At 44.8% G+C, this 522,352-nt stretch overlaps 2 protein-coding genes across 2 annotated transcripts; one reads left to right on the top strand and one right to left on the bottom strand.

Moving 5' to 3' along the window:
* The first annotated feature begins 51,118 nt into the window (after positions 1-51,118).
* On the top strand, positions 51,119-420,717 carry LOC8028181 (potassium channel subfamily T member 2). Its single transcript, XM_040216176.3, has 29 exons — positions 51,119-51,228; positions 325,120-325,199; positions 338,622-338,796; positions 354,518-354,566; positions 355,366-355,425; positions 361,910-361,984; positions 362,107-362,190; positions 362,890-362,984; positions 364,301-364,484; positions 364,946-365,110; positions 365,725-365,861; positions 368,561-368,624; positions 369,354-369,462; positions 369,552-369,660; positions 370,506-370,655; positions 372,243-372,457; positions 377,381-377,594; positions 379,285-379,390; positions 380,677-380,849; positions 381,902-381,973; positions 387,129-387,263; positions 387,479-387,590; positions 400,402-400,503; positions 402,041-402,124; positions 405,941-406,072; positions 413,744-413,861; positions 415,097-415,181; positions 415,756-416,032; positions 417,405-420,717. Exons 1-29 carry the CDS (start codon positions 51,119-51,121, stop codon positions 417,468-417,470), a joined length of 3,537 nt encoding a protein of 1,178 aa, XP_040072110.2. The 3' UTR covers positions 417,471-420,717.
* A 12,836-nt stretch (positions 420,718-433,553) lies between these two features.
* LOC8028178 (polycystin-2) lies at positions 433,554-467,135 on the bottom strand. Its single transcript, XM_042292702.1, has 16 exons — positions 466,739-467,135; positions 465,523-465,639; positions 463,646-463,776; positions 462,077-462,327; positions 461,137-461,361; positions 460,346-460,508; positions 451,873-451,938; positions 445,543-445,773; positions 444,988-445,109; positions 443,578-443,698; positions 443,314-443,412; positions 441,519-441,649; positions 439,713-439,952; positions 436,501-436,648; positions 434,494-434,598; positions 433,554-433,559 (listed from the first exon to the last, which is right to left on the bottom strand). The coding sequence occupies exons 1-16, from the start codon at positions 466,983-466,985 to the stop codon at positions 433,554-433,556; spliced, it is 2,403 nt and encodes an 800-aa protein (XP_042148636.1). The 5' UTR covers positions 466,986-467,135.
* Between the last annotated feature and the right edge of the window lie 55,217 nt (positions 467,136-522,352).

The following is a 522,352-nucleotide window of genomic DNA, read 5'->3' as shown; positions in this document are numbered from 1 at the left end:
TGTCGTCATGGCCGTGGCCGCATTCGCCAAACCGATGAGTCTTGTTGGGACAGACTTCGAATTTGTGGCCCTGTTCGTGGCATGTAAAGCAGACGAGAGGGCGAGGGTGATATTCAGAGATTCGGTATGCTTCCTAGAGGAAGAACACGTGTTGTGGGAGGGGGGGGGGGTGGGGGGAGGAGGGTGCCTTTCCTTCGAAGGTAATGAAAACAGTTCATCCGGATTGGCCGATTATCCGGGCGGCCATGATCTTGTTCGTTTTGCACTCGAACCCTTTCATTTTGCTCTCGGGCGCCTCCTCCAGGCCGTGCCTATGGACGTATAGATGTAAATGACTCCCCGATATTGACCCGGAGAGAGAGCCGTGCCGTGTATGGGTGGAAATCTCATCCCTTATCCCCTTTCGGGTTGTTGTCAACGGTGAGCAATCTTGAGGTCAGCAAGGGATTTCGTGTCGTAATTGCAATGGTGTTGGACTTTTCGTTCAGGTGTATCCGAAGTCCCTCTTGGTTACGGAGGCCGACTTTTTCCATCGCCGCGTGAATGTTCGGTTTGTGGATACTTTCACCTTTTCTTTACAGGTAGGTTTTAGTACTGCGCTATTTGCCACCGGTTTGAACAGAGCCGGGAATCGGTTGGGCTCCGGCCGAAACTGGCGCAGCCGTTTTCGCGACCTGACATCCGTCCATTGCGTTTCGCCCTGGGATGCTGTTGGCAGGGGGCTTCATCATGGACGACTCAGCTGCCCGGGGGGAGGGGGGGGGGGGGCGAACGACGGCGGCGGTTCCTTTAATGATTTTGAGGCATTTTGCTCTTGCAAATGTGCTTCAAAAGCTGTATTTTGACTCAGGCATTCGTCAAAGAATATATCTAAAAGTGCCGGGGGCTATGTTGCACGTTTTGGACTCCCAGGCGACTAGAGAGAAGGAAGTGACGTAGGTGTGAATGAACGTATCTTAGCAGCACCACGCAAGGCGTCATCAGCGACTCCACCAATCAACATCCAAAGAGCATTTTTGACGTCACTTCCTTCTACCTAGTCACCTGGGAGCCCAAATGTGCAACATAGCCCCCCTGGTATCCTTCAAACTGTACTTGCGATATGGCAATGGAGAATTTCGGTCAATGGTGATCTTCAGTTCACCATCGGGAGCGATTCCGGCCGTGGTTGATGAAAACTGGACATCTTGTATGGGTGCCTTCTGGTGCCAAATGTTGGATGCGTGGCTGCTGTCCGGCAACATGGGCTATTCGTCGTAAAACAAAGGGCTAACGAGCTTTCTGGACGCTGAGGCGGACCTTTGAGACCAGAGCTTCAGCACCGGCAAGCGGATGTTCGGTGATGGTCCCGAAGGGTCCATCGCTTCATGTTCAAAAGGATTCGTCTTGTCTAGGAGTGATAACACCCCCCAGTTGAGGTTTCGGTGAGTATGCTAAAGGGAGCGCTATTCAGGCACGTCTGCAACCTTCGAGCATTGTTGTCGTCTCCCCCAATGCTCTTGCTTGGGGCATTTGGTACTGGTGTCGCCATTTAGTTGAACCAGTTGAAAATAAATTTAGCGGAAACAGCCTTGACACATTCATTTACACAAATACGCAAATACCAATATATTTAGTCTCCCCGTAAAGGTTTTAAAATTAAGGTAGGAGACGTCCCTAGTACGTACAACCATTCGTTTTGTAGGATTTATAATGTGAATAATTTTTATTTTACAATTGCCTTAAAATGCGCTCAAAACAGTCAAAATGGTCATGTTCCAAGATTTTATTAAAAAATCTTCAATGTTCTCAAGGAACATTCAAGGGCTGTACGACATTTATTACATTTTCATAGTGAACCTAAAAAAGAGTCTCTGGTGCTTTCTTGAGCCTCAGGTTTTTGTAGCCAAATTTGCACATTGAGTGACGAGCGGATGAATCTCTCTTATGGTACGTTTACACTTGCGGATCCGCCAGCGAATCCGCCCAGCTTTTGCCGCTGGGGCGAAACGCTGGGCGGAAAACGCGGCGGCGAGCCGTATAGGTCCGGGATGTACCGCCGAACGAGGCGTTTCGCTGACCGGAAGTGGCATCCTTGCGCAGCGCGACGCTGCCTACGTCATGAGTAGGCGTTCTTCCGGGAGCTGCACGCCCGGGATTGGCCGGGAGAGAGAGTCGGGGTTAGAACTCTCACGCCTCCTCGTCATATTTGAAGATATGTTACGAGAACCGCCTCTGCAGCCGGCGCCGCCGCCGCCGCTCGAAGGAAATAGATTGAAACGCAACCCGCTCGTCGCCGCCGCCGCCGGGAGCGGATCCGCTCCCGCGGCAGCGGATTTCTTCTCAGGTGTAAACGTACCATTAAATGACGCAAAGCAGTAACACCGCCGTAGCACCTTACCTGGCTGATCAAAACTGCTCTTGCGACTAGACGAGCCTTACATTTTGAGGAACCTCGTTACAAACTTTGCGTCATACGATGGCCACCCAACTGACCACAAGGATTGCCATCATGCTCGAATTGGCAGTTTCGGTTTCGCCCTAGACATCCGAAACAAAATTTTGAGATAACATATATACACAATTACACAAGGCACTGAGATAAAAAAAAAAATCATGTAATTCAGGGACACTTCCTTCACTAAATGCAGTCGTAACCCTAAAATCGTTAAATGTACCGAAGTTACACCTTAACGCACTGCAGCTCAATGCGCGTGGAGGGAAAGCTCGCCCTGCAAGTCCCAGGGATCCTGGGTTCAATCCCCACCCCTGCCCGTTTCGATTTCGGGATCTAATCTGGACGCTTGGAGAAAACGGCGGCGAGGAATTCGGCTGCCTCGATCGGCCGGCGCTGCGATTGACCTTGGCGCCGGCCAAGCATAGCGGTCGAATTTCTCACCGACTTTTTCGCCAATCGTCCAGATTAAAGCCCCTCCGCATGAGCATCGTACCGGCATGCAGTCGTGTACCACTACTGCGTGGCGCACGGCCCCAGGCCAGCGGTTGTATTGCACTGGCTATATGTCTCATCTACAACTGAAAAAAAAAACAAATCGTTCCTTGAGGTTGAATAACTTCCGGCTGTCTAAACATACGTACAACACAATTACTTTGAATCTCGCACGTCACCAATAGTCACTGACAAGATTAGAACGGCGGGCAGAGCCTTCAGCACGAGGTTTTTTACCACCAATAACGCCTCAATGTCTCGTGAGCCTCAAACATGCAAGCGCGGCCAAAAGTATGCCTGGAGGTATACGAATGCGTGCTATAGAGGCTGGCCATCCGGAAGAAACGCCCTATCGTTCTCATCCTGTCAATGAGTAAAGTGCAATATAAGTATGCAGTAGACCATAATCGATGCAAACGTCCAAGACTACCTCTAGTGTTCGCTTGTTTCTTAATTTTTTGTTATCCTTTAGTTGGAATTCAGGCTTCATAATTCTTTGGGGTTGCAATAAGTGTTATGCACTTTTTTTGTATGTTTCGATTCAGACTGGTGCCCTATGTGTTCCTAATGGTGACAAGTTAAGAACTTCAGACCACTGATCTCCACTGCGGGGCTGGATGGCGCATTGAGCAAAACAGGTATGAAGCCACCGGAAGTAAACGGCTTGCCACAAAACTGAGCGCTTGAGAGGTTTTTCAGCTCCTTCGAGTTGTGATTCGAACAGCGTTCAGGGCGATCGATTTTTTCTTCTTGCCATCTCAAAAAAGCTCACTTGTTGCTCAGTAACAGCGCAAGTCCCCCGGGAAGCCATTTAAAGACACAAAAAACATGAACCAAAAGCATCGACTGAATGCACTGGAAGGCCAGCAGACGCCCGCCGGCGGGACAAGCATCAAACTTCCGGTGGCTTCACTTGCGCAGGGCTCGGAGTGCAGCCACGCGTAGGGGAATACACGGCCTATCACGAGCAGCAAATCCGCTAAGAGAGCACACGACGAAACGGCAGGCGCGTGTGTCTTGACTGCACACCGTGTGCTAGCATCGAGTTGATTGTGAGACACTGCCTTGCACGCCCGCAGTAAAGTGGGCGCGAGATGGGTGTCACTGTGTGGATTCGCTAGTGGTGGCGTTCGGGAAGTCCCTTCGACTTTTAGATGGCATTACGTATGACCTCCCCCTTCACTCGCTCAAAAAAAAAAAAAAAGAAATAAAACCAAGAAAAAATAAATGAATATTACTCACGGATGTTTACGTGTATCACACACTTTCACGTGACTATACACGATCCACTGTATGCAAGGTGTCATTGAAAAACGAATCTAGTGTTCCTTCATCGCAAATATAAACTACGCATCTCCGAACGCTCCGTCTACAACCCAAACGTAGAGGTAGTGGTCCGGGCAAGATAACAATTAGTTTCAAGAATTGCAGTTATTTGATTTAAAATTACTTACCTATTTTTGAAAATTAAAAAAAAAAATGACGGTTGACGAAGTCCACGAATAAATGATTAGTGTCGGCACCCAGGAACTGGCCCCATTTTGTCGTATTTTTGGGGAAACAAAAACAAAACAAAACAAACTACAATTAATTTTTAGGAGACATGCTGGCAATAGCAAAAAAAGAGAGAAAAATAAACAGGAAGACGACGATAAGTTTTGTTGAAAAGAAAATTAATTTTAGAATCCAGCTTCGACTATATTTCATTTCAACTTAGCTCCGAGCGCCACCAAAAACTGGGGGACGGTTCACCACTTGGAAAAGATCGTTCGTACGCATCACGAAATAGTTCGCTAAAATAAAAGTTTAGAAATACTTTATTTGTGTACAAAAATTGCGCAATTTTTCCAGTTGTGTCCTGCTAAGTTCAAAGTATCAAAAAATAAATAAATTGACAGACGTCTCAGGTTCTTCATTATTCAGGAATGAATATGCTACGGCGAAAGAGGCAAAACCGTGTCGTTGGAGCGCCGAGAAAACGCGCACTCCTGTGCGACCGGAGGGACGCGGTATGCTTTTGTTAATGCTATGCATTTAGGGAGAGAGCGCGCTGGTTTGTTCGAAATCGGAGACAGGGCGACAGTCTACCCAGAGAGCTCGCTCAACCCGCTTTTTGCTTGGGCTCTGGAGGGCACCACGGCAGAGAAGACCCGTCTGGGCTTCGAACGCTACACTCTTAGAAAAAAGGGTCAGTATAGTCCTCCCTAAAGGGAGGAACGCTCTTGACACATATGTTCCTTCAGAAAGGGAGAAACTTTCGTCCCTTAAGCAGGGGAGGAAAAGTTCCTCCGTCGACTGCATCTCATTATGGCGGCCACGAATCGAGCAAATCGAGCTCGGTAAGGCTTAACGAGAACACAAGTCTATTGCACGAAGCGAGAGGAGCAGGAAATAAAAACGTAACACGAGCTTTCCGCGAACTGTATTTATTTCCGAAGTTTCTTTACCCCTGCAGGTGAAGAAACTTACGTTTCGAAAGCATGCAGTCACTCAGTCTTCTCATCGTCAGCACTGCGATGTTCAACGGAGACAACCGGCACTCAGTTCGCGCACTTTATGTCCTACCTTTGCTATTCCTCGAGCCACAATTCCTTCGTCAACCGTAGCGTCAACCGCACATCACGGAGGAGTGAAAATCATTCGCCCGCAAAACCAAAAGCCGCTCTCAAAAAAAAAGCAAATCCGAAGCAGCCTCTTGGCTTATCTCAGCACGGTAACACGAAATTATGGCGTAGCCGCGTAGCGTAAAAGGATGTTAAATCGCTTGCCACCAGAAGGCAGGGTCAAGCAGAGTAATCGCACGTAGCTAGGCTAGGTGGCGCTAGGTACCGCCCAATTCATGTTTTACAAAAAAATATTTTTATTTTCTTACGCCACAATTGCGTTTCCTTTTCTTCGGAATCTCTAACACATGTAGACACGTTGCGCACACTACAAACATCAGGTCAACATATATTAAACGCATACACAGGCATCCAACATACAAACATCAATACAACAGCACACTACCCCGATCACTACTACCGAGCCCTGCGTTTCCGTCTTTTATAGTGGTCGTTTTGAACGTACGGAATTTTTCGGTGACTCCCTAAGCAAAAAAAAATATTCCGAACATGTTCATTTTTTTTCCAGCAATGCCATACATCTGAGGCTATTTTTAATGGCTCAGGGGATGAATCTCTTATTATAAAGAAGACGCTCGATCATGCCATAATTATTTGAAAGCCAATAAATCGAGCCGCTCCAATGTGGTTCCAAGCCATGAGTTTGTTTTCCCGCATGGCCCTTCGTAGCCAGTATTTATATTGTAGTGTTCGTTTTTCTATTTGTGCTGTTCGCGCAGAGCTGCAATTGCCGTCTTGAATTAATCTATGTAGAGCGGATATCCACTCAGCTGGAAGTGATGCTTCACGGGCACAGAAATCGCTTTTCGATCAACTTGAATGCAGTCAAAGCCGCGACTTCCGACAACTGTTCAGTGTACGGAGCTGCGCCGTTGCGAGCTCGAAAACTTCTAGCGCTCATCCCAGCGCGCCATTTAGAGGGCAGTTTCTACAGGAACCGTAATATATTTAAACAGTAAAATAAAGGACAGCGTTTTTTTTTTCGATTTTGCCTGTGTTTTTTTTTTTATGCTAAACTTCCATTATAAATATACGTACTTTCCGTCATACTTTCGTAGTGTTGTCTTTTCCCCAGAGCGCAATCGCTCTCGGGGACCGACAGTCACATTGGCCACTGTACGATAGGAGCTTACCGTTCAGACCAGCGTTCCAACATGACTATCCACACGTCGATCGACTGCACCTAATCCCTCAAGTGGTTTTAAACTCTTTAATGTAAGGCGGAATGTCATCCTCCGACACCCCGGCCCCTCCGATAACGGCCCGACCAGCGGCATCAATGCCCGCCAGTTTACGTCATCTCATCTTGTTGTTACACTACTGATACGCGAACACACGGTCACATCGGCGATAATTCCAGTCTTCTGTTCACAACCCACAACACTGCCATCACGATGTCGCTGACACGAAGAAATACAGAACCACGTTGACGATGTTGCTGACACGCAGAAGAATCACGTTGAACGCCGGTTGGCACTCGGCACGGGACAACGGAACCGAACTCAGCACGGAAGGCACCCAGGCAGCCGGCAGGAAAACCTGCCTTCCTTGGTCGCAGTTCCCGCGATTTCCATAACGTCGAAAACGTCGACACAGTTCCTCGTGGTTTCGCTGCTGTAGTTCCGCGTGCGTCCCGCAAATTGGAGACGGCCGTCTTACCCAGTGTATGTAGCGCTGCTGGCACTGCTCCGGAACTTCGCTGTTTTTAGCGGCTTCGTTAGTTCGTTTGATAAAATTAGTGGTAAAAACGTCAATGCAACCGAAATGTTCTGCACGTTTGGACTAGAAGACGGAATTACAGGCGGCCTTCGCTGCCGCTGAAGCTCAATCAACTCAACATTAATTTATTAAACAACGTGCGCGATGTGCTCGAAAAACGAAACCGAAAGAAGATGGGTCGGGAGGGCGAAAGCTTTCTCCGGTCTGCCTGGAGGAGGAAAACGTCTCGGAGATTAATAAGGACTTTAATTTTCCTTTCATCGGTTTGGGTTTGTTTATGTGTGTTTTGGTAAACAAAAAACAAAAAAAAAAACTTTACAAAAAAAAAAAAAAAAAAACCACTTTCCTGGGGATCGAACCGTTGACCACTTGGTCAGTAGCGCGATGTTCTACCCCTGCGCCAACTGAACAAGGAGGAACTCGCCCTCCTCCTTTCATCTGAACTGCCGTTCCTCCCTTCCCTGGGCAACTTGTCCGCAACAAGGAGGAATAGTCGCTTTTGCTACCTTTTTCCTCCCTTTTTTCTTAGAGTGTACCAACTTCCACTTTCCAGCCCCGGGCTATCTCTGCCGGCAGTGCGACGGCCCCCCGCGAAGAACATGATGAACAACAGCGCACAACGGGACGAAACGAAAGGAAGGAACACAGGACAAACACGAGCTGATTCGCAGCTGTACTCCATTTTACAAACATCGAAAGTGCTGATAAAGGCACGGGCAGGAGCGAGTGGCTTCGGAAACTGCCTCCTACGCACGAGTTCCCCTACGGACAAAAACATTCTGCTGAGCTAGGGTCCCGCGCCCGTACTTTTGTCTTTACCGCAGTCATTTGTGAAATCAAATATTGGCGATTTTCACCACGTGTTTTACGGCGGAGCTGTTAAGGGCTAGTTTCCCCAGGATCGTGTCCCCCACAAAAAAAATCAAGACACCGAACTCTGGACACCCACAGCCATCTGTGAGCGACGGCGGCAAGTCACGTATCTGGTTGCCGCCGTCGCTCATAGATGGCGGCTGCCTTTCCACTCTGGCTTGAAGACTTGCGGCCGGCCATTACTTTCCATTGTACAGCTCCGCTGGTCTTTCTTCTTCACCAGAGTGGAAAGGCTGAAAGTTTTTGAACCTACTTTCACGGCTTCGTCTTTAGACCGCCAGGTGCTGTGAAGTTTTGATTCGCTCGAGAAGGCTAGACAGCGAACCTGCCGCCACAGCTTTGTCTTCTACGCCGTCGATTTCACTGGAGTCGCCAATACTTTCCACCTTGCCACTGTATATCTGGGGCCACTACGCTGGGAGGGATGCAGTCACGCTCCTTATCCACCATACACCGGTGTTCGGTGCGTGCAGGGCAACATAATTATCTCCGGACACGCGACGGCCACGTCTGAGCCTCGTATGCATGTATACACTTCGGACATGTCTAAAGCCCCATTCACACTGCTCGTACCGACATCGTACGGAAGACAATTTGAAGGTATTAGAGAGTTTTAGGGAACCTTTGTTGCACGTCCGACATGCGGTATGATGGATCCTGCGGTTCGAACTGCGCGTGTGCGAGTTTTCTGGGGTAGTATATGCGCAGTTGCCTAAAACTCTTTTGTAGAGAGTTTCAGGAAACCGTTTTTTCGGTTCGCTAAAACGGTTCCCTAGAACAGTGTACCAGATAGCTTTAGGGAATCGTTTTTGCTCATCCGGTACGGTTCCTGCGGTTCGAACTGCGCATAGTCCTTTGCGGTAACACGTGCGCAGTTTGCACCGGAGGGTCCATCGCACCGTATCGTACGTGCAAAAACGGTTCCCTAAAACTCTCTACTCTCCAGGGCGTGTTTCTTTCTCATACGACGGTCCTTTCACATTAGCGATAAGAAAACGAATTTCACATTAGCGATAAGAAAAAATACAGTCCGCAGTGTCTGCGGACTGTATTTTGCACGATGTTTTACCTGCGTGACCACGGCTTAAAGGCTTGCCGTGTCCACGTCAAATCGGTCAAGTAGGTAAGAAAAGTTACAGCAGTGACCCAATTGGCATTAGTTGCAATTTATGAAAATAATTACTCGTGCAAGCACGGAACCGGATGGGGCAGATACTACTGAATAACTTCGTCATCATTTTGGTATCGGCGTGTAGAGTAGTCACACGTAGCTCCTTATAGTCGCGCGTGTTGTCACTTCCTCAAACACTGTCGTGATCAGCCTATCGTACAGATATTGCCAATATACTTGTAACGTCATTATGTTTGCTACTTAGGCACAATAAATACTATATTTAAAAAGAAAGTGTGGCAGAATGTTTGCATGTTGCGTTCATTTGTGGTATATGTGGTCGCATCTCGCGTACAGAACGCGATAGCCGTCTGCCTCAGTATCGCGAACAACTAAAAACTAATTCTTAACTCCAAACGCGTTGTTTGTATTATGTGTGTGCACGTTTCTAGGGTCGATATTGTAATTTACGTTTTAAGTGGCGCATCTCTACTATGGCCCGATGCCCTACGCTTTCCACGTTTCCACACTTTTTTATGCCAATTATTGTTAAATGAAAACTCTAACCAAAAAATAATACGGAGCCCGACGTTTCAAGTCCAGTTCGACTCCTTGTTCACGGGTGAATGTTTTCGTCCTATTTGTCGTCGCCTTGCGAACTGCCCGGTGCTGTTGACTTCTTTAAAGTGGCCGTTGCTTCTGCACGTGTGTTATTATACATCTACACCGGGCAATTGGCAAGACGACGACGAGGACGAAAACAGTCACCCGTGAACAAGGGGCCGAGATGGCCTTGAAACGTCGGGCTCCGTATTATTTTTTGGTTAGATTTTTCCTCTTACATTATGTGTCATTCCTTACCAGGTGGATGTCCACCGAAACGTTTACGTTCAAGACTTTTTATGCCCTTGATGACCGCCGTTTGTTTATATTCTGACAATGGTAACTGCAGAAATGCCCGTCTTTACTTTATATCGATATCCTGTAAACAAAAAATACAAAACTTGTTCTTTAAATGTTTTTTCTTTTTTTTTTAGATTTCGTTTTTTTTATTTGCATCTCAACAATGTTCACTCACGGGGCCAAATGCTTCGACAGGTCGCCTTTGTTTGTGTGTGCGTGTGTGTGTGTCCGTGCGTGCGTGGGCATTTGTGCATGCGTGTGTGTATGAGTGTGTAGCTCTGCTCGAAACAGAATAAAGTAATCTAACTAGGCCTAAACTTGTTTATTCTCGTGCACAAAATAGACTGAAAGATCGAAACAAAAATTTTAAATGAATCTTTATGTAAAACAAGCCAAAAAGGTTGTTTGGTGGTTCGGAAAGGGAATTGTTTCCAACAGAACATTTCCGGAATCGCACAAATTCAACCAAAAGGAAACAAAAAAAAAAAACGAAAAAAAAACGATTTCCAGGGCATTTTTTTGGGAATGCTTGGAGGACAGCGGGATATCTTCGCGATTCAAATGTATCGAAATATATTTGGTGGGGCGTAGCAGCGCACCTTAAAAACAAATATGAAAAAAAAGCTTATTCCTAATACTAGTAATTCGGTGCCTCGAGCGCGTATCCGGCTGGTGAGTTACGGCCTCTTACCGTTTGCAGAGCCATTGATAGTCTGATCGTTTGTCTCTGCAACTGCCTCCTGGTGGCGACTGCCTCATGCCAATGTGCCTAGATTTAAGAGTGTTTCGAACAGCTCGATCATGTTCACGTGGTTTGTGGGCCGCGTTTGCAATAGCAGCTGCAAAGAGGAAGAGAAAGCTTGTCCGCCGCTATCCTCGTCGCCAAGCGACAACTCACACACGCGCACGTGCGACCTATCTGCGCAGGAAGCGGCCGCCATTAAGTTGAAAGAGTTCTTCATTGTTGGAGTAGCTCCCTCTTCTACACCAAGTCTCCCTACCGTATGATATCGCTCGTCGCGATCCTGGCGGTGGAGAAGTGAGTACGGCAGACGCCTCTTCTGCTATAGCTCTTCTCTCTGCTGCTGGCCACTAAGTCGGCGGAAACTTCTGCAGACACGGGATTTCACAATACGCCTCCTGTGTTAAAGCCGTGAACAAACTGTGGCGCCCTGATTTAGGGTAGAACAAAGTCACCTGATTGGGCCGTGTACTAGTTGTGGCGCCTTCGCTAAGTTTTTTTCTTTTTGGTGTAGTGTTAGAGAACGAAAAAAAAAAATTTTTGACTTCCGAATTAGGTTGAATTCTGCCACCACCTCTAGGAAATGCGTCTCATATCTCTGGCCGGTGACGTCAAAATATCTGACCGTACTGACACTTTTTTTTTCCATATATTATTCCTTTTTTTTTTTTCTTTTTTAAACGGGTGAAACGGCGTTGACGCTCTTGGCGCCTTAGCTTTGACCTGTGCCTCGACGGCGTTCGAATTCTTGTTGTTTCTTTGTATTTTCCTTGTAATCGCGTTCCGCACAGGAGCAGTCACACTTTTACATGTGTGGCAGTTTCAGACGCTCAAGTTTGTACTGGCCAGCACGAATCCTTACAAGTCCCTTTTGGCAGAGCCTTCTGGGCAACGAAGAAGGCCTATATGGCGAGCAACTATTCCAAAATGCATCTTTGGCACATTGGAACGCAAGGAGGAACGTGCCAATGAAAGTGAAACATAGAAAACGCGTACACACACAGCGAAAAAGTACACTCCTGGACGTGTAAACCGTTGTCCCAGGGCGGACTCCCCAAATGGTGTTCGTTTTACACGCGAGGCTCGGTGTATTTCGTTTGCACCCGAGGTCTCGTGTAAAATGAACATCTTTGAACGTGTACTTCGTTCTGCGATCACACGTCTAGGGGTGTTTTTTTACAATGGCGGCCGTTTGACGCAAGACGGGTTCGACGAGCGAGGCCCAGCGCTTTACACGGCTTTTCGCCGCAGCGAAAGCGTAGTTTGCACGTGTTCGTTCGTAATCGTCCATACGTGCTGAACTACCGCAAGCATTCACACCCAAGCGCCGACGCCGTATCCATTACGGCGATTACGCGACAGTGGGAGCGACCATCGACTGCATCCAGCAGCGTGCTTCCCCATCGAGCAGGTCTCGTTCGCGTGGCGGTTCAGCCGATCGCCGAGGCCTCAAGACGGTTGCATTGTCACCGACGCCGGGTAATTTCCACAGCAGTTATCTTTTCGCGACCACAGACATGAACTTTATTGAAAAAGCCGTTTGCCGCGAGCGACGACGAATAGCTCCGACACCGACCCTACCCGACCGGCGTTACCGACGTCCCGCTCACCTCTTTACCGCGAGCAAAGTTGTACGCGACGTTTCGACGTATCCACTCATATCTCGTGTGTACGCAAATTTTGCGGCTTTCCGGGTACGAATCGGCTACCGAAACGGCCAGCGAACGAAGACGAACTGAACGCCGGCGCTATGCGCCATTTAAACACGCGGTTACTTTTCTACTAGACTGTGGCTATGTGGTGTGGTTCCTTACACATAAATGGACTACGTACAAACAAAGCTAAAATAAAATTGGGCGGCTGCTTGCGCCACCTAGTGAGTATGCGGAAAACTACAAAAATGAAAGACATTTTTGCATTTGCGGAAGTGACACGCTCGAACACGGACGGCAGCATTACCAACACATACATCACAGCACATACCACAAGATCAACATACAAGCATCTACATACACAATCAACGAACAGAGACACTAACAACCCGACACTCCTACTCAATTACAACAGAAACCCGCTCGGTATATATAGCAGACTTTTTGTTTCAGACGAAGGTCCGGTGACACCCCCCGTATTTTATATGAACGTAACGATATTACACAATTATTACTTATATAGTACGGCGACATAAATATAATTTGGGAAGGTACACATTTCTCTTAGTCTAGATTATAGCTAAAAGACACCCTATATTTAAAAAAAAATGTTTCGAGCTAGCCAAAATGTAGCAAAATCTGGTTTCGTTTTCGGAAGTTCGAGCGCTCAAGGCTGGAATGCGCTAGCGAAGTGTGTGCTTGCTTCTGTCAAACTATAATCCATTGTATGACGCTCTCAAAGCTGCTGGCTGCAGCCCCTGTCTTGGTTTAGAGTTTGATTTACACGCGCTCCCGTGGAAATGAAATTATGCGCGCTCGAGTCGATATTATTGACAGCGTGAAGTATAAACCGAATGTAAACGATTTTGCGAGCGACGAGAACAGCGACGGCGACCCGCTTCGCTGACGCTCGGTCACTCGCGCGACGACGCAAGCCGCATGAAAGCGGAACGATGTTTTCTAGAAATCCAAAAACCGAGTGACGCGACGAGCGATAGTAAGAAATCTTCGTAATACGTCGCTGACTCGTCGCTGTCGCCGTCGCTCGCTAAATCGCTTTATGCAGTTCAGCCTTTATACTCACGCTAGTGCCGACCTGCATTACCCGCTGAGCCCAAGCAAGCGATAAGGATATTCAAATATGTCACAACAGTGGCGTGCATTCGCTAAGAAAACATATATCTCAAATTCCTGCAGTTTGACGTCGGGATCCGTTACTTGTTCTGCTGTCACCTTGGCGAAACGGTCACTAAAGAGAAACTAGTCAGTTTGTTTTATCAGAAATTATAAAAACCTTATCTAGCCACTGTTATGCACAAAAGCACTCTGGAATTTCATATAAATAGTTTAGAATAAACTGAACACAATCGGTAACTTAATTTTCCAAGCATAATAATAATAAAAAATCTTAGAAAACAATGTATTTTTAAGGTGTTTCAAATAAAAAAAACTGAAAAAGGAGCCTTATTTCAGCTGCACTATCACGTAAATACTTTGGGAAAAAAATATCTATTGAGAAGTAGGTTTTGCAATCTCTAATTTGCTTCTTTCAACTTTCCAGTTACTTTATGCGTACTTGCAGATTGTATCCTGACAAATCTAGACAAAATTGTACAAAAAGTAACAGTCTATATAAAATTTATAGCTTAATTAAATTCACATTTGTTTGATAATGTTCAATCTTAAATATGAGTTTTAAATTTCACATCTATTATTACAAATGATTGAATTACATGCTGCTTGATGTATGCTGTGCCGCTCCCCCCCCCCCCCTTTTAAATATATATATCCTGTATATTTGCTGGTTAGTTGTTGTAAACCTCTTAATGTCGTGTTATTTGTTTGTTGTTGTAGGTGTGTGAATGCATATGTTGTACCCCACTCCTACTTGAGCCTTCAATGGCCAGTAGTATCCTCTAAATAAAATTAAAAAAAGCAAGTGAGCAGTAAAAATCTGGAAGACAAAAGTAAACACAGAGCCGTGCAAAAAGGCATTCAGTATATGAAACAGATACAGATATGGGCCTCTGGCGGTCCATCGGTTCAGCCTCCACACCGCCTAAAGACGGCAGTGTTGCAATATTATGAACCAGCGCACAGGTAGACAGTTACCAAAAATCCAAACACAAAAAACTCACATCAGCGCTGTGCGAGTGTATATTTTTGTGTATTTGGATCTTGAGTAACTGGTCTACCTGTGCGCTGGTTCGTAATTATGCCGTACCAACTCGCCCAATCTGCCGTATTAATAGTGTTGCAAAATACTTAGATCAACTATAATGCTAATGACTGCAGTGTATAAAAGCAAGCTACTCGTCGGAACGAGCTTGACGGTACGAGAATAAAGAGAATGTTTTCACAGTTAAACTCAGAGTCTGTTGCACCGTCTCTTCCGTCCTCAAGATCGAAAGTGCTACAGATTGGTGACCTGGACATGATGATTGACTCCGAGCACCTGCTATCCAGGGGAATGTTCTTCGTGGCCAAGGGCACGGCAATGGCTCTGCCTTTTCGGACGAAAATGCAGTAGGCACATATTCAACTTTCTCAGCCTCCAGATCTGCAGCGCCTCCGCAACCACCTCTGCTCTGTCGCATCTAGCACCGGCATCTCCCAGCAATGGGCTGCGACCACCTTGCTTGCCCCACCGGCTTGGCAAGTGAATATTCATCGACATCTACACACTGTTCACAAGGCATGTTGCTAGCCGACCAGGGTCTCCTCATCGTTGCCATGTCAGGCATTCGCTCTCAGTTCGGTTCCTCATCTTAGGGGATGTTGCATCGGCCCCGCAGTCGGCCGGCATCCCCCTTTCAGTCCGAGGCTGTACACTCCAAACTGATCGAGCCGGACTGAAAGCACGACAGGGTCGATTTCCCCCGTCTGCTGCCTCATTTCCTGACCTCGGCGTCAACAACCATGCACGGCTTCCAAACACTCTCTTTCCTGCTCTCTAGTATGTCATCCTGCTTGCGGTACATGTCAACAGCAACGACACCTCTCTGGAGCCGCAATCACTTCAACAAAATCGTGCCATTCCTCACAGTGCAGAGCTGAGGGCGATAGCTCTGCGGCAGTCTATCGGTTCAGCCTTGGCATCGCCAAAGATGACAGTGCTACTCATACTCGTCACCACGAGCTCAACGACATGAGAATAAACAGAATGTTTTTATTGCTCGGAGTCGGTCGCAGCATCTTTTCCGTCCACAACATCGTATACTCTATAGCAGGGGTAGCCAGGCTGGCCTGGCCTGAGAGCCGCAAACAAAACCACGGAACTTCTAAGAGCCCCGGGGAGGGGGGGGGGGGGGGGGGGCAAACTTAACTTTTGTTTAGAGTCCGACTGTACGTAGGGGGGCACAAGGCTGTACGACTGTACGTATGGGAGTACAAGGCTGTCAAACTGCAAGCTGCAGTGTGCTGTATTCTGTAATTCTTTCTTCTTTTTTTTCCTGGGGAAACGCGGAAAGGGGCGAAGGAGGGGGGGGGGGGGGGTCTCCTTACGAGGGATCCGGGAGCCGCACTTGGACCAGCAAAGAGCCGCATGCAGCTCGCGAGCCGCTGTTTGGCCACCCCTGCTCTATAGGTAGTAAGCAAGAGACACACTTCAGATGAAAAGAACAAATGCTCAGATCACACATACCGCGGGTGTCCAAAATTATCCATCATGTTGAATATTCTTTTGGTTTTTTTAATTCTAACAGAAGAAAAACATCATTATCGCGCAATCAAAAGGAATACTTACGAAACACCTAAGTCGCAGTGTAAGTGCTCATCGCTGAGCTGCGGCTGTGGCATATATGTGTTTATTTAAAAGTGCACCGATGATAAAACCTTCAGGTTTGGCAACAATACCGAGATTACAACGGTTGTTGTCCATTATGAAATACAAAAGAAATAAAAAATACCGGAAACAATGCAAGGTACAAATCTGCACAACAGGCTTCCGAATTCAACTACTTCGTCGTACTGGAGTTTGTTACAGTAATAACAGCTTTGGATGGGCTGTGAGGACAGCATTCACACTGAACTGGGTGCCTTGGTGACTATCACCAGTGTTGAGGAGTTGCCACTCCAGCGTTGGAACGATTCCGCACTTCCACAACCCTGGAATCAAATGCAAATAAAATGGTGGCAGCACTGGAGTGGAATGGGAATGAAATTAGTTGTTACATTTTGCCCAGAATAGAGTAGGAATGGAATAGGCTTTGTTCTAATGCGAGCTGCTTAGATGCCGTCAAAGGGGCTTTCGAAACGGCATTATTGCACTTAGGTAACTGACGGTTTGGTTATCTGACTGCTTATGTTCCTTCGAGGATGAAAGTGGCAACCCCAGTGAAGCAACCCAAACTGTAGAGTTGTAGGCTGACAAGGGCAATTTACTCTATCTTAATCCAGGGTAAGGGTTTTGTACCTCAGCGTTCCAAAAACTACCTGTGCCCAGCACTTTTCAATCTGTGTTGTCACGTGACACGACCCACCGGAGTAACTCAAATCTATTTGGGTAAGATTTGGAACACAGCCAAAGTGTCGTTCCTGGTGCTGCGAGATGCAACCATAAGGCTGTTGGGACCATGTGTGATTACAGCACCAGTTGCAGGCCACCAGGCAGGGACAATGTCACACCGCCCGCACTTCGTTAATCACGTGACTCCTCACTTATTATGTATCTCGTAAAAGTGGAGGACATATACGGTTCTTTTGTGGAAAAGATGGGCACCTTAGTTTTCCTCTCTGTTACGAGGCTTTTACACCTGGTGGTGCGATCAATATCTGCAGTGCCCCCATACCGATTGCCACTAGTGCTATGTGCGACCAAAGCTCAACTTAGTAAAATCAATGATTGCGGGTAGGGTTTTGAATTTTGCAGTTGTCTACGCATTTCACAACGCCAGCTTTATGCCGACGTTATTTTCCGGTAACTTAGTACTAGCTGTCAAGTGCCATTTTCACAATTGGGAGGGATTGAGAGGAATGGAATGCAGCAGTTCAGCCTTTCCAGGAGTGGGAATGGGCCCAGTTTTTCCTTTCCAGGAGTTCAAAGGAATGGAATTAGTATTAGAAAATTCCAATTCTCTGCAATGGAGTTGGGTGGAATGGGGAATCTTTTGTTTGTTTGCACGCCTAGAATGTTTGAGATGACTCGAGAATCTTGTTTGTTCGAGCTCGGAACCTTCTAGATATCTACGGGCTTACAAAAAGAGCTTCGCATGGCTGCTCGAGTCAGTCGTCCTTTTGTCGCTGTCAAAGTATGTGCGGTCTTTGTTACTTTATGTTTCTCGGCACAAGTTCGCTGCATTTAACATTGATCTGAAGTTTTATTAATCAAGTTTGTTTTTGTTCATGACATATTGGTGGATGTGCAGGGTAACGCAGTCTATGCCCATAAAGCGTACCATCTGTGAACACGATAACTCTGAAGACGACGATCGTGAAGGCGACGTCCTTGAAATAATCTGAGGACGACTCCAACTCTGACACCAACGACGACCTCAACTATGGCCTCGGAAGCGACCCGGACAATGAACTTGACAAAGCCCCTGGCTACCACACTTAGACGAAAACATCATGACGACTTCTACGCTGATGATGAAACGGACGACAACTCCAAAGACCAAACCCGGCTACAATGCCAACAACCAACCTGACAACGGCCTCGATGACAAACAGTCTTCAACCGTGGTGACGAGACTGATGACGACACTGATGATGACCCAGGCGAAGACTCAAACAATTTCATGGAAGACGATCCCGACTACGGCTTTGACAGTTATCCAAGGACAATCCGGACGATGACTTTAAAGGGCAACTCCGGCCAAAACTCGAAATTAAAGAAATTACTGGTATCGCTGTAGTGACACAAAATACGACCCCAGCCAAAATATTACGTCCGTGGGATGCCGCATTCTCAACTAATGCCGATAATAAAAATGTGACCCGCCGCGAGCAGCTGCACCTTAGCGGTCGGCTAGCGGGTTGCCGATCACTAAAACAACATTGGGCCGTGACGTCAGTATCGTTCTTTTTTTCCTCCAAGCGTTACGCGGAGTGCGCTTCTTTGAGCCGCTACCACCGCTACTTGGACTTGTGATTGTCATGTTTAGCCATTGCTTTTATCTGTAGCCCATGTAGCTTCGGTGTAGCCTTTTGTTTATTTGCTTGTGAGAACTCAGACTGGTTTTAGCGAGCAACTCGTAGCGCCCAAGACTGCCCAGCTGTTCCTCGAAGGATGCCGAGTAGAACTTGTAGTGCTGTGGGCTGCTCAAAGAACCCGCTGCACAACCCGGAGGTGCTTTTTCACAAGTTTCCAACGTACCAGAAATTGAAGAAGGTGTGGGTAAACGCTGTTCGACGAGTGGACTTTGGCTTTTACGCGCCCAAGGAAAAAAGAATGCAAAAACAGACATGTACAGCCCTAACGCAGCAGCCCGTGCCGGAAAGCCTCAAAGCTTTGTGTCTGTTACTGACCCGCAGCGCGAAAGCGAGAGGGCCCCTAGTACTGTACTTCACTGGCAGCGCGTCGTAGAGCAACGCCGCTCCATCCACGGAGCCCCAATGACAATTTAGGCCTAGCGACAGAGTACGGAAGACTGCACACACGGCGACAGCCACTGAGTACGGTACTGTCACTCGTTTTCCAGTCGCTACCTTTTGGGTATACTAGCGACAAGTACGGCATGGCACATGCACGGCGGCAGGGGCCGCCGAGTACGGCACTGTACGAGTTTACGGGTTTTCCAGTCACTAGCTTTTGGGTATACGCACTAACTCTTCCTACATGTGCTGGATAACTACCACATATACAGAATTAAAATAAAATCAGCTTACCTCCTACCTTTAGACGGCTAGCGCAACAGAAGTAGCTGCTGATCAACCTGCGTACTCGTTGAACGAGAACGATCCTGACGTCACGTTCACATAGCGGCTGATTTCTAGTGCTGCCATGGCCTCGAGCGGCTAGTTTCGGTTTTGTTGGCCGTGCCCCAAACAAAACTTTGAGGCGTCCATATCTTTAAAACTACGCACAATAACGAGGAAAAAATTACACCTTGCAATTCAGGGACGCTGACTGCACTAAAAACAGTCATAATCCCAAAATTTAAAGTATGGTCCGGAGTTGCCCTTTAACGACAACCACGACTACAAACTTGACGGCGACCTTGATGATGAACCCGATGACAATACCTACGGCAAGTGTGGTATCTGTCACGAAGACGAACAGGACGACGACGCCTGGTATGTCACTCAACGAACGGAGGAAGTTTGCCAGCTTGGTCGCATTTTGATGCAAGCCACAACTTCCTGACGATGACTGCTACAATCTTTGTCACCACGACGCCCAGTTTCAGCCTGGCTACCCACTGTGAATCTAAACACCAATTCATCGTCGCAGCAAGGAACTGTTAAAGTGGTGCTTCGACCTCAAGGTTATTCGTTACATGAGACCTAAGTTGTAAGTCGTTGGCCAATGGCACATCAACATTGTCACGCTGCCCTCTGCGACCCGTAGGAGATTCACGTCTTCCGACTCAACTGAACTAGGTATGCTCGGTAGGACTGTGAAAATCTGCTATTTACAAGACTGTATTTTGACCTAGTCTTGTTTAAGCTGTTAATTTAATTTTGTGTTGCATAAAGACGATGAGTCTTTCACAAGAGGGGAGTAATGCCACGTGCAAATAGCCGAGTCAGCAGCGTGATCGACTCACATGCCGCTGACCCCGCCAGCGCATGTCCTTCTTTCTTTTGTTTGCGTGACTGGAATGATGAGACGACTCTAAATTTTTTTTGTTCGAGCTCAGAAACTTCTAGATACCCACGCGCTTACAAAAGTACCTTCGCTTGGCTGCTTGAGGCAGTTGTCCTTTCGACACCATCAAAAGTCTTTGTTAATTTATGTTTCTCAGCACAAGTTCGGCGCATTACACACTGATTTTAAGTTTAATAAAGAAGTATGTTTTTATTCGTGACAATATTTAGATGAATTTTGATAATTCAATCTTCTGATATTTCAAACTAAAGTGTGTGGCTTCCAGGGCCCGTTTGCTCAAGCGCTAACCGCGGCTAAAGTTAACCGCAGTACCTAGGAGAGGGATTTTGAAATCATGTGACTGGCTCGGCAGGAATGCAGGGAAACATGGCGGTGCCCCGGTGAGTGAGCGCCGCTCGCTTTGAAACTAATATGTCGTTGTAGCTGCAATATTGGGCGCGTTAGTCAGCAATGAATGGTGCCAGAGGCTTTCGCTTTGCCTTACCTCATTTAAATCGCAAAGCATGAGCATATGACCTCACCGCATTTTTTAGATAGTCTTTCGATTCTGGCAATTCCTAAGCCTAAATGAACGCGATAAATGTTAGCATGGCAATGTCTTTGGAAAGCGGATTGCCTTGACTCAATCGGCCGGGTATTAATAGCACACAAAAGCAGACAGCGTCCCAATAGACCATATTACACCTTTCTCTAAATTTCCCAAGCACCGAGGTGCATGCTACAAGTGTAGTTACACGCGTTGCACGTGCTGGCGTCTGAAGTAGTAACTGTTCTAAAGCAAAAAGTCTAAAACAAATTTTGTCTTGCACGTGCGTTGGTCAAATATTTATTATGATTATTTACTTCGAATCTTTTATAAGAGGAAGGCCAGTGCGCGCGGACCGCAGAATTATACTTCCAGCGTTCTTCTCGATGCTTGGGTAATTTAGAAAAAGGTCTATAGGGATGCTCTTTGCTTTTGTGTGCAATCAATACCCGACCGATAGAGTCAAGACAATCCGCTTTCCAAAGATGTTGCTAAGCCGACAATTACCACATTCATTTAGGCTTAGGAATGGCCAGAGTCGAAAGACTATCTAAAAAATGCGGCAAGAGCCTTGCTCATGCTTTGTGATGAAGTGAGGTAAGGCAAAGCGAAAGCCTCCTGCACCATTCGTTGCTGAGTAACGCGCCCGATATTGCAGCTACAACGACATATTAGTTCCAAAGCGTGCGGCGCTCACTCACCGGGGCACCGCCACGCTTCCCCGCATCCCTACTGAGCCAGTCACGTGATTTCAAAATCCCTCTCCTAGGTACTGCGGCTAACTTCAGCCGCGGTTAGCGCTTCGAGCAAACGGGCCCTGGAGTTTGAAATAATGAGAGTCGACTGTAAAACACCATTTTTGCTACCCCAAGTAACAATTTATTTTAGTGTAATTTCTGGAATCTTTTATTCAGACCGAACACTTCTTTTTCAATAAGCTTGTCGGCATAAAATTTAGACTATTTTTTATAGCCTAAACGTAGCAAGCGTTCAAAACAGATACAACCTAGTGCATCAGATACACAGAAAACACAATATTAGCAAATGCTACTTTTATTGAACACATGTGGAGTTTCTGTTGGATACATACAGCGCTGTGAAGAAGTACACCATTCTTATATGAAAATAAGCTTCCCACCAGTGAAATTTCTCAAGTTGGACAGCCTTGTTGTAAGTCAGGCACGTTAAAGAGAACCCTGCCCAAGTTTTCATAGACACTCTTACAAAGTTGTTTCATCCGTACAATAGCGACTTCAAGGTATATGTGTAGAAACTTCCCAAAGTGCAAACATTATGTGAAGAAACTGCATTTCAAAGTTGACGTCCTCGCAACCCCCCCTATCGGTAGCTGCTCTACCGGCAACAATGAAAAGAACTATAGAAAGACCGCTGAGGCCACATAACGTAAGACATGGTGTCCAAGATTCGCCAGGGACAGCATTGTTGGTAGTTGGACTTGTTTGTGCTCACTCTTTTACCCAGTCTGTCGATTGACAGCTATTTAGAGTGCATGATAGGAACTATTTGTGCTGTAGACATAAAAACATGTACATGTTGCCCCCCCCCTTTGAATCTGGCAGGCGAGACCACTCGAAAATGTTTGAGAGTAGCTGTGTAGAACTGACATGTTCTAACATTCTGATGACACAATTATTCATATTAAAAGGTATGCTTAACCGAAATTCGAAGCTTGCAAAACAACACTGGGGCGGTAGGCGGGACGCTGCAAAACCCCCAAAACATCACATACAGCATTATATCTAACGGATGGCCGTATTTTTGGAAACATGTGGGATTCAACAAGGCCGACGAGACATGTGATGTCGCGATTCTCATTCCCTCTCCTCTAGGCTTCATCCCCTTAAGCAGGTGAACCGAAGTGGGAATGAGAGAAGCGAGGCCGCTTCCCCTTATTCTAAAGTGTACCAGGAGAAGTATGATGTCCCATTTCTTGTTTGATTGTGCCCTTTCCTTTCCAAGAATACGGCCATCCGTTTGAGATATTAATGTATGAGTGATGTTTCGGAGTTTGTGGAGCTCCCATTCAAAGCTTCCGCAGCCTTATTTTATGAAATCCAAATTTTGGTCCAGCATCCTTTTAAACAAGCTTTTTCAAATATTAGCATAATGAACATACAATTCGACAACTTGCTAACTCACAACAGCATCCTCCCGATGATGCCGTACAAAGGTTCTGTCACACGCACCAACCGAGGGGATTGCTGCAAGTCCATCCACCCTCAACTTTTAGTCACCTTTGAGACTGAAGAACTGCTGTATGAGGCCCGTCCAGCCACTGCGCACACAAAGAGAATCACGGGAAATAACACTCAGTGACGAGCAAAGTCTCTGGGCGGAAAGCCCTCCATGACAAATGAGCACTGTTGGGTTACGGCAATGGCGTAATACACAGGTTCTGCTTCTTGGATGCCTTCACCGCTGCGGTGGGTGGTCGTAGCTAGTCGTAGCAGATAGTGTCACGTTTGTTGCTCGTACCAAAACACCAAAGCCGCGTAGTATTCTTGTTGCCGAAGTTCATAAGCCTACGTTCCCGGTCTACACACACTACACAAAGCCAGCCACGAGCAAAGCTAGTTAACCCCGTTTCTGCTTCGGCGACAAGCCGCCAGGGCGGTGACACCGCCGCTGAAACTTCTGCCTCGGCTCTTCAAACCAGGGCCCCTCAGTGCACAAGCATGACACTTGCTAGGCTGCTCTGCGTGTACCAAGTGACACGCGCCCGCATGTTCCCTCTCATAATTCTTCTGACTGTACGTGCCCCGTATTGTACACGGCCATGCTGTGCACATGGCGAAAGTTCCCTTTTGAAAGTGCTCCACGGTCGGCTTACAATGCTGCGAACACATAGTACATGACCACTATAGGTGACGACACTTGGGACACTTGCCATCCGTCGTTGTGGCGCAAAGTCGCTTTCTCAGTCGTCCTCACAAGGGGCAAGGAAAGGCAGGCACTGCATAAAAAATCAATACATATTATACCACTGGCTGTGGCAAACTAGTTTCAAAAATGATACAGTCATGTCTTCTTAATATGGACACCTCCGTACTATAAAAAGATTTTTTTTCTATAATGTAAGGTGTTTATATGAGAAAATTAAATTTAAAACAAAAATTGGATAACAAGCATAACCAAACAGTTTATTCAGCTAAAAGATAATGAGATGTGAGTTTGCTCTATCGCTTTAGAGCCGTTTAACATGTAGCACTACTGTCGTTTACAAGAACAGATACCCAGGCTGTAAAGTGATGATCGGCTGAATAGCAAAAGATGTTGCACTGTATGCACAAGCCGGATGTAATTGACACTTAGCTGCCGGCAGTTAGGATCCTATAACCTTATGATCGCAGACGGGAATTACATCTGGTGCCTACGGCTGGAATAATGTCTCGCTTCGTAATAGAAAAAGCACAAAAAAAACACAGGATGGAGAAACCGGGTGTCACAAATTCAGGCTTCTCTTCATTTTTTTAAATACTTTTATGATCTTTTTTTTGGACCACTTTAAGTGTTGGTACGGTCAAAAAGGGGGAGTGTGGTGCCACTTTTAATCTCAGTTCGTCCCGTCGTAGTTCCTTTCTAAGCCCCCAACGAATTTGCTCGTTTGCGGAATGGGTGTTTGTTAACGGGCGACGTAGATCATCCCAGGTCACAGTTTGTGGCTTTGACCTCGCGGACGGAGGGGTGCGTATGCTGGCTCGCGTATGGTGCCGATTTGACATGAAGGGGCGCCGCCGGGATACAAAGATGTTTACGCTGGCTAGCGCGCTTTTTGAAGGCGGCGGCTTTGCTCAGTCTGCCGCCTGTCGTGTTCAACGTATCGGCGATAATTGATGTTTTTGGACTCGTACGGGGGAATGGATGGGCACATATGTTTGGTTGTCTGAAAAATGTAATAGGTTTTGCCATTTGGGTCGTTGCTGTGTAGCTTTGTTTTTCTTGAAAGTTGACTGACCCGAAAGGCGGGGAAACGGGAGGTTGGTCGGTAGACGAGCCTATAAAAGGGGGTTCGGGAACAAAGAAGGTAGTCCAACCCCAGAGCTGGCCGGGTCGCTACTCAACGCGGTTACTCCCTGCAGATGAGTCTTGGAACGTGTAATTTTTGGCTTCTGCCCTGCCTGTCGGACAAGTGTTTGAGTTTGTTGTGCTGAAGCGTGTGTGGCTGTGTGGTGCGCGGTGTCGACCTCATCAAGCCTCTAATTGGACCGCTGGACTTCGAGACGCTGTTCTTGGGCCGACAACTCCAGACTACGGACTGCTCTGGACTCGGCACCTACCGGAAAGCTAAGCCTGGTTTTCTAGGACTTGTCTACTGCATTCTCTGACTCTGAAGTATGAATTGTTGAATGTTGGGAAGATTTTTACACAGTGCTACTTTCTGTCGCGACTGTTTTGGGGGATTATCCCATGTGTGTAGCGGTAACGTTCGAGCTCCCTCTCGGTTTGTCTCGTTGTTAGTGTCAGGTTTTCGTCACTGTTTTGTTGGCTTATTCCGGTTTTATGAGCGTCGAGTCTTTTTAGTATTAGTTTCTGGCTCGCAGGGCTCCATAGCTTTGAGCTGGAGTGTGGTTTGTGTTGAGTGCTCTATTGCCGTGTACAGCTTAGTTTTTCACTTTATTAAATCTAATCTTTTGTTTGCTTATCCTCCCTGTGTCATCATCTTTCTCTACTGATTATACACCAGGCGTGGACCTAGCGCTAGTCAATGGTCGAACTTGGCTCTCTTGTTCTTTTCCCGTAATTTCTCGTTTATTCTCAGAGTGGATAATTGAATTATTTTCATTAATTTGAACCCCACTCCGTGACACCGAAACAGATGGGAAAGCACCACAATGTATTAAACTCGTCGAACATTAAATGTTCTTGAATTATACCTCACCCATGCTTGCTACGTGATGAAGCCCAAAGGTTAGTTCAATGCCAATCAATATTAAATGTCTTTAGATGGGCACCTGCTGCCCGATCATGGCCTTTATTGCAAAGCACTGTTCACACATTTGCGAGTCCTGCAGTGCCTTGTGGAATGGTGGGCGATACTTGCCGTTCCGCAAGGCACTGCAAGACAGATCAGGCTCAACTTTTGAATGTCGACGTGCTTACGGAAGGCTGCAGCAAACCAATCATTCGCCGAGGGAAAAAGAAAGGAAGCTGCATGCCTCCGTGTGCTCATTGCCAGTGTTTTCTGCTCTGCTATGTACCCTGCTTGTGTGCTGTGATTTGCAAGCCAGCGCGGGATATATTTCCTTGATTTGTTTGTCTGTTCAGCTGTGCGAGGTTGTAATTGAAACAACCAAGAAGTATAGACCGCCATTCTTTTCATCAAGCTAAGGCTTCGCTCATCCGAACCGGGGACGATGACTGCTGTTGTGTACACGATTTTCGACAGCTATGTGGAGTGGCTTTGTGTTTAAAATTGCAATCCTAAGTGCAAAAAGAAGTTACCGCAGACTATATTGTTAAAGGTTGATTTCAACTGGCAGGCTCTGGCTACAACCACCTTAATATTCATTCAACATTGTTTGCATTTCTACTTACCCGTGATCGCTTCATTTGCCAAACACGTTAGTGGCCGGTCACCTTACCAATGAAACTAATGTGCTGGTGTCTCCGGCGAAGAATTCCCTTAGGGCTACATGCAATGCACAACCCAGTTTGTAGCCCGTTGTGACTGAAAGCTTTCACACTGGGGAAACGTTGTTGTCACAAACGCAGTCAAAGAATGCGATAGGATTGAGGGAACAGGGGGATTGTCCAAGTTGACTGACTGCATGAGCATATGTTTCTATCGCCACCGTGTTTCCTCCACGCAGGCGACGGGGAAAACGATATAGAGACTCCTCGCGCTTGCCAATGCCAAGTTTCTCTAAACGTCGAAATACGAGACACCCAGCAGCGAAGTGTCGATATTGCCGGAGAGAGCGGCGGGACAACGATCAGCGCAGGAACGCGGCTTCGCCACTCTTATGCGACGGTGTCTTCGGTTTCCGCTCTCTGCAGCTTCCACCGGGACGCTAGCCGTGCCTAATTGTGCTAGCTTTGAGCACCACAGTTCATAGGGTTCACAGCGCCCGAGCGAAAGCTCGCGCAAAAGAACCGGCGAGCAGTCGAGTCGTTTCCAATCGACGGGGTGGCTAGACGCCGGTTGTGTGAATCGGGCTTAACGCCTGAGCCGGCTTGCTCAAAGCAAATCTAACGGTCTTGAATGTCATGTAATAAAAATCTGAGACGTGCTACATTCTATACAAACTTGATAAAAAAATCAAACACTCACCTTCGGCTGCTACGTTCGCCGTACCGCTTCAAGGCAGAAGCAACATGGCGCTCGACGTTTTGGGGTGTTGGGCTGGGGTGTTTTCAGTGTTGCTTACACGCCTAGTCGTGTAAACCGAAACCGAAACACCAATTTTTACTACCCCAAGTAATTTTTTGACGATTTATCACTAGCAGAGCGTGTAAAAATATGCTAACGAGTGAAAATGGGGTGTAAACAGGCGAAATATTACATTTTCGCTAACAGTGTAGGAAAGGTGCGATGACGAGGCAGCCGAACGCGCGCGGTCATTGGTTGAGGTAGGGGGTAAACAGAAGCACGTGGCCGCGTTCAGTGAATAAACGAACGCACGAGGTGAGCAAGGAGCAGACGAACTTGCACGCCGCGTCGCTCCCGTTGTGAGACGCTGCAGAGACGCGGTCGTAACGACGCGGACGCGAGATAAGAGACGGCGTGTAGATTCACCGGTGATGACGTCAGAGAAAGAAAAGGCCCAGGACTCGTTCTTTTTCTAGGTTGTATACGGAGCACAAGTTCGTCTGCTTCTTTCGCAGGGGTTGCGGTGATGTCAGAATCACGCCGAGCTCTGACTGACTCCGATTGGAAGGATAGTGGGTAGACCTCAAAGCAAGCTGCCTTGAGTTCTACCCACTATCCTTCCAGTCAGAGCCAATCAGAACTCGCCGTTCTGACGTCACCGCAACCCCTGCATAAAAAGCAGACGAACTTGTGCTCCGCATAGCCACTGCGAAGTCGAGAACGGCGGGGAGGAGCTTCAGTTGCCCCGCCTCCAGCACGAGCTTCCCAACTTTGACAACGCTTCGGCGTCTGGCGCACCTCGAGCGGGCTCGCGCAGCCAAAGCACGACGGAAGGCATGAGTCGGGTGCTGGGAGCATGTGAAAGATACGCCCCGCCATCCTCATTCTGTCAAAGATTGTAAGACTGTTTTTTTTTGTTTTGTTTTTTTCGGGGGCGTTGTGGTGTTTACGAGATTAGAGCCGTATATTAGGAGAGTTTGGTCAATGGGAGGAGCCGGCTTGAGCCGGGGTGAAGCAGAGAAAGCGTCCACACATATTCTCCATGTGATGATCCTGCGAAGTAAAATGAAGCTGAGATGACCTTGGAAAAGCCGCGCAGCGCGGCGCAGTTTTTTTTTTTTTTTTTTTTTTTTTTTCTGCATGAGGTTGAAATCACATGAATGTGCAATTGTAAGAGATTGGTGGACGTAGGGAGTTCCAAGGTGCTGAGTGCGTTTACCGAGCCAGAAGAAATGGCAATGACGAAAAAAATATTCTGAAAGAGAAGGCGAAACTCCGAACATGGGTACGCGTTCTTGGTCAGGATCAAAAATCCGTACGGATTTGTGTCCATGGTTTTAACCGTTCCCTCAGTCGTTGCCGCGGCGGCGACTGAAATCAAGAGAGAGGCAGAGTGCATTCTGAATGTCGCTGTGACGTCAACGTCACGGGTGTTGCCCTTTCAGTTACGAAAAGTCGCAAATTTTAACTCTAGCGTGCTGAAATAAAATACTTGAATCAGAGTGTCGAACCGAACTTTTTATTGCTTCGGTTCGGGTTCGGATTCACGGCTTTCAGTTCAAATCCGGTTCAGTTCCGGGGAGCAAGAAATAACGGTTCTAACCGGTTCGAACCGCTGAAATGAGAATAATATTTCAGCGTTGTTTTGGCAGTAAGCACTTTTTCCACCGTGAAACGAGTATTGGTATAGCTCGTTATCATTCGTACGATCCACTTTTATTTTCGCGTGCCAAAAAAGCTTGATCTATTTACTTTAGACAAAGCAGTAAAAAAAAAAGCTAGATTAACATACAACAGTTAGTGTTTATACGCTCAACATCTAGTTGTTTACCTCAGTCGCATATATTTTACCTGAATCGAAAGGTTATCACGAAGTCTGGTCGGTCGGCTAAAATACCCGTGATTGGTACAACTTTGCATGGCAGTATTAAAAGTTGAATACTAATTGTGGTGTTGAACTTGAGAATTAATTACATTGCACGAAATCATGGAATAAGCACCTCCTCGCCATATATATCGTGAAATCCAATTTCAGAAATACGTTTTACAATATATGTGACGACAACTGAACTAAAAGCAATCATATTTTCAAAATGTCAGGAAAGTTTTAGGACAAGCCCATGCAGTCTACCGTTTCTAGAAACAGTGATCGGCAATCACAACGCTTGTTTTCATGACCAAGATTGTTTATATTCAGCACGGCGATGTAGGCGAATAATCATGCAAAAAAGAGTGGTCCGTATTGTTCACTTGTTAGTGAGCGCGTTGGTGAAGATGTAGGTTCAGAGAGAGTTATATGCGTAAAGACAGGGGACGGGACAACACATCTCGTGTTGTCCCGTCCCCTGTTGTTCCGTCCCCTGTCTTTAAGTAGATAACTCTTTCTAAACCTACATATTGTTCACTCTCATTTATACCTACCTTCGTACACAGATCGGATCGCGAACATTTTCGGCCTAGCTTGACTGTTGATGTTTGTTCTTGACAAGATGCCAATCAATTCATTTTGCAAAAAAAAAAAAGCATCACACTTGCTAATTGGTGATTTTTTTGTTAAATGAAACAAAGTATTTCATACTCTATTTGACAGTGCAGGTACTTAATTGGTCACTTTCTGAGGGTCTGCGTGCACAGTTGACATAGTTACGCCACGCGCGCATTTGTACTTTGTTTTTGTCCAGCACACATTCACATAAAATTGTTGTTCATCAGATAAAAGAGCCAATAACAAACTTCTATATATCTGAGCAGTTAAATAAGTGTAAAAACACATAGGTATTTAAATCAGCTTAAAAATCAGACTTCTGTTTAAGGCTCTCCCCAATCAATTAAGACGGGCTATCGACGTTAAACACGCCAGAAAATATGCGGAGAACATATATTGGATCATTTGGAGGTGCATTTATTTATGACTTTAAGGTAATCGGCTTTTTATTTATGTTGTCGAAAATTCAGTCAGTACCTAAATATATTTCTATTGTTTTCAATAAATTTGACTCTTGGAAGTTTACAAAACCCCATTATGACTGACACGGGAGAACGATACTAGAAAATACGTCAGCTGTTGGGTCTTCGGAAAAGTGCTTTTTTTGTTCGCTGTTTGGCAGTGTAAAACACCGGGTCGTGGGGTATCCCCAGAAGGACTGTGTGCTCACATATGAGATCTGAAGGCAAATGCACAAAATGCGCATATATATAATAAATGATATTGTACAAAATATTTTCATACACAACGTCTTACTGCAAAAAATGTATACGTAGAAGTTATGCATGCAAATATAATTGTTATTACAGGTAGATAGCGCGAAGGACAAACAATATCTTTCAAATCCAAATCACATTTGGGCTTGTACGAGCACGAACCTTCACAAAATACTGTCTCAGGAGGCTAATTTTATATGCGGTACTACGTGCACTTGTTTTAGGCCCTCACTTTACCACTCTGCTTTATCAGTCACGCGCGCTCGGACATTTTATTCGGCTGCCACAGACCATCGCGAGAATTTTGTATATACTGCATAACTTTACAATTTGGACATAGAATTTTTGCTAATGTTGAGAAGATCGCAATACTTCACTGCTTAACACACGATTTGCACCGTGACGTGATCGCACTATATGCTAGTGGTCAGATCGATTTGTTCTTGCTGACAAATTCAAAATTGGTGGGGCGAAATATACGCTGCAGGATGCTCGCGCTCAGTGCAAGCCATGTATTCGAGAAGCATAAATTATTCTTGCTTGATGCAGAATTAGTGAGGTACGCCGCGAGCGTCTAGCACAACAATAGCGCGCTTCCTGGCAAAAGTGCTTTTCCAAACCAAGTAGTTTCCGGGACCACGCTTTCTGATCTCTGACAAAGATGCGGAGCAGAGGTATCTTTAAAACACAGAATGTTTCTAAAACTACCCCCCCCCCCCCCCCCTTTCCATTTTTTTTTCCTGTTTCGATGCCTTTTTTTAGAGAATACCTTCATTTCTGAGAGGCTCCCTCTACGTTTGGGGTGCTAATTCGACAATTATATATTTGTGTCAATTGTGAACGGCAATGCTGCATTTCTTTTATTTTGTACCCGAAAACTCTGATGTTAAAACAAAATACGGGGGTGGTCAAAACTTGGAGAAAAGCTTTATATCGACACTCCTACGCGAATCAAAGTGGCTGTCAGTGTTCGGCTGTCCTTTTGAGGCCACTAGGATCATTCTTTTTATGTGTTCCTCCCGTACACTTGTAGTTTTATTTATCGCCAGAAAATTAAGTCACGTTTAGTCCTTTTAATGTTTCTATTCTCGGGGACCGTTTTCTGACACAGTTCAGCAACACGTAAAACCTGTATGGGTTACTCAATGATCTATGTGTACATGTAAAATAGGTCGTGCAACGATTTAGGGGTTTTCACATACCTTTAGGGGTATTTCTAAGAGTTTATCCCTGACAAGATCTGAGGGAAACTAATCGATGTTTTTGCAAGTTATCAAAACTTGCAAAAACAACCATTAGTTTTCCTTTCCCCTCAATGGCAGATACCGAAAAAATAAAGGAAAGAAACAGCTTTCCCCTCCTCAGCTCACTATCAGGAGAAGCGGCCACGTGATCTCACGCTAATTATGTACCGTCAGAGCTAATCATAGTCGTGCGCTGGGGTTGGCAAAGAACCGAGCATGGGTTGAGCTTCAGACGTTGGTAGACTTGGGCTATTCTCATTTTTGATTGAACACGAGACATTACCCTAATGTTTGGCGATGCTGATTGTCATGAACAACAGTACTCGACTCGCGCTCATGACAATCGAGTACGTCACGGTACCATATGACTCGCGGCAAGAAGTCGTGATGTCATATGACGGCACGGTGTCAACAATGCTAATACATTTTGTGACGTTCTCAATATACCGATCTCACCAAGCGTTCGGCACATGCGTGAAGCTGCCATAACTCTATTTCAGAGGTTGCATGCGGCAACGCCCGAGAGACCTTGGACACCTCGTGTTCTGCACGCGCAGAGCTCCTGCGAGGTTGTCGCTCATGCAGAAAGACTAAGGTTTCCTCGATGTATTGCGGCAGCAGTGGTGTACCTAAACTGGCTGATGAGATCGGTCTATTATGTCGACTTAACGCAGAAAGTCACGTGACTATGTCGCGGGACCACGTGACGTGACATTACTTGACAGCAAGTCTTGAGCACCATGATGTCGCTTACCACGTGACATATGATTTATTATAGTGCCAATAAAAGTCACCACAAGAACCCACAATTTTTCAAACATTGCAATTCGGTATACGACAATTTGATCACTACGCAGAAATAGAGCAGCCAATTTTAATTTCTCAAACATGCATTATGTAAAAAAAAAAAAAAAAAAAAAAAAGATTTAAAAATACCATGAACCGTTTTGAACCGGTTACCGTTATATTTTTTTCCGGTTCAGTTCCGGTTCAGTTCCAAATGGCGGCGAAGATTTTGGTTCCGATCAGTTCCGGTTCAGCTAAAAATAGCAGTTCAGTTACGGTCTTCGGTTCGGTTCGGTTCCGGTTCGACACTCTGACTTGAATACATCCTTGTCTAAAACTTGTGACTGGAGGGTATTTGTTAGGCTCGTTGCCACCGCTAGAGGAGGATTTGTGGCGAGTGGTTGGTCACAAGAGCTGCCAATCAACGCAACCAAAATCATTGACTCGATTTCGACCAATAACGCGCCTTTTATTTCGCCCTATTCTTACCAACTAATGACCAAAACGTCTAGATATACGGATTTGCTCTTGTGCAGAGCCGCAAATCTAGAGTTTTTGGTGATTAATTGGTAAGAATAGGGCTAAATAAAAGGCACGTCATTGGCCGATATTGTTTTAATAACCTTGGGCGCGATGATTGACAGCTCTTGGGACCAACCACTTGCTTCACATATTCCCATAGCGGATGCAATGAGCTTAACAAATGCACTCCAATCACAATGTTTAGGTAAGGATGTATGTAAGTAGTTCATTTCAGCACGCTAGAGTTGAAGTTTGGGACTCTTCATAACTGAAAGGGCAACGCTCGTGACGTTGTCGTCACGGTGGCATTCAGGAGGCACTCAAACTCCGCGACTGAGTGGGCAGTAGTGACTCCGGATTGGGCTCCGAGGGAGTTTTGACAGAAACTTTGAACGCGCACCCGACATTCGCAGTGTCGCCTCATGTTTCAGGAAATTTTTCTCATCAAAGTCACCTTCCCTGGCTCACTAAACGCACTCAGCATCTTGAAACTCCCCTTTTCCACCAGCCTCTTACAATTATACAGTCATGTACAGTGTGCCGCAATATGAAAAACCCACTCGGAGCGTTCTGCCACGCGCTCCGAGTGGGTTTTTCATATTGCGGCGCACAGTACTTCCAGCGTCATCCAGAAACAAAAATACCAGCGCCGTGCTACGCGAATCCTGCAAGGACATTCCAGCGCATTCTTACTTCGCAAGCTCATCACAGAAGCGATATGCGGCGCTGGCGGCGCCGGCGGCGCCGCTGCTTTTAATGTTCCGCCTCTGCTTCCGCCGGCTTTCCCATTGACTACTAGACTCTCTCTATACACTACTCTGCACGAGACGTGACAATAAAATAGGCGCTTCTATGGAATGGTGCTTGAAACGCGTTTCCGAGGCACAAAGCCGGTCGTGGTCCGAGGGGTGATCGGTTGCCGAGTGGGCTAGCGCACAACAGCTCGGAGCACGTTAAACGAAAGCTCGCGCTGCAGAACCCAGGGATCCTGGGTTCAATCCACGCCCCTGCCCGTTTCGATCCGGATGAGCATCGTACCGGCGTGCGGTCGTGTATCACTACTGCGTGGGGCACGTTAAAGACCCCAGGCTAGCGGTTGAACAGCACTGGCTAAATTTCTCATCTACAGCTGGGAGACTCGTCGCCCGATGAGGCAGACCAAGTTCTAGGCTGTATAAGCATACACACAGCCCCACTGTTTCAACGGGTGTTGACTGGTGTGTTTACCGTGTCCAAAAAAGTGGTCCCTCAATTTCCGCCTGATGACGGCATAGAAATGTCCAGCTGTCGCCGACCGCGATCCTGGCGGCATCCCAGCAGTGGTGGTTGATGTGGCAGACGCCTGTTCTGCTGCACGTTGCTTTCCACTGTGACAGTCCGTGGAAGCTTCGGCAGCCAAAAGTTGGGACGCCGTGATGACAGCGACACTAGCGTTCACTTGTGCTTTTCGCCAGCCCTTTTACGACCAACCGCCAGGATCGTGATATCCGTCAGGATGACAAAACATGATACTCCGGATTCTGTGACGTCATTTGTTGCCACTGCGGGACCACTTTTGATGTATTGGCAGCATAGGACGCTTAACACACCAGTCGGAGACGCTCTCCAGGCACCATACCCCTGCTAGCGTCCACGAGACACGGCCATTTAATGCTGACGTGACCCAGCGTCCTAGCGTCCCATCATGCATGATTCACGCTCACAAACTGGCGTCTGTCAGCGTCCCTCAAAGTCTGTCCACGGGCGCTGTCGGAGCGTTTGAAAGGATGCAACGTGACGCAATACAGAAGCGTGACTTAGAAATGAGTGATTTCACTCGGCAGGCGCTCTGCTCAAAACTTGAGACTATATCCCTTTAGAACTAGTCTTTTTTTCGGCCCGGGGGTGCCCTAGCGTCCACAAGACACGACCATAAAAAAAGACGCCTCTGCTAGCCTCCGTGAGATGCAAACATTTAATGCTTACACGAAGAGGCGTCTTAGCTTACTATCATGCATGGTCACACCGCTTACCGACCCTTCCGGAAAAAACGGCAGCCGGCCGGTTCCATTTTCAGTGTTCGTGCGTATGGGGCGTTATTTGCTCGCTTTCCGAAGCGACAAACATGCGCGCGCTGGGCTGAGGACTTGTCAATATTGGAATGGTGTATACACGTTTGCAAGAAAGGCTCCTGTGCGCTGCCATTTTGAGCGATGCTGGCGCCCCGTACCGTTTCCGCCAGGCTGGGGTGCGCCAGGGGCACGTCATTGGGGTGCGCGATGACAAGATGGTGCCGTTTGCTGCATCGCCGATGGCTTACGTTAGCGGCACACTTAAAGGGGTACTCCGCCGTTTTCTTCATAGTCCCCGATTTGCCTAAAAGCTTGCTAGACACACCAACAAACATCGCTGAACTAGTAACCCAAATATTTGGAGAAAATAACTTTTTTTGGTGCAGTTACAGAATTTACAATTTTGGACCTCATCGTGTTTTTCAAAGTGAAAAGCTCTACGGGCAACATTGAAAAAGTGACGTCATGGTTGGGTAGGAGTTCACTCTTTGGGCTGTAGGCTTTGTTTTCAACTGATTACAAGCAGTTTTATAGTGTCAAATGAATGCTTTAGAAGGTCGCTCCCGCTCCCGCGCAGCAGCACGATACAAATGCTCGGCAAAGTTCATTTTTAGACTGCCCACTCGAACCGCAATCCAGCCCAACCGTGACATCAGGGCAATGAAAAGCGCGGGTATATTCGAATCTTCGTTTTGGCGTCGTTTTCATTTGCCGATTTCACCATAACTATTCTGAATTTCGCGATACTAAATAGCATACCGAAAAGAGTAACGGACGGCGATTTCGAATATATGGTTAGTTGGGGTTGCTCAAAATATCGCCGGAGTTCCCCTTTAAGCGCGAAACACATGTACGACGAAACCGTCCGATCCGACGTCCGACCGCGCAATACGACGGTCGGAGGCGAGGGTTTTCAACGCTCTCCGATGCTACGAAAACCCTCGCCTCCGACCGTCGTATTGCGCGGTCGGACGTCGGATCGGACAGTTTCGTCGTACATGTGTTTCGCGCTTTACTGTCTCGGAACGCAGGAGGAGGTATCCACACAGAATCGTAGCGTCACATATTCTAGGACGGGGCATCTTTCAGGGTTGCAGCTGACTTTATAACGATCGCCACCTCTGTTCCTGCATGTTGTGGAAGCCAGAGCTGCCGCGAGCGCAGCCATCGTTGATGCAAAGGCCATGCGACTTTTGGCGCATTCTGAAGAGAGCGCCTTAAGACTTTAGATCTTTCTGAAAATTTTCGATTTGTTACCGCTTTAGGCATTTTATTTAATTGTCCCTGCTATTTCGCTGTCGAAGACGACACGTGTACGTTTTATAATTATTTTTTAAAATTTTTTTCTGCGCTTAGTGGTGTACGCTTCGGCGAGAGACGCTTGGCAACATTGTACGACAACCAGCGAACGTCCGGGCTGGAGAGTAGGTCCGCCTCACCTTGGCGCGTGGTTCGAGGTTAAGCCGGGATCCCACTTGCAAAGGTGTATATAGACGCTTTACACACGCGCCAAATTACAGCCGTCATTGCTGACCTTCTGTTGTCTTACCGAGATGCCGAGCAACTGAAACGGTAGTTGACGATCCTCTACGAAGGCCGATGCTTTAGAAAAGGACACAGTTGAATCTACTATGGCCATAACCTGGCCTGCTATGGTAATGATGAAGTCAAATAAACGAAATTACAGGAAAGAAAAACAGAAGGTCAGTTATGGCGGCGTCCATGCACAGCTGCTGCAAAGCGTCTATACATCCACGGCTGGACTGGAAGCGCGCGCTCTCTTTCTCTTCTTACGGCCTTTGCAATCGCCCGGGAGTCATTGGCATTTTTTCTCCGTATTTAGTTTACTTGCTTGCCGCCAGGGGCGCAACCTCCTCACCCCACTTCACCCCACTCGGAGAGACCCTTCGAGCTGCTTTGCGCAGGTGTTTGAGCTTCGTAGGTTGTTGTTTTGACAACGGTTCCTCAGAATACTTCGATCACGGACAGAAACGAAAAATCAGCTGGATATGTGCACAAGCCCTCGATGAAGCACTTTAGGCTGTAGTATGCACTGTGCAAAAATTGTACAGACTACTACACCCTCGTCTAGAGCAGCTGACCGACTTCATGTGCGGCCTATGAAATGATGATGTAGGCCACGGCAGTAGATAGATTGGGTCTGCTTACATTTCACGAGAGTGTACAAATTATTTATCATTTAAAGTTCCTCCACGTAGATGGGGTCCGTCTCCTCCTGTTCTTGAGTTGCAACGGAAGTCCTGGGGTAAAGATGAGTATACTTTTTCCGCAATCGCATTCGCTGTCTCTACTTATTAGTTTTTACTCCCGAATCTCTCAGAGATGTGCGTCAAATATTCACCGTTTTGGGCTCATCAGAAGCGTATTAGATAGTGGCTGAGGGTCTAAACGTAAGGCTCCGGTGTCAAAGGCTATAAAAATCTCGGCCGCAAGTTGCGACAGCGTTGAGATACACTGTCAGACGCGCTCTGTGCAAACGGCAAAGGGTAGCCCAGGGGTGAGGTGACAGCGCCCCCCGCGAATTGCGGCGGGAGGTGGTGATTGCCCCAATTGCGAAGGCCGTAAGAAGAGGAAGTGCGCGCGCTTCCGGTCCGGCCGTGATACATCATACAAACGACACTCTGCATACAGACTCGAACGCGAGTCACCGCGAGATCTGCGTTTCGAATGGCGCATGGCAATGAGTTCAAGTAGAATCTTGGCACGCGGCATTCGAACCACGTATATAGACGCTTTGCAGCAGCTGTGCATGGACGCCGCCATAACTGACCTTCAGTTTTTGCTTCCTCTTATTTCGTTTATTTCACTTCATCATTACCATAGCAGGCCAGGTTATTGCCATATTAGATTCAACTGTGTCCTTTTCTAAAGCATCGGCCTTTGTAGAGGATCGTCAACGACCGTTTCAGTTGCTCGGCATCTCGGTAAGACAAGAGAAGGTCAGCAATGGCGGCTGTAATATGGCGCGTGTGTAAAGCGTCTATAGCAGTGACTCGTGTTGACAGTCCGTCTTTTGTACGATGTGTGAGCAGTGCCACCCTAGGGTGCCTCAATGTCCTTCTGTTTAGGGTGATGCCACCCTTTGTAGTACCAGATGCCGACAGCACGCGCTCACGGGAAAAATACAAAGAAATCGACGAAAACAAAATGTCGCCATAGCACAGTCAGCGCCACATGCGCGTGCAGAAACACGCTCTTTCACGCGCTTCTGAACAAAAAATAAAAACAAACGTGTGTGACAAAATGGCGAGATGCCACCACCCTAAGCAAAGCGCACATGAAGGCACTCTATGCCACCCCGGCTTAACAGAGCGTTTGAATGTACGTAACGCGACGCACAACTGAAACGCGACCTTACAATATCTGACTGCTCGCCCGAGACTCTGCTCAAAACTTGAGGGCTACAGGTCTATGCGCCGGGAAACTGAGCGAGAAGAGAAGACGAGAGCACGTGAGGACCTCAAAACGCTGAGCTCTGGTTCGAATGAATGCGGAGAGCACGTTCATCTGCTTCTTTTGTAAGGGTTGTGCTGACATCAGAACGCCGGGCTCTGATTGGCTCCGATCGAAGGACAGTGGGTAGACCTCAAGGCAGCTTAAGGTCAACCCACTATCCTTTGATCAAAGCCAATCAGAGCTCGGCGTTCAGACGTCACCACAACGCCTACAAAAGAAGCAGACGTACTTGCGCTCGGCATAATGGGTAGACCCTAGCTACCTTTAGGCCTCCACTGCATTTGTTGAACGCGTGCACATCCGAGAGCCAAACGCCGTACGCAGGCGTTCCGCGTTCTAACGCGTTCGACGAGTACAGTGGAGACAAGGTCTACCCACTAATAATTGGACCCAGAGCCCGGCGTTCTGATGTCCCCTGTCGTCTCATCGTCTCTCTGTTTCTAGGCGCTAGTCCTTGGAACTTCAGTGGCCTTCGTGCTTACACGCTTCGCGTAGTTGGAACTGCTGGAGGTACGCAGCCGCGGAGGTTTCCCCCTTTGAATTGGGAAGGTGGCTTCCGCCATCCATCATCGTGGACGCGCTTTGAGAAAACAGATAGCCGTCTCTCTGTCTCCGCTGTCTCAAGGTTGTTGCTGTTGCTGTTTGGGGGGGGGGGGAGGGGGGGGGGAGTAGGGGGGGTAGAGAGGGAGTAGAATGTAAGAAGTAGTAAACTGTGTATGCGCTCTGCGCTTATTTTTCTCTGCCTCTGTCTCGAGGCCCTTCAATTGTGCCGTCTCGAGTGCGATCTTCCTACCTTTGATGACGCTTCAGTATCTCGTGAGTCTCGAGCGTTTATGAGTGGTCAAAGTGCTGACGAAGGCAGCGAGCGCAGAGGCCGGGCATCGAAAAGAAATGCCTTGCCATTTTCATTCTGTCTGCGACTATAGTACTTTCTAATACAATAGTTAAAAAAGTAAAAAGAGTGCGCTCAAAAGCAAAATTACGAGGAAGAGTTTTAGTTTCTTTGATATTTTTCTTAGGAAAAGCGAGCCGATCTCGCGCGCTCCTGTTCAATTAAAAAGTAATGGTCGTTCTAAATCGCCGGCAATGAAGTACACGGTGCAGTCCCGCTTAATGGCTATTCATTGCCACCCCGTGCATTCATGCGTCCCCTCTCTCTCTCTCTTGCAGGGTTGTCCTGCCTTACATGTTTCTTCCATTGGGCCCTAAATCTTGTGTGTTTTCGTTGGTCAGAGATTAAGCTGCATCGCTACCTAGCGCTTTAGGACTTCGGATGGTTATTTCAACTGCTATTTTTTTTTGTCCCATTACTTCGTGGCCTAGTATCTTTTTTGCGGTTCTATATATTTGATTGTTTTGGTGCGTTGTTTATTTGTTCGGTTTTGATCGGGTTTTTTCGCAACGGCACGTCGTAAATTTTACTTCAATCTCCATGGTAGTCCCGGTTGAACTTCTTACGTAGTCGATAAAAAATATAATGTTTTTTTTTTATTGAGGCTCCAATTTTATTCACTTAGTACAACAAGATGAACCAACAGTGAATTCACCTTTTAGTTACCTCGTCTATAAGATAAAATAAATGGAGATGTTGACTACTATTCTAATATGAAGCCGGCTACTCCATTAGTTACAAACGCTTGGAGTAGCAAATAAATAAAGTCAGGGTTAATAAAACCGCTAATCTCTAACCTAATTATATAAGAAACATCAAGAAAACATGAACAAAAAACGACTGTTTATTTCTAAAGCGCGACAATAGAAGAAAGTGATGAATGAAAGCATGTTAACTTTGTACTACTCAAACTTAGTCAAATAGCTGGTATATTGAATCGAAATAGGCATATTCTTCCGGAATCAGTTAAATTATTAATCTACAATGCGCTATTTGTATCTCATATTAACTATTGCCATCTTGTATGGGGCACAACAACAGAATCTAACCTCCATAAATTACACTTAATGCAAAAGAGAATGATACGCGTTATTGCCAATGTCTCATACACCGAACATACTGACTACCTTTTCAAGAAATATAACATTCCAAAAGTTCATGACATATACCGAAGGAGGCTTATGCGAGATTTTTATTATAGCATTAGGAAAAATACCTCTACACTCTTAGAAATAGGAAACTTAGAAAAAAGGCAACCTTCGCATAAAACACGAACTCCAGAACCATGGATAGTTCCTCATTCTCGGACAAATTATGGTGACCAAATGCTTAAGAATACTTTGCCTAGACTACTAAATTCATTTGAGGAGGCTGGCACCGATATATCTTCTATAACCCCTTCTGAACTGAGATATCTTTTATGTTCATTTTCTGATACCGGTGCCCTTAGAACTGCCTGAGATGAAAACGAGCTATTTCCTAGAATTGTTTTGTGTTCCTTACCCGACCTAATCATGTTAAATTGCAACTGTATACTAATGTGTGGAGCTGTATCGAATGAGTGAATCTGATTGACCAGGAAGTGTTTTGTTACTGTGTGTGAGTGTTTTGTGAGTCTAATGCTGCCATCATTTAAAGGGGGCCGAGGGCCCCACAAGCTGCTTTTGTAGCTTTTTTCCTCGGCCTCCTCCATTCTGTAGGAAATGGAAACCAATAAAGAAAGAAAGAAAGAAACCATCACACCTTTCTTCATGACGGCTGAAGTTTACCAGTTTACTCTTTTTTTTTTTCAGTTATGCCCTTACGTTTAAGTTATTTTAAGATTATATTGTCACGTTCAATTGAGTACGTGATGTACGACACCTTGCCTGATATAAGTAACTTAACTAAGATAATACTTAAATTTTTTTTTTATCGTCTACTTTTTTTTATTTTTTTTTTAGACGGATAGATTATTTGAGTGCTGAAAGTTCTGGAGTCCTACTTTGCAATCTGTTTTTTTAAAACAGTCTTACGAGATATATTTCTTTCTCCAACTTTTCTTTCATCCCTCTGGCCACCTTTCCTATCGTCAGTCTCCTTCAATTCCTTCACATCGCTTACAAAAAGTGCCAATTGAGAATCCCACTTTGCAGTCGCGCATGCAGACCACGCACCCATTCCCGACCTGACATACATACATTTGTTACGAGTTCGCACTTCCTTCCGGACTTCTATCCTCGTTTCACATGAAATCATTTTCTGCCTTTTTTTTTCTCTTTCATTCTCTCTCGCTTCCCATTTTTTTGCCGGACATTCCTTAATTCTATCGAGTTACGAGGGCGATCCCATCACTATTAACATTCCTTTCATAATTAACTGGGTGCTTCGCCGACTTTATTTGTTTTTAATTTCTTGTTAACCTTCCCTTCGTTCATCCACTATCCAGACTTTGTATTTTACATTCTTCTGTAATAGAATTTCCTGTATTTTTCGTTTTGTTTTATCTTTTCTCTACCGTCGATTGTTGCCTGTTTCCCCCGGTTCTTTTCCGCCTTCACCTCCTCCCTTAAAGTGCTTCCAACAACTTTCCAGCGGTCCCTCACCTTTTTCTTCTTCTCCTGCCGTATACATCCTTCCTTCCTTACTTCATTAATCCCCCACTTTACCTTACTCCTTTTTATTTTCTATTTTTTGCCTCTCGCCTTCATTTAAACCGTCCTGTGCGAACCTTTTTATCTTTGTTTCTTCTGTCTTCATCATTCCCTCGCGTATGCTATCTCTATTTTATGTTCACCACCTTCTTACACTTTCATTTTCTCTTGCACCCGACTGCCTTTCTCGCCTTTTTCAAAGCCTCTTCCTAAAGCACTTTTTTTTTTGTCATACCTATGGTAGGCTAGAAGAAAAATATGTGGCGATCGCTCCTTCTCCCTCCGCCTGAGACCGGTCCTACGATTCAGGCCTCGTATGTCACTATCACCCTGGTACCATCTGTAATCTGGCCGCAGCGATACAACAGTAAGGGCATGTTAATTTTCTGGAAATTGAGTTCTATATGAAAGGCGCTAGCCTCTGTTCTCCACAGTCATTATTCTCACGATCTCTTCCAAAACCTATCATATCTTCCCTCGAATACGAAAACGTATGAGGGACATATGGAGCAATACAGCGCGGGTCTTCCCTATAGTCCGATGTGTTCCTCGATATTTAATGAGTTAGCATTAGAACGCTCGTTTTGATGAAAACCAGGCGGTGTCTGTCGTTTGTCAGCACGGGGGAGAAAGGGGGAGGAAGGGGGAGAGGATGACGCGTGCGAAGCTCTTATTGGTCCCGAGCGCTGACGTCAGCACGCGTCAACCTCTCCCTCTTTCTGTCCGGCGCTGACAAACTGACAGACACCGCCGGGCTTTCGTCAAAACAAGCCCTTTAGACTTCGTCAAAGTCACTCACTCAGCTGGCGCGGAGCCAGGGATGAGGAGGTGGCGTGCAACACCACCTAGATAACAAAGCCATAGTTCTGAATAAGATGGCTTGATCAGAGAAGGCCAACCCTGGACACAGATTGGAAACGAGGGCTGCGTCAACGCTTGACTTTGAGTCAAGTTTGAGCCGAACGTTGACGCAATTGTCATGTCCAATCTCTTCCCAGTGTTTTCCTTTTCTGATGACGCCACCTCATTCAACATTACGGCTTTGTTATCTAGGAGGTGTTGCGCGACGGCGCAGTGGAATGCGGGCGCGCTCAGTTGCAGCTTTGCTATCGACGGTTGTTCTCTCTCGGTTTCCGTAGTAGCGGTGAGTGGGCTGTGATGTGTGTGTGTGTGTTTGCGTGTGTGCGTGTGTGTGCGTGTGTGTGTGTGTGTGTGGTTAAAACGATGGATGCGTTTCCCTCCACGAGCGGTATGAATGTGGCTCCTTCCACGACGAGTATAAGTGTCGTTCTTTCCTCAAGTGGTGTGGACGTCCGTATCCAAGGGTGTCGACGTACTCTAACAGGCAGAGTACAGAAAAGGGGTGAAAATAATTACAGGAAGATTCACTGGTGTATTCCCAGGCAATCCGTTAGCATGCCCCTTGGGAAACGCCACTGACGTCCCTCTTTGAAAGACGCCAACACTGACTCCGTGCCGAGGTCAAAAAGATGAAAGAAAATAAAATAGAAGACGCAAAAGATAAGCGAAAAGAGAAGCCCAAAGAAAAAAAGTGAAAGGTTCAGCGTTAGCGTTTCCCAAAGGGCTGAGTTTGTGGCGTTTACCAGGGTCATGCTAACGCATTCTTTAAAAATCCACCAATGAATCTTCATGTAATTTTTGTTTTATATTTTAGTCACCAACACGCTTAACATTCAAAAGCTTATTCCTTACTTCTTGACTGTAACCAGCACCGCAAGAACAAGCGGAACTTTTGTCATCCTTACGTTCCGAGTTGTCTCCGTTGACTTGGATCAATAATCTACAAGTCTGCTTTTAACAATGTGGAAAGAGTGTAAATGGCAAATTAGAATAGTTCATGTTGGTCGACGTTGCAGTGCACAAAACAAACTGTCACTCAAGCTGGCACACACACACAAGAAACAAAACTCTCACACAGCGATCACTGACAACTTTGTATTGCGTGGTTAACGTCTGCTTCTACGTCTATTGGAAACGATTTTGAAATAGAAAACGGCGAAAAATTCCCTTCTAACGCTTGGGAAATTTCGGGGCTAAATAGTTAATCTTTTTTTGCGGCAATAATATGAATGGCGCACTAACACATTCGTCCTCTAGTCGTATGATGTTCTCGCTTCGATAATTTCCCTTGTTAATTGCTTGACACATTTGCCTAGCAAGGTGCTGTTGTTGAAATATGCGACACCCACAATCCCGACAGTATATTCCTAAGTCACGAGAGTTGGCTACTTAGGTAGTGCGAGTAGTGCGAGTGTTTTAATAGTGCGAGTTTAGGTAGTGCGTGTTTCGTTTAGGTAGGGAGAGTTTGGGTAGTGCGAGCGTTTAGATACGTGGAGGATTTTTTAATTTTCCTAGCCACCGAAGAAAACAATTTTACAAGCATGAAGGTCGGCGTCCTTTTCACATTTAAAGATTCTATAAGTCCCTTAGAAATCACCCACGAGTTTCCGGTTGAAGGATCCTTAAGATTCTTGGATCTACGACTGGTGGAGCTACCCCACCAAGTGTGCTAGATCTATGAACCTAGGGGGAAAAACCACTCCTCCCCTTCAACTCCGCGCACTCGAAATTCGTCAGGAGCTCAAAAGCTCAATCACAAGATTACGCTCGCATTCCATACAAAAGAGTTTCAATGGGCAAATTGAAAAACTGAGTCCGCAGGGTAACCTGCTTTCTTATTGGTGTCAGTGGTTGAAACTATCTTTAAAGAAGTGAAGCAAGGGAGCTGCGTCAAGCAAACACACAGCGACAGGACAAGAAGGCCAGTCATCACACCGTACACTCCCAATTTTCCCCACGGCCTTAAGAAAAAGGAGACGGAATCAATGTTGATATCGTGCTTTCAGCTCCCAACAAACTTTGCAGCCTCTGCAGAAACGTGACGTACCACACGCTGAAATCGTGCACTCTGCTGCTCCTGGAAATAAAAAACGAACTTTGTACCTTGCGTTGAAGGGGTTGTATATTCATTCCCCCTTTCCTGCGGAATACAATACGTAGAACGAATTGGGCGGTGTCTTAATGACCGCCTTCGTGAACACAATAACAACATCGTCAACGCCAACTCTAGCCACTTAGGAATACACTGTCGGGAATGTGAGTGTGTCCCATATTTCAACAGCCCCGTGTGAGGCAAAAGTGTCAACCAATTAACAAGGAAAATTATTGAAGCCAAGAACATCATATGGCCAGAAGAAAAATGTGTTAGTGCGCCGTCCATAATATTCTCACAAAGAGAGATTGATTATTTTGCCGCCAAATTTCCTAAGCGCTAGAAGGGAATTTCTTTTGCCTTCTATTTTTCGTCTTTTTATTTTAAAGTTGTCTCAAATTAAAGTAGAAGTAGAAGCAGAAGTTAATCCCGCAATACAAAGTTCTTGGTGAGCGCTGTGTGAGATTTTTGCTTCTTGTGTGTGTGAAAGCGTGAGTGACAGTCTTTTAGCGCGCTGCAACGTCGACGGACATGAGCAACCAACTCGCCCAATCTAAAATTCTAATAGAATAGTTCAGTTTTCATCTAGGCCTGGCGGCTCATATGCCTTAAACGAAGTGCTTAGATTGTCATTCACTACATAATACGTACCCAAGGACCACATATGCTGAAACAGTCTGTCATTTGTTGGCCTGCCTGTCAGGTTCGGAAAAGGTTTTGGTTCAATCTAGTTATGGAACGCGAAGTTACCGACTCACTCTTTGATTGAGAGTTGCAGCTTATATTAGAAATTTGTAGCATGCCGTTACCGTCTTGCGCGGTCGAAGTGCTGTACACGAAACACGGCAACGGTTTGCTAAAAGCCCCTATAGATCAGGCGTCCGACACTGATTTGTGTGTGGGGGCCAGATAGCTCACCCCCGTAAGAACGAGGGCCAACAGAGGCAAGAAGCAATATTTTGCAAATTTGGAGAAAAAGCAAAACAGAATAGGTCTTTTACGTTGTAAAGCAGCTGACTGTCCAAGCTACACCCCAGAAATTTTTCGGACAAGAAACCTTACAATAATAATAATAATGTGTTTTATTTTCCGTCAAAAAGTGTATGATGCAGGGAGGCCGAGGAAGAAACGATTCAGCTTGACGAGCCTTCGTCCTACATTTGGCAGCAGTGGCAGAGAAAACAGGACAAAAATACAAATATTCACGTGAAAGAATACTCACAGACAAAGTAATACATACATGCAAAACACAGATCAATACAACAAAGTAAGGTGATACATTTACGGTAGCATTGTTTCAAATGTAAATATTACACATTTGCTACAGTCATACCTGTAAAGAAAAACAAATTCTCGAAGATCTTTAAATGACGAGGTAGGGAGGCGGGTGTTTTCGGTGCTAAGGTGCCAAAGACTAGAGCACCGCCTGATGGCGTTTGCAAAGAAAATGGTCTATGAATTCACGCTATCCGACAACAGTTCAGTCGTGTCGTGAATAAAATATAATGTACCCCGATAAATCGGTTGCCATCGTCGCAGATTGCATGTGGATCCTATGTCGCCTTTAGGTAGGACAAAAGGGGTCATGAAACGTTATTGAGCTGGAATGTTCATGGCTTTAAGGGGGCGTACTGATCCTTGTCTGCCCAAATATACTCGCGCGGACCGCAACTGATTCAGAAGGTTCCTTGTCCCGTTGAAATTGCGAGGATAAAAGTGGATTCTTTCTTTCAGTTTTGCTTTCGCATAGCTTGATGACTTAATTGTGGGATTGAAACCACCCGCCTGACGACAGTTGAGCCCGGCTCATGGATTAGACAAGAGAACTGCGTGAGCACTCGACTTCGGCTCTTAAACAGTAATGCCTCCGCGGACACTCGGGTAGTGGTTCGTGTCCAACCACTGCGGTGATGAGAATAGCCGAACTCTAACAATGCCCAGAGCTCAGTACGCGTTTTCTGCTTTGCCGATCCCAGCGCGTGGCTATGAATTGCGTTGGCGGCATAGGATAGGCACCAGGCCACGTGGTCGCTTGATCTGGCTCCGAGTTGAGGGGACAAACGATGCTCGTACTGCCGCGTGCGAACAGCTAATTCAGCAGCGTGTTCGACTCTCACGCCACAGGCAGGGGTTCGATCCCCACCAGCACTTGTCCTTTTTAACCTTTTTGTGTTTGCACGACTGGAATGTTACAGACGACTAGAATATCTTGTTGTTTGTTCGTGCTCGGAAACTTCTAGATACCCACGCGCTTACAAAAGGAGATTCGGATGGCTGCTTGAGTCAGTCGTCCTTCCGTCGCCGTCAATGTATGCGCGGTCTTTGTTACTTTATGTTTCTCGGTACAAGTTCCCCGCATTAAACATTCATTTTAAGTTTTATTAATCAAGTTTATGTTTTTAATAGTGACAATATTTCACGATTTTATTTGCCAATTGTTATTGGTTAGAAAGAAAAACTAAGGCAAGTTTATTCGGTTACTAATGTTAGGGAGTGATTTTGAAAAGTATTTAGCGAAAGTAGAATTATCGTTTCATGGCCTCTTTAAGAAGCATTTCAGTCATGTATATCACTTGAGGTCTACATTTTATTTAATATTTTCCCAGCGTAAAAACACTATATTATGCCCTTTGTGTGTTTACGTTCTATCATAACGCACTATTTTGTAATTGTTTTAAGAAATGTTAAACCATGCTGCCGTTGTTGCTACAGATTTGTATTAATGAATTAGTACTAACGAGACTGTTTGTTGTTTATGAATCGCTTCTACCAAGCCTGTTCTTTTTTTATGAATTGCTTTTCACAAGGCTGTGCTGTATTCATGAATTGCTACTAACAAAGCAGTCCTGCATTCAAAAAATTGCTGCTAACATTATAGTGCTGTTTTCATTAATTGCTACTAACAAGACAGCTTGTTTTTCATAAATTGTTTCTAACCACGGTAGAGAATAAAAATAATGTGATTTATATCGTGATTTTATTCATGATTTAATTCCTGATTTAAGTTACACAAGTTTTACTCTGATTATTTAAATCAAACGTTTTACGCAAAAATAACTACCAAATTCTATTTTGTTTACCGCTTGTATATCATTTGATGTTATATTAGCATTTATTTTTTTATTTGAATCAAAGGATCATGTATCAAGAAAGATTTATGGCAGACTGAACATTAGCAAAAACTCCGCTCTTTCGAGCAAATCAGAGCTAACCTTCTTCCTTCCTTCCAGTTCGTTCGTCATTTACGATTATGTTCTATCGCGAGTGAATCAAAATGCAAAATAAAACAAGAAAATTGAAGCCCTATTACAAGGAAATGAGAATGTCAAAGAAGAGCTAATAATAATTTTCCGTAGCTAAAAATATCAAACTTACTTTTTATGCCGGAGTTTATATTATTCTTATTATTATTAAACATATCCTTATTAGAAGGATTCTCTCTAACCCCTTTTCTACTGACATAGGAGAAATAGTGGGGGTTAATATTAACCCCCTAAACGTTTTCGGTGAGCGTAGCTCGTCAACGTGAAGCCGTCCCCAAACTGTTAAGGACGAGTATAGCTTGTCTGCTTTCTCCTGTCCACGCACTCAACCGATTCGAACGAACCAGGCTCGCTAATGGCTTAGTTTGCGGCTGAGCAAACAACTGGCAACACTGATTTTTTTTAGCTATGTTTTTATTTTGTTTGTGGCTTGAAATATGATTGTGAAGTCAGAAAATTTGATGTTGAAGACAACGCTTAAGCCGTTGAGGGTCAGAGATACCCAAACACTGAAAACGATTAAAGGGTTAATGAAACCTTGGTATATAAGAGTGCTTCAAAAATTTAAATTAGCAGTAATTCTTTCTTCGGTATTGTTGTGATTTATCGGGAAGATTTTATGTTTAAAAATACATCTAGTGCATATGAAGGGATAATTTATGGCTACAGTGTATAAATCAAATTGATCTGAGTTAAATCAACTAAATCTGATTCATTTTTCTCTAAATTTTTTTGTTGCTTATTTTACCCTGCTTCTAACAAGACAGATTTTCGTTTTATGAATTGCTACTAAGAGGACAGTGTTCAGATTTATGAATTTCTAATAACAAGGCAATGCTATATTTATACAGGGCTAATAACAGGTGCAGCACAGAAATAATGCAACCGTGAAAGGGCCGGCCCTTTAAGTAAGCAAAAAAAAAAAAAATAAGGTCCTTTTTTGCCGTTCCCACAGAAACTGATCTTTGCTTTTGCTTTTCTCTTTCCCATCCTTCCCCTCCTTTCTTTTTCTGTTTCTTCCCTATTTCTGGGCGTCCTACTTCCTCGCACATCCTTTATATCGGCACCATATACGTTTCTCAATCACCATCCGTCTCTTACCCCTTTTGAATCGCCTACTTACTCATCATTATTTTCCTCCTTATTTCTTCACAACTCGTATTCTCTTTCCATTCCTTTCCCCGTTACCCGTCCTTTCTTTAACTGCTTTCTACTCGGCCTCTAAAATGACCTCGTTGATTCTTGTTTTTGTCTCTCCCACTTAATTTTTATATCCCAACCGCTTCGTTCCGTCCTGTCTTTCCACTTGACTTTCTTTTCCCTTTTTGTCCATCACCCCACCCACACCTCATCTTTGTAACTCTCATTATTTCTTTCTCTATCTTTTTGACCATATCCCAAACTTTTATAATTTCTTTTGCAATTTGTTTCATTCCTTCGTACTTCTTCTCACTATATTTCATCGTCATATCCCACACCTCTTTCCTTTTTCTCAACTTCCCTTTCCGGCTCGTTCCATTCGCCTGCTTCCTTCCTCCCCTCTCTTTCTTTCTTTCTCTCTCTTTCTCATACCTATTTTCCCACACATTGACTCCTTCCTTATTTTTCCGCCCCACATATTTCTTTTTTCTTACTCTCTCTCTTTTCCCTAATTTTCCATACCTCTGTTCTTCTACTTTACCATCTTGAACCCAAATCTGATATTTCAACTATCTCCTTTTCCCTACTTTATCCTTATTTCCATCCCTTATCCCGCTCTCAACCACGTGCATTTCTCACGTCCTGATCCCGTCTTTACCCTTCCACAACACCATTTCTTCCAACTCCCTCTGCACCTTCACTTGCACCACCTTCTTCCCCACTACTCCACAACTTTCCTCCTACTTCTGGCCACCTGTACCTTGTCACTACATTTCCCACCTTATCCCCATTCCCCACCATACTTTCCATCCCATCTCCTTTGCCTCTCTATCATGCATATGTTCCCCACATCCCGATTCCGTCCTTACTCTCTTACAATTTCTTTCTACTTCCTCTCGCCTCTCACTCTCGCACTCATTCATTTTTGCCATTTTCCGCATCTTTGCTTTTTCATTTCACTACGCTGACACCGTCTCTATATCTCACACTTTCCCCTCTCCCTTTTCGCCTCCTCTAATTTTTTCCTCTTGCCATCTGCAACTGTGACACACATTTCCCTACATCCCTGCCCCATTTTTTTCACTTTCACTTGCTTTTTTGTTCGAAATCCCCACTCCTCGGGTCTTTTATCTTACTACCTTGGCCCCGTACCTCTATCTCGCACATTTTCTTCCTTCCTACCCTCCTCTTTTGTTTCTCGTCTCATCTCTCCCACTACCTTTCTCACACACATTTCCCTAAAACCCATCCCTTTCCTCACACTCTCCTTTCTCCCATTCCCGGTGCCTCCTTTTTATATTTTATCATCTTCACTCCATCCCTAATTTCCAATATTTTCCCGCTTCCCTAAACTACTCTCGCTTGTTGTCTCCTCTCTGTCAAAAAAAAAAAAAAAAAAAATTCCATATGCCGGTTTTCTTTTTTTTCTCCACAATTTCACCATACGACTTATTTTCCGCTCCCTCTATCACCACTCTCCTCTCTTTCCCCTCGCCCGAACACCCCACGCACCTCCGCCCTCCCGCGCTTCTCCCGCCTCCCGTTTCCGGGAGCAGGTGCCCGTCGCTCCGTCCCTGCCTCCGTCGGCGTCTTGGCCAGAAGCGGGGGTCGAGGGCATGCCGCGAGGTGGCCGCCTGTCGTCGTCAGAGTCCCGCTGGCGCGCCGCCGTCGCCCAGGCGGCTTCGGCGCGGGGAACGAGCAGCGGCGCGTCCACCCTGCCGCCGCCTCCGAGGTCGGCCACGCGCACGTCGCTCAGCTCGATCGCCGGTGCCGCGATGATGTCGGCGGGCCCTGCGCCCGGCGGAGGCGTGACGCCGCTGCCGCCGCGCTACCGCTTCAGGGACCTCATCCTGGGAGACTTCGCCTACGGAGACGACGGCACCAGGTGAGCTGTGAGAAAAAGTTGTCTCGCGCGGTATTCGCGGTAAACCTTACTGAAGAAATTTGCAGCGACCTTTATCTCCTTTAATGCATGAAATTCTCTTTTTAAGGAGCGATTGTTAAAGTTTCTTCAGAAAACATTGTATTCGGGAAGTGCAGAACTTACATTTTTACTAATTTCCCCGTTAAATTTAGTAATGAAACTGACTTTGTGCAGAGACCTAATGTGACGCCTATTTTCAAAGTAAGTTTAGAGGGAACCTCTTTTGGTGTATAACTCACGTGACGTCAGGTCACGTGACATCAATGTTCCCGCCCAACTTAGTCTAAAAAGCGAATTAGGGTATAGGTCTCCTGATGTCGAATCACGATATCAATTTCCCCGCCTAATTTAGCAGAAAAGCTGAATTGGTGTAGATGTCACGTGACGTCAATTTTTCCCTCTAAATTTAGCGGAGAAAGCGAATTGGTACACAAGACTCATCATGTCGATTTTCTCGCCAAATTTAGCAGGGAAACTGATTTAGTGTCTAGGTCACGTGACGTCAATTTTTGTGTTAAATTTAACGGGGAAAATATATTGTGTCTATGGTCCCGTGTCGTCAGATCACGTCACATCAATTTTTCCGCTACATTTAACGGGGAAACTGGATTATTGTTTAAGTCACGAGACGTCAATTTCCACGCTAAATAAAGCAGGAAATGCACAGGCGGATGAACAAAATGTTTGGATTAAAAAGCATTTCACGCTTAAAATCTACATGTTCACCTTTCTACCTATATCTCACAATAGTGAGTTTTGGTATATCGTTCCAAAAGCTTCGATAACAATACCCGTTAAAGATAAGATTTATGTCCGAAGGCGCCAGAAGAGTACGGGGTATTGTTATCGGAGATATCGGAACAATACACTAAAACTCCCCATTACCATACGAAGGACGCAGATTAAGAAAAATCTTAATATTAAGTCGATGTATCTGCGGACTTCACAATTTCAAGTAGTTGAATAAAATGTTACCTTATGCACGTATTATACGCACAAAACACACAAAATACTGCCGGTGCTGGGTTTCCGTATTTGACTAAATAGAAGACCGCTAAATAAACAAGATATTACACCTTGTGGAAGAAAACAGTTTCCTTCATGTGCCATCTGACAAGAAAAGTAAGGCAGTCAACCACGAACAAATAATAGTGACTTGTTCGTTCTCGATAGACAGATCTCACAAAGCGTTCCACGCACGCCTGACGCCGCCGTGACATTGGTTCACGGGGGGCGGGCGGCAGTGCATGAAACGGATCGTACCTCCTCGTGGTTGGCACACCCAGAGTTAAGAGCAGTTGTAGCAAGTAAAGAAAGACTAAGGTTCCGTTGAACCATTTCGTCGACGCCACTTTTCACTTCCTGCCCAGCAGGCGTCACTGTTTTTTTTTTTTTGTTTTTTTATTGGTGTGCGTGTCTTCTTTTAAGGTATCTGTGCTCGGTTGAAACATTTAGAGTTCAAGCTGCTTCCCCACCATCAAAACACACCCTAAGAAGCGTCTGTGAGTTCGCTTTCCTGCATAACTCGAAGGGAGCCAATCACCAAGAACAAAAAAGAGATCTCCGCGAATGACGTAGCCCTGAATACAATGCAGTATATTTGTAGTCTGCGATGGGCGCGAGAACAGTGCGCAAAGGAACCGTCATGAATGGGCAATGTATCGGCGCACATCACTTCTTCCGTCTAAGCATTATTCTGACGTTCATCATTCGCTGGGATCCTTTTTTTGTTCGCCGTCATTGCGTGTCTCCGTGTCCTTCGAGATTGTGAACTCACAGACGTTTGATAAAGTGCACCGCACTCCTGTAGATTAGAGTCGCTGACATCCCGAGAAACACGGGAACATTGACATCTTCAGAAACACATAGGAAGCCAGGCCCCGCGTTTGTTAGGCCCTGCCAGCGATTATAGTGCGCTTCATTTATAGTGTTTATTGAAGAAAACGAGGCCGCAGACGCTTGATACAGATATAGCTGGATGATATTCTCTGCGGGCTGATGAAACAACGGCTGCTCATGAAAGAATTGAGAGCGGTTCGCACGTCTCCCGCACGTGATATAGTAACACTGACAACGACGACGCGGCCGTTTTTTATTTTTCTGTTTGCGCGTCTTCTACGCAGTACTAAACCCGCAGAGTCCACTGTGCGTGTAGCACCCTGATAAGGGCGATATTTTGTGATTATTCATCAAGGTTAATGTCGGCTCTTGCTGCTGCCTTCCATTCCAGGTTAATACATCAGAAATAGCGTATCAGTGCTTTTCCCGCATTTTGCCGCGTGTGTTAAAGTGCGTGTTTATGAGTAGTTCTTGTTTAGATGATACACCAAGTTCCGGTGGCAACCCCTATGCATTGTGGTTTCGGACATTTATCTAAAAACGCGTTAAATTTGTTTTCTAACTTGTGAAAATCGATGACGATGGCGGCGCTCTTTTTGCGGTGCCGGCTACTTTGTACCAACTGTAACAAAATAAATAAATAAACCGTACAAATATACTGAAGTTTGGCACAAGAAAAAGATAATTCGTATTTTAGGTGTGTAACACACAACATTGAACACAGTTACAGAATCCCAGTAATACACATTCTTGTAGAGTTACCTAAACAGTACCGATCGCACAGAGGTAATAGTTTGGTGCGATGTCAATATCGATACGAAAGTTGCGTATAACATGCCGCGCTCTTTCATGAAGCGCCGCAGACGGCCATGAACACAGCCCCTTTGAAAGTACGAACGGTCGATTGTCCAATTATTAAAATCTGCAATTTCCTTCTTTAAAAAAAAAAAAAAAAATTTGCATTTAGGAATAAGGTGTTTTACATATTCGACCGTGAGACCTCAGGTGCACTCTCGTGATGGTACTCGAGATATCTTGAAGAGGAACGTTTTTAAGAATGCGACCTCCCTTTAGCCGGAGTCTGTGAACTATTGTATCCATAGAACTTGGCAGGTCTGTATTTCCTGGAAAGTTGAGATTAGAAGCTAGTGCGCAGGGTACAGACATTTCGCTCTTTCTAATCACTTCCTTTTGACTTCGTCTTTTTGTTGACAGAGTGAGTAAACTAAAAGTCTTGATATAAAGCCAATGAAAAGACGTATATCTTTATTTGATGTACCACAAAGAAAAAAAAAACGAGAAACCAAAATGCAGATTTAAAAGATATTAATTGATCAGGTTGTTTATTAGAAAACTAGAATAAAATTCGAAGAATAAATGCTCTACAAATATTAGATATGCATCACTTTTTTTCCCTTCTCTACTGATAAAGGTGTTGAGAAGTAATTTATTTGTATTCATTAATTTATTGTACTTTTCAAGTACCCCTAAATAGCCCGCGGGCATACATAAGGGTGCACCGTTGACACATTCCTTCAGTGTTGCATAAAAAGCAGGCACACGAAACGCACGCATAGTATGAAGAAAAAAATTAGTGAAATATAAATGTAAATGAGGAAAAAGTGCATTAAGTTGAAAATAACACTGTTTGCTAAAAACGCGGATACAAGAAAGCATCGCATTATAAAAGTATTAGCAGAAACCGCATATTAAAACTTTCCCGCAAAAACAAAACAACTACTTTGGGTGTGTTTACCACATTTGATATGCTAAAATTATTCTGAATATATTCAATGGGTCTTAAGCTTTTTGGCTCAAAGGAACCGAAAACCCGATGGGAGCGAAGAGTCCTGCCAGGTACAGCAATGAAAACGGATGAGGTTAGGTTTGGGCAATTGATAAAATCGTGGAGATATTTGTGTAAAAATAAAAAGTCCCGTGCCTGTCACTTTTCAGAGAGGCAGTGCAGGTTTAAAATCTTCAACAAACACTAACGGCTGATATAAATTCGTCTGTAAAAATAACCATCGTCAAGCAGTTCAAACAGACTTCTACATATTTTCAAGTTTGTTCGAGTTTGCTTGGTTTAAACGATTCCAAACAACGCTGAAAAAGATCCAGTTTAAACATAATGAGTAATCGATACAGATACGAGAAACAAAAGTCTCTCCTGATAATCATTCCAGCAATCGAGCAAAAAGTACGTTAACATACATTGCTCAAATGCGTCGCATGATAAGAGCTTTTTTTTTTTCTTCGTTTGTTTCGCGGGTTGGCCGCGTAGGGGGCAGAGATAAAGGCGTGGTGCCTGACAAAGCTCTGCCCCTTAAAGTTCAGCAGCTGAAGATCGTTACGCAATAACAGATTCTACAAAACATTATACAATTAAAATAAAACAAGAGAAACCAGTCAAAGCTACAAGGGAAAAACACTACATTCATTTGGTAAATAAAACACTATATAAACGTCAGTATGTGATGGTCGAGAAAAACCCAAGACAGAAGCAACGAACAAGAAGCTTGAAAGCAATGCCGACATGTCAGCATCAACAGCAACTTCAGATGACGGTATACGGTGAAACCATATATCTTTGAAATTAGCTATACCTAGTGATTATGTTGTTGGTGCAATACACTATCCAAATGACAACGTGATTTCACTGCCAACCAATCAACTTCTGCAGTCCTTTTTAAAACCAGGAAACGTGTTGTTAAAGCTAATGTTCAAATCCGTTCTATTTAAAGTTTTAGTTGTTTGAAAAATTAAAGTTTGTTGACCATAGTTGGTTCTTATAGCCGTCATCCTTCGCTTTGGGTTTCTAATCGGATATGCACATTAACTGTTTGCTGATATGGAATAAAGCTTATTTTAATGTACCCATTGTAAAAAAAATGAAGTAATATATTTGGTATGCCTTAAGCATATTATATTTGATGAAGAGTGGTTATGTCCTTATATTTCTAGTGTCACCTTTATCATTTTCACACATTCGTAAGACATTTTTCTGCTTAAGGACTATTTTATTATAACTCGCCGCTGTCGTCGTTCTCCTGACCAGAATTTCATAACTAATTTTGAAGTAGAATAAGGAATAATATAATGTGTGTTTAAAACTTGGTAGGTATAAAATTGTGTATTCTATGAGTAAATCATGTTACCCGGGATGAATCAACCTTTAGTTTGTTTACATGACAATTACATGATAGGTCCTCAGCAAAAATGTTTGTTCTGACTCGTGGTCCAATGATGTGCCCTCGTATATTATGTTAATGTAAGGTAGCCTTGCTTATTTGTTGGTTTAAAAGTGACATACTTTGTTTTATTTGTAATTAATTGTAGACGATTTATTCAAAAACCATTCTGATAATATCGAAAGGTTCATCAGCCAACTTTTTGGCGCACTTTCTTATCGCATTAGCAGAGAATATGGTTGCGTCGTCTGCGTATATTATTAGTTCAGGGGGACCTTGTATTGCCGTAATGTCATTGATGTACACGAGGAATAATGGAGGGACTAAAATGTAGCCATGAGGAACGCCATGTCGTATTTTCACTTGAATAAATTAATGGTCATTTTAGATACCCATCGACAACGATCTGCAAAGATGTGTTTTTATTAGTCTTAGCGCACATCCTCGTACGCCGTAAATTTCAAGTTTTATTTTTTCCCATAGGATATCGTGTTGCACAGTACCACACCCTTTTTTTAAAGTTCGGAAATACGCCAAGAGTGAATAATTTGTTTTCAATATTTCAACAATTTTAGCCTTTATACCCATCAGTGCTTGTTCCAAAGCCCTACTCTTCTAAAAAAAAAAAGAAAAAAAAAACCGTCGAGCCTGCGTCACTTAGTGCTTCTGAAAAAAACAAAAAGAAAAGCAAAAAAAAAAAGCTTGTTAGACTGTTATTGATGGTGCTCTCAAAATCTTTGAGAATACTGGAAGAACCGAAATCGGTCTATAATTATTAATATTTGCCTCTCCTCCTCAGTTATACGCAGGTTTTACTTTGGCTAGTTTTAATTTCTCGGGAAAATCACGAGGCTCAAGCATCATATTTATTATATGGGAAAAAAATGGGACTCATAATGCTCTCGGTCTGCTCCATAGGTAAAGATATTATTCCATCATCTGCAGCGGCAACATCATTTTTTAAGTTTCTAATTATTCTTTGGACTTACATAGATGGAATTAGCATGAAAGACTGATTCATCGTGAATATGCTGTTATCTGCGCGCTGACACTTTTCGCCTTGTACTTACGTGCGTTAATAAAATGCCCATTTCGTCTGTTAGTTTTTTTTTTCAAATATATTTATATTTTCTATTAAGATTTAATTCAAGTGATATCGTGTTGACCTTTTATTGGTTAAATCATTTACGGTGTCCCATACCTTTCTTCTATCATAGTGAGCATGCAGAAACTTATTTTGATAATAATCACGCACACTTCAGATCGGAGTTCTGTTTGTGTCTAGACCTCTTCCATTCACTGTCCAAGAAGACTCCTAGATAGCGTACAGCTGAAACGCGCTCATTTGAGCACTTGTTCAAATTGTACTTAAATGTGCTACATAATTGTTTTCTAAAAAAAAATTTAAACTTTTGTTTTAGACGGGCTATGAAACAAGTTATTGTCTTTGTACCAGTCTGACGATGCTGTAATATCTTCCTGTAGATTATCGCATTCAGAAATGTTAACCACAGTTTGAAAAAAACTTAACGTCATCGGCAAATAGCAACATTTTGGAGTGGTATTTGTTTGAGCAAATATCGTTCGCAAATATGTTGAAAAGCAGAAGCGATAGGTTAGAGCCCTGCGGGACGCCCTATATGGAGAAGTACGCGGTTGACTGTACACCACCGTATGAAACAGAATTCCGCTGGTCATACAGATACCTCTTATTTCATTCTCAAAGTGGTAAAGAGAGACCATATGATGCAAGATTTTTTAACTAGCAATAAATGGCTCACCAGGTTCAATGCGTTTTTATAATCAAAGTAGATCGGGTCGACCTGCTGCTTCGACCTATAGTTTGGCACCCACAAATTCCGTAAACGCTATTAAATTTGTTTACATATCATGATTCGGCATAAAACCGTGTAATTGCACGTTTATATGTCTGAATAAAAGCGCATAATATGACAATGCATGGTTTGGAAACCGAAGAAATCAGTAAAATTGGATGATAATTATTGACAGATAGTGTTGACACATCTTTGAGTATTGGCACAACTAGTGAAAACTTCCATGCAGTAGGAAAAAAACTATCTTTCAGCGACCGATTAAAAATAAAAGTTAAAATTCGAGCTAAGACGTCGCCGCACCCTTTGATTATAAACGAAGGAATTCCTTCAGCTCCAGGCGACTTATTAGGTGTTAACGCCCGAATCGCCGCAAAAACGTCGTCATGGCCGAGTTCGGGAATCGATAAGTATACGTTTTCCTGGTCCGGCAATGTGCAGGTCTGAGACCCACTTCCCGTGGAATCAAAAACAGTAAATCATAACAAGACAGAATACAACAGCATAATATATTTCATGTCTAAAAATTTGTCGAACGAGCTAAGTTCTACGCGATTTTGAAGTGCCGAGAAAATAGCATAGAACATAAAAACATATGCTCAAGAATACTTACCATCAAACACAAGTTTACGGGGCCCATACAGTCACTCTATAACTTAAAGATATAAACTTTAGAGGTTAGTAAAGGAGGAACAACTAAGTAACTATATTGCGATTGAAGCAGCTTCGCAGTCATTATCCTCCCCACCAAAAATGATGCATGTGCTGGTAGAGAAACGACACAGTTTAGCTCGATCATTAAACTCTACTGGTGGGCTAGTTGGTTACACATAACCAAAAAGAGAGTGTGGAAAAGACAATGTCTAACAGGAGAAAAAACAACACAGCGCTTGTCCTGTTTTCTCCTTCTACTAGCCAGTGTCTTTCGCGCTGTGTGTGTGTGCGTGTGCGTGGGTGTTTTTGTGTTGTTTTTTTTTTCATTTTTTTTAAGCATCTTTTGCCGAACGCCGTCAAACGCTCTTAAATGTAAATTGTTCTATGGTCTAATCAGAACGCTACGCATTTAATGGGGGTCTTTGGTTGGTTTCATCTAATCGTAATTTCAGCTGCTGTCGCACTTAAAGCAAGATGTTGTATAAGACTGCATGGCTATCGTAAGAAAGAAACCGAATGCATTTTGCATTGATTTAACTGACGAAATAAAGCCAATTATATGCAGTAGTCCCCCTTCATCTCGGTGCGGAATTTGATCGGGAACTACTGGAAATTTGCCAGGAACCATAACGGACGAAAATCTGAACAAGGTCCTATTGTTTTACTGGCTCCAAATAACATAACAGTACCCCTTCGCCGATGTGTAATCCCCTTCGAATTCGGGTCGCACCTGGCGCCGTCTACGGAAAGACGTATGCGGGAAACTATATGTACTTCCATTTGCCGATCTCCGGACAGTCGTTTTGTCAAATCTTTTTTTATGGGGTTTCCACATTTTCCTTTTTGTTCAGTATACTTTTGTTTTGTTTTTGTAATTGTGCATTTAAACGCGGATCTCCGTTTTCGTTAAACGAAACAAACATCTGCCTTTAGAAGACACAGTTCGGTCTTACTTTCCCCTTCCGCGACAAACATAGTCATGTTCCGTTCGGCTAGGCTATGCTCTAAAGTATAAACAATACCCGTTTTTAACTGTCACGCAGTGCACCCCCTCTGAAAAACAGTTTAACGAATCTCGGGACGGGAAAAGTATTCACATACAACTGAAGTCTGCGACGTGATACTGAGGATAATTTTCGCCGTGCTGACGCGTAGAAATACAAACAACATAAGGCGTTGTTTGTATTCAGCAACGTTTTTTTTAAGCGATTTCACTTTTTTTTTTTTTTTTGGACGAGAGCATGTGAATTGGTTTTGCTACTTTGTTTGCGTTAAAAAAAGAAAACGTGCGCTACGCAAATTTTACTTTGTCCCAACGTGTACTTGAGCTCTGAGGTGCCATGTGGTCAAGGGAAAAAAGAACGCCCAAAGTAGAGCCACGACTACTGCTGAAATTTGCGTTGACCCCGCTTTGTCCCGAATAGATTTTCCTCACATCTTTCTGCAGAAAAAACAAAAACAAGTTACACATTAAACAATCTGGTGCCTCTACTTTCCCGCAAGACGGGGCTAATGATATGTCTAGGCCCTCAAAAAGAAGTATAGCTTGTGCTGTCGTACCGTGCGTCACGTTTCACATGCGTCACGCGCTCGAAGGGTGTGAAATGTGCCTCCCGTGCGTCACATAATATGAGTGTCAGACGTCAGAATACCGGGTGTCTGCGAGAAAACCGAACCCTGTTTTTCGCACCGCAAAAATAAAATAGGCATCGCGGAGAGCTCAAACTCCGTCAGATTGTAGCCCCAGCCGTTGGAGCAAGATGCCAAAGTTTCAGCACCAACATCAATGGCGGCCGACGAAACTCTGGAATATACATGGCAATCTATGGCACCAGAAACCGAAAACGGGCGAAAATAGACCCCATTTCCCCATTAAAATTTTCAGAAAATCACCCATAACTTTTTAATAAGATAACGGTGGATGCTGAAACATTAGCATGTTGCTCGAATGGCTGGAGATACGTTCCACCAGAGCTTGAGCTCTCTGCAGTGTCTAGTTTAGGTTTGCGGTGCGAAAAACAGTTTTCGGTTTTCTCTCAGACGCCCGATACATTTTTTACGTCCAAGCATATTCTTAGCCTCTTCATTGGCCCAGCTCCCTTCGCAAGTTGCGGGGATGGGCTCGTTCAAGAGCTTTGTAGTAAAGAAGATGCACTGAATTGTTTTACAATGTAGATGGCTTGATTCTACGCTATTTTCTTTTAGGTTTAGAAAAAAAAAAAAAGATTGTCGTTTTAGTGAAGTTATTTTTTTTTTTTAGTAAAGCTATACGCACTACATCGTGCACGTCGACCGGAAATGGCTATACGCACGGAGCGGAAGGCTGACGCCTTTTGGGTCACCCTTTTCGGACGGCGCGCGTATCCCTGGGGAGCGTCTTAAGCCAGCCCCAAGCCTGCGTTCACGCCGCTTCGTGGCGACAGTGGGAGGCTGCTAATTACAGAACTATTAACCCGTTTGGCCCACCCAGTTCACGCCGTTTCGCGGTGTCCAGCCGGCAACTCAAGCCCCGCTGTCCCCGTTGTACCTCCGGAAAGGCTGTCCCATACCATTTAGTTCAGCGAAGTTTCGTCGACAACATTTGCTTTTTTTAGTGTTAATTGTCAAAAAGAAATCTCATAAATATCACCAAATGCTAGAAAAAAAATATCTAGAAAAAATAAAATAAGTCCACGCTGGGGACCGGGGCCCGCTGAGTATGAAGCAGACAGCTTACCGCTAAGCTACACCACCGCTTCAGAAACTCGTTGTAACCATTCGTTTTGTACTAGTTTCGCGTCGTGCGTATAGCCATTTCCGGTCGAGGTGCACGACGTAGTGTGTATAGCTTTATTTTTTCTTTCTGAGTGTTCTCGACGCCAGACATTCAAGCGGTTTAATTCTCTCACGCCGATAGATATCTGGAGAAGAGCAACTGAATTGAACCAACGGCCCTGGCAAACATCATTCAGGCCCTGAAGAGAAAGTTCGAATATAATTTTTTATGTACTGTCTAAATGTATAAGACAATAATCACGGACGGTACGATGGTATTATCTGTGATTATTGTCTCATAAATTTTAGGGGGTTATTTTTCGAACGAACCCTTTCTTACCGACCAGCGCAGCTTGAATTAAGGAATGCGCTTTCTGAGATCGGGTTCAACGACAGTATTGTTCACTCGGGACATATATTTCAGCGTCATAAGACAGCCTTCCGAACTATGAACCGCACACTGTAAAACCTCTTTCGTAGAAAAAACAAGAAAATGCTTGGCAGCCCTATTATGAGCGGATGCCCATTAAAATAACTTGCACCCATATTCTGAAAATATGTGGAAAAAGTCGTTAATGCGACGGTACCCATTTTGCCAGAGCATGGATGCCCACTAAAATTATGCACGCACATAATTTTAACGAGCAAATGCTGCAAGTAATAAAGTCGTGTGTACGTACCTTTCGAAGCGATTGCAAGCGCGTTGGTTTCGTTTGGAGCCCACAAGCAAAGAGCGTGAAGAACTGTCAACAAAGCAATAGACAGGGCGCTGCGTCGCTGCGTTGGTTGCGTCAATCCGTAGGTCACGCTACGAGGCCCGCCGCGGGCTCGCGTTTCACTGCGCATGCGCGGCTACGGCGCAGGCTCTGCGCAAGCAGCTCGCGAGCTGGCGCGCGCGCGGGATGACGATGGAAATTTCTATTCTCAAAATACGAGGCTGCAACGTGTCGTTTGATGGCGCAAATGCACGTATTTTTCACGTCGTTTGATTACAATGAAACGATTCTCAGTGAACTAGGGTACAAAAAAGTAACAATGAATTGTGAAGTGGCTATTATGAAACATTTTTTAATTAAAAGGATTTTTTCATTCCTTGTCTATTGACATCGAACAGAGGGTGGGGAAGGGAAAATGTGGTTACGGCGGAGGAGGGATATTGATAATTTCTGCGCTTCGACTACGTGTTGTAGTTTAGCTGCCGCGACAATGTCGAGCAGCGAGTCCAAAACAATTTTGCGGTGCTGCGTCGTACCCCTCGGGTGCATCGAATCCAGAAAAGATCCCGGGCGCAACTTGGGTGTCAGTTTCCGGAACGCTTTTTCCCGCGTCTAACTCAGTTACGGCCAGTACTATAAGAGGTGCGAGCTTGTGGCTTGTTGCCCGCTTGCGCATCGACTGCAAGATTCGTTAACGGCGTGTTTTGTTTTTCGTCGCTGTTCTTCAATTTGTTCCTCGAATTCGGCCCGAGCTGCCGGGGAGACGGCCGTTCTGATTCGGAGTCTCCTGGGACGCAGGGTAGCCCACTGATCATCTCCGTTCGGTAGTGGGTCATCGTCTTCCGGCAGTAGATTACGCGGGACTCTCCGCCGCTCAATCCGGTCGAGGGTCGTCTGCTCATCCCAATCGGGCTCCTCCTCGTCATCGGAGCCTCTCGGGTTCTTGTTGGAAGAGGGTAGTCGAGATTCGCGCTCTGGCCTGTTGCAGGGATGTAGGAAGAATGAGTCCTCGCGCGGCCTGGTGAGATCTCTCGTTTCTCTCGCCCCCGCTATGGCCCGAGACCCAGGAGATGGTTGCTTTAAGTCCTCTGGATTTGAGTGCCTCCACTCTTGCCTCGATTTTCTCGCCATTTTGCTGGAGGAATCCTGCTTTGGAACGTTTCGACAACCTCGTTAAAGTCCGTGTATATGCATAAATTGCTTGAGCCTTCCGAGATTGGGGACTCTGCTGCCACGGCACCTTGAATAGTTTGAAGCTCCGTTTTCTTGGTTGAGTTGTTCTTCCGAATCGCCTTGGGGTGTGTTAAGGCATTACCATGCTATGGCTGGGCCTCCTCCGTTTTCCCTGTCTGCTACGTCGGTGTGGACGTGTGCAGTTTCCAACCCTGGACGGGCGTCCCGAACGATTCTCCGCAATTGTGAAGCTGTGTTTGCAGAATCCCTGACGCTAATCGCAGCTCGTGTTTTGGCCTAAAGATTTGCGATTACAGCCAACTCGCACCCGGCCAAAGGCGTACCGGTACCGTCCTTTATTTTATTACACGGCGCATCAACCGATAGCCGACCTTTCTCAATATACGTGCTTAAACGTGAATAAATATCAAAAAGATGGAAAGTTTAAGCTTATGTATACCAAGCCGCCCTGAAATTTGATCCAACTAACATCAGCTTTGTCGCCCACGGTTTCGCGGCAACCGCGAACAGAAGCTTCTTTTCCGATTACAATTACACGAGTAACACGACACGTCCCGGAAACAAAATACGTTTTCCGGGCCCTGCGTGCCTCCAGGCCCCAAAGTGGAGGCTGTATAGGCTCGCCACTTCTTTTGTCAACAAAACCCGGACCGGAACTTGTTCTAGGGCGGAGTAAATCAATGAGGCCAACATTTTGCGGCAGAGAGAGGAACTTCCTGAAAGAACGAGACAAAAAGATCTGCTCCAAGGGAGACGTGCAATGCAGAACCTATAGCTGTCCTCATTGCTTTAACCCGAGGGCATGTCGTGCCGTCGGAGCCTTTGCGGTTTCTTTCGTTCTATCTACGTCCTTTTCGCAGGAGGTATTGTGCGATGGACACGCCAGGCTGTGGACGACGCAGCATTCAGTCTGTAAAGAGAGACATGGAGGTTCACTCGGGGGTTTCTGTATACGGAGACGAAAGTGCAGTCACAATCAATATGACCTGAAATACCCGATCCGGCATTTTTTTTTTTGTCGTCTGCGGTTTTTTTAAGCTATTTTATTTTTCAATTTGTCAAAGAGTTCGAAGTATGGGATATCAACGTCACATCCCATACCTAGTTGTAACTACAGCTGTCTGAGAGGCTCACAGGTTCACCGAAGAAGCACGAAGGACTGCTCCAGCTCATAATGAACGGGATAATAATCCCACTATGACAAAAACTGCATGATTGCTGTGGTGTGTTGAATATAAAAGGAACAACAAATGCTCGCCAGAAGCGTTGTTGCTATCTTAATTAAAGTAATTTGGAGGTACGAAGTATGCCTTTCTATTTCGAAGGTTTGTCGCGATTATATTACAAGAGAAATCAAATATTGCCCCATTTTGGCCGTTAAAATGGGCAAGGTATACACTTTGCGCACGCATTGGCCAATCAAACGTATAAACTGAGTTTTTGAACTTCTTAATGATAACTCTTCTTAAACCGCTCTGCGATTGCAATTCTGCTTTATGAAGGAACGTCAAAAATATTGTATCTCTGAACGTGTTTAGGCAAGAGTTTAAGATTTGTGATCTTGTGTCATCGTAAAAAATTGATGCCCATAATCTTTTCTATTCTTCATGAAATTTAAGCCAGGGTCACACTGATTATACATTACAAAAAAGTCAGCCTGCGTACAAATTCGAAGGCGAGTCACCGCGAGATTCGTGCTTCGAAAGCCGCATGACAATGAGTTCAAGGAGAAACTTGGCACGAGGCATTCAAACCACGAATATTGCGGTGAGTCGCGTTTGCAGACTGTCTTTTGTGTGATGTATGAGCAGTGTGACCCCGGCTTTAGAACAAAGTAAAAATCGACCCCTCAATAAAATATGATCTTTTCCCACCGCGCGACATGGAACAAGAACGTTAAATTAAACGACGCACTGAGAATCAAGTGATGCGCGCCAGGCCAAGGCGGATGCAAACCAGAAATCCTTATGATCATTTATGGATGTTAACCAGACCCTTTCGCCGAATTGAGTTAGAACAAACGGCTTTAAAAAAAAAAAAAAAAAAGGAAGACAACGAGATGAGCGGTTTCAATGAGCGGCGGGAGTCGTGCGCTCGGCGCTAGTTTTTGCAAACTGGGGCTCTATATTCTGGAGCCCTCGGCGAAAAAGTCGACGAGGAATTCGGCTACCGTGATTACCACGGCCACTGGATTCCTCGCCGACTTTTTCGCCGAGATTCCCGATTATAGAGCGTTCCTGGGCCGGACGAACTTCCATCGGTGCTCACCACTCACCATTTAATGCGAGCACTAAACTCCGTTTCACAAAAAGCCCGACCGCATGGCCCAACCCTGCGCTCTACAAGTCGATCGAGCAGCAAAAAAAAGTGCTTCGTCATGGCGCTTGTTTTTTTTTTTTTTGTACGCCTGCCATTATCGGCTAAACCAATCAAGCACAAAAAGAAAAAAAAATGCGGCATCACACCGCATCCAGAGTGCGTGATTGGTTTAGCCGATAATGGCAAGCGTACAGAAAGAACGAGCGCCATGACGAAGCACTTTTGGCGCTGCTCGGTTGGGTGCCATTTTTGCGTAGCGTTGGCTGCGCCGGACTAAATGTGAAGTTACTTCTCTGCACAGCCTCGCACGCCTCCCGGGGTGAACTTCTCTGGCAAATTATCATGATGATAATTATGATTGTAATCGTGTATCGTTTCCTTAGTTACGAAGAACAATGGAATCCGGCTTAAGATACGTTTTTTTTTTCCAGATTAAGAAGGATTATGAAATGATTTTTTTTCAACTTCTTTCTCCTACGCTTTAGTCCTCAACTCAAAAGCGAAGTGCGAAATGAGAAACCACGTGGTCCAGGCGTATCTTTTTTTTGGCACCGGAGGCGGTGGCTCCAAGTCTCCACCGTGCGTTTTAAGCGCACAGTGGAACTCGTTGTTCTCGAGGGGCGATAAGTGACGTCACGGCAGTCGTTGACCACGAACGCGGATTGATTGTTGAGGAAAGCTGGGTACGCGGGAGTTACGCGGAGCTCGTGTTCAACGCACGAGTCGTGGGTTCGGCTGACGTGCTCGTGCATTGAAGATGCGTCACAGTGAAAAGGCGAAGAACATTTCGAGAAATGCGGGCCTTTTCGGCTTTCTACGCTCGTGCACTAGTTTTATTTTGGCGCACTGAACGATTCGTGATTAAAAAAAAAAAAATCCCAGTTTAAATTTTAGCCGAAAATTAATATCATGGTCCATTTAAACCGTCGATCCAGACACTCCTGGCATTCTTCCTCATTTCTTCCGTTTCCGCGTACTCAAGTAATGAGGACGCGTAGCTGGCAATATCTGAGATGTATGAAGACGGACCAGGCGTAATTTACTCCCCGAAATGTATATGATGATTCAAAAAAGCGGAATTGTTACGATTACCGAAAGACGAGGATAATAGGGATTTAAAAGACACCGTGAGCGCGCATTCGCTGCTATCAAAATTATATCCACGTCACGTGCCAAATTTTTGCGTTTCTTTTTAATTTTGTCTTGGAAAGTGCATTGCTTTGAAGTAAATTAGCGCTAGTAAGCTCCAGGCTCTTCTCGAGCTGTGCCTCCAGGTCTCTGCACTCCTCTCCATTCCATTGACTCCGTGACTCATTGACCCATTCACTTTCACCATCGGATCGGCCTGTGTCAACAGAATATTGGGAATGAAGGATAGCGGGTAAGTTGAATTTATGTGCCGGTCACGTGACGTCAATTTTCCCGCTAAATCTAGCAGGGAAACTGAATTTGCGTATAAGTCACGTCGCATCATGTCATGACGTCAATGCTTTCGCCTAATTTAGCGGGAACACTGGATTTCGGTATAGGTCACGTGGCGTGCAAGTCATATGACGTCATATTCTCCGCTAAATTTGACGTCAATGCTTTCGCCTAATTTAGCGGGAACACTGGATTTCGGTATAGGTCACGTGGCGTGCAAGTCATATGACGTCATATTCTCCGCTAAATTTAGCGGGAAAACTGAATTTGTGTTGACGTCACCTGACGCCAATTTTCCCGCTAAATCTAGCGGAGTAAACTGAATGTGTGTACAGGTCACGCCACACAAAGCCACGTCACGTTATTCTCCCCGTTAAATATAGCGGGAAAATTCGCGGTTACGCTTTTTGAGGCTTCACTTCACCTGAAAACCGAGCCTATAAACTTTTCGTGTTAAAGATTAATTTAGCGCGCGGTGGTGCGATGCAATCGTACTACACCAATTGCACGCCCAAAACAGTGAAAGTTTAGAGGTGACAGAAGTTCTCTAAAGACGTCAAGTTGGCGAGTGCGAAAAAGCGAGTAAGATCACCTCAGTAGTGAGACACAAAAAGAAACTAGAGAATCAAATATCCCTGCGTCGAGAAGGAACGGCGTATAAAATCTCCCAAAACACAACGACCATCATTTATTATTTGCTACCTCCTGATTTGTGCTTTTTCGGGTTGTATTGTTTTATAGTTCGCCTCAAAATACTCCTATATTTCGGCCTGCAGCAAGTGAAAAAAAAAAAAAATTAATGTTTGTGTGTACAGTGCTGTTTTTATGTTTAAACTTTTAACCTTTATGATCTTTATTCTCTGCTTCTTCTCTTTTAATATTTCCATCTCCCCAGGCCTCCCATTCCTTTCCCCACCACAAAGTTTCCAACCGGGAAACTTACACTTACCCAAGTTATCATCTCTCTTACTCCCTATTTCTGTTCTATGCTCCCTTCCTTCCTCCTTTCGCGCTTTTGTTATCACTAGTAGGTTGACATATCCTCTGTGCACACCGGCAAAACCCAACGGATAATCATTCAACGTGCGCCCCCGAAAAGACGTGCGCCTGGTAACACGATAAGAAGAGGCGTGCGAAGGGAGCGTCGGCAGTAGATCGGCAGGAAATTAAAAGAGGGCGGACGCGCCAGGAACTAACACGAAAACAAGGATTCCTTTGCGCGGACATTTCCATCACACGTCGGTGTTCGTGCGCAAACAACGGTGGCAGGAACTGAGGCGACGTTATCTCTTCCCAAACGAGCGAGCTCACCTACACACCAGCACCCTGTTTATGAACAAGAGCTCTCGCTTCAAACAAGAGCTGTGACCTCCAAGCGTGCGCAGGAACATAATTTATTCCATAAAGCTAAAGCGTCTGCGCGAACTTCGTTCCCCAGGCAACGCTGTCTCATCACAAACATAATGCTGTTTTCAAAATGCTTGCAAGACAGCACGGTAGACACGCGTGGTTGTTTTCATTATGGTACACGTGCCTAAAACACGTCGGTCCGACTGAGTAGTCTCCCGGAAATGGCAACAAACGTTTTGTCCCTCGGTCCGTCGTGTGTTGTTTCTTTATTTATTTATTATACCTCGGCTCAACGCGTTAAGGCATTGTCTGAAGAGGATGCGATGGGACATAACAATAATATAACAAGCAATAAAGCGCTAGATTTACATTACGCATAACATAGTAAAATAAGCAATGAAAACGTCCACGGATATTTACACCATTTGCGCCTACGCAAAAAGTCACCGAGATAACAACAACAATTAAAAACTTTATTTGTATTCTGATTACGAAACAACAATAATATCGTCAAAAAATATTAAAGAAACAGCAGTGCATCTAGCTGTTTCGATCTGGAGCACAGCAAAATAAGAAAAATCGAATGTTATCTCAATTTCATTTAAACCGTAATATGTACTACATTCCGAGAAAAATTATTTCCAAATTTATATGGCGAGCTTTAACAGAGTGTTGAGAAATTGATTAGTATACAATTCTGCGAATGACAAATTTTGAAAAAAATAATTCTGTCTGAAAAATAACAAAAACAAATGTGATGGGCGGAAGCAATAACCATGCCCTGAGGAGGCGTCCATACCATGAATATTGTGAAATAACCAAAAATGAAAAACCTTGCACGATAGTGGTAATATGTTACCACAAATAAAGAATGGTTGTGTTACACCCTGAGTGTGTGTATGTGTGTGTGTGGGGGGGGGGGGGGGGAGGGGAGGGCGGTGTTCATTTAACGAATCAATAAAACTGAACCTCTGAGGCTTAGTTTTCTATAGTAAAATATATTTATAACCCAACTACCTCTAAAAAATAGATTAAAAAAGTTTTAATTGAACATAAAAATTTAACTCAATGTTTTGAGGGAATTCAGCATTGAGTCTCAATTGAAACTCAATTGCTTTTAACGCGACAGCGTTGAGGAGCTCTTGTCGCCAACAATCCGTTGTGGGCGTCAGCGGGACCGGAAAATCCTCATTGGTCGATAGGGTTACGACATCACAGCAATGTGTGAAGTCATATGTAACGTCACACGGGAGGTCATGTGGAGTGACGTCACTCGCGGACAGCGCGAGGTCATGTGGCGTGACGTCAAGTGTGACGTTGCGTGACCTCACGTGTAACGTAACGTTACACATGACGTTAGGTGACGTCACTCGTGTTACATCACGTCACAATTGCATGGATTGTGTTTGATGAAAGTGCTCTAGGAGAGGAGGGACAACTGTCGTTTAGGTATGTCATGGAACAAGGGAGATACAAAGGAATTCGCAACGATCTCGACAACGATAAGTGAATGTGCCAAAGTGCGGTTTGTCTGTGTGTCATGAGTGAGTGAGATAGTGCGCGTGAAAGTCGAAGAAACAAGGGAACAAGGAACTTTGTAGTGTGCACAAAACCGTAAAGTAGTGTTGTAGGATGGAAAGAAAATCACGTGTCAGAACAAACACTGAAAGAAAGAAAAAAGTCGTACCGTAGACAAATAAAGGAGTGTTGTGTCATGAGAACTAAGTCGCTGTGTGACTCAAGAGCATGAGAAGCAAATGAGAATGCGATGCGAACGGGGTTCGATGATGCTATCGCGTTCTATTCTTAAAAGCGAAGCTTCAGCGTCCTCCGAGTGTTTTTATTGTGTTCCCATTGAGTCTTCACAAAATATTAAGCACTGTGTTTCAATTAAATTTTTTGGTAATTTGAATTGCAATATAATTTTTGGTGAGTGTATGCACTTAATTTTGCCAGCTGCGTTAAAACCAAATCCTGCAATTTCTGAATAAATTTTGTCTCTATAATTCCTTAATACATGGTACATGGAGTAGGCAAACAGAAATATGAAGCACTCGCAACATTTGAATACAACACAAAGCACTTAAAACACTTGAATACAGCATGATAGCACTCACAACGCTTGAATCACTTTCGCGTTGACTATTTCACCGCCTTATATGCCATAAATATGAAAGGTTTTCATTCGACCGGTGACCGCCTCAGCATTTCATAATATTGCGTATGCTATCTGTTCCTCGGAAGTCTGATAAATGGCAAATAGTGTTTCAACGTTAGTAAACTCTGCCCTTGGTAAAAAAAAAAAAAAAAAAAAATTGGTGCAAGCAATAATCATTCGGTTCAGTCGCTAAAATTGACAAAAGCGGTTTCTGGAGGGTATGTAACCGCTTCTCTGCATAGCACCTTTCAGGACGAGATGACTCAAGGTAGTTGCTGTGCTTTTAAAGACTTTTTTTTATTGTTTTTTTTACGAGGTTACTAGTATAATAGGCTCAACGAAAAAACTCTAGTCACTGCTAGAGTGAGACTGGCATGCCGTTGAGGCGTGTTCGAAGGTAAAAGGCTCACGCTGGAGGCGAGAGAAGTGAAGCTCCTCGCTGTCCTTCTCAGCTTTTGAGTGACTATAGAGAAACATAGTGTAAACTTTCGACATAAAGTCAGATATAGGTTCAATAAGAAGTCAATACAAAGTTTGCTGCTGTTCTTGTGAGACTGGCTCCAAAAAGTCAACTGTCATTCTTTGGGAGAACATGTTGTGCGATGCTGTCAATATATGCGATTGAAGATATGCTCTAGAAAGTTTCGAAAGTGTTGGATTTCATTTTTTACACACAAGAATCTGGGTATTTGTTTTATTGTTATTATTCTTTGTGACATAAGTGTACTTTTGGGCATTTTCAACTATGCCCTCGCTGGGAATCCTCAAATTTAAAGCGTGCGAATCAGCTGATGTCTACTACACAAAGATACAAAACTCGTTACAATGCCTAATTAAAGAAGTGTTTCTCGAGGGATAGAACTCAAGTGCGTGCCTAGTGGGTGAGCTCAAAATAATGGATGTTTCGTTTTTACCGGCACGTGAGTAAATTCAAAATAAGGTATATGGAGCTTTTAAAGGGTCATGAAACGATATTGGGTTAGAATGTTCATGTCTTTGCAGAGGCGTAAATACTGGTCCTAGTCTGGCCCAAGTACAGGGTGTCACTGGATGTCAATGGAAAGATGGCGGCCGTCGGGGTTTTCGAATACATGAGGCTCTATGACACCACAAACCGCAAACGGGCAAAAATTTGCTCAATGTTTACATTAAAATTTTCAGAAAGTCACTTAGAACTTTTGAATAAGGTATCGGATCGTCCTGAAGCGTTGGCATCTGGTTGTGACCTTTGGCGCTACCTTTGGGCTGAGAATGAGCGTTCGGCGATGCCTAGTTTATTTTTGCGGAGAAAAAAAACCCTGTAAATATTTTTTTTTGTAACACCCTACATACCTGCACAGACCGCCACTGATACAGAAGCTTCTTTGTCACGGTGAAATTGCGAGCATGAAACGGGACTATTTCTTTCAGTCCTGCCTTCGCAAAGCTTGACGACGTAATTCTGGGATCCGAACCACCCGCATGACGACAGTCGAGCGCGGCTCATAGATTGGACACGAGGACTGCGTGAGCACTCGGCTTAGGCTCGTTACTATCAATGTCTCGGCGGACATTCGGGTAGTGGCTCGTGTCCAACCACTGCGGTGATGACAATAGCCGAACTCTAACAATGCCTAGAGCTAAGCACGTGTATGTTTTTTTGTTTTTTTTTGCCGGTTCCAGAAGGAAGGAAGGAACATACTTTATTTACAGCAGCTCATTGTCCGTGCCATCCGCAGCGCTTAATTGGCTATGATTAACGTTGGTGGCATAGGATAGGCACCAGGCCACGTGAACGCTTGTTCAGGCTCCGAGTTGAGGGGATGTACTATATGCTCAAATTTCTCAAATTGTTTTGGCGTCTGCCATTGCCTAGAAAGAAAAACTAAGGCAAGTTAATTCAGGTAATAACGTCAGTGATTCTAAGTAGTATTTAGCGAAAGTAAAAAAAAATCGTTTCATGGCTACTTTAATGAGAACTCATTTGCAAATCTAATGAGTAAATTCATAATAACGTGTATTGAGTTCTTAGCGATCAAATTCCGTTGCAGGTCTGAACAATAAAGTTAAAAGAATAGATATTAAGTTCTTAATGATAAAACTCATTTACATATCTAATGAGTAGAGTCCTGCATATCCGCAGATTACCTGCGAATATTCCGCGGACATCCACAGTCATCTGGTGAAGGCTGATAAATATTGATCAGATTTGGCGGAATGCGGATAGAATGTGCACATCCACGATTCCGGTTTACATTTTTATCGAGTTGGCGCATAAACGTGTGTGATCGCAGAGTGTAGAGTGAATAGGTCAGGGATACTATGAAGTGAATTGTCGAATGTTTTGCGGAAATAAATTAATCTCTAAGAAAAATAAGTTTCAAGAGCAAAGAAGCAAATCGGGCAGAAAATTGTTTTTATGTCAAGAAAGACTTCATTCTCACCTAAGGTCGCTTTGATCGTACCATGTCTCGCCTAAAATGATGTCCCTACCAAATGTAACGAACGCAGGGGCATCAATCGTTCCGGGAAAGCGTGCGATCGGTAGCTAGGAACACACCGACCGAAAGACCTTTTTTCGGGCAAAGAAAGTCCAAAACGTACATGTGCCGGGAAAATTATAGCCTGCCTTCTTGATAAATGAAAAAGTGGAGTGTGCGTGCGTGCGTTTTCTTTTCTGTTTGTTCTCGGCAGTTGACAAGCTGTTGCTACTGCAGTAAGTAAGTAGTTCGTGTTTAAAACTGAATCATTGTGATATTTTTCTAGGGGTCTACTTGCGTCTTACCACGCATATATATCAGTATTTCGTTGCGGCGAGCGGGCGACTTTCCTCTCCAACTTTTTTAACGTTTCACCTAAATAAAATGATACAATGTGATTATTCTTTCCTTGATTAGTTGTTATGGTTAAAAATACGCGTCTGCCTAATATAAATGTTACAAAGCAAACTTGCTTTAGCGCCTTTTTCGAACAGAGTGTCAGAGACTTCCCGGACGATTTCATAACTGCGATCATCTTTCCAGCGACGCGAAGTGCCTCTTGGATCATGATAGATTATACCAGTAAGTTTAGGGTCCTCGGTTTTCAAGTAAATCTCGATATTCTCGATATTTACACTCCGAACACGTTCTGTAAGATTGTGTTAAAGCCAACTTTTACTTGAATTTAGAAAAAGTATTCCACTTTTTTGTTTTAATGCTTCGCTCATAAAACATTTTTTTTATTTAATAAAAAGTGTGTAAGAACACGTACGCCAGCTCTAGACCTTAATTACGATGCTGGATCCTGTTGACTTCATTAACTGAAGCGCCAAATCGAGCCCAAACTCTAATTGTTATGTTCATTGCGAATTATATCCCTTTTAATTCTCCTCTTCCATTTCGAATGGTGAAAAAAAAAAAGTGTATTGCGCATAAGCTACGATTTTTACAGATATTTTTTGTCAATTAAGATATGTGCAATAACCAGAGGTCTACAGGCAGGAGATAGATCGAGATGCCGTCTTGTGTACTTTAATGACTTGGTTTCAAGAAATATTCAACGTAAATGAAACGTATTAGTACTCTTTATTGTGAATAGACCTATTGCTAAAGTTACCCGAGAATCAAGGTGCATTCTGGGAATAAGATTCTGGGTTCCGCACGCGCTCGCCTTCTTTATATAAAGGGTTCGAAGTAAATACCCAAAGTAAGGCGTTGACGAACGCACATGCAAAAAGAAGTTTATTTTAGGCTTTTGCATTAGAACAATTACTGCTGCAGACGCCAGCACGTGCAACGCGCGTAACTACACTCGCAGCATGTACATACCTTTGTGCTTGTGCAATTTAGCAAAAGATCCATTATGTCTATTTGTTTCTAAATATGAACTGAAAAAACCCGATTTGTAAATTGATTTCTTAAAAACCCGATTTATTTTCGTTAATTATCCTGAAGCAAACCGACCAATTTTTATTACCGATGTATTAAAAATATAAAACGCCAAAAAGGAAAACATATGTTTAGGAAAAAAAAATACGATAGATCAGAGTACGATAAAACGGCTTTCTTCTCACTCTGACTCGAACTGTTCCTTGTACAAAGATGAAGAAATCGCTTATAAAGCACGATAAAAACGCTTTTCTTTTTCTTCTTTTTTTTTTTGTATTTACGTTCGGTTTTATTATATAACATGAATTCGCAGACTGCGGGTTGGTTGCGGTCTTGAATTTTGTGGATGGGGCTTAGATACGGTTACAAGGTATGCGGATGCGAATCGGGTGCGGATGATCAGACTTATCCGCGCGGGGCTCTACTAATGGGTACATTAAAAAAAAACGAATATTGAGTTCTTAACGATAGAACTCGTTTGCATTACGAATGAGCAAAGAAAATAATTTATATATTGTTCCTAATGACCAAACTCGATTCCACATATATTAACGATATTCCAAATAATGAATATTGAGTTCTTAATGACCAAACTCTATTCCGTTCCTAATGAGTAAGTTAAAAAAAAATTATTGAGTTCTTAGTGGCCGAACTCGGTTGCATTCGTAATTAGTAAATTCAACAAAATAGATATCGAGTTCTTAGTGATTAAACTCCATTCCGAATGAGCCAATTTAATAAAATAGTTATTGAGTTTATTGTAATCTAAATCATTAGATGTTGAGTTCCTATTCAGTTTCAAATGACTTTCTAAGAATACATTAAGAGCTCAACTAAAATTTTTTACAATATTTTTTTTGTAAAGGACGGTGCTTAGAACCGGCCTCCGAATGGTGTGTTTAGCATCCTGTATCGCCCATGCATAGAAAGCGTTCCTGAAATTGTAACAAATGACGTCACAAATGGCGGAGCGTCACGCTGTCGTATGTTGCGATCCTGGTGGTTGGCCGACGAAGTTTCGGCGAAAAGCACGAGGAAACGCGAGTGTCGCTGTTGTCGCGGCGTCCCAACTCCTCCTGGCTGCCGGAGCTTCCATGGGCTGCCACATTGGAGAGCGACCTGCAGCGCAGAACAGGCGTCTGCCACTCCCACCACAGCTGTTGGGACGCCGCCAGGATCGCGGTCGGCGACAGCGTGACACTCCTATGACGTCATCGGACGGAAATCGAGGGGGCACGTTTTTGGACGTGGTAAACACACCAGTCGAAGACGCGTTCCCCAGGCCACCACACCCTAACTGTTGGTTAACCACTCATGGAGTGCTGTATTTCCAAGTTTCACGTTTGTTATATTTCAAGTTTTGACACATGCCATTTTGTAAAACGTAAGCTCACTGTTTGTTATGTAGACGTATCTAGTTCTTGACTGGGATGTGTCAATTGTTTCTCAGCAACGCTAGAAAAAAAAAAAAAAGAAACTAAGCGAATGCCCTAGCAACGAGGTGATGTAACACAAATAAAGTCGTTTGAAGCAAGCTTCGTTTATGACAAGACGCACAGGCGCACTTCAGAGTGCACTTCTTTTGATTAACAATTTCACTGTTCAGGCAGTCTTCGCCCACTCGCTTCTTAGCGAACGCTGCTAGATAAAAAAAAAACAAAAAAAACGCACACACAACAGAAATGACGCATGAAGGCTTATCGCTTGTTTCGCAAGATAAACAAGAGTTCGTTTTTTTCGATTTCTTTCGGAAATCTTCCAATACAGCATTTCTCTACTATTTTGCTTGGTTATAGATACACTGCGGCGTATAGGAACCTGGGCATCTGGATCTATTCCGACGATCACAGGTGCGCTGCAAAAATTGGTTTCTCCGGGAGCTGGACGTTGAACGCTTATACTTGCGCACTTTGGTACTCATGAAATAGTGTGTGTGTGTGTGTATGTGTGTGTGTGTGTGTTTGTGTGTGTGTGTGTGTGTTTTGTGCCGACAGCGTTGTAATCAAAATGGAAGTATAACCATGCCGTGCGTTTGTCCAGGCCTTTGTCTTGCCGTGGCCATTACCATGAGATTCTACAAGTATCAGGAAGCATTACGAGCATTATGGGAAAGCACGGAGTTTGATGGAAACTGCGAAGTTTCATATCTGAATAAAAAAAGTGGCATCTCTGTTGATAGTTTTTTTTTTTTTATCAGATTTATAACGTTCGTGGTGTAAATTAATGGTAAGGTATAACCGAATATATTCTCCAACAAATAAGAATTAAAAGAAAGGTGCTTGAAATAAGGAAACTCTTCTAGCATCATTGACCACGTCAAACTCAGGTTACGTTTTTAAAGTTATAGAGAGGAAATTTATTATCTACAATTTATTAAAATGTCCTTGAAATACTGGCCTTGACTGATACACTCCAATCAGAGATTCGTGGCCCGTCGTCAGATATATGTGAGATATTTTCTCTGTTAGAATTCAAACAAAATTCTGCTACTCGCCATTCTCGGGTAAGTTTAAATGGGCCGTGCAGCAACATTAACTCTGAATGTTTCTCACTTTACACAAGCTTACTAGTGGGACCCAGTAAGCTTGTGTAAGTTCTAGACATTCATAAATATGTATGAATGTGTAGATTGATCAGCTCTTTTGTCCTAAAACTTCCAAAGATATATATATATATATATATATATATATATATATATATATAACAGCGTAGGGTAGCCTTGTTCTAACGCTTCCGCTTTGCACGCAGCCAACCCAAGTTCGATTCCAGGGGGCGGCAGGCGACCTTTTTCAATGATTTGGCAACATCGACGACGGACGCCCACACCAACAACTACAACATCAACAATAACAACAACTACAACATCAACAACGGACGTCATTTTTCCACTGGTGAGAAGGGCCCATAACAGCTATCGCTGTAAAACTGTAACGTTTGCTCGTGTGACAAAGACCGTGCAATAGACCCTTCTAGCCAGCCAGGTTGACTACGCCAGCACTGTCAGTCTTTCTACGCGTGGGACAACCTGGCTGAAGTACGTGTAGAGCACAATATGGCACGAGTCCTCTCGTGCACTGCCGTCTGCCTCCTGTGAACTATAAATTTATGGCGGCGTCACGGATGCGCCGATCGTTTATTGAGATCGCTCTGGGCGCCATATTTGAGGGCGCTGTTTACACGTATGCTTACAACGAGGTTGACAAGACCGGCGATCTTGATGGTGTTAAATGCACGTTGCAAAAGAACTGTGGATGTTCAACATGAGCACGCGCTCAGGATTCGCGCACACAGCTATTGCCGCCAGTGAATATTCATGCCCGTTTCCCACTAGAGCGACATACAGAAAGAAAAGACAACGACAAGCCTCAAACCAGAGTCTTTTGCGATTTGAAAGGCTTCGTAGAATAAAGGAAGCTATGCTCAAACACGAGCATCATGCACGCGAGGGTATCTTTGGCATACTTGCAATCGCTCGTGCTTACTTCACGAGCACCAAACGACTAAATGCTTGCCAAATGTACCATCGCGAGCATGCTGCATGGGTTTGAGGCTGGTCGCTTTCTTTTGTCTCTGTCTCTCGCTCTAGTGGGACACGGGCATCACTATAGACGTAGTTCGATTCTTTTCGTTTTCAGTCCCGTGATCCCCGTACCTGGTATGCGGGACGAAAAACAATTAAACGTTTTAATTTGAAACATGCGAGAAAATATAGCTGAGGCAAAACAAAAATTAATAATAATCCCGAATTTTTTTTTTTTTTTCTGAGCAGTATTAGCAGCGTGGAGAAATCATAACGACGTTTCAACGGATATCAGAAGGGACTACATTCAAGGTGGCTGCGCCCTTGTAGAGAATGTGTACAGGAAGGAGGTTCGAATGAGCAATAGGTGGTGTCCGTATTCTTGACATAGAGGGTGCGCACGCCTTTTTTCAGCCGCCATGAAAGGAGGAGAGAAATGCTTCCGGTTCTCCTATGTTTACCTCGTATTTGGGTGGGTGCGCGGACGACTCTTGGTTCACTAGCAAGTAATTCCGTGAGCGCTGTGCTCTAGAGATGTCCCAGTGTCGTGCTTTTAAGTTGACGATGCGTACAGGCACGAACTAAACGTCACAAGTCAAGTTATTTCGATTGTCTTGAGACGAGGGACGCCGCCGAGCGTGGTGGATAGCAGGAGGGCGGCATTGGCAGACAGTGATAGCTACTTAGTTTGTTAGTTGGCTATACCTTGTCCCTTTTGAGACAGGGAAGCCAGCAAAAAGGTAATTTGGCCGGCACAGGTTTAAAGTTCAATTTTTTTTTTTTTCTTTCTGCAGAGCACTTTCCTAGGTTAGGCAGTTCCCCGTGATGCCGCAGCACTGTGCAGAATGCGGCCCCGCCTTGGTCCGCTTTCGACGACTCTGTTTGATTTCAGTTTGGATGGGCTGTTTAGTGGGGCAGCTGATGGCTCGTGGCTTGGAGCAGAGCCGTATATTGGGAGAGTTTGGCCAGTGGGTGTGGCGACGAAGGCGCCGCAGAGGAGAAAAGTAAATGAAAGGGAGGAGAGCGCCGAAGGAGCGAGAGAGAAAGAAGGGAGCAGAGAGGAGACGACCGCCATTTTTTAGCAACGCTGTCGGAGACAAGTCGTAGAAGAGCACTGCTGAGGCTACGCGTCGTCTGCTACGGGCCGACTTCTTTTTCGCCTGAATAAAAGTTTGTGGCCATACGCGGAAAAATCTTCATTTATTAGCTTTTTAACCCACCGAGGAATGACAGAATGTCATTTTCTTGCCCAGCGATATAAAAGGCAATATACGAGATTTAGATGCCGATCCCACGCATTCCGGCGGGAGAATGATCGAAGATGGCGGCCCTCCCCACTTAGGTGGGAGCAGCCGGGAGTTCATGCGCATGCGCTCATGCCTCTCGCTCTACGCCGCGTACTGATTGGCTCACTCGGGAGGAGAGCGTTACGGCGGCAAAATCATTAGACTGACCAAACTCTCCCCATATACGGCTCTGGCTAGGAGCACCTTAACCACCGAGCTCAGTCCTGTTTATACAGGAACGCCAAAACACATCCCCTCTAGCGGCCAGATAGGACTCCCGCAGATGCTAAATTACAACCCCCCTCCCTCCCTCCCTCCCCCCCCCCCCCCCCCCCCCCCCCCCCCAGGTCCGTCCTCGGCAACTAGGGCGATTGCACACAGCCTCTCCCACTCCACGAGGATGCTCTTGGTGGCTATCGTTCGGTGGGCTTCTTCCCGGAATCGAAGCATTTCGGGAACTCTCTCTTCGCATCTTCTCTTCGCAACACACTTCAAAGTGCTGCGGACAGATGCGCAACACGACAAACAAGAGAATGCGACGCCGGTGCTGCGGTGGTCGCGGCCGCGGCGCGACGCCGCCCGACCGTCTCCGTACAACGATGGGCAATTACGGCACGTACAAGTGCAGTGTGCACGGTGCTCTGGGAAAGAAACCTAGAATACCAAAGGAAGCAAGTAAAAAAAATAGGAAATTGTGCATTACTTAGACTTGCGTCGCACTAAAGGAAGCATCAGAAACCCTTTTGCAAAATTGTCTGCTAAAACCTACTCTTGCCTCAACGACTCCTGTGGGGAAACTCGGCGCGTATTTTCGTCGCCTGGATGAGGTATACGTGCACATCGCCGACGCCTTGCAGTTCACGAAGTAGTTGACCCGTTTAAAGCTTTTGTAGGTCTTAAGTCTTTCTTAGGTAAACGGGCCAGGGCGAGTCGAATAGGTAGTTCTGAAGATCGGCCCACGATATTTTAGAAAGATTTGCCATTTCTTTAAGGAACAAGTGTTTTTTTTGTTTTTGTTTTTCTGACAAGAAATCAGCCTGGAAGGCATGTCGATCCCGTATAAGCGAATTTCGGGAGGTAAAACGGTTAGTACTCGGCGGTGAGGCTTTCAAAGTATGCGCCACTCGCGGAGGGTTCTCAAAAACAAGCAAAAACAATAGCCAAACGGAAGTAATATACTCTCCCCGGAAGTACTGTCATTATTGTTTTTATTTACGTCCGCAGACCCTTTATATGGCGCCTATGGAGCGAAGTGTAACGGAAGTAGGCGTGGCCACACAATGTCCTCTCAGTCTGTCGATCATTATAAGATGATCCTTTTCTTGCGTGTCGTTTTGTCCTACTAAGCTCCCTATTTTTTACCACAGTCTCGCGTAATTTACACCATGCATAAGAAACTCAACTATAACCTCATTGGGGACAAACAACCGCGTTTCCATAGCACTGCCGTCGCAACATGGTTGAGGAGTCACCACGATATGTCCCCTCAGTCGCTCAGTTAATGATAAGATCCTTTTCGTTATGTGATTTTTCTTCTACTAAGTTCCCCCATCTTTTACCACAGTACCGGGTAATTTTCATCATGATTAGTAAACTCAATTATAATCTCCTTGGGGGCACAACCACGTTACCATGGCATTGTCGTGGCAACGGAGTTGTTTGCCTCATATTTACAGAATCCCCTGAATCTACCGAATTGGTGTCCAACCGGTGAGATTGGTATCCAACGAGTTTGTTAAAAGGGGCCTATTTTATTTTCATTTTTTATAAGCCATACTGCGATGAACGGCGACTAACCGAATAATGTTTTCTTTCGGCCCCTCACCCATCAGCGGCTCCTGTGACCGCCTAGCGTGAGAGCTTCTTCTCTGTACTTCGTTTCACCTTAAGATGGACCGCAGCCGAAGCTACGAGTCACCCTTGCTAATCGAGTGCTGTGAAAGTATCACGTGATTAGACGCCCCAGGTTTCGCTGCGCCTTATTTGAGGGTCACGTGACACCTACATGGCATGGGACTGGCTCGATGGCTTGTAGGGTTCGCTGCGGTCCATCATAAGGTAAAATGGTGTATAGAGGGGGCAGGCGTACTGAGCTTGGGTCGCCGGCGTCCGAAGGTTTCCCGTATCGATCACTTAATTCCGTTAGCTTCAATTTGGGCCCGACAGACTTATCTTGGCGCCCGTCACAGGCACGTCGATCGACAATGGCGAGTATGCAGCTAATTTAACCAAGCCTGCTCACGTTACTGAAAACGAAACAAAAACGAATTAAGGTCCGTTCGTTTGAGGCGAGCACCGCCTTCAACATGCTCCGTGCGTAGAGATTTGTTGTAACTTTCAACTTTCTCTTTGAAAGTTGTAATCGTCAACTTAATTTTTGAAAGTTGCAACTTTCCACTTCGGTTTTGAAAGTTGGAAATTTCTGCTTTTGTGTTCAAACCTGTATACCTTTCAACCTTCTTGTTTAAGGTTGCAACTTCTAACTTTCAAGTTCAAAGTTGGAGTTTCAAACGTTTTTGTCGAAAGTTTCAACTCATAATTTCTTGTTGTAAGTTGCAACTTTTAAGTTTCAAGTTGACAGTTGTATGTTTCAACTTTAAGCATACGAAACCATTCAGGACAGTAGATAGTGTACAGGAAAACGTACACTTCTAGCTTTAAAGACCTTAATGTTGCTGTTAGTTAAAAAATTCGCTGCGCTGGCTTCTGCTTTTTTTTTCAATTCTTTCTTGTTTTTTCAAGTACAGTTAACTTCTCACTCACTCAAACATTACCTCAGTTTGTTAGTGAATACAAAGTCTTCCAAGAATTGTTCTAGCTGTACAGTAGCACATTTACCTTTTCCTTCCTGTCGAAGGTAAAGCTAGAAAATGCAGATGCGTTGCAACACGCAAAACAAATAGACCCTTTTTCAAAATTCAGTGTCATCTGATGGCTCAAAAAGCCGTTTCACCGTCACACAACTTCATGCCACCAAATCCGCCACGTTCTCCGCACCGAAAAAAAAATCGAGACTGTGAATTGCCAAGAGTACGAACAAGCACAAAACACCGCCTGCACTTGAGACGGTGTGTGTGTGCCTGTCGGTCTTTTTTTTTTTTTTATCTGTTCCCTGACGCGTTTTTTTTATACATGTTGAAGTTAATTCACCAGCTCGCCTGCGTTTTCTTACTTTCATTGTCACTTGCGCAGGTCAACGGCAAATGAGTATCGGTTTTTCGCTCGCCTCATTATTACTTCTTGATTTGTTTTAGTTTCGATGACGTTAACATAAGAACTGAGCAGTACAAAGCGGCGATCTGTAAGCCCCTTTATTAAATGTCCGCCATCAAAAGACGTCAGAGCCAAACTCGTGCCAATAGATTGATTGGATCCCACCAAGATTGACGCCTATGCAGTCGTATGCCTAATTAGTCTATCATGTTGTCTTGACGTCTCGAACGTACAGGAATCACAAATTCTCCCCTTCGTAGTATCTTCGAACGTTTTCGTTCATCAGCGTCAAGAAAGTCGCCATCAGTTGCACAGATGTCATACATTGAGATGATGATAGCGGTCTAAGTTGCGAGACTGAATTTCGAAAAGGTTCTATTGCGTAAAGGTTTGCACCTAATACATACCTTATTGATTTTGTGGTTCTGCAGTCTTGCCGGGGGCAGTTTTTGGGATAAAGCGGACGAACTTTGACGCGTGCGGCACTTTATGTGATGTGATATGCTTTCGAACTTTGTGGATGATGTCAGCGTTAGCTTGTGAAGTTAATTGAGGAAAAGAGAAATGTTTTGCAGTTTCGTCGTAAAAACACACAAACATAATTACTATACTTTGTTTCACCTTTAAGTACAGACGCAGCCGTCGCCACGAGCTGATAAGACTATTCAGACAGCGACAAAAGGGCACCCTCATAGTGTTCGTCATGTTTCTGTAAGTATTCTATCATCTCTGAACCAATCATAAACAAGAAAGTTCCAGTGACTTGCAATTTTAATGCTGCTTGATTGGCTTCATCAGCTCGTGGCCTCGGCTGCGTCTCGACTTAAGTTGAAATAAAGTATATAAATAGAGTGAGTTAAAACATTAAATTTAAAATATTACTCCTAGGCCTTTCGCAAAAAAAAATAAAGAGTAAAGAAGTTGGTAATTCATATTTAAAAAAAAAAAACGTATTGAGTAACATGTAAAGCCTTGTTAAGGGACGTCTGCGTTTGGAGTACGGCAACTGCGTTATATCCATCGAGTTAAAATAAGAAGCCAAAGTAAGAATTCCATGGTAAGCTAAGAAGCCGAAATAAGTAGTCCACGTTAAGGTTAGAAATCAAAGCTGGCAAGAGGGTCTTGGAAAGAAAGTTTCACATAGTTCTCTTTTTAGTTGGGATAGAGTACAATGAACGAGGTTGTTTTTTTTTCGTTTCTACATTTATGATGTATTCGGCGAACCTAAATACTTTATCTAATCAAAAAAGGAAAATGATAATATTATGACACACGCGTTTAATATATTTTCTCTCGGATTAATCACAGCGAACGAGGTTCGCCACCGGAGCTTTCCGACTATAGGCACGAATACATAAATAATTTCGGGCTCACGTCGCCAAGTTATTAGGGAGGTGTGTGGGACGGTCGCTGCGAGCAACTGAGGATTAATCTGGGGCATCTGATTGGCCTTAGATGTGTCTGTGCGCGCGCGCGCTTTTGTACGCGTATGTAAAGCACTGGAGCTGGACCTGCGTAGGTCCCTCATGATTACTACTCTCAACGAGGATGGGATTAGTATAGAGCTTACATCCGCTACCTAGGAACTCCAGCACTCTAATGACTCGCCTTCCCAGGTAGCTCCCCGGTATATAAAAGAATGATGAGTCCTGTGTCAATCCACGGTAGAGTCACAGCGATAGCCGCGACATGTCACAGTGAAGTTATTCGGCATCAAAGCGTCGCGTTCACGCACCGTGGGGTACGCGAAAAAAAGCGTTCGGAACAAGATGGACATCTGAAAACTTTGTTTCGGGCGCTTTTGTTTGTTTCGTTTGTGTGTTTCGGAGCGCGTAATAGTGTGTCACCCACTAAGAGCTCTCGGCATTGACAGTGCTACGGCGGCATATCTGTTAGGAGATATTTTTTTGTTATTTAAAAAAAAAAAAATGTTTAGTGAGGGTTGTTAACGGCGTGGCGTAGCTCAATGGTGAAGTCTCCGCTTTGCACGCAGTGGACCCAGGTTCGATTCCAGCGGGCGGCGGGCGATCTTTTTCGAGGAATTGGGGACGTCGACGATGTACACCCTATGCCCTACTACGCCACCTACAATATCAACCCCCCTAGCATCAGCAACAACTACAACATCCAGAGCGAACGTCATTGCCAGTGCTGCGAGGAGCCCATAACAGATATCGCTGTACAAAGTAATCATTCCCAGCGCGTCGGCAGATAAGGCTAAACTAAATTCAAATCTTGTAAACACAGTTTTCGACTGGTTGCTGTCTGCTACAATTTGCCGCAGCACACTAGCGCTAGTTGAACCTCTAGCGCACATTATAAATATCTATGGTTTGCACTACCCAAAACGATTCCTAGCGGGTTACTTTTCGCAGCGGCCCCTGGGCAACGCAGGAGGCCTATTTAAGACTGACGCGAAGCGGCGTCCTAGCGTCCCGCCACACACGATCTACGGGTGCGAACAAGCGTCTGGCATTGTCCGTCAGCGTCTGTCCACCGGCACTAACAGAGCGTTTGCTTTTGAACTAAATGAAAAAATTGAACTACTACAGCCATGTCCCTCAAGTCATCTTCACTGCATTCGAATCACAAGGCCACCACCGAAAGGTACAGTCTGCCTTCCTCCATATGCGGTGACTCAATATCCGCATCAGAAGCTGATAACAACAGCCTGACTGGAAATCCTGCTGTGGGTCCCACTCTAGAGGATCAGGGTGCTACCACATCCCAGCGGCGGGTGATAATTCCCCCTAATGACATGGAAATGTCCGACATCGATGACGAAGGCTGGACCCCAGCTAAGACATCAAAAAAGCGGAAAAAACCTAGCTCGAATTCAAGCAACAGCACGGGCACAATCCGCACAAGCACCCTAATTACAGAAGGTCTTACGGTTATCTTTGTACCAGCTGCCGAAGACACTCTTATTACGTCATTGAGCAGTCTAAAAGTATCCGATGCCCTAAACTTACTCTGCCCAGAGTGTATCATAGAAATAAGGTACAACAGACGGCTGAACCTCATAGCAGTCGATACAAGGAATGGACAGACGACGCGTGCTCTTCTAGACTGCAAGAAGCTATGTGGGATTCCAGTAAGAGCTTACGAACCACTTCCTCGGCATTACGCTGTAGGCGTAATCACAGAAGTGGACACCGCGCTGTCCGAAGCAGATGTCTGGGAGCATTTAAGATCGCCGGAAAATAGGGTAGCAAGACTTCGTCGACTTGGGCAGAGCTCAGCAATGAAGATCTCCTTCTGCGGTACAGCACTACCAAATTTTGTCTACCTTGGCCTTGTGCGTCATCCCGTGACCCTGTTCAAAGAGCGCCCTATACACTGCCGCAAATGCTGTCGCTACGGGCATTGCGAGGCATCCTGCAAAAACACTCCTGTCTGCAACCGTTGCAGTGGCACTCATCCAGATACAGAATCCTGCACCGCACAAGAGAAGTGTGTAAACTGTGGTGAAGCCCATTCTGCCAAATCTCCATCTTGCCCAAAATGGAGGAAAGAAAGGAAAACTCGCAACTATGCTAGACATCACGCGGTCAACTTTCGCACCGCCAAAGTCGCCTTACAAGAGCCGAACGCTCCGAACCCAACAAAGGGCAGCGATGAGTTTCCTCCACTTCTCCAGATGTCTGCGGCCGGGGAAACCGGGAAGCAGGGACAGAACCAAGACACATACGCTTCTATTTCAAAGGGACAGGGAAAAGGCAAGCCAAGGGCAGGCATTACCAACAATGGGCAGAATTCAGACGAAAGACCACAAGAAACCACTTCTGAGGCCACAGTGTCTAAAGGTGCCAACCACCAACGTTCTTCGGAGAGGTCCCGTCCACCACCACCAAGAACAACACCACCAAGCCAGGGTTGGATTCCTCTTCTTAAGGCAGCAATTAACATGGCTTGCACGCTGCTAGCAACAGTGAATTCGGAATGGTCACGTTGCATACTTACATTTCTTCAAATGATACTTCCACTTGTGAGATCACTGTGAAACCGGGAGGGAACCAGTGCAGCAAGCAACTTACGCGCGTTCGTCACCAAAAACATTCATTCATACCTGAGAGGAATATAAATAACCTTCAAACTCGTTTCCCTGAGCTCTTACAGGCGAGACGGACTGCAGTGATACAAAAATCTAACATTTTTCCTCTAGAGGTACAGATATTTTCTTATTTTTTCTACTACAACAATGAAGCCCGACCCAAAGACCAATCTCGGGTATCAATCATTCTAAAAGAAAGCTTTAACTACCAATCCACAGACATCCACGATTGGGGACACTAGTAGAAGACCTACAGCCCGCCCCCAGCCTCTCACCTGTTCCGCCCTCCAGTGGAACTGTAACGGCTTGAGAACGAGACTCCCAGAGCTACGCGACCACCTTTTACACTACGCCTACGATGCTGTGGCCCTCCAGGAACCCAGAATGCCAGCCGGCAGCATACGCATTGCGGGTCACGTAGTTTACTGCAGCAGGCCTCTGGAGGCGGGCGTGACACCGCGAGCAGCCCTCCTAGTTCGACGAAACCTACGACAGATAGAGATAGACCTCAGCGATCTTTGCAGTGAAGGAGCAGATTTTGTGGCAGTAAAATTGGAATTTGGAGACCGTTACCTGACCATCGTCTCGGCATACGTGGCCCCTAATGTACCTTGGGACGTCCATGTACTCGCGGACATTCGCGCACGGGCCAAAGAAGAGGTTATAATTGCCGGCGACTTCAATGCCCATTCACAGTCCTGGGGGGACAGAAAGGACTCTCGGCGAGGTCGAGAGCTACAGGCAATGCTAGATAGGCTCGACCTCAGAAATATTACAAGTGGGAACCCGACATTTGTACGGCCTGGAGTGACGGGAAGCGTAATTGATCTGACTTTCACGACTTGGGCCCTACGTCTCAATGCAACTCCTCAGGCAGACAGCTGGGGAAGTGATCATCTACCCATTGTCATCGGAAGGCCGCCAAAAGCTCCTCTGAAGACTTGCCGCGTCGTCGACTGGGATCGCTTCCGTACCCTGCTCGAAGAAGCGCTGGAAGAAGGACGATCCTTCACCCCGGAAACGCTCTCCCGCGTCCTCCAAAAGGTCACCCACGAAGTCAGAGTGCCAGCAACACGTCCCAACCCCGACCTCAAATGGCTAGAACTGCGGGCAAAAAGACGTCGCGCTCAGCAACGGTCATGGGCCACTGGAGATCCGGCAGATGTACTGGCATACCGGCGACTGGATGCCAAGTTCAGGAGGCACGGTAAAAAACTAGCACGCCGACAATGGCGCCTCAAATGCACCACCTTAGACAAACCAGCCGAAGGAAGCCGGGCCTGGCGGATGGCGAGAACACTAGCAGGTCGCCCAATCCCCCAAAACCCTGTCCTTGGAATGGCCGTGGCAATGAACCTTCAACCAACAGAGATGGCCGAACTACTCGCGGATGCATTTACTGAGGTTCCACCACTGCCGGCTGCCAGCCCGCCCCCCCAGGGTTGGAGCAAGTTCCGTCACCCAACAGCGACCCCCATGCAGCAGCCAGACGAAGACTTCACCCTGCACGAACTGCAACACGTTCTCGATGCTCTCCCGAGACACCGTGCGGCCCCAGGCCCAGACGGAATCACCAACCAAGCATTGAGAAACGTTAACGAGTCGGCTGTCCCAGCAATGCTGACTCTAATCAATCATGTGTGGAGGACCTCTAAAATACCAGAAGCGTGGAGAGAAGCAACCACGGTACCACTACTGAAACCCGGGAAACCCCAAGACCAACTAAGCTCCTATAGGCCCATCTCATTGACATCATGCCTTGGCAAAGTGATGGAACGAATGGTGCTACGTCGCCTAGTCTACCACCTTGAGGCGGCCGGGGCTCTGCCAGACTGCTTCTCGGGGTGCCGCCACCACAGGAGCACCGCGGACGCAATTGGTGACATCACCAGCTCGCTGGAGGAGGCCAAAGCACAAGGTTGGTCGGCGATGGCCGTATTCCTAGACGTCCGCCAAGCCTTCGACGCCCTCCCGCACCGAATCATCATCTCAGCCCTGCGTCGTTTCGGGGTATGTGGACGACCTCTTAACTACATTTGCGCATTCCTCACTGAACGCACCATGTGCGTAAAGGTCGGCGGAGCACTGAGCAAGCCCCGACGAGTCGACCATGGCGTTCCCCAAGGGAGCGTAGTTAGTCCGCTCCTGTTTGCACTGGCGATTGCATCACTCCCAGCCGCAGCAAGAGTAGGCGAGGAACCAGCACTCCCGATAAGCATGGCTGTCTATGCGGCCGACGTGGCGCTCTGGTCCACGGCCCCAGGCTACCGTAGGCAACGGATGGCACGCGCCCTCCAGAGAGCACTTACAAACACTGTGTACCACTTGCATCAACTGGGTCTGACAGCATCGGCAGAAAAGACTGTTGCTCTATGCTACGCACCAAGGAGACCCTCAAAGTTCCAACCGACCCTGTTCATCGGAGATGTCCCGGTGAGAGTGGAGAAGACAGTCACGTACCTAGGACTCACCTTGGACTGGAGGCTATCCTGGGGCCCAGCAACGCAGGTGGTGCTCCAGAGGATGCGAACGCACACAAATATCCTCCGCGCGCTTGGTGGTACTACCTGGGGCACATCGCAACAAATGCTACTACAGCCATAAAAGGGTCTCATTCTGGCTCGCCCACTCTACGCCTTACCGCTCATTCGACTGAGCGGCAATCAGATCGAGAACCTAGAGAGAGCGCAACGCGTAGCTCTACGAATTTGCATTGGAGTTCCCCGTTCGGCATCGTCACGACACACTCTTACCGAAGCAGGTATGAATACCGTTGAAAACCTTCTGCAAGAACGAGCGCTCGGACATCTCATCCGAATGAGCAACTGCGACTCTACCATCACGCTCTTGATAAGCATCGCCGAACGTACGGATTCGGAACTGGGAGCGCAGCTCTGCACTTTAGGCGACATCGCGGGTACACCAGGACCGCTAGCGCCCCTTCCAGCACTACACACAGATCCTCACCCTTTGAGGGTTAATATCAGCATACCAGGGCTGCGGACCAAGAAGAGCGCAGCAGTGGTAACCGCTCGGCAGCTGACGGAAAGTCACTTGGATGCGGAGTACGATGGGCGGACACGCGTTTTTACCGACGGGTCGGTAGACCCATCTGGAGGCACAGCAACAGCAGCGGCCTTCTTTGAGGCTGCAGCCGTAGGTATACACGAGCGCCTGTCCCATCAGGCATCCTCTACTACCGCAGAGCTGGCGGCCATACGACTTGCCCTCTGGGGAATTCGGACAGGCTGCGCACGGGGGCTCAGCTGGGTAGTCCTGAGCGACTCAAGATCGGCTCTCGGGCTACTATCGGAGCTAGAAAGGGCTACGCCTCTGGCGCGGTCAGTCGCACAAGATGCAGCCGAGCTCCGGGAGAAAGGCCACGAGATTATCTTCCAGTGGATCCCCAGTCATTGTGGTATCAGGGGAAACGATGTCGCCGATTCCCTAGCAGCGCAGGCTCACAAAGACCCCGGATGTCCGCTCTCCACAGTTCCCCGTTTCTCAGACGCCAAGCTTCTGGTGAGACGAACCATCACACGACAGAACCCGGACCCGAGAGTGGCGGACGGCACGTTCTCAGCCCGTCTCCCACGAGGGTTGGATCGTCACACTGCTGCGGTGCTCCACCGTCTGCGGACCGGAAGCGCTTTCACACCAGCGTGGATAGGTCGCTTCAGGCCTGATCTCAACCCCAATTGCCAAACCTGCCAGGAAACTGCTGACGCCGAGCACCTCCTCCTACACTGCACCGACTACAATGACGAGCGTACTGCCCTCCATAACGCCTATTCCCGCCTCGGACTCTCCAGTAATAGCCTGGAGGACCTTCTACATCCGCGGGCAACGCGAGCTGTGACAGACATGGCACTAAAAAAACTAATAACTTACATGAAGGACACGAAACTCCTAGAAATTCTTTAGGAGACCACCTACAGTTCAACACACCAGAACAAGGCACGACTACCCAATCTACCGCTCCAGCTCATGATTACGAAATCTGCATTTCAGACACAGCTTGTTCAGCCAAGACAAGAAACGTCATTCCTTCAACCGAACGTTCGTGCCGATATTAGCCTTGAAGCACAGTTACCAGCCAACGCAGCTTTAAGATATTTAGCTATTCGCCCTAAGACGGCTCCACATCAAACTTCGGCAGGCTTTGCGTTCTGAGGCTTGGGTCGTCCTATGACTCGACATGCCTGCGACGGCCAGGACATCTCCCTGCACCTGGATCCCCCCCCCCCCCCCCAAAACCTAATCCTCTCTCTTTCTATCCTTTCTTTTTCACCCAATCCCCTTTCCTATCGACAGTGACATGTGCACACTAAGTGCACAAGCAACAGTCGATTTTCCCAAAAAAAGATATAATAAACATCGCTTTCACTCACTCAGCGTTTGCTTTGAAAGGGCACAACGCGACCTAAATATATCCGATCTTTCTCGCCAGAGGTGCTGATCAACACTTGGTAGTCACAGGTCTACACCTTTGGTAGGGCACTTTTTCAGTGTCGCTACGCAAAGACGATGGATCCGTCGAGGCACAAGATACGTACCGTTCCACTGCGCAAAGTCGCCCCGAAGCAACACCGTTTTGATCCTGTAAGTGACTATACGGGGAGCAAGTTGTCTACTTCTTGCGCAGGAGTTGCGGTGACGTCGAACCAACGCCTTGTTCTGATTCGTATTTCCTGAAAGGATAGTGGGTAAACCTCAATACTATATGCCTTGAGGTCAACCCACTATTTTTTTTAGTCAGTATAAGTTCGGCCTTCAGACATCATAGCTACCCTTTTGCAAGAACCACTTGCGCTCCGCTCAGTAAATGACATCTAAATTAACAGAAGGCATGGCCATTCCCGAGCATATTATTATGGCTCCGCAGTCAATGCAATTTTGGCATTAACCGATCAGAACGCGAAAGAAAAAAATAACGAAGCAAAGAGCACGAAGAGAATAGGCCACACCTCGTGTTTCTTAATCTCTCGACGATTTTACAGAATTTATGGTAGTATGATATTTGCACGCCTGGTCGGAACGAGCTCTGCCTTATTGTCTGCCAAAAGCGACCATCTTGACGGTTTGGTGTGTACTAGTACACTGTGGAACCCTGCTTCCCCACCCCTCCACGTTTCGATCTGGATGATCAGCATACCGGCGTGCGGTCGTGTATCAATTTAATACTGCGCGGTACACGCGAAAGACCCTGCGCTTTCAGTCGTATACTGCACTGGCTGTGTTTATCATCTACAATGGGTAGCAGTTTAGCCATATTAAACAACTAACGACTAACACGTTTTTGTTTTGCAACCATTCTAAAAGTTCGCTGTCGACACGCACTCAGCAGCAACGCACTCAACCTAAAAAAGTAGAATGACGTTTTGAATTGACCAATCAACGGACTCCAGTGAATTAGAAAAAAAAAAAGTATGTCACTGATCCTGGTAATGCAGCGCGACTGCACGCGTACCCGGCCGCTCTCAGTCCTTGAGGGTTGTCCGCGAAATACCGGAGTCGCCATGGCAACGACCCTCGTTGCGGCATCATCTTCTAATGGGCCTCACACCTGTGGTTGGTTCAGCCGGCGACGGTAATTGCTCCATGTCTCTAGCTGCCCCCAACCTCCTGCTTTCTTTCTTTTTTTTCTTTTCCTGCTCGCTCCTGTTGCGCTCCTTGTTTCGCATTTCGCAGCGCTTAGTCGAAGAATAAACGCCGCCTAAAACGGAAATAGCGGTCGTATTCGGGCTCTCTTAAGTACACCATTCACCGTGTTTGGTGCGAGGTGATAGCACGAGGAAGCAACAGTATTTAGTGGCCCGGTAGATTTACGGTAGTCTGTTTATCTGTTCTTCCGCAACCCACAAATACACAAGAAAGACGACGTTGCTTTGTTTTTCTTGGGGAAACCGAAAGTTGTAACACCTTTCCGAGAACGTGAAAAAAAAAAAAAAATATATCAGGTCCATTTACAAACTTCGCTATTATGCTGCAGCGCATGCAATGCACTTCTTGGAACAACCCAAGGCAACTTTGTTTTCATTTAGGCTGGGTAATGGTGTGCACACATCCGGTCTCAATGAGAAAGGGACATCGTTTTCCCCCTGAGACAGCACGAGCGATGGTCACACGGTACTGCTCACCCATCCGATCTCGAGGACTAAAATTATTAAAACGAAAGGGTTTACTGATTGTTTCTTTTGTAGCCACGGGGCAGCATGCATGTATGTAGGAGCTTCTCAGAGTGTGGCGAACATTAAAGGGGCACTGCAATAGATTTCTAACTACTATTCTATTCGCTAAATGAAAGCTGTGTTCTGGCAACACCACAGAAGCACAAATTGTTTTGGTCAAAAAGACACTGAAACGTTATTTAAGAGCAATAAACTAGTTACCAGATCGCACACTGTGGGATATTCCCAACTGCCAGCTGCGTGTGCGCGCTCCAGGCTGTAGAACTTGGCCGAATGGGATTTTCCTTCTCCACCGACGCTGATTCTATTCAACTTAGTTTTGCGGGAAAAGGGAATGAGACTGAAAAGAGCAGGAGGTCAGTGAAATTCGAAGCGGAGGTGAGTCACTTTTTGGTATCCACTGGCAATGCCCAACCAGTCCTCGCGGGCACCTCGAATGGCTAGGATGTAACGCGACAACGCCACCAAGTGGTGAAACTCATAACCACGGCAGCCTCCTGTGCTGGAAACATCGACGTCAGGGGGATCGGTGGCCGAGTGGGCTAGCGCACACTAGAGTTCCTTATAGACCAACACGCGTCCCTGACGTCACGCTGTTGCGGTGGCGCTGTCGACGGCACTGCGCATGCGCAGACGCTTCAGTTCACTCGAATTCGGTTCCTGCGCATGCGCAGTGCCCACACCTGGTGTGGGCAAACGCGGGCTTGTTTGTAAACAGCGTGTCGGTATATAGACGCTTTCAGGCAGCTGTGCATGGGCGCCGCCATAACCGACCTTCAGTTTTTGTTCCCTCTTATTCCGTTCGCTGCACTTCATCATTACCACAGCAGCACAGGTTATTACCAATTTATGTGCTACTGTGTCCTTTTCACCAGCATAAGCCTTTGGGGAGGCTGGTCGACGCTGGCTTCAGTGGCTCGGCATCTCGGTAAGACAAGAGAAGGGCGGCTATGGCGGCTCAATCTGGCGCGTGCTGAAAGCGTCTATTAGCCCCGTGCACGACCGAAAGCGTCGCTGTGGTCGGCCTTCCACGATTGGCCGAACGCTGACTATGACGTAGGAAAGGGGATTTATCATCGACGGAAATAAGAGGAATGAAAGAACTTTAATTTTGACGGTGTTGGCAGTGTTACTTTAAGAGCCCAATGATTTCAAGCTTCCACCATGCTATTTACAAACACCATCGAACTGGTTGTTTGCAAGGTAATGACGTAACAAGGGGGAACCATAGGAGGGCGCCACCAAAACATCTCGCCGCTAATAGGCTCCCTACGGGAACCAGAGTTGCGCGCTCATCTCCGTAGCGCCGTCTTTCCTGCATGGCATGTTGATCCCGCTCGTCACGTGACTGAATTCGGCGAATAGTGGCGCCGCGCGTTCGAGGCGCGCGGCGCGCTCAAAAGCAGGGGAACGTACGCCGGGGCACGTGCAACGTCTACTTTCCTGCACGGCACTTGATCCGGCTCCTCACGTCATGGGATCTCGGCGAGTAGCGGCGCGGCGGCACGTGGAAAACAGACGCGCAACTCTGGCTCCCGTAGGGAGCCTATACAGGAACTCTAGTGCACACCAGCTCGGAGCACGTGGAGCGAAAGCTCGCGCTGCAGAACCCAGGGATCCTGTGTTCAATCCCCACCCCTGCCCGTTTCAATCTGGATAAGCATCGCACCGGCGTGTGGTCGTGTACACTACTGCGTGGTGCACGTTAAAGACCCCAGGCTAGCAGTTGAATATCACTGGCTAAATTGCTCATCTACAGCCGGTGACTCGTCGCAACTTCAAAATGGCTGACCAACGACTCGCTGTATAAATATCCACACAACCCCAATTATTAAACATCGACGTCACCAATGTGCCTCTTCCACGACGCTTAGCCTTACCCGATGGCTGCATTTCGAGCGCTCGTCAAAATGTATAACTTTTTTTTGAACATGAGAGGTATATTTCAATTTTCATTTCAGTATCCCCTTCAGCAACGACAGAAGTGTCGTACCGGAAACGTTCAGAGGGTGGAAGGCTAGTCTCCTTTAAGTGCGTGAGCTTCGTTTCACGCTCATTGGACACAATGATGTGGCGAACACGTACACTACCCGACGCAGTATTTGCAAGAACACGCATTGATTCTTTCTTGCTTTCTTTTCCTCAAGCCGGTTGGGGACGAACGCGAAGATTTCACCGTCTAAGTTGGTTCCTAGCTACAAGAGCACCTTCAACTACGCTAGCAATTCGTTTAATAAAATACCTTGAATTGTAGTTAAAAAAGAAAAAAAAGAGAGAAGAAACAAGGGGGTTACTTTATTCACTCTAACCGTGTCGCTCTCTTTACCCTCTCCTGTGGATGCCTTCCAGCACGGTCTTTTCTTCTTTCTCCGGGCTTCGTTTAGAGCCACAGTCAGACCGCACATACCTCATACAAAAGACACCCGATGTTCTCAGCAGACATAACTCTACATCTGTATTTATGGACGAGCCTCGAACATTTTTCGAGGCATGCTTGCTTAATACATATGTGTGCTTCGAACATCTTAGCAGACAGTGTTTGCGTGACCAATGTAACAAGACCGTTCATACAGAAGGAAGCAACACGCTTTAGACGGTTTCTGCAGGCTGTCTTTTGTGTGATGCATTAACAGTGTGACCGCGAAGTTAGCGGACGAACACGCTCCGCAGTTACGTCGTTCGGCTCTGTTCCCTCTTGCGTTGCCAGCGCAGCGTGATCGACCGCTATTTGTAGCCTAGCACTGCGTGATTAGCACTCGTTAGGGAGTTAGCCGCCGACCTCGTTGATTCGACCTTTATCGTTTCACGTGCTCGCGTATTCTGCTAAAATAAAGAGTGTGAACGTTGGACAGTGGGAAGTTAGACATCTATTGGAAGGGCCCACTCACGGTTTTGCTCTGTGGATGAGCTATTTGGCAAGTGCGGTTTGACAGCTTACTTAAGGTATTGAAAGTGAATCAGGCAGTAGTGGCTGCACGAACGTATTACGCCGGTACAGTGGTCGTCCGTGTCTAGACTGGCGGAAGCGGAATTGGAAGGCAGATCGAATTTTTAAGTAGAAACATTATTTTCTCAGGTCCCGTCACTCGCCGAGATTCTTTCCGCAGATCGCTGTGATTAGCACTTAGAGTGCTTTGCGAGGAAAGTGAACGGAGGAAAGTTTTAGAGTGTAGACCGGCTTAACATTGGAAGTTCTCTTCGCTGTTTCGTGTTGCAAGTTACTTTTTTTCCGTTTTCTTCGTTGCATTTCTTTGATTTTCTTTTTTTTTGGAAGCAACACGTCTAAATTCATTTTCTTTTGGCACAACCGTCTTGCTTTCTTTTTTTTTTCTTTATTTAAGCCACTTACGAAATACTTATTCACGACCGTGATCGTACATACAGTTGCCGTTACGACCGTTACGTTAGAATAGTGTCCTCTTTTCCTGATGTGAGCGCAGTAAAAGCCCCAGCTAGAGCCCTAATGTAAAAAAAAAAAAGTATTATGTAAACAAAGGGCGACTCTTTTTATTACCGTGAGAGGAGTTTGTTTGCTAAATCAGATATATCTAAGAGAGTAAGGCGCAGAGTCTATAACGACGGGCTAATATTTCTGCACCGTGCCACGCACAATATGGAATAAAACTCGTGTATATAAATGAGTCGCAAAACTTTGTATTTTCGATGCTTGTGTCAACTGCACGACCCGAAGGAAGAAAAAAAAAAAAAAACCAGCAGCTCACTTGCGGTACGTTTTACTACACATTCAAAGTCGAAAGACAATATAAAAGCCATCTACAAGCTGAACTTACCAACATGCAAAACTCCGGATACCATAGAACACCACGTCATTGAATGCAATCTTCACACCACTGACAAAGAGGCTCTTGAGATGACACTGTCGAACGTGGATGATAGGCCATTCAGAGTTGTGAAGTTATCGGGAGCTGGGGTTGAACTCAATGCTTTGTAAAAAAAAAAAATAATTGTTTTTTTTTGTGTGTTTTCTTTACACAAGCTTAGCAGGGATTTTGTAAGGTAATAAAGCCCCTCTGACCAACCTCATCGACGTCATCATACCTCCCATACATGTTGTATGAGAGGTATAGAAACTCGAAACACGACAGTTGGAGACGAGCTCCAGAAACCGTACCCAAACGTAGAGTAGTCTGCTAGAATCAGTTGTTCAGGATAACCTATGTCTTTCAATCGCTCTCTTGCTTTCTCTCTGCATACTTTTTTTCTTTCCGTTCTTTCTGATAATGTCTAGCTTAATTGGGCCTAGCTTACAAAAAGAAGGGACGAACGCGTGTGTTCACTGTTTCTAATGGAAAGGAGAGCTGCTAGGTGCTTGGCACAAGCTATAGAACGAAACATCGCGGAAACAAAGAAGCGACTGTTTAACAAATGATGTTATTTGATTACGCCTTGAGCACAATGGTGTTTAAAAACACTCGCATCAACAACTGTTGCGTAACAAACCACGCAATAGGAAGAGTAACACTTTCGGACGCACTTCCGGTTTACGAGTACCACCTGAAAGAAGTGAGGACTCCTGCACTCAAGAAAAATGCTGTGCGTCGGGCTTCTCCATAGAGCTCGTCAATCATAGCCACCCGCGAAAGATGCTTGGCGAATAAAAAAAGAACGGAAACACATTTAAACTTAAAAATTATCACTGTGATGTGGCAAGTTAAACACGACGTTTTGAGGAGCTCGCGTAATGCTCAGTGTAATACTGCAAACATTATTTTAAACCCAAATGTGTAAACATATTATTTGTTATGCTTTTCTAGCTTGCAGTGATAGGCATTCTGAGTTGTGTGCGACAATACAGATGCGCGATAATTTTGAAAGGTGGGGAGAGATAAAATAGAAATACATAAAAATGTAACTACGGTGTGGCAGTTGTAAGCACCTGTTACAGTGTTCAAAAGAAGAGGGAAAAGTTACAAAGTTTATACTTTGACGATCTTCGAATTTTTTAGATTCTAACCAGGACAGAGGCGTCTGTGACTATATGAAGCCAAATAGAAAAATTTGTTTCACAATGTGTTTACAAAATGTCTATAAATCATGTTAAAATGAAAGAGAATAGAGATAATAGAATGTAAAAAAAAAAAAAAAGGAAGCAATGGAGCTGACGTCGAAAAGCGACAAAAAGTGATTACGGCTATGCGCGACCCCTTGTGTAAGAACTTCAGGGTTCGAACCTTCCGACCTGCGCTCTAGAGGTCCAAACAGACTTGTACACGTTACTGAAAAATAGTAAGGAATTACATTTACAATTACTTGAGGCTAAATTGTAATTTATTACAATTACAATTACCCTCCCATGAAAGTAACTGACCGTTACCCCAAAAAGTAATCCGTTACTTTTGTGGCGTAAGTTTTAACATTATTGTCATGAAGTAAGAAACAAAGGGAAGATGGTTATTCAAGTTATTATTGTTGCCACCTGTTCTGTTTAATGACTTGAGTATTTTGAGCAACAGCTGGCTCTGGAATGTCTTGTCAGACATTTTGCATTATCTCTTACTCAATATGTCGACTGCTACGCTGAACACCATTTGAGCTGGGGCACTGGATGGGAGTGCCATATTGTTCCACACGAATGCTTCATGCTCTGCATTGAGCTTTTTCAGCGAAGCAGGGGAAGTACTATTTACCTCGAATGTAGAGCAAAGCTTCGTCGTTGCAGCCGTTGCCTGCTATTCGAGAGATATAGTAGATCCTTCCGATACATCCGATATCCGCGATAACGTACCCGATAACGATATGATGCATACGCAAAGACGGCGGCGAAGTATCGGATATCGTTATGGGAGTCATCGGACCCATCTACTAAAATTCTCCATTCTCTAAATCGCGAAGCTGTAGAAGTCATCCATAGCAAAACATAGTTGTAACAGTAAGGTAATAATTAAATAATAAATAAGGTTTTGCTCGATATTCTTCATCCTTTGGTTCTGAACAGTTCGAGCCTCACTTGAGACGTTGGTGAATAAAAAAAGTTTCCAGTATATAAATATAAGTAATAAAAAGAAAAAGAAGGACACTCATGACAACAATTAATTAGAACATCGGTTAAAACAGGGAAATGTAAACGCACGTTCGCCGTGTGTACGCACGGAGCGCGAACCGACTGCAGTTTACTCTGGTGTTCTCCAGATAGACGTCTACTGATGCCACGGGCAGCAAAGTGTAGAGCAGGGTTAAGCAGTATCGCGATACAAATGTATCGCGATAATATTTTAGAAATACATTTTGTTTCAGTATTTCTGTATCGCGTTAACTTTTTTTCACCAGTATCTGTATTCCTGTATCAAAATACATTTAGAGTGTTCCTTTGTATCACGATACAATCAGGGTGAAATGTATTTTGTTACATTTCTTGAGAAATACCGCTCCCCCCCCCCCCCTTAGAAAGAACAAATGCAAATACGAAATAACTATTTTTTTTTACTTCTGAGGATATTACGGTCAAGGAGATGCTGGGGCGTTGTTACCATGCTGACCAAGGTTCCTTCCGATTCTCCAAGCTATTTTTCTATGCGTCCTCTTCTCTCTTCTGAAAAGTGTTGCGTAGTCGGGGACTCGAACCTGGTGGCTTGCCAGGAATGGAGTCAGAGCATCTTGTGCCGCAGGTCCGTAGGTAGGGGTTTCTTGAGTCATTGTTTGCTGGCATCCAAAGCCCACTGCTAACCGTCTTTTTTGCCTTAGCGTACACAGTACACTCAGCCGGCAAAGCTGATTCACAGTCCATTGCAGCATGAGCCTGGCGGTGGCTGACTTGAAATAGTAGGATGACTCACGCAGTGAAGTTCAACACATATTCGAATGCGTCTTCGGCTGCGCCCGTTATATTGCACGGCTCAATGGCACGTCATCAGCCGACGTGAAAGTGACCCGCTGCTCCGGTGATCCGAAACCCAGGACTGAGGTCAGACGTGGCCTCGCTGTCTTGACCCAGACTTCGTACACCTGCGACTCGTCTCGAGCGCGCTGTTTCTCAGAGAGCTCGTACCTGTGCCGGCAATATCAGGTCGCAATCCACGAGGTCTCTATCTAGAGTATGCAAGACGAAACTTGAGGACTGCAATCCATGCGTAGATGGCGGACGTTCGGTAGGAAGGACCTTCACAATGCCACCGTATCGTTTTATCAACCGTAACAGAAGACATGTGTCCAGGATGCTTCATGTTGTCCACTATTCTCGAAAATTCCAAACGACGCTGCCTGTATGATCTTCAATGAGGTAAACTACAACAAAACCACGTATTGTCCTTTCATACAATATAACGCGGTAAAGTTTCATGTTCAAGGCCACACCTATAGACAAAGAATACCAGTTCATTCCACCGTGACGTCATGTGATAAATTTTGACAGGGACGTGTTTATTGGACAGGGGCATGGTGATATTTTGATGGAAGTTAGGATGACATAGAATTTATATAGAGGTCGAAGTCTTTTCGCATCCCTCGTCAGACAGACAGGATGTCAGGCAAGGAACCGCGGTCATTTCATTTCATTTCATTTTATTTATTTAACCCTTAAATGCCCACAGGTTGGCTTTACATAAGGGGGGCATATTTAAACACTCAAAATAACAGAAACAGGAAAAAAGGCTAGGATGTTTGTGAACGCGTACAAACAGGACGCTAGCTGGTGACGAGAGAGGAAATGGCAGATCTGAAGTTATTGCATTCTGTGATGCTCACAATAGGTTCCGGGAGGTTGTTCCAATCAGTAATAGCCAATTGCAAGGGAGAAAAGTTGAATAGGTTAGTCCTAGGCGTAGACAGTTGAATTTTGAATAGATGGTCAGTGCGGGGGGAGATGTGGACGGCAGGCAGGCAGTATTCATCTTTTTTTATAGGAAAATTTTAATATATTTTGTGCGTGTGGGTAAGACGCGATACTTTTCTCCTGTGTTTTAAAAAGACGGAGGTTTAAATTTGCTTTCATTGCGGTAACACTTGGAGGCTGATAATTGCGGAGAATGAAACGTGAAGCCCGGTTCTGAACAGCTTCCAATTTTTCTTCTAGATACAACTGATGGGGGTTCCAGACAATGGATGCATACTCGAGTTGAGGACGGATGAGAGAATTATATGCGATGAGTTTTGTTTCTTGCGTGGCCTTATAGAGATGGCGCTTTAAAAATCCCAAGCGTCTTTTTGCTTTCGCAGATATGTAGTTTATATGAGGCTCCCATGATAAGCTAAGGTTAAAGTTGATGCCAAGATACTTGTAGGATGTTATGGCTTCAATTGGTATGGTAGAAAGCGAATAATCAATCTAAGTAATGTTTTTTTTTTGGTAGTGAAGTTAAGAAATTTTGTTTTGTCAACATTGATCTCCATTTGCCATTCTCGACACCACGCTTGGATTTGTGACAAGTCATTTTGCAAAAGGGTACAGTCGGTTACATTCATTATTTTTCTATAAATCACGCAGTCGTCCGCATATAATCTGATAGTGGAATCGAGAAGATCCGGCAGGTCATTTATGTAAATTAGGAACAACGATGGACTTAGCACGGTTCCCTGCGGTACTCCCAATTTAACAAGTTTTTGTGACGAACAATTGTTGTCTATAACAACGTTATGTGTTCTGTTTGAAAGGAAGTTTTCAATCCAGTTTATTGCTGTCGTTTCTACTTTAAGTGCTTTTAATTTTTGGATAAGACGACAATGTGGGACTTCATCGAACGCTTTTTTTTTTAAATCAATGAAGATTGCATGAGTTTCATGTTTCTTATGTAGGTTATCGTGGATGTCCGTTAAAAATTCAAAAAGTTGAGATTCACAGGAGTACGACCGCCCGAAAACGTGCTGGTTTGAGAAGAGCATATTATTTACACATGAATAATTTCTTACATTAGAACAAACGACATGTTCTATCAGTTTACTTACAACAGAGGTTAGAGATATGGGTCTGAAATTGGTAGGGACATCTTTTGCGCCATCTTTAAAAATTGGGACAACCATTGCAGATTTCCAGTCAGCCGGAACAACACCAGAGTCAAGGGATTTTTGAAATATGCGGGATAAAAGTACACTAGATATGTCACTTGTAATCTTGAGCAGCTTTGTAGTTATAAGGTCAGGACCGGGAGCCGAGTTAGATGGTAAATTTGATATTAATTTTGAAATTCCGTCATTTGTTACAATGATCTGATTTATATGGGTGGTTATAAGATATTATGGGCAGTAAGAGGGCAATGGAAAAACTTCATTAGTGAACACTTCACTAAAGAAAGTACAAAACAGCTCGCAAGTCTCGGCTGTTGATAAACTTTTTCCAGAGGCGTCACTCAAGCTGACCGAGTCCTTTGCCTGCTTTGGATTTACAGCGGCCCAAAACTTTTTGGGGTTTGTTTTCAGTATATTATAAAGATCAAAGTTAAAAAATCTTATCTTTCGCATTTTTTATTTCATATTTGCAAGTTAAATAACGCTCCTTGTATTTGAACCATGAAATAGCAGTCTGAGGCGCCTTTGCGGCGCGAAAAAGTTTATTCTTTTTATTTAGCAACCTCTTCAAACGTGTTGAAAACCACGGGTTCGAAAACAACGTGTGAATGGTTAGTTTCGGAATAAATTTGTCACACAACTCAAGCAATTTACACTTAACAAAATTCAGTTTTCATTCAGAGACCTAGAGTCAAATTCCTCTAAAAACCCAGATGAAAATAGCGAAAAGTGTTGGTTAATAGCGTCAAGGTTTGCCCTTGAGTAACTGGAAATTGTTTTTACCCGAAGAGATTGCTCACATGATGGAATGAAAAGTTAACATTAATAAAAATGTGATCACTTAATGGTTCTATATACACAGTATTTGCAACTAGATCGGGTTTTGATATTAAAAAAAGGTCAAGCATGGCTTCACCGCGACTGGGTTTATTAACAATTTGAGAAAGTGCAAAAGAGTATATAACGTCAACAAAATCCCGAGACTGTTTTGGAATGTTTTGCCACGATAAAAATGGTATTTTATCAGACAGAAGGGACCACTTAATTTCAGGGTAGTTGAAATCACCAGAAATAACAAGTACATCATTTGGGTATAGAAGAAAAAGAGACTCCAGAAAATCATGAAGTAGCGGAGCAAAATCCAGAACACTTGGGGGCTTATAACAAGCAACTACAATAGTCTTTCAGTCTTTCATGGAACGTTTTTTTGAGCCCACTGAAGACTACTCGTCGTCCGAAATCATATATAGCTTCAAGGCAAAGTGCCAAACCTACGGGAAAGCAATTTCAGAATCAAAAACTTCCACTTCCAACTTCAAGCTTCATCTCATTTGGCGTATCAAAGAAATTTGAAAAATGTAATGCAGTATCAGTATTTCTGTATTTGTATTTCTGCCCTCCTTAAAATGTTATTCCTGTATTTGTATTTCCAAGTACTTTTTGCCTGTATTTAAAATCTATTTCCGATACGTATCGCGATACGCTTTTACAGATGTATTTCAGTATCAGTATTTTAGCTACTATTTTAATGTATCCCAGTATTTGTATTTCCAAAAACATTTTTGAGTATTTCTGCCGAACCCTGGTGTAGAGTACTAAGTAAGCCGCGCTTTGGCCTCACTTACGAATTTCACTCTCTCCTCAAGCCCAGAATATCAAGTCTACGTCAGCCATCCATTATGTTTTATTTGTAAAAATATCTGCTTCAGATAAGATGCGTCCTGCTGGGGCAAAACAGGTAGAAGAAGAAAGGAAGGCTGTTACCATTTTATAAGTGCTCGCAAAAAGCTGACTCACAAAAAGGGTAGGGTAGAGGGAGCGGAGCGTTGTCTCGTGCTGTGACATTATGAAAATGGACGTAGTCACTGTATCTGAGAAAGACATGGTTAATTCTTTTCAGTGCACTTATCGCGTCGAGCTTCTCGAAAAGGCGCACAATCACTTGGTGTCCACCTCTCCCCGTCTTCGATCGCAAAGAAAAAAATAAAGGGAATAAAAAAAAAGCGGAAATAACTTGCCCTTTCCCCCTTTTTTTGCGAATTGTTTATTTGGATTTTATGACATTGATGTTAGGGTTTAAAAAATGATAGATTCAGAAGCTTGGTGTTGCAAAAAAAGGCTTTGCGGAACTGAAGAGTGCCAAGCCTCCCTTTGCGCTGGTCAATTCGCGTGACGGTGTCACTGCGCTCGACTTTACAAAAAAGAAAAAAAAAAAAAACTTTATTTAGAATGGGGGCCGGGGGGGGTGGTTCTGACAAAAAAATGTAACGGATTACAAGGAATCCGTTACGTCAAAAATGTAAAGGAATTACTTTAAAATTACTCTAGAAAATGTGTAATTATTCCGTTATTATGACTGATAAATGTAAGGGATCACAAGTAATTTCGTTACTTGTAACGGATTACGTAAAAGTCTGGGTCCAAAGGGAACCCGAACCTGGGGGGGGGGGGGGGGGGGGGGGGGTCCAAAATGAAAGGTGGCAAAGGGAGAAAATAGAAGAAGTGGCAACGTCAAAGACGGTTCATTAAGTTTGTTTCCTCAAAGAGGGGGGATCGGTGGCCGAGTAAGATAGCGCACACCAGTTCGGAGCACGTGGCGCGAAACCTCACGCTGCAGAACCTAGGATCCGGGGCTCAATCCCCACCCCTGCCCGTTTCGATCTGGATGAGCGTCGTAGTGGCGAGCGGTCGTTTACCACTACTGCGTGGTGCACGTTCAAGACCCCAGGCTAGCGGTTGTACTGCACTGGCTAAATTGCTCCTCTACAGCTGGGAGACTCGTCGCCCGCTGAGGCAGACCAAGATCTAAGGATGTAGAAACATACACACAAATCCCCCCCCCCCCCCCCATTTTTCTCAAAGAAACAAACTATCCCTTGCACTGGGTGTGTTTTTGCTTAGTTTGAAGACCGCTGGGGCATATAAAGTGCTCGACGTGCGACTCTGAAAAGTGTGAGCAATTATAACCAACAAAATGAGTGCATTGCCACCTTCCGCGTTTGCTTGCTAATACCACCTTCGCAACTGTGCAAGAAAGACTGGCGTTGCCTGGCGGCCGAAATGTAAAACAGTGAAAAGGCGATTAGATGTAGGGCGTAGGAGTTGCGAATACTTCATGAACGGCGAGCATGCGCAGGATTATCATATCGAAAATCTCTGTTTTCATATCTGCTCATCGCAGTTTGCCACGACAGTTGTCTCAATAACGGATTGCTATAAAATTAACAGTGTACCAAGGTCCACAATCGGATCAACCAGAGCGACTACACTTCATGTTTCGACCGTCTGATCTGCACAATCCCTGATATCTGAATAGACCGACCTCAGCAGCCAGTTTCACTACGCCACCGCTGCCGCAATGCATCGGGGGAACTTTAGTCTTCGGGCACGTGGAACAACCTCGCTGGAGCTCTGCGCGTGTAGAGCACACCACGGCACGAGTCCTCTCGTGCACTGCCGCTTGCCTCCTGTGAACTAAAGTTATGGCGGCGTCACGCATGCGCCGAACGCTTTGTGAGATCGGTCTGTTTTGATTCGAATACAACAATCTTCTGCTTTTCGAAACCCCAACCTCATACATTTATTTTCCTTTCCCCTGTCTCAAAATTTGTCCGCGAAGCCACGTCTCTTTTGACTCCACCCTTAAAAAGACCAATGTCACTAAGCGTCCCACGTATATGTGACACCGCCGTAACTGTAGTTGATAGGGGGCAGGCGCCAGTTCACGAGACAGCCCGTGCCGCCTCGTGCTCTGCTCGCGCAGACCCTGTTGGATCGAGCGGTTGTCCGGGACTTTGGTTACGGCAGGGAGCCGAGCCAGGGCAGGACCTCATCAGGACACAGGAATTTGAAAGGACCAGGGAGCCGGAGAGGTGTTTTATAAAATTCTGCTTATGTTTTATTGACAGGTTCAACTTGAAAGCATACGCTAACAGCCGCCTGCTCCTCCTTTTATAACGTCGCATTCCCCCCCACATGCCTAGTAGGGAATCCCGATGGTCAATGCCTCGACCAAAGGGTGGGTCCATCGTTCATAACGTCCATGCACGACCCTCTTCTCTTACTCACACACCGCCACTCTCGTCACGCCCAACGATGGGCTAGACGTCCTTGGTAACGGTGTCGCCGGTCATTTTCGGGCGGTCCACGTCCACAGGAAGAGAGATAATTCTCTCAAAGTGCAGGCGTCTAGGTTTCCGTGCGGTGTGATCCCATAAACGCTCGAAGCTGTATAAAGGGCGTAAAACCCCCTCTATTGTCCAGGAGCGTCCCAAAACTGTCGGGGCGCCGTGCGTCACGGCCAGATATAAGCAGTAGGTGAGGGGCCGGTTGGTAATGACGTCTCGTGATGACACTGGCGTCTGGGAACTCTGATTTTTCGTGGAAGACTACGTCGTCCCTTTGTACGAGGGCACTGTGGCCACCACATGGCGCCTCTGACTTTGCTTCCGGGCACAGCTCACCGGAACCGCCTGACGACGGCGCTCAAGACCGTACACCTGTGGCGGTCCACCTAGACGGCGAAAATCGCCCCCCGAGTCCTTTCACAACAACCCTCAGCGTGCTTCTCGCGCATGCAGAAAGACTACAGTTCCCACGATGCATTGCTGCAGCGGTGGCGTAATGAAACTAACTTTGAGATTGGTCTATAGACCTTACCTTTCCAAAAAAAAAGGACTCCTGGCCAGTTCCATTTTGAGTGCTCGTGCGTATGGCGCGTTATTTGCTCGCTTTCCAAAGCGACAAACATGCGCGTACCAGGCTGAGGAGATCGCATGTTATGCTGATGATATGTAAATATTGGAATTGTGTATTGGCGGTTCCTAAAATCCCTGAATCCTGGGAAAGTAGCACCATGCGTTCCGCATGGTCGCCCTTTTGGTTCATGAAATTAGAAATTTCTACTTGGCCTCTTCATTCTTGAGGAGCCAATCTAAATTCGCTGGTGACGTGTTCTTGTATACCGAGATTTCGCTATCCCCACACCAGCGAAACAAGCGTACATATTCGTACCGCAACCACTTGCGGTGTTGCTGCTTAAAGGAGCGATGCAACAATTTTTGTACTTTGCGCAAATACCGCTTAAAACGGATCCCTAACGTTAATGACCTATGAAACACGCGTTCGTTTTTCACCCCACGCAATAGAAGTCCCAGAAAAAAATTGAAGACAAACGAGCAGCGTTCTCCCCCTCAACTCGCAGCCAGAACAAGCGGCCACGTGATCTGAAGCCGATTATATGCCGCCAGTGTTGATCATAGCCACGCGCTGGGGTTGGCAAAGCGCAGGACACGCGCTGAGTTCCAGACATTGTTATGGCTCGGCTGTTGTCGTCGTTGCAGCGATTGGACACGGGTCACTACCCGAATGCTTCTCGAGGTAGCAATTATCACGAGCCCAAGTCGAGTGCCCACGCAATGCTCGGGTCCAATCTATGAACAGCATTCAAATATCGTCACTTGGGTGTACTGCGATCCCCACGGTACGTCATCAAATTTTGCAAAGGAGAGATTGAATAAGAATGATCGCTTTTGTCCTTGAAATTACACCGCAACAAAGGAGTTTCTTGGCCACTGGCGTTGCGTGCGAGTATCCTTGAGTCCCAGGTGTGCCAGTAAGCTCGTGTCAAGTGAAAAACATTCCAATTGGATATCGTTGCACCGCTCCTTTAAGGCCACGGTCCCACTGAATGTGGCAGTTTAGGTACTTTTTGGCAGGCCATTACTCGTCATCTTTTAAATACTGTTTTGTGGGATTGATGTCATCCGAAAGGCAATGCAATCCTCTTTCATTTGATATTATGTATGTGTTGGTTTTTACTGTTCATGCGCATTTGTAGCGTTCCGAATATGATGGCGCGGACCCTCACTTGCTTCGCTAGTTCATGTTTTATGAACGATCCATTAAAGATAGCACAGTTCCAATATAGCAGTTTTGTTAAGATGATGTCGGAGCAGAATCTAACGATGCACTTTTTTGATATTTGCACTACTTTGTTTTTTTCATCCCTCCAAATATTGCCCTAAAATTGTCATTTTTCAGATCAAATATGTTTTTAATGACAAGCGCTAGGGCAATGAAATTAGCTACAGATGTAGTGCTTATAATTGGTAATATGCAGAAAAAAAGTCAATGTTGTGTAAAATTTTTTTGTTTAGATATTTTGTATCAAACGTAGCACTTTTTTGTGCTTCGAGTCATGGTAGTTCAAATACCGCTGAAGAAATTATTAAACTATGATAAAATCTTTTATAAAATTTAGAGCTACAATGGTTGCCCGAGAGGTGGACGCGATGGCTTTTTTTCATTTTCAAAGTCATAACGCTTCAGGAGCCCTTCAAACTTACCTGTTTTTGACGCATATCTGTTTTGGACATCAAACAGATTTATTGGCATTTAATAACATTTATTGTTTGGAATAGATTTACATTGCGATGTATTAAATTTTCACAATGATCTTGCTTTGGTTTCTTAATAGGTGTAGAGATTAGCTAATTTTAAAAGCAATTAAAAACTGTTTGGGTGTTTTGTTGCGCTACCTGGCGGATGGCAGACAAACTGCTGATTTCTAGTGTTCAAAAAATTTCCGAGGGCGGCGTTGGCGTCTGTATCATCATCAATCTCCGTATCTCTTTACCTTCACATTTAAAAAATATATTGGAAGATTTACTATCGATATATGAATGGTTTAAGTACTGGGTCAGGCTAATAAATCTGAGGCAAATAATTGCACAAGCGTAGCGTGATATAATGCGTTCATTATTCGATATGATTGAAATCAATAAACAATAAAGACGAAGAGGAAAATAATACACCCGAGTTCACTGTATGAAAGGAAGACGACGATTCAAGAAGTAATTACCGTTCTTTTCTCTGCCCTCACGTTTTTGAGTATTTCAAGCTTTGAATACATTTGGATACGCTCGGACATAAGGAGAAGAGACCCGAAAGCACCAGCCGTGGCCAGGGTCAACCGGTTGCAGCTCCTCACGGCAGGGTCCCTTCGGGGAACCCGAAATACGACATGACCTCTCAACCCGGTACTTCTGCACTGGCATCTGCGACCGGATCTTCATGTTTTTCACAGACATCTCCAAACGAAGACCACACGTACGTCACTCAAGACACGAACGTCACTCAAGACACTCCATCCGCGCGCTCTACTCTCGGTAAACGACGCGGCGGTGAAGGCGACAATTCTGCTTTAACACCTGCCAAACAACTGGCGGCGGAGAGCGACTCGATGGAGCAAGAGCTCATCGAGGGCGATCTTGAGGGGTTCGTTCTCGTTGAGCATCGCCGTCAGAGAACAACTGGAATCCCTGTCCTCTTTGTGCCTGCAAATGAAGGACATCGTTTGCAACATCAAAATCCATTGAGCTTGAGCGCCGAGGTAAACGCAGAGGCGGCGGCTGCCATAATAAGACATCGTTTCACTGCCAGAGGCGGACTTCTAGTAGAAGTCGCTGAAACCGCCACAGTGGACCGCCTTTTGAAGGTTCGCTGCCTCGGCGGAGTTCCCGTTCAAGCCACGGTGCCCAGAACATATCTGCAGAACTGTGGCATAATCAGAGGCGTACCCCTTTGGCATACGGACGCCGAGCTGGCCACGTTCCTGCAGCAAGACGGGGTCATTGCAGCCCGTTGACTCTACCGACGTCGAGGTAAACCTGGGGAAGCTGCCCAACCAACAGACAAGGCAGTCTTAACTTTCCGCCCCAACACAGAACGCCCATGCAGAATAAGCCTCGGATTCACCAAACACGAGGTCAGCGAGTACATCGAAGCGCCGACCAGGTGCTTCAAGTGTCAAGTGCTTGGCCATGTTGCAAAATATTGCAAAGGAGACGCCAAGTGCAAGAAGTGTGCTCAACCACACTTAACGAGGGACTGCCCGGGAGAAACGGCAGTCAAGTGTGCAAACTGCGGTGGTGAACACCCTGCAGACTATGTAAATTGCAAGGTGCGCCTCAGAGCCCTAGCCAGAACAAAGCAGTTTGTTCATGGACCGAAGCTCGCTTCGCCATCGAACGAGAACACAATTCCAAAAAGCGCTACTTTTAGTGCAACGGACACTGCAGATGCCCAAGAAACGCCTAGCGTTGCCGAACAAGGTGCGAAGCCTAGGGGGCCGCCACAGAAGACCAAGAAGAAGACTCGGGCATCTACAACAATCCCACCAACGCCAAACCAAGGACCTCCTCGCAAGCCCGCTACCTCTACACATGAGCTCAAAGCTACAGACGTATCTTCCCGCACGACCAACAGGCGCACATACAGCGACGTTGTCAAAGCTGATAAGCGTCCCCAGCAACCTGCACCTTCCGTATTCTGCTCCATGACAATTGGCGATATCATCTGCCTTGTCTTCTCTGCCCTACGAAGTTTCACGGCACAACTACCACCATGTGCCGTCAAAAGCATTCTGCAAGGAATCCTAGTATTCGAACCCGCAGTTATCGCGATGGCAGGAAATTCGCATCAGAATAATGGTTGACGTTTCGTCATTCCAAGAGAGTCTTAAAAATGCGACCGTTTTTCAGTGGAACGCGAGAGGACTTCGTCCTCGGCTTTCCGACTTCCGACAGCTCATGTTCAAATATCACTTTCCTATCTTAGCTATCAGCGAATCACGCGTTCCATCCGACTTTCGACTTTCGGGATATGAAATATTTCAGTCGGTTCGTCCTAATGGCATTAGTAGAGTTTTTCTTGCGCTCCGGAAAGACCTAACCTATGTGTCACATGATATCACCCCTCATCCGGACAATGAGTATGTGAGTGTCACAGTTCGAAAGGGGAAAGTTACATTCACCGTTATTGCTGTATACATAGCTCCGGCCTGCGGCTTCGATATCTCGAGATTAGATAATATTATTCGACAATGCAAATCCCACATTTTGTTAGTAGGTGATTTCAATGCCCATAATGTGGCGTGGGGCAGTGTAAGGACGACGCCACGGGGACGAGAGCTACTCGATCTGGCGGACTCTTACGACCTATGTCTCCTGAATGATGGTTCACCTACGTTCATTCGAGGTAGTCGCTGCAGTAGTTGTTTAGATGTTGCGTTCATGTCGCGCGAGCTCCTGTCCCAAAACTCCTGGCTTGTTGATATAGAGACTCATGGCAGTGACCATATGCCTACCTACATAACGGTCAGAGGGTTCCAAGCAAATTATTATAATCATGTTCTCACTTCATATATAGATTGGCCATGTTTTCGAGACAATGTGGAACTGCGCCTGCAAGGAACAAGCACTTACGAGAAGTTTGTCTCAACGATAGAGCTATCAGCGACGGAAGCGACCAGGACTGTCCGTCTCCCAGCCTCGCGCACCGTTGTGGATGCCGAATACGAAAAACTTCGAGCGATTCGTCGACGGGCAGAGCGTCGCGCTCGACGAACCAAATTAGCTGCTGACGTAAGAGTAGACAGGCGCACTCAAAAACATATCCGCCGTCACTTGGATAAGCTAGGTCGGAAGAAGTGGAGAAGAACATGTGCTTCCTCATTTGATCCCCGTGCTCCACTGTCAAAAATATGGCACGTTGCTCGCGGACTAAGATCCAAACCGCAACAAAAAACGCCTTTTCTTGCGTTATCACTCCACACAGGTCGCTCGCCACGTGACATCGCTGAAGAGTTTTGCGCTTCACTTGTTCTACCAACCTTAAACGACGATGTTTCACTGCATTTAAGCGCTGAACATACTTCTTTTTCAGCTCCCATGAATGCCATCTTCAGTGCGCCAGAACTAGATGAAGTTTTAGCCTCCCTTGATCACTCTTCTTCGCCTGGTCCAGATAAAATCACTTACGGTACACTTGCCCACCTAGGACCAGCAGCTCGCCAGCTGCTGCTTCAGATATTTAATGACTCATGGACAAACTGTCGTGTTCCACAAGCGTGGAAAATTGCGAACATCGTTCCCGTACTCAAAGCGGGTAAGTCTCCTCTTGATTTGAAGTCTTACCGGCCAATTTCTTTAACTAGCTGCGTCGGCAAATGCATGGAGCGGTTAATTCTGTCACGGCTGGAGTGGTTCCTCGAATCAAGCTCAGCATATCCAGCTACAATGACGGGGTTCAGGCAAAGCCGTAGCTCGATTGACAACGTCATCGATCTTGTAGCCCATGTTGAAGACCAGAAGCTTCGGGGAAAGTTTACTATAGCAGTGTTTCTCGATGTACGTGGAGCTTTCGACAATATCCGACATTCAGCCGTTCTACAAGGACTCCAATCAGTTGGAATTAGTGGGCGACTGTTTGACTGGGTTGCTGACTACCTCCATAATCGAACCATCTACATGCACACCAAAGAAGGCGACACCTCATATCATGTTTTAACGAAGGGCGTACCCCAAGGGGGCGCTCTTAGTCCGGTTCTTTTTAACATCGCACTTATCGGGCTTACGAAGGCTGTACCAGATTCCGTGCACCTTACACTTTATGCCGACGACATCTGCCTATGGGCAACCGCTGCCTCTCTTAAGCAGGTACATGCTCAACTACAGAAGGCACTTTTTCAAGTATCCCAATTTCTTTACGATCGGGGGCTTGAAATTGCTCCAACAAAATCAGCAGCTGTAGCTTTCACGAGGATGAAAATGAGCCGTTACCCTCTTTCCCTCCATGGTACAGACATTCCTTACACTCCAAATCATCTTTTTCTCGGAGTTTATATAGACAAGGGCCTAACATGGAATCCGCAACTAAAACATCTTAAGACGAAGCTTTCTGCATTTATTAGTTTAGGGAGGTTTATAAGCGGCACAACCTGGGGGACATCCTTAGCTGGACTTCTGCGTTTATATAACAGCTTATTCGTTGGCGTTCTCCGCTACAGCTTGCCAGTTATGCATGGTTTAAGTCCCACAAACATGAAAAAGCTTGAATCTCTTCAAGCACAGGCGCTCAGAGTATGCCTTGGGGTACCTCGTTCAACCTCGACCATTGATACAATAGCTGAAACTCACTGCCTACCTATCAGAGCCATTCGCGTTCAGGAGACTCTACGAAATCACATACGGCACCTTACACGGCATGGCTCGCACCACCTAGCGGACATACCGGAGAGGTGTTTCTACAGCCGCATTGCACAGGCCATTATTGATCACAAAGAGAACATTCCAGATGCATATCAGGACTCTCTCATCCTCACTACGCCTCCTTGGTTGTTGCCCCCTCTTGTGCTCCACACAGACATCCCAGGAATAATTAAAAAATCAGCGCTCCCTCCAGTTGTTCTTCGTCAGCTTTCTTTGTCTGTTTTATATACGCGGCACTCTTCCTCCTGCCATTTATACACAGATGCATCGACTACACCTGAAGGATCATCGATTGGATTGGCGTCCCCGGCGCTCTGTCTGAGCGCGGGCCACAAGTTGTCTCACAGAATGTGCTCCACTGCGGCAGAGTTGGTAGCCATTCGTGAGGCGCTTTCTTACATATTAGATGTGTCTCCTCGCACTTGGACAGTTATTACTGACTCTAAGTCAGCTCTCCAATCGCTGCAGTCTCCACGTAGAAAGAGTCCAAATAGGCAATTAGTTCTACAAATTCTGAAAGTTCATGCAGATGCTAACCTTTTAGGACATTCAATTTCTTTCCAATGGATACCTAGCCACTGTGGCCTACAAGGAAATGAAATGGCTGATGCTATGGCTGCACGTGGCCATGACCACGTTCAGCAAGTTATGGCTCCATTTACAAGATCAGACATTCGTGCAGCTGTGGCACTCCTGGGGAGGTCTACTGCAGCGCGTCATTGGAAAGCGGTCGCCCACCAGAGCTCGTCCTTAAAAATAATTGACCCAAATTTAACGTTCCAAGTTCCAAGCGGTCTCAAGAGGCGACGGGAGGCAGTCCTTCATAGAATGCGCCTAAAAGTGTCTTACACAAACTACTACCTTCATCTCATCGGAAAGCTCGAATCACCCAACTGTCCCCTATGCGGAACCATTGAAGACATCAAACACGTATTACTTGAATGCCCTAAGTATACTGATAGTCGGCACCAGCTCTGCAAAGACATTCATCAGACAACTGGATCAGCCCTCACTCTTCAACATCTTCTCGGACCATGGGATGACGAAAGCCACGCTGCGAAGTCAACGAATGCCCTTCTAAAGTTCCTGTCAGCAACAGGCCTTGACAAAAGACTCTGACCTAAGGTCGCAAACGTTGCCCGCCTTTTTTTTATTTTCTAATTTATGTACAGCGCGTGCGTGTGAGTGTGTGTGTGGGCCTGAGATGGAACGCCTTCTTTTCATACTTATATCTTTCATTCCCTAACTCCCCTCCCCACTCAGAGTAGCCAGTCAGGAGATCAACTCCAGGCTAACATCTCTGATTTCCTTTCTCTACATCAAATAAAAAAAAAAGTTCACTGTATACCTAGAGTCACTACATGAGCTATAAAGTATCGGCACTCAGTTCCCCGAAATTGGTTTGGGCGCCGCCATTTTGGGTCTTGCTCAGAGCAAACGCAACTGCCGATCATCATGATCCAAAAGTACGACTTCCTCAGCATTAGATGCGGTGCTAGGGAGCTGATGCAATATTGAAATGCTCTGTCGCGGGTTGTTTAAACATTTGTGAGGGACGGAAAAGCGTTTCCTGTGATTTTAGATAAAGCTCCATATAACTGGCAACCATGATTTTAAGCCACAATTTTAAGCCAAGTGTCGTTACTCGGAACCGCAGCTAATTTACTGGCACAAGCGGGAACAATGAAGAAGAGGCAGGTGTCAAAAGGTAGTGGCTTGTGGAATCCACGGGGCTTACGTCATGGCCCCTCCAGGTATTACAAGCCTTTTGAACAAGAGCATGAATAGTGTCATTAAATAAGCTACGCTTCAGAGTAGCGACACTTGGCCTTATTGTGGCTTAAAATCATGGTTGCCAGTTATTTGAAGCTTTATCTGAAATCACAAGAAACGCTTTTCCGTCCTCCACTTTAAACAGTTTTCGACAAAGCAAAGCAACATTACATGAGCTTCCAAACACCGAATCTAATGCTGAGGATGTCGCACTTTTGAATCATGACGATCGGCAGTTGCGCTTGCTCTGCACAAGCAACAAAATGGCGGCGTTCACAACACTGTCGGGGAAGAGAGTGCCGATACTCTAAGCGCAGCTCATTTATGGGCTCTAGTTCCCGCGAAACTCCTTTTCCCTGACTCAAACTGAAAGTAAATATGAATAATACACCATTATTATAGCTTATTTAGTTATAACCAAATACACATAATGAGAGGAGGAAGCGGGCGGGTAGGAGAAACACGGGTTTTATGTGCGACCGTTCTAACCGTCTCAAAAGAAAGAACGCACAAGCTTGCGCTGGTTAAAAAAAAAAAAAAAAAAAAAAAGGCACCAAAAGAAAAGATGCGGCACGCTGTGTTCTTTGTTATTATGCGTCTAATTGCAAATTGTTGTGTGTATGTTTATACAGTCGGAAGTTAGTCTGCCTTAGTGGGCGTCTGGTGACTCAGCTGTAGATGAACAATTCAGCCAGTGCGGTACAGCCGCAAACCTGGGGTCTTTAACGTGCACCACGCAGTAGTGATACACGACTGCACGCCGGTACGATGCTCTTCCAGATCGAAACGGGCAGGGGCGGGGTGGGTTCTGCAGCGCGAGCTTTCGCTCCAAGTGCTCCGAGCTGGAGTGCGCTAGACCATGCACTCGGCCACCGACCCCCCCCCCCCCCCCCCTTCTTGTGCGTCTAATTTATATACAGGTATAAGTATTTGAAGATCGACGATGAACGTCGATCGTCTCGAGGTAATGTAACGTAATAACAATGTATAAATAATGAACTTGTTGGAGGACTGAACGACTAAATTTTTCAATTCTTGGATTGTAATATGGCGGTAGCCTATTGTACTTACTGTTGATGAAGAGCAATATGAGGTGACGAGGTAATTATTAATTGATGAGGCTCCATAAGGACGACGACATTAGTGGGTGTCGAACCACAACGTACAGTGCCAGACTTGTTTCAAGTATCGTGTACCCAAAGACTTGCTTCACCCGCAACAGTATAAGGTACAATCAATGAGGATGCTGCTTTACAACTGTACGTTGAACAGGAAAACTGCACTGTGCGGAAGTGCGGCTTATTCGTTAATATGAGGGACGGATTTCTAGCAGCATTCCCTGATTGACTACTTGGAACAGATGGCCTTGTTGACGTAAAGTGTCCCCGTTCCAAAAGATTCTTGAAGCATACTTAAACCGCAAAGGAGTATGAGGCGAAAAATAAGAAAAAGGAGCCGGGCGTGAAAGGTCCAAATCACCAGCATAGCTTCTACTATCAAATACAAGGGCAGTTAAACAATGCACAAAGAGAGTTTTGTGATTTAGTTATATTTACACTGAAGGGCATTGATATCCAACGTATTCAGAGAGATGACACCTCCTGGTCAACCAACATAGAGCCTTTTCTACTTAAGTTTTACATGGAAGGCCCCACGTGCGCTGAAATTCCTCACGTAGACGAGTTGTCCGACCGATTAAACTGCCATCACTCTCTATCTGGGAATCTCTCGATCTTTGTTCGTAAGCCATAGTATCATGAGATCGAAGGGTGTGGCTCTTCGTCCGCCGAATATTGCTTCGGCGGGTTTTTTTTTCGTGTAAGATGAGACCGTCGCGTGCTGCCGGAACAAGAACCTGGCGATTGTTCACTGAACTGCTTCTTCCGTAAGCTTCAAAACGGATTTTTTGTGTTTCGCACATCATCTGCTCTGCTTGCCCGTTAGTTGCAGGATGGTATGGTGCAGTGATGTGATGCCTCATGCCGATTTTTTTTCTTCAAAAACTTGGTTATTTTATTTGAAGCAAAATATTGCGCGTTATTAGAGAAAAGTATTTTCGGTAGGGCAAAAGTAGGTAAAAGGGACCGTAGAACGTCAATGACGTGTTTGGACGTCGTGGCAGGCATCGGGTAAATTTCCAGCCACTTAGAGTACGCATCGCCCATGACTCCGTAGATGCCGATACGTTTCGCCACCCACTGACTGAATAGTGGATCGTTTTCAGTTACTGTTCATGATGGCGTTGGATTCAAGGAAGACTTCGAGTCTTTCCACAAAGTTAGCCCAGGTGCCAGGACTTTTGTCGAAAGCGGTAAGTGTTCGAAACGTCGACAACGTCGGTAGCCACGTGTTGTGCTTGACACTAGACACTTACCATTCGCTGAAAAGAAACTTGCTTGTTCGTCTGCCATGAGTCGTCCGATATCAGGTCATCACCGCAACACCATCTCCCGAGAAAACTGGTCTTCATTGTTCGCATGTCCATAGTTAGCAATCACGTCAACTTATAAATTCCCGAACGCTCATAACTTGCCGTCGCTAAACGCCGTTCATTCATAGCGTCTTCATTGCAAATAAACGTCTTCCTATTTCTTCTGATGGTTTTCCTAAGCTGTACTTACAACATTATGTCTGTCGGTACTTCCGAAAATATTGTAACGGTGTTTGTTTTCCGGGAACTATAATGTAACATCCTTTACAACATCTTCCGGACCCCGTGAAACACAATAATTCGTGACGTTATTTTAGTCGTCATTAAAATGGTGAGGTAAGTACCGTAAATCGCGAAGCAGTTTACTTGACGTCCGCTTCCACTGGTCGAGTCTACTGAGCGTGCATTCCTGCAGAGGAAATTTTCATTGATAAAATATTGACACGTCAATCAACATTTGATTCCTTCTTGGTAAGATTTATTGCGAAAGCCCGTTACAACCGCCGAACCGTATGTCCCTATATCAGACAACAATTTATACCCAGCCTGACATTCTCGAATACATCCGTTTGCTGGGCCACGCTACTTGAGCTAGCTGAGCACAGCTGGCAGCGGCGCGAGCAAGGCCACGAGGGGAACGTGATGGTGATCGAGCCATCCCACTGTGAACCAATGTTTCGGCCACCCCACGGGTGCGTGTCGCCATCTATTGGTTGAACTAACGCCTTGTTCAAGATGGCTGCCGTGGGACCGCAGCCTTAAAGACATGAGACAGATTTAGTGGACCGTACGCTATAGATTTGCGTACGCAAGGAAATTGCGGGTCGTGAGTGCGCATGCGCATAACGCGATAAAAGGGCTAGCGTATTGCGTGCGCACGCAACGCTGGGGATTTTGCGTTGCTGGCTAGCGGGCCTTGCAGGACGCTCTCGAGAGATCTCGGACCCAACGAGAGTGCCAGTTTCAAGATGGCGGTTGCCTCGACTGGCGCAGCAAGGGCGACGTGGTGTTTTCGAAATTCTGTGTTACGTGAAATTGCGTGGTGTTCAGCTCGGCGATTCTTTCTGGGACCTACCGCGGTCGAATCAGATCGCCGTGCAGCTGAAGGAGTGCACAGTGAAAATGTTCGCCGCTCGGAACGTGCGTCGAAGCTGCGATCTGCTCAACGCTAAGCCTATTCCCACAGTTCATCGCCGACGGACGAACGACTCTATAAGAGATCGCCGAAGTTCTCGCTATGCACTGGACATCAGTAGGTCATGAATTTCATTCCGCGATAGCATTGATAAAAGGTGCCGTTTCCACGGGACGAGTGACGGAGGCTCCGTGATCGAATTTGGCTACGCACTCGTACTTGTAGCCTCTGTACCCCGCAGAAAAGCGCGCTTGACGAGGCAGCTGTGGCTTGGTTTAATCTGAAATAAAATGATTGGACACTTTTTCTTTTTCAGTATTTCTTTCCAGGAGCATGGTTGCGCTATAAGCACGCGCAATTCTACGGCTCTAGCAAATTTAACCAAAATCGTGCGCGGTGTTCACTCGAAAACGTAACGCACAACTAAATTCGGTCCGAGCAGGTCATTTTTAGCGTACGCTATACTATTGCGTATTGCGTACGTAAGAGCCAGCAACGCTATACTAAAACTGTCTATTGAAGAATAATTTTCTTGTCTTCGAATACCCAAGAACAATATAATACACCTATTTCTATATTACCCAGGCATCAAGGAGAATGCAGGGATCGGTGTTCCACGCACCGCACGTGCCGGCGCCAGCAGTAGTAACTTTTCTGAAGAAAATATTTGGCACGCGCGTTCGTCAACGCTTTATTTTGGTTATTTACTTCGAATCTTTTAGACAGTGAAGGCCTGCTCGTGTGGCGCGTGGAACACCAATCCCTGCATTCTCCTTGGTCCTCGGGCAATATAGCAATAGGCCTATTGTAAGAGTTCCGATAAGATGGTCACGCTTGATCTGTTGATACCGTCCACAGTGTTAAAGACGCTTATGTTGGAGAGGAACGCCTTCACTACGATAATGATCCGTGGTGATCTTGGTGCTACTAATTTAGAAGGACCGTCTCGTAGCTTCGAAGATTTGAATGGACGGAAATGGCAATGGGGGGCGGGGGGGTTAGGGCAACGGAGACGGACTAGCCAATCCCCTTGCGATGTTTTGGTCGTCTGTACATTAGTATCTGTTTGTGTCCGGCTAGCTGGCAGGGACGACAATGGGAACCTATCCGCTCAACTTCTTTGCGTCATAATCGATGGGTGGCTTTGCCTTCCTTTTGATTGCGAATTGTACGCTCAATGCTATCTGTACCCTATTTCACCTTATGATGTACCGCAGGAAAGGCTTCCAGCGCAAGCTCCTTGCTCTATGGCACATTTCGGCGGCACAAATTCTCGTAAATTAAGGACAGCTGCCAATACTATAAACCCGGGCTTCTAGCCTTCGCTGCGGTACAACATAAGGTGAAACGGAGTATGATGTTGCTCTCTCAAGCTGCGGTCACACTGTTAATGCCCGACCCCCACTATACGTCGTCTCAGCTTAGCATGGACTATTGTTAGCCCCGCATGCTAAAAACGCGAACTAGTTTCTTTGGATAAAACCTCGGCGGATGCACGAGCGCTCGTCCACCGAGTGCTTCAGTCAAGGCCGTCAAGGCTAGCCGCTCGCGCCTGCATGGCCTTCGCAGTTAGTCCATGCTAAGTTGAAACAGTATTGGAAGGAGATCGAACAGTCACACCTCTAGCGGTACGCTTCAACTCTGGGGACAATAAACCGTATTTTCTTGTTTGTTTTTGATACGAGAAATCAAAGATGACGAGTCGAAGGCCCCTCCCCATACGACTAAAGCACCGGTCAGACAGAAGCGCTGGTGCCCAGACCGTGCTAGGCGAGATTCCATTTCTTTGTTATGCTGTGTTGGGAAGCACCGGGCTGTGGGGACAACAAGCTCGATAAAGCGTCCCCTATAGTTCGATCTCTTCCCCAATAGAGTGAAACATAGACACAATCGACACCTACAAGTTTCAAACACGTGCAGCATGCACGCGAAGGTATCTTTGCCCACGGCCGGACTGGAAGCGCGCGCTCTCTTTCTTTTCTTACGGCCTTTGCAATCGCCCAGGATTCAATGGCATTTTTCTCCGTATGTAGTTCACTTGCTAACCGCCAGGGGCGCGACCACCTCACCCCACTTCATCCCACTCGAAGAGTCCCTTCGAGCTGCTTTGCGCTGGTGTTCGAGCTTCGTAGGTTGTTGTTTTGGCAACGGTTCCTCAGAATACGTCTGATTAACCATACAAAGACGGTCACGGACAGAAACAAAAAATCAGCTGGATATGTGCACAAGCTCTCGAGGAAGCACTTTAGGCTGTAATATTCACTGTGCGAAAATTGTACAGACTACTACACCCACGTCTGGAGCAGCTGACCGACTTCATGTGCGGCCTATGAAATGATGATGCAGACCACGGCAATAGATAGATTGGGCCTGCTTACATTTCACGAGAGTGTAGGAATTATTTATCATTTAAAGGGACAATGAAGGCAATTTCGGATATTTTTTTGGCGATTGAACTGGGTTCCCGGCACGCCTCAGGCCACGATGCCCAAATTTCAGCCGAAACCGGCGCTTGTGTGCCACGCAAATCGATTAAACAGTCGCGGTAATAATCGTACCGGGATCGATCGAGGCGACCCCCCGAGCGTTGCGGGAGAAACCAACAGAAGCGGAGGTCACGTGACCCTGCGGGGCCTGGAAGCGTGACGTCACAAGAGACATGTCAGCGATTGGTCGAAACGAGAAACGTGCCCTCGGTCACGATTTGGTTCGTGGTTTTTATGAACACTGTTCTAATTCCACTTGAATAACCATGAAAACTATAAATCGAACCGAAAATATTAACTAAGCCGTAAACAAAACACCATAATTATTTTTCTCTTTGATACACTGCACGCGAAATGGGCAACGAGCAGCTATGGGCAAAAAAAAAAAATAAAATAAAGAACACAGCACGGAGCACGCGGGAGTTTTTTGGTTCTGGTTTCAGATGTCGGTGCCGTGTCTACTTTAGGATCACGGCACTCGAGGGATTCTGCAAAGCGGTAGTCATGCCGAATTTGTGCGCAGTTGAAGGATGTTCAAACGGTCGACTGAAGACCCGTGATCGTTCGGGCGACGCTAGTTTTCACCTTGTCCCAAGCGATGAAGCATTGCGAAGTCTTTGGTTGAACAGCGTTGTCTTGCGCAGAGGTCTCGGCGATGGCGTCAGAATTTGTTCGCTACGTTTTCAATCAGGAGACTTTGAACAGAACCTTCAGGTTAGCCGGAGTCTGGGCGTAGGTGTGAGGCGAATCACTCTGGGTCGGCGGCAATTCTGGGGCGTCCTCGTAAAGAGGCATTCCAGAGTTCCGTGTCCTTAGGAGCATCTCCGGTTCTGTTGGTGTCAGGTCACTGAACGGGAGCCCGAATTTGCTCGCGAGAGCGGCATTGCCGTCCATGTTGGTCCGACCACTGTGGGTCCGACGAAACGACCGCGCTACCGCGCTGCTATAACCCACCGCGGTAACCAGAGTCTCGACGCCCTAAATGCTGCCGGTACCGACAATTCACATGTGACGTCACTCCCTACGTCACCTCCGTTTTCTGAGGCCCAAAAACGAGAAACGCAGATAGTTCAGTTTCGGTTTCTTCAGTTCTTTCGTAGGTACATAAATACGCGTCACAAATGTCTATAAAAAATTGGGCAGTATGCCAGGTTCCCAAGAAGCCTAAAAACATCACTTAAAAAAAAATAACTAAAATCGCCTTCATTGTCCCTTTAAAATTCCTCCATGTAGAAGGGGTCCGTCTCCTCCTGTTCTTGAGTTCCAACAGAAGTCCTGGAGGTAAAGACGAGTATAGTTTTTTTTTTTTGCAATTTCATTCGCTGCCTCTGCTTACTACTTTTTACTCCCAAATATCTCGGAGATGTGCGTCAAATATTCACCACTTTGGGCTTATCAGAAGCGCATTACATAGTTGCTGAGGGTCTAAACGTAAATATCAGGTGTCAAAGGCTATAAAAATCTCGGCCGCAAGTTGCGACAGCGTTGAGATACACTGTCAGACGCGCTTTGTGCAAACGACAAAGGGTAGCCCAGGGGTGAGGTGACAGCGCCCCCCGCGAATTGCAGCGGCAGCCTGCAGGTGGCGATTGCCCCAATTGCAAAGGCCGTAAGAAGAGAAAGAAAGCGTGCGCTTCCAGTCCGGCCGTGCTTTGCCAGGCTTGCAATCACTCGTGGTTACTCCACGATTACTGAGAGACTGAAAGCCTGCCGAAGAAATAGCTTCACGTGCGTGTTGCACGTGCTTGAGACCTGTCGGTTGTTTCTGCGTTTCTGTTCGTTCGCTCTAGCCACTGGGTCGTGCGAAAGTAGCGCCCCTGCTTCCCTGCCTGCTAGCCGGACACAGACATATAGTAACATACGCAGGAAGAAGTCACCCAAGGTCAACCATTTCGTCGTTTACCCTGAGACTGTTTTTTTTAAGAGCAGAAGTAACAGAAAAAACAGACAGGTTTCAAACTCAGCTACACGCTTATTTCAACAACTTCCTCTTATATAGTTCGTTCTCGTCGTCAACAACCAATCACATACGACTTGTCCTTTGCACCGTGACTTTACAGGTTCCACTCTATCACAAAAGAAGCGGACACTCCCAACGTTTCCAAGTGAAAAGGTTCTAGCAGAAGATATGCCTCACAAAGCTTCAAGCAACTCTTTTGTGTCCTCACAATAAACAGGACAACAGCCCACAACAACATCCCACTCAAAACTGGTCACCTCCAAAATTGTAGAAAACAGACGATACACAGCAGTACACACCACAGACAATACACACCAAAGAAGCCTTTCAGGATGACTAAAAAAAATAAAAGTGGTTGACTTCCACCAGCTAGCCTGTACTTTGACTCTTTTCTCGTCACCCAAGGTGATTGACTGATCGGTCTTAGTTGCCATGGCAATCGCCGCTTTAGTCCATTTAAATCTTTCAAACTTCCAAAGGGTCGTTCTGAACCAGTCGCGCCAATATCATTATGAACCATCATCGTACTGAAAGCGCTCTTGGCCAGCATAAGCGTCTTTGGCACTATGTACGCAATTCACTTATCAATCGTGCCTACTCTCCCCAGATCTCCTACAATATTGTTGCTTTTCTTTTGCATTTCAAGAGTGGAAAATCATTTTTCAATGACTCCAAGCACCGACACCGCATGTGGTAGTGGTACGAAGATGTACGTTTCTTTCGCCGGTGTGGGGACAGCGAAATCTCGGTGTGGAAGCTATGGGAGGTATTCACTGGGGGCGCCTTATTTGAAAACGCTGTTTAGAGCGCACGCTAAGAACGAGCTCGTATTAATAGGCTGCTAAGACTGGAAATCTTGAACATGTGGAATGCGCGTTGGAAAAGAACCTTGGAAGCTCGCCATCGGCACGCTCTCAGCCTTCGCGCGCACAGCTGTGGCCGCCGTTGAATACCTTCTATAAAACTATCCGGCCGTCACCAGCGAATTTTAAGATAGGCTTAACAACAATAAATAGCTCAGGGAGAAACTACTTACTTAATGAACCAAGAATGGCGACCATACGAGAAACTTGGCACTACTTTCTCGGGATCCAGTGACCTCAGCTGGACTCGTGCGTAATACATCGTACAAAAGAAAGTTTGCACATATGTTCAAAGCATCATTATTATCATCATCATCACTATTAGTAATGGTAATAATAATAATATTAAAAGTAATAACAGTACTAATATTAATAATAATAACCTTTATTAATCAAGATGAACTAAACAAAATGTCAGATCTGCCGAAGAAATGTAAGAAGCAATTCAAACGTACTTGAGGCATATCCGCAGATTAATTTGTCTTTTGTCTGCAGATAAACACCGTGTCTTTTGTATGACGCATGCATTCAGTGTGAGTGCGGCTTTACATTGTTCGTAGTCTTTAACGTTTTTATCGAAAACTCTGCGTGCGTTTGCTGTCGCCTTCCACCCGCTACGTCGACCTTATGGCTCCAGTGCCATACTAGCTGGCTAACGGCCCGAAGTCAGTCCGGAATAACTTCTGCTCGACGGCGATTTCAGAAGAGCACTTTTGGGAATTGCATCGGCACGCCCTGCCGTTGCGGGGGGACGGTCGGCGGAAAACGTGACGAAGGAGATATTTGCTCCTCTCTTTTTTACAGCGAAGCTGTTGAAGGCTGGGGTTCCGTGGAATTTTCATGTGTGTCAACAAAAACTCTACGCTCGCACCGCCGCACACGCCGCAGGCGCACGCCTTCCTGGTATAAAAGGTTCGAAGTATATATAACCAAAATAAAAGCGTTGACGAACGCGCGTGCAAGATGCTATTTGTTTTAGGCTTTTGCTTTAGAACAGTTATTGACGCCATATCCTCCTCTATACTGACAAAGCCTGGCAGGTCGCCACGAGACGCGGCCTCTGAAAGTGAAAATGTAGAGCGGCAGAAAACGGATGAGAGGAGAACCATGTAACGGGCGCCTCGCTGAGGCGAGACGCCGAAACACATTTCTCCCGAGCGAGGGAATGTCCGCTCGTGCTCCTCGCGGTCCTCGCGCTATTGGTTCTTTTCTCCTCGGGTTTGAAAACCATGTTTCGGGTCCTCGCCGCTTCAAAAGCTGTGCGCTGAATACCAAGCTCCCCGAGAAATACCCTCTGCTACCAGATCCTCGCGCTCCAAATCTGCAACCGGGCATCCTATGGCTCCGTCGTCAAACTGCAGACGCCGGCACGTGCGGCGCGTGGAACACCATTCCCTGCATTCTGCTTGATGCTTGGGTAATTTATCAATATGCCTACTAAGTAGATTAGTTATCAATAGGCAAGCACCATTTTTAAGATCAGAAGACTCTCAGGTGGATAATAAATGTTTCTCAAAGACTTGTCGCTGTGCGACCCGCGTCGGAGATGTCTGCGCTCGCACCGCCCTCTCTTTATCGTCGTTCCAAACAGTTTCTTTTCATTCCGCTCTCCCGGGATGGCGGTCCCGTCGCGCGTGTCTACTTTCCGCCGGGTGGCGGTCCCGTCGCGCTTGCCTCGTTTTCTCCGGCTCCTCGGGGCGGCGATAGTTGTCCACGCGAAATAATGACCACCGATCAAGATAATAAATGTGTTCGTATACCTTTGCTCAAAATTCAGTGTCACGTCTGTGTCGTGTGCTAAAGAGCTTCGCTGGTCACCCACCTTCACAAAATAAAGTGGCTTATGTTTGTTAGTTTTTGCGTTTATTTTGAATAACGTGGTTTGTCTTCGCTCGAGTTAGACATTTCTGTCTTCATAAGCAATACCACGTTACGCTAGGCGAACTAAATAAAACACGTCGTAAATTGTATATTTAAAAGGCTATTTGTTAATTATTGCTTATTCATTAATTATACCAGGTACGGTCTAGTATTAAAAAAGCTTCTTTCTTAAACATGAAGTGGTAACAAATCCCTAAAGACTGTTAAATATTTATAAAATTAAGTAGAAGAAAAAAGGACAAGCAATTTAAAAGTCTTATTCATCTTCCGAAAGAAGCGATTCAATGTTAATATTTATAACGGCGGAATGGGGCAACGCATTCCCTTCGGTGAGTGTGTCGGGGAAAAATTAATATTTCTTGTAGTTGCTGCTACAGAATATTTCTTAGATTTTCATCGAATGATCTACGCGTCTTTATAAATAGTTTGGTAATTCAAATAGGGAGGTTTCTTAATTCTTGTTAGATTATTTGCAACCGCATGAAGAAACATCAAACGTAAGTGTTTTTTTTTTTCCCGTCCGGAAACTGTTTTCTTATCGAATTCTGTTTTCATATCTGTGGGTGTTGCATTTCAATTATTTTTATCACTAATTCATTCGTGTATTTATTCATTTTACTTGCTCGTCAGTCGCTCTTCCTTTGGTAGTGATGCGCAAAAGGTCAATTGGTCGATTGGAAATGATTAAAAAAACTCTAATGATACAAAACTTTATTTACAAACGTCAACATCCTCGGTACCGAAATATTCACAAGTGTTGTTCGAGTCATGGGGCGAAATGTAATGAATTGATTACCAATGCAAGTGGGGGAAGCTTGCGAAAGAAGCCTTTTCAGAACTTTAACTTAAACAGTTCAGCTGAGATGAGGGTAATCAATTATTCCATGAAGGCATTTATTAAAACAAAAAATATCAAATCCCGCTCAAAATGTCTTAAATTCGACTTAGGACAAGTGCATTATTAAGATAGTATTATATATTCCTAAAAAAGCAGTGCGTCCAATGAAACGATCATAAATATTTTGAAAAAAGCACTTCTGAACGCTTCCTATCCTCGCTTGGCTCTTACGCGTGTTACAGTTCCATACGACAGAATAAAGTTGCAACTTGAACCTAATAAACGAAAGGTATGACCAAATTTTGCAGGTTCACGTGGTAAGGACAGAGACGTATACAGCGAACGTTTCGTATATCGTAGGCTGTGCAGTGCGGGCACTCCGCGCACGTACTAAATCCGCGCTCAAGCTCCCGCCCTGCTTGAAGCCCCCTCATGTTTCAAAAGTAGCGCAAGGTGCGTCGATGCACGAGGCACGTGCAACGTGCAGCCCTGGGGAAGATCATGGCGGAACAGCGCAGCACTGCACTGAGCTAGATTTCAGACGCCATGTGCTTCCCAGAAGTGGCGCGCGGCATGTGTCTCGAGCTTTTCCACAACAATGAATGGCGCCTCTTTCCCAGGATAGAGGGGCTTTAGCCCTACTCCGTTCACCCTTAAGCTGAGACGACAGACAAAGCTACACACGCGAACTTGCCCGCTCTCGGCGACGTGCGCGATGGAAAGCGTCGCTGGGGTCGGCCATTGGCGGAATGCTGACTATGACGTCAGCAAAGGTTTTCTTAACGACATAAATAAGAGTAAAACTTCAATTTTGACGGTGTTGACAGTGTTGGTCTAAGAGAGCAATGATTTAAAGCTTCTACCTTGCTAATTACAGACACCGTCGAACTTGTTTTTCGCAAGGTAATGACGTCACGAGAGGGAACCATGCGAGGGCGCCACCAAAATATCTCGCCACTATAGACGCTTTGCAGCAGCTGTGCATTGGCGCCGCCATAAGCGACCTTCAGTTTTTGTTTCCTCTTATTCCGTTCGCTTCACGTCATCATTACCACAGCAGAACAGGTTATTTCGACTTTAGGTGCTACTGCGTCCTTTTCCTCATCATAGACCTCTTTGGAGGCTCGTAAACGCCCGCTTCGGTGGCTCGGCATCTCGGTAAAACAGGAGAAGGTCAGCTATGGCGGCTCAATCTGGCGCGTGTGCAAAGCGTCTATAAGCGCGAAGGCTCGTTTTGCGGAAGAACGTTTCGAAGCCTCGACCTCGTGCTCGCGCGCTTCTAGCATTGACTGCAGTCTCACCTTGAAGGTGAACGGAGTATAGCAACGCAAAACCGTCTCTATATGATATACACAATCTCCCTGAGTGATTGACACGGCTCGATTGGCTCTGTCAAATTGTAGTGTTGGCTTTGGCCAAACGTCATGTGAAGTGTGCAAAGCATTTTATTCTTAGAAAGAGCTGTTCATCACACTAATTGCATTTTCGCTAATTGTTTGACAAGTAATCTAATTACCCTTTCGGGCGCATTAGAACGTAGTGCTACTTACACTTTTAGTGTTAAAAATACAAAAAGTCAATCCCTAATGCATTCAACACTCGCACAAGAGATAACAACCTTTCAAAAGAAACGTTTAATTAGAATGGGTGACAAAGAAGATAATCGCGAGAGGCACAAGAGGCACAGGAACCCATTCTCCCTGCCGATCTTCGTCATCAGTTGATTGAAGCGCCGCACTTGTACACTCTGCGTCTCGTCTCCGCAATAACAGCTCAAGGAGTAGCCGCGGCGCGACAACAGGGCGGCCCTTTAATCATCTGGTTACGAACATTGAGGGAAAGGGTGTTCCCACTTGTGCAAGAAAGCGTCTAGAGTATTTTATGGAAGCAATCGACCCGCTTCTTCCTGGACTGCAAGTTACCGTAGGGGCCGCTCAAATAGTAAAATATGCCTGTTTCCAAACATCTCAATAATTTAGGCTTAATCACGTCCGCTAACCTTTACAAATCCATTAATAGAGAGCGCACATACATGTATAATTCCCCAATGCGCTCGACCGTTAACGAGAGCCAGCGACCGGAAGCCAGCAAACTAACGCTCTGACAGTTTTTTTTTGTTTTTTTTTGTATTGGTAGCACAATTACTAGTCTTTGACGAAAATGCGCGCCCTCCAGACCGAGTAGATCGTCATTTTTTGGGTGGTTACTTCGAGCATGCATTGGACGCGAGTTCTGCGTCAGCTCTTGGCGCATACTCGGGTGGAATTCTGTTTTACACGAGGGCTTCTGCAGTACGCGTCGTGAACTCGGACCCAATCGCACGCTTCGCGCATGAAGCGACGTCTAAAATATGGTGGCCATCAGTGTTGCTTGGTGAAATTTGGCAAGGTGTCTATTTTGATGGAGCGGAAAAGCCTTTAACGCAGTTGGTCTGACGCTCGGTGTATGGTTCTCGGCTCTTCTCATTCTTCCTCCCGGATTTGCATCAACACGACGCGGCGTTAACAGACAACGCGCTACAAACAAAGCCACACATAAAGCGACACAGACAAAACAAAAACAGTGAGAGAGACACATGAATATGCACCATTAAAGGGACAATGAAGGCAATTTCGGAAATCTTTTTGGCGATGGAACTGGGTTCCAGGCACGCCTCGGGCCACGTTGCCCAAATTTCAGCCGAAACCGGCGCTTGTGTGCCACGCAAATCAATTAAACAGTCGCGGTAATAATCGTACCGGGATCGACTGGGGCGACGCCCCAAGAGTTGCGGGAGAAGCCAGGAGAAGCGGAGCTCACGTGACCGATGCGGGGCCAAGAAGCGCGACGTCACAAGAGACACGTTAGCGATTGGTCGAAATGAGAAACGTGCCCTCGGTCACGTTTTGGTTCGCAATTTTTGGAAATACTGTTCTAATTTCCGCTTGAATAACCATCAAAAGTATAGATCGGATTGGAAATGATTACTAAACCGTAAATAAAGCAGCATCATTGTTTTTTTTCTTTGCTACGCTGGACGCGAAACCGGCAACGAGCAACTATGGGCCAACAAAATAAAATTAAAAAAGAACACGGTACTCGAGAAAGATTTTGCAAAATGGTAGCTGTAGATGGCTGTTCTAACGGTCGACTGAAGACCAGTATTCGTTCGGGCGACGCTAGTTTTCATATGTGGGTTGCTGTTCGTGTTCTTTGACGACGAAAAGAGGACGTCCGCGGAGGAACCGGATCCCGGAACGGCGGGATCGCTGCCGCTTTCCCTTCGGCATCTCCCCCGCGTCCGTCCTTCGGCATGCGGGCCGCTCGTTGCCGGCTGGGCGGTCTCCGTCGGGTGATGGCAGAGGCCGCCACACACGTACTCCCGTTCCGTTGGTGTTCGGTCACTGAACGGAAGCTCGAACTCGCTCGCGAGTTCATCCGTCCATGTTGACAGAGTTGGCGCAACGACCGCGCCAACGCGCTGCTATAACCCACCGCGGTAACCGGAGTCTCGATATCCTAAATACTACCGATACCGACTATTCACACTTGACGTCACTCCCTACGTCACCTCCGTTTTCGGAGGCCCAGAAACGAGAATGGAGATGGTTCAGTTTCGGTTTCTTTACATCTTTCGTAGGCACATAAATACGCGTCATAAATGTCTACAAAAAATTGGGCGGCATGCTATGTTCCCAAGGAGCATTAAAACACCATTTGAAAAAATTAAATAAAATCGTCTTCATTGTCCCTTTAAACAAAGCACTGAGACTGCGGTTGTTGGGTGTTAGCATAGCGCGCAATGCTTCCTAATCCTAATAAACCTGGAGAAGAAGAAAAACATGTTTACTAAAACCGACAGGTACAGTTTACAGCTGGGCTTTAAACGGGCAATTCTGGCGAGTGACGGTGAAGGGAGAACATATTTGGTCGGAAGTTTCCGGAGAAAGAGCAAGTTTCGAACTCGAACTTGTGTTGTCTTGTTCCTACCCTTCGTCCCTGTCGTGAAGCGCTATTATGTTCTCCAAGTTTCAGTACCAACTCGCCCAAGAATCCGCATTATTCGAACTCGAATTGTCGCTTAATAGTAAATTCCGAGCTTCGGCACAATCGAGCAGCACAACTCATACGACGAGCATATCAAATGACGGGTTCATAATAGAGTTTAGCCCCGTGTTCCGCTGCAGCAACATGGAGGTCTTCGATAAACAGGGGTATAGAAGGTCCATTGTTCCGTTGCTATGACTGCGTGGAATGAAAGCAGGCTTCTCCGTAAAGGCTTGTATAGCGAGTCTGGAACAGCGATCACCATTTTGGTTTGTTCACAGTCCCCTTATAGTGATACAAAAATCTAGTTTTTTTAATCCGGCGACACATGATCAACTTTAAAGGAAATTCGACAATCCTTCGTAGTAGCGTCGCTTGTACACAAAAGTATTGTTTTCGGACTGGCCTTTGGTGTTTTAAGATTGACAATAACGTGCGTTTTAACACGTTTGTGTGCACTATTTGTTGTTCGTCGTCCTTACATGACTAGGTTTCTATGGCCCTGTTAGACCAGGCGAACATTCAGTCAACTCTGCTTGGAGACCACTTCAAAAACGGCACGGAGCTTAGCCAGAGAGACAAACAAGGAACGCGTCTTGAAAGTATTTTAACAATACATTGTCAGCGTCAATTGTCTGCAGTGAAACTTCGCCACCTTTTCAGAAGAACATGTATATTTGGGTCGAGAGAAAGCTGCATTTCTTTTTATTTGCGGGCACAAGTCGGTGCTATTTTTTTTCCGAGTTTATCGCAACACAGTGTACAGTCTCCGAAAATAGGGAAGACCCATTCGACGAGGCAGTTTCAGGCAGCTGTGCTGGGTTTGTGTTGGTCAGGCCTACATTCCTTGGGGTAAGGAAATAACAAACCTCTGTTCTATGCCATGCTCAAGAATATAGGGTCTATGGCCAAAGTGCACTTAGCACTGACGAAAAAACAATCTCGGCGAATGGGCGTTTCATATCGTGAGAGTGTACGTACATAAATACTGCAGCTTCTGAGTGTGTGCATTCATCTACAACAGCATGCGTCACTTCAAAGATGAAACAAAAATACTAGTAAACCAAACAGCTTTAAAGCACTCAAGCAGAAACATACACGAACTTACACTAGTGTAAACCATTCACAACACCACACATACACACACACAAAAAAAAAAAAAAAAACTAAACAAAAAAAAATGCGTTGGAGTGTAAACACCTTTGATCCATCAATCGTCGACTTGGAACAACAGAATCCGACCGTTCTTCCTGCAGCTCCGCCAGAAGTGACCAGAATGCAGAATGGTGATTTATGCCGTTCGAGTGGTCGGTTTCTTGGTGTGCTTAACCGTTTGTTTATTTCTTACACTGTGTTCGCTTTTTTCCCCCTCTCCTTTCAGTTGTTGTTCTTGCGCGCTTTCTAAAGAAAAATTTCCCAGTGAGATTGCGGGTCGAGTGACAACCGCCTCTTAACATTGAATCATCGCCGCAGCTCCCAAATTTTGACAGTTGGGTCGATATATTGTCTATGTTTTGCTTTATATATATATATGGTGGATGGTGGTGGATGGTTGTTCTTAGTTGGTGGAGTGATTTGTCTGGTTAATTCCGATAACGAACGAGACTCTAGCCGCCTATTAAAAAGGTGCGTGGTTCTCCGTTGCTTGAATCTTTCTTAGAGGGACAAACGGCTCTTAGCCGCACGGAACGGAACGATAATAGGTCTGCGATGCCCTTAGGTATCCGGGGGCCGCACGCGCGCCACGCTGAACGAAGCAGCGTGTTTTTATCCCTCTCTGTAAAGACTGGGTAACCCGTGGAACCTCCTTTGTGATTGGGACTTGCAATTGTTACCCTTGAACGAGGAATTTCCAGTAAGCGCGAGTCATGAGCTCGCGTTGATTACGTCCCTGTCCTTTGAACGCACCGCCCGTCGCTACTACCGATTGAATGATTTAGTGAGGTCTTCGGACCGATACCCGGAGCGGCCTTTTGGTGCGCCGGTCTGTTAGAAAGATGACCAAACGTGATCATTTAGAGGAACTAAAAGTCGTATATGTATGGCAAGACTTTCTTATAGTTTCGATTATGCACTCCGGGTTTATGTTTTATAAAACGAGACTATACCCCTTTTATCTGTCAGAACCTTTTATTGCTAACATTTGTGTTTTACATTTTCTTTCGGAAAAAAGGCAGTAAGAACATTTTTGTATTACTACGCAAAAATAAATATCAGTAGTCTTATATTATTACATATTTATTTTTGTCTCTGCAATGAACGAACTTTTCTTTGTAAATTGGAGCACACCATTCAAATTCAAAACAAACTTACAATGCGGCGACTCTATTAGCTTAAACAAACAATCTCTTTTTTTTTTCTTTATAAACGATTGTTATAAAAGGTATTAGACCGGCGGAAAGTCCCCATGGAGGGCGGTAACTTTAGCGCGAAGTTTAATGTGCGTCAATATTCAGTCCAAATAAAATGCGAAAAAGCTCTGATGTCGTGTTCGCGCTAACAGTGCCGCGCAGTGCACGTCATATAATGACTGCTGTACGTTCTTTTCTTTTTATTATTTTGTTATTCCTTTTTAAAAGTTTTATATATATATAAAGTTGTTTTTTGCCCCCACATTAATTTCGGAAAACAGTTTTGCAAAAAAGTATTTAGAGTATTGTGATGAAGATAACGTATTTACTTTAAAAATAAATATACCTATGACAATGTCTTAATACGTTTCGTGTATTTTCGTGCAAGAAGGAAAGAAACATGCTCACCGTGATTTAATTACACGACCAAAGCTGTGAATAAGTTATTTTCAAAATATCCCAGCAATGACTCGCTTCTTCTTTTAAAATAAAATAAAGGTTATAACCGCACATCTTTGTTTTCATGCGACGAAACTCGCTGACTTGTTAATTCCTTTTTATTCTAAAGCGTGTTTGCTGCTAGACCACAGATGAAAGCGCAGCACGACATATTGTGTGCAGGAATCGGTAGATTATAGTTTAGAGTCTGTGGATAGTTATTAAGAAGACGTTAGTACCAGTCTGAGCCAACGGTCTGTTATGTGCCTCAGAAAAGAGGTGTGTGCGGACAGAATTGTTGCAGTTTAGGAAATGAGCTGCTCAAATGTGGGAATACGGATTTGTTCGTTTGTTTATTTATTTCATCGTATGTTTAAGTGCATTATACTTTACTATACAATGATATACGTCAGAAAACATAAATATCCGTAAATGAAAGCATAGACACTAAAGACAACTTAGAAAACTTCTTATACTGAGCATTAAAATAAATACTATACTGATAGAAATAATATCTCTTTTTATTCATGAAGAAAAATCAGCCGTGTTCGTGATGTAGACAATGAATGGTGGTAAACTGCTCCAGTCGCTGATGGGTTGAGGAAGAGATGATCGATTAAAATCGTTAGTATAACCGGAAATGCCTTCGGTCGTGCAAGATGTGTTTAGGCAGGACGATATTCTGTCTGAGGATGATAACTAGTGACTATAAGAGCAGAGTTCTTAAGGTCGGTACAATTATAATATATTTGACAGAAAAAAAAGAATCGAGAGAGTCCTCCGTGAAGCCACGGAGAGGAAAGATGTAGTCGACTTCTTTAAAGTGGCAACCCAACAGAAACATCATACACAGATAAATCGAGCAGCCCTGCTCTGCTCCACTTCCATATGATCGATGAGGTTGATGAAATTCCAGATGGCGATGGCATATCTAAATTATGGCTTGAGGTTTGCGCCTTGCACCATCTTGCAGACAAGCAATTTCTACACGCTTGTTTGCGTGAGTTTTGGCGTTCCCGATAAATCTGCAAGTTCTGGAAAAATACGGCAAGATAGAGCTGCAGAAAGGTTCGATATTAGTTCTACATCATTATATTTATATTACAAAAATGTTCTCATTTAAATCTTAGTCTAGAAAGTACCGTTAGTAGAGAACGGATTTTTTCGTGACTCAAATTGAAAGCCATTCAGTAGAGGGATGAAAATAATGGTCTGAATCAAATAGCGCAGCATCGTTTTTTTTTTCTCTTCAACATTGCCAAAAAAACCGGTTGTCGTGGCTTTTTTTTTTTTTTTTGTACTGTAGAGGCTATGTCTGTCGCAGTGCTATTCAATTCCAGTCACTATTCGCACATTCCTAAACATTAGATATTCGAGATGACACGAACTACTGTTTGTACCCTTTGTTAGCTTTACTATATTTCCTCTTTAAACCGTTTGTAATCATGGATACCTCGTACTTTATTATTTTATTCTCTTTTAATTTATATTAAAGTAAACGGCACTGGAAGGGACATTTAAAGATATAAAAAAAGTATCTGGGATTGAAAACCGGTTCCCGAGGAACGTAAAAGACACACTTGTTAAGTTAACTTCAAGGTTATAAATAACAGTGTACGCCAGACGAGAGATAAAAAAAAGACAGTTTTCCTTCAACAAGAGAACTGTTTCTTCGCGCTATGCCTGAAACAGCGTAAGCGAACTGCACTGTACCGACAAGACACCAACTGAATCTCAGCCCTAATCAAGACAAGCAACCCTGGAACGTACGCCCACGTATCCGGAGTATACTGTCGGCAGCGCTGTAAATAAGTGAGCGACTCGAACAGCGGGCATGCGGTGTTCAAACCTTGGCTTCGCGTTCGTGTGTGGGTGTGCGTGTATTCTGTACATCTGTTTGGTTTTTTCTTCTGTGCTCCTTTCTTATGTTGATTGTGAGGCAGATGCGTGTTTAATATGCTAGCCTTGGTTCGTTTTCCTTGATCTTAGGTGGACCCCAAGTGTGTTTCCATGTCGGTCACGGAACGCGACTGGGCACCGTCTCCTTTATCGGGAGTCGGCGTCGATCGACTTCTCGCGTTCCCTAATGTTTGGAACGAAACATCAAAACAGCACCAATAGATACAGGGAAGAGGCCGGGGAGAGGGATGAAACAAGTGCTTATTATCGACCGAACATTGGTACTCGCTTTCTTGTCGCTGTAGGGGGGCTGTGGTTCAACCGGTTCAACCATAGATCCGGTAAATTTTGTAAGCGAAACATCGGGCAATGAAAACACAAACTCTAAACAAAAACCTGGTCTTAAAAGAACTATCAGAGGTTCTTCATCGCCCAGTTGCCTTTTAAGTGCTCCAGGGGGCAATAATGCTTGAGGCAAATCCGTTCTTCACGACCTGAAAGAGTCCTTGGGGCGTCGAAGAACCTTTCAAGAACGGATCTTTTTTTTAGGGTGCACGTCGCAACTGTTATGATCAGTCTCTTACTACAAACTCAGATTGTCAATCAGTCAATCAATCAATCAATGTTTATTTTTTCTCTTGTGCTAACCAACAGCTCTAAAGCCTACTGGGTTAAGCACACACAATTGAAATACACACAAAATACAGAGTAGACATGCTAACGTCACATGAAAAGAAACTTTTTTTTTTCAAACGTCTTTTTTTTTTATTATTAAAGGAGCGGTTGTCCTTAGCGTTCTGATCTTTCAACAAAAAAAAAAAAAGTTATTTGCAGGCAAAACGGGGTTTTATACAGGACCACGAGGTTGTTGTGCAGAAAGGCAGAGTTCCACATATCTTAATACCCGTGCCACGCGGGCAACCCGAACGCCATTTACAACGAATGACATTTGAGCGGACGGCCAATCAGCGCGCGACACTCCGGAATGCGCTACGCATTCCACGCGTGACAGATTGCGAGCTGATTCGCCGATCACACAAATGTCATTCGTTGTAAAGGCCCGTTCACACTCTTGCGACCCAGTTAGACCGAGAGAGACCAAACCGGTTTTTAAGCCTCTTGCGACTTCTTAGGACCAGCTCCGCTGCATCGCATCCGGTCCTAAGAAGTCACAAAAAAAGGCTTAAAAACCGGTCTGGTCTCTCTCGGTCGAAGTCGGTCGCAAGAGTGTGAACGGGCCTTAAATGGCATTCGAGTTGCCCGTGTGGCACCGGTATTACACACTTCTTGAGTGTCTCGCTGCGCGTAAAGTCACGGGATCTGGGAAAGTAGCACCATTGCCTTCCCCCCTGCTAGCCGGACACAAACAAATACCGACATACAGATGACAAAACCTCTCAAGATGATTGACTGGTCGGTCTCCATTGCCAAGGCGATCGCCATTTTGAGCCTTTCAAATGTTCGAAGCTTCAAAAGGGTCAATCCAACCAGTCGCATCACGATCGCTCTTGAACACCATCGTACTGAAAACGTTCCTCGACCAACGTGGAGCAGAAGTTCGCCTGCTTCTTGCACAGGGTTTGCAACGATGTCAGAACGCCGAGCTCTTATTCGCTGATTAAAAACAATAGTGGGTAGACCATAAGGCACGTATATATCATTGAGGCCTACCCACAATCCTTCCAATCAAAGCCAATCAGGGCTCGGCGTCGTTCTGACGTCGCCGCAACTCCTGCAAAAGACGCAGACGACTTGCTTTCCGCATAAAAGCGTCTTTGGCCCTGTGCATGCAATAAACTTATAACTCACGCTTATCTCCCCAGATCCTTAAAATTATGTTGTTCTTCTTGCGTATTTCAAGACCCCTCAGACCACTGAAAAACGTTTCACCCTCCGATTTTTTAATTTATTTTTTATTTGCTTTTATTCTAGAAAGGTTGCCATTAAGCTCGATAAATGAGTGGACAGCACTTGATCGAAATGCCAACATAAACCGTAAAGTCCAACAACGGTAAATACTTTGCTTATAAAATACTGGACTGCACCGATATCGTTTTCGCGACCATTGTGACGCAAAGTGTATCTGAAGATGTAGTATCTAAAACACCTACCTTTGTTACTTTAAAGTCATCCCGTTATTACGGTAGCTCGCTTCCCCAGCTGCCTAAGGCTCCACCGCGTAAACGTTTTATGGGCCACGCGCATCACTGCTCGAAGTACTTTTTAAAACATACATTAAACGCGGACGCCTTTTTTTTTTTTCTTACGCTCCTTTTGGAAGCGTCATCTTTTCAAGTTTGGTTCTTTAGACGGACCCCGAATGGAGCTAGCTAGCTCTCTGACATCCTCATGAGCTCATTGCGTGGGCCGATTCAGATACAGTTTGGGAGATATGGAGCCACTCCTCTCCGAGCCTGCGCCTGGTGCAGAACCATAAAAGGAATGATGGCTGCCGTAAAGGGTGCATCGCGCGTGCACTAAACTTGCTTTATATATATATATATATATATATATATATATACACTGGCTTCATTTGGGCCAAAAAAATGACGTCTTCGACCTTCGTTTTGTAAAGCTAGAATAAATAGCAGCCGTAATTCTAAACAAACTTTCTTGCATTAAAAAGAAGGCCACTTCATAAAGAATTCAACACACGGGCTTAAGCCTGAACCACAAGCTAGTAATATATGCAAAAAACAACAACAACAAAAAAAAAAACAAGGAAAAATTTAAGTCAGCTGCATATTCAAGCCTGTAAAACCTGTCCACTTTTTTCTTATCATCATCATTTATAAAACTTCGAAGGCCCTTACAGGCATTGCACAAAAGGGGGCGGGGGTACTCGCTGAAAAAAACATTATATAAAGGAACAAACAAAGGTGGTTTACATGCTGAAGGACATTGTTATATGAAGTAACAAAAACAGGGAAAAAAGTAAACACTCAAAACATTTTTAAGCAAATACAGCTGATGAAACAGAAAAATACATAAATAAAACATTTCTATAAACACGAAATGACTTTGCTATTAGTGCAGCTGCAGATGGATGGTCAGTTGGGATATCAATGTGTTATGATCTGTCTGGGTCACGATACTATTAGGCAGGCTATTCAAGTCTGTTATTGTTAATGTCAAGGTGGAATTAAGAAACGAAACTGACGAGGCGAAAATTGGACGAACTTTACAGGCGTTATCAGTGGGAGGAAATATGCAAGTGGCTGGGAATAATAGTGAAGTTCTGAGGTCATGGTTATAATAGTAAATCTTGTGAACAAAAGAGAGGCGTGATAATTTTCTTCTAGATGAGAGCAGATCAAGGTTAGCTTTCATTCGTAAAGAAACGATGCTGGTGTCTTGTGAGTAATCTGAAAAAAAAATCTGATTGCGTGATTTTGAAGGGCCTCTATGTTGGTTATCAATGAATGTTGCCAAGGGGACCAGATGGATGATGCGTATTCAAGTTGCGATCTTACAAGTGTAGTGTAGCCTAGTTGTTTAACTGATGATGCTGCAAGTTTTAGATTCCGTCAAAGATAGCCAAGCGAGCAGTTTGCATTAGACAGCACGGGTGTTATATGCGTGTTCCATGAGAGATCGTCAGATAAGTGAACGCCAAGATATTTGTAAGATGCACACTTGGTAATTACCTGGCTGCACATGGTGTAAGTAAAAGAGAGATGACCATGAGCACGCGTGAAAAAAACGAGATTTATTTTAGAAAAGTTAATTGTCATTTTCCACTGTTCACACCAGTCGGTTATTACATTAAGGTCACAATAACAGCTAAAGAAACAAAAAACTAGTCACAGAAGGACATTTTGTACCTGGAAATCGGGAGGAATTCTCGAATAAGTGAATATGTTCAATCGTAGGGCTGTAGATACCATCATGTTCTGTCTATATATATATGTATATATATAAACGAATATGTGCAGATGAATGAACCGTACTTAATCCAATGAATCAAAGAATCAAAGTTTTCAGGAACCCGCCGAAAGCCAAAAAACGGCGGAGCCAGGATTTGAACTCTGGGCCTCCCAATGTCCAATGCCCAGAGTTCAAATCCTGGCTCTGCCGTTTTTTGGCTTTCGGCGGGTTCCTGAAAACTCTGATTCTTTGATTCATTGGATTAAGTACGGTTCATTCATCTGCACATATTCGTTTATATCCTCCTCGGAGACCACGTACGATGACGTGAAGTGCCCGTGTTGTATATATGTATATATATATATATATATGGTGTATTTGTTTTCTTTTAAGCCCAAAAGTTTTTTTTTTAAACAAAGCTGTGAAAGTTACACTATGCGGTTTGTTCAGGTGAGTTAAACGTCCAGGGGACATAGTATATTTGGCTAACCATAACAATCAGTTGGCTAATTAATTAAAATTTGTTAATTAACTTTTTAATAAAAGAAATAGTCTCATGGTTCCAACTAGAAATTTGCTAAGCGTCGTCTAAAACCCTTAAATCAGAAATTTTTAGGGAGACTCTGAGCGGTGTTACCACTCGTGGAGCAGGTACAAGGCTAGCGGTTGCGATAAGGCGCCCACGCGATTTTTCTGTCTCTTATCGAAGCTTCCCTTCTTTTTGTTGTAAAAACACATATTGGACTTTAAAAAAAATTATTTTGTCGGTACTGTTATTAAAGACCAATCAATTGTTCGCGGTACTTTACTTAAAATCTAGACGTAAAACTATAAGGTCACGTGTATAATGGTCAAAAATGTGTAACATGGCGGCGGCCGGTTGGGGGTCACTTTCAGCTGCCAGTTTGTCGCTCTAAGCCCCTCTAGCTCGTTGCATATTTCGTAGAAGAGAACCACTGCGCAGGCTCAGACCGCGTTCCACTGCCCAGTCAACAAAGATGGCAGCGCGCGCGGAAGGCGATGATTGGAAAGGTCTACAGTCACCGCGGCAGTTTGAGAAACGCAGGGCGTGTCTAGTACTTATCGCTCATCAGCCAATTAGGATGCAGCATTAGGGGATGGGAACGCCGAGAGAGCAAGCAGAAAGCCGCGTATTTCGCTCCTTACGCTGCCAGCGACGTAACCAGACGGACGCTCATCTCTCCCCTATTTCCTGACGTCCTTGTTAACCTGACGCCTCACCGGCTGCGATGTTGGATGGGTGGCTTCCGGTAAGCGATGTTTTATCGCGCATATTACTTTTCTTTTTACACTCAAAGTGTTTGAATGTAATCGATTTCAATGGCGGATGTTACCCGCTGTATCTTTGGTGTGGCCACCTGCCGAGCCAGGTGCACAAGCCCTCGAGGATTTAGCCGGCTCGCTAATGTATTTTGTATAAATACACACGTTACAGCTGAAACTATTTTATTATCTTCTATTCTGTTCTATGCGGGCACGAACTGCGAGAGAAATAGATGAGACAGTGCGTGGACTTTAGAACGCCAAGCTTCGGTTAGAATGAACCCTTTTTTACATAAAGACGACACCAAGTGGCTAAAACTCCAACTACGGTTGGTGGATGGAATGGGAGCTGCGATACTTTTTCTTCTTTCTCTGCGGCTGATCCGAGTCGTGAAACAAAGAGGAGAGGTAGTGCAACCATTCTTCCAGGCGTCAACCGGAGTTAAAGCTTTCGCCGTGGCGAGCGGAAGGTCTGCGCATGGACAAAACCCTCCCAAAAAAACAAACAAACAAGGTCTAATATTAGTGGTTAGGCGCAAAGCTGCCCTCGTCTCCACTACACTCGTTGAACGCGCTCGGGAGCGAACGCTAAACACCGAACGCTGGCCTTCCGCATTCCAAAGCGTTTGACAAGTGCAGTAGAGACAGAAGATGCCTTTGTCTACACTGCACTGTTTGAACGCACTAAATTGCGAAACGCCGGCTTCCGGGGTTTGGCGTTCGGCGTTCGAAAGCGTTCGACGATTGCAGGGGAGACGAAGGCAGCTAGCTTTTCGTCTATCCACTAATCATTCCAACCAGAGCTAGATGTTCCGAGGTCCCCGCGCGCTCTCGTTTCCTCCTCCCCCTCAGTTTCTGACCGCATTGATATTAGATGAATCGTCCAGGCATTATATATTGCGCCCGTCGCAGAGATCTCCTCATATATCCAACCGGCAACAGCCAGGCGGCGCCAGCAGAGTGAGAGTCCACGGTTATACCCTGTCTTGTTAGAACTCAGCAAAGGGGGAACGATTCGCCTCATATTGCGTGCCGACGGCTTCAATATGCGCTACGTGTAAGAGCCCAACACACACAAATTTGAGCATGTCGCAACGAAGAGCCTTCTTCGCAGTAAAAGCGTACTCTGGTGATACGTAGTCACGTTCCGATTGGACCGCCAAGGCCGAAGCTTCCGCCGTACTGGCATGTTATTCATCACGGCTTCCAGGCCTACCCAGTATTTCATGTCTCAGACACCAGGCTAAGCGGCACCACCAGAGTAGTACCTCGCGTTTGAACGATGCAGCTGCCACTCCCAGGCATACCCAATGTTCCCTGCTTCAGTCGCTAGATTGCGCCAAACCAAACAGCATCGCAGGTCGCCTATACACCAACTCATGTTTACAAACAAACCGGAGCGCCCCTAGCGGACGCCACCGGCGCCGCGCATGCGCGGTGGATGGTGGGCAAGAAGCCCGCCGTCGCCCATAAACAAACCATTGAATTGCGTTGTTGTCGGCGTCGGTGGGAGTCCCCGTGCTCTTTTTTGCGTTTGAATTGTTGATTCTACGTCCTCCTAACAATGTCTGACTACTTGAGCGGCTTCAGCAAAACTAACGAAGCAAAACTTTGTGTGAATAATGTGACGCGCGGCGATTCATTTCACGTGGACGCCGCAGAATGGGCGCTAAAGCCTGACTCCCACGATGAGATTCTGCTCTCTGTTTTCAGACGCGACGTTGCTCGGACTGCAAAAGCGTGAACCGTAGCTGAGATGGCGGACGTCGATACTGAAAACCGCAAGTAGAATCGGGCATTACAAGTCGGTGATGGCCACTGGTAACAATAATGATCAACATCTTCTTGTATCTGTTTACACTTAGCACTTACCCCAACAAACCTTCAAAAGTGTATCGAGGCCTGCACTTTGTTCGTATCGCAATTAACGGGTCAACGTTTGGTTTACGGGCCGTATGTCGTTTGACCGAGCTGACGACAAAAAGCGGCCAAGTTTGAAAGAGCAGACGACAGTTCGAACGCATGCGTAATGGAGTACGGGCAAGAAGCACCCCGTCCCGCGTCAACAAACCATTCGAATGTCACGTTGTCGGCGTCTGTGTGAGTCTGCATACTCTTTTTCGCGTTGGAATTGTCGATTCTACGTCCTCATCGCAATGTCTTACCACTTTAATCGCCTGGGCGAAAATATCAAGGCTCGTTACGCCGCTAAACTTTCCGTAAATAATTTGACGTGCGGCGATTCATTCGCATGAACGCCGCAGAGTGGACGCCAAAACCATGATGAGATTCTTATAGCTATTTTCGGTAGCGACTTCACTCATGCTGCAAAAGTGTAGAAGGTAGGGCGATGATCGACGTCGATACTGAAAATCGGAAGGGCGATGATCGACGTCAATACTGAAAATCGGAAGCGGGAACAGACCAAGCGTAACAAGTCGGTGATGGCCACCGGTGCCAATGATCAACATCTCGTAACTACTGTTTACACCGAGCCTACTTATGTCTTTTGAGGCCTGCAATTACTTCTTATTGCAATCACCGGGTCAAAGTTTGTTCTACGGGCCGCTTTTGTTTGAACGAGCAGACGACAAAAAGCAGACAAGTTTGAAAGAGCAGACGAAAGTTCGAGCGATCAGGCGGCCGTGTGAATTTGAAGACGCACTGAACCCGTGGGTGGTTCGGACAACTTGATGGTTTTCTCTCGTTCATGTTGGAACAAAGCAAATACATCTGGCGACCACAAAGTGTTGCCCGCACACGCAATCGTAGTTCGACAGCGTCTGGTTTGCCCTTTTCACGGCTACTATCCACGTTCTCAGACGAATGGAGGGGCAAAAACACATGAAAACTGATCTTAAAACCTTTCCAGACTCTCTTGGTACAGCCCCCGTCAAAGCATTTTGACAAAAAAGCAGGTTTTTGTCCCGTTTCTTCCAAGGTAACACAGGAATGCATGTCTGGCACGGCGACTTCTGCCCACCGCCCTAGACCGGAAGTGCGTCCGGCGCGCCACCACCGCGGCGTGACGTAGGAGAGTTGAGTTCGTCTATAGGTATGTTTCAAAAAGCGCAAGAGAAAGTGAACAAGCGTCAATATTTATTCAGTCACCTTCTATATACTGTCCTTTCCATACTGGTTTATATTTATGTTGAATTGTTGATGCTAGTCAGCGTCCCTCGTTCTTTTCCTGCCTTTGCGTTAAAAATAAACGAAGGCAAAACAACGCGAAAACACGCAGAAAGCGAAACGGACACGCAATGAACACTAAAAGGAAAAAAAAGACAGCTCCGCAGAAATATACAAAAAGTCGACTCGCTGACATACGATAGCTAGCTCGGACACACCTAAGTGAAGCCGAGTGTTGGGGTTCGCGAATAGCGTGACGGTCGTTTCGACCGACAGCTTTCTCACTTTCTTTTTTTTATTGCGGCCAACCAAGAGATAAGGGTTCGAGTGTGTCACGCCGCTCCCTCAACAACGCCTGTCAGCTTCCAAGAAGAAAACAAAAGCACGAAATGTCGGCAAGGAATATTGCGTTTATACTCGCTGACAGCTGTTGACTTTACCGACATCACTTGCTGGAAACCAGCTTGGCCTTTGGGAGCCGTTGTGTGTTTTAATATTTGATAACGTGAAGCTTTCCTTTTCGTTGGTCCGCTCGTTTTGTAAATTTCAAGGACTGGCTTGTACGTGTTCCACGTGAAATATGCTACCATACCACACCCTACCATACAATATCGTACCGTACCATACCATACCATAACATACATAACATATGGTACCATGCCACGGCGTATGCCATGCCATAGCATATGCCATGCCATACCATGTCATACGATACCCTACCATACTATACCATGCCATACCATACCATTCCATACCATACCGTACCATACCATGCCATATCATATTATTTCATACCATACCGTACCATACCATACCACACCATCCATGCCATGCCATAACATGCCATGCCATAAACGTAAAGCCGGGGTCACACTGCTTATACATCATATAAAAGACAGTATTAAAACAGATTCGAACGCGAGTCACCGTGAGATCCGGGCTTCGAATGCCGCATGGCAATGGGTTCAAGGAGAAACTTGGCATGCGACATTCGAACCACGGATGTTGCTGTGACTCGTGTTTGTAGACTTTCTTTGATATGATGTATGAGCAATGTGACCCTCGGCTTAAGGAGACATAACACACACAACTTAAACAACATAAAATAACCTCCTATGCCATACCACTCACATAAAATAGCAAAACACAGCATCACACAAAACAAGATGCTATAACATGATATGACCATACTATGTCATACGATACCATACCGTTTTATATAAGACCATACCATATCAAACCATCTATGCCAGGGGTGGCCAAGCTGCGGCTCGCGAGTCGCATGCGGCTCTTCGCGTGTTAAAGTGTAGCTCGCGGCTTCCTCCCGTACCCCCCTTCCCCCGCCTTCCTCCCTGTCACACGAGCACTTCCCCAAAAAGAGAAATGGAACGCGCTTGAAATCGAAAGACAGATTGCGGTTTGTTAGTCTTGTGCAACTGCTACCTTACGTACAGATGGACTGCTTTTGACTCGGATAGATTTAAAGTAGTTCGAGTTTCGTTTATTGCGCTGGACGAAAGTTTGCCCCCCCCCCCCCCCCCCCCCCCCCTGCGGCTTTTGGAAGTTTCGTGGTTTTGTTTGCGGCTCTGAGGCCGGGTCAGCCTGGCCACCCCTGATCTGTGCTATTCTATGTAAAATATAAATAAAACCATTCCGCACTATACCACACGATACTATATTCATACCATACTATTCCCTACCATGTCAGAACATACCTACTACATTACCGTACCATAATATATAAAACCATACCTGATCATATCATAGCGAACCATGCATTGCAACAAAATGCACACCGGAAAAAAAGTAGGTTCGGGAATTCTATAGAACACAAGACTCTACGAGATCGTAGATCAGCCCACACAGTATCAATCTAATTCGCATAAAAACTACACAAAGCAAACGAATCAGTCTGCGTGCGCTTAATTGTTATTGTTATGGAAATGTTTTATTGATTTTCAAAGTTTTTTTAAAAATATATTTTGAATCCCACTAGTCGCGAAAGCGATGACAGGGTGCGAGGGCGACCTTCTACCACCTTTCGTTTCAGCTGCTGAATAAAAAAAATCTTAATACCCAGGAATAAAGGCAGGTTCGCATACTTGCGACTGCTTACGACAGATTGCATTAAAACTCGGGATCTCTAAATACGACGAGAGAACGCACGGGCGCCATCTATCGGGTAGCCGTGAACACTTGGGCTTTCCATATATTTCATATTTTGTTTCGCGCTTCATTTTTTTTTTGTTTGGCTTGAAAAACTGTTTGCAATGATATAAAGGACCATTTCGCATAGATGGTACGTACAGTTGACCTCGCAAGTAACGCAAAACCTTCGCTCCAGTGAAATGCAGTTCCAGGGTCACCTCATAGTTGTCACCAACGTGCTAGTGCGTTCTTTCGTCGCGAGATATCCCAAGAACTCGGTCGTAAGCAGGGGCGAGTTTGCGAACCAGCCTTAAAGTTGTCTGTACTGCCCCTCAGCAGATTGGTCATTTCTTTCTGAACATTCCCTTTTCGCCACCAGCGCTAACAGGATTAGGCTTAGGGGGTACGTATACGTGGTCCAAAAGAAAACCCGTGAAAACAATCGATGCTGGGGCGGGGCATTGCGGTTCCTTCATGTAGAAAGAATAAAATAAATCAACAAATCCTAAATGCGACAACCAAAAGGTGCAAGAAGACGGCCGAGAGGAAGAGGTCGTCCTCAAGCGGCGTCCACCTCCCCGTATCCGGTTCCGGTTCCGGTTTTCGTGGGATTAACAGGGCTGACGACGGATTTAGGGTACGCCAAGATCAAAGAGCTTGCCGGGTTATGTTTTTTTTTTGTTTTTTTCTCGTTTGTGAGAAGATCGGGAGCATTTCTTGGGAATTCGAAGTCGAAATATTGCTGGGGATTTAAAACGAAATGTTCTTTCCTGGGTACGTATTATTCGGGGGAGCGCAAAAAAAAAAAAAAAAAAAAAGAAATTGAAAGATCGAGTGGAGAACTATAACTTCAATAACTTCCATAATAATAATGTTATAAAAATAATAATAAACTTCAATAATAATAATGTTATAGAAGAAGCTGTTGACGATCGAAGCGATATATTCTTAAGAAATATTTTTTTTTTACTTCCAACGATAAGTGCACGGTGCGAGGTAGAAGCAAACTTTTAATGTATTGACGCATTCTGGAAGCTATTTTGTGAGTTTTTTTAGGACTAATATTTATCTGCTTATTTAGATATTTATTGTGCTAGGCTTTAATCACTCGACAATTGATAAAAAAATAAAACATAACTAGTCTAAGAAAAAAAAAAAAACTATTGTTTTAAGCCCGAAAGTTTATACTAAAACACGCGCATTCAAGCGCCATCAATAAATCACACACAATTAGCGCCACAGGGGACGAACACAGGGAAGAAAGACAATACAGGACAGAGCGCTACTTACAACTGACGTTTTATAAGAGGAAAGAGGAAGACAAAGATACAATTAAGACTAAAATCACGAAAATGGGAAAAGAAATAGAAAAAAGAAAAGAGTAGCAGTAAAAATAACCAGAGAGAAAGTATTTACAAAATTCGACAAAATTATTTAAAAGTATTAAGTGACAAGCTGGTGGAAAATAAAATTTAAAGTAAAGCAGAGGAAAGGAAAGAGAAAAAAATGAAGAAGACGGAAATCAGAAAAAAAACTCCTAAATATTCAAAGAAAAAATAGAAAGGAAAGGAAGAGAAAGATTAAAACACAAAGAACAGATCTGGAGCGTTTTGCACAAAAGCAAAAAAGAAAGGAAAAAGGAAAGAAAGAGAGAAGGAAAAAGAAAAAAAAATGCTTATAACAAATGCAAGTAGTGAAGTTCTGCCTCACTTTAATTTTTATTTTCGACCAACTTGTCACTTAATACTTTTAAATAATCATGTCGATTTTCGTAAATACTTTCTCTCTGGTTATTCTTATTGCTACTCTTTTCTTTTTTCTCCTTCTTTTCTTATTTTTGTGATTTTAGTCTTAATTGTATCTTTGTATTCCTCTTTCCTCTCATAAAAACGTCAGCTGTAAGTAGCGCTCTGTCCTGTCTTCTCTTTCTTTCCTGTGTTCGTCCCCTGTCGCACTAATTGTGTGTACTATGTTCAACAACTAGGCCATCAAATCATTTTGCCACCAATAAAGAAGTAATGATAAAAGAACTAGGCTATTCACAGCTGCATAATATTATATGTGTAGTTACAGATAAAAATAAAGTAAACAATTCAACCAGCTCATAAGAAAACTTATGAAAGCACGAATTAAGCCTGGCGATAAAATTGCCAAGTCATCGACATCTTAAAAACCACAGGCGTGACGCATTCGAACAGTTATTGCTTCCCGACTGTTTATATCGAGCGGTCTCGGTAATCTTGTATGCCGTCAAAAAGTACGCTTTCAAAACGTAACGCATATATCACCGAAATAGCTATGGGGAGCTTTAGCAAATTGTTTTTGAAGGTCCAGCACAGCCTCGGGTTTCAGCTTGAAAGCATGCTGCGAAAAGGCAACGGGAGGTGCCGATACCGGCTATCGTTGTTCGAGAACAAGATCGGTCAAAACTACATTAATATTCAAACGACAGTTAAGAAGGAACTGTAAATACTTTACCGTATTTGCTCGAGTAGTAGCCGCACTGGTTTATGAAGAAAACCTGAGGGTTCGTTTTTCCGCGGAGCACGCAGATCGCCCATCACCGCGATCGACAGCATGACTCCAGCTGTTTACAGGACAGAGATAACGTCTTCGTGCGAAGATACCATCTTTAAAGATTGTATTTGTATGGAGAACCGTGTTCTCGATCTGGTTATTTGCTATGTTATTCATATGCGCAACGAATTGATTGGCTTTATATGTGTTCTGTGGGAAAGTAGGCGCAAGGGCTTTGTTCATAAAAAGTGCGGCTATCACTCGAGTAAATACAGCACATGTTTTATTGTATGCTCTGAAAGAAAAAGCAGGGCGGGGCCTATTATGATAAACACGCTTCCTGCTTCGTGATTAGTTCTTCAGCCAAATGCGGCGATCTCATTCAGTGGGGATGGATAATAAGATCCACACACCTCGCCACGCCCTGTTTTTTCTTTTTTTTTTTTAGTTAGCACGGGCGATTGATATGTGTTTAAGGTTAACTAAAAGTGTTGGAAAACTTAATTGTTATCAAAAACGTTTTTCTTTCCCCCCTTCTTTTTCTTTTTTTAGACCGCAGAAGCTGTTTTGGTTTATGCAGGCTCGAATAATGAAACCTGTAAAAGAGATTCACAACAACTATTGCTTATATAGAATGCGCCACGGGCGTTTTGTATGATAGTCTACTGTCATGCTGGGTCGTTCATATGTAGGCTTATACATGCATCAGATAACAAGAGAACAAGCGGGTGTGTAGCCATGCAGCCCGCCCCCCATCGGGGCAGGAGCGTTGAAAAGCTGGGCTAGTTGGTACTAAAGTGTTATGTCAAACACTCTAAAAATGTCAGTAAGTCTACTTTCACGCACAACACTCGGACAGCAAATCAGCGCAACTTACAGAGGCAGCTCAGCGAATGACGATGCCGAAACATCTGTTTAGACCAAAAAACACAGTCTGAGTTGTAACATTAAGCAATGCAAGCGTGACGTTTTGCATAGCTTAATGTCACAACTCAGACTGCGTTTTTTGGTCTAAACATATGTTTCGGCAGTGTCATTTGCTGACCTGCCTCCGTAAGTTCAGGGGATTGGCTTTCCGAGTTTTGTGCGTGAAAGTAGACGCACAGACTTTTTTTAGAGTGAAGGAGCCAGCCCAATGGCAGTTGGAAGCAGAGGACAAAATACGACGAAGTGAAGATGTTGTTCGACAAGTGTGTTTGTCTCCATGTTGGCGTTGCTCACCGTGTTTCGATAATAAACAGAAATATTAAGTAAACACTGGCGACGAGGATGCGATTGAAGAGGGAACGGTACAGCAACTGAAGGGAGACGACTTCACCGCTTATCGCAGAAGAGCAACAAAGTTGGCAATTCATCGCGGATGCATCACCTGGGGCGCAAGAGTCGTAATGCCAACAGCAGCCCGCAAGCAAACAATGGCACTGGTTCACGCAGGCCATCGAGGAGTCGTAGCCATGAAAAACTGTGCGCGCAGTTATTTATGGTGGCCAGGTTTGGACGACGACATTGAAACAACAGTTAGAGCATGCGAGCCATGCCAGCACACGCAGACAAATCCGGCAGAAGCACCGATTCCTCCATGGACAAAACCATCGGCACCATAGCATAAACTCCATGTAGATTTTGCTGGTCCCTTGGAGGGACGTACCTTTTTGGTAGTTGCGGATGCCTATACTAAGTGGGTAGAGGTGAGACAAGTTGCTCGTCCCACATCTGCATCGGTCATTGTTTGCGACATTTTGGATATCACACAAGGTGGTGTCAGACAACGGAACAGCGCTCGTGTCTGTCGAAATACAGAGCTTTTACAAGGACAATGGAGTTCGGTACGTAACGTCGATACATTGGCCAGTTGAAGAGAGCGCTAGCCCAAGAACCGTTTGCATCGGTGGACCTGAGACTTTCACGGTTCTTGTTCCGTCAGCATAGTACGGTTCACCAAACCACAGGTGTTACTCCAGCTAAGGCCATGTTTGGTCGAGAGCTACCAACTCTCCTTGATCGCCTCGTACCGACAGCAGAGTTACCAATACTAACAGAGAAGTTACCGCCAAACAGGCAACTGCAACCGGGAGAAGAAGTAATGGTTCGGCAGTTTCTGAAGAAGCCCAACTGAATACCTGACACCCTAGTTTGACCAATGGGTCGACGTTCGTGGCTTGCTAAGTGTACAACTGACATCACTAACAGACACTTGAACGAGCTTCGCAAACGTCGCCTTGAAGAAGATGCAAATAATGCGGCATCAGCGACGCTCACACGGGGCATGGGCCATGGACGATGAAGAACCAGAAACTACGGCACTAGAGAGGTAGCTAGACAGAACGGCTCCGCGCAGATCTAACCGGAAGAGACGGTCGCCCCCCAGGTACCGCGTCTGAGAGGGGAGAGGTGTTACGTCCAATAAGTCAGCCCAATGGCAGTTGCGAGCAGAGGCCAAAAGAAAACGAAGTGAAGACGTCGTTCGACGAGTTCGTTTGTCGCCATGTTGGCGTTGATCACCGTGTTCCGATAATAAACAGAATTATTAAGTAAACAGAAACTCAATCGATCCTGGAAGCGGTAGCGCCGTTAACTTCCGTGCCTGCTTGCCGAGCACAAACAGGCACTAACATACAGACGACAAAAACGTCGTAAGCCGATTGGCTAATCAGCCTCCTTCGCCATGGCAATCGTCATTTTGGGTCCATTTGCATCTCCGAAGCCTCGAAAGGGTCGTTCTGTATGCAGTCAACTTATCAGTCATGCTTATCTCCACTCATCTCTTAAAATTATATTGTTCTTGCTGCGCATTTCATGACGGAAAAATTATTTTTTCGATGTCGCCGAGCACCGACGTCGCGTGTGGTGGTGGTTGCGAGGATGTCAGCGCGTTTCGTCGGCGTGTGGATAGCAAAACCTGGCACCGGAAATTTGGATCGGCTAATCAGTAACAGAAAGGTTAAGGAGAAACTGCTCATGCCATGTACTTAAATGGCGACCATACGGAGAGAGTGCGTCACTTTCCGAGGATCTGCTGACTCTAGTAGGTATAGAGATATTACTAATTTACTTGAGCGTCACCAAGAATACCAGGATCGTAAGTTTAAGCACCGCAGGCGCTCGTCTTCCCCGTATAAAAGATTCCAAGTAAATAACCCAAATTAGGCTTTCACTTTCTAGCGTTGAAGATGCCATTTGTTTTAGGTTTTTACTTTAGAACAGTTACTACTGCATGCAGACGCTAGCACGCGGAACGCGTGTATTTAAACACTCGCAGCGTGCTTCTTGATGCTTTAATAATTTAGTAAAAGGTTCGTTGATTTCTTATTATGACCCGTTTTATGACAAGCGCCACCAGGTGGTGCTCCTGTTTTTGACGTACCAAAGAACTTCCAATTCAGAAAAAAAATTAACAAAGCCCGTCTTACCGCTTCCTTAACTGTCGTGAAACGTTTAACCCCCAGTACTCCAGGTGAACGCCAAAAGAACGAAGAATCGCGAGATTTGTTAAAATTGTTTCGTATATTTATTGTAAAGCAACTTGCCATTTCCAAGACATTAAATTGTCAACAAAAGGTTAGGGCGCAAACGAGCTGGTGGAGGTTAAACGTTTGACTAAAAACACCGAGACTGAGACGAGCCCATCCCTGCTCGTCCCGGTCTCGACGTTTTCAGTCAACCACTTAATTGTACAGCCGAAGGCCCTCGTCGAATCTCCTACCTTGCTGTCCGTGCAGTATTTATGTTTTCTAACATTGGTGACATAAGCAAGCTCGACAGGCTCACGAAGATGGAACGACCGGAAGTCGCTTGGGGTGCAGGAGGCAGGTCATTTTTGTAAACTGTGAAAGGGTCTGTAAATCTGGGAATCGGTGGCCGAGTGTGTTGGTGCACCGCAACCACGGAACATGGGGAATGAAAGCCCGCGCTGCAGAACCCAGGGATCCTGGGTTCAATTCCCACCCCTTCCCGTTTCGAGCATCGTACCGGCCTGCGGTCGTGTATCACTACTGCGTGGCGCATGTGAAACACCCCAGGATAGCAGTGCTACAACGCTGGCTAAATTAATCACCTGCGATACAAGCTCAGTGTTGACACCTCAAAGGCAGACCGACCTTACGCTTCATAAACACGAACGTGAAATGTGTTTTTGTTTTCCCTTTTAAAACAAAGAGCAAAATAAACTAGGAACAAAAGGCAGTCTTGGGTAAGTTACTTTTAAAAAGTGATTCGTTACAGTTACAGTTACTTTCAGAAAAAAGTAGCGAAGTTACCGTTACAGTTACCGCAACAAAAGAGTAACTCGTTACAGTTACAGTTACTTTTAAAAAGTAACGACGTTACTTTTCAGTTAATTTTCTATAACACAAAAAAAAAAGTAGGAAAAACTAGAAAACGCCCTTCACCAAGTTTTATTGCATAAAATTAAAAGTACGCTTTTTACTTCATATTGTAACTTGGTAGAAGTTGATTCTCGAAATTAGTGTTTGAAACTTTCCACGCCAGAGTAGTGGCGCAAATCAAAATGCGAAACATGCGCAGTGCGGAGTACTGGCGCTAATCAAAATACGAAACATGCGCAGTGCCCTCCGCGTGTAAAAGAAAAACCACAACGTAGATAGTGCTTCAAGACACTAAGATGTAAAGGCTCGTACACACAGAAGGCTGGATCACACAGACCCGTTCTCTTACGTTACGTTACGAAACGTCATGGGAAACTCTGTGGTTCGTATTAAACGTCGCTACCAACTCAAGGAGATAGCCTGGCACGCGACATTCGACACGAATTTTTCGGTGACGACGAGCTACGATGGTGTGTTACCGTGGCAACCAAGGACACAAGGCTCGTCGTAACTAGGGTGCCTCAATGTCGTAACGTAACGTAAGGAATTGAGCTTGGTTCAACTTTCCACACAGCACCGTTTTCTTACGTAACATCTAAGTCACCGAAACATTCGCGTCTCGAATGTCGCGTGCCAGGCTATTTCCTTGAACTGGTAGCCACGCTTAATACGAAGCACACATTTTCCGGTGACTTTTCGTAGCGCAAACGTAAGAAAATGGGTCTATGTGAACGAGCCTTAAGTGTTCAGTGACAAAGTTCAAGCGCGTGCGTAATGATAACTAGATTTTTTTTTTCATGAAGTCTGCACGTGGCTATATGCGGGTCGTGACTCGTGAGAAAGGACGTATTCACAAGTTTGTGCAAGGTAAACGTGACACTCGAAATGTCGGAAAAGACGTTTTGAAAACTGCAAGGAAAATCTGAATTGTACGTCGAGTCTCGTTCAGTGATATATTGTTCATAAAACACTGGAAAGTAACGACAAAAGTAACGTCGTTACTTTCATCGTTACCTCAGAAAAAAGTAATAGAACTACAGTTACAAGTTACATTTTAAAAAAGTAACTGGTTACAGTTACAAGTTACCAAAAAAGTAACGAAATTACAGTAACGCGTTACTAGTAACGCGTTACTACCCAAGACTGACAAAAGGAGACACGCACAACAGTCAAGCACCTCCCCTTATTATTGTGAACAGAGCTGACAACATGCATCACGCGACCGGTGGCCATTTCGTATTTCCAACGCTGCGCGTGCACGGAATTGGGAATAAACCATGCATTCGTAGGGCGGCGCTCTTGCTCTTCGAGTTGGCGATCACACCGCCACTTGGGCAGGGCGTGCCTTTCGAATGCCCGACCGCCTCCAGCACGCGCTCAATGCCTTCCACGGTGCTTTAGATGCGCGCGCGCTCGGTGCGCATCAGACGCCGAAGCACTGTCGAAGGTAGGAAGCTCGCGCTGTAGGTGGGACAACTGAAGCTCCTTCCTGCCGTTCTCGCTTTGTCAGTAACGATAGGTAGGAAGCAGACGACGCCAACGGGCTTGCCGATGTTATGGTCAACTGCGTCCACGATAGTGTACGAGTCTTCCTTTGGTTCATTTGCGTGCGTGCGTGCGTGCGTGCGCGCGTGCGGGTTTACTTCACATAATTCCTGCGCATAATAGGCGCACACCATACTGGTAAACGCTCGGTCTTCTGTATTATGATTAGCTTTTTAGGCAGTGCTGGACAGCTTGCCCAAGTCCTTTTGCGTTGCAATCGGCAGCGTTTGGCGGAGTAGTCGGACAGATAAAGAGGAGCGGCTTGAGGTTGTTTTCTTTTTTTTTTAATTACATGCCGGGTTTTATTTGAAATAAAGATGAGTCGAAGCTTGAATAGTCGACTTGACGTAGACCAAAAATAATGCTGTCGGCCAAGAAGGGGCCATTGAATAAAAGAAACAAAGACAAAGTGAACTGTAGGTTAATCGACCGCAATACGTCCCCGATAGTTCTTCTTGAGTTCTGTGGTTCAAGGAGCTACCCGGCCATACGTGTGCGTTTTTCCAACAACAAAAACGACGCTAACGAGGAAGCGCTGACATTCGATCGAACAGTGCAAATGGCATAAAGGGTTCAACAGTGTGCTCGCTAACCACGTACAGGAAGCAAAACAAATTTTGAACACTCACAGAGGAGACCCCAAGAATAATTAACAGCGGGTGAAGTCAGCCAAGGGTTGGCCACATGCGCGCGTTGCACATTCGGCCTTACTGAAAGAGAAACTGAAGCGGTTCTGTATTTGAGAAGAAACACTTACATCGTTCTTTTTAATTTGGCCTCCAGGATCACGGATATTGATATTATATTTCTATTTGGTGCACGAAGCTGCAGAAAATAATTTTGCAAGTACCACTGAAGCCCCTCCTTCCCGGAGCGTGACGTCATATCCAGAGTTTCCGGAATCCCCACACTCACGCATCTGCAGCGCCTATCAAAGCTATGAAAACAGCAAGAAAACTCTTGCTGTTTTCAAAAGGGTCAGTAAAATACGTCACGACCAGTGTCAAAAGCAAGCAATTGCACGCGCTATCCATACGAGGGACACGCGCTTGGCGGCCGAAAGATCCGCGTATGACGTAACGACTGGTGGAAGGGTTTTCATGTTTTCTCGCGTTTTGTTACATCTTAGGGAAAAACGAACGTGATATTAGGATTTACAAGATAAAAATACTTCGTTATTCACCCCTAACTCGTTTTTATTAGGAACCTCTTTAGCTTCCATTTAATAAAGAAGGTTCATTTTGCACACACACACAAAAAAAAGGGAAACACTGAAAATTGCGTTTTTTTTTTTTGTTATCAAGAGTTTGAATTTAAGTTATATTTTTAAATAAAAAAAATTCATTCTCGAGTGCACAGTGTGTTGTATCGGCTGTTCACTAGTATTTGTTGTTTTAAAGCGTGTAGTTTTAGTAATAGCCCAATTTATAGGGTTACTGGGAAAACTTATAAATTATTAATTAGCTCGTTTCACTACTTTTCTGTTTCTTAAAGGGACCATGAAATGACTTTAAAATCGAATTTCATCCACCGCACGTCGTAAAGGGTGTGAAAAGAAACGCAAAAACACAAAAATAGGGAGCCAAAAAAAAATATTTGCAATAGAACTTTTAAAAGAAAACTGGACTCTTTTGCGCCTTCTTCCCTTCAAAAGCTTTCTGCCTTTTCATACGATGCATCCGAGGAAACGGAGCACGTCAGTCGAATCCACGTCGCCTATTGGGTAAGAGCCTACCTCACCAGCACCGCAATTGTAAACAATAAATAGCCGGCGAATGTTTTCTAAAAGTTTTGTTAAATAATATTCAGATCCACATTTTGTAGCATAATTAGAGATGTGTGGCGAAAATTGAAAAATTTGATAATGCTGAGAGCCAAGCGCCATTTATCGTGTAATAAACGAAGCAACTACTGCGCGTGCGCAGTAGGGCAGGGCCGACTTCAGTTGGCGACGACCGACAAACGTTTATTTCCTTTAATTTCCTTCCTCTCAAAACTCTGACTGACTGAACGTTTATTTTTCTACGTTTTCTTCTCGCGCGTGCCGACTTCAAGCAGCAAGAAAAAAAGTACTTAAAACAGACCACGACGAACAAGAACGCTGGATCCACAAACACCCGAGAAGAGCGACAAAGGCCACGAATCCACCGACTCCGACGAAGCGAGCTGCTCAGAATATAGGCCTAGCAGGCACCCCGACTCGGCGCAGCGTTGCTTCGTCGCAAGACCGTCTGCCTACGACCGGCTGGCGTGCTGAATGGAATATGGCCGCGCTACCCTTGTGGACCCTTCCCGTATTATAGTTTGATCGCTGACCTCAATTTTAGATTAAGAGGTGAGGTCCCTCTCTTCCCCTTTGTTTTCCGAGGCAGTGTTGACGAACACTCGTCGAAAAGGGACTTGCGTCGATTCTATCTTCTTGTTTTGTGTGATATAGAGCTGAAATAAACGCCGTTTGGATTACCTTCGTAACACGGTATGTACCCTTTGTTATTGGTATGCCATTTTTATTCTGACAGACTGCAAGTCACTCACGAGCTATAACAGTTCGTGGGAGGTATACGTGCAATGCCGGTCCAACCTTTCTTTGCCGAGTTTCGCGTCAGTATCGAGTTGCAATCGTAAAAGATCGGTCCCGAAGCGCTTACCAACAGCGCAGCACTTCCATCAAACGCGCGCGTCCTCTCCGAGTGTGAACAGGTATTTACGTGGCTCTTGCTGACACTCGTAGTTCAAACGTATATTTTTTAACGTCGGCTCGCTCCTGCATCTCCGAGGCCGCGAAAAACGCCGCGGCAAAATGTTTCCATCTACGTCGCTTTGCAAACGACTGACACGGGCCGCCTTTTACCAACAATGAGTTGGGTTGACTTCTGGAGTCTTCACTGGAAGCCTCGCTGCACTTCCCAACAGGCATACCGGCGTATGGGACTAGTCCCATGCTGTCGCTGTAGCGCAACATATCTCATTGAATTTCGCTCAGCTGCGATGCCGCGATGAGAGGCGCCGATTCAGAAAATACGTCGGTGACATCAGCGCAGTGAAACCTACCGGCGCACCCCAACTCGTCGCCTCTAACGCTTCCATTCTCCTACTGCCGAGAGAACTTCCGGTTCCTGAAACAGCGTACGTCACGGCTTGTTTTACGGTCAGTTGGAGAGAAAGAAAAAGTCGATATTTCATTAATTTTTTGTGTAGAAGTTAATAAACGGAGGCGAAAACGGATGCCTGTTCGGCATTCAGTGAACATTGACGGTTTAATGTAAAAGTTATCTGGAAAAAGTAAAAAGGTAATTCATGGTCCCTTTAAGGAGGGTTTCATGTCCACAACATTCCCTTGAGGAGGTGAAGCAGAGTGAGGTTATTGTCTATATATTTATGGGGTTTGAAGGGCCGGAAATCGAAAAAGGTAAGGTAGATAGAATTCAATATTATTCTATTTGCAGACTCTACATAAAATAATTAATAAACTGTCATGTTTATTTAATGATAGGAATATTTTGATCGCTTATTCTCGGACCGGTTACTTTAAATTAAAAAAAAGGATCTATGTTGTCCATACAGCTACGAAATTTGCTTATAATGACATACCAGTGAAAAAATTTCAAATACCTCAGAATCCCAGCGAGAGATACGATCATGTAATAAAAATATAAATACAGTAGATAACAATGTAATCAGATAAGACATTTAGCAAAAACGTATATCGTGATACAATTTTACGAATCAGTATCGCGTATTTTTAACCCTCAATATCATACTTAATACTACTTGCATGCTGCCTATGCGTCATTCAGCAAGCCCATTTTTACAACCTGATGTATATGTTAAGTGAGGCCAAGGGCCTAACATTTTAATTAAGGAAGAGAATGTCGCGGATGTAAAATGATAAACGAATGTATAAAACTGATAGTAAATCTTTAATGAGGCGAATTTCTGCCTACAAACTAAAACAGATGGAAATGAGCATCCTGCGCTGGAGACAGCAGGTTGACTGACTCGAAGAAGAGCGTTAAGGGGGGGGGGGGGGGGGGGGGGGGTCGTGAAACTCATGTGAGCAAAAATCGCGTCGCTTCACGCAGCTGAGAACCTTTGCTGTGATTGGTGGTTTCTATAGTTCTGCTACGGGCGGCGGTGCGATGCGACGCGATTTTTGCTCACGCGTGTTTCACCCTTTACCGCTGCTTTTATACTCGCGGTTTGTTCAGGAATGTACCGAACCAAAATACTCGATGACAACCAAGAATGGTTTGGAACAATCCAGAAGTGTCCATTTTATTAAAGTAACTAACCTGGCCCATAGGTGCTTAAACTCCGCTCCTCCATATGGCAGTCGTGTGCGTTGCCGACACGCACGTGGCAATATCCTTAGCGACCTAGAAGAACCCAAATGTGATGACTTGAAGCAATCATTGCGTGCTTTATTGTATCTGTACTAGGAAATTGGATGCATGTATTCTTATCTTGAAATAAAAAAAAATAGAGTTGATAATTCCTCCGTCTTGCTCACGGCTCTTCATATTGCCCCCAGTTTCATTCGCGCACTGATATGTATAAGGCATTTTTGCACGACATTCTGTTCTTACCTGTTATCGCGATGAGACTTATTAGCTTCGGTGCACTACATTTTTTACGGTGTGAAATAAATCCTGGGGATTATTGCCGTCTGTATGCATGGTTCGTAACAACTGAATGGTCGTACGCGAAAGAATTTCACGGTGGTGGTGGATACTTACAGTAATTACTTGCTTAGAAGCAACACTTCTGCGATGTGAAATATACTCAGCGGAGGGACCTTTCTCTAAAGATAAGCCACTATCGTGGCGTAGACTCCAGGCGTGCTAAGTCTCGTCCACGTGCTGTAGCTTCGCGGGTACAAGTTTTGAGCACTTCTTAAAGTACCATTTTAAAAGTACCCAAAACTTGTAGCCACGAATTTTAGATCTTGAAATAAATATCGCTTAACATTATTAGTTAATTAAACGCATGAGTGTTCTTTTATTTATAATCCACATGTGGACGTGGGCGCAACAATGTTGTAACTTTTAATAAATACCCTTATAATTATTAACCTATAGAAAAGGTGTTTTTAATATTTTTTTTTCGTTCCCGCAATGGCTGTAGCAGAAACAAAATTTAGAAAAAACGAGCAGCGTACACTCCCTCACCTCGCAGCCAAAACAAGCGGCCACCTGGATCTGGAGCCGATTATATGCCGCCATTGTTTGTCATAGCCACACACTAAGGCTGGAACATTTCTTTCAGACTTGCTTTTGAAAAGTTTCATGGCGTAATTGTGGGATTGAAACCACCCGCCTGGGCGACAGTCGAGCGCGGTTTAGGGCTTCGACACAAGAGCTGCGTGAGCACTCATATTCGGCATGTCACACTCAATGCCTCGGCGGGAATTCGAGTCGTGGCTCGTGTCCAACCCCTGCGGTGATGACGATAGCCGAACTCTAACAATGCCTGGAGCTCAGCACGCGTGTTCTAGTTTGCCAATCCCAGTACCGTGCTATGATTAACGTTGGTAGCATAAGGTAGGGGCCACGTGGCCACTTGTTCTGGCTCCGAGTTCAGAGGAGTAACGATGCTTATATTTCTCGAATTTATTTGCCGACCGCCATTGCTTAGGAAGAGAAACTAAGGCAAGTTTATTCGGTTATTCACTTTAGGAAGAGATTCTCAGTTGTATTTGGCAAAAGCAGAAAAATCGTTTCATGGCCCCTTTAAATATTGCCATCAAGAGGAATCGCAAAGCTTGATGAAACCCGTGGATTTCATCAAGCTTGTTGAGAACGCCAACCATATGCAGTCCCCAGAATTTAGTCCTCAGGTTTTGCAAAGGGACATTCGGATTGTATTTTTATTTATTTCGCAAGCTCCAGGAACCATGTTCCGTGTTTGGTTACACGCGCCGCACGTGCTTGTTTCTGTAACAAAAAATTTGCTGAAGCAAAGTCTTTAAGTAAATGTCGCTTTGAACACGCATTTGTTTTCGAACTAATATAGGAATTTACTTCAAATCTTTCATTGAAACAGGTAAAGCCAGCGCGTGCACCACGCTTCTGTTAACCGTTCACCGGGAATGTTCAGAACAAGCTCACACATATAGGTTCCCGAGAACGGAAATCTTGATGGTGCGAAATGCAGGTTGCAAAAGCTCCGTGGAAGCCCTCTGTCAGCACGCTCTAAGCGGCGAGGCTCTCAGCTATGGCCACCAAGGAATACCTAAAGCCCCTCTATCCTGGGAAAAGTGGTGCCATTCATTGTTGTGGAAATGCAAGAGACACGTGCCGCGCGCCACTTCTGGGACGAACATGGCGCCTGAAATCTAGCTCAGTGCTGCGCTGTGCCGCCATGATGTTCCCAAGGGCCGCACGTTGCACGTGCCCCGTGCATCGATCCACTTTGCGCTACTTTTATCACATGAAGGGGCTTTCGAAACACCTCCCCTCTCCCCACCTCACTCTCCTTCTTTTTGGTGCTTCGACAAACTGACAAAAGGTCTGCAGAAAGTAAGAGGTGCTACAATTCTATAGTATTTCACAAATGCCTTCCGGCTGAGCACGAAACTAAAATCCACCGCAATTTTGGCATAACCTCTGGGAAATCATCCTCAATGAAAATGCGGGAACATTTCAGAGAATTTATATATGCAATATATTTAGCAGACATATGTCATGGGTGGGCTTTAATTAGATAGGAATTGTAACAAACGCGGCTTTGAGTGTCTTCTGATATAATAAGCCCATGTATTTGCACTGTAGAAGCTACTTTACAAACTGCAGTTGAGTAGGCGGTGCTGCACATGCATTGCCAATATCTTCACAAGAACTAATTTATTTAAGAAGGAGCTGGATTGACTAGAGTTCTAGTCAAATGTAAAAACGTTTAAACAATATTTTCAGCATTGAAGTACCATAAAAGTAAAAATACCTCGGTTTTTTTTTTTCGTCTTTTTGTCTTCTTTTTGCAAGAAGAAGGTGAAAATAAACAAAAAACGACCGACTTGCAAAAATGCCGCTAAGGCACCACCGTCCTTAAAGAGCGACTGTTTTCATTACCATTTTTTTTTGTTTTATTCACCGAACACGTTAATATATTGTTCGAAAATGCCCATTGGGCTTCACCGTCGATTTTTCGTTAATCTCGAACAAAGCTAATTAAAATCATTTTATCTTAAGAGGTTTTTCACACAGTTTTAGCTGCGACACTGTTTCTAGCAAGCCGGTACTGAAAAGTATTGCTTACAAAAAGTAACAGCCCTACGTGCAATAAAAAAAAAAACAGTCTTGCTGCGCAAAATCCCCTTCCCGCCAATTAATTATTTTCCGCTGGGTTGGGTTCGTCAAATGGTGTAATTACAAATGAGCACGAAGAACAAATAGACAGGATAACTGATCAGGGAAGAGCGTGCTGCCTATACTTCGTATTTAATCTCCTAATCAACAGTCAAAATGCTCCCCTAGACTTTATTGTCTTAATAAATTAAATATAAAATAATATATAGCTGACGAAATTCAGGGATTTTCTGGTCGCGAACTTCTTATGTTCCCTTCACAGCTAATGAGATTGAGGTATTAATTGATTAGAACGCAGAAGAAACAATCGCACAGCAGAGCACGTAAACATAACAAAAATCGCCCTTATAGTATGCTAGCGGTTTGTTACTATACTTATCAACGGTGAATTTATATCTGTCGACATCATATTTTGTTTATTGTTTTCAAAAGGAGTCTGGTAATACTTTGTTATTTTTTTTAGTTTTTTGCCTAAACAGTTATTTAGTTTGACCGATTGGGCTAGGTGGAGCGGTGTGGAACGGTGTTTTCGTTTTATAACCATCAACAAATTTATGTAGAAAGTGAAATACTTTTAAAATTTTTATATAGGCTGCTACTTTATCATTTCTTAAAGGCCTCTGATATCTGCTTCCTAATCACAACTTCAACGTCCTATAGATGGTGATGCGGTAGTTTCAAGATGGCGGAAGAGAAGGGGTATAGATTCTCTAGGATTTCCTGTGCACTTGCTCGCTCACGCTGGTCGGTGTGGAAACATTAATTTATTTGGCTACAAATACAAAACTCCAAGGGCAAAGCATATCATAGGGAACGTGGAGGTTGACATGCGTTAAGAAAACGAGCATATTGATTTTTAAAAGTTGCGGAACACAGTTTTTGTTTTAACGCACTCGCTTTTTTTCGTTAAGACCGCACGATTCACCTAGACGCTGACCAGAACTATGCGGTAATAGCATCACCAAGGCTGGTAGTCCCTGCCACCGTCTCCGCCGTCGTCCCCGCTAGTTCTTGGTTCGTCCGCGAGAAAGCGAGAGGCAGGCTAGAGCTGCGAATTTAAAGGGGAAATTACCTATTGCTAAATTACCCAAGCATCAAGAAGAATGCTGGGAATGGGACGTCTACGCGCTGCACGCCCTCGCCTTCACCGTGCAAAAGATTCCAAATAAATGACCAAAATAAGGCGTTCACGAACGCTCGTGCAAGAACCATTTGTTTTAGACTTTTGCGTTAGAACATTTAATGCTGCAGACACCAGCATGTGCAGCGCGTGTAACTACATTCGCAGCGTGCTCGTTTGTGCTTAAGTACTTTAATAAAATGTCTATTATACTTTGGCACAGCACGGCTCCTAAACTGCGGTGTTTCACGTGGATCGCGCAGTAGCTATCACTTAAAGGCAAGGCGGCGCCACGTCCTTTTATATCGAAAATCAACCCGAGTGAGGAATAAACTCACGATATTAGAATTCTAAAGGGGTGATTTTTCTTTCGCTTACTTTCCCGCGCCATACCAAGTCTTCACCCCTCAACACGGATTGTTCGTCCCACGTGGTATTTCGGAGACGCCGGCAAAAAAGCTCCGGTGCCACTTTTTCCCGGGGGAAAGCCAACACTTCGGGCTCGCCATGCTTCTGAGTGTGAGGGAATAATTCTATACCGGTCGACTACCCAAACATAAATCCTAGTTTCCGAAAAAGTTTTCAATTTAGATGGCAGCTGGGTGCACGCCAACCACAACAACAACAACACAAGAAAGCGAGTACCGTGGACGTAGTCGCTTTTTAAGTCGCCGAGTGTTGTACGCGACCTCAACATCCAAACGTTTTTGCAGAACTGAAAAAAAAAAAAGCTCTCGTTTTTGACGTTGTGATCTTTTGTCTTTGAGTGTGAATGTTTTACGTGGTGAGAGTTGCACGATTTCGTAAGTGCTTGAAAGAGCCGCGCATGGCTCGACAGTATCTGTTGAGCATGACGAAAAGGACATTCTGGTCATCGACATCTCAAGACACCCAAAACGTGGCTTAGAATGTTCGCGCATCTTGCTTCGTGATTTGCTTGTAGGGGTTTTTATTCTCAAACACTGTAATCCCGTTGGCTCTTTGCCAATGGTAAGGTAAACAAAACTCGCGTCGGCATGCATTTTTTTTTAATGATGTTATGCGGCGGGAAAACGGACGGAGAGGAGGACTCGAGAGCGTGCGGCGACGTCAGAAGGCCGAGCTCTGGTTCGAATGATTAGTCGGCGCTCCACACGCTCTAACGGGTTCGACGAGTGCAGCGGAGACAGATGCAGCTAGCTTCGCGTCTGTGCCCACTAATCATTTGATCCAGAGCTTGGCGTTCTGAAGTCTCCGCGCGTTCTTATCTCCTCCTCTCCGCCAGTTTCTGCCAGTGACCGTAGCTAAATTTTACTCATAAACCATTTCGTTTCAATAGTGTATCGCTAAGGTGCGACTTTATAAACATGCGCAGAATATTTACTCTTGGAACAAAACAAAAAAAAACAACGAAACAAAGAATTTATGCGCGTAGCCAGCCCCAAATTTTCCATATACAGGGTGTCACAAAAAAAAAATGTACAGGTTTTTGTTTTCTTTTTACCATAAAAATCAACTACGCATCGCCTACCGTTCATTCTCCGCCCAAAGGTAGCGCTTGATGTCACAACCAGATACCAAAGTTTCAGTCCTAACGGACACCTTATTCAAAAGCTAATCGCTATTTTCTGAAAATTTCAATGGGAAAATGGAGTCCATTTTTGCCCGTTTTCGGTTTCTTGTGCCATAGAGCCCCATGTACTTGAAAACTCCATCAGCCGCCATTTCCCCATTGAACTTTTCAGAAAATCACTTATAACATTTGAATAAGGTATCGGATCGGGTTGAAACTTTGGCATCTGGTTGTGACCTCTAGCGCTACCTCTGGGCGGAGAATGAACGTTCGGCGATGCCTAGTTTATTTTAGCAATAAAAAAAAAAAAAACAAAAAAAAACTGGAAAGGTGTTTTTTTTTTTTGTTCTTTTTTGTGACACCTTGTACATACCAGGGAAACAATGAGACGGGCCGGCTTGCTGAAAACAGCGCCTTAGCTAACACTGTGTAGTAGCCTAGCTACGCGGGCACAGTGCCGGAGTTGTGAGTGACTGAGGCCAAGCTTAGCTGCGGTTATGGGTGGCCGACGGGCATCCTAAACCGCAGTTGCCCTCAAGTATGGTTAGAAGTTACTGCCAACGATGCAATATTTACACGGACAGCCTTAACCGCAGGTACGTTTGACCACAGTAATTCTTAGATGTGGTTAAGGATGCCCGAGTAACTCGATTATTAGAAAGCCTGCCGAGCCATGGGATGCACAAGAGCTTGAAACTCGCCATTACGTGCCACTCCACTCGTGTTCTAGCCTCGGTAGTGCTTTTTTTCTCACACTCTAAGCTAAGGCGCTGTTTCAAGCAAGCCGACCTTGATGTGTAGATAAATTTACACAAATAAATTCAATCAAACGCAGTGATGCTGCGCCGTCTACATACATACTTTAGCCTTCCATAAAAGGCTGGGGTTTAAATGAGCACAGGTTTCGAATGTGATAGATTAGCGACATGTTTGTTCAGTGACGTGTAAAACTGCCGAAATTTTTCATCTTAAATTTTAGTGAATAAAGATACTGGCCTACCTAGTTCCCCGAAAATGCTGGAATCACTAAATAAAGGAAACATACGCTGTTGTTTTTCTTGGTCATTATTATTTGAAAAACGAAAAGACGTAAAACATATTCAGGGCATTTATTTCTATTGTGTTCCAGCTTTCTCACACTTTTAAACACCATCTCACGGAATCTTTCGAGATGTAGCAACCCCCTTCCTTACTCTGAGTGACTAAAGTTTTATTTAGGAAAAAAATCGTTCAACGCTTTCGTAATTTGTGTCTTTATTGTTTTACTGAAAGAGATGAAAGACGACTGAATCCACAATATGTTAACCTAGAGCAACCTATTATTTTATATTTAAAAAAAGAACCTTATAAAAAAAAAACACTGTAAAAAGTGACATAAAAAGAATAAAAAGATTAACCTCGATTACGTCTTAAGTTATCGCCGAATTTCTCCTGCCTTCCGTTATTTTGCAACTAAATATTCATTTTGTTCTCCCCGTAATTTGCATATATCGAACGCTGTCCACGCTCCTGAGGAGTAGGCGTTAAAATTTAAAGCATTTTAAGAAGGCGCCAGAGTAGTTCCCAAAGTTCCGCGAAGCGCGTAATCAAGTCAAACTTCGCGAAAAAAAAATAAAAAATCCGGGGCGTGAAAGCAATTGCGATGAAAAGTTGAAGAAGCCCTGATGAAGCGATTGAAGTGAACTTGGATCTCAACCGCACAACTCATTAATTTATGTGTTCACGGAAAGCCCTTTTGTCAGCGCTCACTAATGAACGAAGCCCAGCACATACGCCCCTATAAAGTTGTGGACTCGCAAAGAAGACCCGGACACTCTAAGAAATATGCGGCTTCTACTTTGCCGCGAAGCACTTGAAAGAGCGAATCACTGCAATATAGGGCGGTCACGCGTAACGTACTTCCCGTTCAAAATCTCGCCGGACACCATGTCGATAAATTTTCTCCTGGCGTCCTTCTGTACGAGGAGGCAGTGTTATTGATATTGGTCAATATCTTTCGCGTAATGACCGACTACTACTCGATTACATACCCATCTCTATTCGTACTTAGGACAAGCCGGCGATAAATATGTTGATCTGTCTGCGGCCAAAATGGGCCCAGTATACATACCGCCGGGGCGACTCCAAAAGAAAGAAGAATAAAAAACAATATAAGCGTGAGTTTATGCGGCTCAAATGCGCCCACGGGCGTACTTACTGAGTTCTGTCGTTCATGGCGTAACTCACCATGCTAGTGCATTTAACCAACACACAAATCTTACGCCAAAGACTAATGCTGCGTTTACGCTTGCGGATTCGCTGGCGGATTCGCGCAGGCGGAAAGCGCATTTTAGTGCCGGGTGGCGAAACCGACTCGCCGCTGGCGGAAAATCTCGGTCCAGTCCGGGACCCATATCCAGATTTTCCGCCAGCGACGAATCGATTTCACCAACCGGCTCTAAAATGCGCTTTTCGCCTGCACGGATACGCCAGCGAATCCGTAAGTGTAAATGCGCCATAAGCGTCTGCATGCAAACTAATGGCGAAAGTGGCGGACGCTGCTCAGCAACATGGCGAGAGGCAGATTTGCGGAAGTATACAAAGCGCGATTGGCGAGTGACGAGGCTGATAATGAGTTTATACCTAGAGATAGTCTACGCGATTACACAAAGCGCGGTGATATATCGTACCCAGCACCAAAGCGCAGACAGCGTTTGAGGTCTAAACATTTTAAACTTCGTCCTTAAAGGGGTCATGAAACGCTTTTCCAACTTTTTCCTGTTTCGCTTTCCTCCTCAACTCATAGATCGCGCATTCCACCAAACAGTTCAAGAAGACGAAAAGAAGGGAGGCCTCTCTCGCTCGGAACCTGGTTTGTGTAATCCCCGGACACATCCATTCTCCCCCTAGAAGATTAGCCCGTCGCTCAAAACTCAAACAAAAGTTTCTTTCCCTAGCCCGTTCACCCCTAAGCTGACAGTGCTGTGGAAGCTACGTGCTCCTTGGGCTAGCCACACTTTTGCCACGTAAGCGTGGCGAATGTGGCTGCAGAGAATGAAGTCAGGTGGTGAAACGGAGGTGGCTGATTGGTTCGGCAAGTGCGTAGCTTCCACTACAATGTCAGCTTAGGGGTGAAGGGATAAATGAGGTTCGGTTTTGTGTGACGTCAGTTTGGACCCGATGACACGCTTTTGGGACCGCGGATGTATCCCAGCGAAAAGGCAGAGCGGTTACGAAGGGGAGGAGGAACGAAATAGTCCGCTGTGTTTTCAAATTTTCGCACTGAATGTCAGGCTTTCGACTTTCTACCTTTTTTCTTCTGGCCCACTGAACGATGTTCTATTAGTAAAATCCTAATCTAAAATGATTTATCCCAACCCAAAAATTGTTTCATGGGCCCTTTAACAGAGATTTCTTTATACTGATGGCCGTGATTGTCTCTCCCCGAGTGCTTTTTAGGAGAGTAGACACTCTAGGGCCCTAATCTACACAGCGGGACCAAGCGGGACCTAGGGACCGGGACATCGCCGCCTTCTGCAATTGGTCAGATACGCACCGCTGACCGATCACAGAAGGTGGCAACGTCCCAGTCCCTTGGTCCCACTTGGTTCCCCCGTGTAGATTAGGGACCCTTATTGTCCTGTGCTCTTCTCTCGTCGTCTTCGTCTTTTTGCGCGTTGTTTCCAATTTCCGAACCCTTATTTCTTTGAGTGCGCATTTTTAGCCCCAAGATGTAAGATGTAAAAAAAAAAATTTTATCCTCCCTCTTTGTATATGCAGGATGATGTTGGGGTAGTCTTCTGATATAGGAACACTGGTTTGATCTTGTGTATGGTCAATCTAGCCAGTTGAGTACGACTGTCAGCCTGGTGTTTTCAACGACCATCACGTTGTCGCGATTATACGACCGCACGCCGGTACGATAATCATTCACATCATAACTGGCTGGGAAAAGAATTCAACTCGGCAATTGCTAGAAGATTACGACCGCGGGAATAACCTTCCTATCACAAAATTCACAAGTGGCACATAGAAAGATATATATCGCACAGATATATAACACACGTTTGCCAACCAGAGGGTCAACGCAGATTGACATCTTTGTATTTTATTTTTATGAACTCACTACTGTACTCTATTCGCCCTATAGTTGAGAGTGCAGCCGAAGCTACAAGCGCGAGCTAACTCATGATACTAGCTTTGAGATGTGCATTTCTAGCGCGAGTGCTCGCTTTGTAAAAAAAAAACTTTTCAAAGAAGCCACCTCGAGCTGTCGTGCTTCTGGCATTGTCGGCACTCTCGTCGGCTGCCACTCTAAAGCTTTCAATGAAGCTTTTTTTTTTATTTCTACAAGCTTCGTATGCTTTCCTATTCATTGCCTTCTTGTTGACATCACATGCAATGATGTAATACTTTGCCAGTTAAAGTGCAACGAACATCTTTAGTACCAAAGACTCAACACTAAAAAAAAATTCACGTAAAGTTGAACGCTAAAATATTTGTATTCGTTTTACGCGTGCGTGAGTGCTTTCCTTGGTTACTGCGTTTTGTAACAAGGTTCTATCGTGAACAAACTGAAAAAAGGATCCCTCATTTTTAGTTTCCTCTTCCTAGCGAGCACCCTCGAAAATACACTTCAGGCCGTTTCGTAACACCATCAACGCGTATTCATTCCTCATCCACAATTCAGCAATGCATAACCACATACACAAAAAGAGGTAAAAAGCAGATTTAAGTGAGACACCTCTTATTTTACCCTTGTTTCACACGTACGCGGCAAAAAATATTTAACAGGACAGATCCTATAATCCCTTACCCATTCTCACACTGACTGTGGAACTGAAACTTTACTATAAATAAAAAATACAAATATATAATCCTATTATAGTGCAATTAAATGCAAATGTGCAAGCGAGCTGGACAAGAATGACGAAAATAATCCCTGGAGAAGGGGAACAAGAGGGACAAAAGGATAAACACAATATCCGTACTTCCTTTTAAAGGTAACTTGTAAAGCTAAGGTATTTGTTGCATATGTGCGGGCGTGTGTATGTCGTACTAAATACTTGTATGCGTGTGTGTGCGCGCTTGTGTGTGCATGTATCTACACGCATGCATGTGTGCGTCAGTGCGTGCGTGTATTATTGTGTTGTTTATTATCTGGTATCCGTATATGTGTGTCTGCTTCAGCGCATGTTTTTATATATCTCACAGACCAGACAAACCCGCCTGCCACAATACTTAAAAAACGAGCGAGCTGGTGGTGATTTATGGTAATAAAAACTCGAGTCTCGGGTTTTTATTACCATGAAGCCCACCTGTAATAGAAAAGAAATAAATGCACATATAATTAAGGCGAAAAATCACCCACTTTTCGATACTGAATGATCAAGCATCGGAATCGTAGAACGACGCCAATGCCATCAGCTGCGATCCATAAACATGCTTCTCCGCTCGCACCTCTGCCCTCCGCACAGCTACCTTTACAGGAGCACGTCGCTTTCTTTATACGTGCTACGTCTACCAGTTTCCGTGCAAAGGGCGATCTGTTCCGGATTGTCGCTTCACTCGTTTATTGGTACCACGCCGATACCGTCGCCATGGAGACGGCGTGCCATCGGAATTTCGGAATTTTCAAAGGACACGCCGAAACGCACTCTAGAGTGGATCGAGCAGAACACATTCTGGAATCGATACTCCTCCACGTTAGTGTGCAAACGCGACCAAAGATGGCATCGCGGTCGCGGAGTTGCTGCAGTTCCCAAAAATGGTGCATGCGCTCTTTGTGTTCACTATCATGTACATAGCTATCAACGGCGTGACTAAAGTGGCGGTGCAGGCATTCAGAAAATCAAATGGGTCAACGTTTATACGAGGAAATGAGTGAGAAACACCATAAAACATGCGTGGTCATGCACGTTGTCTTTGGGCAGTATTGAAAAAAAAAAAAAAGATAAAGCAACAACATTAGGAGTTGTTTTAGTTTTTGTTGGTGCGCGAGGTGCTTTCAGAGTTTCATTGTTTGTTTGATGCTCAATTTGTTTTCTCTCGTTGTATACTTGCGACGAATGGCTGTTTTATGGACCCTTTTGCTGTTTACAAAGATGGACTGCCGCTTGCGTCCCAAGCAACTTCCGGTCACTCCTGTTTTGCAAACCTATCGAGCTTGCTTATGTCATCAGTGCTAGAAAGCATAAATGCTGTACGGACAGCAAAGTTGAAGATTTAGCGAGGGTCTTCGGCTGTACAGTTTAAGGTCTTGGAGGAGGCAAGTTGCTTTACAAGAGCAATAAAAATATTTGAACAGATCTCGCGCTTTTTTTTTTTTTTTTGTTTATCTGGAGAATCGGTGCTTAAACATTTCATTGAAATTTTAAGCAGCGGTGCTAAAGTAGGCTTTGGTTCATTTTTTTTTTCTTATAAACCGGAAAAGTTTTGGAACGTTAAAGACTGGAGCACCGGCTGGTTGCGTATGTCATGAAAAGGGTGCATAGCGGGCGACGAGAACGTTAAAGCCGGAGCCACGCTGCTTATTCCTCACACAAAAATACGGTCTACACACAAACTGGAACGCGAGTCACCGCGACTTCCGTGCTTCGAATGCCACATGGCGACGAATTGAAGGAGAAAACTTGGCACGCGGCATTCGAACCACGGATATCGCGGCGATTGATGTCTGCCAGACTGTCTTTTGTTTGACGCATAAGCAGTGTGATCCCGGCTTAAAGCTTCTCCGTCACACCGTTCAGACCTCGTACAAGAGACACGGCATTTGCTACGAACATGATGACATAATTATCTATGAACACACATCAGTCGTGTGTTCGAAGCACGTTTGCTTTATGCACATGTCTGCTTCCAACATGTCTGCAGTTTCTGTATGACCAATGTGACCGAAACGTCAGACAAGAAACTCACCTCTGCGTACTGTGTTTTGTATGATGCATTTGATGTGCGACCCTGGCTTAGATGCCTTCAGCAGAGTTCACAGATGCCAGTAAGAATGTTCTGATATTCTGTAGATTTTTGGAGTTAAAAAATATAAAAGGAATTATTGCGCTAACATCTTTTTTTTTTTTTTCTTGTTTTCTTTAGATACAACCGTTTAGTGAAGGTTGTCCGACAGAAACACTTTTTGATGTTGACATTAAGAGACGAATCTCTTGTTCCGACTTCCTCCCTTGTTCAGCTTTTGATCGGATTAGTTTCCGTTTCCGGTTTCTTTTACGAGTTCTGCTCTCAGATCAGTTCCGGTTTCGTTTTCAATAGAGTTGCGATGTCAACCTCGTTTCCTTCCGGGCTCCTCAAATATTTCTGGACCCCGTCAACATAAATTGATTTCAATACGTCCATAAAAAAAAATAATAATAATTTAAAACAAAATTAAAAAAAAAAAATTGAAAATATACGAGGCTGGAGTTCGGAAGTGTTCACACCGCGACACCGTGCCCTTTCTTCTATTAAGGAGTCAGTTGCACCAACACCTCCTAGAAGACAAGGCCGTAGCGCTCTTTTCGTGACGTCGCAAAGAAAGGCCATCGGGGGCGCGCGTCGAAGCGAAGGCAACAAGCGTGGATCGACCGTCGTAACGCGTTTTTAGACACATACGCGTGTCGTATTAGCTAAAATGAAAGCTGCACATGGCAACGGGTCTAGAAAACATTTTATTACACGAGCAAAATCTTACACCGCTAAATAATCGGTACGAAATGGCACGAGGTATGCGTATAAGGCGTCTATAGAAAAATGTGATTGTTTTAAGTCGAAAACATTGGTTCATGCAATTATTGTTGTAGGAATGCATATTTTATACAGAAATACTTCGACAAAATGGCGAGACACGCAGTGATTTGGAAACAGCAAAACAGAACAGTTAAAACTCAGATAGACGTAGTCAACGCGGACAATGCAAGACAAGTGTTTCTCACGACCATGTAAGCGACGTTATCGCGTGCAGTCACTAAACTCTTGCATCATACCCCGGCCACAAGGCAAAATTAATGTAATTTCGATCGAATGACATTATGGCCGGGGTCGACAATCACTCAAGACCGCGAGGTGATTAAATCCTATATCACTGAATTAAAATATATTAACTTTTCCGTCTGGCAGGGGTACTAAACTTACTACTTAGTTTACTAATTTACTTCTCCCTATGGGCTCGAGCTGCCTTAAAACAAAACATAGCTTATTTGGTATATAATAATACTATTACCTTAATACAGTTAAGATTCTAGTATAAACGCGGCAAAGGCAATAAAATAACTTTAGTATAAATAAACACAGAACCACAAACAACGCACTTTCAATAATAACACAAACTTGTTTTTCACCTTCCAGTGAAAACTAGATTACCGCGCATATTTACAAATGTCGACGCAACTGCACACGAATAACGACAAAGGACAAAATTGCAATCTATCATGCAATTTAAAAAAAAAAAAAACGATTGCAGCATTTTACTTGCGTCCTACGTGACCAAGAAAGCCCGTAAAAAAGTTGTTTCTCACCTGTCGATCGTATCCATACATCGCACAATATCCGTGACGAACACATTTGAACACGAACTCCAAGAAGCCTCTCTCTGTCAAGAGAGAGGTCTATCGATTAATCGACCAGAGTCTTCGTTGGCTAGTTGTCACACATGTCACTCAAACCGTAGCAGGACCTGCTTCACGAACCCACGTAAATGCCGTAGTATCAAGCGAACACCAAAAAACTGCCCGAGACTACGGTGATGACAGACATACGACGGGAAACAAGTCTCAAAAGCACCACACACGAGAGCAGCGGCGACGAAAGGCTTGACGTTGTCGACCCATCTCTTGCTGGTGTGCGCTCCCTGCGACAATGACTGGATCTCTTTTCGGTTTCCTTCCCTTTAGAGACGTCTCAGCGTTCCTCTTCAGACAGTCAGCAGCTCACACACAACGTAAATTTACCAGAATCGGAGCCATGTGGCATCGGCAGCATCGGAGCCGGTCCTTTCGAAAAGTGTGGGGTGCTGCGGAACTACACGTAGTCCCGCGGTTACGGGGATACTCATAAGTATAAATTTGGTACTCTCAACCTTGGTAACGCGTTGTATATTACATTTATATTATATATATATAATAAATTGTACAAGACTGCGCCTTTAAAACGTATATTAATGTCGGATAAACGCGCATGAACACCACCGCGCCGCTTGTCAAGGAAAATTTTTTTTCACGTCGTTAGCGTGGATAGTGTCATTTTCTCACGTAGTTGCGCCATGGACTTCCTTCCTCCGCCGTTGTGACGTAACCTCTCAGAGCGCTATGGCCTTCTTCTCTAGGAGGTGTTGATTGCACACGCACTGCCACCGTGTGAGTTCTCTCCCCGAATGCATCGCACACGCGGAGCTCGGCACGGAAAACCGGCCCCGAACGAACTTGCCAAATGCGCCGAGTGCAGACTGATGTTGTCGCCATCTGTGTTGTAGCAGTTGTAGTAAGAGTACCGATCTCAACCGGAACTAGTGTGTTTCTGTCGGCGTGACGGGTGGGAATGCGAGAGTACAGTCGCTGGCGACGTTTATCTATAAACGTTGGTCGCTGCAACGTGTAGAATATTTGCGATGACTTTAAGCAACTCATATGCCGTAGAGATAGTTACAGTCATTGTACGTTTTCGCGACCAGCTGACTACAAAACAGCTGGTCGCAATCTTTCAAATCTTATAACCGTTTACACTGGAGAACACTGATGACACTGTCCGCGCAGAGGCTTAATCAGTTTTAAGCGGGGTGTTATGCGTAAAACACTGACGGGATATGACTTAAAACTGTTTAGATCTTAGCCCTGGTGAGGGCGTCGAGAACGAGTTCTTTCTCAAATAAAATGTGACGGGGCAAGGCAGCTGACATGGGTAGATGCTAAGCATGGTGAATTTGCCTAAGCCTTGGGTAAAGTCACCATGTTTAGCTTTCCCGGATGCTGACTGGACGCTTCACAGGTTTCTGCTATGAAAGCTTTGTCAACAAATGTTCAACTTTTCGTAGTTGACGTGTTTGTCTTGAGCCTTTCTTTACACAGTGTTAAATTTCAGCGTCGGTGCGGCAACAGAGCAACTCAAAACTTGAACCCAAAGCACGGGTTGTCTATTGCGTTCTTCATGGAATAGTTCAGGCTTGCAATTCTAGCTCGCGTTTGATTCCGTTGCGTATAAAACGCACTTCTAACAGAAAAAGAAAAAAAAAAACTGTTCGGGTCCGTTTTGCGAATGACACACCGTATCAGACGAACCCCCGTCCTCTGCTCTCACTCCTCGGCTGAGCGAGGCATGACGGGTTTGCATTTTAGCGCACGCTCGGATTCCTCGGTGCAGCGAGTGTACGCACGCGTGGAGTGCCGGCGGCGAGACGAACTCAGAGAGTGCAGTCACTCGTGGAGTGCGGGCCGAAACGAACCTCCTCCACGCTGCGTGTGGGCACGGGTGGGCAGAAGTGCTTTGAAACAGACTCGCTATAAGTTCAAAACCCGGCACTTTCCACTGTTTCTACTGCATCTCCATTGCGATCACTCCTGAGCCCAGCGACGAACTGCTTAATGCCACGTGTCGCTGCGATCCTAGTGGTGGGACAGCACCGGGGGTAATAGGGCAGACGCCTGATCTCATTGCGCTCGTTCTGTAATCGGCCAGTCGACGGAAATAAACCTAGCCTGGGGGTTCCGACTGCACGATCAGAGTGACGCGTGCGTTCTTTTTGTCCTTTTACCTTCTTCGCAGTGCTTTTGCTACCGACCACCAGGGTCGCGGCAAAATGTAGCTTGAAGCAAGGACTTCCGTTGCGTCATTCGTTGCGTTTTTGAGAACACCTAGCCATAGAGTTATTATAATGTACGCTAGAGGTTCCACTGGCGCTAGTGTCTATGCGACTTCCGGGAGGCAAATTGAAGCAGACAGCAACCAGTCTACTTTTGCGGTGCTCCTGTGCATTCCTATGGGAAAACGCGCGTGCATTTTGTCTCTTCGCCGTAAAATAACATGAATAACTTTTATTATTTCGGTTGTACCGGATAGTATGTACATCTATTAATATTGTAAAAGTGTAATTGCTTTAATTACAGCATTTTTCATTATCACTGAGCGATGTTAAGCTTCGCTATATTTCAGGCCCAAACCTATGTTCCATGGCAGGTATGTAAAGACAAGCGACGATTCTAAGCAAACTAACGATCGAAAAGAATGTAGAGTGTGTTCAAGGTTCGCTAGCAAATATGCCCGTCCGGTCACTCTATGAAAATGACTCCGTCGTGCACCTTTACGACGGTTAAAACACATAAAACATTCGAATGTAAGAAATAAAGTACGTGGACTGCGAAAGGTGTGCCTTTTTATTATCTCCTATGCCGGGCAGTTTTTATCGGGCACCTGTTTTCCGACTTTTCCCTATTTGCAAATATTTAGAGCGTGCGGTTGATGATTTGAACCCAAAACATGCATCTTTGCACATATTCATGAGCAGAAAGAATAAAGCAGTACTTATTTATTGCAAATCGGACTATATTACGTGGCTTTCAATTTATTTTGATCGCCTGCATGCACAAAGAGTTACTTATTCAGTGTTACTGCGTAGTTCTTGCCGTCTCTCTTGGTTTTCCACATGTCCTTCGTTCGGTGGAAAGCGCCGATGCCGTGTTCGCGCTAACAGTGTCCGACAGTGCACATAAATACATGTACGAAGCGGTTTTAGCACCGTTTTTCATGCCACGAATTTCACATAAAAACGCCGTAACTGACCAATTATTTCATCCGCGTGACTGAGAAATGTTCCAATGTGCCAGTACGTACGGAATATTCGTGATATTTGCTCTTATAATCGAGCACAGCGAGAAAATGCACTCGCTTTTTCCCATAGAAAAGCATTACCGGAAGTCAATTTCAGACTGGTTGCTGTCTGCTTCAATTTGCAGCAGCACACTAGCGCCAGTTGAACCTCTAGCGTACATTATAATAACTCTATGCACCTAGCTGCACCGCGCTCCAGGCGCCATCCTGCCGGAATCAAGCCTAGACAAAATAAAGCTTCAGAGCCTCACCGAAAGATGGCGCCACGTTACCGACGTATCGTCTGCTATCGACGCATCTTCTCAGAGCTGGCCTGGCAAAACCTATTTTGCGCAAATATTATTTTTGTGGTTCCTTTTCGCCACTTTGGCTTTATAGTTACTTTTTTTTTTTTTTTATAACAACTCGGAGGAGGACCTTCTGCGGGGGGCGAAAGGCATCGTTCGTTTCGAGCTGCTTGTCGGTCGCCTCTTCGCGAAGACATTTCCGGCTGCAGAACCATGAAGAAGCTCTCTGACGCTCATAGCCTGACCAGGTAGGTTATCTTCTTTATGGTTTCGCGCAGGAATGTCCCTCGTCGAAGCTGACAAACCCGCATTGCTTTAAAAGCGGTCCAAGGGGTGTTCGAAGTGCGCTTCAAGATCCCTTTCGAGGCGCTCGCCTAAATTATACAGAATGTGGCGCTCCACTATTCTTTGCGTGTACTTTGTGCACTAGTAAAAGACAATAAATTCTGCTTTCTAACGCGGTAACTTAGCCTCCCCGCGCAGCTTTTTTACGACCTAATAATATTTACTTCGTAGTTAAATTCGCTACGATAAAGGTAAGTACTAGAATCGGATTTTGCCGCTTGAATAATAGAGACAGTTTGCTGAAATGTGTCGCCAATATTAAACATTCAATTGTACATTACGTTGAAGCCACGCATGGTGTTCTGGTTATTCACAATACCATGCGTTAAAACGCGAAAATATTGCGATTTAAATTTAGAATATGTCGTATTGGAGTTTTATGGGTATTTTTTTCCCCTTGGGGTATATACATTTATGTGGGTTACAGAGGGTTTGAGAAATTCACATGCGCGAAACACCATGACGCACACGCCGGTGCCCCTATTGATCTGTTTATGCCGCCCATTTCGCGATCGCTCTAGTTCGATCAGCTGGCGCAATCGATGAACAGACCCAGCGCTTATAAGTTAACCCATAGGTACACGGGTGACCGTTAAACTGTTAGCGCGGTTCGAATGTGCAGTATATTCTGCAAACCACTGCCGCAGAGAGAAACACCCAAAGCCCTTACACTTTAGGTCCTTTTTTACAATCTCCTAATGGCATTGCTATACCAGTAGCCCTTTAGGAGTTCGAAGATTTTGTGATATTCGGGCCTGCGGATACGAAAGCGAAGCCTGCTTCGGAATTGCTCCTAGACACAAGTAATTCCCAAAAATATTTTAAGTGCCTGAATGGCAGACGTAAGTCACAAAATTAACTTCCCCCGAGGAAAAAAAATATACCGCTATATTTACGTAATGAGGATCATTTTAGGTGAGGAGCGATTCTGATAGTTTGGCACGTCGTCCGGAAATAGAAGCACTAAAACGAAGCACGTTGTGACACTCAAATTGAGTCCCGCAATTTAAATATGGCGCGATTTTTATTTTTATTTGTTTTTTTCTTCGGGGGTTGGAGTAAGGGGCCGACGAAAAAGGGGGGGGGGGGAGTTTTTTTTTTTTTTTTTTTGTAGCATAAGTATTTTATGCAGCCACCTTCAAAAGGTTTTTTTTTCCAGTGCCATTATTAAGTAAATATGCATCCATTCAAACTATGCTAACGAACCGCACTCTTCTAAGGGGTAGGGAAACAAAATTTCTGCACTTATTTGTTCGTTTAGATATGGTCTATATTGTGCCGTCAGCCCAAAAACATTAGCCTAGACCAGTGTTTCTGGGCAGCAGGCAGAGAAGTCAAGAAAAATAATTTTAAAACGAACGCACAGATTTCGAAATTGCGTCTGGTTGCGGTCTCTGAAGCTCCGTTGAAAAACCGTCACGTCATGAGTACCTAAGAAGCAGTGTCAGTTCGCGGCAGTATGGCTTGCTCGTGGAGCTACTTTGTCCTGAATGTTACTTGACGGAGAACGCTAACGTGTTTACTACACTCCTTTCACCCTTAAGCTAAGACTGCAGCCAAAGCTACAAGCGCGAGCCGGCCCGAGCTCCTGGCTTTGAGACATGCATTTCTAGCGCCAGCGTTCGTTTTGCAGAAGAATACTTCAAAATAGCGACCTCGAGCTTTCGTGATTAAGGCAATGGCTGCAGTCTCATGTCCAAAGTGCTTCAGCAACGTGCATTCCACACCATCAAGATCGCCGTTCCTTGCAGACGTTAGGAATGAGCATAATCTGAGGGTGCGCTGTGAATGCGCGCTTAAATACTGCACCCAGTGAACACCTTAGAGACGTTAACACGTTTTACAAAAATCACAGCTCACACGTGCTAAATCGCACTCCAGTCAGAGCTCCCTAAAAATTGCAGCCGGTCAGAAAGTGCGCGTGTATAACACACAAACAGTGCAACGAACGCGCCCTTAAACTCCTCTATGAAAAGGTGTATACGTACATAGCTCAAAGGCGTCGCCATTCCTGGGTACTGACGGTTTTTTTCTACTGACTGGTTCCCTCGAGCTCCTACTTCCGCGGTGTAAAACTAACACGGCGAACCGAACGGTCGTGGCACATAAAATACCGGCCGCAAATGATGTTACGGGCAAGCTATGTGTAGGCCATAGGGCATACAGACCTGGGATATTACTACTACGCACCGTGCTACTACGCGAGATTGCCACGCGTTGACGGCACCGAGCGGCAAGGCTCGCAACTACGCCATGCATGAACTATTGACGTTACGAGCGACATACGCGCTTCTCACTGGTTGACTTTGAAGCGAGGGGTAGAAAAGTCGCACTAACGTCACTTCGTTTCCGTGTACGACTTTAAAACCTCCTACGTGCATACTGCACCGTGATGCACTTGGAATACCAATAATCGACCTTCTTTTCACCGGCTTAGCTATGACGAAGACATACTTTAGTAGTAATTAAATTGCGGTAAATACATCACGCCAATTTAAATACGATTACAGTCAATCGTCATTGTAATTCCTCACGTATGTCTAAAAAGAGCTGTAATAGTGATTTAATCACGTTTTTGCGGTAGTGATAGTAGTAAGTGCCTCACAACTATGGCTATCTTTACGGTGATTTTGAAACACTAGAACCCGTTCCTTAGTTATTAAAAGAAGATAGCACTCGGGGCAACCACATATATTTATGATTTTTTTTTTAAATATAACTTCTCTTATTTTATCTCTAGTGATAAACAACATTGCACTAGCAGTCTTATTCATCTTAAATAAAAAAAAAAAAAAAAAAACTTCACCGGGGGTGCTTCTAGCTCGGCTCTACACTATAGCCTTAATAAACGTAAAAATACAAAAGCATCCTAAGTGACAAAAGTACAACACGGCATTATATATGCCAGAGGAAATAACCGATACATTTTTAATAATATTTATACGTATTGTCAAACGAGTGTCAGACAAGTCGACGCTCATTTGCGTGTCGACTTGCAAAAGTCGACACGCAAATGTTCAAGTCGACATTTGCGTGCAAAAGTAATGAGAAGTAAATGCAAAGAACTCTCTGAAAGTAACGCATGATTAGCATTCATTACTTTTTAGAATAAGTAATTATCATTGGAATTTATTACTTTTGAAACTGGGTAAATTGTAATTTATATATCTTTCAACGATTTTCTTTACTCAAATTCGCCCAAGGCAGGCTGCGTGATCGATTTTTCACCAAGATATACATGTGGGTAGGTTTATATACGCCTTCAACGGGTTTTATTTATTGCATGTACAACTCTTGTAACCTCATTATCTTTTTTTTTTTTACCTTAAAACTCGCAAAAATGACTAATTGCGAGGTTGGAAAACAGACTTTTGAATGTGAATGTCGTGGAAACCATTTCTAATAATATTTTACGCCTGAGAAATTGTTGATCTGTTTCAAATTGCTGTTTTCTTTCTTGTCCTCTTTTTTGCGTTGTTTAACTATCATTTGGCGTTCCTAATTCCTAAACTCATTAGAAACTTCGTGTCTGTTTTCTTTGAGAAGTGAATGTTTTCTTCATGGGGATTAGAGGAACGTCCGCGTTGCGCCCACTAATTTAATGCACCGTCGGCTTCGACGAATTACAAAATATCCCGTGAAAATCAAGTTTTTTTTTTTTTTGTAAAAGCAGCCTTTAAATAAACAAATATTACAAGGAATTGTATTTTTTACGCTGTCGTGGCAATTACGTTTCTAATTAATTTCCGAAGAAAAATGCCCAAGGAGAATCTGACTTTGTTTTATGAAAGATCCCGGAAAACACCTTCCTTCTTCAAGGGTGAGAAACTTTGATAATTGCGCTTTTGTTTTCTACGTGAATAATAGAAGTTTCATTACAATACCTTTGTGAAATATAGCCTCGGCTTCAGTTGTGAGTTCTAGCCTTTCTTTAAGTTGAGAACTTTCTTCGTGAAGTGGATGTACCCAAAGAGTTATAACTAACGCTAGAGGTTCAGCTGGCACTGGCGTGCTGTTGCAAATTAGCAGACAGCAATCAGTCGAGAATTAACTTCCGGTAATGCATATATTCGGGGGAGAAGGGTGCATTTGTTCTCTGCACTTGATTATAAGGAAAATATTACGAATAATTAAAACGTAGTAAATAGCTTAGAACTTTTCTCCATCATGTAAATTAAGATATTGGTAGGCTAGAGGGTTTTAATGCGAAAGAATTAACTGTCTCATGGAGCGAGCCGACGTCATCAGCTTTGCAACCATGCAAAACGGCACCTTAATGAAACTATGCGCAAAGGTAGCCAATGGCACCTTTTACACTTCAGTCCCATTGGGTGGCGCTCGTCGACGAGGTTCCCATTGGCCGCTGCGCGTCAGTTTGTGTGGTGTCATCCTGACTGTGTTATCACACTGTTGTGTTATCGCTGATCACCGCGTTCGCACGCCTCTTATCAATTGTACGGCGCGTGGCAATATATACGGCGCATGGAATAAACCAAGGGGTTCGTTCTGCTGGGAACTACGTTGCTTTCTGTTCCTCCCTCGCGCCGCAAGGCACACGACAGTTTGAACGACCGCTCACTCGATGGCGCTGCGTGTCCGCGAGGCAGCGGCTCCACCATTCCACGCCCAAGGTCAGCGCGTTGTACGCCACAGATTAAAGAGGGGAGCGAAGACGGTGTGCTTTCGCATTCACAACTTATAAGAAGTGCTTAGGTGTATCTCGAGCCTTTTTCTTCCAAATTCATTGAATTAAACACAGTGCTGAATCAGCTTCAGAGACGCACTTATATGCACTGTCGGACACTGTTGGCGCGAACACGGCGTCGGCGCTTTTCTTCAGGGGAGCTTACGTGCCAAACGAACGAAGGACATCTGGAAAACCAACAAAGACCGCAAGAACTAACTACGCAGTATCACTGGATCAGTGACTTTCCGTGGATGTAGACAATCAGAACAAAGTGAATGCCACGTAATACAGTCCGATTTGCAAGCAGTCAATAATTATTGCTTTATTCTCTCTGCTCATCATGCATATGTGCGAAGTTGCTTGTTCTGCGTTCCAAACATCACTCGCACGCTCGAAATCTTTGGAAAAGTCAGAGCACAGGTGCCTGGTAAAAGTTTCCTGGCATCAGAACTACTAGAAAGAAACACCTTTCATAGCCCACGTATGGCACTCCGTACGCTTTCAATGTTTTTAAGCGGTCGATCGTGAAGATGTACTATGGGGTCATTTTTATATGGTGATCGGACTGGCATATTCGCAATATATAAGCGACACCGGAATGCTAGCAAAATACACTCTACATTTCTTCCTATTTTTATTTTGCTTAGGATCGTCGCTGCTTTGTACACGCCTTCTGTGGAACCGGGGTTTGAACCCTAAATGTAGCGTAGTTTAGCATCGTTTAGAGATGAAGAAAAATGCTTTAAACTAATTGCCCTTTTATAATATTATTACAGTTACCTATTATTCGCTACGACCTAAGTAACAAATGTGACTCCTGTTATTCTCCGGCAGAGAGACAAAATGCACGCGCATTGTTCCATAGGAATGCACAAAAGCACTGCAAAAGCAGAGCTGGTCCGTGCTTGATTTGCATCCCGGAAGTCGCGTAAACACTTGAACCTTTAGCCTAGATTATAATAACTCTATGGATATACAAGTTCATTTAAATGACCCTGTAATTGTGATGTCACTGCCCCAAACAAACCTTTGCTAGGGGCTTGGCTACGAACGAGTACATGGGACTGGATTTTGTTACAAAAAAGCCATCGTTCAAAAATCAGACGAGGAATTTAAACGTCTAAAAATAATAGATATAAGAGGCCTAGATTTCTCAATCGCCACGACAGAACTCTGCCGAAAGTCGGCTATTTCTGGAAAATTGGCGACTGCAATTTATGGTCCTCGAGACGTCTCAAGATGCAGTGCTGCAGACGACAAGCTCATTCGGAATGACTGAAGCATGCCCTCTGCAACATTCTGAATCGTTTTCATAATGATACAATTTTGATCTGGTATTTAGTGGGAATATGGCAGGTCTAAGAAAACCGATCTGGATTACAAAAAAAAAAATTATTCTTGCGTGCGATACGGAATACTGCCTGACGAAAATCATCACGCGTATGGATATCTGCTAAAAATACAGCGAGCGAAGCAGATATGTTTATAACATGATATCAAAGCAGCGTCAGGCCCTCTTTTTGATTTTGCAGTTGACGTGCCATTCTGATGACAGATCAATTATTTTGACTCTAACATGAGTGGTTCCAGCTAGACCCCAAACTTCGTTTTTCAGGCCCGCAATATGTATGTGTTTGTGCGTGTTTCGTACCTGCTCGTTGTAGCCATCCAACTGAGAAAAACAAAAATTGCCGCTTTTTCCAAGACAGCTGGATAAAAGCATCAGGTAAGTTATATATTTGTTACGGACAGTTCGTTTGATCACACAAATGTCCACTGAGGCAAATTCTGTGCCGTTAAAACTGATTGAAACGTGTCCTAACGTGCGCTTCGACGTTGATACACTCCATGTCGTAGTTGGACCGTGAATCGGCCTCACAGTTTCTTCACCCTTCTCGAACATTTCGGAAGCCTCCACAAGCAGGCGATCGCGCGTTCGCGAACCTCGAGCGTCGATCACAGCTGCACTCCAGCGTCGATCACAAGGGCATTCTTCACTTACGAAATTCTGCAGAAAGTTCACCTCGTGAATTCACTGGACGTGATATTTGAGGGCGATATTTAAAGCGCATGCTCAGAACGAGCTCACACTACTATGCTGCTAAGATCGGTAATCTTGATAGTGTCGAATGCGCCTTGTAAAAGAACTGTGGAAGATCGCTGTCAGCACGCACGCAGCAGTCGCGCACAGAGTTATGCACGCCAGTGAATACTCCCTATAAAAGTTTCGTCGCTCGTCAAACACTTAATAGAAGTGTTGGCGGTAACGCGTTACAAGTAACGGCGTTATTTGTGACGTGTCACTTTTTTCGGTAACGTGTAACGTACTCGTTACTTTTTCAATACAGTACGGGTAAGGTACTTATGTTACTTATTTCGGGTAACGGGTAAAGGAGTTAAGTTACTGGTTACTTTTTCTTCCCAACACCTAAACCAATTACACTTCAATTGATTTCGTGTTTCTAGGCGCCAAGTTATGTGAATAGTGTAGTTGTTTTTTTTTTTTACCGTTTTTCATTGCGTTTTTTTAATACTCAGGTGAAACCGTTCGAAAGATAAAGTAATTATGTTCAGTTTCTGCATGGACATAAATATGGCGCTTATACATACCTGTAGCGTCAAAACAGTAAAACGTGTTGATTCATAATTAAAAAAGTAACGCTAGAGTAACGTGCGTTACATTTTATCTGTAGCGGTAACGCGTTCCTTTTATTTTGAGGTAACATAGGACGGTAATACGTTACTTTTATTTGCAAGTAACGAGTAACGTATTTCGTTACTTATTTTCGGTAACGCCTGCGACACTGCTTATAGACCTTTTGCTGAATTACTCAAGCACCAAGGAGCATACATGCGAGGGTAGATACACGCGCTGAATGTGCTAGCGTCTGCAGCAATAACTGTTCTAAAGCAAAAACCTAAAATAAATGAGGAAGTGAGAATACGTTTCTTTTGGTGTTGAGTATCAGAACCAACGACGATTGGCCTTAGTCAGAGGGATGGGATAAGAAGAGGGGTGTGTGACAATCTACTGCTGGCGGTTTACACTGTGGTACAGTCAGAAAGAAATTTAGGGGGGGGGGGGGGGGGAGGCGTCACGGAATGGAAAGAGGAGGGGGTGTTGGGGTTCCTTGCATGCACATGTCCAGGCCAGGTACTCCCACGACTGGGAGTAAGCTGCACTTGATGTCCTAAAACAAACTGCATATTGCACGCAAGTTCGTCAAGGTTTTATTTTGCTATTTACTTCGAATCTCTTGTACCAGGAAGGCGAGCATATGCGGTCTGTGCACTTTCATCCCTAACATTCTCCTTGATGATTGCCTAATTTAGCGATAGGTATATTTACCTATAGAGCCACTGAACCTGCGGAGCCGTCCTGTCGTCTGCTAGCAAGGCAAAATCAGTGGTGAAGCTTTATTGCGCGCTTTTATTAAATTTTTATGGCGCCGAACCGATAGACGAAGGTCTTCCTGATTAGATATTGAGAAGACACAATGCTTACAAAAACAACTTAATCCTTTTTTTAATCAGACATATTTTAACTTTGTGTCGAGCCTTCATGCATTTGTCCGTAACAACGGCCCTATCAACGCTTAGTTTGGAGCACAGCGCCATGTTGTAACGTCATCCCTTACGGAGTCAATTGCCAAAGAACGAACAGTACAATGCATGCCTGTGTATAAACAAAAATCTTCTTACGTTTACTCAAGGATATCTTAGTTTCTCTTAACCACGAAAAAACCAAAAGAAAATCACGACGTAGCAATTAAAGCGTTCATGCTCATTGTCCGTGCTCAAATTGCCTATGCTAGTTTCAGCGGCCTTTGCAATAGCACGCACGAACGTATCGATGCGCTTACAACTGAACCGCTCTAACCAGGCGGCAGCTTGCGCCACCTTGCCAACGTTTCGGACGCCAGCAGTTGTAGTCAAGAAGACAACGGCGGGTAGGAGCTTGAGTTGCCCTGCCTCCAGTGCGAGCTGCCTACCTTCGACAACGTTTCGGCGTTTCGTGAACGTCGAGCGCACGCGATTGCAGCCAAAGCATGAGGGGGGTGTTGGAGGCCGGGCGTTCGAAAGACAGGACCTGCTGTTCAGACTCTGTCCGTGACTATATAGCAAGTGAAAACATTACATTTAACATAATATAATAAACCGCTAGAAACTAAGGAGAAAGAGTGACGACACGAAAGAGAAGTATTCCGTGTCGTTCCTCCTTCTCCCTATAGTCGATGACAGGCAAGAGTTCAGGGGAAACTCCTCCTATCCCTTTCCAGTTTAGCAGAGCGATCGCTGGAAAGGCTACCTCCTCTCTAGTGATTGCTCTGCTAAAAATAAAAGAGGTGGGAGGAGTTTCCTTTGAACCCTTAACCTGTCACCAACTATAGTAGTCTTATTTTGTTCAACCATCACCAGCTCGTTTCCGCCCTAACTTCGTGCAGATTATGTTAATAGTGGTGCTACTAGAAAATAAAAACAATCTGCGTGACGGAATTGCCTCTTTGCAACCGGATGCGCACCTCTTCCGCCCTTGAGATCAAAAGGAAAAGAGTAAGCAGATATTGGCCCCAGTATTGGCAGAATTCCGACGGATGTTCCTGGTACCAGACTACCCCGCGCAAAGTAGACAAAGCACCACTTTCCTGCCCAGTACGCCAACAGGCACTCATTGTTATCCACAAAACAAGAAACCCCGTCAATAACCTAATTAAAAAAAAAAAAAAACATGCAACCAAAATATTGATTTCATTTTTTTTTTTTTTTTTTGCGTTGTACAATGATTTGATATTTGCGTGATCTACGCCAAAGTGTGGCAGCGCGTTTTCTTAAAGTTTTATACTTATTATAAGTGCACGCTCCGCTGCCCTCAAGACATGCAGAATGCGTGTAGCACTGTTGCTATGGTCGCTGAGAGCTTAAGAATAGGAGGGCGTGGTTTACTAGGTTCTCGGTGATTTGTTTTTCGGCGTCCGTATTGGGGTAATGCCCAATCTCGTTGTCATCGGAGTGGGAATAAGATGCTCGGCAGTCGACACGCCCTGTGGTATTTTAAGATGTCAGTGCCCATTGTATAAGCGAATCCTGTCTAAGTGTCACAGGTTCTTAACTATTCGAATAATGTAGGTCAAATTCTGATAGCCAGTGTTACCCGGAACATTATAAATGTTTTGTTTATTAACTTTTTTTTTTATGCGTACGCTAAAAGGTTTGATGTCAAGTTTCTAACTCATTCCGCTGAAAAACAGCTACCTTGAAAGCAGGCTATACAGACGCCCGAAACCATCGTTGCGTAAAAGGGGCCATTTAGGGGTTAATTTTAGTTGCTTAAATCCCCGTATAGTCCCATTATTCGCTGGGTAGTTTTATTGGTAGATTGGTGGTCTCGCTTTTTGCCCTCAGCGACCGAATTAAAAAAAAGAGAGCAACAGTCTCTAAAATATCTGTCTCGAGTCTAGACCGACGAATATAATTACCGCGAAGAATCACACTTCAAACTCACATGCACCTAGTTGGCCAGTCGGATGTTTCTGAAAGAGTCGTGGTTTAATCAAGATGAATAAACAATCCCATACCTATCAAAGTAGCACCCCTTGGTGGCAACTAATAAAATGCTCCTATAGTCGTGCTTGTAAAAAGTTCCTATACTTGTTTTAAGAAATAAAGAAAAACAACAACTCCCACTGCTAGTGTCGCTCATAACCACCACACGTCGTCAACAGAACTCTCGGTGACGTCACGAACTCATGTTTGTGGCGTCACGCTAAGGTGGTGGCGCTGGCTGTCAAACGGAACGTGAGCTTCGTCCAGCGTTACTAAAACACTCAGTTGGGAAACTCGCTGTCGAAACCCGGGCCGCTGGCGTCCACCGAGGCCGAGCTAAATACGACAAAAGAGCCACTCTTCATCATTTGTCTGTTCTGTGGTCGCCTTTGGCTTTTAGAAAGCCTGTTTTCGCGTAAAAACAAACGGAAAAGACTCTTTTTGTATAAAATTTATTGGAGAATAGTATGAAGGGCGCGTGATGTTTTAAAAATTTTTAGTTTGCAAGGTTTTGCGGCACAATTAATATTGTTTTTATACAACCATGCCTCAACGGTGATTTCAGCTACCTCGTCCCGACCTAAGTGCATTTTAACTTCGGTAATAAAACGCGGCACGTCCGCTGGGGAGACGGGGGTGGCACACCTGTAACCGCTCACGCTGTACCTGTTTCAGCGCCGAAATTGCCGATTGAAGTCAAAATAGAAGTCCCAACTGATGGCGAATTTCATTGGTCGTTTTGGAGCGCGCCGCGATCGACTTTTTTGGGGCGAGCCTATTGCGCTTTGCGATCGGGATCGAGACCGACCTGTTTCATTGCTCGTTTTGGATCAGCTCCCGCTCCAGATCTCGATCTGGATCCGAGAAAAGTCGCTCCCCCGATTTCGGCGAATTCAACCGGAAGCTAGCCGAGCCAGCCCTCGGCACACACACGTGACTTCCTTTCTCGCGGGACATCTCGCCTGATCTCGCCCATCTCGCCTTAGAAGAATTCGTAATGGCCGCCTGCTTACTTACCCTTGGCTCGACAGCCGGTTCGTTTTCCAAGGAGAAGGTTTCGCCGCGCTACGGGCATTCCGGCAATCTTTGCTAGAAGCTCCTGAGCCATTCCTGCCGCTCGTGCGTCGAACACGTGTTAGCGCCGCGATTGCGAAAACGTCTTCGAAACGACCGCCGCGGCCGCGGAAAAGGGACTCCCGGGCAGTTGAATTGCGGGAAGTCATCCGCCGATCCCGGAGCAGTGGTCATGTTCCATTGGGGATTCGTAGGCGGCGCGACCTCGTTCGGATCGTGTGCTCCATTCCGGATCTGGTCAACTGATCCTGGCGCGCTCCAAAACGCCCCGTGGAATTCGCCTCGAGTGCTTTAGTAACGTTGGCTTCGTCCTACGAAAGACGCGCTCCCGCGCTTTCGCAGTAAACACAGCCCCGGTCAACAGACGCGTTTTGTTTAACAACTTTACCTTTCTTGTTACCACCTTACATACTTTTTTTTTCTTCTATGACATTTTATCGCCGAATCCTTCTCGGGAGTTTTGGTGGGAGTTGACTCGAAGTGCAGATCACGTCGACGCCACGACGAGGAAGAAAACAAAGAATGACGAACTAAAGATGCTTTAGTCTTATTGATCGCTCTCAATGCATCCCGTCTCGTTTCTTTTTCTTTTTTTACTGGCTTTGAAGCGAGGCCGCAGTTCAAGGGGTCTCGAAGGAATGCTTTTTCACGGCCGAACGATTTATCACAAAACAAGAGCGAGTGTTCGAAACACCACATTGAAAACTGAGCAAAAAAGTGTCGTTTTTTTGTTACATTTTTTTTTTTTTTATAAGAGAGACCGGCTGAAATCAAGTCGCTCAATACCCCTGACATTTTCTTGCGGGCCGTCGAAACAGGGTGCCAATCGTCATATGATGTTGTCCAAAACGAAATAAAGGTTGGCCTTTTTTGTAATCGTTTTTTGGCAAACTGCATTTCTTTTATCATCGATCCATCAAATTTAGGATTATTTTTTATTTATTTACTATACGTTTTGCTAGTTCGTTGACATTAATGACAGTAAGAATAGCGTAGGGAAAGGCTTTGCGCAAGCAAACAATAGCGTCGTCGTAACGCACATGCACCGAGCGCTAACCGCGTTTCGCACCTTGCGTGCGCGAAACGTGTTAGCGTTCGGTGCAGAATATTTCATCTTAGCGCAAGCTATTTTTCTAGAAATCGCGTACGTACGCGAAGAGTCTTTGCCCTCCTCCAAAAAGGATTTGTGCTAGGAGTTGGCTAAAGCCAAGTCGAGCACAGTTATAAAATGGCTGCTCCCAGGACCGTGGACGCCGCAGCTAATATACGGCCGCCTCGGCGGTCGTCGTGAGCACAACGCTGGCGGCATTCTCGCGACTACGACTTTAAATACAGGACGAGATTACACTTCTACAGAAGGTGCACGTCACAAACGATATAGGTACGATGTGCGAAGGTCAGAACACGAGAGACGATCGAGACCTCCCTTGCCGATGCGTAAGACATAAGAGAACACTAACGGTCAAGCGCTCTCGTCGCATTTCCATATTTAAAGAAATCTAAAATGTTACTCTGGACCAAAAAACTTGTATTTTCTCAAATTACAGCATTTCGAGTATTAAATAAAAATTGTTTCTGTCTCTTGGTGGCGTTCCACGATATTCTTGGGTTTTTGCGTCGCGCCGGAAAAACGCGGTTCTAAAACTCCCTCGCTTAACGTGAGCTAATGCAAACACTGAATTTAGCGCGAGCGTGCGCTAAAATACCGTACGTTAGTCTAAAGCCTCCAACCGTTTAAAATTTTTACTAAGGTTAGACATATTCTGGAAACGCAACATGCTGCTTGTGGAAGCAGTGTCTATATAGGCAGTTCCGTAACTGAGCTGATCTAGTAGCGTTTGCTCTACCTCACTGTATAGCTCTGAGCTATTCTCTTCCCCATCACAGCTTTCTACATCTATCGGAAATGAAACGCGTCCTCCGGTGTCGTGTCGAGAGCGGTCGGTCGGAAGGAAGATACGACGCCGAAGCCGAACAGGGACAATAGCGCCATCAAAACGACATCACAAAGTCATTAAAGGAAAGGCACAGGAAACCTTTCAGGCGTAACTGGCCTCGGGGCGCGAAGGAGAGAGCCGAAAAGAAAAAGGATGAACAATGTTTCGCTGAACAAATAATAAGAAAAATACGGTGAAAAGAAATGAAAGGCAAACCCGCAGAGACGGTGCTCGGTCGGATGAACCCGGAGTCCGATATTGTGCCCGTGGGGCTTTTTTTCTTGTACTTGCTGGTCGAGAGTATCGCAAAGCGTGCCGCTAAGAACAGGACGCGATCAGTTTCGAACTAGGCCGCCTGCTTTCTCTGATTAGCCTCCGCTGACAGCTTCGGAAGGCGTGGTCTATCTTGCCTTTCTTCCACGCGTCTCCAATGATGCGCATTTTGTTCGCCATCCATTCAGTTGCCCTCGGACGCCGAAGATGATCTGAGCGATAGAAAAAAACTTTCGAATTAGCCATTATTTTTTTATTTTATTTTTATTTTTTGTCTGGGAAAACTTGTACGTGTGCACTTTCGCGTGCGCAGAAACGATATTCTCATGAGGGTTGTGCGCATGCGCAGTACTGACAGCAGCGCCACCGCGGTGCCGTCCGTCACGTCAGAGAGTTGAGTTGGTGTGTGGTTACTGACAGTTTAAGAAGCTCAGAACGTGGCCTATTATGATTATGTTTTTTTTATTCGTGATTCGTTCTTCCTTATCAGCTGATGTGATTTGTGCGCAATGTGAATTGTCTGCAGAGCGATAATAAGATGTTCGGGACTCGGCACGGCCTGCTCTTCTTAAGGGCCGACGTAACCTAGGTTTTCTGCAGGGAAGATAATCCTCTTAGCGCCAAGTTGGTGGGGCAGGGTAAAAAGTGGAGACTCTGTAGAGGATATAGAAAAGGAGGAGAGTGACAAAAGTGGAAAGCGCAAAGTAAACGTTGGCCCTCGAGCTGTCAGTGGCGGTTATAAATGTTACATCGTTGCTCTGATGACGCCTTTAAAATCGGAAGCATTTATAGCGTCAAGCCTAACTTAGAAAAAAGTATTATATGTATAAAAATTGCTTTGTCCAATAAATGCATATAATTAAATAAGATATCATAAGATCTTATAAGACCATACAACACCCATATAAGAACAATATACGATTATATAAGAAGTCGTAGGAAACTTTTTATCAATTTCTTATAGCTTTTATATAATCATATATTGTTCTCATATGGTTCTTGTATGCTCTCATGAGATCTTACTTGATCATATGCGTTTAATTATCGAACACTTTTCTTATACGTATAAGATTTGTTACAAGGGTAGCGCTCTCCTTACGATCGTCCGTCCAGCGTAACTTTGGTAGAGGGTGGCTGGAATGAGGAGGCAAATAGGCACCGCGCGTCTGGTAAATTTAGCAAACGCAGTTTCCGTGACGTCATCAGTTTGACGATCGTCATGCGAAACAAGGACATCACATCATGTCCTCGGGTGATACCATAACTTGACACCGTGACGTCACATGACATGATATCATGGTTGGTGGGGTGTCACGAGACGCAGCGTCACGTAACAATGCGGTTAGCGTTACACCGCCACGCTGTGTCTCATGAAACTGAGTTAGTGTTACGCTAACTCAGTGCACTTCAAAATACGCTGCACATGCAATGCCTACTGACATTATTCGCGGGATTATGATAGAATAATATATTTTTTAATGCATATCGATTACAGGACCAGAAGCAGCGTTTTTCGAATGAGCCTAGATAATGGGGAAAGGATATTCGAGCGAGATGGCGAAAAAAGAACGAGTAGTAGCACACGAGGGGGACCCAAATGTAACCCGTATGAATTTCTGGAGGAGGGCGTTCGTAGTACCAGCTCCCGCCGCTAGCAGCGCTTAGCGGCACCCCTTCGTGAGGGACTTTACCCTTTGCGGGTCAGTTTAGCGATCGGCGTCATCTGCTAAAATTCTAGTGGCATGCAACGTGACGTCTCGTGACCTATGCACCAATTCAGTTTCCCCACTAAATTTATCAGAAAAATTGACGTCACGTGATGTACACTCTAAAAAGAGCCCGTGCGTCTACATTCCCGCACAGCACTCGGAGAGCTAATCACCGCAGCTTACGGAGACAGCTCAGCAAGTGACGATGCCGAAACATATGTTTAGACCAAAAAACGCAGACTTAGCTGTGACATTAAGCAATGCAAGCGTGACGTTTTGCATTGCTTAATGTCACAACTCAGACCGCGTTTTTTGGTCTAAACATATGTTTCGGCATCGTCATTCGCTGAGCTGCTTCCGTAAGCTGCTGTGATTGGCTCTCCAAGTGCTGTGAGGGGAAGTAGACGCACGGTTTTTTTTTTTAGAGTGTACATGCACCAATTCAGTTTCCTCGCTAAATTTTGCGGGAAACACATCGAGACCCTATTGATTAACAACGTATATCAACGTAAAATCAACGCAACGTCACTTGAACATCAGATCACTGTATGACGCACGATCGGCGCAATGTCAATCGATCGTCATCGTCATATTGCCGAATAAGAAGCACAGCTACCGCTGTTAAACGCATCACGTCGTGTGATTGTCGCGCAATTTTCATACGGGCGTGCAAAAAAAAAAAAAAAAAGTCACAGGGGACGAGGTCTGGTGAATAGGGGGCTGGAGAAGCGGTGTCATGTCATTTTTGTTCAACAATTTTTGCAATGATGGCGGTATATATGCTGCGGGGCATTGTCGTTATGGAACCACCACTCCATCCTTTTCCTCAAATCGCGGCGTTTCTGCTTCACTGAGTTGCGCATGCGTCCCAAAAAAGGTAAAACACCAGATTAACAGTTTCACCAGGAGAAAAAAACACGGAGTGAACAATTATTTCTCGAATTTGTCTATGTTTTCATCAGTTGAGAAGGTTGAGGGTTGCCCTGAACGAGCTTGATCGTCGATCAGTATTTCACCGGCCTTGAAGCGAGAAAACCACTCAAACACCTGCGATTTCTTAACATAATCTTCTATGTAAACTGTCAGAAGCATGAGAAGAGCTTTCGCCGCCGTGTTACCTAAAAAAGAAAAACGCAATTTGACGGCCGCACGCTGTTTCCTCAAATCAGGCATTGCAAAAAAAAAAAAAAAAAAAAAAAAAAAAAAAACGAGAAATGATTTTGACGCGTATGAGGAAAAAATTTATAACATGCCGCTAGAACTTAGTAACTGTTGTCGTACATGGGCATATAAAGCTGCATCTTACAGGAGATTTGTTGTATATATTGAGCATTAAAATATAGCCAGACAACAGGCAGTTTTTTTTTTTTAGTTAAGTTTTACGATGAAGAAGTATAAAGAAAGCACTGCTTAACACGACAATAATCTGTTCATAGCCTCTTTTACACTGAGGAAGCCAGCCGTATGGGAAAGCAGTTCACCGCCGTAAACACAAATATAAACAGGGAACGTACGCAGGTCAGAAGTTCCGATATTAGAGCCACGCCTCGACAGCGGCGCCATTCTTTGAACCACATTTCTAAGCACCTTTCGCGACGGCTGTGTCGCACAATCACTGCTTCGGTGGCTTGGCACTAATACCGAAACCTTTCGTTCGCGTCCGCTCCTTCTCTCTTTTTTTTTTTTTTGTGTGTGTGTGTGTATGGCAGTCGGGAAATATATTTCTCGGTTGTTCTTTTCGCCAAGCGCGAGCCCATCTCTGCAGAGAGCAGGCTATGATCTGGCGCACGCTCGGTGCCATAAAGTAAAATGTCGAATAAGAGGAGGTAAAAGTAAGTTTGTGCGTCACTCCTGTGCGCTGATTGGCCTCGATGTCATTGTGCGGACAGCTGTTTGTAAGCAGTCGTGAAAAATGTCGTCACATTCGTTCTTTATGTGGCGGGGATCCACACCAATCCCCTTAACGCGTTGCCTACTTTGGTACCCTCTGTAATCACTGGATCGTTTCGAAACGAGTTAGTTAACAACTCGCGTGTGGAAACTCTTACATAGAAATTATCTTCAAATGCGTGCCACGCTGTTCAAAAAAAAACAAAAAACAATTTAACAATTTGTAATAGATTAGGTTACAAAACAATCGAGTGGGGAAGAATAAGCATACGCAAAGCACGAGGAAGGAAATATAATCCGACTTCCGGAAACATAGCGGCTTGAAGGAAACAAATTTAAAAAGAAAAGGATAAATTATTAACGTAAGTATAGGACTTGCGGAGATATTCAGAACGGCGTAATATAGAACGAAATTTTAATACCTTTATACTAAGTTGATTGGTAAACGGTGCAGTGTAATACCTTTTTTTCAAATAATATGTCTTCGGGAATTATGCTACAGCGCAGATTTAAAACAGCATTTCTAAAAAATGATTTTATATCTGATTACATTATTGCTGATTTGATCGTTTGTCGTGTTTTTGCGTGCCTTTTGTTCTACAGAAAAGCTACTTATTTAATAAATCTAGTGATAACATGTTTTATCAGATTGCAATGTAATTTTATTATTCGAGTATCTCGAAACCAAGTAAAGATGATTCGAGCGTTTCCATTTTAATATAAAATCACTTCAGTTTTCTTTCTTATTCCTGAACTTTAGTTTGTGGTTATAACGTTTCCATGGTTGAAATATCTTTTACAACAAAACATTTTTTTATATTGTCCTAATTTTAATCAAAAAATATTTAAGAAATCGATCTGCTGGTTCGAGAACTCCACAATATGGGAAAAAAAATGCAAGTTGGCCATACTGTGTCTAAATAAATAAAAATTACTCACATAGGAAGAGCAAATTCTTTGTAGGGACCGCCTTTTGTGTTTCGACATGTAAAAGTAATATTAAGACTCCCGTCTTTGTATGTCTCTAGAAAACCGGAAAAGGGCCTCCAAACCGATAGTTCACTGTCAAACTAAAATTGAACAATCAGACGCAGTGTTTCTACTCAAAGAAACCACTAGAAAACCCCTTTGACAAGCAGAACAAACAACCTCGACTTCTTTTCGGTTGGCAGTGAGGAATCGTCAACGGATAGTCCCCTTTCATGTTTCAGTGCCTCCAACTTCGTCGAACTGAAATAACCCCCGTCGCGTTTCGTTCAATTCGTACTTCGTGCCATAAACATATATACTACATGTTTTAGATAGAAAGTTCCCTTAGATGATCGCCACTATGGGAGCATTCTTTTCTTTTCAAAAGATCAAATTCAAATTGGACGCTATAGTGATTTATACAGCGTAAGGTCGGTCTGCCAGTGGGGGCGACACTGATTTACACTGTAGATGTGCAATTGAGCCAGCTCAGTACGACTGCTGACATGGGGTATTGAACGTGCTCACGCAGTAGTGACACACGACCGGACGCCGGTGCGATGCTCATCCAGATCGAAACGGGAAGGGGCGGGGTTCGGACTTTTGACTTCTCGTTTGGTGCAGCATATATCTGAGTGGAATGCGGAGGGCAAGTTCGTCTGCTTCTTGCGCAGGGGGTAGCGGTGACGTCAGAACGCCGAGCACTGATTGGCTGATCGCGACCCCCTATCTGAGCGTCGTCTGCTCCTTTGCAACGTCGTCTGCTCGCAACGTCGTCTGCGTCTGTCTTACCTTTCCGGCGACTTTCGGAAGTGCAGAGGCCAGATTCACGAAACGATCTTACGCCAAAAATGTGCGTAAGACAAAACTTACGAACATTCACGAAACGAAATTTTCGTGAATAGGTTACGACGCAGGTTACGACGAAATCCTACGACAGCTCCGAAGCTGTCTTACGCACTTCTTACGATCAAATCAGCATGGCCGACAGCGTCGCGGTCGCGACGATCCACGGACGTTTATTTTTCTACGTGCGCTTCTCACTCGTCCCGACTTCAAGCAGCAAGAAAAAAGTAAAAAGTACTTGAAACAGACCACGACGAACAAGAACGCTGGATCCACAAACACCCGGGAAAAGCTCCAACGGCCACGATTCCACCGAACGCGACCAAGCGAGTTCCACAGTTAGGCCTAGCAGGCACTCGGCGACTCGGCGACCGTCTGCCCACGACCGGCTGGCGTGCTGAATGGAAGATGCCCGCGCGACCCTTGTGAACCCTTCCCGTATTATACTTTGATCGCTGACCTCAATTTTAGTTCAAGAGGTCGATTTCTTCCTCTTGTTATCTCCTTGTTTCCCGAGGCAACGGTGACTCGCCGGTGAAAAAGCGGTGAATCACCGACAGACACAGGAAAGGTAGAGCAGCCATCGCTTTGACTAAGAGACGTAAGGCAGACGACGTTAATTGCGCCAACCCGCCAACGCCGTTAAAGAATAAGGGGTCTCGCCGCACACGAAAGGAGGGAAAAAGTATTTGAGAGGGAACTTGCGGACACTAACACGCTCACTCTCGGTTCTTAGCAAACAAACCTCGGCGCCTCGGGACACCTCGCCAGTGAGTCCTTTAACTTCCCTCCTTGATGCGCGTCTGCTAGTTGTTAGACAAATACAACGTACCGCTCGAGTTATTTCGTCTGTCCTCTCTGAAAGGCGAAGTCGAGCTCGCTCGTAAAGACCTGCACTTCCGAAAGTCGCAGGAAAGGTAAGACATACGCAGACGATGTTGCGAGCAGACGACGTTGCAAAGGAGCAGACGACGCCGAGATAGGAGGTCGCGATCAGCCAATCAGGGCTCGGTGTTCTGACGTCACCGCTACTTCCTTTCTCATGCGCAGAAGACGAAAATGAGCCCACTTGCGAGGCGTATAAACTACCTTGCTGAGAGTTGTAGATCCACATATTTTTCTTACCTTACTTCGGTTGCCACAATACGCACAAAGAAAATTATTTTCTACTCAATATTTGCATTCAAGTATTCGCTACCCCAAAAGTACTTAAAGGGAGCATAAAAAGTTTTTCTCCATTTTACAGAGATTTTACAGAAGTGATAGAATAGTTTAAGCTTAAGAATTGCAGGAAATACTTTAAAATACCAGAGGAAGATATAGCGTCACTTCTTCAGCACTTCGCCTCTACAAGCGCTTTTCTTTTTCTTCTGCCATCAAGGAAATAAAACAGCATTTATTAGCGCTCTTTTTTTTAACGATTAGTACTCACAGAACCTATTCGCCGCCTAACCTAATGCGGCTTCGCGCACAGACGTACATGTTTTATTTTGCTTTTTTGGTCTTAGAGGAGCATCTTTTTTTTTTTTTTTTGGCGTGTCAGTAGGTGATTACACCAACTGGAGTGCCTACCGCGTTTTCAAACATGGTTTCTCTATTTCTACCTGATGACGTCATAGATTTATCATATACCACGATCCTGGTGGTTATACGCAGCAGCAGGCATGAATGCGTCAAAAGCCTGCTCGGCTGCAGGCCGCTCTGCAGCCGGACACTCGACAGAAACGAAAACAGACGCAAAATGGTTCGCCACGACGACAGTGACCCTTTCGTCCATTCGCCTTTTTCGAATTCTACGACAATCCACCAGGATCGCGACAACCGACAACATGACGCACCGGCTTCTGTAACCTATTTCGTTGCTACCTCGGGACCACTCTCAATGACCGGGCGAGATCGGACACTGAACAACTCATTCGAAGGCTCATTTCAGGAACCAGAGTTCCAATAGACTACACCGCGACCCAGCACGCAAATGTTCCTGAAAAAGCCATTCGTCTTCGCCTATTAGGGTCGTTCTTTTCACTTATACTTTGCCCCAGTTAGCGAGTCAACAAAGGGCAGCGACTTCTGGCGTTGATGTCTCCTAACCCATTTGCAAGTGCACTTTTTTTACTGCACTCCGTCCGCTCAAGTACAGGTCTGCTAGTCTTCGGGATGCTTACGACGGACCAAACAGCTGTTCTGGGCAAGACCTATACGTGACCGAGTAAAAAAGATAGAAAATAAATAATTGGACTGACCCCTTTTGTTCTACGAGTCTCTAATAAAAACATTAAAAGACACGCGCTCATTAAGGCTCACGCGACTTGACAACGTATAGATAGAATACAAACATGGTGAAAAAACGACACCCTGACAAACAAAAACTTGTTCACACTCAGAGCGCCGAGACTGACTAGAGGTTAGCCACCAGACACTGGGGAGAGAACGAGCGATGACGATGAAAAATATATTAACTAAGCTCATACAGACAGAGTAGAAAAGACGCAGTACTTCATCGTTCGGAACTCTAAGCGCTGTCTCGTACAGATTCCGACTTGCTTTTGAGTCTCGCCCGCGCAAGAAGAGCATGCGTTTGACGTGCTCTCGGCGAGCGTAGCTGACGACTGGAGCGTACAAGAAAGCTCAGGTCAGGTCACTCTCTACATTGCACCATCTTGGGAGTCCGCTTTCGGATCTCACGCTCGAAGTGATCTCGACACAAAACCACGAAGAAAGTTTTTTTTTTTCTGACTGGTGTTTGGTGCGCGACTGGGAAGGAACGTTGCGTTGAGAAGTCAATGTAAGCCACCACAGTCCCTCTAGTCGCGCACATCCCTGGGTCTGTTTCAGGCACGTTTCCAGGGGAGGGGCAGGTTCCCCCCCCCCCCCTCCCCCGATATTTAACATTTTCCTGGGGCCTCCTTTCTCCCCTCCGCCTCATAAAGCATTTTGTCATGAGCACCCGCCCCCCCCCCCCCCCCCCCCCCAACAAAATTCTGGCTACGTGCTTGGTCCGTCTACTACACCGCGGGCATTTCACAACACCAATTATTCGCTGCTTTATTTTAACCAGTACAGCCATAAAGAAATAGGGCGAGAAGTATACTGCTTTACTGCATGGCTAGGCGGTGTCATTGCCGCAGGATGTAGACGTTTGTCTTGCCATAGGAGGCTGCTTGACTTTGGAGGCTCGATACAGTTCACCACTTTCATGAACTAAAATGACTAGTAAAAAACAAAAAAACAAAAATTACAAATGATTTTTTATACGCATCGCAGAGCGGGATACACCCAAGATATTCCGATAGTATATGCGCAATCTGCGAGTAATTCCTAACAGCGTGGCACGGGCCGACTGTCTTTGAATCCTTCCTTTTTTGAATACACTTTAAAAAAAAAAGAGCTTTTTTTCTAAAAAAATGATTGAGTTGCTTCATTTTTTTGTTGCAAATAGAGAATTGGTATAATTATTTTTTGGTGACATTTACGTGGCGTGACTTATCAAACAAAATGTGTCCTGTCTTTCTTCTTTTTTTTTTCTTTCTTAGTGGCATATAAGTAATTGTATTGCATCTGAAAAACACTTCTTTTTTTAAAAGGGTGTGCATGAATAAACTATTTAAAACAAAAAAAAACAAAAAAAGCCGCCAAGCTTACAGGTAAAAAAAAAAAGCGCTGGACACGACCTCCTTCTTTTTCCATCTCTCTCTCTCTCTCTCTCTCTCTCTTTTTCTCTTCGGGTTCGTGTTCGTGTTTTTTTTCCTTTTTTCTTGGACGTGAGGCGTGAGTTGCGACGGCGCGACCAGGCAACCCCATAGGTCCCTTGATAATCGACTGTCCCCTCGCTCCCGGCTATGACTCGTGCTGCTATATTTGCTCCTACTGGCGTTCCTCGGAGCCGGGTGCCTTGGACGAACCGCACTGCAACGCCCGAAGGCAACACCGCTGGACAATAAAGCAGTTCAAGGCTGAACGAGCTTCAGCTGTCGAAGTCTTTGCACGCTTCTCCTCTTTCGCTCGCAAAAAATAGACTAGGCCCTAGTGCACTCTGCATATAGTTATAGCAACGGCTCCTAGGGAAAGTGTTTTCTGAACGAGACGCCCTTGTTAGGACTGAAGGCGTCTCCGCGTATTTCCCATCCCCCCCTTTTTTTCCAACATGAAACTTAAACAAAAAACAAGAAAAGCCTCCAGGGATATAAAATGTGTCCTGCCAAAAATGTAGTGTTTTTTTGTTCTTTTTTTTTTTTTATCGGAAAAATTACTTACGCGTCGCCGAACGCGTAGTCTCTGTACAAAACTAGCGCCAAAGTTTTAACTATGGTTCAAAAGCTATAAGTAATTTTCTGAAACTTATAACAAAATGGGGTCCTTTTCTACTAATTGACGTCATTTATGCCCAGACTACAATTTTTCCACCGCGTCTTTCACAACAAAACAGGAATTGATAAAGCCACTTATCTTATGGAGCCATCCTACGTTTCTTCCCGTTGTGAGCATTCTAAAAAGGTTGCTGTTCCCACTTACAGGACTGACAGTTTTGCGAATTCATTTTTTGTCAAAACCGCGAGAGAGTGGAACGACCTCCCGGAAGATATTGTGTCCATTGATGATAATGACGTTTTCTTTTTCCACTTGTTATAATGTTTTCTAAACCCCTCCCCCCCCCCCCCCCACAATAATGCCCACAGGGCGATGTAGGTACAATGTAAATAATAAAAAAAAATAGTATTCGTGCACTTCGCCGGCCACCTTTTTACCATTAAAAATTTCCGAAAATCGCGCATAACCTTCGAATGACAGAACGCTTGATTCTGAAACTTTGGGCATCTATTCAGGGCCGCTAGCATTACATCTTGGCGAAGAATAAAACTCAAAGTTGCGTAGTTTATCAAAAAAAAAAAAAACGAGTATTTTTTATGAGGACATTTTGTACATTTTTTACGTTGCCTTTCCAAGACAATCATTCCGACCTACTGCGGCAGCTTTCTGAACGGCTAAACCAGAAATCAGCGTGACGATTCACAATTTTACGTTATTTTTAGTGTCAAGGCGATACGGTTTTCTGTGTGTGTGTGTGTGTGTGCGTTTGCGCGCACTTGTGTGTATGTGTGTGCGTGTGTGTGTATGTGTGCGCGTGTGTGTCTGTGTGTGGTTTTCGTTTTTTCTGTGTCGCTAATCGCAAAGCTTTTTTTCTTTTTTTTTTTTTAGTAGCTTGCAGCAATTGGCTTTCAAATCGCTCCGAGGGGAAGCAAGACGCGCGGATATCTGCTATAGAGTGCGTGCGGGAGAACAGATACAACGGAGCTATCCAGAGGAAAGTGGTGTCCATGCCATCTCGTTGATACTTGTCGAAACGTCAGCGATTTCGCCATCTCGACTTCCTGTGGCGTGACAGAAAGATGGCTCCTTGACAACCTGACGTTAATCTCTAACCTCTTCCCTTCAACGAGTCTCCCGAAGCTTCGATTCCAAACCGAAGATACAAAACATGGCTCTTTTGAAAGACGGGCTAAACCTTAGCATTACGGAACGCCTGACAGTACCCGCGTTTTCCTTTGACTTTAAACGACACGAAGTCTAACCGCAGTATATCTCTTGTCACCCGTTACTTCGAATGACGACGGAGAGCTTTCGGCTGTAAGAATCTTTGACGGAGTTAGCGAGGGACTCGAAATACTCGGGCGCATACTAAAGAAATCACGCAACAACCTAATAATTGTCATTCCTACAAAAAAAAAATCGCTGACAGAAAATGAATTTCAAGGAATGTGTGAGCCCCATCAAAGCCTTCGAACACGTACTTTTCTGAACATCAACGTTTTTAGACAATGGAATATGACTTCACCGAAGTGCCTTTACAAGGCTCCTAGTACAATATAAGTTAGTAAATATATATATATTCATGAGTGATTTAGTAATAACTTTTTAGTAAATTTTTTGTTAACGTAATTATTAAAACGAATTACTTTACCATGAAGGAAGCCTTTATGGTGTGCTGTAGGCGGCGATATAGATGATAAAGAATTATATTACTAGCTAAATAACTTTCGCATAATGAAAGAAGAGGAATAAGTTAGAAAATCTTTTAAAAAAATGGAGTGTAGGCTGAGTTTGCGCCTCGAGAAACTTTATGGCATTTCTTTTTATCTTAATGTGATCCGTAATAAACTTCGATTCCTATATTATCAGTAACATGAACAGCACCGGTCCACAATATTAAAGCGTTTACTTTAAAGGAATCTCACCATGCTTCTTAGTGTTTTTTTGTTTTGTTTTAGACGATGAATGAGGTGAGGGGAAATCGGGTTCTCTACTTTTCTTGGCAGGCGATTCTTTGCGTAAGCTCTAAGCGGCGTGTGATGTTTGGGACGTCAGAAGCTATAAATAACTCCCCTCGTGCACGAGCTGTAATTTAAAAATGAACGCTTTGGGAGAAGACAGCTGTCAGTACGAGCGGAGTTCGAAGAATGGTAGCCATAAACTTACACTCGAAACGCACTCCTGGGTGGATATACGATCGTTGATGTGCGAATAAAATAAACTAGCGTTATAACTAATGACACATGATTATACTCACCCGCATTTGATTGTTCTGAGCGAATGATGGAATTCGACGGCATTAATCTCGGCATATCTGATGCCGAAAAATGAAAACAGAAGAGCGAGTGGTGTCTGCACCGCATGTTGCCTTTTTGCCGAGTTCAATTTACTCTAAAACTTGCAGGACTGCTTCAGAAAGTTATGTTATACATTTATTTACAGCGTAATATTAAATTGATGTATGTTTATCTTTTTAATATAATTTATAATTTTAATAAGTTTGTTATTCTTACGTGAACGCCAATCTGATTCAATGATTGTGCGTCTTTTCTCACGGCCTTCACTGACAAATCTTTATGGCATTTGGTTTTTGCTTTCTAAACTTAGCAAAATATGGCTATTGCGCAGTGCGGGAAAAGACGATTAAAATAAGAATGGAAGAGAATACACCTATTTTAGAGTCATGGTACGTAAGAGACGACAAAATGGGATGCACGTACTTTTTATTTACGACGGACGAGAGATGAATGGTTCCCGCAAACCAGCCGTGCTGAGCAAAATTGCTTTCAGGATAACCCCGAACTATAGGCTCGACCATTTTATTAAACCTTAATCTGACAGATTAAAAAGTGAGATGTATTCCCCAACACGCTGCAGAGGGGCATGGAAGCATTGTTGAAGGCGTGCCAAAAAAAAAAAAAAAAATGTACTCGTAAAATGATTTAATGTTCTTCGTTCGCACAGTTAGATGCGAACTTATATACAACATCCATTCAATAATAAAACAAAAATCAATTACTTTTACGTTATTACGCACTTGAAAAGGTGACTGCTCCAGGCTTCTCTCCTTCGCGCAATTTTCGTTCGGAGGCGTCGCCTCCTCCGGAGTTGAGAATACAGCAACAAAACAGATAATTTGATAGGTGGACAATGGTTTAATTAGAATTATTTTTTACTCCAGGGGGCCTTAGTCTTGTTCGTGTTTTTTCCCCTATAGGTGCGGCGTTAAACAAATTCTTTACTCAATTCAAAACTTTCGCCGTAATTTTAAAGAAAACGACCGCAAATCAAAGATAACACGTCAACTAAAGCGGTCACTTGCAGGCGCTATATTTATATACCTATAAAATACTAATACGTCACAGTAGCAGACGGATCATTAAAGTAATTAAAAATAAACCTACATCTAAAGTGACCTCTCACTAAGATTAATATTGTCTTTAATCTACGCAAATATATATATATATATATATATATATATATATATATATATATATATATATATATATATATATATCAGCAGTAAACGTAACTTTTCTTTTTTCCTTTGCTTTTCCGGCTGGCATGAAGCTGATTTCGTTGCACGTTTAAACTGAGGTACGTATCGGTCATAACTAGCTTGATTACACGGAATTCGAATTTGATCGGAAATAAAAATGAAACGTTATCTTCCGTTAGCTATATGAAGCAGACTTATCCCTATGAAACTAATATTTTTTATTGCATCAAATGAACATAACGAAGAGAAAAAACTTGTTACAGATATCTCGTTTTCTTTGCATCGGTAATAAAGTGAAGTTGTGTTACTTCTCCTAACGAGAACCATCAACATATCTTAATGACCTTTTAGCGAGTAATCGTAACTGTATTTATTTATCTTTCTGTGAATGGTTGAACAACTCCAACATTCTTTCCGCCTCATCTCGCGCTGTGTTCCGTGTCACGTTCCACAAACACTAAAAGAACGAATGAAGAGAGTGATCAACTAAGATGGAGAAGTTCGAGTACATCCGATTGTTTTAAACCATTGGTTCTCAACCATCGATGTTTCGCGGACCCCTTGTGGATCGGCAGAGATGATGGAGGATCCTCTTCGTGGTGAGGGGAAGGGAAAGTATCGGTTAATACTGATAATGATTTAATAAGTGGATATAACTAATGGCTAGGGTCAAGTAGACTTCTCAGTGATATACACATGAGAGAACACTGCCGAAAATTGGGAACATCTCTTCTCCATCCGTAAAAAGACAACTTTTATTGCCGGGCTTGACTGAATAGGCAGGGCTTCGCGGACCCCGAGAATGCCTTCGCGGACTCCAAAGGATTCGCGGACCGACATTTCAGAATCACTGCTTTAAAAAATTGGCCTCCCGTAAGCCTAAAAGCTAACTTGTATATTTTGTAGAATATTAATTAGAACATTTTTTACCAATTCTGTTTATTTTTTTATTCCTGCATATTGCGTTTGAAGTTACCAGCGTCACGTTCTGCTATCAGCTAATATGGGCTCTAAACGAAATATCTGAAAAGCTGCTTTCGCGCAAGAAAGAGAATAAACTTCTTTATTATGAGAAGACGATGGGGAGGAGTCCTTAGTCCGAGACGCCTTGAGCTTCCCCTGCTTCCAGAGCCGTCGACACGAGCATGGGCTGGTCGTCGAGGTTGGAGCTGGTCAGTGCTCTCCCAAAGCTCGCATGAAGAATGGAAGGGATGATGGGGTGGCGTTTTTGGTCGCATCCTCCTACCATATGAAAGAGGGTCTCGGGTGGCTCCGCAGAAGCGACATTACGGGGAATAGAGGGTGAGGAAAAATATAGGGCATTTAGTGAGATAAGGCCTGCTGTACTTCATTGCGATTTATGAAGAGCAGTCAGCGATTAACGGAACGCGAACGATGTTCTAGCATAGAACAATTATCTGCCAAAAAAAAGAAGCAGAGAGTATGCAAAACGTTATGTTCATTGTCCCTGCTCAGATTGGATTTATGCGCCAACACTGTTTTCTTTGCCTTCTCATTCGCCAAAATAAACCTCTAGATCACCGTGATTCTGTGGGAACTTATGCGTACTGTGATTTAATAAAATCGCGTGAAATATAAACGAGGAAAGTAACCCGTTAGGTTCACCGGTATGTGTGTGTCGGTGAAGCGCCCGCATCAAATAACAAGTGGCGCGCAATGCCGCACAGCGGCGCAGGCGCCACTGACAGGTGTTTTGTGTTTATTCTCGTCGCGCGCTCCGGCCGCTAGGTGCGCGCTCGTAGCTTTCTCCTTCCCGCCTCGGGTTTTTCGGCTACGATTCTCCGAGTCACTCGAGGTTTCGGCCCCGGGATCAGTCGCTCCTCCGGGCCCCGGGCTCCGTCCCGACATGTGACGCAGTTGGTCGTCCGGCGGTCGAAACGTCTTCTGTTCTCCGCGCACCGTTTTGTTTTTTTGTGCCGTTCCTTCGGTTGATGAGCAAACTGCATCGGGTCTTTCCAAATCGGCTGTCGTATCACACTAAGGAATTTCGTTTCCGAGCTAATATTTTTTTTTAATTTTTTTTTTTTTTTTTTTTTTTTCATTTAGGAGCCGAAAACTTCTGACTGCTGCTTGCGCAAATTTTGATTTTTTTTTTTTTTTCGATTGCTGGTGCGTGGTTTGTTTGAATCGTCCCCGTTCTGATTTTCCGTGTATGCGTGAGTGCGTGACCAAGAAGTGAAACCGAAAGCATGGATCGCAGTCTCTCGCAAGATGGTGTGGGATTAAGAGCTATCGCCAGATCCGAGGAACGGTAAGTTTTATATTTGCTTCTGGTGTGCTCATTTTCTGCTGCAGACATTTTAATTTTTATTATTTTTGATGCTCTTGCTTTAATTATTGTTTTCCTTGATTTCTGTACTCATCTTTGCATGAAATTGCCAAACTACTCGAGAGAGTTACACTGTAATACTTAGCAACTCAAAACATAAGAAAACTCAAACATTTTTTTTTAGAACGTTAAATTGCCTGCTTTTGAAACCTCAAATTCCTTTTTGGGAATGCTCGTTAAGTTGAGCGACCACCGGACTCTTGATTCTAATATGACACCACTGAGGGGGGTTACAATATTATGAAAGATGACTCTATCGCAAAATCGAAAACCTTTTTATTTATTTTTGGGTGTCAATGACCGCATGATATTGTGATTAGGTGGAACTATCCGTCCACTTCTATACTATCGACTTGCATATAACGATAAGACGGTAGTCAATATCTCATTCTTATTTTTTTTTCGCTCATAAACAACAGAGAATAAGACATAGCTGCACTAGCATAACTTTATATTTGAACAAAAGACATAGAGCTCTCTCTTGTTGTCAAATAATGATTTTGTTTCCACAGATATTATACGAAAACAAAGAGAAATCATAAGCTCATATTTTCTACAATGTCGATAAACGATGTCAATTCATAAATCGTGACTATAAATTGTTAAAAAAAACTTTAAAATAAAACATTAAAACGTGCGACTCTGATGCATGGATGTTCATGGTTCGAGTCCAGTAAACACAACACAAGGTAGGCTTTCTGAGAGTGTTGCCTGAACGTAATCGTGAAATGTTTTCCATCGGAAATTGTGTCCTTTCCCTGCCTACCAAAAAGTGCGAGGTTCTTAAGATGACCTAAATTACAGAAATATACAAATAGTTTTGTTTAAATAGGATGTTGCTTCAAGTTAATATACAAGCTATTAGTTTAAATTTTTCTAAACTCTCTTTATTTTCACCTTATTCTCTTCCTCTCTCTCTCTCTCTTCTTTTCTGGGGGAATATTTTTTTGCTACTTCTTTATTCGATTTCAGCGTTCTGTGGAGGCTCCACTTGGGAACTAAATGCAAAAGCGAAAGTTTGGGGTTTTAATATAAGCATATTAGGATCGCAAACCCAGAACCTAATGTGGCTCCAGTAAGCCTCCTTGATCACTTGATTAAAAATATTATTTCAGTTCTGAAATACTCATCACGATCGCTAGTGGATCATGAGCCTCTAGCGAAAGGAATGGGGTATGAGAGACATGAGGATGAAGAGGAATAGACTATATGATAGATAATTTTATCTAAAAATGAATATATTTTGTTCAAGAATATATAAACGCGATATCCTACAGAACTAAAAAAACAAAAAAAGGAATTATCATTAGCCGTGCTTTTAGCTCCATCTTGTCTATACCAATATTGCATTAAGACTTTTTTTTTGTTTTTTTTAAGCAGATTTAGAGAGTTTGCGGCCGCGTACTTTGAAATCTCTGCACTTTCTAAGTTGAATTAATAAGCTAGCAATATCTAAAGCCCGGTCCACACATACAGCGCAGTGCCGAATCGAAGCTAGAAAACGGCGCTGATGCAGCTCCGACTTCCACGTGACTTATCGCCGATGTGGTTCCACGGTGGTGCGAGTGACTTGTCGCCGACGTGCTGTTCCACAGTGGTGAGCGACGAAACAGCGCCTATGCTTCGCCGCTAAACCAGCAACTCGGAACAGCGTCAGCGCCGCAACGGCGTCTTTTTCAATGCCGATTCAGAGCTGCGCCGTATGTGTAAAGCCTTAATCCGTCCTTCTCTAAATCTCGTCAAAAAAAAAAAAAAAAAAAAAAAACACCAGCTTTGGGTTTGCGTTTTTGACGGAGATAGGTTTTTGTACCTTTTTCGTGCACGAAGGAAACTCATCGAACTTTGTTTCAGGCGCGTCACTGCGGCTTGTCGTGTATTTTACGTGAAAATTAAAAAGAAACAATCACGCAAGAGCCATCAGAGTAACTTTACACTTTAGCCATCAGTAGATTGATAAATGGATGCTAATGGCTATACACTTTGAAACGAGAGGTAGTTTGCGCCACCTAGCGTAGAGATCATTGTCATTCATTGCTAATATCTTTGTAGCCAATCATCTGAAGCTTGATCCGAAATTGTATGAAATGGTTTTCTATCGCCCAGAATTGTTAATTATACAGTTCGCGACGGGGCAATATCAAAACCACCTGAGCTTCCCAACAACGCATCTAAGACTCAAGTAGTAATATTTTCAAATCACAACATAAGCCAATAGGCCCTTAAAATAACCGCGCCATCTAGTAGTTTTTTTTGTTTTTTTTTGGCAAATGATCTAAGTCCGCCATTGTTTGAGCACGTATACGTACCTGGGCATGTATTTTACACGAGGGCTTGCTTGAGCATTCGGCTTGAACTCGGTTCGGCTCGTGTCGAAAACGAACGCTGCTTCGGTGTGCGGCGAAGACTCGGTTCCAATCGCGAGCTCCGTGTTCGATGGATGGATGTTGGATGGGAATGGCTATGGCTATACCCTTTGTAACGGGCGGTAGCTTGCGCCACCTAGCCTAAGTCTACAAAAACAATGACGACCTCCAATGTTGCTCGATGGGGTTTTCAATGGGTCCCTCCTGCCCGCTCTGTACTAAGTACCAAAATGGCGGCGCTTACGAGAAAAATTGGAGAATTGAGTCAGACTTAGCGGCTCTAAATCGTGCTCAAACGCGTCCTCGTCAAGTTGTATCGATGCTTGCCTATACACGCAAACTCAACTTCCTGATGTCACGGCGCTGCGGTGGCACTGCTGTTGGTTCTGCGCATGCGCAGACGGTTGCTTTCAACCTAATTTCGTTTCTGCGCGCGTGCGGTGCGCACACCTGGTGTGGACAAAACGCGGGCTTGCTCGTAGAAAGAGGTGTTATATTCCAGTCAGACGGTGTTCTAAAGATCCTTTTTATTTTATAAAGGAGCTTAGTGAAAAGGATCTTCAAAACGCCGTCTGACAGGGGTATCTATCGCCCCCGGCACGAAATTTGGAAATACGGGAAACGCGAAAGGCGCATAACAATCGACGAGCGTTTTCCCTCGCGTTTAGAGGCCTTCGATCCGCCAATTAAAGCGTTGGAAAACTTTTGGAACGTGGCGAAAGATTCGCGGGTAATATGCTAATGCTTTCGGGCTGGAGAATTTCAGGAACAATGAAGACTAAACTGTTTTTTGTTTAGTAAAGACGAAAACCGAAACAAATTTTTCTTGTTTTTTTCACCCATCATAGTTCTGCACTGGCTCGACAAACTTCATTACGGCTTAGTTAATTCTTTTTTAGTAGGTCAATATTTGTATTCATTTTTTTAAGTTTTTAATAGTTAAAAAATTGCATCTTTGCGTAAGCACTCTCCCGAACTGATATATTTCATAGCGATCCGTTCAAGCACATCCTGTTGGTGTTTCTGTTAACGTATCCCACAAATGACGATGGCACAATTAAGTCGTAAACATAAACCTTGAGAAGCGTGTAGTCCTTCAATGCGAATGAATCTTACGCAGTAAAACGATGAAAATTGTTCTAAGCTTGCGGGAAAAAAAATGTTCTAAGCTTGCGAGAAACTGAGGGAGAGAAGGAAACCAGAGCGCGTGGAGACGTCAGAACGTCGAGCCCTGATTGGAATTAATAGTGGGTAGACATAAAGCTAGCTGCCTTTATCTCCAGTGCACTCGTCGAACGCGTTAAAATACGAAACTCCGGCGTCCTGTGTTTGGCTCTCGCATTCGAACGCGTTCGACGAGTGCAGTGGAGGCAAAGTGAGGTAGTTTTTTGTCTACCCACTAATCATTCCAATCAGAGCTCGGCGTTCTGACGTCACCGAGCGCAATTGTTTCCTCCTCTCCCTCAGTTTCTCGGCGCATAGGTGAATGGTGGTGTTTCGTTGTAAATGTGATGAATGGTTGTGTTTTTATGCTTTCGGTCGTCTCGTTTTTCAAACACATTCTTTTCTTCAGATACTAGCATTGAGAGACCCCACTTCTCTACTCCTTTCTGCTTTTATTTTCGTATCCTGACAAACTTCCCGATGTCAAATTTTGTCACTCTTCATATCTCTATGAGTTGTGTCCGGAGACTTTGTTCACAGAGTTTTAAACGACGAAACGCGTGTCAAATTTACGCAGCCCGCGGCGCCGCTCTTGACAGCTTGTTCGCGTACGAGCTCTCCTTCCTCTTTCTTTCCGCTTTCCCTCGTTAATTATCGTTGGCGTGTCCCTCTATCGTGAGCTTATCGGGGTAATAATAAGTTCGGGTTGTCGACTTCGCCAAGGACAGCTTGCCCACTCGACACCATCCAGGCAATCTGCCAGCCTCTTAACGGTCTCGCTCAGAACGCTCCCCCTTGATGTACCACTGTGCCAAGCTGCGCGTGTCTTTTACTTCTCTCACCTTCTCCCTCTTTGTCTAGCTTTCTTTATACCTCTCTACATATTTCTCTTGCCTCACCCTATTTGTTTCGACTTCTGTACCCCACTCAGTACATCTCTCTTTCTTATTTTCTTCTTTCTTTCTTCCTTCTGCTTTTCGTATTTTGCTTCTCGTCTCTTCGTCTTTTTCTGGGGATTGAGACCAATACCTTGGAACCCCCAGGCCGTTTCGAGCTGAATGAGCGTCGTACTGGCGTGTGCTCGTGTAATCGCTACTGAGCGATGCACGCTAAAGAACCCCCAGGCTAACGGTTGTATTGCTCAATATCTCATACACTGTGTAAGCATGTCGCCGAAAGCTCTGGCAGACTAAGCTCGCGCCGTCGAACTATTTACGACACATCCGACTTTGGCTTTTGCCTGTCTCTTGTATCGCTCTTTATGTTTCATTAAATGGCTTGCCTTTGCGTGTTTTAATAAACGCATGCGTGTGTTGAGTGGACATGTATATCTGCTTAGGCACGGAAGATTACTTCGGTTTCATTGCACAACAGCAACAAATAGAGATCACACTGCAACTATGTCTCTGTTCATGTGTGTGTGTGCGTGTTTGTGTGTGTGTGTGTGTACGTGCTTCTCTATGTGATGACGAAAGGAAAGACGGTGTTTGTTGAATCGCATTCCCGTCTTCTTGGCAACGCTTTTGTGTATCTCTCCACGTGATGAACCAGAGACCGAAAAATACTTGGCACAATACGTCTGACCCGAGCTTTGAGACGACCGCGGTCTAAATTAGCTCGGTGGGTGCGTGTTAAACGCATGAGTCCACGCTCCAGGATTCTATCCACCAAGCGACGACACGAACGTCTTTCTTTTGTACCACACCACGAACCGCGTTAAAAGTAAAAAAAAAAAAAATACTGTTATAATTCAAGATTGTATATGTATAGTATATATGCGATCATAAACGGTATAAGGGATTGCTACTGAGCGCACATGATTACCACGATCGAGAAGGTTCATAGACGCGTAGTGATTTGTGTCGTTTCAGTAGTTAGTTTATCCTTACCTAGTTCACTGGGTGTGTATTGTAGCCTTACGGCTTTCCAAACCTTCGTGAAGCTTTATATACAGTACTCGTACGTGGAAAAATGCACAGTTCCCTTGGCCCTCAGGCACATTGAGCGCAGACAATTTATACACGTGTGCTCTTAACTTTCTTTGGAAATTTGTTAATATATTTATTTACGTATAAGACAGTCCAGTGTCCTGGTAGAGGTGGAGAATTTGCATAACCAACAAAAATGACCAATGCAATAGGCCATAGCGTTGTCTTAATTTATATGGAACTGAATGGCGAGACTGGTGCCTATGCATCCGATTAAGAATGATCAGAGTGCCCATACGTCTAGGTGAGAGCAATGTTATTAGAACCAACTCAGTTCTGGAACTCCGCTCCGGAGGAGGTCCCTTCGCGTGGCGCCTGTTAGAGGGCGCGCGCTCCGCATTAATACTCGCTATCATCATCATTGAGGGCGCGCTTGTGGCCGTTGCATCTGGCCTACTGAGAATCAGGCGTACTGAACTTAGCTCGTCCATCAAATCAGCGTGCCCAAGATAATAACGGCGACAGAACGAAAGCAATGCCCCCAACGCAATCGAAGCGTTCGGATACTTACGCGCGTATTGGTGTGCTGCAATCACGGCCAGCAATGGAATTGCCTTGGTAAGACGGCACATCTACTATTACGGTATGTACAAACTTGCCCTGATTGTAGCCACCGGATTGTGGCGCCGACGAATTTGGGTTGTTCGAAACGCTTTGCGCTGTCAGCACAGCTAAGGCGGCGGCGTTTTGAAATAATACAAAGCGTATGCCATCATGGTCCTACCACTAATCATGCTCAAGTTGTATTTTTACTGGCGAAAGAACGAAAACTAACCGTAAACCATGCTGGTCGCCGAGGAGCCGAGTTGGGGCTCGCAAACAGTCGCAGCGGTTGGCAGCCGCGGAGCAGTAGCAGACGAAAATGCGCAGATTAATGCGCCGGCAGCGCCACCTCGCCGCAAAAGAATCGGACACGGTTTCGGACTCCCTCCAATGTACGGTGTCTATGGAAAGTTCCACAACTGAGTTGATATAGTAACGGTAGGTTAGAGAGGGTTGTAATGGGGCCCGTGCTTAGCCACACCAGTGCAACCGTTTGTACAGCCGAACGTCCCGTGGTTGACGTGATGGCAGCCGGCGTCCTATCTTTCTTTTTGCGCCTGTGCATTGTTGTATTTGGTAATATTTTAGGAAAAGTCATTGTTACACTTGGATTCGCAGTATAAATAACATTAGGATTCGATTACTCATTTGTTTAATTCAACCATCTTCCGGTTTTTTTTAGTTGAATGTCCTGTACCAGCTTGCAAAACTTGACTGTCTCTTGAGCAGTTCTCAGAGGCGTTCTACAGGGTGAAACAAGGAGACGCCAGGCTCTTTAAATCGATCGGAAAATTTGGTTTCTTAATCTATCGCTCTACGACTTTGTACAGCGTTGCCCACAAATGGTGCATTTTTTTTTTGTAAAATTTGCAAAGAACGAACTTACCTGAGGAAAAAGTAAAGAAAGAAAAAGGCTTAGCTCCTATTAGGGTGCCTGCATGTTTGTCTGCCTCAGGGTGAAGACATCCATTGTTGCACTGAATGTGCCAGCGCGTGACGCTCTCGCGCACTTGGTGCGTGACTTGGGCGATAAATTGGCGTCTATGCATTAGCCAAAGCTGCGCGCTCGAGCTGAGTAACACCGTAATGCGCGCACTTCAAAATGCATAAAAAAAACGATTGGGCGTGAATATGACTGAGATGTCACCACTCAAGCAAAAGCGCGCGTGTGTATGAAGGCACTCTAGCTCCTATGGAAACGCAGCGACGCACCCGGTCTGCAAACAACACGGCGCCGCTTCGCACGCGAGACAAGAGATGGCGCAAGCGGTCGCGACGCCAACTGCCTCCAACGAACGAGCAGACGACGCCGAGAGCCGGCCCTTTAGCAGACAAGGAACTACAGTTCCTTGCTGTTAGCGCGCCTGTCTTTTTTGTTTCTGCGACTGTCGCCGCCTGCGGAATGCGCGCCGCTTTTGAGTCGAAAAGATCGTCTGCTAAAAAGGCCTGCTCTCGGCGCCGTATGCTCGTTCGTTGGCGGCGTTTGTTGCGCCATCTCTTGTGTCTCGTGCGAAACGGCGCCGTGTTGTTTGAAGACCGGTGGCTTCGCTGTTTCCATAGGAGCTAAGCCTTTTTCTTTCTTTACTTTTTCTTCAGGTAAGTTCGCCATTTGCAAATTTTACAAAAAAAAAATGCAACATCTGTGGGCAGCGCTGCACAAAGTCGTAGCGCGATAGGTTAAGAAACCGAATTTTCCGGTCGATTTAAAGAGCCTCGCGTCTCCTTGTTTCACCCTGTAAACGCGTAGCATTTAGTTATATAGCTCCAATCTCCTCCTTTTCCTGGCAGAGTAAGGAGGCCAATCAAGTGATGTCTTGGTGTCCCGTGACATCTATATGTCGCGCGATATTATGTCGTCACGCTATGTGATGAATTTACAAAGCAACATGACGTCACATGATGATCAAATTGCAAAATCTTTGTCGGAGTATGGAGGGAAAGAAAAGGTGTAGATTGAATTGCTCGGGCTGGGGGGGAAGGGGGGGGGGGTACCATAAAGCCTGCAGGCTGGCAGTTCTCGCTCACGTTGATGGGCGGCAGCATGACGGACGGGGACGGAGACAAAAGAATGGAAGACGGGGCGCAATGGCTAAAGCACAAAGAATGATCGACGATGCCCTCGGTAGCCGAAATTGAAAAGCAGTTCGAGACAATGCCTGCGTATACGGTGTAGCGCAGCGAAACAAACGATGCACGTCCGCCGATCGTTTTCAGAATATAGTACCCCGATCGCAATCCGCTGCTTTGTGTTGAGCCTCGTCGTCTACGTTGCGTTGACAAAAAACAAAAAAACACACGCACAACGAAAGAGAAAAAAAAAGAAAAGACGGAGAGAAAGGTTCGCGTCTCCAACCGGTTTCTTAAAGGCACAGATCGGGACAAACCTGATCACCAGAATTGTTGGGAGCCTGGAGGTTCGTTGTACAAATGTCAGGGAAGATGAATAAACATAGCGTCGCCGTTGTCACGGAGTACCAACCCGTGGCTACTGTCGATTCCGTTGACTGGCCGGCTACAGCGTGAGCTGCAGCGGAACAGGTGTCCGCCTATCATGGCTTCCGAGATCGCCGGAGCGCAAAGCTTTCCTTCGGCCATTTCCGATGGCTCGGCCGCCCGTTTGAAGGCATGTCGATGAATCTGGTTTCGTAGTGCACCGCCAAGCGAAGCTCCTTTCTGGAAGAACGTCTAGACATGGCACACACAATCTCGGAGGCCATGATGTATTGGCGATTTTCCCCACATATTTTCGGAACTTGCTTTCACGGCTTCATCTTTTGACTGCAGGCGCTGTGAAGGACTCCATAAGGCTGCAGCGAGCGAACCCGCCGCCACAACTTTCGGTTCTAGCCTCTTAGTTCCGTTGATTTCTTTGGAGTCTCCAAAAGTCCCCGACACGATGCGTACGACAAGGCGGCTCTTTCTGACGCCCAGCTTCCAACATGCTCGCGTTGCCTTCCGTGGTGCTATGACAGCTGGGCGTGCACGCTTGTAGTTCACAAGAAGCCGAAGTATTATGGAAGGCAAATAGCTCGCGCTGGAGGTGGAATAAAAACCTCCCAGGAGTCCTCATCCTGTCAGTGGCTACGGACCATTTTACTGTTTACAAACACAAGGCGTCTCTTAGCTCACAAGATACTTCCGTTTCCTCCGTTTCGACAGGTTTTCTGAGCCTGTTGATGTCAAACTTTCTGCGAGAATCAAGTTGTACGGAAATCACGAAGTGAAGATTTAGCGGGGTCCTTATGTCGTGCCATTAAACATATCAGAGAAAATCGGTCGTCTTACATAAAAAAACAAAACAAAAAATCTCGAACAAATATCTTTCTAAACCGGTCCTTTAGCTAAACACCTGGATAACTGGACATCAGTTATGTCATAAACGTTACAAGGTTTGGTGCAATGGTGGTGATTGTTTGTCTTTTCATTTGACCGGAAGTTCCCGGAAACATAAATTGCCAACAACGCTTCCTTCCAGCGAATAAAAAAAATTCAATAAGGATAAGGTTCATAGAAGAACGCACAGCTCACGGAGGGCCGCGCCCTTTGGGTTCGTACCTTGAGCTCACGTGCCCTCGCTGATTTTGTTTGAGTTGTACACGCCTATTGTGAGTCCTGTGGTGTCACAATTGTTCCCGGAAACGCTAGTTGGGGGAAAGTAGCACGCCAGCGGCGTCGCCTCTGTCGCCTATTGTTCGTAAAGAGCCTAGATTGTAGAGAGGGTGCAATTCAAACCATAGGGAGCGTTTGCAATTTAAAGGCGGGCGCCTCCATCCGAGATTTGTCGCAAGTGCGCATGCGCTGCGTTATTGCGTGGCTAGAAGGAAAGCAGACCAAAAGACGGAGACGCTCGCAGACGACCAACGCGTTTGTCACCTGCAGCTGGTATTGCAAATGCGGTCCATAACCACGTGACCCCGGCAGAGCAGTTGAAAACTCTGTAATACAGGCTCTCTAATTGTTCGCTGCCACCTAGTGGTTGTCGCCACCTACTCGTCGGGAAGCAATTGGGACCACTGATCTCTATGACAATTTGCTGGGTCGTGCATCTCCGCTTGGTCGCTGCAGGCAGAGACGTATATGTAGAGAGTTTGGTCAATGGGGAGGCGCGGGCAGAGCCAGGGCGTGCACCTGACCCGGAAAGAGGGCTTGGCATGCTGTCTTGACCAACCAGAAGCCGAAAAGAATCCCCAAGCGGTTGTAGCCAGAAACAGTTCTGATCAAAGGTCTATGTTCGTAAATGGTTTTAATAAGCGCGTAAGAGTGAAGTGTAGTAACTCTTCGTGGTTGAAAATAGGGTTCACGTGTTGTTTTGATCATGATCACGCAGAAAGATGTAAGAAACGAATGCGCCGCTCAACTCTGTTTTGCTCGGACAGAGCGTGACCGCTCGGACGGCAGATTCCCGGCCCTCGGCGCTTGGCGTACGGATTATGTCGATCGTTCCGCTAGTCGCACTCTTCCACCATCATTTTGGATGAGCCTGATTGAAACATCACGTGTACCATATTTTCAGTCATCGAGAGTCACTTTAATGCAATTATCAGGTTTGTTTCTCGCGACCACCGCCAGGGTATTATTTCCGGCTTCTGGTTGGTCACATTCGAATTTCTGAAGACGCCCGGGAACACGCCCAGCCCGCTTTCAGCCAATGGCGCCTCCTCATTTGTCTCCTATACTTCCCAACGAATGGCCAAACTCTCTAGATATACGGCTCTGGATGCAGGGCGAGTGCAGCCACCTTGCATGCAGCGAAATTGCGTTTTTGCGAGCGTTGAAGAGGCTGACGGCAGCGTGCTGAAGACATGTTTTCTACTCGTTCGTCTTCATTCGCCGAAGAAGTTTCTTAAACCTTTGTGAAAACGGTGAGACTCGCCTTTGAGAACGCGTGGAATTTTTTGCAAAAGCAAAGCGCCGCAAGGAAAAGGCATAACTCGCGGCGTGATCAAAGCTTCTTTGTCACGCCGAAGTGCTGCGTCTCTGTGCCTTGGCACGCTTGGATACCGTTAAAAAATGAACGCCGTGTAGATGTGTTTTGCGAGTGCAATGTGAGAGAAGCCATATGTGCCTCTGGAGCAGCGTTTTACTACTCTGACGACTGTATTTGCAACTACGAGCTTGATCCAGTGTCCAGTGGCGACGGAAGAGGAGAAAACAAAAAAACGACTGCGGCGTGTTTTTTTTTTTTGTTTGTTTTTTTTGTCTTCTTTACTAGACGTTTACGGCAATCAATTCAGTACAACAAAAATGTTTATTTCTGTGCACCCCCCCCCCCCACCCCTCCTTTCCTACCAAACACTTCCGACGCCCCTGGCTCCATTGTTTTGCACACGACCATATGGGCCGTGTTTAAAAGATTTTTAATCTCACCGTCTTGAACTTTTGCCTGCGAAAACCTTCCTTCCTCCACTGCGTTGCTCTATTTGTGCTGCCATGTGATCCATTAAAGTAGATATAGAACATAGTTGTGGTTAATAGTGCATAGGAGCAACCGTACAGATTGTTTTCCCCCTTTTTTGATAGCAACTCGCCGGAACAGCTGGAATAACAACTCGCCGCTCACATGGCGCCTTTTCAGACATAATCGTATTCGTGCTCTGCGGGAGAATAAACTCACGCGCGTTTTGTGTTGTGCGTATTTAAGAATCTCGTAGGGAACCTGGTACAGAGCTTTTTTGCAACCTTTTTAAGAGACCGGATTTTGCGAATGTTGTCATTGTGATGTCGACATATTATGTATTTGTAATGTGTAACCGCGGGTTATTGCTGGTAAGCTAACACGAACACATCACTAGTAAAAATTACGCTGAAAAGCATCATTATCTCAAACCTGAGACAATGAGAAATCACACAACGGACGAGACCGGACGCAGATTTTCTGTCGTCCTCGTCCGTTATTTTATATTACTCCGATGCTTCGTAACCAGCTAGACTTCATACATTCGCTCCGTTCGATCACAAGGTTGTGGTGGCATCAGGCTGAAATCGAATAGACAAACTAGACTTACAATAAACCTGGCAGTGGGAGACCCTTTTCCGGGACCCTGTATACGTATCCAGCACGCGCTGGACGAGTTTTAGCAGTTATGGATTTCATTGATCCGAGTATCCGCAGCTCTTATCCTAGGGCGACAGTGGAAGGTAAGCTACATGGCTGGCGCACCAATCAACAGTCGCACTCGAGTCACGTGACCACTCTCCCCAGAACGCGATCGTTGAAGAGAGAGAGAGAGAGAATGGTTCACGGGCTGCGTAGAGAGGAGCCGAGGGTTAATCGTCCCAGCGATTGCGTATAGTGTCCGCTCCAGTGTCAGGTCGAGGACTCTGTGGAGCTCGCATGCCGGCCTTTCAGATCGAGCCGCGCTCGAAGATTCTGGGTCGAGATATCGATTCCCAGCGCCGAAATGAGTCGACGGGCACGGCTCCCCTAACTAGGAGAGCATCGTCCATGGAAATGAAAGACTCGATGGCTTGCCGTGTGAAAAACAAAATAAAGCAAAGCCGTCGATGTATCAGAATAGAGAGTTTTAGGGAACCGTTTTTGCACATCCGATACCGTACGATGTGCCCTCCTGTACGAACTGCGCATGCGCGGCCACAGAGGACTCGCATCTGCGCTGTTAGTACAGGACGTACAAAACGGTTCCCCTAAAACACCGTATTGGAGGTGCAAAAACGGTTCCCTAAAACTCTCTAATAACGATTTTCTTTTTCAGACAGGACACTTTTACCGAGTCCGATGCGAAAGAGTTGCATGTCGCGCGATACGGGATTAGTGCCTCAGCACCAGAGCTAAGAAAAAAAGGTACCCAAGTTATATTTGTGCTTACAGTGAGTGCACAAAAAAAAACATCTGGTCGGAAAATAACTTTTAGGGGTTCTTCGGCTTGCCCATACTTTGAACCCTGAAAAGCTATTTTCAGGACCCACTTAAAGAGTTCTCCGTAAAATACTGTAAAAAACTGCAGCAAAGCATGTAGTTGGGCTAGTTGGTGGTACATACTGTTTGGTGGGAACAGCGCAAAAAAGACGTAGGACGAGGTCGAAGAAACACGCAGACAGGGCGCTGACTTACAACTGAAAGTTTATTGCTCTGCAAAGAGAGAAATAAGCATAGAAATGAGGAAGGGAAGACAACAAACAAATCAAACCAATAACACGGCATCACCCACGCCCCACGCCGTCACACGAACCTGCCACATTTTCTTACTAAATCTACCTCGTCATTTACAAGGGCAACAGAAAGAGCGCTCACAGACGTGTCAGCTCCGATAGACGCCATAAAATACGCTTAGTCTATCCTGTAAAAAATTCTTTTAAGCTCCCTTTTTTATGCGAACGAGTTTTTCATCGCTCAGTTGCCTTTCTAGTGCGCCAGGGGGCAATAGTGCTTGAAGCGAAACTGTTCTTCATGAGCTGAAAGAGGGCCTGGGGCGTCGAAGAACCTTTCAAGAACGGATTTTTTAGAGCGTAATTATAATTTAATAATTTATAACGTTATTTATTTAGAGTAAGAAAGTTCGATTACAGCTACTTTGTGTAGGGCTGCGTAATTTGTTTATTAACCTACTGATCAATAGTTTAATTCATCAGTAGAGAGTTTTAGTAGATCGTTTTCAAAGGCCCGCTACCGCTACAGGCGCGCGCTTCGGAGCACGCATCGAAGGTGTAGCGCGAGCTCCCGCTACAAATAACGTGGCCCAAAAACACGATCTACTAAAACTCTCTACTAAGTGGTTTCTTTTTTAACCAATTATTCGGCCCGAAATGGATCCAGGATGTTATCACGGGCGAGTCTTAACCGATCTCAAACTCACGGTGTGCTCAAAAACAACTCAGTGGGGCAAAATGCATCGTTAATAAAACGCACTCCCCTATCGTATAAACACGCAAAACCCTAAAAAACAAAAAGAGTACAAAAATCAAGATCACTCTCCGAAAGAAACGATAACGTCATTCAATACCTAAGCAGAATCATGCCACAAGTTGCACTCAGCTGCCAGGGAAACAAATGAATATTAATTGGTGCAACGCTATATTTATTTGATTGTGTTAAGGATCCCCGTCATCTGACACCTAGTTCGGTCAATTCTAGATTTTAATTTTTTTGCCAATTCCATTTACGTAAATCCAAAATTTACATATGCCTTCGGCGCTCAGCTGCAACAAAGGCTTACACCTCCCCAAAAACAAACGAAAGAAAAATAAAGACAGGAATAAAGGCTTTATGACCATTAAAAACACCTCCTCCGTGTTTGCTTTTTATTTTAATTATCTACATTTAAGTTTAGGGACAGGGCTCTCCTGCACTGAGTGCCGAAATGGCGACTCCTCCCAAAAATCGGGGGGATTTCTTTAGTTATATTTTTCACAATATTTCCAACCACCTGATTGGTAGCCAAGGCAACGATGAACACTGCTTCGAGGACTGTGTGAGTAAACAAAACAAAAATGAACAAGAAACAAAGGTATGCATGCGAGCTGCATGGCTAGGAAACATCGTAATCCGAACCCTGAGACATGGACATGACGACGCAAAACCTTTTTGTGACGTCTTCTCCATTATTTTGTTTCCGTATTGAAAAGTTTCGATTATGACAAAAATTACATCCTAAGCGCCAACAGCAACAACGCATTGCGAAATTGAAATTCAATTCAACACATTCCCTAATATAAAAGGCTATATTTTGAAAAACATTAAAAGAAGCGAAATGCAACATAGAATATGATTGGTTTAAACCTATATCAAGACAAACAATCAGAATCGTGGGCTGAGTCAGAAAAACAAATAATTGAAGTGGTTTCGTCTGCTTTGAACTTGCAACTATCTGATCAAGCGATCTCTCGCGCTCATAGGTTGGGCAAGTTCTTTCCCAATAAATGCCGACCGGTAATTGCAAAGTTTTCAAATTCAAAGGAAAGGGATTCTATTTTGGCAGCCAGGGCAAAGTTGAAGTCGTTTGGTTTTAGTGTTGGTGAGGACTTCTGCATTTCCACTCGAACCTCGCGCAAGAAACTGCTCGAATATGGGAAAGCTAGTAATCAGCAGTTTTCAATTCGCTACAATAAGTTGTACATTAACAGAAAATGCTTCATCTATTGTCCCTCATCAGACAGTGTCTGTGAGTTATACGCCAACAAGGAATCACCTGCTCACGCAAGTCAAAATTCGAGCAATGTCGTAGACAATGAAGTACCATTATCGTAACTATCACGTAACACCGTAATTCCCGTTAGTAAAATTCCTTTTCTTTTTTTCAAATATCCGCAGTGTCGTTAACAAACGAGAGGAACTGTCAGCATTAATCGACACGTGTAGCGCCGATGTAATAATACTAACTGAAACGTGGTTGTCTGCCAAAATTGATAACAAAGAAGTTTTTGAGTGTGAGAAGACCTTTAATATTTATCGGTCTGATCGCGTCAATAGATTGGGAGGAGGTGTATTAATAGCCGTCGCAGAAAATCTGCACTCTTATCATATCTCTCATGCATCATGCTTGGAAATGGTATGCGTGTGTGTACGCATTAATCACCGTGACATGATCTTTTGTGCCTGTTATCGGCCACCAAACGCTTCCTTGACTTTCTGTGCACAACTTCATGACGTTTTAAACAGCCTTGTTGTCAGATTTCCGCACTCGCCAGTTTTTTTATTAGGTGATTTTAACTTTCCGAAAATATTATGGTCTGGTATGTGCCCTGTTCCGTCTGACCTTCCCGGTGAAACATCTGAGTTCATAAATTTGTGCACAGATTTTAATTTCTCTCAGTTAATAACTCAACCTACCAGGGTCACCGCGTCAAGTTCGAACATATTGGATCTCGTTCTCACAACTACTCCTGACCTCGTTCATTCTCTAAGTTTTTTACCAGGCCTGAGTGACCACTGCTTTGTTCACTTCACGCTTGAAGGCAATTCTCATCGCCTTAAGAGTATGCCTAAACGTATACGCGATTACAGCAAAGCTAACTACCCTGCCATCAATGATGAATTGGCGCAATTTCTGGACGAATATATGCAGAATTTTTCTAATCGCACTATTGAATCCAATTAGTCTATTTTTAAAGTCAAAGTTAATTATCTTGTAAACAAATACGTACCCCGACGAATTATACCGTACAAGAGCAGGTCCCCTTGGTTTACTGTTTCTTTAAAGAACCTGCGAAATAAAAAGAAACGACTGTTCCGCAAAGCAAAGCAGTTCAATAAACCGGACTTGTTGTGTGCGTATCAGAATGTTGCAACCCTCTTTAAGAATGAAGTGGTAAAAGCCAAAAACATATTTTTTAATGATACCCTACCATCCTTATTGACAAATGACACTAAGAAATTTTGGAATATAATTGGTGGACAAAAAGAGAGTGTGATATCGCTAATCAACGATAATGGAGTCTCAGTTCCAAGGTCGGAATGTTCATATTTACTAAATGATGTGTTTTCTCAGTCTTTCATGCCACAGTCTTTTGTTTCTTGCCCTGAATATAATCTTGCAGCCTTTCCACTTATGGATCCTGTTATAATTTATTGCATTGGTGTGCTTAGCATAATAAAAAATTTAAAAGTTTCTTCTTCATCTGGAACTGACGGGATTAATTCTAAATTTCTGAAGAACACTGAAATGCTCTCTTCTGTAATACTGTCTAAACTTTTCTCGCAGTCCCTAGATCTTTGTTTGTTGCCCAGCGATTGGAAGGTGGGTAAGGTGGTACCTTTGTTTAAATCAGGTGATGCTCACTCTCCTCTTAATTACAGGCCTATATCTTTAACTAGTGTCCCATGTAAAATGTTGGAGCATATCATCTATTCTAACCTAGTTAACTTTTTTGAATCCAACTCATTTTTCACATATCGTCAGCATGGTTTTCGTAAATCATTCTCATGTGAAACGCAACTGGTATGTTTCACGAACGATGTTCTCTCTGCGCTAGACAATAACCTTTCAATCGACTGCATATTTCTTGATTTTTCGAAAGCCTTTGATTTAGTCCCTCACCAACTGCTCTGCTTAAAATTAAAAAAACTAAACATTGACTCTAACATTCTTGCATGGATCGAAAATTTTCTCTCTAACAGAACACAGTTTGTAACTGCAAACGACTCAGACTCTCTTCCCTGCCCTGTTACTTCGGGTGTGCCGCAAGGTTCCGTCCTCGGCCCCTTCTTTTCCTCATATACATAAATGACCTCGTTAACAATGTCCAGTCATCCATAAGGTTGTTTGCAGATGATTGTGTCATTTATCGTGTAATCTATTCTGATACTGATACGTCTTTTCTTCAGACTGACCTAAATTCCATTACTAACTGGTGTGACGTCTGGAAAATGCGCCTTAATGCCAGTAAATGTAAAGTAATGAGAATTTCACGGAAAGCTGCCTGTACTAACTTTCCTCAATACAACATTGGTTCTGTTCTTGAGCAGGTGACATCGTACAAGTACCTAGGTGTCCATATAACATCTGACCTCTCCTGGCAAACTCACATTAATTTTATTGCTAACAACGCTAATCGCGTGCTAGGTTACTTACGCCGCAACTTCTCAAAGGCTCCTTCATCATTAAAACTACTACTGTACAAGACCCTCGTTAGATCCAAGCTTGAGTATGCGAGTTCGGTGTGGGACCCAGGCCATGAATTTCTAATTAATCAAATTGAATCCGTACAAAATCGTGGCGCACGTTTTATATTGTCTAATTTCTCGCGTTTTTCCAGTGTATCATCCATGAAACTAACTTTACATCTTCCGAATCTTTCATTGCGTAGAAAATTATCTCGTTTGTCCTTATTTCACAAAATTTATCCTCACAACCAGCATCTAAGTGAAGAGCTTTTTTCTGAACCATCGTATGTATCCCATCGAAATGATCATCACCATAAAGTCAACGTTCCTTTCAGTCGCACGAAGCTCTTTTTTGATTCTTTTATCCCAAGAACTACTAATGACTGGAACCACCTGCCCACCTCCATCGCCACAATCACAGACGCTCCTGCATTCAAGTCTGCCATTGAAAACTATTATGTTAACTAATATGTGTTGAATTCTATTTTTTGTACTTTTGTTTTTCCCCCACTCCTTTCTGTAATGTCGTGTGGCCTTGAAGGTATTGAAATAAATAAATAAATAAAAAGTAACCAGGCACAACGAAACTACAGTGAGGGCGCAGGCGAACTGGTATAAGTTTAACTTTATGGGGAAGGGGGTGGGGGTGGAAGGGGGTTTAGTGTGAGCTTTGTTCGAACATAAGGTGATTGCGCAAGGTCATTGTATGTCATAAAGTTTTTACATAGGTGGCTGCAAAGTTTGTAGAAAAGATAGGAAAGAGAAAATGAATTTTCTTTTTGTTTGTTGTGTTGGTTGGTTACGGCCTTGGTTTCAAGGGGTATAAGATGGTTTACTGAATAAACTCATTCGCCGAGTTTGAGATGTCGTCGGTCTGACTTCTTTCCCCGTCTCTTCTACTTTTGGTGGTTTCAAGGTTTTTTCACACCCAGTCTGAAGTGTTTTAACATAATTGTAAGGCGCTACGTAAGCGGCATTCAGTGTAACGCTTTAACTGATGTATAAATGACTAGATGAAAATATTTTTTATTCAATAAACAGCATGAAAATATGATTTGTATAAACAAATCAATAAAACATACACTAATGTTTTTTGTTTTTTTTTGTTTTTCAATGACAAAGGTGGGGGTAGTTGGCTGCCCGATGATGCATAACGGAATAGACCGTTCTCACCGGCAAGTTTGGCTACGTCACCGCTTTCGCGATGCATGCCGGAAACTTTAGCCTTTTCCTGCGTGCGACGACCTCGCTGAAGCTCTGCGCGTGCACAGCACGAAACGGCACGAGCCGTCTCGTGCACCGCCACCTGCCTCCTGTGAACTAAAGTTATGGCGGCGTCACGCATGCGCCGAACTCCTGGTGACATCGGTCTATTGAGTTTCGATACTCTAAGCGAAGTTTCTTTAATGTCTCTCTAGTCCCTGCCGCGTGAGCCGAGTTGTTTCCCAGATTCCACTACTTCTTCACCGTGGTTATTAGGGCAAGTTGTTTCGCATTTCGAAGGCACAGGGGATTACAGGGGCAGAAACAAGGAGGTTTACACTGCACAATCCAACCTCTCAACCTTTTCTTCTTTTTTTTGTATTTTTTTTGTTTGTTTGGGGGGGGGGTGGGGGGGGGGGAGGGGTTACGGGCGCGTTGTTGAGGGTTCTTCGTAAAATGCTGTCGACATTCAAAAGAAAAAAGGAGAGCGTAAATATTGACACAAAAGGAACCCCGCTTGCTTGCATCTGCCTCAGATGCTGATGCTGCAGCTGTCAGCTTTTCTCCTGCTTGACGGAAAGGAGGCTGTCTCCGAAAACACGCGAGACAAAAAAAAAAAAAAAAGAAAAGAAAGAAAGACAACAGGCGCTAAAGAGAATGGATTGCGCTCCTTTCTCGCTCAACTTTCTGACTTCTTTTTTGTTTTTTACTTTTTTTTATATTTCTTGTCTGTAAAATTCACGTAAAAAAAAAATTCTGCAAGAAGATTCTTTTTTTATTAGCAGATGCTATGCATTTGTTTCCGCTATATTATCTGTGCGTGTTTTATTATTTTCTCGCTGATCTACGAGTAGATTTTAAAACACGCACACGCACACACGCGCGCGCACGCACGCAAACACACACGCACGCAAACACACACACACACGCACACACACACGCACGCACCTTACACAAACAAGCCAGACAGAATTCCAATAAACCGATCTCACCAGCCTGTTTGACTACGCCACCGCTGCCGCAATGCAGTGAGGGAACTTGAGTCCTTCTGCACGTGCGAAAACCTCGCTGGAGCTCTGCGCGTGTAGACCACGAGACGTACGAGCCCTCGCTTGCACGGCCGTCTGCCTCCTGTGAACTAAAGTTATGGCGGCGTCACGTATGCGCCGAACGCTTGGTGAGATCGATCTATTGGACAACGCCTCGAGATGTGTCAGATGCACCTGACAGTGGGAACGCCCGAAAGCCATCGGTATTACGACCAGAAAGATAATAATAATTGTAATTCTGACTGGGCGTCAATTCAAAAGTTTAACTCGATTTTAATCGACCACCTTTAAGTGATGAATTATTCGATTGATCAGTTCGTTCATTCCCACGCATAATAGATATTTAAAAAAATCAAAATTAATCTTTTTGTGCGATGAACGGCACAATGTACAATTTCAAATTTTAAATCAACCACGATCTGTGGATGAGAAGATCCAAGAGACACCCACACTCAAAAATGATTACTTCAGCAGCAGAGACAAAGAGGTTCGTTGATATGCTCCTTCAATAGCAAACGTCTTTGATTGCTCGCACATATCGTCTCTGCTGCGCTAAACAAACACTGGCACGGCCATTTGTTTGGAGTTACAAATCTCGCCAATGCGGTTTACTTGAGGTCAATATTCCACCTTAAGTTTGCCGTCATACGGGTGTACTCGTCCACGTGTGAGAGGTGAAAAGTTGCATTTTTACTCGTTTCTTTTTTTTTTTTTTTTGCATGTGTCAAATTCTAACCGATTAACTGGTTAACCAAAAAGAAATTAATCTAAATGAAAACTTTAATTGATGAATTGGTAGGTTAATCGGTAAAATTATCAGCCTTAAGAATAATAATAACTTAATATTATTATTATTAATAGTTAAAACATCGAGTTGACCGTTGTGAAGGCGATATGCCCTTTCTATATACGAAGGCTGACAGCTTCGAGGAGAGCTTAAACGGAAAATTCCGCGGAGCCTTGGAGTCCTCTCAACTGAGTGCACTCGTGTGATGACGCATTTATTCTGCATCGCATTCGTGCGCAAGAGTGTCTGACTGATTATGTGAACAGATAAAACCATAATTTGATGTGCCGTTTTACGCACACGAATCGGGATATGCGCGAAATAGCCGATTCCCACGGCACCTCGAATCCCGATTTTCGTCCGCGGACCGTGCACCACGTGACCGTCACGTCACAGAATCCTGAAATCCGCGCCTCGTCCGCGCGGACTGATAAAGTTGAGTGCCTTTTCACTCGCGGGTCTTTGGCGGGGGATTGACTTGAAAAGCGTTTTGTCTGGCAACAATGTTTTCTTTTTTTTTTTTTCGGACAATGGAAAGAAAAACAGCGTATCATTGTGTTTTGAGCGTTCGCTGTTTCATTTTGTCGCCCGATTCTTAGTTCTACACCTGAAAGAACCTGCAGAAACCTTACCCGGCTGACGAGACGCATATTCGGGTACTCCTCCGATGCTGTGTCAAGAAGCTTCCGACAAAACTCGTCTAGCACGCCGCGATACTTCTTGCACGTCCAATCAGCCTTTCACATAGCAAGACCTTTCTTGTGGCTGTGGTGTATTCGAATGTTGTGCACGAGTGCGGAGTGCGTGAAGGCATCTCCAAACGCCCCTCCGGGAGCCCAGAACTTCGTCGACTACGCCGAACCCTTCTCGAGCAGGACCCTGCCTGTGTCACTGTCATGCGTTAGGTTCGTAAAGCTAGTGGCACTTCGTGCGAACCCTATCACGGTGTTGTGTTTCGATCTGAACGTAACAGCGGAGTACGATTCTTCATTGCGGTAGCAAACATCGATTTCTTTCTTGGACAACGGCGCCATGGTGCGATGTTGGAGTCTCGCGGCACAGTAGGGTGTCGAACAGGTTCGGTCCGTCCTCGCTGGAGTCTGCTCGTCGTCTCCGTCGTGGGGATGCGCTTGGGAGACGGACGAACCGCGGACATGTCGTCACATCATCAATCCGCCCGCGGATCAGTCTGTCGTGTGAATCGGCCAAAAGGCGGTCCCAGTGACCCTCCTTCTAAGCCACATACAAACGGTCTGGGCTTAGAGTGTATAGATACATATACAAGGTGTTTCACGAAACGCTATCCAAAACGCTCTTGCGAAAAGCCCAAATTGCGCTGGAAAAAAAAAAAAGTGACACTGTGCGTGATTTAGGTATATTTTTGTGAAGTGCGCTGGGAGTGCGCCGAGTCGGTGACTCGATTATGCCCAGAATGGTTATAATTTATACCATTCCGGCAAATGTACTAACCAAAACGTTATTTACTGATAGGTAATAATTAAGAACCTAATTATGGCGAACGCTATGAGTCCTTTTAAACAAGGCCTATAACAAAATCCAATAAGAAATCAACATTTTTTTCTTTTTTTTTGCGATGCGCATACGTTTTGCAGAAGTGATTTGGCCAGGGATCGAGAAACACCGGTTTAGACGAATATACGTGACCAAGCGCGCGCGCGCACGCACACCGAAATTTCCAAAAGAGAGGCTCTCGCGCACAAAGGCGGGCTGTTCGTATTGATTACATATCAGGCATTCGATATTCAGCAGCCTCGGATTTCAAGCACCGCACCGAATGCAACAAGGTCGACCCAACACAATGCTGAGTACGCCCGTTCGTTCGAGGACCGAATCAGAGCGACACAATAGATTCGAGGACCGTCGCTGGGCTGAGCACCGAAGCGTTTTAGCAGACAACGCTCGACCCGCAAAAATACGCAAATGACCATGTCGCGCTCGTCAAAATGCGCCAGAAAAATAGAAGCGGCACACACGCGCTTGCCTGGTTTCGTTTCGCTAACAAAGCAAGCCGCCTAGCATCTCGATCTCGCGTGCAACGCCGCGTTGATGATGAGCGCCCTTTTTCTTTCTTTCTTTCTTTCTTGCTTTGAGAACGAAACTTGTGTTCAGACGCGCTTCATACAGTGTCAAAGATCCCGATTGAATAATTCTAAGAAGCATTCAGGACCAAAAACGCTGACTGCGTTTTGTTCCTTTCTTTTCTTAAGATGCCATATTGTTTTTTTCCTTATGTTGTTATTTAATTCGAAAGAGATATGAGCTATAATATATTTTTTTTTATATAAGGAAAACTTTGTGAAGATGTGTCAAGTACAAGTTTGCTTGCGTTGTTTTTTTTTTTTTTTTTGTATTTTTTATGTCCTATTCGAGTTTGAATAAATAACTTTCCGAAGAGCTGTCTTCGCCAGGCGCCCTTCTTGGGGGATCGAGGGCGTTTCAGGGCCCCAGAGCTCGAGTGACTTTTCGGTGCTCGTCTTTGCTCTTTCTTTTGCGACGGAGCTGCCACCTCTCTCGTTTCGAGCGAGCTACTTGAGTCCCCAGAGTCCATCGCCGCAGGCGCGTTTCGAAGCAGCGTTTCTTCACCTTTTGCTTTTCTCTGCCGAGGCGACATGTCGACATTCGGGGTATATAGTGTAGAGTATTCAAAATGTATATGATCGAAACTTCGAAGTTTCGGGATATTTGAAGAGCGCCGTCAGCCGGCACATTAAGCGTCGGTTATACTCGTTTTTCTTTAAACCGGAGTCACGCTGCTTGCATACGTCATACGAAAGACACGCGGAGTTTCTCTGCAGACATGATGACAGAATTGTCTGCGGGCATGCCTGTATGCTTAGAAGTTGTCTTAAGACAGTTTTTGTTGGGCCAATGTGGCAGGGCCGTCACACAAGGAAAAAGAAGGACGCCCCTGACAGTCTATGCAAACTGTATTCTGTATTATGTGTTAGCAGTGTGACTGCATTTTGAGGTAAAATATTGCAGGTGCCAAGAGAGAGAGAGAGAGACGTTTCGGAAAAAATGAGGGTCTTGATGATAACAAAAAATATATATGTGTGTATGTTTATAGTGCCTGAAGTTAGCCTGCCTCAACGGGCGACTTGTCTCCCAGCTGTAGATGAGCGATTTAGCCAGTGCGGTACAACCGCTATCCTGAGGTCCTTAAGGTGAACCACGCAGTAGTGATACACGACCGCACCACCGTCCGGTACGACGCTCCTGAGGGTCTTGACACGCTGCTTGCCTAATCGTGGCGAGAAGTTTTCGGATATCGCCGCCTGGTAGAATTTTTTTGCAACCCAGAGTGAGGATACTTCAACTATTTCCTCTGCTGGTACAAGCAAGTGCAATGCCAGAGCTTTTATGCACTATGAAAATTAGAACCTAACGCGTGGGTAGCACCTGCAGTACCCATAGTGAGGAATAGAGCCACTAAATGAGCTACGCTTAGAGTATGGAGCCACTAAATGAGCTGCGCTTAGAGTATCGGCACTCCATTCCCCAACATTGTTGTAAGCGCCGTCATTTTGGCTCGTATGCAGCGCAGACGCAACTGCCGATCGTCATGGTTCAAAAGTGCGACTTCCTCAGCACTAGGTCGGTGTTAGGAAGCTCATGGAGTATTGTTTTGCTCTGTCGCGAACTGTTTAAACATTTGTGGAGGGCGGGAACGCGTTTCCTGTGATTTCGGATAAAACTTCAGATAACTGGCAACCATGATTTTAAGGCACAATACGGCCAAGTGTCGTTACTCTGGAGAGTAGCTTATTTAGTGGCACTAGCCTAGAGTGTTGGCACTGTGTTCCTCGACATTGTTATGGGCGCCGCCATTTTGGGTCGCATGCTGAGCAGACGCAACTGCCGATCATTATGATTCAAAAGTGCGATTTCCTCAGCATTAGATTCGGTGTTAGGAAGCTCATGTAATATTGCTTTGGTCTGTCGCCAACTGTTTAAAAGGAAGCTACGGAGCTTCTTGAAAAAAATGAGTTAGAAGTGAATTCTAGAGTATTTTTATCCCGTAAACCCGAATACCCAAACCATTTGCAGCGCAAGTATTGTTAAACGGGAGAAAAACGCGAAAGATAGTCGCTGTACGTGACGTCATCGACAGGTCTTTTGGCTGCCCAAGGCTAGGGAAGCGGGGCTTCAGCCCTATTTTGAAATTGCTCTCAAGGCTCTCCGGCGCGTCGAATTGAAGTATAATTTTGATATCTGTTATTTTAAAGTCCAAATGAACGCGATTCAAACGTTTTTTTCTTAAATGTAGAAGTGCCCCATCTTCCCTTTAAAAATTTCTGGAGGGCGAAAAATTGCTTCCTGTGATTTCACATAAAGCCCCTGATAGCTGGCAACCATGATTTTAAGCCACAATATGGCCAAGCGTCCTTACTTTGAAGCGTAGCTTATTTGGTGGCACTAGTTAAGAAAACAAAAGCGCCCCTAGCGAGCTTCTCACCGCGAATAGCTTGGGTAAAAAACAACCCCAGCTTAAATTAAATATTTTTTTACACGCGATTTAATACAGATTTAGTTTGCTGGAGATAGCTACCAGTAAGAATATTAGCGGCGGTCTGCGATTTATTGCCTGCTCTTGTGCAGCACATCGAGGACGAATATAGATCAACGATAAAGACTAACACCAAAAAACAAGTTGATAATAGGTTTTTTTAAGGTTATTCTTTTTCAAACAAAGTTTTATATGTTTTCATTAAACATCTTTTTTTTAACTTTGAAATTTCTTCGAGTCTTAGGAGATTTTTAGCATACGACGCAACCTATAGACCGACACGCTGTTTACAAACAAGCCCGCGTTTGCCCACACCAGGTGTGGGCACTGCGCGTGCGCAGAAACCGAATTCGCGTGGAGTGAAGCGTCTGCGCATGTGCAGTGCCGTCGACAGCGCCACCGCAGCTGCGTGACGTCAGGGCCGCGTGCTGGTCTATAGGCATCGTCATTGCCGTCGTTCTCTTTCAACGCAGCTATCATTATGACGCTGCCTGTACGCTGTCGCGCACGGATTTTCCTGAAAAGCGAGTTATGTTATTCTTGCACGATAAGTCTAGCCGCTGGGGAAAACATCGCCGCACCGAAAGCACTTTGTTCACACCCTTAATGTATTGTCCAAAAAGCGTAGTTCGCATTTTGAGCAATGCAAATTATGACAGTCACACTGCACCCATATTCGAAAAATTAGGTATTGTTCCAAGAACAATTTTTTATGATTGCAAACTTGTCTTAACAAGAAAAATACCTTTGAATATGCGTTCGTCACTCGTCTCGTCATACTAATTATAGCCATTTTCTTACTGTGTACACAAACATTTTTTATTTTTTGTTTTTTTCTCGTTTTTTTTTTTTTTTTTGTGTCAGAAAAGTACTGCTGCTGCTGTTGCTCTAGGGGGAAAGGGGGGGGGGGGGACTCAGTCAAGCAGTCCCTTTTTATGGCTTTTTCCCCCCTCTTCACTTTCTTGCACGAAGAGAAACAAATACAACTGAATTTAATTGAGATATGGTAGCACTGGTTCAACACTGCGTATGGGATATTTGGCCAGTGCAATTCTGCTGCTAAAGGGGTTTTCACAAGGGGAGGAATTTGCGGGGATAGGCGCTGACGTAGACATTCCCGAGGAACAGGGGGTTAGGGGAGGTTTTGCTCGGCCTACATGCGCAAGCAGTGCCCGCCTTGACGGGGGCGATCTCTTGGCTATCGGAGGTATTTTGTTTGCGTGTCTGGCAATTTTACAGACCGTGCTCTCTGGGATACCGGTTGCGGCATCGGGATCGTTTACCTGTTGTGGCTTGCGCAGGTCGCCTGCTTGTTGAACGTTTATTTTACGTTTTGACGAAACAGTCTTCAATGTTAACGAATGTCGTCCTCAAGCAGCTCCTCATAAAATTGATTTTGCATTCCACGTTCTATGGTCGTGTTCACCCTTTCACCCATCAGCTTTTATTAGCAGGAAGCAGTTCTTCGTCCTCTGTATCTAACTGCGCTGCTGTCGTAATCGCCAACCGTCATTTTTCTTCTCTCGTCTGTGCACACTGAGCCTTGTTGTCGAGAGTGCAGCATCTAAACTCGTCTGCTTCCATTGACATCCCCCTGGGCCATCCGCCGTTCGTGTGAACTTCGGAGCCAGGGAGGCAGGGTTCTGCAGACCGCTGACGTCAGGCAGATTCCTCCCAGAAAGCATCCCCCGTGCGAATACCCCTTAACCTACGGCCTATAACATAGAGCTCGCAGTTGTGATCACCGCACGCCGATACAATGCTGATTCATATTAAAACGGGCAGGAGCCGAGATTGCACCTAAAAAGAAGTTCCGTGTTCTTCAACGCAAGCATCTAAAGGAACATGCCGCTTGTGCCCTGCAAAGCGTGTTGCAGATGTAATACCTTTCTATATCTAGATTCTTGTTAATATCAATATTCATTTCGTTCCTCAGTCAATATATAGAGTTCAATCGGTGTCGTGAACCAAGCGGTCAACGTCCCTTAATCCTCGCCTTAACCCGTTGTTTCCAATGTTGCCTTTCGCACTCAGCCCTGATTCGTCGAGGTCTGAGAGATATAAGACGAATGGGCGCAACAGATTAATCCACTGGCACCGAGAAAATAATCCGAGGTCGGAAGAAAGCGTGCGGTGCTTCGGACGGCACGCGGCGATAAACAGCCTGGGATTAAGTAAGCCAAGCTTTTGCGATCATTCGCCTGGCGCCACGCGTTTCAAGGGAGAACATTTAATCTTTGGCGACTCGGGCTTCCTTGCCGGAGAGGTCGCACATGGTGCGGCTGCAGTGTTGTCACTATATTTGTTTAGGACGGCTTTCCAAATCAACAGTACCTTCTAGTTGCGCATATGATCGCGTTGGCGGAGATGGACGAGCGGAGAAGAAACCTCGCCTACGCGTGTTCGTGCCCTTCCGTGCGTTCGTTAAAGCAGTACATGTGTGTATTTTACATGCTAAGCCATCAAAGATCTGGAGCGCGTACGTCTACGCGTGTGCTTGTGTGTTCGTGCGCGTTTCTCGGTACGTTTATTTGTATTCATGTGGGTAGATCTATTCGTGTGTGCCTTTGGAAATCTTTGTGCGGGTGGCCGCGCGGCGTGGGAGATAGTACATGTTTGTGTGTGCATGTGGGGTTTGGTGGTGTTTTTCTGACGTGAAGTTTTTCATCACGACTATGGAAAGGTTTCGGAGTTGTGAATACCCAGAATGATGAAAAAAAAAAAGAAGTCCACAAAAGTTTTCTTTTAAACAATTAGTAACGTATGGTCTTGTCTGTGTCTGAAGATTTGAGTGTATTGTTGCACGTCTGTGTGTGAGCCCATGGGTATGTATGTGCGCATGTTTTTTCGTGTATAGCTGTGTGTCTGTATGTCTCTCTGTGAGTGTCGACGCCTGTGTGCGCGCTGTTTGTACGTCTGTTTGTCCATGTGTTTGTCTTTGCGTGAGTTGGAGTGTGTGTGCGCGCCTTTTTATGCGCATTTGTCTGTGTCTGTGTGTCTGTTGAATCTGCGCGCCTGTAGACTTGTGTGCATGCATGTGGATGGGACTTCGCGTGTAGGTCTCTACGTCTGTGCACCTGCGCATGTCTATAGATGGGTGTATGTGCACAGGTCAATTTGTGTGCTACTTGAATGCGTTACTTAGCATCTGAAACCAGTGCTATCTGAATGCAGGAATAGAGGCTTCAATCTACATCGTTTGCATTCTACCAACGCGCGGCATCAACTTCATATATAAATCGTCACTACGCGAGTGAATTTTGCACGTCCACTATACTCCGTTCACCCTTAAGCTGAGACTAGAAGCACCGCCTTCAGCGTGAGTTTTCTGCCCTTGCTAACACAAGTGTGAACGCGCTGGCACGCGCAACCGAAGCACTGCGGAAGCCAGAGAGCTCGCTCATTCTACAACCGCGAGTCTCAGCTTAAAGGTACACTTCAGGGATCAGTAATATCTTTTTTTTAAAGCCTTTAAAAAAAAAGATATTATTTATCCTTGAAGTGTACCTTTAAGCTGAGATACGTATCTTTTAAAAAAGAATTGAACAAAACAAAACTTTTGTTGGCAGAATATTTGCGGCATTATATGTGCAGAAGGTGCAGAATTTAGGTGCAGAGGTTGGAGGCCGCAGCCTGCTAAGCCCCGCCCCGTACTTGCAATGTGTTTACGTCTCTCACTGGCTGGAGAGATGATTGACGCGTGAATGGTTGGTTGTAAATTTGTATCTCCGTGCAGTAATAGAATTTCAATCGACTATTTTTTTATGTTTGAGAAGCAAATAATCAAGCAAGAGTAATTTTTGTTTTCAAATGTATTTTAAGATTGCTAGTCCCGCTTCGGTTTGAAAAGTTAACAAACATGACTGCCGTCGCTTGCGGAGTGCTGAACGAGCGTAGCTCGTTGAGCTCGTCAATTTTTATGAGTGCGAGTTGTTTTGAGTTCACAGAAGTGTTTAGAGAAAATTTCCTTCAATCTACTTAGTTTTCAACAAGCAACTGCCGCTAGTATACGAGCCTTCGGACGCGCTGTGCGGATGCTTGCTGTCGCAGCAGGACTATCCTAAGCCTAGAGTTCCAGATTATCTATTTTGAACTTTCTTATTTTGCGCCCTGTTGATGCTGAAAAAACATTTTCGTTTCATAATATTTTTACGACACGTTTTAATTGTGCGTCACGACGCTCACCCACCTTGCTCGCGGACACCATGTGAAGAAAAACAAAATAACAAGAAAAGTGAAGCTAAAAAGACTGCATAGTTATTATGTTGATTTCTTTAGTTCTCCCGGTCGCTTATTACGCAACTCGATAGACGCTGACAGACGCTTGTATTTAATGGCGAGTTCGTTTCACGGCACTCGTGCCCACGCGTGCCCACTCGCAGCGTGGATCGGGTTCGTTTCGGCCGGCACTCCACGAGTGGTTGCACTCTTCGAGTTCGTTTCAGCGCTGACACCCCACGCGTGCATGCACTCGCTGCACCGAGAAAATCGGGAGTGCGCCAAAATGCAATCCCGTCATGCCTCGCTCCGGCGGGGCCGGCGAGGAGCGGGAGCAGACGACGTCTGCTACGATGTGTCGCGGAACCGAACGGGAAAAGAAAAAAGTAGATTTTCTGATAGAAATCGCGTCCCGCGGGCAACGAAATCAAACGCGAGCTTGAATTGTGAACGTCTGCTATTTCACGAAGGAAGCAATTGACAATCCGTGATTTATTTGCAGGTTTTAAGTCGCTCTGTTGCCGTACAAACGCTGAAATATACCACTGTGTAAAGAATTGCTCAGAACAAACGCAACCGCGGCCCCCGAGATGTCTATCACCATCCGCGTGCGGGTGAAAAATTTAATTTTGTCGACAGAACTCCCCCAGCAGAAACCTCCGACTGCCTAATAAGCATCAGAGAAAGCTAAAGATGGTGACTTTACCCGAGGATTGGGCAACATCATCATGTTTAACATTTACCTACGTCAGCCAACTTGCCCCGTCATATTTTGTTTGAGAAAGCTCTCGTTCTCGACGCCCTCACTAAGGCTGATATCTAATCCACCTATAATGACAATCCAAATCGAAAGTCCCTGTGCTGGATATTCAAACAGGCTAGTTTTAAGCCGTACCCTTTGAGTGGTTCACGCATAATACCATGCTCAAACGGATCAAGCTCCTGCTCGGACAGCATCATCAGTTTTCTTCAGTGTAAACGGTTATAAGAATTGAAAGATAGCAACCAGCTGTTTTGTAGACAGCTGGTTGCGGAAATTTACGCCGTCTGTAACTATCTGTACGGCAGCCGAGCTGCTTGAAGTTATCGCAACTATAAACTACAGATTTCAGCGACCAACGTTTGTAGATAAACGTTGGTAGCGACTACATTCTCACATTCCCACGCATCACTCCGAACAGAAAGGCGCTAGTTTCGGTTTGAAATCGGTACCTTTTCTACAACATAGATGGCGGCAGCATCAGCCTTCTGCACTCGGTGCATTTGGCGAGTTCGTTTGAGTCCAGTTTTCCATGCAACACTCTGTGAGTGCGATGCATTCTGGGAGAGAACTCGAACGGTGCCAGTGCGAGTGAAACGAACTCGCTATAACTGTCGCTCGTGAATGATGGAACACTAGAACGCCGCTTTCATGGTCGCGTCTTCTAAACGTTGCAGAAGCCTTTAGACGGCGGATGAATAGCATATCGTCGGAGGCGAAAACGGACGCCGACGGGCAGCTTTCGTGTCCGCGTCTCACGGTATTGTAGACGACTATTCGCGACTCCAGCGACCTATAGACCAGTGTCCGCGCCAATTCCAGGGCGCCGCCATGTTTATCTACGCACGCGCCACCACGCGGAGAGAACTGGCAGGCAGGAGGGGGGGGCTGCGTTGGCGGCGTTGCTTTGGGGAGCTGGATGCGGCAGGCTGTCCGAATGCACCGGCACATCGTGAAAGATGTCTTCACCAGAAGCCTCCGCGGCCCGTTCTTCAACAGCTAAGATGTCGTGAACATTTGAGAACCCATCTCGATCGAGAAAACAAGAGAAAACCTTTCTTGTCTTAAATGTTCTCGGTGTCTGCTGACCCTCGACATCCCCGTTTCAGTCCGGGTTCATTGCGTAGTAAATATTTCGCTGCCACTTTCTTGTAGCTTTCAAATGCTTGATTGTCGGCTTCTTGTATACGACATTACATTCGTGGCACGTTTGAGACCGATTTTCGCGATCTGCTTGCCTTTCTGCGGCAGCGCGGCTCTGCCGAGCCGAAATAAGTGGGAGGCGTTCACTTGATCGAACGCCGTTTTAGCGAATGAAAACGAGACCACGACGTTTCATCGAAGGACTAGCGAATGGGTCTAGTTCCATAGACAGCTCGGATTAGCTTTCTTTTGTAATGTGCCGCCTTGTCTGCCGCCGCGAAGCGGCGGCAGACAAGGCGGCACATTACAAATGTGTTAGCACGCGTGCTAACACATTACGAATGTGTTAGCACGCGCCCCCCCCCCCCCCCCCACACACACACACACACACACGCTGCAAGCGTCTGGGTTCGAAACTATTAATTGCCAGTTCTAAAGGATGGTACTTACTTGAAGTGGGAGCTGGAATTCTACGAGGTATCAGGAGACACTAACTATCGGGCAACGAAGCAGGGTGCCTGTGGGGACGGAGTCTAGGAAAGCTACTGATTAATATTGTGACAGGCGATCAGTTATGAGAACAGACGAAACTTCGACTTGTTTGTTTAGAAGTTCGCGGTGATATTTTATTAGCCCTCGTTATAGCACACCAAGGATCTTAGGCAGTGAAATTCACATCACGCAGGCTCGTCCGTCGTAGTCAAATGAGCGCAGTCGACGACGAAATGTAATGAGCTACTAAGCTTCACAAGGTAAATGCCCGCGAGAAAGAGTTTTGTGGCAGTCCAAAACACCGATCCAGCAGACGCACGTACGTACGTTTACTCCGGACTCCATGAACCCGACGGCGCAAGATCAAAGCGATCAAAGAGCACCGCCGCCATCGCCACCGGGTTTTCTCTGCACTTTGCGCGACAACGGCACTGCAACGGAGGGCACTCACCTCGGCGTTAACAATCTACGAAATAGATTAATTTCCCACTCTTGAAGCCATTCCAAATGATAAATGAAAATATCTCGGCGTTGTAGAACATCTGACAACACAACTGTGCCGAGCGCCTGCTCGGCGTCGTTGTTGCTCGTGCAGGCCTGCTTATTTGTAGTTGAGACGATGATTCCACATCTTTCGTGCCACTCGTGGTGCCTGCGATAACTTCGAAGGGCAGGGGAATCTTTTCACGAGGACGTTGAAGACACTCAACACCGGAGCCACCAAAGCAATCGCACAAACCGTCGCCATGTTTGCTTCTTCTTCGTCACTCGCGGCGCGGTCAACTCGTCGCGAGATGTTTTCTGGCTCGGCTAGATGGAAACCAACAGCGGCAAAGTGGCGTATGGACACACGGCTCTCACATTACGGGCACTATACTCACATACCGCGGTAAACAGGACCGATGCCGGCGAAACTGCAGTCGGCACACCAGCGAAGAAGCCTTCAACGGGAAGCGGCGGGGCAGGCCGACGCAGCCCCCCCTCCCCGTGAGCGTCTGGGTTCGAGATTATTGTTCGCTTTTGCTCCTTGCGGTCGAGGCTAAAAAGAGCACTTCCGGACAAAGGTCTATAGGGGTCGCTACCACCAAACAAACATGGCGGCTGAGTCCAGGTCGCGTCGGCTCGGCCGGGTCGCCTGAACAGGTGGCGCGTTAAATTTAACAGATTTTCTTTTGTTTAACGCCCAATTTTATAGATATTTGAACTGAGACGCTTAAGTGTAGCCGGTGCACATACACTTGCAAAGCATAGTTTTGTTTTCCCGGTGTTATTTGTTCTTTTCATGTCAAACTTTCGTTTCGGTGATTTCGTTCAAAACCGAAACTATGGCCACCGGAGACACGGTAATAGACTCTAATCAGTTTTGATTACCTAAGGAAAGTGGCGAGCACTACAGAATTGTTCCACCAAGAGCAATTCTCAGCTAACTCGCATGCCTCGACCATGCGACTTATCTGTCCGCGAAATCGAGCTTTTGTGCGTATCCGCGTTTAAGAATCAGCTCCAGTCGTCTGCTCGGTCAAGAACACAGGCTGCAGGAAAATTACGAAAATTAGGCGCTTCTTGAGCCAAGAACCATGTTAACCCGCCGGCGCCCCACTAAGCAGCTGATACTCGTATTTCAAATCAGGTTTTAGTAGCAATCGCGAAGTCATTTTGACGAACGGGTTATGTATTATATTACGTACTATGGGGTCCCACTAAAGCGATATTAGTATATTCTTCGGGTTGAAATATGAGCTTAGTTGACTAGCTATAAGGTGAACTGCTGAATAAAAGTATAGTTGACAGACAGAGAGCTACTACCTAAACTCAGCCATATAGTTCTATCCGGCAGCACGAAGACAAACTGAAGAGAGTTTTCATCGGAAATTCACGCAGAACCTCTCTGCATTGAACTTTGCTTCGAATCCTGAACAGAGAAAATGAATATTTTTTGTGGCCGGTCAACCTGAGCATTGTAAACGGATATTGCTGGTGGCTTCAACGGGGGTGTTATATAGATAGTGGAGGCGCAATAGATCAAATTGCCGTGACAGCTTCTAACGTCGCGAAACTCGTCCCCCACCTTTTGAAAACAGATAATTTCCCTCATTAATCGTATGCAGCGAGCAGGTTTTCCCAAATCAAGTAATCGCGAAATCAGCCCAACTCCTTCAGTGTGGTCCAGAGGCTTTTTCGGCGAAAAGCAGCCAAGATGAATAGCCAACGCACCGACTGGTGTGGGTGGCCCGAACTTGAAGCCAACCGAACGCAACCAAACTCAAGAAAAGCAGCTATCGAACCTTCCCATTCATTTGATTGCAACATTGGTGTTTCCTCCAGTGAAACACCTCGTCTGTCGTCCTCAGTCCACTGTTCTACATCCTTATAAAGAAACCACTTATCAGTTACCAAGTAGTCGTCACTTTGAATGTGATTCGAGACAGACAAGAAATCAAAACGTTTTTCCGTGATTCCTCCCCATCCAAGAAATCAAAAGCACGCGACCGTCTGTTGTGCAGTAAACAGGTTTTCAAACACGTGATGGAAGGAAACAATCTACTGAGGCTTTACCACACTAATGAGCATTCAGACAAACTTAAGAAATTTTGAACCTTCGTCAAATCACATTGTTCGCCACCGCGCCGACAACACGTGTCCGCGAAAGCCACCAGAGACGCGGAGGGGCGCGAAGCGACCTGTTCCGGCTGGTTCCCGGTTCTCCCGCTTGGTGGCGTCCGTTTTGCTGGAGTCGCGAATTGGCGCAGTGCGCGATCAAAAGCGTCGCTGTGGTCGGCCGGCCATGATTGGCCGAATGCTGACTATGACGTCAGGAAAGGATTTCTCATCGACGAAAATAAGAGGAATGCAAGAGCTTGAATTTTGATGGTGTTGGCAGTGTCGCTTTGAGAAAGTAATGATTTCAAGCTTCCACCATGCTCATTGCAAACACCATCGAGCTTGTTTTTCGCAAGGTAATGACGTCACGAGAAGGAGCCATGGGAGGGCGCCACCAAAACATCTCGCCGCTAATAGACGGCAGTGAAATGGCAGAAAATGCCGGACGGTGCCGCTCGTTTGCTCGCACAACTATACTCCGTTCACTCTTAACCTGAGACTAGAAGCTCTGCCTTCAGCGCGAGCTCGCTGGCTTCCGCAGTGTTTTGGTTGCGCCTGCCTGCGCGTTCACACTCTTGTTAGCAAAGGGCAGAAAGCTCGAGCTGAAGCGGAGCTTGTAGTCTCAGGTTAAAGGTGAACGGTGTATTGGCGACGTGAGCGATCGAAAGCGTCGCTGTGGTCGGCCTGCCACGATTGGCCGAATGCTGACAATGACGTCAGCAAAGGATTTCTCATCGACGGAAAAAAGAGGAATGTAAGAACTTCAATTTTAACGGTGTTGGCAGTGCTGCTTTGAGAGCAGTATGATTTGAGGCTTCCAGCATTCTCATTACAGACACCATTGAACTTGTTGTTCACAAGGTAATGACGTCACGAAAGGTAACCATACGAGGGCGCCACCGAAACATCTCCCCGCTAATAGCAGGAGTTGTTAGACTTCCAGACTACACGCACCAGATGACGCGAAAGGGAGACGCTACGCTTGTTAGCCTGTTCGGTCGAGCAGCCAAGCCAGTCCAGAGTAATGGGTGGGGCTACTGATCTGTGGACGGCGCTTAGAGCGGGCTGCGACCTCCACCTATATTACGTCTAACAATTAAATACTGCGCAAAACAAGTTTTTTTTTAATTATCTAAAAAAATACTTGTGTTATTTATGCCCTTTAAAAGACATTTTCCTTGCAGTGTTTCTTTAAAGGTGAACAGATCTTCGAAACAGTCTGGAATACACACTCTGGAACGAGAGCACCATCAGAAGTGAATATCCCTGTATAAGGCACGCGCGCGAATGTTGTTTAAAAGCACGCAGCAACACAAGGATGCTGAGTAAATATAAACAGAACAGTTCTATTTTTGTGGCACACTGTCGACAATCTCGGACTCGTGCGGATCCGCCCTGGCATTGCTCCAACTCGACAGAGATGCGGGTGTGCGGAGGAGTCAATTACGAGGGGAAGGGGACGGCGGAGGAAAGATCGTGGGGGAGTGTAAGTGAGAAGAATCACTTTCCGCAGTCTCGGTCATGAAGCAGAGAGCGTCGGGTTTGTTTTTGCTCTACTGCAACGTTTCCTCCATTTCTACGCGAGGATAGCGCAAGGCAGAAAGAAAGCGGTACATTATCAGGTACCATGGGACTGACAACCTAAAATACGAGAGTCGTACATTCTGCTTCATCGTATGGAATCTCTGAGCGTCGATTTCTTTTTCGGAACCTGAGATAAGCCCTTTGCTGAGACACAGTTTCGCGAGCGATATGGGTGCTTGAACCGTGACTTCTGCGTTGGGATGCCGGGCATTTTATTAAGTGCCATGGATGCACTTCCAGGCTTCAGCCCAGACTACCGATTTCTCGGGTCGAAAGGTCGGAGCGCTTTGACGTTTGCAGAGTTGTAAAACAACTAAACAATAGTAGTTAGGTAACTATAACAAGTTAAAAAGTTTGATAACTCAGTAATTTGTCATACTTTTTTTTTTTTTGCCTCTGTGACTATAACGTAGGTAACTTTTTTATATCATTCTTAGCTTATAGTTTTGTTACGATTGCCTCTCAACGGTACAATGACAAATGCGCAAATTGGAGTCAGTTTTCTTCGGAAACCAGCAATGGTCTGTTCACTGCTCACCACCGCCTCAACCTCTGCCTTGCGCAGGTTGCTGTACCAAAGCGGAAACTGCACTAGTTTCTTTACCGTATTGGAAACTGAACCATTCGTCTACAATGGCAACATGTGTGTGCCTTGCCGTCGTGTAGTACTAAAAAATTTAGTAAAACAAGGCTTTGTTGTTGTTTCTTTTGTTACTTTTGTATAGTAACCAAAAATTTTGTGCATTTGTAAAGAAGGTACCTATCGATATTTTTTTTTTCTGGCTCAAGTGGTGGTGACCTTAACATAATTACGTGTCTGGCCATATTTTTTATAGCTGCGGTCATTTTACTGAACTCTGATAGGGGATTGTTTTCACAAAAAAAGAATGACTCAATTCTTTCTCTTTCTTTACTTCTCTCACTCTCCTTCTCTTATTCTCTCTCTTAAGAACACTTTTAGAAAAAAGATAGTAACAGCAGCGGTTACTACCTTTTTCTGATCGTTGCAGCCTTACTACCTAAAACGCGCGATAGGTAGGGAAAAGTTATAAGTACACAGTTACTACCTTTTTCTGACCGTTGCTACCTTTTTTCTAGCTATTTGTTTAGGGGACGCTGTGGGGACACAGTTTTATAGACTGTCGCAAATAATTACCGTGTGTACCGTTACTTCTAAGTAAGTGTTACATTCCTTGGAATGTTTAGCAAAGCTATTGGAGAACAACATTGGTGCGAAAGCAGAACCATGTTTCTAGCATCGTTCACGGAAGAGGTGGTCATTGACCAACCAACGTCTTTGAAATGATTGGTATCAAAAACGCATGAACTGCAATGGGGCAGCGATTGGGTTAGCGTGTCGTTGCGTGTGTCTTGTGCGTGTGTGTCATCTGTGCTCTAATTTCTTGTCTATGTTCAATGTATAACACGTGTGCAATTATGCGTGTAATCAGCGTAGAATAAAAATCTATCCCAGCGATCATATATATATATATTTTTTTAGCAATTTTGAATTGGATTTTGATTAGCGCCACCTGGGTCTTGTGAGAGTTGGTGCCAGTTGTTAGCTAAAGGTAGTGAAATATCCTAGGTTGGTTTGTAGTCGGTACTAGCTTCTTGACCTAGTAACTGCTACTTTATAGGTAGCTTGACCATTACTACGTACGGTTACCAGGTATCTAATAACACATGCGACAGGCAGTCACTACCTTTTACCTAGTAAATTCTACTAGCTTTTTTTTTTTAAAGTGAAGTCTGAATGTTTTCATTTCAGTGTCAAACCCTGTCATATATGTATAGTATACTCTACAAAATTAGTGAGGACTTTGCCAATGCATTACACACCTCTGCGCTTAGCCAAACAATCGAGTTTTCAAAAACGTTTCAGACAACAAAGCTACGCAAACATGTTTGCAAAGATGTGTCATATTTCACAAAAATACAATTTCTCGTTTATACCCTCAACCATAGCGTCTTTCTTTTTGTGTTTCGGCATAAGAGCTACAGTCAGACTTTCCAAAGCTTCGTGGAAATACATAAAAGAGGTGGATTTTATATATGTTCGCGGTTAGACGGCTCGTTTAGTTTAACGAGCAGTGCGCGCATTAGCCGCCCCAGTTGCTTCGTATAGATCGCAGGAACGGCGAGCAGCCATCAGATACAGAGCTTATCGCTGTCATAGCGGAACTGCGTCCAGCGGGACTGCTGCCCGTTGTGCTCTTTTGTACTGATTTTCAACTGCTGAAAAGACTCGCTTGCCGAAACTCAGTTCCGTTCTACCGAAAGTAACGCGCCCATCAGCATTTATTCTTCATGTGATTCCGTGAGTGCTTAAAAACAATCGTTAAAACTGCTCATAACATTCTAGACAATAATGAAGTAAGGTTGTCTTTGTTTTAAATTTAAAAAAGCAGAATATAGTTGTTTTCGTCTTTTTTTGGGGGGGAAGATTACATGATGAGTACTGGCTGAAATTAACCTGAATTCCAAATAGCTTTCACGTAAGGATGCTTGTCTTTGTTTTCATCAACGAGGTTTAGAGAAATAAACTGGTATCCCGTTCACCAGGAAAAGTGACCACACCCTGTCTGCCGCATGTTGTACAATTTCGACCACTAGACACGAGACCGTACAATTTGTACAGCGATCGCTCTAAAAAACATGATAAACTATTTTTTCAATACTGTTAGCCCAGGATATCAGTGCCTAGCTCCAATAAAAACCCAAAATACAGCACCGCGGCTGACGGCATCTAGCGGAGGCATTGCAAAACTGCCCGGGTTCTTGTCGTAAAAGCACAACTTGAACCAAAACCGAAAGAAACATGACTTATCTCGTCGTTACTGTTATTAAAGATCAGTAAGCAATAATTTGTGCGCGGTATTTCTTTAAAATCTAAACGTAAATCTATAAGGTCACGTGTTTAGTGATCAAAATGTGCAACATGGCGGCGGCAAATCGGGGGTCACTTTCAGCAGCCAGTTTATCTCTCTAAGCCCCTCTACCTCGTTGTTTTTCTTGTACATTGTATTCCGTAAGAAAATTAAAATATGAAACCATTGTAACTCGTAAAACAAAACTTTATCTGTCGCCATAGTTCCAGTTATGCACTGTAGTCCGGTAGATCTGTGCATTCAACTTTAGTAAACTAAATCAACACCGTAAGTACTGTTTGGTGAAGAATATACGTTTCAGCTGCAACAAAGTGAATAGGGTTTAGCAGACCAACGAAAACAAAGCCTTTCAATTAATGCTTTCAAGAAATGACGGCGAGGAATATTGATTTTGTTCGCAGATACGAGCTCAATTTCAATTAATTTTACAGTCTTAATAATTAGTCATTTAAATTTACAGCTTAACATAAACATGCGGGATAATATAAATCTGAACCATACACCGGCGATTTTTATTTCGCTGTTTTGTCAGAATTCAAATGTTATGAACGTATTTACAACAGAGTAATAAAATTTTATGACCTAATTATCAAATGTTATAGCACCAGTAAGAATCAAGAGAGGGAAATATTTTTACTTTTTTATTATTAAAACAGCAAAAAAAGCTTTCACAACTTTTCATTACTACAAAAGCTTTTCTTTTTTCTTTTTTTTTTTTAAACAAGATAACAACTTCCGTAAAAAAAAAAAGTTATATGTAGCATATAGTACTACTAATTTTTAAACGGTCCGTGCAAAGATATTGGGTGGGAATGTACCTCACTTTACACCAGCTTACTGGCATTAGTGGAACCCAAGAATACTCGAACGCAACGCCACTGACCGAGAGGCCTCTTCGGCGCGGCTGAACTCCAAGGTAAAAGGGGACCATTTCTTTCGGTCTCTCCTTCGCACAGCTTGGTGACGCAGCTCCGGGGACAACGCCAACAATGCGATCCCTGGGATTTCGCGATCCCCGCTGTAACAAAATTCACTTGCTGCTCATACGGTGGACACGAGCACTGCTTAGGCATTCGATTTTGTCTCGTGACAATCAATGCCTCGGCATGCGTTCGGGTAGTGCCCAATCGCGGGTGCCCAATCGCGGAGATGCCCAATCGCTCGTGCCCAATCGCGGAGGCGACGGGAATAACCGAACCTTAACAATGCGTGAAACTTCAAAGTGCGTCCTGTGCTCTGCCAAGCCCAGTCCGTGGCCGCTTGTTCTGGCTGCGAGATGAGGGTGTCGACGGTGCTCGCGGGATCGGTGGCTCGGAGCTCGCTAAAGCTCGCGCTGCGGAAGGGTTCAATCTTCACCCCTGCCCGTTTCGATCTGAGGGAGCATCGTGCCGGCGTGCTGTCGTGTATCACAACTGAGTGGTGCACGTTAAACATCCCAGAATAGCGCTTGTACTGCACTGGCTAAATTGCTCATCTACAGCTGAAAGACAAGTCGCCCTTTGCGGCAGAATAACTTCACGCTGTATAAACCTACACACAAGCAAAATTTTCTAGATGGTGCTCGTTTTTCTTTATTTTTTATTTTTTGCGACTACTATTGCGTGGGGTGAGAACGAACGCGTGATTTATAGGTCATAGACGTCAGAGATTGCTTCCAAGCGGTATTTGTGCCAAGTATAAAAATCGTTGCAGCGTTCTTTTAACGTATACTGGTGTGTTTGGTTTTCGAGAATCTAGCACAGGCACATACATCATTTGGTTCCTGTATTACTCCCGTTGATAATTTTTTTCTTTTTATCGTGTTGTTTTTTTGCGTTGTACAATGTCATTAGTGATTCAGATTATATAATAGATGCATGCCATAATAAGCTTCCATGTTTATTTGCTTGAACGCAGATTCACCTATTATTTTTCTTATCTTTATAGCGGGTGCGCGGTGACGAGAACATTACAGAACATTAAAGATATATATATGTATTTATATTTTAATTTTCTTGTGCTTCAGCCAGTTTTATCAGCTATTTTTTTATTCTTGTAAGTCATTCCTAGACTGTCTTATGCGTGTCGGCTTTTTTAAAATGATATCAGTAATTGTTATTTTTAGTTTTGAGCAATCATGCTTTCTATCGAGTGCATTCCGCTTTCAAATTGTTTGCCGTGATAATTCTTGAGAATATCTGAAAATATTATCAAGAAATATAATTATAGCAAGGTATTGGTAAGCGTCGCTAGGAAGAACAATAGGCATTGGTCCTAAGTCCCAACAGTAACAATCAGTTTTAATTTTTTTGAACAGGTTAGTAACCCTTTTAAAAGGAAGTTGCAGCAGGAGAAAAAAAAAACATGTAATCCGTTTGACCCGCTTGAGGCAATGGTCAAGCAGAAAATACAAAAAAAAAAACTATTTTGATAAAAAAAAAAAAGACGATGAAGTCGAGGTTAAGTGCGGCGGCCACAAATCCTCTTTCTGAGTACTGCGCATGCAATCCAAGAAATTACCCCTTTGACTCGGAATGCGCAACCTTATCGGGTTGCGCATTCCAACTTTCTGCTCTTCTGCAGTTTTCTAGACGATGGGAACGCGGCTGAGATGGCGTCCAAATTCTCCAATGAAAAAAAACCTTGCGCAAGGACGCATCAATTTAAACGCGGGAAGATAAAACGGTACGCTGTGTGAACCGTCCACAAACGTTAGGGGGGCATTGCGAAAACTATTACACGGTATGACAGATAAGAAACTCATAACCGAAATATTTCATCGGTTACTTAGGAAGGTTTTGCGGCACGAAGCAATACTTTTTTTTTCTTTTTTTCTTAAGTTGAGGCTTCGGATAAGCGGCTTAGGAATTTATTTATCCCATGCCGTTTAATATTTAGGCTCTCGGCGGCACGATATTCCATGTAGTGTGCGTCTATAAATTTATCCAAAAATCGAAACTAGAAATTACATCAGCATGAGGCTGATATCACTGACACTTCTGAAAATGTCGACACTTCAAGGCCGTCTGTGAGTTCGCGAAAACTTACACGTTTAAGTGCTTATTGATATGCGAAATTTGTACATATATTTTAGGGGACAAATTAAACAATCAAAGTAACAACCGGGCTCTAAATAAAGCACCCAAATAAAATGGTGCTGTGTTGCGACTCCATTAGAAACGAAGCTAAAACAAATCGAAATTTCTTTTACATAGAAATTGCAAAAAATATGTAGAATTCACGAATGTGTGCCTTTCTATTTATTTTATTTTTAAACAAATCCGCCTTCGTTCTATCGCGTTAAAAACCTTTGAAATATATGATGACAACTTCCGGACTGTAATTAAACGACAACGGAGAGGCTAGGCATACAAATATTAGGCCCCTGTTATATTAAGGGGGCCATGAAGCGATTTTATCTACTTTCGCTAAATACTACTCAAAACCACCCCCGAAGGTTAATGGCCGAATAAACTTGCCTTAGTCTTTCTTTCTAAGGAATGGCAGTCAGTGAATAAATTCGAGAAATATGAGCATTGTTCATTCCCTCAACAAAGCCTCAACTCGGAGCGAGAACAAGGGGCCACGTGACTTGGTGCCTATTTTATGTCGCCAACGTTAATCATAGCCACGCGCTGGGGTCGGCAAAGTAAAAAACGCGTGCTCAGCTCCAGGCATTGTTAAAGTTCGGCTGCTTTTATCACCGCAGTGGTTGAATACGAGCCACTACCCAAGTGTCCGCCAAGCCAAAGTCGTGTACTCAGGCAGTTTTCTTGTCCAATCCATTAGCCGAGCTCGACTGCCGTCAGGCGGGTGGTTTCGATCCCACAATTAGGTCATCAAGCTTTGCGAAGGAAAGACTGAAAGAAATAGTCTCGTTTTAAACTTGCAATTTCAGCGCTACCAGTAAACTTCTCAATCAGTGGCGGTCCGTGTGAGTATACTTGAGCCAGATTAGGACAAGTACGCCTCTGTAAAGTCATGAACCTTCCATCCTGATAGCGCTTGATGAGCCCTTTAATTTGTGATAAGATCATGTGAAGCCACTGAATGGTAATTATAAAGATAAAAAAACCTCGCCGTTAGGTCTGGAAGCAAGCAAAAATTATAATCGGGCAGGATAAAAGACCAGATAAGTATCCACGCAAAAAAAATATGGGACAAACGATGTTATTTTTTTCTACGGCAGCGACGATTTTAAAGGAGAAATTACAGACGAGTAAAGTTAAAAAAGCGCGATGCGAAAATGAAGAAAACGCCAGGCCCCGTAAAAGTTTTAAGATCAGCAAAGTTATGTTAATACAAAAAAAAGGGTTTTTTTTTTTCTGATCTTTCTTATGTTGTGTAAGTGTTGTGGAGGCAACAAACTTTTAAAATTCTAAGCGCGCCCTACGAAAAATTTCGGTCCGTCTAGTTTCCTGCAGAACACTCGGGAAATCAGTAACGGCAATCATGGAAAGGAGCTCCCTACAAATTTATTTTTGCGTCTAACTACATATTTCACCCCGGTTATTTGTAACTCTTGGCTCTCAGAGCAAGTTGTACACTGGAAAGTAGAAGAAACGTATTTGTTTTCTAGAATATTTTTACGGACTTATAATCTACAGTATTTTATAGTCCTAAGTGCCTTTCTGCATGATCGCTTCGTCATAGTCCACTCTATACTCGAAAAATGTGCGTGTGTTTACTTTTCTGGGGCACAAAAAGACAGACAATCACTCCGAAGAACAGAAAGTTCCCAGCGAATTACGAAGTTCAGCATAAGAGTATATTCGAAAAATAGATATTATCGTATACAATAAATGTACGGTAAAGTTTAAACAAAACCTGCACACTAAATATGACCGAACTCTCTGCAACATCATTTATTTTCTCTCTCTCTCTCTCTAACTGAGAATGAAGTACGCCAGATTCCCGTGCTTCAAATACTGTGTCGGTGAAGAGCACAAATCGGTTCTGAGTTATTATTAAAAAAAAAAAGAAAAAAGTGGTCCGGACGTATGCGGAAAACGAGTTGCAGAGCATTTCGTCTGCAAACCCGAATAAAAGAATGAAAAAAAAATATATATATATAATTTTTTTATTTCTCGTCCCGAATAAGATTTTATATTTTCCAAAAACACGAGTCCATTTTTCTGCGGTGTTCATACCTATAGTGAAAGAAAATGAAAACGGACGAAAAAAAAATCGAATTTACTCCGAGCGCCGTTTGGGAACGTACATGCGCCGAGAAACTGCGAGCACTCCCTGCGTAAAACGAGCCTGAACCAGCATAAATGCAAAATAAAAATAATAATAATAATAATAATTTTGAGATTTTAGTTGTCAAAAACAAAAAGCAAAAAGCACTTTCCTGAAAAATCTTCGTAAATCGTGCAGCAGAAAAAAAAAAAAAAGGGGGGGGGGGGGTAGGACAATTGACTTATAACTTGCGGTATTCTCGAGCCCTGAAACGACGACAACGGGAAGTCTTCAAAATGCAATTTTATGCACATCCCTTGTTCGTGTGTGTGCGTATTATGCGAAGAAGAGGCGCGGTGCATCCGGTCCGCTAATAAACATGAATTTCTTTTCGGAGGTCTGGCCATAAACGTTCATGATTTGTTTCCTACAATCGTTTTCAAAGTTTCGTTGTTCTTGCGTATCTTTTTATGTTGTTTTTGCTTTTTACTTATTATAAAAGCCGCATTCCCACTGCTACTACATAATCGACGAATGTTTTGACACTAAGATGGGCGTTAAAATTAGAAGCCTCGTAAGAATTCCTCGCTTGGGATCCAGGAAGGGTGATTCATTCAGGCCTGTGATCCTACGTCTTTTTGATTTTAATGCAAACACAGAGATCTTCAAGAACGCTCCCTAAAGAACACCGGCTTTTCGCTTAGTGATGACTTCTCTTGAGAAGTTCAGATCAAACGTAAACACTTATGGGAGTATTCGAATGCTATGAAAGATCAGAGCGAGAGATCAGTAAATCTCTCTCGTGACAAGTTGTTCATTGATGGCAAGCCGTGTATACATGGGATTCTGAACGGCTGGAAGTGCTTCAAGGGAAGCGTCCATGATGCACCCCCAAATCAAGTTCAGTTTGTAATGTTGTCGTGCTCGTTGTAAATTGCCGAAGTCTTAAAAACAAAGTAGGTCGATTGGCTGGCTCAATCAACTTTCTTTGCGCCGACGTGATTATCGGCACTGAGTCATGGCTTGCTGAAACAGTACTGACAATAAAGTATTTCCTGCTTCCTTCATTGTTTCGTGCAATGATAGATCAACTAATGGCGGTGGTGTTTTTATTTTTTGGTCAATGATTCATTTTATAGTTGTAAACTCCTTGTTGATAACAATTCAACTGAATCTGTTTTGTGCCTAGTCACGAAGTCTGTCTGGTTTAGCTTTTTTGTTGGTGCTTTTTACCGTCCTCCCGCTTCTGATCTGAATCGTATGCGTCAGTTGCGCACACATGTTTTGCACTTTTTCTACTGAGTACACTCCTTGGGGGCGATTTTAATTTGCCGGATGTCACATGGAAGAATGGCGCATATATTTTGAACTTTAATAATAGCATATACTCTGAAACAAAAACTGTGATGGATACGTTTCGATTTTTTCAACATGTATTATACCCACTCCAGGTTCTAACCTTATCGATTTATTGTTTTGTAAAACTACCAATATTTGAATAATGTATGCGTTCTTCCTGGAATTAGTGATCACCAGGATGTTTGCCTACTTGGCCAATACTACTCCTCGAGATAACGTTCACGAGTCCAGGAAAAATTTCTTTTTCAACAAGGGTGATTATGTCAAAATTGCCACGGGTCTCCTTAAAAATTTTGTATCATTTGAATGCATAGCAGATCACTTAGGAGTTGATGAGTTGCGGTTAACGTTAGAGGAAAAAATTCTTAAACTTACTGAGTCTTACAAACCAAGTGTATTAGGCAGACAACGGAGAAAGAGGGAGAATCCATGGGTGACTGGTGAACTTATACACATGATCCATAAGAGACAGAGAGAATTTGCAAAGAACTGCAAAAATTAATTGGACTACAATTTTCGTAAGCTACGGGACCTGACGTTATACACTATAAGAAAACATTACGAGGCAGCCAAAAAACGTTATTTCAATGTTTAACCGCAGATTTTTAAAGTAATAATAAAAATAAGTTTTGTATGTTCATGAAACGGTGCGGTAGAGATAAGCTTGGGGCTACCAAAAATGTATAGCATGACGGAGTCTTAATGACTAATGCGTACGATTGAGCTTCATCATTTAATCATTTTTTTTCAAGTATCTTTCTTCCCGAAGAGAATGTCTCTCTGCAGATTGCAAATGATCAGCATCCTATCATGAAGCAGGTTGAACTCTTTGTTAACGGTATTACCAAGTCACTCGACAATATTGATGAAAAAAAAGCCACGGGTCCCGATGGCATTTCACCTAAAGTGTTGAAATATTGTTCTAGAGCTGTGGCTAAGCACCTTTATGTAATTTACGCTAAGTCGCTTCATGAAGGAAAATTGCCTGATAAATGGAAAGGGATCCAATTGTAATGCGTCAAACTACAGGCCAATTTCACTTACCGCTTCGCGTTCTGATATACTTCAGCATATATTATACTCAGCGTTGATAAAGCACCTCGGCTCGATTGGATATTTTTTAGCATGGTATCCGTAAGGGTTTCTCATGTATGACACCGCTGATACAATTTTACCATGATATGGCCTTTGAACTTGAAAACAAGGTCCAGGTTGACTGTATATTCCTCGATATTAGAAAGGTATTCGACGATGTGTCTCATTCAATATTACTACAAAAGCTTGAAGATTTAAATGTTGATATTGCTGTTAGACGATGGATATAGGACTATCTAACTTTAAGAGAGCAGCAAGTTTTGGTAAAGGGAGCATGCTCGGGCCGTGTTTCCGTTACATCTGGCGTACCACAGGGATCGGTATTAGGGCCACTTCTTTATCTCATTTACATTTCATGTGGTATTAAGTCTAAAATGATATTTCATGTGGTATTAAGTCTAAAATGATATTTCATGTGGTATTAAGTCTTAAATGATATTTCATGTGGTATTGAGTCTAAAATACGGCTATTCGCTGACGATTGTGCTTTGTACACATTAGTGTCTTGTGAATCGGATTCCACTCAGCTTATGGGCGATCTAAAACCAGCTGAAAAATTGTGTATAACTAACAGAATAACCTTAAATATTAATAAATGCGTCCATGTTTGTTTCCCAACAGAACACAAGAAACCGATTAATCAGTACTTCCTCAACAATGAAACAATTAGGACTCAAGCCACATATAGATATCTGGGTGTGATATTCGCCGAAGGCGGGTCATGGACAGCGCAAGTGAATAGCGTGGTTGGCAGGGCCAGGCGGGGTTCTTATTTATTTTACAGCGTAATTTAAAACATATAAGTGAATAACTTAAAGAGGCAGCGTAGAAGGCATATGTCAGGCCGTTTTTGGAATATGCGTGGCCTGTGTGGGGGATCCGGTTTACCAAGTTCGCATAAACGCACTTGAACGCATACAATCTGTCCCTGCTCGTTTTGTCCTGGGGAGATACGATCGTTTCCTTAGCACATCTAAAATGAAAAGGGAACTAACTGGGTACCTTTAAATTGAAGGTGTAATACTTTTTGACTCAAGTTGTTTTATTCAATTTATCAATCCAAACAGGGGTTCGTGCTTCATGAAAGATGAACGCCGAAGGAACAGAGACCAAGAGTAGAATAACAACGACACAGGGCGGTGTTATTCTAGTCTTGGTCCCTGTTCCTTCGGCGCTTATTTTTCATCATGTTACCAACTGCTCCATCTAAGCAATTTATTGCAGTCCGTGCTTCATCGTTTTTATGTTCACCTAATTACCTTTCATCACAAATAGATTATTCCTGCAAGGTTAGACCATATCTCTCCAGGACAAATATTCTTAAACATCCTTTCTTTGTTAGGACCATTGAAGAATGGAATTCTTTACTGGAGGAATTGGTGTCCCGTGTGAATGTTGGTGATTTTTATCAAGATTTGTGCCCCCCGCAATAATGCCTGCAATGCTTTCCGGGTTTTTCTTGAATGAAGAACAAAATAAATAAAAAAAACTAACTGCAGACATGCATTCGAAGTGTATGCGGAGAGGAAGTTCGTCTGCTTCTTGCAAGGGGGTTGCGGAGACGTCAGAACGACGCCGAGCTCTTATTGGACGATTGAAAGAAATAGTGGGTATAGACCTCGAGGCATGTAGCATTGAGGTCTACCCACTATCCTTCCAATCAAAGCCAATCAGAACTCGGCATCATTCTGACGTCAGCAAGACCCCTACGCAAGAAGCAGACGAACTTGCTCTCCACATAAAAGTAGGAAGCAAATATGTTTCGAACATACTTGAGGTGGGTCCGCAAATATTGCTCTCATGATGTCTGCAATGGATATATAGTCTTATGTATGATGATGTGAGCAATAGGACTGCGGCTTAAGGTTCCGATAAAGGAAGTTTCATAGACAAGAAAAAATATAAATATAGACACTGTTATTTTAGAGAAAGAAATATTGTTTTCGCTAACCTTTTTTTTTTTTTTACATATTCGTATTAGGAGTGTTTTTATACACGGGAAAGAAAACATCCGTGTTTTAATTGGCCCGCTATTCTCTCCTTATTCTGTCGTCTTTCGTGTGTTGTGATAAAGCAGACCTCGGGGTATTATAACCGTCTCGTTCATATTCGTTTTGGGCTGCCGCGTTAAATAAAGACCGATGCTCGATAAATATTCTGCCGTTCTTTGCAATCCGCACTCACATTAAAAGACTTCGTGCGTCGTTTGAAGAGACTCTGTATAGATTTATGTATTATGTCTTTTTTTTTTCTTTTTCTTACCTTCTACAACTTTAATATTTAAACTTCTTAACTGCTCGTTGGAAACACCCATTTGTTTTATGCACTCACTCGTGGTTAACCGTTTGCTGGTTCCATGAATTCTACAAGCGTGAGCTGGCTACTTAAACTTGTGCATATCAATTATTTCGCTCTTTCTTTCGACGTCTTCACCTAGGTTTAGAAACAAGATGAACCTGACGCTTGGAAAGATTCTCTGCACGTTAAAGCGAGGAAGAAACAGCGCCCCACACTCTTCTCATGGCCAAGTTCTATTTTTAATCGCCTTCCTCGGAAATAAATAATGAACTTCAGTGAAGCCGATCGAGCCGAATGTGTCACTATCAATTTATAATATTATAAACAAAACGCGCGCAGAAGTGGCCAGGTTTTGTACCGAGCCGACTCTTTGGCTATACTTGCGAATTACTTATATATGCATATTTTATTTCTTTTTACCGGTCGTAATGTTTAATTTTCATGTGATTTTGAGTAGGCTGTTTTTGTTTGTCTTGTTTAATTTTCGACGGCGTGATTCTATACACACGGCACTAAGTGTCGGCTAAATGTCTTTTTTGTTCTTTTAGTATGAGCATACAAGCACAAGGACGACAAATATATATTTTACACTTTACAGTAAGAATATCAAACGAAACTCAAATGACAGCTGGATGTACTGCAGTGTACTTTAATATCTTTTGCCAGTATTTGCGCCGAAACATTATTATGGATGAGGGCGAAGAGACGATGAATAATGAACTGAAAATAAATGTTTAATCGGTGAACTTGTGCTAGAAACAAAAGGAAGAACAAACGTCGAGAAAGCAGCGGCCAGCGTCGACGGCGGCAGCAGCGAGCGACGGTGCGTCGGCGTCACAGCTGGTTAGCGCGAGAGTGAATGAGTCTGCAAGACCCCGCTCAGCTACTTATCCACTACACTCGGCATCTAGCCTAAAATGTTCAGGAGTGAGCTGGGGCGAGACTGACTAGGCAAGGTCCCTCTGGCCTCCTTATCTTTCACACTCGGGGTAAGAATAAACACGAACCTTCTAGATGTCCGAAAAAGCGCGCCTGTTAGGTCATGCTCGCGGCAATATTTGATTGCGCGATGCCTCACGGGTGGACTGCCACACTGAGTTGAAAACATCCTCCCGTGTCTCTTTTTCAGACGCCCCATGTGCCTATTTCTCATGCTTACGAGCAAGGCCCAAAAAAACTTTGCTGCACTTTTTTTTTTTTTTTTTTTAACTTGGTATAGAGGTTAGTTCCTTTCAGATTTTAATAAGAACTCCGCTTGCACGGAGCTGGCACACCCTCCACGCAGAAAAACAAGAAAAATAATAACAAACGTAAAGGGTAGTGGTCGTAAAAGCAGCCGAAAACGAGTAGAAGTGCCGTAAAACTGACGTTTCATTAAAAGCTTCCATTGGCGGCCCGAATTCCACTATATATTACCCCCACGATCTGGAGAACCGCAGCTTGAGAATGGCTATGTAAATATAAAAACACGCATCGCCTGGCGCTTATATTTCGAAGCTGGTATTTTTCTATATCGTAATTGAATCAGAAATGAAATTGAATGGTATAACCTAAGAAATGTTGCAAATCAAAAGCACAAAAACCTAGGCCCTCTAAAATCTTAAATGACTCGTACACAGGCACAGGCAAGCTTGTGTACGACGTATTTACCCGGAACTGGCAAACAAATAAAAACAAAGAAGCACAGACAACATTCCGATGTTATTATATTCGTTCGGGCCTCCCACCACGCGTTTTGTCAAGTACGCCGTATGAAGCGCGGTGACGGCCTGCCCCCGCTCTTGACTTGGAATTTGGTGACATTCGGGTTGATAGATGGATAGATATTTATTTCAGCATAAAGAGGTAAAGCCGCAAAGGGGCTTGTTTTCTGCTTGATGTTTCGTAGGGAAAGGTGAAGTAGTTACAATTATTTCTCATGGGGTACGTAGTGGTCTTCGGTTGGCTCGTATTTTCTTCTTCAGCGGTGTTTTCGCTTAAAATAATTTAAACCAAGAACTCTTTTTTTTAATAAATTGATTTCATGTTTCGTGTCAGCACCCTATGTTACCACAGTAACTGGCTCGCATGAAATAATCTTGAGAAAAAAAGTCGACATTCCCAACAGCAATTCACAGTATGCTTACTTTCTTTCGCGAGTATGGTAAAGCCTCCAATCGCATACAAATTCTCCTCCTATATTAATTTTTTTAGGCTACCGGCAGTTTAGGAAACTGGCATGACGGGGCTTATTACATTCCCTCTTCTCAATTCCTCGGTAATTCGTAGGTGTTCTTATCAGGCGGCGTACTCGCCACTCCCTGCATCTTTTAAGCCTTTTACGCTCAATAACCCTTTAAAAATTCCTGGGCGTCTACTTTTTTAAAGCGTAATTTTTTTTTTAACGAAATTTATCATTCTCTGAATTTTGTTCATCCGTCCTTCCTTCCGTGTATTTTCCGCTAAATTTAGGAACAAAATAAAGGTCACGCGACTTATGTACCAATAAAAGTTTCCCGCTAAATTTAGCGGAGAAATTAATGTTACGTGACTCGACGTAACTAGACCTATGGAGCGATTTAATTTCCCCGCTAAGTTTTAACAGAAAAAATTGATATTACAAGACCTATACGCATATTCAGTTTTCCTCGCAAAATTTGGCGCGGAAATGGATGTCACGTGACCCGCGACGCCGCGAGACCTTTACGTCATCGATTCAGTTTTGGCGCTAAATTTAGCGGGAAAATTGATGTCGCGTGCCCTGACGTCACGTAACCTATTACACGAATTGAAATCACGTGATCTTTGAAGGAAGTCAGTTTCCCTGCTAACTTTTGCGAGGAAATTAATAAAACTTCCTTCCTCTTCCCGAAACGAATGTTTAAGGTTTTCTAAACAAATTTAAACAATCTCCTTTCAAATACTGTAAACAAGTCAATTTGCACGAAGAACTAAGTTTCGCGAAGTTCGCAAAACGCATACAATTCGCGAAAAAAAAAAAAAAAAAAAGGTCTCATGAATATGTTTCTCTGTGGTAGAAGATAGATAGCATACTACACCCATTCGGAAAATTGAAGTCCGCGAATAATTCAAAAATTTAACCTTTGGCCCGTTTCGCGAAAGTTCGAACCCGCTAAAATCAAGTAATTTACATTTCTGCATTTTACGCATTATAGAAATTCGGAGATAAACATGGCTGTCAATATTTCTCAAAGCATGCAATCAACCAATTTCGGCAATATATACTGAGCGCGTCATCAAAAATAACAATCCAACGTAAAAAAAGACAAAAAATATTTTAGAACGCAATTTGTGCGCTGACAAATGAGCGCGAGTGAAACGTCGTACTTATTGTAGCTGCGAAAATTCTGGTTCTGGGCCACATCGTTTCTTTTCCGCCTTGACTAGAGATCGTCCGTTGCGCCCTTTGGGAGAAATTAGACGTGCTAGATTTGTTTGCTTTTACATTTCTCGTTCACTCAGCTCGATGTTGGTACACTCTTGGAAGTTTCTTAGCTTACGGGGAGGTGGCCCGTCATTTTCTAGAAATATATACAGTTTTATTCATTATATTAAGGTCCTGTAGCGCTGATCTGAAACCCAGGAGAAATTAAAGTTCTAGCCGATTCATTATACATTTTAATAAAGCATCTGTCAGCTTACAAACTGACTAGCTGGCTGACTGACTGGCTTAAAGGGGCGATGCAAGAATTTTAGAACTTTCATTAAATACTGTTTGGTATTATTTCGTGACATCAATCACCTATAAACACGCATTGTTTGTTTTTCTTTTTTTCTTTGTCTTTTTGGTTTTCACCACGTTTTGGCAGTTGCAGAAATAACTGGAGAAAAACGAGCAGCGTTCACCTTTTTAATATCAGTACGAGATAGGATTGATTCACAAAATTTGTATAGAAATGGACATGTTATTTTTATTTAAAGGGGCGATGCAACAATTTTCGAACTTTGGCCAAATAACTGCAGGAATTAATCTGTGTCACTTATAGAAGGAAAAACAGAAAACCATGTTTTCTTGCACGCGCTAGTTTTTATTTAAAAAATGAAACACATCTAAGGTCAAAGTGCCTCTTAATTAGTTATCACGCCGTCTTTCGAGTGGCATCGCCTGGGCGATCACGTTGAGTTCTCTCTTCAGATACCCCAACCACTTCCTCCGCGACTGTCGAACTTTCAAGGGTTCGCATCACCGAAAGTCGCGGCGAGTGATCGACACAAAAGACGGTTCGCCTCGGAGCTGACGGCGAGTGTAGCAGCGGAAGAGGACAAGCTTCGTTGACTCGCGCCTGTCCCCCTGAGACGTGTCACCGTAGTATCAGTAACCGCCATACGTGGCTACAAATCGGCAAATTATTCAGTTCTTAGAGCCCAGCTCTTAGTCGCCCGTTTCCGGGTTGAGCGGCGTGGCCGTAACCGCGCCTTGCATTATGGGACGTTTCCCATAATGACGTCACACGTGACGTAACCAGGGTACATTTTTCCCGCTAAATTTGACGTGAAATTTTTCCGCTCAAATTTGGATGAAAATTTCCCTGCTAAATTTAGCAGAAAACTTTCCCGTCAAATTAAGCAAAAAAATGCTACCCTCGTGACGTCACACGTGACGTCACGTATGACGTCACGCAAATGAATGTGGCGTCGCGTGAAATTTAGCGGAAACTGTTTCCGTTTTTGTAGGAAAAACTTTTCCCGCTAAATTTAGCGGGGAAATTGACGTCACGTGACCTCAACATCAATTCAGTTGCCCCGCTAGATTTAGAGGGAAAGTTTTCCCTAAATTTCCCACTAAATTTAGCGGGAAAAAGTTGGGAAATTTGCCGCTAAATTTACTGGGAATATTTCCCCGCTAAATTTAGCTGGGCAATTTTTGCTGAATTTAGCGAGAAATTTAGCGAATATTTCCCGCTAAATGGGAGAAAAACCGAAGAGAAGGAGGGGAAGGAAGGGCATACCCTCTACTCCGTGCCCTTCCCTCCTCCTCCTCAAGAGCTGCACTATAATTCGGCATTACAGAGAACTTTAAACGTCTTTAATTTTTTTCTTTTGCGATTACTCAGCAGAATAGCAATTCTCCGGAGCAAGATGGTGTGTTCTTTTCTTTTTTTTTTTTTTGGGGGGGGGGGGGGGAGGGTGTCATTTGTGTCTAGAGAAACAATACAAGTAATACAAACTGCAAATTCTTTCAACGTTAAAATTGTCGCACTACCCCTTTAACGCTTTAGCTAAAAAAGACTGAACACATGGGGCGGACAGGACAATACACCGTTTGTTTGCTGAGCACGAGCACGGCAGCGAGTTTCCTCGGTTCTTTTCGCATCGTGCGTAATGAGCGTGTTTGTCTCGGTAAGGACAAGTACGGATGGGCCGCCAGCATAGTGCCACGACGTTGCGTGGGAATCCACGGTCCGTCACTCAGCAGCTACGAGCACCTCAGCACGCGAAAAGAGTTACGCGCACACGGAGCGCGCGAGAAAAAAGCAAGCCCACGGGGCGGACTGGGGCGGGCGAAGCAACAAAGCACGCGTTGCCTAAATGAGCCGAGCGGGCGCTGAACGATGGCTTCCTAAACGCGCCTGCGTGTTGGCATCGTCTCGGACAGAAGGAGCATCGGCACGAGGCGCGCTACTTGGATCGATTCCGAGGAGGCTCGCCAAAAAGGGCAAGTGGAATGGCGGGCCGCACACCGGATATCGGTATGCGAGGCTCCTAACGCCACATCTCGCTTTCTCCCGAGCAGGTTAACCTCTTCGTTTTCCCTCGGTCTACCGTGTCCTTCATCCGCCTGGAGATTAGAGAGCTAAGTAGACCAGGTCTGCTTCCCAACCTTCGTTCTTTTTATGCATTCTTCGTATATATAGATATGAATTTTTTAAAGATTCTGTTTTCCGCTCGCAATGCCCGCCTGAAGGTACGTTCTAAAGTCGCGGTAATACTGCTCAAAACATCGTACAATAGAAGGGTCTGCAGGCACTAGGGGGTTTTAGGGAACTCTTTTTGCACATCCGATACGGCACGATGCGCCCTCCGGTACGATCTGCGCATGTGCGAGTCTTCTGGTAGCGCATGCGCAGTTCGTACCGGAGGGCCCACCGTACCGTATCGGCTCTGCCAAAAACGGTTCCCTAAAACTCTCTAATGTCTGAGGCGTTTCTTAAACGACGGTGCTGACACATTGGTCGTGCAAAGACTGCATCCAGACAAGTTTGAAACGTACAGACGTACGAAACGTTTCGAACGTGCGTATAGTGAGGCGTGTCCGCAAACAATTCCATCATTGGGGGCTTTGTAGCGAACCGTTACCGCGTTCCGCATACTACTGGGGCCTTTGAAGCATGTTTTCAAGCGCGCGCCCCCTGGTCACGATATAACCCGAAGGCGCGCGCTTAAAAAGCATGCTTCAAAGGCTCCGGTAGTGTGGTGTACGCGGAACATGCAAACGGTTTCCTAAAAAGTTACTATTATGTCTGTAGCGAACATCATGTCTCTTGTATGATGTACTCTAAGACGGGCGACTGCAATTTCAAAGAAAAACTCCGAGAACACTTGAGCACTTCTTATGAGTTGTGAATGCGAAAGCATTAAAGGGGCACTGAAGTCATTTTCGATAAGGGTCGCTTTTGAGCTTATATTCTTTAAAATGTGTAAGTTCCCACATATACCAAGTCATTTACTACAAAACCGCCTATTCATCTCAGGGCAATAGAAAAGCATGTGGACTCTTTTTTCTCGCGGACTACATTGTGTGGCCCAATGAAAGCCCTACGATACGCCCAAATTCCGAATAATTTTATTATAACACGTTTCGAGGAATATATATAAGACTCCTCTTTTTCATCGCGGGCGAAGCCACCACTTGCAACTCGCCGACAAGAGCCCTTCGTCGATCACTTCACTCGGAAGGAAACCCTGCCCAAAAAGGGCGCGTCGCGATCTTTGAACACGCTTTTAACGAGGAAATAAACTACGCACGGTTATGGTTTCGTGTTTGTTGGGATGCTTAGAGCGTCTAGATTGTGTTGTCACCATAAAAGGACGATCTGGGAATCGACTTCAGTGCCCCTTTAATGTCCAAGTGAACGCCGCTGAGTGCTTCTTCCAGTTTTGCGCTTCCGAGTTTCCGAGTTTGGCGGCTGCAGCGCCGGCAGGGAGTGCGGCGGTGCGCCGTGCAGACCGCCCTGGCTGAGCTAGCTGTAGAGTAACTGCATATGCTCCGCTTGCGGAGCAGGGTGTCGCAATGGTGCTCCCAGGGTGGCCATGTTGAATCCCAGGCCTCACTGCGGAAAGCGACCGTCGCTTCTGCAAGCGCTTCGGATGCGCGGATGGCGTGGTTGCGAGGCGGCGTGCTGTGGCGTGCGGAGCAGAGAAAGTATAGCGCGGCGACACGCCGTGCGTGCGCCGTCGTCCCGTCGTTTGTCTCCTGTTTCTTTGTATGCTTTCGGTAGAATGTAGTGGCCGAGGAGAACGTCGTCCTTTCGCAAGCCATGGCTACGCGTTGTTGTCTGGTCCGAAGTTCCCGGATCTGTCACTAGCGTATCAGTCACTCTGCGAGCGCCGCAGACGCGGCTTCGTGTAGTCTGCTTCCCAGACTTCGAAAACATGTTTGAATACTATGCTCGCGTTATAATACAACATGATTATACCATATCCAGTGGCTACACATAATGTTGAATAATCAAGGAGTAGGGTGACCATATTCCCCAAGCTAGAAATCGGGACATCCCAGCGCCGGTGGGAAGACAGATAGTATCAGTGACTAAGATTGGGAGAAAAAGCCTAATGAAATAACTCCTGTCACATTCAAACCTCACCATATTGCAATAAATTTTACTTTATGGGTACATATCCCCCATCTGCGTTCACGCCGCTTCTCGGGGACAGTATGCGGCTGCTCTTTGCAAAACTATTAACCCACTTCGCCCCACCGTACAGCCAACAACCCAAACTAACCCGAGCTGCCGGAAAGGGATTCCCATACTATTTAGTTCAGCGAGATGTCGCCAACAGCCTCGTATTTTTTTTTTAGTGTTCATTGTAAAAAAAGAACTGTAAATATCGCCAAATTCTCACACAAAAAAAAATGTACGAAAAAAAAAAAAAAAAGCAAGCACACTCCGTGAATCGAACCTGAGTCCGCTGCGTATGAAGGAGGCACCTTTCCACTAAGCAATGCTACCTTTTTTTTTTGTTGCTAATTGAAGCTTTTTGTAACCATTCGTTTTATACAAGGCCCACCAAGTTTCGCGTCGTGCGTATAGCCATTTCCGGTCGAGGTGCTCGTGCGTATAGCTTAACTCATATTTTAAGATACCTACGGTTATTTTTGTAAAATATACTTGTAACGAGTAGGCATAGTTTTGGTTTCTTCAACTCGCTTGGTGCCAATTTCGATACTATGCACTCCTGCGAAAACGCGACATGATTATTTATTGAAACGAAAAGACGGGACGACAGAAGCGGACCTCAAAAACGTGACTGTCCCGGCCAAAACGGCACGTCTGGTCATCCTATCAAGGAACCTTCCAGTTTGTTCTATTTTAGGATGTATAAGGTAGTTCAAGTCACCAGGCTCGATCGAAAATGTACCGTAAAAATCGACTCCTGCACGTAGCCATCTAAAGTTTTCGTAAAAGGTGTATTTCGCAGGTAGTTTTTTTCTTGTATAATTACAAAGCGTAATTCTCTTTTAGTAAAAAAATAGAGACAAGGAACTTGCCAGGGTCTACGGCGGGCGGCGACGCAGACGACCAAGTCGTTCCAACATACATATAAATGCGTTAAAAACCTGGTATCATCGACAGAACTTTTATTATACGGAGTTTTAGTGGCGCCATCAATTCTAGCCGCCGAATTCAGAAACCTCACTCAAACTACACTCAAACTGAAGGGCCCCTCCACTTCCTCGAGGAAGGCGCGAAGGCCGACGCTGGCTAATCGCGACGGCGGATCCGTCCCCGCGATTGGCCAGTGCCGGCCCTCGCGCCTTCCTCGAGGAAGTGGAGGGGCCCTTCAGTTTGAGTGTAGTTTGAGTGAGGTTTCTGAATTCGGCGGTAGGTCCACAAAACCGCCAGCTCTATCTGCTCCCGCGAACAGCCGCCAGAAGACGAAGGGGGAGGGGGACAGCGGTGGACGGGGATGGTCGGACCCGGATGAGACCTTTCTCCTCTCATTATATTGCTCGCGCTGCGCCCGCCAGCGCGTGGTCACGCAGTCGCGAGCGGATGAGTTCTCGCTGCTCACTGATGGCTCTAGAGAGAGGGCTTCACCGGAACCCCGCGCGACCCCCATTGACGTCACAGCGCACGTGACTCGGAAGATGTTGAAGGAGTTGAGAGGTGCCGAGAACCGCAATATTTGTCTATTTTTAAAATAAAAACTTGGACATGCAGGCAAAAGCGGTTTCTGTTCTTTACTTCAGAGAGGTCGAGGCACACGCTCCCAAATGATTTAAGCAAAGCACTGAAAGTGTTGCACAGCTCCTTTAACGACAGGCAGCGAGAGGATATTGCTCTCTTATTGCGTTCATAACAATTAGTTCGAATTGAGTCAAATAGACTTCTCTTTTCAATGCATAACGGCTGATCAATTTTAATTATTCGGTGAGTTTCCAGGCAGTATTTTTCGCTTCAGATTAAATTATGTTTCTACCAATTTAGCAAGATTTATCCTCCATATTTTCGATGATTGTAGCCACTTTTCCTCCACGGGAGGCAACGCCACCCAGCGGAAGAGATGTGAAGGAGAGGAGCGGGCAGCTAGCGCCTGCTTTAAAGCGCGCAGCGAGAACTAGCGTGGCCTGGCGATCAGAACGTAGTACGAAGGAAAGGAAATTAGATAGGAATTGGAGGGTTGGAAGTGATTTTTTCCCAGAGCGCTCGAAAAGCTTTTCTCGGTGTTATCCGGTGTTAGCTCGGCATATTACAAAACCGTCAAACAAATGTTCCCCCTAAAAAAAAAAAAAAAAATTTTTTTGACGTTATTTCAGCTTGCCATTGTGCATGATCATATGTCGTCTTCAATGTCGCGTCACCAACTTTGTTGCGCCTTTTTTTTGCATTTTTATTTTTTGAATAGTTTTTGAAGACTGCTGTAATTTGCTTTCCGAATGTACCCTAAAAAAAGAGAAAAAAAAAAAGAGACGTATTTTTTTCTTTTGTATTACCCAAAACAATTAAAAAGCTTTTTCTTTTGCTGGCCTGCCTTGCCTTCTTTGCCTAATTATACTCCTCGGTTGATGCGGAAAGTCCTTACAAGTGGGCGATGTATCAAAATAATAACTGAAGCATATAATCAGCGATAAATCTGCGGTAAAAATAACATCGAGGACGGTTGGCGAAGTCGAGAAGTTGAAATGCCAAAGCTCCATTTTCGATGATTTTTTTTTTTTTTTTTTTAACGTACCCTTTTTATTCTACTCGGCGAAATAGCGACAAAAAAAAAAAACATTATTTATACCTGAAGTACTTATCGGCTTAGTGAACATTTTTTCGGGTATGTTGAATCCGCTTTAAAACGTCGGTTCTGTTTGAGAGTGAACCTTTGTCGTCCGGGAAAAGAAACAAAAACTCACAAATAACAAAATAAAGTGGAATTAAACTTCTGCGGGTTTGAGATTACAGGCCGAATTGCCACAGAACGTGGGCCAACGTGATTCCTTCTCCCGCCATTTCTCGTGGGCTAGAGGCAGGCTCTAATGGCAAATGTAAGTATAAATAGAAAAAAGTGAATTGGTATTTTCCTTTTTGCGAGCATATATATTTTGTTTATTTTTATTATATGACAAAAGTATAAAAAAGCACAGGCACGCTGCCGCCAGGATGATAGCTCATCTCTTACCCATATGGGAAATTCCTATTATTAAGTAATTACATGGACATTAGAAGCTTTCTCCGCAGCATAACCAAATATTTTAGGCATTGTATAGTACACGTTCCAAACAAACGTCATACATGTTATCAAATGTGGCACTCTTCTTACTCTACGTCAAAAAAATGTCGCATTCACGAGGGCTCCAGGCTCATACCAGATTCAAGAGAAGCCGAAGGGTTTTACACCTGGTATAACTACAAATTCAATTCAATTGTTTTGAACTCAAATAACTTTTGTCGACCTTACAGTCGCGAGAAAAGACGCAAGAATAAAAAGCTCCGCAGTGTATCTTTTCAAGCAGTGTTGTAGACGTTACCGAAGAAAGAGTAACGAAATACGTTACTTGCTGCTTTCAAAACAAAGGAACGGATTACCGACCCACGTTACCTCAAAATAAAAAAAAATAAAAAAAACGTTACCGCTACTGGTCAAAAGTAACGCACGTGACTTTAGCGTTACTTTTATTTGATAAATTGACGGTAACAGCGTCTATTGGGCGGCATTGATTTTCGACACAAGAACAAAGGATGTAGGCGTTGGGGTTTTTCTAGAGTGGGACATTTTGAGTGAAGAATAGGCAGACAGAATTTTGAAGGCATGTAAACGAGTGCAATAATTAACGACTTGGCGACGATACAAAGCCGACGCTACCAGCTAACGGTATCAATCCAGCAGTCAAAAGAGCAAGTCATTGAGCCTATCTTTTTGCTCATGAATGGGTTAGCAATTATAGAACACATGCAGGAACGTGACAAACGCCACGATGCTGCCCTTTTGACACTTTTTGATTTGCTCCATCCGCTCGTAGCATCGGCTGCGTCTAGAATTAAGGTAAAACGAAGTCTAGAAAGAAAAAAAAATAATGTATTTTTTTCAACTCTTGGGACGAATGCGTAAAGTGTAATGAAGCTGCGCTGCCTTGTAAGTACTTTACCCCTTGCTGTTTTGAAAATGTAACAAGTACGCTACTGCGGGTGTTTGGTCTAGTCGGTAATTCATGCTTGGATGGAACAGCGCGGATATACAGTCACACTCACAGGCACTCAAAAAGGAAACAGACTTGCAGCGCTGACTATATCAACTCAGTCCTATATTTCTTCGTCCTTAAATCGTCATCTTGTTCTCCTTCGCCGATAAAGAGAACATTAAAATTTTATTTTTAAAAACCAGAAACCAAATAAGCAGTAAACTTTAGAAAATAAATAATAAATAAATAAACACATAAATGTCAACTACAATAAAGTTAAAAATATCTTAGAAAGATTGAAGATATATATTCTTTTTTTAACATTTAAAAATAAATAAAAATAAAAACAACAAAATTAAACTTAATTTCTTTTTAATCGAAAGAAAATGAAATTTCATTTTTATTTGTGTTATGAAACCCCCAAAATCACAAAACTGTGAATCAAATGAAAATATGGTGAATATTAGGTTGTGCCTTATATTCTAGATATTTTTCATGGTCTTAAAAAGATACGCAACCGCGTAAACGTCAACGTAGTATTCTCTGCTTCAGACAACCACTCTAGTTTATGTAAGAAAGTCAATTCATCCTCCGATAGAACCTTAGGTTGAATAAAAAAGCGTCACAACCGTTTCGTTCCGTGCTCTGAAGGGATAATTTATGCAATTCCTCTTTCATGCGGTCAACAGATTGTCCGGCAAACCGGGAGGTGTCTGAATGACCGGTTACGAAAACATCACGATAACATAGACGAAGTGATCCCAGGACTGGGAGTGCTCAGCGGACTTGAGTTACTGGGCTGTTATTTCCAAAAGTGGTAATCAGCTGACACAAGAAATTATCGAAGCTGAAAAAATAGCCGGGCTGGACAAGCAGTGCGTCAGTGTCCCATCCTTAGCTTTATCAAAGAAGGAATTGGTTTATCTAGGGTGCCTTCATGTGCGCGTTTCTTAGGGTGGAAAGATCTGGCCATTTTGTCCCACATTTTTATTTTTATTTTTTGTTCAGAAGCGCGTGCAAGAGCGTGTCCCTGCACGTGTTTGTGGCGCTGACTGTGCTATGGCGACATTTTGTTTTCGTCGATTTCTTTGTATTTTACCCATGAGCGCGTGCTGTCGGCATCGGGTACTACAAAGGGCGGCATCAGCCTATACAGAAGGACATTGAGGCACCCTAGGTTTATCTCGAGATAACATCAAAGAACCATAGCTTTTCTAAGAGAAGGAGGAGTAAGGGAGAAGAGGAGGATGGAAAGAGCATGTAGAGGGGAGTTTTGCATATATTGCGAACAGCTTTTCTTTCTATTTTAGTGTGCATTAGTTTAATGTTTGCGGCAGTCGTATTTCCCCATACTAAGAAGCAACAATGATACTTGAGTTAAAAAAAAAAGAAGCATAACCGAAATTGGGACTGTACGGCGATATTTGTTCATTATACCTATAACTTTCTATAGCTCCTGGCATCTCTGTTTTTAAATTTCGTCCCATGAGATGTATTGATAAAATATAATTCCCGAAACTTTTACGCGCTCCACTATATTATTACTATGTGTTTTAAGATAAACAATGGAGGAATAAAAACAGTTTGTATTTCATGATTTGAATAATACGGCTTTCATTTTACTACAATTCATTTGTAAAGGGTTTGAATCTATCCAAGGCATTTAATATCTCCAAGAATGCATTTGCACTACTTAAATTCTGATCAGTATATATCAGCACCTGAAAAACATATACTGGTGTCATCATCATTATTTGCAATGCCATTGATGTAGAAATTGAAAGCAAGTGTTCCCGGTATACTTCCCTGGGGCACGCCGGCAGTTTGTGGCCTAAGAACCGATAGTTTCTTTTATTATTTATTACAAGACACTGGTAGGCGATCGCGAAAATAAATTTTAATCGTATCCAAACCAACGCCACGAATAGTGTAGATACAACTTTTGAAGTAATGTAACATTACTGATGTGGTGAAACGTTTTCGAAAAATTGATAAATACTTCAAATGTTAGCAACGTCTTTTTTTTAATAGTGTTTAAAATAAGTTATTTTTGTTTTAACAATGCAAGTTTCTTGGAAGAACCCTTCCGAAATCCACATTGACTGGGCGTTAGAGTAGAAAATTGTTTTCAGAACTATACGCCTGTGATGTATGCTTTTTAATAGGCATTTTGAAGATACGGATAGAAAAGAAATGGGTCTGTAGTTTCCGAGGTTGTTTTTCTCTTCAGATTTATATAACAGTCACCTTTGCTACTTGCATTTTATCTGAAAACGTACCGCACTCAAGTGCTGGATTAAACGTATGCGTTAGACAGGGAACAATCGAACGCAACACATGTTTTATCTGTTCGATTTGAAAACTATATATATCAAGACTCTTGCTCTTTACTAAATCTTGAAAAACAGAAAACACCTAATCTTCGTAAGTTGAAAACAGAAATAGGCTATAAGATACCCTCTGCACATACCTAATGGCATGTGCACAGTCTACATATTGGGCAAGTGTAACAAAATTATCAGTAAACTTTTGAAAGCAGCTCCTCTTACGGCGATACCTTCGATTTTTATCTCAGTTACCTTATCCGCGTGCAACCCTTTTTTTATCAATTTATTTAATTTTTTTTTTACATATAGCATCTGATCTCTTGTCACCTCAAAATAAATTGTTGAAATACGTGCGTTTGGCCTGCCTTAAAGTCTTCATGTAATGATTTCTAAGTTCTGACATGCACACACGATGTTAATATCTTTTTGTGTGGAGAAATATATGGGTAGATAGCATTTTTTACTTATTATTTTCTTTATTTCGACACTTTCGAGGGGCATTATGCAATTTGTATGGAAAGTAACGATCATATATAATCTTAAACATTTCAAGGAAACAAACACTTCATCGGCAGGCACGCTAGACAGCACCGCACTCCAGCTTTCAGAATGTATCTGTAACTAAAAAATAGCAAGGTTTCTAGTGCTTATATTTATATATATAAAAAAAAGGATCACATCTTTGTTTTGAACTGTAGTCTCCATTAGAAAGCATTTACACTAAAAGGTGGTCACTATATAGTGTATCCCTGACCACGCCATCAACAATGTCCGTTTCTGAAACACCGAATATATAACATCCCCGAGTTTGGTTTGTTTTTGCACTGCCCACAAAACGTTACTATCCTCCGTATATGAGTCCTCGCGCGCGTGTTTACGTGTGTACTGAAAAATTGACAAATTATACAAAATGCGAGACAATTGTAAAATGGAAAATTGTAAATGGCATCTCTCCCACCTCGTCGATTTTCATAATGTGCGGCGCGCGCCTGCTTCGTTTATAGCCCCGTTTATTCAAGCCATTCGTTTGTTTAACAACAAGGATAGTGTGTGCGCTGGCTTGTCACCCTCTTTATTATACATAAAAACAAAATGTTTACAGCGTTCGCGGGTAATAAAAAAGTTAATAGGACGTTTAACCTTAAAAACAACTGCGCAAAAAAAAACAAAATTCTCAGCGTTTTTTTAGGTTTGCATTATTTCTTCCTTTTCTTGTTGTGATAAAACATTTTCTTGTTTTCTTTTTTGCTTTTGTTTTATTATGCTCTTGATGCGCATGGGCGTTTCCTATTTATATTGACTGCGCCTTTTGTTGTTTGCCGCAGTTGTCCTCTGGAAGTGCGCGACAATCTAACGACACGCGTATTACGTTCGAGTTCTCAGAAATTTCTATTAACTCAGGCAAGCGGGAAAAAAAAAATGAAGAACGACGTATCGCGCTACGAGTGCAATTTGGTGCTAAAACGAAAACGGTCGAACGTATTTTTGACCAAAATGTTTACGTTTTCACGACATAAAGGTAGATCTTCTTTGAAAATATAATTTAATGAAGAAAAAACAAACATTTTTAATACTATGTTCTGAAATACACACTAAAAGTTTTTTTCGTTTTTTTTTTAGTAAATCGAATACTTTTGTATAGATATGAGGCCATTCCGCTAAGCAATTTTGAAAGCAAAATGTGTCAGAAAGAACGATAAAGGAATTGATTCACGAATAAAAGGCCTGGGGGTAACTTTGTGGCTAGATACAGTGCTGGCCAAAGGATGAGATGAAGGAGAAAGGTATGATGAGATATGGTAAATGAGAACGGCTGTGCGAATGATGTAAAATTTCTTATAAACATTTCCTAAAAATAAAAAGCTAGGATCAAAAATGACGAGATTGCATCCTTGATGATTATTCTTGCTCTATTTGACGCTCTTCGCTCGACTTCGGGCAGGCACGTCTTAACAATTATGTAATAGCTGGTAATTTTGAAAGTTACATTACCCACTGCATAAAAATATATAAAAATTGATCTCCTCAATATAAAAAAAAAACATCGTCGATGCAAAACACTTTTCATGTTCCTCGCATTTGAGATATTAATCTCACTGATATAAATAAGACATATTTTATGACCGGTCTGCAATTTATGTACAAGTATTTTGGAATAGGCTGATCGTAATGTGCAAACATATATCATTATAAGCATAATATACTTTGCTACATTGATGATCACGGCACGTTAAAATTTAAAAAGTTAGTGATATTCGAAAAACGTTCCAAACTGCGTCCGAAGTACACAGTGGGCTATTACGGTACCATGTTGGGAATACGCAGTAAACATATTTTATGTAACACTTTAACGGCAAGCTCTCCCGAAAGAAAGAAACACGTGTACATTGAAAAAATAACAATTTTAGGAGAATTTAGGGTGTTTCTTGTTGTTGTTGTAGTTGTTTTTCTCTGCTTGAAGTGTCCCTTGATATTTACTCTTGGGGTTCTCCCCCATTATCCTTAGCTTTTACTTCGTCGCCAACTTTTCCATCAACACTCAAGGGAACGCCGCAGCTTCCACTGAGCCGAACGAAACCTACGCTCCCACTTTGGAATTGGTGTTAACAAAAACCATTGCAAACTTCCCCCTTTTATGTCGGGTCCAAATGGTGTTTGCCAACTTTTCCCGTATTTACGTTTCGCCCTTATGCGCGTCTACTTCGACACAGCAGAGTTTTAGCGTTGTTTCTGGCAGTTTCTTTTCATTCAGTAAGTCTTTGTCCAACTGCCGCAACGTTAGATGGACTATTCTTTATTTTATTTTCATACCTTTTTAGAGGTGGACTGGCGACGGTAATACAATTAGGGTCGAAAACAACAAAATTAGCTTAACTTTGTAACAGTGCACGTTTCGCCCATTCGGTGAGAATCCGTGAGCGGTAGAGAGGTGCATTTCTCTTCCAAGCGAGAGCAAGCTGTAATTCACGCCGATAACAAACTAGGTTCGGACGTGTGGGGGCTTTTCTCCCGTACACCGCGGTGATGGGGAGAAAACCCATTGGTCGTGCGTGTGGGTGGCCCAAACGGAAAAGTTGAGCGCCTCTGATGTATCACGTAAAATGGGACCCGTGTGGCCCGGATGGGTGAATGGGGCCGAAATGGTGATGCTTGAGACTACTTCATTAGCTCCTATAAGCCTAAAAACAAAGATTATTTCAATATGTGGGCCGTACAGCGTGTACTGCGTGTGTGTGTGTGCGTATGTGTGCGTGCGCGCTTGTGCGTGTATGTGTGTGCTTGTGCGTTTCTTTGTGTGTGAACGAGTCTGTACGCGTGTGTGAGTGTGCTTACGCGTGTATGCATGCTTGTGCGTCTGTGTGTGCGTGGCTGTGCGCAAACGTGCGTGCGTGTGCGCGCTTGTGTACCTAAGCGCCTGAGTCCTCGTGTGTACATAAGTACGTATGCGTGCGTGCGTGCACGTGTGCGTACGTGCGTGCGTGCGTGCGTACGTACGTGTGTGTGTGTGTGTGTCTGTTTAGAGGCGTATATGCAACGTATGCTTTCTCAGTTTTAAAAGTGCTTAATCTTGAATGTGGTTAATCAAGAAGTAAGGTAACAAGACAAACTTTATTAAAGAAAACGATATACCGATAAGCAGTAGTATGTCACGTGTGCACATTACGTTTCAACAAAGTCACCATGCTTCTCCAAATATTTGATTTAAGTCTACACCGAGGCATCGGTGCCGGTATTGAAGAAATCTGCGTCAATTGCCTGAAGGCACGTCATGACTGCTTGCTGAATTTCCGTATCAGTTGTATATGGCCTACCACCCAGGTGCAAAGAAATGTAAATCACCTGGTGCCAAGTCGGGGCCGTAAGGAGGGTGCTCCAGTACCTCCGACCGGAAGCTCCGTAACAATGTACGCTTGCTGTTGACTAATTTACGGGCGTTCTTTTTTTTTCATGTTTAATGTTTTCGTTATGTTTCCATGACATGACATTAACACCGTACACATGAACAAGTTGAAGGGGAATTTCTGTAGGTAATATTCCCTTTAGCCGCAAAAGCCTGATTACACTACGCGCTAAAGCATTTGAACATGTTTTCGTGAGCGCAGCCACCTTGGAACTAATATTGCCAGGGTCTTTAGAAAACCCCGGAAACCCTGACTTATCCAAGTACTGCCATCGTCTGATCGAGCCGCGGGAGCTCCTATTGGATGCCGGCAACACGTCGTCATTTTTGGCTCATGGCGCATCCCAGATTCGCTGCCGGTGACGCGCCGCCGTTTGCGAACACGCTCTTATTCGTCTGCTGTATGTGCCGGCGCCGCGTCGCCGCGATAAACTAGATTGGCGGCGACGCTGCGCAAGTTTTGGCTCCCAGTATGCACCAGCTTGGCGGTATTTGTTTATAAAATCCATCCAGCGTTTTACGTCTTATGCAGCATATGCACCCTTTAACTGTTTGATAAAGCTGTGGTCTTCGGTTGCCATCTTGGCGGGAAATTCGAACAAGAGGAGGAATATGGCACCCGTGAGAAATCCGGTTATCTAACTTTTTTTTAATAACCCTTGCGTGTGAGGGGTTTATTCGTCTCTTGTATTTTTTATTTTTGGAAGAATAGTTTAAATCCCGAACAATCCGGATAATAAAATTTAAAAAATACGGCCAAAAGGTGCTCACAGAGTGACTATCATTATTGTCAGTAGACTGCGTTCTTAGTTTAAGATGCTCTACAAAAACGAACATGAAAGGTGAAGTCTTAAATCAACCAATGTAGATAGAGAAAGTGTACCTACTTTGGTTGCTTAACAAAATACCTGGCTTAAATAAAAAAAAAAACATACAAATAAGGGCAAGCAGAAAACGAATAGATACACCCACAACAAGAGCGATTTCTTTAATAAAGAGATATAAGAACTGGCTCAAGAAGAAGTATTGAGAACTGGGCCAATTGGTACTCATTCATATTGTTTAAAAAAAATAAACAGAGCGCACAAAAAGCACTGGCACACTAAAGACAAGTACAACAATCAGGTGCTTGTCTGCTGTCCTGTCTTTCTTGTGTTCGTTTTTTTTTCCAAGCCTTTTTTTTTTTTTTTGTTAGTAGTACATTTTTTGTAGAACTTTGTTTCTTTACGGCACGAGACGAACCACGTATCAGAAGCTCTGCCTTTAAGAGAAGCTTGGAGCACGGTGCGGAATTCTTTCTACATGCTTCCTGTTTTTCTATCGAAGAGGGATCTATACTATATCGCGCCTCACTCCCCAAAGATTGAGGGACAATCGCGACAAAAGCCCGCTCCGTTATCTCGGAACGAAGCTCGACCTTCCCCAAAAAGGGCACCAAAACCTAGGAGAGCTAACGGAAAACCCAAGAAAAATACGGAAATGAAATTCCCCGCGACGCGAAATTTTACTTCCGCGGAAGAGATTTAGATCTCGGGATAAAGACAAAAATGAACACGGTCCTCAGGCACCGTTCGAGATCTTTCTTTTTTTCTGGGTATTCGAGAATAACGGTAGGAGAAAACGCGAAACAAAGCAATCTTCAGAAATATTAGGATTGATTTTCTTTTTTTTTATTCCGATAATATTCGGTCTGCGCGGACGACATTCTTTTGTGTTTGGACCCCCCCCCCCTTTTTTTTTCTCTTCTTTTTTGTTTTCTTTCGCGTTCTTTTTTTTTTTTTTTTTTTGTTCACACGATATGACGGCAGAAGTCGCCGTGTTTTACTCCCCTGCTCCCTTTTTTGCCTGTCGGCGTCGAAGTAGGACTTGGAATCGATTTAAGCGCGAAACACATGTACGACGAAAACCTTCCGATCCGACGTGCGGACTGCCGGAATGACCTTGGGGGGAGAGGGTTTTCGTGGCATCGGAGAGCGTTGAAAACCCTCGCCTCCGACCGTCGTATTGCGCGGTCGGACGTCGGATCGGACGGTTTCGTCGTACATGTGTTTCGCGCCTTATGTACACCAACAACAAAAAAGGCAGTCAAGAACGCGGGTTACCGTAATTCGAGGATGTATATGCAGAGCGGGGCGCCGTTTGCGTCAAGACGCAATTAACGGATCCTTCTGTTGATAATTTTTTTTTTTGCGAATAAAGTAATGTTATTATAACTTCTAGTATGGTGGAAAATGCTCATCCGGGGCACAAATGCAAGCGGTAAAATTTATTTATCCTTAATAATATACAGTTTTAGTTCAACGTTTTCACTCGCTAACCGTATGCACGGTACGGCCTTTTGGGCGCGCCGAAGAGCATAGTGCAAGCACCCGGTAGCAATGCCGCTCCGTACGGTAGCCTGCTGTAAGGCTATGATAAAACTTCCTAATATCAAGTGTAAGTAAAATGTAAAAAAAACACTCATGTCGTGTGTTCGCGCAAAGTGTCACGCCGTGTATACTCCGCAAAACTATTAACGCGAAGAAAACATCGCCATTTTTTCTACTTCTTAGTATTAAGGAATTGTCATCAAAAGCACTATAGTGGTGGAACGTGCTCGATTGCGGTACTAACTCAACTGGAAAATCTTAAAGAGTCTCGCCAGTGCCCTTTCCCGGTAGAATGTGAGTAAGATCTCAAGTCGTGTTCGTGCCATCGGTGACGCCCAATGCACATCTATTCTTTTAGAAATAAAAAAAACGTATATTTTTTTGTATTCTTTTCTTCTTTTTTTTTTTTTTTTTGGGGGGGGGGGGGGGCATTGAGGTAGGTTATTTGCGAGTGCGAGGCAGAGTGAAGAAACGCCTTTGGCGTGGGTGTACAATGGGGCAACTTTGCCGCATCCTGAACTGCATCTGCAGTGAGGGTCGACGACGTAAGCAGAGCGATATTGGTATCAAAATAACGTACAGCAAAAACAGCTGGTAAAAATATATTACTTTCGTAAGCGGATGTATGCATGTGAATGTGGTATTTATTTCCTCCGACGGAGCTAAAAAAGCACGATGTCACGTCGTGCTGGTCAACGCCTGGGTGCAGACAAGTTTGCGGGCAGCAGCGTAAAACAAAACAGCACTCTTTAATTCGTGGCACCCAAAAAAAAAAAACTATACAAAATAAAGCAGCGACAAGACAAGAAATTTGGCGACGACTTAGTTGTGCTCGTGGTAAGAACACGCTGTAAAACGACATAAAAGTAGCAATGTTAAAGAAACAAACCGCACTGAAGTTTAGAGCTTTCGAGGACATTATAACAGAATAGTTTAATAATCAATCAATGAATTGGTGTTTATTCAGTCACCAGGAACAACCAATTGGGCTTCATGCCGGCACGCTTCAATTAAAGGGACACCGGCACCCCCCCCCCTTTTTTTTTTTTTGCCAGGTGATTTATTATGGTGTTAGAAAACTACCCAATCAATATTTTGCCATAGCGTCACGTATATTTTAATGTAGTCAAAAAACGAAACAGCTCGAAACCAAAACCGAAAGTGGACAGGGGAGGAAGAAGAAATATAGAGGAGTAGAGAGGTGGCGGAAGTCACGTGGCTGTGATACTTTTACCTTCCCCCCCAAAAAACGCATTTGCAGCTTTTTAGAAGCCACAAAACATGAGTATCGTATTTCTTTTCTATTTCTAATATTGTGTGTGGGCCTTCGATGACCTACGACTTTTATTAAATTTGGTGGTCGTGTCTAAACCTTAGAAAACGGCCCGTGACCACGCAGAAGAGAATGAGCGCGACTCAAACCGGCCAATTCTCGATCGGCGGTTTTCGGGTGAAAAGAGACCGAATTTCGAGCCGCGAATTCTGTTCAGGGTAGTGGGACTATCACATGTCATGTCCAACTAAAAACCTCGGGGGGCATAAATACCCCGTCAGTGTCCCCTTAAGCAATAAATAATAATAATATGTAGTAATAATAATTCTAATAATAATAAATGTTTTCATATTAACACTATTGGTACTGATTCGTCTGGCGTCGCACTCCGCTCGAGGAGGAGGAGGAAAGAACGAGGGAGAGGAGGATCGGAGAGGAGGGAAGAAGGAAGGGGAGGAGGAATAGAGAGAGAGAAGAGGAGGGGGTGAGAAGAAAACTGGGAAGGGGCCCCCGGAAAATTTGTTGGGAAAAAAAAAAAGGAAGGGGAGTTGCGGTCAGGGAGATCCCCCGGCGATTTTTTTTTGGTAGTTTGTTGTGGGGGAAGCAGACGACGACTTTCAGAAGCACAGAAGCAATGAGCGTGCGCTCTTCACATTGCGGCTATTTCTCAGGTTTTCAAGAACGTACTAGATTAATGGTTTTGATTTCGTATTCGTGAATTATAGTTTTTTTGCGAAACTGGGTAAATCCTGGGTAAAATTGGTTTCCCAAACTTATCTTAAAGGGATTGTTCGTATTCTGCTGACAACTCGCCACGTTGCGCTGTTAGCATTTAGAATCTGGGTTGTATTTCACAACGTGAATTATAGTTTTTTTTCGGGACTGGGTCGATTCCTGGGTAAAAATGTGTTTCCCAAACTTATGTGAAAAGGACTGTCCCTATTCCGCTCGCAAATCGCCACGGTGCGCTGAGCCGAGGGTATTAAATATATTAACCCAATTAATTATCTGTAAAAGCGACCAGTGTTTAGTCAAACATCCAGAAACAGAGTTTCTAAATCTGCTAGAACGCCCTAAGCACGTGAAAAGAAGATATCTCATTCCAAATCGTCTGCTTTCCCACAACAAAGTACCCACAAAAAATCGCTGGGGGACGTCTCCAACCCCAAGTTCCTTCTTCTTTTTTTTTTTCCACAACAAACTTTTAGGGGGCTTTTTCAGTTTCCTCCTCACCCCCTCCTCCTCTCTCTCTATTCCTCCTCTCCTTCCTTCTTTCCTCCTCTCCGATCCTCCTCTCCCTCCTTCTTTCCTCCTCCTCCTCGAGCGGAGTGCGACGCCAGACGAATCTGTACCACATTATTAATGCAGGATGAATCCAAATATACAACGCAAGGCCGGTTCCTCAAAGCCAGTAAGGCTTATATGGGACTGAACCAAGCTAGCACTGATGCAAGAATAGTCTCAGAAAACAAGAACACACAAAAAAAAAGCACAGGAGGACTTCAGGAAAACTCGTGTGAGTTGTGAAAATAAAAAAAAAAAATTACAAACTGTGAAAGTTACACGAAAGTCGCACACAAATTTGCAGCTTTTATCAAGCACGATCGTAAAACATCCGAGAAAAAAAAAAAACACGTCCGATGCATAACAGAACTGACAGTCAGAAAACGTCGAAAATAATCACGAAATTACTCAGAGAGAAAAAAAAGTGTTACTAACCTAGAATAGAGCTACCCCCTCCACCCCTTCCCCCCCACCATTTTCACAACGACAAAAATGTTTAAGTACATTCGTCTTTCTAACATATATGGCATAAAGCTTTTCTAAGATTTAATAATAATAAATAACAAATAATACTAATAATATTACTATAATTCGATTATTTTCGCATATTGAAATTCAGAAAGTAAACACGGGCACATGAAAATCAGCAAAAAGCTTGCATAATGACGCTAATAAAAAAAATTAAACAAAAAGGTTGTCGTCATTTTAAAATATAAAACAAAAAGTCGAACAAAAAAAAGATAATGAACACGAAAGACGTTAAGCGAAAACAAAATAGAAAGGAAAAAAAAATGAAAAACAAAACTGAATGAAAGGTAACGTACCTAATTACAGTTGAAGTTCAAAACATGCATATACAGCAAAGAGGTGTTAACTGAAATGAAAGTTAGTACACTAGAGTTCCTTCTTCAGTTGTTTCAGGGATCCAATGTCAATGGAAGTGTTCAGGAGGGCGTTGAACACACACGGAGCTCAGTAATCCCAAGCGCAGTTACCGTATCTGGTTGAATAAAGCTGCATTACAAAAAGAGAAACGCTATGGGGTATTCGCGGTGACTGACATGATGTGTTAAAATCATTGTTCCACATTCTATGAATCGCTACAGTTCGAATAAAAATGGAACGCATATTAGTTACCTGAAGACTTCAAAAAGGTGCCGGTGCTGATAAAGAAATTAGAATTATATTGCCACGGATAGAACACGATTGACAAGCTTAAAAGTGATAATAAGGGTTCAATCGGCGAGCTTGTGCAAGGGACAAAAAAGAACAAAGCGTCGAGAAAGCAGCAGCAAGCGTCGAAAGTGGCAGCAGCGAGCGTCGAAGTGTCGGCGTAACAGCTGGCTTGCGAAAGCGTCCGAGAGCGTCTCGTCGTCGGGAGAGTGAGTCGGCAAGGCCACGCTGGTCTCCTTATCTACTACGTTCGGTTTTATCTCGAACATTCCGTCTAGAATCTTCGAGCATCGAACACTCACGAGAGTGACTCAGCCAGGTCACGTTGGCCGCCCTATCTATTAAGAGTAAACGCGAATCTTCTAGAAGTACAGAGAAATGTTTCGCCTGGTGCGGGTATCATACCCGGGACCTCTCCATTACAGGTGGAGCGCTAGCTCTACCAACTGGCTAACCAGGGGTTAGACGTCAGTAGAGCAAACGGTTTTTATCAGCTGCCACCAGTCTAACACCAACAAGGGTCGCCCACCAGTCACCTAGCTGTGTTTGGAAATTTGTGTTTGTCCTTTGCATTTAATTCCATTATAATCATAAGCTTAAATTGCAAGCTTCACCCTTGTTGGTGTTAGACTGGTGGCAGCTGATAAAACCCGTTTGCTCTACTGACGTCTAACCCATGGTTAGCCAGTTGGTAGAGCGCTCCACCTTTTGAAGTGTTTCCTCTCGGTCGAGATTAAATTCGATAAAAAGTTCACTTTGTACTCCCAGCGACCCGAACAGTTGTCAAACACTGTTTCATCAAAGGATACTGTAAGCAAGCGCAAGGACGATTATTATTCTAACACCGACTGGCATGGAAGTTATAGTGTTACAAAGCAAACAAGACACAGTGAATAATTTGCTACAAATATAAGACATATATGTGTTCCATGACATATTGAAATTAAAATAGACACCTATAAGTATTTCACGTGATCAAAAGACTCGATGGATACACAGTGGCATTGAGCACAACTGAAAGGTCGAAGCACGAGCTTTAATAATATTAATAATAGTAGAACTAATAATAATAATATTTATAATAATAATAATAATAAAAATGAACTTCGTTCGCATAATGAAACGGTCGTTACTACATAACAGGCACGCCGTTTTATAATAAAAAGATGAAACTCACAATCATTTTTCTGGCTACAGTAGCTCCACGGCACCCGCTCTAGATCGATTTGTCTCCAAATAACAAAAAATAAGACAAAGAAGTCTAAATCGATGGAACACTAGTAAACAACTATACCCCCCCCCCCTTTTTTATTGTTATTATTATTTATTTATTTTTTTTGCACACCGAGGGATATTTGAGGAATGCAACCAAGTTTAACTTGGTTGCACGTTGCCTCCTCTTTTACTACCTTCTGTTGTGTTCTCTTCCTGCCCCAGTCTCAGGTTTACAATCATGTCCAAGTTTTACTTCATTCCACTGTTGTTTTTTTTTTGTTTTTTTTCCCCCGCTGGGGAGCGTGTAGATCGTTGTACTCTACGTGGACATCCAATTCCATCGAGGTTTGTACCCATTGATGCTTGTGTGCATTGGGGTTTGGCGCGAAATATTTTGTAACTGAGAATTGTGAGGTCTATGGGAACGAAATTTTCTTTCTTTTTCAACAAATAAGAACTTACGTTTAGATTCCCGAGTTCATTCACGATATGCTGCAATGCCGTTTATAATGGTGTGCTGGATTCGCGTATGCAACCTTTTTTTTTATTTTTCTACAAATATGCAATATAAGAAACAGTAAATATTAAAACAAATCAATTACGGGTACATAGTCCGCTGATGGCCGATATATACACAAGGAAAGGTGCAATCTTCCAGTATAACGCGGCGCAGTACCTTTCGAATGAAAAATTGGGATGAAAATGCCCACACTTCTATTTCTGAATTTTGTGTCATACATCAAACGCCGCGTGCGGATTTCTTTATAATATTTTTTTTTATCGAATGGGGGATTAATTTTCGCATCTTGTGGACCTCGGTTTTTATTTTATTGTAACTTTCTTTGATACAAAAGGGTTATCTAACCTGACCCCAACAAAATGTCACAACAGTATGTGGCGAGTCGCGATACCCCACAAAGCGTGATTTTCCGCGTCATGTAGAACGCCATTACGCTTTTCAAGACTTTTAAGGCCGGTTCTCACATGCAGCGAAGCGCTGATGTAGCGCTGCTCACGTGCCGTCAGCTACTTATCGTCTGCCGTGAGCAACAGTTTTCACGGTGCGATACAAAGCTGGTGAACGCTTCTGTCGGCACGCGCTTAGCGCGAGGTCAGCGCTGTGCCTGTGGCGCTCCACTGCATGTGTGAACAGGCCTTTACAGTGCTTTATGTAACGTTACCTTGTGTGTGCCAGTACCCGTTGACAATATTCGCCCCATTCCTAGTATAAGAAAGCTGTTTCACACTATCCGTCTTTGAGGCATTTTTATTGCACTTTCTGCATTTAGTCAGCAGAGCGTAAGTGTTTAACGTCGTGCGTCGTGACAAGCAAACTATGCATTTGAGAAAGTTTACAGCGTAATTCACTCAGTCGGTCGTTGTGTTGTTGGTGGGGAATTTCTCAACCTTTCGGACACCATTTAATTTGTTTCCTTTTGTATTTACGTATGGAAGGAAACTGGTAAAGTTAACCACCTTGCTGGATTTTTTTCCCCGCGTAAAACGTTTTTGCCAAATTATAAGTCTATACAGATCTGGTCTGTACGCTTTGGCGACTTTTGACGCGTTTGCGCTCATTTTTAGTGTCAATGAATCAACTAAGGTAATATTAATAAGTTAAACGTTCATGCTGTCCTTTATTCATTTATTCAACTTTATATGTATCATACAATGAGTTGCTTTCTTGTTCCCTCATAATGTTGCTACGATCAAAACTCGCAGCATCTTGCAACGCAAAAAAAATAATAATATTAAAGAGCAAACTTTTGTAATTCATTAAATTTTCTTTGTACAAAATAAGTTGTTCGTTTCTCATCGATTTTCGAAAGGAAGATAATAAAATCCAATCCTATTTTTTCCGGTCAAAAAGAAACCGGCGAGGGAGCAGAGATATTGTGGATCATTCAATATAATTGATCAAAGTTAGGAGCATTCCAAAAGGCCCGCAATGTAAAAGAATTAAAAATCACCAAATTGAGTGCATTCCAAATTGACGATGCCCAAACTTTTGAAAGAGGTGTCGATTAATCTTTATCTTTCTTAGTTATAAACTTCATTTGTTCGCGAATCTTTTATCATTGCGAATTTATTCGTACTGTGTTCATAGCTTATGTAAGCAACATTCGCCCATTCCCATTTTCGTAACGAGACAGTTGAGAGTGGTAAAAATGAGTTTCTTTACGAGCACCTAATCTTTGCACTTTTGTTTTTTTGTGTTTTTTTTTTCTTATTATATGTACTTTTTAGTCCAAACTCAATTTTTCAATTATTTTTTTGTGCTCTGTACGTATCAAGATTCCAACGTTGGGAGGGAAGAATTTAGAACGCCGCTCTCCCGCCAGATATTAAATTTTAATGCTTCAGCCGTCCCCGATATTCTAGCTTGATCTGGTTGTAGCAAGAAAAAACCTCCAAGGTGCAAGTGCAAGAAACAAGAGAAAAAAGAAGGGGTATTTCGTTACATTAAGGTCTGTTTTCTGATTCCTTAAGTTTTGATCCTAAGTTCGAATCTTCATTCTTGAGTGCTTCCTTGAATCGGTCATGAATTCTTTACCGGATTTGCCATTATTGCAATCTGCTATTTTTGTATTCGATAAAAATTGCTGTATTCCATACGTTTTCGCGTGATATCTATATGTTGTTACAATTAAGAATATGAGAAAAGGCGCTTTAAAAGCCGCTTTGAAATGCACTAGAAAAACATGAAAGGCGTTCATATCGGCAAAATATAATAAAGAACGGGATAAAAAAAAATAGTCATTAATTTGTTATAACGCTAGGTAGAACACAGTACAGTGGTAAAGATCAGATTGTTTCGACACTGTGAAAGGTTTTACTTCTAACGAATCAGGGCATATAAAAAAAAACATTTCTCTTTGAAGCTTTGTTTTTTTAACTTGCGGTTTAGAAATTAATGCTACTTTACAAAAATAAGAGCATCGGTAAACTGAAGAAGTGACACCTCACACGGTGAATAAATTTACAAAACATAACTACTTCATTATTTTTTATGACCACAGGTACATGTCCTCTCTACTTTAGTCTCAATTTATGAATCTAGTCAGGGCGACTCCACAAAGCGCAACACGTAGCTAAACCTGATGAAAGGAACTGTTAAAGAATCCAAATGATCACACAAAATGTGCCTTCTTTGACTGCGGCAGCGGTTGCGTTGTTGAAAAATCTGCTTTAGGTGATTTGCATTTAGTCGATTACACTTGAGTATTGCGCAGCTAAGGCGCGTTTACACTTGGGGATTCGCGGGCGGGGACCCGCGCAGGCGGGAAATGGATTTTGGAGCCGGGTGCCGAAATCGATTCGTCGCTGGCGGAAAATGTCGATCAGTCGGGGGCCCATATCCAGATTTTCCGCCAGCGACGATTCGATTTCGCCACCCGGCTTCAAAATCTACTTTCGTCTGCGCGGATACTCCTGCGAATCTGCGAGTGAGCGACGAAAACGGGCGCCGCGCGGCAATTTCAACAGCAGCTACCGCGGACGCTGTACCGTGGACCCATGCCGCGGCGCCACGTCACAGTGTCCGCGCAACTTGCCATGGAAACGGCCGCGAACTCCAAAACATCACTCATACATCGATATCTCAAACGGATGGCCGTACTTTTAGAAAAGAAGGGCGCGATCACGGCGATCTCTTTGACGTAATTGTCCCCCTAGAAAATTTGAGAATGAGGGCAAGCAGCCTCGCTTCTCTCCTCTTCGCTTTGGTTCACCAGCACGACGGGACGTAGCGAAGAGGAGAGGGCTTGAGAATCGTGACGTGCCTCGCGCGAGCACTTCCTTTCTAAAAATACGGCGATCCATTAGAGATATCGTTTTACGAGTGGTGTTTTCGGGGTTTTGCAGCGCCCCGCCTATTCGTCCGGCCTCGTTTTGTGAGCTCGAAATTTCGCTCCAGTATACCTTTAAGGCCGGTTTTCCCATGCAGCGAAGCGCTGATGTACCGCTGCTCACATGTCGTCAGGCACTTATCGTCTGCCATGAGCAACAGTTTTGACGGTGCGATACAAAGCTGGTGAAGGCTCCCGTCAGCACGCGCTTAGCGCGAAGTCAGCACTATGCTTGTGGCACTCCACTGCATGTGTGAAACAGGTCCTTAGTTTTTTCTCGCGCCTCTGAGGTCCTCCGTCCAGTCTGCTCAGCGCGGCGCGCTTGCAATTCTCTCTCTTCGGGCGGTGGGCGAATCGTGCGTAGGCTGACCACGTCCCGGGGGATTACAATCGGCCAAGCGCCACTCAGGTCTGCGCAATTTGTCTGGACGCGTTGAAGAACATTCCAGAACTCCAGGAGCGGCGGTGGCGACTTCCATGGTTTTGGAGCTGCTGCTGTGTGGGCAGCGGCAAGGACGGGGGGGGGGGGGGGGGGGGGGGGGTGTGATGGGTGGCGATAGGCTCTAGAGTTTTGCGTTTTCGGTTTTTATTTTTTCAAAATTCGGTGTACTTTTTCAGCGTTTATTTTAATATTCAATGTTCATTTCTTTCCGGTGTATATATATTTTCAAAAAAGTTTACCTTCTTTTCTTTTCTCGGTGAATATGAAAGAAACACCATCGGACACCGAATCAGATGATCCATGTAGCTGTGATATTTGTGATCACTCAAAGAGTAACGGCACATATACATACGTGTCTTCGCTGCAACTTCCGCCAGGACACACCTCGAAATCGCATAATTCGCGCGCATGGTCTTCAGGGCGATTCTTTTTCCTTCCTATTCTGACGACGCGACCGTCTGAGGTGATGACCGTACAAACCCCAGCGGAATGGGAAAAAAATCCATTGTATCTATGTTTTCAACCACAGGGAAGTTTGAGAGAGGGTGTTAAGAAAGATATTAACGGCTTTCCTCAATTGTCTTTGAAGTGCATGAAGCGAAAAAATCTTATACTAGCCCACATCCGAACTTTTCTTTTTAGGACCGAGAACTTGACACACTAAGTTCGATCACAGAAAGGACTCAGATATCCCGCGAATGCCAGTCCAAGACCTGTTTTGTTGCATGCTGAACCTTGGAAGAGGGCAATCACGAAGACGTCACACAACGTCGAACCTCGCAAAGCCCTCTCTCTCTCTCTCTCTCCTCCCTCTCCCACCCACCTCGACGCGGCCTTAAACAACTGACCTTTTTTCGGTTTAAACTGAATTTTGGAAAACGGATTAAACGTACATTTAACGGTTTAAACCGAAAACGCGGAACCTACAAACTGACCTTTTTCGGTTAAAACTGAATTTTTGAAACTGGATTCGGCGTACTTCTATCGGTTTTTATTGGCTTAAACCGAAAACTCCGAACCCTAGCGATAGCGCATCTTGCCATAGATGGCGTGGTTTTGGGAGGGTCAACGGCGATGGGGAGAAAGCGACAACGCGGCGGCAGTGGGGCGTCGCGCGTTCCGCGGTCAAGTAAATTTTTGCGTTCTGATGCAGCAGGATTGGGTTGGAAAGTGACACTAGCAGCTGTAGCGGTAGAATGTCCCGAAAATTAAAACGTCAACAAACAAATCTGGCGTCATGTTTATCGATGAAATGCAGGATTCCTTGCATCTCTGGTACGACGTCGTGCGCCTTTGAAACGTTCCAATATGCAACTGCAAAATAAGCACAAGGCAAAACGGTTACTATTGCTGCGCTGTATATTGATTTCTGATATACGATGGAAAATACAGCTTGTTTGCAAACACGTCGTCACTAACTTTTTTGCGTCTAAGGTGCCCGCACCAGACATCTTGCTAAAGTGTTCGTGAAGTGTCCTCATTCGGTAGCCCACTTCATAGCAAACATGCGTTCTGGATTTATGTGAGCTGCGTCTTGGATAGATGTCATATTTGCCTAAAATTGTTTGTTGAACGGATCCAATTTAGAGGCTGAGACGGCACATTTAATATGTTTTTGTTGTTATTGTTGTTGTTATGGTATTGAGTAATAGTCTTGAAGATTTCTGTATAGCAGTGGCGGTCCAACGCTCTAAACTGACGTTAGGCTGAGTAAATGATCGACGTGCTCAAAAGCACATTTGTATCTAAACTTGCGTCTTGCTCCTTGGTCAAATTTCTGCGGAGCCCTGAAAACTATATTCGTTGACGAAGCAACGGCTGTCACCCCAGGGCTTCCAAAAAGCTTCTTTTCTTTCAACTCCTTTACGTGCTGCGTTTAATGCAACTTGCAACTGATACAACTTGAATGAACTTGAATGAAACTTGCATAATGCAACTTGAATAAAAGCCCTGATAACTCCATTCGTTGACGAAAACACTCATACCACCAGATGCACGTACCAGACTGAGAAAAAAAAGGCATCCTTTGAGTGCGAGAGACACATCGAACTGCTCGCGTCTCGACCAATTCCGCACTCATCAGCTGAGTTGGAGCATATTACAGCGAGCCACTTCAGCATCCTACCCACGAAGGCAACCACTCATTTCCGTTTGTTTATAGGACCGAGTTCTTGCGATCCCTCGACGAAGAGCGACCACGCTTGAACGCTTGTGTCACCCTGGGACTGCATTTCACAAGGGCGAAGGTCTTGCGGTATTCGCGATATCAAATGAGCGTGCAACTATGAAAAATTGTCGCTTATAACTTTGTGAAAATATTTTTTCGTAAAAAGACTAAGACAATGAAACGCGAAAAAAAAGGAGGTCTACGGAAATCTCAAGTTAAGAGATCACAAGAGGTCGTAACGCACTTTGTCATAAGCAGTCGCAAAGTGCGCGAACGAGCTTTTCGACAGGGCGCTGCAGTTTCCCCGCAGTGCACTAGAGCCCGCGTGTGGTTGCAGCAGGCTTTCCCGCAGCGCACGAGAGCGGACTTGTGGCTGCAGGCTTCCCCGCAGCTAACATAGAGCGGACGTTTGAATTCAGCTTCCCCGCAGCGCCCAAGAGCGCGCTTGTGGCTGTGTCTTCCCCGCAGTGCACGACGGCGGGCGTGCGGTTGCAGGCTTTCCCTCGGTGCAAGAAAGTTTGCGTGCAGAAGCCGTCTTCCAGGCATGTCGCATTAGCGAGGGGGGGGGGGGGGGGGGGGGGGGGGGGGGCGTGTGTTTCGGATGTTGGTTCCGGGCTCTCGGCGCCTCTTCCACCCTCCTCCTCCCATCGATCGTCGAGAGAAGCTGCGCCGCTCTTCCGCCTCCTAACATCGTTCGCGCGGGGGAAAAAAACGGTCGTGACGGGTGCGGCCATTACCACTTGCCACGTATGCGCAGTCGGGATTTTTTCTTCTGTTAAGATCTGATTTCCATTTCTGCGGGGCGCGAGTAAGTGGTTGGGAATGGATATCGAACTTGGCGAAGATGTCGGACAGGAAATATCAGCTTATAAAGTGTGTGTTTGCGTGCGTGTGTGTGTGTGTTGGAAAGGGGGGGGGGGGGTAGTCGAGAGGTGGACATGAAAAGCGTTTCCCTGGGTGAAAAAATGGCCGCCGTGCTAGTCTCGGTGTGGAAATTTTTTCTTTTTTTTTTTAATGGTGCTTTAACTTTAGTTTTACGTTAGCGCGTTGTGGCATCTTATTTTTGTTCATTTTCGCGCTTTCTGTTTTGTACTAGGATCGTTGCATGAGTGGATACAACGCTGGAGAGGCTTCTTATACGTAGCATTGCATTCGCTTTCTTTTTTTTTTTTTTTTCCTGACACGACTCGGATTGTTAATTCGTTTTTTTTTTTTTGCTAAAATAACTGCGCAAAAAAATCTACTGCCTTGAAATTATTTTTTATTGATGATTTTGCCTTGTCTTGAAACATGCCTCCAGGCAATATTACGAATCCACCCCCTTCCTTCTCCGCTTCTACGATAGTCAAACAACTCTTATTTAAACAATTGACTGCATTCTAACAGGGAGGTTTTTTGGAGGGTTCTCGATCGAGTCACTGTGCGACTCAGGCTGTCCACTCCGTCACCAATGACTATCTCCCTGTCCTGTTCTCCAGCGCTTCCTGCAACGCGATGAACCATGTTTTAGCAGATTTGACTGGGACAAACGAAGTTGATGTCGCTTCAAAAATCGTCGGCATTTTTAATGATCACTCGGGAGGTTTAAAGTTCACCGTGAAATGGCAAACAAGATTTGCATTCAGTTTTGGCAAACCAGAATTGCATTCAGTGCCCACCCCAAGCTTATAAAAGGAGGAATTGATACCAAACCTACTGCATTGTTAGAAAAAAAAAAAAAAAACCTTAGAGAAACAAAAGTTTTTTTTTTCTTTTTTGCTGACATAATTCGTTTTACTGAAAAAAGGTTCACGTGTGCTTCCGATGACATTTTCCCATTTATCATACATTACACTTAAACAAACACCAACTCAAAATTATTTTTTTTTTAAATCTAGATAACGCAACTTCAGACTTTCACATTCGTTCGCCACCGCCAGAGATGCGTCAAAACGAGATTACAGCTTTTTTAGATGCCTAGTTCATTCATAAGGGCCGAGAAACATGGTTTCATTTTCGCGGTCGCATCCTGTATAATTGCGACGCAATCATCGTGACGTTGCAGGAGATATATCCCAATAAAAGCGGCGCAACCGAGAATCCGTTAATTAGTTTGTACATCGCGAGAACCGGACATGCTTGTTAGTCATTACCGGAAACTCGGTGCATATTGACCTAACTTTTGTGGAGCTGAGCAAAAAAAAATAGGCACCAGCTCTGTTCAAGTTATTTCCGGTTTATGCGTGTTTTATTTTTAGGTGCGCACTAATGAACTATTAATAGCAGAATGTTCAAACTTCGCTAGAAGGTGTTCGCGTCGAGATCGAATCATGTCGCCACCGTGCGGCCGAAATTGGAAACATGCGAAAGAGGAAATACCGCCTTGCGACGTCTGCTACGGGCGCACGTTCAGAAGCATGGATATGGACGACGCAAGCCCGTTTCCGGCTGAGGTGGACCTTCCTTATTAAATGATTGATGTTTTTGCTCTTGTTTCTTCTTACTAAAGATTGTGTTGAATCGTTTTACACGCGTGACAATTCAGCAAAGCGATAAATATTATGTCAGATGCTTCCATAACCTTAGTGCCGCGGTTTGTAGAACCTTTGTTTCTGCATAATTTTGTTATTAGGCACAACCTATAACTTTCGTAAAACTTTGAATCTTGATTGAAGCTTGGGGGCTCGTTAAAAATTAATATGACTGATCGCCACCTTTAATAGACTAGTCAATTAATAAATCCGTTAACTGATTAAGCAATTTTAAGTTCTTTTTTTAAACATTATAATCACCCCTCATGACAATCACAAGCATGCTGAAGTGGTTTATTGTGCAAGTTTATCCTAAAAGAAATTAATATGTCATACATATTAAAACAGGCATTTTTTTTTTAACTTTCTTTCTGACTTTCTCCAGCACAAGATTTTGGTTATACGGAAAGTCTCGTGAGAGCCGCTAGCCCTCGTCAGCAAAAGAGTGTTGATGCGGCTGAAGCTGTCTGTGTCGTGGTGCGGGTCGTTTATTGGGGTTGCACTGTCTACTATGTTTGAATAGAAAATTATTTAGCCTTAAATTGATAATATTAGCCTAATGACATCCGTGGCCCTCACCGAGAAAAGTAAAGCGGGTGAACCCACGCTACCAAGAAAAGCATCTGATAACCCGCGTTGCCCGGTCACACCCGTTTGTTAAACTCGCGGCAGATATATTAAAAAGTTTGTTTCACTCGTTTTAGTCGTCCTGCCAACGAACGTTTTCCGGATCGTAACTAGAAGAGGCACTCTCTCCTCATCGCAACGTAGTAAAATTGTTCTCAATCCGAAAAGCTTACCCACATATGATGTGGGTAAGCTTTTCGGATTGAGAACAATTCTACACAGTAAAGGGAAGCACTGGCTCCAGCGCAACTAAATATTGCACGATAATTTCCAATACAGCACTAACTTCTCTTCATGCGTATCGTGTTTTCTTTTTTTTTTTTTTGTGTGTGTGGGGGGGGGGGGAGGGGGGGAGCCTGGAGAGTTGGCAGAGCGTCACTGTATGTCTAAACACGTGATGTTTTCCTTCCGCCGGTAGTAACGTATTTATGCACTAGGGGAAGATGTTCGGCTGGCGGTCCGACTCGCAACCCTGCATCTCTGATTAGGGAACGGACATAGGAAGCATGCCCACCATATTACCATATATACCAAATTCTAGGCGCGTTCAATTTACCAGCACCTTCTGCACCGGTGCAGAAAAGTGTAGGGCGGCGTACTTTCGGTCGTATCTCAATACACATACCGGAAGTACTCTGCACTACACTTTTCTGCACCGGTGCATGAGATGCAGGTAAATCGAACGAGCCTTCTGTGTTAAAAGATTTGAATGAAAAGCGTTGTCCTCTGCCGGTTGCAGGCATAGGCTAGCTGAAATTTTTGATTTAGGTCATAAGGGCTCAAAACCCACGCACGTTTATTTCAAAGCGGAAAATATTCGTTGCCATGAAGTAATTTTTACGAGGCACGGCCGATTTATACTCTGCGAAAACGACCCCGAAGATATTGCCTAAGAAAACGAATAAATAAATGAGTAAGCAACGTGGGCTCATTAAACTTTAAAGACACCCATTACTCGCTTTGAGTGTAGATAGAAGAGTTTTCGGGCAGTGGGGTTATCATTCTAGGTCTTGCGACTTTCGTGATACACTTGTACTTCGCTTCAGCTTAAGTCCGCATGCGACCGACGCTACGAGTTAATGAGACAAATAATTTAGCATCAAAAGCACAAGTCACTTGGTCTTTTCTGTTTATGATTGTTTCAGCGATGATTTAACACGCACAGAAACATGGCAAACACCATAATGGTCCAATCTGACGCTGTCTAATTCGTTCTATCAGCTCGTACCGTCAGCTGCGTCTAAACTAGAAAGAAAATCTTTATTAAGGTGTTCGAAACAATATCTAATCGCGAGGTCATCCCATACCTCTATGCTGTTCTTGCGTCCCGTTGGTCGTTTGATGCTAACTAAGGGGAGTGGTGGCGTGCATGCAATCATTGAGTTGTCGTTGTCGTCCGATGTAATGGCCTCTTGGCTTCGTCAAGCGGTATTGACAACTTTTTTGTCAGGTTTCGCCTCAGCGTTCGATCCTGCTGTCTCGCCAACTTCGACGCCCGCGACGCTCCGTTGTTATCGTCTTCCTTTTTCTTTTGGGCACAAGTTCGCCCCATTAAACTTTTAGTTTCCTCAGTTATTCTTTGTTTCATTACCTCTCCATTCGTGACCATATGGACAGCCTTTGAAGGTACCATTTATGGGTAGTCTGAGTCCAGAAATAGTTCCCCAGGGAAATTTCTTACTGTGTGCTGCTTGGAGTTGACTGGGCTGTCCCCCATGCCTCATCGTCCAAAGTACAGACGTAAATGGTGTTAACGTCAGTAGCCGATTCATCTGACGGATGTTCAGTCGACTAACCGTTGGGCCGATTAACCTCCGCACGTAAGCACGTTTCCCCCGCGGGAACATCTGTTACGCTCCGTAACTCGCCGTGTGGCTCTCGATCAATAGGACTAGACAGAAGCGTTCGTTTCTGTTCGATTTCGCTAGAACAATAGCGCTTGCCACAGGCTGCCAACTTTCTTCGGTCTCGGTCGATGCTGCGAACCACGCGTTTGGTGCCTTCGGTTTCCGTTCTCTTTGTCCAGGCTGCGTGCAACGTTCAGCGACCGTGAAGAGACCAAGAATGTGTTTCTGTACGTCTCAATGGCTTCGCTTGGAAGAACGAGCTTTCTTGTAAGGGAAACGGGGGGAGTAGAAAATGTTCTCCTAGGTTATATCTGCACCATTCGTTCGATGTCTTTGTCTGAACCTCGCACACCGAGTACGGGTACAAGGATTCTTTTGTATGCAACATGACACATTCCGCTCAAACCGGGGAGTCGAATCAAAGCTTCCATTGTAAGCGATTTGTTTGTCCGGGGGCGAGTTCGGGGAAGAGGGGGGGGGGGGGGGGGAGAGAAGGAGAAAGAAAGTTTTGTGCATTCGCTTGATCGCTTTCGGTCTATGCTTGATAAAGTAGTAATGGTTTCTCAAAATATATTAGTTCGTAGTAAAAGTGTTCGAATGATAAAACTTAGGCAAGACATTTATTTCTTTTTCATTGCCAGACTCAAGCAACAACACATTTTGAGAGCTCATCCGCAATCTAGCTTTCGTCCCGCATTTGAGTAAATATGAAAAGCTAAGGGTAGTTCTAAACAGCGTGTTTATTTTTCCACTAAACACGCACTGGACCAATCACTGACCCTAGCGAGCGCATACAAGCTCATAATAGGACTGCCGCAAAAACGCTGCTTGCGACAATACGAAAAGCTGCTCATGTGACTGCTCAGACTCGTTTTATGAGAAAAAAAAACTATTGTTTTTGGTTAATCTCTGGGTGCGGAGGATATAGGGGCTGGCTTTCCACGCGCTTGGTAGGAAAGTAGACATCCAGCTCCTTTTAGGCTGTAGAGCATCAGCCACACAATAATTTGCGTACCAAAATAGTTTTTGTTGTTGTTGTTGTTTGTAAAAATAAAGAATTGAGAAGATGAGGCAGGTTTCAAGTGAATGTATCATTTGTACTCGGGTAGATCTCGGAACCATGAAATAGATAAATACTTAATGTACTTGGTTTCTAGGTACGTCTTGACATAAGTGTCCGTTAGTCCTACCCCTGTTTTACGGCCGATTCGAAGCCCTTCGGAACAGCCTTCTTTAAAGAACAGGAAAGCCAGCGCGCGCCGACGGGAACCCAGAAGGGCGAGGTCGAGGGCTGATTGAATATATATATATTTTTTTTAATTTGTTCTGCAGCTCTTTAATTATTCGTTAAACGTGGGTATTCTGCACATTGGAAAGTGCGCTTCGGTGCATGAAGTAGGATGGTGATTTGGGCCAGTTGGTAAGAGTTGAACATGATGAAAAACAGTCTCAGAAAAACGGGGACGAAGAACGAGTAAAGGCAGTACAACGGCTGACTGAAGTTTATTGAAAGAAAAGTGATCAAAGAAGCTTGTTAGAAAGATAACACACATACAGATTAAAAACACACGCCCGCCAGGCGACCAGATGTGCAGATGCATCGTTTCAAAACTTCACACTCATGTTGGATTGCAGATAGAGTACCTCCCTCTCAAAGAGCGCCACCGATGGCTCACTGACACATCTGTCTGCCATCGAAGAGATTATAAAAGCTTCGATTATCTCTCGAGTCATTTTTGAACTGTCTCTGCCCACAACAGTTACGTCAGCAAAAGAGGGGAAACAGGAACAACCTGTGCAATGTAGCGGTAGAAGCCCCCCTACCGTTGCTTTCAAGGAGTACGCGTGCTCTCTCAGCCTGTCGTTCAAACACCTTCCCGTCTGACCGACATAGGATCTTCCACAAGATAGGAATATTCGGTAGACGACACCCGTTGTGCAAGTCACAAACGGTGTTTTGTGCTTCTTTGTGCACTTAGCTTGCAGACGTCTTTCCGCGCCTGCACTAACCCTCGCGCACACCTGACTCATTTTCTGTGGCGCTGAAAACACAACAGGGATCCCGTATCGTGCTTCGACCTGTTTTAGATTGTGGGAAAGGCGATGAAGGTAGGGAACCACCACTCTCCGACCTTTCTCTACGGCTGCCTTTTTCTTCTCTGTGACTTTTGCTTGTTTCACCAGCGACCTTTTGCTTGTTTCAGCAGCAGCCGGTGTCCTGTCTTTACTCGTTCTTCGTCCCTGTTTTTCTGAGGCTGTTTTTCATCATGTTCGCCTCGGTGCATCTTGACACATATCGGTATCTGTAACCATATGTGAAGTATGTTGGATATTCCCATGTCGTTGAACACATCATAATCTAAACGCTGAGACACCGCTATTTTATTCCCTCCTTGTCTCAGGGTTTAGATTATGATGTTTCCTAATTAGCTCGGCCGCCCACTTTCACTCCTTGCAATTCTCTTCTTCCATGTTGATGTTGGCTGTTGAACGCGCGTTAATCGTGCGTTCCTCCCAACCAATATGTTTGTTTTTGGAAGAAAATAAATAAAAGTTAGTCCTGAGCATGCCCCGCGAACCACGTCCAAGGATATGTCGTCCTGTGAATGCCCCCTATATATTACAAGTAGATTTTTTTTTCTTACAACATTTTTCGTTTGTGTGTGTGTATGTGTGTGTGCCCTGTACGACAGCTATGGCCCTTTATATGTATATAGAATTATGTCACGTTAATACGGACCCCATTAATATAGGTACCCTCCCTATGGACACCATTTTCGGGGAGAAACTAAGAAAATACGTGCATATTCGTCTCGTCATTATGAACAACTCACATTAAACAGGCGGTTCTTCGGGAGAATGGTGGTGTCCATAGTAACGAGACATCTCTGTGTTTATATATCGACTGAACACCCTCGATAAGTTCAAATCCTCCGGGCGTTGCCCCTTTCGGAACGCTGCGTTTTTCTACGTTAACAGCATGAGTTACCTTTCTCCGAGTCGAGCGATGTGTGAGGCACGTGTCTGCGTTTCCCGAGAAGATAATGAGAAGAGAGGAAAGCAGGGGGGAGAGGAGTAAAATTAGAGAGCTTAGATTTAGAAGAGGGAGCAGCTGAAACCGTGGGAGCGTTTGCAATTTAATGGCGGACGCCTCCGGGGCGGATCGGTCGTTAGTACGCATGCGCTTCGTTGTCGCGTAGAGAGGAGAAGTATGGGAGGAAAGGCAAAGACTCTTCCAGTCGACCAACACCTTCGTCCATCCCCCCCCCCCCCCCCCCTTGGTTCCCTTTCCACAGCAGCTCGTATTGTAAATGGGGCTCATAAACCACGTGAACCCGATCGTGCAGTTGGTAGCAGTCTTAAATCTAGGCACCCCAGTTAAAAATTACACGTTCTAAGAAGAGGGAGGAAGCGCACGCTGCCCGCATAAATTATAAATCAGCTAGTTCTAGCTATCCGAAGCAACTCTACCATCAATTTCGTATTACGAGGATAAAATACGAAAGAAATGAGAAAGCTCTGAATAATTGAAGAACGGGTTTTTCGTGTTCGTCAATTAATTGGAAGAAAACGTGAAAACAATACGCGAGCGGCGGCGGCTCAGTGAGATGTTTATACGCCTTACACTTCAACAAGACGTAAATAGAAAAAAAAAAGCTTTTTTTTATGTGCGGGGGGGGGGGGGGGGGCGCATAGGCTAAAAAGGGTCACCGACACTACAGTTTACTAACGTCCCAACACCGGGCACCTCGTTTTTCCAACTAATTACTTTTTTTGTTGTTGTGTCTAGTAAGCGCAAATATGGACAAAGTCTTTGACAATCCCTTATTAAAACAGGTATCGTTTTTGTGTCATAACCCGATTTCGTTTACTTTTTTTCTCTTTTTTTTTTTTGCTTATCTTATGCCGCAAGTGAGATATGAACCGTGCTTGTGTATACAACTTGGTTCTGTTTACGTAGCTTCTGAAATGAAAGCAAACGGTTGTCCGTCAATAAGGATATTGAAAGTTAGTATGAAACTGTTAATTAGTTCCACTTTGTTCTCGCTTTTTCAAAACATGAAAGGCTCACTAGCTTCGCTCAATCAGACACGGAGCTCACACGCAAACATCTTTTTTTTTTGTATAGGATTCATTATATAAATAGTTTACCATTACATTTCATGCTTGGATCTTGTTTTCGACACGATACAAGACATACAATACACGAACAAGAATCACAAGAGTATACATCGCACGGTATACGAACTGCAGGACAGGCAGCGCCCGCTTAATTCTCTGAGACAAATTTCACCTCCTTTACACAGGACCAGCGCGGGTCATGTATTGGACACGTACGCTACGTCAGCATTCGGCGAGAATTCTCGTCCAATCAGGCAGAACCCGAGTGTCGACTCAACGCTAAAACATGACACGTGATCTATATGAAAATGTGAACCTTCCTGGCTGCCCACCCTGGATGACGTAGAAACTTCAACATTAAGGCTTTCTATCTCGGTTGTGTCGAATAGATACAATCACAGCTCCTTTTTTTTTTTTTTTTTTGTTACAAAGACATAGAGCGTGCGCAGTGCTGGCGGTAACGTGTAACAAGTATCGGCGTTACCGGTAAAGCGTGACATTTTCGGTAAAGTATACGTACCCGTTACGTTACTCGAAACAATAACAAAAACGTTAAGTTACTCATTTCGAGTAACGACTGCTGGTTACTTATATTTTTTCCTTAAAATTAAAAGGACAAAAAACTACACTTCATTTTTTTATTTGTTTAGGTGTCAAGTTATATAAATTTTTGCGCTTACCCCACATACTTTCTGAATTTTGGAGGACCCGAATCTAATGTTTCTTAAAATAGGGCGCTTATGTACCTATGACGTCAAAAGAGTAAAGCGTTTTAATTCATACATAATAAGTAACGCGAAAGTAACGTGCGTTACTCAGTATCGGTAACAGTAACGCGCTCCTTTTATTTGCAATTAATGAGTAACGTGTTTTGTTACTTTTTTTCTTTAACGCCTAGAACATTAAACATACGTAAAGTGTTTTTTTTTTATTCGCAATGTTATAGCCTTTTTAAGTGTGCAATTTGTTTCGGCAGAATTGTGCCTTCTGTGGAAGTTTTTTGTGTTGTTATTGCGGAACTGCAACGAATGATTATTGGCATCTGGAGCTCTTATTTATGTTCTCTTATTCCATTTTTATTTATTTGTTTACGAATCGCTTTTAATTCAATTTGGCACAAGATCTACACTGAGCAGAACCCCACTTTCGAGAATTGGGATGAAAGCGTGTTTCGATTTGCCGAAGCTTCTGGGCGTAACTGTCCTACTAATGCGAACAAGGGGGACGGAAAAGTGAACCCATGAAATACTTTTTTTTTGTGTGTGTGAGGGTAGCGCTAAAAAGAAAGAAAAACGATCCGAGCGTAATTAGGCACGTCTTGCTCATTCGGAAGACTAGGCCGTTCATATTGCTTTCCGCAGCTGGGCTGCAATTAGTTCTACCCAGGTTCGCTGATTGGCCCTCCTTCACTAAAACGAGCCTTTTTTTTTCCTCTTTTTTATCTTTGTCTTCTTTTTTTATGTTATTTAATTCACGGGTAATTCAATTTACCCAAATTACTTTGGACAGTTGAAAGCTCTTCCTGGATTTATGCAGAGTGACGACTCGAACTTAAAACAGAGCCATAAACTTACCGATCGAACTCGGTCATAACGCCGGCCTTGTGCCCCACTAAATTCGGACTTTTTCTCGATGACACAAGATGGTTGATTTCTCCGCGTTTATTTCAAAGCATATAATGCTTTTTAACGCTACCCCAATCCAAAATTTTTTTGCGTCCGTCCGTCTGTTTATTGTCCGCTAAATTTAGCGGGGAAAGTGTCGTCACGTGACCTATACATCTTGGAGAAAGTGGCGGCACGTGAAGTTTACGTCAACCCAATTTTCCCGCTAAATTAAGCGGGAAAATTTGCTCCTTGTGACCAAAACATCAATTCAGTTTCCCCGCAAAAATTTAGCGGGAAATCGACGTCACGAGACTTACACACCAATTCATGTACCCGCTAAATTTAGCGGGAAAATTCACGTCTTATAACCCACACACCAATCCGTTTTTCCTGGAAAATTTGGGGAAGAGGGAAGGGGGGAAGGATCGACGTCACGCGACCTGACGTCACGTGTCAAGCATTCCGGTTCCCCGCTAAATCTAGCGGGAAAATATACGTCACGTGACACCCCGATTCCCTCGCGAATTTCCCATATAATGCATTTCATGCATTACGAAACTCTAAAGATAAAAGTCGCCGCCAATTCTTTTTGTTTTTTCTCGTGTTTTTTCTTTCTTGTTTTTTTTTTCGTTTTGTCTTTTGTTACACCATCGGTTTGCACTTACGCACTCGATAACTATCTGGAGACTAAACTTTCTTGCAAAGCACTTGTGGGAAAAGATCGCTGCACTAGGAAAGAAGCTTATGGTGAATTCGGGTGGTCGCCTCTCTCCTCTGACCTTGCTTCAGCAGAGCGCCCCCTCCTCGCCGCCAGAGTTACTCGGGATCCTTTTCAGCCGATCACAACTGCTGGCTTCAGAGCGCTCTGCCATTCTCAGACCAGTCACGGAATTAACATTTCTTGACATTGGTAATGCATTAAAAACAACACGATCTTATAGCGTACGGTGGACGATTGAGCAAATTTTACGCTCGCAACGTGATGAAATAACTGTTGTGACGTAAATTGTTTTACGCATCGGCATGTAAAAAAACAAAAAAAGACAGCAGTATGTGAATTGATATTTGCAGAACAGAACGAAAGCCAATGCTTGGAAAGAACTGTCAACTCATCGCGTTTTCGGCAGTGAACACGCTGCGATAGCGGTCATGCGTACGGCAGAACAGGCAAATATAAAATGGTTAATAAACCGTACTTTTCTCATGGCGATATATTGTGCAAGCAGGATATAACACATATCGCCATGTGACACAAATTACTGTGCACTAGATTCGTCTTTCTCTTTATTTTACAACAAACATCTGTGAACGCACTTGTACCAAAGCTGAAAATTTCTTCGAGCGACCACAAAACCCGGTAAAACAGCGGCGAGCTCTGCAAGCTGTTTCTTCGTCGGTTAGGCTTAGCGGAATCGCCGCCGCGAGACTTATGACCTTGTAAAAGCACTAAGAATACTTCACACGTCGACTTTTCCTGTTACCGTCACAAACAAATGTTGTCCCGTCCGTTGGAATCCTCGCACCGTCGAATGCACAAGCACTCTGTAGAACCAGACATCAATCACCGTCTCGCCGGACCGCACACACCACCACAGACCTCTGCCGGCTATCATCAACAAAAGCACGTGATTCCCGTCCCAGTACCACGTGACGCCTGCGCCGCTCCGCACTCCAACGGCTACAGACGGAGTGCTAGGGAGCGCTCTGAGGCGGAGAGGCGCCTCGGAATGAACCACGCGATCAGGCCACAGCACTTTCTTTCCACCAACCGATTTCGTGTGCGCTGGAAAGAGCGCTCGAGAGCGCGCAGAAAGAACCACGCGAATTCGCCATTAGTGAATGACGGGGCTGATAACAAACCAAAAGGGGAAACTGTCCGCGCTCTGGCACCAGGCCACTTGAAACGTTCTGCTCAGTGGCAAAGCAGAAACCGTTTCTTTTCTCTTTAATTTTTTTTTTTTATGAGCATACTTTTAAGCTCGTCTTTTGCTAAGCTCTCTCCGGAGATCATAACATAACCCAGGCGTTTTGCGGGAAAGCACACGCTCCAGTTGTTTTAAAGTGCGGAGGTTCCCTAGTGTTTGCTGTACCGTGGCTCGTTATAAATACCAATTACACTGTCTTTCCCTAACCACTTCAACCGACTCAAAGAAACACCAAAATTTATTTTTAAAAAAAGTATTTTCTTAAGACGCATAGATGAGACACTTTTTTACATAAAGCTTTGCCACGAAATGTTTTTTTTTTTCGTGCAATATTTACGTCGATAGGTACACTTTGGGTGGAGGTAGTGGCAGGCGTAAAAGCCCCGACCACAGATCAGTGGCCCCGCCACATCCCTACTGGATTGCCTTGGCTGCTAGGCCAAACACGCTAACGAGCCTAGTGTTTCCCTTTCGCGATCTTTACGGCCCATTTCAGATCGAGCCTCGGCATTCCAGACACCCCGTAAACGTGCACGAGCTTCGCAGATAGTATCCTCAGAAAAGCGCCAAATACTTTCTGGAAACAAAAATATACCTGTATTCACGGACTGCTTAAGAAACGCGGGGCGGGGCCTATTATTATGTTCACGCTTGTTGCTTTGTGATTCATTCTTCTGCTTTTTTATCAGTGGATGTGAAAATCTGATTATCTGGGGAACGATAGTAAGATGGTTGGGACTCGCCACGCTCTGTGTTGGTGACTATAATTTAATAATGTATCCAACGCCCCCTTTCTGCGCAAGTCATTAGGCTCCAAGGTGGTGTGACGTTAACCTGAGCCTCCGAGATTGAAGCACGCGCTGAGAATTCAAGGAATGCCTGAACCTATCTGCCGCTGAGAGCCTATACTCGTGATATCTTAAATGGGTGGCGAAACAATTTTCTTCCGTTCGCCAAGTGCCGTTCAAAATGAATTTTTGGCGTTCATCACGAACGAAACCTACATTAGATTTTCTCTTCGCGTACCAGCGGTCGAAAAATATTTAAAAAAAACGAGCACCTTTACCTTTTTTTTTTTTATACCGGCTTTATGCCGTCAATGCTCAATATAGAGAAACGCGTGCGGATCAGCAATGTATAGAGCACGTCTTGTACCTTGAACGGCAGCGAATCGAGACGAGCCAGCGCTACCCGAATGTCCTCCGAGGCATTGAATGCAACCGATTTCAATCGGATTATTCACGAAGTATTTGTGTTCTATCAATACAGCGCATTCAATTAAAGTCTCCCTGGCATGATCCCCGCAACTACGTTGACAAAATCCCACGACTACATTAGCACGCTTTGCGACGACGGGAGGGAGAGGATAAGTCCCGTCGACCCAGTGGCGTTGCATGCCAGTGTATACTGTAGTCAGAGTAGTGTCAGTAGGCTCGTGTCTGGTGCGTAATATTCGCACGAAATGTTGTTTTATTGTCCCTTATTATACGTTGTGGACGGCCTTCCACTATTTACAAGATGCTCGTTCTGACGTGACGAGTATGATGATTTAAATCAAAATTGGGGCGTTTTACGTGCCAAACCAACGACGGGCATCTGGCACGCCCCAGCGGAGGACTGAGGATTCATTTGGACCACCTCGGAATCTTTTGACGTGCAACCGAAAGCTCGGTTACACGGCGCCTCCTCCGCAATAAGCCTCCGTCAGATTGCGGGCACCTCGGCCGGGATTCGAACCCGCCACATGGGGATCCGAAGGCCATCGGTCTCGCCTCGGAGCCACCGAGGCGGCTGAGTATGATGATTTATAATTTCATTATTGTAAATGAGAGGAATTTCAGATCGTCAAGTGTGACGGTGTTTGGTTTAAAAAAGCACTGAGAGGTCAGAATCTTGTTTTTTTGTATTTATATTATTCGAAACGATTAAAAAGATGCCTGCACATTATACCCTCAAAATTCAAAGCTTGGAAACTCGGTTTTTGTGAAGTAGAAAAATAATTTCCAAAAGCCGATTTTGAAGTTTCCTCGGGATCCGCGCCAGTGCAGTAACGTCAAAGATTGAGTCGTCCAGCAAATCGAATTTCTCTCACGCCTCCGTGTCCTATTCGCCTGCGTACCGCTATCAACCGTTCCGTGCGTGCCGCCTATCGCTGTAAGCAGACGACGCCTCACTTCCGAGTTTAAAGTTCTTTTAAGTCTCTTTCAGCAATCTCATGAATTCTTCGAAACGGTGTGAGGTCGAGAAAAACGCGCAGTGGACTTTTGTGAGGGACGTAAGGGGCCACGTTGCACCGGTTCTGCGTGAAAGGCTGCCCCGGCGGAGTGACAACCGAAACTACGGTACAGAGACAACAAACCCAGTTGTTCTGACCGTTTTGACGATCTCCTTTTTCAAGTCTGAGAGGTCGTCGTGTACCTCAAGAAGAGAGCTTCTTCCGATTCCCCGACTCACCGATCATCCTCAGTGCTACATGCGTCGAGCGCCACCATGTTTTGCGCGGGAGGATAGAAAGCCAGGAGGCGACATCACCCTGGACTCTGATTTTCGGTATTTCAATAAAAAGGCGTATAGTGCTTTCGCAATTGCGCTAAAAAACATCATTTACGAGTGCCATTATCAAATGTTATAAAAATGACGCTTGAAAAGCTTATAAATTTCATAAAAGATTACGTCCCAAATAAAAAGAAGCGAGGAAGCGAGGAACAAGAGAGAAAAACGCCAAAAATAAAAAAAAAAACGCGCGCGTGAGAATGTTTTTTTTTTTTTTTTTTTCGCGTTCTGGGATTTTTTTGCGTGTCTATGACTACAACTTGCACCGTTTTTGACAACAAAAACAAATAAGACATTTTTTTGTGTCAATGCACCTTTAAAGACGCGATGACTATGAGCTTGTAGCCTGCTTTTGACACGCACCTTCAAACTTGTCGCTGGCTGTTCGATAATCCTGGTGGTGATATCGCAGATAGGAAACATAAGCGGGAGCCACCGAAACACCACGTCGCTAATATACTATCTGCGAAATAAAGCAAAAGCACAAACTCTGCTGTAAAAAAAAAAAAAAAAAGAAAAAAGTTTCTGCGCCCACGCAGAACAAAAGTCTTATGTGATCACACTTGCATGTTTATTAACAATTACTGTATTCGCAACTCCAACGTCACGAATTTAATCCCCTTCCCTCTGTTTCGCATTTCGGCCGCCAAACTGCGCCAGTTTTCCGCTGCACGCCTGGAAAAAGCGGTGCCTCCCCGCTCTTCTCCTTCGCGTCTTCTGCGCTGGGTGGCGTCGCCTCCTCTGGAGTTGCGAATGCAATTCGTCAGCTTGATATTATATTATTCATTACAAAACTATAAAAAAAGAAACTGAGCAAATAAAATAAGAAAAAAATATACAGCTACGACACGACGCGTCTTGGGGTTGGTGCATTGTTTTGTTTTATCCAATTTTCGTTTCGCGCCAGCCGACCCTAATTTCGTCGGTCTTGTTCGCTAACGACTAGCGTTGTGTCCCTCCCTCCCGTCGCCTTGGAAACCACCTCCTCCGTTCCTCGCACCAGAGCCCCGAGGGACCGCGTCTCGACACCGTCCTCATCGTAGCATCTCCCATCTCGGGCGGGAATGTCGGGCCCGGAGCGAGGTGCCGCGAACATAAAAGAGGTCCCCTTTAATTCAGGTCCGCTCTGCCCTCCGCGAGCGTCGTCGCTATACCCCGTTCGTCCCCTAAGCTGCCAGTGGAGTGGAAGCTACGCACTCACCGGGCCAATCCGCCGCCTCCCTTCGTCACGTGACCTTGTCCTCTGCGCCTGGGCACGGGCGAGAGCGTGATCACGTGGCGAAAGGTAGGCGCACGACCGGTCGGACGAGTACGTAGCTTCCACCGCGCTGCTGCAAGAGTAGGAGGAAGTATTTCGTAGCCGAACTTTAGTGCGTCCGCGCAGAAGAGGGCGCTAGCGCCGCTCCGTTGCCTTATAACGACCGTCGACGTGCCTTCCCTGCAACTTCTTCTTCACTCCTCTTCCCTTTGTTTTATTTCCTTTCATTTTATTTTATTACTGCTCTTTACGACTTGCAAAGCTGATCTTTCTAGACCATTTCCCGACTTGGGGGGCTTTGGAGCTTTCTGAACGCATTTCCACATTCTAACTCGTTTTCCTCTGTCCGTATGCGTGATCTTTATTTCTCGCCATCTGGAAACCTCGATATACTCCTTTCTTCCATTACGATATTCCGTGTCATTCTTTACTTCCTACCTATTTTGTTGTTTTCTACGCGCATTGCAGTTTGCACTTCCGGCTTCATGTTCGGGTTCTGTTTCTTTCTTTTTTGTTTTGTTTAATGCGAAAGCATTTACTGTCCCGTTGAGCGAAACAGCGTCGGAAGAGCCCATTGAGCGGCAGGCGCCGCTCAATGGGCGACATGGCTTGTCCCATTACCTTGGCGTCGTCCTTGCGGTCGTCCTAGAAGTCCTCCTGAACCATTAGGGCGACCTCAGTTGTCACAATACGTGAAAAACAAGCAGCGGCGTTATGCCCGAAAAATGTCCATAAAATACGTCATCAAGCGTAATCAGCATGATGTCATAAAGCGTCCCCATACGTCAGTAGGCTGATGTCAGCGCCGGAGGGCCATGTGCAAAAGGTGCGCTTCTGACTTCATCTGTGCTCGTTGTGTGGTTCGTTCGATGGACCGTGAGGCGACCGCGTCTGCATCTACGGCTTCAACATCGGCAGCAGCGTCTACGTCTACGACGGCTTCCCACGCAAACGTGGCTGCCCACGCAAATACGCCAAAGCTTTCTTAAAGCGATACTACAACGAAATTTCGGCGCTTATTTCATGGTCTATATGTGTTCAAAGGAGCAGTATCACATCGAACACACAAATATCTTGTTAAAAAAGTCGCGAGAAGGAATTTAGAACGAATTAAACGATCCGCAAAGAGCACCTGGTGGACGTCGCTAACGCCTTGTTCGTAATGCCCTTCTAGGAACCTTGACAGCTAGTGACGGTGAGTGTCTCGCCTCCGGCCACGACGAGAAAAGAGGGGAAGGAGGAACTCCCGTCTTTCCGAAAATCCCTTTTGTGTGTTCCAGAAGTAGCTATTGTCCCCTTACAAGATTATAAAAGATTAAGCCGTCACTCAAAATTCGTACAAAAGCAGCCGCTTCGGTGGCTGGAACGACTAGGCCATCCCCTCGACGTCAGCCTCGCCGTAGCTTTGCTCGTCTTGAGACGACCTACGTCACGATTGCGTTGATGTCACGTGGTCTCCGCTGGGCCTTCTCCGAGCGCTTGCCAGAGTGGGCCGTTTATAACGAAAAATACAGCCACCAGACTCAAAATACAAACGTGCGATAGTCATTTACGGATATTGTGGATCCTATTCAACCTATTTTTGAACACGACGGATATTTCAAATTTCGTTGAAGTATCCCTTTAAGTCTCCTCCACTAGGCATCGTTCTCGACGACGTCCTCTAAACAACGTTCTCGACGTCGTCCTAAACTTTAGTACATGTAGAAAGGCTACTCGAAAACGTTTCTCCCGCGGGACTATAATGCCTTTCGCCTTCCTACTCGTAAGCACTCTTAAATGCACACGTGTAATCTTTTATTTATTTTTTTTTTTACTTTCACTCTAGTCGTATATTGATATAGCGAGTATTTCTTGCAGGAACTATAGTAACGTGTCGGGATGAAAGCATATCGTTGTCGCCCTGTAACCAATAAAGTTTCGGCATTACAAAAAAAAAAAAAAAAAAAAAAAAGGTTACTTGATTTTTTGTTTTTATGATGAAGAAACCTTTTTCATCAACTTTTCACGTATGGTTTGACGTAGAAAAGTTTATTGCTTCAGAAATTGACGCGGTAGGCGCGCCCTTATAAATGTGCTTTAATCTACGCGGCTGACCGCTCCCTTGTGGTTCTCCTCAAAGCCGTGCCTTGAAGGCTTGTTTCGTTGCACCGCCCCACGATATTCTCGCTCCAAACCTCCCGTCCTCGATTATGTTAAGCTTCTTCTTTTTTTTCTCGCGACGTTGCTTTTTTTTTCTTATTTCCCTGTTTTTCGCGTTGCCGTTCGCACTTTCGTGTAGTCCTGCGATTTTTGAAGTTTAAATTGTAGACGCAGGATAATTGTCGAGGTTTAAGCTGAATTTCTGCAAATATCCTCCTAAAAATTAAAACAAAAACAAAAACTCTGTGACCGCAGGGAACGACGCTCAGAATAATAACCTTTTCCCACAACCATCTTTTTTTTTTTTTTTACATTATACCGGGTTTTGCGCTCCTGATGCGGGGAAGCGCTCGTTAGCCATCGCGCAATGCCAGTGTTTCGTTTCTTTCATTTTTTTTTATTCAAAACTTTTAAACATTTTTAGGACTATATATATACATAACCGTCTCTTTGGCATCCGTGAGATTCCTTCACTAATGTTTCCGCAACTGTTTCTTTTTTTTTTTTTTTTTTTACAATACATGTTTGTTAAATGGTACCGCACAGAGATAAAAGAAAATGAAACACTAAAATATTCTCCCAGGAATTCTTTTTTTTTTTTTTTTAATACCTTGATTTGGACGGACTTTTTTTTTTCTTCTTGAAGGTTTTGGGTATTTATTTATGTCCGAGCGACTTTGTAGAGTTTGTGTCTCCTTTATTTTGCCTCTCTGTGCTCCGGGAATTCGAGTATTTGAAAAAAAAAATAAAAACGTGTAATTATATTTAGGCCTGTGACAAGTTGATCACGTCTACTTGTGCATTCCCGCAGGGTGGTGAGCTTGCGTACATGTGCACGCATCGATACGTGTTTCCTGTGCGCGGTCATCTATCAGTCTCGCACATATGTTTGTTGTCAAAAATTCGAGTTTTCATTTGTTTTTTTGTTTCGTGTTTAATTTAGTAGTAGCGAAATAGCTGCAGTTTGCCGCAGTCATTATATTTATTGAATTTCTCACATATACAAGAATTTTAATATAAGTTTGTAGAAAGGTAAACCCAAAAATATACATTTATGTATGTGACCTACCAAAAAGCGAGGCTGAGCAAAAACCTCTCAGACGCGTTATTGATATATATATATATATATATATATATATATATTATGAAATCCGTATTGAATGCTGCACTGTCTCTTAAAAAGACGCCAGTCTCTTTGAAATTCAGCAATTGCCTGCTGGATATTATACGCCAAGAAATCGTAAACGTCAAACACATGTTTTCTCCAAACGAGTTCTTCCACGCATCTAGTCATCGCCGTTTATATCTTCCGTTAGCAGAACAAACAAAACAAATATTAAAAAAGGTGATCTAGAGTGGATTTTGCAGACTTTTACATTTACCCGCAATACACGAATTTCATTTTCATTCGGGATTTCGCGTATGATTTCTAAAAGTCACGTCATGTATAGGTTTCTGCCTTTTACCAGGAGCTCCTGTTTTTTCTGTGTGTTTTGATACGTTTCGTTTTACACGTCTAATATTAAAATTAGGAAAAAAATCATACCATTCTTTCTTTCTATTTCTTTTCCCCTCTCTTTCTCTATCTCTCTCTCTCGCTTTCAATTTCTCTTTCTTTATTTTAATACTGTTTTTATTTGAATTCTATCGTTGAATTTATGTTTGACATCCGGGGTCACACTGCTGATGTATACATCATACAAATGATAGTTTGTAAACAGGTTCAAAAGCGAGTCACCGCGAGATTCCCGCTTCGAATGCCGCATGGCAATGAGTTGAAGGAGCAAACTTGGGCAAGCGCGGGATTCGAACCACGGATACTGCGCTGACTCATGTTTGCGGACTGTCTTTCTGCATGATGTATGAGCAGCGTGACACCGAAGCTCATGTTGTTCCTAGAGTCACAGACTGCCAAAGAAACGCTGGCTGAGGCGAGTTCCCCACATATTATCATCGCTCGTCAACCAATGAAGTTTTGACATCATCTAATAAGAACGCCGAAAAACGAATCACGAAGCAAAACGCGCGAATATAATACCCCCGGCTCTGCGTTATACTGAAGTCTCCAGTGACTTTAACACAACGTATTCATCACGGGATGCTTATTCGCTCAGCTCTTCCGAGCCACAGCCTACCGAGATGGAGTAGTGTCCACAACAGCATCCGAAGAGAAACTCGCTCGTTGATAAACAGCAGGTTTATATTGCGCTGTTGTCGACAACACCAAACAATTTTTTTTAAATAAAAAGCTCGTTTTAGTGTGTGTTTATGTCCTTCTCCGATGTTCCCTCACAATATTCTCCAAAACTCGCAGCCACATAGGTGGGACTCCATTCCCAAAAACCTCCCCCGCACTTTCCCTGTTCCCCAGAAGTGCATTCCTTATCAGCATAAGTCACGTGGGCATGAGCGACTTGTCCAAGCCTTTTCTCAACGCCGCAAACAAAAACAAGAAACGTCAACTTTTTTTTTTTTTTTTTTTTTTTTCAGTCTGCCGCGTGTTTAAGTGGATTCCTGAACCCTCCCGCGTTCGCATTATATTTCGATGGGAATCCCAAAGGGGGAAGGTCCCCGTCCCCGTGGGGAGTTCGTCGTCGCTCGTTTTCCCCATCCGCTTAGGAAATCAGGTCGAGTCTCTCGTAAGCCAATTCCGCCTTGGAGCCGACGAAATGTGCCGTATAATGAGAACCGCGTCTGGCTTCCTGCTCTTCCGAGGCTCTGGGATGTCCAGGAGTATGTTCGGGCTCGATTCGTGCATGCGTATGAACTCGAGAGCGCGCACGGGCCGCTTGTGTAAACACACATGTGTACACTGAGCGACACTGTTAGCGCTAACGCGACATCGGTGCTCCACTTTTTTACTTTATTCAAGCTGAGTATTGAAGTTAACCATTTTTTCCCCTCTTGGGTTACTACCCTGAGTAAAGGCTTTGCAACATTTTATAGTCACTGACAAGGAGAAAACGACAGGGCGTCTCTTTCGAAGGCCCGTCTTCCAGGACGCGTTCGTTGCCTTCTTTCGCGCTTTGGCTGGGCTTGCTTGCTGGAAGCTCAAGGAGACGCCGAAGAATTATCGAAGGCAGAAAGCCGGCTCGTTGGAGGCGGGACGACTGGAGGTCCTTCCTGCTGTTTTCATCCTATCAGTGACTATAGTAGCTTTTATGGCAGCCATTCCATAGTCTCGTTTCAAAAGTCTGCGTCATCGCCTGTCCGCGATTGCTCGATCACGTGTCTCGCGGTAACAGTGTGCGCGTCAGTTTTCGTAGTGGACTAAATTTTGGAGACCCAACGATCGTCACCTGGCTCTGGCTTTATTTTTTTTTTTTTTTAGATTTGTGATAAAATGAACAAGTAAAACAGCGATAAACAAGATACAGTCTTCATCTACTTGGAGCACTGAGAATGCTGCAGGGATGGCGTGAAAACCGTACGGACGGGTTCGGCTTGCTAGCTCGAGCGTTAAAGCGTTTCTTTTTCTTCTTTTTACAAGAGAGAGTGAGGTGCATATACACTGTGAAAAATGGAATGCATCTACTTTTCCGCGAAGTTTGTGAGAGAGTCAATCGATGCAGCCTACAGAAACGTCTCAGAGAATGAGGATCCTGACTATAAAGGTCCGCGCGGTGACACAGAGCATGGCGTAAGAACCTAAAACATCGTTCTGCAGTATCACAACCCACATCGTTTTCTAGGTATAAAGATATTTCCTGGATTCGTCATTTTTTCAGTGATTGGCTGTCTCAAGTAAAAAACTGCATACACTTCCTTGGAGTATATGCAAAGAAGCACACGGCGTGTACCTGCATGAGCCATTGTCAAACTCTTTCTGAACAATCCTAGTAATCACTGCGACTTCATCTTATTTTAAAGCGACAGGTTCAACGATCACCGCAATAAGCAACGTAGCCACCAAAATCCCCCAAAACCTTATGTCACCAAAACCTTAAACGTCATCTTCCACGTCGGGGAGTGATGACCATGCTAGAAATAAAAATTAATCATTCGAAAAAGGTAAGAGGCAGCTTCGCACCTTTCGCAAGCACGTATTTTTCTAATAATCATCTCGCTGCCCGCAGTCAAGCTTCACCCCAGTTCTTTTGGAATGTGTGACGAGCACACCTTAATTGCGGAAGAAGAAAATACAACACTGACTTAGCTCGCTACACGGGCAATTTCACTGTACAAGCAATCAACGTTAGAAACTTTTTTTTTAAGTCGTGAGACGCAACTTTGCAGAAATATTCGCGATGCCTTTTTTTTTATTGTTTTTGTTCTTGAGTAAAAATTTATTTTCAAACAAAATAGGGTTGGCGCGTGTTCCTGATTTCCTTTGTTTCGTACAACGCTCTTATTAGATGATGTGCTTTTTTAGTGGCATAAGCTTTCAACGAAAGCGAACGTTTTATTGCTTAGACGAAAGTACAAAAACTAAGACCCCGAAAGGAGGCAAATGAAATTCTGACTTTTTTTTTTATCTAGTAGCCTCCTAGTGCCATTAACTCAGAAATGCAAATAAATTCTAACTCGTTTTACGCATGTTCTGCATACGCCTAGTTCTGACCTCGAGCTGTACAACCATACTCCTCGTTTCTCTATATTGCTCTCTTATAGTCATTGTTCCTTTCTGCAGTCGCGTACAATGTTATATTTGTGATGTATTTGATTCCTCTTAATTTAAAAGCACGAGTAATGGAATCTTATCGACAAAAAGCTGCAGGCAATTGGCCATGACATCGTTTCTGCTCTGGCGAGTATGAGTTTGTCTGGAAACCCTTTGAAACACAGCTGAATCGGGTATCTTCTTTGTAGGGGGAGGGGGGGGGGGAGAAAAAGAGAGAGGGGGATCGTTAGCGTGCATCACATCATATGTAAACTTACTTATATATGCAACTAGGTTGAAAGTGAAATACTTCTTTGTGTACGTCATCTGTTCCACCAGCTTACATTGCCGTACAAAACATCTTCCAAAAATCCGAACGAGAAGACGAATAATATTTACATACCGGGTTGATTTGATCCTGCAAGACGTAGGGCCTGGTTGCATATTGCGCTGACCAGATGTTCTTTTTTTTTTTTTTTACGAATGAATAACAAAGTAAACCTTTTCCCCTCCAAGCGAAATGAATGCTTGCCTCTCCGTTGTTGCTTGTTTTTCATTTTTGAAAAACCGTAGACGACGGACGACGAAAAAAGGGACAACACACAAAACGTCTCAATTTTTGAGACGTTTTGTGTGTTGTCCTATTTTTCGTGGCCCGTCGTCTCCGGTTTTTCAAAAATGCGTAACATCAACCAGCTTGCCTGCCTACTCACCCTATTTTCTATGCTTGTTTTTGTTTGTTTTTGTCGCTTTAAAACAAAAGAAATGGCGGTCTGTGTTTGTTGTCTCATTATTTCTTGTAAATTCCTTCGTTAGTTTTGTATGCTTTCTTTTCTTTCTGTATGCGTGTGTGAATTTCTAATTAAAGCTGCGTGATATGCTCGTCTTGCCGATGTAATGTAACAGCGTTCCTAAATTCTGAGAGAATGCCCTTCCTGACGATCGTATTCCACTTCTTGACTATAGCATTACACATAAGTTATGTCAACACATAACTTATCAAATATATAACTATTTCTTGTGCCTCGATTACGTGACCTTAAAAAAAATGGTGGAAGACGCGCAGGAAGGGAGAATATAGAAATGGCATACGAAATATTAAAGGAGAATATGCTGCAGACGTGGGTTAGAAGATTAAAAAGCGAAATAAAAAATCGATACTACAATGACGTCATCCAAAAAATTCGGTGAACATATTTATTTTATTTATTTTACCGTCAGGGCCAAGGGCGCTACAGGGGGCGGGGGGGGGGGGGGGGGGGGTTACACATAGAAAAAATACCCAACAGAAAAACGGCAGGAGGACTATAGTTGTGTGAAGTAATACATGTTAGTCAATGCATTTCTAAAACTCTTAGTGTCCACGATCTCGGCAGCATCCAGGGGAAGGTGATTCCAATACAAAGAGGTGCTGGTAATGAAAGAATGGTGATATGCGTTAGTCCTGCAGGATTGAATGCCAACTTTGAATCTATGATCGTTCCGTGCTGAAAGATAATGGGGTTGTGTTAGTAGCCTTTACTTGAGAGATGAATTATGATGATATATTTTGTAGAACAAACACAGGCGAGACACTTTTTTGCGCATAGAAAGATTAGGCAAGGATCAGCTGGTTTTCATTACGGTTACGCTGGCGGTACGATGGTAATTAGAAAAAATGAAGCGGGAAGCACGATTTTGGACGGATTCTAATTCAGAAATGAGTGATTCAAGACCGGGGTCCCAGATAGACGCAGCATATTTAAGCTTACTCCGAACAAGGGTATTGTAAAGAATGAGTTTCAATGACATAGGCGCGAGAAAAAAGTTTATTTTAAGGTAACCAAGCATTCGATTAGCATTGTTAACGGTATGTTCAATATGAGCTTTCCAGGATAAACCACAAGTAATGTGCACTCCCAGATACTTGTAGGATGGCACATACTCAAGAGGAACGTTATCAATGGAGCAAACAGAACGTGTTGTGTTAAGACGAGACACACTCATGTATTTACATTTAGCAGTATTTAATAAGCTACACCATAAGCTACACCATTCAGAGACAGAGTTAGCATCAGACTGAAGGAGAGATATGTCAGAGTCATTAGTAATTTCACGATAAATAATACAGTCATCTGCAAACAGACTGGCAGAAGAACGTATATTGTTAAGTAGGTCGTTAATATAGATAAGAAATAAGAGGGGCCCCAGAAGAAAGCCCTGGGGAACACCTGAAGTGACTGGTGAAGGTTGGGAATTCACATCCTTGACAGCTACAAACTGAGATCGATCAGTAAGTAACGGACGTAGCCATGCAACGACGTTGGAGTCTAAATTAAGTTTGATAAGCTTTTGAATAAGGAGGGAGTGAGGGACCTTGTCGAAGGCTTTAGAAAAATTTAGGAAAATACAGTCTACCTGAGAGCCGCGGTCAAGAATGGAATGAAGGTCATGGGTAAAACACAAGAGCTGAGTCTTACAAGAAAATTATTTCCGGAAGCCATGTTGAGCATTACAGAAATAAGTGTTAGGCTCTAAAAAATTATCAAGGTGAGAGTATATTATATGTTGAAGAATTTTACAGGGTATGCTAGTAATTGAGATGGGACGATAGTTAGCTGGAGAATGTTTGTCACCTGATTAATGCAAAAGAATCACTCTCCCAATCTTCCAACCGTCAGGGATAAAACCAAGCTCCAAAGACTTCTCAAAAAGTTTGGATAAAAAAATTGCACTTTACATTTCCGTATTTTTCAAAAATTTAGAATTGGTGTTGTCAGTATACCTGCAGACGACGACATTTTGAGAGTATCCATCACATTGGTTATGCCTATAGTGTCAATACAAATTGGATCCATTGGAAAACATGCATTGGTAGAAAATTCAGGAATACAAGAAATCTGAGAGGAAGAAAACGCCAACACAAACATTTCGTTGAAGACACTTGCACAATCACTGCTAAGAATATCACCACCATCAGTATTTCTGAGAGACACGGCACACTTATCATTCTTATTTACAGAGTTCCAGAATCGTTTGGGTTTATTAATCAGCATGCTGGGCAAGGTAACATTAAAAAACCCATCTTTGGCGTTGGTAATGGCTGTCTTATAAGCACTAGCTGCGGACGCATAGGCGTCCCAGCGCTGCTGAGAGTTAGAGCTTTTCGCAGATCGAAAAATACGTTTCTTCTTGTTAGACAATCGTTTAAGGGATTGATTAAACCATGGAGACTGGCAGTTATAAGTAACGGATCTGAGCGGTATATAAGTACTCATGAGAGAATCAATTTTGCATCTAAATAGATTCCAATTTTCTTCCAGGGGGTGATACGAAAATTGTGGCAAGTAGTCATCTAAGAAAAAGCACAATTAACTCATGATTAATTGATTCGAAGTCCGCTCTTATAATCTCTGACGCGTTTCGCATTATCAACAGCACGAGATACTGCAACCTTAAGCTCAAAATGAATCAATGAGTAGTCACTCAAACCAGGCAGGCAGGATACAGAAAAAACAATGTCGGGCACAGTCGAACAAACAAGGTCTAGAATGTTTCATGTAAATGAAGTGATTCTCGTAGGTTGTGTAACGAGTTGCGAAAAATTGAAATCGAGACATATTTGTAAGAAGTCGTAACATTCTCTTGAAAAAAGGATTCGAAAATGGTCGTTCGCTCAACCACACTATGTTGGGATGATTAAAGTCGCCCAGTAAAATTAGTGGGAGACTAGGAAAACGAACAGAAACTTTATTGATAGCATCATGTAAATCTTGAACGAAGTTAGAGCTACTTGACGGGGGACGATAACAGGCTCCCAAAATCAACCCCAAGTGGCGCAAGCGAAGATGAACAAACGCAATTTCCAAGCTGTTACTTATATCAAACGAGGAATGATTCGAAGCAGTCAGACACAGCAATCAAGACGCCCCCACCGCACTTTATGGCCTCTATCATGTCGGTACACACTGAAACGCTTGTCACAATTGAAAAGTTCGCCGTTATCAACCTTTGCAGAAAGACAGGTTTCAGTCAAAACGATTATGTCAGCACCAGTGGAATCGATAGAAGAACATGAATCGTCCCTTTTCGGAAGAATGCTACGAATATTAGTAAACAGAACAGAAACCTGTTTTGGCAACGATGACAAGCCACTACCCCCCACGACTCATCATTGCCGGGCGTTTGAAGCCGAATCAGTTACGTCGTTATCAGCTGGTTTTTTTTATAAACCTGAGTACTAGACGAGTTTGCAAGCTCACAGACACTGTTGATAAGGGGATTATAACTAAAACACTTGTTAATAAAGAGCTTGTTATAGCGCAATTTAAATGTACCGTTGTGTGATTTGCAAAATTCCACAAGCTTCTTCCTAGCATGTCTCGCAGCGGGCGAAAAATCTTCGCTGATCGTTATGCCGCTAGGCTTCAGTTTAGCACTTGAGAATAAAATTTGTTGCTTCATTTTAAATGACAAAATTTTGACTATGATCGGTCTGCACTTACTGTCTGAGAATGCGCCAAGCCTGTGCTTGGCGCATTCTCAGGTTAAGAGGAGTCGCTATAGCATTCAGCAATTTACCTTCAGTTTGAGCCCCATTTTCCGACTGAGCGTCATTCAAGCCATAAAAAAGCAAATTATCCCGTCGAGACCTATCTTCTTGTTCTGCTTGACTAACCTTCAACGTGGAATTATCTTTTAAAAGGGATTCAACTTGTTGGCGCAACGTAACTAGTTCTTGTTAGACGACCTCACAAGCGGATTTTAGTCTCGACGGCACTTAATTCAACTGAACTTAAGTTCAGCTGAATTAAGTGGGACATAAATCCGCCTAATTTTTCGAGCAATTTCTTTCTTCTTTTTTTTACAAGGTTGCTGGCAAGACCGACGACTAAATGGGTTCATCGAATTTATTATTTAAGGCAGTTGAGAGTTACCTCCCGTCCGCTTTGTTCGTGCCTTTTCTTCATCTTTCTTTTTTTCCCTTTTTACTATCTGTGTAATCCTAGAACAACCTGAATTCTATCTTTTACTATCGAGTTGACTTTTATTGCAAACGTCACAAAATCGGCTAATCGAATGACCTCCGTAATATGCCCTCTATGGCAGACGTCACTCACAAGTCACAAGAAACAAAACAAAACACAATATCAGCAACGAAGAACAATGATACAAAATAAATCAGCAGCGGAAATCGAGCGTGCCTCACGACCGCAATCTGCGGATGACCCAAGTCCAGATGTGTCCCCGAGAAACCTCCGAGCATAAATATCCGCCTGGCGGGGAGCTCGTAAGGGAAACGGGCCGGAAGAGTCATCTCGCCGTCTGCTCGTGAAGAAACCACTTCCCGCAATTCCCGCGAGATGGCGCGCTAGATTGCGCAGCGCCGTAAGCACGTACAGTGCTTGGATATCGCAACGGGAGTCCACAACCAGCGCTGTTGCGAGCTTTCGGCTAACTGGCCCAGAAGAGAACCGGGGATTAATAGCTGGGCCGTCAGTAATGATCCCCTCTAGTCATATTATATCGTGTTTATAACTGGTGTCGAAAACCATCCAAGCTTACGATGTGTATACTAGACCTCGATGCACTGGACGCACTAATCATCGGTTGTCCCTTGATAAGTCGAACCAGTGATAATGTACCGATAGAGTTTCGGTAGCGAAACGACCTTCTATATAGACCAACTCGACTCTATGACGTCACGCCAATGCGGTGGCGCTGCTGTCAGCAATGCGCATGCGCAGATGGTTTATCTCACGCGTGTCTGCTATCTGCACACATATCTCACGCGTATCTCCGGAGCGAAAAGAAGGTACATAAAGCTCGTCACATCTTGCGTTTCTTAAAGAGACGATGCAACGATTTTTGTACTTTGCGCAAATACCGCTTAAAACAAATCCCTGACGTGAATGACCTGTGAAACGCCCGTTCGTTTTTCACCACACGCAGTCAAAGTCGCAGAAAAAATGTAAAAAAAAAAAAATGAAAGCCGTTTACAACTCTCTGTAACGCCGAATTGAGCGCAGCTCTTCAGGAGGAGGAGGGAAGGATACTGAGGGTGGGTCATGTGACCTCGGGGGGGGGGGGGGGTCCCGTGACCCCCCCTCCCCGAGGCCACCGAAGGTACCTGAGGTCCTCCCGAAGGAACCTGAGGTCCTCCCGAGGTCCTCCGGGGGAGGGGGGGGGGGGGGGTGGCTGTTACGCCGACGCCGCTCAAGCCGGAAACGGGCGCCTAAAAGCTGCGCTCTAAAAAACGTTCAGCCTTTTCCACTCTGGTGAAGAAGGAAGACCAGCGGAGCTGTACAATGGAAACTAATGGCCGGCCGCAATTCGGCAAGCCAGAGTGGAAAGCATGCCGCCATCTATGAGCGACGGCGGCAACCAGGTACGTAGCTTGCCGCCGTCGCTCATAGATGGCGGTAGGTGTCCAGAGTTCGGTGTCTTCATTTCTTTGCGGGGGACACGATCCTGGGGAAACTAGCCCTTAACAGCTCCGCTGTAAAAGGAGCAGCGTTCACTTCCTCAGATTACAGCCAGAACAAGCGGCCACGTGAACTGGAGCCGATTATATGCCGCCAATGTTGATCATAGCATCGCGCTGGAGAACACGCGCAGAATTCTAGACGTTATTCTTAACCGACTACTAGCGCCTCCTGCATCGCTTTCTAAAATGTTGTATGAAGTACTGCAATGGACTCTTTATGGGCTATTAAAGGCCCCAAAATAATTAGGGTTGTGTGGATACTTAGACAGCGTGTAGTTGGTCAGCCATTTCGAAGTTGCGTCGAGTCCCTAGCTGTAGATGAGCAATTCAGCCAGTGCGGTACAACCGCTGGCCTGGGGTCTCTAACGTGCATCACGCAGTAGTAAGACACGACCGCACATCGGTACGATGCTCATCCAGATCGAAACTGGCAGGGGTGTCAGTGGAACTTTAAGATACATGCACGTGAATTTTAGATCAGCTTGCCGTTATTTCTCCGACACATACACGCTTCCGACGCAAAAAAAGATACAGTTTCTTACCCCGACAAGCACATTTTGTAAGAACTACTTTGTGCAGCGCATACATAATGCGCAAAAAAAATTTTGTGTCTGACAACGAATTTAGAAAAAGTCCTGCCAATGATAAAACTCAAGATACGATTAAGCAAAAAAAAAAAAATGGTGATGTGAACGGGAACAATGAACGTGAAATTTCACTTTTTCAATGTCCCTGCGCACATCACCTTTTTTTTCAGATATAATCGTATTTTGAGCTTCGTCAATAGCTGGGATCCTTCTATTGTTCGACGTAATTGTCTCTCTGCAGAAAATTAAACTCAAAAGGCTTCTTTTTTTATTTTTTTTTGTACAGTTTTTTTTTTACCATTGAGGCTGCACGGCCAATAGAGCAGTACATCGATCGCCATTATCATTTACCTAATTGACCAATAAAACTTTTTTTTACCCGAATCTACGGATAAGGTCAGTACTCACACGGAACGCTTTGAACCGTCATTATTTCCACGACGTCAAAAATCCCCTTATATATAGTGTTCCCTGTTTTCGGTATATACCGATAAACACCGATAATTAACCTCCGAGGCGGTTTTATCTGAATAGGTCAAAACCGAAAAACCCCGAATTTAGACTGTCTTAGAAGAAAAAATACAACAACAACGCCAGCTTGACGGAAAAAGTCTTCTACCCTACTTTTTTGTTCTCGTTAATTCGGATCACAGTTGCACTGAACTCTACTTGGGGTTGTTACTTTCTACGGAAACCATATTCCTTGCCCGTTCCCTTCTCTTATCTTTACTAGCATTACTGGAGAAAATATTATAAATTATAATATTTTCTCCAGTGATGAAACGGTCGCTTTACAGCACAAGCCCGATAAACACCAAATTTCTCTCTGGCATCGAAATTAGACTCCGAAAAACATCGATTCAGAGGAAAAAATAAACAGCGATAAATAACACCCTACTCTGAAGAAAAATGAATACCGAAAACACGTAACCCCGTTTATATGGTGACAAGATGGAATCGCACAGTTGCCCACATGTTTCCCCGCCCTTGACGTTGCAAGGAAAGCACACTCCCATTCACATTCAGATGGAGCCATTCGAGTGGCAACCAACTTGTCTCGTCACAACGCTCGTATTTTTTTTATTTTTTTTGCGGGTCTGTTGTTGGCTATGCTAATCCCGCAGAGAGAGAGAGAGAGAAAAAAAAAGCGCAGCATCACAACGCTTTCAATGTGCGTGATTTGTTTAGTCAGTCGGTGAAAGTGGTGAAAGTGGTGAAAGGTGAAAAGGTGAAAGCAAAGGTACAAAGACGACGAGCGCCGTGACGGGGCACTTTTGAAGTTGCCTGATTGACCGGATCGGATCGGTAGCATCGCCTGTGGTAGGATTTGGAGAGTATGGCGCTTGCTTCAGAAGTCTGCCCTTGGCCCACGCTTTAGAAAAAGATGAGAAAACATGTTAGCAAGTCTTTCCTCGACGAAGTTGTAGTGTGTCGGGTTCAGAATCTTGGGGCAATGTGTACGTTGGGCTAGTTGTTATGTTTGGGGTCTTGGGGCCGATTCTCGATGGAGGAGTTTTAGTTATTTCTTCTCAATCAACCGTCATCTGTTCTCAACGATGTGTCATTTTGTAGTGATATTTTTTTTCCTCTGAAATTTGGGTTATTGTGTTTTTCAGACACCGCGGACTCTGAATGTTTAAAACTTGAAGTTCTATAAGGTGCGTCTTTTACGTTTTTTTTTTTTGTTTTGTTTTGTTTATTTATCATGTATGACACGTATATGTATGGCACCAACTTTACCATGACCTGATGAAGCAGGAATTTTGCAAAGTGTGCTATGTATGAGAGATTTTTTATAATGGGTACTTTTTTTTGTTCGATGCGTTCGGAGGCCATCTAAGAAAAACAACCTTTCAAAATAATTCTATTCCTGCGGGTTGCACACCCTGTGCAGACTGCAGTCCTGAAATTACGGTACACATTTTCGTAACGTCACACCAAACTGAAAACATTAGGGACCCTTAGCAAACCGCTGCCGTGCTCCGCGTACCGCACTACCGGAGCCTCTGGAGCATGATTTTAAGCGCGCACCCCGTGGTCACGGTACCACCCGGGCGCGCGCTTAAAAGCATGCTTCAAAGGCCCCGGTAGTGCGGTACGCGGAGCACAGCAACGGTATCCTAAAGGTCCCTAATGTTTGATGTATCTGCGAGCAGCAAGTGGAAGGTCAGCGTCCAATTATGGAGATCCGAGTGCATAAACTGAATGGCCAAGGGCAAATTGTGCCGCTTAAAAAAGGCCGTGCAATGATATTGGGTAGGAACGTTTCTCACTTTACACCAGCTTACTGGCATTAGTGGAACCCAAGAATACTCGAACGCAGCGTTACTGACCAAGAAGCGTCTTCGTCACGGAGGAATTCCAAGGATAAAAGCGGACCTTTCATTTCAGTTTCTCCTTCGCAAAACTTGATGACGAAGCTGTGGGGACAACGCCAACGATGCGATCCCCGGGAGTGCGTCATCGAGCTTTATGATCCCCGCTGTGACGGTATTTGGATGCTGCTAATACCGTGCAAAAGTCCGCATAGGCATAAAATTTTGACTCGTGACAATCAATGCCTCGATATATGCATTCGGGTAGTGGCTCCTGCTGAATCGCTGGGAAGACTGGAAAAGCCGAACCTTAATAATGCGTGGAACTCAGCGCGCATCCTGTGCTCTGCCAACCCCAACGCACGGTTATGTTCAAAACATTGGCGGCATATAATCTGCTCCAGATCACATGGCCGCCTTTTCTGGCTGTGAATTTCGGGTGTAAATTCTGATTCCTTTTCTCGATTTTTCGCTACAACTGCAACAGCGTAAAGAAAAAAAAGAAAGAAAAAAAAAAAGCAACGCGTGTTTCATATGTTGTAAACGTCAAAGAATAATTATAAAGTGTGTTTATTGAATGTATGGAAGTTGTTGCCTCGCCCCTTTATAAGATGGCTAACATAAACCCAGCAAAGAGGGAATTGCAGCGCGTTTATAGTGAGCGCACGCTTTCCTTAATAAATAAACAGCTGGTATTTACGGAGTCTCGGTGCTAGCTAACTAGCCCTTAGTTGTTCGGTAGACCATTACTGCCATTCGGCGCACTGCGTTTGGATGGTCAACGAATCTCACTTCCCGTGAAGTGCCGCCATTACCGCATCTTCAACCGAAGGTTCGTGCGCCCATTGGTCGTTATGGCTCGTCTATAGCATGGACGGCAATACACCGGTGGCCGTTATGCGGACGTAATGATTCTAAAAGCATTCCTTATGTGCGCTCGTTCATACGAAGCCCCTCCCTCGTATACGCTGCATGTGCTGTGAAAATGTGTCGGCTATTTTTCGTTTTCTGTAGGCATGTTCTCGTCAGTTTGAAATATACGAGTCAGAATAAATAAAAACAGTGTAGAAAAGGACGCAAGCATAAGTAGAAGACACGGACAAGCCCTGCGCTCCCCACTCCCACATAAATTATTGCGGCGTTGCTTTTTGGGGATGTTTAATACGCATTGTTTATTAATTTATGCGCCGAGAAACTGAGGGAGCGGAGGAGACGGGAGCGTCTTCACAGCAGTTTTCGAACGAGTTCGAACGCGAGAACCGAACGCCGGGCGCCAGCGTTCCGCGTTCTAAAGCGTTCGAAGATTGCAGTGGAGACAAGAGCTTCTAGCTTTTGCGTCTACCCTCTAATCATCCGAAGCAAAGCTCGGCGTTCTGACGACCCCTCGAGCTGTTGTTTCCTCCTCTCCCTCAGTTTCTGCCCACATAGTCGCTGACATCTCAAGAAAGGCAGTACTTTGTTCACGCTTCTTGCTCCGTGATTGGTTCTTCGGCGCTCTAATCGACTAATGCTGCGATCTAATTGGTTGCGGAGCTTTGATCAGATGCTCCGGATTTGTCACACCCGGTGTTCGCTGAGTGACCTGTGCCTAACGAGGCAGAGTTGAAGTTAATTGCTGGGAAGGCATACCACCTGACAAAATAAAAGGACAGAATCAACTGTAATAGCAACATTTTATACGTCATATTCTATAAAATGGCTAAAACAAACGAAAGTTAAAAAAATATTACATAGAACAAATCTGAACGAGAATCCGATAACAATATAAAGAGATTGCAAATATAACACTCAATTTTTTTAGCTACACTGCCAACACTCGAGCTCTGCGTAGTTTAGCAAAATATTCTGAGCCTGTCCTGCAAATGAACTGCGACTATTGCCGAAGTTCATTTGCAGGACACGACAAGAAACCGGGAATTGATTAGTTTTTCTCTGGGATTCGTTTTGAGCTTGCTTAGATGGCAACCTCTTGCGGTGCGTTAATCACACAGCGCCGTAACTGGTCTGCCATCTTACCATGGCGCTTCGTTCATCCGGCCTATTTCTAAAGAGAGGCAGATCTAAAAATCGACAGCAACTTCTCTACTACTCGTGCTCCCGTCGCTTGCTCGTTGCACGATTTTACGACCGTACGTGCCTAATACCTTCACTGCGTTTATATATATATAATATTATTTGAGGTTATCGAGCCTTAGCTCCTCAAATGACGAGTGCCCCTCGTAAAGACCCACGACCCCAGGCGAGGGAAATGGGTCGCCCCGCATGTCGGCTTGTTTCTGGAAATGGTCCTGCAGTAAAACCCGAAACGTGAAAGTCGTTCGATATAAGCGGATAAGCTCGTCATGGAATGGGACTACTCGCAATAGTAGAACTTTTTAGTTCTAACCTTGTTAGAACTAAAAAGAAAGAGACTTGGCCTTTGTTCTTCGGGGGAGGGGGTGCGAGTTAGAACCTCATGTTTCTATTTTTTTATTTGTACTTACTACTTTCAACAGATTGAAACAGTTCGCGTTCTGAGCGGCATGTTTGAAAGAAACCATCCTTGGCTGTATTAATTATATATAGATATGTGTGTGTGTGTGTGTGTGTGTGTGTACATACACACAGCAAAGGCCTACGCATGATGACGTCATCGTTAGTGGATCCTCGACCCGCGCCCCAAGCGGCAAAGACACTGAAGTTTGGCAAGAGACGCCGTAAGGCGGCAGACGCTTCCGTCTTGGCGTCGTCGAATGGCAGCGTCGCGCTGGTTGTGAGGCGCTATCGAGATGCGCTGGCGGCGACGCTGACGCAAGCTATAGGCAACGCTGCGTGGGTCCACTTGTGATGACGTTTGGGTGGAGAAGGCAAGCGGTGAAACTACAGCCGTTTCTTTTTAAACCCCAGACTGCACAAACTGTAATTCGGGCACTTGCGACGAGCGCGCTAGCTACGACTTTGTCCGTTGTGACCGGAGCGACCGGAAGAACCGCTCTTTGCCACGCGTAGCACATACGCACTCCTGCAACCACTGCAGGCAGCGCAGCAGGTCGTAACACGACAGCCGATCCTCCGCCGCCGACAGCCGTTTCCGCGGTATCGCTAAAAAGAAGGGGCGCGCGGTCACTCACTGGCGTAGCAGAAAAAGCACAGCGTATTTTATCGGTACAAGCTTTATTAACTTTTATTTTGTCAGGATAGGGTCGCAGGGCAGCGTGGAGAAAAAAAGAAAAGAGAAGAAATGCAGTACGCCGTCTTGGACGATCACGACTTTAAAACACGACTTTACTGATAATACAAATCTCGCCACGCGCCTTTTCTACAATTGCGAAAGACGCTGCTATTTTAGCAGAGATATACCAGACGGCACTGGGAAAATCGGCGTTCGTTGCCATGGTGACGGCGATGGAAGCAGACGGCATTTATGCTGCGCAGCGATACGAGGTGCGTTCTGAGGTCCTTCCCGCTTGCTTTTCAATGGACGGAACGCAAACCAAAAGTGTTCGAAATAAGGACTTAAGGCAGAAGGCTGGTTTTCTCCAGCGCCTTATAATTTGACAAGCTTTACACGAAAAGCATGTTTTTAAACCAAAGTTTGGAAATAGATTTTTTTTTCTCATAAAAACATGGGTCTAAACTTTAAGTATCAATGTGCAAATAGTTGCTTTAGATGAAGCCTCGGTGGCTATACGAGCGCTTGTGCAGCGAGTGCTCCAGTCAAGGCAGTCAAGGCTAGCCGCTTGCGTTTGCACAGCCTTCGCAGTTAGTTCATATATAGGGAGTACCCGCTGGGCGGCCATAGCTGTGTGCGCGACTGCTGCGCACGCGCTGACGGCTAGCTTCCCCGATTCTTTGGCAACGTGCATTCCACGTCATCAAGATTGCCGGTCTTAGCAGCCTATTAATGCGGGCTTGTTCTAAGCATGCGTTCTAAACACCACCCTCAAATATCGCGTCCAGTGAATACCCCTACATGTTATGCAATCTTGTGCGCCGTGTTGTGTCCTGTTCTCCCTTTTGTCCTCGTCCTTGCTGCGCACAAGATTGCATAAGATGTCAAGCCAACTCGCCCGAACAACCACTCTTCTTGGACCCCTACATAGTACCCCAGTGATGATATTTGAATGCGGCTCATAGACTCGGCCCGAGCATTGAGTCATCACTCGATTTGAGCTCGCTATAATCAATAGCTGGACAAGCATTTGGGTGGAGGCTCGCGTGAAAGCGCTGCAATGACGACAATTGCCGAACCCTAACAATGCCCAGAACCCAGCGCATGTATCGTGCTTTGTCAACCACAGCGTGCGGCTATGATAAACGTTGGCGGCATATAATCGGCTCCAGACCACGTGGCTTCTTTTTCTGGCCTCGAGTTGAGGGGAAGGATGGTGCTCGTTTTTCTTTAATTTTTCCTTTGCAATTACCATTGTCCACGGAAAACACTAACGCTCGTTTCAGAAGTTATAAACGTCAGTTTTTACACCAGTCATTCAAATCCCAGGAAAAATAAGGAAAGAGGCATTGAGTTCGAAAAAACTCAACTATCTGTCTCCGTCCCCCCGAACCCCCCCCCCCCCCCCCCTAAAATTTTTGTTCTTCCGTGATTTTCAAATCAGGCAATTGCTTCTTTATGCTAAAAGTACCACGCTGTGTACAATCAAAACGACGTCTCGTTATTGCACGTATGGCCACGCGGCCTGCACTAGTCACATTTTGAGTAAAACCACGTTTTTTTATACGACCCCATTCGATGGACAATTTTCTAAGCTTGCGGTGATAGGCCTGCAGGTGCAAACATGCTGGCAATTTTAGAGTGCCCCCACACCAGAATATCACTTCCAGCACTGCGCTCGAGTCTGGTGGGTCGTATTCGCAGCGACCACACGATGTAGTCGCGGCAATAGCACGGACTTGTTCTACAATAAACCCGTGAGCGAGTACACACTACTATCGCATTTTGTACCTCAAAGCTCGATTTCCCAACTATAAGGAGGGCATGCCGCGGGCGTAATTATAAGGGTGGGTTTGGATTGCGCATGCGTCCGTGTCCACAGTTCCCCAGCATGTGGGTGTCAGGTTTTTTTTATTCGTCTCCGGTGTTTGTTTTATTAATTAGGTGCCAAAAACAGCGTGTTCCAGAGGCACAGCAGACCACACAGTTGAGCTTCAGGATTGGGATATAGTATAAACTTATAAATATAATGCATGTACAGAGTTAATTAGTGCAAACGCTACATTTTTCTTGTGAAGGCGAGAGGCTTTTGCTTAATAATTATTTTTGCGTAGATTACACAATTATAACAAAATCTCCATCAGCTTGTAGATATTAAAAAAAAAGTGAAAGCTGCTTACAACTCCCTGTAACGCCGAATTAGAGCGCAGCTCTTGAGGAGGAGGAGGGAAGGGCACTGGGGGGGGGGGGCGGTTAAACTAACCAGGGGGGGTCACGTGACCTTGCGGGTCACGTGACCCCCAATGCCGATGATGTCATCACTGACGTCACTGGTGACGTCATCAGTGACGATGACGATGCGGGTACCGATGACGTCATTAGTGACCTCACTGATGACTTCACCAGTGATGCTGACGATGACGATGCGAATGTCGGTGACGTCATCAGTGACGTCGCTGATGACGTCATCAGTGATGATGACGATGACGATGCGGATGTCGGTAACGTCATCAGTGATGATGACGATGACGATGCGGATGCCGGTGACGTCATCAGTGATGATGACGATGCGGATGCCGGTGACGTCATCAGTGACGATGACGATGACGATGTGGATGCCGGTGACGACATCAGTGACGTCACTGATGACGTCATCAGTGATGATGACGATGACAATGCAGATGTCGGTAACGTCATCAGTGATGATGACGATGACGATGCGGATGCCGGTGACGTCATCAGTGATGATGACGATGACGATGTGGATGCCGGTGACGTCATCAGTGATTATGACGATGACGATGTGGATGCCGGTGACGTCATCAGTGATGATGACGTCATCAGTGATGATGACGATGACGATGTGGATGCCGGTGGCGTCATCAGTGACGATGACGTCATTGGGGGGTCACGCGACATCGGCGGGGGTCACGTGACCTCAGGGGAGTCACGTGACTTCGGGGGGTCACGTGCCCCCCACGAAGTCACGTGACCCCGGTGGGGGGCTCGCGCGGTGCATTATGGGACATTTCCCATGATGCACCGGGGTCACGTGACCTCGGGGGGGTCACGTGCCCCCCCACGAGGTCACGTGAGCCCGGTGGGGGGCTAGCGCGGTGCATTATGGGACATTTCCCATGAGGCACCGCGCGGTTACGCCGACGCCGACGCCGACGGCAACGGCGACGCCGACGCCGCTCAAGCCGGAAACGGGCCCCTAAGAGCTGCGCTCTAAAAACGAGGCTAGCCAAGAAAGGTGCTTTAGGTATTGTGCAATTATTGCGCAAATTATCGATTACACGTTCTTTTTTATGCTTCCTTTTTTTTTTCTTGTCCTTGATTTGGCAAAAATATGGCATTGCCATTTTCCCTGTAAAATAGTGACGTAACGACCAGTTGTAAAGTTCAGAGCTGGACGCTAATTTGAATGAATAAAATACGAGATGTCTCCGATCCTGTTTTCAAACAGACTTTGTCGCGCAGTGTAGTGTGCTTTCTCTTATCATGATAATCGGTTTTTGTTTGTGTGTGTTTGTGTGTCAGAGTTGCTATTTTATTAGTATGTCTAAGTCGCCTTATTTTTCTTTACCTTGGCAGGGTGCGAGTGGAGTTCTACGTGAACGAGAATACGCTGAAGGAGAGGCTACACCTGTACTTCATCAAGAACCAGCGATCGAGTGAGTCGGACACGACGCGCACTCAGTTAACCGTTTCCGAGTTTCGTTCAACTCTCGCAGTCTATAGAACCGCGGACATACTGCACGTACATCGTAAAACGACTCGGCGTTCGCTGCATACATGACGATAGAATTTCCTGCGGACAGGTCTAAAGCACGTTCGAACACGTCTAGAGACAGTTTCTGTATGGTCAAGCAAGAAAGACACAGGCATCACACATTGCATGCAGACTGTCTTTTGCCAGTCTACTGTCCGCGGAGCACTTAGACGACCCGTACTAATACGAGTGACGAATGCAGTAAGTAAACACCACCAGGTAACCCTGCAGGTACGAGCTAGAGCATCAAATCGGTTTGCGGGCCAAACCTAAAAAGGCCGGTAGTCGTGGCAAGATACATGACGTCAGGATGACGTGTACCTCGATAGCGGACTATTTGTCCATCGCGGAAGAATTATGGCTGGCGGTAATAGGGGTGTGGGAGTAGCGTCTGACGCATCCTTAACATTTATTTGCTATAAAGACAGCAGCAACGAACAATATATGAGGACACATCAAACGTGTCTCGTTGTAATTCGGGTGTCTTCATCGTGGGCTTTGCTTAGGGTAACGGCGTGCTTTGTAGTACCCGATGCCGACGGCAGGAGCTCCCGGGAAAAAAAAAACAAAAGAAATAGCCGGTAAAAAATGCCGCCGTAGTACTGTCAAGACCAAACACTCGTGCGGAGAGACTCGCTTGCTCGCGCTTAGAAACAAAACAAAAAAAAAATGGTCAGATGTCATCAGCCTAAAGGCCCTGTCACACTGCGGAAACAGTCGGAGAACTTTGTCCTTCAACACGAGGAAAACATGTTTTCGGGGACCCTGTCACATTGCGGAAACAGCAACAGTCCGGAAACATGTTGCTGTCGTCCGAAAACCATGTTTCCCAACTTGTTCTCCGACACTCGGGGAACATCCTGTCACACCGAGAAAGCGTGTTGGAAGAACACAAAACACACTCTCGGTTCTTGGCAAACAAACCTCGGCGCCTCGGGACACCTCGCCAGTGACTGCTTTGACTTCCCTCCTTGATGCGCGTCCGCTAGTTGTTAGAAAAAAACAACGTACCGCTCGAGTTATTTCGTCTGCCCTCTCTGAAAGGCGAAGTCGAGAGTCGCAGGAAAGGTAAGACAGACGCAGACGATGTTGCGAGCAGACGACGTTGCGAGCAGACGACGTTGCAAAGGAGCAGACGACGCTGAGATAGGGGGTCGCCATCAGCCAATCAGGGCTCGGCGTTCTGACGTCACCGCTACTTCCTTTCTCATACGCAGGAGACGAAAATGAGGCCACTTGCGAGGCGTATTACGCAAACCGAAACTGCGAGGGCGCATTATCATCATCATCATTGAAAGGAGCAACGTTAGCAACCTCTGAGACCAAAGCCGCAAAGGCTAAGCGAAGAACCATCCCACTAAGCAGCCTATTTAAGAAAAAAAAAAAAAAAGGCCGAGCTTGTGGATGTTTTCAATGTTGGCCCGCCCTGTTCCCCTGCGCTAGCTAGCAGCGAAGTCAAAGCTAGCGCGAGCCCAATGCTCTTTGCATTCCTGACTCGCGCGTGGGCTCGTGCAGTGTGGGCACCGTTACGGGCTCCATGCGTGCGCTTGTAGCTTCGGCTGCGCTCGCACCGAAGCTGAAACGAAGTATAGTTCAGTTGCACCAAACTCTGGATGTAGCGCTGGTAAAGCCTCACCGTCCTTTTCGGAGCACAAAGCACTGCGCGACTCGCGCGACTGCGGTGTCTGCTCCGCGGGTGTCGCTTCTCTGCAGCGCGTCGGTGCATGCCAAGGAGCGCACTCAACGGGTTAACTCGCCGGGATCGATCGTGACTTCGCCAGCACATCGAAAATGAATCGGAATTTTTGAAGCGAATATCAGATACCGCAATATTTGAAGCTGCTGTCCGAAAGACAACTCTAATATGAACTAAAACATTGCACAACAGTGAGGGTCGTTAGATGCTGCTGCAGATACCTTAAAAGAAGTGCAAACTGATAAAACTAAATATTCTGTACCATCAAAACTCAGTGTGACATTTAATTGTATTGTTTTATCTGACGAGCAGATAAACATTTATTTAAAATAATGTTTTTTGTGTTTACTTGTTGAATTTTATATATCCTGTCTTAAAGAGGCGACAGGCGCTGTGTTCCAATAATAGAGATGGGCTTTCTATAGCAATGCAGCATTATTTCATTTTCAAGTAATATGCCAACATATGCCGGACCCTGCTCCAAAAGGGCCACTACTTGCTCCAAAACAACATTTTGCCTGCTACAAGGCCTGCTCCAAAAGGTCAAATGGCACTTCCATCACTGCAACATGAACGACAGCGACAATGTTGTCTCGGTGTGACAGCTTTTGGCAACGGAAACCTCGACAACTTGTGTCGGACGACACGTGTTGCCCAGTTCGGTGGCTGAGCGAAGTTTTTTCCAGCAACACGGCAACATCTATATTTTTCTGTACAGATAGTCGCACGAGAATACTTCAATAATTGACGTCAAGGGTGAAGGGCCATTTTGAACGCGGCTTCTTGCGCGGCGGCAGCTGATCGTCAGAATCATCTGAATCGATGGCACAAAGAAGCACCAAAGCAGAAGCTGCTGCTGTGGCCGGCGCGTATGCCATCCTGCAAGGGTCCAGCCCTGTAGCAGAACGCAACCGCCGAATCCAAAGAACACGAGATGGTTCGCGCGGCTGATGAATCGACTACGGTAGAGCGACGGCGATGAGACGGCGATCCAAAATGGCAATGATTCAAGGGGCGAGCGGAGCCAGCGGATCTGAGCCTGGCCACCTATACTTCGTTTCAGCTTCGGTCCAGACGCAGCCGCGCGAGCATCTGGCCCAGAACAGTGCTTGCACTGCACGAGCGCGCGTGCTTGGCAGGGATGCTGAAAGCCCGGAGCTCGCGCTTATAGCTTAGCCGAGCCGGCCGGGCAGACGAGGGCGAGAGAGAGAGGGAGGCAGCGGGCAGGAGAGGAGGCAATTTGTGTTCTTCCAACACGCTTTCTCGGTGTGACAGGATGTTCCCCGAGTGTCGGAGAACAAGTTGGGAAACATGGTTTTCGGACTACAGCAACATGTTTCCGGACTGTTGCTGTTTCCGCAATGTGACAGGGTCCCCGAAAACATGTTTTCCTCGTGTTGAAGGACAAAGTTCTCCGACTGTTTCCGCAGTGTGACAGAGTGCTTCTTTGTGCCATCGATTCAGATGATTTTGACGATTAGCTGCCGCCGCGCAAGAAGCCGCGTTCGAAATTGCCCTTCACGCTTGACGTTATTATTGAAGTACTCTCGTGCGACTATCTGTACAGAAAAATATAGATGTTGCCGTGTTGCTGGAAAAAAAATTCGCTCAGCCACCGAAATGGGCAACACGTGTCGTCCGACACAAGTTGTCAAGGTTTCCGTTGCCAAAAGCTGTCACACCGAGACAACATTGTCGCTGTCGTCCATGTTGTGTTGCTGTTTCCTCAATGTGACAGGGTTGTCGGGCAACAGAGCCGACAGCCGACATGTTTCCCGACTGTTGAGAAACATGTTTTGTTCATGTTTCCGCCGTGTTTCCTCAATGTGACAGGGCCTTAAGCAAAGCGCACATAAAGGCACCATATAGTCACAATCACTGACGGAGGGAGTCTATGCGGAGGGAAAGTTCGTCTGCTTCTCGCGCAGGGGGTAGCGGTGACGTCAGAACGCCGAGCCCTGATTGGCTGATCGCGCCCCCCCCCCCTATCTGAGCGTCGTCTGCTCCTTTGTAAACGTCGTCTGCTCGCAACGTCGTCTGCGTCTGTCTTACCTTTCCTGCGACTTTCGAAAGTGCAGAGGCCAGATTCACGAAACGATCTTACGCCAAAAATGTGCGTAAGACAAAACTTAAGAACAAATTCGTATTCACGAAACAAAATTTTCGTAAGTTTTGCGCAGGTTACGACAAAATCCTACGACAGCTCCGAAGCTGTCTTACGCACTTCTTACGATCAAATCAGCATGGCCGACAACGTCGCGGTCGCGACGACCCACGGACGTTTATTTTTTTACGTGCGGTTCTGACGCGTCCCGACTTCAAACAGCAAGAAAAAAGTAAAAAGTACTTGAAACAGACCACGACGAACAAAAACGCTGGATCCACAAACACCCGGGAAAAGCTCCCACGGCCACGATCCCACCGAACGCGACCAAACGAGCTGGGCAGTTAGGCCTAGCAGGCTCTCCGCGACTCGGCGACCGTCTGCCCACGACCGGCTGGCGTGCTGAGTGGAATATGCCCGCGCGACCCTTGTGAACCCTTCCCGTATAATATTTTGATTGCTGACCTCAGTTTTAGATTAAAATGTCAATTTCTTCCTCTTGTTATCTCCTTGTTTGCGGCGGCAACGGTGACTCTCGCCGATGAAAAAGCGGTGAATCTCCGACAGACGCAGCAAAGGTAAAGCAGCCATCGCTTTGACCGCTTTGACTAGCAGACGTAAAGCAGACGACGTTAACTGCGCCAACCCGCCGACGCCGTCAAAGAGTGAGGGGTCTCGCCGCACACGAATGGAGGGAAAAAGTATTTGGGAGGGAACTTGCCTCGGTTCTAAGCAAAAAAACCTCGGCGCCCCGGGACACCTCGCCAGGGAGTCCTTTGACTTCCCTCATTGATGCGCGTCTGCTAGTTGTTAGACAAAAACAACGTACCGCTCGAGTTATTTCGTCTACCCTCTCTTAAAGGCGAGGTCAAGTTCGCTCCGAAAGTCGCAGGAAAGGTAAGACAGACGCAGACGACGTTGCGAGCAGACGACGTTGCAAAGGAGCAGACGACGCTGAGATAGGGGGTCGCGATCAGCCAATCAGAGTTCGGCGTTCTGACGTCACCGCTACTTCCTTTGTTATGCGCAGAAGACGAAAATGAGCCCACTTGCGAGGCGTATACGGCAGGGCCTGTCTTTCGTATTTCTCGGCCTCCAGCATTCGCACGATGCCTTCCGCCGTGCTTCGGCTGCGCGCGCGTGCTCGAGCTGCACGAGACGCCGAAGCATCGTCCAAGGTTGGAAGCTCGTGCTAGAGGCAAAAAAACAACAACTGAAGTTACTCTCTGTCGTTCTCACCTTGTCCGAGCGACGTTCTTTTAGCACGTGAGCGTCACCAACCGATGTCACAAAATAGCATGCTTGAGAATAGGTGATACAGAGAAAAATCTCTGTCGGTCGGGAAACAAAATTGATTCTTCTTTGTTGGATAACAATCGGTGTTTGCAATACTAGTTGAACTACGGGTTATAACAAATAGCAGGCTATACACCAACTCATGTTTACAAACAAACCGGAGCGACCCTAGCGGACGCCACGGGTACCGTGCATGCGCAATGGAGTATTGGCTAGAAGCTCGCCGTCGCCCGTAAACAAACCCTTAGAATGCGATGTTGGCGTGAGTCCCCCTGCCCTTTTTCGCGTTCGAATTTGTGATTCTACGTCTTCCTGGCAATGTTTGACTACTTGAGCGGCCTCAGCGAAATCACCGAGGCTCGTTACACGGCAAAACGTCGCGTGAATAGTGTGACATGCGGAGATTCATTCGGCGTGGATGCCGCAGAATGTACGCTAAAGCCTGATTCGCATGATGAGATTTCGCTCGCAATTTTCAGTCGCGTCGTCGATCGGGCTGCAAGAGCGTGAACCGTAGCTGAGATGGTCGACGTCGATACTGAAAATCACAAGCAGAATCAGACCAAGTGAATCAGGCATAACAAGTTGGTGATGGCCACTGGTAACAATAATTAACATCTCCTTGCATCTACTGTTTACATCGAGCCTGCTTACCAACCTCAAAACTTAAGTCTTTTGGGGCCTGCACGTACTTCTTATTGCAAGCACCGGGCCAACATTTGGTCTACGGGCCGGTGCCGTCTAAAAGAGCAGACAACAAGCAGAAACGTTTGAGAAAGCAGACGACAGTTCGAACGATCAGGTGGCCGTTTCAACTTGAAGACGCACTGAGCGTTGTCCTCAGGTGGTCCGTACAACTTGACGGTTTTCCGGCGTTCATGTTGGAACAAAAGAAATAAATGTGTTGACCACAAGTATCCGTGAATTCAATCAAAAGTGCTTCCCGCCCAAGCAATCGTGGTCCGAAGGCGTCAGGTTTTCCCTTTTCACAGCACATATCCACGTTCTCGGACAAACCGAGCACATGAAAACTGACCTTCACACCTTTTTCAGCTCTTTTGGTACAGCCCCAGTAGCGGCGTTTTGACCAGAAGGCAGGTTTTGTCTGGTTCCTTTCAAAACCACGCAAAAATACACGTGTCTCACATGGGGACTTCCGCCCACAGCCCCAGACCGGGGTTTTAGGCGGAAGTCCACAGCCCCGGTCTGGGTTTTTTGAGAACTAACGACAGCACATGGCCGTGTGATTGATTCATTTATTGTAGACGACATCACCAGCAAAGTTGCGTGTCAAAATTAGCAGAACTGCTCGAGAAATAGTCAGAATAGGCACCAGCGGGGGCTTCGGTACTGCCCAGGGAGCCTTCATGTGCGCATCGAGTATACTCCCCACTCCGAACTTGCTCCCAAGAGATCGGATTCGACAAATTGGCCGTCGACGAGTTTGCTTGCGACGATTTGGCCTAGACACTCCATTCCTTTACAGTGCCTACTTTGAGACATGAATTCTTTAACTCCATGCGCTATATTTAGGGTTCAACATTTTCGGTTTAAACCGAATAAAACTTGTGAAAGTTCGCCGAATTAATTTTTCCAAATTCGGTTTTAACTAAAAAGGGTCAGTACTTTCGAGAGCGTTTGGAGGGGTGGATGGGAGGGGGGGGTGGGGGGGGACTGTAACTCATTACTGACCGTATGTCCACTTCCTTTTGCAGTTTTAAGCTTGTCTCCGGAGATTGGTTCAACTTTCAACAAAAGCTTCGGGAGCGCAGGGGTCTTCAGGAGAAAATCTGGGTTTTTCGCCTGATAGGTATTTGTGTGCCGACTTCTTTGTTCAAAGAAGAGAGTTTAATCGTGTACTGAACAAATGAAAATCAAAAGCGTCCGTAAATGCCGCCCATTTGTTAACACCCCTAGCTTCCGTTTACTAAAGGAGGGCATAAATACGATTGTTTCATTGTCGTTTCTGTAGTCGGCGCGAATTTACCATCTCTCGCAGTTGTGAAAATGGGAGGAAAACGCACTAAGCACAATGCTTGCGATTTTCTGGATTTTGATATTTTCCTCTCCGACCAAGGGGTAGTCAAGCTCATGTTTGTCCTGTGTACAAATACGAGCACACGACGATAATGTCAGATCACGATAAGGCCCCAGTGCGTCTTTCAGAACAGGTCGCTTCGGCCACCAGAGACAGCCACAAATAAGAAAACCACTACCTGGTTTACTCACTATACATTTTAAACAAACGCTTTTAAATACTGCATTTTCGTCAGTATACTGGTTTTCGTCGGTAAACCGAAAACAACCGAGAAGTTTATGAGTCTACAAATTTTCAGCGTAATAAACCGGAAACTTCTGTTTAAAATAAAAATCGAAAAAAGTACTCCGAATTTCAAAATAATAAAAACCCAAATCGCCAAATCCTAGCTATATTGTTAATGTCCTGTTTTGACGCTGCGCTGTCTTGTCGCGGTGCTGTTTTGACGCCGTTCTCTCCTGTCGCTGGGCCCTTTTGACGCTGCGCTGTTTCGTCGCTGTGCTTTTCTGACACGTGCTGTTTTGACCGTGCTGTTTTGTCGTGTGCTGTTCTGTCATGGTGCCCTGATCGACAGCTAACACTTCGATGGCAGCCATTTGATACAATGCAGAGATGTAGCTGTTATGTGATGACCGTAATGACAATATTATTAAAAAAGAGGAGATGTGGGACTTCTTTATAATCCGACCTGCGAGTGAATGAAGTACTTTTGCGGTCCAGTCATAATTACTGCCAATAAAACACAGCGAGCCCTATGATCATAGCCATCATTTTGGAACATTTTATGACGTTTTGTCTTGCTGCCCATAAGCCTTCAAGAATAATGAACACTCGTAGTATTCAGCATAACCGTTCAGCAACGCACCTTTTATTGCAGACACACAAGACAAATTCCCAATGGCGTCTACCGGTAGGCGAAATAGGAAAATATCCAGCATAGGTTACTTCTCTTTTTACTCGATTACAGCATTACGCCCCAGTTACTGCACCGTGAGAAAGGCAAGACTTTTTAGAAATTGGGATCCTCGGAACTCGATTTGTTGAACAGACTAAGAGCGTTCTTTCGTTTCGGACATAAAAAAAGGACCGTTCATTCTTTCAGCTTTGCAGTGCGACAGGTGACACGGACGACACGGAGAAAGAAATTCGGGCGCGGGGGAAAAAGGAAGGCGAATTATCGGATTATCCTTGGCGCCGAGTCACTCCAGTGCAATCCATGCGGAGAGCGAAACAGACAGTTGCGAACAAAAGCAAGACCTCTTTCAGTCGCGTATGTTGTTGTGTCATCGCTGAGAGAACAATAACGAATCACCGTGCCGGGCGTCTTAAAGCAAGCAATCACGCCGTGCCGCTATGGCGCGCGCCATGTAAACGAACCGGGCCTCGCCCCCCCTTTCCGGGTATCCCGTGACATTAGAGAGTTTTAGTAGATCGTTTTTTCGTCCCGAAAACGATACGATGCATGCCAAAGGCCGCCGAAAGGGAGAGGAGGTATCGTTATCGGGGCGAATAGCGATCTGCTAAAACTTTCTATTTACGTGCTGCTCGGTGGCGCCCCCTTGCGTGGTTCTCGCCGCGAATAAAGGACCTCGGGTATGCCACGGCTAGCTGCCTTTGTCTCCATAACATTCGTTGAATGCGTTTGAGCGCGGAAGGCCGGCGTCTTTCGCTTTCTGACGCGTTTGACGAGTGCGTTGCAGACAAAGGCAGCTTTTGTCTCCGCTGCACTCGTTGAATGCGCTGGAACACTTAATACCGGCGGCCGGTGTTTGGCTCTCCCAATCGAACTAGTTCGACGAGGGCAGTGGAGGCGAAGGCAGCTAGATTTCGGCGTACCCACTAATCGTAGCAACCAGAGCACGGCGTTTACACGGCCCCTTCGGCTCTCCTCTCCCCTTCTCCCTCAGTTTCTAGGCGCATTGTTTTGCATCTGCAGCGAAAAGCGTGTCTTTTGTATGGTGTCTGAGCAGTGTACCTGCAGCTCTAGACGGGCCTTTAACGTTTCAATAAAGGCTAAACTTTTTCGATGAAGCGAATGCTCTGCCACTGATTATAAGTTATGGCACACGAGTGAGATGAGGTTTCTAACTTCACTCGACAACTGGATTTTTTTAGTGAATGTTACTAAAGACTGCTATCACGACCTTGCAAGATTTAATGTCATTCTTCCAAAGTCGTGACTCGCCGAGCAGTCTTTAATGACATTACCTAAAAAATGTAGTTGTCGAGTGAAGTTGGAAAACTCCTCTCACTCGATCCGACAGACCGGGTTTGCGTATACACCAACTCATGTTTACAAACAAACCGGAGCGCCCGGAGCGCCTCCACCGGACGCCACCGGCGCCGCGCATGCGCGATGGGGGTGTTGGCAAGAAGCTCGCCGTCGCCCATAAACAAACCATTAGAATGCGATGTTGTCGGCGTCGGTGTGAGTCCCCGCGCTCTTTTTTGCGTTGGAATTATTGATTCTACGTCCTCCTAACGATGTCTGACTACTTGAGAGGCGTCAGCGAAATTAACGAGGCTCGTTACACCGCAAAACTTCGCGTGAACAATCTGACATGCGGCGATTCATTCCGCGTGGACGCCGCAGAATGTACGCTAAAGCCTGATTCACATGATGAGATTTCGCTCGCAATTTTCAGTAGCGACGTAGCTCAGACTGCAAAAGCGTGAACCGTAGCTGAGATGGTGGACGTCGATTTTGAAAATCGCAAGCAGAATCTAACCAAGTGAATCGGGCATAAAAAATCGGTGATGGCCTCTGGTAACAATGATCAACATCTCCTTGTGTCTACTGTTTACGTCCAGTCTGCTTACCAACCTTCAAACTTAAGTCTTTTGAGGCCTGCACTTACTTCTTATCGCGAGTACCGGGCCCACGTTTGGTCTACGGGCGGGTGTCCTCTGAAAGAGCAGACGACAAGCAGAAACGTTTGAAAGAGCAGACGACAGTTCGAACGATCATGCGACCGCTTGAACTGAACGTAGTCTGCAGGTGGTCCGTACAATTTGTCAGTTTTCCGGCGTTCATTTTGGAACAAAACAAATAAATCTGATGGCCAGAAGTATTTGTGAATTCAACGCAAAATGCTTCCCGCCCAAGCAATCGTGGTCCGACGGTGACTGGTTTTCCCTTTTCACGGCACATATCCACATTCTCGGACGAACCGAGCGCATGAAAACTGACCTTCAAACCTTTCTCGACCCTTTTGGTACAGCCCCAGTCGCAGCATTTTGACGAGAAGGCAGGTTTTTGTCTGGTTTCTTTCAAAACAACGCAGGAATACACGTCTCACATGGGCACTTCCGCCCACAGCCCCGGACCGGAAGTGCGTCCGACGCGCCACCACCGCGCCGTGACGTAACAGAGATGAGTTCGTGTGTATGTAGTCTCAATGGCAGTGTTTGAAAAAACTTAAAACGAAAACATAGCAGGTAACGACAGAGCTTCGTAAAATTACCGTTATTATTTTAAAAGTTTTGTTATATCGTGTGCACTTATTTGATGCCAACACAAAATATGCTTCAGTAACTCTCTCGGCAGGCGTGACAGGCGACCACCTTTCTTAGATATCAATTTTATTTCAAAAGTTTCATAACTTTGTGATTAAAAGAAATTTCCGGTTGTAGGCTGTTTTAGAGCGCAGCTCTTAGGCGCCCGTTTCCGGCTTGAGCGGCGTCGCCGTCGCCGTCGCTGTCGACGTAACTGAGCGTTGCATTATGGGACGTTTCCTATAACAACGTCACGTGTGACGTCTAGAGCGCAAAATTTACCCGCTATATTTGACGGGAAATGTTTCCGCTATATTTAGCGGGAAAACTTTACCCTCCTGGCGTCATTCGTGACGCACTCAACCCGGGAACGTTTTTCCGCTAAATTTGGCGGAAAAATGTTTCGCCTAAATTTACCGAAAACATTTACCACCAAATTTATCGGGAAATGTTTACCCTCGTCACGTCACACGTGACGTCATACATGACCCTCCCCTCCGTACCCTTTCCTCCTCCTCCTCAAGAGCTGCGCTCTAATTTGGCATTACAAAAAATTTTAAACGCCTTTCATTTTTTTTTGTCAGCTGACTTACCTGTGTTGTTTCTAGGAGACAAAATTGCGCAAGTTTTAATAGCATCTTTATATGTCTTTTTTTCTGTTTTGCAAACTTGTATGGATATATTAAAAAGAAGGCACAAAAACTGTAGGGTTCAAGAAAACCAAAAAAGAAGGAGAATATGTTGCGTTTCTCAAGAGACAGTGCGAGCTCATATATTTGTTAAACGAAAAGCAATGACAAAACGAAACACCATAAACCGGAGAACAATAGGACCTAAAAGCAAAATGAACCACCACCCTAAGGTCTAAAAGGTGGTGTTGAAAATTTAAACACTATATTTAAGGTGTTGACCCACTTACGTCTAAAGATTTTCTTCTTTTTTTTTTTTTCTTCTTTTTTTTTTGTGCCAAAGCTTTATTTGCGCAGGGATTGCTTTGGCGTAAATTGAATAGGGATTTCTTCCTGATCGCTTCTACCCTACGCCCCAGACGTTTGCGTTCAATCAAAAAAAGCAGAGGTATGCCTGATCGTTTTCCTCCATTTGTTTACTGTACTTTGTTGAAGGGGAAGCGAAGCCGAAAATTATTGAATCGATTCGAACGGCATTACTTAAAAACAGCAACCACTTCTGTCGTTTTCTACGTGTTTTCCTCTTTTTCTGGTCGACATTTTTTTTTTTTTTTTTGCCATATGCTACTGGTTGTTTACCATTTGCAACTTCCAGCGGTGAAAACACAAAAACAAAAACAAAAACGAACTGTTTCGTTTTCCATTTTGTGTTTCCGGTAGATTTAACTTATGCGATGCAACAAACCAATGTCAATGTATATCGTTTCAACGTTTGTTGTGGTTGTTATTTTTGTGCTAGGAGTTCTCCTTAGTTCCCGAATTTCCCAAATGCAAAAGTTTGCTCCGTCTCTGTTGGTGCGAAAGTTTCCTAACACTCAAATACCATCAATCAAAAAACAAAACAAAAAAACTTTGAAGGTGAAAAAGCAATGTGGCTTATTTGAATATGTAAAGTACGTAAAAAAATGCAAACCGACGCTTTTTTGTTGTTGTTGTTTCTAGGTGAGAAAAAAGCCCCAGCACTTCTCTAAACGAAAGCCGCACTCGCTGATGTTTATTATCACCTGTATTTTAACGCAACGTATGGACCTAGAAGGACTCCGCGTCTCCGAGTGCCTCTGTCCTTATAAAGTCTGATTAAACATTGAGCAAACAGAGCTCTTTCTCTCTCTCTCTCCTTCTCACTCTCTCTCTCATTTTTCTGGGGTTGGCTATGTTGACGACGTTAGAAAGAATAAAAAAAGAGCGAAAAGCATCTGCAAAGTATTTTCGTAAACTGTCTGAACAAGCGACAAATTAGGGGCTGTCGGAAGGTTAGGGGCGTGTTGACTTTTAATATGGGTTTTCATTCACAACTTCAAGATTATTCATTTATTCTACAATGTTGTTTTTTCCTCCCGCAGCACCAATCAATTATCTTTCTTTAGTCAGTTCCACTGATGGGGAAAGTGATCGGTATCGATCCTCAATAGCTTGCAATCTCAGTGGCAAAAATTGTGAATGCCCTTTTGTCCGTAAAAGCGCGTGACCATTAGGACGTTATATTGCTGCAACGTCAGCGTTACCTCTTTAATTGAGCACACTCAGCAAGGAGCATTGTAGACACCAGCAACCGAAAACCACCCCCCCCCCTCTCCCCCTCCCCTTTGATCTTTTCCCACATCTCGCACAAACCCGTTCTCGCGAGAGTTCTTCAAATGTCCAACTGTATGGGATTTGCTGAGCATTGAAGCGCCATGAAGCGGAAAGGTTTATGGATTGGCTAAACGAAATGCCGATTATTCGTGTTCCTATTGCACAGCGGCGCAGTACAAATGCCGAACCTTCTGAAAAGGTATACTGATAAACGTAAACTTTGCTTCGTTATAAAAAAAAATATCAAGACAGGCTTTAGATTTCTCGTATAAGCGTAAATTTACTCAATGAGCTCAATGAAGGTGGCTATGGCTCGTGATTGTCTCCAACACACGGCACTGTTTGTAGGAAGGGTTGTCCCCTGGACGTTTGCCAAAATGGTGAGATCGAAGGCATCGTTCATTATTTTTGTTTATTGTTTTTCCGCGCAGGTCTCCGCATTCGCGTGATTCGGCTGGTGGTGAAGATCGTGGCCTGCCTGCTGTACGTGGGCCGCGTGGCCCTGGATAGAGGGCCCCAATTCGCCACCTGTTACCAGTGCCCACTGGCGTCGCACAACCAGTCCAGGTTCACGGACGAGGCCGTCAGGAACGGTGCCATTAACTGGTACGCTCCTTCTGGACGTTCTGAATTATTATTATTAGGAGCTATCAGTTTTCACTGACGCCTTACAAAGCGCCGTCCGTGGAAAGTCCCAATTAATCCCATGATTGCTCCGTAGCCCATGAGATTGCGCCATTATACCATAAAAAACGCTCAAAAACTAATCACGCAGCAAGAGGTGCGAACATATTAAGGCCCCCCCCCCCCCCCCCCCCCCTTTCCTGCGTTTTGTAAACTGCCGGTGATTATAGACCTGTTTACACATACATAACAACACTATACCTCAGCAACATTTGTCTGCGCTGGAAATAAGTCTGGCCTCAGTTCTCGCTGTATTATAATAATATTAATAATAATCATAATAATAATAAGTATTTATTTAATGTGTCCAGAAACAACCACAGTAGTCTTCACTTGGGTACACACAATAAAAAAGTAAAAACCAAGCGAACAAAACATGGCCGATCAAGGACGAGATAACATCAAATTGACCAGTGAAAGAGATGCGCGGAAAGTACGCACGTTATTGATACAGCACTGATACAGCGCTGCATCATGCCGAAGTTACATTTAGATAGATAGATAGATATATTTTATTTTTGCGCCTGCCAACAGACGTGTGGCCTGGGAAGCAGTGCACTGTCTAATAACTAGAGAAATATAAAAAAGAGTAAGTAATAATACGAGCAAGTTAAAAAAATGTCCACTTGAACGAACAAAGTATTGTGCGTCCGTAGTAGACGTGTCGTGGGGAAGATGGCACGCACAGCAGGATATAAGGTGTCTAGGCACCTGGAAGTTCATCCCGATGGTACATGAACGTTCAGCGCCGTCAACAACACTGCGCAGTCAACAGAGCCGCGTACAAATTGGCGCATAAAATACGTATCTCTTGCAATGCTTTGATTGTGCAGCGACAAGAGACCGAGGTCTAGCAGCAAAATATTTTAGCCGTAAAAGCAACGGCGGCCAATGTGCCAATCGTGCAAAATTCGCAGAAACTTACGTTGAACTTTTTCTATTAAACTACTCTGCGACACCGCAACAAAGCACCATACCACCGAGGAGAATTCAAGGCGCGATCTAACACGTGCACAAAACAGACTTAAAAGACATTCGAAATTACGAAATTTGCACGTAAGCCGCAAAATGACGCACAGGTTGCATGGTTTCTGGTTAACAATGCGCGAAACATGTAGACGGAAATCTAAATCAGCATCTACAAAAACACGAAGGAAGTACTCGCCTTATTTGGTTATAAAAAAAGAGAATAGTCGAAAACTAGGCTCTCTTTCTTTGTAGTAAGAGACATTACTAGCGCCGTTTTTAGGTTCAGTTGCAGCCTATTAATCAAGCAACATTTTTCAATAGAGCGTATATCATTTTGTACCAATCAACAGTCATTCTCTTTGTCTACCTTACGGAACAGTCCTAAGTCATCGGCGAGCATTGGCATTTTTAAACTCTTTATACATTGCGGTAAATCGTTTACAAATATTAAAAACAAAAGCAGTTCTAGGTTAGAAAATTGTGGTACGCCAGATAAGGATGCAAATGGTTCGGACACTCAGTTTGAAAATCTAACCTGGTTTTGTCGACTATCGAAATAGTTCCTATACCATGCGCAATTCAATGAACATAATCCATATTCTTTCAATTTAATCAAAAGTATCTGGTGGTCGACCTTATCGAAAGCCTTTGTCATGTCAAAGTAAATTGTGTCCATCTGACTGCGGTTACATACGGCGGGTCCGCTGTCACCCAGGAAAGCAGTTAAGTTTGTTTCTACTGATCTAGCCTTTGAGAAACTCGTGTTGTACAGGTAAAGTTTTTCGTTTAAAATAGCAATACAGACGTTCATAAATCACCATTTCAAAAACTTTAAAAATACACAAAAAAGGGATACAGGGCGAAAGTTATTGACATCACAAAAATTCCCAGACTTAAGGACAGGTATTCCGACTGACATTTTCCAAAGAGAAGAGTAAACCTCATATTACAAAGACAAATTAGATATATATGTCAAGACAGGGACAAATATTCCAGCACAGCCTTCGGTAACAAAAATAGAAATGCCATCACAGGCAGAGATTCGGTTTGAGTTTCCGAACAGAGCACATCACTTTATCCTCTTTCACACTTTGGTATGCCAAGTAAAGTCAATGATGCGCCAGCACCGTTCCTATAGTGTTGATATAGTGCTGCGATGACCTTATATCAGCTGTGATATCAGCGATCACAATTTCATATTTGCGTCTTTTAAAAACCGAAACCAAACAAACCAGGCCAACAAAACATTGATTATTTTTCAAAATATTTCCAGGGCTAACTTTATTGCATTTAGAAAGGGTGTTGCAAATTAGAAGTGCCCAGGGATTCTTATGCTCATGCTTAGATGTAAATGATGCATATACCGAATTTCCAAAAACATCTAAAACCTTTTACAAATACTTCTTCAAAGTAACAGTTTCAGCTTCAAAAACAAAAATCAGAAAACCTTGGGTATCTCGTGGTCAGTGCTAACTATAATGCATGTTAAAATGATGCAGAAAGAGAATCGTTTATACTCGTCTATTTTGACGTCTAGGAATCAAAAATAAACTTGCCATTTTTAAGAAGTTTCGTAATGAACTAACTGCCGTGCTGAAGAGAGCAAAATCATTATAATACAATCAAAAATTTCGTAAGGCCGATCGGCTATGCCCTTATATTATTTAAAAATCAATTAATGAAGCCCTGAATCACTACAGGGGGCGCGGAAATATAGGTAAACTAAGTATAATAAGCAACAAACTTGCGTCTGGAGCCCTACTTGCAGAACATTTTAACGAGCATTTTGTAAGGACGATAGCTGGGGCCTCACAGTGACAGCGCTTTAGGCTTTGTTTGTCCTATAAACAACAGCGTCTTTCTAAAACCTAGAGATGAGAAAGAGGTATTTAACATTTTTAAGGGACTTCGAAATAGCAATTGCTGTGATATTAACCAATTTCAAATCAGACCCAGTAAGTTCGTTGTACTATCGCGGACAATATGGGCTGAAACAGCGCTCCGGCCTGTGCACGGTACTACCTGCGCCGCCTGTCGCATCGCTCCCGAAACACGGCGCACGCTGAGGCCGAGATAAATTATCACTTGCGCTCACTGCGCCACTGCGCTCTTCCGGCCGTCTGCTAGCCCACTGTTCACGTCTTCAGCTACCATGCATTTTAGTTCAATTCAAGAAAGCGCTGAAGTGAAAAATGCGCTGTCACGCCCGTATCTCCTCGAGGAGCGCTGCCCTGACGAAGCTGCCTTGGCCCCTAAAAGGAGCCGATCTGAATATCATCGAAAACATTTGGAGCCGCATCAAGGTAGCTATGTCACGGCGTCCCCTCCTCGCGCCTACAAATTGTGGAAAGCAATGGGAGGTGAATGGGAGTGGCTTCGGGGCTGAGCCAGACTTCGTGGCCGCGCTCTATGATTTCTTACCAGACAGAATGAGAGCCGTGGTCGGGATTCAAGGGAGAATGACGCGGTATTAAATTATTTTGCAAGTTTTACTGCACCTCGGGACCCCCTGAACTGGACTTCTGCCGATTGGAATAAAGCTTGATGCTACGGTTGCGACACCCTGTTTGATGCCGTTAACCACGCATACTTTTTGAGGGGTGCCTCCTTCATCCCGATCTCCTTGTATAGTGCAGTTGAACTTCCACCGCCGACTATTGATCTTTTGTGTCTGACAATGTCCTCTGCAAATATTTTGTCGATTAAGTTTCAATCTCCTTCGCTTGACAAATATATGACTGTTTGTCCCACCTTATTAAGACTAGGCATTCGTAAACAAAAAAACTGGTGTCTCGTCAGCAACTTGTTTTGCTTGAAACAAACACGTGGGCCCAGTAATGAAGAAATAATATTTTTATACCTCTTCATACTAATCAAGGTTACAAAACCTACTCAGTAACTTGTATGCTTACCGTTTCTTGAACATATGTGATCAGTGAAAGAGAGAAAAAAAAGAATAAGTACATTGGAGCCGGACTAAATCCGGCATACAGATTTTGGCCTGTATTTTACGATGTCCCCTTTCGTGAATGCACCTGTAATCAAACAAAAACAACCTGCAGCCTATTTTGATATGACCTTCAAAAACGGTAATCGCAGTTAAAATTTAAGACACTTCACTATTTTTTCTTCACCAGTCAGCGTTTTTTCTACGGGATTTTACGGGATACAGTAAAGTAAATCAATACCAAAAGGGGAACAGACAAGTGTAATCTTTTGTTCCCCCCACCGCCCTACTACACATGCCCGCTGTCGCACCCGCTGTCTCGTTTGCAGACAGCCGGAAGAGCGGAGTGGCGCAGCGAGCGCAAGTGAGAAAATATCTCGGACTCAGGGTGCGCCATGTGTGCGGAGCAAGGCGACAGCAGGGTTGGGCAGAAATACTCAAAAATGTATTTGGAAATACAAATACTGGGATACATTGAAATAGTAGCTAAAATACTGATACTAAGATACATCTGTAAAAATGTATCGCAATACGTATCGGAAATACATTTTAAAAAGAGGCAAAAAGTATTTGGAAATACAAATACAGGAATACATTTTAGGGAGGGCAGAAATACAAATACAGAAATACTGATACTGCAATACATTTTCCAAATTTTTTGAGGCGTCAACTGAGATGAAGCTTAAAGTTTGAAGTGGATGTTTTCGATCCCTAAATTACTTTCCTGCAGGCTTGGCACTTTGCCTTGAAGGTAGTGGTTTCGGACGACAAGGAGTCTTCAATGGGCCCAAAAAAACGTTCCAACAATTGCTGACCGCGGTCTCTTCCATGACATCCTGTTTGTCTGACGACGGAATATTGTCAACATTGATCACATTATGTCACGGTGGAATGAACTAGAATTCTTTATCTGTAGGTGTGGCCTTGAACATGAAACTTTACCACGCTGCTGTATGAAAGGACAATGCGTACTTTCGTTGTAGGCTACCTAGCTGAAGATGGTGCATGCAGTGTCATTTGGAATTTTTGAGAATAGTGGACCACCTGAAGCATCTTGGAATACATGTCTTATCTTCTGTTTTACAGTTGAAAAAACGATACGGTAGCATCCCTGTTCTGAAGATCCTTTCTACCGACCCTCCGCCACCGACGCACGGATTGCAGTCCAAGTTTTGCCTAGCATTATCCAAACAGAGACCTCATGGATTGCGAGCTGATATTGCCGGCACAGGTGCGAGCTGTCCGAGAAACAGCGGTCTCGAGACGAGTCGCGGGAGTACGTAGTCTGGGATGGCACAGCGAGGCCACTTCTGGCCTCCTTCTGGGTTTCGAATCACCGGAGCAGCGGGTCACGTTCACGTCGGCTGATGATGTACCCTTGAGCCGTGCAATGTTACGGGCGCAGCCGCAGACGCATTCGAATATGAGTTGAACTTCACAGCGTGAGTCTTCCTACTATTTCAAGTCAACCACCGCCAGGCTCGTGCTGCAACAGACTGTGTGTGACTCGGCCTTGCCGGCTGTGTGTACTGTGTACGCTAAGTCAAGAGAGACGGTTAGCAGCGGGCATTGGATGCCAGGAAACAATGGCTCAAGAAATCCCTACCTAAGGACCTGCAACAGAAGATGCTCCGACTCCACTCCTGGCACGCCACCTGGTTCGAGTCCCCGACTACGCAACACTTCTCAGAAGAGAGAAGAGGACGTATACAAAAATAGTTTGCAGAATCAAAAAGAACCTTGGTCAGCATAGTAACAATACCCCAGCATCTCCGTAACTCCAGTGCCCTTAGGAGTCAAAAAAAAAAATGCGTTCAAACTTGTTTCTTTTTTTTTCTTGGGGGGGGGGGGGGGGGGGGGAGAGTATTTCTCAAGAAATGTAACGAAATACATTTCATCCTGATTGTATCGCGATACAAAGGAACATTCCAAATGTATATCGATACAGGAATACAGATACTGGTGAAAAAAATGTATCGCGATACAGAAATACAGATACGAAATGTATTTCTAAAATACTATCGCGATACATTTGTATCGCGATACTGCCCAACCCTGGGCGACAGACGGCGCAGGTAGTGCCGTCCACCGGCCGGAGCGCTGTTTCAGCTCATATTGTCCGCGATAGTACACATTATTGCACCGTGCTTAGTAGATATATTTAACATATTCTTATCATGTGGTTAATTTTCCAAAAATATGAAGCGAGCTAAAAAATCAGTTCTCTTTAAAAGAGGTGAAAAAATATGTTTAGCAGTTATAGACCTATATTGCCGCGCGCGTCGGCGAGCAAGCGCGTGCGTGACCGAGTGGTTACCGCGCTTGACTGTCGCGCGGAAAGTGTAGGTTCAGTTTCAGTCAGAGAACCGTTCTTCTTTCAACTTGGCCTTCTCATAAGCTCGGGAAAAAAGAAGACGAGGGTCAACTGGCGCTGATGTACTATTCACGGGCTCCCGCTTTCAGAGATCTCAATCACCGGCAAAAGGTACAATCCAACAATAATTCTGGTCTCAATCAACGCAGTTCGTCGCAAGGAACAAGTGCACAGCATCATCCAGCGCGTGAGTGAATTTTCCTCGGAAATATCACTTCTCGAAGTTGCCAAGCGACGGCCGCCACGCTAAGCCTAACCAGGTACGCAGCATTTTACCCGGTGCTCCTGCACTAGGCTTATCCTCGTGGACCTTCGTCCCACGCCGCCTCCGGCTCACAATCCAAGCATGGCAACGGCCATGGAAGCAAGCGATGCTACGGGCATCCCCCTCCAAGAACACCAACCCGAACGAGACGACTGCGTAGAAATACGCCGGCGAAGATCCAAAAAGTTCGAGCCACAAAATACCGAGGACACAATCTGTCTCTCAACCGACGACGCCGCAGAGGGCCTTAACTAGACAATCAAGACGTCCTCCGCTCCCTCGAGTCGATTACAAAATTATTACCCGTCCGCGAGGAGCCTTGAATCTTGCCAACCTCGAGACTATCCACCTCTCTCGCGCCATCGCAAAGAAAACTCAGCAACATACCCGCGACCGACCAAACTCTACAACATCCCAAGTCCGCATGGACAGAATACAAAATATCGCCATCGCGAGCACCCCGAGTGAAGACCCGGCCCGACACATCAGAAACCGTATATTGCCGCCCCAGACGACTCGGCTCGCGGCGTGGTGCGAGGCATCCCGCCCTGCACCACTGGCCAAGAACTAATCCACAATCTCTACTCGCCGGGCTATGAAATTCTTTCAGCCCGAATGACCGAAAAAAACATCCACAGCTCTTATTACTTTCACCGGCAAGCAATTTCCGAAATATGTCATCTTCGAGCACCCAGCACTTCCATGCAGTTGGTATCTACCTACCCGTCACAACTGCTACATATGCCACGAGATCGGTCATCGCGCCGATGTGTGCCCGAACCCGGACACTGTTAAGTGCCTGACGTGTGGCGTTTCCAACCCTACGAAAGGCCACGAGTGTACGCTCCGATGTGCTCTCTGCACAGGCGCCCACCCTACGGGCTCCAAGGAGTGCCCTAAAAAGCTAGCTCACCGCCCACCAACATATGTCTCGAACCACCGCCAAAAACGAAAGAACACTGGCGTCAACTCCCGGTCACGCTCCTCCTCCAGGGGGCCACAAAAGACAGGACCGAGGCAACGGCCTTCCTCGAGACCAAGGTCCGATTCCAGGTCACAATCAAGCAACCCACAATGCGACAAGGCACCAGCGGCACTCCGTCAACCACCAGACAACAACACGGTGAGCTGGGCAGCGCGGCTATTCCCATAAAAAAAAAAAAAAAAGAAGCAGACCACTTTCAATCGTCCTGCGCGCCGGATGTTAGTCAGAGACTAACCGAAATTTTACACCAGTTAAAGGAACTAAGGGCTGAGAATCAACCACTTAAAGAGGAGAGTCGGCAACCTAGAGATGTGAATAGGCAACTCCGAACACTCCTCACACCCTCAAGATCCTCGCCACCCCATACCCCCTCCCAGGTCATACCCGCAACCAAACCACAACCAGGGAAAAAAACACCCTCACCCGTGTCAGCTTCCGATGAAGTGGCTGTAATCCCCAAACCCGCTGTCCCCACGCCCTCGCAAATAGAAACAGGACTAGGAGACAGACTCGTACAGTCACAACAACAAATGCAACAGCAAATCATTCGGATCCAGCAGCAAATGCAACTGTCCGAACAGCAGTCCCAAAAACTGCTGCCAGAAATAAAACAGGCCCTTCAGCACCTTCATACTCTCATTACGGCTAAAGATACCGACCACGCAAACCGCAAAAAAGCAAGACTAGTGTCCAACCAAGAATCCCCCTCTCTTCCTACTCATGCACCCGGTCATGATGAATAATCAAGCCCAACAAACTCCACACAATCTAACCATTTGGCAATGGAATTGTCGCTATACAACAAAAACATGCCTCTCTTCGTCAATATACACGGGATGCTGAGCGCCCCCCTTCCCCCCCTGATGCCATAGCAATTCGAGAAACCGGATCTGTCCCATCGTAATCCGGCTAAAACTGTCATACAACCTCCGCCGATAGTAGAGTCGCCACACTCACTGCCAAATCCCTTACCATTGTTCTGCACCAAATTGATGGCAGTAACATAGATCATAACCTTATCGAGATCCTGCCTGCAAAAAGGGGTCAGCTGAGTATTTTCGTGCTTAATGTCCACAGTCCAACAACTCGACGAAAGGAGAACTTTGCCTACCTGCTCGCCGCGACTTCCAAACTAGCCAAGCAGAACGGGGTCGTCGTCCTCGGCGACTTTAACGCGGAGCACCCAGCTTGGGAATACGGCAAGGCAACCGTGAAAGGCAATAAATTGTGGGAGCTGATCCATCAACAGGGCCTCACAGTTCACACAGACCCTGCCTGCCCTACCAGGATGGGCCACAGTGTGTCACATGACACGTGCCCCGACTTGACAATGACCAAAAGGCTCGCAGACGCTGAATGGTGCAACACCGAGGAAACGCTCGGAAGTGAACACTGCATTCTCATCACTACGGTCCCTTTCATTCGTAAGAACTCGTACATCAAAAAGACACGACTCGCTAATTGGGACGAGTTTCGTAAGCAGAGAGAAACCACTTCCACTTCAGAGATCATTTCCTCGACGAATGGGTGAGCACTCTAAAACACGACGACGTCTCCGCTTATGCCAAAGATATTATGTTAACCGACGAACGACAAGTCGTCACTTACTCCATCTGTGGGAAGCTCGACGAAGCTTGGTCAAGCGATGGCGTCGGCAGAAGCACAACAGGACCTTCAAGATTTGCATAGCAAGGCTCAAAGAGGAGGCCGCTCATTACGCTGTGAACCTCATGCAACAGAACTGGCAACAGTTCTGCAACAGCCTTCAGGGCACCCTAGGCACCGCCAAAACCTGGTCCCTGCTGCGCCCCCTGCTTGACCCCACCAAGAGCAAGTCAACCAGCCGGCACATCATCACAAAACTCATAAAGAGGACATTCTCGACGCTCAGCGGGACAAGTACATAGGGCAACAACATCCAACTTCTCACCCCATGGAATGCCGTGGTGACCCCAACGCGGACATTAATAATCCCATCACTTTGGCCGAAGTGAATCAAGCCATCCAGGCTCTTACCCGGAATTCCACTCCCGGTGCGGACAAGATTACAAACCGTATCATTCGAAACCTAGACGGCCCTTCCATCCAAGCCCTCACCAATTTCTTTAATCAGCATTGGGAGGAAGGCACATTACCGGCAGCGTGGAAACATGCCGATATCATCCTGATCCCCAAGACCGGCAAACCACCCAAATTGGAGAACCTGAGGCCCATCTCTCTCACTTCATGTATCGGGAAGCTATTCAAGCACGTGATACTCAACCGGCTCCAGCCATACATCGAGAACAACAACCTCTTACCACCGACAATATTCGGCTTTCGCTCGCACCTTAGAACGCAAGACATCCTCCTCCAATTACACGAGGATATCAATCAACAAGTCTCCGCTCATAGCATTAGAGCCATCCTGACGCTGGATCTGAAGGGGGCATTTGACAGTGCAAGTCGCGACATCATACTTGCCAATCTCAGGGATCTAAACTGTGCTCAACGAACCTTTGCTTACATTCAAGCATTTTTACAAAACCGCACCGCCACGATCGGCATTGGCGACCTTCAGACCCAACCTCTCCCCACTCCCAACAGGGGAACGCCACAAGGAGCGGTTCTGTCGCCTCTGTTGTTTAACGTGGCGATGATGAAGCTCCCTGCCCAACTCGCGGAAATAGAGCGTCTATCACTCCCTCTACGTTGATGACATTACAATCTGGGCCACCTCCGGCTCTGACGGGGAGATCCAAGATGCCTTACAGCGTGCGACCGACGTGGTTCAACGGTATGCACGTGGTGGTGCTCTTCAATGTGCGCCTGAAACGTCAAAACTGCTCATTGTAAAAAAGAAATGCCGGAACATTCTCTATGACCCGCCACAGCTTACTCTCACACTCGAGAATCAAGTCATTCCGCAAGTGACGTGCATTAGGATTCTCGACCTCTTTCTCCAACAAGACGGCGGAGGATCACACGCGCTTCAACGTCTCACGCATACCACGAATCAAATCCTTTGTATTATGGGACGAATTACCAACAGACGACACGGCCTGAAAGAGGAAGACGCTACCCGTCTCATCCAGGCACTCATCATTAGCGGTGTAACCTACTCTGTCCCCTATTTGACCCTTAAGTCTCGGTAACGAGAAAAACTCGAAGCACTAATTCGCCGGTCTTATAAACAAGCCCTCGGTTTTCCACTCGGCACCTCGACACCACGTCTCTTGTCTCCCGGCATTCACAATACCGTCGAAGAGCACATTGAAGCACACCTCATAGATCAACGCGAGCGTCTCAAGTTAACACCTGCAGGCAGGCAGGTTCAAACTCGTCTGGGCTATCCGATTCAAGCCTTGGGCCACAGGTAAACAATTCCCCTCACTGTTGTTTATCGCACCAAAATTTCTGTTGCCCCAGTACCCAAAAACATGCACCCCGAGTTCCATCAGAGAGACGACAGGCTCGCGCCCGCGTTCTTCAGAAGAAACTTCAAAATACCCGCCACGTCAGATACACTGACGCCGCCAGTTACCCGGGTTAACTGGCCATGGCCGTCAGCGTAATCGATGAAGACATGCGGGAAATGACCATCCGCGACCGTTCCTACATCCCTCCCACTCGAGGCAGAAGAAGCGGCGATAGCGCTCGCTATCACGTCCACCCCCGGCTTTCACATCTCTTTCAATAATTGCTGACTCACAGGCGGCTTGCCGTAGTTTCGGCAATGGTCGCCTCTCAAGCTTTGCTCATCGAATTTTAACTCACACCCCTGAACAACTCCCTACATTATCCTTGATATGGACGCCGGGGCATAATTCCCTGAGTGGCAACGAACGCGCACACGGGTCAGCCCGAGCTTTAACTGTCCGGGCTCCGCCACTGCAGGAAGACCCATCCCTGGTCCCCATCCCGATCCCCCTTACCTATCGTGACATCATCCAACATCTCCGATTGAGTCGCCGCATTCTTCCTCCGTCGCACAAATCTCTAACGAGGGAGGACGCTGTAGGTTGGCGCATGGTACAAACAAATACTTTCCCCCACCTCAGCCTCTTACATGCCATTTACCCTACAGTATACCCCACAAACAAATGTCCCCTGTGCACCGAAAAGGCTTCATTATATCACATCACGTGGGCATGCCCTAAGATTCAGGCTGCCCCCCCCCCCCCCCCCCCCCCCCAGTTTCCAACCCAAACGCCGAGCAGTGGGAAGCTGCGCTGTCCAGCTGGGATCCGGACGACCAGCGTAATCCGGTCTCGCGGGCCCGAACCGCAGCGACAGCTACAGGGGCCCTGGAATGAGGGCTCTTCTCGCCTCGGAAGAGCCAAACTAATTGTCTATTAAAAGTTTTTTTTTTCTCTCTCTCTCTCTCTCATAAGTTCGTGAACACTCTCGTCTCATCGAGTTCCGAATGTTCTACGCACCGAAAGTTCTACGCCGAATGATCCGCATGGCGAGCGGAGTCAGTCTCGCTCCAGCGCTCGATCCTGCTGTTTCGCCGACAGCGACGCCTGCGACGCTAACTTACTTCTATTTTGTTTTGGGCACAAGTTCGCCTCATTAAACGTTTAGTTTCTTCAGTTATTTTTCGCCTCATAATTTCTCAGTCGTGACATTATCTGTTCCCATTTTCTCAAAGGCACTCGAAAAACTTATTTTTAAACGTCTCGAAGGATTTTATGTAAAGCATTCTGTACTAACGAACTTTCAATATAGTTTCCAAAGTGTCAAACCTACAGAACCAGCTTCATTAATACAAGAAAAATATAATGCGAAATATTGAAAGAAAAAATTTAACACTGGGTGGTTTTCATTGATCTTAGTAAAGCTTTTGACCTCCTTAATCACAAAACCTTGCTTGCAAAACAGAATAAATATGGCATTCGCAGCACACCATTTATGCTATTAAAACCGTATTTGTATATTCGCCAGAAGTGTGCAAACATTGGCGGTCACCAATTTTCGTTTTCGAGCATTGTTTGTGGTGTTCCGCACGGAAGTATGCTTGGACTCTTAATATTTGTTGTTTACATAAATGGCATTGTTAATATAGATAATAAAACTCAGTTTATAATTCATGCGGACGATACCAGCTTATTTTTTACTGGTGACGATGCTGACATCCTTATTAGGATGGCAAATATATCGTTAAACAAAGTCTCTGTTTGGTCAGAAGTAAATGGATTAAAAATTGAACACTAACTTCTAAAGCAATTTTATTCAGACCAGTAAATATGTTAATAACTATATCTTGTCCCCTAACACTCGGAGCGACAGAAATTTAATTTGTCCCTCAACATGAAAACACTAGGTGTGCATTTTTCTGAAGATATGTCATGGAACTTTCATACTAATTCTTTAACTAAAAAGTTGTCCCACGTAGTTGGCGTAATTGCCAGGTGCCGCAATTTCTTACCAACCAATATTAAACAGGAAATATATTACGCCTTGTTTAACTCTCCCTTAAAATACTGTCATTTTTTTTTTTTTGAAAACCACTACTAAATTATACTTACGTCAAACTCTTTTGCTTCAAAAAAAGGTTTTGCGTTATATTGCAATCGTCCCGTATAATTACTCTCCAGAACATTTATTTTCTAATTATAAAGTACTTCACGTCAAAAACATGCATAAGTATTGTTAACTTGATACCATTCGTTTTTCATCTGAACCATTTATAGATTTCTTGTACTGTATTTCCGAATTAACAAGGCCATGAATGTATTATCAGTACTTACCACCCGGAGAGATGGATGGTTCCCCCGAAGCCGTACAACTTATAATTTACAACCCCTTCATTACACTTCATGAAATGCCTGCGCGTCTTCTTACCCGTAAAACACCCGAAGATCCAATCTCTGCGATCTACAAAATCAGCTCAGCAAATGGTGAGGCGTAACATCTGTTTAGACCTCAAAATTAAGTATGCTCCGTGGCATTACGCAATGCAAGCATGACCCTTTGCACTGCGTAATGCAACAGCGCTCTAAACAGATGTTCCACCTCATCATTCGCTGAGCTGATTTCGTAGATCACAGTGATTGGCTCCTTGAGTGTTTTGCGGGTAAGCAGACGCGCAAGCATTTTTTAGACTCTATAACCTCCCGACGATTCTAAATGAATAGACTTATAATAATAGCGATGTATTTCCACTTTGAAATGCTGGTCTTGGCGATCACTTCACGTGTTGAACTACTTGTATTTTGTATAACACATAACTAGGCACCTTTTTGTTGTTATATTGGATACTCCTTTGCTGTATTTGTTATGTAGGATTTGAGATAGCTACTTCGTTGTTACTTACTCCTTTGTTGTATTTCGTATAAAGTATAAAGTTACGTACCGACGCTGTTGCCCTGTAACGGAGATCTCACACCCCGTCAAGCTGCAATTAGCACCTTCGTGTCTGAGAGTCCCTCCAGTCTCTGGGAAATAAACGGGAAGACCCGTACATTCTAAGGAGAGCCTGTAAATTCAGTTTACTGCAGAACGAAAAGATAGATCACGGCAGATAGCACAAGAATCTCAGTGGACGACGACTCTCAATGTGCGCGGTGACAATGTGAGAATGAAAACGTCATGCTTGATGACCCTGCGCGCATCGCTTTTTTTTTTCTGATTATATTTCAGGTTTAGTCATTCGCTGGTACCCTTCTGTTTTTTCACAGTGATTGGCTGTCTCCTTTGCTCCTTTCTTTCACTATAGTCCGTTGCAACTCAAGAAGGTAGGGCGAGGGAAAGGAAGGCCGGGAAAGAGGAAGCAGACGGAACGCTAAAGAGAGGAGGAGGTTTCCCCCTCTCCTCTCCAGCGTTCCGTCTGCTTCCTCCTGCCCGGCCTTCCTTTCCCTTGCCGTATACCTTGTTGAGTTGCAACGGACTATGGATGGTTACGGCTGCTTTCATCTTTACAAGAGAGAAAGGGTCTTCTGGCAGGCTTCCTATGACGCGTCGCGGGAGCGGGAGAGGAGGAGATTGAGCGGCCATGGCGGTGGCACAACGTACGCCACAACGTAAAACCGAGGTGCAGCGACGACGCCGTCCGTGTGCACTCTAAAAAACGCCCGTGCGTTTAGTTTCCCGCACAACACCTCGGAGAGCCAATCACCGCAACTTACGGAGGCAGCTCAGCGAACGACGATGCCGAAACCTATGTTTAGACAAAAAAACGGAGTCTGAGTTGTGGCATTAAGCAATGCAAGCGTTACGTTTTGCATTGCTTAATGTCACAACTCAGACTGCGTTTTTTGGTCTAAACATAAGTTTCGGCATCGTCATTTGCTGAGCTGTCTCCGTCAGTTGCGGTGATTGGTTCTCCGAGTGTTGTGCGGGAAACTAAACGCACGGGCGTTTTTTAGAGTGCACACCGACGGCGTCGTCGCTGCGCCTCGGTTGTACTTTGTGGCGTACGTTGGTGCCACCGCCATGGCCGCTCAATCTCCTCCTCTCCCGCTCCCGCGACGCGTCATAGGAAGCCTACCAGAAGACTCTTTCCCTCTTGTAAAGATGAAAGTAGCCGTAACCATCCATAGTCCGTTGCCACTCAAGAAGGTATACGGCGAGGGAAAGGAAGGCCGGGCAGGAGGAAGCAGACGGAACGCTGGCGAGGAGAGGGGGAAACCTCCTCCTCTCTTTAGCGTTCCGTCTGCTTCCTCTTTCCCGGCCTTCCTTTCCCTCGCCCTACCTTCTTGAGTTGCAACGGACTGTAGTGAAAGAACGGAGCAAAAGCACGGCGGGAACCGGCGCCCCGCGCTGCGGCCTCGGGAAACCTATCCAGTCCAGTCCAAACCAGTCCTAACCAAACCACGACCGTCCAAACGAAAGACGGCTGCATGCGCCAGGGCAATAAATTCTAACGCATTTAATAGTTTCAAATGGTACTGCACTTTATACTTTCAAATAGCACGCTGATAGCGTTTTTTTTATTTCTCCTAATTTTTTAGACTTTTTTTTGTTGTATACGCACACTGCATAGCTCATCTCTTCCGCTTGAGTGCTTATTAAAACTCGCAACTATTGTCCAGTACAAATGAGGGACACTGACGCCGCAGGCATTTGTTCTTTTTGTCAATTTAAACACCTGTCAACGGACATTTGTTTGTTTTCCCACAGGGAAGCCATATTTTGGGTTGAGAGGCCTTTCCTTCTCTGGTGCATTCAGGTATGTATTAAGATGCCACTCAATATACTTACTCGTCTTTTCACTGTTTTTTTTTTTTTTTATGAGGGGGGGGGGGTGGAGTTCAAGAATGTATTGTTGTTTTTGCTAAAAAATTAGTCTAGTTTTAAACTGCAACTAGGCGTTGTGAAACGTTTTCTTTGTTTTCGCTTTTTTATAACTCTCAGAAGCTATCGGCTTGTGTACTGCACCGCGATGCACTCAATACATTGTTCATTTGCCCTTCTTTGGTTAGTTCACTCACTGACAATGGCAATCGCTGCTTGCTCCAGTGATCCCGCGGTTTGAGTGACAAAAAGTCTGGGTGCCCACCATTTTGCGCAATTGTGTCTTCGTGGTGATTAAAGCACGATGTCACTCGTCCACTTTATTGGCTCAACCGACTGAAGGCAGAAAAGTGTTCGAAGAGCATTGCGGTGCAGTATACACGTAGAAGCGTGTGTTTGTGAAAAATCTAATGTAAAATTTAGTGCTGAGTCGTTGCTGTAGTAATTTATGCTATTGTTATTCCTGAATTAAAAACAAAATGTTCTAGTTGAATTAATATACTCACATTACGGGAAAACACATCGCGCAAATTGGACTCATTGTTGATACTGATCAGGGCCACAACACACGTGCTGTAACCAGGAGCTCTGGTGGTTTTTGCAGCAAGAATACAGGGGGTTTTGTCGCAGAAGATGCTCCGATAACCCGGAGACTGCCCGTTTCTATGGTGCTGAAAACTTGAAAACTCCCACAAAAGATGCTAATTTCTGTTTTCTCATTTCTTCTTCTCCAGACCACCCTGGCCATTATTAGCTTTTCTGAGGCCTGCCTTGTCGTATATCTTACCTACAAGGTGAGTCGAGATTTTGTCAAGCTTTGGGACACTTTCCTAACTATCATTCATCTATTCTAGCATTAAAAGAATACGTAACCAAAATATTTAGGATGCGCGCTTATTTCTTAGGCGATATATAGTAAAAACTTTTTTTTTCTTTAGAAACTGCTTGACTAGTGTTTTTTTTTTTCGCCTGTGCAAATTTGATTTTAAAAAAACCAAAAAACTAACCATATGTTTGCATCTTTCTATTTTACACATTATATGATTTTACAACAACCCCTCCAGTCTCATCGCATAGTTTGGTGATTCGTATATAACGTTTTCCGTTTAGATATGTTTAGGCTGCAGCTGGTTGACCTCTCTCCCAAACCAAACAGGATGGCAACGACCTAACCCACCCGCATGTTAGCGATGAGGCCGGATACAGAAACATAATTCATAGCCAGACGCATTGCCCATTTGCGGATGCGAGATTCCGCAAACGTGTTGCGTATACGCGAGGCCCATTATTGACAGCGTGAAATACGAGGGATAGGGCCCGCCGCCGTGGTACCCTATATCCCAGCGTCGCAGCCTCCGCTTCCGGGAGCAACGCTGATCAGCGCGTTGCGTATATAATACCGCTACGCCGCTGTCGGCCCTTCACAGAAATAAACAGTGTTCTTACAGCTCTCGCGCGAAGACACGCCTCTGACGACAGCTAGAGTAAATAAAGAAGGAAAGCTTTTGTGTGTCATGAAAACATTTCTTGGGTGCGATCAGGTTTCACTGATTCCCGCTGAGACGCGACGCCCACTACAGAGGATGCGCCTTCGGCCTTCGGATCGGCGCGGTAGATATTGGTCGGAGCGAGGGCTACAAAGGGTCTCCCACCGCGGTACAAAGTAGTTCGCTCCCTGTGCCGACGATCGATTGACGAAGCGTTGGCGGGCGGATGTGTACACAGAGCGTGCGAGAGAGTGTTTTATGTTTCTCCTTGCGCTCTATGTGCGTGTACGTTTTGCCGCGTGTGTATGCGTGCGTGCGTGTGTTTGCGGGGACGCGTGCTTGCTTGTGTATGGGTACGTGCGTGTACGCTTGCGTATGTGCGTGTGTATATCTGTGTGTGTGTGCTTATGCGTGTGTTTGCACGTGTGCCTGCTTTTGTGTGTATCCGTGTGCGTGTGTTTCCGTGTGCGTGTGCTTGCCCGTTTGAGTCGATGGGTGTGTGTGTTTGTATCTGTGTGAGTAGGAGAAGCATTCTGTTTTTCTGACGTGGATCAGATGAGAAAAAGAATCGATATGTAAATCGTTGGGTCCAATTTTCACAGTGTTCTACTTTGTATTCACGAGAAAAAGAGTCGAATAGAGCTTTTTTGAGACGGGAAAGATACGCCGAAAATACGCAAATTCAGCCGTTCTGGGTTCCACGATCGAAAAAAAAGGGCAGCACAAGAGTCGGTATCGGCAACTTCAATCCAAGCGACGCCACCGATCAAAAAAGACGCGAAGAACAAAAAAAAATACAGCTGGGGAGTTACCATGTCTCCAAGTATGCAGCAATAACTGACGCCGCCTGGCGGCCGAAATGCAAAGCAGGTGAAAGGGGGCCGAATGCACGCCGTTCGTGTTTCGAATATAAGCTACAAGCGATGCGCGTGGATCTGCTCCCCCCCCCCCCCCCCCACCCCCTTGCAAAGCCAACAGCTCCTTTAGCATCATCAATGCCGGTAAATAGCCTCTTTGACCTCCTCATAACGCAGCCATAGCCGGATGGCGTCCACTCAGTTACTGGGCCCGAGCACGAAACGCGGATGTCCTTCGATGCGTTTACTGGACACGAGGTCTAGCCGAACGCCGACGCGGTAGTCGTGTCCAGTCAAAAATCTGCGCTCGCAATCTCACTTTGATGACGTTGAATCGCTCGTGCACTGACTTCAATTTTCTCCAGGTAGTATTGGCACAGCACCAAAGTTTCGGTCACGCCACTTGTACAGAGCGCGACACTGTTAGCGCGAACAAGCGATCGCCAGTTTTCTGTGTTTTCCTCTTAGAACCGAAAGGTTGTCATCAAAGATATCATTGTTATAGATATCATTGTTATAGAAAGAGCTCATGTAGGGCTTTAACATAAGGGGTAAAATCGTGTGTCCACTAATATTCTGTCCTAATAAAATCCGAAAAGGCGCCGATGTCGTGTTCCCGCTAACACTGTCGCGATGTGTACATGGCACATGCAGGACACGGCGTTTGCTGCAGACGCGATGACAGAATTACCTGAGAACACACCCAAAGCATGTTCGAAGCCGGTTTGCTTCGTTCATGCTTCGAATATGTCTGCTGACAGGGTTTTGTACGACCAATGTGACGGGAGTGTCATGCGAGCAAGAAACGTGTTGCAAAACCCGTATCGCTTCTGACATTTTAGCGGTGGAACCGCAGCTTTAGATAACTAATTACCGCTCTCTTATGAAAGCATCGCTGGGAATGACGAAGCCAGGAAAACCTTTTCGCCGAAAGATGGCGGCTGCGACGTGGCATGGCATGACGTTTGACATGCTTACGTCATGATCATTGGTCAGTACCACGTAAGAGACTCTAATTCTTTTTTTTTCTTTTGTCTCATCGTTTTTTTCATTTTTTTTTTCATGTAGACCTTTGCATCCGGGCGAGAAATGCTGAGTCACTGAGTTGTGGACGTATGCGCAGCGTCCAATATATCGCACAGCAGAGCAACAGCGCATGCTCAAAAGGCGTTCCACAACCCAACAGACAAAGATGGCCGGCGCAACCAGCTAATGGGACCAATCAGACGGCGTTAAAAGCGCGCACCATCATGGTGTTCGTCGTGTTTCTGTACGTGTTCCATCACCGCTGAACCAATCATAAACAGGAAAAAAGGCCCAGTGACTCGCGCTTTTGATGCTGCCCGATCGGTCCATAAGCTCGTAGCGTCGGCTGCGTCTGGACTTAGCTCAAACTAAGTATAAACCGGAGTGATTGGCTTTTGAAAGTACCTATGTTACGGAAAGGCAGGTGCGATTTCGTTTCAAGCTTATAAGATCCGGGTCGCCGGTTTATTGATTTTCCTGGGTTAATTTTAAGCCTTTATCGATTTCTCTTTTAGAAGAGCGGTGTTTCCGGATAAATGGACACTGTCACCGTTTTCCAGCGTTGCTCAATATGATTGAGTGATAACGATCCAATAAAACAACTTAGGTAACCGTCTAACAAACGCAGTAATCACGGTAGTAAAATTGATTTGGTAAACGCTCACGCCTGATCTAGAAAGACAAGACTTATCGATCCAAACAAAAAAATACGCGTCCAATACCAACAATATCCAGCCGACTATCCGCGTAAAAAAATATAGAAATACTTAATTTTATAAATCTTTTAATTTGAGTTTATTTAGGTACAAACCGACTGTATGGCTTCAGTGTAACATATGTACAGTCACCGACAACTTAAGAAACGCGAGGGGGTGTCGAGCCCACCTCATTATATTATCGCTACGCAGCGATAAGAGGGCACGGCAACCGCTGAAAACAACGCAGACGTAGGAATCACGAAGAAAGAAGTGTGAACACAGCGAGCCACGCCCTTCGTTTCCTAAGCTGTTAGTGCCATGAAAATTAGTACCATGACAATTAGTGTATAATATATTCATGTCTCTTTAGTATAGGCACCTCCGTTCAATCTCCCCCCGCCTAAAAAACATATTGTCCATAGTGTGAGTTAGACGTGATAACGAAACAAAAAATGAAAGCCGTTTACCTGTAACGCCGAATTAGAGCGCAGCTGTTGAGGATGAGGAGGGAAGGGTACCTGACCCCTCCCCCCGAGGTCCCGTGACCCCCCACGTGACCTCGGGGGGGGTGATTTTCCCGCTAGATTTAGTGGGGAAATTTTCCTCTAGATTTAGCGGGGAATTTTTTCCACTAGATTTAGCGGGGAAATTTTTTCGCTAAATTTAGCGGGGAAATTTACCCATAATGCACCGCGCGGTTACGCCGACGGCGACGGCGACGCCGCTCAAGCCGGAAACAGGCGTCTAAGAGCTGCGCTCTAAAATGCAGGCATTTACCCAGTTGCCCCCCCCCCCCTCCCCCCCCCCCCCCCCCCCCCCTTCGAAACTCTCGTCTATAAAGCGGGATATTCATATTAGCGGTGTCCTTACTAACGAGAGATGACCGTTACCAATGGCCACGGGACCTCAGTCGCGAAGGAACGGACGCCTTTTTTGCTTTCCAGCCTGCATGAGGATTCATGCAACAGCTCTTTTTTTGGTTACGCCGGTAAATAAATTGTCGAAGCAGTACGCACTTATAGAGACTTCTGAGGGTCGAAACGAACATCGTGTATTTCTGGAAACGAAAGAGCATGTTTTACGTCGGCTTCTCGATCGCGGCACATCTAAGGGCACATCTTGAGTTTTGTATATAAGATTGTAAGGAACCTCTTGAGAACCTCAGAGTGGTGGCAGTCGGCGCCCCTCGGAAGCTATGCGGGTAGAAACAGGGAGAGAGAGAGAGGGGGGGGAAGAAAGGGGGAGGAGACAAGAGCATAAGGGGGACATCATGGACACCGAGCTATGGCGTCTCCGCGCATTCTCACCTCCTCCACACGCTCAATTGTACGAACGCGGACTTGTTTGTAAACCGCGCGTTGGTTCATAAGTCTTTTATCGAAACGTTTGCTGTTATACGCTAAACCGTTCAAGATACCTTTTTTTTTCTTTCTTTTTTTATCCAGCTTCGGTGGTTAATATAGTTCGCACCATACGAAAATTAACACTTATAAATGTTTCGCTCAAAGGCGAAACATTTATAACAGTTAATTAACGGGCTTTAAACAGGCGAAGGTAAAGCAGAAAGTTAAGGCTTTAGAGAAATAAAAGCAAAACTTTCAATTAGAAGATGAAAAAAAAGAAAAGCGCGGTAACCAGAGTATTCTAGAATGGTAACTTGCTACGAAGTCACGTCGTGCAACGAAGCGACGCCTCCGCCGTACGTGTCCCGTCTCCTGAAGCACCAATATTGTCCTTCTCGGGATCTAGCCGCCTCGCGGGATATGCCGACTTAATTAAATCCCGCTCTCCGAGGAACAACATTCGGACGGGCCCAGCCGACGCGAGCGCCTCTGAAAACAAATCAAAAAGAGGAAAAAAAAGAAATAAAAAAATGCGGGTCGGAGAAACTCGTTGGAGCATAGGGAAGGATAAATAGAGTGGTCTTCAAACATTCATTTCCTATGCTCCCTGTCACTAGTTGTGTGCAGTGCAGGCAAAGGCAATGCCAGGCGAAGAGAGAAAGTTCGAGCACTACGAAGGCAGGACGGGAGAGGAGTGCAATGGAGGGAAAGGTGAGAAAGGGAGAGCACTAGGAACGTTAGAGAGGAAAGGAGGTTCCTCTCCTCCTCCCCCAGCATTTCTAGTGCTTGCCCTTTCTCCCCTCGCCTGGCGTAGCCTTCGCCTGTACTGCACGCAACTAGTGACACGGAGTATAGAAGACGTGTTGATGTGCTTCGTCACGTCAGCTCGCCCGTGTGTCATGTTGGGGGAGGGGGGGGGGGGGGGGGGCTGGCCTGTTGGTGTTTTGAGAGTGTTCTGTCTATTAAAATTTAAATTCGTACGGGTATATCAAATAAACCAGAGGCCGCAAAATATATATGAAAGCACTAGCTGTTTGTTTTTATGAAATAATGTTTTTAAACACTTTTAGAGTTCCCGTGTGTTTAAGTTTCCACAGTGAACTCTGGATGAATGAACGGATTAAAGGATAAATTAATGAATAAACTAATGAATCAATCAATCATGCATGTTACACTAAATTTATATAATACGACTAAGCCCATCACTAACATTTATGATTCAATTCGTTGTTTATTTTTCACGTGCTTACCAGCGGCCCAAGTACTTGCGGTAAACCACAAAACATAAGATACATATTCGCCACAACTATACATGCGTAAAAGTCATAAAGAAGCTTAAAAACCATACACATGCGAATTTGTACACAAAATATTGTTCCAAACTTTTGTGTTTGAAACAAGTTGGATTCTTGATACGGATGAAACATTGTGCTTAAGATCTGGGTGGATTGCTTTGCAATCTCAATAAATTTAAAATGATATTTGCGACCAAAATATCTGTCGTGATTATCCGTACAAATAGTTTTTGTATCTGTTAAATATTTTCACTTGCGTTGAGCTAAAGTGAAACGAAGCATATAATAATATAGTCATATTTTAATTTTTTCGTGATTAGGCCAGATTTGTTTCAGAAAATGCTGCAATGGCAAAAAAAAGGGAGGCACACAAAATAGCGCTTTTTTTGTCCTTCTGTGTGACTTCTTTTTTTTTCTTGTCCTTGTTTTTTTTTGCGTTGTTACTGCTGTTATAAATAGCCAACTCTCCCAAGCTTCCATTTTACCAAATCGTTAGAGTAATTACAGTACACATGGCATGTTTCTTACAAGTGAAATTGTTTGTCTAATTCTGTTTGTTATTTTCTCGGCAGGGAAACATTTGGAGGCAGCTTCTTTCTTTCCGATTTCTGCTAGAAGTTGTCAACAATGTGCCGTTCATAGTTACCGTAAGTGGATACGCAAGCACCTCTCTTTTTCATTTCTGCTCTATCGAACTATATTTTTTCGTGCCAAGACTGGAATGCCGTAGTAAATATCTTGATTTTTTTGTTGTTTTACTCTTTTACAGATATTTTATGCACCTTTACGAAATGTCTTTGTACCAGTGTTTCTTAACTGTTGGCTTGCCAAGTTTGTACTGGAAAACATGTTTGTAAGTATCTTCATTCTCTTACACTTAGATAGAATGAAAAAGCAGTTATTAAAATACATCTTCGTTTTTGAACATACGTGAATCAAGTAAAAACTCAGAACCGTTTCTTTATGTTCAAAAACCTTTACTGTGTCACTGTGATCTGATTTCTTAATAATATCAAAGTTTATTATAGAGTAATTCAAAGTGAAAAAAAAACAATTACCGGAAGTATTTTTTCGGAAGAATTTATTTTGTTACATAAAACATCAGTTGGCATATATTTGAAACATAATCCTTAGATTCAAAACCATGCATGATGACTTAAGATTAACTTTCCACATTAAAGTTGCAAAAAAACTGACTTCAAATAAACAATGCCAGAATACGGTATGTGGAGAACAAGAGATACAATTACTCAAGACTGAAGACATAAATGTTTTAAATGAATACATAACACAGAAAGAACACTGTTAAATGCAAGCGCAACTTTGATTATTTCTTTTTTTATACCAAAACACTTTATTCTTGAACAACCGACGATAATATTTTTTAATATTGATTAGAATCTTGCCAGCACTGAAGGATTTGATTAAACAAGGGTTATTCTTTATTCTTAATAATTGCGATTTTGGTAATCAAGGTGATGTTTTCCTATGCATACTTGAGACCAAGAGGCAAAACATCTCCTAAGCCACTTTCCCTGTTTCTCCTTTGCAGAACGATTTGCACAGGGCGCTACAAAAGTCGCAGTCAGCCCTTTCTCAACGCTTGCTCATCCTCACAGCAACGTTGCTTTGCCTCATTTTTACGAGGTAAGTTTTTTTTTCTGCTTAAATAACAGGGGAAGTGGTATGCAGAAAATAGACGTGCCTGTACACTGATTTGAAAGTTCGTGTTAAAACATTTTGCTTTAACATTTACCCTGCAAACGATTTTTTTTATTTCGATTAATAAATACTTAGTTTAATTTCAGCCACGTTTAAAAGGACAATATTCACCGCTTATATAAAGATATTGATAAATAAAACATTTTTGTTTTATATTTATTTTCTCACCTGCTTGAATCAGGCATAAGCCAAAAGCTACTCCCGCCCGTTTTGTTTTCATCCAAACAAGAATTATAAGAACAATTACTCCTTCATAAAAACTTACGAAAAGTGACGCATAATTTACAATCATTATCTATTTGCATTTGTTAGTAAAAATTTGCGTAATGAACGTTCTCCAAGAAAAATCTTCATTGCAATATATTTCCAAATAAAGACATCGCAGATAAATTAAACAATTTCTGTGGAAGATACGTAACTTTAAATTTCTCAAAACAAAAATATTTGAAGTCAACAGCTGATGTATAGATTTTCTTAATAAAGTATATACGCATGGAAAATTTTGAACTCTGGTGGAGTAATCGTTTCAGGAAAACGATTACTCGTTTTCACGTTTTATGAAAGGCGTTTTTGTATTTTTGAGGAATTGAGTTTATAAGCCGTGTCGAAGCTTCGCATTGCTTAATAAATATTGTGCGTTCTTTAGAAGAAATATTTTTTACTCACACTCGGCGTGACCTGAAACAACTCAAGCCTTCTCGCATTATAGGCAGCCGAAAATGCATAAATCACGTTCATTTTTAGGTTATATCGTGGCCAGGATACAAATCGATCGCTACGCCATTTTGTCTACCACTTGGAAGAAATAAATTGAGTCTACCGTAGATTAAATTAAATTATATTATTTATTTTTTACACTCGCGCACAGTTAAGATCTTGGTGATAATGATGCGCAAGAAGGTTAGTCATACAGTACCATAAATAATAGTATAAGGTGCAAGGGACTTTTAAGCATTTCAAACAGTCTGCTGCAGGGATGGTAAACATCGACTCACAAGTATACGTACTCTAAAGTATTCGTAGCCTCTCTGTTCTTACATTTAGACTAACCGTATCTTGTAGAACGATCGTACCTTTCGCCCCAGTCGACATACTTGTCCAGAATTGAGAAGCAGACGACAAGTTCGTTACGTTGAAGCGCTGGTCACGACGGCTCATACAGATAGTTTGCTGTAAAGTCGCAAGGTGGCAAAAGTGCGAGCAAAGCCGTAGCGTGTCTTTTTTCGTCGTCCTGCGTGCAGTGTGTGCGGGTTCCAGCACTTTCAGCGTGCGGGCGTGGAGCACGTGGACCTGTTCGAGAGCTTCTATTTCGTGGTGGTGACACTGTCGACCGTCGGCTACGGCGACTTCAAGCCGGACGTCTGGCCGTCGCAGCTCTTCATGGTCGGCATGATTTGTGCCGCCCTCATCGTGCTGCCCACACAGGTGAGTTGCGTTCCTAGTGGCTAATAGAGTCGGATGCAACGTTTCTCCCAGTTAACTGTATCAATTCAGGTGAGGAACGTGATCTTGAGTATGAGCCGCCGCATTGATGCTAGCAAGCCGAGCTGTGACACAGCGCATGCCTCTATCAAAGCAGTGTGCACTGCATTTGACTGATATATTTGTGGATCGTCAGCGTTACCCTTTGGGGTAACAAACGCATCAAAATAAAGTAAAAAAAACATTGCTAAGTTGCAAAAAGGAAATCGTTACCCTTACCTTTTTTAAATGCCACGATAGAAATCAAGTATATAATTCGATACGTGTTTTTATGCTTTGCAGTTCCAAAAATTCAAACACCAACAACATTTCATGGTCTCTATTAGGCGATGCTTTAAGACACTGTATGTTGAAAGTCCGCATCAGCACACTCTGAAACACGTTCGGTGCCTTCTTTTGTCCAGTTTGAGCAGCTTGCCTACACTTGGATGGAGCGGCAGAAGTTGGGCGGCACGTACAGCATGCACCGGGCGCAGAGCGAGAGGCACGTCGTGGTCTGCTCGACCACGCTACGGGCGGACACCGTCATGGACTTCCTCAACGAGTTCTACGCCCATCCCCTGCTTCAGGTAAAATGACGTCTTTTTTTACACGACATTTTTAACGAAGCTGACGTAGATGTTCATGGTCTATGCACTTCTCCAGCGATTATCACCCAGATGCTGAGTCACTGGACTGTGGAGGCAGGCGCCTGGTTTGTCATTTTTGTCAAGAAATGCGCGTCGAAACGCGTGTTGCATGTTGCTGATTGTAAAAGTAGACAAGGTCAGAACCAAGGTAATTTAGTCTGCACTCGATAAAGGTCAGCGTAAGCAGTGTTAATATCAGGGTACACTTGACCTTGTCGGCGATCAATGTTTATCTCTCGTTCTCATAGTGAGGACGATAGCCTTACTGCAATAAACGCAGCACAGAAATAGGGCAGGAAGTATACAAGCAGGCGTCAAGATACAGATGCAAGAAGCACGTTAAAAGACATTATAATCATTACAATAACAGAAGTGGAATCTCGCTTTGAAGTCGCGGTGAAGAAAGGCCGTCAGTCCAAAGTGACGCCGCTGCATCGATGCTTATTTCCCCTTGTGTAGTTTAGTGCAGCCGAAGGGGCGCACCAGCAGTCCCGTCACATTTGTCTAAAGCCAAAATTATTGCGAATGTAAAGAGTGGCGAATCTCCGCTGCAGGACTACTACGTGGTGCTGTTGTCGCCCTGCGAAGTGGACGCCACGATGAAGATGATCCTGCAGATTCCCATGTGGGCCCAGAGGGTGATCTACATCCAGGGATCGGCGCTCAAGGACACCGACCTCACCAGAGCCAGGTGCGAACATCCGAAGGTCACGACGAAATGACGGATCTGATACTACAGAAACCAATAGAGGTTTTAAGACCGTCTGCCACTTAGCCGTCAAAATTGTTTCTATTAGAAATGTACCCTTCGTATTCGATTATTTATATATAACCAATAACTAATATTTACAGGTAAGATCGCTTCGGGGGTGTTTCTTTGCCAAATATTTTGAGTTTATCGCAGTTTATTTTTTTTCAATTCCTAATTCTCCGAAACTCAAAACTTAATTTTGCAGTATTTAAAAAAATGGTATCTGGGTCTAGGCGTGTATTAGACTTCAAAGAAAAACGAGCTTGTATCAATCATTATTTCGTCAGCTGGATTTGGCATTGGCGCCAGTGCCCCTGGCAATATTTATTTGCCCCACGAATAAAGTTGCAAACAAGTGTTACCTCCATAAACGTCCAAACATTAAAATCACTAAACTTCTGGAGGTAGTCGCTGGGAAGCTCGTATTTAACCCATCCAATCTATCAACCGCGGCGGGCTAAAGGTTGTAATATAGGAGCTTCCACTATCCGCCCTCGCTTCCGCCTTCTATGAAGTATCTTCACAGTAACAGGTTCACAGAGTTCACAGTTACAAAAACACAACCCCTCCTTCCTCTAAGAAGAACAAGTAGTATGGCCAAACTGCAAACCGGAACATTAGCTTTTGTCGTAGCCCGGAACACTTGTTGTCCCTATGAACCTAGACAAGATAAGCGGTGATGTTACTTTTTTTTATGGTTTGAGGTTTGAGAGAAAACTGGGGTGACTTCTTCTCAAGACCATTCACCCTGTGCGCTGTCCAAACGTAATTGTAACTACCGTCTGTTTTTTTTGTTTTTTTTCTCTTTTGCCATTCGTACATCGAAATTCGGAGTTTAACGGATAAATCCGAATTGGCGAAATATTTATAGGACGGTGTTTTTCTTAGTATGTTTTCGGATTTATATGAAAACACAGATTGTAGCTTAATAATACCTATGCGTTATTGTTCAGCGTCATCCTGGAGCGCCATTGAGCAGAATTTGAAGTAACCGTGAAAGGAGCTGTGTGTGAAAGCGTCGCAACATTTTCTACGTTCGCTGTCCAGCGATTACAGGTTATAGCCTCCGAGGACATGCAAGCGCACTTTTTTTACGCGCACAGCAAAATACGTGCCACAGACATAGCTTGAGAACATATTGTTCCCGTGAGAGCGCGTGCCTGTAGGCAAAGCGGAACCATCTATCGTAATAATCGCTGTCCACGCCTGTTCTCTATCTCTTTTTTTTTCAATGTTTACAAAAAACTCTTTGAGAATAAACTCGCCCGCTTCTATGCATGTGTACAGCTGTGTCTTGTGGTAGAAAGGTTTCCCGTGTCTGGTCTCAAAATTTGTTACCGTTCGTCGAACCCGTCGATAAAAGCAAAATTGTAGCTATTACAAGTTGAAAGCGTCCAAACCAAAGTCCACGGTTGCTTGTAGGTTTCATACCTAGGGTGGCCTGGGGACACCGTCTTTGTACTGAGTAAACTTGTACGCGCAAACACAGGGGACAAACACGAAGGAGTGGACAAGGAAAAGCGCAACTTTCAACTAGTGTTATTCGCGGCCCAGAGAGCGCGAAAGGTTCAGAAGGAGCATGCGCAGCATGGTACAAAAAAGGGAAAAGTATAAGAAAACCTAAAAAAAACACCCGGCATGCCAGAATCGCTGATGGAAGCGCTTTATACAAAGAATAAGGAGCATGCGTCTCCACTTTGTGTTTTTTTTCTCTCTCTCTTTTTCGCGCATGCTTATCTTTTGTGGTCGCTTGGCCGCGAATGAAACTAGTTGGAAGTTGCGCTTGGTCCTTGTACACTTCTTCGTGTTTGTTATTTGTGTTTGCGCATACAAGTCTACTCGGTACCCTGAACCAACTAGCTCAACTACAAGTCTTGCTAATACTGTCCTGCTTTCGCTTCTTTTTTTTATTTTTAGATGTTTAAAACAGTTTTTAACGATTTGTTTCTCGAACGTGAAAAACTAGTAACATGCACTTTCAATATGAAGTTTCTTCTAAACTCAAACTCGGTATCCATTTTTTTTTTAGGCAAACTTTTCACAAAACTAATTAATGTCTCAAACTTGTAAAAAAACGAGTTTTTCTTTTCTCTTTTAAGAAATGCTACTCGATTTGCGGGGGGCGGGGGGGGGGGCGGGGGGGGGGGGGGGGGGGGCTTCTTTATTTGTGCTTATCTTAGTTGAGACCTGTTTTCAGGTAATGCATAAGTGTAAGATGGCTGATCTCTGTCGTGATGTTCTCACGCCGCGTCTCAATCATGTTTTTTTTTTTTTTCGTTCATGTTTACTTTAACTAAGTTACTTTCCTTTTTCTTATTTTCTTCTCAATTTTGTCTCAGTCTCAGTCACGTCAATATCGTTATTGATATCTTGTTTAACCTGCTCTTTTTTTATATATTTCATTTATTTTGGTCTAACTTTGAATATTAAACAGAACTAGTTTCGGTGACTGACCTGCGATTGCGTTGAATAGTATTCCGTTCCTTACAGGGTTTTGGTTTTATTTCTTATTTCCTGTCTTGTTTAGCTGCATTTGAATTCACACAATATTTTTCCCGTTTTCAAAAAATTGATTTTCTTTGCATGCGTTATTCCCTGGTAAAAATCTTGAAGCATAATTTTGTTTTATTTTCTTGCAGGATGAATGCTGCAGAGGCCTGTTTTATGTTGGCTGCCAGAAACTACGCTGATTTAGCAGCTGCCGTACGTGCGTGTTTTCATATTTTTTAGTCTATCACGAAAAAGCAAAGCTTAGGAAACATAATTTGTGTAACATGGGTTGATTCGAAGTATAATAAAGAGAGTTAAAACTGGGTGCTTTGCATGTGAGCACCTGAAGAAATATATGACAACCAACAATTACTAAAAATAATATTTTGGATCGTCGCGAAAGCTGTAATCAAACGTTTTCAACAAAATACACTCTAGAAGAAAATGCGGAAGTTGATATCTATTTTTAGCAATCAGTTGCAACTTTGATCCGTAGACTTTCAATAAAAGCATTAAAGTTGTTTTGCTAGAGTGTATTGGTCACATCAATCCCGTTTTGCGGGCATTATTTGTTGCATGCTCTGAAAACAAAATTACCCGATAGTCTAGCATTAAGTCACTACTATCCCTCAATCAACTCAAAACACTAACTGCACTTTATTTTCCTCTGTTTTGCTAAATATATGTCTTGCTAATTATCAATATTTTTTTCATATTAAGGACGAGAAAGAAAGGCACATTATTGTGTAAAGTTGTAAACGCTTGACCGCCGACTAGCGATTGTCGTTTCGGTGAAACACTAATTTAGTATACACTCGGGGACTTCTAGGAGCCCCAATATTTTCAATCCAAGAAAGAGATAACTAAAATGAATACATCTAAACTGGATCATTTTTTATCGTTTGTGATGCTGTTGTTGATGGTGCTGTTGTTGTTTTCCAGGACGAGCACACTATTCTTCGTTCTTGGGCTGTGCGCGACTTCGCTCCAAATGTTCCCCAGTACATTCAAATATTCCGTCCCGAAAACAAAGTGCACGTGGCCTTCGCAGGTCAGTCTCGCGTCGACTCACGAAATATATATTTTCGGCTCTTATTTACGTTCTAATGGGTTACCATGTTGTTCCGTCCTTACCAACAGAACATGTGGTATGTGAGGATGAATTCAAGTATGCCCTTCTAGCCAACAACTGCCTCTGTCCCGGTGCGTCTACCTTGGTCACGCTTTTGCTTCATACCTCAAGAGGACAGTGAGTATTGCTCCGAGATTATTCACTCCCAGCCTTGTCATTTTATAGCGCTCAGATAATGCGGTCTTTACCAAATATAGGTTGTTACACTTAGAAGACAAAACCTCCTGAAAGCCTCACGGTGGCAGCTGAAGGTTTGCTAAGATATGTGACTTCTTCAGGGTCTTGCAGAAGCTAATGCTCCCAAGTCTCATGACTGCTGACAAAGTTTTGCTATGAGAGTTATTTACTTCTGGGCTTTCAAGAAGCTACGTCTTTTACCCATCCATTGGCTGCCCGTTTAACGTAAAGCGTTCTTTGGCTAGATGTTCGGCATTTTGAAAAAGCTCAAAAGGGAAGTTTGGATAAAAACGTGGCCGCGAGGCCCGACACTGATTCGTGAACAGCGAGGTCATGTGACCGGAGGTTTACGCCAGGAGTAGCTCGACCACCTGTGCGCAGTGAGGGAAAGGTGGTCGAAAGTAGGGAAGGCTCTGGAAGATCGCCAGGTTTAGAAGCCCGATTATCGGTAGTATCGCTTCATTCTAGGAAGAACTGTCAAGTGTACACATGGTGCGCGTTTGCTATTTGATGAATAGTGCCCTTTACGTAAGCGTCTGGGAACTCAGCGTAACGGTAAACGTTTGTGATGCTAGAACATTTCACGTATGCAACACAATTACATAGCAGTTTGCATTAAATTTGCTGGCTTGCAGAAGGCTCCTGTTCAACTTCTTCCTGTTGTATAATTTACCTCTGCAATGCATTTTGGCTCGTCGTTCACGGACTTCAAAACCCCGAATTCCTCGATTTCAACCAGAATATAGTTATTCTTTCGTTCGTCTAATTTTGTTTTCTTCCCTTAGGGAGGGCCAGACGTCGGCCGAAGAGTGGCACCGCCTGTACGGCAAGTGCTCCGGCAATGAGATCTACCATATCCGCCTCGGGGACAGCCGCTTCTTCGGCGAGTACGAGGGCAAGAGCTTCACCTACGCCTCCTTCCACTCGCACAGAAAGTGAGCGTTCGTTCTCTTCTCTTTTTTTTTTTTTGCGTCAAAACAATTGGTGCGTTTATTTTCTTTCCTTTTTTGCCATCGTTTACTTTATTTTGTGTAAGTTGTTATACACCGTTTTGGCATAACACGGCAAAATGCGCAAACAACGATTCCCGTGAGTCGCTTGTGCGACGCAGCGAAGCGCATGATTAATGTTAGCCGCCTCGTTGGTTCCGAGACAAAGCGCCGGCCTACGGATGCCCAGGGGACGGGTTCGAATCGCGGCCGAGGTTCCCCTTAATCTGACGGAGGTTTACTGCGGAGAAGGCGCCATGTAACGGAGCTCTGCGGTTGCACGTCAGAGGATCCCCAGGTGGTCAAAATTAATCCTCATTCCTTCGCTGGGGCATGTAAGATTCCTGTCGCTATTTTTTTCACGTAAAAGAACCCCAAAATATTTTTTCATAGTATCTGCTGACAAAAGGAGCACCCCGAACGCACGTTGTCACGTGCTATGCTCTCACGCTTTGATTTGTCCACAGGGGCCGCAGCTTTCTTATTTTACGAAGCTATTTGAATCGGTGTATAGTGTCAACGGCCTTTTACAAGTAAAAGAAATCAACTATCAAAACAAAGCATTCCACGCAAAAAAAAAAAAATTTTTTTTTTTGTTTATTTGTATGCGTTGTCGCTCCTTCCCTAGAACCTGCATTGCCATGTTATTCGGCGCCGCTATAAAGAGCACAAATTGTGCCTTTTATCTAAAAATAAAGGGTGTGTGACCACTGATTTGAACCGAATAGCGCAGCTTCACCTCTAGTTTATACACTGAGGAAAGTCCTAACTTACTTTTCACGGTGAAGCTTATCCTACCCTACTTCACTTTGTTTCACCTTAAGTCACGAGGCAGCCGACGCTTCGAGCTGATGGGACCAACCAGCCAGCGTTAAATGCACACTGACATGGTATTCGCTATGTTTTTTCCTGTCTCCTGTCATCGCTGAAGCAATCAGAAACAAAAAAGGTCCAATGACTTGTGTTTTTGACGCTGCTTAGTTGGTCCCATTAACTCGCAGCGTTGGCTGCGTCTGGACTTAAACGAAGTATATAAATTTTTCTTAGTCTGTTCTGTGATACCAACTGTGGCAATTCACCTCTTCAGTGTTTCTCCCACACACGAAATGGGACTCAGCTACTCGGCTGCTGACGCATGCGCAACGTACGATTCCTCGGGGGAAAGGGGGGGGGGGGGGGGGGGAAGAAAAAACCGGTGGGCACGCTAGGCACGTCATTGATAGCTCAGCAGACAAAGACGCAAGTTCAAATTTACGGATCTAAGCGACAGGGTGTGGCGCCGTTATCCACCTTGTGATTGGCTTCTGATTAGGCTTACGTGGTGATGCACCAATCTGCCGTATATTTTCCACTGTTAATTATAGTGACGACGAGATGGTTGGATAATAATTTTCCTTTTCTTTGAAGCTGACCCCCGTGTACACCGCTCCGTCTAACAAACTGATTGATTGACGCCTTCTTTCGAAACGTTAGGTTCATGTTTCTGCTCGTCCTTTCATCGGTTACTTTCCCATCCTGTCCCCTCTGCCGCAGATACGGGGTGGCCCTAGTGGGCGTGCAGACGGACGTGCACGGCCAGTGGCCCGTGCTGCTCAACCCGGGTCCGGCGTACATCATGAAGTCGTCGGACATCTGCTTCTACATGAACATCACCAAGGAGGAGAACAGCGCCTTCCTGCCGGCCGCCGGAGACGAAGTCAAGCCGCTCGACGGCTCCGACAAGACCGGCGACATCAAGGGCCGAGTCGGTCAGTTCCAACTAGCAGAAACAACGCGATTTCTACGAGAGATCGATGTTTCTACTGACGCTAGCGCCTTGCCCGCATAGTTACAATTGGCACAGGACAGATGTGAGCGATATGCGGGCTAGGTAGGTAGGTCAGAGTGTAGGCTCCATGAGAGTTCCACACGTTGTACTGCAAGGACGTACTCTAAGAGCTTCGTCCTGAAATTCAATGTTGGGGGTGTTAACATTTCTTTTTTTAAATATAAATTGGGTTATTCTTGGCTAGCTACAAATTAGTGAGGCCAGAAAACGCCATTATTTTTTATGACGTCACTTCCATCGCGGATAGAAACCAGTGTTTGACAAATTACCTGTTAAAGTATTTAAGTTAAGTTACTAAATACCTGCTTCATAAAGTATTTAAAATAGAACTCAAGTTACTTTCCCTGTAAAGTATTTTGAGATACTCAGAAATGTAATTCAGCTACTTTTGAAGATACTTCGACATTGCGTAATTTGTGTCGACGTCACTGACAACGACAATTATACAGTTGCGCAAATCTGGTTTACCAGAATGGTGTAATAGCCGGTAACAACACAAAATGGCAAAAAAAAAAAGCCTCGTAGGGCTATTTTATGCAGTGGAACTATAAGGAGCAGGATGTTTTCACAAATGACAAATAATGAGGCGGCAAATAATTGAAGAAACTAAACGTTTAATGGGGTGAAGCTGCAACCAAAACAAAATATAGAAAGGATAGCGCCGCAGGCGTCGATGTCGGCGAAACTGCAGGATCGAGTGCTGGGACGAGACTGACTCCGGACCGCCACGCCGCGTGGGTTTCTGGAACATTCGTCGGAGAGTGTTCGGCGCGTGGAACATTCGTAACTCGATCACATGACAAGGCTCTCGAACTTACGAAAATGTCAAGTTGAAAGAATAAAACAAAAGGGGAGTCCGCTCCCTGGAATCGAACCCGGAGGCTCCGCGCGAGAACAAAGCGCGGTAAACATTAGGCCACGCGCTCGCTCAGTAACGTGCGTAGCAATATCCCCGATACATGTTACAAAAAAATTTTGGGACAGGGATAAAGAGGTCGCTTTAGCTATTGTGACATCGATGAATATCACGTGCTGCGGCGCACCTTAAACGCATCGTTTAACTACAATCCATATTCCTTATACCTCAAGGGAGTTCACTATAAACGAACTTGGGATACGGATATGAGTGAAGGGGTAACAAAGGTAACTCACATAATAGACACACCAGTGGTCGCACCTTATTGAAGTAGGTTGCGTTCAAAAAGGCACAGAAAGGCACTCAATGTTGGGGGCGCATTTGTTGGGATTTTCGAGAGATCACTCAACTTTTAATTCGTTTCCTGTCCTGTTCTCTGCTTATCAATGTTCGCTTACAGACAGTGTTTGCGAGAGCACTAAGTGACGGACTGACGACAAAAGGAAAATAAACAAAAGAAAGCCTCCACGTTTTGCTGTAGTGGGGTTAACTATACAAGAAGCAAAACAAACGCGTCTTCTTTGTGCGTGCGTGTGTGTGTGTGTGTGTGTGTGTGTGTGTGTCCACTTCTCTTTTTTTTTTTCTCGACACTCAGGTCTGCATTTTGTCACAGGTTGTTTCCCGATCTGCGTTGCGCCCCTGATTGGGGCAATTTTTACTTCCGTAAAACCACCCCTTCTGTTTGAGGATTTTTCGGAGAAACTATAGGAAACAAAAGCCGCCTTTGGGAAGGCGAGGAGAAAACCTTCATTGTACGAACATTGGGCTAAAATATGAGTTACAATCGGAAAAAAAGCGATGCTTTTTCACGAGCTCAATCAAAGTCACCGTAGCTAATTGGTGCTAGCAACAGGATTCGGTTGCTCGAAAGAATGTTCACGTTTGCTCGTGCCACGCCCACGCCATTTCATACCGAAAAACTCGGAAAATGGCGGAATGTAAAAAATGTATTTGAGATGATGAGACAATATGGTCAGAAATGTAATTAAAATAGAGTATCAAATACTCTCGATCTAAAGTATTTGCAAGATATTAAGATACTTCAAAAAGTATTTGAGATACAGTATCTTGCGTAGAGTATTTGAGATAGGCGCAAGTCTGATAGAAACTGCACTCAATAATGGCTTGTACCAGAAGTAGCTTTCTCTGCAAGCGCACCTTCGCTGAGGGAAAGCCTATCTACGGGACGCCCGTGTTTACTTTTTGTTTTCAAGCAAGATTTCCGGTTTTCCTTATCAGCGGCCACCCCTTCAATTTTTTTTTCATCTATCTGATAAGAACCTAGTAAGTCATTACCATGATGTTCTGTTGTGCGCAGTTCCGAGTTTTTTTCTTTTTTTTTTGCTTGTTCACCAAGCGCGTCATCATCAAGGATGCTGTTTCTCTGTACTTAGATAAAATCATTGAATAACAAAACGATACAAACACTAACGATATAATTTCCGCTTTGTTCTAACATAAAGCCAGGAAAACCGATAAAAGGGGCTAATAACTAAAATATTGAATTCCCAAGGCGCTTCTTTTACATGACTCGGGTGAGTCTAAGTCAATTGCTTGCCAGTATGTCTGGTGCCGTCTGTATGACAAGGTCAGACTAGTGTAACGAACATCGATTCCGTTTTGTCCAGAAAAGGACTAACATCAGCTATTTTATTCAAGCTACAAATCCTCCACAATACCACCCGTCGAAGAATATATTTTGTTGTAGCCAGTTAAATCGGGTGCCAGAAATAAGCCAATTGACATTCCTGAGAGCAGTGTTTTCTTCTTTTTTCATCACTCTTGTAGTAAAGTGCAATTGACTTATAACAATATTGAGAAACCCTGAAAATGAAGTCTTTAGAACCTATTATTGTGGTATCTAGACTAGATACCCAACGCAAAAACGCATAGTCTTCTAGAAATTAATCGTTATAAGCGGTACATCGTTGTATGTGGCATCGTTATAAGTAGATTACGTTGGGATTGTACTGTGTCTTAGCCCAAAGTTGACTAGAGCGAGCGCTACGGGACAAAAGTGGTTCCAGAAGTGCATCGCGTGACCTTGTGTATCGCAAACATCCAACCCCAAAGGGTATACCGTGACGAGAGCTCTTGGTACCGTGATAGGCTATCGATGCTGGATTGCCTGACTTGGCTCGTAGTACCCACTGTGGTCCGATTTAAGGTAAGACGAAATACAACGGCTTTATACTGGGCGAGAAAGCATTCCGTTGCCCACCTACAGCACCGCATAAAGCTGTAGACGCTCCGTTCTTCTTTTGGAAATTCCACTGATAGTTGTATACGAGTATAGTGGAAAGAAACCTTTGGTCTATTTTTTTTTAAACATAGAGTAGGCTATCGGCTAAAAAGACTGATTATGAAAACAAAAAAATAACGTCACGGAGAGAGCGTTTATTTTTTCCGCGAAATGTAGAGTGGAATTTTTAACTATATTTAGCTGGGAAGACTTGCCGCTGAGCCGAGCGGGGAGTTTACCAAGTCGCTAGATAAGACCGCGTGACGTGACGTCGCGGTGCCACGAGACACGTATATTGTCCGTTCGCAGGAGTTTGGCGGGAGCCTATGTATTTTTTTTAACACAGATAGCGTTTTATCAGCCAACTTTTATGAAAACAAATGGCAGAAAAATATCGTCACGATGAACCGTCACGACGGATCGTCGCGAAGAGCCGCGACATCACGACGTCACGTGACACCGAGAAGTCACGTGACAGTGTAACGTAACGTGACGTCGCGTCACGTCATAGTCATGCGATCTTATGACATTACGTGACGTCGCACACATAGCATATGTCCAGCTCATACAGAACACATTCTGTTCTCCCCAGACATTGTCAGCATGATAAAAATAGTGTACTTAAAGCGATTAGCTTTCCGAACATCTTCAGGCCACTTTCAGCCGCTAAATTTAGCGAAGGAAATGTCGTCACGTGACTTGATGTCACGTGATCTATACACAATTTCAGTTTTCCCGCCAGGTTTAACCGGAAAACTGGCGTCACAGGACACGATGTCGCATGACCTACACACAATTTCAGTTTTCCCGCCAGGTTTAGCGGGATAATTGACATCACGTGACCTCAACACAAATTCAGTTTCCCCGCTAAATTTAGCGGATAAAATGACGTTACCGGACTTCATGTCACGGGACCAATGCGTAGACCAAGTCGTCCGCTTCTTGCGCGGGTCAAAAGGTGAGGTGAGGTCAAAAGGACGCCGAGGTCTGATTGGCTTTGATTAAAAAGAGAGTGGGTAGACCTCATTGTTAGATTCCTTGCGGTCTACCCACTACGTTTTTGAATCAGCCAATTAGAGCTCGGCGTTGTGAAATTGTTGCAAACCCCGTTCAAGAAGTAGACGAACTTGCGCTTGCATACACAAATTTAGTTTCCAGCTTTATTTAGCGTGGAAAATGGCGTCACGTGATATCACGCGATCTATACACATCGTCAAACGTGAAAACAGCGCAAAAAATTGAACGAAGGACAAGTGAAAGAAGTGCACGGACAAAGCACATTTAGGTTCCCCACTAGATTTAGCGGCAAAAATTGACTTCACATTTCAATACCAATTTATTTTCCCGCTAAATTTAGCGGAGAAAATGACGTCATACGACTTGATGTAACGTGATATCAACACCAATTCAGTTAAATGTTTAATTTAACGACATATATGATGCCACATGGCTTGATGTCACTTCACCTAAACACAAATACAGTTTACCTAGCCCGGAAAATTTACACGTGACGGCCCGCAGCTCTTTCATTTCTCTGCAGCTAATCGCATAATTAGACAACATAGTTGGTTCTGCATTCATTTTTGCTGTTTCCTTGTATATCAGGATTGTGAACTAGATGAATTGCTACCTTCCTGTCTCTCATTTAGCTTTTTCTTTACCTTCTCGCGTCCTGGGCGCCGCAGACAGCACCAAGTCCCGGTTCGAGTTCCGGGGGCGCAAGCAGCACCTGGACGTGCCCCGTCCCGAGGAGACCCGGGGTCGTAGGCCCAGCATCGCGCCGGTGCCCGACCTGGGCCACAACGAGGACGCCCAGCTGGACAGCGAGGACGACGCCCTGGGAATAGAGGAGGAGAAGTACCTCGAGAACTCCTGGAACACGCCCGCCGAGGAGTCCGAGTGAGTAGACACAAACACCACGCGTTCGCCCACAACAGGTGGCCACTGCACGGGCGCAGAAACCAGATATGAGCTAAAGGAAGTTTCTGCGCATGCGCAGTGGCGACAGCAGCGCCACCGCAGTGGGGTGGCGTCAGAGAGTTGAGTTGGTGTATACATTATTGTTTCGCAGACTTTGCCTACACCCGCGAAAGTGTATATTTAAAAGGAAGTCTCATATAAAAATGTAGGGCTTTGGAAGGAAAAAAAATGAAAAAAAGGACACCCTTTTTCAATAAGGCGTGGAGTTGGGCCGGTTGGTTTAGCATAGCTTGGGTAAAAAATATCGCGCAAAAAAAGACGGAACACTATACTCCATTTCAGCTGAAATCCAGATGCAGCGGACGTTACGGTCTAATTGGGCCAATTAAACAGCGTCAAAAGCGTGAGTCACTGGGCCTTTTTGTGTTTATGATTGGCTCAGTGTAATCGAACACACACGGAAACATGACAATTACCACGGTGATGCACTTTTGGCGCTGTTAGATTTTATCCATCAGCTCGTAGCGTCGACTGCTCCGGACTGAAGGGGAAACGAAGCACACAAGAAGAAGCTCACAAACACAGCGCTGCTGAATTTTTTTGTTCCCGCACGAAACAAGTAAAAAAGAAACCAGAAAATGGAAACCAAACAATTAACCCGATAAACCAGCAAGTCCAGACGTGCTTGCACAAACTTTCCACATCTCTCGATAAAATCAACCTTGTCACCCGCCAAGGCCATTGTCGGGGGCGCTAACCCACATGCCCGTTTTATAACTGGAAATAAAAAAAAGCTTTTGGTGAAATAAAAAAAAAAAGTCAAAAAGTGTTTTTATGTTCAAGTTACTAGTTGGGATAAGTTTATTCATGAAGGTACTCCTGAAGGAACAAACCTCACAAACCAGCGATGCATTGCCGAGAACCAATGCGGAGCGCAGGTTCGTCTGCTTCTAGCACAGGGGTTGCGATAATGTCAGAAAGCCGAGCTCTTATTGGCTTATTGAATAAACAGTAGTGGATAGACATCAAGGTATCTAGGATTGAGGTTACCCACTATCTTTTCAATCAAAACCAATCAGAGCTCAGTATCGTGCTGACGTCACCGCAACTCCTGCGCAAAAAGCAGACGACTTGTTCTTCGGGGTAAGATTCCGGCGCTTCAAATTTTACTGCTTTTAAATGAAAAGTTAGAAGCAAGAAAGAACTGATTTTGATAAGGAAAGAATGTCGCTCCACGTCACAGGCAGATAAAATACTTTTTTTTTTTTACTGCGGTTTTGGGTGGTATTACTGTGGATTACAAGAATACGTAAAGCAGAAGCAGACGACGTTCGCGTTCCCATCTGCTTGCTATCAACAGTGGCGCATTCGTTACGAATCGCCTTTAACCTAGATTGTTTTTATATATTCGGGTATATAAAAGATCCCCTTGCACGAATATAAACATTTTTATGTAAGGTTGACAAAGAATTCTTCTTCATAAGGAAGAATATGAAAGTCGTTTTATTCGTGAAATACGTTTTTAAGGCAAGGTATCACTGTGATATCTTGAGCACCTTTCATGCCGTTCCTGCTGTTTTAATTTCGATATCCTACACGAAGTACAAACGATACTTTCGTGCAAATATTATTTCTAAATAGTTTTCTTTCTGATTCTTTTTTTTTTCAGGATTGTAAAGGGGTTTCCTCCCGTGACGCCTTACATTGGAGTGAGCCCCAAGCTATGCTACCTTCTGAGAGACAAGAAACCGCTCTGTTGCATGCAGCTTGCTCAGGTAAGCTATCGCCTTGCCGTTGTTTGAAGCTTTGAACCGCTCATAGCGAATGTTTTAGGCCGCACAAGACCGTAAGATAATGCATTAATCATTAAAATGAGCTGAACATGTAAAATGTCTAGTTTTAAATAAATTCAACACAAGGAGGCGTTTTATTTTGCTCGCTTTTCTTTTTCGTAATAAATTATCTTTAAAAATACTATATTAACTTTTCAAACAAATTTGCAAACAACTGATTCAAGGAACTCTTGTGAACGATGTCTATATCCGTATAAGATTTCGCACGCGGTTAGAAAGACGTGCTTGATTGTAGTTAACTAAAGCAGGATACATGGTTTTGGCACTTGAATCCGGTCCTTATAAAATGATTTAACAGAAATATTAGTAACTTCTATTTTATGTTTTTCTAACACCTGTTCAATCAAATTTAAAAAAAAAAGGTTTTATGTTGCAAAAATATTTTCCTCAATTAGTACACCGTATGTGAGAGGTAAGAACGACAGTCTGACGTTGAGTACCGTATCACACGGTATTTTTTTTTTAGAAAACTAAACAGTAGTTTGTTCATCAGTATTGTACTTTTAACTAAATATAACCGCAATTAATAAAAACACGCTAATAGACGTTTTTCTTTTAATGTTTAACGTGAAATGTTTATTGCCTAAGTGTCCGGCAGTTCATGAAGCCTGGATAAAAGCGTGGCCGCAAGGCTTGACACCGGTTGGTTACAAGTGGGGGGAAGAGATGATCGTAGTAAAAACGCGTTTGCACCACACGAGAATCGAACCTAACAATTTAGACTACTAAGTGAGTGTCTTTTCAGCAACCCTACGACACTTTTTTCTTAATGCTTGTTATGACATATCGGCGTGAGTTGAGCTGCTATTTGACGGGAAAGCCGTGCGAGGCATCCGCCTCGCGTGCGGTAGACAGCATCTTAACACCCTGTTACTTCTTTTTAAAACCCGGGTGAGGGCCGGCTGCTCCATTCCGGGAAATTCTATCGAGTGTACATGCCACGCGTTTAGCTAGTCGCTAAGCCCAACTAACCAATAAGAGGGTTGACAGCGTAGACGTCGGACGTGTCCCGTGCAACATAATTGCCCAGCAATTTGCTATGCATTTTTATGTTAAAAACTAGAATCACGAACCGGCATTCAGAAAATACCAGCTACATGTCAACGCATTGATATTTCAATAGGCAAAAATGTCACAGGGCTTCTACCTATCGACGTTCCACTCTTCTAACTTGCCGCCTGTTTCTTGCACTCTACCGGCTCCTCCAGCAATGCGACCACTGCGAGTTCCACAACGCCAAGCAGTACAACTGGCCGAATCGGTGCGTCATCCTGGCGGCCGACTTCGCCAGCAAGGGCATCTACAACTTCATAGTGCCTCTCCGGGCGCACTTCCACAGCCCCACCAGCCTCAGACCCATCGTGCTTCTGCTGGAACGGAGGTGAAACACGAGGCCGCTCGCTGCTCTTCCTTCGCCATTCCCTACTGCTGCCTAGAACGCGTCTTCTACCGCTCCGCGCACCGCGTCCTTATGCTGACCCCTCAATACCTGCCTGATGACGTCACGAGTCTGCAGTGCTGGAAGGCTAAAGAACGTCGCGATCCTGCTGGCGGCTCAGCGGTTTTTAGGTGGAGACGGCTGTCGCCTGTTCGGTTGTAACGGTTGTAGCCAATATCACCTAGAAGACAAGGCCGGCGCATGACGTCATCATTAGTGGATCCCCTCCTAGCATTCAGGTCAATACACTATCCTTTCAATCAAAGCCAATCAGAGCTCGCCGCTCGGCGTCTTTCTGACGTCACCGCAACTCCTGCGCAAAAAGCGGACGACTTGCTCTCCACACTGATCTGCGTTTGCGAAACAGGGCGTGAAGAGGAGACGAAAGCGTCTATCGGGGGTCTTCGGAGTGTCCCCAAGCTTTCCTCGGCACTTTTGAACGCTGCCCTCTTTGGTACAAGGTAACGCGGGCATGCGCATGAGCAATCAGCCTGCGCAGGATGCGTTCGCCATTAAATTGCGAACGCTCTCCGTGGTTTGAGTTGCTCCCTGTTTTAAATGTGGGTTCTCTACTGGGACGTTGCGACGGGAGCGACTCGTGTGCGTCCACTCGACGTTCCTCGCCCACACTTCTACATCCAACCGCTAGGATCGCGATTACCTGCAGCATTCCGCGGCTGCTCTTGTGGCGTAGTCTCGTCATCTTGGGTGCATTCCAATGCGTGGGCGTTGTAGGACGCTAAACACCCCAGTTGGGATCAGTATCTAGGCGCCGTACTAATGTGTACACGCATGTTACCAAAAAATAGAAACCCTGTATCGCTCTGTGTTGCCTGTTCTGTTGTAGCACTCTGTGTTGTCTGTTCTTCCACTTTTCTTGTTTTGTCTTAAAGGGCAATCATGTTTTCTAATGCACAATACCAACTCGCCCAACAGTCAGCCTGTATCGTTTTGTGGATGAAATTGGTTCAAATGTAATTTTCTTTTTGACACAGACCCCATGCTGCCTTCCTTGATGCCATCTCCTGTTTTCCTTTGGTCTACTGGATGCAGGGCTCCATAGACGAGTGAGTCAAGTTATGCCGCATTAATTCTTAATATTCACGTCATTGTGGAAATGGAACTGGGAGCAAAACTACACTTCGTCATTTCTCCTGTTTCAAACGCAGGCGTGATAAAATTACGATGTTACATAGTATAAAGACAAAAAAAACTAATAAGTAACAAAGTTTTTTTATGCGACATGGTAATTTTAGCAGCCAGTATATAAAACATGGCAATGTCATTTAAAACAAGATTTTCTAAAATTATTTTGAGGTGTGTCGTGGTGTGACACAGGTTCTATTTCAACACTTTCTTTATTTACTATACCACCTGCCGTATAAAAAGATATGTTACCGATGTTTAAAGAAACGTTCCCTTGAAGACCGCACACTTGACCTATCCCAAACCGAAAATTAAATCTCTTTGAATTTGATTTACATTAAACTTCATGGAACAAAAGTTGTAAATTTGGTCAAACGTACAATTGGTTTTACGCAAAAACTTTCTCTTTTAAAATATATAAAAAAAGTTAATTCGATAGCTAATACAAGCTTTTCTTAAACCAGACAATTCAGTCTAAATCATTTCACACTATTGGTGCCGCTATGGCTATACCAGAAATTTTCCGGGTAAAAATCCATTCGTAAATCTTGAAAAATATTTGACTACAATATTAATGTGGCTAACCTATGATTGTCTTTTCGCGTTTATAGTGCATAGAAAAGAACTGGGGGACAAAATTATGAAATAATTGACCTAGTTTTCCAAGATGGAGAATTCTAGAAGGAACATCAAAAGCCGCAGACTTATTTGGCTTTATTTATTTATTTATTTAAACCAGAAGTATGGGCAGCTGGAGCAAAAGGCGACCAAAGCCGACTGACAAGGCTCCAGTCCCCGTTACAACGCTACAGCTGCAGAGCAACAATATATATAATTACAGACATGCAGCAAATGGTGCATTTGTAACATTGGCTTATTGTCAAATTAATATATATATATAGAGAGAGAGAGAGAAAGAGAGAGAGATCTGAACATAAAGTGAGATGATATGTGTGTTATAAATTACACAAAACAAAGGAAAAACGAAAAGAAAAAGGAAGGAAGGATTAGAAGGATTATGGTGGGAGACGTATTATTGCTGAGGACCTAATATGCAAAGCCTTATTCTTTTTTTTAATTTCGAGGCGATTGACAGTTGGTAATAATATCTACCGTTTCTGGGAATCTATTTAAAAATTTAGGAATTCTGTAACTCAAAAGTTGAGACCCATAATTTGTGCGAATTTTTTCTTGAACATATTTTTCATGACGCAAGTTATAGGTTGTGGTTTTTTGTGGGTAATTTTCTAGAAATAGAGACTCGCTGTTTTTGACATTTGGTGTAAATTTCTAGAGCCACTCTCAAGTAATAATGTTGTTGGATTGAAAGAATATTGTATTTCAGAAAAGGAGCAACAGTATGGCGTAACTATCTAGATTACCTATGCACTGAATAGCTTTCTTCTGCAGGATTAGAAACTTGTCAAGTTTAGTTGCTGTTGTCGTACCCAAAATTAATAAACATTAGTTAAGATGGGAGCGTAACAATGCATAATATAACTGGCATTTTACCCAACAAGGCAGGAGCAGCCTAACTCTACGCAAAGTGCCGATAGATTGGGAAATCTTTGAACGAAGGTGTTTCACGTGTCTAGACCAAGTTAAACTTTCATCGAAACAAATACCAAGAAATGTATGCCACCTAATGTTCTCTATAATTGTGTTTTTAAATTGTACGTTTATTTGATAGTTAATAGGTTTATTTTAGGCTTATAATAATATATTTTGTCTTGCCAGTGTTCAACTGAAGTTTGTTGGACTGTAACCATAGTGATAAGTTATTTAACCACGTGTTTGACATAGTTTCTATCTTCATTAAGTTTGAATAAAAAAATTATTCGTCTCATTTGCGTACCAAATAATATATTGTGTATTTCGCTGATTTACGTTGTTATTTATCCTATACAAAAATGGTCTATGGTCGTCTATGGAAAATTCTATGGCAAGCTATCACCCCCTACGGTCTTCTATGGTCGGCCACAGAAATCCATAAATACAGCTACAGCCAGCTATAGGAAAACCTGTGGTCCTGTGCCTAAAAACTGGGAACCAATAAATTTTCTTTATCCGCTTATAGAAAATTCTATGGAGTCTAAAGACTGCGAAGCAATAAATCTTGTTTACCCGCCTATAGAAAAGTTTTATGGCGCCGAGTCTAAAAACTGGAAACAAATAAATTTTCTTTACCCGTCCAATAAAACTTTTATGGCAACGAGTCTGAAAATTCCTCCACCGTGCTCGTGGCGGCAGCGTCGGTCTGCTAAACGATCTACTAACACTGTCAACACGGGCTTTTGAACTTTCTGACTTGGGCAACTTGATGTTTTTAAGCGGTCGCATTATATCACCGGAGACTAGCTGTCTCATTGTAGTCGTCTGCGGTGATACCAGTCATTATCTTTATCACTCCCAGCACTTCCTTTCTATAGGAAAAACGTTCCAGGTTAGAAAATTAAAGCAATACTAAATTTATGTAATACCGGTGACAAAGCAGGACCCAAATTATGTTCGCTGCTGTTGCAACGAGTCTTGAAAACCAGTAATATTGTTTGCTTGAAAAGTCCATTGAAATACTTGTGCAACAATTAAAATTAATTATTATCCCACCAAAACTGAAAATAGATTACACTGCAATTAAGCAATAGCTTGATTGCAATGTTCACCACCAGTGTACTGCATTTCAACACTTCATTGTCAACACGATTCATCAAACTTATTAAAAGAGATAATTAATAGGGTTTAGTTAAATAGCCTAATGATCTACATTTTCTTTGCACAGGGTGCTGAATTAAGAGATGGGGGCTAATCCAAGAGGCAATTCAAATAATGCATTCAGTACGAGCAATATTTGCTCCAGCTCTCCGTGTCTTTGCGACAAATGATGGGTCACCGGCAAAGTCGGATTCTAAAATTCGACTGCCATATATACAGCTAGTGCGAACATAGGATATCAAGAAAAGGGTGGGGGTGCGGTGTCGCTGCGTTATTGCTGTTGTGCGGAGTAGTGTTCTGCTTGTGTTCTGTGCATTCTGTGTGTTCAGAGGTGTATGTAAACCTACCATGTAGCGTTCACAAGTCGGGGAAACTTGAAGCAAAATTGTTTTTAGAGTTTGCTGGCTAAAGAGAGCCATAGGGTAAGCCATTGAAATGTCTTTAGCCAACCATTAGAAAAGCTAAAGGGCGCTATGGCTGGAAGCGATAGGGTCATAAACAAAGCTAAAGAGGCCCATAAAGGTGACCATAAAAATGATAAAGGCAGCCATAGAGAGTTCTTTAGTTAATTGGGCCAAATAGCTAAAGCCGACCATGCAAAGAATTTTCTTTAGCTGACCATAGGACATTTTTGTATGGGATATACAATAGAAATAACAATTGACCAAGAATAGTTCCTTGTGGTATATTGTAAGTAATTGTTTCAAGCTGAGAACGCATGCCATTTATGAACGTATATTGAGCACGTGTTGATAAGTAACTACGAATCAGTGTCAATGCAGTGCCTCTGATTCCATACATTGGAAATTTTGTTAACAGAATATCGTCCTTTAGGAAATCAAATGCCATGCTTAAATCTAAGAACACTGACTGTGAAAAACGTTTTTTTTATATTATTAACAATTTCATTTTTTTACATGCAACAAAGCCATTTCCGTTCATTTGTTCTTTTGAGACCTATTTGTTGACTTGCAATTAAATTATTTGCACTAAGAAAGTGACTGAGTCTCGTGAATATAAGCGTTTTCCAAAAGTGTAGAAAACATAGGTGAGACCGTTGTAGGTCGGGAATTACCCAAGTTGTTTATCGCTCATCCTTTATGCAAAACGCCATCCCTAGCTATTTTCATTCTGTCTGGAAAAATTCCTTCGCTTAAAACGGCGTTAAATACATAGGCGAGTGGTGCGGATATTAAGTGAGACACAGATTTTCTCGTTTTCTTCTCGTTCTATCCAGATAGCCATGAAAATTCGTCCAATTTAAGTTCAGCTCCTTTTTTTTTCTTTTAGACTTTTCACAAAACACAAACTATTGAACGGCCTTATTAGGCGTAGTAGACGGCTTCAGCATTATCGTTCGTGTTACGGTAGATTGAGAAAGCCTGTAATTCAATCGGCAAGCGCTTTCTCCAAGTTGCAATGGCTCCAGCGCCAGCGGTTAGGCGTCACATAGACTTCATTCGTTTTATTTATTTAAAATGTACTGCAAGCCGTCATAGGCCTAAGTATGGAGGGTCGATAACAATAAGCAAGAAGAACAATTTTGTTAGAATAGTGCTGATAAATAGATATGCCAAAAACGGAGACAAATCCTATTCAAAAATATTTTAAATAAATAAATAATTTGTAAAAAAAAAATGTCCACACGCAAAAATACTGACCCTCAAGCCTCGAAACAAAAAAAAAATGCAAAAAGTGACGAAGAATTACGTCAATACACAAATTTAACCATAGCCATACTCTCTAATTCCAACACTGCTAAAACGCAAAAAAAAAAGTAGAAACTACATTGCAGTACCATAACACCATGCAATCAATAATCGTGTGGAACGCTATAGGAACGTCCTTTTAATAAGAGACACGCATTAATCATGAAGACTATCCATAAGTTCAATTAGGAAGAGTATGTAACAGAAGATTGGTCAACCATTGAACATTGAAAAAATCTCGTACGATACTTGGTTCGGGTTACAAAACTTGCTGTAGAAAAACAAAACATTTAAACACATTAAAAGTCGATCGAAAGGCCCGCATTTCTGGCGAGTCGTTTGTTTTGACGGAGCGCTTGGAGGGGGGGAGGACTGCAAATACGAGGAAGGACCAATTCCAGTCTGCTTGTTCGTAGGGGAGTAGAATATTTTCAGCCAGACAACTTTCGTCGCGTATACAGCAGCTCAATATTCAACAACGATAACGTATTCTTGAGAGCAGCGATCTTCTTTTATCTTCCCAACAAAGATGGGGAGCTCTGGCTTTCTGAGTGACATTTACCGTTCTATCAATAACTCAACATGTCTTTGGCGGCCGCACACGTGCGTGCCTGTTTATATTATCGAATCTGAGGCGTATCATTATATGGCGCAGCCTGGACGACCTGCTGCGAGCGGGCATCAACTTGGCAGACAGCGTAGTGGTCGTCAACAAGGAGTCCTCCAACTCTGCCGAGGAAGACTACCTCGCAGACTGCAACACCATCGTTGCAGTACAGACCATGTTCAAGTAAGCGCGCGGGCAGCAACAACCAGGGCCGGATCCAAGCGGAGGCGGGGGGGGGGGGGGGGGGGGGGGGGGGCGGCCGCCGTTCCCAAACGCGAAATCATTACATCACCATGATGTCACACGTGCACGTGCCCAGCTCGTTCATAGCGCGTTCTGTGCTCCCGGGCTTTTGTCGGCATGATCGAGGTAGCGGAAATTTTGTTTGCCCGTCCTAGATTCTTCCCGAGCGTGCGCATCATCACGGAGCTGGGCCAGAGCAGCAACATGCGCTTCATGCAGTTCCGGGCCTTCGACACGTACGCTCTCCACCTTTCCAAGATGGAGAAGGTGAGCCTGCTCAACCAGGTAACGGCTTGCTTTCGCCAAACACCCTTACGAGCCCGGCGCCTTCCATTCGCCGCGACTAGTCTGCCCCGTTCGAATTCAAATTCTTTATAATCTCCAGCTCGCTCGCTCTTAAGATAGAGCAAGATGTCCTTCAGCTCTCAGCTCTCTCTTAGTATTTTAGTACGTTATTATTATAATGCAAAACAAACCTGACAGCTGCCAAATTAATTTATTACATCAAAGTGCCTGGAACGCGCGTCTGCGCCTTGTGTGTTTATTACTGCTTTTTTATGTTATCCACTCAAAATCTGCCTGGTGGCGTCACGATTCAAGAATACTGCACTCTAAAAAAAAGCCCGTGAGTCTGCTTTCCCGCACAACACTCGGAGAGCCAACGACCGCAACTTACGGAGGCAGCTCAGCGAATAACAATGCCGAAACATATGTTTAGACCAAAAAACGCAGTCTAAGTTGTGACATTAAGCAATGCAAGCGTGACGTTTTGCATTGCTTAATGTCACAACTCAGACTGCGTCTTTCGGTCTAAACATATGTTTCGGCATTGTCATTCGCTGAGCTGCCTCCGTAAGTTGCGGTGACTGATTCTCCGAGTTTTTTGCGTGAAACTAGACGCACAAACATTTTTTAGAGTGTGATCGTTTCGATCCTGGCGAAGGTAAATACGTCAGACGCCCGCTTTACCGCAGCAATTCGCTCTATACAAAAAGTTGGTTGATTCACTTTCCTACAGGACACGAAGACGGCCAATCACGGTAAACACATGAATGACCCAGCGAATAATAAAGCTTAAAATGCAATACGAATACTTAAAAAATAGTCGATGGACGCGGGCGCAATGGGCCTGGCGTCTCACTTGTTTACTGTGTCTGCGCACCGGTAGCGTCACAAGGGCGGAGGGAGGTCGCGGCGGGCCACGAGAGCGGGGAGGGGGGGGGGGGGGGGGGGGGGAGGGGTAAAGGGAGCACATCTCGTTTGTTTCTGATCTAAGCCGGAATCCTTCTATCGTTTTCCATGATTGGCTGCCGCAGTCTTGAGCAGAAAACTTAAATCACGGACGTTTTCTTAGAGTTCACTCGCTTTTTAACTGCCAGTCTACGGACAGTCTAGCAGCCACGGGTAGCGGTGCAGCAATCACAGCGTTATTTGCGTCCACTCGCCTTCCCCGAGGGCACTTCTACAAACAACCACTATGATCGAGAGTATTTCTGAGCGTTTCTCGTCGGCTTTTGTGGCGTATTTCTTGGTCTTTGGGGGGACATTTCGTTACATGGGTGATATTGGACGTTAAACACACAAGTCGGGGACACGTTCTAGATACAGTAGCTGCCTGACGTCATAGTCGTTCGCTTCTAAGAACGACTGAGCGTGGGGCAAACTATGACGACTTTTGTCTCTTCGATAACGAATCCTTGTTGTGTCTTTTTTCTTGTTTCTGAACTTTACGCGGAAATGAAAAACGAGCTGGGCTTCTTAAAATACGATAATTGAGGATCGTATATGAGGAAGACAACAATAGCTTTGGGAAAACTGGTGCCAGCGGTAAAATCAGCCAAGAATAGAAACTAGAAGTAACAAGGACATTTAGACAGAAACGCGTGGCCAACTCCTGCCACGCGTGTCTAAGTAACAAGTTACAGTAAGCTGATTTTTCAAAGTGAGCTAAAAAGACAAACGCGGGGGTATGGATAAGATGTTGCCACTTCCCCCTTCCGTTTCGTCCAATTCTTCACCACTCTGACACCTACGACATCGAGCATTGCCGTATTAGAGCTTTGGGAAGTAACAAATGGGCAGCCTATATGTAAAAAAAAATACACAATGCTTAACTTATTTTTTCTTTCACTTTTTCTTTCTCGTCCTCTTTGTTTCTTTCGCGCACACTTTGAATGTGGCAGAAAAGTAGATAAGGCACCAACAATTGACGATACTTTGCGGATAGTTCAAACAAAATTGGCACAGCAGAAACATTATTGCTCAATTATCTAGACTATCACTTACTACGTATGGTCTGTTGCAAGCTAAGTCATATAAAACTGCCTGACTCCCAAATTTCCAAAAAAAGGTTATGGCGTCACTTGGGGACTCAATTCAAACTCTTCTGACGTCACAGGAGAAGCAAACCTTTCTAGCGCCCTTAAAGAGAATATATATATATATATATATATATATATATATATATATATATATATATATATATATATAAATTTGTGCTTAAAAAAAACGGAACTCCGCCCAATGCCCGATGCTCCTCGACGTAGTAAACGTTCTGTATAATTGTTGTTATTTTTCTGTGGACGAAGCTTGTTTTGCAGTTCTTGTGTTGCAATAGACTCAATGGTACCAGCACCTTTACATGCTGGTGAAGAATGGGCTTGCTTTGTGGATTTTACAGAGCAGCGCCTTACTACATATTCAAATCTCGATCTGGCCCAACCTATCTTTTTTGTTTTAATACCAGGCGACCCATCGGGCGAATGGAAGGCACCGGTAGCTGCTGCATGCCTGTTCCTAGGTTGCACCTTGCTGCTTTGCACTGCACCTTTACATTGCAAGTTGTCGACAAAGAGGGCTGTTCTATTCTATTAAGTGTCAAGGAAAACTAGTATTTGTTGGTTAGGTATAAGGTTTAAAAGCGCAAACAGGACAGGGACGACAGGAGATAACACAAACGACAGGGACAGGCGGTACTCTCAACTGATTTATTGCAAGACCGTTCAACACTTATATGCACAACTCATCTGCCCTTTGCATATCAAGAAAACGTCCAGCAGCCAGTAAACACTTTACAGACACCTATCTAGATAAGTCACTTCTTTATCTAGTCGGCTAACAGATGGCGCGCCGACGCACTTGTCATTCTTCTTTTTAATAAAGAAAGCACATATAATATCCCGCTCTGTTTTTTTCTGTAGCTTTTTTGAAGAACGTTGTTGACTCTAAGAGCGGTTTGCAGCCACAACGCTTACTATGGTCAGACAGATAGTTTGTGTTCTCTTGCCCTGTCATTGAAACAGCGTCCCGTTTGTCCCATATAAACTTTCCAGCAACTGAACGGTATTTCATAGATGACGTTAGTGACACAGTCAGTATAATGGCCTACACGCTTTTTGGAGCACAGAATTTTTTTTTCTAGTCATGATCGGTCATATCTTAAACAGTTTGCAGGGCGCAGAAAATACTATGCTAACGTTGTATCTGCCGGCAATCTTTTTTTTATGTTGTGTAAAACTCGGTGCAAATACAAAATGACGTGTACTCTTTTTTTATTTTTTTTTCTGATACTACTGTTTTGTCGACTGTTTTGTTTGGTTTTTCGAAGCAGCCTTTTACAGACACTAGAAATCAGCTATGAAGGGAACCCTGCATTCCGTAGCCGCTTTCTTTGTATATCAAAGCTAGTCGATATCTGGTGATTTCAACTTTTTGCGAATGCTGCCTGAGGGCAGGTTATAGCGATTCCCAGCTTAATGAGCCTAGACTGAGCAATGTCAAACAAAACTAGGCTTTTCTTTGACCGCGGTTTATACATCCAACAAAATTAGTCTCCAGAAAAATTGGTTATAAGATCTAAATATTGGATGCGCTTGTCATCTCGCATCTCCCAAGTGAACTTCAGACCTCCTGATGCCTCTGTGGAGGCTTTGACAACTTTCGCAACAACTTCATTTAAATTAAAATCCGTATTTAAAATTACAAGGAAATCGTAACATACCTAAGCGTCTTTACTATATTGCCGCGCGCGCAGGTGGCCAAGCAGGCAGCACGCTCGTGGCCTAACAGTTATCGCGCGTGCCTTCGCGGCCAGGGTTCGATTCCTGGCCGCGAAGACGCATTTTTGTTGACTCTACCGTAATGTTCGGGTAAATTTGAGAACCGTGTTGCTGATTCGAGGTTAGAATGTTTGACACACGAATCTTACACGCCGATTGTTCCAGAAGCCCACGCGTGTACAAAAGAGGCTCCGCGTGGCAAGCCGGAGCCAGTTTCGCCCCTGCGTTCGACTCTGCTGTCACGCCGACTTCAACGCCCGCGATGCTCTGTTTTTTTCTGATCCCTTTTTATTTTTGGGCACAAGTTCGCCCCATTAAACGTTTAGTTTCTTCAGTTATTATAGCCTCATCACTTGTCATTCGTGACATTTTGGTGGAGGTGCGGGGTAACGCACCTCCACCAAAATGCCCGTGAAGTGTACACCTACAAAGATATCCCGGCCAAGTGACGTGCTCAGCCCCAAGGGCTACCCTTCGCAGAAGACCAGACCAAGGCCCGGTCAAGTCGCCGTAACCAAAGCCTACCCCCGGAACTCGGACCCCTGCCACAGAAACCAAGCAAAAAGGCCGCGACGATGACCACTCCACCCGTCGTTGTCCTACCCGTCACTGCCCGTACGCCCACGTCCTTCCATGGTGAGCTTTATGAGGACATCGAAGACTGGCTACCGCAGCACGAGCGAGTGGCCCAGGACAACCGATGCACGGACGAACAGAGCCTGCAGAATCTTTACCTCGCGCTCGAAGGGACGGCCAGGCACTGGTTCGAGAATCGCGAGACTTCCTTGGTCTCGTGGAGCTCCTGCAAGGATGCGCTAAGACAAACATTCACCAACCAATATCGACGGGAGAGGGCCGAGGACCGTCTTCGAATGAGGACCCAGGGCACAAACGAGACTATCACCAGTTTCGTCGAGGATGTTCCGCGCCTGGTCGCTCGCGCCGACCCTCAAGCCACCGACGAAAAAAAGTTGCGGATCCTGATGCGAGGTGTGAAGGATGACATCTTCGATGGTCTTGTTCGCAACCCCTCATCCACCGTCGAAGATTTCGTCACGGAGGCCACGAATATGGAACGTGCCCTCCTCGCGAGAGCAAGCCACTACCATCGACACTCGAGCGTCGGTGCTGCTTCTGCATCGGGCTACAACATCAGCCCTAGCATCCCCGGCCTTCGCGACATCATCCGTGACGTCGCAAAGGAGTAGCTTAAGAAGGTTTTGCCGACTGCTGAGCGCTCGGCCTCAATCTCCATCGCCGAGGTCGTCCAAGAAGAGTTTCAGCAAGCCTTCCAGCCAGAAGCTCCCGTCACCGTGGACGCATTTGAAGAGCCGACGATGACGTACGCCGCCATGGCCTGACGACCGCCGCAAGCTAACCACCAGGTCACGACACCACCCCGACGAGACCCTCCGATGCCGCAGTATCCTCGACGCCAGGAAGGACAAGTGCAGTACGTCCGCCCGGAGCGACCCTTGCCGAGGAAGACCGACGTGTGGAGGACGGCCGATCGACGCCCGTTGTACTAACACTGCGGGGAAGCCGACCACATCTACCGCCGTTGCCCCTACCGGCAAATGGGTCTGCGCGGCTTCCACCCGAACGACCCACGCCCACGCTATGGTGAGCGACCACAGGAGATAGAAGAGTACCTTCGGTGACCCCAGTCTCCCCCGCTTGCACCAAGCCGCGGGTCCCGATCGCCGTCACCACGACGTCCAGCTTCGCCGATGCACCGACCCCGTCGTGAGAGCCTGTCGCGCTTGTCCCGCCGGAAAAACTAAGCGCCGCAACTCCCGGAGGTGAAGCTGCCGTGGACGGACGACGTAAAGAGCCTCCATGAACGCCGGAGCGCTCCCACTCTCCCGACACCCACGCCTCGCAACGACGCTCCGGCAACGGTGCCCAACAACTTAAACGTTGTTATCGACGGCCACGACGCATCGGCACTCGTTAACACCGGAGCAGACTACTCAGTATTGAGTGGGAGGATCTCTCGCCGCCTTCGAAAAGTCACGACGCCGTGGAATGGACCGCAGATACGAACCGCCGGAGGACACCTCATCACGCCGGTCGGAAGGTGCACCGCTCGAGTCGAAATTCGCGGCGAGACGTGTCCCGTGAAGTTCGTCATTCTGCAAGACTGTTCCAGAGACGTCATTTTCGGCATGAACTTTCTGTGTGAATACGGCTCCGTCATCGACCTTGGAGAAAACAGATTGGCGCTGCGGACACCTGTTCCGCCTTCAGAAAAACTCCAAACTGTGTCAGCCGCCGACCGAGTCGCTGCCGACCACGTGAACCAGCCGCCGCGATCAAGTGCTGTCGTACCCGTCGTGACCGATGCAGCTACCCGCGGCGAAGTTCTTCTGGAAAGTAACCTTCAATTGCTCCTGGGAAGAGGAATAGGCGTCGCAAGAGGAGTAGCTGAACTTCAGGATGGGCGCACTGTGGTCCTCATGATGAATTTCTGAAAAGAAACGCAACACCTCACTAGAGGTATAGCTGTGGGCCATGTCGAGAAACTGCGAAACTCCGCCGAAGTCGCCTCGATTGCTGAAGAATCATCGCCGCCTCAGCAAGTTTTTACGTCGCCAGGCAAGCTCGACATTGACCCCAAGCTTCCGGGCCTAAAACGACAGCAGCTGAGTGACCTCCTCGCCGAAACAGCGACTCCTTTGCGACGTCTTCAAAGGTGCGCCAAACCACCATTGCGAAGCATCGCATTGTTACCGAGGACGACGCGCTCCCTGTGCATCGATCACAATACCGAGTCTCAGTAAAATAAAGAGAGGTCATACAGGAGCAAGTGCGAGAAATGCTGAACGACGACATAATCCAGCCTTCCAGCAGTCCTTGGGCCTCTCTGTTCGTACTGGTTAAGAAGGACGGAACGCTTCGGTTTTGCGTGGACTGCCGACAGCTGAAGGCAGTGACGAAGAAAGACGTCTACCCACTCCCCCGCACAGACGACACGCTAGACCGGCTGCGCCACTCTCAATATTTTTCATCGATGGACCTGAAGAGCGGCTACTGGCAGATCGAAGTCAGCGAACGGGACCGAGAAAGACAGCTTTCGTCACGCCAGATGGACTGTACGAGTTCAAAGTGATGGCTTTTGGACTATGCACGGCGCCAGCAACTTTCCAGCGTGTCATGGACACCGTACTGGCAGGGCTGAAGTGGCAGAGTTGTCTCGTCTACCTTGACGACGTCGTAGTATTTTCAGCTGACTTCGACGAGCACTTGAGACGACTCCGAGCTGTTCTTCAAGCCATTCAGACCGCCGGACTCACACTCAAGCCGTCAAAGTGCCGGTTCGCCTATGACGAACTGAAGTTCCTTGGCCACATGGTTAGTAACGAAGGCGTCCGCCCAGACCCCGAGAAGACTCGCGCCGTCGCGGCATTTCCAGCGCCGACAGATAAGAAGGCCGTGCGAAGATTCCTTGGACTTTGTGCCTATTATCGACGCTTCGTTCGGGATTTCGCAAGGATTTCCGCACCACTTACGAATCTCACGAAGGACGCCGAGAAGTTCGAGTGGGCCGAATGAGCAGCAGCAGGCATTCGACGAGCTGAAGTGACGACTCCAGACTCTTCCTGTTCTTGGTCATTTCGATCAGGATGCGGAAACCGATTCACATGGACGCAAGTAACGCAGGACTTGGTGCGGTACTGGTTCAACTACAAGAAGGCACCGAGCAAGTCATTGCCTACGCAAGTCGGCCACTATCCAAGCCGGAGGAAAATTACTCCTCGACTGATAAAGTCTGCATAAAATTGAAAGAATAAAACACAGAGGACAAGCACAGGACAACCACCTGTGCTTGTCCTCTGTGCTTGTCCTCTGTGTTTTATTCTTTCAATTTGATGTATTCATGTTCAACCCGCTCGCCTTCACCAGTTTATTGATAAAGTGTGCCTTGCGGTCGTCTGGGCAATCACAAAGTTTCGTCCGTACGTGTACGGAAGCCCGTTCCGCGTAGTCACGGACCACCACTCGCTCTGATGGCTTGCCAACCTCAAGAACGGCTTCAGGGCGCCTCGCTCGATGAAGTCTCCGACTACAAGAGTTCAACATGACTGTGGTCTACAAGTCAGGTCGCAAGCACCGCGACACCGACTGCCTGTCTCGAGCGCCCGTCAAAACACCTTCCGGCAGCAGCGACGACGATGAAGACGAGTGCTTTCTAGGCGCAGTGAACACCGACGACATGGCACGACGTCAACGAGACGATCCTGAGCTGCGAGCACTAATAGAGCGCCTGAAAGGGCGCGGGAGTACCATGCCATGTGTTTTCTCACGAGCCCTGTCGACCTTCGTCATGCGACAAGGTGTACACTACAGAGAGAACTTCAGAGACAACAACTTGTCGTGGCATGCCTATTAATCCCGACTGACCTTCGAGAGGAGATCTTCCAAGCCTGCCACGACGACGCGACGTCCGGACACCTTGGTTACAGCCGGACACTGGCCCGTATTCGTGAAAAGTATTACTGGCCCAAGCTCCCCAAGATCGTCCACCTATACACACGATCATGCCACGAGTGCCAGCGACGCAAGAAACCTCTGACGAGGCCGGCCGGACTCCGGCAGCCAATTTCTCCTCTAACTGCACCCTTCCAGCAGGTCGGAATGTATCTACTTGGCCCTTTTCCGCCGTCTACGTCGGGGAACCGCTTGATGATCGTCGCCACAGATTATCTCACTCGGTACGCCGAAACGAAAGCCCTTCCTTCAGGGACTGCTGTGGAAGTTGCCAAGTTTTTCACAGAGTCCATCGTCCTCCGGCACGGCGTTCCAGAAGTTCTTATTACAGATCGCGGATCATCGTTCATGGCACAGCTGACCCAAGAAATCCTCCGACTCAGTCACTTCAGCCATCGTCGTACAACTGCGTACCACCGGCAGACCAACGGGCTGACGGAGCGACTCAACACGACAAGCGCCTTCGTGATCTCTATGTACGTCGACGTAGAGCACAAGATGTGGGACGAGGGGTTGCCCTACGCCACGTTCGCCTACAATACGGCGGTTCAAGAGACCACTGGATTCACACCCTTCCAGCTGCTACATGGTCGAAAAGTAACGACCATGCTGGACGCGATGCTGCCCCATGAGCCAGCTGACAGTGGGAGCGACGACGCCCAGGTGGTTGCTCAACAGGCCGAATAAGTTCGCCAGCTCGCCCGACTCCTGATTCAAGACCAGCAACGCGTCGACGCCGGCCGCTACAACCTTCGTCGCAGGGAAGTCCACTTCCAGCCCGGAGACAGGGTGTGGGTGTGGACGCTCATCCGTCGCCGCGGCCTCAGTGAGAAATTGCTGCAACGATACTTTAGACCATACAAGGTACTTCGTCGCCTCGGGGAGCTGAACTACGAGGTGATGCTTGACGGAGCAAGGACATCATCGCGCTGTCCACCACGACCTGAAGTCGTCCACGTCGTTCGTCTGAAGCCGTACTACGCTCGATAGGACTGTGGACCTTATCTGTGCCAAAAGGCTCCTTAGTTCGCCGTTTCTTTTTATCTGCTTTGTTTTGTTTTGCGTTTCATCGGGGCGATGCTCTTTTTAAGGGGGGAATTAATGCCGCGCGGCGCAGGTGGCCAAGCAGGCAGCGCGCTCGTGGCCTAACGGTTATCGCGCGTGCCTTCCGCGCAGAAAGCCAGGGTTCGATTTCTAGCCGCGAAGACGCATTTTTGTGGACTATAACGTAATGCTCGAGTAAAGTCGAGAACCGCGTTGCTGATTTGAGGTTTGAGTGTTCGACACGCCGAACCTTCTACGCCGATTGTTCCAGAAGCTCACGCGTGTACAAAAGGGGCTCCGCGTGGCAAGCCGGAGCCAGTTTCGCCCCAGCGCTCGACTCTGCTGTCACGCCGACTTCGACGCCCGCGACGCACTGTTTTCTTGTGATCCCTTTTTATTTTTCGGCACTAGTTCACCCCAGTAAACGTTTAGTTTCTTCAGTTATTATAGCCGTATCAGTTGTAATTCGTGAAAATATGTAATTCTACTAGACCTTCAGAAATCCGCTTGTCCAACGATGTTAAAAGAGATGTTACATAAAACAGGGGTGACGCACGAACCAATACAAACACCAGAGTTTAGTACAGAAAACTGCGCACTGATGCTAACGGCAGTAGAGCCTGAATAAAATTCTAAAAGCTCTAAAATCTTTTGACTACTGATACCTACAGATTTCTGAAACAACACCTCCCCAGACTCATTGATCTTGTTCCACACAGCGTTCAGTAAACCTTCGTGCGGAACAGAATCGTACGCGTCTTCAACATCAACTGAAAAGGTCGTGACTGCCTTGTGTATCCGTTGCTTTTTAATTAGCACGCTGCCTACAATCCTCGTCTCGAAAAACCGTTCGAACAACGATAAGCACTAGCGTGCGAAAGATTCATACTAACCGGAGTTGCCGGTGAAAGTCTGCTGGACGCTTACAACATAACATTATCTCTATATTATTAGTATATAATGTACGGTGATATTGTATAAAATACCCGATTGTTTCTTTAAAAACTGAGAGGTACAAAACACGTTGAAAACACTTCAACGTAAACAACCTAAACGTACCTACGACAAAAGAAAATAAATCTCGTGATGATGTTTGAACCAAGATTCACAGAATGCGCTGGGGTAGCGCAGTTTCGACGTAAATTACACTTTAATGGTTTTACAAGTGACAACAAAAAAAGCCATTTTAGATTTGAAGAGAAAACGAAACCACAACAAAACATGTCCGCGCCTTTCATCTAAAATATATTAGTTGTTATTTGAAACTTGAATTACATTTGCTGCCATGAGGCACAAATTCACCTGCTAGAAATCCTTAACAAAGGAAAGCAAGCCCGCTTTTTTATTTTTATTTTTTACTAGACATCGCCGGAAACAATCGAGAGATTTATCGCGCCATTAGGAATGCTGTTAATTGATTAAAAAAGCAACTGAGGAAATAAATCTTTTCTTTCATTAATCTGGTGTGCCCTGAAACCGGAAACATTCGCCTTAAATTAAAACCGCAGTCGATATTTTACAGATTTCTAAGCCCTAACAGTTTGTATTGAGTCTTTTTTTTTAAACCTAATTTAGCTCTGTCTTAGGCGTCCAAGCATGTGTCAGCTTGGCGCGCTTTACTTTACCCTACTTTTTTTAAAGTTTGTTTTCTTATTTTTTTATTGCGACGCTTCTAATTGTAACATGCTGCGTATGCTGTGCTTCTATCGCTGCGTTGCTGGCGTAGATCATTAGCGTCGCTTTAGCTGTTTCTAATCTAGGCTTCTGCATTTGCGCCATACGCCTGCTCGGCCCCTTACTCGAAGACGAAGTAAGCGCTGTTTCTTTGACGTGAAATATCCCAGGTCATGCTACCCAAACTCGGTGTCTGCGAAACAGGTATTTCTTTTTTATTAATTTTTGTTCACGTACATCTTTGAAGATGAATATAGTGTTCTAAGGGGCTTTGGTGATTTTTGAAAACACCAAGTGTATAGTTAACGTTTGTTTTGCCCTATCGATAGAGACGCAAACGTATTCTCTGCAATCGCTCTTGTGTCAACGAAATAACATGATGTCAAGGCAGCGGAGTTTAGAAATATTCTCTTTTTCTTGAGGTGTCTTTTCTAGCTACCATTTTGAGATGCCAAAGATTACAGGGCATATATACATATTGTATGGAGTGTATTCGTTTCTGGTAACCTTTAAGTGGCAGCGTCCCACAGGATAAGAAACGTCCAATCTAAAACGCTCGTCTCCTCATTATGGTAGCAGTATAATTTTCCTGCCTGATGTATATAGATAGTTCTAAAATAATTCGAATACGTAGTACCTCAATGTAACACAAATGAACTGCAACAAAGCATGTAGTTGGGATAGCTGGTGGGGCATACTTGTTTGGTGGGAACAGCGCTAAAATGCGTAGGACCAGGCCGAAGAAACGCACAGACAGGCTGCTTTGTGAAAGTGCTAATTTTAGGACACATCCGGATTTGTAAGTGCAAATTTAATGGCAGTGTACGCGAACTCTTCTTCGGTTATTTTCAATTTTCGGTTTCACTGAAGCAACTCGAGGGTGACGCTGTTTATTATTATCTGTGGCAAAACACCGAAATTTTCAAAATAATTATTATGAATGTGATTTTATTTTGTTTGTTTTAGTCTAAACGAGGAAGCTGCGCGGGTAGAAATTGAGAAAGCGGAGGAGACGAGAGAGCGCGGGGACACCGGAACACTGACCTGGTTGGAATGATAAGTGGGTAGACCTAAAGCTATAGCTGCCCTTGTCTTTACTGCCATGGCCTCCTCTATACTGACATAGCGTGGCAGATCACCACGAGAAGCGGCCGCCGAAATGGAAAAGGTGGAGCGGCAGACGACGGATAAGAGGAGAGCCACGTGACTGGCGTTCTTTGCGGCGAGACGCCGAAACACACTCCTTCCGAGCGAAAAAGTGTTTTGGGTCCTCGCTGCTGCAGTAGCTGTGCGCTGACGTCCAGGTTTCCCGAAAATGGCTCTTTGATGCTCTGTGCTACCAAATCCTCGTGCTCCAAATCTGCGACCGGGCACTCTATGGCGCCGTCGTCAAACTGCCAGGCTTTGTGAGTATAGAGGAGGCTATGTCACTGCACCCAACTGCGTTAGGAGGAAGAGCTCCGTCCTCCGGCGTCTAGCGTTCGCGTTTGAACAGGTTCGAACAGCGCAGTGGAAACAAAAGCAGCTAGCTTTACGTCTTCCCACTAGTCATTCCAACCGGAACTCGTTGTTCTAACGTCTCCGCGCGCTCTCAACTCCTCCTCTCCATCAGTTTCTTCCCGCATAGCCACTGACACATTAACGCGGGGTGTCAAAACTGAGCCGATTGTACGAGGTGCACAACCCAGGTAGCTGAGTGTCCCGCACCGCACTGCACGGCCGTTCTTCCCGATCGCGAGATCCTCGTGTTTCTTGTTTAAGACTGCCTTCCCCTTTCTTCTCGTTTCCCCTTTCCCCTTCCGCATCTCCAGAGGGAAAGGGACCGCGGTTCCCACATTTCCTACATGTTCCGCCTCCCGTTTGCGGCCGGCAACGTTTTCAGCGCTAGTATGCTGGACACGCTGCTTTACCAGGTCAGTGAACGCTCTTTCTTCCCAAATTTGGTAAGCTTTTTTTTTTTCTTTAGGAACGTGTTTTGTTTTTTGTTTACTTTGCTTTTAAACACCCCTGTCACGAGACACACGCGTGTGTCCTGTGTAACAAGTACGTGTCACAAGAAATGCGTGTGTCGTACGAATCTGGTGAGTGTCACACTAAATGTGTGTGTGCCGTAAGAACTACGTGCGTGTCATAAAAAGGTGAATGTCGTGAGAAACGCGACTGTGCGTGTCACCAGAAGCGTGGGTGTCACGAGAAATAAGTTCGTAAGAGGTACAAGGACGCCAGCGTGGGTCACAAGAAATGTGCCTGTGTCATGAGAAGCGCGTGGATATCTCGAGAAATGCGGTACAGTGTTGAAATATATGTGTTGTGAGAAGCACTTCTGTGTCACTCTCTCACCGGGCATTTGTCCGTCGCGAGAAGCGCCTGTTTGTCAGAACGTGTTATGTCAGCAAAAACTTGGTTTATCTGTCGCCAAAATTGTGTGAGCCGGTCGGTCGACATTGAGTCCATGTGCCCCATTGCCTTCCTCACATCTACATGTGAGCTATAGTCATCGATATCTTAAGAGAATGCAGGGCGTTGCTTATTATAATAACGATTCATGCTTCTTGATTCGTTCATTGGCGTTCTTATCGACTAATACCACAACCAGATTTGCTAAAGAACGATACGAAGATGCTCAGGACTTGCAACGCCCTGCCTTTCTGGAGCTGTCGATGGCAATGGGAAATGGCATGTCCATCCTGCAAAATGTGCTTCGTCGTTCGCACTGATCGTCGTTACTACTTGAAGCTCAGTGGTGATTGAAGCATAAAAATATTTACAAAGTGTCCCTAAAAAAAATCACAAGTTTGTTTTGTGTTTTGTTTTAATAAATTAAGCATTGCCAAACGCTCATTCTCCACCCGAATGTAGCGCTAGTGGCTCGTATAAGATGCTAAAGTCTCAGAACAAACCGTTATCTTATTCGAAGGTTATAAGTGATTTTCTTACCTTTTCAAATTTGAAAATGGCGGCCGACGCGGCTTTCGAATACGTGGAGCTGAATGGGCACCATGTATTCGAGAGCTCCGTCGGTCGCCATTTTCCCATTGAAAATTTAAGAAAATCGCTTTTAACGTTCGAACAAGATAACGGTTTGTTTTGAAACTTTACCATCTGATTTGGACTGCTAGCATTACATTTTGGGCTTTCCGCGCAGTTGAGAGTTCGGAAATGTTTAGTTTATTTTTGTATTTAAAAAAAAATATATTAAATTTTTGAGGGGTAGACACTTTGTATTCGAGCTTCCGCCAAGAGTTGCAATATCTACCCACTGTTAAAAACAGCATACGCACCCACGCGCAGATCCTTAGAACGTGTGTACTACCTCAGTCAATGACATTTTAAAAGGGTCGTTCCTATTCTCGTTGTCTCTGGTAATTCTATCGCAATGGTATGCTCACTTTCAGGTATGGTCGTACACTGCGCTGCCTTGTCTGATACTGCTCGTGTCTTTCTACTTAGGCCTTCGTTAAAGATTACGTGATCACCTTCGTACGCCTTTTGCTGGGGGTCGATCAAGCACCCGGATCGGGCTTTCTGTCGTCGGTGAGTAACACTTTAACGTATATATATATATATATATATATACAGGTTTTACCATCATGTGTAGAAATGAATTAACCTTAAGCGAGGTTATACAGTCAGCGAGTGTTCCAAAGGTCGTTTGTGGCACATTAGGACGCAAGGGGGGTGGGGGGGGGGGGGGGGGGGGGGGGGACGCCTATCTAAAGGCAGCATAAAGAACGTACAGGGAGTGCGCGATGACGACGCAGCCAAGCGCACGTCGTCATTCGTTGAAGTCGGGGGGTAAACAAAAGCACGCGGGCATATTTCGAGGGTAAACAAACAGAGTGCGTGAAGAGTGAACAAATTTCCATGCCATATAGACGTTGTTCGTTTCCTTTCGTTCTCAGTCGCGTGGGTTCCATATCTGGTATGCGGGACAAAACAAGAAAATAGCGGGACATTTCAACCTGGAGTATGCGAGAAAATATAGGTGAGGCAAAAGAAGCATGTGCGCCAATCACGAGTTTTGTTGTGGGCACCTTCCAACGACGTGGAGAGATCAAAACGATGCTTTAACGCATACCAGAAGGGACGACATTCAATATGGCTGCGCCCTTGTGGAAAATGTGTATAGGGAACCATCACCTCTTTCACTCGAGCTTGAACAGACTATATGCATGCCGGTAGGAGATAAATAAAAGAAACAGCCGCCCCTTTTATTTTTTTAAGGGAAACTTGTTTACTTAAAAGTACAACTTTTACAATTTACATATTTACGAAACACAACTTGCATCATTCACGCATGGCCTTCATTCTATCGTTGACGTTTGCTCCAAAGTAGATTGCATATTTCTAGACTTCTCCAAAGCCTTTGATAAGGTGCCTAATACCTTACTCTTGTCCAAGCTTAGTAAACTAAATATTGATCCGGCGGTACTCACGTGGATACATTCATTTCTAACGAACCGTAAACAATTTGTCAACGTGAATAACACAAGCTTTGCTATGGTATCAGTAACATCAGGCGTTCCTCAAGGCTCTTTGCTCGGTCCGTTATTATTCCTTATTTACATTAACAATCTACCCTCTCATGTATCCTCAAAAATGTTTTTATTTGCTGACGACTGCGTTATTTATCGAGAAATTACTCATGATTCTGATTCTAACCTACTACAAAACGATATTAACTCTGTTTCCAACTGGTGCGACTCGTGGTCCATGGTACGAAATTCTAGCAAATGCAAGGTTATGAGAGTGTCCCGTTGTACTTCATCTCAGCCCCATTATACGCTAAATAACCATCTCTTTGAATTAGTTACCGCCTATAAGTATTTAGGAGCTCATATTGTATCTGATTTATCATGGAGGACGCACATTAACTACATCATTAACAACGCTAATCGCATGCTAGGTTTTCTTAAAAGGATTTTTTTTTAGCACCCCAGTCTTTGAAGCTAATTCTTTATAAAACCCTTGTACGACCAAAGCTTGAATATGCATCTTCTGTTTTGGACCCTGGTCAGTCTGTACTAATTGATTTGATTGAAGCCGTCCAAAATCGTTCTGTTAAATTTATATTTTCGAATTACCATCGGACAGCCAGCGTAAGCACTATTAAGTCTAATCTATCTTTCTCTCCCTGAATCGCAGAAGACTCGCAGAAAAGTAGCCCGTCTAAGTTTGTTTCATAAAATTTATTTTACTAATGAGACTATGCGTAATAAGCTAATTATACCTTCTCTTTGCGTTTCACCTAGACTTGACCATCAATACAAAGTTGGCATCCCATATGCTCGCACCAACGTCTTTCACCATTCCTCGATACCGTCTACATCCTTTGACTGGGACCACCTGGCTGCACCCGTAGTCTCGATCATAGATCACGACCTTTTTAAAAAAAGCCTTGGAACGCATTTTTTTCTAATCTACACTGATTGTATTTCCTGTGTATCTGTGTCTGTGTTTTGTTGTTTTTTTTTTGTTTTTTTTTCAATATCTCATACCTCATGCAACCACTTCCCCCTCTGTAATGCTCACGCCCTGAGGGTAAAATAAATAAAGAAATAAATAAAGCCAGAAACATTTAGGGTTCAATTATATACCATCACACCTACCTTTCGCGCACTCTTGTTCAATGTAAGCTGCGAATATTGCCTTCTAAACCGCGTGGCCGCAACATCCGCCATGGAGCATGTGTAAGCTCGGCTCCTTTAGCATGAGCTACCCTGGCTAGTTCCCGATACTATCCAGGGATACCACCAGCGGAAAGGTTAGCGAAGCGTAATTATCATTTAATGCGAGATGTGCGCTACCGTTATTACTCTTCGCCTCGGTGTAATCTACTATACATAGTCAGCGATCGACCAAACAAACGCAGGGCGCGAACTATTATTATAGTCACGCGTTTTTCCTCCTGATTCGTCCTTCGGCGTTCTCATCGGTTAGGGCCGTATTCTCATTGGCAACGCGGAATGGCAGTAAGGTGATCGGACTCGTACCGCCTTGCATTTTTTTAAGCTTTCATTGATCATAGTTAACACCGTCCGGCGCGTTTCCTGTCCCACTAGCAGGCGGCAAGCTGATGCAGGTGGAGAAAGCGGCAACGAGTGCGCCTTGTTCTCAGCGCGCATCGAGCTTCACGAAACCGTCTACGGGTGTCATTAATAGTACCACGTTCCAAGCGCCACCGTGTTTGTCGAGTATTGGACGGGATAGTACTTTTTTTTTTCTATGTGTAAAGACTCCGGGTCTTCTGTCCTGTGAGGTTATTATTTCATTTCATTTATTTCTCCTTAAGGGCCCTGTGGGGCATTACATAAGGGGGGGGAAGCTTGTGGAGTAATACAGAACATTTAAAAACAAAAATAGAACAAACAAAAAATTGATGTAAAATCAATAGTCACGGTAATACATGTTAAAATACTTAAAATTTATTGGATATGTGCAGTCACTGATTGGGCGAAAAGCGGATTGGTCAGTAATAAGGATGATTTTTTCAGGAAAAGAGTTCCAGATAGTTATGGCATGAGGAAAGAAGGGCGTATTAAAGGCTAGCGTTTTGCCTGTTATGCGTTTGATGCAACGGCTGTGATTGAGGCGTGACGAAATTCTGTCAGGAGGTGATATCAGGGAGTCAGATAAGTTTGTGCTGGTGTGGTAAACTTTATGTAAGAGACATAATCGCGAGATTATTCTGCGGTCAGAGAGCAGTGGAAGCTCGAGAGTAAGTTTAAGCTGTGTCACCGCGGGAGTATGCTGATGGAATGAATCGGGCTGCACGATTTTGAATTCCTTCCAGACTGTCGCTGAGGTAAGCTTGTGATGGATGCCAGATGGACGAGGCGTACTCGAGCTTGGGGCGGACGAATGTAGTGTACGCTAGTTGCTTTTGGTGAGAAGGTGCTGATTTTAGATTCCGCTTTAAGTAGCCGAGAGTCCGCGAAGCATCAGCAGTGATGACGTCGATATGACGAATCCAAGAAAGTGTGGAAGACAGATGGATACCGAGGTACTTGTATGAGGGAGTAGAGCAAATTGAAACACCATCAAGTGAGTATGCCTAAGAAAGAGTAGATTTTTTCCGCGTGAATGATAGAAGTTTGCACTTCTCGTAGTTAAGAGGCATAAGCCAACGATCGCACCAAGTGTTAATTCTTTTTAGATCCCTCTGCAGGGTGATATGATCAGAGCAGTTTGCGACTGGACGGGTGGCTAAAATAAAGGAAAGAAGAATACTGAGAACATTGATGGCGCATTTGGTCTTCCTCTGAAGTGCACCTTAGCAAGTTCAAATGCGAACTTCCAGTCAACAAAAAATATATCAGTTTCTTTTTTTTTTTTTTTGTTTTACTACAGATGCGAATTACGAAGGAAGACCTCTGGATCCGAACATACGGACGGCTTTATCAAAAGCTTTGCTCGACCACGTGCGAGATTCCAATCGGCATCTACAGGACACAAAACACAACCAACCCTGAAGGATCCGCAGTGAGTAACCAATTCTTTCTTTCTCTTTCTCTCTCTCTCTCTCTCTCTTTATATTTCTCACTTCTGTTCTGTGGATAAGGTTTTGTCACAGGCGAGGAGGAGTGAGCCACTCTTCCGTTGTGTAGTATATGCTAACAGGTTATACATAATGCACCCATTATGTATAGGGTCATTAACGATAAAAATATTACGTTGTTTCAAAGTTTAGTCGAGGAGGAAAACTGGAGCTTCGTTCTTCGGTTGGATGATCCCGTTGCAGCACACGACTTATTTTCTACAAGAATTAAGATACTATATGATCAAGCGTTTCCAATGGTTCCATTTAAAAGGAACAGGAAGTCTAGAAAGCCTTGGATTGATGCCGCACTTCTTAGGAGAATAAAAGAACGAGATAAGCTCTTCGCCCTTTTTATAAAAACAAAACATCCGGATTATCTAGCTGAATTTAAAAAGAGCAGAAATAAACTAGGCGCTGATATTAAACGAGCACGAAATGTGTATCATGAAAATAAGTTCGCAGATATATATAATAATCCCAGAAAAGTGTGGAAAAATGTAAACGACCTACTTTCCAAAAACGAAAGAAAAAATATTTCTCAGCTTATATTTGAAGGCATGTCCTGTACAGGGGCTAAGCTTGCTGATAAATTTAATGCCCACTTTTTGATGTCCGGTGCTTCCCCTGGCAATTTTATTAGTAGTTGTGATTACGAATCTTACATCTCACCGGGTATTGAGAGTTCAATATTTTTGTTTCCTACTACTGAAACCGAAGTATACAGCCTAATACACAAACTTAAGAATAACAGTGCTTGTGGTGAAGATGGTATAAAATCCCAGCCTATAAAATCAGTTGCTCACTTAATTAGTGGGCCAATCTCACATATATGTAATCTAATTCTGAGTACCGGCATATTTCCCGATAAATTAAAGATAGCAAGAGTGTCGGTGATTCACAAAGGAGGTGATAAAAATGACCTAAATAACTACAGACCAATCTCCGTTCTTCCCATTTTTTCCAAACTCATAGAAGGAGCTATTAATGCACGACTAATAAATTTTTTTAAACAACATAATGTTATAGCTGAGCAACAGTACGGCTTTCAGAAGCAAAAATCGTCTGAATTGGCGCTGCTAAACATAAAAAATAAAATAATTGACAATTTCGAGCAGAAGTTATACACAGTAGGAGTGTTTCTTGACTTCAAAAAGGCGTTTGATTCAATCAAGCATCATATTCTTTTCGGCAAATTGTCCAAATATGGAATTAGGGGAATCTCACTTAGTTTAATAAAAAGCTATTTATCGAATCGGTCACAGTATACAGACATAAATCACGCGAGGTCAAATATGGGTAAAATAGAATACGGTGTCCCGCAAGGGTCCATTCTTGGCCCTCTCTTATTTTTAATCTACATAAATGACATTATAAGAATACCTCAAACACCAGATATAATTTTATATGCTGATGACACAAACATATTTTTTTCTGGAAGAAGCCTAGAAGTACTCGAGCACGAAACGAACGCATGGCTTGAAAATTTATCATCGTGGCTTAGAGCAAACCAAATTCAATTAAACACGAAAAAAACAAAGTATATTATATTTCGACCACGAAATAAATGTATTCAGCAGGAGATTCAAATTCAATTTCAAAGCGAAATCATCGAACGTGTTATATCACATAGGTTCTTAGGTGTTCTGTTTCATGAAACTCTAAATTGGTCTTTCCATGTGCAGAGAATAAGAACGGAAATCTCACGCTCTATCGGGATTATCTATAGACTTAAAAATGTGCTGCCTCACTGGGTAAAAAAACAACCATATTATACCTTAGTTCATTCACGTCTTCACTACTGTCTCCTTGTATGGGGGACCACAGTAAAAACAAATATAGAAACCCTGCACATATTGCAGAAAAAGGCCCTGCGCTTGGTCGAAAATGCCCCGTACCGGAGTCACTCTGCTCCGCTCTTTAGAAAGCACCGAATATTGACTATTCAAAATGTTATAAATAAAAAATTATCTTTATTAATCTATAATCAAATCAAATTAGAACCAACTGTCTTTTTCAGTACGTATCTTTGGACAGATCATCCCTACAATTTTCGGCACACCAGCTACAGAAGGCAAAAAATACGCACAAACTATGGCATACAAAAATTAGATTATCAAATACCTGTACTTCTGAATGACCACCCTGATATCATGACCATTATTCTGGGAGGTATGTCTATACAAGCTTTAAAGAAAAACATAAATGTCTATCTATTGTCCCTTCAAAAATAACATGTTTTTTTTTCAGTATTTTTTTTTTTGTGCGCGTATGTTGTTTTTTGTGCAGCATCTCTTTGTAGAGATGGCTGGCTGGCTGCACTATGTTGTTGTTTGTGGCCCCTTTGTTTGTCATGTTTGTGCAGGCATAAAAATTGATGTGCCTCGTTGTTGTTTGTCTTACGTGGGGGAGAGTCTGGTTTTAGTTCATTGTTTTCTCTTTGTTTACAGTGTTCTGTACCGCTTATGGGATTTTATGTTTGATCTTTCATGATCAAGTAGTTTTCGTCATCTAAGTCTTTCATTTTGTCTGGACGTGGAGATGGCGGGGGGCTGTCGCCTTGTCAGGCATGTCGATGCCTTTTGTGACGGCCCCCCAGACAGCTGTATTCCTCGAGGGTTGTCTAAAAAAAAAAAAAAATAATAAAAAAAAAAAAGGTTTCGCGCCTACTTTTCGAGGATGGGAGATAATTTTCAGTTTAGTTTTGATTTTCCCGTTTAAGCCTCATCTATACTCCGTGTAACTAGTTGTGTGCAATGCAGGCGAAGGCAACGACAAGTAAAGAGCGAAAGCGCGAACACTTGGAAGGCCGAACGGAAGTGGAGGAGGGGGGAAGGGGGGGGGGGGGGAGGAAGGGAGATCACTAATAACGTTAGAGAGGAGAGGAGGTTTATCTCTACCTCACCAGCCTTCCTTGTGCTTGCCTTTTCTTCCTTCGCCTGGTGTTGTCTTCGTCTGTACTGCACGCAACTAGCGATACGGAGTATAGTTTCAACTTCAACCCGTTCGTCTGTTTTAAATTGTAGCTACGAGGTCGCGCGCGTTCTTACGATGCGTTCCAAGAGGCGCGAGTCACCCATTTCTCTGCTTCCCACTTGCGCTAAGAGGTGGCGTTGTCTCGCGTAAATTTACAAAGAATTGAACTACAATAGAATGGATATGTGGGCTAGTTGTGAGATAAGGAATAGTTAGGGTACAAAACAACGTAAGGAATGGAATTCCCTGTTTTGTGAGATGGTTCGTGCCGCAACCGCGTAAACTGTTAATGCGTTAGCATTAGAACGCTCGTTTTGTCGAAAATTCAGCAGTGTCTTTCGTTTGTCAACGCCGGCGAGAGAGGGAGAAGGAGGCGTAGAGGGTGATGCGTGCGACGCTCTCATTGATCCGAAGCGCTGACGTCAGCATGCGTCAACCACTCCCTCTCTTTTTGGCGCCGACAAACTGACAGACACCGCAGGGTTTTCGTCAAAACGAGCCCTTCACGCGCATAGCTGGCGTGAAGTCAGTGAGCAAGAGTATAGTTCCTGTTTAGGTTCCCTACGGGAGCCAGAGTTACGTGTTTGTTTTCCGCGTGCTGCCGCGCCGCTATTCACCGATATCCGATCACGTGAGGAGCCGGATCGAATTCCGTGCAGGAACGTAGACTTTGCACATGCTGTGCAGGAAGGAGGGCGCTACGGTCATGAACCCGCAACTCTGGCTCCCGTAAGGAGCCTATACAGAAAGAAACTCCAAGCAGGCGGCCCCTCGCGCGCCGTGGCGCGGTTTAATGCGCGCCTGCTCAGTTGCCGTTTAGCCGTCGTCAGTTGTTCTTCGCTCTAGGTTTCCGTAGTAGTGGTGCGTGGGCTGTGATGTGTGTGTGTAGTTAAGACGATGGATGCGGTTCCCTCCACGAGTGATATGAATGCGATTGCTCCCACGAGTGGTACGAATGTGGTTGTTTCCACGACTGATGTGGATGAAAGTATCCAAGGGCTTTGACATACTTTGACAGGGAAAGTACAGAAAAGGGGTAAGAATAAATTACAGGAAGATCCATTAGAGAACCCTTAGGGAATCCGTTAGCATCACCCTTGAGAAAAGCCCAAAACGTCATCCTTTGAGAAACGCTAGCACCGACCCCGTAACGAGGCTAAAACGAGGCTGTAAAAAATAAAGAAAGCAAACGAGAAAGCCAAAAGAAAAAAGTGAAGGGGTCCGCGTTATCGTTTCCAAAGGGCATGCTAACGCATTCCCTAAGAATTTCCCAATAGATCTTCCTGCAATTCGTTTTCATGTTTGCCTTTTTTATATATATATAATGCCTGATGGCACTGCAGCTTCCCAATAAATGAAAGAAAACATTTCGGTAAATCTACCAAAGGTATACGCTGTGTCTCATGCTCAATTTTGTTTTTATCACATTGACTCACACTGAGGCGGTGCTGCATTTAATTTGCCTCTCAGGCCGCACTAAGACGCACATCTTGATCATCAAAAAGAGCTGTAGCCGCAGTGAAATGGTAATTGCATAGTGCACAATAGCGAATCATACTGATCAACTGAGCTTGCACATCAGTGTTAACTGCTGTACTGAACAGCGAGTAAAACGGGGAGTGTTGGTTGTCAGGGCGACATCCCGTCCAAGGCGGCTCGCAAGGAGACCGCCGGCAGCAATCCGCGAATGCGCACTCCGGAGTCGCAGCTGCCAGACGGCGGCGTCGGCGTGCGCTGCGTGTGTCCCGAGGAGTTCCACCCACTCATATCCGGGTCGGTTAAACGAAGGCCCTACCTGCCTCAGTACCCGCCCAGAATCCTAGTCCAGTCGGCGGACGAGGTGGGTGCGCTGGCATATCTGCTGCCCTGGCACCACCCCACGTGACAAGGCACTCGAGCACTGCATCGTCAACGTTTCTCACGATCCCGGCACACAGGGCGCTGACAAGAGGCAGCCCGACACCTCGTCGACACCATGCCACGCGTTTCACACCAAGCACGAGCGCAAAAGTGCACCGTCACGGCGCTCGTCGTCTTTGCGCGTTGGCTATCAATGGTTCTGGCTCCGAGTTGAGGGAATAAACGATGTTCATATTTCTCGAAATATTTGGCGACTGGCATTGCCTAGAAAGAAAAACTAAGAAAAGTTTATACAGTTATGAACGTTAGGAAGTGATTCTAAGTAGTAATTAGCAAAATCAGAAAAATCGTTTCGTGGCTTCTTTAAAACCCCCTGGCAACCCCTGTCACGTAAAGAATATCTGGAGCAAAGAACACCAAAACCCAACTGTTCTTTTTTGTAAAGGCCAGTTACCTTACGGGGAATATCCGCACGCACTCCGACCATTTTGTGTATGGCGTCCTTGTGATTGGCGGTACGGTCGGGGAGAAATCTTACCCCGTACTTACTAAACGAGCAGTCAAGTCACTAACAAAATGACGCCATTCCTATATGGTATTTCCGGGTGGTTCTTCGATTAAAGTCTTTAATGTTCCTGCTGCATCACACGCTCAAAAGAATGAACTCAAAATGTAAAAACAATTGAACATGTATGCATTGAGTTTAGATATATCATGACGCCACCAAGGAAAACATTTGACACTAAGTTGCAGCATAAGTGTGCAAGAATCAACTGGCGGGACCCGCGTGTTCTTTGAGTAGTTACAAATCGAATTTATTACTACTGTGAATTGATTTTTTTACTAGTAACAAGCAAACACGCATGACGATGCACATTTTGCGGTAATGACGTCAAATCTTCTACTTCATCAATTTTCAGAAATTACCAGCCATCTTTCATAAACGAGTTCTTATGACGATGTTGGCACAGTCTTTGCGGTGCCGGCTATACACCATTAGAGTTCGTGATTTTATGTCTAAAGAAAAGGATTTAAGTTGTAGAATACTCGTAGCAAATCGAGCTCTGCACGAGATCTATATTAATATATATAGGCGTAATTGATACTCGGTTTTACAGATGGGGAACTTCTCAATTTTAGCTTGACGTATCACACATACTCGTAACATTTGTAGGGTATCATGGCGCGCCTCACCTGGTATCGATCAACTGCCGTATGATTTTTTTTCTTTTTTTTTTTTTTTGCTATGCATTAACGCATGTTTTTGACATCACACCAAAAAACAAGCTCAGATTATTCGTGTAAAAAATCGTATTCCTTTGCATTTGTAGTTCCGCGTTTGCCCATATCACATTTGCACAAATGCCCATATTCACATATGGCTACGTTATCGCCTCCCAAACTTCGGTGGTCTTACTGGTCATCAAAATATACGCCCCCCCCACACACACACACACACACCCTTAACCCGTTTCGTGCCCGCGTGCCGGTGACGCCTTTGCGTATTTGTGTTCCTTGGTTGCAGATCATCTTTTGATTTCCCAAAAAGAGTGCTTGCATGTACGTCCTGGCTCAGACGCAGTTATATGCGGCAACCTCTGCAAATCTCAAACTTTGTTGTCCGTGTAGCGTTTATGCTTTCTAGCAGTGGTGACATAAGCCAACTCAACAGGCTTGCAAAGACGGTGCGACCGGAAGTCGCTCGGGACGCAAGCGGCAGTTCATGTTTGTAAACAGCAAAAGGGTCTATACAAAATGGTTGATGAAATAAAAGTAAATGCACTGTACCAAAACATTTTTTTATATATTAAAGACTTCGTACGGCTGCCGTTGCCGCAGCAGCTGATGAAACCGCAAGCTTTACCAAGAAACGCATGCGGGGAGCGCTACGTGCTCCGCATTGTTAGCGTTCCAAGTGATGTCACTCCCCACTTGGTTCTCTGCCGTCGCCGCGGCAGCTTATGCAACCGCAACCTTTACCGAGAAACGGATTCGAGGAGCGCTACGTACTTATCATCGTTCGCGCGCGACTTATCATCTATCACGTGGTTTTGACACTTGGTTGGTGGTTTTCACATTGAAACAAGTGTCAAAACCACATGATAGATGATAAGACGCGCGAGAGAAGGATGATAAGGCGCGTGCGATGATTTTCTGTTGACGCACACGAAAAAAACACGACCATGACTCGTTGGTCGTATTTTTTGACAGCTTCGATCGCTGTAAAAAAATAACAGAATATACTTAACTGTCACCTAAATTTGGTGTTGGCTATAATAGTTTCACTTTAAGTTCGACTGCAGCCGACGTTACCATCCGATGGCGCAGTCACGGCTCTCGTTACCGTTGTACGTTCTCTATGACCGGCTTACCCAATCACGAGCAGTGAACACGCCGTGACCCTCCACTTTGTTTTGTGCGTGATTGGTTTAGCAAACGCACAAAGAATGCGAGCGCCGTGGCAATGCACTATTAACCGCTCCTTGATTGGCTCCACCAGAAAGCAGTGCCGGCTGCGGACGGACTTAAACTGAAAAGGATTATATTCCTACGTCAACTGAGCCTGGCACTCGATCAATGCGAATGGAAACTGATCACGAGCGCTTCTAGTAATCGCGAGCAGTTTAGGTCAGTCATCGCGCGTGGCGCGTGTATACCTCGCGTCCCCCAACTCCCTTCGCGTGTGACTGTGACACATTGCACCCGGTTGTAGGCCGCGCTCGCACTTGCACTGACTCTTGCCCCCCTCGCCACCTGCAATGGAGGTGTTTCTCCAACAGGTGTCACTCGACCTGCTCGACGACAAGGCCAGCTTCAACGAGAACATCGAGCGCCAAGAGATCAGCACGCTCGTGCGCACCCGGATGCAGGACCTGGGCCTGCCGGTCCAGGACTACGGTGAGAGATGGAAGGCGCCCGATCAGCTGGCTCATTTGGGGGTAGATCGGTCCGGTAGCTCCAGTAACAAAAGAGAGTTTTAGGGAACCGTTTTTGCACATACGATACGGTACGATAAGCCCTCCGGTACGAACTGCGCATGTGATACCGCAGAAGGCTTTTGCATGCGCAAGTCGTACTGGACGGCCTATCGTACAACATCAAATGTGCAAAAACGGTTCTCTAAAACTCCCTAAGACCCGATATTGATATATTGCGTGCGTAAATGTGCCGGAGGAGTATCGGGTACCGTTACCTGGATTATTGGAACAACCTACTAAAACTACCATTGCAATCGCCGCCTTCTGCGTGCTGCCATCTTTGTCTATGAGGCTGGGAAACGTGTTCTGGGCATGCGCAGTTGATCTCGTCTGCAGAGCATCAGTCGCTTCACACGCGTCCACAGCCCCGTGATTCCACATTTTTCGTTTGTATGATAAACGGTGGAAAGATGTTTTGGCGCTGTACTTCGTTTCATCGTAAAATAGACGTTGAAAATCTCAGAAATCTATCTGAGCCGCCATATATACTCTCCTCCATCATAACTTGGCAAAGAAAGCTACGGTGCCCACGAGCCAACCGGATTGTCGGAGCAAGGCACGTGACAACGTACCGTTGGACTGCACTCCTCCAGCTGAGAGCTCCGACGCTCTTACTGGTCCAAGGGGGTCGTGGGTTTCTCCCTTTATCCAGTTAAGCTCTAAAGGACGCAGCACTATGCAGTACACGACGGAGCATAACTCATGGCACGGGCCGGGAGGCGTATTGACTTGAATGGCTCGCCTCCGCATATGGGTAAATGTGTGAATAGGGGACTCAATTGCACGATTCAAACCCCACTATGTACAAAAATAGTACGGACACGTGAACACTAATATTGAAACGTTACGTACTGATAACTCGCCTAATAGTTTGCTACTCACTGGTGCCAGGGGCAACTGCCTTCTTCCAGGCGGGTTTGATAACCATATATGTTTTAAAGCGGGGGTAGTAACATATTTCCCATTTTCTCCATAGTTCACACCACCACGATTTGCTCACGTTATATTTGACGCCTTATTTTTACCTGAGCACAATTGTATGCCCACATCGAGAGACAAAATGTTTATCAAATTAGTGCAGGAAACTAGCTACGCTCGATTAAAAAATAGTTTAAAATGTTACGGTGTTAAATAATGCTCTTGTCTACTTTCCAGATGAAGTCTCAGACAAACGGCACAGCCTGTCATATGTGATCATCAACCCTAACTGTGATTTACCACTCGAGGAGGGCGATATCATGTGAGTATTTCTACAGAAAACTTTGATATCTTCTTGCCATTCGGATCAATCAAATTTGGCGCACCGATTTCGGACCGGGGTCTGGATTGAGATGCAAGCATAGAAATATAAAAACTCCAGATGTCAGCATGAAAAACTCAGATCTATAACCCCATCTGGAACTTTTGGATGTAGATCCTCCGAATAGAAAACCCTCGGGTAAAAAGCTTGAAATCTGGAACATTCAGATTTGAAATCTCCCTAGTACTGGAACTCCAGATCTCAAATCCTCAGTTCATAAAAAAAACTGATCAGAAAACCCCTGATCTGGAACCATAAATTATTGCGATTCCTGCTCTGGTGCGTTTCAAAATCTTATAGCTGCTGGAACCACCAAATATGTCTGGCAGTTCTAGATCTCGTGCTATAAGATGTGGTGGTCTCGAGAAACACCCCATCTGATGCAATATGGTCGGTTTTATCAGATTCACGTAGGTTTACGAAATCCGAAACCATCAGATCCGGGTTCACCGGATTCGGACGCGACCTGATATGAACCCGGTTTGTTTCGTGCTCCTTCCACTCGTACTCACAGATTCCTGATTCGACCCAGCCCAATCTCGAGCAAGCGCATCTTTCTGAAGCACGGCTCCGTGCGCATCAAGTCTCCCCGGCCCAGTCGCCGAGAGAACAGTCGTGATGGAGGTGGCGCCGCTGCTGCTAGTGCTCGTAGCCGCGCATCTAAGACGTCGTCGTTCAGGCTCAACTTCTCGTCGCACAAGTCAGAGTCAGTGCCGCTGCAGGAAAATGGCGGCCTCACACCGCCGCATCAGCAACGGATACAACGCCAGGAGCAGGATACCTCACTCCAGGTGTGTTCTAAAAAACGCCGGTGGAGGAGATTGTTAACGCGTGCCGGTCTATTCGCGCCACTGTGTGTTCTGGGACAATACTGAAACCTCTGGCAGTCTCGAATGCCATGGTGGAACCTCCATGCTTTGTTTCAAACCCGTGGCCAACCTTGTGCAATGAGCCGAACCGGGCAGACAAAACTTGCAGAGCCTGTTGGCGAGCTAGAAAACGGGCCGGCATTGTACTTTTGCCTAATAGATTGCGTGCTCGTTGATAAAACAAATAAAATATGCGTATACCAACACGTCTGTCGTGTTCCTACCGGTCGTAATTCATCAACAAGTAAAACCTGCCTAACGTAGATTTTTTTTTTTGTTTGTGTGTGTGTGTGTGTGTGTGTGTGTGTGTGTGTGTGTGTGTGTGTGTGTGTGTGTGTGTGTGTGTGTGTGTGTGTGTGTGTGTGTGTGTGTGTGTGTGTGTTTGTGTGTTTGTGTGTGTGTGTGTGTGTGTGTGTGTGTGTGTGTGTGTGTGTGTGTGTGTGTGTGTGTGTGTGTGTGTGTGTGTGTGTGTGTGTGTGTGTGTGTGTGTGTGTGTGTGTGTGTGTGTGTGTGTGTGTGTGTGTGTGTTTTAACAGGGTAGACATCAGTCAGTCAAAAGATGTGACTGGCTCAATTTTTTCCCGGCTAAGCGGACGCTGAAAACATAGAGGCTCTAATAGAATAAAGCAAATTAGGAGGCTGGCAAAAAACACGGAGCTAGCGTCCCGTTGCTATCATTCCTCCTTGCCGTGATAAAAAGTCACAAGTTTCGAAGCTCGGAGTTTCGTGTCTGTCCGTCCCTTTTTGTCCCCTCGCTCCACAGTTACCATGTCTATCCTTAACCAGCTCGCCCGCCTACTCGCTTTAACTACGATCACCGTCGTCCGTGTTCCATGAGTTCAACATTGGAAAAATCGTAACCCGAAATGCGAAATGCAATGACCTGCGCACTTCCCGCCACTTTAATGAGCGAGCAAAGCACGCATATATTAATATACTCCATTGACCCCTATGCCTAAAGGCAGTGAAGGCTACAGGCACAAGATTGCGGCTTTGACTCGTTCTTCCTCAAACCAAACGCCCGCTCGTGTAGCCTCGCTGTCCCGTCAGCCTAGATGTGAACAGATTATAATAACAGAGCGGACATAAATTTGCTAAACAGGCGTATGAAATCTGTCGATTAAACAAAATACAACGTATCACCTGCACGAGCTGTGAGTAAGTCAACATATCATCTTTCAAATCCACAACTTTGATGGGCGGTTCGAAATGAATCTGATGCACGCTCGCTGCTAGCTCGCGTTCAACCCTTTCACTCATTACGTTTTTTTTTTTTTTTCTTTATTTATCGCAGTCCGAATGCAGCGTCCACGTGACAGCCGCGACACCCTCAGCGACGAGCCATGGGACGATTGTATGACGCCAGCTGAGGTTTCCTCTGGCGTGGAGGGCGCGCCATGGGGTGAACTGACCTCTTCCGACCCTCGTCGCACAGACGGAACACGCCCAGATGACCCTCGGCCTACGAGCCCTAACGCACGTTTCCGCAAGAACTAACTGGAGCTGCATCGGTGCCTAGGGAACCTGCTCCGATGACTCAAGCAAAGGCAATTCCGGTAGCTCGTGTATCGACAACATGCTGCAGCGTCGCCTTGAAGTTGGTGCTTTGTGAAGGAGGCGTGTACGCTCGTTACTAATTCAGCTCGTTCTGCTGTCCAGATATCGTGCACGAAGCAGCTTACTTTCGCAGCTCTTGCCGAATGAACCTTGTGGTCTGATGCTGGTAAATATCAAGGTTCTCACTTGGAGACTGAGGACCGCTTAGTTTGTTTTCGGCAAGGACACCATGACGTGTCCCCGTCAAACGCAAAGCGGCGCTGTTTCTGCAGTTAAAATCTCTTTTCGTGTTTGTGTTGGCGCTTTCGAGGAAAGAGCTTCGGTTTTAATTAGGCGATACGGTAGTTGTGTGGGTGTATGGTGCACGTGGGTCGTTGCTCCCAAGAAGTGGGGTGCATGTGATACCAATTCAGGGAGCCTCGAGGACTCCGGAAATGTTGCGGAGAGTTTATGTAAATATGGCGCAGGGGGTGCGTCCACCAAGTGGCGCGTGCGCTCGAGAACGTAATCCCAGACTCCCCAATTGTTAACTAGGAATGATACTCGACACTTTGTACACTTGTTACGAGCTGAGAGGGACGATTCTTGTCGATATGGATGGCCCCGGTCCCTTCTTGTTTCGCGCTGATGTTGATTTTTTCGGCCTTCCAGTGTTCTGTAATATATCCTCAGAAGGCGTTTTCCTACTTTACAGTGTTTGCTCTAGTCATTTTGTGATCTCTGCCAAATGTACAACACAATCTATTGTTCACTCGGAGCGGGTTTAAACGACTGACGGCCGTTCAAACACTTTAGAGCCTTTCCACATCAACAAGCGACCGACACTACCCCGTCAACTTTTGGAGTATACGATGACCACGGTTTCTGCAGGTTGTGCATGCTTGGGGGGAGGGAGAGGACAGGGGGGGGGGGGGGGGGGGGGGGGCTGATTTCAGAAACTGCCACACCAGTAGCAACCCCGAGTTTTGTGATCTCTCTGACATCTTCGATAGTACACAATCTTCGTTCCGTCAACCTGTGTTCGTGATGGTTGTCTACGGAGGGTGTCGCCAGTGGTGCGTCGAGTGTTGCGCTTTGTAAGTACTCAGCACGCGTTTTTGGTGAGCTTTAGGGCTCGCATAAGCTATTTTATTCTTAAATGAAGATCTCTCTGCTCTCTCTTTGCATCTTGCTAGTCTGTTTTATGAGAGTGTAAGAGTCAGGGTTGTTATTTTATGAAATACTCTTAATCAACTCGGGTGACATCTGTCAGCGTGTCATCAGCACTAACACAACATGAGGGAATGGGAGCGCGAAGGGGGCTTTTCATTTGCAAGCATTGAGGAAATTGTGGCTCCCACCTCTCGTACGAAAGACGTTTTGAAGACTACGCTTTGCGTTGGTGGAGAAAGGGAACTACCCTTTGTTTTTTTGTTATTGTGTAAGTGTCCGCCGTGCATTCCTTGCGCTTTGCCTGACCAAAGCGTTTTCATCGCGCATTAGAAATTAGAATACACTTTTTTTATTACAAGTGAAAAAAAAAATAATAGTAGTTCAGTATCGAGACGACTATTGAAAAAGTACAGTTGTAAATCATTCGTTTGAAGTGAAACAAATCTGCTTTCGCAGGTTACTTCAACCATTATCGATATTGCAATGGCTCAATTATTTTATTTTTGTCATACATACGAGCTTTGCTATACATTTTGTCATATCTGAAACCTAACGCATTATTATTGCTGGAATGAGTACTCGTTCAGTTCCAGAAGCTGAAGAGTCTTGTTTTAGTTTTCTAAATGAGAGATTTGAGAAAAAAAGGAGGTACTGACGCAGAGATTTCTCTAATGTATGATCGTTTTCTTCCGTTCCGAAAACTGCTTTTAAATAACTTAAAATGCTAGACGCTTCTATATTCTTCACATAGCTGCCATTAGAAAACCAGCCGATGTGTGTTCCATCGTCACAAACAAATCTTATGTAGCCTTCCGAAGAAAAAAAAAGGACTAAACCACACGGAAAACGTCTTTGTACAGCTATTCGCACTTTCCAGCGACGCAGTTCCCTTCTCGCGGATTTCAAGTCAACTGCTCAGGAGGGCCCATTCCATAAGCGTTGTATTCAAATGGATTTGTTGTTGTTGATGTTGTTGTTATGTTTCTTTTTGTTGTTGTTGCTTTTGTTTTTTTAGAAAAGGGGGGGGGGGGTTGTTTGCTGACGTTTTAGGCAGAAGTACTGAGGTAGTGTAAGTTATTACCCGTCTGGATGTCTGAACCACGAAGTCGTCATTATAGCAAATTCGCGCTCGGTTCCCAAAAGCCAGTTACGCGGGAACGGGGCAAAACGCCACTGGAATGTGTGAGGATCTGTGAAAAGCGAGGATCCGGACTGTCAAACTGTTTGACCTAGCCTCAAACTCCGCTTAAGGTTTAAAACAAAACGTATTACTTTTTTTTCTTCTTCTTCTTTTGTATAGAACTTGCAACAGCACCCCGTATCACAACCTAAACATGCTGGAAATACCGAAATGCTCAGAATGGTTTATCTCTGGGATATGACGTCTGCCTTTTTCGCTCATAAAAAGGTTAGCCCAATACGTCCCTTGAAGGTGCGAATATGCTGACGGACGAGGTATGTTTTCTTCGCGACTAGTCTTGTGTGACTGTAACCACCGACTCGCTTTTAAATGCTCGAAAACAACCGGCTGGACGCTGTTGTTTCTACCCGTTAGCGTTGTGGTAAGCTTGTGTGAGTGGACCAAACATTATGTCTCAGCAGTATCGCAGAGACGACATGGAACAGTTCGGTGACGTCCTCCTTTGTCGGACTTTCGAGTGCAGAGCTGACGAGAACGACTCGTTCACCGACTGTACCATGCACAGCAGCTTTTTGCGGGTACATTTTCCACCAGCCATGTATATTTACCACGTGCTTAAAGGTACTATTTTTGACTATATTGTTGTATTACGCTAGAAAGTTCTGTACGTAAAAAAAAAGGCAAGCAAAATTGTCATATCATGCAGTGCCCTTGTACATTTTCACGTGTAAAATAAAACGTTTTGATACATCTTCAAGCTGGGTTCAATTTATATTCAAATTGCTGTGCATCAGCATCGTGATGCAGCCCTCTGGTACAATATATTCATGAGGACTGGGTTATGATGAAGACTATGAGAACAAAACTACTGGTATCGGAGGCAGAATATTGCCTTCCGTGGACGAACGATACCGAGCACGCGACATGGAGTGGAAAATAATAGCTTAATGATCATTCAACCTCAAATGCTAGAAGTTTCGGCCTACATTTATTAAACATATAGCCTTCACAGTTTCATGAAGACCAAAAGCCCTTATACGCCCCTAAACAGTCTAAACTCTCTCCTGTGTCTTTTTTTCTTGTGACAGCTCAGATAAGGAGACAGTGCAAGCGAGTACATTGCGTGTGGACGTCAACTTCGCTATTGTAATCAATAACGAACATTGGGACTCCTGGCCGGTTTGCATAAATAAGAGACATTGATCTTCGCGTCTGGGCACACCTCCCTGTCATTTGAGACTGAACGTCAGGCTCCGCGACACCTCCCTTAATAGGTATTCTTAGACCACAACAACAATAACGACAAGCCAGACACCACGTCCATCGAGAACACGAAAAAGAAACGAAGTTGTTCTATGACGACAAGAGCCTAGAGGCGAACAAGGGCGGGATACACATTCGGTCCTCTAGACGCAAGCCATGAAGGTCGGCGTCCGCAGCTTTTCGACAATGATCATCTTTGCCCCACCGAGATCCAAGCTACTCTCCCAGCTCGAGATGCTCTTCAAACCACTGATCTACAGCTTCGGTTCCCTCTCCGGACCGCGAGGAGTTTCTGTTTCGCTGAGATCACGGCTAACGGCTTACACGACAACCCTAGTCGTACTGACGACTCTGACATGCCACTTGGCGCTCCTAATCATGTCGCTTTCGCGAGGCTTCGAACACGCTTCGATACGACGAGGATGCACCTGTGTCCGTCTGGCGTGCAGCTTGATCATCGTGGTGCTGCTGATTCGCCGAAGCCACGAAGTTATCGCATTCAAGTCTCGTCTCGTGTCCCTGTACAGCCATCTGCCTGCCCTAGACCCGTCCAGCGTTCGACTGGGAAAGGCCAAGCTCGTCGTCTGGTGCACCGCCGCGTTCGTCTACTTGCAGATCAGCTACGCGACGTTTCAGGGTTTCTTGCCCGACACGAACGAAGAGTCGATGGCCGCCTACTTCAAAGAGCTGTGGTTCGGGCTAGACAACAAACACTTCCCACCGCTTCTCACCCGGTGTCTCTGGAACTTGGAAAATTTCGTGTTCCATGTCACCACCGAAGCCGTCGTTCGCGTGCCCGTCTTGTTCTACGTGGCCGCCTGTTTCTTGCTGAAAGCGAGGCTGCGGGACTTCCGGCTCATGCTGGGAAGACAGCGATGGAAGCAATCGATGACTAAACTCACAACGCTGACAGTTAAAGAGCTCCGCGACCTGCAGCGTCTCCACGGGATCCTTACCGAAGCAGCTCAGCAGCTTGAGGATGTCTTCTCGCCCATCATCTTTTGCTCGTACACAACTTTCGTGGTACATATCATCGCGTCCCTTTACAACATCTTCGACCGGAACCTCCTCTACTTCTCGGGCGCTCCTGGTAAAATCCACTTGATTCGCCAGGTTGAGGTCTACTTAGAGTTCGGCCTCACCGTCTGGTTCTTCTTGCTGCTCACGGTCGCAGCGGCGTTCGTAAACGACGAACCGTCCAGGTTGCTGCCCGTCGTTGAGAAAATGATCCTCGACGTCGACGAGTTGTCCGTGTCGTCGAGTTTCAGGGCGGCGTTCCTCTTGGCTCGGTTCTCCAGGCCCTTTGCGCAACTCACTGCCTGGAGGGTCTGCGTGATCTCGCGAGGCCTGGTGCTCACCGTCATGGGCGCGTTTCTGACATATGGTGTGATTTTTTTTCAGTTCGTCCACCTCGGCAATAGCGCCGCAAAGTAAGCAAGCCCGTTCGGCTGCGTCCGCCCTAAAATGAACCATCAGCATGTTAAGCACCGTCTATTAACCTATACCGTCTTGCACCAAAGTAAACGTAAGATCATCACCAGTGCAAAACGTGTATCTTCGGATCCCTAGGTCAACGTTCTAAAGTAACTAATTATAAGTTTTACAGCTCATTAAATGTACCGTGAAACGATATTGGATGTGAACGTCATGCGTACATTATTTTTCTTGTCCGTCCTAAACTCGAATATGTTTCAGCTGCCCAGGATCTATAACAGAGTTTCTTGGAGGCTGGACAAAACAGAGTTAATTTTTTTTTTTGTGATTACGATGATATCTCGAAAGTGATATTCATGAAAGGTACGTACAGTCTTCTGCAATATTAAACACCATGGAAGGACCCACTGGGAGCGCGTGGCCGGGATAGCGGCAGGCGGGGACGCTGCCCGCGCGCCGGGCGATTCCATTCTGCGTCGAGTGGAGGACACTCACTCGGTGCTCAACCAGGCCTGAACGCGCGTAAAAGTTCAGTTATTCACCACATTCGGTGGGAGTTGATACCACGAGGGCGCCACAGTATTTGGTGCCCCAGTAGACTTCCGGTAGTGTATGTATTTATTCTTCAGCAACGCTCAGCGGGCGGGTAAGAAGAGTTCCTTCAGAGATATTTTTGTAGTATGTCTGTAAGAACATTAGTGCATCGTACAAAGTAGTGCAAATAACAAAAGGAGGAGGGACAAATGGAAAAGAAGAGGAAAACCGGAAGCGCGCAGGGGTTCGCCGATAGGGGGTGGTAATGAGCTTGTTTGCAAACAAACATCGGTGAATAGTACGATACAAAGTTTATGGATTCGCCACACGGATATATGTGGTGACGTTGAGTGCAGCAGCGTAGCGGAAAAAGTGGGACTTTGATTGGCTGGCGAGCGGGAACTCGATATCTGCGACCAATCAGTATCGGTGTCCGCTGCGCTATTCGCCGCGTTTGCTGCGCTCGACGAGCGCGCCTCATGGGCTTCATGCCAAGATATATGGCCACGAAAGCTTAAAACAAGCATAGTCATCGCATGTTTTATTTTTATTTATTTTTTTTACAGCCAAGCTGTTAAAAAAATTTTTCATATTATTTGTTGGTCATATGGGAAAAGCGAGTGCATTTTCTCCCTGTGCTTGATTATAGGAGAAAATATCACGAATAATTAGTATGCACTAGGTATTTTGGAACATGCAGGCGAAAAAATTCGTCAATTACATTGACTTCAGGCAGACGAAAAAATTCGTCAGTTACGACGTTTTTATTTCAAATTCATGACATTAAAAACGGTTCTAAAACGGCTTTGTACATGTATTTATGTGCACTGTCGGACACTGTTAGCGCGAACACGGTGTCGGCGCTTCTCAGCATTGGGGGATATACGTGCCAAACGAACGAAGGACATGTGGAAGACCGAGAAAGACGACTAGAACTACGCAATAACACTGGATCAGTAGCTATTTATGCAACCAGACGATAAAAATAAATTGAAGACCGCGTAATACAGTCGGATTCGAAATAAATAAGTACCGCTTTATTCTTTATGCTCATGAATATGTGCGAAGATGCTTGTTCTGCGTTCAAGACATCCCCCGCACGCTCGAAATATTTGAAAATAGGGAGAAGCCAGGAGAAGAAGTGCCCGATAAAAGCTGCCCGACATAGGAAATAATAAAACGACACACCTTTCATAGCCCACATACTTTATTCTTTACGTTTCGAATGTTTTTTTTAACCACTCGTAAAGATGCACGACGGGAGGATATAAGCACCACCGGAATGCTGGCGAACCTTGAACACACTCTATCTTTCTTTGGATTGCTATTTTGCTTAGAATCGTCGCTTGTTATTACATACCTGCTTTGGAACAGAGGTTTGGGCCTGAAATACAGCGAAGCTAACCGTCGTTCCCTGATGAAGAAAACTACACTATATTAAGCAATTACACGTTTACAATGTCAACAAAGGTACAGTACATACTATTTCGTACGACCCAAATAACAAAAGAGTTTCATTTCATTTTCCGGTGAAGAGACAAAATGCACGCGCGTTTTCCCATAGGAATGCACAGGAGGACCGCAAAAGTAAACTGGTTGCTGGTTGCTTCTATTTGCCTCCCGGAAGTCGCGTAGACATCATTTGAACCTTTAGCGAACATTATAATAATTCTAAGACGGCCTCGGCCACGCGCTCTCAATGGGTCTTTCACATTGCAGGAAACTGTACCTCGTCGTTGCATTATCTCTCCTTACGCGAGCTTTATTGTTTATGCCTGTTTGACAAAATATATATTACCAACTCTCGAAGACGAGTCTATACTGCTAGAACCACCCTGTTTACCACCACGCGACAATCACGTTGACGAAGGCAGAGTCACAATAGTTAATACAGATCATTCATACCTCATACATGTTGGCTGAAATCGTTTTGTCAAACCCATGCAACAGTTTTCATGATTTCAGGAGTATTGCCAATAGACTATATTGACCTGTTTTGTGACGGTTTTGTCCTGTTTATGTGCTACTTTGTCTCATTCCCTCTTATCACTGTAGTGTCCTCGGAAACTGCAGATGGTACAAAGATATTAATAAACAAATGTATAAATGTATAAGCTATATTTTCTGCGTTAATAACAGAACCACTGTTCACGTTCGCAGCTCGCGTCGACGTCCTGGGAGTTTAAAGGAGCATTAAAGAGATTTCTGATATCGTATTTTTCTGGCGAGAGCCCAATCTACACGTTCCATGCGTCGGAAGAACCCAACATTAGGATCATGCGCGGCCTATTGTCCTGTCAAAAGCGTGATGAAATATTATGTCGATCCTAGTGACTGAACGTGTTTGGGTAATTTTGTTACCTACAGACATCGATGCCTTTCGGTAACCAGCAGTGCCGGTAGAAGTAGCTGCCGCTAGGCGTTCACGAAGAAAAGCTGTGTTCTAAGTTCAAGTTTCACTGATAAGTTCATTAAGTCCGATAAAACCAAGGCTCCGAGGATAGAAAATCCGATACAGCAGGTCGACATGCGCGTAATACACTCAATACACTCTAAGTAAGATTAGAAGATGAGTAATGGCGATCGATCAGCAGCGGACGGTTGAGTTGGACGGCTTGAGGATTTTCCAAATACCAGGATGAATCATGGCTCACTTTGGAACGGTAAACAAGAAGAAACCATGAAGCGACTTCGTTTCAAATGCCACTGCCGTCCGGCGTTTGTGGCACGGCGCACGCACAGCCCCTTGACAGAGCGCAGTGTCCACGTAAAAAGTCCCGCTTCTTGCAGAGCCTTACTGATTTTCTCCCTCACGGGACAACGATATTCGCTTGGAAGGCTTTCACTTCGCACGAGCTTATTGGCGCAACGACACTGACCAAGAAACTCCTTTGTTGCGTGTAATTTCAAGGACGAAAGCGAGCTTTTTCTTTCAGTCTCTCCTTCGCAAAACTTGATGACGCAGCTGGGGGGTCGCAGTACCCCCTGTGACGATATTTGAATGCGGCTCGTAGATAAGACCTGAGCCTTGCGTGAGTACTCGATTTGGGCTCGTGGTAATCGATAGCTCCACAAGCATTCGTGTAGTGACGCGTGTCCAATCGCTGCAATGACGACAATAGCCAAAGCGTAACAATGTCTGGAACTCAGCGCGTGTCCTGTGCTCTGCCAACCCCAACGCATGGCTATGATCAACATTGGCGCCATATAATCGGCTCCAGGTCACGTGGCCACTTGTTCTGGCTGCGAGTTGAGGGGGCTGAACGCTGCACGTTTTTTTTTTTTTTTTCTTATTTGTTTTCTTGACTTCTATTGAGTGTGGTGAAAAGCGAGCACGTGTTTAATAGGTCAATAACGTCAGGAAAACGTTCTGAGCGGTATTTTCGCAAAACACAAAAATCGATGCATCGCCCCTTTCAGATATATGTGGGTGAACCTTACATTAGCCTGACGTTATTTTATAGAGGGTACACGTTTCTAACGCCAAAAGCATCGATCGTTTCTTTCTCCGACAACTGTATCTTGTATAGAAACTACCTCGTGCCACGAGGGTAAAGGTCCATGCGTATCATCATCCACTATAATGGAAGGAAGTTGTATTGAAAAAAAAAATCAATTTAGATAATTTGCAATTAAACAATTGCTTTATGCGTCGAAAAGAAACCGGTGGAGCGCTGCTACCTGCTTCCTTCTAGGCAAAACTTCTTTTTATTTTTTTATTTTTTTGCTTATTGGGTTATTGTGCTTTAGCTTACGCCCGTGCTTTTGCGTATGACCTTTACGTTCTTTTCCGTTGCGATCGACTGCGCCGCGGCCTAAAGAAGCAGCGGCGACCGGTACTCCATTTTCACACCTACCGGCCGGATACGGAACTAAGACTAGCCGACGGTTCGGTGGCGGGCCCTGTCGAATTCCGCTACGTGACGACTTGGACGGATAAAATCACAAAGTAAGCGCGAGTTTTCACGACACAAATACACTCCAGATGACGCTTTTGTGGTTTTGTCTTCGGCGGGAGAGGTCAATGCAGATCCCTGAAGCAAAATCTTCCAGGACCCGCCAACAACAAAACCGTCGTTAATAAAGAATCACTTCCGCGGAATTGCAAACAACCAGGAAAATATTGCGTAAACGATTCCCCAGCGTGGCCGTAAGCCTCATCATTATACATATAAACGTAAGAATAACCTTTCACTTCTTCCTCTTCTTCTTCTTTTTTTTTTTTTTTTTCTAGCTAGATTTTGTTTTGGAAATTGTAAACGCGAGAGGCTATGTTTGAGAGGTTATATGCAAAGTCAAAACGGCTGCCTCCGAGTGACGTGCAGCCGGCTTTCCCCTAGCAATATGGTGCCGCCATCATGGCAGGGGCAGAGGCTAGACAGTCGCCGGCTCGCGCTGTCAGTACGGTGATTTGTCCGGCTTAAAAGGATAACTGAGTAGACGTAGCGGTATGCAGCGTCAACAGAACAATCATATGGTTGAACTGGCGCAAGAAATAACCCAATCCCAAAACCCCCGCCTCAAAATCTTTAGCGTTATCTCCCCCATTTTCGAAATCCGTGGCTTTCCAGAACCAATCCCAAAAGTTTAGCAGACGTCTGCGTCTCTTCCTGCGTATTGTTCGGATATCGAAGACAGCGGATGTTGACCGCCACGTCCCTGAGGGTCTGCTGTTGTAGATGACCAAGAAAAAGAAGAACTATAACAACGAAGCTCAAACGAACAATTGAAGCCGGCCTGGCGCCAGTGGATACATCTTGCAGCATTGGAAACACTTGTTTCGTCGTTCTGATAAACCCGGGGCACCCAAATGTGCTGTGAGTGCATTTTGCTAGCGTTATGATGTATTACGCTTGGTTACGGCGGGGAGTTTTGGGCGCTTTAGAATACGTTTCACACCCATGTACACACCGGACTCACCAAAATGTTCAAAACAATTTTTTTTTTTTTCACGTGACGTCGTGGGATTACGTGGGGATTTAAGGGGAGGGGAAAAGGGCAGGGAAGCGACGGCTTCTCCCTTCAGTGTTCAAGGGTTAATTGTTTCATAAAAAAGGGGATATCCTTTTTTTAATGCCTTGTCTTTGGTGATATGGCAATTACCGTCATCTGCGACGTCACATCCGTCCGTGCGCCACCGAGCTACGTGCTTCCCTATTCGGGAGTCAGCTGGGCGCGCCGAGGTCACCGGCGACCGAAGGCTCCGCCGCCCGTTCCCCTCCTTGTGGCGCCAAAGAGCGGTCGAACTGCTCATCGCACGGTCCAGGGTTCGATCACCGCTGCGCCACTTAAATGCTGCTAATCCAGTCCCTTTTAGAAATGAAGCCTGCGCGCACCCTCCCTGACGTCACTGCAGCTAGGCTAGCGAGCGAAAAAGCAACAGTCGGCTGTGTGTTGGTTTGCTGTGCCGACGCGCTGGCTTGTAGCTTCGACTGGAGATATTGTACGAATGTCACTTACCCGTGTGTGACGACGACGCAATTAATCGAATTACACACTTTCCACGATTATTTAACTTGATCCCCTTTATAAAACCGTAGCGCTGCGTTGCTATATCAAATATTTTAGCTAGAAACATATGTTTGACGTTCATGCTTACCATACAACTAGGAAATATGTGAAGTAGTATTTTATGCATAACGCCCGCCAGACGCTCCCCGAAAGATAAAATAAAACTAGCAGCACGCTCTCTAACTCCCACCAGAAATAGTCTTTTTTTTTTTTTTTTTTTTAAGAGAGTGAAGTAAGCAAATGCGGCACGAAATGCGACTGATCGACTACTAAGTGTCAGAAGGACATCATGTAACAAATAAACTCATGAGACAACTTCCTTTTTGCCTCCGTCTCGTGTTTAAGGGTGTGGATACAATGTACAGAGATAGCGTAGTTCCTACACAATTTTCTTTTCCTTTTCACAACGCTATTTTTTTTTTTTTTTTGTAATTACAACAGTAGCTTTTTGGGTGGAGCAGACCTTGCACTGAGTCTGCACTAAGGCATCATTTTTTCCCTTGCGCCTATTGTTGAGAAGAATGTTAGTCGACAAAGTGAGGATGATTTTAAGCGCTACTTGAGGTGGGTGGTCGCTTCCACAAATGTTCAACACTTGGAAACTGGGCAGCGTAGTTAGTGTCAGATTCATGACAACTCTTCGTTGATGACGTAACCCTGTGTGATGGAAGCGCAATTTGACGTTTTGTAGCGGGTTTAGTAGCCAGCAAAATAGTAATTTGGAGCAGCCACTTATGCTTTTGGAGCAAATATGGACATCTGTTAGCACATCATTTCAAAATTAAAAGTGATGGCATCGCTAAATGAGTTCACCTTTGATAAAGATTAAGTATTTCTATTTGACACTGAAGTATACTGCTCACTACATTTCGTAATAAGAATAGATAGGACGCAAAAAGAACATAAATTATTTTTTTAGAATCCAGACTCAGGTGGGTGGCTCCATTTGCAATGGGTGTTTATATAATTGCTGAAAAATGAATCATAGTGCAACACTTCGGTTGAAAAAAAGCCTTTCTCCTCTTCCTCCTCCTTTTACACTCGGTAGTTTGTTTAGCCTGTAAATATAGTTTACATGAGAAGCCGGCAAGAGTCAGCATATGCGCTAGAATGACTATGAATTAAAATACGTCCCCCAAGTTTTATGAACCTACCAAACTCAAGATTCTAATATGATAAACTGCAAAGACAAAAACTCACAAAACTTACACCTCTGCCCTAAAAGTGACTCCGATTTAGCGGCGCATTGGAACCAGAATTGAGTCCATGTTTTCTGCTCTTTCGATCGGCTGCTGCACGGGAACTACGTTTCATTGCCCCATTTATTCAAGTACAGATCCGCGTTTTCGTCTTTTTCTCGGCACAGCTTTCTAAAGTCAAAGGTCAATCTATGACCAATATCAAAGAATGTCGACCTGTAATATAGTACTGAGCATAATTTCCGAGCCTATCGCATTTTCCCAGACGCTCCCCCAAGTCAGCCGCTGCTCCTAGCTTTCCGGTGAAAGGGGGTGAAGCTCGACGCTCACACTTTGGGGGAGGTAGTGAAGGTTGACGAGAGCAGTGCAAGTGCCGCGGTACACTATAGCCACGGCATGGAGGCATGTGCCAGACAAGATGATAAAGTGATCAGCCGCTGCTCAGTCTTTTGGCTCCATCTTACCTCAGCCACCGTCCCAGTATTGTGGAATTTTTTCTCGCGACTTTGCCAACATTGTCTGGACATTCATAGTATCACCTCCGTGCACGGGCTTATCTACGTATCCAAGATTCTTACCCTGCAGAATTGTGTTACAAACTTCTGGGGTTGGGGACGTGGCTACTTCATTTCAGACCTTCGCGGGACGAGTTTTGGAACTGAGCTCCGTACGCTGCAGATTGCGGGCCTAGCGGGCACGTGCTCAATCCATACTTCGAAGTGACGGCGCGAGCTCCCACTAGCAAAGCGAAGCTCTAGTGTATGATCTACTAAACGTCTCTAATATGGCAGACGTCGTTTCGCTGGGAAGTTCCGGATATGCCATAGCTTTGGACCAGGTCGCCCATGGCCACTGGCACCAGTGGCATACTAACTCGACTTGCACTGGGGAAATACCTTTATTCTGAACAACGAAGTTTCTACCTGTATACAAATGTGTGTTCATACTACAGTCCGATATGTACACTTGAAACCGACAAAAAGTGGGTTGCATTTGCTCTTGACTGACGAAATACCCCAGCAACGTCTAGTGACATCTAAGTGTATATTGCACTGCACAGATTGCACTGAGGTCGCAGCACTAAAAGTCATTGCACTTGGTCCCCTTAGAGGCAAAGCATCAATAGCTGCAACAGGAAAAGTGCGTTCACGACAGAGGGATAAAGTTGTGGGCTACCCACAACTGCAGGTCATTTCGTTTATGTGACATGGGCTCCCAAAAGTTTCATAGCAAACAAGAGTAGCACATTATTTCCTGGCAGAAACAAATTCCGAAGAAGTAACTGATACATTTATCAGTAGACATGCCAACTCTTTGCTCTTTTTCACAATGGTCGAATGGGAAACTTCCCTTTGCTCTTTGTCACAATTGTGCAATGGAAAAGCTCTACTAATAAAAAAAAAGTGTTTCACAATTTTTTTAAATCATTCTTGAATCCAAGTAGAGCGTTGGGTGCATGCAAATAGTTCAGTAGATTCATAGTTTAACTTTAGTTAAACTGGTTACCTAAGTGAGATCATCATATGGGAATCATTTTAATAATGTATTTGAGGTAAGACAAAAGACTTTCTGTCAATACCTAAACCCGATTCACCAGTATGTTTGTCTAATGAACTATGAGCATTCAGGCATGGCTAACTTACAACTTCTTAGCTTATTCAGAATCAAGTCACTGCTTTGCACAGGTACAATGATCAACAACACATCTAGACTTTTCAACAGGCCACTGACAACTTTAATCTTCCTACAACATTGGGACTGTTTAATCCCAGACATCAATCTATCGATTCCTGTTGCACCAAAATTTTTTCGTGAGCCTTTCCAACGTTGCAACAGATTGCTTTAAGAGTTTTATAACACTCCCGACAGCCAGCATTATGCAAAGGTTTCAACAAACAACACTCCTAAGCAACATCATTTCACAGTAACAAGGGCATTAAAAATATATAATGGCAACTGGCTGGTGTTGAGTTAGAGTCCAGTGGTTCTCAAACAAAAGTCCACAGACCCTTTGGGGTCTGCGAAGGCATTCTAGGGGTCCGCGAAGCCCTCCTGCCTCACCAATCAAGCCCGGCAATAAAGGTTGTCTTTTTTTTTTAGATTGAAAAGAAACATGCCAATTTTCGTGTAGGTTTTCTCGTGTGTGTATCAATGAGAGAAATCTACTTCACCTACCCCTTAGTTATATTCATTTATTAAATCATTATCATAATTAACCTAACACCTTTCCCTCCCGCCCACCACAAACAGGGTCCTCCATCACCTCCGTCGATCCACAAGAGCTTTATGAAGCACCAATGGTTGAGAACCACTAAGTTAGACGATATTAGCAGACTGCAATATCCCAAAAGATAGCCCTCCCCTAGATATTGTAGTATTTGAACTTGAGCAAGTTGTGCGATCAGTTAGGCAACCAGAAGTCTAACAGAGATAGGAACAGCTACTTTGACAAGTTAAAAGCCAACTGCATCCTTCTTTGCCTTCTAAATAACTGTTATGTTTGGGGGGACATGTAGGAGATGTCTCAACAAGCCAGTTTACAGGGATAAGCGCTTCCCAATTGTGTTTTATAATGAAGGAGACTTGTTTTTTCTTTCCTTTGAGAGAATGAATTATTCTTGCCATATTAGGAATGTGTATAACTCTTTGTTCGTCTCTAGCTACACCCAGTGCAGCTAGGGTAATACAGGCCTCGAAATGGCCCACTAAAACCAAATTATTGCCAGTTCACAGCAATTCACCCTTCCATAATTGGGAGTCGTTTTCAGGATATCAAGGCCATCTACATTATGAGTCCTCTCTACCTGTGCTGTAGAATATCTTGGTTTTAACTGAGAAACACCAATAAACAATGGAAATAAGAAATAAGTTAAGACCAAATGCCTACCGGTAGCTTACCGGACCCAAGGTGAGATGAGTCACTTCGACAAAGAGAGTTTTCCCACGTAAACTAAAGCTTTCCACCTCACTGGTCCATTTTGATATTCCTCGGCACACAGCGAATATATCTTGATTACCAAAGAGTTCCGGTTGTGACACCCTAATCAGCAGGCCATTGAATATACATCCAGCCTCGAAAGGTCTCGAGAGACTTAGTTGAGAGATAAACGCCCTAAAATCTGTGCCGTTAGAACATTCCAATAGTATATGGCTTCTGGCCTGTGCCACTTTTGTCGTTTGTGCACATGGTGTGTGCTCTGCTCTCTCCCCAAAGCGACAAACATGCGCACACTAGGCTGTAGATATTCAATGGTGCGCTGCGGATCTGTCAACGTTGAAAAAATGCATAACAAGCAAAAGTGAAAAAAAAAAAGTAAATTATTTTGCGTTGTTATTACCAGGTCATGTTGTAATGAGGGGACAAATCTTTTTCAAATGAGTGCTGGGACACAAGCATCTCATCGTAGCAGCGGTGGTTTCTGCGAAGAGGTGGAGTTTAGAACTTTGGCGCGACTTGTGCGGTGGTGCAGAGTAACGCAGTACCATTACTACAAGGTGAAGTGGAAGGTCTGAGAGCATGGCAGATGCCGACGACAAAACAGAGCCTGCTGTTGGGACCTTCCAGCTTCTTCGTCTTTTTGTCAGGTTCACGCAGTATCCACTTCACGGTGTGTTGCTCCGTTCCTGAAACAAACAGGGAGCCACAATTGGTCTAAACCTGATGCAGAGATTAATGGTTCACCCTCACATTTTTCATTCCCAATTATTATGTCCTTGCATACTTCTAATTTTGCTACCGTAAGCTCTGAGCAAAAAAAAATGTCATGTTACAAGTGATATAGAACTACCTGATGAGGGCACTTTCGTCGTACAAGGCAGAACTCACAAATTAAATTTCATAATCCCCACTTCAGCTCAGTAGAGAGGCATCAACATGCTATTTCCACAAGTCCCTATATCTCGTTTAAAACCAGTTTCTATATAGGCTTCAACACGCGTCACTGGTTTCCGTGAACGATCACTGGGAACTTAGTCAACGTCAAAAAGTACAGACAATTCCAATGAACATCAACCAAAGTTGCAGTAGCCTTAAATGGCCGAAAGACACCACGAACAAATTTACTTGCATACAATAAAAGATAAAAGAAGTTATTCAAATCTCTTAACGAACCATTCCGCTGCTTAATCAAGAAACAAACCTATGAATACATTTCGATTCATTACACCAGCCTTCATAAGGGTACATTACCACGCTTAATTCTGTATACTTGAACAGTCTCCCCAGCCATGTAACATCAGTTTCCGATCCTTCAAAATAATGAGTGGCTGCTTAATTAATCATATTTTTTTAAGTGCTTGACAGTTTATAGATGGTGCCCTCATCTAAACTATTATCCACATTGTTAGGATTTGTTGTTACAGAATTCATATGACATTATATGCACCTTATTATTATATGTAAATTAAATTATCGCCACTTTTTGGCCTACTGCTTTCGATTACATATTTGCTAGTCATCTATTACCCAAAGTCTGGCTCCCCAGAACAATTGTCCAACATCCAGAAACGAACCTTCATAGTGTTCTTAATAAAATATTTAATTAATTCGTGTGCACTCATTTTGAGAGGGGGAGGTGAAAGAGAGATCTCACCCTGCGCGGAGTGTGCAGGGACGCTTCAGAGTCCCATCTTTGTAGTTCATCCCTGACCAACTTCTCCATCTGCTGACGTTTCCCTCTCTCATCCAGGTTTTCATTCTGTGGGTTGTCAGAGATTTCCTTTGTCACACGAGCCGTACAGGAGCACTTCCTACCAAACACTGCAGCTTGCAAGCTTACAATCGAATGCATAAAATTTCTCGAAACCAAGGCATAGCGGTATGGCTAAAAGGGGAATGTTTTGTAATACTAATGTGCACTATGACAGCACTAGTCAACATGCTATCAGGTAAGAACTCAAATCTGGATTTCAGTACTACTGCTGTAAGCTTGAAGACAGTCTAGAAGGCCAAAAAAATGTTTTTATCTGCTTGGGCTAACAAGGGTTTAGAAAAAACTCTTTACATTCACAAAGCATAGAACAAAGTCAGTTTTTTATTACTATTATTATTTGTAGAAAAAGGCACTGATGCGGCTCATAGACAAACTTTTCCGACCTTTCAATTTACATAGTTAATCAAAATTACAAGTGCCATCAATCTATATCAAGAACCCGCCGAGAACGATAAAAAAAAAACTGAATACAAGAAATCCACCCAAACATTTATTTCACAGTGTGCCTAGTCAAACTTGCTAAAATTCACTTGTCAATCATGCTGACAACATCATCGTCCAAACTTGGAGAACCACGTGTCTCCAAGCCGTAGCACTCATGTTGCAACGCTCGCACCAAGCTTCATCACTTTGCACCGTAGTACCCTCGTGCCAAGCTTCATTACTTTCCACTGGGGCAGAGCCATAAATAGAGAGAGTTTGGCCATTCATTGGGAAGTATAGGAGGCAAATGAGGAGGTGCCATTGACCAGAAGCCGGAAATAATACCCTGGCGGTGGTTATGAGAAACGAAATTAACGAGTGCATCGGGCTAACTCTCCGTGATTGAAAATATGGTGCATGTGATGTCTCAATCACGGTCATCCAAAATAGTGGTGGAAGAGCGCTACTAGTGGAACGATTGACATAATCGGTATGCCAGGCGCCGAAGATTGGGAATCTACCATCTGAGACGTCAGACTGTCCGAGCTAAACAGAGTTTGAGCAGCACATTCGTTTCTTACATCGTTTTGCATGATTATAATCGAAACATCACTGCACCATATTTTTAACATGAAGAGTTACTGCATTTAACCCTTACACTCTCATTAAAACTGTTTCTTGCTACCACCGCTAGGGGCTTCATTTCAGCTTCTGGTTGGCCAGGAGAGCAAGCCAAGCCCTCCATCTGTGTCTGGTGCACGCCCTGGCTCTGCCCGCTCCTCCCATTGACAAAACTCTCTCTATACAATAAAACATTGGTCGGGGCTAGTTGGTTCATATCGATTAAACGCCGCGTTACAATGCAAGAAGTGGCTGGTGCGGGGAAGCACATCTCAGCTAGCTCAACGGGGTCAAGAATTCAATTTATTATTACGAGTCTACATTCCTCAACTACGAGCATAGGTCGGCTCCTAATTTGGAAAAACTTTTGTGGAAAAATTGTAGAGCTACATTTGAGTAAATAAGGTATGTTCTTTTTTTTTTTTTTTTTGGTGGAGGACGTCCATGTGCATGCAATGCATAGAGTAAGTACTCAATCCGTCACATCTCTCTGACAATAATGAAAGCGGGATTTATCCCCAGGCAGTGATCAGGCTAGGCTCGCTGAAGGTGTGATTCAAGATGGACTGCAATTAGACTACAAAACCTCGAAAAATACAAAATAAGAAAAAAATTCAAAACCTGCCACCAACAGGCAATGAATCTGACACCGAAAAGTTGCGGTTATATCAGGATTGAATAATCCTGTAAATAGGTAAAGGATGATGTGATATCCCAGTGTCAGGCTCTCCTTTATGGTTCGTTTACATAACTTTATAATCCCAATCTTCTCACACGGCAACTAAGTAGCTGCAAACGTAACACACCTTGGACGAGAAGCGAGAACAAGATGTTGTGCCTCACCTCAGAGATGCTGTCGAGAATCTTGTTCATGTTCTCACGCCGGTGCGCCTTGGCCTTTTCCATAGACTCCATTTTGACCAGCACAGCGTCGATCTTGGAGACAATGCTTCCAATGGAATGCTCCATGCGATCCACTCTTCGGGAAAGCCTGCAGCAAGCAATCGGGGGGACCACCCCGTTCGTTTTCTCTCAGAGCTGAACACAATAACACCAACAAACATAAAAATATGCCTCATTATTTCTCATGATCAGTGAACACCTAACAGCATTCATAGCATCTCAGGGAAACAAGTTCCGTAAAATCCCGAGATGCCCACCCCCCGAAAGATAGCCCATCTCTATTTTTGGCTTGATTTGCTATACTTTTTACAGCGGAGATGTTAAGGGCTAGTTTCCCTAGTATCGTGTCCGCCAGCAAACAAATGATGACACATAACTCTGGACAGCTACCGCCACCTATGAGTGATGGCGGCAACCAGACAACCAGCTAGCCAGTTGTCTGGTTGCAGCCATCGCTCATAGATGGCGGCAGCCTTTCCAGGCTTTCCACTCTGGCTTGCCAAATTGCCGGCCATTACTTCATTCCCACCATAGTACAGCTTCGCTGGTCTTCCTTCTTCACCAGAGTGGAAAGCCTGAAAGTTTTTTTCTTAAACACCGAAAGATAGCCCACTCTTAGTAATCAGGGTGTCTAGCAAATTATTCTTTTGAAATTCCCTGACTTTTCCAGGTTTCCCCTGACAATTTCAGGTGAAATTTTCTGAGCACTCTAAAGGCAGTTCAATATATAAGACCATCACAACACAAGGCATTGAGCACTCAGCACAGTAAGGATCATTTTGCATGGGCTTAATCTTTAATCTAACTTGCATATTTCAAAATATTCGGGTTCGTCCAGTTCGGATTGAACGAGCATTTTCTTGCCGCTGACATCGTCAGTGAAGAGACCCCTTCTGGAAACACAATGAAAACACAACGCTGAACCACACACGTCAATAACCGAATGACAACATGACTGCCAGATGCACTTTCGGACACTTTCGGCATAGGGCTTGGATTGGATTGGGGTCTTCGGCTTTCCCATTTTGTTACTATAGTTGGTAACAAGTCAAGAAGGTAAGATAAGCTCCTCCCATAAGCATGATGTGCCCATTTCAAATCCCTTCGCAGTCGAAAGAATAGTTCACTGGAAACGCCCCTTGTTCCGCTTCAATGGACAGATATTGGCTACAGAGTGATGCCAACTTGTCTCCAACCCCCCCCCTTTTTTTTTACGAAAGCTACCTTTGAACTCATCAAAGAGGGAACCGAGCCCCTGAAAGTAGCCTTTGTATCTATCGGAGGGGGAACCTAACCCCCGAAAGTCGTATTTGTTTCCATCAGAGGGGAAAAACTCTAATCTCCCTCTCGTGGCTCCCACAACGCTAAGTCAAGGTCGAAAGATAAGGCAAATATTTACAGGAAGGCAAGACCCTCCTCCCGTGTTGGCCACGACGTCACGGACCCCATGGGACGCGATTGGATGTGGAGCTGGAGGAGGTATATATGGATCCCTTTGAGGGGCATTTGCCGCTACCTTCTTGACCTGTAATTTACTATAGTAGCTCTAACTGGATCAATTCGAGTGTCGCGCTCTCAATTCAATCCAATCCTTGGACTGGATTTGTCGGCTGTTCTCTTTGTATCGGGTAGCAAACTCTACATAGAGTCAGCAGAGACTGCACTCAGCTCTAAGCAGAATTTATTGTTTATATTTCTGCCCCCAAGAACTCAAGTCCGGCTCATTTTCCCCCACTGGGCTCGCTTTTTGACAATATCCCTGACATTTCCCTGATTTTTCCCATTAATTAAAATGTCCCTGACAATTCTCGGTTTTCCCGGTCGCTAGACACCCTGGTAATAGTAGCGATGGGATCAATGGTGTCCTCGGCGTAAATGCGGCTAATTAGCTATGGCAGGATATTAGCGAATGTTGCTGACTGGGAAGTACAGTCATCTTTGCTTTGTTGCCCCTCGCCACCATCACAAGCTTGAAAGGGACACAACCTCAAAATAGCATTTTTTTTTAAATTTTCTTGATTGTACACTGAAAGTTAGCCCACTCCATAATTTCAGCCAGTTTGCTCTTGATGCTAGGTGGACTATCTCTTGGGATTTTACGGTAGTATGCTGATGAATATAAATAGCAGACAGCATTTCTACCACAGCAATAAAACTATGGATACAGGCCAAAGCACCTTGCCACATTCCTGTAAAAACAAATGTTCTTAGAAATTTAAAAAAGTGTAATTGCTGGTCTTTGCCATCTTCAAAAATCTAGGCTCTTTTTTAGGCTGAGTAGACGTATATCGCAACAAAAATATGTCTTTAAAATATGCGCAAGTCGTACTGGCTGTGAAAGAAGCGGGGACTGAAGGTACTACGAGTAGGAAGAAGCGGAAAAGGGATAGAATAAAGATTTATATGTCACAACTGTGACCAGGCCAATCCACTGTCGGTCCATTTACTTACGATACAACAGTGCACTGCTGCGTCCTCAAATTATTTTTCCTGCGTTATTCTATTGCATTTAACCCAGACAAAGATACCATACCTGTCTTATGCTTGTACGTTACCGCACCAAGGTCATGACTGGTGTAACTAGAGTAACTAAATAGGGCAGAACCAGATCACCGTGTTCCTTTTCTTCCTCTTTGCTGCCAACATCTTAATCATAGAAAAGCAGCTACATGCGCATAAGCTGTCGAAAATTACGTACAAACCAGCTGGGTTGTACATAATTATATTCTCACGACGCAAGGTAATTTTTAAACGCCAGATGCAAAGCCCCAGCAAGCAGACAACGCTAGAGTCTGCCGCTGTGTCTCCTACAAGAATAACGGTCTCTTCCCACAACATATGTACCGCAATGGCAGAGCATTCGGAGCTCCACTTCACAAGTGGGGATCTTGAGGCCGGTTCAAATTTGCGTCTAAGTGCGGCCGTCTGCGCTACAACTCTTTGCTTTTCAGGACGACAGGTTGCACAGACCTCGGTTACCGCAGTAACTCTCCTGTCGTGAGCAGCCGTAGGCGATCGTACCGAAGTTATTCACACTTATATGCAAATGTCTGAACCAGCCCTTACAGTTAGTAAAAGGCCAGAGTCAGTCCCACTCATATGCAAATGTTTGAACCAGCCTTTACAGTTACTAGTAAAGACCAGGCACATACACGTTGAAGTCGTCGAGCGACACGCCGCTGCCGTCGCCCCCCCCTCCACCGCCAGCGTTGCCGCCGGCATTGCTGGAGTCTCCCTGGGTCTTCTCGAGCTGGATCTCCTGGTCAAGCAGCACTTTCTGACCCTCCAGGTGGGCCATCATCTCCTTTGTCTCCTGCTCGCTCAGCTCGCGGTTCCCGTCAACGTCGTACTTAGAGAAGATCATCTCGATCTCCATGTCGCTGAAGTTCTGACTGCGGGACACAATGAAACAACAGATGGGTACGTACTTGGGCTAGTTAGTTAGTATTGCACACTGTAAAATTGAAGTGCCAAGCAACGATGAACAAGTGGAAGGGAGACACTATTTGGTTACGTCTCTCTTCTACTTGTCTGTTGTTGGCACTTTGACCCTTGCTGACATCAAAGCAGGGGTGGGTCTCAAACTTTCTGATCTCGGGGAATCTTCGGCTACCTTTTTTAAGCGCATTACTACCACGTGCCCCCAAATCCGGGTGAAGACTCTAAAGTTACCGCGTAAATCGACTTGAAAATGTATCGTGCTACATTAACTAGAGGTGCCTGAAGGTGGTGAAAGTGTCGTGTAAAAGTTTCAAAGAACGAACTTACCCGAGTAAAAAGTAAAAATACAATAACTGGTTTTCTCTACCTACGGTGCACGTATGCTAACCGTGCACCCTCCGACTGGCGCAACAACTGACTAATGGTGGCAGTGGTCCTGGCACCTTAGGGAGCCTTCCCTACGGCAGCTTAAGGCAGCTCAGCAGCCACCCAGTCATGCCAAGAGCCGATGACAAGTAGCTCAAATTACTCAACATACTGTCGGTTTTATTTGTTTCGTGTCCATCAAATACTGTGAACGACTTAATTTTCGCAAATTTCGAGAATCACCTACAATTCCCAAAAAATAGGTCCCACAGACAATTCCAGTAAAATATAAACACATTGAAATCTATATTGATATCTCATTGCGTCGCGAAAATTAGAACCCGCGAATGATTCCAAAACTTCAGCTCTGACCTAAATTGCAAAATACTGACCTGGCAAAAAATAAGTTGTTCACAGTATGTTTTATTGGGAACGAAAAAGAAATGATGCACTGACCATTATACCAGTATTAAAAAAACGCGAGCCATTTATGACTCGAAAACGTTGTTAGCAGTTGGGCACTGAGGGTAGAGAAAGCCAGTTATCGTCCTTTTTTGCTTTCTACTCGGGAAAGTTTGTTCTTTGACATTTTGATACAATGCTTCTACAACCTCCAGGCACCTCTGTGGTAAATCATACTACAATATGTTACCAAGCCGATTTATGGGGTCATTTTAAAGGCTTCACCTCAGGTTTGGGGGCATGCAGTAGATTGATCTGATTGTGGGATCCCGCACTGGATGAGAGTCCCCTTTCCGTGTCGTTTGTTAGGGGAGGCACGCTCTCCATTGGGATTAATTATCGTATCATCAACACCCCTCTGCTGTGCTTTTTACAGTAACAACTTTCAAAATATATTGGACCTGTTGTTTGCGACGATATATACCATGTTCTTATTGTGTTCCTTCAAAAAACGCATTTGAAATGTTTGTCTGTTTTCAGAGCAAAAACAAGCTCCATGCATACACGATACACCGACAGCAGATTAATAAATTCCTCCCTAGCTTAAAAAAAAAATGCTTTATACATTTTTGTTTTTTAACTATGCTTTGAAATTCCACGAATGAATATATCTAATAACGTGGTTTTTCTTGAAAGACACAAAGGGACAAAATGTAAAGTACAAGAGAGAATAAAGAAAGCAAGCGTACGCCTTGAGTGTCCTTCGCACTTCCTCGAAGGTCAGTTTGCTGTCGTTGTTGGAGTCTGCCATCTTGAGAGCGTTCTGGATGTCCACAATCTGGTCTCGCTTGCCCAGTTTTCCAAGGATGTTGTTGTAACCCTGGGAATCCACAGAGTGGCCACAGTTCATTTGTCAAACATGCGCAAATACCTAATGCCTTTTTGTGAAACAGAAGTTAGTGTTTTTTGTAACAACAATTTATTTATTGCACAAAAAAGTCACGAGTGCTTGTACTTCCAGTTTTTAGACAGTTTTAAAACATTGTTCACACTCTGTAAGTGCATCCCCTTTAGGAAGAGGGATGTGTCTTGAGAAAGATCTCACTTCGATCGGACTTAGCTAAAAAATACCATCGGTACAGTTAAACAAAACAAGAAAGTAGTTAAAAATGGCATGAAAAAGATGAAAACGAAGCTACTGAAAACCTCAGATAGGCAGCTAACGTTCCGTTACAGGAATGCTGAACCGATATTTAGACTTCGCAAAATAAAGCCGCAGAAGCATTGAACGGGATGCTATGAATTACAAAACATCACTCGTACATCAATACATCAAACCGATGGTGATTTTTTGGAAAAGAAGGGCGCGATCAAGCAAGGAGTGTTAGGTCACGATTCTTTTCGAACAGTTGAGAATGAAGGGAAGCGGATTCGTTTCTTTCCTCCTCGCTTCAATTCGCCTGCTCAGGGGGACAAAGCGAAGAGGAGAGGGAATGAGAATTATGAAGTCACATGTCTCGTCGGTGTTGTCGGCCGTGTTCAATCACGCACTTTTTTCCAAATATACGGCCATCCCTTAGAGATATTGCTGCATGAGTGATGTTTTTGTGTTTTGCACCTTCCCACCTATCGCTTTAGCCTCGTTTTGTGAGCTACAAATTTCGGTACAGCATCCCTTTAAAGGGAAGCTGAAACACTTCTTTCAAAAAGGAGATAGAGGATGATTCTAGTGTAGTTTTATTTCATGGATCTGAATATCACGTTCGTTTTTCCCAGAAGATGTAACTAAACGCGACAAAACACGGAAAACCTCGGACCAGTCGCGATGTCATAAGAGGATCTTTCGACAGCCCAGCACGTGTCGCTCCAGGGCCACGTGTGCAATTGTAAGCTTGCCAGGAATACAGTCTACGCTCGTTATAACAGACCTTGACTTTGTCCAAGATTTCGGTCTGTTGTATGCAGATATGAAGTTGAGCCAATGGTATGTAGAGGAAAACCAACCAAACTTCAAAAATCGGTATGTTTTATCCAAATGTCTGTTGTAACCAGGCCTGTTGTAATGAGCTTAGACTGTATTCCCCCGCACCGGTAACAGTCGTGACGTCCTTTTCTGCCCTATTTAAAAATAGCAAGAGTGCACGTGCATTGCTTTGATGGCGCTGAAGACGTGCGAGAGTGGAGGTTCCAAAAACTCCTTTTGTGACATCAAGCACCGGGAGGGAGGGCCTTCAGCGTTACTTTGAAAATTATTTTCTGCAGCCTCCATGCACCAAATTAAAAAATAATTTCGATACTCGACGTCCTGGAGACCAAATGAAAACGATTTAAGTGTGTTTCCTCAAATACAAAGCAGCTTCAGCTTCCCTTTAAGAGGTTTAAGAAACATTTTCTTTGAAGCACAAAGTTGACAAACCAAGTCTCTTACCATAACATCATGTGCTACTTCGAGGCTTCCAGGAACAAGGTTCCTTTTCAAGTATAACTACTGCTGAACTAGCGTATCAAAATTTGAGACTAGAAAACATAGAATGCACAGCTCACCTTCTTGAAGTAGTCCACGAGCTCAAACTCATTCTTCTGTTGAGCAATTTCGGATTTCACCTCCGCATAAGTGTCGTTTATAATGGCGAGGAACATGTTCTGAAACCAGCAAAGAATAATTTGTAAGGAGCACTGCAACACCAATACCACGTAAAAATAAAGATTTAAAATCTTTGCCAATCACAAGAAAAGCTTGCAATTAACAACACAAGAACAGAAGTACAGGGAAAGAATGGTGCCAAAGTAAGATAACGATGAGCTCACCAGAAGCACGAAGAAAACGAAGAACACGTAGCTGAGGAAATAAATGGGGCCCAGGACACGATTTGCGGCCTCCATCTCCTCAAAGTCGAAATCTCCCAAAATAAGGCGCAGCAGTGTAAACCTGTGTGTACGAAACAAACAAAGAAATGTTCAAGCGCCTTGGCCGCCATCACCACGTCAATTTGAGAGACACCAAGCCAATAGCCCTACGTCACTTTGGCAGACACGGGAAAGAATTGCATTGCGCGACACTAGCAAACAGCTTGAGTGAAACACACCGTATGATAGAAACGTGTATATTTCTTGTATGCATACAAAAATAGAGGGCTCTTAAAAAGAGATAGAGAGAGAGAGATGTGATTCGATAATCAATGCGTAGCCTCGCTGATGGGCTGATTAGTATCCCTCAAGTATGGTAGGCTCGTGATAATTCAAACTCGGATATTTCATACTTTTGGTTAATTCAAACAAATTCCAAAATTTTGGTTGTCATGCTACGTTTTCAATGTATTCATAAGCCGCTTAATTCGAACGGCGTTTTCATGTAATTTATACTTTTCATTTTTCCGGCCCCCTTGAGTGCGCTTCTTTCCGAGCATCGGTGCACTGCAGAGAGGCAAAACCCATGGAGCTTGCTTCGGCGGGTGTTGCTTCTCCGCAGTGCACCAATGTTCGGTGAGAAGAGCACTCAGCAGGGCTCAAGAAGGGCACCACAAGCTATGGAAACTGGCACCACGCGGAAATATCTTAGCAACTTGCGCAGACACTGTGACGCGGCAACATTGCATAATCCCACGTCACAGTGTCCGTGCAAGTTGCTATGAAAACTGCCGTGCGGTGTCCATTTTCATCGCTAATGTGTCTCCTCCTTAGTAGTTCACATTAGACAACTCCTTAGCCTGATGAACAAAACTTAATTTTGTTTCGATTTGTCATGTGCTGTCTAAGCTGTCCTTGATAAACGTTTTTGAGAAATAAATAAACTCGTGTCATACATTTCAGAAGCGTTTCATGTGTGGCATACCTGCTTATGATCAGTAGGCCAATGTAGAGGAAATTATAAAATATCTGCTTTGCATGTGTAGCCATTCATATGACAAACCATATTTAGATGCATCATATTTAGATGAATTTCTGATAATTCAAACTTCTGATAATTCAAACAAAATTTGTGGCTTCCTGGAGTTTGAATTAATGAGTCTACTTTGCACACTTGCAAGGAGGGTATTCTGGCCAGTGTCATGCCTCTGCTCATATGAGCATCCTTATGCCATTTCAAGCGGAGCGAAGTTATCGTCACGCACATTTTGCATGGGTTCATGCACTGGGCAGCAGCTGGGAGGTCATGCTTCCAAGCAAACTTAACTGGTACTTTTTCAGCAAAGACAAAAGCATGGACAGTTTACTGACACAGCATTGACGAATGAGCTGAATCCTTGGATTTGAGTGCCAAAAAGGAGGTAACCCAGTTGAGCGAAGGCGAAGAACACAATGAAGAACATGATGCTGAAGCCGGCCACGTCCTTGGAGCACTGCAGGCAAAGAAATGCACCACAAATTTGTAGACAGAGCCACTAAAGAGAAACAAAACCCATGCAGATCACAGAGCCAGAGAACATTAGTGATTAAACAGCACCAACTGTTGTCCCAGACCACAAGTCTTCTAAATAGTGGTCATGACAGAAATGTGCTCCATTCTTATTGCGTGTTAAAAAAGAGAAGAATCCGTTAAAAGAAAAATAACTCAATTACTTGCACAGAGATAGTTCAGCACATAACCACCATTGGACAAATAAGCATTTAATGTTTCAAAACAAACAAACACAACACAGCTCACAAGTTAGTCATAGTGCAGCATGTTGCAAAACTAACTAATGTGGCTCGTTAAAAGACCCACCGGCCATCTAAGCCCCCTGCCACACCAAGAAAAGGCAAAGGCAGTTCTGCGCACAGCACATTACCTACCCTGGAGAGCGTGGAGGACAGCTGGGTCATGGTCTTGTTGAAGCTGATGTACTTAAACACCTTGATCCATGCGAAGAAGACGGCCAGTGCAACGGCGTTGTTGAACTGCGTCTGGTAAAAGCCCAGCTTGCCAAAGTCAGGAAAAACGTCGGGCTTGTCGAGCAGCCCGGACAAGAGCTGGTTCACCATCACTGTCCGGTAGATGCTGAATGCTATGCAAACCGTCGAGATCTGGGATGACAAATAAAAGCAGTCTAGGTTATACGCCAAGGCCGGCATTGAACAAGCTTGCTTCTGCGACAAATTTAGTATAGTAAGTAGTACTTCGAGTAAGAGGCATAATTGGGTGATGTGTACTTCTTCAAGTAATCCACACCAAATGCAATATAGTACTTTGAAGGTGTAGTCCATCGAGTTCTTGGACCGCTATGAGATGGCGCCCCCTAACCGTTGCGTGACAGCACAACCGAATGGAGTAGACGAGCAATAGCCATGGAAGCTGGAGCCACGCCAGCCACGATAACTTTATCAAATAAATAAAGTTATGTGTAAAGACAAAACATAAAAGAAAGTAAGACACAGCACTTTTCGATGCAATCTTCCTTGGCACCTTGTTACTCTCACATGACATTGAATTCTGTTTTCTGAAAATGAAACCAACGTTACATGAAATATATTTATAGTGCAAGAAAAAACAAAAAAAAGTGTCTTTGGTCTGAGAAGCGAAGGGTTGTGACGATTTACGAGTGGCTCCGGTCTTTGATAGTTTTCAATCTCAGAATGAATATGAAAAACATACTTGGAAAGCAACTACATATTATGCTTATCTCGAAAAACAGAGACAGAAACAAGCACTATATACTCCAGTTCACCTTACGACCGATGGCGGCGGATGCCACGAGCCGTTAGAGCCAATTCAAGGCCGTGTGAGTGTTACATGACCTTAGAGAGGGGGCACAGTGACGAGTGGGGAGCGTATCACGTGCTACATTCACAGAGCTGGATTGGCTGAGATGGCTTTTCAGCATCCGCTGCGGTTCGACTTAAAGGGCAACTCCGCTTCTTTTCCAGTAGTGCAAAACTATACAGTTCTCTTTGTTATCATCTACAAACCCCCATGGCAAATATTACGACGGAATTCCGCCTAGAAGTTAATTGAAATCGCTGTCAAAGTTTGACAAGCACGAATCCGCTGGTTTTGGATGGGACGTGCGGGCCAGACAACACTGCCCGGCTGCATTTCCGCTTCCTCCAAATTCCTTCTCCCGGCACGTCCGCGACGTCACCAAACATGTACAGCTTTTTTTTTTTTTTTTTTTTTTTTTTTCGGGGAGAGCGTGGGTGGCGTCAGCGCCATGAAAGACGTGAGTGACGCGCTCGGCCGGCCCGGCGCTCGACAATTGATACTACTGATCAGCCGATCGCCTCGTTGAGCGCGGCTTGTGTTACATCGCATACTTTTGAACACCAAGTAAAAGGAGGAGAGGGAAGCTGCTTTTGTAAGAATTTTGAGTGACAGGTTAATCTTCTATAATCTTCTGGGAGGAGAATAGCGACGCCTGTGATAATCCAGGAGGCACAAAGGAGGATCCTGATAAGAGGGGAGCTCCTTCTTCCCCTTGTATATCACGTGGGTGTACATGCTTAGTGATGCCGAATATACAATGTTGTCCGGCTTTGCCACCGTTTTGGTTTCAGTTTGTGATCATGGCTAGAGTAAAATTACACGAAAAATATTTTATTTTTCGCGAAACAAAAGATTGGGGATTGTTTTTGAGTGCTTCAAAAAGCAAAATCAGCCACTATCTCAAAATTTTTGAAATTAAGCGGAGTTGCCCTTTAAGGGGGGACACTACCCCCTTTCCGTCCATTGAAGCTAAAGAAAAGGTAGGGGTTGGAACACTTTGAACACATTTTTCCCAGTTCCACATTTTGGCATAAATTTCATTTTAGGAAAACTATCGTTTGTTAATGGGACAAGAGGAAAGACTCGCTTATTGTTTTTCCTAAGTGGAATTTTATGGGCAGTGCAACTGTGGAATTGTTTTTTGACTTTGTGGACGTCTTTTATAAAAGATGCTAAGATTTTGTGCTTGACAAAAAAGGCAAAAAAATTTATTTGATTTTTTAGAGCGATGTTAGCATGAAGTAAATCCCTTTTTGAAAATTTTCTTTTCACAGCTGCACTCTCTAGGCATTCTGCTGCAGATCTAGAGTAGAAAAATGGTCGGTATTACATTAGTTTCCTAACGATAGTTTTTCTAAACAAAGTCGGTGTGTTCCTGATAAAATGACTAGAAGTTATTTTACAACTCATGTACACTGATGAAACTTTGCACTGCATTCTGCCTTGCAACTTCCAGTATATACTCTAAATTTCATTCATATTAAGCCATTGGTTAAAAGTTAACCCTATTGGGTAGTGTCCCCCCTTAAGATGAAACAAAGTATACACTCCGTGCGACGCGACTGGCGCGCCGCCGCGCGGCCGGTTCCGAAGGTAGGCAGTGAGAGCCCCAGAGAAAACGAAACCGAAACCACGCCGGCGTACGTTGGTACGCATTGAAGTCGGAGTGGTGCGGTTGCGCTGGGTTCACAGCATGAAGCGCTAACTGTGCTGCGTCGTTAATTCCTTCAATAGTTATGCGCCGTATCTCGTGGGGACAAAGTTTCACAGTTTTTTACCTCGCCGATGTTTTGTGGGACAGCGACAGCGATGGAGCCGTGCCGTACGACGCGAGAAATTTGTTCTCCCGATCATGTCTGCCACTGTGTCGGCACGGCCGACATATTCTACACTACCGCTTTGCGCTCTGCGTTTGTTTTCGTACCAGTAACGCCTACATGTGTCAGCGCCGATGGGACGAACTGAAATGCCATCCCCACACTGGCGGGTATGCAGTGCTAATTTCGTTGGAGGAATGTCGTCCAAAGAAGTTTCGTCCCCATCGTACGTGTCGATGATATTTCCGGACAAGTATGGCACGCAGTCTGTACTTCATGAAGAAAGATTCGAACGGTAAAAAAAAAGTGACAAATATATATCTAAAGAAAACAACAATGAAACTCGGAATCACTGGAGAATCGACGTTTGAGTATGGAAGTTTGTGTGGTGTGCTTTCTTTCTTGATCAGCCTCCTTTTGGATGTGGAAACGTTGACACCCCAAGTTCTGTGGACAACTTTTTTTTTTCTCGGCCTTAGAGCCACCTATTGCAAAGTGGTTCGAACTGGAAGTACCGTTTACTGGTCCCTTCCTACCTGTAAAGTGTGCACCTCCCACAATGAGTGGTATTATCTTGACAGCCATTGACGGTCAAAGCCAGTGCCCATTTAGTTACGCCTCCCTAACTAAATTTCCACCTGGTTTCGCTATGCCAACTCTTTTTGGTATAATAAGTGTTGTGTCAAGTTACGGTCATGTCAAAGTACTTGTGCGCCGAAAATCAGCACCTCGCACAACAGGTTATTACACAACAGCTGACCGCAAAAGCCCTTGACGGCCAAACCGTGTGTTGGTCGACAATTTTGTTTTCTCGGCTTTGGAACCACCTTTCGCAAAGTTGTTTCATTTGGAAGTACAGTTCACTAGTCCCTCCCTACCTCTAAAGTCTCCACCTCCCCCGACCAGTGGTATTCTCTTGACAGCCTTTTCATGGTCAAAACCGGTTCCCATTGAGTTACGCCGCCCAAACCAAATTTTCACCTGGTTTCCCTATGCCACCTTTTTTTGTATAATAAGGGCTGTGTCATGTTACTGTCAAGTCCAAGCACCTGTGTGCCCAAATCTGCACTTTGCACAGCCCGCTATAACACAACATTTTGGGTCCAATATTAGATATCCCGTACAGCTTTATTTCTTTATCCGTTAGAAACATAACTTTCACACCTGCTGTCTTAATGAAACTTGGCACACTTCGCGCACAAACTTAGAGAACATCTCACTCGCCTCCAATATCCTCGTTCCAGCAGTCCCGTTTAAAGCGACGAACGAAACAAATTTCCCACTCAGAGCAATTATGGTGGCGGCCGTCTTGCTTTTCGGAAAATTGCTCCAACTCCTTTTTTGGCCGCAACTAGAGAAATAACCCTTAATAACGACTCAAACTCAATATATAAGAAGTGGAGAACAGCTAAATGCCCTTCTGCCCCAGCACTCATGCAACGTCACCCTCAAAGTGGCTCAAAAAGCAAAAGTTTCGTCCGTGCGCGCTTCTGCCGCCACAGCTTGGCATGCGAAAAGGCGCCGCAGGCTGCTGAACGCGCCTCACTGTCAAGCGCCAGCTCCTCCGCTAGCGGCGCTGCGCGCGTTTTTCAAAGCGCCCCCTATAGTTCCCGCACGGAGTGTATAGCACACACATAGTACTCCTTGTAAAGTCACACGTGCATGCTCCTGAAATGTATTTCCAGCTAACTACAAGAACACAGACCTGAAGTACTATGTTAGCTATTACAGTCAAATGCCTTTATATTGAACACCTTCACTACGCAAATGCCAGTTTAACGCAGTAAAATAAAGTCCCGGTCAATCTCCTATGTGTTCAATGCGCTTATCCGACTACCACAATGAATTCCTGTTTAAAAAATATTTCTGTTTAACAGAAGCAATTGCACAGCCCCAGAAAGCAAAAATAACCGGTATTATGGGTAGCCTCGGTGAAAAGCAATTGATTTGACGCTACTTGTTGCTTTAAAGCGATGTATGTGGAGAACAGAAGTGCTGCAGCAGCGGCGACAGTTGACAGCACTGCCGCACCGCACGTTCCCGGTTTTGAGCATAAAATAATTTGTTGGTGTGCAACCTTGTGTCTAGACGGCGGCATGTGAACACATTGCCGGCTGCATAAAAATACCTGTATGCAGGAACAGCCATCTAGCCAGAAGGTTACACACTAACAAATTATTTAGAATCAAAACCGAGAATGCACGGCACGGCTATGGCAGAAGCGGAACAACGAATACGGCGCCACCTCCGTACTTCCGTGCATGTACTTTTGATTTTGCTCACGCCGTTGATTGAGTATGCACCACTCCGCCTCGAAGATAATATTTTTTTCAACGCCCCGTTCGGACAATGCACGCACTCATTTTCTTATTTTGCACATTCGTGGGTGCATCTGAAAAGATCCACGCGAACTAAAGTAGATATAAAAAAAAAAGTATTTTCATGGACTGTCACAACTTCTTCATGCTGTCTCGGCATTTGTTCAACCGACGCTCCGATCTTCGTCGGGATCCAAGATTCCCAATCTTGCTCGATCCGAGTTCCAAATTGTTCCGCCTTGGAGTGCTTATATGTATGCAGTCAAGAAAACGTGATCTGAAACTCTGGCCGCGATGACGAAATCTAAGCAAAATCGGTAGAGCCACACAAAAAACACACCCCCCTCTTTGGGCCAGGGAGATGTGAAAAGGGGCTAAGGGTACTCAGTTTGCTCGGTTCTGTGCCTCTCCTCCTCCTCGCTGCAGTGCGCACAGCAGCTGTCACGTGCCAAGAGCATGGGCAATTCTGCCGGGCTGCTACAATAGTGCTCCACAGCTGCTGCGCCCGCTCTAACGAGAGCAATGCAGCCGTTTCGAGAGCCTCCTCCGAATGACACATCGCCCGATTTAGAGAAGGCCAAATTTACATTCGGCAAACACCTCTCATTCTCTGCATGATCGGGGATCAATGTCGGTGGTTTAGTTATTATTACGCTTCATATTTTGGTAATTCACTTAAGCTTGTGGTGCGGAAACTGGAGAGCGGGAAATTAGGCAGGAAATTAGTCTGCAACAAGGTGCGCCTGGTGTCTCGGCTATAGGTGACAAACTTTGCCAGTGGCAGTACTGGCGGTGCGACCACTAGCCCGGTGTTTTAAAATTGCGTAAGGCAGTGCCTGACGCACACAAATGCCTGGATTCTGCAGCTCAAACTTTTGCCGCACATGCTCCGAGCTACGATTTGCTAGCAGACTCGGCCACTGTTCCCCCTTTCGATAAGTCAATTGTCAACGTACAAAACCTTGTTTCTGATGTCACTTGTACTATATTTGGTGCTATACTTTTTCCTGAAACACCTCGAATGTTGCGCAGGTAGTATGTCAATATGTGATAGCTGAAATTCGGTTCGCATGATTGATTTTATGCGCGCAACTACTACAACGAAGCTGCCTGTACTACGAAATATTTCGCCAGTTCCGCAGACTTTGTTACAAAAACATTTGACTGCACAAAAATGGAAGTTAGTGTTGGCGTGAAGGAGAATGGTTTACTACTAGGAAAGTAGTATACTTTCATTTCTTCCAAACACTACACTATGGTAGATACAAGATGAAAAGAGGAGACTCACAAGGATCACAAGGATGTCAAGGATGTTCCAGATGGACTTGAAGTAGGCGCACTTGTTGCTTTTGATCTGAAATCGATCGATCAGTCAGTGTCAATGACGGGCCAATAACATTTCATCCGTCCTTTCATACTCCACCCACAAATCCTCCGAAACAGATAATGAAACAAGCATATAGCGATCCACGAAATAGGCCAAATGTTCTAGGTAGAAACAGGAAGCATAATACAGAAGGCAGAAAAATAAAACAGAAAATGACATGACCCTACAAGCTGTTGCTTGCGACTTATCTTTTGCTCTAGCCTAATTTTAAAATCTTGATTCTCTGAGTGCTTTATTTCGTAACCTTACTAATTAAGAACGTTAATCATCGAACAGCTACAAACATGGCAAGAACCTCTATACGATAAAGGGAGGTTTTATTTTCATTTCTATTTCGTGACAATACTATTCACTATTTCAGTCTCCATTACAGATAAGTTCTATTGCACCACAAAACATACACTAACTGCCCAAGAACTGATGGCCTGGCATTGGCATCATTGCACAAGTGCTTTCACTCTCTGTGGACCACCAGACAGGCCGCAGGCAAAGCTTCGAGTTTCTTACAAGTACTGACAACCATTGCCGAGCGAAAGTGCGAGAAACATGCCAATGAGCGAGTGTTGTGCCACCATTTGCTTCCAAGGGCCACATGGGACACGTGCAGTGATGTGATTGGCCTAAGCCGTTTTGGAGTACCTTTCGGAGCAGCCAAAACAGTGTTTTGGAGCAGCAGAAGTGGCTTTTGGAGCAGCCAAAACAGTGTTACGGACAACAAAAGGTGGCTTTTGGAGCAGATACTCTTAGAAAAATAAAAATGTTTGTTTTAAGTGCTGTACAAATGAAGGGCACTTTGTGTTGTGATTTGTGTAATGTTCTAATGTGATGTATTGTGACGGAACTCGCTGCTTGTGTTCTTACTGCTGAGACATCCCACAAGTGTACAGTGCTGTAGGCATTGCCGAGCGATTCTGAAAAACCGCTTGCAACCGTTTTACTAGTTCCCGACGTACCAGATTTTCGTCAAAAGTAATCAAATGTAAAACAGTGGACAGTGGATTGCAAGCGTCCCGGCTGGTGCCTCTGCCGTGCAATCAAGTTCGCAAGCATGTGATATCCCACAAGTGTTCAGTGCTGTAGGTGTTGCCGAGCAATTCCAAAAAACCGCTTGCCACCGTTTTACTGGTTCCCGACGTGCCAGATTTTTCTCAAAAGCAAGCAAATGTAAAGCAATGGATTGCAAGCGTCCCGGCTGGTGCCTCTGTCGTGCAATCATGTTCGCATGCACGTGAGGGCAACTTCAGCAGCTTGCAGTTGCACGCGTATCGTCGTGCGAGCGGAGACTGCTGTTCGATCAAAACCGAAACCATGCCACTCCGCTCCATCGCCAACTGGTTCCCAAAATTGTATGCCAAATGTAACGGTCCAGAATACGACAGAAAACAGTCCAGCGGTGCGTGCTTGCCAGGCCGGCAGGCGAGGTACAAGCTAAACACACAGAAAAAAAAGAACCTGAGCGTATCGATGCAAGACACTGTGAGCCAGGGTCAAAAAGTTCTTGGAGCACTTTGTGCAACGACTGAACTCGAAACAAATAAGCGCGTTGTCCGGGTTCAGTGTGCAGACATTGCCTTTTCGCTTTAGCTAACTTCTGTTCACTCACTTTATTTCGCGGCAAACTTTTCATGTACAAGGGTCCCTCTCAAAAGAAAGCCCACCGAGAGAAACCTAGATAATCACTACTTAGACCCAGCACTCTGAGTTAAAGAGGGATTTTTGTAGTAGCGTGTGAGGGCCGGTGGTAGGCCCCAGGAAGAAAGAACAAGTTTAAAGATTAAGACAACTGTTTATTACGGAGAAGAAAGGTATGTCTGAGTCAGTGGGACGGGCGGAAGCAACTGGAAGAGAAGAACGCAGGCTTGAAGAATCTTGAGGCGAAGAGGCGACGGCTTCGGGGCAGGGGCGAGGGCGAGGCTAGTTTATGAGGTGAGGGCTAAGGTTACAGCTGCGGCGAAGAAGTCGGCTGCCGGGGCTTGCGAGCAGAGTCGACTTGGCTGGTGTTTACATTTGGGCGATGGGTAGAACTGAGGGCGAGAAGAATGGACGGTGGTTTGAACGGCGAGGGCTCGTTGGCTCTAGAGAACTCGGGTTGCGGGGAGCAATTTGGAAGGAAAGAACGGAGCGGGGGCGGCAGAGGGGATGGAAGAATAACAGATGGCTACGGTTAACATATGCTCACATCCCACCCCACTTCTATAGGCCACGTCCGCGTGGCTATGAATATAAAACAAATGGCTAAGCGAAAGGCGCAGCTATTCTAGGGATACTTATATAGAAACGTGGCTATAAGGCTATAAAACTAATGGCAAACGAAATGGCGAAACTACTCTGTGGATATATCAAAATCTTGAAGGCGCAAGGGCAGAGTGCGTGTTCGGCGGGGTCGGCGGAATGTGGGGCGCGGTGACTCAGCGGCGGGTGTTTCGCAGCTTGATGAATGGTCTTGTAAGTTGTTGATGCTCGGGCAAGGCGCGAGTGTGGGGAGTTCTGGCTCCTGTTGTGTCGGGTCAGGAAGGGGGGTTGGCGATGGCGCTGATACATCACCGACATGGGGGTCTGTGAGAGTTGGATCTACGTATGGTGGCGAATATTTCTTCACCTGTGAGCGGTGAACCGTGCGTTCGTTGGCGGAATTTGTGTTACCGAAGGCGGGCAGTTGTCGAACGCGGAATGTCACAGGCGTGGGCTTCCCAACGATTTCGTAGAGGCCCCTAAACCGGGGCGACAGCTTTTCCATTCCGTCGGGCACGGGTTGCTGGCGGCGAATCCACACGATGTCTCCGGGCTCAAAGTCTCTACCATCCCTGTGAGAACGATCGTAGATAGCTTTACGTGAAAGTTGGGCGTCTTCACTCCGCTGAAGTGCGTCTGTTCGGTCGGCGCATAATCTGAGCAAGCGCTCGTGCATGGTTTCCGTGTTTTTGGGCTGATGCTTTTGATGAGGCATTTTCGGGACGTAGCCGTGGAGCAAGGCGAAGGGTGAAAATTGTGAAGATGCGTTGTGGGTTGTGTTGACGGCGAAGGCTGCTTCCTCAAGGCGTGTATCCCAAGTCTGGGGATCCGACTTGCAGAGCTTCCGAAGTACGGCCACGAGCGTGCCGTTGCTACGCTCAACCAAGCCGTTACTGGCTGCGCGGTCCACGGAATGGTGAATGGTGATGCCATGGAGTCGCATGAAGCGTAGAAACTCGTGCGACTCGAATGCGCGTCCGTGGTCTGTGAGGCAGTGGTCGGGCGCTCCGTAGCGGTAGAACACCTGCAGGAGGTGAGCAATGACCTCCTTTGTAGATGTCGAAGTGACTGCTGCTGGAACCACATATCGTGATGCAAAGTCGATTAGGTTGAGCAGGTATCGATGGCTACCGGTGTCTGGCATGGCGACATGGTCCATTTCGATAATCTTGAATGGGGTCTCGGTGGTTGGCATGATGGCCATTTTCCCCACCGATTTCGTTGTGGGTCGATTGCACGCCTGGCAGGTCTGGCACGCATTTACGTATTTGGCCGTCGTGCTCGGCATTCGGGGCCACCAATAGCGCTCAGCGAGTTTGGCCAGTGTTCTGGTGTAATCCATGTGGCCGCTGCTGTCGTGCATCAGCTCGAGTGCTTGGTGTCGCATTTTGGCGGGAAGTACGATGACTGACATCTGGGGCGACGTGCTGTAGTAGAGTACGTTGTCAATCACGAAAAAGTCTGGTAGAGAGGATGGGTCATCTCTAAGTCTTTGCCGTATGTCGTGGCATTCGGCGTCTTCCTGTTGAAGCTGGGCCAGTTGGTCAGACGTTTGGACAGTGGCGCAGGCGAGGCGAGACAACATGTCGGCAACAACGTTCTGTTTCCCCGGACGGTGATGGACCGTGAAGTCAAATTCCAGCAAGTCCATCAACATGTGCGTGAATCTTCGAGATGGCTTCATGGACGTAGTCAGGCACGTGACGGTCCAATTGTCTGTGATAAGTGAGAACTTGATGGAGAGAAGGTATGGGCGGAATTTTTGCGTGAGCGCCCAGTGAACAGCAATACATTCCCAGACGTTGCTGTGGAGCTTCTGTTCTGCCGGGGTCAACGACCGACTGGCGTATTCGATTACAGTTTCCTTGCCGTCTTGTTGCTGAGACAGTACTGCGCCGATGGCAGTGCCGGAGGCGTTAGTGGCGACAGTCGTAGGGGCACTGGGATTAAAATGACCCAGTATAGGCGCCGACGTCAAGGCAGTTTTTAGGGCTTGAAAGGCAGTGTCGCACTCTGGTGTCCACTCGAAGTTGCCCGTGCGAATGATGTTGTGAAGCGGAGCAGCGATGTGCGAGAACCCGGGGATGAAGCGTCGGTAGAAGTTGGCAGCTTGAACCCATGAGAGCAGGGACTTCGCGTTTCGCGGAGTCGGGATTTTCAGAAGAGCGTCCACCTTCTCTGGGTTCGGCAGTTTTCCAGACTTGGAGAGAATGAAACCCAGGAACTTGATGGATTCCATTCCAAAATGGCATTTTTCTGCCGACAGCTTGAGACCGCTGCGTTGGAGAAGCGTCAAGACTTCGTCAAGAAGGTCAAGAAACTCGGTGATGTTAGTGGCGAAGAGCAGCACATCGTCGAGGTAGACGCGAACACCGCATTTGAGGTGGCGTGGTCGGAGTTCTTGGAAGACGGTGTTCATGGCTTTCTGGAATGTGGCGGGCGCATTTTTGAGGCCGAAGGGCATGCGTGTCCACTTGTAGGTGCCCTGATGAGTGATAAAGGCGGTTTTGTCTTGATCCTGAGGTCTTAGCAGAATTTGCCAATAGGCAAACTTCAGGTCTAGCGATGCGAAAAGGCTACAACCACCGATGTCTTCCATGATGTCGTCGGCGCGGGGAAGGGGTTGTGCGACGTTTACAGTCATTTTGTTCAACGGAATATAGTTGACGCAAAGGCGCTTTTTGGTCTGTTGGCTGACCACAACAACTGGAAAAGCCCAGGGTCCAGACGACGGGAGGATAATTCCCGTCTGCAAAAGGTCTTCTGTTTGACGTTCTAGAAATCGGCGATCGTCAAAGGAGTACCTGTATGGCTGGCGGCTGTATGGGGTGGCTCCAGGAACCAGGTCGATGCTGTGTTCCGTCCCCATGTAAAGGCCGAGGTCTTGCTCGTCTGTGGCGAAGAGAGGCACGTGGCTGTTCAAGATGGCTTGAATTTTGTTTCGGTCAGTTTCGTCGAGGCTGGGCCCAATCAATGGGACAAACGACGAGGGCAGAGCTGACGAGGGAGTGGCAGAGGCAGGCGTAGGTTGCTCATGAGGCTCGACGAGCTGGCGGGTGGCGGTGGCGCAAAGGGTCGCGACGTGCGAAGCTTGACTGGGCGCGCTGAGTGGCGGGGGCGTGGTGGCGGGAACTTCCAGCGTTGTCCAGAGAGGCTTTTGGTCCTCTAGGATAGGTTCCAATTGGAGCCCAGTTGGCGTTGTCGGAGCAGCGTGCCACGTTCGAATGGCAGTCTCCTGCAGGAGCACGGCGTTCGCCATCCGAGGCAGGGTCTTCTCAACACATGGCACGACGAGTTTTCGGTGCGGCTGGTGAATTTCGGGGAGTCTTGGTGGCTTGACGTGAAGCTCGGCGCGAGCAGCGCAAAGCCAGTCGTCTCCGAGAATCAATGGGAGGGCGTTGTTTTCAAGCACGGCGGCCTCGACAACTCCAGATATGTCGTCGACGGAGATGCGAAGACAAGCAGATCCGATGGGCGTGATCGTACCACCCCCGACGACGATGAGGGGAGCTGCTGTCCACGGGAGGAGCTGTAAGCCGCTGACATGCTTCGCGGAGATGAGGGTTATGCTCGATCCGCTATCGGGAAATGCATCAAGATGTCCTATACCACGGACGTCGGCGGTGACCATGGCACATGCAATTTTCGAACCACTTAGTTCAGAGTCTCCAGTTTTGCACGTGAATGTTCTGTCGGAGCGAGGCGATGGAGCCGGCGGCGGCGGCGGCGGTCGGGACTGTTGGAATTCGGGACACTTGGCAGAAAGATGCCCTTTGTTCCGGCAGCGAAAACACACTGCGTCACGTATGTCCTGGCCAGATCGATAGGCGGGAGCGTTGTATCGCTGGGCAATCGCGTCATAACGCGCTTCGCGTTCAGCAGGCGGAAGGTGTGAAATTCTGCGTGGGAAGCGGTCGGACGACGACGGTTGAAAGTCGCGAGGCGATGAAGTGCCTTTCGAAGTTCCAGGCACTTGTGCGGGAGGTGGTCGTGAGTCGGAATTGCGATTTCCGTCTCGTGTGAACGGGTCACGCGTCCGGCGAACATGTAGCGACGCGTTGTCCAGTTGTGTGACAATCGCTATGAAGGCGTCAACACTTGGAGGGCACTGGGCAGCAATAGCATTGGTGACTTGCCTGTCTGCGATGCCCTGGATGATATATTCGATCCGCTGTTGGTCAGTGAGCAGCACGGGGCATCGGGCGAGAAGTCGCAATTTGGCAAAGGTGTATTGATAAAGCGTCTCAGTTGGAGTTTGGAGGCGCTCCATGACACGTCGTTGCCACTCGATGAGGGTGAGTTGGTCACTGAACTGCTGGAGGAGGGCTGCCTTCCAGTCAGTCCATGAGGCATGGGCGTGGCCGGCTGCGAGGTGCCAGTTCTTTGCGGTACCTCGAAGCTTACTGATGGCGATCGCTCGAAGGGTCGAATCGGTCCAGGCGGCGAGCTGTTTCGTCTTCTCCAGTTCCTCCAGCCAGCGCTTGGTGGAGGTCGTTTTCGAGTCCTCAAATGTTGAAATGGAGGAGCTCAGATCTGGAAGTGTCGCAACCTGTACTGGACGGCTTTGCATCTCGGCCAAAAGCTGGGTGTTTTGCTGCAGGCACGATGCCAGGAGTTGCATTACGTCGGGCGGGGACACGGGCGTGACGGTAGGCTGTGCCGTGTCGCCATTCTCGGTACCGGGAGGCAACACTTGAGGCGCGGGGATTTGGGGCTGAGGCGCTTGTTGCTTTTGGTCTTGAAGAAAAGAAGACAGGCGGGCGACCAGGTCATCTTTGGATCCCGAGGAATCCAGTCCTCTGGCATCCAGTTCGGCGCGGAGGAAATTGGCGGTGAAGGCGTGAAGGGCGACTGGAGTTGCTTGGTCCCACTGGATCATGGCGAGGGCGTAGGCGATGGCGGGTAAGATGGCGAAGTAGGCTTACCGAAGGTCTAGAAGTATTCCATTGTTCAGGAGGCGAAGGCGATGAATATTGAAAATTGAGGTTCGAAGGGTCGACTGCGCCAGATGTGAGGGCCGGTGGTAGGCCCCAGGAAGAAAGAACAAGTTTAAAGATTAAGACAACTGTTTATTACGGAGAAGAAAGGTATGTCTGAGTCAGTGGGACGGGCGGAAGCAACTGGAAGAGAAGAACGCAGGCTTGAAGAATCTTGAGGCGAAGAGGCGACGGCTTCGGGGCAGGGGCGAGGGCGAGGCTAGTTTATGAGGTGAGGGCTAAGGTTACAGCTGCGGCGAAGAAGTCGGCTGCCGGGGCTTGCGAGCAGAGTCGACTTGGCTGGTGTTTACATTTGGGCGATGGGTAGAACTGAGGGCGAGAAGAATGGACGGTGGTTTGAACGGCGAGGGCTCGTTGGCTCTAGAGAACTCGGGTTGCGGGGAGCAATTTGGAAGGAAAGAACGGAGCGGGGGCGGCAGAGGGGATGGAAGAATAACAGATGGCTACGGTTAACATATGCTCACAAGCGTTTGATTTAAACAAGAAAACGAATGTCGATGACCTTGCGGCAGTTCTTACGTTTCAGTTTAGAAAGCGCCATATCTGCAGCGACGTGGGGACGGCAACACCCGACGCCATGCAAACACGGTGACTAGTATACGCAGGTGCTTCAGAGTGCTTCAGCTCACAAAATAACTCCCACCGTGCAAAAACGTGGTTTCATTTCATAACACGACGGCATGGCTGGTACCCAGCACGAGCGCCGGAGCATCCGCACACGCTTGCATCTATCGTTACAAAAATTTAAAAAAAGGGTTAGACGACACCCACGAGATGACGAGAGTGTGAAACGAGAGACCTCGGGAAAAGCCATGCAAGACCAGATGAACGGTTAACGCAAGGTAGTTTGTGTCGGGTTTAGTGTCGGGCGGCTGCTTGCGCCACCTAGCTCACGGTACTCAGCTCAGTTTCGGTTTTGAAAGTTGACCAAAATTGGTCCTTTGGCGCAGGCTTGGCGCAGATTACCTATATTTCGGCGAAATGTAGCAGGATGTATCAGGGTTAGCCCCTTGGCGCAGTTTGGCGCAATTGGCGCAGCAATCACATCACTGCGCGTGCCTCGTGCATTGGGGCATCTGTCTAAGACAAGCACAAACCGATCGAGACTCTAACGCAAAGCCGACAGTGGCGTCCCTTGGAATTACCTCGAGGGCCTCTTCAACGATGTAGTAGAGGATGAAGATGACAAAGACGACCTCGCACGCCAGGACGAAGTAGTCGCCAGTTGACACGTAGCGCAGGAGCTTCACGGTGCGGAAACTCCACGAGGGGATCATGCCCCCGGTGGCCGGAAACTCGAAGACGAGTCTGCACACCACAAACGCCACGGGGAGTTAGACAAATGGCCACTTTTCGGAAACGTCGTCCCACAAAGTCTGTGGTTATAAAAGACGTGGGGAAGGTTGCATAGGCGAAATGTCGCGAACAGACCGAACATCACCTCTTAATTTGTTTTATCTAGATCTATATTTATCAAGTTATTTATTGGGGTGGAGGTCCAACTGTCGTAACCCCTATGGACGAAGTTGAGAACTAAATCCAGAGGGACAACAGCAGCACATATTTAGTGTTTCTGTTTCTGAAGCGGCACTTGGCAGACATAGCTGAATGCTGCGTCAGCGTTTGAGTCCCAGCTGAACGCTATAATGCGGCACTTGTGTTCCACCCCTGCTCAAGCTACACCTGCCTCGTTATTTTGAAACAATATCTTGCGTAAAAAGTTGGCTCCAACAATAAGCTGGACTTACCATTCACTAGTTTAACAGACGAACAGCATAAGCCAATTACATCATTCTTTGCTCTAATGATAGACACGTATTCCAAACACTCCAGAGAGCCATTTTCAACTGTCAATGTTATGTTTCTTTACCTGGCACGATCCACTGCGACTTTCAGGCTGGACAAACGACGCAGCCAGATGGGCACCACCACTCACTTGATGACGCAGAAGAGGTTGACGTTTGCGTTGTAGACAGTGAAGTCGAGGAAGGCGGCCCGCGTGGCTCTCCCAATCCACAGGTTGTCCTTGAGCTCCGCCATGACCTGCAGGGCCGCGTCCTTGGTGATGCCGAGGTCGGCGTAGTAGCCCGCGCCGCTGTACGAGGACAGCATTCCCCAGTGGTCCGCTCCGTCCAGCTCCTTCTCAGAGTGGTACGTCCAGCTGCAGAAGCAACACGTGCAAGAGCCATTAAGTATACTACTAAAAATATAACTACCTCTGAATCCCAAATGTGTTAATGCACCACAGCTCGGAGCATGTGCAGTGAAACTTCGTACTGCAGATCCCAGGGTTCTGGGGCTAAATCCCCCCCCCCCCCGCCCATTTCGATCTGGACGAGCATCGTACTGGCGTGCAGTCATGTACCACTACTACGTGATGCACAATAAAAAACCCAGGTTAGCAATGGTACTGCACTGGTAAAAGTTTTCTGAGTACAGTGGATACGCCAGAGGACCATTCAGGCTTAAGAACTTCCTGCAGTCTAAAAAGCACAACTAAAGAGTGCCGATTGTTAGGCGAGTTGGTGCTGAACTTGAGATTACATGGTTGTGCTCGAAGACAAAGACTCCCCCTTTTGTCCTTGTCAATCCAAACACCACCGTGCACTCACAAATACAACACGACAAGTTTCACCATCCCCATAAGATCGCGCAAAACATTTTGGGTCGGGCAATCTTAAAGGGAAATTTTGAAGTTGCATCATGTGAGACTGTGGCCTCATGAGACACGGTGATGTCGCACGACACCATGATGTCACGTGACACCGTAAGGTGATGCGGCGAGACAAACACTAACACGAGCAAGAAAGGCCTGTCTATGGTTCCCAATATAAAGCTAACCCTTTAGAAACAAAAAGAAAGGAGAAAGGACGCACGCAGATCCGTTCATGAGACCGAACGGCCCCTTGTCCTCGAAGTGGGGCGAGTATGTGTCGTAGCACTGGGTGATGGCCTTCTTGAAGTCCGGGTGGACGTTGCAGGAGTCGTTGCGCACCCGCAGTTGTCGGATGCGGGGCGAGCCTAGGAGCCGGTTCTCGTAGAGGATGTTCCGGTCGTCCGCCGACGTGCTCCGGTTGTTGTACCAGTTCTCCCAGTAGAGCGAGTTGATCATCACGTCCTCCACAAACTGCGGGGAGGGACAAGAGGACACACTAAGAGAACCGTCCTTTATCGTTCTTTTTGTAAAACCAGCGTGACCATGTTGCTGTGTCATAACACCACTCTTTTTTTTTTTCTTTTTTCTTCTAGGCGACGTAAATAAAAAAAGAATTTTAAAAAGCCTCTTCCGCGATTGCTTGAGTAAACATCGCATTCAGAGCAAGCTCTAGAATGGCGAGGAAAACTGGAAAAGACATACCTATACTCCGTTTCACGATAACTTGGCGAACTGTGGAGGTTGCGGCGCCGCGACCCAAAGAGGCGTCGGAGCAAGGCACGTGACAACATTCCATGCTCCAGGCCACAGGGGCCTCGTTACCGCCACAGTAACAGCACCGTCCGAGAACAAAAAGTAGTTCTGGGCTTCTTTTTCGGCAACTGAACTCGAGCAATTCCATCTCTATTGACACTATGCTACACGACATGGAAGGAAGACGAAGACAAAATACTTTTCAACGATAGTTAATTCGGATAAACCATTTTCTGAGAATGATGTGGCTTTTGAACGATGTTTCGACGATTGCAGCCTAGTAACTGACCGCTTCCGGTCAAAATGCCTTCCTGGCATTAGCACCCACCAAAGATTCGCGGGTAAATTGAGCGTATGGCTGTTTCATAAACTGTTCCCGAAGAGCTTGCTACTCTAGCAGATGGAAATATTGTCGCAGAGGATGTTTATCCGAAGTTAGTAGGTTTCACAGCAAACGACTCTTGACCAGCAGACAACAGCCGGTTCCTCTGGGCCTCGCATTTGGTGCAGAGACACAAACGCTCCCGTGATGTGCTGTCACCTGCCTCGCTTTGACGCTCTTATTAGGTCGCGAGGGCCGTTGCCTCCACAGTTCCCCAAGTTATCATGAAACGGAGTATAGTGCAAGCCTTCGGAGTTGGGACAAAGCCAACACTTTGGTAGAAGAGCTGGCTGTCATATTTTACCTGATATTCTTTCTTCCCATAGAAATGACTCATCTCTGGCAATAGAGCATTTTAAGAGATGAAGTTAAAAAGAAAAGATTGTATCTTCGTCCACCTTGCAGTTTGGGAAACCGGAGTTCACGAAAACCGAAGTTCACGAAAAACGAAGCTGAGCGATAGTCGTCAAAAACATGGTTGCGCTTAAGGAGACATACAAGAGGGAACAACAGACAACACATTGTGTTGTCTGTTTTTTTCTTTTGTGCGTATCTATAAGCACAACCATGTTTTTGGAAATTCAGCACCAACTTTCACAACAGCCCACACTGAACGACAGCGTTTGCAACGAATATCCAGACGGTACCACTCACCGACCAGAAGTTGTCGATGCTGGATGAGCCCCGAAGGTTGCTCACATTGTCCTTGTAGGAGGAGTCCAGAAAGAGGTCACTCATGACCTTGGTCTGGTAGTACATCACGGGACTCATCATCCCAAAAGTCACTGAAACATGAGACATATTAGTGTCTGCACACAATGAAACATTGCTATGGTCATGCAAAACGTTTCTACAGCAAAACTGCTTAGCTATGTGGACTTCGGAGTAACGGCAACTCGGGCATTACACCCTGAGACGAAGGCTGCTAGGCAGGCCTTTAAAGTAATTGGGGATTGTCAAAGAGGTTTGTGTGTGGACGTATTGAGAGTGGTGTTTACAAAAAGAAACTTGAATATTATAAATTCTACCAGCAGCTCCAATTACATGTTCACTTTTGCAGGAATGTTTATGAGATATCTGTTGAGCTGTATCATAAACGTGGTTTAAAAGCATTCTTTTTCGCTCTCGCTGACAACCAAAATTACTTCAATTGTTTGGCACAGCAGTGGCATAGCCAGGAATATTTTTCAGGGGGGTGAAGGAGGTGGGAGGAGGGGGAAAGATACCTGGGATGTCCATGATTTGGAGCGGAGGTGGTGTCAAAATGCATATGTGTGTTAGACGTTCGGTTGAATTTCATGGGGAGGCTGAGCCCCCATGAGCCCCACTCCTGCCTAAGCTACTGTAGCACAGCAATGTAGACTTCAGGATGTGTTCCTCTATCTGTCAACATTTTGGCCTGCTATTCTAAAAAGCTCGCAATATGCCATTGAGGTCAGCCGAGCTCAAAATGAATGCAAACTTGTTTGCAGCCAGAAACCCCTTTTGGTTCGAGACACAATAAAATAAATAGGCAAGCCTCGCACAACTGCTTGCGGCGAGCCTTTCCAAATAGGAACATTTCGACTCTGCCGATTCTCCTCATGCAAATACTTATTTTATTCATGTTTATCTGCCTCAAGGCTGTCTCTGATCAGAGAGCTAATGCATTACATGAACTGCAGACCAGAAGAATCCAGTCAATGAGCCCTAGCGCTGGCCCCACCAGAAACAATGGATGGTTGTTTCACAACGTTTAGAGGCTCTGTAAGCAGGGTGTCTAGCATATCATTATTTTAAAATTCCCTGACTTTTCCAGGTTTTCACTGACAATTACAGGTGAAATTCTCTGACCACTGTAAAAGCGGTTAAATAATAAGACCTTTAAAACACAAGGCATTGAGCACTGTGAAAATCATTTTGCACGGGCTTAATCCAATTTGCATATTCTGACATGGTCGGGTATGTCCAGTCCGGATTAAACGAGCACTTTCTTGCTGCCGACATCGTCAGTGAACAGGCCACTTCCAGAAGCACAATGAAAACACGACGCTCAATTACACATGTCAATAACCGAATGGCAGCATGGCCGCCAGGTGCACACTTTTAGATACTTTCAGCTTAAGGCTTGGATTGGGGTCTGTGGCTTTTCTATTTATTACTAAATGTAGTAGCTCTAACTAAATCTAGCCTAGCGTCGCGCCCTCAATCCAATCCAATCCAAAACTTAGACTGGATTTGTTGGCTGTTCCTATTGCAGTGGGTAGCATACTCTACATCAAGTGACCAGAGCCCGCGCTCCGCTCTAAGCAGAATTTGTTGCCTATTTTTCTGCCCCCAAGTCTTTGCTCAGGGCACCCGATGGGTTCCCGGCTCATTTTCTCTGACTGGGCTTGCTTTTTGACAATATCCCTGACAATTCCCGGTTTTCCCGGTCGCTAGGCACCCTGGTAAGTAAGGCGAGCAATGGGAAAGAATTACACTTGGCGCAATGCTTGAAAGTGAAAAGCTTGCACACAATCTTCCACGGTGATGAAGAAAGTGGCACTTACAAACACAGAGGATCACCAGGAATACAATGTAGATGAGCAGCTCCCTCAGAGTTGTGCGGATGTACCACTCCCGATCCGCCTTGGCACCTCCGCCGAGTTGCCGTGTCGACCACAACCCTGAAACGCAACAACAGCAAGATTCAACAAGGCTTTTCATCTGCAAACTTTTAGCTGTACCGGCTTATTCTAGCAGCAGAAACAGTGAAATCGGGAGGTACGATTGTAGTTTTTCGTTCAGTCATTCTGAAACCAAGCCTATGGAAGTGACCTCACAAACATGACGTGTGAACAAGACATAGTAATAATGTGGGCCAAGAGATAGTCAGCATCGTGGCTTTGCCCCACTAGAGTGGCAAACACCAAGTGTTGCTCACAGACATGTACAATTCACCTTGCCTCATTGAAAATCACTGTTTATGGTTGAAAGCCTCTAATTGGCTTCAAAAGACATATTTGCACGAAGCAGTTCTGTGGAAGCCGATTTTGTTTTGTTGACTGAAGAAAAATTATAACTATGATCGGTAGTTCAAGTTCCCAACGAGTCCAAGTTTTCGCCTTCAGACAAGACACTTTGCTGGCACTCCAAAGCGTCAAGGATGCTGCTGTTTTTTTTTTTTTTTTTTTTTTTTTACTAATTTAATTTATATTTTTGTTTCTTTTTTTTTTTTAAAAGATTTGACAAATTGTTGATAAAGGTATCTCAAAATACGCGCGATGTGTTGGATAAGAGTAAACACTTATTATCACGCCTTTTCCCTTCGCACAGTTCAATACCATCGCGTTAATCTCGGATTCACGATAGATGTGCGAAACGTCGACAAAAAACCTGCATTTTTAAATCTTCGCGCGCAGCCGCCTCCGGTGGACAGACCGGAGTGCGCAGGACGAGAAGGCAACTACCTGGCGTTACCTGGCCCAATGAACGTCGAGGCTACGGTGATCCTCGTCAGAGCGCGAAGAATCAACGGAAGATCCCTAGCGAAGCGACAGCGTCGCTTGCATTGGGTGCATGTTTTCTTGACATTCCATCGGCAACGCGCGGGTTAAAGCGGGGAGTTTTTTTGGTCTGTTACGGCAAACTCTGCCAAAGTTTGACAGTGACGGCAAACCGTCATGGCAAACCAGTCACTAGCAGTACTAACTTCAAAAAGTATATGAGCTTTCAAGCTCGATGGTAACAAAGAATCACGAGAAAAAGAAAAATATAAACACTTACCCCTGAGGCCTCGCAGGCAACTCACAAGGCATCCTTTCTGCTCGGGTACGATGACAGCCTCACTGTCGTCGACGATCTCAAACTGGTCGCTAGCTCCGAAGGCTTCGAGGTCCCTAGACTCCTCGCGGGTGAGCTGGGCGGTGTTCCAGGCCTGTCGCCCGCCGCTCGTTGGACGCGCTGAACTTCGCGGTCTTCGACCGCTGATCGGTCGCGATGTTTCCACCAAGTTGCTCGCTGGATTGCTCATACCCTACCCGGCTCAAAACTCACAGAGACTGGGGTTGCCGTACGCCGGTAGATGAGCCGATGCGCTTCTCCGGAAACTTGAGAGGAATTTCCTATGAAAACTTCGGAAACTTTACCGCACGACAGGAGCAAGGGAGCAACCAGAATGAGCGGGGACTGCGCAGAGCTGGGAGAACAATTCTGGGCTTGTTTTTCGACGAGGGAGAGACGCGATTGGTTCACTTCTCAAATACGTCAGCAAAGAGAGAGGGAGGGAGGCGTCATGGTTGACTGACAACGTTCGGGTGCCATTGCTATGCTCGGCATGGCTAGCTTGGCCTCGGGAACATCTGAAATGTCCCGTTATTTTTTATTTCTTTTTTGCTCTATGGGTCCCGTTTTTTTTTTGTTTTTTTTTTTCTTCTTTAGGATTGAGGGTGGTATTTTTTGTGTGGCTTGAACGCTGCGATACCGACATAGTGTTTATTTTGTTATAATTTTGTTTTACATTTTGTTTCGCGTACGACGGAACTCTTAAAATTCCAGCTTTGTTTCCCAGAAATCAACAAGTTAGGACCCCGAAGGGGAAGCAGATAATCAAAAACCATAACTGTAAACATATTTCTTTTTTTTTTTTTTTTTTTTTAGCGGGCGTTTACGATGGTAACGGTTTTCCCAAGAGGCTTTTCGTGTCATCTTATACTCCATTCCCATTAAGTCCGATCGTAACCAAAGGTACGAACTGATGAGCCCAATCGAGCAGCGCCAAAAGGCCATCGTCCCGGCGCTCATTGCCTTTGTGCAACGGTTGTTGTCATCGTATGCGTGTTGCATATATATATATATATATATATATATATATATATATATATATATATATATATATATATATATATATATATATATATATATATGCAACACGCATACTCATTGATATGTCGAAGACAACCATAGATCTTAGAAGTACCAGTGACCAGCCGCTCCGTCTTCGACAAAACAAAATGTGTTCCTCTTCTTGTTTTATTGAAAGCGAGTGCAAACAAGGTACTGACAAATATCGAGTTCACTGAAATGCCTCCAAGCTATCCTCTCAAATAATTTGTTGTTGATGTCTTTTTTTTTTTTTTTTTCTTTTCTACAACTGCGGAGGACCGTTAATTGCGCAAAGGGAAAAGAAACCTCACGTATTTCATTGTGTGTTTCTGCTATTTTTATACTCCCACCGTTTTCAATTTTCTGTGCATACAGGCACGACGTGTATGTCACTAAGCTATATAAAAAAAGGAAAAAAAGGTAATATTTTTTTGTTAATTTGTATAAATCGAAAAACAAAATAGTCACACGTGCCGCATACCAAACGTCACGCTGGAAAGTCAAAGGTGTATCATGAATCGAAGCTCGTTAACTAACTCCTATTACACTTTTTTTTTTTTTTTGTACAATTTGTTGCTAACCCGTTGGCAAACAGTCTGCCGCAGAGGAACCAGCGACGAACGCAACACGGCTCCGCCGCGCAGCGGCCTGAAGGTGACCGTTCCGCCTGGTGGACAAGTTCGGTTAGGCTTAAAGCACGCGCGGAGCAACGCAGTTCCACTAATGGACGCCTAGCCTCGGCGTCTATCCAAGCGACACCGTGCTCCGGCAAGCGAAAAGCAAAAGTAAAGAAAGAATGAAAATGGGTCCTGCCGCGAAAGTAGATTAGTGCAGATTGCGTTGGACGTGAAGTCCATGAAAGGGCCGTACATATCGTGGACCTACTTGTGCATTCGTGGTGCTAAGGAGAGACTGCGGCTGCGGCCAACACTGTGTTTTGGGCCCAATTTTCTGGGTGTGGTTTAGTTCATTTTGAGGGTTTCTTTTCTTGCGCTCGTGTGTGCGTGTGTGTGCGGAGTGATAAGCCTGAGCTCGGGTCCGTAACGCATGGTAGCCGGACCGTGGCCGGAACCCTGCGGTCGATGTTCATCAGCGCGACCTTTTTCCTTTCGAATTGCTATGCCCATGATGTGGGCCGCGACCAGTCAACCAACCAGGCACAAGGCAACTCGTGAGCGTTCCACGGAAAGTGAGGTATGTCGTTTTCGCGGGTCGATGATGAGGGAACACTGGTACGTGTTGGAAGGCGGGACGCCTGTGGCCCAAGTTGAAGGTCAGCATGGCTCTACGACGTGGCCAGAAGTGAATCGAGGTGTTCGGGCGCGCCATGGTGACATTGACGTCACGTTGGACTCCACGTCACTGGAGGAGTTAAAAAAAGAAAGGGAACAGTTATCATAGTTGCCTGGTTTCAAGAAGTATATCGAACATTTCGGTCCCAAAAAGCACCATCGAGCATATAAGTAGTTTTGGAAAAGAACACAACTTTACATGGGTGTAGCTGCCCGAAAGTAGTGTTTGTGGGGAAGATTTTGCGTTTAATAAAGCTAAACAATAAAAGTTTTTTTTTTTTTTTTTTTTTGTTTATGGGAAACATTGTGTAACGTCACGGGCATCAAAATTTAGTTCAAAACTTGACATGAGCCACGCCTCGCCCTGGAAAAGGCCGGTTTCAGGCACCGTGGCATAAACAGTATAGTACCCCCATGCACACAATCATAAAAGTCCCTTTACATCAGGGACCTTTATGGTTGACTGCGAATCAGATCGCGATCCTCCGCCAATGGCGCATGCTCGCGACCCAAGAGCGCGGGCTGATTCGCCGATTGCAAAGATGCCTATATGTTATGTATCTTATCCTGACCGAATTATTGGGGTATAAGCCGCTATTTACGGTCCCTTACAAGGCAGGAAAGGCCCGTTCACACACTTGCGCTGGACTCCGACCGACTGAGACAAGACTGGTCTTTAAATTTCAGAGCTCATTTTTTCGGTCTATATGTGTTCAAAAGAGCAGTATCACATCGAATATACCAATACCTTGTAAAGAAGTCTCGAAAAGGAATTTTGAAACGAATTAAACGATTAACGAAGATCACCTGGTGGATGTCGCTAACACCTCGCTTGTAATGCCCGTCTAGGAACCTTGACAGCTAGTGACGGTGAGTGTCTCGCCTCCGGCCACGACAAGAGAAGAGGGAAAGGAGGAACTCCCCTCTTCTCGAGAATGCCTTTTGTGTGTCGCAGAAGTCGCTATTGTCCCCCTACAAGATTATAGAAGAATAATCCGTCACTCAAAATTCGTACAAAAGCAGCCGCTTCGGTGGCTGGAACGACTAGGTCATCCTCTCGACGTCAGCCTCGCCGTAGCTTTGCTCGTCCCGAGACGACCACGTCACGATTGCGTTGGATGTCACGTGGTCTCCGCTGGGCCTTCTCTGAGCGCCTGCCAGAGTGGGCCGTTTATAACGAAAGATACAGCCACCAGGCTCAAAATACAAACGTGCGATTGTCATTTACGGATATTGTGGATCATATTCAACCTATTTTTGAACACGACGGATATATTTCAAATTTCGTTGAAGTATCCCTTTAAGGAGCAGATCAGCGGTTGCCATCGCTTGCGACCGACCAATGTCGCGGCCGACGTGAGTCCCCAAGATGGACCAGGCTCGGGTGGGGGTCCAGACCCGGACGGAGCTCCGGGCAGGAATCTCAGCAGGCGACGATGGTTAAAACTCTCCTTTATTTACATGCCAGGGGAGCAATGAGCTCTTGCTATACAGCAGCTAGCCGCAGCTATGAGTCTTGATCTTGGTGAGCTCTCCGAGTTAGGTGAGCTCAGTTCTTTTAAAGTATTTCGGTTGCCATGCAGTCGGGCGGAAACCAATCGCGGAGGTGCACCAGTTTCGTCACCCACGCCTTCTCGGAAAGACCCTCTGTCCAAGTTACGTCACACGTCCGCGCACGCCACACCGAAGAGGTCGTCTTACTCGATGGCGCCATGCATCAACGCATCAGCCTCTTTTGAAGGCGTCGTCCTTGCAGGTGTCTTGGGGCAGGCAGGGCGAGAGCTTGACGTAATGTTCAGGTCCGAGGTCCGCTGGGTTGACCTTGCCCGGGTATTTCCCTTGGGTTTCAAGAAGAGCAGACATTCGGCCGGCTAAACGCCTCGAAGTCACGTTATTTCGGCGGTGAATTACGTGACGACGGGCCTCGCCCGTGAGCGAAACATGAGACGACGAACCAAGGCCGCCGACGTCCATCGGCGGGCCGACGTGCCGATTTCAACAGCCATCCGCACAGCCGTTGCCGATTGCAACACCAATTACAGTCGAACAACAATCCGGCGCGCAAATCTTCGATTTGTGATTGTTTTTCTCGGCTGTTCCTTATATTGGGTTCCGTGTTATATGCAACGGAGAATTATCTCGGAGTGAAATGCAAGCACTCCGGCGATTTTTTTGAGCTACCCCAAACTAACTATATATCTTCGGGATCACCGGGCATTACCATTTCCGGTACGCTCTTTAGTATTGCGAAATTCAGAAGAGTTAGTATGGAGTTTTAGCAGACCGTTTCCACAGCCCGCTAAGCACTCGCGTAGTGCTCCGTAATCCGCCGCGAGACCTTGAACTATGCAGACAAGGCTGGCGGCGCGCATGCGCAGCTGCGGCGTTTTCTTTACGGATACCGTAGCGGAGGAGAAAAACGATCTACTACAACTCTATATTGTGAAATTGGTAAGAGAAAATGACGTCAAAACCAATATTCAAATGTGCCCGTGCTTTCCATTGCTATGATGTCTGAGCCCCTGGTACCAGGCGTCCCAGTTACGTGCACCTCTAGCGGCACCCACTCCCCCCCTTCCTCCCCCCCCCCCCTCCCCCCCCCCCTCCCCCTTCCCTCCTTGAGTGAGCAGTTCAAAGATGGACAATGCCGTACATTTGTTTGGTGCTGCTGCACGAGTGCTGGATCGAACTTCCAAAGCATTCATTGGACACCCGAAACGGTTTGTGATCAGTTGGGAACAAATTCCACAGTCCAAAAAGTGAACTCTTACCTTCCGCCGGATGGATGGATGAATGCTAACGGCTATACCCTTTATAACGGGCGGTAGCCTGCGACATTTAGCCTAGAAATTAAAAACCAAAAGTATGAATCCTCTCTACTATCTCCAGCCAATTTTCTTCTAGTCAAACCTAGTCGACGTTACCCCAGCACCGGGCCCAATGAGAGACAGGGTTGAGACTGGGCCGGAGCCACGCGGGACGGAGTCCCAATTTTCCTCTTTCCCGCCTTTCTCTAGCCCTGTTAGTTAGCTGTACGTCATTCAACTGTCCCTAAATTTCCACCGGTCTTCCAATCGCCTCTTTGTTATTAAAATGCACTAATATATTCTTCTATTCTCGTCTGCAAATCCCAGCGCTCGAGCTAAATCCTTCGCCCCACCGGAAAAAAAAAGGGGGGGGGGAGGGGGGGGGGGAGCAAGCCCTGTGCACCTCAACAGCACATGTTTTATTGTCTCGTGTTCCCCTTGGCATACGTCCCACCGCGTGTTCAATACTCCTGTCCTTGTCTCAAAGAACAACGAGCTCTCCCGTGAATTATCATACCAATGTTCCTTTCCCATTTCCTGTTTTCGTCCCCTATACATAGTAAAGCTGATTTCTCCTGCATTCCTTCGTCCCACATTTTTCTCGGCTTCTTTTACTTCTTTTTCCAAAGAGGTAGTCTGCTCTGCCCCAGAGCTTGACTGTTGGCATTTGAATTTCCGTTTTCGGGTTCGGTTCGTCCATTTAGTGTTCAAACATTTCCCTGTGAGCAGTGTGCCTGCCCACAGCGCCGAATGTGCCTCAAATTTAGACGTAGACGAAGAAGAAGCGGAAAACGAGAGCCAGCCCGTAGCCAGCCATCAGCCATAACTCAACCGTCGCTTTAGTATTTTCTTTTATTTTCATTCATTAAACGTTTTTCTTATTCCACAAAGTTTTACATCATACATAGATGCTTATATACATTTCTCGCTCATCGTGTATCCTCAATTGTGTCTAGCCTTTGTTCAAATTTCAACTTACTGATCGCCTCCCTAACCTCGAAAGATGTCCAGCCCATGTCTCCCTCCACTCAATCATTTGGTGTATTCCCATGCGCCCCCAGTGCCAGTCGGCCCACACTCCTCTGCCGGGTCCTTAAACTCGATTGGACCTCAGATTTCATGCATGATACCGCATTGCCAAGAGACAACCCCAGCACCATGACTCCTTTCCATATTCACCTAACAAGTTCATATCTATTGTTATTTTGCTTCATAATTGCTGCATTCCTTTTTACCTTCTTAGCATATTTCCTTCCTGTTTTTTTAAAGCATTGTTTTCCCTCATTTAGCCATACTCCTAGATATTTATACTTCTCCTTGTGTTCTATTGAAACCTCTTGAATTTTCAGTGGGTTCTCCCTCTCGTCGTTATAACCCAATGAGAGTTCGCTACTGAATTCCAAGCCCAGAGAGTTTCCTTCCTCTCTGCAGATCTTAATCAGCTCCTATAACCCATCCCGGCTATCTGCTAACAGTACAATGTCGTCTGCGTAGAACATTCCTGGTATAACTTGGTGTACTTTTCCCCCTCTCTTCATATATTGTCACGAATGACAACGGATGAGGCGATGATAGCTGAAGAAACTAAATATTTAATGGGGCGAACTTGTGCCCAAAAATAAAAAAAGGAAACAGAAGATAACAGAAGAGCCTCGCGGGCGTCGAATTCGGCGTAACAGCAGAGTCGAACGCTGGGGCGAGACTGACTGCAGATTGCCACGTGGAGCCACTTATGTACGCGCGTTGGCTTCTGGAACAATCGGCCTAGAACTTTCGTCGACTAGAACATTCGGAACTCGAACAGTCGAGAGTGTTCTCGAACTCATGAGAACGCAATGTTGAGGAATAAATAAAAGAACATTTCACCGTCTGGAATCGAACCTAGACTTCCCGCGCGACAGTCAAGCGCGGTAAATTTAACACTCTGCCACGCACGCGGTCGCTCGCTGACGTGCCTGGCATTATGACATATCAAAACCTCAATTGCACTCTTCTAATTTATTTTCTATTCTACTCAGGTATATCATAAAAAGCAGAGGCGATGGGGAACAACCGTGCCTAAGTCCTCTTTTTCTTATTTCTGCTTCCCATATGATGACAACCTAGTGAGGTTCTTTTCTTCTCTGATGATTATGTTTGATGCTGATGCTAGCTGCTTGATGTCAATTTTGAAGTCTCGCCTCTTGTCGAGGATGTCAAATAACGCATCACGGAGACTTGACGTCAACAAGAACAAATGCGTTTACTAATTAAGAGCGAATATAAAAATTACACGAGCAGGATTTTACAGAACAATCATTCTTGCCGGACACGGCAGGAGTCTTTCGGCAAGACCCGCTCCGGGAGCGTACATCTGGTCACTCCCTGGAGCCCGTACAAAAACGTTCCCCTTCCCCAGTCCTCCTCGGGTTTAAAAACCCGTGGCCGCAACTTGTTCCACCCAATCACAGTCCAATACCCCTCCTATTGGGTGCAGTTGGCAACGCCCTCATAACATACATACGAGAGGTCACGCGCCCTTCCTCTGGGGCCCGAACGAGGACCCTTGGGTGATCGCTGGTCTCCGAACACCGGAAGGGTCGCAGGAAAAGGGCCCGAACGGGCACCCTTTCCACGTGTGGCGGCGTCGGCGTAGACACCTGCCAAGGCGGTTCTCCAAAGAGAAGATGACGAAAGCCGACACGAGTCGGAAGCCGAAAGCAGTATCAGGAATCACGGCCTGGCTCCCCTTGAGAAGCAAAGAGAGCCGCCAGGACGGAGAGACGCGGTGCGGTGAGGACCGGAAAGGCGAACATCATCGGGTAAGAGAAAGAAGACCCCGACGAGTCGATCCCAGATGCTGTCCGTTCGGATCACGTACAGGGTCTTTCCAGGTGCACTGCCGCGGGCGCGCAATGATCGGGACCCGACACCGCCGAAGAAAACACCTCACCATCCACCCCTCTGAGCCAAAGCCGCCGTGTATACAAACGGAGAGCCGCCTTCGAGCGGCGGCTTCAGGACACTTGAAGCTCTTCAAATGGAGCGCCCTTTCGACCGCCGCCGCGCATTGCGCCAACCTCACAAACCTTATTATTTATGCACACCTGTTGTAAAAGCTTAGTCAAATGTGCATCTAAATCATACTCTCTCAGCTGTACCGCGAGTTTCTCCTGACTCGCATTGTCTTACGTCCCTTTAATGTCAGAAATGCTATCCATACGGTCTTTGCTCCCCCATCTGTGCCATTTCTATACATTTAAGTGATGATAAATAAGCTATCGTCTAACCTTCTGTCTCTTCAGAGCTTGTTCTGTAGCTCACCTAAAACGTTTCCTGACCATTCTTCTTTTTGCTACCTGCATCGCTGGTCTGTACAGGACCGAGGTTACTGCTATTGGTTGGTGTGATGTTGTGGTATCCTTATTTTCCTTGCCTTCATATAGTAATCTCATTCTGCTTAGTTTTCATGGGTACCTCTGCCGGCATTATTATTTGATCAGTTACCTGTCTTAGCTTTCATTTGCTTTTTGTTTCTAGTGCCTTGACTACCCTCCTTCATATGCCATCTGGGCCTGTCGCCGTTCCTGCCGGTACTTTACTTTCTGCTCTGTCTCATTCCCCCGTGGTCGTCTCAGTTGTCTCGTTAGTTTTCTTGTCTTGTGCTGTATTGCTGTCTAAACAACACACCAAGGGGAGCGAAACTGGCAGAAGAACGTGAAGAGATAGCTTCTGGACCTGGTAAGCCTCAGAACGGCGTGCCGACCTTCCACTAGGAGACCTAGTTTCTTCAGGATGCCTTTTCGACGTTGGTTACAGGAATATATATAGTGTGTGGGGGAGAGGAGGACGGTATGTGGGAGAGCACAGGACGAGGAGGAACGGATGTCGGGAAAGGGATGGAAAGGTAAAGTGGGGAAGAGAACAATGCTGGGCTGGATTTGCAATCCTGTGGGATTTCGGGTGCAGTTTCCGTAAAAAAAGCAAACGGGATTATTTCTTCAAAAGACGCTGGTCATTGTTTGTGAGGATGGCAATACCCTGGAACCAGAGCGTGAAGTTCAGCAAAGTGTGATGAACTCTATGCTCCGTCTCTCTAAAACCGTGCTGTACAGCCAAAGCTACAGGGGAAAGGGTGTATGTCAACCTGTTCAAGAGGAGAAAAAGGAGGAACGGGAGAGAAGGGCTGAGCTTCCCCATTCCTCCTTCCCCTCCTCTTGAGCAGGTAGGGATACACTCTCTCCCCTGTAGCTTTGGCTGTACTGCGCGGTTTTAGTGAGATAGGGTAAACGAACGAAAAGTTCGGGCGCAAACAAGCTGGTGAAGGTTTGACATTTTAGACAAAATCCCGAGACTGGGAGAAAGGAAGGGCAACATAACACGAAGTATCAAAAGACTTCGTGTTGGGCTTTCCTTCCTTTACCCCAGTATCGGTGTTTTGTCTAAAACGAGTATAGTTATTTTGTTACTTATCACCCTTGTCACCCAAACTAAAAAAAAAAAAGGTTGTGGATGCGGGTGGAAAACGCCGGATGAGAATGATAGCGCGGTGAAAGAGGTCGATGAGGATAGCGCTTCTTTTGTAGATAACACGAGTGCCTGCGGAAAGGTTAGCTTAAGGTGAATATTCCCTGTAAGTATCATATAAGAAAAACAAATGTAATAAAAAAAAGGAGGGAGCGGGGAGTTGACACGGCATTTTAATACTTGTAAATCCTAATAGCTACAGGCTTTGAGAGACTCTCTGTTTCCACGGGATATATTCACTCCGAAGGGCTGTAAGGAATTAAACCTATGTATAAGGTAGGACTAGGCATATTTTCTGTCACGGGGATGAGTTGGAGTTAGTCTGCACTATGTACAACTTGAGCGTCTCAAAAGTGTGTACGGCTCGTTAGAGTGGTCCGCTACGGCTTTTGGAAGTTTATTTATGGTATCTGCCAGCCTTGAAAGTCTCATACTCACTTGATGACCTGTTTCTCCGATGTACTGTTTGTTACAGGTTACATATTCAAGGCATAACTACGTTAGGTGATTGGCATGTGAAGCTAGTATTTATCTTGTGGACGTAATTAGAATCCGTACTCGCTACCGTGTTTCGTGTTTGTAGATGCTTGCACAATTTCTTTTATAGGCAAGTGCCACTCTTGTTTATCGTATTTTTGATAGTTGTCTGCTGTTGCTTTTTATGATGAAAGTACCTTGTATTTATATATATATATATATATATATATATATATATATATATGTATATATTGTTTTCTTAATTTGTTTTTTTCTTTTGTTACTGTCATGTACCTGAGGGGTGCTGAGGACCAGACAAGCTGCTTGGAAAGCTTTTTTCTTCAGCCCCCACTATGCTTATACATAGTAAATAAAGCTATTGTTATTATTATTTTGCATTTTTCCCGACCGCAGGACTTGGTTTGTGGAATGAATAGTATGGTTTTGAATTTTAGCGTGAACTAGTACGTATCGGATGTTAGCGTTTCTTTTGTAGGTAACATGGGGGGCTTGTGGGAAGGTTTGATTAAGGCGATCATATCCTGTGAGTATCGGATGGTCGTTGTGCAAGATGCTATTAAAGTTAGGTGAACGTGTTCGGTGGTTTGGTTACTAGATAAGGAATGGAATTATAATTGTGCTTTTCACGTTGAGCCATTGTTTCTGAGCATTTCAGTTTTGACACTTTACTGTGAGCTTCACCTAGCAATTGATCGGGATAATTCCTGTTCTTAATAGTCGTCTTCAGAGACTGCATGCAAAGACTACAGAGTCGTGTTGCCTGGCCAATAAATATTGAGTTTCTACAATGCCTTGGATGGTGACTGTTGAAATCGAGGTACTACTGCCTAATGGTCGGCTTCTTAAAAAGTGTAGTTACAAGTTTACCATTTCGTAGAGTGATTGTGCTGTCTAAAACGTTAACAGAGGTCTTTGACTGCTCGCAAATAAATTTAATGGTGGAATGCACGTTGTTCAGATACGATACGAAGTTATTTAATATCTTTCGTGCCGCGACCGTGTTCCCCTTAAAATTACCCCTTCTCTCTTTTTTTATTTTTTATGCTGTTTTGTTGGAATGTAGTTTTTTCATGCTCAAGTATTTTTACTTCTACTATTATATATATGACTTTTTTCTTTCGCTTTGTCCAATGTTCCTCCTCTTTTTTGGTTTCTCTAAAAACGCTTTGCAACTGTATTTTCTGCATACTTGAAGAAGGGAAGTCTCTTCCCGAAACGTCGTGTATTAAAGCCTCTACTGCTGTTCAAACATTTTTCTACGTTTACGACTTTCTTGGTGAAGACTTGTTAATCTCTCCGTGTTCCCAAGATATTAATATATCGTCAATGTAGCGGAGGTATGGTAGTGGTTCGTAAGGGAAGTTGTCTAGGAGTGTACTTTCTAGAGTACCCATAAACGGGGATGGGCAAAATACATGCAAATATGTATCGAAATACAAATACAAAATACTTCGTCAAAAATGTATTTAATTACAAACCTAACTGCATTTCCAAAAAAGCATTGAAGTACAAGATACAAATACGACCAAATGTTTTTGGTCTCCTCCAAATACTTTTCCAAATACATTCCTCAAAATTTGCGTCAGCGACTTTAGGGCACCTGCAACGGGTTTCTGGGTATCTCATTTTAATTTTGCATCGCACACTCAGGAGTTAGTGTGCGAGGCTCTATAGACCGTTTTACTGAAAGAGGGCGAGAGAGAAAAGGGGAGAGGGCTGCCGGCGCTTTCCCCCTTTCTGATTGTGTAGAAAGAGTGAAAGTCCCAGATGAGAGGCTTGGCCGGTGTTGGGTGTCTGCTGTGCCCCAACTTCGTTCGCGCTTTCTTTTCAGTTTTGAACTCGCAAACTTAATTAGAGTAACGGGCTTCGATGTCAACAGTTCCCCGGTCATCGGGACACCATTGCTCGGTCATAGGGTGCACGAATAACGACAGAAAGCGTCAAATACTGTCCGAGGACCTATGTAGCTTGCAATGAATCCGGCAAGGTGAAGCGGCTGCAATGTCTTTAAGCTCCATCGCTTTCCACATGACCCCGGTCTTGGCGGCAGTGGATTGCGTTCGTAAACCGAAAAGCCATTTCCTCAACACCATCTTCTCGACTGTGCTCGGAACATTTCGTGAATGGAGCGCGCACCGAACGCTGTACCGCCGATGAACATGGGTATACGCTCGCGAGGTGCGTGCCAGTTTTCTCGTGATAATTGCTGTTTCAGCTTGTAACATTTTATAACTGAATTTATCTTAATATTGATAATTTGCAGTGGTGACTGACTCGATTTCATCATTTACAACGCTTAGTTGAAGGCTTACTTCCGCCGCCGGATGAGGCTAGAAATTGTTGAAAAGGTACTTCTATCGGGTTTTCCTGAATAGCGATCCCCTTTGCGATACCAGAGAGCCGGCAAAAGCGCTCCTTGGAGTGCCGCGGGTGGGTTGTTTTCGTTGATTGGGCGCTTTGAAGCGCTGGATAGTCGCTCCAGGGTACGACTCGTGTGTTGCAATCTGCGTCTTCGAGCCCAGTGTGTACGTTTCTTTGCTCGAGTCATGGCATCCGCCAGTGCGGCAACGGGGGGAACAGCGGCAGCGAACGTGTCAGTGATAGAAATTGGAGGTTAGTACTCAAAATATTGCATCAAATAGTAAATAATTCGTAGCTGCTTTATCGCTTTCTGCAGTTCGATATAAGCACATGTAGAACGTCTTCGTCGTTCATCTACAATGAAATATGAGAACACGGACACGCAAGGTAAAAGTAGCGCAGCAAAACGATATGTAGCAGCTCCGGGTGTTTACAAAAGTTAATTGAGGTTCCCATTTCGTGTATCGCTTGTTCATTACTAAAAACGGTTGCGTTGAAATGGGCCTATTGAAAGCAAAAATTTATGAATGGTTCATCATATCCAGTCACACGAGTGCGGTGGAGCTTCAAAACATTGCAGCCGCACGTGCCTTGCCGAATTCCATGCAAGCTACGAGGTCCTTGGGTGGTATTCGACGCTCTCTGTCGTTATTCGTGCACCCTATGACCGAGCAATGGTGTCCCGATGACCGGGGGACTGTTGCCATCGAAGCCCGTGGCTCTAATTAAGTTTGCGAGTTCAAAACAGAAAAGAAAGCGCGAAAGAAGTTGGGGCACAGCAGACAGCCAACACCGGCCAAGCCTCTCCATCCGGGACTTTTACTCTTTCTACACAATCAGACAGGGGGAAAGCGCCGGTAGCCCTTTCCCCTTTTCTCTCTCGCTCTCAAAATGGTCAAGAACGAAGTGGAAGCTCCGCCCACCCCTTTCCATTTTAGCGGAGTGAACGGTGGAACGGAGGTCGCCTCCTCTCGAGCGTTCGCTCCGCTAAAGTGGAAAGAGGTAGGCGGAGCTTCCACTTCGTTCTTGACCTGTCACCGACTATAGTAACGTAATAGAAATATAATCACTAAAAAATGTAATCAGCTTGGACGTAATAGGTGAAAAAAGTACAGAGCTTCAAGCAGCTTTTTTTTTTTTTTTTTTTTTGTCGATTACATTTTGGTATAGACCAACAAAGAACCGAGACAACCAAGACGCGCGGCACTAGCTAGAGAATTTTTTATTGTTGCAACTCAGACCAGTTACGTAAATCTGGACGACCCGCGCATTTAGAATGTTCCAGGCAAAAATATGGATGGAAATCACGCTGGAAAACATCACAAGTTTTCACAGGCACTTATTTAGCCAGTCTGCCTGTGAACGTCGATTTCGTCAGTATTCTTGCCCTGGACTAGCACCGTTATCACCAAGTCACTAAATGCTTGTGCTTGATTGAGAGATACTGCATTCGGTGCAGAACGTAGTTTTCTTCCTGCTCTGGACAGTGCCTTTAAAGTAAAGCCGGAGGAGAAAAAGAAAAAAAGCCCCATGGCCGAATAAAGGATGGAGACTATTAGCCCCGAGAAGTTCGCGTGGCGCCCCCTTACGGCGAACCGGGGTGACGTCACGGCGAGGAGAGAATTTTTCGTCGACTTGCCCCGCTCGCCCCGTGGAGGCTGTGACGACGCTAGCTGTCGGCGCGCTCGTTTCTATTTAATTTTTTTGGGCGTGTTTTTAGTAGGAAGTATAAATGTATATATGTGCCTTTACTGAGGTATGGCCTGTAGCTACAGGCGAAACTTCAACCTTCAACCAACATTTTAAGCATGGTTGACAGGGCAGGCAACGCATGAATCGCAGCTGGTTTTTTAAAGTAAAGAAATATGGCCACAATTGCAGGAGCATCACTATAGATTTACATCTCACACAATAAATGCTGCTGATTGTCTGAATGAATTGGCATGTTATGTATACTATTTTTTTTTTTTTGTGTCTCCGTTTTCAAACAAGATCGCCGAAGCAGAAAAACTGCATGCTGCTCGAGCAACATGCTAAATACAGTCTGGGCCATGGGGAGAGAATCACAAGTAAGATAGCCCAAGTGCATGGCAAAGTAAAAACACAAGGAACATTTATTTATATGCATTGCTCGCATTTGACTTTTGCTGGATTCGGATAGTATTTCAATGGACAGCACGGGTGGTATCTGTGGACGTGTTTATATCAACCCTCAAGTGATGTATAACAAACGTAACCGAAGGTGTCTAGCTCGTTATTAGTTTCTTAAGCCCTAAAATTGAGATTTTATTTAATTCGAATTGTCCTGAATCTAAAATACCAGAAGCTTTTCTCACGAAAACTGTTGCCATTGACAGGTTCCACATTTTCTGCTACTAGTGGATCTACCACTGGACAGACGTTCAAATGCTTGCTTTTACTCCTGTTTTCCTCTATTGTCAGAGAGTCCAGCTGTAGGGGGTTTGGAGGCTGATGAAGCCTTTCGAGACCTGCAGCAGTGTCTCTTTTAATTGGAAAGGACAATTCAGACTAAACGGTGTTTTTTCCGAATACCCAAGGTTGCAATAAAGAATGCCAGGAAAAAGTATAAACATTCCAAATTACGGTACTATTGCTGCGCATATTTTGGGCAGTTCAATACATATCATGCAGGCAACTGGGGGCAATTCGGCCGTTTTTGCTGCTACCATACAAACTAATTTCCAGTAATTGTGCATCTTCTAAGGAATATGCCTGCATACGTATATAAACTATATAATTAATTCACGAAGAAGCTACATTTATGTAAAACAACCCTGTTCCACGAGCACTTCAAAGATAATCAGACACAGGGGCTTTAAAACATCTGCGAACCAGCGCATGCAGCGTGGCAGCGCAAGGTCGGGGTCGCGAGCTAATTTGCCGACCGCCCAAAGGCCCATGATATAAATGCCCCTTCAAATGCCTTGAAAGCGGGATGTAATATCGTCCTAAAGCTTGAACATGCAAGGAACAGAATTCCAGCGTCTGAAATACTTGCGCCACCGCTTCACCGATATCTCGCAAAATTGCCTGTCGTGTAGACGGACGCGGAGGTTCATCGGAATCGCCTCCGCCGATAGCTTTCGGGATTTGTAACCCAATTTTAAAGGTAAAAGGGACAAGCAGGCTTATAAAATGTACGGAAGCACGTCAATATCGGCCTAACTCAACGTCTTCCACACCGGGTAAACGAAGTCCAGCTCCTCGAAGAGCTTGCGGCACACAACGCCAAACCAGGAAACCGGTGCTGGGAAGCGAGCCGATGCGAGATCGCGGAGCGGAGTCATCGCCCTGACGTCACGGTACACCTCACCCAATCAGGGCGCGGCGACCGCAGCGACGCTTGTGTTCGCTCTCGGGGTACAACCACAGGCATAAAAACAAGAGTTGTCGTGACATTATATTTGAGGGATGTATTTTCGCCCACAAAACTGTATTTAATTACAATTGTATTTGAAATACCCACGTTTTAGTATTTAAATACACATGTCAAATACATTACCCAATTTGTAATTAAATTCAAAAGCAAAATACACAAAGTATTTGAAATATGTATTTAAAATAGTTGTATTTAAAATACTGCCCATCCCTGCTTGAAACTATGGGCTTTCCCTGTATTGTGTAGTGTACATTTCAAATAAGGCAACTCTTTAAAATTTTGGGAGCAAATAGAAATGACCGGCGTGATCGCTCACCGGCTTTAGAAACTGAAAGTCTGCCTTGAATATTAAATCTTCAGTGCAAAGTGTTTTAAGTTCTTCGGAAACTTTCTTTTCTGAGTAATAATATTGGATAACTATCAAGAGCCTGGTAGTGAAGGGCGTTATTTACTTGCCGGTGGGCTTCCTCAATGTACTTATCAATGGGCCAAACTACCAATGCTAGCTACCTCCCTTATCTGCAGGTTTTATAAGGATGTCAGTATGTTTAGCTACTTCTCTTGCTTAGTAATATTTTTGGTCGCTTTGCATTTTTTTTTTTTTTTGCGTTCTGCACCATATCTTTTGTAACCAGCTTCAAATAGAGATCTAATGCCGGTGTTTGTTCTGCTCCTGGTGTCCGTGACGAGGGTGACCCGAGTTCATGCAGTGTGAAATTGCCAAACTTAATTTTATATGTGAAGTGTACCTTAATTCTCATTCGTCTACAGAATTCTGTGTCGTCTTTGTGTAGCTGGTATTCGCTAAATGTGTTGTTCGTTGGACAAAACGTGAGACTCTTGCTTTTAGTCTGTGTCAGAGATTTAGAGATGTCCACTACGTTGTGTTCCGCTTCTGTCGAGCTCTCAACTGCGGGTTCTGCGACCGCGATTCCTGTGTGTGTTGATGCAATGGAAACACTGAAGTCGGACGTTCCTTGTAGGTCCAACATCAGTTCAGGTGTGACTACGTCAGAGCTGGACTTCGCTAATCGTAGTCTTTTAGTGTCGTGCTTAAAATTCTGTTAGTTGGAAAGCTTGGCAATATATGTCTAAATGAATCGAGGAGATCCGTTGATGAAAACAGTAAAGTTGTTCCCTGCAGCGTCGTTTTAGAATTTTAAGTCAAATTAAAGAGGCGTTAACTAGGGTGGCTTCCCAGAGTTCTGCAATGTGTTGGGAAAGTGTGCCGAGGGCAGGTGTTGCTTTTAATGTTAGACCTTTCGGCCTAAACTTTTCTGTCTGTGTTCTGTCCAATCGGGTTCGGTTCAAGGTCTGCGAATGTTGCCTCGATTGTTCGTCCAATGAATGTCATTGCCTCTTCGTCTTGTACACTTGTCCCCTCGTGTGAGGTCGATGAACAATGTGCTCCCAGAACCTCTTTGCTGCATTAGTATCATTTCGATTTACCTTCATCATCCACTGCACTCCATATCTACCAATTACCTCTTTTTCTTAACTGAAATGTATCCTCTTTTGATGTTACTTCAGCGGGTGTGTCCCCCCTTTTCTTCGCGCATCTGTGTTCCTTTGAGGCCTCCTGTTGCCCTGCTATGGCCGCCTTAACTTCTCTTTCCCACCAGCTTTCGGTGTGTGTTTCCTTCTCCTTCTTCATCCTTGTTTAATTTTGAACTTTTCTAACTCTTTTTTAAAAGTGTTTCCTAAATCGTCACGTGCTTTTATTTCACGCTCCATTAATTAATCATATGATACGGGAGCAGAGTTCCGAATATGGACACAGGTCAGTTGTTTTATTTTCAACATTTACAAAGTCCTCAGTGTTCTCTCTTTTTTTTTTTTATCAAGGAAGTCAAAGTTCAACTTTGTTGGACAAACGTTTCGGGAAGAGACTTTCCTTCTTCAAGTGATTATAATAGTACTACTCGTAATAAGATATTCAATGTACACATCATATTCATATATATTTTTTATCCACTCTGTCCATCTTGCCAACAGAAGACACTTTCGCTTTATGTTTTCTGTGCTCAAGTGCTGATGCTCTGGCCTTTACAGTTGTTCAGTTGTGCGCCGACGGTCGGTGACCTGCCGCGATATCGGCGCTTCCATAGCCCTTGAGTTGGCAGAAGGTTAGTGAGGCTCAGTGTACTTATTTTCGCCTGTCAGTATCCCGGTAAAACAAAGTTCCAGCGTGACAAACAAAAAAAAAAAAGAAAAAAAGAAGAAGTAGTTGCCATTGTATTTCCTATTTTGGAATCGCTGCGGCGAAAACAAAATTAAATTACGAAATACTTTCAGTCAAGAGTAAAAAAAGAAAAAAAGAAAACTACCTGCATCTTTAGTATAATCACAGGCGCTCTGAATGCATTGAATTTATATATCCTCTGTTACGTCATAGCGTCACTTACGAACGGCACCACGTGACGTCATGATTTCACGTGACACTGTCCCGTTATGGTGTCATGTGACGCAACGCGAGCACCGTGACGTCATTAGCGTGACACCCCATTGTGGTTACATGCCACGGACACGAAAAACGCCGCCGAAAGAGCTGGCCCTCTGAAATGCTAATCGTTTAGTAAATTACGCGCAATCACTCAAAAGTAATTATGGACAAAAAGAAAAGTAAATCAAGATATGTAATTCATTTACAGTTCAAGTGTGCCGAATGCTTCTTGTAATGAGTGACGAAAGCCCCCTTTCCATCAACATCTGAATGCGACTGGGAGTTGCATCAGACCGGAATTATACGGTTTGGTTCTTCCGTATGGTGAGGCCGATCCGCGTCCGAGATACCGCTTTGTCGTACCGCTACCGCACTTATGCGCGACGCTTATGCATAAGGTCGCACGGGGAGGAACCTCGCCGCGCAAGCGCAAAATGCTGAACTTTCTGGCACGATCGTGGATTCACGTATCCGGCGGCAGCCGAGAGCGTCGTCCCTTCGGCTATGCGTTGCTGCAGGGGTTCAACAGATAGCTCACCTGCGCTATCTTCGTTGACGGCAGAAGCGGCCTACAGTTCGACCGGTGAGTATTTTATCTGTACCGTTTCTTGCCTGTTAAAGTACAGGCCTTACAGTTCGTGACAGGCTAAGAATTCCCAGCAGATGCTCCGCCTCGAGCGCGAGCTTTTCTGCCCTTGTTAATACTTCGTCGCAAGAGCAGTCAAAGCACGGAGGAAAGCAACGAGCTCGTGCAGGAGGCGGAGCATCTACTGGGGCCTTTTAACGACTATTGGAACTAAGGGGTTACATCGAGGTATGGATGCGTTTTGTTTCTGAGAGAGTTCGAGGCTCATTTGTCTGTAGACTTACGGTCGGACCACATGGCAGGCGCGACACGCCGTTTTGAGTCGTTTCAACAACACAAGGCGGTGGCATACAACAAGAATAGCGAGGCACGAGTGCTTTGTTCAGACCTGCAGAAAAACCTACAGAGCTCTTCACGCAGAGCTGCCAGAGCATGCGAGCGTGCAATACTTGTGGTGCCATCTGGAGGCAGAAATATGAAACCGACTGATGCGGTAGCGCGCGAGAGTTTGAATAGGCAATTCGATGAGACCTAGTGCCAACAAATAAGCTACGCTTCAGAGTAACGACACTTGGCCATATTGTGGCTTAAAATCATGGTTGCGAATCATCTGAAGCTTTATCTGAAATCGCAGGAAACGCTTTTCCGACCTCCACAAATGTTTCAACAGTTCGCGACAGAGCAAAGCAATATTAAATGACCTTGCTAACACCAAATCTAATGCTGAGGAAATCACACTTTTGAATCATGACGATCGGCAGTTGCGTCTACCCTGCACAAGTACCAAATGGAGGCGCCCACAACAATGTCGGCGAACAGAGTGCGGATACTCTAAGTGCAGCTCATTTAGTGGCTTTAACGAGACCCACTGGCACTGAGACAATGATATTGGGAAGGAAAGTTTCTCGTTTTTTACAGAAGACTGCTGGTACCGGTGGCACCCAAGTAGCCAGCAAGGACTACTTCCAGGCTTACCTCTCTGCCCTTCAATCACCATTATTAAAAAAAAAAAAGTATACTCGCACGCAACACCACTGACCAAGAAGCTCTTTTGTCGCCGCATAATTTAAAGGATAAAAAGCGGACGCTTTTTCCTTTTCTAAAAACGGGATGACGATGCAGTGCATCGTCATCCCGTTTTTAGAAAACACGAGCAGTGCGTGAGCATTCTTTTTGGACTCGTGGCAATCAATGCCTCGATATGCATTTCGGTATAGACGCTTTCAGCGCGCGCCAAATTTAGCCGCCATTGCCGACCTTCCCTTGTCTTACCGAGATGCCGAGCCACTGAAGCGGGCGTTGATGGGTCTCCACAAAGGCCTATGCTGGGGAGGAGGACACAGTAACACCTAAAATGGCAATGACCTGTCCTGCTATGGTAATGATGATGTGAAGCGAACGGAATAAGAGGGAATAAAAACTGAAGGTCAGTTATGGCGGCGCCCATGCACAGCTGGCTGAAAGTGTCTATAGTAGCTCGTGCCCAACCGTTGCGATGAAGGAATAGCCAAACCTTCACAATGTGTGAAACTTGGCGCGTGTCCTGTGCCCTGCGTGTGGCTATGATAAACATTGGCAACATTTATTCGACTCTATATACGTCACAAGACGGCTTGTTCTGGCTGCGAGTGGGGGTACTTTAGGTTGAGGGTGTGAACGCTGCTATTTGTTTTCTGCTATTTTTTTTTCTCGATTTTTTTTTCTGCGATTACCTCGCGCGGAGAAAAAAGAAACAAAAGAACTAACGCTTGTTTCATGGGTTAGGAATGTCAGAGAGTAGTTATAAACGGTATTTACCGAGTACAAACATTGCTGCGTGCACCCCTTCAAACATATCAGGGCTAAGGTAATATAAGAAATGTTCACAAATACATAAGCTTTACTTTGTATTTTTGCACCAGAGAAAATGCAGGATGAAAGAAAATGTATAACTAGATATTACGTGAAACAAGAAGTGCGATAGACATTTTGCGAACTAACGAAAACGCCAAAGATGAAGCTCCGATTGTATCTGAATAGCTCATACCGTGCAATGGTCTGCTCACAATACAAGCATAAATTTATTTCAGGTGCTCGCTTTCAAACATTTTTCGGAAGAAATCAGCCTCACGTTTCCGTCATTTAACAAGAGGTCTACTGAACTAATGCCATTTCATTAAAAAAAAAATTAGCAAATTGAAGTAAATGTATAGGTCCCCCTCCCCCAATATATTACAACAAATTTTTTTTTTACTGCGACACACACACGCACACATACACACACACACAAATAAATTCTACGTGTTGCTGAACGCTTAGTCTCCGCCCAAGTGCTGCGCTAGCGTTCCGGACCAGGCGAATGAGTTTCAGGGCTTGCCATTACGTGATTCAAAAGTTGAACGATTTTCGGACATTTTCGATAGACAAATGGCAGCCGTCTAAGCCCAAGAATACATGGAGATTAATGGCATCGGCAACCGAGAACGAGCCCCGGCCATTTTTCCAATGAAAGCTTCAAAATATCACTTATACCTTTTAAATAAGATAACGGCAAGCTCTGAAACTTCGACATCTTGTCCGGACCGCTGTCGGGCTACATTTGGCCGGGGACTGAACGATGGGTGAACTGAACGATGGGTGAACGATGAACGATGAACGATTTTCATTCCAAACACACACACACACGCGCACACACACACACACATACACACACGGTAAGTTTTTTTGTTTTTTGTTTTGTGGACAAGCGCGTTTGCTTACGTGAGCAGCTGGCACTGGGCATGTGCAATGCTTACAGCTTCCATTTTTCTGTAGATGACAGGTGTTCCGAAATATTTTACTCATTACAGCGATCATTTGGTTTCTAGACGTTATCTGCAGCACTCGGAAACACGAAATGCCAACGTAAGGTGCTGTAATCCACTGGGTGCATATTTGAGTCCGCTGGTCACCAGAGCATGATCATAACGACATCCCAATTAACCGTCTGCCAAAAACAATATTTCGCTAGAGCCGCTCATGCGCAGCTCAGAGTGAATAGTTAAGTCGCAGTCGCTCTGCCCATAGGATGGGTGGATGGGTGGTTAATAATAGCTCTACCCTTCATAACGGGAGGTAGCTTGCGCCACCTAGCCTAGCATACATAAGACACAGTGTTCGCTCATACAGGACACATAATTATCACGCATGTTCTAAGTGCTTCGTACATACGTGTCTTTAGACAGTTTGGTATGATATGACCAACGTACAAACTCGCCTCAGACAGTGTCTGCAGACTGTCTTTTGTACGATGTATTAGCGGTGTGGCCGTGGCTTTAGATGTTTTAGCCGAAAAGTCATCCATAATTCATATCCTCGCCGTCTCTAATCTTCATTTTGCCTATGCAGGCGCCAGGATGAGCGAGGTTCCGATCCACCGAGAACTCCACAAGCGATCCATCTGTAAGTTAATCGAGAGCGTCGTCGAAGAAGGTCGCAAAAGTCGTTCGGCACCCAGCACGAGACCCGCAGAAGCAATCGACCGACTTTCAGTTCGTAAATTTACATACGGGCATCAGTCATACGATGCGCGCATCTCGCACCATAGGTGGCAAATTGCTCGGGGGCTGAGGTGATGATGTCACGCGTTGTATCTTATGCTCCGTTTCACTTTCGTGTATAGACTGCAACGAATGCAACGAGTCGTGTTAGCCAATCCAGCGCCTTGTGTGCACCCACGTGACTTCCCGCTCCGCGCCCGCCGTTCCGCCCAAACGGAAGGTCTCGTGAGACGCTATCGAGCTATGGATTGGCTCCCGTGGCTTGTGGCGTCCCTTACGGTCCATCGTAAGGTGAAACGCCGTATCGCGCATTTCCGCTGGTTATTTTGTTCGTCTGCTGGTTCGTTTATGTGTTTGTTTGTCTGTTTACACGTGGTCTAGGGTAGCAAGGCAAATGGCAGATTTGCTTTGCTTGGCGGTCGGTCAGCTCAGGGACGGCTTGCTAGAAACAGCGCCTCAGCTGAGACGGGGTGAAAGAAATTTCTTTCACCCTGTCCCAGCTGAGACGCTGTTCTAGCAAGCCGGCCCAGGTGTCGAAGTCAAACGTTCAGAACAAAAATACCATCTCCCCCGGCAATGGGCATACACTTGGTCATTTGTTAAGAGAACCGAGAGGACACAGAAGGGAGACCGTCCGTTTGATGACCCTTCCATCGGGAAGCCTAATTGCACAAGACCGCTCGAGCCCATTGCGACCGGGTAACTTTTGAACAATGTGCCGATAAATGAGGAAGAGAACAGGATGAGAGTGCGCGGGACTCCAGGACGCCGACGTCTGGTTCGAGTGACCTCGGGCAGACCGACCTCGGGCAGACCGCGTATTTTCTTTTATTGTCTAAAACGATGCAAGTTGTAGTCATAAACCCGCAAAAAAAAAAAACAAAAAAAAAAACGCATTGCGAAAACAAATTTTCCTGCGCGCGCGCGCGCCTTTTTGTTTTTGGCGTTTATATCTCCTGCCGCTCACCTCCTTGCTTCTTTTGATCGGTGACGTCAAAAATCAGAAAATTTAGAAGCTTTGTAGGCGACATTTCTATAACATTTAATAACGGCAATCGTAAAACATGTTTTTTAACGCAATTGCGAACGCACTACGGCCCCTCTTTTTGAAATACCAAAAATCAGAGTTCGGTGTGATGTCGCATCCTGGATTTGTATCCTCCCTCGGAAAATCTTGGCGGCGCTCGAGCAGAGGATGATCGGCGAGTCGGGGAAGAAACCGGTTTTTCCCCGCGCCGGCGCCCTTCTATCCCGCCTGCTCACCTCCTCCTCGCTCCTGGTCGCGGTGGCAACGGCGCTTTGCTTCGTAGCGTGGAGCGGAGGTCCGAACAAAAGTCGACTCGCAGGAGACCGCAAAATTTGACTCACTGCACTGGCGCGGATCGCGCGAGAACTTCAAATTAGGCCTTTGGAAATTTTTTTTTTTTTTTTTTTTTTAAATTCACAAGTACTGAATTCTCAAGTTTCGAATTTTGAGGGTAATGTCCCGGCATCATTTTCAATCGTTTCGGTTAATAAAAAAATGATTTTGATGTGTCAGAGCCTCTTTAAGCCTCCATTGAACTCGTCGGACGCGTTTGAATGCGAGAGCCAAACGCCGGATGCCGGCGTTCCGCGTTCTAACGCGTTCGACGAGTGCACTGGAGACAAAGGCAGCTATCTTCAGCTCTACCCACTAATCATTCCAGCCAGAGCTCGGCGTTCTGACGTCACCACGTACCGTATTATATTCCAAGCTTCTATAACGTTCTTGGATGCTCATTCGAACCAACCCCGCTCACCCCAGCACATTTTCTTGTCGGGAGACGACTTATGTCACTCCCTACCTGCGAACGTCGCCTCGCTTTTGAATCCGGCACCGCCGACATTCAAAGGCGTTGGAAACGCAAACTAACGCTAACTAACCACTTCTGGAGGATGCGTAACGAGCATATAAACGAACTGCGTTCAGCTGATTACTCCAGATTGACCCAAGCGGCGAAGGCAAGACGCGAATGTTTCACGCCCGACACGTTACACGAATCAAAAGTTAGAAGCGATTTCTTAAAGATTTTTTTTGAATCACGGAAGAGCGTCTGCCCCATAGCAGACGTTGGCCGGCCGGTCAGATGGACCCAAAACTCTTTAAAGGGGCACTGACACATCAAAATCATATTTTTTTTTTATTATCCGAAACGATTGAAAACGATGCCGGGACATTACCCACAAAATTTGAGATTTGGGAATTCAGTATTCGTGAAGTAAAAAAACAATTTCCAAATGCCGAATTCGAAGTTCCCGCGCGATCGGCGCCGGTGCCTTGACGTCAAAAATTGAGGAGACCTGAGAGTCGACTTCCTTTCACCACTCCCTGCTGTTGCCATGGCGACCCAAAGCGAGGAGGAAAGGAGTGAGTGGCGGCGCGGACCGGTTTTGAGCGGTGTCGCCTGTTTTCCGTTGGAGGATACAAATCCAGGAGACGACACCACAACGAACTCCCGATTTTTGGTATTTCAAAAAGAAGGGCCGTAGTGCGTTCGCAATTGCGTTAAAAAACATGTTTTAGGATTGCCGTAATTAAATGTTCTAGAGATGTCGCCTACAAAGCTTCTAAATTTCCTGATTTTTGACGTCACCGATTAAAAGAAGCGAGGAGGCGAGAGGCGGGAAAATCAAACGCCCAAAATAAAAAGGCGCGCGCGCGCGCGGGAAAATTTTTTTTCGCGATGCGGTTTTTTTTGCGTGTCTATGACTGCAACTTGCATCGTTTTAGACAATAAAAATAAATATGACCTTTGGGGTGTCAGTGCCCCTTTAAAACTGAGCGCGCACTCCTGAGAGCGTTCGTGGCACTGTTTCACGTCACGGCCCACAGATGGCTCTAGATGTCGTTTCCCCGATTGTTTTTTGGCGCGGAGGCTTCACCACTTGGCATACGAGTTTAGGTAGTATTTCAACTTAATGGGATTACTATATTTATATACTTTTTTTTAAACCTATAAGTATAATATATTAGTTTCGTTTAAGAAAAGGAATTGAAGTTATAATTTACCTATTTCATAACCTTAGTAATTACAAAACTTAAAATCCGATTTCAACTACGTTTTTTTTTATGATTTCCTTACGCTAGGGCTTTGTTCTATTGAGTCACTGCCAGGTGCAAATACTCAGAGCGTTTGCCTTGTTGCTCTTCTGCCAGCTGGCGGAACTTCTAAAGCGCCAACACGGCGCCACATCGACGACCGTATACACACAAAAACAAAATCTCTGAAAGCCCAGGAGGGCATATTCGCTGAAGGGCACAGAAGATGGTCCACATAAGCGAGAATACCCTTTATTAGCAGGATAGGGGGAACTATTAATGAAGTGGAAGATGAAAAAAAAAAAGGACACAAAATGTGACAATCAGGAAACGCCATGTACCGAATCCTCGAAAGGATATGCGATAGACTTACCCCAAAACTCAAAGCGCCTCATCGCGGCGTAATGCCATGTTATGCATTGTGAGAATCAGTGGGAACCAAAATTCATACGTGCTCTGCTCCTAGCCCACAGTTTCCCAGAATGCAATGCGCGGTGACGGGTTTATGGAAGTAGTCTATTAAATATAGTCAAATACATTTCAGCGCGGAATAATAGGGGCCTTAATCAAATCGTTGCAGTGTTCCGCGTACTGGAGCCTCAGACGCCTGCCTTAAAGCGCGCGCCCGTGCGCCGAGCTTCTTCGGGCTGTTACAAATGCTCGGCCACCCAGCCCTGAGAGTACAGCTACTACTATGTGGTAGCTGTACTTCCTGAAGAAAAGCAGCGCTCGCTAAGGTTCGTGCGCTCAGGCTTAATGCTCGGGGCCTGGGCGCGCGGATCCTGGGAAAAAAGCGTCAAGCTCCCCCTATGCTCGCCATTTTGGTCCACGGATTGGGCAGTTTCTCCTCGACCTCTCCTTTCTTGGTGAGCAGATCCGAATTCCCGGTGACAGGTTGCTTTATAAAGGCATTTATTGCATACCGAGATTAGGTTGTCCATACACCGGCGAAACAAACGCACATCTTCGCACGCCGCTACACGGAGCATCGGTACTTAGCAAAATTGAAAAATAATTTCCCTGTCTTGAAATACGCGAGAACAGCAGTGCCATTGTAATATATCCGTAGAGATAACCATGACTGATCAGTTGATTGCGTACACAGTGTCACAGCCTATATTGGCGAGGAGCACTTTTGGTACAATAACACATCATAGCGATCTTGGCGCGACTGGTTCAGGATGAGCCCATCGAAGCTTGGGAGATTTGAAAGGACCGAAATGGCACTTGCCAGGGCAACAAAGACAGATCAGCCAACCGCCTTGCGAAGTTCGGATCGTCTGTTTGTTAGTATCTGTTTGTGTCCGGCTAGAAGGCATGAAAGGCAACGTCGCTACTTTCCCAGGATACTGCGACTTCACAGACCTTGCGATCGCTTATCACCCGGGCGAAAAATATTGAGTTACTGAGCTCTGGACGCATGTGCAGTGTCCGATATGACGGACAACAGAGCAACAGAGCATGCTCAAAAGGCGTTTCTCAGCCAAGCAGACAAAGATGGCAGCGCACAGAAAGCAATTTTTGCAAAGGTCTATTCGCGACTCCAGCAAAACGGACGCCGCCAAGCGGGAAAATTGGGAACCAGCCGGTCCAGGTCGCCCCGCGCCTCTCCGCGTCTCTGGCGGCTTTCGCGAACACGTGTTGTCGGCGCGGTGGCGAACAATCTAAATTGACGAAGATCCGAATATTTCTCAAGTTTGCCCGAGTGTTCATTAGTATGGTGAAGCCTCAGTAGATTGTTTCCTTCGATCACGTGTTTGAAAGCCCGTTTACTCCACAACTCACGGTCGCGTGCTTTGGGTTTCTTTCCTGTCTTTAATCACACTCAAAGTGACGACTACTTTGTAACTGATAAGTGGTTTCTTTATAAGGATGTAGAACGGTGGACTAAGGACGACAGACGAGGTGTTTCACTGGAGGGAACACCAATGTTGCGCATCAAGTGAATGGGAAGGTTCGATAGCTGCTTTTCTTGAGTTTGGTTGTGCTCGATCAGCTTCAAGTTTGAGCCACTCACGCCCGCCGGTGCGTTGGCTATTCATCTTGGCTGCTTCTCGCCGAAAAAGCCTCTGGACCACACTGAAGGAGTGGGGCTAATTTCGCAATTACTTGATTCAGGAAAACCTGCTCGCTGCATATGATTAATGAGGGAAATTATTTGCTTTCAAAATGTGGGGGGATGCGTCTCGCAAAGTTAGAAGCTGTCACGGCATCAGGATCTATCGCGCCTCCAATATTTATATTATACCCCCGTCGAAGCCAGCAGAAATGTACGCCTACATTGCTCAGGTTGACCGGTCCCAAAAAATACTAATTTTATCCGTTCAGGATTCGAAGTCAAGTTCAATGCAGAGAGGTTCTGAGTGAATCTCCGATGAGGACTCTCCTCAGTTTGTCCGCATTCGTCTCCGTGCTACCGGCTAGAACCATTTGGCTAAGTTTAAGTAGTATCTCTCTGTCTGTCAAATATACTTTTATTCAGCAGGTCACCTGATAGCTAGTCAACTAAGTTCATATTTCAACCCGAAGAATATACTAATATCGCTTTAGGGGGACCATAGTACGTAATATAATACATAACCCGCTCGTCAAAATGACTTCTCGATTGTTACTAAAACCTGAATTGAAATACGAGTATCAGCTGCTTAGTGAAACGCCAGCGGGTTAACAGGCTGTTTGGCTCAAGAAGCGCTTGCTTAATCTTCGTAATTTTCCTGCAGCCTGTGTTGACCGAGCATACGACTGGAGCTGTTTCTTAAACGGGGATACGCACAAAAGCTCGATTTCTCGAACAGATAAGTCGCATGGTCGAGGTATGCGAGTTAGCTAAAAATTGCTCTCGGTAGAACTATTCTGTAGCCATCGCCGCTTTCTTCAGATGATCAAAACTAATTAGAGTCTATTACCGTTTCTCCGGAGCCCATAGTTTCGGTTTTGAACGAAGTCTCCGAAACGAAAGTTTGACATGAAAAGAACAAAAAACACCGGCAAAACTAAACTATGCTCGGCAAGTTTATGTGCACCGGCTACACTTAACCGTCTCAGTTCAAATACCTATAAGATTGGGCATTAAACAAAAAAAAATTTGTTAAATTAAATGCGCCACCCGTTCAGGCGGCCCGGCCGAGCCGACGCGACCTGGACCCAGCCGCCATGTTTGTTTGGCGGTGGCGCCCCTTATAGGTCGCTGGAGTCGCGAATAGGGGAGGAGATAGACTGAGAGTCACTATATCAGCTACCCCCCAAAGTAACGAAACGTCAACCATCTTGATGCTTAAAATATTCTTTCCAGTTATTCGAACCTTTTCTGAAATCTCAGGAAAAACGCTCTTCTGTCCTTCAGAAATGTTCAAACAGACAGCGACAGGAAAAAAGAATCTCACCGGAGATTACTGTCATATCGAAATTACGAAAGTCGCATTTTCGAATCGTAACCACCGCCAATTGCTCCTGTTCTGCACTATATGCGCTACAATGGTGACGCCCTAAAGACAATGGGGAGATGAACTTCTGATACTTTAACTTAGTAGATGAGTCACAACAAAAATAGCAAGTTGGCTTTTTTTTTTTTCCAACGCTGCGATGACACGGAAATGAGTTAAAGATGCAGTGTTAAAAGCTGATGTTGGTTCAAGACCGATCGAACCAGCGACTCGCTGCTAAGCAAGTCGCGAGCCAGTTTTTTCAATCTTCCCCCCTCCCCTCCCTTATTCCCCGAAGATCAAACCGATCGCAGGAAGCTTTATTGCATGGGCCACTCTCAGAGGCCCCGCTTAGGTCTGCACACGTAAATATCAGAATCTTCAAGAAGACGTTTGTAACGTTTGATTCAGGTTACCTATTTGGCTCAAACTTTCGCATCCGGCCCTTCAACGACATTCCACATAAGTTTCGGCATTTTGTCACTTCGCCAAGAAATTTAGTTGGAACTTTCTTTCAGCATACGATATAATTTTCTCTGATGAGATCATTTACATATTACGTTGATGAAGAAAATACTGACTCGAGATGTGCAACCAAGCCTCATGCAAGCTACAATAATCCAAGTCAAGATAATTTATATCCGTCGTTGACTGTGGGAGGAGGTGTGATCTCCTGATCGCATACTTAGCCCAAAGTGCGAGAGTGATCCCTTGATTCATCCCTAGAGTCATTTGCAGCAGCTGTGCATGGGCGCCGCCATAACCGAGCTTCAGTTTTCTTTTTTTTTATTATTCCGTTTACTTTACGTCACCATTACCACAGCAGGAGAGGTTATTGCCATTCTAGATTCTACTTTGTCCTTCTCCCCAGCAATGGCCTTTGTGGAGGCTCGTCAACAGTCGTTTCAGTGGCTCTGTATCTCGGTAAGACAAGAGAGGGTCAGCAACGGCGGCAGCAATCTGGCGCGTGTGCGAAGCGTGTATAAAGCAGCTCTACGGTACTACTGTCCACTCCCAGATAATTTATAGTCTGATCTTCAGGACCACTCTCATCTGCTCAATTGTCGATACGCAAACTATTGTCGTACCCGAGGTTCGACGTTTCGGGAAATTCTCGAACTTTTGGCGAAATTTGACGAAGTTAGATTTCTGAAACAACGTTGCCCGACCTCTACAAAAAAGAAGAAAAAATGGAAATTTTGAGAATAAGTTTAATTAAAGCATAGCCTTTTCTAAGTTGTAGAGAATATTTTCGAATGTTCGAAAAGTATAAAAACAAACAAATAAGGTTTCTTTTCTTTTCTTTTTTAGTTAGGTGCATAAGTGTCTAACTTCTGTCGAACGTTTGTCTACTCTAGTTTGACGAACATCGACTTGAAAGTTCAAAAAGGTCGAATCTGATCGAATTCGAGCCTTGACAAGTTCTCGACATCCCTAATTATGTACGTCGCCCCTCTATCCCACCATGGCGACACTCCCTGCAAGTATCGTTTGTCCGAAACATACCCCATAAGGTTGCGCATGCGCAGTGGCGCTTGCGCCGTATCGTGCACCGTTAATCGGGACGTAAACACGATCTACTAAAACTCTCCATTGTCTAATCCGGGGTCGAGAGGTCTCGGCTTGACTTCTGATCTTTTATTTTTTTGTGTATTTGCTTTCGCTGTTCGGTGGCTCGCCTTCCATTGTTCCGTCAGGCGTGATGGTAGCCCAGAACAGATGTACATCGACGTCTCGCCTGTCTTCCGGCTCGCAATGAGTGCTTTCGCACTTGTAGATCACCCCCTTTTTGCTCTTTTCTTTTTTTGGTTACGTTTAAGTTTTGCGAACGCGAATATATTAAATATATTCACATTCTTTCTTAGAAGGACGCTAAGACTTTCTACCTCTTTCTTGCATCTTCTGACATATAAAGCTATATAGTCTTGCAACATTAGATTACGCGGTTATCATTTGGGATCCCTTCACCAAACTAAACATTAACAAGCTCGATCGTGTGCAGAAAAAAGCAGCTCGCTACATTCATAATAGCTTAGGACGTACCTCTATAACCGAACTTTCAACCAGAACTAACTTAGTCATTATCTCTCAAAAATCGGCATTCTCGACTAAGATGTTTGTATCAATTAATAAATAGACATTATCGGATGGATCTGTCTCACCTAATAAACTTCTCATTAGGCTACGCTACTCGACGAAGGCATGCCCTAACAATAAGTCCTTTTCGATCGCATAAAAAATGCTTCAAGTACTCTTTTTTTTCCGCGAACGGTGACTGATTGAAATAACCTTTCTGAAAGTGTTGTTATGTAGCCATTAATTTTTATCTTTATTTGAATTCCTCCTAAATTAGTTTTGTCCCTCTGTAAAATATTTGGTCTTTTGTTTCTCCGAATTGTTTGCTATTTTGTATGCCTGCCTGTCTTATTCACAAAATGAATGCACCTGCTAAAGTCCCCTTTCAGGGATTGCAGTATTAATAAATAAAATGGATAAATTCAGATATTTTTTTATGACGGTCGGTCAATATGGGATTTGCTTAAGGGAAGATGGGGCGGTTCTGCATTTGAGAAAAAAACACTTGAATTGTGTTCGTTTGGCCGTTAGAATAACAGGTATCACAATTATAGTTCAATGCGACGCGCCGGAGAGCTATAAGAGCAATTTCAAAATAGAGCTGAAGTCCCGCTTTCCTAGCCTTGGGCAGCCAAAAAATCTGTCGATGACGTCACGGACAGCGTCTGTCTTTCGCGTTTTCTCGCGTTCAACAATACTTGCACTGCAAATGGTTTGGGTATTCTGGTTCATAAGGTAAAAATCCACTAGAATTCACTTCTAACTCATTCTTTTTTTTTTTTTTTCAAGAAGCTCCGTAGCTTCCCTTTAGAGAGTTGTTGGTAGAAGCATGGGAGAAAACTCTCAAGGTCCTGGGGGGGGGGGGGGGGGGGGGCAATAAAAAAGTACATTAGTTCTCCACGATGATCTTCGATATTAGACTGGGCTCGGTATTTTACTGTAAGTTTATTACAGTTTTAAGCTTGGCTGGAATGATGTAAACACGGAGGACGCAAAAGACACCGTACATTTTTGATGCCATCGGGATGTAACAACTACGGAAAATTACCGATTTCCTGATAATAGGTGTTATGTAGTGCTTGATGTCTGAATTGCTAGGGCATATGCAACATCGCTTGTGCTGAGCTTATACCCCTACAGCAAGCCAAAAATTAACGTAATTTATATCAAATGTTATTCCGGTTACGAATTAAATTAATTTTGGAGGCTGCAACACGCAATCTCTAAATGTCATTAATGGCATAATGATGATTAGGCTAATTCACTACACTAAAATATTTGGGTACCGCATTACAAAAATTAAATATTGTTCAAATGCAATAGTGCGCTGTTTTTCCTGTGGGTGGTATTAAGTTTTCTCTGAAAGCGCCGTCTTCTTCAAAGTATAGCCAACCTCCTGAGCACACGAGGAAATACAAGTAAATGAACAAAGGATGAACTTAAGATTAGAAATGAAAATTGAAGAAATTTACAAATGAAAGGAACTATGTGACTATAGGTGCGGAAGAGCATGCAAAAGACTTCTGGTGCAACCGCTAAGGTCGTCAGTAATCTGAGGCAAAGGCGGGCACGTGCGCCCAGGGAGAGAGAGGTAAGTGCCCACAACTTATGAGAAAAGGAAAGCCTCGTTTCGTAGAGTCCGAGCATGTAGGGGTAATCCTGTGTGATTCGAAATCCGTGGAACCGACGCTAGGTATGATCCAGCCACAGGGTGTTCGCTGGCAACCGCTAGGAGGCCGATTCCATTCGACGATGGCTCAACCGATACCAACCGAGAGACTGCAGGCGCGCATCGCAGTCGCTCTTTCGCAGCGTATCTTCGCTCGAGAATACTCAATTAGTCCGAGAGCAGCGGCGAATGAGTTCTGCCGAACTCAGTTGGTAGCGAATTTCATTTTCAGGTAATGTCATTAAATGTTCTTGCGCCACAGTGAACAACCGAGGTTCGGGTCACGTGCCATTAGCCGAAAATTACATTAAAGTTTGGCGTGAGTTGTGCCCTCCCACGGTGCACATTTTAATATAATTTTCATCGAATGACATTAAGATATTTTATTCGATGTAAATACCGTTATACTTCACCGTGTGGAAGGCTATTAGCGGTAACATTAAGAAATAAAATCGTGGGTATTGCGTTTGAGAGACGACCACACATCTGAACATATAACAACGTGCATAGTCGAAATACCACTTCGTCGTTTTTTCCTTCTTTCGAGGCACGTGATCCCAGCAGTATGAAAAAAATAAAAAAAAATAAAAAATCGTGATCTTTTTTTTAATATAATCAAATAAATCGAGGCTTATTTCATATCAATCAAATTTATTCATTTTTAATCAGACTAACTCGATTTAGATCACTGTAGCTAAACATTTTTTTTATCAATATATGTATAGACGGTTTACGGCAGGTGTGCATGGGCGCCGCCATAAGCGACCTTCAGTTTTTGTTTCCTCACATTTCGTTTACTTTACCTGATTATTATTATAGCAGGCCATGCTATTGCCATTCTAGATTCTACTGTGTCCTTCTCCCCAGCAGTTATCTTTGTGGAGGCTCATCAACGCCCGCCTTTCAGTGTGCAAAGCGGGTATACATGGTGGGTTGACACATCGATCCGCCCGACCACTGGGACAGTGCGGAGGAAAGAATTAGTGTAAATTTAAAGTACAGTTCAATTAACAGCTTTTCATTGATGTGAACCCCGCCATACAATAACAAAGGCTGCTTAATATTTTAAGTAAGGAGGAAAAATAACTTCATTGTCTTTTTTGTCACGTTCTGATTTGCTTGTAATATGACATTGCGTAACCGACGGACACAGTGGGAGGTAAAAAAAAAGCTCAACGATCCAACTGTTTTAGAAGAGCATGCACCGATTCGTGCTCGTGTTCAGCATGAAATAAAGTAAGGTGGGGTAAAATGAGACGCGGTGCACAACGCGACAGTTTTTATTTAGCTCCATTCCTCTCCTAGACAAGCAATCGGAGTGCGTTCAAACTCCACCAAGAGGTGCCGCGACCTATAGACTTTGCGTGTTTAGAAAATGAGAGCTGTCGCTAAGAGTGCTCCGGGGAAAATAAAAAAAATGCGGAGTTGAACTTAACGTGTTTAGCCCTCGCCAAAAAGGCGCAAAATTAAGCGCTAGCTGCGTTTCGCTTCGAGACGTGCACCCCGGTTGGCACCGACTATTCTGGCAAGGTAAGCTTTAATTCCATTGGTATTTTTTGTTAGTTTAATGTAGATTAAATTTGAACGCGTCAATCTGTCATTCTGTGACGCGCATGTCATTAACGCACGAGTCTCCTGGTTGCTCCTGAGCCGTATTATTTCTCTCCCAGTGTCTAGTATGGTTCGAACGAAAATAAAAACGACAAGGGCTTCCCCTCCCCTTTTCAGAAAAGCAAGGAGGGATGTACCCCCCCCCCCCCCCCCCCCTTTTTGTTTTAGGGTGTGTGTAGGGAAATCACTGGTAATCCGTTTTCTTTTTTGTTTTTTTTATTTTGCGGCAAAAGTTGCCGGTTTAATATTGCCGACATGGTTCCCGTAATCTAGAAATTGAAACATCTGTAAAAACAAAACATATTTCGTAAAATGACGAAGCGTCTGTACCCCACGTTACGGACAGCTATCCGTAGAAAATATGAAAACTGTTTGCACTCTATAAGGAAGCACTATACCTTTCCGCTTTAAATAAGGCCAAAGCTACGAGCCATCCGATTCCGTACCATCTGCACCTCCGATACATCAGGCGACTCCCCATGCAGAGCTCTAGCTCTGCCAGGGGTATCACCTGACGTATCGGAGGTGCAGAATTAGCTATGACCTTATATAAGGCGGAAAGGTATAGTGCTTCGTTATTTAGAGTGAACAGCTTCAATGTTTAAGTAAGCCGAAGGCACATAAAGCTTTGGGGTACAGATTGGTATGAAGAGTTGATAGATCCGTCGTTCAAGATATGAACTTGTATAATTTTTTTTTTTTTTCATCCTTAGACAAAACATACAAGAGTTCATGTTTTGCAAAAGAAAAGAGCACACAACCTGTACCACTCATTGACAGGATTTAGTGTGTGGAGATCAGCTATTCCTATAGATTGCAGCCGAACAAACGAACCAATTAAGAAGTTTAGCCACAATACCCTTATTGGAAGAAGGCATGCCATGCTTTAAATTTGGAGAAATTTTACATTATAGTTGTCCGTGCGCTGGCTGTCTAGATGCCCCTCCATGCTTGTGCTTATAGTTGTCCTTCAATTGAATACCTCTTCGGCATCTTCATGGTGCGTGTAAGGGCAGCGTGAAATAAAAAGTAGAAGAGGATTCGAAATCAATAAACAGTCACAACAAATTGTATATGACATACATGGTTAGAGTCAGCGAGCAACGTGCTTAGCAACTAACCCAGCTCCCGACCTTTCTACTGTACATGACGTAAAAAAGCCTTCCATATATTGAAACAAAGTGAAAATTTGCATTGATTTGAATTTTCAATAGAACAAGTGATTGAGAAATGAAACTAGCGAATTAAAATTGCATAACCATTCAGTGATATTAAGCACATTGAATTGAGCGAGATCTCTTTTACTGTATACGGTAGGCTCGCGATAATTCAAACTCAGATAAATATTACTTCTGATTAAGTCAGACAAAATTCAAAACTTGGGTTGTCCCGCTACGTTTTCAATGTATTCATAAGCCGCTTAACTTGAACGGCGTTTTCGTGCAATTCATACTTTTTGTTCTCACGGCCCCGTTGAGCGCACTTCTTTCCGAGTACTGGCGCACTGCGGAGAAGCAACACCCATGGAGCTTGCTTTCGCGGATGCAGTTTTTCCGCAATGCATCGGTGCTCGGTAAGAAGCGCGCTCAACGGAGCCAGGGCGTGCACCAGACGCAGATGGAGGGCTCAACAAGCTCTCTTGGCCAACTAGAAGCCGAAAAGAATCCCCTAGCCATGGTAGCGAGAAACAGTTTTAATAAGTTCGTAGGGGTTAAATGTAGTAACTTTCATGGTTGAAAATTTGGTGCACGCAATGTTTCGATTATGGTTATGCAAGAAGATGTTAGAAACGACGTGCCGCTTGATTTCTGTTTTGCTCAAACGGAGTCTAACCACTACGACGGCAGATTCCCGCGCCCGGTGCCTAGCGTACGGATCATGTCAATCGTTCTGCTGGTCGCGCACCGTGATGTTCCATGACCGTGATCGAAACATCACGTGCACCATATTTCCAGTCACCGAGAGTTACTCCGACGGACTTATTAATTTTGTTTCTCGCAACCGCCGCCAGGGTATTATATGCGGCTTCCAGCTGGCCGCATTCGCATTTTCGAAAACGCTCTGGAACACGCCTAGCCCACGGTGCCTCCTCATTTGCCCCGTATATATTCCCAATGAATGGTTAAAGTTTCTCTATATACGTCTCTGAAGCAGACGGCACATGAGCGACAAAAACGGGCGCTGCGCGGCAGTTTTCACAGCAACTTGCGTGGACGCTATTATTTGGAGGCATGGCTTTACGTCGTAACGTTCACGCAAGTTGCTATACAAACTGCAGCGGAACGCCCGTTTTCATTACCCACAGGTCCCCGCTTAATGGTCCATAATTGACAAATTTTTTGCTGGTTGAACAAACTTAATTTTGTTTTGAGGTGTCATGTACTGTCAAACAGTCCATCATAAACATTATTTTTAAGGGTTGAATAAACTTGTGTCATGAATTTACCAATGTTTCATAAGTGCCATATCTGGTTATGATTAGTAGGCCTGTGTAGAGAAAATCATCAAATATCTGTTTTGTGTGTGTAGTCATCCACATAGCAAATCATAATTTATCTTGCAACACATATAGATGAACTTCTCATAATTCTAGCTTTTGATAATTCATAAAAAATGTGTGGCTTCCTGGAGTTTGAATTCATGAGAGTCTACTGTACGTCACATTCAAATGAATGGTTTAGTCTCTTGTGCTTAATGGAATCTGAATATTTCTCCACTGGCAGTCCATTAAAAGCAAAATAGTACAGCAATGTATTTGCTCTAGTTTCGTGAACTGTCACAGGCTTGTACAACCAAGTCAAACTAGCATTAAAGGGAAGCTGAAGCACTTCTTAAGAAATCTGAGTTAGGAGCGGATTTCCATAGCATTTTGTCCCGTTAATTCACTAATCGTACTAAACTTGGGCAAACGTCAACGTAAAATGCATTTATTTTGCAAAAAACAATATGTGCAGCGATCGTAGCAGGGCCATGTAGTGAGCCTTTCTTCCACCCGTAATCTGTCCAACGCGTCGTGACATCATTAATGACATCCCCAAGTCAGCTTAGTAGCCAGCAAGGGTTATCGGACCCTGTCGATGACGTTACTTTTGCTACTTTTTATCTCCGTGTTCGCGCTCTGCGTTGTTCGGTGTGCCGCAACATGCAGGGCTACGGCGAACTTTTCATTAACGATTACGCCGCTCCTACTAGCAAGATTAAAAGAAAAATTAAAACAGAATTTTTAAAATGTCTACATTAAAGTTTTTTTTTTTTTTAATTTCAAGGACTGGTTTTTTTTTGTTCTTTTTTTAAACACGGTATTTATGAAGTACTTCATTAACCTGAAATATTATACCCGTTTCCTTCTCAAAAACCGTAGTAAAACAAGTCCGGCTACTCGCAGAGCCCTACTAATTTCCGTCTTTATGAGGATAATTAAGATATATGTAGGTGAATTTCAGATTAGGTATACGTTATCTTATCAGGACGGACAGGCTCCAAACGCCAAAAGCATCGTTTTTTTCCTTCGATAACCAGATCTCGTAAGAACTACTTCTCGCCGCGTATGAACAATGCGCAAAACTTGCTTTTTTCTTGAGGTGAAGATGGATATAGTTCCTCGGACTGTGTTACACCTCACCTCCCCCCCGAAGTTCATGTTATCAACATGCATGGCATCATTCAGGGGTTCTAGGGGTTCCCGGATCCCCGATTACAGTGGGTGGTTCGACATCACCCATGCCATAATCATAAGTTATGAATTTCGCACCCCATGATGAGTTTGTTAGCAATTAAAGCTTTGTCTAGTATCCATGTCAATTATGTGCTACAAAGAGTAATGTTTTAATTTCCAATATAATCAAAGGTACTGTTAGCGAGAGAAGCAATCGGAGGTCTTGTATCAGGCTGTTGGGCATTCTTAATTTTAACGAAACAAGCCGGGTTACGTTTATACCCTTCTCAAGTCAGTTTTCTGTGCAGCAAATACCCCCCTCCAATAAGAGTCTGTAGGAACGGGCGGGAGACTAAGCACTGCATGTCATGAGGGCATTACAGTATGACGGATACGCTAGATTAAGAAAACTAATTAGAGGGGCGAATTAACAGACAAATGGTTGAGCTAGAGGCATCTGCGTTTGTTTCCTACAGCATAAATTTTATTTAGTCTTATTTAATGGTCGCGCTAATTCCGTGCTCCGAAGCGCGCGAGTTTGGCGCTCCGTTCACTAAACGGACTGGAACGACGCCGGAGGGTGACACTTGAGCGTGCTTTTCGTGAACCAAGTTTTTTCCGGAGCTGCTTCGCGCTCCGTGACGTCACGTTCACAAAAAAAGATGGCTGCGCTGACAGAAGCGTTGTCGTGATGAAGAGCGAAGTCAGGCCACTGGCCCTTTTCACATAAATAGTGCTTAGCCTAGCAGGTAAAAACGCTTCGATTTGAAAGGCAAGAGAGCACTTAGCATTTCGGAAAAGGTTTGTTCGCGCGTTTTGCCTGAAAATGAATAAAAAGTGGACTCAATTTGGTGTGCCTGTTTGACAAGTTTGACAGTTTCCTACGTTGACAAACAAGATAAAAAATGTTGTCCTTCATTTTAATCTGAGCAGGATGCTTGGTCCATAAATATATCGATGCTCTTGCACCAGCAGGGTTGAATCGTTCATTACGAAAAGCAAACCAACAAAATCACAAGACGTTCGGCAAACATAGGTTACAGTATCGGCGGCAATCTCTGCTTTTGACTTGGATTTTAAAGAAATGAGCTCAATTCACTGGAAATTAGAAATTACGTTTACTCTGCAAGAATTTCTGTTCTGCATTTCAAGGTTTCTGGGGTTTATTTTAAAGCATTACCAATTGGTTAGAAAAATAAAAGAAAGCTTGCTCGTTAAAGTAAAATATGAATACCAGCCGAAAACTACTATCCTGATATGCACCTATGCATGGGGTCTTGTTTTGACTAGCAGTGAGCCAGTGACTGGCCTTGGTTAGCAATGACTTGTTGTCCCCAGGATTGAAACGATAGTTAAGTAACATCCACCCTTATGCACTTTTTGGTACGGCTGGAAGAGACAAAACTTCTTGTTAAAATTACTAATCCTTTTCACTTGCAAATTTTGCAGTTCAAGCTTCCGAAGAGTGATTTCTTACACTAGTGTTAAATTAGAATAATGAGAGAAAAGTTGTTTCATCAAGAGGTGCTCACCAGATATGCATCTGTGGGATCAAATTTTGACTAGCAATGACTTATTGCTCCCCGAATTGAAGAGCTGGCCCTGAAAAAGAAGTAATGTTCACCTTCACGCACATATTTCGAACAGCTGGAAGAGACAAAATATATCGACAAAAACTAGCAATTCTTCTGATGTGCAAACTCTACTGTTCAGGGCTGCTAGGAGCAGTTTACCACACTTGTGTTCAATCAAAACAATGAGAAAAGTTGTTGCTTAAAATTGAAAACATTATTTAAATTGGAAGTGATTTTTACCTTCAAAGTGCTATAATGCATGGAACGGAGTATTTAAGAGGTCGTTTGTTTTTTGTTCATATTATTTTAAACTCAATGTTTTTATAGGTCACATGACGCCAGATCACGTTACGTCAATTTTTCGGCCAAATTTAGTGGGGAAGCTGAATTGGCGCATAGGTGACGTGATATCAATTTTTCCGCTAAATTTAGCGGGGAATATGAATTCGTCGGTAGGTCATATGACGTCAGGTCACGTGAAATCAATTTTCCCGCCGAATTTAGCATGGGAACTGAATTGATGCATAGGTCAGATGATAAATATTTCCGCTAAATTTGGTGGGGAAACTGAATTGGTGCATAGGTCACGTGACGTCTATTTTTCCGCTAAATTTAGAGGGGGAACTGAACTTTTGTAGAGGTCACGCAACGTCAATGTCCTCGCTAAATTTAGCGGCAAATGCACGGATGAATGAACAACATTTTGGAATTGTAGGGTAACGTTAAAAACACTTCATCTTTAAAAACAAAACAAAAAAAAAAAGCTGCTTTCCTGATGTGCATCTGTCGAAACAGGCTTTTACTAGCAATGCATTATTGTCCCCAGGACTGAAGTGCTGTTTCAGTAATCCTTCCTGCACAAACAGTTCAAGTGTAAGAACACAAGCCCCTAACGTGTCTGGGTGTATCTCAAAACGTCCCATTCGCGTTTGAAGCTTGCGCATTTAGTCCCATTCTCATTTGGTCCTTCTTGTGTGGACCTTCTCATAAAATCCGAATCAGGTTTTTCTCAACTGGGCCCATTCTCATTTTGTCCGTTATCTGACGTCCCATTCGCATTTGGACGTTGCGTATTTCGTCCTATTCTGACTTGGTCCGCGTGATAATGTTCGGTGGAACATTCTCATAAGATCCAATTCGGTTGTTTTTTTTTTTGTTTTTTTTTTGTTTTTGTTTTTGCAACTGGGCTTATTTTCATATTGCCCGTTCGCGCTACGACCGAATCGGACTAGCTTGGCAAGCTTCTGCCGTCATTATGCCTTCCCGGCTTTGTACGTGAGTCTTACCTTGCTTGGGCACCCAACATACCATCAGATATAGAGTCCAAATATAGCTAACCCCACCCCTTAGCTTGGTCGAATCCATTTTTCTGCATTCGAAGAAAGGGATACTATTTTTTACCGACGAACATCTCTCGTAACCCCCCCCCCCCCCCCCCACGCGCACACAAATACACTTCTCACCTCCCAAAAATACAAACACTACAAGATAACGTAATGCGCTTGTACAATGACGCCTAGCTGCTTTCCTTTCTCGAAACGGACGCAAAGAAAAGAAAGAACGATGAACACTTAACTTGGAAACTCTGTTTGAACAGCAATAGATCATGTATGTTCAAGATAGAAGTGGTTGCATTGTCACAAGTCGAGCTACCTCAAAGACGATGACATTTCGGAATGTGATCTGTCTGCGATAAGTAGTTGGTCTGTTGTTTTGTCAGGCAGTATCTTTTCTCGACGACCACGACGCACGACTAAAATCATTGGCAGAGAGAGTAGGCCGGTAGCGTGGCACACACACAAAAAAATATTAGTGAATTTATGAATATATATTACTCGAAAAACCCAAATTTGCGGTAGAAAGAGTCAAATGTGCTAAGTTAAAGCGAGATATTTACGAGAATATCTGTTTTGAGAAGGGCCAAGTGAGAAGGGCGAAAAGAACGGGCTCCAATGATAACCACCCAACGTTTCTTGCCTTTCTCCTTCTTCTACTTTTCTGCGCATTTAATTTATTTCGTCCCTTGGCAAATCCTAAAGATTTCGAGGTGCTTATTCTACATCTTTCCGTTGGAGCCCGGTTTGTGCTGTAGAAACTTGACTGAGTGGGTAACCCGGAACTTTCATCGTTCGTCGAGAAACTTTTCCTTTCATCCTGTTCTTGAAAGAAGAAACTCCTCCCCCTTGACAGCGGTCATTAAGGTTTCTTTCATAGATCATGTACAGAAGGTTGACATTGCCAACACAAGCTCATGTCTCTACTTTGAGCACGGATTAACCTGCAATCCGCAATGCCTTGAGTCATTTCATTGTCAAAAGAGCAGGCATTATTTATAAAATTTCCTTTCATTACATTGTTTCAGAGAACAATTGTTCGTCCTTAATTAGGGTCAAATTATTATATTCACACGATGGATCAAATCGCAATTTTCATCCGTGTACCGTTTTTCACGTTACCGTCATGTCGGCTATTCCTGCGATTTGCGCCTCGTCCGCGGATGCCCAGACCTAAAGGGCAGAGTGCATTTTCACGTATATATGTATGGCGGGTGAGTAACTGTAAAAGCGTTCACGGTGGAGCACCAACAGCGCAACAATATTTTTGTTTTTGAGTGAGCCCAACAAAGATAGTGAACCAATGTGTTTTGTGCGTTCGCTGTTTCATTTTGTCGCGCCATTCTTATTTTCCACTCTGTGAAAGAAGCTGCAAGAACTTTGCCCAGTTGACACACCGCAGGTTCCGATAATCCTCCGGGTCGGTGTCAAGAAGTTTCTGTCAAAACTTGCCTAGCACGCTGCAATCTTTCCTGCACGTTGTGGGAGTCACTGGTTTCCCTCCCACAAGAAAGCGTAGCCGCGGATATTCCGGGCGAAGGCGTCTGGCTTCGAGCCTGGTCGCTCCGTATCGTGTCGGGGAGATTACGCCACCATGTTGTCCTACACTTTCGCACTCCTCCGCGCGTCCCCCGTTTCCGGGGGAACAACGAGTTCGCGCGGGACAGTCGGGCCTGCCCTCCTCCGAGTGGACGGCTGTCTGGTCGAGGAGTCCTGCATTGGACTCTCGGCGACTGGTCGAGTCGCGGCAAGAGCTCGTCCGACCGACGATGACTAAATGCTAGCGTTTCTCCTGGCTCTGACAGTCGGCGTCCCCTCATCCTAGTGGACGTTTGCCTGTCGAGAACCCTGGCCCAAACTCCTGCGACGACAAGTAGCGGCATGAGCTCGGCCCACCGGCGATGACTCCGCTCGCAATTACTCCTTTGGGTCTCAGGTCGGCGGGCGCTGCGGGCACTCTGTGTCCAGTACTCGTTCGACCTCAGTGTCTTCTTGGGGACCCCTGGTACTCAATAAACGCTGTTGGATACCGGGATCATCGTTGTTGGCATGGCGTTGGACGAACCCGGCGCGGCGACCTCCCTCGCTGGTAGCCGTCAGCCGCGCGGTGGGACGGGCATCGGATTCCCCTTTGAGCACCGGTCCCTGAACGTAAAAAAAGTACGTAATCTACCCGTTCATTCCCACAACGTCCACCCAGCTTTCCATCCAGCAAGACCTTTCTTACGGCTGTAGTGTGCTGAAGAGTGGGGCACAAGCAAGCAGTGCGTGAAGGCATTTCCAAATGCCTCTCCGCGACCCCAGGACTTCATCGCTTCGACGCTGAAGCCTCTTGGAGCAGGACCACTTGTTTCATGCGGTTAGTAAAGCGAGTGGCGCTTCGCGCTAAGCCTGTAACGATGCTTTGTCTCGCTCGGTATGTAACAGCGGCACACAACGATTCTTTTTTATGATGGCACCGTGATCTTAGTCGCAAACATCACTTCTGCTTTTGCACAACGGTGCCACAGTGCGATGTTGGCGTTTCGCGAAGTTGCAGGGCCGCGAATAGGTTCAGTTTGTCCTCGCTGTCATCTGCTCGTCGTCTCCGTGTGGATGCGCTTGGGGGACTGACGTTCCGTGGACGTCTTGTCACGTGATCAATTTATCGGCGGATAATCTTGTCGCGTGAATCGGCCATAAGTGGACTGCGGAGTCCGCACTCACTTAACATTTCTGTTGACGTTGCCTGCACGCCATGAAAGTGTGTTTCGTATCCAACTAGATTTTCTCGAAGGAACAAGGAAACAGTATAATAATGTCGCACATTGTTCATCTTAACCCTTTAAGCATTTTTGTTCCTCAGTTTTAATCCTAAATTGTTTTTGTTTTTGTTTTTCTTTTATTTTTTATTGCACGTGCGGCCCAGGTCGTACATGTCTCCACAATCGGTCGCCATCCTTAAAAACGTGTATAAGAGAAAAAAAAACAACAACAACAACAAAAAAAAAAATAAAAAAACGCGTGCTTTCATTTTTGTGCAGCACCGCAAACTAAGTTCGGAGCAAGCCTGGGATGTCAAAAAAAAAAAAAAAAGCCAAGGGGCGAGGTAGGGTGCGCGGACGAGCTACACTCATCCTAAATGGGTTGGGGACGGCTCTAGGTGAACGAGCTAGGGTAGACCAAAACGGTTAAGGGGTTAAGGTGTACCAGCACCTCCACGTCATTGAATCTTATGTAGTGGTATATAATTCTAAATTACAAGACTAGGTTACAGAAGGTAACAAGAAAGAGGAAGACAGGACGTCATATCTTTTCGTGTTCTCATTTCTTCGTCAGTTCCGTATTAAAAGGTTTTCATAGTCAAACTGACAGCTGTATTTTATCTCCTGCCTACCAACGGAACCAGCGAAGTAACCCCCCTCCCCTCCCCTTCCTCCCTCCCCCCCCTCCCCCACAACACACACACAACCTACAATAGAAATTACTGGATGCAAGATGCCGTGAATCTACTGAGCATGTGAACCAAACTGAAGACAAATTTTCGGTCTGAGCGAATAAAGAGTTACAAACTGACAAACATGGCAGTAGCATACTTTTCACTTTTGCACGTGTACAAGAACCATTAATTTTTCTTAGAAAAGTAGAAAAGCCCAAGGCTATCGGGTTGCTCACAGACAACAACTACCAGGAAAAGAAGGGGGGGGGGGGTGCATGATAGTGAGGGCAGCTGGTCTCTAATGCTTGTGCTTTCGTGAAAGTTGCAAGTAAGACTTTTAAAGAAAAATTACCTAAACTATTGCAACAAAACATTCTTTCATTTCATTTCTCATACAAAAAAGGTTGGTATGAGGAACTTTACCCGGCTGACACGACGCATATTCTGGTACTTCTCTGCGTCGAGAAGCTTCTATCAAAGAGCGTCTAGCACGCCGCAATCACTCTGAATCCCCAATCAACCATTCACCCAGCAAGACATTTTTTTTGTGACTGTGGTGTACTGGAGGCGCGAGCGTGGATTGAAAGAAGACATCTCCATATGCCCCTTTGCGAGCCCAGGACTTCGTCGCCTCTACGCCAAAGCCTCCTCGAGCAGGACCATGCTTGTGTCTCTGCCATCACGGCAGAGACACCAAGCATGGTCTTACTTTACTAAACAAAGGCATGGCAGTGCCATGCCTTGGTTTAGTAAAGCTAGTAGTGCTTTGCAAGAAAAGCCCTTTCCCGTAATAGGACATATAGGGCTTTCGCCTTAATAAAAAGAAGAAACCAGTAGGACAGCGGCCACTGGCGTGCACTTACTGGAAGGTGACACTTCTAAGCATTTTTCTTATTTTTCCCAGAGAAGAAAGATTAAAAAGTTAAGGTGGTAATTCAGAGAAAATTTGCTGTAGCAGGAGGAATTTACGAAGATAGTTATAGCGTATCTTAGGACACTACATGGAAGGGCACGTGCAATTGCTTTTTGGAATTGAAAGGGGCATACAAGATTTTGATCTATATGAAAGAAACCTGACGCTTCTTTGTTTTTTTAATATATATGTTAAATGGATGTGCCATTTGAGGCTACTATAAAAAAAATACTCCCAGATAATAATAATGATAATAATAGTAATAATTTTATTTACGCACGATGTATTCAAAACGACACAAGGCGAAGCCAACAAGGGCTTCTAGGGCTGAACCTAAGTAGCGGTGGTAAATAAGGGTGTTTTAGAATATAATAAAATAAAGCAGAAAAACACCACATGGTCTCTTCAGATAATAATAATAATTATTATAATAATAATAATAATAATAATAATAATAATAATAATAATAATAATAATAATAATTGAAGTTTTATTTGGAAACCGCTTCGTGTATTGCAGTCAATTTCTCTTCCACCATGACGTGTATAAGGCGGGTGGCGCACATTGTCATGGTGTTCGTTGAAAGGAAAGCGGAAGCGACACAAAAAGGCTTATGAATCGCGTTCACCGCGGTACTGCTGCCAGCTGCGTTCGATGAGGTGAGTCAGACGCGCCTGGTTTTTGCTCTCTCTCTATCGCGGAGGGCACTCGACGTATTCCGATTGCTCGTACATGTGCATATACACATCCTGCGCGTGGACGCCGTCCGTATAATGTCGAGGTCGAAGGCGGTCCTTGGATACAACCTTTGCCTACGTTCGAGAGCGCGGAGCTCTTTGAAAACCATTGCGGAAAAGCGCGTTGACTGTGGACGATACTGAAAGTGCGCTTCGCGTGAATGGTGCGTTGATCAACCACCTCCTTCAGCTGCTATGTAACACGGGCATTACAAAAAAAGTTCTATAGACAATTGCAAGCATGGTGCCCCCGACTGGCGCCTCACGCGTGCAAGCACGAGCAGCGTACGCGTGAACATAGCTTTGGCAAGCCTGCGATTGCACGGGCTTACACGTATAGAAGCAGAGACATGGCGGCGTCCGCAGTCGCCTCGCTTGCAATCTTCTATAGACCATTTCAATATTTACGAGTCCTCAGCCCAGCACGCACATGCTCGTAACTTCGCAAAGCTAGCAAATTACGCGCCATACGCAAGAACACTGAAAACAAAAGCGGCCAGAAGACCGCCCCCCTCCTCCTTTTTTTTAAGCTTTATAGACCAACGTACTGTTTACAAACAAGCACGCGTTTTCCCACACCTGAATGTCTGTGCACGCAAGCGCAGAAACCAGATACGTCACTGCTCATCCACCGTGTCGACAGCGGTACACCGCAACGGCGTGACGTCAAAGTCGGGCGTCAGCGTATATGCAGGCGAGCGAATGAACTTCCGCATGTTGAAAATCCGAGACCCAGGAACAAAAAAAAGGGAGGATTCGCACAGAGGAGAAACCCTGTATCGCCCCCCTCTCTTTTTGTTCCTCGGTCTCGGGGTTTTCGAGACGTTGAAAACTTTATAGCGTTTCATTCAGGATTACGTACACGCACGCACGCAAACATTTTCATGCAATTTTTTTTTTTTTTTCAGGGGAAACGTGCAGTCTGTGGTCCCGCCTCCGTTTGCACGTTGAACCCCCTCTACCAACTTCGGTTTGAACTAACGAGGTTTTAATTTCTAATTTTTTTCTTGTACGATACGATAGTATATGGACGGAGATTGGTCCGCTTTCTGTGCATATATATGCCTCTATCAACACGACCTTCCGTCTTTGTAACGCATACTGCTGCTTTAGAAAAAAAAAAAAAAAAAAAGGGGGGGGGGGTGCGTGGCGGCATTTGGGCTTCATCTTGATCTCGCCCCATCACTTCTTTGACTCGCTTCACTCACTCTTTGTTCGCTCCCTTCGTCCATTCAATCGCTCCATTCATTCTCTCCGGTCGCTTTCTTCACCTGACTTTCTCTTCTCTTCGCTCGCTTTCTTATGTTGTCTTCCTATTTCTTCTGAATGTTTTCTTCACCTATTCTATTCACTCGTTTCTTTCATTCTTTTTTCTTTTTACCCACTGTTTTTCTTTCTCTCCCACACTCCTCGCTCGCTCTGCCCTCTGCTCTCTCCAATCGCCACTTTCAGCCTTCTGCCTTGAATATCTCTATCAGCGGTATACGTGGCGGCTGAGAACCACGCATCGAAAGATTGCGCCCCACTCGAATGGCTTTGATTTGGTGCGACGGCATTGTATTCGGACAGAACCGAAACGAGAGTCAACATTCCGAAAAGGTCGACTGACCCATTTCGCATATGCAGAAATATTTTCCACAACGGGAAACCGATGCCCGGTACTCCAATGCCTCGCGTGATATATCCTGCCTGCTTTGACACCATGAACTGGATACTCTGTATATCAATGGCGCCTGTAATTTTTTTTTTTTACTTTTTTACTTTTGCGAGAAACAGTATCGAATTGAACTGAAGTGTGGCAAAGACACTGCGACTGTTGCGGTTCGCGGGAGTTAGGGGTATTATATTTCTGCCTCCGGCTCCTAGATGTCGCTCGGTTTTCGCATTCAGTGCAGTTCGTATTAAAGGGCTTCGATTTGCGGATACAGAATTTATTAGTTCGCTCTTTTTTTTTTCGTGCTCGGCGTTCTCGAAAGGAGCGCACCGTCGTGTCAACCATCATAGATACGCACATTTTTTCTCGTTATCTCGTTTATACATTCGTCAGCTATTCATTACTCTATTCTTAGGTAATAATTACCGAACAAGTCAGAAGAAGGGGCGATATCTCGACTCTCTGTATCACCGATGCGTTCGTCTCGTTACCACCAATGGCTATCAGACAGGAAACGGACGCCGGCGTAGATAACCGACGCGATCTGGAAAGCCCCAAACCAAAACGCACGATTTCCGACGTTGACTCATACGATTGCACACTCCCTAAAGGCTTTAAGAACTAAAAAAAAAAACAAAAAAAAACAGGTGTTTGATGATTCACGCGGAGAGCACCTTGGCGTTTGAGGCTAGAACGGGACTGTTCAAAACAAAAACATGCAGGGAAAAAGAAAATAGACACATTACGCGCCGTATGCCATTCAGGGAGCGAAACGCTAGAGCTAGAACATGTGGTTTTGAAATGCACGGGGTCTCGTCCTGCGCTCCCTGAGTCGGGAGAGGATATATTGGGACCACTGGTTTTACTTCCAAGCATGGGAGAACGGAAAAGAAATGGATTACAATCACAAAGAGGGTGTTAGAAAACTGTTTGAAAAGGTCTGCAGCAGCGTAATATTAAGTAAAATTGGTGGGTTGGACGATTCAACGAGGGACGGAGTTTAGAAAAAATTTTAAATGGGAGGAGTGTACATATTTCTGGGCTAGATGATGCAAGCTACCACCCGATATAGAGGTCCCGATGCCATCCATCCATCCACCCGTCCAGACTTGACTATCAGACGAACTACATCATGGACGTAGGAAGCTTCCGGAGGCGACATGACGGGGGAGACTTCCGGTTTGGAGGGACACATCTCCAACATTGACCGAAACCAAAAGACGCTATTGGCCGGACTTGGGCACCCTTGGACGCTATTGGACGGAGTTGGCTACCCTTGGGGACGTTCCCTCCGACCGCGACCTCTACTTCCGGCTTCACTTGGGGTTTTCTCGTTTGGCTGGTTTGAGCCGGTATGTCGCCTGCTGTTATTCCTACCTCCACGATCTACATACACCAGCAGCAAGATGGCAGTGCGCGAAGTGCAAACGTGTATAAACCTGCCGAACCTAAGATGGACCGCAGCCGATTCTTCGAACTATCCCAGCCAATCAGGTGCTGCCAACGCATCACATGACTTTGAGCACCACGCGTCGCGGCATCCAACCGGAAGGTCACGTGACGTTTTCTGAGCGTCGTACTGACTCTGATGGTCCGTAATTTTATTCGCGACTCCAGCCAACTATAGGGGGCGCGCTGGTCACGCAAAACGGTGGACGAAAGGAGGTCGTTTTCGTCGTTCAGCACGCGGACCGCCATAAATGTCTTGCACTGCAGCGTAAAATTGGTGCAATACATATAAAAGCAAAGCGATTTTTCGACGGTAGAAACCTTCGTTTAGTCAGTGCGTAGGAACAACACGGCGGAAGCACAAAAATGATTACTGGAAACGATGTTTGTTTCTATCCTGCCTACGAGAACCAAACAACGATAGCAGACGACAGAGTGGAAACGAGCTCCTCTCCTGCACTCTAAGAAAAAAGGGAGGAGAAAGGTAGCAAAAGCGACTGTTCCTCCTTGTTGCGGACAAGTTGCCCAGAGAAGGGAGGAACGGCAGTTCAGATGAAAGGAGGGGGGCGAGTTCTTCCTTGTTCAGTTGGCGCAGGGGTAGAACATCGCGCTATTGACCAAGTGGTCAACGGTTCGATCCCCGGGAAAGTGGTTTTTTTTTTTTTTTTTTTTGTAAAGTTTTTTTTTTATTTTTGTTTACCAAAACACACATAAACAAACCCAGACCGATGAAAGGAAAATTAAAGTCCTTATTATTCTCCGAGACGTTTTCCTCCTCCAGGCAGACCGGAGAAAGCTTTCGCCCTCCCGACCCATCTTCTTTCGGTTTCGTTTTTCGAGCACATCGCGCACGTTGTTTAATAAATTAATGTTGAGTTGATTGAGCTTCAGCGGCAGCGAAGGCCGCCTGTAATTCCGTCTTCTAGTCCAAACGTGCAGAACATTTAGGTTGCATTGACGTTTTTACCACTAATTTTATCAAATGAGCTAACGAAGCCGCTAGAAACAGCGAAGTTCCGGAGCAGTGCCAGCAGCGCTACATACACTGGGTAAGACGGCCGTCTCCAATTTGCGGGACACACGCGGAACTACTGCAGCGAAACCACGAGGAACTGTGTCGACGTTTTCGACGTTATGGAAATCGCGGGAACTGCGTCCAAGGAAGGCAGGTTTTCCTGCCGGCTGCCTGGGTGCCTTCCGTGCTGAGTTCGGTTCCGTTGTCCCGTGCCGAGTGCCAACCGGCGTTCAACGTGATTCTTCTGCGTGTCAGCAACATCGTCAACGTGGTTCTGTATTTCTTCGTGTCAGCGACATCGTGATGGCAGTGTTGTGGGTTGTGAACAGAAGACTGGAATTATCGCCGATGTGACCGTGTGTTCGCGTATCAGTGGTGTAACAACAAGATGAGATGACGTAAACTGTCGGGCATTGATGCCGCTAGTCGGGCCGTTATCGGAGGGGCCGGGGTGTCGCAGGATGACATTCCGCTTTACATTAAAGAGTTTAAAACCACTTGAGGGATTAGGTGCAGTCGATCGACGTGTGGATAGTCATGTTGGAACGCTGGTCTGAACGGTAAGCAAGCTCCTATCGTACAGTGGCCAATGTGACTGTCGGTCCCCGAGAGCGATTGCGCTCTGGGGAAAAGACAACACTACGAAAGTATGACGGAAAGTACGTATATTTATAATGGAAGTTTAGCATAAAAAAAAAAAGACAGGCAAAATCGAAAAAAAAAACGCTATCCTTTATTTTACTGTTTAAATATATTACGGTTCCTGTAGAAACTGCCCTCTAAGTGGCGCGCTGGGATGAGCGCTAGAAGTTTTCGAGCTCGCAACGGCGCAGCTCCGTACACTTCACAGTTGTCGAAAGTCGCGGCTTTGACTGCATTCAAGTTGATCGAAAAGTGATTTCTGTGCCCGTGAAGCATCACTTCCAGCTGAGTGGATATCCGCTCTACAGAGATTAATTCAAGACGGCAATTGCAGCTTTGCGCGAACAGCACAAATAGAAAAACGAACACTACAATATAAATACTGGCTACGAAGGGCCATGCGGGAAAACAAACTCATGGCTTGGAACCACATTGGAGCGGCTCGATTTATTGGCTTTCAAATAATTATGGCATGATCGAGCGTCTTCTTTTTAATAAGAGATTCATCCCCTGAGCCATTAAAAATAGCCTCAGATGTATGACATTGCTGGAAAAAAATGAACATGTTCGGAATATTTTTTTTTGCTTAGGGAGTCACCGAAAAATTCCGTACGTTCAAAACGACCACTATAAAAGACGGAAACGCAGGGCTCGGTAGTAGTGATCGGGGTAGTGTGCTGTTGTATTGATGTTTGTATGTGCGATGCCTGTGTACGCGTTCAATATATGTTGACCTGATGTTTGTAGTGTGCGCAACGTGTCTACATGTGTTAGAGATTCCGAAGAAAAGGAAACGCAATTGTGGCGTAAGAAAATAAAAATATTTTTTTTGTAAAACATGAATTGGGCGGTACCTAGCGCCACCTAGCCTAGCTACGTGCGATTACTCTGCTTGACCCTGCCATCTGGTGGCAAGCGATTTAACATCCTTTTACGCTACGCGGCTACGCCATAATTTCGTGTTACCGTGCTGAGATAAGCCAAGAGGTTGCGTCGGATTTGCTTTTTTTTTTTGAGAGCGGCTTTTGGTTTTGCGGGCGAATGATTTTCACTCCTCCGTGATGTGCGGTTGACGCTACGGTTGACGAAGGAATTGTGGCTCGAGGAATAGCAAAGGTAGGACATAAAGTGCGCGAACTGAGTGCCGGTTGTCTCCGTTGAACATCGCAATGCTGACGATGAGAAGACTGAGTGACTGCATGCTTTCGAAACGTAAGTTTCTTTACCTGCAGGGGTAAAGAAACTTCGGAAATAAATACAGTTCGCGGAAAGCTCGTGTTACGTTTTTATTTCCTGCTCCTCTCGCTTCGTGCAATAGACTTAGTGTTCTCGTTAAGCCTTACCGAGCTCGATTTGCTCGATTCGTGGCCGCCATAATGAGATGCAGTCGACGGAGGAACTTTTCCTCCCCTGCTTAAGGGACGAAAGTTTCTCCCTTTCTGAAGGAACATATGTGTCAAGAGCGTTCCTCCCTTTAGGGAGGACTATACTGATCGTTTTTTCTAAGAGTGTGGGCTTCCCGGCGTTGCTGCTACGCGGCGTTGATTTCGCTGAAGTCGCTAATGCGGTTTGTTTTTATGCTATGGCAAAGTCTGGATCTTCGTGTCATCTCGGGGAAATTATTTTGAATATGTAATTTATATAAAACTGCAATTGAAATCTGCGAAAGTATATATCATTACGATTATAATTATGTGACACAAGACGTAATGCATTCCATATATTTTTAGAATGTAACTGAAATTGCTTCACAATTACTTCCATTACCTCTTTTGAATGGCGCCTATATGAGTTTTTTCCGCGACTGAGTGTTTTTAAGTACAAAACGAGCGTGTTGGTAACAGTAATTAAACTTTCATTCCTGCTCCCTTATCGTTGGAGAAGTCCAGATATATGCAGCGTTCTGAATATTCATCCCGTTATGTGTCCATTATTACGTCAAGTTCAATACTTTCAACGATACGGGGTGTGATGTGAATCTGAGTTCTGGTTGCCGTAGAAGTAATTTTAATATTTTGAGAAATCGCTTAGATTGTTCGTGCGTCGTCTGTTCTTGCGGCAATTTAAAGTAAAATTGTAATTTGGCGAAAGTCTCAGCCGGCGCAGAGTCAAATAAGGCGGACGCCCTACGCCGCCATTCCTTTCAGTGTCTCTAATAGGAATGAGCTTTTGGTACTGAACAAAACAAAATAACTGAAAAAGTCGTTGTAAATTGGCACGCAAAACTGATTTAAAAAGAGACACTAAATTACAATGTCATACCTCCTTAGTCAAGAATAATGCGCGATAGCGACATGTTGCTGTTAGGAACCCAAAGGACAGCAACAGTAAGTTAATCTTGCACCAAAGCAAAAAGCAAAAAAAAAAACTATCTTGAGAAAAAAAAAAAGAAATTGTTTATATCATTTCCGTTCGTGCTTTGCTTCTTAATTCAGCTGCCTGTAAAAAAAAAAGAAAAAAGAAAAAAATCTTTTTGAAGAGGGCTATGTCGACTTTGTCGGTTTCAAACTAAAAAAAAAAAAAAAAAAGATACCATTAAGGTGAAATTGAACAGTCGAAAAAGTCCCACCGTAAGCCTCGTACCAACGTAAACCATTTTCCATATATTAAAACCGCTGTCAGGTGAGGCTGTAATCCCTCGATATTTTGCTCTGCCTTGTTTACCACACAACACTTCTTTTACATCTCTTCATCGCGTCATCGGGATCTAGAAGTGGAATAATGTGATTATTTTACGCCACACGATGAAACTACACAAAACATATATGTACAGTACACTATAGAGAGAATAAAGAAAATAAAGAACCTGCATTGTCGCGGTTCCAGTTTCTACAGCTGTCAGCTCAGGTTCACGTGCAGCTCCTAGCTGATTTAGTCGACAAGACGCGTCTCGGAAGTATTATAAGAATCAGCGTTCTTCATTGCCGATTTACGTAAAATTAAATTCTGCGAGTCACGAGAATCATATGCAGTAAGTTATTTATTTATTTATTACTACCTTGAAGCCCCTAAAACAGGGCATTATACAAAGGATGTGCAGCTCCTACTTCGAGGTCAATAAGAAAAGCATGTACACTCATGAACATCAAAATAAAAATAATCAACAGAGCATTAAAACAAAAAAAAAATGACAAAAAGTTCAAACGCATTTATATTCAGAAATACTAGTTAACTGGATTGTAAAAGTTCGCGTAACGTTTTTGTTTTTTTTTTTTTTTTTTTTTTAAATACATCAATGTTGTTAGCTCTGACTATTTTGTTGGGCAACGCGTTCCATTTAATATTTGTAAAAGGTAATAAAGAGTTAGCGTAAGAAGTTGGAAGCGGAAAAAATGAAGTGGGAAAAGGAAATAGTTTATTTCTTACTGCTGCGTTATGGTGATAAATCTTGTGAAACAGTGTCAGACGAAACATCCAGGGAGATTTTCTCATTTACGCTGTTCAGACACGCTTGTGTAAAAAGATTAATCGGAATACATAAATCGTAACGCTTTTTTTTTATACTTTCTAGTTACTCTTTCATAGAAGTTTGCCACGAAGACCATATGGATGTAACATATTTTAGTTTTGGGCGTAATAATGTTAGATATGCCATTTGTTTTACTTTAGGGGGGGGGGGGGGGGGGGGAGTGCGAGTCTTACATTTCGTCGCAGAAAGCCGAGTGTGCTGTTCGTCTCAGCAACAGTGTGATTGACGCGCGTGGTCCGTGTTAGACCAGTGGTTATATAGAGACCAAGGTATTTATAAGATGAGGATGAATCGAGTATAATATCGTCAATGCTGTAGTTATCAGAAGACGGTGACACAAGGCGAAAAAAGGTGAGTACTTTACATTTATCTGGGTTCAGTGACATCTGCCAATTATCACACCGCTGTGCAATAGATGACAAGTCAGTTTGAAGGGTTGAGTGGTCGTTAGTACACGAAATAGCACGGTAGATTCCACAGTGGCCTTTGAAAAGGCGGATTGTGGAAGGAACACAAAGAGGGAGGGCATTGATGTAGATTTAGAAAAAAAAGTGGTCCGGGCACGCTTCCTTGAGAAATGCCAGATGTTACGCTTGTTTTGAATGATACTGAGTTATTAACAACAATATATTGACAACGATCAGAAAGAAATTCAGAAATCCAAGTAATGATAAAGTAGTCAATTTTTAACTGGTGAAGTTTCATTATAAGGCGGTTAGGAGGTAATCTGTCGAAGGCCTTCGATAAATCGAGGAAGATAGCGTCAGTTTGTTGTTTATGTTCGAAATTAAAATGAACGTTATGTATAAATTCGAGGAGTTGGATTTTGCATGCTAATTCTTTCCTGAATTCGTGTTGGTTTATGGTAAGAAGGTTATTAGATTCGATACATCTCATAACATTAGAAGTATATTATACGTTCTAGGATTTTTGAAGGAATGCTGGTTAGTGATATAGGGCGATAATTTAAAGGCGAATATCGGTTTCCGGACTTATGTATAGAGACGACACGGATAATTTTCCAGTCATGATGGACGTTACCTGACAAAAGGCATTCACGAAAAATGTCGGTTGAAAACAGAGGTGATGCATGCTTTGTATTTTTTAATATTTTTGAGTTGATGAGGTTATCGCCAGAACTCGAGGAAAGTTTCTGATATCCAATAGCGTTGTTAACCCCAGAATAGTCGATGGTAATGGTTTCCGTAGACGGATGAGCGAGAGCAGGGAGTTCCTGAATGTTGTTAAGATTTTCGCTGATGAACACGGAACAGAAATAGTTGCTTAGGCAATCAGCACACTGGTCGTCGGAGAGAACTAGACCTTCGTTACCCGTTAGTGCAAGAGGGGTGAACGGCTTCGAATTGACTACATTCCAAAACTGGTTTGGGTTTGTCGGCCAGTGC

This window comes from Ixodes scapularis, unplaced genomic scaffold (genome assembly GCF_016920785.2).
Source record: "Ixodes scapularis isolate PalLabHiFi unplaced genomic scaffold, ASM1692078v2 PGA_scaffold3__209_contigs__length_174095766, whole genome shotgun sequence".
Taxonomy (NCBI): domain Eukaryota; kingdom Metazoa; phylum Arthropoda; class Arachnida; order Ixodida; family Ixodidae; genus Ixodes; species Ixodes scapularis.
Note: the sequence above shows the minus strand (reverse complement) of the source record. Positions and strands in the feature narration are given on the sequence as shown.

Bases quoted from the DNA above. Each gene is read 5' to 3' on its own strand.
- LOC8028181 (XM_040216176.3), top strand. From the start codon at position 51,119: ATGATGTCGGCGGGCCCTGCGCCCGGCGGAGGCGTGACGCCGCTGCCG. The intron at 51,229-325,119 runs GTGAGCTGTGAG...TTACCTTGGCAG, and splicing joins TACGGAGACGACGGCACCAG to GGTGCGAGTGGAGTTCTACG. The intron at 416,033-417,404 runs GTGTGTTCTAAA...TATTTATCGCAG, and splicing joins AGCAGGATACCTCACTCCAG to TCCGAATGCAGCGTCCACGT.
- LOC8028178 (XM_042292702.1), bottom strand. From the start codon at position 466,985: ATGAGCAATCCAGCGAGCAACTTGGTGGAAACATCGCGACCGATCAGC. The intron at 462,328-463,645 runs GTGAGTGGTACC...CCCTCCCCGCAG, and splicing joins GCATCGACAACTTCTGGTCG to TTTGTGGAGGACGTGATGAT. The intron at 451,939-460,345 runs GTAATTCCAAGG...GATCGATTTCAG, and splicing joins TCGTTGAAGAGGCCCTCGAG to ATCAAAAGCAACAAGTGCGC.